Source organism: Cnephaeus nilssonii, assembly GCF_951640355.1.
Source record: "Cnephaeus nilssonii genome assembly, chromosome: 7".
Classification (NCBI taxonomy): domain Eukaryota; kingdom Metazoa; phylum Chordata; class Mammalia; order Chiroptera; family Vespertilionidae; genus Cnephaeus; species Cnephaeus nilssonii.
The window spans coordinates 60,138,565-60,715,280 of NC_137078.1; the positions used below are offsets into that span (position 1 = coordinate 60,138,565).

The 576,716-nt window shown below is 41.8% G+C and overlaps 4 protein-coding genes and 1 pseudogene across 13 annotated transcripts; 2 read left to right on the forward strand and 3 right to left on the reverse strand.

Moving 5' to 3' along the window:
- Positions 1-25,161: 25,161 nt before the first annotated feature.
- Positions 25,162-96,715, forward strand: KANK4 (KN motif and ankyrin repeat domains 4). Of its 5 annotated transcripts, none has more exons than XM_079776804.1 (10): positions 25,162-25,425; positions 64,513-64,600; positions 72,361-74,274; positions 75,562-75,673; positions 78,268-78,486; positions 79,380-79,467; positions 81,545-81,755; positions 84,319-84,461; positions 87,992-88,192; positions 92,545-96,714. In XM_079776804.1, exons 2-10 carry the CDS (start codon positions 64,585-64,587, stop codon positions 92,647-92,649), a joined length of 3,009 nt encoding a protein of 1,002 aa, XP_079632930.1. In that variant the 5' UTR covers positions 25,162-25,425; positions 64,513-64,584; the 3' UTR covers positions 92,650-96,714. The 5 variants fall into 5 exon arrangements, with proteins under 5 accessions (XP_079632930.1, XP_079632933.1, XP_079632929.1 ...); XM_079776805.1 differs by lacking the exon at positions 25,162-25,425 and adding an exon at positions 57,908-58,046; XM_079776806.1 differs by lacking the exon at positions 25,162-25,425 and adding an exon at positions 57,915-58,050.
- A 10,899-nt stretch (positions 96,716-107,614) lies between these two features.
- On the reverse strand, positions 107,615-114,373 carry L1TD1 (LINE1 type transposase domain containing 1; the record flags this gene model as incomplete). The annotated part of the gene is made up of 3 exons (XM_079777832.1): positions 107,615-107,722; positions 109,116-110,309; positions 113,774-114,373. 3 exons carry the CDS (start codon positions 114,371-114,373, stop codon positions 107,615-107,617), a joined length of 1,902 nt encoding a protein of 633 aa, XP_079633958.1.
- A 22,384-nt stretch (positions 114,374-136,757) lies between these two features.
- PATJ (PATJ crumbs cell polarity complex component) lies at positions 136,758-449,815 on the reverse strand. 5 transcript variants are annotated; one of them, XM_079776628.1, is made up of 45 exons: positions 449,671-449,815; positions 431,567-431,622; positions 431,300-431,466; positions 429,065-429,259; positions 427,672-427,811; positions 423,010-423,199; positions 420,848-420,976; positions 412,766-412,984; positions 410,692-410,791; positions 407,343-407,434; positions 406,056-406,218; positions 402,653-402,799; positions 397,942-398,018; positions 395,361-395,417; positions 382,437-382,571; positions 376,480-376,641; positions 373,138-373,269; positions 349,893-350,102; positions 344,664-344,783; positions 342,473-342,868; positions 340,621-340,744; positions 335,711-335,885; positions 326,248-326,319; positions 324,321-324,498; positions 317,030-317,140; positions 312,217-312,294; positions 301,156-301,255; positions 267,298-267,494; positions 245,631-245,722; positions 231,946-232,018; positions 224,930-225,022; positions 217,877-217,927; positions 213,486-213,603; positions 209,919-210,052; positions 188,207-188,290; positions 182,636-182,829; positions 180,343-180,490; positions 178,782-178,868; positions 174,909-175,023; positions 173,682-173,719; positions 167,125-167,247; positions 166,279-166,383; positions 147,441-147,547; positions 143,801-143,924; positions 136,758-139,152 (listed from the first exon to the last, which is right to left on the reverse strand). In XM_079776628.1, the coding sequence occupies exons 2-45, from the start codon at positions 431,586-431,588 to the stop codon at positions 139,006-139,008; spliced, it is 5,721 nt and encodes a 1,906-aa protein (XP_079632754.1). In that variant the 5' UTR covers positions 431,589-431,622; positions 449,671-449,815; the 3' UTR covers positions 136,758-139,005. The 5 variants fall into 5 exon arrangements, with proteins under 5 accessions (XP_079632754.1, XP_079632755.1, XP_079632756.1 ...); XM_079776629.1 differs by lacking the exon at positions 449,671-449,815 and adding an exon at positions 449,037-449,586; XM_079776630.1 differs by lacking the exon at positions 143,801-143,924 and having other exon boundaries at positions 136,759-139,152; positions 449,671-449,814.
- An 11,190-nt stretch (positions 449,816-461,005) lies between these two features.
- On the forward strand, positions 461,006-500,728 carry TM2D1 (TM2 domain containing 1). Its single transcript, XM_079777024.1, has 7 exons — positions 461,006-461,214; positions 463,686-463,760; positions 464,894-465,002; positions 467,419-467,510; positions 483,241-483,314; positions 494,219-494,348; positions 497,995-500,728. Exons 1-6 carry the CDS (start codon positions 461,055-461,057, stop codon positions 494,327-494,329), a joined length of 621 nt encoding a protein of 206 aa, XP_079633150.1. The 5' UTR covers positions 461,006-461,054; the 3' UTR covers positions 494,330-494,348; positions 497,995-500,728.
- A 1,846-nt stretch (positions 500,729-502,574) lies between these two features.
- LOC307103417 (large ribosomal subunit protein uL22-like) lies at positions 502,575-503,216 on the reverse strand (annotated as a pseudogene). Its single transcript has one exon. The product of its transcript is annotated as a large ribosomal subunit protein uL22-like (transcript).
- Between the last annotated feature and the right edge of the window lie 73,500 nt (positions 503,217-576,716).

Genomic DNA, 576,716 nt, shown 5'->3' on the forward strand with positions numbered 1-576,716 from the left:
ATATCCAATTTATCCGGGGCTAGTTTCTAATTGCTTGGTGTGGGCCACCCTCCCTTCGCCAACCAGCCTGCAGGTTGATTGTCTATCCCCAATGGCTTCTACCACCTACATCCTGATGACTCCCACACCCACTCTTGTGACCTTCAGACATATTTTCCATTGAAACTGGGCATCTTCCCAGTTGTCCTCATGGGAATGTTCAAAACGAAATCTTGCTTTTTGCCCTACTTTTGGAATTTCCTCTCTCAGTGAATGGCATCAACATCTGTTTAGTCATCCAAACTTGAAACTTCAGTCACCTGAACTCCAACTATTTGCAGACCCCTCCTGCCCCGCCCCCCAATCAAAGAGGATATGTGCTGGGGAGGTAGAAGAAAAAGCATCACAAGCCATGTCAATTGCATAATAACCCCCCCCCCCAAAAAAAAAAACACACACAAAAAAAACTCAGCTCTCCAATTGGTCTCTTTCTCTACACTCCCACTAGCTCGACCCTTGGATAGGCTCACACCATCTCTTGCCTGGTTTATAGAAATTGCTTCCAAATTGATCATCCTCCTTACATTTTAGTCTCTCTTCCCTCCAATTCATTTTCTCCTCCCCTGGCAGTCATTCTAAAGGACAATTGTAATCATGTCACTTTCCTGATCAAAAACTTTTCAGGGTTTCCCTCTTGCCTCCAGATTCACCTGCTGTATTCCTCCCCACCCTTCCCACTGCCACTATCCCCTTATTCCCCTCAAATTTGGGTGAAGTGACCTCCTTTCATTCTCCAGACAGGCTGTTTAAAAATGGTCTATTTTTGCCTTAGCTGGTTTGGCTCAGTGGATAGAGTGTCAGCCTGCAGACTGAAGGGTCCCAGGTTCAATTACAGTCAAGGGCACATGCCTGGGTTGTGGGCTCAATCCCCAGTGGGGGGGGCGGGCATGCAAGAGGCAGCCGATCAATGATTCTCTCATCATTGATGTTTCTATCTCTCTCTACCTCTCCCTTCCTCTCTGAAATCAATGAAAATATGTTTTAAAATAAAATAAAATAAAAATGGTCTTTTTTTCTTGGTGATGTTACTATCTCATGTTTCTAAGCACTGTTTAGTGTTTCTAGGCTCAAGAAAGCTGTGATGTGCCTTATAGAGAAAATACAAGTTTTAAAAATGTGTTAAGCAAGCATCATTCACTCTGTTAGTTATAGTTAGAGGTTATAGTGCTGTTGGTCATGAGTGCAATATCAATGAGTCAACAATATATACTAAATGAGGCATCTTTAAACAGAAGCACACAGAAAATACGGTTATATAGTGATAGGTTGATGAAAATGTGACCAGAGGCTTGCAGAAACGTAGCCCTGTATTTTCCCTATGAACAATGGTTTGGTATTCGCTAATTCAATGTTCACGGTCACTTTATACAGCATAACTGCTGCCAATAACAAGAATCAACTATATTTACTTGTTTGTTATGACTCACAGAAAGAATGAAAACCCAGTGAGGGCAGACACTTCGCCTATGCTCCAACAATGCCTGGCACTTAGTAAGTTCTCAATAAATATTTGTTGAGTGACTGACTGAATGAATAAATGAGTTAGAAGACACTTTGTCTGGACCTTAGAAGAGGGGGGAAATTGCATCTTTATTTTCATTATTCTCAGACTGAAATTAAACAGTTCCTTCAATCATGAGTACAGGCAACAAATCACAGTAACACTACCAGTATTTGTGACAGTCACAATAGAAGTCACTGGTATTTTTAAATCACAGTACAGTTGTAGATACTTAAAATATAATTTCACACACCAAGACTTCAAATTATAGTGGGTATTTTGCCCACTAACAACTATCATTTTTCATGTGTTCATAAAGAAACATTTGACACCAACATTTTAATAATTGTATTTGAAAATAATTGATTTCCTTTGAAATCCTGTGGTTTTTGTTTTCTGCATTGAAAATATTAAAACATTCTGAGAAAAGCTCCATCAGTCTCCCCAGACTATCACCGAGGTCCATGGCACAAAGGAGTTTAAGAACCTTGGTCTAGCCCGGCCAGCGTGGCTCAGTGGTTGAGCGTCGACCTATGAACCAGGAGGTCACGGTTCAATTTCTGGTCAGAGCACATGCCTGGGTGGTGGGCTTGACCCCCAGTGTGGGGCATGCAGAGGGCAGCTGATCAATGATTCTCTATCATTATTGATGTTTCTATCTCTCTCTTCCTCTCTAAAATCAATAAAAACATATTTAATAAAAAAAAGGACCTTGGTCTAGCTTCATGTCAAGGCCACATTCAGGTAACATGTCCAGCGTCATGAAGCTACTTAGATTCAGAACTAGTGTCCACACCCAAATCTGTGTACAAGCGTCACCAGAGTGGGCCTCTTCATTCTGAGGGCTCCTCCACACAGACGCTCCTCTGTGCATCCCCTCCGACACCAGAGGAGGACTGGCGAAAGTTTCCAGTGAATTCCATAAAGTGTATGGAGTGCTGACCATGTGCAGAACCTTCTCACAGGAGCTGGAGGACACTGCTCCTCCACGTATGGCCTGACGAGAAACCTATAAAAATTGAGAGTAGGGGTATAGAAACTGTTATAGCAATTTGAATCTAGCAATCCCATAACTAAGGCATATGTTCTGTATGTCTTTGGTTTATAAATTTCATTTTATTTTACAAAACCGTCAGTCTGCAACGGATTGGAAATTTACAAAAGTAAAAACTAAACAAAAAAATGCGGGTCTTTCCTTCACAGAGTTTGCAAATCATCTTGGTGGGAGGATTCAGGGGACAAAGAGTGGGGAAAGAGGCTTGGATACAGCTGGGCAAATGCTCTGAAAGACACGAATAAAATGCTGGACACGGAAGCACATCAGACGAGCAGAAATGGGGAAGGCAGAGGGAGGAGGAGGCATTTGAGCTGTGCTTTGCCCGATGTCTATGGCTGGGGATGATACCTTTCAGGGCGTTCCAGGCCATGCACTCAGCAGAGGCTAAGGCAAGGGCTATAGCATCCAAGGTGAGGCCGAGAAGGCTGTCATCAGGCACGACAGGGCGAATGTCTGCGGTGAGCGAGGACAGGAGATGGCGGGAAGCATCCTGGACGGGCTAGTGACCTTGGAAACATGCTGAGGACGTGGGGCCTTTTCTGGAGGCCATGAAGAACTGTGGACCTATTTTGAGTAAGGAATTAAATGATAACCTTTGAGTTTTAAATGGTAGTAATTGTTGAGCCAAGCTCAATTTTAAAAATTCTCAGGCACTGACTTGAGGAGAGAGTTTTCCTCTTCCATCAGAATGTGCAAATACACGAAGATTGATTTCCATGCCTGGATGAGCACGTGCCAGGCTGTGCATGAAGGAGCAGTGCTCTGTGCCTCTTTTCTCCTCTCTTCTCCTTTCCCTTCTTCTTGCCTCTCTTTTCTCTTCTCCGGCTGTTACTAAGCACTTCCCAATAGTGCCTCCTGTGATGGTGACAAGGGCCTGTAACTGCACTGGCCGCCACCAGCCACATGTGTTGAAATATGGCTACTGGCTGAGAAATGGAATTATAATTTTATTTAATTGTAATGAATTTAAATTTAAAAGGCCACATTTTGGCTATTGGGGACCATATTGGATAATACGGTAACTTTCTTCTTTACAACAAAAACAGAGAAGAAAAATGTAGATGCCAAGACGGGCTGTCCTGGCACGTTTCGCTAATGAGAGCAGTCAGAAGAGAGGGAAGGTGGAAATGAGTCCTTCTGCTTTTAATCCAAATGTGTGTGTTTGAACCTATTTGTGTCCAGTGGGCCTCCTGGAAAGAGTCCTGGAAGCCACGCACTTGGGGTTCTCACCTGATGTGTTACTTTAGACAGGTCACTGCCAGGGAAGGACGAGAAGTAACGTCCACTGAGCAAAGTACCGGGCATGGGGTGGGGCAGCGTTTTCACAGACTACCGCATTTGAATGTTCACAGCAAACCTGTGCAATAGCGTTTTTATTCCCATGGCACAGGTGAGGAAAAGGAGGGTTGGAGAGGGCAGCGGTTCGTCCCAGTCTCCCAGGTAGTGAGGTGGAGAGAAGGTACTTAGAAGTTCAGAGCCAGTTCTAAGGTCAGAGCTCTTTCTGCTGCACCTCTGCGCTCCCCTAAACTCTCCGCATCGCCAACAACACAGGGCCTGGCCCCTCGTGCTGCCTACCCTCCGAATGAAGATCAAGAGGACCCTGAAGTGTGGACAAGGCACAGGTGCTGAGTGTGTGTGCTCAGGGGAGGGAGGGAGGTGACTTTTTTGAGCGTGCAGACCAGGCACAGTGCTCTGAGGTGGTTCTGCACTCTCACTGACATTGAAAATACTTAAAAGTTTCCATTTAGAAATGCCTGAGGCCAAGCCTGTTTCAATCATGTAAAAAGCAATATCAGCTTGGAAAGGTTATCACAGCCTTTCCAATTCCAGTCAACATTAAAAATGCAAATGTTTGCTATTTAAATACAGCCTTGGCCACCAGCATCAGGACAGAAGGTAAACCACAGTGGGCAGCCATCCCCCACCACGGGCTCGCTTGTCTCCGCGGGAAGGAAGCGGAGGTTGTGCAGAAAGTCTGAGTCATACCAGGCTGATAGAGCCACTTCCAGCCCCCTGAAGGTCTGGGTCCTCAGAAGTTGTGCAGCTTCGGTCATTGAATCAGACATCCATTCACTGGGGGCAGGGAAGCTGTTAGTTTTCCTTGCCCTTGTTTTCCCAGTACCTAGCCCATTGTCGGATTCATGGTAAGAGCTCAAAGGTATTTTTGAATAAATAAATTCATTCCTTCATCGTATTTTTTTAAAGATATCCTATCCTATCCCAGCACTGTGCTAGGCTGGTAAATAGATACAGAAACAGGCCATTTTGGGAAATCAACTCAAGTAATTTACCACCTAGGAAGGATGAGAAGATGTGCAAATAAATGATCTATAACAATAAAAGCATAATATGCTAATTAGACCGGACAGCCGAACGACCTTCTGGACGTCATTCCAGATGTCCTTCCGGACGAAGCTGCCATTACGGGGCGAGGCAGAGGTGGTTAGGGGCAATCAGAGTGGTTAAGGATGATCAGGAAGACAGGCAAAGTGGTTAGGGGCGATCAGGCAGGCAGGCAGAATGGTTAGGGACAATCAGGCAGGCAGACAAGTGGTTAGGGATGATCAGGAAGATAGGCAAAGTGGTTAGGGACAATCAGGCAGGCAGGCAGGCAGGCAGGCGAGTGGTTAGGAGCCATTGGTCCCGGATTGCGAGAGGGATGTCCTACTGCCTGTTTAGGCCCGGGCCTAAATCCGGCATTTGGACATCCTCCAAGGGGTGCAGGCCGGGCTGAGGGACACCCCCACCTGCTGCGCATGAATTTTGTGCACTGGGCCTCTAGTAATAACATAAAATAGTTAACCTTACCATAAGTATGAATTCTGGAGTCTGTTAACAAAAGATGCTTGAAGACATGCCAGATGAAGGCTGCTTGTGTGGTCCGACATGAGGGTTCTGGATGATCTCAGAGTAACTGGGCAGTGAGATCAGCAGTGGCAGCTTCTTGGAGGAGGTGCCAAGAACCATTCCCGGGGTGGGCTCAGGTGCTTGGTAGTCTCCTCCACTCAGACCGCAGGCTTCGTGGGGGCTGGCCTGTGTCTTACTCAGCTCTGCACCCCAATACTCCACATGGGGCCTGACACATAGTAGGAAACAGCATATGCTGAATAAATGAATGAATAAATGAATACAAGTTAGGAATCCATGAGAAATCATAATAACAAGAAGCATTTATTGAGCATTTGTATGGAATAAACATTTGATATACATCTTTTTTTCCCCAAATACATATTTTATTGATTTTTTACAGAGAGGGAGAGGGATAGAGAGTTAGAAACATCTATGAGAGAGAAACATCGATCAGCTGCCTCCTGCACACTCCCTACTGGGTATGTGCCCACAACCAAGGTACATGCCCTTGACCGGAATCGAACCTGGGACCCTTGAGTCCGCAGGCCGACACTCCACCCACTTAGCCAAACCGGTCAGGGCGATATACATCTTCTTAATTAATTATAACAGCATGCAGCCAGGAGACAGACACCACATCAGTTACATGAACAGTGAGAATTTAATGAAAAGGATTGTTAACTAGGTGTAAGGTTGTTAACTAGGCAACTGAAAGGGTAAAATAAGAACTAAAAGCTAAAACAGAGATAACAGCTATCCCCTTAGGAATGAAAGGCCACAAGGGGAAAAGTTAGAATTATTAAAATTTAGAGGCTTCGTGGAGGGGCCCCATGAGCTGAAACTCAGACCGAGGAGGGGCGGGCACTGCTGGGCTGGTGCTAATGTCTCCGATGGGACGTGATGAAGCTAATTCTGTGTTGCAAAACTGCAAACTGGCTTCAGCTGTGCTGTGGGGAGGACTAGCTGCTGCCAGGGGAAGAGGTATTGCCAGGATGCTGTGGCTACCCAACAAACTCCTCTTCATCCTTCAAGACCCAGTTCAGATGTCACCTCCCCTGAGAGCCTTCCTGGTCTTCCTTCAGATATGAAGCCCACAGGAAGAAGCAAGTGTGCTCTTCCCGCTCCAGCCCTGCAGCTCCCTTGGCAGAATTTAAGAGGGAGCCAGCAGGCTGAGCAGAAATGTGATTTGCAGAGACCCAGCCCCATCATCACAAAGCAGAGTACAGACGGGTTTGGAACTGAAATACCATGACATCATAACTGGTACAGGAATCTTCCCATCATTGCTGTGATGTAGGTACTATTACACCCATTATACAGATGAGAAAGCCTACTGCCTAGAGAAGGCAAGGTGATTTGCCTAATAAGTTGACTGTGGCAGTGCCCAGATTTGAAGCCAGGTCCATCTGCTCTTAATGGCAATATTATACCAAGTTTTCTTCACATTTTTATGTCAAGGAGGTGTCAGGGGATAGAACAGATTTGAAGTCCCAGTGCTGTTTGGTTGGTAGCTGGGGATGAGGGGGTTTGGGCATTCAGGTATCAGCTGTAAGAGCAGGGTAGCAGACGTGGGGCAGTCCTGACAAATGTCTCCCAATGTGTCACTTTCATCTCTCACTTTACTATCCTTTAAGAATGTTGAGATCTTTATTCATTGATCAAAAATTAGCTACCACAGCTGATCTCTGATTCTCTCTCATCACTGATGTTTCTATCTTTCTCTCCCTCTCCCTTCCTCTCTGAAATCAATAAAAATATTTTTTTAAAATATTAGCCACCCAACAAACTCCTTTCCATCCATCAAGACCCAGCTCAGATGTCACCTCTCCTGAGAAGCCTTCCTGATCTCTACAGAGCCAGCCTTCACGGTGCTCCCACAGGACTTGGTGCACACACCTGGGTGGAGTTTACTTATCTATAGGCTACCCTACATTATGGGCTCCTTGAAGGCAGGTCTGGGTTCCTCTAGTCTCTGCCTGGTACCCAAGGTCTAGTGATAATTATAAAGGCTTGTTTCTTCCAGAAGTGTGCTTCTGTAGGAGCACTGACAACTCCAGGGTCACATGTTTTCACTCAATCTCTACCTTTCACAAATAAGTTCCTGGTACAAGCGGTGAAGACGTGGAAAATAACCCAAAAAGCCAAACCCCCTTCATCTATCACCTTTTCCAACCCGTCCTTCTCACTTCAGTTGGATGCAAACATAATCATCTGAAGCCCCTGCTAAAGCCCTCCAAAGGCTTTCCACTGCTCTTGGGATAATGACTAGCTCATCAACATTGTCACCCATGTCCTCTGACACCTGCTCCCTGCCCCTCTCCAGCCTCGAGTCTCCCCACTCCCCACTCCCTTCTTCCTCCTTCTGCTCCACCCTCTCGCTACTCAACCTCTTCAATTCCCCAAACTCACCAAGCTCTTTGCATCTTGGTCTTTGCAGGTGGGTTTCCCTTACCCAGGACCCTCTTTTCTCGCTCCTTTTGTCCAAATCACTCCAACTTATCCTTTAGGTCTCAGCTGCTGAGTCACTTCCTCTGGGAGGCTATTGCCAGGGTAACCTGATGCTCCCCGAGCAGCCTGCTCCTGAACTGGAGTGGCCTGCATTTGCTCAGGACCAAGAGCTCCGTGTCAAGGGCTCTGTAAAATAGATTTTCATTCATTAACGAAAAAGTTAAAAACTAGGACAGGTGTCTCCACGTGATTTTGGAAGTCACAGGCTGCCCAAGATGTGGTGAAATGACTCTTCCCCAGGGTCAAGGGGCCTTGTGTGAAGAGGACCACTGGGATGGGGACAGGGCTCTGGGCCTGGAGTTAGGAGATCAGGTTGGAGCCTCGGTGATTTGGGGGGCAGCCCATCTGTCGCTGTGTTGGATTCTTCATCTCTAAAACAGGTCTAATAGGGGCGGAAAACAAATGCTTCCTCCACTCTCCTAGGTTCTGCAGCTGAGGCTCAGGAAATTAAACAGACAAAAGACAGATTAACAAGAGAAAAAGCGGTTTATGAATCATGCAGTATGCACACCGCCCGAGAACCTCAGTGGTGACGTTCCCCTAGGGGTGGTTAGAATTTGATGAGTAACTCAAAGGGGTGGTTAGAATCTGAGGTTTATATAGCATCTTAATGAAGAAGAATACATTTATACAATAGTGATAAGAAAAAGGGGTTTAAGCTTTTAGGGACTGCAAACTGTGGATAAGTAAACGTATTGGGAAACCAGTGGAAAATAGAAGTTATTTTAGTACAATCTACAGTGCAATGTTCAGATTGATGAGAGTCTGGAGTTGTCTCCTGCAATTAAGAGTCTAAGAGTTGTCCTCCCGGGCCTCCACTTCCTGGTACAGGAGAGGGAGATGCCTCTACAAATGGGAATTTATGTTCTGCTTTTGGGTAACCAGGGGGCAAGGGCGGAGAACTATTTTTGGTGTCTGAGGTATGTATCTCAATTGTCTTCATCTCAAAAAAAAAAAAAATATCCTTATGCCAAAGTGGCATATTCTAATCCCCTACAGTCCAAACATGCTTGTCCTTCCCAACACACAGGGTGGAGATGAGATGGCGCGTGTGGAAACTCTGTGCAGACTAGAAAGTGCTGTACCAAGATCAGGCATAGCCATTTCCATGATCACCGTCTCCAGGAGGCAGTCCAGGCCCCATCCTAGATAGCTGTATGCACAGCCGTCCAAACCCAGGTCTTCAGCCTTCCTCTTCCTCCCCCAGGGCCCAGTTGAGGCTTTTTACAGAGAAGACACATCAAAGCCCCAGCGGAGGGTTTTTATAGTTCAACGTTGTACAAGCTGCCTTTTCGAGAGATAAGGAGTCTGGAGGAAACGTGGGAAAGCTAATCTAAACTTCCTGCTCCCCGGCCAGCACTCCCCACGCCTGACGCTTTTATGGGGAAGCCTACAGGCTGCTCCTGACTGTTGTTTGCATCATTCATGATCCCCCTGACCACTGTTTCTCTTAGACACAGCTAATAAAAGGGCCCAGCACATCCTGTTGTCCCAGGCCCCCAAGAGCAATCAATCAAAGGGCAGAGCTTATTAAACTATCCAGCCAGAGAGATGGGCTGCTCCAAAAATTTTAAATCCTCCCGAGATTGACTCCTAAACAAGGCAAGAGACACCCATGGAATCAACATTGGTATTTAACCTGTTTTGCCTCACTTAGGTCTTACATCAACTATCCCCATTTTGTGGATGAGTAAACTGGGGCTCAGAAAGGTTGTAGTTGGATGGACGCATGCATGGATGCGTGGCTGAATAGGTGGGTGGGAGGGTGGCTGGGTGGAGGAGGGGATGGATGGAGAGGTTTCTTGCCAAGGTCAAGAGAAAGTCCTTGCATCTCTCCAGAAATGCAGAGCCGTCACACATGTTTTCGTACGGAAGCTCCTCACGGGAAAGGGCTTTGTCCGTCACTGGGCCAGTGCAAAACAAGGCCACGCTCTGGCAAAGCCGTTCCCGGGACATCAGAATGTAGACAGGATCTTCGCATTTTTAGTTGCAGCTTTGGAGTCAGAAGGAGCGGAGTCTCGGCTCCACCGTTTCCTTACTGTGTGAACACCTCTGTGTTCCGTTTCTGCATTTGTAAAACGGAGAACTACCCAACTCAGAGTGTCACGAGGCTTAAATAATGTCATTCAAACACAAACATTTGTTAAATATCTATAACAAACATCTGTGTTCAATGTAAGTTAGTTTTCTCCTCTCTGTCCTCGAGGCAATAAGACAACCACGTGGAGAGAGCTAAGGGTGATGGGAGTCTCCCCTGAAGGCGGAGCCCGGATGTGGCTGGGCTGCTGTGCAGCAGGCCTGGCTGTCCTCTGGGCTTGAGAAAGGAATACTTTCTGTGGAGGTAGCCAATAAGGAAATGAGTTTTCCCGTGTCACGAGGAAACTCTCTTTTCTTTTGACTGAGAGAGGAGCAGGTAGAGAGAAGGGGTGGGGGAATAGAGAGGAGGAAGGTTAAAAACCCAGAGCAGCAGCAGGATTTTCCTTTTCTGACTCACCCTAAAAAGGAATTCAGGGGGGAAAAAAATCCTTAGATTGCTTCAGATGGGAGTGTGTGTGTGTGTGTGTGTGTGTGTGTGTGTTTGTGAGTATGCGTGTGGGGGGGCATATGGATGGATTGTGTATGAGAGGCTATGCATGTGTTTGTGTGTAGAAAGTGTAGAAGGAGGTGTGGATGTGTGGAGGGTATGAGAAGGGGATGGGTATAGGGTGCATATGTGGGTAGGTATATGGGAAGGGGGGTATGTGCAAAGGGAAGTCTGGGGAGTTATGGTGTGGGATATGGGTGTGTGTAGTCACACTGAGATGACCTCAGTAAAATGCATAAAATTCCATATGTCCAAGCATTGCTAATAAGCTCTTCTTCACTGGAAATTCATTAATAAGTTTATTTTCCATGCATTCACTCATTCATTTTTCCATCGTCAACACTGACCTACGGGGCTAAAACAAAAAATTAAAATCCCCAAGCAACTCACAATCTTGTTGGCGAAGCTAAGACAGATGAGTTTAATAACAATAATGAACAGGTTTGCCACATGCCATGCCCTCCCACCCACCTATTCATGCCATGCCCTCCCACCCACGCATCCAAGCATGTGTCTGTGTTCATTATCTGGTTAACTAACTGCTCATGGAAACCTCACATGATTGATCCCACTGTGACTCCCATTTAACAGGTGAGGAAACTGAGACCTGCAGTAACTGGTCCAAAGGCACACAGCTTGTGAGGGAGCTGGGATTCCAAGGAATGCAGCCTGGCTCCTGAAAATGTGCTCTTCCGTATCACCTCAAGTGTAGGCCACCGGTTCCCAGATGACCTTCAAGGGCCCAGCTGATGTTCCTTATAAAATATTGGCGGCCAGGGGCACGGTGCCCTAGGGCCGTAGTCAGCAAACTGCGGCTTGTGAGCCACATGCGGCTCTTTGGCCCCTTGAGTGTGGCTCTTCCACAAAATACCACGGCCTGGGCGAGTCTATTTTGAAGAAGTGGCGTTAGAAAAAGTTTAAGTTTTAAAAATTTGGCTCTCAAAAGAAATTTCAATCGTTGTACTGTTGATATTTGGCTCTGTTGACTAATGAGTTTGCCGACCACTGCTGCCTGAGCCCAATCTCTTTCCCATTCCTCTCCCTACCTCTCTCCCCCTGTTTCTACTTCTCATGGCGCACCAAGACTAGGCAGAGAGGGGTACAGAGAGGAGACCAGTGTAAACTTAAGGGCCCATCTTCCTCCCTAATCACCAGCTTCCCCACCAGCTCTAGGGTGGAGGTACTGGTCCCATGGTATTCTCCACCCAAAAGACCTTCCTCCTGCTGATCCCGGGAGTCAGTGCCCGTGACAAGCCACCGCATGGGGCTGCTGGGCTTTGACACATGGAGGGATCTGACTTTAGTCTTCAGGCTCATAATAACATCTCCGTCCATAGAGCGCTTGCCAGGGACCGGAATAGCTCAGGTGCTTTAGGTATATTCTCTCTGAGATGTTTCTATCTCTCTCTCCCTCTCCCTTCCTCTCTGAAATCAATAAAAATATATTTAAAAAAAATAAAATTTTCAGTTTAATCCCCACGACATCCCCGTGAGGCAAGTAGATGCCACATGGCCAGTTCAGACAGGCTGTCTGACCTCAAAGCCCTGCTTCATGTCAGCTTGCTGCTTAGTCTCTCCCTTTTCACACCAGGTCCCCTCCTGCATACGCCTCCCCCCGCCCCCCTTGCCCCCAACAGGGAACTGAGCCCGTACAACCCAGGCATGCGCCCTGACCTGGAATAGAACCATGACCTCCTGATTCACAGGTCGCCGCTCAGCCACTGAGCCACGCTGGACAGGCCCCAATAGTGTGGAAAGCTGGTCCTGACTCTTTGCTTTGCCAGGCTGGGGAGAGTCAGCGGGTGGTCCTCGGTTCTGGGCCACCTCCACACTGAGCATCAGCCTCGGGGTGGGCTGAGACTAATAACCTGAAAGACCAAGGAGTTTCCCTGGAAGGAACTCACCCCAGGTAACCAAATGGAGGCCCACGCAGCGTCAGCCCTGCTGCCTCCCCTTCACTTGGCCCAGCCCGTCAGTGCCCCCCAACGCGCTCTTGTGTCTGGGTCCTAGAGAGCGCGGCTGGCACATACGAACTGAAAATGCAGATTCATTCAAGCCTCCCCAAGCCATCGGAGGCCGGAGCATTGAGATCCCTTTTAATAGTAGGTAACAAACAGAGAAGAACCCCCCACCCCCCCACCGCCCCCATTGTTCCTTAAACCACTTGGCTGTGTTGAGGGCATGGCAGAAGCAACACTGGGGCCGGGGGACACGGTGACAGCTGCAGAAATGCAAGTGCCAGAGGGGGCGGGCGGCAGTGTGTGGCAGGAACAGAAGAGGACAGGTCACAGGTCACCTGTAGCAGACCGACTCGTTGCTCACTCAGGAATCACTGCTGGGAGCTCCCAGGGAGAGACATTGTGGTTTGGGGAGCAGATTGAGGGAGGACAGGGCTATGCAAGAGTGAAGGCTGGAGTGAGAGAGTGTGCTTGCTGTAAGTTAGCTTACTGTAAGTTAGCGGTCCTAGCAGCCACAACCCTTATTTATCTGGGCTCCAAAAGGCCGAGCTCCTGCCTCAGGGCCAGTGGGGGTTTAGAGTGCAGTAAAATGCTGGCCATTGTTCTTTCTAACAGAAACAATTCAACCAAGAGCCCTGGCTGCAGGGGGAAGGGACATTCCTCAGCGTGGTCTGTCCCAGTCCCGGCTGTCCAGTCCAGCAGGGAAAGTCATCTGAGCCAACTGGGGCCAGCCGGCGACCTGCGACCTGTGGCCCAGCGCAGAAGGGAGCCAGGCCAATGGGACTCCCGTCTCAGGAATGTGAACCGAGAAATGCTGAGACGCGCAGGCCGTGAGCAGCGGGCCGGAGGCCACAGGAATGCATTAAAAGGTTGTCCACAGGGGAGTCCAAGCTTCGTGTGAGGGGAAGAGACCCAGGGGAAGCAAAGAACTGGTTAGCGGAAGGCACACCGGGAAGTGAGCCTGGAGGTGACTGAGAAAGACAGTGACAGAGGTGGAAACTACGTGGTCCATGACACACAGGAGCACCCGGGGCACCTTCCGTCCCTGCTCCAGCCCATGCACCTCACTCCCTTTCTCCGCAGGTGATGAGAAGAGCTCTGCTCCTCAAAACCAGAAAACCAGGTGACAGAACAGGAGGTGAACTCCCTGCAGGACTGGGGGAGGTTTGGGGTTGCAGGAGACCCACTCTCCAGTCCATGGTGGCTTTGCAGGTGACAACAGGGACACCGAAGGACTGTGTGAGCAAGGTGGGGAGTCTGGATGTGATGATCAGCTGCCTCCCAACCACATCTGAAATGACACAAGAGGAAGTTGACTTTGAAGGCCTTCCCACACCTGACTTGTGCCTTAGGAAGGCAGGCAAAACTATGCAGTGGTTACCCAGGCCCAGGAGCCAGACGGCCTTGATGCCCAGCTTCTAACTGTGGGAACTTGAGGGGGAAATGGACTCTTCTAAGTCTCAGTTTCCACCTCTCTAGAATGGGACTGGACCCTCCTCCCTGGAGTCGTTGGGGATGCTTTGGGGGAGGGGGAGGTCAGGGGGCTGCCGGGTCTCTGGTAAACCCTCTTCTTTAGCTACTGTAATGTGTATAAACTCCTGCATGAAGGGCAAGCGGTGGAATTAGAGGTTGATGGATCTCCTGTAGAATTTCCGACCTGCAATGACCGGCGTAGGCCTGTCCCGTGACAGGAGCACACCCCTTCTTTTCGTCACCCTCCGGGGCTCTGCGGGGAAAGAAGCTTTCAGAGTCACCCGGCCACAGACAGCCCTTCCTTGGCCAGACTTATTAATAGGAGCCTGTCTGTTTCTGTCTGAAAATAGCCTTAGAAAGTTATTTCAAATGAGCTTCCGGGTGGGTGGTCAGATCGCTTTTTATTATCTTCCTCTCAGGAGAATTGAAGAACTCTCCTATTTTCCTGTTTCATTTATAGCAAAAACAGTCATAACAGGAAGATCCATGGCTCTGAGTAACTTCCTGAGGCGAGGATGCCCAGGCTCTCCGAGGGGTCTCACAGTCAAGCGCCGCCCCACTCACCTCCCACCATGCCCTTCACAGTGCCCTTGGCAGACAGTCATCTGCCAGGCACAGGGGCCTCCTGCCTAGGGGAGGGTCACTGGACCTGGGAGGCCAGGACGTGACTTAAAGCAAGGCCCTCACCGCTGGCCTAATGGGCTTTTTGCCTCTGTTTTGAATGTTTTATTAGGGTCCCTGCCTACAACAAGGACCTTGTAACACAAACTCCCTTCCCCGGCTTCAAATGCTAGACACAGCCTGCCCTCACCATTTCTTTTCCTCCTGTATTTCTTACTCATTCCAGTCCCAAACCCTACTCAGCCATTACACCCTCCATAACCTTCCATGCACCGTGAATACCCCGAACCTCACAGAAGGTTCTCATCATCTTTTGTCTAAACAGAAGTCTTCACTTCCTCTGTAGGCCTTCAGAGCAAAGTTGCTCACCCTCTCAGGCCCATACCCTACATCCCTGAAATAGAAATGGCTGGATTGTCCTGACTCTTTGTTGTCACTTCCACACCACGGCTTATCCACTCTCATATCTTTCTTTGAGCCTCGTGCCATCCAACCTCTCACCTCCTTAGCACTGAATACTGTCCAATGTTCATTCACCGAATCAATCGTGGCCTGGCTCTTGGTCTTCCCCTCCAGCTCAAGCCCTGTGTCGCCTTAAGAGTCCCATAACCGATGGGACTATTATTTCTTAGATGTCCTTAACTCCAAGGGACTTTCACCTCTACTTGACTGCAACTACCACTCCCAGACCCCACCCTGGATTTTGTCATGAATCCAAGACTGGGTCATCTAGACTCCAGTAACTTTTTTCTTTTTCTTTTTTAATTGATTTCAGAGAGGAAGGGAGAGAGAGAGAGAAACATAAATGATGCGAGAGAATACTGATCGGCTGCCCCCTGCATGCCCCACACTGGGGATCGAGCCCTCAACCTGGGCATGTGCCCTGACCGTGAATCAAACCATGACCTCTTGGTGCTTAGGTTGACTCTCTACTACTGAGCCACGCCGGCTGGGCAGGTAACTTTCTTTATGGTTACATTCTCCCATCCTTTGAGCTATCTCATAACCTCATACCCATGACACCTGCATGCTGAGCCCCGAGAGAGCCCAGCCTATTCGTCCTTCCGTTTTCTTCAGTCTGTCAGTCCTCCTGGCTGAAGGTCCAGACCCTGTAAGTGATCGTATGAACTGTACCCCCACCAGTACTGCCATTTCCCTTGCACTACTATCCGGTGATGCCTTCATCTCCCAACAAATTCCAGTTACTATTTTTCCAGTCGCAGTGGAGACCATTCAAGCCCAACTCTTCCACCTGTGCCCTGCACTTCCCTTGCTGACCTCCCTGTCATAACCTCTTTTCTCTGAACTCACCCACTCCTCCGATGTTTTCCTCTTGTCCTATAATCTGTCCAGTCTAGTCCATCTGACACGAACCCTCCTAAGCCCTCTTCTATCACCCTCCAATTTGACTGTCCCCTCTATAGTCTATTCATATGTCATGTCACTTCCTTCCTCACTTCCTACTTGTTCCCCAAACCACTGCATTCTGACCTCTGACCACTCCATGGAAACTGCTTTCCCTAAAGTCATTGTTCTAGGTACTATTACTGTGTAATAATTTGCAAGTTACTCCAACATTTGGTGGCATAAAACAACCATTTTATTATGTTCATGCATTCTGAAGGCCAGGAAATTAGATTGGTCTCATCATATAGCTTGTCTCTACTCCATGCTGTCTGCTAATCAGAAACCTGTTCATGGTCTTTCTATGTGGCTTGGCTTCCTCACAGCATGGCAGCCTCGGGGTGGTCTGGTTTCTTACATGGCATGCTCTAGTATTCCAGGAAACAAGATGGAGAAGGTACTGCCTTTTATGACTCAGAAGTCATTATGACTTTTATAATCTTAGAAGTCCCATGGCACCATTTTGACCATAATTCATTAGTTAAAGTGGTCACAAGCCCACCCAGAATCAAGGGCCGATAGTATAGACCCCATTTCTCAATGGGATGGTGGTAAGGTCACGTTGTAGAAGAGCATGTGGGGTGGGAAATATTTTTGCAGTTATCTTTGAAAAATACAATCTGCCACAATCTTCAATGATCTTCCAGTTACTGAATCCAATGGATGTTGAATTTTACAAATGTTGCAAATGAAAAGATTAAGAATCAGGGAGGTTATTTCCCAAGGTTAAACAGCTGTTGTCTACTTGTTCTTTCATGTGTTAATCAAACACTTATTGAGTACAACTACATTCTAGGAACTGGAATGATAAAGCTTGTAAGACATGGTCCCTGGTCTCTTTCATGGGAGAGATAGGCCTGTAAGCAGATTACTATAAGGTGTGATAAATGCTGTGATTATGGGGAACATTGGGTACAACAGGAGCGACAAATCCAACCTGGGTTGGGAGGGGGGTGAAGGTGGGGGTTGTATTAGTTACCTATTGCTTTGTAACATATTACTCTAAATATTATCTGCTTACAACGCAAGCATGTATTAACTCAGTTTCTGGGGGTCAGAAATCTGGGTATAGCTTAGTTGGCACCTTTGGCTCAAGGTCTCCCAAAGATGCGATCCAAGTGTCATCTAGCACTGCAGTCATCTCAGTGCTTGGCTTGGAGAGTTTTCACCCTGAAGCACTCTCACTTGGCTGTGGCAGACCTCCGGTCCTCATTGGTTGTTGGCCAGAAACACGAGTTCCTTGCCACGTGGGCCTCTCCATAGGGCTACTCACAACAAGGCCCCTTTCCTCCCTCAGAGCAAGGGTTCTGAGAGAAAGGGAGTGTGAGTAAGGGAAGAAGAGAGCGAGCCCAGGATGGAAGAAGCCAGAGTCTTTTTGTAACCTAATTTCATAAGCGACTTCCCATCACTTTTGCCATATTCTATTTGTTAGAAGTAAATCATTAGATCTAGCCCACACTCAAAGGAAGGGCATTGAACAGGGCATGATGCCAGGAGGAGGGGGCTCACTGCGAGCCATCTCAGAGACGTTCTATCAGAGGAGTCAGGTGATACCTGAACTAGAGTCAGAAGGAGTTAGCTAGGTGAAGAGTTATGTAAGACTGTCCTGGGCAGAGGATGAAACATGTGACATGACCTGGAATTAAGAGAGAAAGAGCCCAAGGTGGAGGAAGTGCATGTTCAGGAAGGTTAGACTGTATGCTGCCATTTATATAAAGATTAGAATGTACATTGCTGTTGAGATGTTTGACTACTAATTCTGTGCCTCCCAGCTTAATGTCAAACTCTTTGGTTAATATGCTATTGTCTACACTATAATTTAACCAAATTTTAAATACTTAATGAATATTGACTATTTCACCTATACAACAAAGTTGCATTATATACAAATTATAAATTAAATTTACCATCTCTTTCCTCTTTTCAAAATCTCAAAAGGCTCAGAATGATTTTCCAGTAGAGCACATTTATAAATCATCACAGATGAGAAAAGCATGACCAGAATTTCCCATTATCAATGGGTAGAGATGACCTGATACTTTGGAATGTATTTAATTTTTAAATAAAATTTTACTTTATTTGTGCACAAAAAAAGTAAAATTTAATGAAGTTTTACAAAGCAACATAGCCTTGTAAATATAACCCAGATTTAAAAAATAGAACCTTGTTATTCCCCAAATCCCCCTTGTGTCACCTCCTAGTCACTCTTTTCTTTCCAAAGATACCCACTATCCTGATTAATAGTTATTGCTGTGTTTGTACTTTATTGAATGGAATCATAGAGTCTATACTTTTTGTACTTAGTACTCATTCATTTTTGTGAGATTCATCCATGTTATTTTGTGTTAACAGTAGTTGGTTCATTTTCACTGCTGTATAGTATTCAATTGTATGCCTAAACTACAGTTTATTTACTCATTCTACACTGGACATAAATTTAAATTGTTTTCAGTTTGGGGAAATTGTGAATAGTACTGCTATAACAATTCATGATTATGTTCTATGGTGTACATAGGTGCACATTTTTCATGGATCTATGCCAAGAAATGGAGTTGCTGGGTCATGAATATATGTATATTCAACCTTAGTAGATACTGGCAGTTTCCTAAGGTGGTTGTACCAATTTATACTCCAGGATCAATGTTTACAAGTCTTGTTTGCTTTATATTCTTGCCAATACTTTATATTATTAACATTTTTGCTAGGAGCTATTCTGGAGTGTGCAGTGATACCTTATTGAGGCTAAATTGAGTTTCTTTAATAATGTTGAGCACTTTTTCATACAATTGACCTTTTAAATATCTTCTCTTGTGAAGTGTTTGTTTAAACTTTTGGCCATTTCTCTTTTGGTTTTATACCTATTGCTTTGCAGACGATTCTTCATATATTGTATTAGTTTCCTAGTAAAGCCATAACAAAGCACCACAAACTGGATAGCTTAAATAACAGAAATGTATAGTTTCCCAGTTGTGGATGCTAGAAGTACAAGATGATGGTGGGGTTGGAATTGGTTCCTTCTGAGTCTGTGAGAGGAAATCTGTTCCATGTTCTCTACTAGCTTCACGTGGTTTGTTGGCAATCTTTGGAACTCCTTAGCTTGTAGACCTCTGCCTTTATCTTCACATGGTAAATTTCCCCGATGATGAGGACACCTGTCATATTAGATTGGGGTCCACACTATTCCAGAAGGACTTCATCTGCAATGACTCTCTTTCCAAATGAGGTCACATTCTAAGGTAGTAAGTGTTAGGACTTCAACCTAGGAATTTGGGAATGGAGGGACACAATTCAACCGCTAACATAAGTTTTGAAAACCTCTCTGTGATTTGCTGTTATACTCTCTTAATGGTTTTTATTATTCTCTCCCCTTGTATCTAGGCTTGCCCTGTGACTACTTAAGCAATAAATCATGTTGAAAGTGATGCTATACCAGTTCTGGGCCTACTCTTCCCTCTAACTAACCAGCCATTTGAAAGAGCCATCTTGGATGTTCCAGCTTAAATTAGCTTTAGATGACTCGGCCCCAACCAGCAATGGGTGGAGCCCCAGATCTGCCCAGCTGAGTTCAGTCAAACCACAGAATCATAAGAGAATAAAATGGTTGTTGCCTATGTCAATAAGTTTTGATAAACATAAATTCTTAATTTTAATATCTTCCAAATATATCAATGTTTTTCTTTAGAGATTGCTTTTGGTGTCTTGTTTAAGAAATATTTGCTTCTTTCTAGGACATGTGTATTCTCTTATGTTATAGTCTAGAAGTTTATTGATTAGCTTTCACATTTTAATCTATATCATCAAAATGATTTTTATATATAACATATGTAGTGGGAGCATAATCTTTTTGAATATAATAATTACTCTTTTGAGTTTAGAATTAAATGTGTAGTATAAAACACCAAGATAGTAATTTAAAAGTGAAAGAAAACTTAAACCATCATTATTTTAGCTGTCTGCTCTCCATCACTCCCAACAGATAGATGTCAGGACAATGGAGATTTAGTTGTTTGTTCATTCATCAAACATTTATGGAGAACCGGGATTTACATTTATGTGCCAGATTCTGAACTAGGTACTGAAATACATAAAATGAGATATAGGGCTCTCTTCATGTAATCATAATCTTGTGGGAGAAATAGGCAATAACACATAATTTAACACAGAGATGTTTTGAGAGCAAACAGCAGGAACTCCTAACTTAGTCTGGGGTTTAGGGGTTGATCAGAGAGAAGTGATGTTTGTGGAAGTAATGTTTCAGCTGAAATTCATGGGATGAGCATTAATTATCTAAACAAAGAATTGGAAGGAAGAAAATTCCAGGCAGAAGAACACATAGCATGTGCTGAGAACTCTAGGCTGGAAAGAACCCAGTGTGTTAGAGGAACTAAGAGGAGTCTCATGTGGCTAAAGGAGAAAGCATATGGAGGACACAAGAAGAGACTGCAAAGGTAGTAAGGGGCTAGTCTTTCAAGCCTTCTTAAAAGCATCCAGACTTGATTGGAGCAATGCAATGCTTTTGAGGAATTTTAAGGAGGTGAGTGGCATAATCATAATTGTGTTTTTTGGAGATCACTGAGGCTGCCTTGTAATATAAGGTAGAACATGATCAGTGTCTGATGTTCTGATGTAGGCTTCAAAATGCCATCATGGCTGCAAGGATGGAGGAAATCCATTGTCTGGGGCATTAAGAAGGCTTTAATGCAGGAGATACAACTGCACAGCAGAATCATTCAGACATGGGGGACAGTGTGTGTGTGTGTGTGTGTGTGTGTGTGTGTGTGTGTGTGTGTGTGTGTGTTGGGAGGCAGAGAAGAAAGAATCCAGATGTGGACAGCAGCCTGCACTTAGTCACAAAGCTAGATAAGCATGAGACATGTTTGGAGAATGGTGAACAGTCTAGTCTGGCTGGAGGATAGTGGGAGATAAACCTGTAAGAATGGGTTGTAAATGTGAAGGGCCCAGAAGGCATGTTCAGATATGTATATGCACAGCTGATCCTCATACGTGTGGATTCTGTGTTTGCAAATGCACTGACTTGCTAGCATTTATTTGTAACCCCCAAACCAATATTTGCAGCACTTTTGCAGTCATTCGCAGACATGCAGAGTGGTGAAAGCTTTGAGTCACCTGACATGCACATTCTCAGCTGATGTTGAACAAGGTGACCAGCCCTCGGCCTTCTTGTGTCAGTTCTCATGCTGTAAACAAGTGTCCTTTTGGCAGTCTTTGTAGTGGTACTGTTTTGTATTTTTTGTGCTTTTTTGTAGGCGATTTCAGTGTTTAAAATAGCACTAAAGTATAGTTTTGAAGTGCTACCTAGTGTTCCTAAGCACAAAGAGGCTGTGATGTGCCTTATGGAGAAAATATGTGTTAGAAGATAACATTTTCTCAGGTGTGCGTTACAGCATTGTTGGCCATTAGTGCACTGCTAATGAATCAACAATATGTAGGGTGTCCCCCAAAAATGTATACACACTTTAACAGCTGATAACTCCCTTAATTTTCATTCCTTTTCAGGTTTGACTGACTTGAAATCATGGGTGAAACCAGACTAAGCTTTGGACAAAGAAAATTTATACTAAAGTGCCGCTAGATTTTTTTAATGGGGATACATAAAACATAAAGTTTTCAGTTCAAAACCAGCAACGGTTGACAAATTGAGAGCACACAAATACTGAACAAAATGATTCTTGATGTTTGCGATTCCATTGCTTCACATTATCAGCAGTGCCTGGACCAGAATGGTCATCAGTTTGAAAACAGGCCTTGACACACAAAAAAATAATAATTCATTTCTGTTGATTCTTTTAAAAATTATTTTTAAACGTTTTTATTGATTTTTAGAGAGGAAGAGAGATGAAGAGATAGAAACATCAGTGAGAGAGAAACACCGATTGGCTGCCTCCTTCATACTCCTTACTGGGGATTAGGCCCACAAACCAGGCATGTGCCCTGACTGGCAACTGAACCAGTGACCTCTTGGTTCATGGATCGACACTCAACCACTGAGCCACACTAACTGGGTGATTCTTGTAAATTTTGAAAATTAACTGTATGTTAACTTTATAATCATTCAAAGTGTTTATACATTTTTGGGGAAACCCTATATATTAAAAGTATAGTATATAGTCTTTAAACAAAACCATAAAGCAAGGTTATGTATTGATCAGTTGATAAAAAAAGTGCCCAGAAGCTTATAGGAACTTAACCCTGAATTTCCCCTGGGAACAATAGTTCCATAGTAGCAATTTCAGTATTTGTAGCCACTTTATAGAACTACCGGGAATAATGAAAATCAAATGTATTTTTGTACACAATCCCCCCTCCCTGAGAGTTGGCTGTTAAACATTACCAGCATATCCTAGCCAGTTTGGCTCAATGGATGGAGTGCTGGCCTATGGACTGAAGGGTCCCGGGTTTGATTCAAGACAAGTGCATATGCCCGGGTTATGGGCTCTATCCCCAGTAGGAGGCATGCAGGAGGCAGCCAATCAATGATTCTCTCTCATCGTTGATATTTCAATCTCTCTCTCCTTCCTTCCTCTCTGAAATCAATAAAAATATATTTAAAACACACACACACACACACACACACACACACACACACACACACATTACCAACACACCATTGACTGAAGCAGACCCCACAGAAGCTCACCACACTGTGGAGGTGTGGACACGGCACTTACAGCGTGGCAGTACTTTCTTGCAGCAGAATCTGGATGACATGTCTCCATGTTGGCCACAATTTCCAGGCCTCAGTTACAGAGGGTTTAGTCTTTGGAGTCACCAAGACCTAAGTGTGACTCCAACCTCCCCATGTACTAGTTGTGAGTCCTCAGGCAAGTGACACTGCACCTCATCATCCTTGGCAGGAGAACCACCATTTTAGTTTTATTGTGACTCCTGATGAGATCATGCATATAATATGTTCAGCTCAGAACTTGGCACATACACGGTAGATGGCGAATTCTTGTTAACTCCTCCTACACCCCAAACTCCAGCAAAGGGCTGGGGAAGGAGGGACTCATTCTCTGCCTGCAGCTCGGCCCTCTGCTTACAAGCTTCAGGCTACAGCAGTATTGCGTCTGGTCGTTCTAAATCAGCTTTGCAGACTCACTCTGCCTGAAAGGCCCATGCTGGTCCTGCAGTGGACACGCCCAAACCTGAGATTCTAGAAGACCTGCTGCCCGCAAAGGGCCCCTATTCCTACGACCACCCAAGGAGTCTACTTCCCAGCCTAATTCTTGCTGACTTTCCTGTTATGACAGGAAAAATAAGCAGTGCTCTAGCTGATGTCTCTGTGTCCGTGGCTTCTGGTTTAATTGAGGGGGCGGGGGGCGGGGGCTACGAGCAGGTGTATTTGCTTAGTCCGTTCTTCTTCCTGTTTCCTGAGTCCCTGCTCTGGGACTCAGCAGCCTGGGCTGCCCCAGTTCCACGCCTGCTTCCTCTGACTCAGCTTTACCCTCACGACATAGCTTCTTCCTGAGTCATCAGGCCGAGCTTTCGAGGACAGCAGCTGGCACTCTGGCTTCATCTTCCCAGGAAAGGTGCTCTGTCACCACACCTCAGAGCCACCCCATGCCTAACTCGGCTCACAACACCCAGAAAGCAAGGAACAGAGTCTTAGTGAGATCAGAGAATGCAGAGGAAAGGCGCCAGGACCTGGGGTTGGGATGCCTGGGTTTCGGTTCTAGCTCCGGTTGGCTTGTGTGGCCTTGGGCGAGTCACTGGAACCTCCTGAACTGGGGTTTCCTCTCCCAGAAAATGAAAATAGTTGCCTCTGCGGGGCCCATCCCACCGGGGTGTTGGGAGGCCCAAGTTAAATAGTGTAGAGTACCCCGAGTTCCAGGGCACAAACCCCTGCTCCACGAACTGGATCTGTTCATAAACTCATTTGGCTTGAACAACGTTGACCTACATATCAAGTGTTTACCATTTTTTTAAAGTGAGTTACCAACAAATTGAGACTTCACTTAAATATCTGAATGCATTTACAGCTTCTCTTAAAAGTGGGAACATCCCACTCTATTAATTCCTTGCCCGGAAGGTCTAAAATGAACTAGAACTGAATCGCAGCAGCCTCTTCACTTGGGCAGGAGCCTGGGGCTGCCCACAAGGTCATGGAAGTCCCCATCACTCCCTACTCTTCCCAACACTGGGGCCAAGCCTCGGCTGCAGTTTATTATTGCTCTGGGGCTGTTGTTTTGCTTTTAGAGGAGACTGGTGGAAGTGAGGTCATTGTAATGAACATGTGTCCATCCACACGGGAAAATGGAAGTCCTGTAAGTGTCCCTTGCCCCACATTATCTCCTCCTTCAGGGTCTCAGTGTCAAAAATGAAACCCCTTTGGTTAAGTTTGCCCTATGCCAACGGGCCCTTTGAAAGGTACCTACGGTGGGCCAGAGTTGGGATCTGGGTCCCCCAGGCTACATTCCCCCCCTCTCATGTCTGTCTGTCCACATCTGTAAAATGGGGCAATATCAGCTCTTTGCTTTTAAGTTTATGTTGTGCACAACGTCTGGCATTTACTGATCTTACAATAATTCAAGGTTATTAATCTTAACGAAAATCTTTTGAACTGATACAAAGTGTTTGGGGGGGGGGGTGAGTGTGAAGTGAAAGATTTAGGATTCCTGAGTGGGGCTAGCGCCATGAGTGGGAAGGAAAAAAGCAAATGGATAAAGACATGACTTGGGAGAGAGAGAGAAGTTGCTCGCACCCCACACCCACCCTCACCCTTCCACCTCAAGGAGAAAATACCGCTGGCGAGTACCTCAGCCCACCGAGCTCTGGTTCATGATCAAGGCTGGGTTCTCGTCCCCGCTCTGCCCGTCACCGCCTAGTGCGACAGCGTCTCCCCGCACCTATAGGTGAGCATACAAATGCCCCACCAACTGTTGTGGCCAAGATGAACCGAGATAACTGTACGTGAAAGCACTTGTGGAAATCTGAAAGGCGCTATACACAGATCAGTTCTCAGGTCTCTTTTCAGGAAGTTTTCCTTCCAAACTGTCCAAGGGCTTCTTGAGTTCATCACAGCTAAGACCCTCCCCTCGATTTCCAAGCGCTGCTCCTTCCTACACAGCGGAGCCCGCGCGCGTCAGCCTTTTTTTCTCCTGGCGAAGGCGGGGACTCGGTGGTGTCGGGCCGGCGACGCGGGGCGAAGCTCGGGCGGGCTGCGCCTGGCCAGTCCCGCAGCGGCCGCGGAGGGTGTGACCGCGGGGTGTGCGCCCCAGGCTCCGGCCGAATCCGCCGGCCAGAGGGCGCCTGAGGGTGTGCGCGCTCGGGGCGCCGAGTGTGCGCCTGCCTGCCCGGGGGTGCGCGCCGGGGACGGGACTGTGCACCCGAGGCTGCGTGCACCCCAAAGCCGGGCTGTGCGCCCACCGCTGGCACGGCCGCCTTCCGCCGGACTCCGCGGCTCGCCAAGGTAAGGCGCCCCGCGACCCCGGCCCGCGCCAGCACCCAGCCCTGCGCCACCGGGGTCTTGGCCCCGCCACGCTCCTCTGCCTCTGCCGCCCGCCTCGCCCCCTCCTCGCGCCGCGTCCCTGGCGCCCCTGACGGCAGAGACTGCGGCATCCTGGGCCGACCTGAGCCCCCTTTTGGGGTCCGAAACAGCCCAAGGGCGGGCGCCTCTCCCCTTGCGCCCGGACTGGCTCCCGGCGCCCCGAAGCCGGGCAGAGAAGAGACCAGTGAGGAGGGGGAAGGCCGCGTCGTCCTTGCGGCTGGGGTGGTGCAGCCCCCGCCCAGCGCTTGCGAGCTAGACGCTGCGGTCCAGGACGAAGCTTGCAGGACTGGCGCGCCCTGCCCCTGGCTCACAGGACTACCTGAAACGAGCTCTTAGTCTTCCTTCTTTCCGAAAATCCGCCCCGATCGCCCTCTGAACTTTCCAGCGCTCCCGCTGGGCTACGACCTTGGGTGGAGGCAGTCGGGCTCCTCCCGCGCGCTGGCGGCCAAGGGCGCTTTTTGCGATCCTGTGCACCCCTTGGTGAGATGCCCTCCCTCTCATCCCTCTTTTAAGGTCAAACCTTTGACCCACAAGTACCGTGTCCCTGCAGCCTGGCCAGGTACTGGGCATTGGAACGTGGAGCCCCAGAGCCCCTGCACCAGGCCGGAATCTGCTCTTGCCCCTAGGGCATGTGTTAGGGCTGCAGGAGCCAGGGGTTTTAGTGCCCAGGAGCCCCAGAGTGCTGGAATGGAGGGAGAGGAGGGGACATTTTTCCAGGAGAGGAGAAGGAGATTCCCCCCTTTGCGAGGATGACCCCTTGAAGCCTGGACAAAGTTCTATTGACCAATTAGGGTCAGGAGATGGTCAGATGCCACCAGTGACCAGCACGAGGCCTGAGGAGAAAGCATATTGAATGAAATACAATCCCCGAGGACCTGCCTGGGTGGGTAAACCAACTGCGGGTGCCTTAGAGCCCCTTCCAGACGGCACAGAACACTGAACTGCACTTGGAATAGAAGCAGAGTCCCCTCTGATACTGCCTTGTCGAGTCCCGCCCTCCTTCCCTGTCCAAACTCCTCACTGGACCTTAATGTGAGTTTTGGGGGATGTTAAAGGGCAGTGGGAATGCGGAATGGCTCAGGGTCCACACAGGGCTTTCCATTCAACCAACAAATACTTGCTCTGAGCCAGGCGCGGGCAAGGTACTGGGATAGAGCAATGAACAAAACTGGCCGTGTCTGGCCTCATGGAGCTTGCAGTCCAGTGTCCAAGACCAACATGAATCAAATCACTCAAATATAGAATTATGAAGTGCTGAATTCTTTGAAAGAAAAGGTTAAGGTGCTGAGAGAATCTGTGGTAGGCACAGTAGTTGCTTAGAAGGCTAACTGGAATTCACTGGTTGAAGAGTGTGGAGAGAGCCTTCAATGCAGAAGGAGCATGGGAGAGGGCCCTGAGTTTAGTAACAGAGTTGATTAGAGGAACTGAAAGACTGTATCCCAGGTGATGAGCAGAGGTTCAACCAAATGGGCATGTCCCTTGCTTCTGCATCCCATGGCCTAGGCCAGTGGTCGGCAAACCGCGGCTCCCGTTGCCCGACCGACCGACACCCCCACTTCTTCTAACGCCACGTCTTCAAAATAGACTCGCCCAGGCCGAAAACCGACTTCTGCGCATGGGCCACGAAGTTTCAATCGCACTGTACGTGCGCGCCCGCACGTGGTATTTTGTGGAAGAGCCACACTCAAGGGGCCAAACAGCCACATGTGGCTGTGCGCGCCACGGTTTGCCGACCACTGGCCTAGGCCAATCAGTACCTTCCTTTCTTGCAAGTGTCCCACGTTGGGCTGCCAGTTGCAAGTGTCCCCCCCCCCCCCCGCCCCCACGTTCAGGGTTCAGGTTCAGGGTTCGGGCTCTGGAGGAGGCCGCACGCAAATGAAAGAGACTAGACAAGAAAGTATAAATTTGGGAATTGGGGGCCAGGCGGGAGCCCCACTCAAGGGGAAGGACTTCACCGGGCTCTGGCCTTGCTATCCCTTTTATTAAGACTTTGGGATACACCCATAGCCTTTAGGCAGGCAATTCCAATGATAGCCAATCAAGAATTTACATAAAACTAAAAGGCGGAAGTTGCTTTAGCTACCATTGTCTCAACTAAACAGTGGGTGGTTGGCTCTGACCTTTCAGAGCTTCAAGGTTGACCAGCCTTCCGGGTTCCTTGTCTACCCCTCTCTGCTAGTGAGGACAATGGGCGGCTTCCGACACTTTCTCAGCCATTATAATGCGCATTCGGAGTCCCCCTGGCTGGGAGAGAAAGAGGGAGAGACTGATAGACTGGTGCCAGACTCAGCCTGCCCCTACCTTCCCCCCCCCCCCCCCCCCCCACCCGTGCATACCAGCATCTTGGTCAGACAGCCCATGCCCGCTCAGGGTGCCAAAGAAGCAGCAGGTCTTTCTACCACTTGTTTCCTATTGCCAGCTGCGCTCAAAACTGACCAAGGCCTCTGCTCAACATTTAGAAAGGTTCATGCTGGGAGTGGTGGCTCATCTTCGACTTTTGAAACTAGAATGAACTCGTTGCCTGCAGTGTAAAATTCCTTACATGGCATATCACTTCCCCCATCTCCTCCCTTCTCAGTGAGCACTGTCTGTTCTACTCACAGTCACACTCCAAGCAGTTCCTAGAACACACACACGCTGCCTTTGCACATGCTGCCCTTTGTCTAACATACTCTTCCTACTCGTTCATCCAGTGCGTGCACACTCAGCTTCCAATTTCAGCATTAAATTTAAGGTTTCCTTACCCCATCCCCACCCGAGCCAAGGCCTTTCCTGACCAGAGTCAGCTGCTCCATTTCTTTGTTTCCAGAGCTCCCTGGACATGCCTCGGTCACAGTGAGCATCAGCTGCACTGGGCATCTTTAAAAAACAAAAGCATGTTTTTTATTGATATTGAGAGAGAGGGGAAGGGAGAGGGGTCGAAAGATAGAAACATCTCCAAATGCATCTAACCAAAAATATCTTGTATGCAGTGTCCCATGGTTCACAGCCCTTGCCTCCCCATTGACCCATTTCCTGAACTTTGGACTTTAATTTTACAGGAAACAGAGGCCAATGAGGTACAGTGACTGCCCAAGCATCTGCAGCTGGTTAAGAGCGTGGACCCCCTTCTCCCTCGTCCCCTCCCCCCACCCCAGCTCCAGACTTCCGGTCCAGGGCTTCTTCTTTTAGCCAAATAGCCTCCTTTCGTCCCTGGCACCTTGTGAAGGCCATTGGGCATAGCTGGAAGATGGATATCTTGGTTTTGCTTCAGTTCAGTAGCAGCCTAAGGTGTGACAGGGAGAAAAATCTTATTATGGGCAGAGTTGACAATTAGGAAGACAGATGGGCCATCTCCCTGGCCTGTTGGCTGCCCCTTGCCTGAAATGCTATTACATCTGTTTTAGCTGGAAGAGGGGCACATGTGCTTCACAGTTATCTTCTGGGCCCTGGATGGGACCTTTAAGATCAGGGGCCCAGCTCTTGGTCTTGTCAGGAGCCTCTTCCCCATAGAGCAGGCTTAAAGGAATGAATGGAGAGACTGGGGTTCTTGCTTGTTACCACTGGAGTTCCTGCCTGCTGGCCTGGCCTCTCCCCTGTTTTCTCCAACAAGACACCTACTTCTGGCTACTGGGCCAACCAAGTCCTTCTTATCTGCAGATCAGGATAGTAATTCACCCATTTATCAAAACTGCACTGAGTCCGCTCAGTACCAGGGACTGTGCTGGTCCCCGTTTACAAAGAAGGGTCATGAAGTATAAGCCAGTGTGATATGTGGTTCTGCTCTGGGTGGGAAGGAGGAGGGGATATTACTTCTAATTAAACCCATGCCTTGGGAGGTGTGGTAGAGAGGACAGTTAGGACTTCTGAATGCTGAGAATGTGCTCACTTTTGAAACTCTGATGTTATGCAAATTATGTCATTTCTGGGGGCCAGGTTGGGGGCTGAATTTTTCTGACTGTGAAATGGGGTTGATAATCTTTTTTTTTTTTTTAATCTCTGGGCAGTTGTGCGGACACAGTTATCACACTTCAGATGACAGACCCACTCACTTCTGTATGTGACACGGAAGCAGTACAGTATAATAAAAGGCACCTCTGTGTCAAGCCCTGGCACATTTAATCCTCAGAATAATCCTAAAGATAGTTATATCAAAATCCCCGGTGTATAAAGAGATGAGGAAAGGGAGGCTCAGAGAGGTTAAGTGACTTGCCCAGGCTTATGCATCTAATAAATGATAACATTAGGATTCACAGAGCCTCTGTCCCTGGAGACCAGACCACTTCGTGCCGTTTTGTAGTCATGTGGAAAGAGATGCAGGCTTGGAGGCCAGATGTCTAGGAATCAGAGCCTAAATCTGCTGTTACCTAGCTGTGTGATTTACAGCTGGACCCCTACCCTCTCTGTGCCTCAGAATGCTAATCTCCCAGACTCAGAGTTTGAGAGGCTTCTAGTAGGTCTTTCTCTGAACCGTTTCCAGTCTAGGTGAATAACATTTCAGAGTAGTATTAAAGGAAAGAAGAGAGGCCCTCTGGCTGAAAATAGGCCTGCGATGGTTTCCAAGATAAAATAAATGTTGCCCCATGATTTCAAGTAGAGGTTAATGTGATATGCAGGCATTTATAGATTGGTCTGACGAAGCAGGCTGACCATTCCTTCTCCAAGGGAAAGAAGTCTGTTTTCAAAAGAACGCCTCACTGTCTCGCTGGGGCCCAGACCCTGCCCCTCACATAGCTTTCCGGGGACATAGGCATTATGGGAGAAAACACAAGTCCCAATGCCCATCTCCTTCCCCATTTCCCCCCCAAAAGCAAATAAAACATATTGACTGGATAAATATATTTTTTAATGCGGCTGTGGCTTTTCCCTTTGTGTGGAAGGACCCTTTGTGTCTGTAGTTTCCTTTGGTATGTCTAGTTTGTGGCTCTGACGTCAAGTGACAAGTGGGGGGAAATATGGCGTTGGGGAGAATTTGCTCCATGCCAAGAGACAAGAGCAGAATTCAGTGCCGTTTCCCTCCACAGCGTGGGTTCTGCCCAGAAGCCAGAGATGCTGACTCTCGGTGAAATCGGTTTTGATTTTCATAGCAGGGCACCAGGCAGCGGCTGAGTGTTTCCAGGTGCTGTGCTCATCGGCTGTTAATTACCACCCCCCACTCCCTGCCCCCTCAGAAAATGGAGCCATCCTACTCTTGGGAAAGGGTTTAAAAGACTGGACAGGTCAAGTTGGGTGGTGGCTGAATATATCCAAGAATGGTCACATGTACTAGGTTTAATATTGAATATGTGTGTGGGGGAGGCATTTTATCAGTAACGTTAGAATTTGAGAGATGGGTTTCATGTATCATTTATGTGATTTTAAATAAATAAATAAGTAAAAAAGGCCATCACCCCTCCGCTCCTCAAAAAGAGGAGGAGGATAAAAGAGGGAATAAAAGCTTCACCATTTTACTAGCCCTGTGAGCCCAAGCAAATGACTCAACTTTTCCTTCCTCGTCTGCAACTTCAGCTTCCTCGTCTGTAAAATGCTACTGATAATGCGGACTTAGGGAGGGCCCTTCTGATGCACACAGCAGGGGCTCCCTTAAATGATTCTCGGGAAGAGGGTGAGGAGCCGTCCACCGCAGCATTGCTACCTAAGCACAGCCCGGAGGGAGCCCAGGCGCCCTTGAGGTGGGGTGGAGAGGGTTCTGAATTCAAGGTTAGTCCACCAGTGCAGGCGGTCACTGGTCTTTACTTTGGATGTCATCGGCTCAACTCAGCACCTGCCCACACCGTCCCCTTCACCACACTATCACACCCAGCTCTCCTTTGCTGCTTAGTTCAGGTTCCAGAGAAGATCCTAACATCTGAGCTCAGTTCTCTAGAAGCTGAGGCTTTCTTTCCAGGCCATGTCTTGGCTGGTCTCTGGTCAGCCTGGGCATAGGATACTGCTGAGGCCCGAGTCCTCGCTGGGCCAAGCCGATGGGAGTGGAGGACAGAGGAGGGCCAGGTGTATAGAAGCTGAGCTTTTGGAGCAGGAAGGGGAGTGAGTGGAGGTAGATTCCTAGAGGAGGAGATGAAGGGGGGCTGGAATTCAAGAACATGCCCAATAGGAATACTTACCGAGTTGTAAAGGACCTAACAGAGATTCTGAACTTGGGGTTAACAGCTCATGTGTAGAATTCAGAGGAGTCTGTGAACTTGGGTGATGAAAAAGAAATAACATCTTTATTTAGCATTTTCTTCAATTATGAATGTAGGCAATAAACCACAATGTCTTTGCAGTATCTGTGATATTGTTACCCGTAGGGATCACAGATATTTTCATATCACAGTTCAGCTGCTGCAGACATCTTGGGCTATGAGTTATGCCCATTGCAGCTCTGAGATTAAAGCAGTTATTCCACCCGCTGCTAGAGCTCGCTATTTAATGTGTTCATAAAGAACATACATTACACACTCATTTTAATATTTTTTAATAATTGTATTTCAATGTAATTGGTTTCCTTTGTAGTCAAGCAACTCATTTTATGTTATATATTTTAAAACGTTCTGAGAAAGGGTCCATAGGTTTTATCAGTCTGCTAAAGGGGTGTCCATGGCACCAAAAGGGAAAGAGCCCCTGACAGGAAGTCAGTAAGCTTAGGTCCCAATTCCCTACCCTCGCTTGTCCTCATCTTTCATAGACCCATCTATCTCTGTCTAATTAGTACAGACATTCTTGAGCAGTTGTAAATTCCTTTTAATATTTTGGCAAATTTGTAAGAGCACGTAATTTGTGGTTTGGGCGGAAGGTTTTGATGTATATCCAGAGGTTCATTTACAAATTACAGGCACACATGGGCAACTGGTTAGACAATTCCTAGCAGCCTACAAACCCACCAGGCCCCACAAATGCGCTAGGCCCTGTGTTGATGGCTTGGCGGACCCTATGCAAACCAGTCCCTTGAAAAAAACCACCCGGTGGACAATTATGGTCCTGAGAGGTTAAGGGGCTTGTGTAGGCTAATTGATGGGATCACTTGATCAAATGCAAGCTCGAGTCCTAGGAAAGAGGAGAAACCCTGGGAGAAGTAACTTTGAAGCAGGTTCTGAAATTGAGGGAATGCGAGGGAGGCAGATGGAAGGAGGAGGGAGGCTTTGAGGCTGTGAGAGACTGGCCAGATGTTGATTTTGAGGAGGAAGCCTGTGGAGAGAGGAGAGCCCACTGGAGCAACAGTAGCCGAGAGGAGGGTATATGTGTGTGTGTGTGTGTGTGTGTGTGTGTGTGTGTGTAGGTTTGCTCCCTTTTATTGAATGCTTAACATGTACCACACACTGTGCCGAGTCCTTTAAATACAGCAGCTGTTAAATGTTTACCAGCCACCCAAGGAGCTATGACTGTTACTATTCCCATTGTATTGGTGAGTAAAGTGAGGCTGGTTCTAAGCTTCATACCTCTGCTCTAGGTCACAAAGCTACTAAGTGGTGGAGCCAGGAGCTCAGCTCAGATCCGGCTGATTCCAGACCCTTATGCCCTTAAAAACTACAGGCAACCGCTGCAGAGTCTGTTTGGAAAAAAACTATGGCTGCCTTTTTGTTTCAGTAAGAAAGTGCTTACTGTCCATCCATCGTGTCTTCCCCATCCTTCTCTTCAGCCTTTTGCCTGTTTCCACGCCTCCCCCCCCCACCCCCCCGCTCCGCTCCCCACCTTGAATCCACTCACAGGCGCCTGTGCTGTGAGTGTGGGGAGAGGATAAAAATGAAGAGCAAAAGCTGTGCGGTCAGGCAGAACTGGAGCCTAACTCTGGCTCGGCCACCTGGCTGTCTCCCTGCCGAGCCTCAGTTTTCCTCTCGGTGACAGGGAGATAGTGGTGCCTCCTTCTGAAAATGATGCCTTCTCTTACTGGTGCTTCAGCGCTGTTCGGGCCAGCCTTTCCATTTGCGTGCCTCCGCTCTCCTCTGCCACGGGGTGACTGTCCCATTTTCTCCAGGTGTGGGCTCCTCTAGGAAGCTTCCCGGCACCCTCACACCCGGCCTGCGGGCAGCAGGCCCCACTCCTGGGCCAGGAGCTCCCTCTGTCCTGAGCCTCTTCACCTGCCGTTTGTCTCTAGGAAACCTTACAGTTACCTAGACCATCCCTCCTGTCTTACAGGTGAGGACACTGGGGACCAGCGCGGGCAGGTGGCAGGGCCTGGGTGGCACGGGGAGTGAGGAACTGAGCAGGAATGAGAACCCAGGACTCGCGCTCCAGCACCTTGCCCGGCCCTGACCCCAGCGCTGAAAGTGTGTCTCCCACACTGCGAAGCAGGCTGTTTTGGGCCTCGGGACACTCACCGAGCACCTGAAGACATTCTTCTGCAGTTGCTCCTTGCCCCACTCTTGCCCTGCCTCCTGGCTGGCCTTCCCTGACCCAGTCTTCTCTCATTCTACCCCATGCCCGGGCTTTGCCAGCTGCTGAATGGAGCCCTGTGTTAGCCAGGTCTGTGGGTGGCCGCCTTCGGGTGATGGCCGGTGGTTCCCAAAGGCTCTCGCCTTGTGAACTCTGCCCACTGGCCCAGCTGAGGCCTGACATTCCCTGCATTGGTTATTCCTTTGGATTCCTTTGTCTTTTCCAGAGAGCTATTGTTAAAGTGCAAATATGTTATCCTGAAGGGGAACCAGTTAATCCACCCTCCACTGTGGCCCCCGAGAAAGAGTAGAAGTTTGGACTTGGATAAGTCACACCGCCTCCCTGCCCCTCAGTTTCCTATCAGTAAAATGGGGACAATAAGAGATTGCATTGTAGGGTCACCTGAGGATGAAATAAGATAGTGCACAGAAAGCACTTTACATAATAGGTAGTCAATTAAATTAGCTTTTTTTTTTTCTGTCTCTAACGCAGTAGGATTATTTGGTCAGTTCTCTTGCTGAAGTCCTGGTTCTTATTAGGTTTTGTTGGTGTGTGCTTTGTTTATTTAAAGAAATGTGGTTTCCTTTTAAGATTTATTTCCTTTCTAATTATAAAATGGTTTTGAACTTCAATTTCTTGCCTTTAAAATAGGGTAAAAGATCCTACTGTACTGGCTCTTTGAGGATTTACGAGCTAACGTGCCTGTGGCTCCTTTGCCTGCCCGAGGCTCTCAGTGAGAGCCGAGATTTGGGAGTTACCTGGGAGGTGGGATTGAAAGACACTGGGAGCTTAGGGGAGGTTCTGGGTGGGTCATTAGGGAGGAGCTGGAGAAAAAGGGGAACTGAGGGAGACCCTGACCCTCTGCCCCAGCCGTTTGGAGGTGGAGTCTGGGTGGGAGGGGACCTGGAATCCTGCCTGGCTCTGGGAGAGGGTGGACCCTGTGACCTTTTCCCAGATCTTCTGCCTTCCAGGCGAGTGCTCGGAGGTTCTGAATTCCCTGGGGAAGTGGTATCTTTGGCTTCTCTCCCTGGCTTGATCTTGGCGGAGGGATGAGGAAGAGACCAGAGTTCCCTTACCTCTGATCTCATAGTGGGTGTTGTCAACTGCTCCCTTGAGAGGGCAGTTGGGCTTCTGAGAACATCAACCAAGGCTAGATTCTCTGCAGTTTCTCCTGAGATGGGGACGGCCCTTTTTGCCTGGGCCGGGGAGAGGGTCCCGGAGCAGAGGTAGCCTGGCCCAGCCCTCAGGCCAGCGAATGAGGAGGGGGTTTTGGGGTGGGGGCAAGGTCACAGGAATGTTCTAGCAACCTGCAGAGCAGAGTGCCTCACTTCAAGGGTTCTCTGGAAGAGGATACCCCTCGGCCCCTTGTCTGCCCTGGGCAATGAGCACTGTCTGCCTCCGCACCAGGCCTGCTGTGAGCTTCTCCAGTTCACATTCCTGCCAGCTTTCTGGGGAAAGCTCATCTCTGCCATCATCCATCATAACTGAAGTTAGCCTTTCAAAGCACAGCCCGATGTGCAGAAAATCACTTTCCCCAGGGCCAACGACCAGGAGAAAAGAGTGGCAGTGAATGCTGGTTCCTGGGGCCCTGAAGCCCAGCAGCATCCTCCCTCCCTCCCCCCGACCCCCCCGCCTGCCCCACCCTGCTGGGTGGTGTGGAGGGAGTGGCCAGGTGTGGGGTGGGAGCAGCTGGAGCTTCCCAATTATCTGCTTTTGGGCTGGAACGCAAAGGAGCCAGCCTTAATTCCAGCCCAGAAGTGGGGCCGGGAGCCATGGGGTTCATTATATCTCACATTTGTTGATTACCTGTGCACACTCTTTTCTTCCCTTCTTCCCTCTTCTGCCCCTCCCTCTGTCATTCCCTCATTCCCTTCCTTCTTGCTATCAAGTAAATACTGGTCACTTACTCTGGGCCAGGTACTGTGCTAGGCAAGGGGTTTACAGTCCAACAGAGGAGACAAAGACTCAGCTAATTACTAGACCGTGCTCTGGCGGATGCTCTTGCAGAATGATGTGGGAGCACAGAGCTGGGAAGGGGACCAGTCCTGACTGGTGTGTGGAGCAGGGGAAGGTGCTGGTAGGGAAAGCTGCCTTGAGGGTTGAGTAGGAGTTACCAGATGGAGACAGAAGGAAGAGGTATGGGCAGAAGAGAGTCTAGATGACCTATAAAGCTACAGTATATACAGAAAGTTCAAGATATCACTTATTCACTGAGTTTTGGTTTTCTCTCCTGTAAAATGAAGATAATAGTACCAAAGTCATAGCTGGCACACACAAGAACCCTTCCTTCCTTTTCTTGCAATTTATGACCTATCAGAAAGATTTAAACATGCAGAAGCAGTGGGGATGAGAGGGAGTTAAGTGAGAAGCACGTGGCGGGACATTGCTTTTTGAAGAGAGCCTTGGAGCATGGGCAATATTAATTGAGATTAATATTTAGGATTAGGAAGGGTGGGTGCAATTTAAGCAGATTCTTGAAGGATGGAGAGAAGACAAGGCAGCTTAAAGGGTTAGTAAGGTGTGAGCAAAGGCACAGGCATTCAGGCGAGGGCGAGGTGTGGGTTGCATTTGTGTGGGGCAGAGGAGGTGGAGGTAAGGAGAAGAAGGTGGGCTGAGACCACGTCAATGCCTAACTGGTGGGCATATGGGCAACACTTAGTTTGCATGTGGGTTTTGTTCGACCTGCATAGTGTTGGTGATTTTTTTCAAATAAAACATTTAAAAACCAGATTTTACATAAATCTACATTCCTGGATTTGTTTTGAGAAGAAAAAAAAAAATCAGATCTGGCAACACTAGCCTTGAATTAACCACCACATGGCAACATCTGGCCAGAAGGTGAGTGGTGAACATTCAGGTGTTCACTGTAGCCTATTGTCACAGGTTGCGTCTCCCACTGGCCAGTTAGCTTGTTGCCTGAAATCTCCACCATTCAAATCACGCTGGAGTTAACACACTGTGTTCTGAAAGCCCCTAATAAAATGCTAATGCATTGCAGGGGAGGAGAAAGAAAATCCTAAACCACTAGCATTGCAATTCCTTTATCACATTAGGGAATGGATTGTACTGCACCTCTGAAGATCTTAATCGTGGAGAAGCAGTTAGGTGGGGGAAATGCTTGATGCAGGAAGGCTGGGGGAGGGAGCTAGGATGTAACGGGTGGGAGCTGACACCTGGAGGGGATGGAGATGGTGGGGCCCTGCAGTGAGTCATTTCACCTGCTCCTTCCAGCCATGGCGCCTGGTGTCTTTGCGGAAGGACACCAAAACGCCTGTCTTTGGTGGGTGTTTATTCCATTGTGAGCTGTTCACTGCCTTATTTTATTAAGCTTGTAAGCTTGAAAATTGGACTCTTAGAGATCAAAGTGGAATTTGTTTCGGGTTTTTTAATTGGTAAGGAAACTAAAGAAAAAAGATATTTTTTTCATTATTTGAATAGTTTTTAGAGAGTATTATGTGTTTTTTACAATTTGAAAGGCTCAGTAAGCCCTATTGGAAAGAGTTTATTACAAAGTTATTTATAGCATCATACCAGTTAGCAGCAAACATTTAAAATAACATAAAAACATATAAAGGCATAAACCACGACTGTCAGGAATTGGTGGTTAGGCAGGTGGGATGGTTTAGAGTGTATTACTCTAGACTTGGTACTATACCCATATGAGATATAATTATATCCTTATACAGCTAGATATACACTGAGTGGCCAGATTATTATGATCTCTGAACACATAATAATCTGGCCACTCAGTGTATATGTATATATATATTAGAGGCCCGGTGCATGAATTCGTGCATGGGCGGTTGGCCGGCCTGCCTGCTGGTCAAACTCCTGGTTGAGGGGACAATTTGCATATTAGCCTTTTATTATATAGGATATACACTGAGTGGCCAGATTATTATGCGTTCAGAGATCATAATAATCTGGCCACTCAGTGTATATCCATATATGCATATCTGGGTAGAAACATTTTTAAAAAATAAGAATAACGTTTTACATATGTTCTGCTGTGTTTCCCCCCTAATGCTCTTTCCAATAGAACATACGAGGTTAGTACATCACCTGTGAAGAGAGTCTGCGATGGAAAGCACTGCAGGCTAGAAAGAGCTGGTTGTAAATCCCCACGGTGACCCTCTGAGCCTCAGTTCTCTCCCTATAAAATGGGGATAATAATTCCTTCCTGCAAAGGTTAGAATGCGGGTTAAATAAAATGCAGATGTGCTCAGCACAGCTTGCTGGGTATTGGATGACCAGAGCCCATTACGCCGTTGGGAAAGCAAACCCTGCTTACATCTTCCATTCTTTGAATTCCTCCTTCTCCACCCTTCACCATGTGGAGGGAGGAATGGGGTGGACTCTAGGGCGTGGGGAGTGAATCCGAGATGAGTTTTAACTTTTCACAGCGGAATTTAAAATCCTCTTTTCAGTACCGAGTAACATTAAAATCTCAAGCAGTTCATTAATAGATGCATTCCGTTTTGTTTGGGATGTTTTCTCTGGACTCACTTTTATTTATGCAGCCGCAGAAGAATTCCTGAAGCCAGGTATGTGGATAGGAAGCTGCATCTGATAGGGAGGCTGTGACCTGTGCCTGCCCTTCAGCGGGGCACCCTCTTGCCTGTTGGGAAAGTCAACTCCTCTTAGTAGAAGGGGGATTCATGCCCTCTCTCTGTAAAGGCCAACCCTCCCTGCTACCTGCTTTCCCTTTTTCATTTCTCTCCTTCCTTTTCTGGCTCTAGATTACAATATTTCTCTTTCATTTGTATAACACATCTTTAACAAAGACCTCTTACTCCTGTTACCTCATGAAACCCCCGACAAGTCCATAGCTGGTGGGGTTATTATGTGGCAAATGAAGCAGCTGAGGCCCTGAGAAGTTGCAATGACTCAAACTCACACAGCAAAAATCGGACAAATCTGGGTGTCCTGGCTCCAGGCCATGCTAGTCATGCTGTATCACATTGCCTGCTCTTCTCATTGCGTGCAGAAAGCTCCTGAAATGGGGGCTGCGGGAGGGGGCCCTAGTTCTGGCCAGGTGGGATTTACTTTTTGGAATGTGTGAGGTTGTTGGGCTTAGTATTCTGGGAGAGTCTGGTGGGAGCAGATGAAAGGAAGGGATTTGGGGGTCACCCCGGTCAGTGGAAGGGGCAGACGGATGGTGCAGAGCTAGGACACCGCAAGAGAGGCCAGCCTTCGTCATCTCTGGCAGCATTTGGTCTCTTTTGGATGTTTGGCCTTTTTTTGCCCCATTCAGCTAGTTAGCATACAATGCTTTTTTGGTACCCACAGAAAACACCTTTCCTAATTCAGGCCACATCTTCCTGGCCTCCATTCTCACATCCAACAAATCAAAACTTACCACCTCTGTTTCACACTCTCTCAAAGAATGTCTGAGAGCTGTTCAGATAAATTAATTTGCTTAAATGGGCATATGGACCTAATACATTTATGTAGCCCACATTTAATATCATAGTTGCATTATAGACCAGCTCTTGCCAATAGATATATAATGGAAGTCACATTTGAAGTGTCCTACTAGCACATTAAATAAAAAGGAAACAGGTAAAATTAATTTTAATGATATATTTTTATTTGACCTATAGATCCAAAATGTTATCATTTCAACATGTACTCAATACCAAAAAATTAATGAGATATTTTATACTCTTTTTTTCATACTAAATCTTTGAAATGCAGTAGCAACATTCCCCTGTGTCGTACACTTATAGTACATTTTAATTCAGACGAGCCATATTGCAAGTGCTCAAAGGCCGTGTGTAGTTTGTGGCTATAGTTTTGGCCAGCGTAGTTACAAGGCTTCACTGTTAAACCAAGAAGACTTATTTGGGATGGGTAGGGGGTGCTTTGGGGGACTTTTGTAATCAGGGTGTGTTTGAGTAGGGTGGCTGGTCAGCAGAGCTCAGTTACAGCCCTTCATGGCTACTTGCCCTGTCCACCTTTGTGCTGGTTGGCATGGATGATGTGATGTTGAAAAATATTCCCCTCACCCATTATGCCAACATTCACACTATTTGTGTTCTCCACGATCTCCCCTCTTAACATCTTTTACTTTTATAAACACCAATCCTAGGTTAAACTTTACTGTCCCATATCTCTAGTCCTGCCCTGGGACTGCTGGATTCATTTTAAATCTGTGCCCTTTGACCTTACCTGCTACCTGACATCCCTCATGTCTGTCTCAGTCATCTCATCCAAATCCCCTCCCTGACTGTGGCAAACCTCATCTGCTGTCCTTGAGTTCCCAAAGCCCCTCACATGCCCTGGGCCTGTTCCTTCCCACCTGACGAAGAAGGTGGAAGTCATGTTCCTGCAACGCTCTCATCTCTGCCGCACCATTTCTCTCCCCTCCCTGGTCAAAGCCAAGCCTTAAACATCTTCCCTTCCCACCTCCAGAAACACTTTCCTTCAAGCTGGCCGTGGACTCTGGAGCTGATGCTTCTGACCTCAAATATCAGTTCTGCCTACTGCTGACGTGGGTGAGGTATTTCACCTCTCTGTGCCTAGTTTCTTCACTGCAAAATATGACTCATCCAATCACCTACCTCCAATGGTTGTGATGAAGATGAAATTCAGTTCTGTTGCATGTTTCAGCACCGTGCCTGGAGTCAGTGTTGGCTCTCATGCCACCTTCTCTTTCCTGCTTCTCAGGCCACTCCTTTTTCCTGGCTTCTTCCCGCTGGCCTGCAGACACGCTCACCTTCCCCTCCCTTGAGCGGCTGCCCATTGCTCTCCTGAATTCCACTGAAGTAGCAAAGAGTAGCCCCATCTGCTGCTTCTCCCACCTTGTCCACGCCTGGCAGCATTCCCCTGCGCCACGGAAGCTGAGCTTGGCCTTGCCCGTTCTCCGGGTTGCAAGCCACTCTGGCTCTTCCTTCACATCTGCTCCCCACATGTGACTTTCTCAGGAGTTTTCCTCACACTCCTCCTCTTGCTCCTCACCCCGTCACCTCAGCTGACATGGATGACTCTAGAATCTACACCACTAACCTTCGGGTTTCTCTCTTGTCCTTGTTTTCATAACTCAGTTGGTGTCCCCACCACTCTCTAGTTACCCAGGTTTGAAACCCTGGATTTTTGACACCTCCCTGTCCTCCCTGATCCAGGGCCTGAACGTAAGTGAGTGTTCAGGAACCAAAGGGTCCATTGGCTGCCAATTTCTATCTAGTTTGCTACCTTTTCATTTCCACTGCAGGCTCCATGATAAGCATTTGATATACTTCATCCCAATTAATCTGTGCAACCCTGTAAGGAGGAAATTGTGTTTTTGTTATTCGACACATATGGACCCCGGGGCTGGGAGAGTTTAGAGAACTTGCTAAAGACACACTGGTAAGTGGCAGAGTGGGATTCAAACTCAGGCCCACCTTACTCCAGAGCCCACACGCTTTATGTTTATGTCGTGCTGCCTGTAACAGTTCTACAGCCAGGCTATGCTCTTCTCAGAACTGCATAAGGATTGGAAGCTGAATACCATGTATGTGTAGGAACACGTTCTTCCGTGCCTATTGTTTGTGTGTTGTTGTTTTGTTTACCCTGTTGTTATCTGGGCTTGTGGCTGGATGCCTTGACCCCTGGCGTTACCACTTGAAAGTCTTGGCTGAGCCCAGGTTCCTGCTGTGAAGTGCCAGAGTCTAGAGGTAGGAATGTGAACACATTTTCGGGTGGCCATGTTCCCCTTTCTCTGGGTTTCAGCCTCCCCATCTGTAAAATGAGCCAGTTGGACCAGCTAAATTGCAAGAGCCTGTCTAGCTCTTACACTCCATGAATGTGTTTCATGGTTCTGCTTACCTGGGACCTACTGTGTGCTTAGCGCATGATAGATGCTGCTGGGCTATGCAGAGAGAACACAAGAGGCATTGCCCTGGGCTTCAAGGAGCTGACAAAATTATTCCGGAAGACAAAGCCAACGTTCAGGAAACTGCCAACAGTGTAAGACATTATGTAATTATGCCTGCAATCTCAGATTATATACATTTGTGATGGTTCAATAAAAGAGAAGAAAGGCTGCTGTTCTCTTAAAATAAATAAATTTTAAAAAAGACAAAAGAAGCAGTTAGTGAAGGCTGGGCAGACTTCTCGTCACACTTGCTACTCTCTCCCCTCTCGAAACCATGTGTTTATTCCTTAAATATTTATGGTCTTCTAATGGGCCAGGTCCTGTGGATGTACCTCCCTCATTGCATCCAGAGTTGTATCCAAACCCCAGCCTTCGTCTTGTTCCTCCTGTGCTGAGAACCTTTGCTGTTTCCTGTCTCTACAGAATAAAGGGAGCTGACCTCCAGCCCCCACTCTCCCCACTCGGGGCCTGGTTCACTGGTCATTCCTCAAGCCCGCCGTGCCTGTTTTCAGCTCTGAGCTACAGGGTTGCTACCCCAGTCTGCCTGTCGAACTTCTATTCATCCTTCAAAGCCCAGCTCAAATACCACGACAGTGATGCTTTCATGGTCCTCCGTAACGCCTTTGTCCCCCTCTGTAAAACCTATGTCCTAATTTAGGTCTCTGCCTCCTATTTTGGACCTTGATTTTTTTAAGAGTTTTTATTCCTGGCTTATTCATCCATAAATCCACAGACCCCGGCCCTGTGCCTGAACAATAATTTCTGATGAATGGCTGATTGAACACCATCTGTAGAGGCTAATTTTTTTTTACCAGAAAGTCTCCCCTTGTTCCCTTCAAGCTGCTGGGATGTTTAACTTCGTGCCTCATGGCCAGTGAGGGTGACTGGATGATTGCGAATGCCTCCTTTTGTCTCCAAATGGTAGTTGGGGGACCCAGCCACAAGAGCCTCACTTTGGCCCTGGAGGGGGCCTTTCAGAAGCTGTGGCAGCTGAACCACACGCTGCACAGGCCTGCGGTGAAGGAGGCATTTGTGTTTGGCTTGGCAGTTGGGGGGCTTTGTGCTCCTCAGCACAAGTGGGTAAGTACGTCAGGCAGGCTCTGGGCTGCACACACCCACCCAGCGGCTGGACCCCAGCGCCTCCTTCCCTGGGAAGAAAAGGAGGCATTGTGTGCACTGGCTGTGCTCCAAGGGAAATATTCCTGTTGTTCTTCTGTTTTGAACTGCTCCCCTTTTAAAGAAAAAAGCCCAGATGTGAAAATCTCTTCCCCACTTCAACACATCCTGGCCACCAATTCCAAATCAGTTGCTGCCTTCGAAATAGTAATGAATCTATGAATCCATCGTTATTCGTATACTTACTGTATCTTTAAGGAGCACTGCTCTGGCTCAGCAGGGTTCAGGGCGCTAGGGTGACAGTCCTCGTCCCTTTTAGGCTCTATATTCTGATCAACGGGTGTCCCAGTCCCTGTGGGACCTGGCCCTGCTCCTTCTCTTGTGCCTTATGTCCCTCTGCAGCCCAGCATTTCCACCTCCAGGACATTGTCTGGCCCTGCCTGACCTCCACCTCTACAACCTGGTCCTGTATTGTACCACCTCCCACCACCTTCCCTCCACTCAGGTCTTCAAGACAGGTGTGGACAGACCATGCCTCAGTCTGGGCGATTGGAAGCGTGGGCAGGGAGACCCGAATTCAACCTTAGCTCTACCTGCCACTGACTTTGTGACTTGGACCAAGTCACTAAACCTCTCTGGGCTTTGGCTTCTTAATCTGCAAGACAGAACAAATAATAACTGACCTCACAGATACAGTCATTGGGAGGAGGAACCGATAATAGTGTGCCACTTGGCACAATGCCTGTCACGCCGTATGGCAAGTCTCAATAATTAATAAAACGAACGATTATTGAGGACTTAGTTGTTTCATTCTTCCCTGAGAAACAACGGCAACCACAGCTTCTGTTTGCGTATTTCTTACATGCCAAGTGCTGTGTTAAGTACAGGCCTGTTGCCATCTGAAAGTGCATAGCCCTATTTTACACCCTCTCATAGCTGAGGAATCTGGCTCAAGGAGGTAGAGAGACGTGGCCAAGGTCACACAGCTTGCAAGCATTGGAGCTAGGAATTGTGCCGAGGTCTGTTGGACTCCTTCCCAACCCGACAGACACCCCAATCACATGCCTGGCTCCTCGGTGCTGGGCCAGCAGCAGCAGCAGCATCTCCCGAGAGCTTGTTGGAAATGCACATTCTCAGCCCCTCCCCACACCTGCTGAATCAGCATCTGCATTTTAAGGAGATCTTCGGCAGATGCAGATGCATTACAGTTTAAGAAGCGCTGAACTAAAGTTTACAAAGTGTTTTTAAAAGTAGGGGAGAGCAGGACTTCTCAAACTTCAGTGCGCTTAAAAATCCCCTGGGCGGCTTGTTGAAACACAGATTCCTGCCCGAGAGGTTCTGATGCTGTAGCCACTGCTTGTTCCATGAGAGTCTATTGCAGTGATGGGCAACCTTTTGAGCTTGGTGTGCCAAACTTCGCCAAAAAACTGAGCATAACTCAGGCGGTGTGTCACTTTGAGGAAAAAACTAACTCCAAGACTTCAGTCGCAAATGTTTCATCCTCAGGAGCAGCAAATGTTTCATCCTCGGCATGCGGCTGAGTGTCATCAGAAATGGCTACGCGTGTCAGTGCTGACATGCGTGTCATAGGTTCGCCATCACTGGTCTATTGCTTTCACTTCATGGGGTCCTGAAAGTAGGTGTATTGGGTATGAGTGAGATCCAGACAAACTCGTGAAGCATCCATCTTATTATAAAAACTGCTGTTTGAAATTTTAACCCTGCTATTTTGGCTTCTGTAAATGCTTGCTTGCTTAAATAATAAGGAAAAAAAGACTACTCCCACTTCAGAGAGGCCATTAAACCTTCCCCAGATGAATTTATCAGTGCTGGCACCAGGCCAAGCCTTTGGTTGAGGTCTCAAAGCCCCAGCACATAGGGGCTCTTTAAGAACTTGCAAAGGGGACCGGAAACACCCCATATTTGGGAGACAAAGAAGGTAAAAACATATAAATAGGGAAAATTCCTCCATGTTGGGGTCCAGAATTTGAGAGACATTTTCCTCAGGGCCTGCGCGTAATAATAATAATAATAAATGTAACTCCATCTCTCTAAGTGTTGCTTGGTTCTTCTCCGGTTTTCTGTAACACTCGTGGTTCAAGTCTTGGCCCATGGTTTATATTTGCCGGAGCCATGAGACGAACGGGGGACCCAAGTTCAACCCAGACTTGCTAATTGGAGTCACTGGCAGCAGCATCCTCCTGTGCTTTGGGAGAAACTGCCGCCTTGGCAGGGAGGTCCAGCTCTCCGTGGATCCTTGAATCAGCCTCTCTAGCCACTCTCCCTCCCCCACCCTGCCCTTGTGAACAACAGAGAAACGAAATTAATTTGTAACCTAAAACCCTTGTATCTGGCCTGAAAATATATCTTTCTAATGGAAATTTTGACAGAGTGCTGGATCTGCAAAGAGCATTTTTCTCTACAATTGATATCTGTGTAATTTGACTGCGGCTATCTGGTTAAATAGCAATTAAATGCCTCAAGACTCCCTGGAACCTTCAAAGATTATTTGAAAAGTAATTGTGTTGTATCGATTAAATAATTTTAAGCTAATTAGAAAGTCGCTGCATTTCTCAGTCTAATCCTTTGCAAATAAATTTATCTTATTTATAGACCTACTGCATGTTCAGGAAATGTTTATATTTTCATAATCATCCGGTATTTAATGAGCATGGCTGGTGATGGAATTTAACACTAAATCTTGCTATCTGGTTCCTTCTCTTTCTATTTATTTTTTTAATTAAATCTTTATTGTTGAAATTATTACATATGTCCTCCTTTTTCCCCCATTGACCCCTTCTAGCCCTTCTCTTTCCATGTAAACTCTACTGGCAACTTCATAGACAGTTACAGAAGTAGAACCTGATAGAGAATATTGTGGTTAAGAGCCGGGTCTCCAGAGTCAGATGCACTCCAATTAGAATTTCAGCTCTGCCATTTACTAGCTTTGTGCCCTAAACCTGCCATCTGTGGAAGGCTATAATAGCACCTGCCTAATATGGTCATTGTGAAATTAAGTAAGGTATCATTTGTACAATATTGGACACTGTCTGGTTGTTTATTATTACAACATAATTATTCACTGTTGTTACTATGCCTCAGTTTTCTCGTCTGTAAAATGGGTGTGGCGGGGAATAAAAACGGTAAACACGTGAGCGTATTTGCCTGTGGAGCCTTCAAGTCATTTCCTTCTAAGAAAATTTCTGGCATCGTTTGCTTGGCTGTTGCCCTTCCATTACTATGCAGGGAGGGGTCATCAAGTCTTGAGAAAGCATCGGGCAAATGAAGCCAATATTGGGATTCTTGGTGACAAGGAGAGGATGGGCGAATAGATGCCGGAGGTGAGGGAGGTGAGTGAGTAAAGAGTTGGGTAGAAGGGATGTTGAGTTGGGTAGCAGGGTGCTCTGCTTCTGGAGCAGGTGTGTTGCTGGAAATAGATACTGAGAATAGCAGAGATGGGAGAGAAAAAAATTAAGACTTCTGCTTTGTGCTAAGAATGCACTTCCCCTTTGATGTTTTCTCTAGGGACTGCAGTGGAGGTTTGGATTGCCTCCAGTTCAGCTTTTTCCTACCTAATGCTGTTTCTTTGAACGCAACGCTGAGCGGAGGCTGGGCCACCAGGAGGCCATCTGTACCGCGTTTACAGGGCAGAGTGACAGTGCTGTCCCAGCGCAGAGTGAGGGTGGGTAAAGGACTCAGCACAGTCAGTGCTTCGTTGATGTTGGCAACCATTCCTATGGTGGTGCATCGTCCTTTCCTGTAACCAGAGGCTGCAGTGAAGGTCACCAACCGAAGTAGGCGTAGCTCTCTGTCTCTCTTGACCACAGCAATGTCATCGCTCCACGGTTAAACTGGGGACACCAGCCACATTGTTTGTTCTGAAAGAAACCACCAGTTCGGTGTCCTCCAGGACCACACTGCACAGCAGGGCCATCCGCATGAGGTGTGTCAAGGGAGGCACAGGGGCAGGAGTCTAGAATGCAGGATCTGACTGACCTTGACCCTGCTGTAGGGTACAGACAAGTCACTGAGCCTCCGTTTCCCCATTAGTAAATGACGATGACGCCCAAGGTTCTGTTTTATCTTTCTCTGCTCCCAGCGGGAGAGAATCAGCAGGCCTCCTTGAGCACTGCCCACCTGCAGGGCCCTGGTCTGGTGCCCTCGAGATACTAGCAGCATGAAAGAGGTGCCTTGACTTGAAAAGCCCCCTAATCTGGCTGGCAGAAAAGTTCTGTGCTTATTTGTTTATTTACAGTTACCTAGTAAAAGTCTGCCTTTGCTGTGCTTCTAGTGCCCAACCATTTTGTGACACCTTTGAGCTGCTATAGGGTGATGCAAATATGAGATGTGAGTTTCTGAAACACATTTTCTGAGTGACTTTACCCACATTAAAACAAAATAAACCACAAACCAGAATTGTATGTGACCTTCCTTTGTATTGCCAGGTGGTACACTGGCAACAAACCCCATCTCCTTCAAAGGAAAGTTGAAGTTGATAGAAGTTTCTAGAGTCCTTCTTTCACTGCCTCTGTCTGGTTTATCTCTGATGATGCTCCCCCCTTCCTCCGGCTGCATGCCGGGGAGGCTGGGTGCTCATCAGCCCTGTGTGACCCACATCACAAACGCCCACTTCTCTTTAGACTGGGCTTGCCAAAGGGCCAGGTGGGGCCATAGACAATAGTAATAAAAGTCTTCCAACTTGAGAAATCTGGAAACATCATTGGCTTCACCGAGGTGTCAGGAGATTACTTATCAAGCTCAGTTTGGTTTAACCGACTTTCCTGAATGTGCAGACCCTGCCAAGAAAAATCTTCCTCCCAACCCAAAAGGCAGATGCCACAGCCCACACAAGCCCTAAAGTATCTGCACCTGCAGCCCGTGCTCTGAAGCCAGGTGATGCCTGGGACGGCTTCTGCTGGAGTCTGACCAGAGACAATGAAGCTGGGAGGAACGCTGCCCAAACAGGGTGGGGACAGGAGCGTCCCACTGCGGAGGGTGTGTCTGTGCCTACCCTTGAGATGCTTTCACCGAGGTGACCCGGGAGCGGGGAGGTGATGCTGAATTCCTGGGTTTACTCCAAGTTGTGGTTCCCAAACTATTTAGACGATGGCCCATTTCCGCCAAGCAAAAGACCCTGTGGCCCACCAAGCCTGCTCATTCCCACTTTTCAGTGAGAAAAAGTATGCTAATAACAAAGGGTGAAAGGAGAAGAGAAAAATAGCCAAAACCATCAACAGAAACTCTGAAAAGTAATCCTACAAGTAATATCAATTAATAGAATAGAAGCAGTTAAAAACTCTGATGCTTCATTGTAGCAGTTAAGGGCCATAGTTGCAAACTACAGAACTAATTCGAGAAGAGGAATTCATTCAAGGATGTCAAGTCATTCCACCACCCTCCCTAGCATCACTTGCCGGGAGCCCTTTCTTTTTCAGTGTGAGGTCTGGCCTGGGTGCCTCTGCCTGCTGAGTTCAGGTCCATGACTGAGTCCTAACCGTAAAGAAGTCTGGTGCCGTAAATTCTCATTTCAACCCTGGAGAGGTGGGACTCCTAAGAAAGGAAATCAACCAAGCATAGGAAGGGTGCTCACAAGGTGCTGGGTAGCAAAAAAAAAAAAAAAAAAAATCATGACAAATGTCTTCTGCACTAATAACAACTCACCCTTCCTGAGAACGGCGGGAATTCCAGCTCTTGGCCTGCGTGCATACACGGGAGTTTTGCAGTGTTGTTTAATGATGGATGGAGGTCACACGTCTTTGTAGAACAGAGAATTAATGATCTCAGTAAACTCTTATAATGAGCTAACTTTTGTCTGTGAAAGACAAGGTTTATTAACTCTCAAAAACTTACTTAGTATGTTCCTAGTTCCTTTATAAGAAGGAAATTCCATATATGGGTTTTCTTTTGGGAATTATGAAAATGTCCTGAAATTAGAAGATTATGGTTTTTATTCAACAAATGGTGCTGGGTAAACTGACTGTTCCTGTGCAAAAAAAATGAAGCTGGACCTTTATCTTAAACCATATTACAAAATGACCTCAAAATGGGTCAACACCCTAAACTTAAGAGCTGAAACTATAAAACTCTTAGAAGAAAACATGAAGAAAAATCTTTATGACATTGAATTTGGCAACGTTTTCATGAATGTGATACCAAAGCACAGGCAACAAAAGAAAATATAGATCAATTGGAGTTGATCAAAATTAATAATCTGGTGCCCTCAAGATACTCAGCAGCATGAACTCAGCAACTTTTGTGCATATCAAAGCATACTATCAAGAAAGCCAAAAGATACCCTACATAATGGGAGAAAATATCTGCAAATCACATATCCAATAAAGGGTTAATATTCAGTATATATAAAGAACTCTTACAACTCAACATCAAAAACAAACATCCCATTTAAAAAATGGGCAAAAGACTTGAATAGACATTTTTCCAAAGAAGATATACAAATGACCAATAAACATATGAAAAGTTGCTCAACAATCATTAGTCATTAAGGAAATGCAAATCAAAACCTCAATGAAATAATACTTCACTCCAACTACAATTACTACGATGGCTATCCTTATTTTTTAATAGAAAAAAACAAATATTGGCTAAGATATGGAGAAATTGGAACACTCATGCATTGCTGGTGGAATTGTAAAGTGATGCAGCTGCTTTGGAAAAGAAACGGTGGTTCCTCAGAAAGTAAAATAGAATAACCATATTACCCAGCCATTTCACTCCTTGGTATATATCCAGAATAAATGAAAGCAGGAACTTGAACAGATTTTTGTACACCAATGTTTATAGCAGCATTATTCACAATAGCCAAAAAGATGAAGAAAACCATGTGTCAACTGATAGATGAATGGATAAACAAAATGTGCTTATATATATATAAGCCTAAGCGACTGTTCGACCATTTGCTATTACACACACTGACCACCAGGGGGAAGACGCTCAATACACAGGCATGGAAACATGGAACAGACTGATGAATCTCAGGAGGAAGGGGGAAGGGGGGCGAGGCGGGGAAGAGATTAACCAAAGATCTTATATGCATACTAGAGGCCCAGTGCACAGATTCGTACACAAGTAAGGTCCCTCGGCCTGGCCTGCAGGGATTGGGCCGAAACCGGCAGTCTGACATCCCCTAAGGGGTCCCAGTTGCAGGAGGGTGCAGGCCAGGCCGAGGGACCCCACTGGTGCATCAATCCATGCACCAGGCCTCTAGTAATAGAATATTATTCAACCATAAAGAGAAATGAAAATGCATATATGCTACAACTTGAATGGACCTTGAAAACATGCTAAGTGAAATAAGCCAGATACAGAAGGTACAAATATTGTATGATCCCCCTTATCATATAATATTTGTTCCTTCTGTGTTATCCCAAGTACCTAGAATATGTAAATTCATACAGACAGAAAGTAGAATAGATATTACCAGGACTGGGAGCAAGAGGGAATAAAGAGTTATTGTTTAAGGGGTTACAGAATTTATGTTGGAGATGATGAAAAAGTTTTGGATATATATAGTGGTGATGATTATGAATATATTTAATGCCATTGAATTTTATATTTACAAGTGATTAAAATGATAACTTTTATGTTTTGTATATTTTACCACAATTTAAAAAATTAGGTTGTGGAAATGTTTACACAACTCTGACTATACACCTATTGAATTGTACAATTTATGTGGGTAAATTGTATGTATGTATATAATATCTAAATAAATGTGTTTTAAAACTATTCGTTCCTGCTTTGATAGTCTCTATGATACATACATTAATTTATTTATTTATTCAACACATTTTTGTTGCGTTCTACTATGCCAACTGTTAGAAATAGGATGATAAATAAAACAAACCTGATCCTGGCCCTTTCCTTACTTAAAACACTGTGGGTTTAAAAATTTAATCATACCCAAGATTTATTGGGTATTTATTAATACTGAGCATTGACACAAGCATTTTACATACCTTGTCTCATGGGGTCCTTAAACCATGTACTGAGCTGAGTTCTTCTTGAATAAGGAAATTTGCTCAAGGTCACATAGTCAGGATTTGAACCTGGTCTGTCTCACCTCAATGCTCGTGCTCTTAACCATTCAACATCACTTGTGGCAGCTGAGTTCCAGCCACCCAATTCGGACATCCCTGAAGACTTGCCCAGTCAGGCTGGCTGATAGTGGTGTTGAAGGGAGAGTTAAAATGAGGCGGAATGATCTCCAGGAGATAGTGGGTTTGGAAAATAAGGCCTGAGACAGTAAAATTTTGTATAGCCATTTACATTAATCATTATAAAGCAAGTATAACCTTATTTTAAAATGGTTATGTGATAGAATTTTAAGTTCAAAGTTGAATTCATCTATAAATACATATTATTATACTAGAGGCCCGGTGCACGAAATTCGTGCACGGAGGGGGGTTGTCCCTCAGCCCAGCCTGTACCCTCTCCAATCTGGGACCCCTCAAGGGATGTCCGACTGCCCATTTAGGCCCGATCCCGATCGGGCCTAAACGGGCAGTCGGACATCCCTCTCACAATCCAGAACTGCTGGCTCCCAACTGCTTGCCTGCCTGCCTTCCTGATTGCCCCTAACTGCTTCTGCCTGCCAGCCTGATCACCCCCTAACCACTCTGCTGCCAGCCTGTTTGCCCCCAACTTCCCTCCTCTGCCGGCCTGGTCACCCCTAACTGCCCTCTCCTGCCGGGTTGATCACCTCCAACTGCCCTCCCTTGCAGGCTTGGTCCCTCTCAACTGCCCTCCCTTGCAGGCCAGGTGCCTCCCAACTGCCCTCTCCTGCTGGCCATCTTGTGGTGGCCATCCTGTGTCCACATGGGGGCAGGATCTTTGACCACATGGGGGCAGCTATATTGTGTGTTGCAGTGATGATCAATCTGCATAGTACTCTTTTATTAGATAGGTTAGAGGCCTGGTACAGGGATGGGGGCCAGCTGGTTTGCCCTGAAGGGTGTCCCGGATCAGGTGGGGGTTCCCTTGGGGCGTGGAGCGGCCTGAGCGAGGGGCCTGTGGTGGTTTGCAGGCGGGCCATGCCCCCTGGCAACGCAAGCGGAGGCCCTGGTATCTGGAATTTATTTTCCTTCTACAATTGAAACTTTGTAGCCTGGAGCAGAGCCAAGCCTGGGGCTCCCTCCGAGGCCCGCAGCCATTTGTGTTGGGATTATAATTGAAACTTTGTTGCCTTAAGCGGGTGGGCCCAGCCAGGTTGTGTGGAAAGCTTTGCTTCCCCTGTTGCTGGCGGCAACCCTGGCCTGCTCTCTCAAGCTCCATTCTGCCGTCATTTGTTTGAATTTGTTTACCTTCTATAATTGAAACTTTGTAGCTTGAGTGGAGGCTTAGGCCTGCAACAGCTGGCAGAAAGCTTGGCTTCCTCTGTTACCTAGGAAACCTTGCTCTCTGTGGCTGTAGCCATCTTGGTTTGGGTTAATTTGCATACTCGCTCTGATCGGATGGTGGGTGTGGCTTGTGGGTGTGTCGGAGGTATGGTCAATTTGCATATTTGTCTATTATTAGATAGGATTAATAGTGCATATATTTACTATTGATTAACATAGACCTTCTGTTCTAAGTGACATGCATGTATTATCACCTTATTTAATCCTCCTGACAGATCCATGGTGTATAGGGTGCATTACTATGCCTAGTTTACAAATAAAGCAGCTGAAGCACAGAGAGAAAGTATTCGCCCAAGGTTACACAGCCGGGGCAGAGATGGGATTCCTTGACTTGGAGGCCAGACTCTTTACCACCATAGAACTTGCTTTTGTCAATCATGTTAAAATATGCAAAATAGGTAGACATGAAACTAGCATCAAGATAATAGGATTATAGTGATTTCTCACCTTTTTTCCCCCCCAGATAATTTATTTTTTATTTTGTAAGACTACATCAATCATAACAATGATTTGTTTTAGACCAAGAAAACCTGCTATGCAGCTCCCACAACTTCTGCAAAGGGTATGTCCTGTTCTTGTCACACCTGATCAACAAGATCTTCCTTCCTTTTTGTTTTGTTTTATTAATTCTCGCCCAAGGATATTTTTCCATTGATATTTAGGGAGAGTGGAAGAGAGAGGGAAAGATAGAGAGAAACATTGATGTGAGAGAAACATATTGATTGGTTGCCTCCTGCACCAGCCCCTGACCAGGGCCTTGGCCGGGAGGAGCCTGCAACCAAGGTACGTGCTGTTGACTGGAATCGAACCTGGGACCCTTTTGTCTGCAGGCCAACGCTCTATCCACTGAGCCAAAGCATCTAGGGCTGAAGATCTTTCTTTAATAATAATAAAAAAAATTTGCTTTAACTTGTAAGAGAGTCTGTGTTGTACCATGGCTAAGAGCAGCATATTCACTGAATTCGAATCTTAACTCCGATGGTCTCAGTCCCTGGGTAGCTGCTCACGCCTCAGCTCTGTCCTTGGATAATTAAAATAACAAAACTGCTTCACAGGATTATTGTGGGAATTCAATTGGATGGTATTTGGAACGAACCTAGAGTGCCTGGCACAGTGTAGGGTAAATAAAGAACAGGGCATTTCGATGTTTATGTGGTATCCTGGATTATTAATTCATGGGGTTAAACACTTTTCAGATATTGACCATTGGTATTTCTTCTTTTTTGAATGCCTGCTCACACCCCTTCCTCATTTGTCTATTTGGCCTCTTGATTTTAGTGAGTTTGAGTCACGGACTAAGAGCCTCTGGAAGCTCTAAGTGAAGGGAGGGACGAGGAGTGGAGATCTCTTTCCCTGTGGCCCTGAAGCCTTTATTTTTGTCCAAGGAGCATTTTTCCCGGAGTGAGTGCAGCCTCCTCTCTTCCTGGGTTATCACTGACAACCTGCTTCCTCCCTGAGAAATCTTCATCTGCTTTAAAGGGTCAGTCTTTAGAATGGCTGATGCTCCTCCCTGGGCTGCTACACCCACAGGTCCCACAGGCCTGATTTCTTTCTTCATCAGTTCAAGTTGCATTCTGTCCGAATAGCCATGGCAGTAACTGGGCTCTCTGAGACGCTCTATTTCAGCAGCACCTGCACCTAACAAAGGTGCTCCTCCTAAGCCCCCGACTCCCATAACACAGAGACCACAAACAGCTGTTCTCCAGAAAAGTGCAAAGGCCCGGAGGACTGCTTAGATTGAGGGCACATTCTTAAGATAGTTCCATCTCTTCCCTCTTGCCTAGCGCCCTTCTTGGCTGACTTAGAGACTTGGACAGTCCACCTATTCCCCATGCTGGGGCAGATGCTGGAGGCTTTTAAATTGCAAATGGAATCAAACCTCCTCTCAGGCAAAGGATTCCTGCCAGAAAAGTTCTTGTGAATACCTGTGTTTGGTCCAGGGATTCTCTGGGTGGTTTGGTGGTAATATGAAGTTGGCTACTGGTCTTAAGACATATGTCTGAGTGAGGCAGAGGGATGGGGTTATATATGGTGGTATCCCAGACATGGCAAGGGCCAGAGGCCATGGAGGGGATTCCCCCAAACAAGCACAGACTCCCCTAGAGAAATTCGTTGGGGTTTCCTATAAAGACTGTCTCTCCAGCCTGGCCGGGTATGGCTCAGTGATTGAGCATCAACCTATGAACCAGGAGGTCATGGTTCGATTCCCAGTCAGGGCACATGTCCAGGTTGCCAGCTCGATCCCCAGTGCGGGGTAGGGTAGGGATGGGGATGGAGCTTGGGGTGGGGGGGTTGGGTAGGAGGCAGCTGATCGATGATTCTCTCTCATCATTGAAGTTTCTATCTCTCTCTCTCTCCTTTCTTTTCTGAAATTAATATATATATGTACACACACACACACACACACACACACTGAGTGGCCAGATTATTATAATCTCTGAACGCATAATAATCTGGCCACTCAGTATGTGTATACACACACACACACACACACACACACACACACACACACACACACACGTGCTAGAGGCCTGGTGCACGAAATTCGTGCACAGGGGGAGGAGGGTTCCTCAGCCCAGCCTGCACCCTCTCCAATCTGGGACCCCTCGAGGGATGTCTGACTGTCCGTTTAGGCCCGATCCCGATAGGATCGGGCCTAAATGGACAGTAGAACATTCCTCTCACAATCAGGACTGCTGGCTCCCAACTGCTCGCCTGCCTGCCTGCCTTCCTGATTGCCCCTAACCACTTCTGCCTGCCAGCCTGATCACCCCTAACCACTCCCCTGCCAGCCTGATTGCCCCTAACTGCCCTCCCCTGCCGACCTGGCCACTCCTAACTGCCCTCCCTTGAAGGCCTGGTCATCTCTAACTGTCCTCCCCTGCAGACATGGTCACCCCTAACTGCCCTCTGCTGCAGGCGTGGTCCCCCCCAACTGCCCTCCCCTGTGGGCCATCTTGTGTCCACATGGGGGCAGCCATCTTTGACTACATGGGGGCAGCCATCTTATGTGTTGGAGTGATGGTCAATTTGCATATTACCTTTTTATTAGATAGGATAGAGGTCTGGTACACAGGTGGGGGCTGCCTGGTTTGCCCTGAAGGGTGTCCCGGATCAGGGTGGGGGTTCCCTTGGGGAGTGGGGTGGCCTGGGAGAGGGGCCTGTGGTGGTTTGCAGGCCAGCCATGTCCCCTGGCGACCCAAGCGGAGGCCCTGGTATTTGGGATTTATTTATCTTCTATAATTGAAACTTTGTAGCCTTGAGTGGAGGCCAGGGCAGGCCAGGGGGGGCGGAAAGCTTGGCTTCCTCCATCGCCAGGGGCAACCCAAGCCTCCTGCTCTCTCTAGCTCTGTGGCTGCCGCCATATTTGTTGGGTTACTTTGCATACTCGCTCCTGATTGGCTGGTGGGTGTGGCTTGTGGGCATAGCGGCGGTACAGTTAATTTGCATGTTTCTCTTTTATTAGATAGGATATATATATATATATATATATATATATATATATATATATATATATAAAATAAAAGGCCAATATGCAAATTGTCCCCTCAACCAGGAGTTCGACCAGCAGGCAGGCCGGCCAACTGCTCATGTCCCCTCCCCCTGGCCAGGCTGGCTGGACCCGGCCTGCCTGCTGGTCAAACTCCTGGTCGAGGGGATAATTTGCATATTGGCCTTTTATTATATAGGAAGGATATACACTGAGTGGCCAGATTATTATGCATTCAGAGATCATAATAATCTGTCCACTCAGTGTATAAAAGACTGTCTCTCCATGTGAAATCACTTTTGCTTGGACAACGCCAGCGTTGAAGCTTACGTGCTGGTATTTGTGTGTCACCTGCATTCACCTGCATCCCAGTTCAGGCCGTCTGGCTTAGAGGAAAGGGTATTCTTTGAGAGACAGAAAATCTGGGTTTGAGTTGAGACTTTGCCATTTTTTGGCTTTGTAACCTAGGAAGCAAACTTTGTTTCCTCATCTGGAAAACGGAGGCTAACATTCCCTGTTCTGGTCACCTCCTTGCTTGACCGGACAAGTTAGAAAGGCAGGAGAGTCTCTCCTCCTCTTTGAGACGTGGGCGGCCAGCACAGTGTCTGTCTGTCTCAGCATCTCTGTGAGACCCGCAGAACTAAAAGTGTTACTTGTCTCCAGAAAGAGGTCTGGGGACATTGGTGTGCATGCGTGTGTGTGTGTGTGTGTGTGTGTGTGTGTGTGTGTTTTCCTGTGAGTCTCTGTCCTACCATCTGAGCCAAGCTGATCAGTGGCACAGTTAGGGGGGAGGTTGGTATTTCCTTTGCTCATTCTACTATCTTCTTTAATCTGATGAGAGGCCTGGAGCCTGGTGGAAAAGCAGAGGCGCTCGGTGGTACTTGAGGCCACGTGTGTTTAGAGACATTGGTTTTGTGGATAAGTTCAGTTTCATACACTTTGTGGAGCATCTAGTCTGACACGTGTCAGGGAGACAGACACAGAGGCAGCAATGAGGGTGATACCTGCTTCGGGAGAGGGCAGACAGGAGCAGGTGAAGCAGGCAGGTGGCCGCTGCACGTGGAGGGGATGCTGAGCAGAGCGTGGAGAGCAGGTGGGAACTGGCCAGTGTGCCCACAGAAGGCTGGGTCTTGCAAGAAAGTTGCCGCTCTGGAAGTAAGCCTCTCACCTGTTTGTCTTGGATGAAGAAGAATTTATTCTGGGAGAGGAAAAGAGAACGCTTATCTCCGTCACGTAGTACACCAGAGGGGAGGCATGAGTGGCTGCAAAGTCACGGGGGCTGATAAAATGGGGAGTTGTTTTTCACTGGCTTCCTGGCAAAATGTCAGAGGCGTTCTCTGGCCAGTTTGGTGGGGTTATCACTGACAATCTGCAATCTATCAGAGAGGCTTTGCTCTTTCAGTATATTTTTTTCATAAGGTATATTTATGATTTAAAAAAAAATCCTGATGGTTTGGTCCATGTACTCCGTTAACACAGAAAAATATGTTTAGCATTTGAGAAAACGGGACGTTGGTGTTCCACAGCCTTGTCCATCACATCACCCGTGCCCTTCGGTAAGTCTCTCAACCTCTCTTTTGAGTGAGATGCGCTAGAATCTTTCAAGGAAAACGAGCAGTGTGATCCAGGGTAGTGGGAACCACACGGAGTCCTACCCCAGGCACCTTCTTTTTCATCCAGATTCCATCAGGGAAGTCACTGTGACTGTCCTTTCCTTCTTCGCCTGTACAATGGGGTGCTCGCCCTGCCTGGCTGCCTTGCCCGGGTGTGAGGATAAATGGGACCCAGGATGTAAAGTGCTTCCCAGCTTTCCTGGGCTGCATGCAGGCAGCGTTTCAGGGTGACACGCAGCCCCTGGCATCAGGTTCCGCGTGGGTTAGACAGGAATCTGCCCCGGCCTTTGAAAGCACATCTCGACAGGCGGCGTCTGTGAAGGTCAAAGCTGCTTCGACATGTCTTACTAACCGGGCTTTATTTCCTGGGACAGCCTCCTTTGGCTGGAGCCCCAGAAGGTCAAGGGGACAAGGTCTCTATGCTCCTGAGCCTGCCCACGGGAGCCCAGACGATCTCCCGGCCCCCTTTTGATTGCCCCAACCCCCCTGCATCTCCTTCAGGGCCAGAGGGGGTGCTGGGTTTGGAGAGCCTGCGCCTCTGCTCCGGGCTGCGGCGGCGGCGGCGGCGGCGGCGGGCTGGCGGGACTCTCCGCGCGCCTGCCTGGGGCTCCGAGCCCTTCCTCCTTCGCAGCTGCCTTCTCCCTGCTCCTGCGCCCGCCGCTCTGAGGTCCCTGGTGCGCGTTGCACTTAGAATCCGTGCCTGGAGCTGGATCCTTACCGTAGGTACTTCCTTGCCTTTTTTCTTCTTTTTTTTTCCTGCCAGAATTGGGTGCGTTTCAGCGCTCGGGCAGCCGAAGCCGGAGCTGCCAGGGGAGCGAGCTCCCAGGTCATTGTTTCTGTCCCCTGCGCTGCCCCACGGACTTGCAGGCACTGAATGATCCGGGCAGCGAGCGGTCTGGGGGTTGCCCAGAAGCGTCGCAGGGTGCTGGGACCCCAGGAGGCCGGTGGGAGAGGAAGTTTCTCGGGCAGAGCCGGGAAGGAGGAGGTGCAGGGAGGGCTTCCACGCCTAAGGAAGCCGCGTCCTCATTAGGAGCAATTTTGCTAATGAGCCACCGCAGCTACCGGGCGGGAGGAGGAGAGGCATCAGTAACGATCGCCTCCCCGGCCAGCGCCTAGCTCTGGGGGTCGGGGGAGAGGTGTGCGCTGTTTCGGTGTCTTTACATGTGTCCTCGAAGTGGCGGCAGCCTGGGAACTAACTTTCCAATGGCAGCATCTGCGCGTTTCCCCGCTTTCGGCAAGACCCGGGTCTCAGCTCCTGGAGGAAGTCAGGATTTGCTTTTCGAGCAAGGTTGCAGATCACCTGACCAAACCCTGGAACAGCTGGGCAGCCAATGCCACTGTGCTCAACTCCCCAGCCTCCGGCCGGGTCCGCAGCCGAACCTCGCTGTCTGGGAGGAGCCCAATCCTCCTGCTCCTGGCTGTGGATGGAGGTGGGGAGGAGGGGGGGGGGAGGGGATGCCAGGGAAGGTAATGTGGCCACTGCTTTGCTGGTGACAGTTTTCTCTTCTTCTTCTTTTTCTTTATTGATTTCAGAGAGGAAGGGAGAGGGATAGAGAGATAGAAACATCAATGATGAGAGAGAATCATTGATCGGCTGCCTCCTGCACGCCCCCCACTGGGGATCGAGCCCACAACCCGGGCATGTGCCCTGGCCGGAATCGAACCCGGGACCCTTCAGTCCGCAGGCTGACGCTCTATCCACTGAGCCAAACCGGCTAGGGCGACAGTTTTCTCTTCTTCACGAAGCTCCAGACTCCGCTGCTGCAATGCAGGCAAGAATGACAGACGCTGGCCGAAAAAATGTGGGAAGGGAGTAAATGAGATTGTGTTCATGTGTCATTCAGTGAGCACGAGTTCCCTTTGTTTCCTGGGGCGGTAGGAAGTGAGCCGGCTGGAGAACTCAGTTGGCCGGAATCTTCCAGGCGCGCACTGGGCTGTCTGGGCTGCAGCCCGCTCGCCCTGTGGTCAGATGCCTCCTGCTGCTTAGCACAAAGGACATTTACCCTCGGTGGCCCCGGCCCCGGGAGTGGGGAAACGGGAAGCGCTCCTCACTTTGGCAGGACTGGTGCGAGGTCTGGGAGGAACCTTCTTTTCTCTTTTGGAAAGAGTGCTTTGTCTTTGCAAGTGGTCCTGCGTGCGTGGATCGGCAGGGTCTCTGCTTGGAGCGCTACCTTGCGAAATATTTGACTTTGTCAGGTTGACTTCTCCAAGAATTCTCGTGGCGGCAAGGCTGTGCTTTGAGCCAAGGTTTCTTTTCAAGGAAATCCAAGGTGCTGTTTATTTTGGCATGCAGCCTGTTCTGGGATGAAGTACAGCATTTTTATTATTGCAGAACGAAGAGAGGCTTGAAGAGAACAAGAGCACAGAACTAGGTTTCAATTTCGGAGAAGTGAAGGAAGGCTTCTTTGAATTTGGGTTTGAAAATTAGAAATGACATTGAAATGGCATCACAAAAGAAATACATGTGGAGAGAGAGAGAGTGGGCGCGTCTACACTGCAGGAGTGGGGCCGACCGGGGCAATCCATGCTCCCAGGCAGGGACCCTGCTGGAGCTGTTTCTAACGTGGCCTGGTGATGACACCTTGGGCCGTCCGCCAGGGACTGCCTTTGGTGGCTTTTGACTGGGCAGCCTCAGTCCCCACCTCTTCACTGCCAGTTGGCTTTGGGAGGCCATGTGGAGTGAGGGAGTCACACAAACTCCCTGCCCCTCATTAACTGGGTAACTTTGCATGGGCCGCATAGCCTCTCTGTGCCTTTGTTTCCTCACTTGTAACTTGGGGATGTTACCCTGAACTAAGGGTCTGCCACCTGTTAAGATACAGGAGTTGGGATGGCATACGGAGTGGGTACAGAAAGGAGTCCTGCAGGAATTCTGACCTTCGCCAGCTTACGGACTAGTAGGGGAGAAGAGCTAGAGAGATAAAGCTGTGTGTACTCAAATCATCTAGAACACTGAGCTAATGAGAGAGGTTGGGGCCTAATTGGCACCCTTGGTCTTGGGATAGGCCCGTAAGCAAATGAAAAGTTACATAACAACACCAGGTATTACAAGGTTCTGAACACTGGGGATACAACTTAATAGAACCAGGAATAAATTGCTTGAGGTCATATTTTTAAACGTTTGGGAAGGTTGCAAAATTTCATTTCAAAGAAGAATTCTGTCCAACAAAGCTATTTTCATATTCTGTTGTAATGCAAACAAAGCCCGTATGGGTTGATGGGGCAATTATTTCTCAATTCCACTCACCTAACCACATCAAACACCCCACTCATTCAAAGAAACTCCCCTTAGCTAAATTCCAAGCTGTCCACCACAAGGATCATGGACCAGAGTGGAGAAGCCTGGGGTGGGTGGGGCTGAAAGTGGCATGATGTGGGCATGACAGCCCCCTCTTTTCCTTCCTGTGTTTAGAGCCCTTTAGAATGAAGCTTGCTGAGCCCGCTTCTTTAGAGAGTTGGATGTCAGATCCATTTAATTTCTGTAGCCTTGGAATGACTAATTTTACTAAAATTTAAGTCTAAGAGAACTATTAGAGGTCTCCAATATTACAGTTGTGTGTGTGTGTGTGTGTGTGTGTGTGTGTGTGTGTGTGAGTTTTAGTGGAACTTGATCTAACGTGTGCTGCATAATCATTTGCAACCTTTGATCTGATACATGAAGGGCTGAACCCAACTCTAGCCAAAGGCAGGGGGTGTGCTTGAACTCTCGGAGGTGATAGTGAGTTTGTGCAGCCACAGGTCCATCTGCACCCAGGTGGCCCCCTCTTGCTCAGGTGGAGCCTTGTTGCTTGGTGCACAGCCTTGGAGAAGCAGGTCATGCCGTTGGCCAGGTGGCCTCCTGAGAGAGCAGTTACTTCTCTGTGCCCAGAAGGTGTTTCATGTACCCTTGTGGGAGAAGAAGAGAAGCATGGAAGTCAGGAACATTTCCCCTTACACAGAGAGCTAGGAACCAGTCACAGCACCAGGCTGACTTATAGGGATGGACAACTGTTTGCAAATCACTCCTGTTCCCAGCACAGGCTTGGAGTCAGTTAGACTTGAGGATGAATTCTGCTCCAGTATTTGTTTGTTATGTTACTTTGGAAAGACCTGTAAACTCTCAGCCTCAGTCTCCCTATCTGAAAAATGGGGACAATAGTAATTCTCTCCGGGTTAGGGAATAGATTGCATGAGATAATTTATGTCAAGGGCTCCAGGCTCTGCCTATTGCTCAGTAATGTTATGGGGTGGGAGGAAGAGGGGAGCAAAAGGGAGAGGAGAAGCCGTGATGATAGAGAAATAGGCCCAGGGGCCAAGCTTAGGGTTTGTGTCCTCACCCTTTTCTTCCCCAGGCTTCACCTTGAAGCTGCCGAGCCTCTGGGAGCCTCCACCACTGGCTGCAGACTGTGGACATTCAGCATTGAGCTTGGTAGTAGTGTCTTCTGCTTGGGAACCTTCTCTTTCTTTTATTTATTTAAAAATTATATTTATTTTTGAAATTGAGATATAGTTGACATAGAACACATTGTACTGGTTTTAGATGTATAGCATAAAACATAGCAATTTGATATACATATACATTGCAAAATCATTACCTCAATATATTTAGTTAACATTCATCACCACCATAGTTACAATTTTTTTCCTCATGATGAGAACGTTAAGATCTACTGTCTTAGCAATGTTCAAATATACAATACGATATTATTAACTACTAGAGGCCGGTGCATGTATTCGTGCACATTGAAAGGAAAGTAATTCGAAGAAATATTTTAATATCGCTATTAGCCCTTTCTCTATAATAGAAGTGTCAACCAAATTCACGATCGACAATGACAGATCAAAACACATGCATGCAATTGGCACCAGTAAGAGCTTTATATGTATCACGCATGCACGAGTCAACATTTATTTTTAAACTAGAGGCCCAGTGCATGAATTCGTGCACGGGTGGGGTCTGGTCGGCCTGCCCCGATTGGGGCTGATCGGGGGCGGGGCCAGCCAGGGGGAGGGACCGCGGGTGGTTGGCCAGCCGGCCCCGACCCCTGGTCAAACTCCTGGTCGGACTCCCAGTCAAGGGGACAATTTGTGTATTAGCCTTTTATTATATAGGATTGCTAGTGCATGTCATATGTACCGGCCGGCCAGTCAGTCAGTTGGATGGATGGACAGTAGGTCACTTAGCCTTTTATATATATAGATGGTCATCATGCTGTACATTATGTGCCTAGGACTTAGATATCTTACAACTGGAAATTTGTATATTTTGACCCTTCACCCATTTCATCTGTCCCCTACCTCCTGGCAACCACCAATCTTTTCTCTATTTTGTCTTGTTCTTTAGATTCCACATATAAATGAGATCATACAATATTTGTCTTCCTCTGCAGGATTTACTTCATTTAGCATAATGCCCTTCAAGTCCATCCATGTTGTCACAAATGGCAAGATTTTCTTCTTTTTATGGCTGAACAATATTCCATTATATATATATATGCCACATTTTCTTTATCCATTCATCTATCGATGAACACTTAGGCTTTTACAGAAGTTTTTCTTTCTCATATGGGTGACCCTCCCGCACCCCAATTTGGAACCCCCTTTCCCCTAATTTCTCTACTCCAGCTCTACGCTGCCCCCAAACTTAAGTACATTTTGCCTCAAAGCTAAGCGAGGTGCTCAGTGTCGGTGTTCCTTCTGCAAGGAGTGTGTTTGCCTATAGAAACCCTGCCTGACCTTCTGGGCTCTGTCCCACCTGCACAGGGAAAGGCCCTTCTGGCAGCTGTGTGGGTCATGTTTGGGAGGAGCCAAGGCAGGAGCAGGGCCAGACTTCAGAGGCAGTAGCAGTACTCATAGAAAGAAGGTGCATGGCCCAGCCAGTGTGGCTCAGTGGTTGAGCATCAACCTATGAACCAGGAAGTCACAGTTGGATTCCCAGTTAGGGCATACGCTGGGTTGGCAGGCTCCATCCCCAGTAGGGGGCATGCAGGAGGCAGCCGACCAATGATTCTCTCTCATCATTGATGTTTTTATATCTCTCTCCCTCTCCTTTCCTCTTCCTGAAATCAATAAAAACCTATTGAAAGAAAGAAAGAAAGAAAGAAAGAAAGAAAGAAAGAAAGAAAGAAAGAAAGAAAGAAAGGAAGGAAGGAAGGAAGGAAGGAAGGAAGGAAGGAAGGAAAAGGCTGCACGAAACTTTCTGTTAGGCAAACTTCAGACTTCCTCTTATTTGGCAGACCTGATAATTCCCAGCCCTCTTCTCCAGTTTACTTGTTTGTCCCCCTTTTTTCCATCCTGGGTTGCTGGAGGCCATCCTCCTCCTTCCCTCACTCCCCGTTTTCCTCAGTCCTTCCCTCATCCCTGGTACACTTTTCTGGTCTGAGTGCATTGTAGAGCACATTAAAATTCCTAAAACAACCCAGTTTCCGCTGCTGATGTGCCACAGATAATTCATTATTAGGATGTGTGTGGAGTTACAATCACACACAGAAAACAATTTTCTGGGTGATTTATTATAATAGGGACAGAAGGCAGGTTGTTTACCATTTGAAGAAAGAGTCTGGGGAATGGATTAAAACTTTGGGGAAAATTTATGATCCAACCTCAAGGTGCCCTAATTCAGAGTCAGGACAGTATGCTGCTTGAATAGTGACTGATGGTTTCTGGCCACCTAGGTTGCACTTCCCCTTGCTCGGCCCATGGTTGGAAATCACCTCTAAGTATCAGCTCCTAGACAGCTTTGTCTTGAATCTGATTGGGATGTCATAGTTCATTAGCAGGTACTCTGATTCCAGCTTTTTCATTAAATAGATTATAATGATTTTACCATGATGGGGGTGGGGTGGGGTGAATAGATTTCAGCTTATGCAAAGAACAACGTGCTGGTTATCAGAGCCCTGGGTCTGGTCCCAGCTCCTTCACTAATACACCGCCGAGAGTTGCCTTGCATCAAGCAATTAACTTCCGAGTCTCAGTTTCCTCATCTGCCAAGTGAGTAGGTTGGACCAAATGCTTCCTTTGGTGTCAACCATTGCTAACGTTCCCAGGATTGGAATCTAGGGTGCATCCAGGCATCCTTGGAGGGCTATGAGCTCATAGGCACCCCTGGGACAAAGGCAAGGATGGCCGTTACTTTCTTTGGTGCTGTGTTCCCTCCATACTTATTTAACTCTAATGAGAATCTCCACTTTTCTATCTTTCTTTCAGAACTGTCCAACACATTTGACAGACTTATCGGATGAAGAGTGCCTAAGAGATTGACGGTCAGCATTTCCTAAGATGGAGAAGACAGATGGTAGGCAGGCTGTTTTATATCCTTGGTTTAATGTGAGCATTTGAGTTGCAAAGGGATTGTTTCTATACATCCCAGAGATAGCCTACAGGAGGCCTATAGGAGCCATTCCCCAAGCAGGTGCCTGGAGACCCGAACCATGTTATTTCAAGTATGAATAAGAGAAGTTGGTAGGGAATGGGAATGAAGCCTTATGTTTATATACGACTAGTGTAATTTTTGGAGTGTTTTCTCATCTCTTCCAAGCACCAAGAAGGGAGTAGGATGCTCTCACTCACGGTCCTCATTTTATTTTATTTTAATATATTTTTACTAGAGGCCCGGTACACGAACTTTGTGCACAAGGGGGAGGGGGAACCCTCAGCCCAGCCTGCACCCTCTCCAATCCGGGACCCCTTGAGGGATGTCCAATTGCCTAGGATTGGGCTGAAAGGGCAGTCAGACATCCCTCTCACAATCTGGGACCGCTGGCTCCTAACTGCTCACCTGCCTGCCTGATTACCCCTAACTGCCTCTGCCTACCAGCCTGATCGCCCCCAACTGCCCCCCCTGCCGGCCTGGTCACCCCATGCAGCCTGCTGGTCAGTCGTTTGGTCCCCTCGCTAACCCCCCTGCCGGCCTTGTCGCCCCACACAGCCTGTTGTTCGGTTATTACTGTGAGGGCGTTGTGACCAATTTGCATATTACCCTTTTATTAGTATAGATTGATTTTATGGAGAGGGAGGAAGAGGGATAGTTAGAGACACTGATGAGAGAGAAACATCAATCAGCTGCCTCCTACACGAACTACACTGGGGATCGAACCCACAACTGAGGTACATGCCCTTGGCCGGAATCAAACCTGGGACCCTTCAATCCCCAGGCCAACGCTCTATCCACTGAGCCAAACCAGTCAGGGCACTGCCCTCATTTTAGAGTTGAGGAACTTGAAGTCTAAGGAAGAGGCACAATATGGTAAAATTCATATCTGTGAGATTCTCCAAGTCATTTAATGTCTCTGAGCCTCATTCTCTTCATGTATCTGTTAGCTTTGCTGTGTAATCAAACCACTCAAAAAATGTATCGACTTAAAGATATTTATTATTTCTCAAAAAGACTCTGTAGGTTTGGCTGGGCTGTTATTCTGTCAGGGCCAGCTTGGCTGAACTTTGCTGGGCCCATGTGTCTGTGGTCTTCTGGATGACTTGGCCGCATGGTATAGAATGGCCACACTCACGGGCCTGGTGGTTGATATGACTCCATATCACGTGGTGCGTTGGTGATAATTTGACAAATATCTCTCTTTGTCCAGCAGGCTAGCTGGGGATGGGGGTGGGGGCTTGTTTGGTGGCACAATGGTTCCAAGCACAGTAAGAACAGATCCCAGTGAGCAAGTGATTTTCAATCTCTGCAGATGTCACATTTGCTGTTGACTTATTGGCCAAAGCAAATCACAAAGCCAAGCTCAGGGTTAGTGTAGGAAGGGAGCACCCAAGGCTGGAGTATCATTGTAGCTATTTTTGCAAACAGTCTATCCATAAGCAGGTATTAGTACCTACTCCACAGGGTTGGTAAAGGACTAAATGAGATAATATAAGACTGGTGAGTAATACTATTTAGCACGATGAATGTTCCCCTTCTTCCCTCCCAGGAAATTTGCAGAGGGTCATAAACTGGGTCCCGATGATTTGATTTCTAATGAAAGGCTTTTTTCCAGACCACCAAATGTCAGGAAACAGGAGAGCCTATATTCTCCCTTGAATCACATGGCCCTTCACCGATGCAGGACTTAGGGACCAGACAGCAGCTCCAGTGCTGCTTCTTCTTTCTTTCCAAACGCAGTCACCATATATTTCAGGAGTCTGCCTTTCTCCCCAGAGAGCAGCCTTCTCAGTGCATCCCTGGAAGTGATCCCACAGAACACCAACTAATTCCCTGATGCCCTGGGGGCCTGTCATTTTTACTGCCTCATTTGTCCCCGCTCAGCACCCTCGAGAACTACTGCTCTCCATGTGATTAACCACAGCCAGCTCAAGAAGGGCACCCCTCCCTTCAGGCACACACATCTCACACAATAAAGGGAGAAGAGGGAAAACTTGCCGTCGCTGTCTCGGCCTTTTGAAGTGGCTCATCTAATTCCCCTTCTTTCCATCTGTATTTCTGGCCACTTTCTCTCTAGTTTCTGTTTTTCCCATTTCCTTCAGAATCTGAGAATAGGCTTTTGGAATTTCTTTTCTCACTTTCAATGCCTCTGATTGGTTTGCTCACCTGCCAATCTTCTCTTTGTCCCACAAGGTCATTACTGTGGCACCTCCCTTCTTTCCTTGTCCCCTTCTAATGCCCTTTCTCGTGTCTGTGTGCAGCTCCTAGGCTCATGACTGTGTTTGCAGATCATTCCCAGGGGTCTAGTCATTGGGTGTGCTTTCAGACCAAGACTCTGTAGGCTTTGTAGGTAGCTCTGAGTTTCAAATGTCTTACTTTTTCTTCTCCCCTGACTCATTTTTCCAGTTTCTTCAGAATTATTTTCTTGGACTATCTTTCCCTCTTGAGGCTGTAGTCCTAACACAGAGGTAAATATTCTGAGGAGAGAGCACATTTTTAGCCAATCCTCCCCTGCCTATCCTTGCCTTCTGGCCCCTTTGTGGAGTACCTGTGCCATGTTCTCTACCGAATTACTTCCAGTGATCACAACTCTGTAAGGTAGGCATTAGTGCCACCATGTTACAAATGGGGAAATTGAGGCATAGGGAAATTAAGTAATTTACTCAGAATTACAGAGATAAGAGATGACAGAGCCAGGATTCAAATCCAGCCAGTTTGGCTATGTGTTGGTTTATTTGATCTGAAATTCATTTTGAGCAGACACAGTCCTTCTAATTAATTCTTACTCAGGCCAAATGCCCAGAATTGTGAGCTCCTGCATACCTGTCACCAGGTAGAATTAAGAGGAGCAGAGCTTAATGTGAGCCTAGGTTTCCCAGCGTATCAGATCGAGCTCCCTCATTCAAGGTCCGGCATTCCTCTTGCACTGGGAGAAAGAGAAGGCACGCAGAGTGGCAGGTGGCAGGCACAGCAGCACAACGGATCACGGTGTGTGTGTGTGTGTGTGTGTGTGTGTGTGTGTGTGTGTCCTAGTGATAGCCCAGAGTGCTAACTTAGGGAAGCACCTATTAAACCTGTCATCCTGGATAGCTGCTCAGTCTCACAGACTCCTTTGTTCCCCCCCCTCTCCCCCCCACCTCACTTAAGGAAGATTTTGCCTTTGAATCTTCTGTTTCCAATTTGATACTGTTATTGTGTTTGTGCTCTGGAGCTGCTCCCAGAGGCCACTGAGTAAATTAGTGCATTTCTACTTATTTGAGGCAAAAAGAAGATAAATAATGCAACCTCTTTTTTTTTTTAAAGGAGAGTTCTTTGCCGTCTGGGCCATAAATCTGCTCTCCACTTAACTTTAGACAAATACCTCCTCTCTGATTGGGCCTGTCCCTGTAACCCAGGAGCTGCTGAGTGCACCAAGAGGCCTAAGGATGCTGCAGAGTGCAGCTGGTAAAGCTAATCAGGAGCAATTGCTCTCATTGACTGAATCTACCAGGGTGCCTCTTTGGGAGAAAGCAGGTTGGTAAACAATTGTGTTGGTAAATGTGAACTTGTTTGGAGCTTTTCGGGCTGGAGTCATGTTTACTCCTTATCTGCCCGGAGTCTAGATGTCTGCCAGAGAAGCTCTGGAATGAGAACCATCCCGGGTATCTGCACCGATGCTTTATTCTGTTCCCGGTTGTGGTTGTGATGTAATTACCCACAGGCCCTGCAGCTTGGAGCAGCATTGAGGCTGGTAGGCGTGTCAGTGTTCATGCGTACAGCATTCATGTGTCTATTGGCTTCCTTTAGTTCTGTGGAGATAACTGTACTTCCCCAAGCACAGAGGGCCGCCTGACAAGCATGTGGCCCCTGCCAGAAGGAGAAGTCAGACAGGCAAGTGGGAAGAGCTCAGCCCCCATATGTTGCCGGGGTTCTTGTCCCAGCCTTACAAAGGGTTCAGCATTCTGGAGAAAGGGGCTGCGCGTAGATGATTAAAGAGGAGTCCAAAGACGAAAGATAATTTTGAAAGGCATTGGGGGTCAGAGGATCTCCAGCTAAAGGAGCTAAAGACTCCCTTGTCTAGGACCCCGTGGTATTTATTAAACACAATTTGTCCTAAGGCAGGTGGAGATATACATTTCAAAGGGTAGGGTAACAGAAGCATTGTCAGTTTGGGGAATAGCCTACAGCTGTTCAGGTGTTTGGCCAACAGGAGGCAATAAAATGCCCTGAGCTGTCTGGCAGTTAACAATCCTATTCAGTTTGGGGGAAGTGCCGTTTAGTTTACAGGTAAACTACATATGTGGCTCACCCTTGTTGAGCCTCTCACGTCCCATCAACCTTTTCTTTTGACGGAACTCTTGTAATTATTACATGCTGGAATTGGTTATCTCCCTTAGGGGAAAAGCAACTCAAAATGTGCCCCGGGTAAAACATCATTTGCACCTTTTCTTTAACCTGCCCTTTCCCTCCATTGCCTTACCTCTTCTCACCTTGACCATGTCAGCAGTCTCCCAACTGTCTTCAGGCCTCTGGTTTGTGTTTCATCTCCTCCTCTGTGAGAATGCTCTTTGTTGACATGCATACAAGTTACTCCATGATCTGGCTTTTACTGATCTTCCCAAGTTTGTCTTTTTCTACTGCTCATCCTTTTCAACCACGCTTTAAGTTACAGCCATATCAACTGCATTTACAGAACCCTGAATTACTGTGAACTTTTGCATCTCCATGCCTTTGCACATTCTCTGACATATATGTAGAATCTGCCCTGGCTATCTATCGCTGCATAACAAACCACCCAAAACTTAGTGGCTTAAAGCAATCATGTATTATTAACACAGGTTCAGCTGAGTGGTTCTCATTTGGGGTCCCTCCTGTCATTGAAATCAGATGATGGCTGAGGCCAGAGTCATCTGCTGGCTTTTTTATTCCTGCCTGGCACCTGGGCCAGGCTGGCTGGACCAGCTCAGGCTGGCTAGGTATCTCTCTCCTTGTCTCCATGTGACCTCTCTGTAGGGCTACTTGGGCTTCCTCACAGCATGGCCATCTCAGGGAAGTTGGACTCCTTACATGGCATTTGATTTTCACTGAGAGTACATTCTAAGAGACCCAGGCAGTACTTACAGGTCTCATCTGGCCTAGCCCTGGAATTCTGTCAGCATCATTTCCACCTTCTCCCACCACCCAACAGGCCAGCCCAGATTCAAAGGGGTGGAGAAATAGACTTCACCTCTCAGTGTGGGATTTTCTTGCCTGTCTAAAGAGGGTAGAAATTGACAGTGGCCTTCTTGGAGATAAACAGCTACAATGTCTTTCACCTCTTGTTCTGGCAAATTGCTATTTGTTCATTTAACACCAGTCATATGTCACTTTTGTAAAGTCATACCTTTTCTAACAAAGAAGAATTAACCTCTAAGTCCAAGAAAATTATTCCAGAAATGCGAATGTGATCGCCCCACGTTGGGCGCCAGTTCCGAGTGTCCCCCACCACATCCCGCCTGGTTCAGGGTTCAGGCTCTGGAGGAGGCCGCACACAAATGAAAGAGACTAGACAAGAAAATATTAATTTGGGAATTGGGGGCCAGGCAGAAGCCCAAGAGAGGACTCCACTTTGCTCTGGCCTTGCCATCCCTTTTATTCAGGTCTGGGGTACACCCATAGCCCTTAGGCAGGCAATTCCAGTAACAGCTCGATGATAGCCCATCAGCAAGGATTTCCATAAGACTAAAAGGTGGAAGTTGCTTCAGCTCCCTTTGTCTTAACTGGACAGTGGGTGCATGGCTCTGACCCTTGCCAGAGCCTCAAGGTTGACCAGCCTTCCGGACTCCTTGTCCACCTCTTTCTGCTAGTGAAGGCAATGGGCAGCTTCCAACACAGAAAACCTGGGAAAATAAGTTAGGAAGGAAGACTGTTCCATGATTATGCATCTGTCACCATTCGTGTCACACTGTACTATACTTGTTGCTGTTTCTATCTACGTGACCACACATTTTTTTTGAGGGCAGGGCTATACCTGATTCATCTTTGTGTCCTTAGGATTTAGCTTAGCAACCAACACGTAGGTGCTCAATAAATAGTGATTGAGGTAAGTGAATTGAATTATTGCTATTTTGTAATTTTGCCCTCAGAGCCTATTACTCTTAGACCTAAGCCATCAGTCAGTCACGAAGAATCTACAGAGCTCCTTCTGTGTACCCAGCAAATCAGCCTCCATTATGGGGTTTCACTCCTCTATATCTGAGGCTTCCACAAAGATAACTACAATATTGAGCATGTATGGAATGTTTAGCCTGTGCGAGGTGTTGTTCTAAGCACTTCATGGATATTCATTAATCAATCCTCACAATAATGTCATTTGCCAATTATTCCCATCTTATAGATGATGAGACACAGGGAGGCTAGGTATTTTCCCCAAGGCCACAGAGCTGAAATATAGACCAGGTTCTAGAATACATACTCTTGGCCTCTGTGCTCTCCACGAATGTCCTGTCCTGAACTCAGCATTTCAGAGCATGTTTAGCAGAATGTCACAGAGATAATAAAAGGTGTCACGTGAGCAACATCAAAAGGACAAAGGCTGTTTCACCTAAAGAAGGAGCTACTTGGGAACAAGCCCCTATGGATTCAAATACTTGAAAGACTGACTTGTTCTCAGTGACTTCTGTTGGAGTCAAGAAAATGAGTGATGGCCTAGCCAGTTGATTGAGCATCGTCCCATGTACCAAGAGGTCACCTGTTTGATTCCTGGTTAGGGCACATGCCCGGATTGCAGGCTTGACCCCTAGCAGGGGACGTGCAGGAGGCAGCAGATGGATGCTTCTCTCTCATCGATGTTTCTCTCTCCCTCTCCCTTCCTCTCTCTCTAAAAATATAAACAAATCAGTGTTGCCTTGGTGTGATGGAGAACTGTCTGATGTCCCCTGAGAGTTTGGGCTACCCTGAAAAGTCATGAGTTCCCTATCTCTTGGAGGGTATATGCCAATGTCCCTTTTGACATTATATGTCCCTTTTCCCTAACTGCCTTTTCTAGTCTGTGAAAAAAAAAAAAATGTGGTATTCCTTACTTGGCATGAATTTTTGAAAGTGAAGTTCATGTTTGTTAAGCACTAAGAAGTTTTCAGATGAAAAGGAGTATGGGCTGTGCATGATTACGTGTTCCCGAGCTCTCTGATCTTCACCTAGAGGCTCGGGCGTCTGAGGAAGGTTAAATAACGTAGAAGGCTACTTTTGATGTGTCTGCTTTTATCAAGGTTTACTAGTACCTATCTGAATAATGCAAGGTTCTTTAATGTTGAGACAATTATATAGCTCATCCTTTGAAACTTTCCATATTCATAATTGCCAATTAGCACCCTGATATGGCAAATTCCTGGCCACTTTAGTTCAGCAATTACATTACTCAAACCCAGTAAAACAGTGGGAGACCATTTTATTTTGCCGGTCTGCAGGCAGATTCCACCGTAGTAACTGAGTTGACCTACTGCAAATTGGAAACTATTTCCTTACGTATTTCCTTGCAGACTTTGGCTAAGTACACATTGATTTAATAACATGGATTCTTAGCACAGCCAAAGGACTGTGAGCATTGCAGCATAATTTAGAGGCTGGAACATGTAGGAGAAGTCAAAATCATAGATATCAGCCCTCACCACCTGTGATTCTTATTAACGTTGTGCTTCCTTTTTTACTTGCCTTATGTCTTCCAGCCAAAGCCCAGTCCTCTCAGGGGGACGAAGAGAAAGGCCCTCCAAAGAGCCTCCCCTACTCCGTGGAGACCCCATATGGCTTCCATTTAGACCTGGACTTCCTCAAGTATGTGGATGACATTGAGAAGGGAAACACCATCAAGAGGATTCCTATCCACCGAAGGGCCAAGCAGGCCAAGTTTAGCACTTTGCCCCGAAACTTCAGCCTTCCCGACAGCGGGGCTCGCTTGCAGACTGCTCTTTCCCACCAAACCTGGTCCCCAGCGCTGTCCAGGAAGGTGTCGCTGGGGACCGAGGAGCGAGCCCTCTCCCTGCCGCCTGGTGAGCACCCCCAAGCCTCCGCGGGTGGGAGTGAGGGGAGCTACCACAGGAAGGCCCTGCTGGCCGAGGCCGCCAGGCAGCTGGAGGCCGCTGCCCCCCGGGACCCCGAGCTGCCCTCCGGGAGCGGACGGCCCCAGCTTTTGAGAGCATCGAGCATGCCAGCCACCCTGCTGCAGAACAGGGCCTCGGAGGACCCCAGCCTGCACTTAGGGCCCCCCGCACCTCCCGCCCTCCCTCCGCTTGCGGCCCAAGGCAGCGTCTGTGACCGCACCTTTGGCCCCGCGGAAGGATTTGCGGGTGTTCATGACTCCACCCCAGGAGCAGCCACCCAACCCAAAGGCAGAGAGTTTGGAGACCTGGTGCCGGGGATTCCGGAGCTGGGCCGGGAGAGGGCTGAGCCTCCTCAGGGTGCAGGAGAGGCCCCGCCGCACCTGTCTCTCCCAAGGCCTCCCTTCTTATCCCAGAATGCGCTTGTGGTTTCAGAGGATGCAAAAGACGAACCTCCCCCCAGAGGAGCAGAGGTGGTGGTCAGCCCTGGCTGCCCGACGCCAAGCCCCCCACCTCTGCCATCACCCATCCCTGAGACTGAGCTCCCCCTGGAAGAAATCGAGCTCAACATCAGCGAGATCCCGCCCCCGCCTCCCGTGGAGGTGGACGTGAGAAGCGTTGGCATCCGGGTCACGGAGGAAAGCCTGGGCCTTGCCCCCGCGGATCCTGGCAGCATCTCCAGCCTGAGGCAGCAGCTCCTGGCCCTGGAGGGGGAGTTGTCCGGGAAAACAGAGGAGCTGGCCCAGGTCAGAGCTGCCCTCCAGCAACAGGAGGAGGAAATCAAGGCCAAGAGGCAGAGGATCCAAGAGCTGGAGTGCACAGTCGCTCAACTGGCAGAAAAGGTTAGCCACGAGAACACCAAAGACACCCAGGGCCAAGCGGATGCCATGGTCAACACTGAGCCTGTCCAGGGACTCCTGACCAGGGAGTCGTGTGACAAGAGCATTGGTGTTAACCTTCTGAGCAGCACGGAATCTGAAAGTTGGGGGGCCCGAGGAGAGGAGAATGACCTGTGTGGGCAGGACAGTCATAAACAGGGGGATCAGAGCCCAGCAGAATTTGTGCCACCATCCCAGCTGTCACTGCCACAGGACCCCGAGATGGTCCTCAGCTCTTCTTTACATAGCTGCCTCTCCACTGAGCTCAGGATCGAAGAAGCAAGCTCTGAGCAGGAGGGAGACCCTCAGGTCGGGGGAGCAGGAGACTCTTCATGGAGCAGAGACAGAAAGGCTCCCCCCGCAGGGAAGGAGGAGGCCAGTTCAGAGCTCCCAGGGAAGGAGGGCTCGGGAAGGCCACCCAGCTCACCCACAGATGCCACTATCGGGCAATACGTTAAGAAGATCCAGGAGCTCCTGCAGGAGCAGTGGAGCTGCCTGGAGCACGGGTACCCGGAGCTGGCCAGCGCCATCAAGCAGCCCGCCTCCAAGCTCAGCAGCATCCAGCGCCAGCTCCTCAGCTCCCTCAACCTGCTGCTGTCTGCCTACTCCGCCCAGGCTCCAGCCCAGAAGGAGTCCCCGGCCCCCTCCTCCTCTCCACCACCAAAGGGTAAATACTGGTGCCTGAGACAGGGAACCATGTCTCCTTAATGGGACAAGCCAAAGGGGAAAAGGGGCTTTAATTGCATGCATATGTTTTTAAAAGATTTAAGCACCTCTAGGAACCTAGTGTAATAAAAACTGACCTATGTAACAGTGGAGGCTCTGTGCCCCTATTCATGGCCTTGCTCTGAGGTTAGGATTGACTGCAGGATATACAGCTGTTCAGCTATAGTACAGGGCACAGAGATGCCAGCCTGGGGTAGGGGTGGTGGTACATAGGAGCTTAAATCCAGCCCACTCTCCACCTCTTCACTTGCCAAGCCTTCAGCACTATGTCCACCCAGAGGGGTGCCTATATCTCATTTGCATGGCACAAAGGCACGGTCTAGGGTGGACAGTGGCCCTGGTTGTGTGTGCTCTAAACCTCAGCCTCCCTTCATTGTTTCCTGAGATCCTCTCTGGTTCTTATACATTAGAGGTTTTCTCTGGCCTAATTTCGCAGGAATGTTATATTGAGATCTGAACATTGTGTGTGTGTGTGTGTGTGTGTGTGTGTGTGTGTGTGTGTGTGTGAGATAGAGAGAGAGGGGGGGGGGGGAGAGAGGTTGAGTGACACATGTTGACCCTTTGGCTGAGCGGCACTTCCTCTTGTAACAGACCATACACTGTTGAATAAAGTGGAACCATATTTTGCTTTGCTCAATGAGCAGCATGCGAGTCTGCTTCCTGCCACAGATTGCAAATTGCCTGCTTTCTCATTATTTCGTGCTAGTTCTAGTCTTGCCCATTAGGAAATGCCTCCTCTGCCTTTGAGCACAGCCAAAGAAGACTTGTGCTCTTGCTCATGTGTCTCCCATGCCTGTCCCACATCACAGTGTCAACTGGCCGAGGTGGGAGCAGAGGTGGGACCAGGAGTCACGTGAACTAACTTCTGTGCTTAGAACTGACTACCTCCTTCTCTGCCATTTGCTGAGCAAGGCTGAGCCTCAGACTTCCCAGCTGTAAGACATAGACAACAATGGCACCCACACCACATGGCTCCTTCTAAAGAGTGCTCCCACTGTCAGCCACACAGAGGGGCTTTGTGACCAGGGACACTTCAGCTGGCACTCACCAGAAGGCTAGGCCTCCTCCAGGACCCTCAACATATTTGATTGACATCATCTAGTCCCCTGTCCCTTTCTCCCTCTTCACACACCTTCACTCTGGATCCCCTCAATGCAAGAGTCTCGGTTTTGCTGCATCCGGGGGCATCTCCAAGATCATTCTAACCTGTGCTGTTGTGTCTGCCTAGAGCTCTCCCCGTCGACCAGCCTTAAATCCATAATGAAAAAGAAAGACTATGGCTTCCGTGCAGGAGGTAATGGGACCAAAAAGAACCTTCAGTTTGTTGGGGTTAACGGTGGGTAAGCATCGCTCGTGAAGCCCAGACTGCCCCCCACACTGCCTATCCCTCTGTCGTCTCAGCTCTCTTTTCCTAGGGGAAAGCATCTGGTTTTCATTCTTCTTCAAGAGAATTACTCTCAACGGCCCTTTAAAACTCCATCTCGGGTTTGCATGTGTTTGGCTCCTTGCCAGCTGTGGTCTGTTGGATCCTGTGCTTTTAATATGTTTTAGCTTTGGTGTCCCCGGGGCCAGGATTCCAGGTGGCTTCTGGGAGTTTGAGGGGCACGTGGGCCCTTTACGGAAGACATGTAATCTGAACCACAACACTGAAACTAGGACAAACTCTTCATTTGTTGAACTTTAAATTTCAGCCGTTTAATTTTTTTTTTCTTTCTTTTACTAACTTACGGCAACCCAAACCAACATTTTTGAGGAGGAAGAAAAACAACCAATGTCTGATGACTTAGAACATGAACTAAACCGTATATATTCCAGAGAGTAAATCACTGATTTAGAATATCTTCTAAATAAGTTATTCAATAAGCATTTCTGAAATGCCAACAATGTCTTAGGTGGTGGGGATAAAAATGTCCAATAAATCGTGGCCCCTGCCCTTAGCTCACAGTGTGGGCCTGGGCAAAGATAACACAGGAAATAAAGAGATGTTGATATGATGAGATGAGTTCTAATAAAGAAGGAAGCGTAGGCTGCTATGGAAACGCAAAGGAGGGGCACCCAGCCCAGCCAGTGGGGGGGTCTAAGAGGCTGCCCGGAAGTGGTAGGAACCCCTGTTTATTTGGGTCAGACTAGGAGGGAGATACCAGATTCAAACAACAGTGACATTACTGTTGTACATTCTGTGAGGGAAACGTCAGAAATGACGAAATGGGGTCATAGGAGAGTTGCTGTTCCCACTCCTGCTAACGTCAGACACTGGCCTGAGGAGAAGCTGTTTAGTGTTGAGCTTTCACCAGTTCGTGTACAGAAAAGGAGGATCCGCCTAATCTCAAAGTGTAAAGCAGGCCCCCTATTGCTGGCTCCTGCCTTTCTTCCTTCCAGTGTGCTGAGGCAGGCCCATGGGGGTGGGGGGGTGGGCTTTGCATCTGCTGTCCACTCGGCTTAAAGTGCTCCCTTCCCAGATAGTGCTTAGTAGTTGTCACTCAAGTGCAGTGGTTTTCAACGGTGGCTGCACCTGGGGGAGCCTTTAAAAATAGCAGTGCCTGGGTCTTCTCCCTGAAGGCTCCAGCTTAATTAGTCTGGAGTGTAGTACAGGTATTGGGAATTTTAAACCCCGTCGAGTGATTCTAAAGTGCAGCCAAGGTTAAAAAGTTCTGCTTGAATTAAAGTACTCCCTTCTCCCATCACTCTAGCCCATTACTCTTTATTACTTTATTCAATCCTCAGTATTTACTATTTGAATATATTTTTACATGTTTATTTTCTGCCTGTCCTACTAGAATATAAGCTCAGTTAGGACAGGGACTTTGATATACACTTAGAACAGTGCCTGGCACATAGTAGGTGCTCAATAAATTTCTGTTGCATGAATGAATGAACGAACTTCCAGGTGAAGTTTTTATGGAAACAATTTTAATATAGGAGCTGCTTGGTAAACATATTATATCCCCTATTAACCACAAAAGCAAAAGGTTGTTCCAAGCACAATAGAGGAAGAAATATTCAGGATTTAAACAAGACAGATTGTGAACATACCAAACAACAGGCTGGGTTTGCAAATACAGTAAACACAGGGGCCACCATTCAGAGAAAGGGCATGAAGGGGTGCAGTGTAAGCTGCAGTCTCCCCAGTCTCTGTGGCAGTGTCTAGTGGCCCTAAAGCCTGAAATCTTCATCCATTGGAGGTCTCCTGTTGACTATCAGCAGAGGAATCAGTAAATCTCCCAGGACTTTCCTCCATGGTCTCTGGTCTGCCACCTTAATAGAGTTGCATATAATTGAACATGAGGATTATAGCTGGTCGGGAGGAGCCCAGGTGAGGTGTTGGCCCTTGCCCTCCTTTGCTATTCCAAGCAATAGTTGAAATAGGCTGCAGCTGAGAAAGGCAAATGCTGGGTTCAGGCATTCTGACTGGGAGTAGACACTGATGGCTCCTTCCTTGTCAGGTGGAAAATGGGCTATAATGAGGGTGGGGGGGCTAAAGAGAAGTCTCACAGTCACCCACAGACATGAAAATGTGTCAGGCAATTCAGAAAACTGAGGGTGGGGATGGGAAATGTTTACCAAATGTTGGTCCTCCTCTGGGCAGGGCATAGGATTCCAACAGCAAATGCTTGTGTCAGAACCTTGGGTTGCCTGACTGCATCATCCGAATGCATTGGTCAGTTAGGGCATGTGCTGTGTGTTTGCTGCCAAGATCTTAGTTAATGATCTTTTCTCCCCAAATGGCCTCTGGCATTAGAGTCAGAGCTCTTAACCTCACTTACCTCTGACACCAAGGTTCCTGGGAGCCCCTTGTCCAGGCCTGAAGGTATAGAGAATGGAGGGTGTGGTTAGCAAGCTGGGAAGGGTTAGCTAAAGCCCACTAGGTCTCATTCTTGTTGAATGGGCATTGGGCAGGAAGCACAGAACAAGCCACCTCTGTCTCCTTTCCCAGCTATGAGACCACCTCCAGCGAGGAGACCAGCGGTGAGGACAGCTCCCCAGAAGACTTGTCTGACAGCGAGGCTGAGAAGAAATGTGATGGCCCAGAACATAGGTGGGGCAAGGATGCCCACCCAGGCTGCAAGGCAGGGCAAGGCATCTCCGAGGGCACCTGCAACACAGGCCAGGGAAAAGGGCCTGGGGAAGAACCCCCCCTTCCCAAGGCTGAGAGGTGAGTCAGATGGGTATAGATTAGGAACTTTTGAGATAGGACAGGGGTGTTTATTCACCCTTTTATTCAATCATTTGTTCCTTTGTTTATTCATTCACCAATATTTATTGAGTTTCTAATCTATGCCATGTACTGTGCACTGGTTGAACTAAACAGATGTAACTCCTGCCTTCATGGGTATACTGTCATAGATTGAGCTCTACAGATAAAGCTAACATTGGCCTAGCACTGGGAATATGAAGGACATGCATTCTTATATAGTTGTAAAAACAACCCTTCAAGGTAGAAATGTTTATAATCTCCACTTTACAGGTGTGGAAACAGAGGCTTAGGGAAGTTAAATGACACAGCTAGCAGGGCGGGGATTCGACCAAGTCTTTTCTGATTCTTACCCACACACTTTTCTGCCTCTCCCATTGGCTATGCTGATGTAACTCTTTGAAAGGGATGGGAGGTCATGTGGCATGATGAAAGAGTACTTTACAGTTGGGCTTACCTGGATTCAAATCCTATGTCTGCACAGTGTTATTTTAGACAGGGTACTTAAGCTGTGGTCACCTCAGTTACTTCATCTGTAAAATGTAGATAACAGCAACCAGATAGGTTTGATCTCAGGACTGGATGAGGAAAAGCATGTACAATGCCTACCGTAGTGCCTGCCACATAGTCGGCTCTCAATGAACGGTAGAAATAAGTACAGTAAAAAGGGCAGTGTGCTCTGCTCACTCTTCAGAGGAGCTCAGAAGCCATGCCTCATCATCAGGACACCCCATATTTCTGAGGAATGCCCTTATCCTGAGAAGTGGCCCAGTTTGAGCTGCTGAGAATGAAGTCAAGTTAGAGAATAACCTTTTCATCAACATGGAGACTGATACATATATTTTTTTCTTTAGATATAAACCCTCCGAAGAATTTCTTAATGCATGCCGGGCATTGAGCCAATATCTGCCAGACAGCGGGACCACCACCGACCAGCTCTTGGTACTCTGATTTTTCATTGTCATGTAGAGATTCCCGTATTGTTTAAGCGGTTAGTTCCAACTGCGTGACGTTGGTCCCTTAGCTGAGGCTGCAGTGTGAGTCCCTTCCCTCCGGGTTCTCTCTCATTTGCCCAGATCTTGCCTGTTGCCTAAGGTGATGGATTATGCTGAGAAAGTGAAACTGACAGATATACCCTGGAAAGCAAGCCTGGTGCTCAGAGGCTTTTATCAAGGGTTATTAGGCATCACACCCTGGATGTGTGTCATACCATTATTTGTGGCTTAGGCTCAAAATTGCCTTGCAAGTGGAGCTGAACTGTGGGGAGAATGGAAAAGAGCATGTAGAATAGCAATCGTGGATTCTATTCCCAGGAGCACCATCTATGAGATATTGGTCAAGCCAGCTCAACAGTCAGGGCCTCAGTTTCCCCATTAATAAAATAAGGGTAGTAGGCAGCATTTCTCCAACTACCCTCAAGCCCTAGCATTTAATTTTGTAGTCTTTACTCTTTTTCTGGAAGTGTACCTACTGGCAAGAGACCAAGAGCAAGAAACTGCATCTGTTTGCTCCTTAACACCTTTATGGCCCATGGAGATTTAAACATGTAACAATGGGGTTCTACTTTTAATCAAGAGATACAAGCTATGAGAGCAGCTGATAAGACCCAATGTGTAACAACTTGTAAGCGTTTTTCAAAGCCTGTTTTGTTCTCCTTTGCAGAACTGTAGGAGTAAAAACGATCAATTTAGCCCAACCCATTTTCGCTACTTTATCTTAGCTGATTTGGTAAATAACTGTTCCCAGATTGTTAAAAAAAAAACACCACAACAATAAGTGATGTGGATATTGATTAAAATTCATGTTACTTATTCTTGAATGAATTACAGAACTAATTTATTCCTTAGCTCTCCACTTAAAATCTATCACTATATTCCTTAATATTAGGGTCTTTTTTCCAATTCTCCTAAAGATTCCATGGGCAAAGGAGTTTTATATAAAAAAGTGTTTCATCCACAAAAGATTCCACTATTTCTGCCTAGAAAAGTGGTTTGCAGATATGCAAACCTGACACCATACCCATGTTAGGATCAGAGCACAAGACCCCTGCCACCCTACCTCAGAGAGAAAGCAGGCTGTACAAGGACCTCACTCTGTAGAGCCGTGGGGGGTTAGGGAGCTAGCCCCTTTTTGCACCCAATTTTGTAGACAAGACATGTAAGGTTCAAAAGGTTATATGACTTCCAAGGTCACATAACTGAGCCAGGGCTTACATCTGGCCACGTTGGTTTAGTGACTCCAAATCCAGTACTCTTTCCAGAATGAGTATGGAATCATTTCTGATACTGGCATCCCCAGAGGTAGGTAATCTAACCATGTTCCATTTTAAACACCGAGGTCGTGTCACACAGAGTTGATGCCATTTGCTCTGGAACTCTCCTCATTCATGGTTGCAAGGAACTGAGCCACGTAGATAGTGGGGTCCTGCCCTGGGTTATTCAACTGCTCCTCTGAAGGTCCTAGCAAAATGTAAGAGCAAAAAATCATTCCAGCACAGCTGTTTGGGTTTTGTGTTGAGCATGAGTTAGTTGTGTTGTTTGCCTGGGCTTTCAGCATTGCTCCAATCAGTAAGATGTTGTGACTTTCTGTCTGTGTCTATGGAAAACACATACGTCCTGGTCGAGTCTGGGCTAAGGTCAATATAGACTGGCTGGATGCCCATGAAAGAGAAGGTCTTGGCTATCCTGTGCATACAGGGGCTGTGACCTAAACTTACAGTAGACTCGAACTGTCACCCAGCAAAGTGCTTTGTTACTGGTTACTGCATTGCGCTCCCAGTCCCCCTTTCCACCTCACGCGGGACGGGAGCAATCGCACAGGTTCCAAGTATGTATGTTGCTGCATCCTCAACCCCACTAGCCCTGAGCCCTCCAGGAGTCAGTCACATGGAGAGTTGGAGGGAGCGAAGGAATAGAAGTGGAAGCATCCAAAGCTGACTTTTCCTGGTAGAAACGAATACCGCAGCTGGAGCACCCCAGGCCAGATAACCTTCTGGAATTGGAATCTTTTGGTATTTCAGAGGCAAAACTTGAACACCATCAGTCAAGAGTGGTTTCGCGTCTCTAGCCGGAAGTCATCGAGTCCTGCTGTGGTGGCGGCCTACCTCCAGCCTCACTCCCCACACTTCCTAAAGCTGCTTGTCAACTTGGCTGACGGAAACGGAAACACAGCCCTTCACTACAGTGTGTCCCACTCCAACTTCTCCATCGTCAAGCTGCTGCTGGAGACAGGTCAGAAATGGTTGCATCGATGCTCTGGGTCCCTCCCTGAGGGGCAGTTCTTGTACTCTCTTCTTCCCAGGAAGGGGATTATTTTTCTGAGTTCCTTCTGTTTTCTAGGAACTGGGCGAGACCATTTTGCTTTTAGCATATCATTTATGCTTCACCACACTGTGATGTGGGGATTATTTTTCTCATGTTGTAGTTGAGAACACGGAGGCGTAGGTCACAGTGCTGGTAAATAGTAGAGTCAGGTTTTGTATTCAGCCTGTCTAACTCCAAATCTACACCACATTGCCTCTAGGAAGGTCACATGTTACCATCTTCGTAAGAATTTTTAACAAAGGTCATGGCGGGAGCAGAGGGCCTGGGTGGAAAAGGTGAAGAGGTTAAGCAAAAAACAACAACAAAAACTCATAGACAGACAACAGTATGGTGATTACCAGAGGAAATGGGATGGGGGTGGGGCAGGAGAGAAGGTAAAGGGGACATAAATGGTGATGGAAAGAGACATGACTTGGGATGGTGAACACACAATATAATATACAGATGATGTATTATAGAATTGTACTCCCCTTAAACCTGTATAATTTTATTAACCAATGTAATCCCAATAAACTCAATTAAAAAAAACAAAGGCCCTGGCTCCATTTGGCCATTTGACTCAATTTGATTCATTCATCCTTCATCAGATATACTGTATGTGTGGATTACAGTGAGCTCCACACTAGCTAATACTAAAAGCTACACACTAGCTAGGGGTCATTTCTACCCAACAGAACTCAGCAAACTCAGTGAAATGGGGCTTTTGTCTGTCTCTTCCTTTCAGTATCCTCAGCACCTAGACCAGTTCCTGGCTCACAGTAGGTGTTGAGTGAATATGTGTGTTAAATGAATGAGTGGATGGATGACTCCTGGGAGCTAGGTTAAATTCCAGTAAACTTCCAATTCTCCAAAATTCCATTAAGCAACCTTGAGGCTCTTCACCTGAATCCATAGGTGACACACGTAATAACAGCGTAAAGTTCTTTCTGCATCCCATATCATCAGAGGAAGATGAAGGCATTGAAATACATTGAGCCAGTTTTACTGGATTTCATTTCTTTGTAGTTTTACGGACACCATAATTTTAAGAGGTAGCTCAATTGAGAAAGGTACATCATAAAATGGAGATGACATTTACTGTGTTCAGTGTTAGGGGCTTTCATTATAAAACATGAGTAACAATGACACCTACTGCTTTTTGAGTGCCTCCTCATTCCAGACCGACGGTCGAACCAAGACCCTTTGTGCTGACACTCTAACCACTGAGCCAAACCGGCCAGGGCCCTAAGTCTTTCTTCATGAGCAGGTAGAAAGGATGTAAAGACAAGAATACCATTGTGGACAGTAATAGTAGTAATAGCACTTATTGAGGTTTTACTGTATGGTAGATGTTCGAAGTACTTTAAATATATAAACTCATTAAATTCACAATAACCCTATGAGACTCGTTCTGTTATTATCCCTGTTTTATAGAGGGAATGCTAAGAAAGGGCAAGTAACTTGATCTCCTGAGATAGTTTTGTTCTTGTCCAAAAGAGACACAGGCTTTTCAGATAAGCAAACATACAGGGAAGATTTGGTTTTCCCCTTAAGAGGTGGGATTGTTTATACAACACATAACAAGCTGATAATCTTCTACCATCTCCTGTGGTGGAGAGGGATACAAATGCATAGTTCCAGGGCTACAAAGCAGAAATTTCTTTTGAATTCTCATTTAATATTTCATTTTTAAAATAAGCCAATTTTTCATTGTTATAAAATGTATATTCTTAATTATTTTAACGTAAAAAGTTGTGGAGATTTTTTTCCCCTGTTTTTCTTTTTTCTTTTAGAAAGAGAGAGAGCGAGAGAAGCATTGATGTGAGAGAAACACCAATCAGCTGCCTCCCACATGCACCTTGAAGTGGGGATTGAGCCCACAATGTGGGCATGTGCCCTGACCAGGAATCGAATTGGTGACCTGCCACACTAGCCAGGGCTTCCCCTGTTTTTCAAGTGAGATGCTGTTCCTAAAGATTTCCCATGTTTATCCTGTGGCGTTTTTCACACCCCCTGGTACATTACACAGCATATCACCATGTCCATTGGAAAGGACATACAAACACAGCCATCAGCTTAAAAATTACACACAGACACAGAGAGAGTGAAACTTAAAATGTGTGGCCAGGGGAGTGGTGGGCTTTAGAGCCATATAGACTTGAGCCCTGGTCCCACTTCACCTTTACTTTGGCAGTTCACATAGCTTCACGGACCTTCAGTGGCCTCATCTGTAAAATGGGAACGTGGTCTGTGCTCCACTTTAGGAGATAAAGTCATGGCCTGCTGTGGACCTTCCTTGCTGGGTATCCTCAGAAAACCTGTGAAGAAAAGTAGCCAGTATTAAAGGCTGCTAAAAATAGAAAGCATCGATTCCTTCCCTGGGAAAGGATTGCTCTATTGCATTTTAACCAGCAGCATCCTGTTAACAGGCTCAGGCGTCTGGCTCCTGGCCCCTCGGGAGCTGTTCCAGTGCTCGTTGCTTCTCTTGCAGGCGTCTGCAACGTGGACCATCAGAACAAAGCTGGCTATACCGCCGTGATGATCACTCCCTTGGCTTCTGCGGAGACCGATGAGGACATGGCTGTCGTCTGGAAGCTCTTAAGAGAAGGAAATGTGAACATCCAAGCTACCCAGGTAGGAGAGGTGAACTGATCTCCACTTTTATAAGTGTGGGAACCTCCCAGTTTTATTCTGCCAGTGGGGTGAGAAATTCCATGTAAATCCACAAAATGTTTTTTAACCCAGGAAGGCTGGGGCTTCCAAATGGCGTGTGTCCAAAGCCTGACCATTTGGTTGCCTCGAAAGCTCCTGAGACCCAGACAGGCTGGGACAGAGGTCAGGAAGCTTGTAATTTATGTCCCAGTCTAAAATTGGACAAATTCCATCTGGATTGAAATTCTCGAGCCAAACGTTCCCACAGTTAGCACCTCCGGAAGGCATGTGCTCGAGGGCCGCTCTAGGAAGCCCTGCAGGTGATCCATCTTAGTCATGAGTTGCAGAGCAGTTCAGGCGGTTGGGATGTCTCTGTTCAGCTGCCGGGCTCTCCTACCTGAGAACACAGAGTAGGGGTATGGTGCTAACCCAGTAGGGCTCTGAGTTAGACAAGGCTCCGTATGGGACAATGGGAACCTACCAAAGGCTACTTTCCGGCCTTCGACAAATACAAGAACAAGCAGAGTGCGTCCAACTCTCCTTTTCCCCCTAGAGCAGTGGTCGGCAAACTCATTAGTCAACAGAGCCAAATATCAACAGTACAACGATTGAAATTTCTTTTGAGAGCCAAATTTTTTAAACTTAAACTTCTTCTAATGCCACTTCTTCAAAATAGACTCGCCCAGGCCGTGGTATTTTGTGGAAGAGCCACACGCAAGGGGCGAAAGAGCCGCATGTGGCTCGCGAGCCGCAGTTTGCCGACCACAGCCCTAGAGTGATCACAGGTGGTAGATGAACTATCAAGAACTGTGAAGGGCCTGAGATTTTACTTTACCTTACAGCTAGCAAGTTAGCATGCTACAGTATCATGGGTGCTGGCAGGTGGCACAAGACTCGTGCCAGAGGCGAAGGACAGTGTATGACAGCAGTAGTAGCAGCCACAGCATTGGCATTTACACCACTTCCCCCAAACCCAGTTCCCATTCCCTCAGGGCATTGTGAGGAGGGCCAGATCCCTGTGCACAGAGTGGGTTGTGTTGCTGGAGAGGAACCCTGAGCTTAGGGAACCTGAATCTTTTATGCTGGCCAGTAAGCATGTCTGCCCTCTGTTCTGGAGGAGACAGTCTCTGTCTTCCAAAGCTGTTCACTGTACAAACATCCTTAAAAAGACAGTCTAAAACAAACGGGAAGATAGTGCCTCACTCACAAGATGTGCATAAATCCAAGGAACCCATGGAAAATTGTCTCTCAACAACATGTTAAACTCCACTCCCCCACAGCCGAAGTGATTACAGGCCAAGCTGATGGCAAAGTCACTTTGCAGACTTTATCTCACAGCAATCCTATTGATGGCGAGATATAGACATTTGTAGATTATGTTCTGGTTTTCACCCGCTTATAGCTCCCACTTCATATGAGTCAAGCTGTTTTCATTTTAATATGTTTTATATAAACATATGGATTTTTTTCTAAATTGGCCTTCATGCAAGAGGGGATGCTTACCTATGATCAAAATCAACTCCCTTTTTTTACAGAGGAGAAGCTGATGGTCGAAGAGGGTAAGGGACTCAGCCCAGGTCATCAAAGGAGGGATGGGAATTCATAGCTGCAGCTGCCCCCTTCAGCTCCCCCTGGGGTCCTTACTATGATGAGAGGTGCAGGTACCAGGTTAAATGGGAGGGAGCTGGGAGTCTCCTGGGATAAGCTGCTTATTTCTCCTTGTACCTCCAGGGCCCACGCAGCACCTGGCAGATAGCAGAGCTCTGAAAAATGATCATTAAATTAGATTGTATTGAACTGGACCAGGAAGGAGATGAGAAAGGAAGGGGCCCTGAATCAGGCAGAGGGGCAGACATGAAGACAATCTGCATATGTCAGCCGGCTTTATAATACCACTTGCAGGGACGGGTCTGGATGGAAACCTCCTGATCTGGTTAGTTCAGTAAACAACCATTACCTCAGGGCTGAGTACAAGCAAAGCAAATGCATTCCCATGTACTGACGTTCTCTCTAACCCTTATAATGATAACAGTAGTTACCGAGCATTTGCTAAGTGCTCAGGTCTCACAGCAACCCCACGAGGCAGGTAATATTTATTATTAATCGGTTCCATTTGACCAGACCAGTGGTCGGCAAACTCATTAGTCAACAGAGCCAAATATCAACAGTACAACGATTGAAATTTCTTTTGAGAGCCAAATTTTTTAAACTTAAACTTATTCTAACGCCACTTCTTCAAAATAGTCTCGCCCAGGCCGTGGTATTTTGTGGAAGAGCCACACTCAAGGGGCCAAAGAGCCGCATGTGGCTCGCGAGCCGCAGTTTGCCGGCCACTGGACCAGACCATGCAAAGTCACCGATTCACACAGGCAGTAAATGGCAGAGCCAGGACTTTTGTGATTGCCAACCCCCTTTCTTTTCTCTAAGCCCCAGGGCTCTGGGTGGGACGCACAATCCATCAGTGCCGGCAGATGGGCGCTTTAATCAGTGAACACATCAGCAAACGTGTCATTGGCACCTTTACTTGTAAGACCCTGTGCTCAGAGCCACGGGGGATCTGAAAGAAGAGAACACATAGTCCTTGCCTCGTTCTTACAACCTTACAAAGCCCGATGTCCCATCAAAGGGACGAGCCCGATCTGCCTGGAACCCAGGAGAACCATGAGGGCAAATACAACCAATGCCTGAGAGGACTGTGTATGCACAGGAAAATCTATGAGAAATGATGGTCAATTTGTAATCAGAAAAATTCCCACTTTACAATATCATATTTACAGCTTTTACCTCATTTGATTTCTGCAAAACCCCTGTTAGGTACATAGGATAGATCATTATTATATTAGTTGTTAAGAAAAGAGAAACCAAGATTCAGGGAAGACAAGTGAGGGGTAGAGCAGAACCAGAGCCACGCCCACCGATGATCACAGGGATGTAAGAAACTGTCAATGTATTAGAAATATGGATTAGAAATAACCACAGAGCCATTTGAGATCTTCTTGAGACAAGAGGGCTTTGGGTGCCATTAAACTGGCAATCCCAGAGGCGTTCAGAGCAGACCAAGGCTTCCTGAGGAAGTCAGGCTGGGGCAGGCAGTAAGAAGCCATGGTCCTGAAGCATCCGGCCCTCACTTATTCCATCATTGGACATGTGTCAGCACACACCAGGTGGGAGGCACTGGGGAGACAGAGCTGAAAAAGACAGTCCCTGCCATCAAAACTTTCATTCCTCGAGAAAGAGATTGACAGGTTGTAAATGCCAAGTGGTAAGTGCCATGTTGTGAATCCCATGCCTGGGAGTTGGTAGAGGGCTTTAGAGACGATGTAGCTTTTGTCTAGTGTCTTAGAGGACCAGTAGAAGTGTGCCAGTGGAGAAGGATGTGTCCCATACCAAGGGCAGAAGAAAATTCAAGTCACTGGTCATTTTCTGGAGAAGTTATCCCTGAGCACACCCAAGCAGGAGAGGAGTCCGCCCTGTAGGTGGCAGCCTGACCCACCCCTGGGCTCTGTGTGCAGGGAGGCCAGACTGCGCTGATGCTGGGAGTCAGCCACGACAGGGAGGACATGGTCCAAGCGCTACTGAGCTGCCAGGCAGATGTCAACCTGCAGGACCACGATGGATCGTCGGCCCTCATGCTGGCCTGTCACCGTGGCAACGCTGACATGGTGCGGCTGCTCCTGGCACACCCGGCCTGTGACAGCAGCCTGACAGACAAGGTGAGACTCCTAGGGATTAACAAGTAGGTCTTCCCCTTCCTGTAAAGGGCCTTGCCAGCCAGCAGAACTTAATGAACCACATGGCAATAGCAACAGACTCAGAATTGACCTGCTGTGGGATTTAAATGAGATGACCCACGGTAAATGCTTAGAGCCTTGGATTTGGGAAACCCCAAGCCCTAGCCTTTCACACCATCATGAGGGAATGTAACCGGGCCTGGCCTTGGCCATGACCTCTTCTGGTCATGGAAATAACAGCATATGGGCTTTAAGACAGCAGCTTGGATGGGGAGCTTCTGCTGCTCATGGGGACTCCCTGAAGGCTGGATGAAGGAGCCAAGTGTACATTATGCCTACTCTCTGACAGTGATCCGCTTACAGAATAACCCGCTGCACCAAGCCAACCTGCTTAAAGTTGCAATGCCAGCCGCATGCTTCTTAAATAAACTTCCTTGTAAAGTGATGACAATGATGGTAATGATGATGGTGGTGGCAATGATAATGACAATAATGATACTAGTTCATATATATCAAGCGCTTTCTCTGTGCCAGGTACCGTACTAAGCATTTACCATGGACCATCTCATTTAAATCCCACAACTATCTTATGAGGTTGACTCGGTTGTGGTGCTGGTTTGCTCACAAGGAAATGGAGGCACCGAGGGGTTAAGCAACATCTCCCAGATCACACAGCAAGTGGAACCCATCTCCATCAAATTCCTAAACACAGACTCTTAGTTGCTGCATCATCATCATTGTTGTCACATTGCAAGGTCCATGTTTCCGGTTTCCTGCTGAATCCTCAGCACCTAGTAGAGTGTCCGCCATATATCAGGTGAATGAATCAACAGGTGAATGAATGAACCCCTAAACTACAGAAGTAAATCGTCAGGATATGACCCAATGACTGATCATTGTAGCAGGCAGTATTTCTAGAGTACTCACAGGAACTAAACTCTATCCATGCATTACTCACTATTCTCAATAATCCCGTGAGGTAGATACAGCAATCTCCATTTTTTTTAACTGATAAGAAAACAGAGGCCTAGAAAGTTTATGTAGTTACTAGAGGCCCGGTGCATGACATTTGTGCACTGGGGGTAGGAGGGGATAGGAGGGAAGTTCCCTCAGCCTGGCCTGTGCCCTCTCGCAGTCTGAGACCCCTGAGGGGTCCTTAGCGCTGCCATGGAGGCAGGAGAGGCTCCTGCCACCACTACTGTGCTTGCCAGCCATGAGCCCGGCTTCTGGCTGAGCGGTGTTCCCCCTGTGGGAGTGCACTGACCACCAGGGGGCAGCTCCTGCATTGAGCGTCTGCCCCCTGGTGGTCAGTGTGCCTCATAGCAGCCAGTCATTCTGCCTTTCGGTTGATTTGCATATTAGCCTTTTATTATATAGGACTAGAGGCCCAATCCACGAAGGTTCGTGTAAGAATGGGCCTTTCTTCCCCTGGCTGCCAGGACCGCCTTCGCTCCAGCCGGAGCTGCCTTTCTGCCTTCCCACGCTGCCCAGAGCGGCTGGGGTGGTGCAGAGTGCTTGCGTCATCACCATGGCGATGACGCAAGCGTCCCGTCCCGCCCCCGGCCACTTGGCGCCTGTGTATAGAAATTAACCCACCATCTTTGTTGGGTTAATTTGCATACTCACTCCTGATTGGCTGGTGGGCGTTGCAAAGGTACAGTCATTTTGCATGTTACTCTTTTATTAGTGTAGATCAGGCGTCCTCAAACCATGGCCCGCGAGCCACATGCGGGTGTTTTTGCCGTTTTGTTTTTTTACTTCAAAATAAGATATGTGCAGTGTGCATAGGAATTTGTGCATAATTGTGTTGTTTTTTTTAAACTATAGTCTGGCCCTCCAACGGTCTGAGGGACAGTGAACTGGCCCCCTGTTTAAAAAGTTTGAGGACCCCTGGTGTAGATTATCAAGTCGCTGATTCTTGGAGCAGGAATTCAAGCCCGGGTCTGACTTTAGTGTCCTTAATGTTGGCACTATCATTTTATGCTTTAAACAGACCTCTGTATACTTTCAGAACATCTATAGTTCCAAAGGAATAAAGGCCTGGGGAGGGAAGAGAGTCGCTTTCCTCCCCAGGGACAGCACCTCTCACTACGGTGCCCCGTCTGATCTATCCTCGATGGGTCCATCAGTGAGTCAGGCTGCTTGGTCCCTGAAATCGCACACCAGAAGCAAGCGCTCCAGTTCAGTGTCTGAAGGTCCCAGGAACCCCAGCTCTGTCCCAAAGCTAGAAGCTATTTGTGGGATAATTAGAGAGCACTGACCCTCTTGAGATGCATGCAGGCACAGCACAGCGGAGGGCTGCTGGAAATACGAACCTCCTGTTATTACTAGTCAGACAAAGGATCTGCGTGAATGAGCTCCCTGCAGGGTCGCCCTGGGGGAGAAGGAGCAGCCCTTTCATGGGAGCAGGCCCAGGGCCCTCTTCGGAGTGACCACTCCTGTCGCCTCAGGGAGGCCTGGGCGGGAGGCCTGTGGGACAGGGGCAGGAGCTTCGGCAGTCCCAGGTTAGCTGGGATAGTCAGGGATTAATTGAGCATCTCCTGGACACCTCTGGAGATCCGTCAGACACAGAGGTCAGGCTGCGGCTGCTTTCAGGAGGTGGGGGAACAGTCACGGCGGGAAGGCTCTGTTGTACTTCAAACAATTCCAGTGACTATTAGGAGCATGGACTTCAAACACTCTTGGGTTTGAACCTGGGTTCAGTGACTGTGCTTATGGGCCATTCAGCTAATCACTCAGGGCCTCTGTATGCTCGCCTGTAAATGGGGATGATAATAAATGCTACCTAAATACGGTAATGTTGTAAAACCTGTGTCCCGCATCTAGGAGGTACTCAGTTGATGCTGCATTTTTATGAACAGGTGAGCAGTGAGAGCTGAAATGAAACAGCTACTAACCACATCATGGAGCCGGGGCCTCGGCATTCCCAGGCAGAGTCCGGAGGGAATAGGGAGCATGAAGGTCTGGAGTTAGGCGGGGAGCCCATCAGAGGGAGAACGGCCCCCAAAGGCAGAAGCCAAGTGGTCAACACAGTTGGCTTAGTCCAGTGGTTCTCACTCCGGAGCGATTTTGCCCTCCAGGGAGATTTGGCAATGTCATTTTAAAAAATATATATTTTATTGATTTTTTACAGAGAGGGAGAAGGATAGAGAGTTAGAAACATCGATGGGAGAGAAACATCGATCAGCTGCCTCCTGCACACCTCCTACTGGGGATGTGCCCGCAACCAAGGTACATGCCCTTGACCGGAATCGAACCTGGGACCTTTCAGTCTGCAGGCCGACACTCTACCACTGAGCCAAACCGGTTAGGCGGCAATGTCATTTTTACTTGTCACAAGGGAGGGTTCTTGACATCTCAGGTTATAGGAACAACGAAAAATTACAAATTATCTGGCAAATGAGTTATCAACATAGTGGTTTTCAGACACATCTAGGTTTTAGAATTCTGGAGACATGATTGAGCCCACTCGTAAGACGGTGGCTGCCCTCGCAGATGGTGTCCTCTGGGTCACGGTGGCCTTTCCCCTCGCCTCCCCTCGTCTCGCTCGCGGGTGCGGCCTGCGAGAGCCCCGCTGCATGCCGCTTTAGACAGCAGCCCCGGCAACGCCCTGCATCGCTGCAACAGCCCCAGGGTATCATGTATCAGGAGGTAAAATGTACATTTCCTTCCACGGACATGCCCACTTCTAAGAGCTGGTCCTTAGAAAATAATTAGAAATGAGAAAATGCTTTCAGCACTAAGTTTATGATGATGAAGACTTGGAAACCACCCAAGTCTCCAACAGAAGAGAAACAATTCAGTCAATTATGGAATGTTATGTAGCCAATAACAAAAATGATGTGTTCTGATGACTATAAGAATGTGGGAAAATCATATAGCATGCCATGGTAAGTTCAAAATACCAGCAGATTTAAAATTAATATACAATGTCATTCCTCTGTTTAAACCAATAACGCATTTGGACAAGAGAAAAGAACAGAGGGAGACAAACCAAAATGCTAATTTCCATTTAGGTCTGTGTAATGGAAAAAAATGGAAGAGTTATTTTCTTTTCTTTCCTCTGTTTTCCATTTTTAAAATAAAGTGTGTTAAAAGCAAGAGACACTTTATTCCCATAGATGTGAATCTCCCAGGCGTGAATGTTGTTTCTGTAGAAGGGGCCCGTTTCTCATGCTTCTCGTGCCATTTGAATCTCCTCCCCGCCTAGGCCTCTGGATGCTTGGAATAGACTCTATGCCCTATGCACAGCCCTGCTCCCAACTCGCCCTTGCTTTCTGGGGCGGGAGGCAGGCAGGATAAAATGTGTTTCTCCTTCTCTTTCTCCGCTGCAGGCTGGCCGAACAGCTTTGTCTATCGCGCTGAAACCGCCCGCCCATGTGGAAATCGCTGAGCTTCTGCAGGCCCACGCAGAGCAGGGCAGGTCCCTGAGGCCCTAGGGGCTGTGGAGGGACTGGCAGCCGGGAACAAAAGGCTCCTTCTCTGGACTCCTCCCTCGCCCTTGGAGAGGGCACGGGTCACAGCCAGAGGGCCGCCCCTCAAGAGAAGAAGCTATGTCAGATATGCACATACATTCCTGGGGTATCATTCTGCTCATTAGGATGCTTTGTAGTTTTGCCTTAGGTCAAGCCCCCAACGCAGGCTGCAGAGCTGGGTGAAGGAGCCGGGCGGGCACACTGGTGTCATCTAAAGTCCCTAACTGTCTCAGCCTGGAATTCTTCCTGACTCTACCCTGTGTAGCACCGCGTAGGGAGCTGGCGGGCAGGAGCACATTAGAAACACAATCCTTTTTACATGGATTTTAAAGTGCACCGTCTCTGTGTTTTTTAATCCATCACACATGAAGATGTCCCCTTGAATGTGCATGTCTAGGGAGGATGGGGAGATTTACAGTCATCCCTGCGATCCTTCTCTAGATGACCGAGGAGAATCACCTGGCAGACAGGAGAAAAGGAGCAGACCCTATGTGGGGCCTTTGCTCAGTTGGGGCGGACAGAGAAAGCTTCAATTCAGGCAAGATAGAAAGAAGCACACTGGCGTCAGTGCCAGACAGACAGTCCTGGCCTTCTGTGGCTCCAGTTTGCTCCAAGGATATTGGGATTAATCAGGAAATCCAATCCAGTGAAGCACATCATGTGTATTGAGGCAGAGGCAGGTATGCCAGCTCTTCCGAAAGAAACAAGTGAACCGACTGAGGATCCTCCCGGGGCCAGAGACTACATTTCCTCCATCGCTGTGTCCATGGCCGTGTGGGAATCCCAGCTCCTTTCCCTCATAGCTGTGTCCATGGCTGTGTGGGAATCCCAGCTCCTTTCCCTCATAGCTGTGTCCATGGCCGTGTGGTAAACCCAGCTCCTTTTCTCCATCACTGTATCCGTGGCCGTGTGGGAATCCTAGCTCCTTTCCCTCCATCGCTGTATCCTTGGCCGTGTGGGAATCCCACCTCCTTTCCCTCATAGCTGTGTCCATGGCTGTGTGGGAATCCCAGCTCCTTTCCCTCATAGCTGTGTCCATGGCTGTGTGGGAATCCCAGCTCCTTTCCCTCATAGCTGTGTCCATGGCCGTGTGGTAATCCCAGCTCCTTCCCTCCATCGCTGTATCCGTGGCCGTGTGGTAAACCCAGCTCCTTTTCTCCATCACTGTATCCATGGCCGTGTGGGAATCCTAGTTCCTTTCCCTCCACTGCTGTATCCATGGCCGTGTGGGAATCCCAGCTCCTTTCCTCCATCGCTGTGTCCATGGCCGTGTGGGAATCCCAGCTCCTTTCCTCCATCGCTGTGTCCATGGCCGTGTGGGAATCCCAGCTCCTTTCCCTCATACCCTTCATGAGCAAAGCAAGCGCTCCATGAAGCTCGGAGGTTTCCGAGGTCCCAGACTGCATAACCTTCCATCCTGGGTGACATCTGTCTCCACTGGACAGTTCTTTCTTACACTTCCACAATCCCAGGGCCCACATGCTGTAGCTCACCCAGGGTTATCTACAAATTGGTTTTTTCTTCAAGTCTCTTAGGCACAAAATCACCTTATATGACAAAGAGAGACAGCAGAGTCCGGTGAGCCTCACATTGGAAACACAAACGCCTGTTTGCTTGGTGCCCCTTGTGTGAGTCACCAAACCTCCTTGGGCTCCAGTTTCATTGTCTTTAAAAACAAAAATTATACAACCTACCTCCTGGGGGTGTTGTGCAAGGCACAGCTGATGGAAGTTTGGGAATCCGGTTTTAATCCACAGAGACTGACTACCGAAGTTTTCCACTGGGATTCATAAGAGAGGCTCAAAGTCCCCAAGCAGGACACTGGCATATGGCGGTGTTGCTCAGAGGTAGAGAGAATGGAGCAAATAATAAGCTAACAATGCTTTAAATGGGTTGATTTTGACCCCAAAAGCATATTTTAAGAGCAAACCCCCACATTAATAAATCTACTCCAGTGCTTCTCAAACTGATATGCGTGCAGATCACCCGGAGATCTTGTTAGAATGTCAGAGGGCTGGGAGGGGAGGGGGCTGAGAACCTGCATTTCTAGCCAGTTCCCAGGGGATACCAATGCTGCTGGGCCACACCACACTTGGAGTAGTAGGGCTCTGGCCTTTGACTGTTTCTATATTAAAATGCTGCCCCTCAATCTTTGGGTCTCAAAGTTTCTTTGCATTTCTCTGCTCTTGGTTCTTGGGAATTTACAATGTTTTATTTGCTATTATGGGGGTCAGTGTCCCGTGTTGCCAATTTAGGCTCTATTTCTTTTTTTAAATGTTTGTTTTATATATTTTTTTATTGATTTCAGGGAGAGGGAGAGAGAATTATTGATAGGCTGCCTCCTGCACACCCTCTACTGGAGATAGAGCGTGTAACCTGGGCATATGCCCTGACTGGAACCCTGACCTGGTTCATGGATTGATGCTCAACCACTGAGCCACACCTGCTGGTCTAGGGTCCATTTCTGCATCTCACTTTAGGGTCACATCTCACTAATTTGGTCACATTTTTTTAAAAATATGTCATTTGGGTCCAGCTATTAAAAACAGCTTATTTACTAGGAAGGCAACCTGGTTTTTCATTGAGTCGTTTTCAAAAACACTTTGTCCATCCTTTCTGAGATTTTTAACGCTTTTTTTAAATCTTGAATTTGGAGCGTGAACACATGATCTCACCCCCTACAACCATCCCGTTCCACTGGAATGTCTGCGCCCAGAACATAGTGCGATGAACAGCACAGCCTGTCTCCCTTGGCTCTAGAATTCATTCAACAAATATCTGTTCAAAGCAACCAGGTGCCTGACACTGTTCCCAGCACCGGCTTTTAGAGAGCAGATTGGGCCTCTTCCACGAAAACGGTGTCTGAGGTCATCATGATCCCAAACCCTGGCTATTTAGGACCATAAGCCAAGGCTCCACTGATGAACAGATTTCTCAAGTGCCTGACAGCTCAGCCTCCAAGCAACATAACCAGGCTGACTGGGGACAGGTACTAAGCCCTCCTCACTGCCTTCATGGAGTGTACAATCTGCTTTTGGAAGACAGGACACATGTGCCAATAGTAAGGAATATGATCAGGCAACATAGTTTATTCCACTAATTTTTCTGGTGTGCCGGCCCTAGACTTGCATGAGAGTTATCATAGTGACACCGCTCCGACTGTCACCTCGCCATCTACTTGGGAAAACAGAACGCTGAGAAGGAAGCCCAGGATACTAGAGGGGAGTCAATAACAGGCCCCAGAGCTAATCTGAGGAAGTTAAGGGAGGCTTCCTGGAACTGAAGACAAAGATTAGTGATGTCACCCAGAAAAGGAAGAGTAAGAGGTGAGCTGAGGTTAGAGTGTGCCAGGCAGAGAAACCGGTGCTGCAAAGGATGAACGATGGGAGAGCAGACATTCGGGGGCCTTCATTCAGTTTAATAGGACTGTCATAGAGAGTTTGAGTAAGATGCTGAGATGAAAGGGGAGATTGGGAAGAGGTGAGACTCATAAAACATGGAACCAAATCATAAAGTGCCCTAAAGTTATGATAAAGCTTTGCTCTAAAGGCAATGGAAAGCCCAGTTGGTGTGGCTCAGTGGTTGAGCATCGTCCTATAAACCAGGAGGTCATGGTTCGATTCTAGGTCAGGGCACATACCTGGGTTGTGGGCTTCGATCACCAGTAAGTGAGGTGCAGGAGGCAGCATTGATGTTTCTATCTATCTCCCTCTCCCTTCCTCTCTCTGAAATCAATAAAAATATATTTTAAAAGATAAGATAAAGGCAATGGAAAGCTATTGAAAACCAGATTTATGATGGAGAAATTGACTTACCTAGATCTCATTTAACACAGATTTATCAAATACCCACTCCCTTCTAAATAGTGTGTTTGGGGCTGGGGATATATGATAAGCAAGGTAGACAGGAACTTTAACAGGGAAGGAAGACAAGTCATCACAGAACAACGTGATGCATGTTGTGACTGGCAAGGACAAGGTGCACGGGGATACATAGGAGGGCCCCTCAGCCTGGTCTGAGGGTAGGGAGGGCCCAGGAGGGCTTCCTGAGAATAGTTATGCTATCTGAAGGGTGCATAGGCATTGGCCAGGCAAAGAGGGGCAGAGCAAGAAGCATGCATAAAACCTCTAAACAAGAGGCATTGATTTGGGCATTAAAAGAACTTCAGTGTTCCAGGAAAGAAATAAAAAAAGATAGGAAGGAAGAAAGATTGCAAGATGAGGCCAGGAAGAAAGCTACTGCACCAAGATTGGATTTGAAGGAAATAGGAACACAGGAAGCAACACTCAGATTTGCATTTTAAAAAGAGTACTCCATGGGTGGGGGGAGGGGCGGGAATGAGTGATGCTTATTCAACAAACATTTGTGGACTATCTGCCCTGGGTCCTGGACTCTAGAGTTCATGGTTTGGGTGAAGGAGACAGATGCAGGCTGACAACGACTGTGAACAGGATGAGTAATGGAGGTCTGAAGAGGGCTGTGGCCAGAGGGAGTCAGGGAAACCTCAGAGAGGAGGTGGCACTTGCTCTGTGGTAGAGCAGGCGTCCTCAAACTATGGCCCGCGGGCCACATGCAGGTGTTTTTGCTGTTTTGTTTTTTTACTTCAAAATAAGATATGTGCAGTGTGCATAGGAATTTGTTCATAGTTTTTTTTTAAACTATAGTCCGGCCCTCCAACGGTCTGAGGGACAGTGAACCGGCCCCCTGTTTAAAAAGTTTGAGGACCCCTGAGGTAGAGGAAGGAGTTTGCCAGGGCATTCTAGATAGAACAGCAGGTATAAAGATGTGAAGTGTGAAAGACCATGGCTGTCTGGGCATAGAGAGAATTGCAGAAAGACTCCAGTTTAGGTGGCATGTGGGGAAGTGGCTGAAGAGTAGATTTAAGAGGAAGGTTAGTAGATATACTTGTAGGTTGAGATAGGAATTTGGACTTAATCCTCTAACTTGAGGGGGAATCAGAGACCTCTTTGAGAACCTGAAGCTCTGTTCAGAAAAATGCACATAAATCTGCAAAATCTGCATGTAATTTCAGGAATTCAGGAATCTGCAGTTAAAATCTCACTGCTGTGGTCAGCGGGGAGCCATTGAAGAATTTCTAAACGATGGAGCCAGATCAGATTTGCCCTTTAGAATGTTCACAGAGGGGGGCTGGAGAGAGAGAGACTGGAGGCGAGGGCATCAGTGAGGAGGTTGTCCTCAGACCCTGGGTATAGGACAGTAAGGGCCCAGTCCTCGATGGCACCTGTGGGGAAGAAGGAGAGGGCCTAGGGGGATGTGCTAGGAGGTGATGACACACCGGATGGTGGAGAGGGTCAACATGCCATTGTCCCCAATATCCATTCTTCCCTTTCTCCTTAGAAATAGAATCCCCAAATTTCAGCTGGACACATGGCCACCCAGAATAGAGACTCCATCGCCCAGCTGCCCTTGTAAGCTTCATGTGGCCACATAACCAAGTTCTGGCTGATAAGACGTGAGCGAAGTGATGTAGGCAAAGTCCGACTCCTGTGTGCAAAGGAAAGGCAAGTGCTTCGCCCCTTCCCACTGGCTGGAATGTGGTAACAATCCCGCTTGGTCCATGAGGATGGGCCAACACCCTCGGGATCACACAGCAGAAGGCAGAAAGAGGTAGGCCCCAACACCATAGACCCATCAAATCCGCTCTGGACGGCTTATTCCCATTTTATATGAAATCCTACATAATAAAGAGCTAATATGCTAATTAGACTGGACGGCGGAATGATCTTCTGGAACAACCTTCCAGAATGACCAGTGGGTGGGGGGCGGGGCCTCGGGGCAGCGAGGCATCTGGGCTGCGAGGGCCAAGGCAGCTGGGGCTACAAAGGCCGAGCCCCTTGCACGATTTTGTGCATCGGGCCTCTAGTCAAGAAATAATCTTCTTCTTTTTTTAAAAAAAATATATATTTTATTAATTTTTTTACAGAGAGGAAGAGAGAGGGACAGAGAGTTAGAAACATCGATGAAAGAGAAACATCGATCAGCTGACTCTTGCACACCCTCTACTGGGTATGTGCCCGCAACCAAGGTACATGCCCTTGACCAGAATTGAATCTGGGACCTTTCAGTCCGCAGGCCAACGCTCTATCCACTGAGCCAAACCGGTTTCGGCCAAGAAATAATCTTCTAAGTTATGTAAGCCATTGTACACTTGGACCTCTGTGGCAGTGGGAGTTGGATAAATGCACTCAGCATCCCATGGCAATCTCCAGGATCTCATGCTATGGCTAGTGAGTTTTAGGGCGGAAGAGTTCAGGAAGGCCCATCCTTTTATATCTCCTCATGGTGCCAGCCCCAGTTCAGTGCCCACAGGGGAATCGCCCAGCCCACAGCCCTCAAAGGGTGCAGCCTTGGGCTTTACATCAGCGGCTCTCAACATGTGGGTTGTGACCTACAGGTTGAGAACCGCTAGCAGGGTCGCCTAAGACCGTCGGAAAACACAGATGTTTACATTACGATTCATTAACAGTAGCAAAATTACAGTTATGAAGTAACAACGAAAATAATTTTATGGTTGGGGGTCACCACAACATGAGGAACTGTATTAAAGGGTCACGGCATTAGAAAGGTTGAGAACCACTGGTCTAGAAGATTCCCGAGCACAGGCTCTGCACCACAGGGCATCCAGTCCTTCAGCGAGACAGTGCCCATGAACTGGCCTGGTCTGGAAACGTGGGCATTTTAGACCATTTGAATTAGCTGAAACATTTGAATGAGGAAACATGGCGCGTTTTGGGCAGCAGCAGTGAGTTACGGTTACAGAGTGAGAAGTCATGAGATGGATAAAAGAGGTAAGAGGTGAACACAGCTTGAGAGTATGAGCAAAGAACAGCTATGAAGAGAGAAAGGATGGAGAGAGACGAAAAGCTCAATGAGTAGACTCCTGTGGACTGTCTGCCAGATCTTCCTTTCCCAGGCACTCACCTTCCCAGCCCCCTCCACTATGCACATGACTATAGCAGAAGCTGCCGCATTTCTACAAGAAAACTTGGTCCATGGCCATGGAAGGATAGACACTGGACATTACCTGGGCTTGGGCCATCAGACCCTCCCCCAGGAATTTTGGAGCTGGGATGTAGGAGAGAGATTCACATCCCATTAGCCAGAACTTCCGAGTGTCTGGATTATAACATGTAGATCTCAGAAGCCACTAGTGGCTGGTTCAGACTTGTAAACTGAGGAGCAAAAGTGACTCTTCAGCCAAAGGACTGAAGCACACGTCCTGGCTTCCCCAGAGTAACCCGTGTTCCTTCCCTAAAGCCCAGTAGATATTCACCCTTCACTTCCATAACTACCCTACTTGTTTGCTTTCCCCCATCTCCTCTCTGGGCTGTGTAGCCTGGTGGGAGGCAACCAAGGGCATGGTGTCTGAAATCGGCTACCTCAGGTGTTGCATCCCAGCTGGACCATTTGGCCACTCAGGCTCTTGATCTGTAAACTGGGATATAATAGTTCCTTCCTTCTGTTCTTGTACGTGGTTAATTGGATAAGGTATCCACGTAGTGCTGGCCTCTATGGCAGAGCTCAGTATAGATTCCTTCCCTGGCCATTGGATCCTTTGCCCTAGACCTGACTTCATAAAAATAGCAACTTGCCTTCTCTGAGTACTTACATCTACCCAGGCGCCAGTCTTAAGGGCATCATTTATGCCTCACAATACCCCAATGAGGTAGGCTAATATTATCCCTGTTGTACATATGAGGAAACTGAAGCACAGAGAGGGTAAATAACTCCTTCAAGGCCACACAGCTAGTAAATGGGTCTGGGATTTCAAGCCAGGAGCTCTGGCTCTGTGACCACCCTCCACTGCCTGCCGGACATCCGGAGCTCTTCTTGCTTCCTCTGTGACCTAGGCTATGGAGGGGTGCCCAGCGGCAGGGGCTGGACCCTGCTGAGGGAACAAAGCTGCTTAAGGGACTCAGCATTAAGTCAGTGGCTGACCTGCCGGTCCAGCTGGGTGGCCCCGGCACAGAGGAGACACAGGCAGAGTGTTTGGGACTGGAACAGCTGAGGGGTTGGGACCTCCCCTCCCTGGGCTCAGCATCGCTGGGGAAGACAGCTACAGATGGTCTGAACCCTACATGGCCTCAATTGCCCCTCCACCCCCTCTCTGGTCCTGAGAGATGGACCTGGAACAGAGGGAGGGAGCCCAGCCGGCGTCTAAGGGGGGTCCGGCCTTCCTTCCTCTCTCCCCCGCCCTCCCTGCACCCCATCCTGCTTCCGTGATCCATGAGGGAAACAGCTCCTGGGTCTTTGCTCTGAAGCCAATGAAGCCATTCTATTGTTGACTTCAGGTAGGCGGGTTGGGGGGAGGGGCATTTTTCAATCCTCAAGGTGCCTTAGAAACAAAGAAATTCCCACTCTTCCCCCCAGAAAGGAAAACTAGAGAAGAAACTGTTTTTAGACCCTCTTGCCCGCTGTTCCCAGTTGTCAGATCAGAAGCAGGAACAGAGGGAAGCTCGCGCCCTGTCTCTGTCCTGCCTGCTCGGAGAGAGGACAACCCCTGGTCTGTGCTCTGTCCCTGTCAGGACTGAGCTCAGTCTGTGGGGGACTGAGATTCTGACACCAATTCTAATGGGGGGTGGGGTTCCCCACATCAAAGCAAATCTCCACACAGCTGTGTGTCCTACCATTCAACTCAGTTCCAACACTATTCAGAGATCGCATCAGATCCCACAGATCACGGCTTCAGTCCCATAAGACTGCCCCCTCCCCACCCACTTCAGTCATCAATTGCAAGTCCAGGTTGTCACCTGTGCTTCTGATCGACTGGCTCTTAATGTAAAAAAACCTTCAAACCTGTAAAGAATTTTTGTGAGTTTATTTGAGCCAAACTGTCAATAATTGCCGGGAAGCAGAATCTCAACATATTGGGATAATTGCTCCAGAGAAGGGCAATTTTTCAACTTGTTTTATACATTACAATCAAAGGAGGAGATGGAAGTGGGTTACATGAAATCCATTGGTGATAGATTAGGGAGATAGGAGAAAGCAAAGCGGGGAAACCTCTGGGATTGGATAAAAAGTGAAATGATAGACACATGCTTCTTTTACATATGTGGGATAGTTAACAGTTAATAATTAACACAACAACAATAACAGAGGGGATTTGTAGTTTCTGCCCTAGTGCCATTAGTTGTGTCCTGAGGGGTCCAGAAAAAGGGAAGTTACAAGTTACCCTGACATTTCGCAGGTACGTTATCTTAGATGCAAAAAGACAAATAGGCTCAGTAAAGATCAAAGTTGATCTTAGTTAATAACTGAACTCCACCTCCAGCCTCCTCTCCTCCCCAGAGGTGTGGGAGGAGGGATGACTGACAGGTTCCACCCTCCAATCACATGGCTGGCTCCACTAGCAACTGCACCCCCATCCTTAGGAGCTTTCCAAAAGTCACTTCATTAACGTAACAACAGACACTTTTATGGCACTTATCACTTGGAAAATTCCAAGGGTTTCAGGAGCTCTGTGCCACGAAGACCAAATACTAGTACATCATCATGCTAGAACAGGTGCCTTGAGCTGTCCCTTTCCCCAGAGTCCACCAGGGTTTGTGTGAGTGTTTGCAGGTGGGCAAGGCACATATGATTGCCTTGTCCACACACACTCCTGGTCTGTGTACCTTCTGGAAGCAGGAGGCCTGCCCTGCAGTTCCAAAGCAAGGATCCTGTTGCAGGTATCAGGCAAAAGGAGCAGGCCCAGCGGGGTGAATGCTGATGCTTGTTGGAAAGGTGCTGGTGAGCTCACAGCCTCTGGTGGTGAGAGACGCAGCTGCATCTGGCCTCAGATGAAAAGATCTAAACTGATTTCTAATCTGACAGAGCACCAGGCTGGATTTGCCTAGAAACTGTTGAGACTGGGAGGTGGGGGATTACTAAAGTTTGGTGAGGGCCGGCCTACAAGGCATTTTAAACATATTATTTCATGGGAAAGCTCAGCAAACCCCAAATCTTTCTAAATTGAATATTTTCATTACCAGAGGAGAGACCTCTGTTTTGTTTGTTTTATTAGGGTTCTTACTTTTTTTTTTAAGATATATTTTTATTGATTTCAGAGAGGAAGGGAGAGGGAGAGAGATATAGAAACATCAATATCGATCGCTGCCTCCTGCACCCCCACTACTGGGGATAGAGCCTGCAACCCAGGCAAGTGCCCTGACAGCGAATCGAACCATCATCTCCTGGTTCATAGGTCAACCACTGAGCCACATCGGCCAGCCTGAATTGGGTTCTTTCTGCTAGAAAATAGTCTCACTGCTTTGATTCAAGCCCCAGATGGGCAACACCCTTTGATATGATTATGCATTCATGGCGGCTGGGCTTGACTTAATTTTATAATTTGTTTTGGCTGCCTCTTGAGCAAATATACTTTTTTAAAATTAAAATTTACCTAATTAGAAAATAAATTCACCTGGCTGGTGTGGCTCAGTGGTTGAGCATCTACCTATGAACCGGGAGGTCACAGTTCGATTCCTGGTCCAGGCACATGCCCAGGTTGCCGGCTAGGTCCCCAGTGTGGGATTGTGCAGGAGGCAGACGATCAATGATTCTCTCTCATCACTGATGTTTCTATTTCTCTCTGCTCCCTTCCTCTCTGAAATCAATAAAAATATATTTTAAAATAAAGATAAATTCTTGGATGGCAGAGAATATGACATAACTTTCTTCCCAGCAGAGCCCTATCCTAGTCTGTAGAGACCTATTGCCAGGCAGCCATGCCTAAATGTAGTCATTGGAAAACATGAATGGATAATGATGAATTTCCCGAAAGGCCTATATGCTTTCCGCTCCTGGTACAGCTGGCTCTGCTAGGAACATGGAGGCTTTTGCTTCTGAGTCTGGGGCAGAGGTGAGAGCTGCTCTGGGGCTAGGGGGGCAGAAACATACCCCACTCTCTGGGGACACGGCCAGGATCTTGCTTTTGAGATGCACACTTCTTGCATCAGATTGGTGTTGTGTTAATTTATTGACAATTTGCAGCAGAATTCAGAATTTTTCAAACAATGGATTCAGGAGCATGGTGAAGTCATATTCTCAGGAACAATTTAATTTTGTGTTTTAATTTGGAGAGAATGAGAAAAAAAGCTTAATATAAGTATCTTCTAGGCTTCCCAGTTGGTTTGAAGAGAAAAATGTTCTTAGGAAATAACGTCTTCAGACTTGACTTGGGTGGGTAAACATATAATACAATATACAGACATCATATTATAGAATTGTACACCCAAAGCCTATATAATCTTATTAACCAATGTCACCCCTGTAAATTCAATAAAATTTTTAAAAAAGTTCTCCCAAAGATGGGCAGAATTCAACAGAGCCTGTTCAGGAGTAGGACTATAATCACGCTGTGAGGAACTATTAAGTTCCAGAAAAAAATAACATCATGAATATAATTAATGTTTTTAATTTCATTGGCTTTGCAGCTTTGTTTGAAATTCAGTTATAAGACTGTTTCCATTTTATAGTTTGTCTAAGAGCTTTAAGCCCAAGGAATTTAAAAATACACAAAGCTTGGCTGGCATAAGTAACTTTATAATAAAAAATTTTATAACAATCTTTTTCTTTAAAAAATGTCAGGCAGACCTGCAAGATCTTGGAGTAGGCAGGCATCCTGCTGCTGGACCTTGAGAGACACCTCAGTGGCCTTAACATACATGTCCAAGTAGGTATCTGGCCTGGCTCCTCACCTGTGCACCCCACCGAATAGAGTCAGACCCATCCATTTGTGCACCTGGAGACCGCCACTCCCAAGGCCTTTTTCCTTTGCAGTCTGTCCTGATGCGGCCAAGGTGGTGGGCTGCCAATGTCATCTCATCAGGGGCAACTGAAACCTTTATATCTAAGAACATCTGGCTGCCCTGGCTGGGTAGCTCAGTTAGTTAGAGTGTCATCTCGACAAACTGAGGTTTTGGGTTTGATCCCCGGTCAGTAAACATACAGGCATCAACCAATGAATGCATAAGTAAGTGGAACAAATCAATGCTTCTTCTCTCTCTCAAATAAAACACACACACACACACACACACAAAACTCAAACAAACAAAAAGCATTTGGCTGGCATCCCCACTGTCCTATGGAATAAGAAGACCTGAAAACTTTGCCTGTCTCTCAAACAAATCTTGTTTAGATAGTGTGTTAAAAGGGAGAGAAAGACAGCTGCTAATCATATTGATGGGACAGGCCCACTTTTACCAGATGAAATGTACTTGCATAACTCAAACTTTTTAGAAAATCATTCACCCATGCTGGGGGAAAGCTGAAGAAATCATGAAGGCAGGCAAGGAATTTCCAGGGATGCTCCATTCCTATCTTTTTCATATCCACACAAATATTCAAAGTATAAACATATTTAGTCTAAAACTTGTGGAGTTGAGTCATGCTGCTAGATGTTAGATGTTGGTCTATTTGAAGTATTTCTGATGAATACTGAGGGTTGTCTAGATGTGCTTGAAACTTCAACTTTTGTGCCTGTAAAAGTTCCAGTACAGTGTTTATTTTAAAGGTATTATTAAGCACTCTTGCTTATATTCTCTCAACCTTACAGTATGGCACAACTATAAAGCATTCATGAGCTTGGTACTGAAAAGGAAAATTTCATTAGAGTGTCTACTTCTGTATTGTTTTATTATTTCAAAAGTTTAAATAAGGTGTCTACTCTCATAGTTTTTCTGTCTAGTATAATAGCAATTCCCATGGTGTGCTAGGGAGGGTGAAGGAATTCAGGGTGGTGCCATCATTAAGGAGTGAACAGCAGTGATGTCTTTTTTTTTTTTTTTCTGTGTTTTTAGCTCTGATGGTTAAAAAAGTAATTCTCCCTAAAACCAAAAAGAAGAGAAACAGAGGTGGACAGTTCCTAATCAAGCCTGAGAAACACTGGGGCAGGAAACCTATTTGCCATTTCAAGGTCCCAAGATTTCTGTATTTCCAGAATTAAAGCTGATACATTCTGTGGCTTTGAAATTGTGGACCAAAATATCCTTTTATTCTTCTCTTTACCTTGGCAGGTACAGCAGATCTATAAAGCTCAAAAGGCTTTCTTGAATCTGGAAACCATCCGTTTGAGCTAAGAAGTTGGGCCTTTGCTTTCAAAGTGGAAATCTTAAAAGAAAGGACTGCATGAGGAATCCTGCCAGATGGAGACCCCTCCAAAAGCCTTAAATGTAGGCGGTAGCTCTTTGGACAGGAAACAGGCTTGCTCAAGAGACTTTGGAAAAGCAGTGGGTAGACTTGAGTCCACTCAACTGACCCATTAGGGCAGTGGTTCTCAACCTTTCTAATGCCGCGGACCCTTTAACACAGTTCCTCATGTTGTGGTGACCCCCAACCATAAAATTATTTTCGTTGCTACTTCACAACTGCTATTTTGCTACTGTTAATGAATGGTAATGGAAACATCTGTGTTTTCCGATGGTCTTAGGTTCTACAGCAGCAGCTCTCAACCTGTGGGTCGCGACCCACAGGTTGAGAACCACTAGTAATGTGTTCTAAGTTCCACTAGCAGTGTATTCTGAGAACCGCTAGCAGAGTGGCCCAAGACCATCGGAAAACACAGATGTTTACATTACGATTCATTAACAGAAGCAAAATAACAGTTATGAAGTAGCAACGAAAATAATTTTATGGTTGGGGGTCACCACATGAGGAACTGTATTAAAGGGTCACAGCATTAGAAAGGTTGAGAACCACTGCATTAGGAGAATCAATCCTACATGAGACCCTGGAGATACTTGTTTGTCAAAGTATTTTGAAGTACACCAAAACCGATTTGGCTCAGTGGATGGAGCGTCGGCCTGCGGACTGAAGGGTCCTGGGTTCGATTCCGGTCAAGGGCATGTACCTTGGTTGCGGGCACATCCCCAGTGGGGGTGTGCAGGAGGCAGTTGATCGATGTTTCTCTCCTTGATGTTTCTGGCTCTCTATCCCCTTCCCTTCCTCTGTAAAAAATCAATAAAATATATATATATATTTTTTAAAAAAGTTTCTTGAAGTACCTTACATTGTGAAAATAGAGTACAGGAAGTCACCCCAACAAAGTAGAGGCTCATCTGAATGACAGTGCAGGGCTCTTTGACGTGATCCTCATTATAAATACTCTGAAGACTACCTCTGTTCAGTCTCATTTCACACCCTCGGGAGATAGTTTTTTTTTACATTTTGTTTTGGACTTTACATTCTCCCCAGGTTGCAGAGGTCACATTATCCAAGGCCCAAGGATGAAAAATGTCTTTAAGCTGATGTAGGAAGTGTACCCAAGTTGGTCCCCTCCCAAGAGCAACAACACGGGACATCCTGGGGTGGGTATCCCCAGACTTCAGTCTCCTTGAAGCCAAAACCCCAAAGAAACAGAAACCAATCTCAGACTGAAACTTTGAACCTTACAAACTCCATTGTGTTTTTGGTGAAATAGCTGTTAATGACTTCATTATAAGCAGCCTGACCTAAGACTTGGCTGTGGGAGAACATCCATTTTCTGAGGAAAGCCATTTCCCCTTAGAGATGAATCACTCTGTAGTTCTCAACCCTTTGCCTGGTGTCACGTGTTCTCCTCTGTCCCACATCTGCCCCTCAGAAATATTTTAGTATAAAAGCTCCACAGATCCAAACTTAGTCCCATCCTAACTTCTAGTTTAGTAGGAAAGAGAGAATCTGGGCAACTTAGACTTCACCATGTGGGCCTCTGAGAAAGCATAGGGAAGGCAGTTGTCAAAAAAAAGAGGTTTTATGGGGTGACCTCAGACAGTGATTGGATCCTAAATTCCTAACTGGGCAGGTCATGAGTGCTCACATCCAGGTCCATTAACTTCTCAGTCGGTTTTAAGCCAGCTGTCCGTTGTTCTTGTGCACCTGGGCTGGAACCTTTGAAATACCAGAATACCCCTCCAAAGGGGGCATGAAGACTCAAGAGCACGTCACCTTACGAAAATAGAGAACTAGCACTTAGGGCCAGGTACAAACAGGTGGCAGGGAGCACGAGGGAGTTCCTTGTGGGACTAACAGCTGTCTTGAGTGTGGTCACATAAATCTACACAAGAGGTAAAATTGCACAGCACACATGCAAGTGCATGCTAGTGCCTGGTGGACTTAGTAGAGCCTGCATCCTTGTGTAGGAGGCTATTGCAGATAAAATGTGAATAAAGCAATATCGACCTCCTGATTCTTATACTGTACTCGTCTTATGTAAGATGTTGCAAGGGGAAGGAGGGTAAAAGGTATGTGGGACTGTTGTATTTTTGCAACTTCTTGTTAAATATTTCACAAGGGCAAAAAGTAAAGAGGGGTAAAACCGCCAAGCCACTAAGAGCAAAGCAATGGAGAGTAGAGAAAGATAATGTGGTGGGTAGTTTTCTGGCCCACCCACCTCCAACGCGAATGAAAACAGCCTTCTCTGGTTCTCACTCCAAAGTGAAAATGGCAATCAGCCTCGTTCTGCCTCTGTAGGGCAGGAAGCAGGATGTCCCATCTACTGAGGACTCTTATGTTGGGCACAAATATCACCTCACAGAACACTTAGTTGTAAGAAGCCGGAGACTAGAGAAATTAGTAATTTTCCTGGAGCTACACAGAATTAAGAGCTCAAAGCCAGACCTGCTGAGGCCAGGGCATTTAAAAGAACCATTTTGTAGAAGGTCCTTAAAGACCAGAGTTAGGACTGAGCTAAGAAAGGAGAGGCTAGTTTCAACTGCTGGAGAGAGGATACTTTTACTTATTTAGGTAAAATGAATATACAAAATGAGCCCTTGTAATAAGTCATGAAACAGTTATATCACCTTCTCCTTAATTTCTTCTTGTAAAGCAATTCATTAAAAACTGAGAAAAAGCTAATGTCTAGCATTAGGGAAGAGATTTAATCTCACCACTGAATGGATTTATGCAATAAAATGTAAAAACATTTAAACCAGAAAAGAAAAATGTTTAATAAGCAAATACACATTGAAAGGAAAATAGTTTAATTAAGATTTAAGATTCACATTATGATAAATAATAATTTTAACACACCCCTTAAATTTACCAACATGTAGGCACTATTTGTAATCTTCCTTTCTCCTCGTCCCCAAGTATACCGTTAGCTGTCAATCTTGTTGGATAAAATTGTGGCATTTTAGTTTTCCTTGATTTTGGGTGTGGGGAAAATATATATTATATGTGTTTACACTGACCCTGGATTGCTAAAATATATCCTCCAGTGATTCTTTCAAAGAGGGTATGCAAGAAATGAACTTTCTGAATTCTTCAATATAAAAAAATACCTTTGTTTGACCTTCAAAATCAAATGCCAATTTGGCTGGATATAAGATTCTAGGTTTAAAGCCTTTTTCCTGCAGACCTCTTATGATACTGCCCCATTGACTTCTAGCATCCAGAGTATCCAGTGATAAGTCTGCTGTCATTCTGATTCTTCTTCCTCTGTAGGTTACCTCTTTTTTCTCTTTGGAAGCAGTTATGATTTTTTCTCTATCACCGGAATTGCCAAATTTCACCAAAATGTGTCTAGGAGTGGGTCTCTTTTCATCTATTTTACTGGGTACTCGAAAGGCACTGACAATGTCCAGACCTGACCTTTTATTTAGCTCTGCAAAGTTTTCTTCAATTATTTCCTTAATTATTTCCTCTGCTCCATTCTCTTTATTATCTTTTTCTGGAATTCCTATCAAACGGATGTTTGAGCTTCTGGCTCTATCCTCTACATCTCTTATTCTTTCTTTAATTATTATCTGTTTGGCCATTTGCCTTGTATCCTTAGAGAACTCTTCAATTCTATCTTCTAGATTATTTATTTTCTCCTTAAGTATGTCTATTCTAACACTCAGTGTAGATAGTTTTTTATTTCCGGGATGGTAATTTTTAATATCTACAATCTCCTCTTGTATCTCTCTGAATGAATTAATTACACTTCTCCTAAAGTTCTCTTCTGTTTCTTGTAGTAACTCTGTTTCCTTAGATGTTAGCTTATGTTTCACCAATTTTTTCTCCTCAGAATCTGAAGCCAAGTAAGTACAGGGAAGTTCTTTAAGTAAAAGTGAGGCCTCTTTTTCCTCCGTCTGGGAGGTAGTCTCTTCTACTTCAGAGTCCTCTTCTTCTGGCCATGGTAAGTACAGTTCCCTTTCCCACTCTGAGCTATCTCCCTCCTGTAGCTCATAACATTTTTCCTCTTCACTAAAAATTCTATCCAATTCCTCACTGTTCAGTTCAACTCCATGTGCGAAAGCAGAATACTTCAAGTCTGAGTAAAATTTGTTACATGATACTGAGGCCTTTTCTTCCTCCAGTCCTGAAGACTCTTCCTCTTGCTCCAACTCTGAAACCTCTTCCTCCTCCCCTAACTCTGAGATCTCTCCGTCTTCCTCCAACTCAGAAGCCTCTTGCTCCAGCCCTGAAGCCTCTTCTCCATCCTCCAAATCTAAAGCCTCTTCTTCTTCCTCTTCTAGCTCTGAGGCCTCTTCCTCCTCCAGGGCTTCCTTTTCCTTAGACTCTGAAGCCTCTTCCTCGTGAGTCTCTAAGCTTTTTACTTCCTCTGTCTCAGCAACCTTTACCTCTTTACTAAATAGAAAGCTCAAGCCATCACTGGTTGCTGCCACAGATCCATACTTAGAGGCTATTACAGTTTTGTTCTGAAAAAAAAAAAAATTGTTGTTAAATCATGTGTGTCTTTTTAAGGCAGTAAAACCTTTCACTCTGTAAATTAAATGTGACTGCTATTTGACAATTAGCAAATACCTAGAATATTGTTTAAATGATTTGTTCTTAAAGGCTTGGATCCCCAAACAAGTTGTTTCTACTATGGTCATCTGTCACACCTGCAATTACTCGTGTAGTACTTGCAACAGATTTCCGTGCAGTTGTATATACTGTATTCCCTCTATAGTCCCAACCCTTAGTGCTTCCATAAGGACTTGTATTAGTGAATGGCTGGTTATATTTAGGGAGGATAAAGAGACCTTGTTATCTAACTTTAGGAACATTATAAAACAATTATAACAACAAAAATCCACATTTACTCCCCCTCTCCCCCCCCCACACACACATTTACTTTTAAAGTTTTTAAAATATTCCACTTGCAGTTCAAACTCTAGCCACATTAATTACAAGGAAAACATGTTTTGGTTAGGAGTACAGGCTCAATTCATTTCAGATTTGTTCAAATCCAGTCTCCACATTTGCTACCAGTACCTCAGTGTTCCCTCTAAGACAGGATCTGACCATAGCACTACTTTTGTCTGTTGTACAGGTTAAGAAAGGCAGTTTAGGTACTGAGCTTGAGGCAAGCCTGCAATGTAAATGTGGGCTCAACATTTCTTAGAACACTCCTCTTGGCCCTGAGGTTTTCACTCATTGCCGTCTACTGGGAAAGAATGTCCTATTCGTTCAGTATCCCCATCTCCAGAACAGGTTAGGTTCCTTCCGTTTGTATTTCTGGGGAACAGCAATATCTGAGATTAAATGTTTATTCTTAAAGAGTAAATTTGTTGATCCAAGTTATCTTCAAATTCTAGACTTTCATTTTGCAGAGGTTGAACTTGAAAATGTTAGGAGGGCAGGGGAAGTAGGTGTTCTTTAGAGAACCTGTCAAAAATATTGGCTTGCCTTAGCCAGTTTAGCTCAGTGGATAGAGCATCAGCCTGCAGACTGAAGGATCCTGGGATCGATTCTGATCAAGGGCATATGCCCCAGTTGCCTGGGTTGTGGGCTTGATCCCCAGTAGGGGGCATGAAGGAGGCAATGATCAAAGATTCCCTCTCATCATTGGTGTTTCTCTCTCTCTCCAAAATATTTTAAAATATATATATTGGCTTAATAATATAAACTTCAAACAAATAAAGATATTGTATGCTCATGAATTGCAAGAATATTGTTAAAATGTTATACAACCCAGAGAAATCTACAAATTCAATGCAATTTCTATCAAAATCCCAAAGGCATTTTTCATGGACATGTAATCCTCAACTTTGCATGAAACCACACACACAAATCTCAGATATACAAAGCAAATCTTGAGAAAAAGAACAAAGCTGGAGACACACTTCCCGATTTCAAACTATATGGTATTGACATAAAAACAAGAGTAATGAGGCAGGAATGAACTCACGCATATATAGCCAACTAATTTATGAAAAGCCAAGAATCTACAATGGGCAAAAAGGATAGTCTAACATATGGAAGGAAAGAGAAGGAAGAGGAAAAAAAGAAGAGAATCTCTACAGAATACCTTTTACGATTGAGATTATAACAATATTCAGGAAATAAGCTAGTGTTTTTAATGAATCAAGTATATGCGGAACATAGTTTAATATGCTGTAAGAAACAAAAAGCTTTATATATTGGAAAGGGTAAAAGTCAGATATATCAACATTAATGAGCAACCAGATGGGTTTTATTAAATAAAGTTCTATTTGCATTTCCCTGATTGCGAATAAAGAAAACTTAGCAGACTGCTTTACACATTAAAAATTGAACTTATTCCAGCCAGCCTAGCTCAGTGGTTGAGCACTGACCTATAAAACAGGAGCCAAGCCGAAACCGGTTTGGCTCAGTGGATAGAGCGTCAGCCTGCGGACTGAAGGGTCCCAGGTTCGAATTCGGTCGGGGGCACGTACATTGGTTGTAGGCACATCCCCAGTGGGAGGTGTGCAGGTGGCAGCTGATTGATGTTTCTCTCTCATCGATGTTTCTAGCTCTTTATCCCTCTCCCTTCCTCTCTGTAAAAAAATCAATAAAATATATTTTAAAAAAAACAAAACAGGAACCAAGGTTCAATTCCCAGTCAGGGCACAAGCCCAGGTTGTGGGCTCGATCCCTAGTAGGGGGCATGCAGGAGACAGCCAATCAATGATTCTCTCTCATCACTGATGTTTCTGTCTCTCTCCCCCATCCTCTCTGAATTCAATAAAAATGTATTTAGAAAAAGGAAGAAAAAATGGAACCTAATTACTTATACTTAATATTTCTGTTCTTATTCCTAGTAACAAGGCTTTGTTAAGTTCATTCAATTCTGTTTCATTTTCCCCTTTTAATTATTTAAAAGCTATTTTAAAAGATAAATAAATAAAAGCTATTGTTCTGGTTTTAGCTTTAAATATTTAGCATATATTTATCAATGTCTAGTGTATGTACAATCTCCTCTAAAACTATTCACTCTCGCCCTAACCGTTTGGCTCAGTGGATAGAGCGTCAGCCTGCATACTGAAAGGTCCCAGGTTCGATTCCAGTCAAGGGCATGCACCTTGGTTTCTGGCACATCCTTGCAGGAGGCAGCTGATCACTGTTTCTCTCTCATCAATGTTTCTAACTCTCTATCCCTCTCTTCCTCTCTGTAAAAAAATCTATAAAATCTATATAAAAAACAAAAACACGCCCTATCTGGTTTTGCTCAATGGATAGAGCATCAGCCTGTGGACTGAAGGGTGCCAGGTTCGATTCTGGCCAAGGGCACATGCCTGGGTTGCGGGCTCGATCCCCATTAGGGGGCATGCAGGAGGCAGCCAATTAATGATTCTCTCTCATCATTGATGTTTCTATCTCTCTCCCACTCTAAAATCAATAAAATACATTAAAAACAAAAACAAACTATTCACTCTTACTTTTGCCAAACTTCCAACACCAATTTAATCATTGCTTTTAACATCATGCTCTCACTTTTAACAATTTCTTAAAAATTGGTTTTAAGACCAACTAAATAAGCTCTACAGATTTGTATGCTTACCATTTTTTCTTGAATCCCATATCTTCTTCCTCCTTTCTTCCTGCTTTCATTTTCTGGGAATGCCCCTTTCAGTAATTCTTTCATAAAAGATTTTTGGCTGATAAATTTCCTGAGGCTTTGCATGTCTGAAAAAATCCTGATTTCACCATCACATTTAAATGCTAGCTTAACTTGGCATAAAATTTTTGGTTCAAAATCATTTTCCCTCAGAATGTTGAAGACATTACTCCATTGCTTACTAATGCCCAGTGTTGCTGATGAAAAGTCTGCTGCCAGTGTTAGAATTGCTCCATCTTCTTTGGAGGCTTTTAGAACTTTCTCTTTATTTTTGAAATTCTGAGGGATGTTTTCCTCTCTCCTTTCTTCAACTAATACATCCTCTCCATGCTCTTGGCCCTCATCCTCTCCTGTAACTTCTATATGAATGTTGCAATTTCTACCTGTGTCATCTGTATTACCTATGGCTTCTTCCATATTTTCTAGAACTTTGTGATTTTGTGAATCATCCGGGGACAGTTTTTTACCTTGGTTAGTAGTGTAGTCTTTACTTTGGTCTAATTTGCTACCGAGTTTAACTATTTCACTTCTTTTCAAAGTCAAATTTTCAATATCCTCAATATAGTTTTCTCCTTCTATTTTCTCTACCAATCCTCTTTTTATAGATGTGGTATCCTTCATTTGTTGCAACTCTTTTCTGATATTTGGGTTCTTTGGATTTTTAATTTCAAGCATTGTAGTTTTTACTCCTAAAATTTCCTTTAGGTCATTTTTAAGAGATTCCCTTATCTCTTCAACCATTAAGTCCATATTTTCCATCAAGACTTTAAACTTACTCATAATAACTGCTGACATGTCTTTGTATTTTAAATCCAATAATTGAACCATCTCAGTTTCTATCAACTGAATCATTTCCATGTGGAAGCTGCTTTCTAGTTTCTTTGCAAGTATAGGGATTTCTGCTTGTATACTGGACATGGTGAATATGTTGTCAAGACTGGATTGTCTTCGTTTCCGGAAAAGTAATTCTGTTCTTGCACACCTGCTGGATTTCCCTTAAAATCTTTTTACAAGATCATCTGAAATATAAAAAAAATAATAATAATAATTGCTTACTGAAAAATGCTTTAACCCCATGCAAGTTAAGACCTGAATGTACTAAATCATCCAAAAGTAGCTAAATAGAAACTGACTAGTTCTCCATACCATTAACTTTCTGTTAATATTAAACAAATTACAAGAAAATGTTTTAAAAGTGCAGTATATCAAATTTTGAAAATCTAAGGTGATTTGGATGGAATCTTACACAAATGAAGTCCCCTTTTTGACTGAAGAGATTCACATTAAGACTTTTTTCAAAACCAGCTGTCAAGTCAATCTGTATTATTTTCTATAGTGCAAATATTGACACTAGAGGCCTGGTGCACGAAATTCGTGCACTCAGGGAGTGGGGTGGGAGGGTTGGGTGGGGAGAGGGGTCGGTCCCTCAGCCCTGGCCTGTGCCCTTTTGCACAGATATCAGACTGTCACAGAAGTGGGAAAGGCACCCACCACCACTGCTGCACTCTCCAGCAGTGATCCCAGCTTTGGCTGAGCACAGTGACCACCAGGGGGCAGCCACATCTGACCTGGAGCATTATAATGCCTGCATTAAGCGTCTGCCCCTTGGTGGTCTGTGCATGTCATAGTGACTGGTGGTTCCACTGTTTGTTTTTGCATATTAGCCTTTTATTATATAGGATATCCTAAAGGAAGTAGGATTAAATACCATGACTCCTCCCACTTAACACAGGCCCTATTTTTGCTTGAGGAAACTTTTAGTTTGTTCATTTTTGTGTTTCATCATTCCACTATACTGCACAAGTGCCTAACTTTGAAAGAGAGAAGCCACCCCCCCCCCACCCCACTCCCACCCCCCCCATTCCTTGATGAGAAGTGGGATAGCACACTACAGACACTTTGGACAACACCTGGGATGCCAGTTCCCAAATCTCCCTCTGCAAAGCCTCAAAGATAATCAAGTTTTACCAATTGAGTTTACTGCTGAAGTACTAACAATTATGCTACCTGCTGATTCATCATAGTTGTCAAGAACCAAAATGCTCGAACTTGCATATTTAAAAAGAAAAACTGCACCTCTTTATGAGGATTCGGTGACTTATAGGAAGGATGTGGCTGTGAGAGCAGCCGCTCATCCTGGTCAGCCAAGCGGCACTCTCACTGTGGGAGCGCACTGACCACCAGGGGGCAGCTCTCGCATTGAGCATCTGCCCCCTGGTGGTCAGTGTGCATCATAGCGACTGATCAATCAGTAGTTCTGGTTGTTCTGCCATTTGGTCTCTGGGCTTTTATAAATATAGATGTGATTGAGGGAGGAACCTAGATGGTGGCATAGCTAAATGCTGGTACTCGCTGTCTCCCACAACCACATCAAAATTACAACTAAGATACAGAACAACCATCATTCAGAACTGCCTGAAAGCTGGTTGAATGGAAGTCCTACAACTATAGAAGTAAAGAAGAAAGCTGAAACTGGTAGGAGGGGCGGAGGTGCAGAATGGGTTGGTACAGCACCCCAATGTGCCATTTTCTTAATTGGGAGACTGTCTCTGTGGCCATCTGTGAGGAGCAAAGGGTCCCAGCCCCACACCAGCCCCCCAGCCCAGTGTTCCAGAGCTGGAAAAGAGATGTCCCTGCAACTACAGGCTATAAAAACCAGTGGGGATTGTGGCTGCATGACATGGAGGTGGCTGGAGATCAAGGTGTTCCATCAAAAGGGCTGGCACACAAAGTTACTTGGACTCCCAGCACCAGGCGGCTTTCGGGGACCCCGACACATACAGGGAGGTACTGGATTGGCTGGTATCGGGACAGGAACTCGGGGGCAGCTTTCTTCCAGGCAGGGGTGCTCCTGGGAGTCATTGTTCCTATGCTGGGACTTCCTGTCATAGGGCTGATTGGCAGCCACATCTGACCTGGAACATTATAATGCCTGGAGCACACTGTTTGCTCCGCCCTGGGGATTCCCTGAGAATCTGCCCCACTCAATTTACAGCCCCACCCAAACTGTTTACAGCAGTTTTTCCATATAAATGGCCTGTCCTGACTCAGGCTCCAGACTTTGCTAAAATCTCTCAAGCTGCAGCTGGTGACAGCATGCCCCAAACCTATCAATAAAAGGCCCAAGACCTGGCACTAGTACCCGCCTGCCTTGCTTCACAGCTGGGCCTCACCTGGGCACCTCTAAGCCCAATACAAATAATAGCAAATAGCAGCACTCTGCAGATCCCTCTGTAGCTCCTGCAGGGTGGCCCCAGGCAGTGGCCGACTTTGCACCTCCCTGTAGGAACTAGAGCCAGTACACCCAATGGAAGCTTCAGACCATAGCAGATTACAACTCTACACAACCACAAGCAGCACACTCAAGAGGCAGACTCAGTGAGCACCAAAGCCCCACTGAAGCAAGTCCTGCTTCATAGGGGTGTTTCCTGCATAGCAGCTCTCCCACTGTAGTTGCAGCTGGTCCTTATAGCCAATTGTCCTGGAGGTCAATTCCTCCCAGTGACACCTACAGCAATCAAGTCGCAACTACAACAAGACTGTGTACACAGCCCACAAAGGGACACAGCTCAGGTGCCCAGCTCAGGTGACTGGGGAGGGTGAGCCACTGGGCCGTCCAGGAACATCTACCACACAAAAGCCACTCTACTAAGTCCAGGAGACATAGCAGTTCTACCTAATACATAGAAACGAACAGGGAAGCAGCCATAAAGAAACATCACAAGTGAAAAAAAATGGAAGCAAGCAAACTACTAAATATAGAGTTCAAAACCATGGTTATAAAGTTACTCAAGGATCTTAGTGAGAATGTCGTCAAAGACAAAAAAGGCCCAGTCAGAAATTAAGCACACACTAACTGAAATAAAGAACAATTTATAGGGATTCAACAGTAAAGGATTCTGATAATCAAGTCAACAATTTGGAATACAAGGAAGCAAAAAACACCCAATCAAAACAGCAAAAAGTATGCCCTGACCAGTTTGGCTCAGTGGATAGAGCGTCAGCCCTGTGGACTTGAAAGGTCTTAGGTTCGATTCCAGTCAAGGGCATGTACCTTGGTTGCAGGCACATCCCTAGTAGGGGTTGTGCAGTAGGCAGCTGATTGATGTTTCTCTCTCATCGATGTTTCTAACTCTATCCCTCTCCCTTCCTCTCTGTAAAAAAATCAATAAAATATATATTTTTTTAAAAAGAGCAAAAAGTAATAAAAATCCAAAAAATATGAAAATAGTGTAAGGAGTCTCTGGGACAACTTAAAGTGTACCAACATTTGCATTATGGGCTGCCAGAAGGAGATGAGAGAGCAAGGTATTAAAAATCTATTTGAAGAAATAATGACAGAAAACTTCCCCTACCTGCTGAAAGAAAGGCAAATCCAGGAAGCCCAGAGAGTCCCAAACAAGAGGAACCCATAGAGGCCCACATCAAGACACATCATAATTAAAATGCAAGGGTTAAAGATAAAGAGAGAATCTTAAAAGCAGCAAGTGAAAAGCAGTTAATTACCTACAAGGGAGAACCCATATGACTGTCAGCTGATTTCTCAACAGAAACTTTGCAGGCCAGAAGAGAGGGGCAAGAAATAGTCACAGTGATGAATTATAAGGACCTACAACCAAGATTACTCTACACAGCAAAGCTCTCATTGAGAATTGAGGGTCAGATAAAGAGTTTCACAGACAAGAAAAAGCTAAAGGAGTTCATCACCACCAAACCAGTAGTACATGAAATGTTGAAGGGTATTCTTTAGAAGAGGAAGAAGAGATAAAAAATATGAACAATAAAATGGCAACAAATACATACCTATGAACAATGGAATCTAAAAATCAAAATAAACGAACAAGAACTCTAATGATCAAAATTAATTGGTGAATAACAGAATCAAGAGGCCTGGAAACATGGAACAGACTGATGAATCTCAGAGAAGGCAGGGGCAGGAAGAGACTAACCAAAGATCCTACCTATGAACACAGCCAGTAGGGTGGTGAAGATCTGGGGAGGTGCAGGAACTGGGGTGGAGGGGGAAAATGGGAGGGGACATGTGTAATGCTCTCAACAATAGAATAAAAAAAGAAAGAAATGAGGTATCAAGCCTTAAAATATGGAGGACCCTAAAATGCATACTAAATGAAAGAAGCTAATCTGAAAAAATTTGTTTGGCAGTTAACTGCTAAAGGGATACAAGTATTTAAATTCTGAAGTAATGCATAAATCTGCCCTGGATAGTATCCCAGTGGTTAGAGCATCACCCTGTGCACCAAAGGGTCACAAGTTCAATTCCACATCAAGAGCACATACCTGGGCTGCAAGTTTCATCCCTGGCCCAGTTGGGACGAGAGTGTGGGAGGCAACTGATTGATGTGTCTGTCTCACAACTATGTCTCTCTCCCCTCCCCCCCCCTCATGCTCATCAATGGGAAAAATATCCCCAGGCAAGGGATGATCCTATATAACAACAGCCCAATATGCTAAGTGTCCGGTCATCCATTCAACCAATCAGAGCATGTAATATACAAATGATATGCTAAGGCCGCTCAACCACTCACTATGATGTGCACTGACCACCAGGGGGCAGACGCTCAAACTGGTAGGTGAGCTTGCTGCTGGGGTCTGGCTGATCAGGACTGAGTGAGATGGGCCAGACATGCCCTGGAGCCCTCTTGTGGTCCCTTCCTGTCCCCAATTGTGCACCCGTGGGGTCCACCAGTCTGGCCTGTGCCCTCTCACAATCCGGGACCCCTTGGTGGATGTCGGAAAGTCAGTTTCGGCCCAATCCCACAGGCCAGGCCGAGGGACTCTACTGGTGCACGAATTCCTGCACTGAGCCTCTAGTAATAATATTGAAAGTAGTGCTTTGAAAGGGATTTATGGACTTAAAATATTATAAAAGTAGAAAGGATAAAAATTGAGTTAAATTGCTACATTAAAAAAAATAATAAAATGGACCAAAAATGTGAATATTAAACCTCTGGGACAATTGATCGAATGATTGAGAAAGGGTATAAATAAATAACACTATGAACAAAAAAGGATACAAGTACAGATAAAGCATAGTTCAAAAACAGGAGCATTATTATACTTTCCCAAATAAATTAAAAAGTTGAGAAGCAACTTTTATTGTAATATTACCCAAACTCTTGCAGAGATCAGCAGAGGAAATATTTTAATACACTCTAGGCCAGATGAACTTCAATAATAAATCAGAGGAAAATGAGTTTTTCCTCAAAACTCATAAACATAAAAGCAAAAATCTTAAAAATAGTAGCAATATTTTAAAGGATATATACCAAGATTAAGTTGGTTTATTCAAGAATGTGAGAGTTGCTAGAAAACTAAGGGGTTCCTCAAAAACTTAACATAGAATGACCATATCATCTAGCAGCTCCACTGCTACTATTTATCCAAAAGAATTAAAAACAAGGGCTAACTTACTTGTACACTGATGTTGACAACAGTATTATCCAGTCAGTAGCTAAAGGTCAAAGCAACCCAAGTGCCCTTCAGAGGATGAATGGGTAAACACAATGTAGTAGTATATACATACAATAGATTCTTTCCTCTTAAAAAAAGGAAGGACGTTCAGGACACAAGCTACATCTTTGAAGCTTGAAGACATTACACTAAGTGAAATAAGCCAGTCACAAAAGGACAAGTATTGTATGTTTCCACTTAGGAGGTGCCTAAATAGTCAAATTTAGAGAAAGTAGAATGATGTTGCCAGGGGTGGGGCCCGGGGGAATGGAATAAGGAGACATGTTAATGGGTACAGAGTTTCAGGTTAAAAAGATGAACGTTTTGGGGATTGATGGTGGTGATGGTGGCACAACAATGTGAATGCATGTAATACCACTGAACTTAAAAGTCTTAAAGTTAGCATCAATTTATGATAAAATAACTCAAATTATGAGTGACAGGAGGTGAAGAGAAATGTATATTAAAGATCTTAAGTAAGGAAAAGGTCAAAAGAGGAAAGATAAAAACTACTAATAAGCTGAAACCGGTTTGGCTCAATGGATAGAGCGTCGGTCTGCGGACTGAAAGGTCCCAGGTTCGATTCCGGTCAAGGGCATGTACATTGGCTGCAGGCACATCCCTGGTAGGGGGTGTGCAGGAGGCAGCTGGTCGATGATTCTCTCTCATCTCATCGATGTTTCTAGCTCTCTATCCCTCTCCCTTCCTCTCTGTAAAAAATCAATAAAATATATTTAAAAACAAACAAACAAACAAAAAAAACACCTACTAATAAGTGATCAATGGTAGTTACATACACATTTTACCCCTCTTTATGAAATAAACTAAAAAATCCAGCATCAGGAGTTGTACCTGAAGCTAATCGGAGACTATGAGGAAGCACCCAGAAAAGTGCACTGGGTGGGTAGGGCCTTCTATAGGGCTCCAGTACTTCAATGACAGGGTGAGGGCCTCGCCCCTTCCAGCTTAGGAAACAAAGAGAACTGTGTGCCCCTTATTTGGGTCTCGGTTTGAATAAATCAGTAGTGGAAAAGGAGAAAAATTTTAATATAAACTGCGTATTAAATGATATCAAGAAATATATATTTCATTAGCTGTTAATATTGTATTATTTAAGAAAATGTCCTTATTTTTAAGATACTGAAGTTTTTAAGGGTGAATTGACACGATGCATGAGATTTCCTTTAAAAGATTTCAGAAAACACACACACATAACTCCCAATAGATGAGGTATATGGGGAGATGCTTGTTCTTGAATCTGGTTGGTGGGTTTGAGAGTTTATCCTTTTGCATGCCTGAAAGTGCTCCCAATTAAAAAAAAAATTAAAAGTTTTAAGGAAAACCACTGAGCTCTCCCAACTGAAACACACAGACTGCTCTGTATGTCCTACAACAGATATTCAGCCAGATGTTTTTCTCTCTCCCTCTCCCTAAAAATCAATAAAAAAAACACCCATTTTTATAAAAGGCACAATGGTCAAAAGTCTGAGATAAAGCAAAGAAAAAATTTCAGTTATGATAATCCACAAACAAATATCTTTGTGCACCAAACAATGTGACTAAATTAAGCACGAGAAAAGAGCCTGCACAAGGATATTAAAACACGTTTGCAAATATATGTTAATAATAATAATAAAAAGTCTAGATAAAATAAGAACTGCTCCAAAAAATAACTGCTCCAAAAAATAACAAAAATGTCATCAGATCAGTATTATAAAGAGAAATCAATAAAATGTTCAACATTTCAAAAGGTTCTACGTTTACAAGTTTCCATTTAACTGCATATAGAACAGATAATTTAAGTACTTTTGCATAAAAGCTATGAGTGTACAGAGACATATATACATTGGCAAGGGATGTTCTCGGCATATGAAAGAAAAAACCTTGAAATATGCTCAATTTTTAGTTACATGAATACAAACCAAAACAGATTCCGGTGTTTGGAAAAAAAAACTGATTATAGCCAGTGCTTGGGCAAATTTTATCCATCCTTCCACCTTGAAAAGTGGAATTTAAATGTGAAAAGAATGTCACTAAAGGTAAATGTTAACCCTAACCCCAGGATATTTTTTCCATTGATTTTTTTTAAGAGATAGTGGAGTAGAAGGAGGGGTGGGTAGAGACACATAGATATGAGAGACACATCCATTGGTTGCCTCCAGGTTCAAACCCCAACCGGACTGGGGATGGAGCCTGCAACCAAGGTACATGCTCTTAGCTGGGAATTGAGCCCTCAACCCTTTGGTCCACGGGCCAACATTTTAACCACTGAGACAAGTGGGCCAGGGCAAGATAAAAGAAGTTAGTCATTTTCCTTTATTCTTCCCTAAACTCGGAAGAAACCTGTGGCGCCTGTATATAGTGAAGAGATGCCACCCACACTCAAGGGAGCGGGCGGGGGCAGCAAGTTCAGAGAGGAAAATACACTAAAAACAGACTGCCCATTTTATTTCCAGGCTGCCTATTTTAAAGGTAATTCATCTAAAGGAAATGCAAGTAGGTGATCAACATATAAAAAGACAGCTCAGCCACAAGCCAAGGAAATGCAAATTAAAAACTGCCTTTTTTTTCTACCCAGGAGATTAAGGGGAAATTTACCCTCCCCACCCCATGCCTTGGGTGTTTGAACTCTTAAAGGTTTCTCATGGTAACTGGTTCTCTCTGGTCTGCAAAGTTTGCCCTCCTGTTGTAATATTGTTAAGAGTAACTTCCTTAAAATACAAATCAGAGCTCACCAAGCCTCTGAAGTCTTCTTTGATGGCTTCCAAAGAAGACATATATACATTGGCGAGGGATGTCCTCGGCATATGAAAGAAAAAAACCTTGAAATATGCTCAACTTTTAGTTATAGGAATACAAACCAAAACAGATTCCGGTGTTTGAAAAAAAAACTTATTATTGCCAGTGCTTGGGCAAATTTTATCCATCCTGACCTGAAATTTGCCAGCTTTGCTCCAGCCTCGGTGTTTAGACCTTGCTTTCCACCTCTACTAGGGATTCTCACCCAGAGCAGAGAGGATTTCAGGGCATCTAGGACCTTGGGTGGGACAGAGACCACACTTTTATTTTTAGTTATCTCTGACTGCAATTTAGCATTTAAATTCAGTTATTAAAATAATAAATTTGAGGTATAAAACATGTGAGCTTCTTAATCTATTATTTAACAAGATTGAGTGGTGGTAATGAACAACATAGACTGATGAACAAGAACAGACCCAGAAACAAGGAGGCACGGATCAGACTGTCGGGCCTCAGAGGGAGGGTAGGGGAAGGAGGGGGTAAAGGAGGAGATCAACCAAAGGACTAGCGTGCAGGCATATGAGCCTAACCAGCGGTTAAGGACAACAGGGGGGTGGGGGCATGTGTAGGGAGGGGTGTGGGATGGGAATGGGGGGACGAGGACAAATATGTGATACCTTAATCAATAAAGAAATTTAAAAAAAAAGAAAGTAAAATATAGTGGTAATACTGTGGTAAAAATAGTGCATACATGACAATATCATTTAAAATATTTTAAAATTAAAAAAAAAAAAGATTGAGTGGTGGGTCTAAACTGCTTTAATTTTGAGGGTGTAAAACTGTCTCCAGATACTTGCAACAACTAGTAATATGGGATGAAAACTCCTGTGCTTTCCAGTGGTGGCAGTCTTGCTTTTCTGCCAATAACACCAACTACCAGACTGCCTAAGCGCAGCAGGTTAAGGACACCCTCTTCCTAAATTATCTGCTGCAGGACTCATTCCTCCTAAGTGCAAAGGTCCATTCCCCCAACTCACTCTAACGTAGGCAAAGCCGGAACAGGCCCACTCACCCTCCATCCCCCCCGCCCCCAGAAAGATAATTACTTTAATGTTATTTACCATAGCAAAATGTTCTATATCTCACATTAGAGTGACAGTAAATAGTAAAGTTAAAATTTAAATCATGAACCCGCGCCGGTTTGCTCAGTGGATAGAGCGTCAAGGGCAGGAAGGCTCCTCCCAGGCCCGGGCCCTGGTCAGGGCGTGCAGGAGACAAGCAATAGATATTTCTCTGTCGTTCCCTCTCTCTAAGAGTCAGTGGGAAAATATCCTAGGGTGAGGATTAATAAATAAATAAGACACCACTTAAAAATTTTAAATCATGAAAGCAAAACAAGAAATGATCATTTAAAACAACATACAGAAGACTGTGATCTTCTTCACCTACTTCATTTTATAAAGAAGTGTTTTAAAATTGGAGGTGATCACAAATGAGCAGTGTTGCAGATGCAATACAAAAAAATTTAGATTTGAAACATTTGGGAATCAACTGCTAATCTGATCTGTCTTCATTACCTAACACTTTTAGCGTGCAAAAAGTGTTGTACGCTAAAAGTGTTAGGTAATGAAGGGACATTCTCCCTCACAACAGCCTACCGAGGCCCAAATCAGGACATGAGCGCTGATACACTACGTCCTTCCAATCGTCCGCCACTTCAGACCGCAAGCCCCGCAGCGCAGGTACTTACCCGCCGAGGGCCCGGCCTGAAGGTGAGCCCTCCGCAGAGCAGCGCCGGCCTCCTGCACAGCTGCCTCTCACGGCCTAAAATTCAAGCAGAGCTCATGACATACAATTCAAAGTCGAAGGCTTAATACATAGGAAAACCACCCCATTGTGATGCAGGGAAGAAAGGTGCTTCTCTCGCCACGTGCTTGTTTAAATTAATGTTATCATAGCAACGATGACCCAGGAGGTGAGTAACCGAGTCCCTGAGTGGAGTGAGGAGGGCAGCGGGGAAGGGACCCGCGAGGTGAGCGAAGGGACAAGGGAAGTGGGTGGTTTCCTTGTGCTAATTGGGGTCCATTTTCCAAGACCTTTTGGCCGTCAACATGTTTTTTTTGTGTGTGTGTTTTTTTGTTTTTTTTGCCATTTGAAAATAAATTCGATCAATTTTTCTAACAGTGAAGGAAATAAAGAAAAAGTTACCTCTTCCAAATCTATTTCCCAGTCAGATAAAGAACATACGCTGAAGAGCTTGGAGATGAAGTTCAAGGCCTCTCACATCTAGGAAATGGAGATGGGATGAGAATCCAGGTCTGCCTGGCTCCAAGGCGCCTAGTTATTCCATTGTTGCCAAAAGACACTCCTTTCCTCACCCTCTTCCCCCCTCCATCCCCACCCCCCACCCCCCAAAGCTAGTGCTCTAGTACTTCCTCGTTTCCTTGACCTCATTTTCGCCTCACGGCACTGCTATTTTAACATGCCCACTTTCTGAAGGTTTAGGAAGATGCCTTCCTCACTTGCCAATGAGGAACAGAACCGGTGGTAAAGCTGGGGCCCAAGGTGGCACCCAACCCCGAGGCCCCCACCTCAGCCAGCCTTACCTGGAGTAGGAACCCGACCTGGAGATGGAGAGGCGGTGAAGAGAAGTGGACTCACAACCCTTGGCTGGCTCCTCCCCTCCTTTTGTAGCGACTGAAGGTCCCCAGGCCAATCCCCTCCCAACCTACACTCCCTACTCCCCTCCTCAGGAACTCTGATCCAGCCCTGAAGCCCTCTCCGACCGCCACCAGAGTCCCACCTCGAATTCCACACTGCCTGGGGCAGAACCTAACCTCCCCCCCGCCCCACCCCCCTGAATCCAGGCTAAGGTCTCAATAAAGGAACCACCACTCCTCTGGCCTTAGCCCCAGGGGTTCTGGTTGATGCCTCTGCTTTCCGAAAGCCCCACCTTTAATCATTCCCAAGCCCTTGAATTTGTCCGCTGATCTGCCTCTCCATGGCCCCGGTCTAGTTTAAGCCCATCATCTCTCACCGGGATCACTGACATAACCAGCTAGTCTCCTAGCCTCTGGCCCAGGCGTCCTCAAACTACAGCCCTCAGGCCACATGCAGGTGTTTTTGCCGTTTTGTTTTTTTACTTCAAAATAAGATATGTGAAGTGTGCATAGGAATTTGTTCATAGTTGTTTTTTTAAACCATAGTCCGGCCCTCCAACGGTCTGAGGGACAGTGAACTGGCCCCCTGTTTAAAAAGCTTGAGGACCCCTGCCTCTCTGCAATCCTTTCTTCCAGGTAATACCTCTCAGTGATTTCCATTTCAATTAAAAAATCCTAACTCCTCATTCCATTCTGATCCTTTCCCGTCAACATTGGGTAAGTACTATTCCCTGTGATAAAAACAAGCTCCTGCCAGCTCTTCAGAACACCGAGGCTCCTGCCTCAGGGCCTTTGCACCAGTGGTTTCCCTAGTTCTTTCACAGCTGACTGCTTTTCATCCTCAGGTGTCAGGTCAAATGTTCACTCCTCTTCGCCTCGCAGGCCTCGCTTTTAAAGGAGCCACACACACCATTCCATTACTCTTGTTAAAGAACACATTCAACTGAGTACATTTGAAAATCCAATTGGCTTTATTAAGTGACTGATGAATTGATAGCATCCCATCTAGCAATTCAAAGGGGGCTCTGATGTGTTGTACAAAACGGAAAGTTTTTATAAGCAAAATAAATAAATAAATAATAAAAAGAAAGAAAAAAGAAGGGGACTAAGAAATTAAAAGAGTGGGTTATTTCAGGCGATGGACTCCTAACCTTAGGTGAAGGTAGGAAATCATATAAAGAAGATTACCTTACTAATGTTAATCAGAATATTTCCAGACTGAGTGGTGAAAATTTTCCCTCTGGGGAGAGGCTGAAACTGAAATTAGTAAGTATTGGTTTGGTGAGTTGGCTTAGTGACTTTATTTTGATCTATTTTCTTTCTTTTTTAACACTATTTATCACATCACCCTCTTTTTAAAAAAAGTAAATTTTTATTGATTTCATAAAGGAAGGAAGAAGAAGAAAGAGATGAAAACATCAATAGTGAGAGAGAATCACTGATTGCCTCCTGCACGCCCCTCACTGGGAGTCGAGCCCGAAACCTGGGCATGTGCCCTGACTGGGAATTGAACTGTGACCTCCTGGATCATAGGTTGACGCTCAACCACTGAGCCACACCGGGTGGACCACATTGCCTTCTTTTTTCCTTTTTTAAAAAAAATATATTTTATTGATTTTTTACAGAGAGGAAGGGAAAGGGATAGAGAGTTAGAAACATCGATACGAGAGAAACATCGATCAGCTGCCTTCTGCACACACACACACACACACACACACACACACACACACACACCTGGGGATGTACCCGAAACCAAGGTACATGCCCTTGACCGGAATCAAACCTGGAACCCTTGAGTCCTCAGGCCGACGCTCCATCTACTGAGCCAAACCGGCCAGGGCCACATTGCCTTCTTTATTCGGTTCCCAGTTATCAGAATCTGAACTTACCCATTCAATTCAATTCTGTGTCCTTATTATGTCTCTCTTCCACTTTTCCACTAGAATATAGATGATAACCCCATAGGGCAAGAATTTTATCTTCCTTGTTCACTTGTGATAGAATAGTAAGAAGCTAGGAAAATTCCAGGATAAGTGGAATAGGGGAACTGAAACATCGTGAAGCAGCAGTTTGCAGCCACCTAGTAAATCCTATCTTCCCTAAGAGAGGAAACTGGCCAGCTCCTCACTTGGAGTGAATCTTCAGTAAAATGCCCTCTGCTTTACTTTCATTTTCGCTGACCTTAAAATCTTTTCTGCATCGATGAGAAGAACCGAGCTCCCAGCCGGTAACCCCAACCATAACACACTGATGTATCCACTGGGCCTGAAATTATGACTAGTATGTAATAGGCCCTCCTGTTGACTGAAGCAATGAATGAGTGAGCAAAAGCAAAATCCTCTTGTCAAATCAAACCTGCTGGCACTTAAGAGTGTAGGAGAGAAAAGTAAAGAACCGGAGAGGGGAGAAAGGCGTGTGCTTGCTTCGGAGAGAGCCTGTGCAGGGGGGGTGGGGGGGGGGTCTTTGTCTTGAGGGTTTTTTGTTTTGTTGTTTTTAATTTAACTTAGTGGGGAGACATTGGTTAATAAAATTGTATATTGCGTTGTGTGTTCACCACCACAAGTTTGAGGATTATCTGTTTTCTTAAAGGCGGGAATTTTAGGGGAGGTCTCAGGGGAGGATCTCAATAGAATGTTCACCAAAACGAGATTGATTCCCGACTTCATCTGGTCTTGGGTGTGGTTGGCACAAAAGGTACTAATTAGATTTCTGCTATCTATTTCCCTGAGTACGGTGATTTAAGCTATTTACACTCTAGTTGGGGAGAAGTTTAAAGCATTTGATGTCCTTTGGTTAGGGAAGATAGGATATTGTGATTTACTAGAGGCTGAAAACTGCTTGGCCATTTAACTGTGAGCCTCAGTTTCCCTATTCCACTTGTCCTGGCTAACCATCCTGCCTCAGCACCAGAAGTAAAGGAAGAGAACTGGCTAGGTGGAATCAACAGGCTAGGCGCAGTGATGGCGAACCTATGACACGCGTGTCAGCACTGAAAGGTCCCAGGTTCAATTCTGAGGCGGCCGCATGCCGAGGACGAAACATTTGCTGCTCCTGAGGATGAAACATTTGCGAAATAATGTTTTTTCCTCCAAGTGACACACTACCGGAGTTATGCTCAGTTTTTTGGCGAAGTTTGACACACACACCGAGCTCAAAAGGTTGCCCATCACTGGCTAGGGAGTCCTGGGACTAGAGAGCCTCTCCCTTTCCTTTTCACTGCTGTCATTCCTGAATTCCACCCACAGAGACCTACACTGCTCTCACAGCTGGTCCGGACTGTGCAGCCGAGACAAAACAAGGAGCCGGCTAGAGCTTTCCTCTGGGTGCAATATCATTGGAGCCCAGAAGGCACATCCTAATCGAATAACCTTTCTCTAGAGAAGAGTGGTTTCTATGGAGACAGGACAACTAATCCCATTCATTTTTTAATATTCTAGTCTTTCATTTCCCATCACAATTTCGGGTGAGGACGGTCTTCTGGATTTATGTAATTGAGACCAAGCAATTTATTTTGAACAAGATCTCCCTCTTAACGACTCAGGTAAATGGAAAACCTCCGCCATCTTCTGGCCATGAGTGGGAGTAGCTTTCTTAAGACCCATTGTTCATTAATATTAAACACAGGTTTCTCTCTTTCCTAGTGCTAAACCCGAGGCTCTGTGGACTTCAGCGTGTGTTCAATGAAGACTCACCCGAGAAGCCAGGTTAAAATGTAGATTCTGATTCCTACGTGTGCACCTGCTTGCAGCAGGATTCTGATGTGAAGTGTTCATGGGCCACTCTGAGAAACAGTGAAAACGATGGGATGGGGGACAAAATGTAAGGCGAATAATCAGTTTTAAAAATCGTTTTATGGGCCAAAACCGGTTTGGCTCAGTGGATAGAGGGTCGGCCTGCGGACTGAAGGGTCCCAGGTTCGATTCTGGTCAAGGGCATGTACCTTGGTTGCGGGCACATTCCCAGTGGGGGGTGTGCAGGAGGCAGCTGATCAATGTTTCTGTCTCATCGATGTTTCTAAATCTCTATCCCTCTCCCTTCCCCTCTGTAAAAAAATCAATAAAATATATCTTTTAAAAAATCGTTTTATGGTTACCAAAGAAAACAGTTTTCATTAAAGTGTAAAAATTGGGGAAGTACAGAAATATTAAAGATGGAAATTAAATCCACATATAATCTGAGAGAAAACACCATATTTTATTTTTTAAAATTTTTATTGATTTTATTTATTTAAAAAATATTTTTATTAATTTCAGAGAGAGAAAGGGAGAGAGAGAGAGAGAAACATCAACCGCAATCGAGCCGGGACCTTTCAGTCCGCAGGCCGACGCTCTATCCACTGAGCCAAACCAGCTAGGGCACATAGCTAGCTCTTAATAAATGTTACATGAGTAACTGAAAAAGTCTTATTGTACCTCACGTTTTCTAAAAAATCAATTTGAATGACTGCTAAATCTTCTAGCACTTTTCTAAGTGTATCTTACCATAGCAATTTTATTTAAAATACACAATAAAATTACAAATTCCAGCAATAAGACTCCAGAGTGCAGGTCCTGGAAGGGGGAAGGAGAAGGGAGAAGGGAACACCTAAGTACTGAAATCCATGCCCAAGCCCTGAAACCCTCCCATCTAATTGTCAGGGGCCAGACAAACTGATCCATTTGGTTAATGGAAAAGCGGAGATTCCAAGGCAACGGAGCCGAGCCTGGTCATAGGACCAAACCACTAACAGCCGTGAGGCTAAGGTCTACTTTCCTGTACTGTGGTGTTTTGTTTTTTTGTTTCACCTTCCTGTACTGTTAACCTCCTGGCCGGGTGGGAGCGTCAACATTCTGAAGCTCTACCCTCACTGGAGGTCATACCAGCCTTCACTCTGGCCGGCCTCCCCCGCTGCCATCCTTCACACCCCCGCCCCCTCCCCAGTTCTCACTGAGATCTCAGCTAAGGGAACTTTTTTTTTTTCTCTCTGCGGGCGCGCCGTGCATTGCCGAGGCCAGGAACTCGAAGCGCCTCTCGTGCGCCCCCGCGCGGCCATCTGCGGTCTCGCAGGCGGAGGCGCCGAGGCACCGAGTGGGAAGGAAGCAAGTTTGGGTGCACGTGGCCCAGCGCCCGGATTTCATTTCTAGCGTCTGCAGGTGAAACAGACCAACCCGCCAGTGAAGCACGTGTCCTGTGCTTACCATCCCGGTGCCAACCAAACGCCTGGCAAACCTCCCTGGTTAGAATTCTCACACATGGCTAGGAATGGGTTGAAAGCGGGAGTACTGCAATTATATTTCAATTACGGACATAAAACTCTGAGGCTGTGGGAGGCAAGTCACAGTGGCAAGTCACAGTGGGGTTTCAAAACAGCCCTTGGTCCCCGGCTCTGATCCTTAAGCCGCATTTAATGGATGCATCTTTGTCTTGTCAAGCTGGGGCCTCCAGAGCTTTCAGGAAAGGACGTTGTCAGGACATCTGGGAGCGAGGAGGGGCGTGCCTCTAGCCCCCTAAGGAGACAGGTATGTCGTGTTGGGGAGCCCCCATGCCCCGTTTTCTGCAGTGGTCCTTCCCGATCTTGGAAATGAAATATGCCCATTTAATTCCTGGAGGAACTGGGCTGTCTGCCCGTGAGGTCTGCATTCTAGTGGCCGACAGGGAGGGAAGGCGGCCTGAGAGCAGATGGGGAGGGTGCGAACTCGGCTTCTGCCGGTTGTGTGATCTTCTGCCGGTTTCTAACTTCTCTGATATTTAACTTCCCCTTCTGTGAACAAGGGGGACAGTAATCCCTAGCCTCAGTATTGTTGCGAAGCGTCATTGAGTTCCCCCAATATTTTATTATGCAAAGTTTCAAACATACAGCAAAGTTGAAAATTTTTACAGAGTATTTTTACCACCAAGATTGACATTAACATTTTACTAAGACCTCTTTTATCACACACTTATACATGCACTCATCTTTCTATCCATTATAAATCCATCTTTTAAAAAATGTATTTCGAAGTCAATGGCAGAGAATGAGATTTTTAAAAAAAATGTATCTGGCACATTGGCTGGGCAGATATTTCAACAAATATTTGAACATTAATTTTGTGCTGGCACTGTGTAGGTGCTGGGGATACAATAGTGAGAAAGACACTGTTTCTGTCCTTAAGGTATTCAGAATTTGGCACAAATAAGAGACAAGTTATTTGATACCAACTCTCCCACCATCTAGCTGCCATGACTGGGGAAGCTCAGGGTGACCCCAAGCAGAGGAGAGCAACTCACCCAGGTCTATTGGGTCAGGGAAGCCTTCCCTAGGAAGTGACATTTAAAAGAAGACTTTGTTATAGTCTCTATAAATATTGTAACATACTAGTACATAGTATGATGTGCATGTAAACTACCTTTAATCTCTATCCCAAGGATGGTAAGTTAATACTGAAGGTGTACTCCAATCAGGAATCTGTCCAAAGATGGGTCATTTGAAATGGAAATCACCCTAATCCTATATAATAAAAGCATAATATGCTAAGTGTCCAGATGTCTGGTCATCCGGTTGGCCATTCAACCAATCAAAGTGTAATATACTAATGATATGCTAAGGCCCCTTAACCGCTCCCTATGTTGTACACTGACCACCAGGGGGCAGACAGTCGACCAGTTGACCAGTTGCTATGACATGCACTGACCACCAGGGGGAAGATGCTCCGACGAGTAGGTGAGCTTGCTGCTCGGGTCCGGCCCATTGGGACTGAGCGAGATGAGCCGGACACACCCTGGAGCTCTCCCACGGTCCCTCCCCAGCTGGCCAACCTCCCGTGTCTCTCCCCAGCCCCGATCATGCACTGGTGGGGTCCCTCGGCCTGGCCTGCACACTCTCGCAATCCGGGACCCCTCGGGGGATGTTGGAGAGCCAGTTTCAGCCCGATCCTGCAGGCCAGGCCAAGGGACCCCACTGGTGCACAAATTCGTGCACCAGGGCCTCTAGCAAATTCAATAAAAAAGTAAGAGAGAGAGAGAGAGAGAGAGAGAGAGAGAGAGAGAGAGAGAGAGAGAAATTGAAAGGGGATGGCTTTGAACAGCATCTAAAGCTACACTAAGGGGTGCATTAATTACTTAAGGGTACTTTTAAAATTAGTGACCTGTAGTTGGTAGAAAGAAGGGCAAGGTACCCGTCCCCACTTGATTAAACAGGGGAGCCTTCTAGGTCTGGAACTCTCAGTTCTGCATTCTTCCTCCCACCTTCACCCACCTCAGGAAGAGTTTGTTATCTGATGGGAAAGAAAGTCTGCATGTTGTTGCAGTTGCCTAGGAGTGAAACTTTTCAAGCCAGGTGTTTGTAGGAGGACCTAAAACCATTGTTCTTAACTCTGCACCCCCCCCCCCCCCCCCCCGCATTGGCATCCCCTGGGGAGCTTAACCCTCCCCCGCAAATAAACACCACAAAACAAACTAACCTTGTGTCTCATCCTTCCTTCCCTCACTTTCCTTTTTTTTTTTTAAAAAAATATTTTTTATTTATTTCAGAGAGGAAGGGAGAGGGAGAGAAAGAAACATCAATGATGAGAAAGAATCATTGATCAGCTGCCTCCTGCACACCCCACATTGGGGGTCAAGCTCACAACCCGGGCATTTGTCCTGACCGGGAATCAAATCGTGACATTCTGCGTAGCTGGGACCCCCACTTCCTTTTAATTGGCCTGGGCAATCCCCCAGGCACTGGGCATTTATGTCCCCAGGTGATTTTAATGTACATCCAAGGTTAAGGACAGAAAGGGCAGCTCGCTGAGCTTCCTGGACAGGTGGGGGCTGTGTGTTGTGCTGCCTGCAAATAAATGTTTATACAGGTGGCCCACTCATTCAGACTTGCTCGAAATGTAACATTCCTGCCCGACTCCAACCACTGGAGGCCACTGGTATTTACCAAAGAGAACTTGGCCATTGTAAATGACCACAGACAAAAGGGAGGAGGCTGCTCTAGCCGAGTGGTTATCAGAATCAATCATCAATCGGAGAGCCTGTTAAAACCCAAGATTTTGGGGCCCCAGCCCAGAAGTTGGTTCAGGGCAGAGCGTACGTTTGCATTTCCCCAGGTCAGTGGTCAGCAAACTGCGGCTCCCGAACCACATGTGGCTCTTTGGCCCCTTGAGTTTTTAGCAAAGGCCAGCTTAGGAGTACCCTAATTAAGTTAATAACAATGTACCTACCTATATAGTTTAAGTTTAAAAAATTTGGCTCTCAAATGTCAACCGTTGTACTGTTGACATTTGGCTCTGTTGACTAATGAGTTTGCCGACCACTGCCCCAGGTGATGCTGTGGAAGTTGGTCTCTGCTTATTCCCTGAGCAGCACCCCATCATTGCTAATGAATAGTGTGTGCTAAGGCCCAAGAGCCAGAGAGCTTGGCTTATCCAGGGAAGTATTTGGTGACACTCGTATTAATACAACTGCCAGAGATTTAGACGGAAGATAAATCCTGAAGTGTCTCAAAAAACATGCTGAGTTTGGACTTTACCCTAAATGCAATGAAAAGCCACCGAATACAAATACCGAGGGGTGTCTGGGTGGTGGGGAGACAGAGGCAAAATCTCAGCTGTCTGCTCCTGGGGGATCTGGGTGTGACTGCACCACAGTTGGGGACATCAAAAGGGGTAAGAGGCTGGAAAAGGGTTGAGAACAAGGATTACCCTAAGTCAAGGCCATTCTAGAGGAATTTCGGTTCGAGGTCCCATGATGTCTGTGACAGTTAATGTTGTGTGTCAACACGGAGGATCTCTTTGGATGGAACTGACAGTTGAATCAGTAGACTTTGAGTTAGCAGAGCGCCTTCTATAATGTGGGTGGGCCTCATCCAGCCTGTTGAAGGCCCGAGTAGAACAAAAAGCTCGGCCTCCCTGAACCGGAGAGAAGTCTCCAGCACACAGCCTCGTACTCCCCTGGGTGCTGAGCCTGCCAGCCCAGGCTGTAGAGAGTTTGAACTTGCCAGCTTCTGTAATTTCATGAGTCAGTTCTTTATAATAAATCTCTTTACATAAATACACACATCTCATTGGTTCTCTTTCTCTGGAGAACCCTAATACAATGGCAGACAGGAAATTTCTGCTCCCAATCTTTTTTTTTTTTTTTTTTTAGAGACAGGAAGGGAGCGAGGGAGGGAGAGAGAGAGAGAGAGAGAGAGAGAGAGAGAGAGAGAGAGAGAAACATCAGTGATAAGAGACAATCATTGATCAGCTGCCTCTTGCATGCCCCCCTACTGGGGATCCACAACCTGGGCATGTGCCCTGACCGGGAATCAAACAGTGACCTCCTGGTTCATAGGTCTATGCTCAATCACCGAGCCACGCTGGCAGGGCAAAAACAGGTAAATCTTATCCTTCAGGGGAGGGGGACCATTGAAGCCTGTTTTCTAACAGCTATTTTGAGGTTCCAGGAAAATAAAACGTGGCTTTGGAGTTGAATGGCTGGCACTCTTTCTTCCATCACCATTTCTTTTGTTCTCCCAGGAGAGGAAAGCTGGGCACATGCCCAGTCAAGACGTTAGGCAGGAGGAGCTGTTGGCACTGCACCTGCCGTGAACTGTGGCTCCCTTGAGAAGAAGATGCTTAAACCATGACGGCATCCAGGTGTCCTGCCTTGGGAATTCTTCCCAGAATGTAGAGAGGTTATGGCAAGTTGATAGACCAAGTCTTCTTTCCCAACATCCAAAAGATATGTCTATTTTTCATTGTTTTACAGCCTTGTGTTGTAGAGCTATATTAGGGAGAACAGAAATAAGCTTTTAAAAATTCAGGCTAATTTAGAAGTCGTGCGTGGGTACTCTACAAGAGTTTGCTAAACTGATGAATTCCCACAGGTTTATTAAAGACTCTTCTGCTTGCCAATTAGCTGGGTGACCGGGCAAACCAGGCACTCCCTCTGGCATGTTTCTCCCACCTGTGGAATGGGAGTGGTGGTGCGGAGGGCAGAACAGACTCCAATGAGAGGCGGCCACCATTTCTAAAGTCTGGTTCTAGAGAGAGGATCGGAGAAGTTTTTGCTCCCGTGTGTCTTTGCCCAGCATGGATCCTGCTGCTGGACAGCAGCATCTCAGGGACCCAGACCACAGTGGCTTACTTGTTTCTTAAAGTGACTGGAAATGAAGGAAATGCTCAGAGCTGGTGGAGGTTAAAGTCTTACACAGTCACAGACACATTTTCGTTTTGATCTTGGTATTGTGCAGTGAAATGCTTCTTTTTTCATCTTAAATATAGAGAATCTGAAGATTGAGTCAAGTTGTCAAAAACTTGCCCTAGCCGGTTGCTCAGCTGGTTAGAGCGTCATCCTGAAGGTGGGAGGCAGGCATATTGAGTTGGTGTTACTCCCTATCCCAGTGGTTTCAGCTCAGTTGTAGCTTTTGATAGCACAGCCTCTAGGTCCTCAAGCTCACACTGTTGTAATCAGTTACACACTTTGCTCTCTGATTTGGAGTAACAGTTCAGAGGTAAGCCACCTTCAAGAATATATTTTTTAAAGGTCATTTCTAATTGAAACCACAAATCACCAGCGTAAGTGCCTAATTTCAGGCCACCTCCATACATGGGATAAGAGCTTTATTGCTAATGTTTATTTATGTAGTACTTAATATGAGTCAGGCACTATACTAAGAGTTCTACTTGGATTTTGGTCATTATAGTGCTTAGAAACTCCCCCTTCCCCCCTATCCTTTCTGAGTGAAGAAACTAAAGCAAGGGGTGCTTAAATACCTTGGACAAGGTCACATGCCTGGTAAATTAGCATTCGAACTTAGTGTGATGCCAAGACTCACCCTCTCGATTACCAGACTGGCTCCTTTGTAAAGCGTCTGTTCTAATGCCCAAGAACATACCTGACAATTTGCCGGAAACCGACCATTGTCTCACTAATACAAAAGATGTAAAAGGTCAGAGCCAACCACTCCCTATCTAATTGAGATAATGGTAACTGAGGCAACTTCTCCATCTTGTAATCATGTAAATCCTTACTGATATGATAATCCGCTTATTACCTGCCTAAGGGCTATGGGTGTATCCCAAACCTGCTTAAGGGTAATGGGTGTTTCCCATAGTCTCAATAAAAGGGATAGCAAGGCCAGAGCCTAGAGGTAGTCCTCCCACTAGAGGTGGGCTCCTGCCTGGCCCCCCAATATCGCCAAATTAATACTTTTCTAGTCTCTTTTCATTTGTGTGCGGCCCCCTTCTCCAGAACCCGAACCCTGAACTGGAACCCTGAACCACGAGGGACGTGAAAGGGGTTCCCACAACAATTAATACATGTGATAGCTATGAATGGGTCTCAGATTTAATAGGATACTGGAAAACCGTGTGAAAAGTTGGATTTTTTTCCTTTTCTATTAGGGGATAAAATGGCTGAGGAAAAAAACAAAATCAGATATAGAAATTAAACTTTTTTTCATATATAATAAGACTCCATTTGCTTCTTAAACAACTATATTTATTTAAAATCTTAACATCTTGTACATACAAACATTCAGCAGTTTTGCTTTTCCTGGTTTACTTCCCTCCCACGCTAACTCCAATTAGTGATATTACTACTATACATAAATGGCCCAAATGATGAAGCCAAAACGATATATGTGGCTGAGAGAACTCCTTTCACAAATTCCCATCTCTCATCATACCTCTTTGCTTGTTGGTATGTTCTGATGCAAAAAAGTGTTTTTGGCAAGGCTATTATTGATTAGGCATGCAAGCAGAGACAGGACCAGTTATGAGAAGCACTAGTTCTGTCAGTTTCCTGCAGCAAGGAGTATCAAGCATCACAATTCCTTTATCAACAGATTTTGAATAACATGACCTAAAGGGTAATGGGTAAAGACACACAACAACGATGTATTATTTCAAAATGTGTATTTAATGGCCATTCCATCAAAATCAAGCAGAATCACATTTCAAAAGTATATATATGTATATATCGTTTTGAGGTGCATTTTCAAGTTTTATATCTATTGGGCGTCATTTCTTCTTGGATGCCTGAGCTATTCTTGCAGATACAATTAACATAGAATGTCCAGAGGTTGATAGCTTCGCATGCATTGAAAGACAGGATCCTAACAATATTGCATATCTTGGATACATTAGAAATTTCAAAAGCCATGTGCAATTTCAGAAAATTTAATACCAATCATGAAAGACGTTTTCAACATAAAATTTAGGCACTCTAGACTTTGGAATAGCCACAAAATATTCCACCGAGAGTTAATGCACTTTGTGATTATATTTACTCAAAGATATTCTCCATTAAAACCTATATGTATTAAATACCATTTTAAATTAGAAAGGTAACTATTACATTTTGATAATTACTATGAACCACTTGCAGCATTGTGTTTTAGTTAAATAATGCCAACTACTTCCATTAGTGATGCCGGTACTCATCCTCATGGTGCGTGTGTTTTTTTTGTTGTTGTTTTTTTCACAGAAGGACCTAAAACAGGCACTGATAAGCATCTCCCCATTTTTTTTCCTGCTAATACCTGAATAAGAATGTCCCTAACCACCCTTAAAGGTATGCTTGCATTTTCTGCAGTAGTTACTTTCTTAAAATGCAAAGCTACAGTGAATGGAGGCTTCCTGGAGACGAGGAGACATTAGCCAAGGAGCTATCACGGATTCCTAGGCTCAGTGTATTTGCTCTGTCACTTTGTGGCTATGTACATTGTTCCATCTGTGTTCCTACAATCTGTGCTGCTAGACTGACCAGTCTGGAGCCAAGGGGAAGGATACTCAAATTTGTCACTCGGTGTTCCGGAAGGCCAAGGCCACCTAGACCTCGTCTGACTTGAGGCAAAACTTGCTGATCTCTGCAGTGTGGTTTTGGGGGTTTCCACCTCGTCTGAGGACTGAGGGGTGGGAATGATACTTGCCTACTGAGATGCCATTACCTCCAGATGAACTTCCCAGACTTGAACATAATTTCGCATTGTTAGAATTCAGAACATGGGTGCTAATAGTTCCTGTTGAGAATAAGGTGCTTTTGCTAGGTGGTCTGCATTTTTGTAACTAAGTAAATAATTCGAAAGCCTTTCAGAGTTTTCAGATTACAGTCTGCAAATTGACTCGTCATAATCACCAATGACTAATGTATAAAGATCTATCCCGAGAAATGAGTGTGAGACTTATTTGACTGTAAGTCGTACAGAAGAGAGCACAGTAATTTCCCACAGGAGAAGTTGGTATTTCATCCTGGGGATCACTGGTAAATTAATTACATGGCTAATGTTTTCTGGCGTACTTGAAGACACAATTAGCATAAGTAAATCAGGAGTGAGATGACAGTTGCTTAACATTTGTTTCTGTTCACCAGATGAGATCTGAGGTCACTGGTAAGCCCCTGTTTGAGTAGGGATGGGGAGAGCAGGGCATACGGAATGAGTGGTTGTTAACTTCCGTTTCAGCAAATATAATCAGAACCAGTTACTACTAGTTGATAAACATCGATGTTAAATGCAAAGCAGATAAGACTCATTCAACTTCACCAAGAAGTGATGGATGCTGGGAAGCATTAGGGAGATGACTGTTGATGTGGGAAATCCACGGGAAGCTCAGCCATCTCTCCTGAGCAGAAAGGATGAGACAGTAAGAATCGGTGAAGGTGAGTTTCAGTTGAGGTTGCTTCTCATCCGCTCAGAGCTTCATCTTCCTATGGGTGTTCTACATCTATCTTGTGATCAGGACCCGAGGCTCACGACAGCACAGTTAGGATTACAGTCCCTCTCTGGCGTTTTAGAATGGCCACAGCTTGCTCATGAGTGACACCTTCTAGAGTCTCACCATTAACAGCTAAAATTTGGTCACCTCGCTTCAATCGGCCGTCATCTGCAGCTGCTCCCTACAAACAAGAAACATTCCAGTTTAATCCAGGGCGAAGCAATTCAAATCATATTAATAATATGGTGTGCATATTAAAAGAGTAACTTTAAAAATTACCAATTAAAGTCATTTCTAGGTAATATTTTTAAATTAAGAAACTTAAGAAAAATGTGGGATATGTTATTCGAATAGTCATTGAATAGTAACCTTAACTATGCATTGTTTAAATAACGTATTAGTAGAAATGTAATAACATCCATATTTCTTTTAATACAAGTAGGACCTTATTTCAATATTAAGTGCTAAATGGAATTTGAATGTCATTTTCATGAATATGTAATACACAAATGAAGGCAGAACTGAATCTGGCGTTAGTTTTATTATATGTATAGTGTTCCTACTGTGTTATTAACCTATCAGCTTTGTGGTGATCTGTCAAAAATAAATGTAAAAAAATAATAAGCATAGCCTCTAAATGGGTGAGTTGTATGGTATATGAATTATATCTCAACAAAGCTCTTCTATATAAACATACACAAAAGTGTAGCATGTCTAAAATTTTGCAATATCATAATCAAAAGCTTCAACTTCACGTATCTTCGATCATCTACATCAGTTTCTAAATGACTACGTTCTTTATATACTCAGTTGTGCACGGCTCCTCAAAATGGCACCAGGCAAGTGAAACTTGGGCTTTTTCCCTTTCTAAAGATGAGGATCTAAAAATGCCACAAGAGTACCAGAAACATTTTGGGTGGGGAAGGAAAGAGAAGACCTAGGCTTTTCTCACCTGATGGGGTAACTGTGAACATCCTGTGAAAAGTCAGTGCCATAAGGGGCCCACAGGTGCCTAGGACCTGCCTGACTCATTCAGAAGCTGAGCGAAGAGGCACTAACATCCCAGAGACCCGTGTCCACTGGAGGTGGAGGTCCTGAGTTGGTGGGTGAATTATTTAGAATTTCAAAACTGCGAAAAGGGTAGAGTTCCTGGATAAAGCTGTAATAAAGAATACTCAAAACCAGGCTTTTACTGGGGGCGGCGGGGGGCGGGAGAATTCCAAAATTAAACAACTTGCAACTTCATTAAAATCTTTTTTTACTTTTTTAAGAAGTGTGATAACTGTACTAAAGTCAGGATTAAACAAGTAACTCTAATGAATGAAATCAGAATTATTGGCTAACTGGACTTTATTAAATTTTACACTCTGAGATTTAAAGGCTTCAGTAAACCTCAGCTATTTGCGTAATTAGTTTTTTTAAAAGGCACGTTAAGCTCTTCAAGTTTTCATTTTCAGAAAGGCAAAAAAAGGATAACGTTTCAGCTTTCTAGGATCTGTACAATATTTCAGGTATTGTTATGCTTACGTGATAATTCCTACGGACCTGTATCTCCTCTCCTACACTATCAAACGGCATTTGAGGACTAAGCAGAGAAGAAAGAAAGAAATGGCTCGCAGACAGACCTCCATCTGGTTGGGAAATGAGGCTTTTACCCACTCGCTGCGTCCCAGCTTGCTCACTTAGCCTTCCCTGCTCTGTAAACGGGCATTCGCTACCTACCTTCACCTGTTCTAAGGATTAAATGTATGGCACACAATATTTACTCAGTAATGGTGATAGTATAATACAATGAAACTCCCGTGATGATCAAACTCATGCTCTTATATTTCACAGGCTCTGAAAAACTGCTCCCTAATTTTCAGGGCTGTTGAAGCTGTTAGGTCGATGGCTTTGTTTTGTTTGTTTGTTTGTTTTGCTTATGGTAAAATCTGACTGCTGAAGGGACTAGGACCTAAAGTTGGCTTTGATTCTGAAGTTTCCAACCAAACATCTGAAAGACAATGGAAGGTCCGGACACCCTCTTAATCAGATTGACTTAGTCTCGCAAATTCTATATACCCAAGTGCCTGCGATGCTTCACATTTCTAGAGTGGAAAGAGATCTTGATGGGCCAAATTAATTTCTTAGTTGAGTAAGAAATATTAAATGAGGCTTAGGACACCAAAAAAGTCACATAAAAATCCACACCCAAGCCCTGGCCAGGTAGCTCAGTTGGTTAGAGCATCATCCTGATACACCAAGGTTGCGGGTTTGATCCCCGGTCAGCAAACATATAAGAAGCAACCACTGAATGAATAAATAAGTGGGACAACACATTGATATTTTTCTCTCTCTCAATTAAAAAAAAAAAAGCCCTGGCCAGTGTGCTAAATGGTTAGAGCGTTGTCCTGTGTATGAAAGGGTCAAGGGTTGAATTCCCTATCAATCAGGCCACATATCCAAGTTTCAGGTTCTATCCCCAGATGGGGTGTGTACAAGAGGCAACTGATTGATATTTCTCTCTCTCTCTCTCTCTCTCTCTTCCTCCCTACCCCTTCCTCTCTGTCTCTAGAATCAATGAAAAATACACACACAAAACATATCTTCAGGTGAGGATAAAAAAAAATATCCACACCCTGTGGACATCTAAGATCTAGAAACCTAAAAAGACAAGCATTTTTAATATATGTTTGGTATTAAAAAACACAAAGCATATAGCTATAGTTTCTAGATATTCAAAATTTCTATGGGGAAATGTTTAGCTTAGTGTCAGAATTTGTTTTAGAAAGACTTTACTATTTAAAATAAAAATTCCTTTGCCAGTTTTTGGTTTATTGGTTCTTTTAAGAAAACTTTTAAATTTGGGTATATTGGCTCACTTTGACACATTAAAAAAAAGAAAGAAAAAGTCATCAAATGAAATCTTATAGAAAACTCTATGGAACAATCTTAACAATAATAACTTGCATTGGAATATTCTTTTATTGAGGCTGACTCAACTAAGCAGGCCATTAAGCTAGGGCTTTAGAACGTTTTCTTTTTTTAGTTCAGAGCTTTTAATTTTCAGGTGTGCCTCACTTTACAAAAAAGGTCCGCTCCTTAAAAAATAAAACATGCCAATGACATTCAATATTTACTCTATGCTAAGTGCTTCCTAAATGGACACTTTCAATGGGGACCTTTAAAAAGGAGCATTTTGTGTGAGCTTCAGTCCATTCATTATTCCCACTACGCTGTCCCACTGTGATTTGACGGTTGCTTCTTTTCAAAAACCCACCAGCAGTGCATGGTCATTGCACTCTCAGCTGTATGTCCTGGTGAGTGACCCGACAAAAGCTGCCCGGCTCCGGCCCCACCAGTCTATGTGCCCGTGGAGACAGGTGTGGCTGGTGCAGGCTGCTGAACTCTGGGCCTCGGGTCCAAAGCCCTTAGAAGTTAAGCCGTCCTCTCCCTGGACCACAGCTGACCTCCCTACAGTGACGAAGTGAATGGTGATGACAACATTCTGGAGGGGCCTCTCGGAGGCGCAGGCGCAACTTGCTAAAGGGTGAGGGCTCACCTTGCAGCCTTTCCTCTATCTGCATCTCCATAACTGGCTCCCTTAAAGGCAAAGTATAATAATGCCCCAAAGGAGTAATCATTGCGACTACTTATGGTGGTGTCTGCAGGTGGCTGATCCACCTTGGGGATGATCAGACCAAGGCAGCACTGTTATCTAGAATGTTCCTAATTTGCCTCCCCCCTACCCTTTGGCCGGTCACCAAGTCCACAGATGCATGTTTAGGAATAACATGCCTTCTTAACAGGCACCTTAGCAAGATGGAAACAGGTGAGTACATCTGTAGCTGCCTAATGGGTCTCAAAGCCTGTGCCAAAGGACTTAGGATTAGGTCAGGTCCTAGTTAGGCCCAATTAGCAGGTGACAAGATATGCACAGGGAAAAGGGGACTTGTACTGAGTGTATAGTATAGCTTTCTAGAAAGGGAAAGTACCAACTTTTTAATTTTTTTTTTAAGATCTTTATGTCTTTAGGAAAGTAAAGCTAAAGGGGACAATTGGATCAATTAATAAACAAATGACTGTGATAAAACCAACGAGAAAATGGCAATATCAATACTGAATGCTTTTCAAAGCTCTTCAAAGTTTATAATAAAATTACATTCCAACTTTAAAAGTCCCAATGAAGTTAAAAATAACATCTAAGAGCCATCTGGAAGCATGCACACCATGACCTGTGTGTTAAGTAGGATGCATTGGAATATCTAATCCCTGATAAACAGGATTATCTAGTCTTCATCTAACTTCCTGGGCAGGTCCTGCAAGTAAGTACCTGCAGAGTATTATAAGAGAGAAACCACCTTAAGCTCAAGTGTCCTGAGGTTTTAGTGACGGGCAGCCATGAATGTTGCGCTGATCCAAGGCTTGTACAAAGCTTTATGCTATGTGTCCCTCTTGTGTCTGCTACCTTTTCTTTCTTTTTCTTTTCTGCTACCTTTTCTTAAAGGAGAACACATCTTTGTTCTAGCCCACAGCAATAGCAAGGTCAGCTTCCAAAGATCATGGTACTGCTCCTGATATTGTGTTGCGGAAAGAAGACAATCATTAAAATCTGCTAGCATCTACTTTTGTTACAGAGTCCAAAGAAAATTACATCTCTGTGATTCCACTATTATAAAAGAACTCTTCTTTCACTAGTGTGGTACAGGAATTTCCTATAAGATTAAAATGAAATAAGCATACATGTATACATCCAGGTATAGCCCAAAATAAACCAAAGCACTTAAAAAAAAAATCTCACCTAGGTTTGATTAAAAAAAAAAAAGTACAGTAAAAAAGGAAAAAAATACCTTTGCAAATATAGTCTTGACATAAATTGGCAGGTCTCCATGGGGACTTCCATAACCCCCTACAATACTAAACCCCAATCCTTCAGAGCCTTTCTCCAAAGTAATAATCTTAGGTGGAGGTGTTCTGAAAACACAATGCATGCTGTTTAATTGGAGAGTAGATATTGAAAAGGAATTTCATTTTCATGGAAGAACACAGATTTGAGAGAGACTTTCATACTGCGAAACTATTAAGATCAAATCAAACTCTGAGAGAGCAATCTAGAAACATTTAAAAAAAAATTCCCATATCATGCTGGACTAATGACCAATGGTCTTGATGTTTTAGGGATTTCCCTTTCATACAACCCACTGTTTTTTATTTACAAATAAAGTCATGATCCTGAAATTGTCAAAGCATCCTTCTCTATGCTTAGTTTTAAACTCTTTAAGTTGACTGTTTAAACCTGAATGGAGCCCTGGCCCGTGTGGCTCAGTTGGTTGGGCGTTGTCCTGTGCACTGAAAGGTTATCAGTTTGATTCTGACCAGGACCTATGCCCGGGTTGTGGGCTTGATCCCAGGTAGGGGGCGTGTAGGAGGCAGCCAACTGATATTTTGCTCTCACATTGATGTTTCTCTACCTTCCTCTCCCTTCCTCTCTTTATAAAAATCAATAAAGATATTTTTTAAAGAAAACTGAAAGGAACTGTCTTTACATCCTTAAAGAATGTGCATGGGGCATCATCTGAGCGGAATGTAGACTGCCCGTCTGCAGGCGGACTTGTGTCCTGAGCAGGCGATGGCGGCCTGATAACTTAGTAAACTAAACTGCTGCTCTTTTTCTGCCTGAACACCCTCACGCACCTGCTCCGCCACTTCCATCTAAGGTGCGAAGTCATTCTTCAAAAGCCACCTGCACTGTGGCGCTCCCATGACCCCTTTGGGAGAGTTAGCTACTCCTTCTTGGTGCTCCCTCTGCACTTGGCCCAGGTGTCCATGATGGCCCTTGTGGTGTATTGTGATTAATCACCCCTCCTACCACTCAACGAACTCCTGAAGTCTTAGTCATCTGAGAATTCCTAGCACTATGCACTGTGCCTACAACAAGCTCAGGATCATGACTGTGTCAATGAGAACTGAAATCCAGGGGAGGAGAGAGAAGCCAAGGTAGAGCAAAAGGGATAAAGGCAATGTGTTTCAAATGTATCATTCAGATTTTCAAAGCTTCGTCCAGTGTGGAAGTCATCTCTCTCAGAAACAACATGGCTAAACATTAAATTACCTACGTGAGCTCAAGGAGCTCAATCTAAGCTTAACTCATACCAGCCTCTGATTCCTAAACGTGGCTGTCCACAGGTAAACCAACACCTGAAGGGACTCCGGGCTCGCAGACCCTGTCGTCCTATCTGCAGAAGGAGGCTCACCCCTGTAGCCTGGCAGCACCGCTTGTTCTGTGGCAGCACCCATGTCCGGAGGCAGAGCCAGGTGGTGTACACTCAGCCGTTCACACGTTTAGAAAAATTTGCAAAACTGGGGTACAAGCAACCCTTGAGTATGCTGTTCTGTCTGACTAGAATATTCTTCCCTCTCCCCCTTCCCAATTTCGCCTGGCTTATTTCAGGCTTGATTTTCAGTTGTTTGTTGAAGTTCTTATTGGCTGTGTATAGCAGGCATCCATAGTAATTGCTGAATGTCTATACCATATAAATTGTTGACTGTTTTGAATGCAATTCCTGCTTTTTCCAATTACTATAAAAAACTCAGCTTTAGCGTTAGTGCCTCCAAGTACACTCCCTAATTGAGTTGTGTTCCTCTTCCATGGGTTTACAGGACCCTGGGCTTCCTTCTCTCTCCCACTGAACTTAGCTCTCTGATACTTATCAACTCTTTTATAACCACAGATTTATGGGCCTCTGGCAGTTCCTTGAGGACTGGGGCAATGCCTTCACCTATGTTTCTAAGTTTGAATCCTCGGGACCCAGCACTTATACAGTGTCGAGCCTTAGGAAGGCACTAATAAATATCCGATGAAATAATGATGAATTATCCCCTACGGCTGAATGGTAATGACGTCATGAATAAGGCCCTACCTTTCATCACTTGGTCGCTTTATAAGTACTCTCAGTAATGACTCACTGGCTAGACATGAACTTGATTTGTTTCCTCCTTCAAACACAAGCCCCCATTTCCAAGAATATTGAAATGGGAGCCTAGATGTCTAAAGCCATTGTTTTAGAACTAGCCCCTGGGGGCCACCAAATCATTAAAGACCTTCCTAATCCCATCTATTGCCAATTAGAGACCTGTTTCAGGGGGAGAGGGAGGAATGCGTTCCACTTCTCAACTGGCAACATCAGATGGACTTTGCCTCCATTTATCTCACATTTTCAATTAGTTATAATTTTTCATCTAGAATACTAATAAAAAAATCTCTGAATGTTAACAGTGGTTGGATTATAAGTGATTTAAATTTTCTTAAGCTAGTGGTTCTCAACCTGTCAGGAGCTGTGCAGCTGTGGAATCATAAAAAATAAAAAAAATGATATCGTCTGGCATGTATGGCTCAGTGGTTGAGTGTCAACCTGTGAACCATGAGGTCATAGTTCAATTCCAGGTCAGGGCACATGCCTGGGTTTCGGGCTTGAGCCCAGTAGGAAGAGTGTAGGAGGCAGCCAATCAATGAGTCTAATCATTGATGTCTCTCTTTCTCCCTCTCTCTTCCTTTCTGAAATCAATACAAATTTTTTTAAAATGGGTATCAAAAACTGTTAAATGTATACTACTCTTCCTATAAGGGTCCTGATTTTTTTTTAAAGAAAGGGCTACTTTTAGCTTGAAAATGTTATATTTTCATGTATTTGTCATATTTTTAAAGCATGACTTATTACTCTCATAATGAGAACATAGTAAAATGAACTTCGTTTAATATTCTTTCCTCAAGAAAAACAAATCCAAAAGTGTCATTTAAATTGATAAAATACCAGGAAAAAGTTGGGAATGGCTGTGATCACCAGATCTTTCCAATAAACCATTCAGATCAGTCAACAAACATTTATTGAGCACTTATTGGTGCTGGTACTGAGAGGAATAACTTTAGGCAGCATTTGTTGAAGGGCGGGTCCTCTGCCTCTCTGTAGCCCACTGCAGACCACCCACTCAGAATCTGAGAATGGGCCCAGCGAAATTAGCATTTTAAAATATGCTCTTTAGATTATTATTATGCACATTCTAGTTTGAGAAACACTGCCTTAATGAGCAACTTTCATGGCAATGACTTGTTTTAATGAAGGATGCCAGCAAGTGCTACAAGATTTTGCTTAGAAAACTGAGGAAACCCAGTTCCTTGCATAATCGACAGGGTGCACTTGGGCTGTAATTCTGTGGTTTCTTGGGGGAGAAGGCCTAGGCACATGTCAAAGTGACCAGACGCAGGGCGTGCAGGCCATGCACCACCAGTCTGTTAAGAACTTATCCAGTGGAACAAAGCTCTGTCAGAAATGAGGAAGCCCTGTACTCTCTTGGAGACTGTCTACAAATTAGAAAAGTAGTGTGTACTTTCCCCTCCTCTTCTTCAGGAAGTATGCTCTAGATTAAGCTGGAAAAGGTCTCACTGAGCATTGCCCACACACATAATAGGCACTTTGCCTCTAGAACACTTACTCTGTGTCTTCCGGTTGGTGGTCAGCAGTGGGTGAACCAAGGTGGTAGCCCGTAGACAAGTTTTCAAGCTGAGTTGCTATGGCGCTTATATTGGTATCTGCTACAACCTGGGGGAAAAGTTAGAACAAGACAAGCCATTATAAGTCAGGGTAGAATTAGAGAAACCATAGTATATCCAACGGTCAGTTCTCATTCCTCATCTTATTCAACCTATCTGCAGCATTTGACACAGTGACTTACTCTCTCTCAAACTAGTTTCTTCATTGGCTTCCATGACACCGCACTAGTCAAGTTTCCTTTGGACCTTCTGGCCATTTCGTCATATCTCCCAAACCTCTCACTCTGAGTGCCACAGGGCTCACCCATCGCTTCATATTTGAATGTGTGGGCAGGAAGTTTGTCTGTTTGGTTTACTACTGTATCTCTGTATTTTAGTTGTATTTCCACTTTGGTCCTGAGAGAGTGTCAGTGCAACTTCCACTTACTCCTGTAATCCATTACTACTGTATCTCTATTATGAAAAAATATCCAGTGTATATTAGGTGTTTGGTTAATATTTGGTGAATGAAAGAAAGAATGAATATCTCTATGATTTTCCTTTAAAATCTTTTTATGATTGATTTTAGAGAGAGGAGAAGAGAGAGAGAGAAAGAGAGAGGGAAATATTAATATTTTTGTTCCACTTATTTATGCATTCATGGTTGATTCTTGTATGTGCCCTTATTGGGAAATCAAACCCACAACCTTGGACAATGCTCTACCCAACTGAGCTACTTGGCCAGGGTCTGATTTGCCTTTTAGGTGGTCCCCAAAGTATAACGGAATAACATTTAAACATTCACATTGTATTTCTACCCTGAAAAAACCATTCCAAAGCATTCAGAAGAAATACGGAATAGCTCTGACAGCCCATACTAGGACACAGAAAGGAGTTCTGCTGTTCAGTTTCTCCCCCTTAAATGACGCCGTGCCCGAGTTCCAGCTTCCTCATCTGTCAGGTGGGAATCATAAAAGCCAGTGTTGTCTGCTTAGCCTGAAGTTGTATTCACCTCAGAGTTATCAGAGCTTCTTTCTCAAGAGCTCCTTAGCTACCCCTGCTCCTGATCAATGGTTCTTCCAAGTTATTATCCTCAGTGCACAATGACAGTGAAGGGACGAAGCAGTGCAAAGGAGCTTGATTTGATTGCAGTTTCATAATAAACCAACAGAGGGCGTGGCTGCCTGTACGCTTGGTTGTATCTGTTAATATTTAGAAGGAAAGCAAGTGACAGGCCAGCCCTGGCCCCAGCCCCGGCTGGATCAGAACACATTTTGGGTGAAGCACCCTACTCTGGGGGAAAACACTGCTAAGTGCAAGTTACAGGATATTCTGGAATACCATCATAGAAAGAATGACTAAATGAACAGGGGGAGTATTTAGAATAAGAGACAAAGAGGAAATAACAGATTCTCCCTCCCCACAACAGCCCTGCCTCTGACTACCAGCCCCTTTCACTCTCCACCACAGCAAGTGTTTTGAAGTTGCCTTTGCACGTGACCTCTGTAATCTTGCCTACTCTTAGCCTACACCATCTTCATAAACCCACTCCACTCCAGCTTCCATCCCCATCACCTGGCCCAAATGTCCATGGCCTGCCGCCTCTCTGGCTTTGCCCATGTTTCTAAGTCTTTGCTCTCTACTCACTCCTTCTGGTTCAGTCCTGGGCCCACTTCCCACTTGCACACGCAGGGTCTAGGTGACAGCATACACATTCCTATAGCTTTGAATGTCAACAACGTGCCGACAATTCTCAGCCTAGTTGTTATATGCAATTGTCAACTTAACATCTGCATTTTAATATCTCAGGGGCTTATTAAAATGGACAATTAATAAGCCCCTGAGATATTACAATGCACACAAGCAAATCCAAACTCTTGATCCAAAAGCAGAATCCCTTCAATTTATTTTTACTCTAGTTTTCTACCTTTTAGTAGATGGCACCTCTAGCTGACTAATTAGAAATCCACTAGTTGTAATATTGAAAACTAAAGGCCCAGTGCACAAAATTCATGTACGGCGGGGGGGGGGTGGTGGTGGTGGTGCGGGGAGGAGTGTGTATCCCTCAGCGCAGCCTGCACCCTCTCCAATCTGGGATACCTCTCACAAACTAGGACTGCTGGCTCCCAACCGCGTGCTTGCCTGGCTGCCTGATTGCCCCTAACCATTTCTGCCTACCAGCCTGATCATCCCTTAACCACTCCCCTGCCAGCTTGATCGACGCCTAACTGCTCCCCTGCCAGCCCAATTGCCCCTAACTGTCCTCCCCTACAGGCCTGGTCACCTCCCACTGCCCTCCCCTGCTGGCCCGGTAACCCCTAACTGCCCTCCCTTGCCAGCCTGGTCACCCCCAACTGCCATCTCCTGCAGCCTGGTCACCCCTAACTACCCCCTCCTGCTGGCATGGTTGCCCCCAACTTCCCTCCCATGCAGGCCTGGTCCCTCCCAACTGCCCTCCCCTGCAGGCCTGGTCCCTCCCAACTGCCTTCCTCTGCCAGCCTGGTCACCCCTAACTGCCCTCCCCTGTAGGCCTGGTCCCCCCACAACTGCCCTCCCTTGCCAGCCTGGTTGCCCCCAACTGCCCTCCCCTGCAGGTCTGGTCCCTCCAAACTGCCCTCCCCTGCTGGCCTGATCACCCACAACTGCCCTCCCCTGCAGACCATCTTGTGGCAGCCATCTTGTGTGTTGGAGTGATGGTCAATTTGCATATTATTCTTTTATTAGATAGGAGGCTACTTGATTGCTGGCTGGTGACTGTCCAAATGGAAAGGAAGCTAGGATGCTAACCATATAGGTGTTACTCTCTGAGTATCAGCCTGATAGCTCCCTCTCTCACCAGCCACATGTAATCCATCACCAAATCCTCTGCAGTCTATCTCCAAAATAGGTCTCAAATCTGTTTAGTTTTCATCTCCATGGTGACAATCTTAATTCAACTCACCCATCAGCTGCCTTCTAACTGGAATCCCCATTCATCCCCTTCAAATCTCTCTATCACACAACAACCATTTATCTCTTTAAATATAAATTGGATAATGTCACTCCTCTACTTAACACCTTTCAGTGGTCTATCTTAGTACTTGGAATAAAATTGACACTCCCTAATTATACACACAGAGGTCCTCCCCTTGCCTACTTGTCTAATCCCATTTATCTCCTTCCTCTCCACCCTAATTCCACAGTTCTCTGGGATCCACTGCTCCTTCATCCCCACATTCCCTCCCCGCCCCCCTACCCCAAACCAGCCAGCCTGGCGTTAGCTTTGGAGTCACTTCCTTTACAAGCCTTCTCTGGCTACCCATGTTTATGTATATTTCTTCTCTTTTCCTCTCCACAGGACTCTCAAAGTAGTTCTCACAAATTGTGACGTGTATTTGGGTGACTATCATTACCATCCAGTCACAGGATTCATTGAAGATAAGGGCTGCTTCTCAATGTTAATGTGCCTGGCACATAATTGCCTAGTGAGTATTTGTAGAGTGAATCCAAAACCCTCCTGAGGAGGAGGGATTATGACACTCAATTTTCTGAATTTCCACAATACAGAGCGAGACTGATAGAGGTTACAATGGAATGGCACATAAGCACCCCACCAAAGCAAGCACTCAAGTAAAGACACAAAATTAATCAGTTTGGGGTGTAGTGAAGGGGATTCCTAGACTTGGTGGGAATTTGGACACGTACTTTCAGCTGACCCAGCAACAGGCCATCTGTTGTGGGGTTGATGAAGATCTCATGGCAAGCTGTTCGATTCTTTATTCATTTATTCTATATATAACAGCATCACTATTAAGCTGAGCACTTACTTTATGCTGAGCATGCTTCTGAGTCTCTACCTGTGGGTGCCATGATTATTCCCATAGTACAGACAGAAACACCTGAACAGGGAGGTTAAGTAACTTTCTAACATGAGCTAAGGAGTAAAGGTTGAATTCAAATCCATGCCATTTTACTCTAGAATCTAGTGCTTTTAGTCACGTGCAGTGTGAGGCAAATCACCTGGTGTGAGAGGAAAGACTTCACTTTCTTTATTTTTAATTTTTTCTTTTTTGTTTTTGTTGTTATTATTTATTTTGTTTTGTTTTTCTTAAGAGGGCACAGACGTCACAGTGTAGATATGGAATGAGGGGAGGGAAGGAGAGGGGAAGAGGGGCAGAGAGATAGTCTAACAGCTGGTGCAAATAGAGCAGGCAGTCATCATGGCCTGTGCTTGGCAGCAGGCAGGAAAACATCATCCCATTCCCCTATACCACACAGAGAGGGCTTGGGTGTGGGAGACAGATACCCCACAGATGTTCTAGAATAAAACTTTTTAACTTTTACCAAGAAAGATACTTTCAAGAGTTCATGAAATCAGCCATACAAATTATGAAACCAAAGTGATAGTTCATTTGGGTAAAAAATTTTTGCTCATTTTTTAAAATCTAGCTAGAAAATGTGAGAACACTTCTACAACATCATTTTGCAGAAAAAAATCACATTCCTCCAAAACATCAAGGCCTCCAACTCACCCCAGAACCCTGAAATAAAAAGAGTCTCCCAACCACTTATAATATTAAATCCGAGATCCACCTAAGATCCTAGGAGCTACCCAGGTTTGTGCCTATTTTGTAGGAGTGGAACCCAAGGGGCTGAGTGGGCAACGAACGAGAAGGATTTTCGTCAACTGCTAGGTCTTTGGCAGGAAGATAAGGAGAGCACAAACCTGTTACCCACAGATGACTTTGTAGCCCCAAGGCATTGTTGGTCTCCCAAGCTGACCTGCCTTCCCAGGGATTAATTTATGAAAGGGGATAATCTCATTTCCAAGTTTTTCTGATTTGCCCTCCCAGGGATTAACTCGTGAAAGGGAATAATAATCTGATCTCGGAAGGGGGTATATGTTCAGCTGGATACAAGTTCAAGAAGATGTGGTCTATGAGTATTGGCTCAGCTCTGCGTCTGAAGTGCTTGCTCTTGCCCCACCAACACCTGGGACTGAACAGCATGGAGGTAAGGCTAGGGGAGATCTATTTGTGTGTTTTGAAGTAGGGGAGGGCAGACAGGCTAATGAAAAACTTATTTAAAAACAACAACAAAAAAAGGATATCTTGAATTCCTGGGTACAAACTTCTGTGGTAGATTCAGAGGATAGAGATGGGAGCAGAGGAAACCAAGGGACAGCAAATGTGTTCCCTGCCCTCCAAACACAGGCTTGCGATCGATGCCATCTACTGTGGGGGGCAGATGTGAACACGTGCCGTTCAAAGTGGAGGCTCGGAGGTCCTTAGATGATGGGTATTAGGTCTGCACAACTTGAATGTGTGGTTCAAGAGCTGTGGTGTCTGGAGTCTGGAGTCTTTGGACCTGGTTAGGGCCAACTCCAACTCTTTTTTTAAAAAAAACCACATAATTTTATTTATTTCAGAGAGGAAGGGAGAGGGAGAGAGATAGAAAAATCAATGATGAGAGAGAATCATTGATCAGCTGCCTCCTGCACCCCCCACACTGGGGACTGAGCCTGCAACTCAGGCATGTGCCCTGACTGGGAATCAAACCTTGACCTCCTGGTTCATAGATTGATGATTGATGTTCAACCACTGAGCCATGCTGGCCGTGCCAACTTTTTTTTTTTTTTTTAACTTAAAAAAGAAATGTTTTTATAGATTTTAGAGAGAGAGGAAGGGAGAGGGAGAGATATAGAAACACCGATTGGCTGCCTCCTACATGCCCTCTACTGGGGATCAAGCCTGAAACCTGCAATCTGGGCATGTGCCCTGACTGGGAATTCAACTGGAGACCTTTTGGTGCATGGGATGACAACCAATCAACTGAGCCACACTGGCCAGGGCACTAGCTCCAACTCTTAACCTTTTGCACTCGGATGTCGAGTGTGACTCGACACGGTTAGCATCGGTAGCAGGAATTGAGAAAAAGCAAGCGAGTGCAAAGGGTTAAGATTGGCAGCCTATGGTCTGGCTTTTTACAGAGCAGCAACCCACGTTCCTCTCATCCCTCATCCCTGGAGACCTGGAGATGTGGCAGATATCTCCCTTGCTTCCCATTCATCCTGCAAAACCATTTACCTAGTTCAAATCCTCTGGGTCTTTCAAGTTCCTCCTATTGTTGCACATAGCACTGCTATAGACATCTTTAAAGTGGTTCTGTAAGGGAAGTCACTAGATACGGAATTGCTGGGTGACATCCACTAAATTGAACAGATCTTCCTAAGTTGCCAGTTTAAAGTTTCACCAGGCATTTAATGAAAGTACTTTGTTTTCTTACATCCTCCCCAACTTATGATCAAAACCTTAATAAGTGTCTACCTGAGGCGGCTGACCTGAAGGAGGAAATCCCTTCATCTGAGGAGAGGAAGGCGGCTGACCTGAAGGAAGAAATCCCTTCATCTGACCTGAAGGAGGAAATCCCTTCATCTGAGGAGAGGAAGGCGGCTGACCTGAAGGAGGAGGAGGAGGCAATCTCTGTACCTGAGAAGGTGACTTATGAAAGGAAAGAGGAGGAAACCACCCCATCAGAGGAGGGGGAGACTTGTAAAATGAAAGACGGGGAAGAAGCATTATCTGCTGAGCCCGAGGAACATGCAGAGACCTTTGAATTAGTGGAAGAGGAAGAACCAATAAGCATGTTTCCCCCTCAGACTGTAATTCATCTTTACTTTGCGTTCCCCCCTCCAACTGCACCCACCCCTCACTCGATGTTCCCCCCTCCAACTGCACCCACCCCTCACTCAGTGTTTCCCCCTCCAACCGCACCCACCCCTCACTCAGTGTTTCCCCCTCCAACCGCACCCACCCCTCACTCGGTGTTCCCCCCTCCAACTGCATCCACCCCTCACTCGGTGTTCCCCCCTCCAACTGCACCCACCCCTCACTCAGTGTTTCCCCCTCCAACCGCACCCACCCCTCACTCAGTGTTTCCCCCTCCAACCGCACCCACCCCTCACTCGGTGTTCCCCCCTCCAACTGCATCCACCCCTCACTCAGTGTTTCCCCCTCCAACCGCACCCACCCCTCACTCAGTGTTTCCCCCTCCAACTGCACCCACCCCTCACTCGGTGTTCCCCCCTCCAACTGAAACCACCCCTCACTCTGTGTTCCCCCCTCCAAGAGGGTTTTCCCATCAACATCAATTTCCTTCTTAAATTCTGTCTCCTCTTTAAACTGCTTTCTGTAGGGAGGTATTCATTCAGATACTCTCTCATGCCTTGTCTCCTTGTGGCGTTTGATAATTTAGGTTGTAAGCAAAATTAAATCCAGTCAGAATTGTATTTCTATATTAGAACAATATATGTTCAATAAAATGTCCAATTGAGTTATAAAGCACAGGTCTTTATTTTTTATTTTATTTTTATTTTTATTTTTTAAAATTTCTTTATTGATTAAGGTGTCACATATTTGTCCTCATCCCCCCATTCCCATCCCACACCCCTCCCCACGGATGCCCCAACCCCCTGTTGAACTTAACCATTGGTTAGGCTCATATGCATGCACACAAGTCCTTTAGTTGATCTCTCCCCCCTCCCCCCACCCTCCCCTATCCTCCCTCTGAGGCCCGATAGTCCGATCGATGCCTCTTTGTTTCTGGTTCTGTTCTTGTTCATCAGTCTATGTTGTTCATCATTTCCCCTAGATGAGCGAGATCATGTGTCACTAGAGATATACTTATATGAACTGAATGTGAGATGAGCAATAATAGTTATGCTGACAGGCAAATGAATCAGTCTGTAGTGAGTTTCTTTCTGGACCAACAGTTCTTTTGAGACCCAATTTCAATGTCCACCAGTTCCTTATGTGTACATGTCGGCACTGACCCCTCAGCTCTGGATGGTGGACAAATGGTAGTAATGCAGGTTCGATTCCCTCTGGTTGGGTCTCGGCCGGACCCAGGGGCACGGCTTCATCCGGACCCAGGGGCACGTGGCCTCACCCGGACCCAGGGGGTGCGTGGCCTCACCTGGACCCAGGTGCGCGCGGCTTCCCCCGGACCCGGGATCCAGCCTCACCCGGATCCAGGGGCACATGGCCTCACCTGGACCCGGGATCCAGCTTCACCCGGACACAGGGGGTGCGTGGCCTCACCCGGACCCAGGTGCGCGTGGCTTCCCCCGGACCCGGGATCCAGCCTCACCCGGATCCAGGGGCACATGGCCTCACCTGGACCCGGGATCCAGCTTCATCCGGACCCAGGGGCGCGTGGCCTCACCCGGACCCAGGGGCGCGTGGCCTCACCCGGACCCAGGGGCGCGTGGCCTCTCCCAGACCCAGGGTCGCGTGGCCTCACCCGGATCCAGGGGCCCACGGCCTCACCCGGACCCGGGACCCAGCCTCACCCGGATCCAGGGGCCCACGGCCTCACCCGGACCCGGGATCCAGCTTCACCCGGACCCAGGGGTGCGTGGCCTTACCCGGACCCAGGGGCGCGTGGCCTCACCCGGGCCCGGGACCCAGCCTCACCCGGATCCAGGGGCACACGACCTCACCCGGACCCAGGATCCAGCTTCACCCGGACCCAGGGTCGCGTGGCCTCACCCGGATCCAGGGGCCCACGGCCTCACCCGGACCCGGGACCCAGCCTCACCCGGATCCAGGGGCACACGGCCTCTCCCAGACCCAGGATTCAGCTTCACCCGGACCCAGGGGCGCATGGCCTCACCCGGACCCAGGGGCGCGTGGCCTCTCCCGGGCCCGGGACCCAGCCTCACCCAGATCCAGGGGCACACGGCCTCGCCCGGACCCGGGATCTAGCTTCTCCCGGACCCAGGGTCGCGTGGCCTCACCCGGACCCGGGACCCAGCCTCACCCGGATCCAGGAGCACACGGCCTCACCCGGACCCGGGATCCAGCTTCACCCGGACCCAGGGGCACATGGCCTTACCTGGACCCAGGGGCACGTGGCCTTACCCGGACCCAGGGGCACGTGGCCTCACCCGGGCCCGGGACCCAGCCTCACCCGGATCCAGGGGCACACGGCCTCGCCCGGACCCGGGATCCAGCTTCACCCGGACCCAGGGGCGCGTGGCCTCACCCGGACCCAGGGGCACGTGGCCTCACCCGGGCCCGGGACCCAGCCTCACCCTGACCCAGTTCCCAGCCTCACCCGGACCCAGGGGCGCGCGGCTTCACCCGGATCCGGGACCCAGCGGGGTTTCGTCTTCTTGATCCCATTTCCTGTTGGTCAATTCCCTCTCAGCAATTCCTTCGGCCATTTTCTCAGAGCTCCAGGGCAGCCGCCGCAGAACTCGTTGGGCGGCGGGCTCGGCGAAGCTCCAGTGTGCCCGGTGCGCGGCGGCGGGCTGGTCCGGGGTGGCTGCGTCGGCCCTTGGGTCTGCAGCGGTGGCCGGTCGCCGAGCGTGCGCACCTGGCCGCTTCCGGGGCGTTGAGATTCTTGAAGGACTCGGAGGTCAGCAAGCGCGGAGTCTCCCACCCCATGTCTCCCAGTGGCTCGTTTGTCCGTGCTCGGCAGCGAGTGGAGCCTTCCCCTCAGCCAGAAACCGCCGGGGGAACTGCGCCGAGCACGTTCCAGGCCGCCATTGTGTCGCCTGAGCCGTAGTTCTTAAAGTGTGATCTTTGGGTCACCGGCATCAGCATCATCCCGAGTACCCCTCTCTTTTATTCTAGTTGTAGAGCATCTGCTCAGCCAGCCCTCCGGTGGTTCTGGATGGTGTCTGCTCTGCTCTCCCGTCGTAGACTCAAAAATTGTTGTGGTAGGCAACAATCGGGCTTCCGCCCTATGCCTCCATCTTGGTCCTCCTTTGTATAGTTAAGTCTTGATTATTGTTGGTGTCACTGGGAGGAATTGTCCTCCAGGCCAATTGGCCGTGCGGACCCTCTGTGTCTATAAAGGAAGAGTTGCTGTGTAGGAGACACATTTATGTGCCGGGTCTTGGTGCAGCAAGGCTTTGGCGCTCACTGAGTCTGCCTCTTGAATGTGTCCCTTACGCGAGTGGTTGAAATCTGGTGTCATCTCACACTGACCACTAGATGCCCTCGTTTCTGGGTCTCCAATGGCGTGTAGGTCAGCTACTGCCTGAGGCCACTCAGCAGGAATTACAGCAAAAACTGCAGTTTCCTCCTCCTGTCTGAGCGGCCCTGGAGCAGTCCGACTAGAACCGCAGTTTATCTGATCAAGCTGCCATAGGGCAGGCCACCCACATGCAAAAGCCATTGCTTGGAGCCCAGGTGGGCCTGCAAAACGTGCGGGGCGGGTCTGTAAAACGTGCGGGGCGGGTCCCAGGGCGGGGCGAGTCTCAGGGCGGGGCGGGACCTCAGGGCGCCACCAGGCCATGGCGTGGCAAACCGCACTGGCTGCAAGTCTGCTTTTTCTGCTTTCCATGTTTCTAAGCCCCCTCGTTCCGCACTCCAGCGCAGCAAACACTGATTGCTAGGCGCACCTCCGCAAGGAAGTCACTCCCACTCTCCGACACGAAGGCCGAGAGTCCAGCCTCTCCCCGCAGGAGTCTGGGGAGCTAATCTCCCCTAGGGTTGGAACAAAAGCCGCACGTCCCTTCCCCCGCCCCCAGCCCAACCCACGCGCCTCCGCACCTCAGCCCCTCCGAGATCGCTCTTTCCTCTTCTCTCTTAGCTGTAAATCCACCATTCAGCCAGCTCTCCTGTGGTTCTGGGTGGCAGACGCTCCGTTCTCCAGTTGTATCCTTGAAATTGCTGTGCGTGGCGAAGTTCCTTTGTTTAACTTTGCTGCCTTCTTGGTTCTCCTCTCTCAAAATGGCTAGAGGACTTGAGTGTAAGACAGGAAGTCCTAAGAATCCTCTAAGTCGGTGTTGGTGGTCTCCGGGGCCCCGAGGATCTCAGTGGGTAGCTGGGCCAGGTCGGTGACGCGGACGGGCCCGTCCTGCAGAAAGATGGTCTCTTCCTTCACCGAGAGCCGCTGCGCCGAGTCCGCGGCCGCCGCCACAGCAGCTGCCGCGGCGCCCACAAGCTCATGGCCCCGGCTGAGGTGCTGACTGAGAGGAGCAGCCGCCCGGCCTGGGGAGACGCGAGCAGGAGTCGCCACGCTCACCAGTCCATCTTTTAGTTGTATTTCCGAAACTGCCATGCGGGGCAACAGATCAGCCGTTCACCTCTGCCGCCATCTTGGCTCCCTCTCCTAAAGCACAGGTCTTTATTGCACAAATCCTAGGATGAGTACTTTTCCTTAAAAATAGGTTTGGGGGATTACGTTTTGGAGAATCGAGAAGTCAAAGTATTTTCCAGATAACTACAATATTACAATGCACAAGAGCTTGAGATCCTTGCTTATAACTTTCCAGAGCTGCCGATCATGTAAAGGAATATGATTAACCCTTAGATTTGTTAGGACTCAAATCTTGCAGTACAAAATATGAAGTTAGCACTCAGACCCAGCATGGATCCAGAGGGCAGGCATGCTGAAAAAGACAGGAAGACTATCCAGGTAAGGAGATTTCCAGAGAAAGCTGGCATCTTAAGATAGGGGTGCATCACAGAAGAACAATTAAGAAAGGCTTTCCTGGCCCTGGCCGGGTAGCTCAGTTGGTTAGAGCACTGCCCAATATGCCAAGGTTGCAGGTTTGATCCCTGGTCAGGGCACATACAAGAATCAACCGATAGAAACCAAGATGGCGGCATAGGTAAATACCTAAACTGCTATCTCACACAACAATTTCAAAGCTACAAATAAAAGACAAAATGAACATCATCCAGAACCACAGGAAAGCTGGCTGAGTGGAAATTCTACAACTAGAAGGAAAGAGGAAAGCACACGAAGAATCAGAGGAGCTGCAAAAGGCTGAGGTATGGAGACACGCACGTGGGTGGCTGAGTGCCTGGCTGGCTTTCTCTAGCAGGAAGGAGACAAAAGCTACCGATGGTGCTGAACCCTAGTTCTGACTGCACTGAACCCCAGTTCTGGGCAAGACCCTGGGGACCCAGGCTTATAAGGGGGGAATCTGGACTGTCAGGTGGAAACTCGGGAGCCGCGAAAGGCAGAGGCCTGGAGGCGCGTGTGCAAGTGCGCGCAGGGAGGACTGACTGCTGACTGCACCACTGGCTTTCTCTAGTGGATGGGAAACAGAAGGTCCCGACTGTGCTGAACTCCAGTACCGGGCGAGAATCTGGGAATCCAGATTCATTGGGGGAGAAACTGGACTATCTGGCAGTGGGCGAAACTCGAGGGCGGCTTACTCTTAGAGGTGCTTGCAGCAATTACTGAGGGACACTGAGACCCAGGGGCCTCATAGGGCAGGGCTGACAGGAAGCCAAGACTGTCTTCTCAGCCCTGAGACTCTGCCCTATCCAAGCTGAGCACAGAGGATTTGCAATTTTACAAGTCTTGTCTCAGGCTGTCTCCAGCACAGAAGTTCTCCCAGCATAGACACGGCTGATCCTCACAGCCAATTGGCCTAGAAGTCAATCCCTCCCAGTGATACCAACAACAATCAAGACTTAACTACAACAAGGCTATACACACAGTGCACCAAGAGTATCCACCTCAGGTAACTGGGGAGGCCGAGCCACTGGGCCATATAGGACACCTAGCACACAAAGCTACCCTATCAACTCAGGGAAGCAGCGAAAATGCGGAGACAAAGAAACAGATCACAAACAAAAGAAATGGAGGAAAACAAACGACTGTATATAGAGTTCAAAACTATGGTTATAAGGTTTTTCAAGAATTTCCTAGAAAAGGCCGATAAATTTAGCGAGACCCTTGAGGATATGAAAAAGGACCAACTAGAAATTAAACATATACTGACTGAAATAAAAAATATTATACAAAGACCCAACAGCAGACTAGAGGAATGAAAGAATCAAATCCAAGATTTGAAATACAAAGAAGCAAAAAGAAAAAAGAATAAAAAAAATTGAAGATAGTGTAAGAAGCCTCTGGGACAACTCCAAGCGTACCAACATCAGAATAATGGGGGTTCCAGAAGAAGAGAGAGAGAGCAAGATACTGAAAACCTATTTGAAGAAATAATGACTGAAAACTTCCCCCACCTGGTGAAAGAAACAGACTTAACCTTTTGCACTCGGATGTCGAGTGTGACTCGACACAGTTAGCATCGGTAGTAGGAATCAAGAAAAAAGCAAGCGAGTGCAAAGGGTTAAAAATCCAGGAAGCGCACAGAACCCCAAACAAAAAGAATCCAAAGAGGACCACACCAAGACACATCATAATTAAAATGCCAAAAGCAAAAGACAAAGAGAGAATATTAAAAGCAGCAAGAGAAAAACAGTTACCTACAAGGGAGCACCCATACAATTGTCAGCTGATTTCTCAACAGAAACTACGCAGGCCAGACGGGAATGGCAAGAAATATTCAAAGTGATGAAGAGTAAGAACTTACAACCAAGATTACTCTACCCAGCAAAGCTATCATTCAGAATTGAAGGTCAGATAAAGAGCTTCACAGATAAGAAAAAGCTAAAGGAGTTTATCAACACCAAACCAGTATTATATGAAATGCTGTAAGGTATTCTTTAAGAAGAGAAAGAAGAAGAAAAAGGTAAAGATAAAAATTATGAACAACAAATACATATCTAAAAATCAAGTGAATTAAAAACCTGATGAACAGAATAAACTGGTGAATATAATAGAATCAGGGGCATAGAAAGGGAGTGGACTGAAAATTCTCAGGGGGAAAGGGGTGTGGGGGGTGTGGGAAGAGACGACAAAAATCGTACACCTATGGATGAGGACAGTGTGGGGGAGGTAAGGCAGAGGGTGGGGTGGGAACCGGGTGAAGGGGAGCTATGGGGGGAAAAAGAGGAACAATTGTAATCTGAACAATAAATATTTATTAAATAAAAAAATAATAAAGTGCCATATAGAGCACAAGATTTGGAATCAGAAAAAAAAAAAAAAGAATTAACCAATGAATGCACACGTGGAACAACATATTGATGTTTTTTTTTGTCTCTCTCTCTCTCCCCCCACTCCTCTGTCTCTAAAAAAAATCAATCAATCAACAATTTAAAAAAGAAAAGCTTGCCTTATCCCACATCTGGCATTTGGTGTAATGAAGTAGAAAGCACATCAGCTTAAAGTTTTTATTTAGAAACTAGTTATACCCTAGACCAGTGGTTCTCAACCTTTCTAATGCCGTGACCCGTTAATACAGTTCCTCATGTTGTGGTGACCCCCAACCTAAAATTATTTTTGTTGCTACTTCATAACTATAATTTTGCTACTGTTATGAATTGTAATGTAAATATCTGTGTTTTCCGATGGTCTTAGGTTCTACAGCAGCGGTTCTCAACCCGTGGGTCACCTGGGAAATTTTAAAATATCCCGATGTCCATGCCACATCCCAGACCAATTAAATCACCGGGGTGCTGGAATCAGATTTTATTGTGTAACCAAGGTTAAGAATGACTCACAAACCAGTCCCTTAATGATACTCCCAATCCAATCCCTCTTTCTCCTCTACTGGAATTTTTCTGGACCCAATTGGTAACTGTGCTGATTTGTTCTAAATTCAAATCCTCAACTTGATCAGCATGGCTCAGCAACCTGCTCAATGCAACCAACATGTACTAGGCATCTGCTCTGGGCCAGGCCCTGAGCTAAGGCACAGACACTGTCCCCACTGTGGATAAGTTCATGGTCTTTGGGTGAACCGATCATGAACACTTCCTCTTCTTGATTGAAGAGTTTCTAAACAAAGGATTTTACAGATTTAAAAAGAGGGGATGAGAGTTGTGCTGAAATGGGTATTCCAGGCATAGAGGAAAATATGTGCAAATCTTTTACTCATCCCTGCTCCAGTGGGTCTTGGGCTGTCTCTAAAAGAGCAACATCAGCAATATCTGGGGGCTTGTTAAAAATGCAAATTCTTGGATCCCACTCCACTCCTATGGAATCAGAACTGGGGGTGGGATCATCTCAAGGTGATTCTAGAGTTTACTAAAGTTTGAGAAGTGTTGGTGTCCCTCGTTGGTGCCATAATGCCGGGGTTCTTTTCCCAGCCTTACAAAGGGTTCAGCATTCTGGAGAAAGGGGCTGCTCGTAGATGATTAAGAAGGAGTCCAAGGAGGAAAGATATTTTTAAAAGGCATTGGGGGTCAGAGGAGCTTCAGCTAAAAGGAACTAGAAGACTCTCCTCCTTCACTCAGGACCCTGCTTTTATTCACACTGATTTATCCTAAGGCAAGGTGGAAATATACACTTCAAAGGGTAAGGTATCAAAGGGCAGAATACAAAAGCATTATCAGTTTGGGGAATAGCCTACAACTATTCAGGTGTTTGGCTAACAGGAGGCAATAAAATGCCCTGAGCTGTCTGGCAGTTAACAATCCTATTCAGGTTTGGGGGAAGTGCCATTTAGCCATTTCCAACAGGTAAACTACATTTGACTCAACCCTGTTGAGCTCCCCAAGCTTCACCAACCTTTTGGTGAAACTCTTGTAATTATTACATGCTGGAATTGGTTCTCGGCACAGAAGCACTTCTCTCAAATACCAAAATCTTTTCTTTATTCACTCTTAGAAAATGACCACCCTAAAAGAGAAGCCATCTGATTCAAACTCCCCTGAAAAAAATTTTTTTTCAGAGGTAACATTATCCCAACTTTTTCTTCTATCTCCTTTGCTCCCAATTACTCCCAGGCTCTCTACTGACTTGCCACCAACTCTAAAAGAAAGAACTCAATTGTATTAAAGATTGTCAGTGATTTATCTGCCAGTTGTAGTGACTTTTCTATAGTTTTATTTACTTTTGCCTCATTGGTAAGTGTGCTATTCTTGAAATTCTTTTATTCCTTAGTGTCTAGGAACTGTATTTTTGACTCCTGGTCCTTTTCTATTTTATTTCTCCAGGTAATTTCTTTTTGTATATACATGATAAAAATTTAAATAATACAGTACACAATAAAAAATTCAACGCTTTCACTCCCTAGAGACACACTGAACTTTTTTTAATTCTAGAGATATAAGCTAAATGTTATGCTGGTAAGCCATTTTTGAAATTTACCATCTTTCAAAAAATGTTTTATTGATTTTTATTTAGAGAGAGAGAGAAACATCGATTGGCCATTGGCTGTCTCTGGCATGTACCCCAATTGGGGACTGAACCTGAAACCTGGGCATGTGCACTGACCGCGAATCAAACCAGCGGCCATTCAGTGAACCAGTATCTATGAAATTTAACGTGGCAGACAGGGTGGATGTCAACCTAAAAAAGCTGCCGATGGCTTAGGTTACCCTGTCTGTTTCCTGCATGAGGTCCCCTTCCGCCCTCCTGCCCCACGGGCAACACGTTTCGTGTGCCTGCGGACATCTCTCCACCTGGAGGTCCCAAACTGCAATGTTCTCTTCTCTCCCAGCACACTCTTCCTGAATTTCCTAGATTGGTCAATGCTCCCTCAATCCACCTATTTTCCGATGTTTTAAAGTGTTCGGAAAATCTCTTACAGAACCCAGAACAAGCCTCACAGTTTTCTTTGGTGATAAAAATCCCTCATATGCTCTTTTATCCTCTATTTTCTAAAAAAATAAAGAGTGAAAAAAAAGTTTTTTTTCTTTTAGCAGAGAGCCTGAATTACCTGATTTTATCCAAAAAAAATTCTATAGTACTTTTATAGACAAAAGAGCTGAACTGACAAATTACCAAACTACAGAAGCAAATATAATTGGAAACATTTTCAATGACCCCTCATAGCCAAATTAATCTCCAGTGACCAATCTATAACTGGGAATAAGGAACCATCAGACTTGAAGGTTACGCATATCTACCTCCTTATTACACCTGGAGATGGCAATTTAAACTGTGAGGAGAAGCTTCCAGAAGTGCTGGTTGACTCTTCCCCTCTTCCCCTCTTCTCCACGCTGCAGTCTGTTGACCCAGACCTTGATCTTCCCTATGCAATTAGTAGCTGTTGACTGCTTCGCAGACACACTGGCAATAGTCTTTTTCACATCGTCAGACACAATTATCTGGCTTTCCCTATGGTTCTGTCAATAGGCTGGCTCATCTGATAGTATAAACAATTACCTAGTGACAAGTGAGCTGTGAGCATTGGATTGCTGGTGCTACTTCCACTCTGTTTTAATTAAAACAAATACTCTAGGCAAGGGGAAGGTGTCTGATGCAGAACATGAGAGTCTCCTGGGTTTTGTGCCTAAAGCCTTTGGCAGCACATATGCTCCATACTCCTAACTGTGCACATTACACTGTCAAAGCCCAAAGGATTCCCTTGAGCTTTTAATAACACATGTTAAAAAAAAAAAATAACACCAACTCATGTGATTCATGCAAGAGAATATCATTTTCTTCTTAAAATACAGACCTAGGAAAAATAAGGAACTCCTTCAAGAGTGTGTTCATAGTGACAACTTGGCTGAATGGAGTGCTAATTCCGCATGGGCGAGCATGAGTTCATTTTCATGCAAGGTGCTTTTTATAGTGAATGTTACACTTGCGCATTGTGTCCCCATTTCCTTGTGAAGAAGGCGGAGCTGGGCACATAATATCAGTGTATGAAAATAGCAATACTTAGCAGATCTTGCTAAGGGGAACACTTTTCTGTCTTGGCATAGTTATCATCTGAAATAACTTCCTCTTACTAGTAAAATTCAGTACCTAACCAACGGTCCACAGCTCTGAGGTTGAAGAGTTGCACTTGTGGGGCCTCTAGGGGTCAGCCTAACTTGAAGGGAAAGCGGGCACAGTGAACAAAGAGGGAAGGGCCTGGAGGCGCTGACAACTGGCAGAGGGAGGAATGGGAGGTGACCATGTAAGTTTTCACTGACAGTGGGGACACGGAGGAAAGGGGAAGCCGACTCTACAGCCAGTCCACATAGTGTTTCGGTTTGTGCTCAACAGGAACTCGGGGACCCAAACCATTGAATGAATAGGTCGTTGATCATGTGAACTCCCTTGAAACTGATGGTATTTTTAGGATTCTTTTCATACAGGCTGAAAGCCGTATACTTTTTCCAATGTCTATTTTGGCACTTTGGACTTGGATCGTTGAGAGTTAAGCACCACAGATTGGTTCTCCCAGAAGTAATGGTTTTTCAATTCGAACTTATTTTAGGGCTAGAATGATCGGAGGGGCTGGCTCTAGCCTTCTCTCTCAGGTACACCATGGTGGGTTTTATTCTTTTTACCTATAAACCACTGAATACTACTTCTGCAGAAGTATGGTGATTATGATCATACATTTCGGGGAAACGCTTTAACAACATTCACTGCCATTATGCTGCCTCTCACTCACTGCATATCAACCTGACACATTTGAAGCACTGAGAATCTAAGAAGAGGTAATTAACAGCACACCTGATTTTCCCTTCCTGGTATATATCCCTGTGCCTCTGAACAATACTCTTGAGGACCACAGCTGATAAATACTTGCCTGCCTTGGTTGCTGACTACCACGCAGCGAGAATTTAACAGTGTCGGCAATCACTTTAGGTACTGGAAAAAGGGCATTGTATTTCTCCCTTCTTTTAATGTGGGTGGAAGAAATAGCACTTGGGCAGTTCAGTAACAGTTTTGGGGCAGAAGAAAAGAAACCATTTCCTATTCCTTGCAAACTCTGATTTACAAAAGAACGCTGGAAGCTAAAAGCCTCGTTGATTTAGCACGTGAAGCAAAGAGTAATTTTTCTCCCCTTGTTATGCTTTCATATAATCATGCTCACTGCCTGTATGGGTGGCATTAAAGAATTTCTGAATAAAAATAATAAGTTCTTGCTTTCAACCTTCATAATTCACATCAGCAAGCACCCCGCTGGGCAGTGATGCTTACTGCCAGTGACGCTCAATCTTTTCTGCACGCCACTTATCTGCCCCCAGCAGCTGTGTGCTCCTTTGATCGCAGTACCTGCAGGATAATGCGCCCATAGGCGTTCTTCAGCAGATTAACCACGTCCGCGTGAGACAGCCCATCCAAAGGTTGCCCATTGATGCTGACAATCCGATCTCCAACCTGGAAGTACAAAAGTGGGAGAAAATCACTATCATTAAGAAAAATTAAATTTGAGAAGAATGCTTAAAATTCGTTGGAAGTCATATTCCCCATTTGTGGCCATTGTGAAGGTTCTGTCTGTCTCCGGTGTGTGCATGTTCAGCAGCATGAGGAATTTTTATGGCTTTCCTCAGACACAGGCCAATCAGAGAAACAAGAAGGGGGTCAGCTTTGATTATTAAAAGGCACGGCAGGCCACTTTTGTATTTTGGTAATGGTGGCATTTCATACATCCATTTGCCAGTAATAGTGGGCTATACAAATGAACTGTTCAATAAAACTCTAATGAGGAAGCCAAATATTTTCTGCTTTATTTTTCTACCTCAGTTAAAATTAAGGGGCAATGGGGAAAAAATTATAACAATGTTGATTCTTTTGATTGAAGGAAGATTCTACGGGCAAATCACTCTCAGGTAAAAATGAACTTTGGGTGGAATTAAGTGCTAAAAAAATGGTATGGGAAGCTTTGTAAATGAGCTGCAATTTCTTTTTTCATTGAGAAGCTTTGATACAAACAATAGTATTTTTATATGCCCAGGGACCCAGTGAATTTCAGGTATAAACTTTCTCTAATGCATTCTTGCCCTCAGCATGGGTCTCTCCAGGCTGTTGGAATTCCAACTTTAAACAAAGTGCCCATGGCTGCCACTTCCTCTCCCACCCCCCATGCTGTTAGCACTTCACCATTCCCCCCTTGTTTACTTTAAGCTTCTGTGTGCGTGCAGCTACACCGCTGGCCTGAATCATGGCAATAAATATTGGGATATCTCCCAAGGGACTTCCTTTTCCTCCAGCAATACTGATTCCAAGGGCATCACTGAGCTCCTAGAAAAGAAGCAAAACACAACACATATTTAATAAAGAGCCGCAGCCTGATTGTCCCATGAAAGCCGCTGAACAAAACACTCAGTGCTGCAGGAGGTCAGGGTAGCACAGGGCTTAAGTGCAGGGCCTTTGGAGTCAGAAAGACCCGGGTTTCAGCTCTAGCACTGTAGCTGGGGAGTCTTCAGTAAGTTCCTTAACCTCCTAGAGCTTCCATTTCTAGGCATAAAGAATACCACCTACTTCACAGTGTTGGTTTGAGGATTAAATGAGACGATATAGTGCAGTCCTAGCCTACAAAAAAAAAAAAAAAGGCTCAATAAAAGGCAACAGTAAGGGCCCTAGCTGGGTAGATCAGTTGGTTAGAGTGTTGTCCAGATACTCCAAGTTGCTGGTTCAGGTTCGATCCCGGGTCAGGGCACATTCAAGAATCAACCAATGAATGCATAAATTAGTGAAACAACAAATGGATGCTTCTCTAGCTCTCTCTCTCCCCCCTTCTCTCTCTAAAATCAACAAATAAAAATTTTAATTAAAAAAAGGCAATAGTAGCCTGGCCGGTGTGGCTCAGTGATCGAGCGTTGTCCCATGGACCAACAGGTCCCCAGTTTGATTTCCGGCCAGGGAATATGCCTGGGTTTTGGGCTCGATCTCTAGTAAGGAATGTGCAGGAAGCAGCCGATGGATATTTCTCTCTCTCCTTCTCTATCTAAAAATCAAAAAACACATATATATATTTTTAAAAGGCAGTAGTAGCCTTGGCTAGTTTGCCCAGTGGTTGGAGCATCGGCCCTTGAACTGAAGGGTCTCGGGTTCAATTCCTGGTCAAGGGCACATATCTTGGTTGTGGATTCAATCTCTCTAGCTCTCTCAAGATCAATCGAAAAAATATCCTCAGATGAGGATTAAAATAAATAGTTTATTTTTTTTTTTAAAAAAGGCAGTAGTAGTTGTGAAAAAACAAAACCTATGCTACCGCTCAGTTTAGTGGCCAATTTTGATGCAACTTGGCAAGTATGTTCTCATATGGTGTTTATAATTAAACTGCCACACATATCATGCTCTTGGGGGTGTGAACAAACATACTTGGCTCTAAAAGAGCCGCACAACTGCGTTAAAACAAAGGATGTTAGAGGACACTCACTATAATGACAACAGAGTTCGGAGAGAGAATTAAATGTGACAGGAAATGCTCCCTAAGATATTAGGTGAGGCAATATGGTTTACTCGGACCCCGCTGAAGAGATTCTGGCTTCAGTTCAGGTTTTCCCCATATTTCTATCATAGGGTTAGTGTTTTAAAAATCACTAAAGGAAAAAATGACAAGTTCCAGATTCAGCATGGTGGCATACACATGATAGCACCTCTTTCCTGCTGATTAAAATGGAGAACATGTCAAAATAACAAAACACAACTACCGGGGCTTCTGAAAAGTAAAGAAACTCAAAATGTGGTGAAAAACCAAAACTTGGAGAAATGACAGCAGGGATGAAGGTCCCTGGTCCCAAATGTTTTCCTGGTGGTGCTGTACTGAGGGCGAGACCCAGGTAAGGAGCTGTAAAAATGGTACAAACGGCTAATGTTTGGAGAGAAACTTCCATCTTTCTGGTCAGAGGAACCAGGAAAAGGGGCCCCTGGTGGCAGGAGAATAAAAGAAGAAAACTTGAGATAAGGGAGACAGAGGAGGGATCCTCTAACTCTGAGTGAACCCGTGGATTCTCAGGCTCAGGTGTGAAATAGAGCCAAACTATAGAACCGAACCACCACTCACAAAAGGGGAGATGGAACTTGTAGTCTCAACCTAACTGGGTGACTGTATCCTGTCCACACAGCATAACATCCATGGGGTCCAGGGTAAAATCCTAAATTACTCGACATGCCAAAAAACAGGAAAATGTGACCAATCTACACTAATAAAAGAGAAACATGCAAATTGACCATACCTCTGCTATGCCCACAAGCCACACCCACAAGCCAATCAGAGCGAGTATGCAAATTAACCCAACCAAGATGGTTGCGGCCATGGAGCGAGCAGGAGGCTTGGGTTTCCCCGGCGATGGAGGAAGCCAAGCTTCCTGGCTGGCCCTGGCCTCCGCTCAAGGCTACAAAGTTTCAATTATAGAAAATAAATAAATCCCAGATACCAGGGCCTCCACTTGGGTCGCCGGGGTGTGTGGCTGGCCTGCAAACCACCATAGGCTTCTCGCTCAGGCTGCCCCACACCCCAAGGGAACCCCCACTCTGATCCGGGACACCCTTCAGGGCAAACCAGCTGGCCCCCACCCATGCACCAGGCCTCTATCCTATCTAATAAAAGAGTAATATGCAAACTGACTGTTACTCCAACACACAAGATGGCTGCCCCCATGTGGCCAAAGATGGCTGCCACCATGTGGACACAAGATGGCCACCACAAGATGGCCAGCAGGGGAGGGCAGTTGGGAGGGACCAGGCTGGCAGAGGAGGGAAGTTGGGGGCGACTGGGCCTGTAGGGAAGGGCAGTTGGGGGGGACCCAGGCTTGCAGGGGAGGGCAGTTGGGGGTGACCAGGCCTGCAAGGGAGGGCAGTTAGGGGTGACCAGGCCTGCAGGGGAGAGCAGTTAGGGGTGACCAGGCCTGCAGAGGAGGGCAGTTAGGGGCAATCAGGCTGGCAGGGGAGTGGTTAGGGGGTGATCAGGCTGGCAGGCAGAAGTGGTTAGGGGCAATCAGGAAGGCAGGTAGGTGAGCAGTTGGGAGCCAGCAGTCCTGGATTGTGAGAGGGATGTCCGACTGCCCGTTTAGACCCGATCCTACAGTAGGATCGGGCTTAAATGGGCAGTCGGACATCCCTCGAGGGGTCGCAGATTGGAGAGGGTGCAGGCTGGGCTGAGGGACACCCCCCACCATGCACGAATTTTGTGCACCAGGCCTCTAGTTTTTTAAAAAAATTATTGATTGATTTGAGAGAGAGAGAGGAAGGGAGGGGGGACAGAGAGAGAAACATCCACCTGTTGTTCTACTTATTTATGTGTTCACTAGAGGCCCAGTGCATGATTAAATCATGCACGTGTAGGGTCCCCTAGGCCTAACCTGCCATCCAGGCCATATCCTCTGCCCCGCGAGGCCTAGCACGCTCTGCGGACACTGCTAGCAGCCTGCTCCTGGCTTTTGATGGCAGGGGGTCCGCTGGTGCTGGAGCGGACACACAGCTCCCCGCTTTCGATCGCGGGGGAGCTGGCTGTCTGTCCGCTGGTGCACCAGGCCTTTCGAAAGCGGCCACGCCGGAGGCTTTCGAAAGGCCTGGTGCTGGAGCAGACAGACAGCCAGCTCCCCTGCTTTCGCTCCCCGCTTTTGATGGTCCGCAGCAGGATGTGGGCTCGCTGCCCCAGAGGCCCCTTCTGTGCCGTAGCACAACCATGGCTCAGCGTCCCGCCGGCCCAATCGGCCACCCTGGCCACCCCGTGTCCTGCCCCCTGCACCTCCCGCTGGCCCAATCGTGGGCGTAGCAGAGTGATGGTAATTTACATATTACTCTCTTATTATTTAGGATTGGTTGGCTCATATATGTGCCCTGACCGGGGATGGAACCCAAAACCTTGGTGTATTAGGATGGCACTCTAACTGAGCCACCCGGCCAGGGCTTTTTTTTTTCTTTTTCAATTTTGGTTTTATTTAGTTATTTTTTTTAAAGTTTTTTTAAATTGATTTTTGAGGGAGAGGAAGGGAGAGGGAGAGAGAGAAACACTGATTTGTTGTTCTAGTTATTTATGCATTCATTGGTTATGTGCCCTGACCAGAGATTGAATCTGTAACCTTGGCGTATCCAAACGACCTTATAACGAACTGAGCTACCTGGCCAGGGCAATATTTTTTCTTGAGATCATTAAAATATGTAGAAAAGTTGAAAGCAAAAATTATCACATTATTTGGTGGGGTTCTCAGATTATGTAAAAGTAAGCATATGAAACTATGGCAGAAAGGTTGTGGTAAAGGGATCTGTACGGTCGCAAAGCTTCTATAGTTTTCATTGATCATCTGAAAACATACACAACTTAGGGTGCTTTGATTTGACCTCAGTAAATTTGGAAAAAGGGAAAAGAACAAAATGACAACAAAAACCATATAAAGAACCTTACAACCTCATGTCACATAAGTGTGAGGAATTATTCTTTATTATTAACTAGAGGCCCGGTGCATGAAATTCATGCATGGGAGCGGGGAGGGATCCCCTCAGTCCAGCCTGCCCTCTCTCGCAATCTGGGACCACTGGCTCCTAACAGCTCGCCTGCCTGCCTGCCTGATCGCCCCTAACCACTTGCCTGCCTGCCTGATCACCTTTCCTTGGCCAACCCCTCCCCCCCCCCCCCCCCCATCTGCCACAGCTTTGTCCGGAAGGTCATTCGGCTGTCCAGTCTAATTAGCATATTATGCTTTTATTATTATAGATATTACTAGTGCTGCCATGTCACACCTATAAGACAGAAAAATAGCAATGCTGGCCTCTCCAGTAACAGGCAGCCCATATCTTGTTTTCTGGAGTATTTGTGCCTAGCTGATATTTTCTGAATGCATCAGTAGTAAAGCCCTGCGTGCAAAACGGCATGATGACTTTCTTTATGAAGTTTCTCCTTGGACCATGTGTGGGAGAATACAACTGGTAGGAGCAGGCCTTTTAATAAAAGCTTGTAAAAACAAATAGCTGAAATGACTAAGAAGACATAAAATGACATTTTATAAATCTTGGCATAAGGAGAAATTTATGCAATAATTTGGTTTTGTTCAAATCCATCATGGTGTTTCCTTAATTTATCCATAATTATGCACATGTTGGTACATTTGACTCCCCCATCACAGGAACATATGAGTTGCCACTCTGGTGGAAAGATACTGGGAACAAATAAGGCAGATGTAGTCAAAGATGTAGCCAATAATAATGGATGCCACTTCCTGGACATTAGATGATGTACTAAGTACTACTTATGCATTACTTCATTTAATCCACACAACAATGTTTACCTAGTAAACAGTGTTATCACCCATTCTACAAATGAGAAAACTGAAGTTAAATCACTTGCCAAAGATAACAGAGGTAATACATAGCAGACTGCCTTCAAACACAGCTATGATTGACTCCAGAGAACTAAGCTATGATGGATATCACTTTACTACAGTTATGATGATTACAACAAGGTCATACTTTTTTTTTTTTACTACTTTTTGAATCCCAAATTTAATAGTCAAAGTGATCAAAATAGAAGTCCACTTTCCAATATTCTGGATATCATGCAGGAGTTTGAAATCCAGGATCTGATAAATGTATGAACTGAAATGCATCTTATGCAATCTTCTCAGGAGGGCAATTTAGCAATATGTAGAAAAGCCTTTAATAGCAATTGTGGCTTTGGACTCAACAATTTCATTTCTAGTAGTTATTCCTGAGCAAATTACCCATGATATGGGCAAAAAGAAAATACAAAGATATTTTGCTATAAAAGATAACAAAAGTTGAGGAATATGCCAATTGTTTTAAAGAGGAAGCTATAGCATATTCATGATGGAATATTATGTAACCAATAAAATCATGCTATATGCCAGCAATTTTCAACCTTTTTCATCTCATGGCACATATAAACTAATTACTAAAATTCTGTGGCAAACCAAAATATATTTTGCGATCTGAAAAAACATAGGTGTAAATTCTTTTTCTTTTTCTTTTATTTTTTATTAAAATAGGTATACATTTTAAAAAAAATATTTTTTATTGATTTTTAGAGAGGAATGGAGAGAGAGAGAGAAACATCGATGTGGGAGCAAAATTTCTTTTGGCTGCCTCCTGCACACCCCATTTTAGGGGCTGAGCCTGCAACCCAGGCATGTGCCCTGACGGGGAATTGAACTGGCAACCGTTTTGTGCACAGGATGGAGCCCAACCAACTGAGCCACATGGGCCAGGGCAAGTATAATTTTGATTTAATTATACTGGATGACCATTATGTTGGCTGTTGTCATTTTTTTTTTTTCTTTGACAACCTAAGGGAAAAGAAATCAGTGCCTTGACTTAAATAGTTCGGTATTGCATGTTTTAAAAAGTCTTGAGACAAACTGGTTGAAAATCACTGCAAATGCTGTAAAAAAAACAAAAAAACAAAAAAAAGTTATTGCATGGCTAAAAGGTCTTGGTTTAAAGTTAAAAAAAGCTACCAAAAATGATGCCATTTTTTGTTTTGCAAAATTTTTAAGTACATGCACAAAATGTAGTGGATGTGATGTATCAAAAAATTCAGTTGTCAGATATGTGTTTTACCATATTTTTCTAAGTCTGTTTATGTTATACGGACCACATATTTATTCAGTAACTTAAAGAAGCACACTAATAATCCAACCAATTGTATTAAGGGGGAAATTACATTTTATGCAAATCCAACACAAACCAGGAAAACAGCAAAATTATAGACTTACCCTGATTATCTCAACGGTCCTTGGTCCCATATCTGTGCCTATCAATAAAGAAGCAACAAAATTAACTTTTTTAAAAAACTTTATTTTTAATTTAATTTTTTTGTTAATCCTCACCTGATGATATTTTCCCATTGATTTTTAGGGAGAGTGGAAGAGAGAGGGAAAGACAGAGAGAAACATCAATGTGAGAGAAACACATCGGTTGGTTGCCTCCTGCACAAGCCCCAACCAGGGCCTGGGGTTGGGGAGGAGCCTGCAACCAAGGTACATGCCCTTCATCGGAATTGAACACGGGCCCCTGAGTCAGACCAGATAGGGCACAATTAACTTTTACCATTAAGAGATAATATATGTAGGATATAAAATTATCTCCTGAAAATGTGTCATTTTGTAGGCCTTTCAAGAGAGAATACTGAAACAAGCAGGCATTATACCCTTTCTCAAAATCCAAACCGGCAGAAATTGACCAGGGGCTGTCTTCTATTATGTGGCCATAATCATTTGGTCTGACAGAAGCTGATGGACTGTAGCAGTAGCTGCCTGAAATATAGTGATTAAATGGCTTGGAAGATGAGCCATTTGTGTTTTACTGTATGTTTTTCTGACTTAAAGGAACCATCTATCCAAGGTAAGAATTAAGAAGACCCTTGCCCTGTCCCACCTCAATGGCATATGTACCTCTGACCTTTCTTGAGTGACTAATAATTTTTTAAAAAATTCTCTTTTGTAGCCCGGCTGGAGTGGCTCAGTGGTTGAGCGTCCACCCATGAACCAAGAGGTCTTTGGTTCGATTCCTGGTTAGGGCACATGCCCTGGTTGTGGGCTTGATCCCCAGTAAGGGGCATGCAGGAGGCAACCAACCAATGTTTCTCATCATCGATGTTTCCATCTCTTTTTCTCTCTCTAAAATCAATAAAAAAACATTAAAATAAAAGCTTTACAATTTTTTTTCTCTTTGTAAGTGATTTTACTTTAGGAAACACTTTAGGTTTCTGCTTTCCCACTTTTCATATGGTTGGTGTAAAGTTCAAGGCATAGTCCAGAAATTAGTCTCTAAGGCTTTACTTCTTTTAGAATAGAACTTTCCAAAAGCTTGAGGCTTATGTGGACAAGTACAAAGAGTTAAAAATATTTTAGTTAAAGGTGAAAAAAAATTTTTTTTAAATTTAATATTTTTTAAAAAATTGGGTAACAGAATGTTTTGCTGGAGGCGTGTCCACGGAATACCTGAATTTCTGGGGGAAGGATCGGAAGCCTTCTTTGTGCCGACCAGGCTTTGCAGGCTGGAGATGACAGGAGCCAGGGCTGGGTGGAAGCTGCTGTGTGTGCTGTGCTGACTCCCCTGCGAAGGAAACCCGGAGGTCAGCTGTGCTGGAACACGCTCTTGGCCTCAACACTTCAACCTTATTAATTAGTGTTTCAATTACTGAAGTAACCATAATCATGCAATTGAAAATTCTAGAGACTAAAAAAGAAAACAAAAATTACCCATACTCGCTCTTTTACCACCTTAGTACAACCCCATCTAACATTTTCTCCATTAGATGTGCTTTTATATATGGTTTCAATCATCGAGGAAGAAAATGCAATTTAAGCTTTTCTTCCTCAACATAAAATAAAAAACATTTTCCTAAGCTGTGACGCAGTATTTATATATGATCAGTTAATGGCACTATGTGTTAGTTGGGGCTGGAGTCAACATTGATTCCCTTATCACCCAAAGGACACGATCTATTTTGCTAAAACAAGCATAATAAAACCTTGAATAATAGAAATTTGACCAAATGGAATTCTCAACTGCAGGAGAAAGCAGCAAATATCCTAGGAATTTGTTGTTTTAAGTAATATGTTAAATTTGTTTTTCTCAAAGATTTTCCTAGAGTCAGGGATAATTTGGCTCAATCTGCTATATCTCCACTACTGCCCTCATAGCCACCTAACTAAATATTTGAGTTCTACAATGTATAGTCATGTATGGCTAGTGGCTATTCAATGAAAATTATATACACAGTGACGGACCTTTTTAATGAAGAACCCAATGCCACCAATAACAAGTAAATAATTTTGCCCTCAAATTATCAAGGTTGTGCCCAATGGCCTCAAAATTTTAAATCACCTGATGAATTATAATTTAAACCACTTCTTAGTTCTATGATGTAAGTTATTTAATGTTTTAACACTCTTTAAATATGAAAAACTTCAAATCTAAGAAAAGTTAAAAGTAGACATCCATACATAAACCTAGATTCCACAATTAATATCCTATATAATAAAAGGGTAATATGTTGCCCTAACTGGTTCGGCTCAGTGGATAGAGCGTGGGCCTGCGGACTGAAGGGTCCCCAGTTCAATTCCGGCCAAGGGCAAGTACCTTGGTTGTGGGCACATCCCCAGTAGAGGGTGTGCAAGAGGCAGCTGATTGATGTTTCTCTCTCATTGATGTTACTAACTCTCTATTCCTCTTCCTTCCTCTCTGTAAAAAATCAATAAAATATATTTTAAAAAAAAGGGTAATATGCAAATTGACCCTAATGGCAGAATGATCTGGCTGCTCCCTGGTGGTCAGTGTGCTTCCACAGGGGGAGCACTGCTCAGCCAAAAGCTGGCTCAAGGCTGGCCAGCACAGCGGCGGTGGCGGGAGCCTCTCCTGCTTCTGCAGCAGCACTAAGGATGTCCGACTAACGGCTTAGGCCCGTTCCCCTAGTCGGACATCCCCGAGGGTTCCTGAGCTGCCAGAGGGATGTCTGACTGCCAGCTTAGGTCTGATCCCCCAGGGAGTGGGCCTAAGCCGGCAGGTGGACATCCCCCGAGGAGTCCCGGACTGCGAGCGGGTGCAGGCTGGGCTGAGGGACCCTCGAGTGCATGAATTTTCATGCACCAGGCCTCTAGTTTTGATATATTTTCCTTTTCCCATATCCATTCACCTATTCATCACTCAATTTGTCTTTTTTTAAAAAGTTCATTTCAAAATAAATTATAGACATTAGCACACTTCACAATGAATACTAGTATATATAAAGGAGTATTTTTATATTTTCCTGAAAAGATATGATTTAAATCAATGGTAATAGATAATACTTAGAATTGAGTAAGTACAACATATAACTTTTGCCTAAAAAATGTGCTTCCTAAGGTCTTTATAAATATGGACTTTTCCTGGCAGTGTTTCCTCGGGTATCTGAGGAAAAGATAGTTTATTTTATTTCATCTTATTTTTTAACCCTCACCTGAGGATATGTTTTTACTGATTTTTAGAGAGAGGGAGGGAGAGAGAAACATCAATCGGTTGCCTCCCATATGCACCCCAAGCAAGGATTGAACCTGCAACCTAGGTATGTGCTCTGACTGGGAATTGAAACTGCAGTCCTTTGCAGGTATATGGGATGATGTTCCAATCAACTGAGCCACATGTCCAGGGTGGAAAACACATTTTTTTAAAAAACTCTGTGCAAGAAGGTTAGATAGAAGTACTTGATACGTTGTTCCAGGTTTCCAAAATATGACAGCTCACATTTATATAGCAGATAAATGGTAACGGTGGTTGCCATATAATGATAGAGCTTCTAAATTTGCTTGTTCTGTATTTAACCTGAGTGTGAACCTTATCAATCACTAAGACACTCATACACATTCCTCACGGACAGAAAACCAGTTCTACCTACCACCTCACCTGTGAGTCCAAACTTTTCTTAAAACTCTGGAATTCCTTGTACCCTTTGTGCCTTTGCATATGCTACTCCCTCTATCTGGGATGCCTTCTCCCTCTTTCCAGCCTAAGAAACTCCTTTCGGAGTGAGACCCGAGGGACCCTCTTTGTAGCTCTCATGTACGCCCCAGAAAGAAACATTTCATCTCCGGTATTGTTCATTCTGCATTCTAACCCCTTGTATAATGAGGCTTTAATGAAATCACTCAACAAATGAATCTTTCATTAAGGAAGAGCTGAGACAACTATTTTTTGCACCTCAAGTTCCCACTGTTGATACAAGTCAGGCCAGAACCATCACCAGCCATTCACTCCTGGAATCCCACTGCAGCGCTATGTCTTTTAGGACACGTGACATTGGCTGCCCAATATCTAGGCCAGAAATAAAGAAAAAAGTCCTAAACTTAACATGATGTTATTGGGTTTGACTGGTTTGAGGATTCTTTCAGACAAGCCAGCTAGTCTGTGATACTATCTGAACAATAGTATTTTTCTTCGCTCACTTTCTAACACCAGTGAGGCAAAGGAGACAGCTAACAGCATTCCGGAAGCACCTGTGTGCTAATCACAAAATCCAAGTCTTCTGAACAAAGGTCCTGGACAGGCTTTAAGTCTAAAGCAACCAGGGAGGGGACCAAAAGTCATGCTTTTAACCTCAAAACAAAGGCCCGCCTATAATCCACAAGGGGACTTGGGGGTAACATGTAAGTTTCTATGGTTTTATTATATACCAAAGGGACTAAAAAATAGTCTGCCATCTTAATTTTTTTCAGCCATTACAATGAAAAAAACAACCACAGTGAAATATACTTCGTTTTTTTAAAAAAAGTGGCCCTTACATCAGTCTTGCCAATAAACGTAAGATGTTTGCTAACCCACAAAATGTCACCCATTAAGGCCTCCTTCCCACAGGAGAAACCCTCACATTTCACTCTCTTAGGAATATGCCATTAACTGCCCTCAGCATGTGTGAGTGGCTATTCACAAGTTAACTTTATAGCAATATTTAATTGAATGAATAGAACAATGTTGTGCTAATGAGGGTCAAATTGCCACCAGATGTTGCTTCTTTTTTTTTTTCTTTTAAATAAACACAGCTGTGTTACATGCATGCATAGGCAACACAGAACTAATAGTGGGGGAGAAAAGTAGTCCTAAGAAAACATTTGCATGCAATAATAGGAAGAAAAATCTAGGGATTAATGAATTTCCATCCCACCTTTCATTTTTCACTTCAAGCACATAAAAATGCACTGAACTTGGTATTGTGACTATGCTGTGTATTACATATTGTAATACTGCATATGACACAGTACTTCCCCACTACAAAATGGGAAACCTTCTCTCAAAGGGGGCAGGTGAGTGCGCCAGTCTGACGGGAAGCCATCAACCACCTGGCTGTTCTGTGATGTCTTCCTCGAGGCGGCCCAGGAACCAGCTCGGAGTCTCCCAATCTCCAGCTGCACCAGCCCCTGCGCACACTAGGGAACACAAGAAAAGGACAGAAGTGAAGAACAGTAGCATTTACGTCCTAAATTATCATACAGAACCTTCACTCAACTCTGCAGCCAACAACTGTAAATGGGTGATGAAGGCAAGAGGAAAAAAGGAAATTCAGTAATCAAAAAAATCACACCAAATAACGTAAGTTTATCAACTCAATGGTATTCCTCTCAGGATTTCATGACTTCTTTAAATGTGTTAAAAGGGTTATATTTCAATTCACCTCTCTTCTCTGGTAATAAAAGGGTCTGTGAGCAATGAAATAACTAAGAAAAAGGGGTGAAAAGGAAGACAGAGAAAACAAAGGTGGAAGTAATCCACAAATACAAATCCTCTTGAGTGATAATGGACAGTGGACTATATCAGGAAACCAGGATTTAAAAATAAACAAAATTCATTTGTCTTTGCAAAAGCTTCCATGGCTATTTGTAAAACAGAATAACATGCACCTGGTTATAGTTGAATGGAAATTTATAAGATTTCTTATTAACCAGTTTCTTCTAAAGGAGGAGGGTCTATGTGGCAGAGATACTTGGAAGTGAAGGGAGAGACAGCGTGGGTGGTAGCAAAACCACTGAAGCGCAGCATTGTGACCTTGGCCATGCCGTTCTACTTTTCTTTTCTTTTTTTTTTAAAAAAAATATATTTTATTAATTTTTACAGAGAGGAAGGGAGAAGGATAGAGAGTTAGAAACATCGATGAGAGAGAAACATTGATCAGCTGCCTCCTGTACATCCCCTACTGGGGATGTGCCCGCAACCAAGGTACATGCCCTTGACCAGAATCGAACCTGGGACCCTTGAGTCCGCAGGCTGACGTTCTATCCACTGAGCCAAACCAGTTAGGGCCTGTTCTACTTTTCAAACTTCACTTGTGAAATGGAGAAGATTGGTCTAGATAATCTTTAACATTCCTCAAGGGAGGAAAGCTGGGTTTGATGAATTCACAGTAAATATGCTCCCTGACATAGCCCTAGAGGGAGGAGGAGGAATTTTCTCACTCCAGGAGAGCCCATCTATCAAATGCATTTAGAGGACAATTGTGGATACTTGGAATTCTCACAATTATGAAAATATAGCTTAACAATACCAACATAGGGTTCTCTTCAATTCTGCTAGTCAATATAATACCTTGCTTGCCCTTCCTTCCCTTCCTTCCTTCCTTCCTTCCTTCCTTCCTTCCTTCCTTCCTTCCTTCCTTCCTTCCTTCCTTCCTTCCTCCCTCCCTCCCTCCCTCCCTCCCTCCCTTCCTTCCTTTCTTTCCTCTTTCTTTCCTTTCTCATTAGTTTTCTTTTAAAGCTATTCCTGGTTGGTTAAAGTAATCAGAGTTTAGATATCTAGTAAAAAGGAGAGTCAGCATAACTTTCAACCCATTTGATAACCACACTAGATTAGTCCAGCTTCCACTGGACTTCAGTTGTGAGCTAGGCAGGAAGCAGCCCAGGGACTCACCTTGAGGACGGTGGCCACTGTCTCCTGTGAGGCATTTCTCATGTCTTCCCCATTCACAGATAAGATCTGATCTCCCTGAATCAATCTCCCATCAAGGTCTGCGGCTCCACCTTTCACGATGTCAGAAATAAACACTCCATTTCCATTTCTGTGAATACCATAAAGCAGTGGGTATTTGCACAACTGAATATTCCTTTATTAAATTTGAGATTACTAACATTCTATATTGATTCACTAAGTCCTAAAGCTTGGAAGAAGGGCCCTAAAAGCCATCTTATCCAGTGATAAACCTCAGAGTGCTCACCCTTTAAATAGATTATGTCTATTTATGCTGCCTATTGTAATGTTCACTTTCATTGGCCCAAGAGCATAATTTCTGCAAGAGGATAATTTTAGTGAAATGAAGTGGAAATTAACTTTAAAAAGTGGAGTTAAGTATTCTTAAAATGTTATTTCCTTAGAGAGATCAGTTCAATTATTAGCATCCGATCTATTTCTAGACTCTCATACACCCCTTTCTAGACAATATATTTCAAGGTTTTATTTATATTTATTTGATGAATAAATAGATGTCTCAAAATTCAAGAAGTTAAAAAGGGCTGACATTAAAAAGTTTCCCTCTCACCTCTATTCCCTAGTCCCCAAGTTCCCTTCTTATAGGGAACCAATGCTACCATTTTTTGGGTATCTCCCGGAGACCTTCTGTGTACACATAAGCAAGTGCATGTGGGTGTAGTACATGTGTGTGTGAATGGATATACATGCACATACATTCTTTTTTACCTCCAGTTTTCTTTTCTTTAAATTTGCTTTTTTTTACTTAATACACCCTGGCAATTGATCTTTATTGGCACTTTGTGTTTCCTCATTGGATTTTATGGCTGCATATTATTCTATGAATGTTCCTTAATTTCACTTATCAGTAAACTATGGATGTATACATAGGTCATTACCATTCTTTAGCTATTGCAAACAAGGTGCAACAAATAACATAACTACAAGCATATATTTAGGATAAATTCCTAGTTGTGGAATTGCTCGTCAAAGAATAATGAATTTTGAGAGCTTATATATCTGAACCTTTACAATGGAACTTTTTGTGCTGAGGAATGTAAGTGTTCCTTTAAAAATTCAATCTCAAATACTGGAGTTGTATGACGATTATTTCATCAATTTACTATGAGACAATAACGTAAAAACCATTACTCTTAGTGGAATTTCCCAAGTCCATGTACATGTCACAACAAGAAAGCAAACTTCAACATGGATTCTAGTTGTTCTGCACCCACAAGTGCATTGATTTTGTTTAGATATGCAAATCTCAGCTTTTTTTTTTTGTAATGCATGTTTAGAGCGATAGTCTTATGGTTCTGAAGTAAAAATGAGATTATTACAGCACAGTACCTGGCACAAAATCAGTTCCCCAAAATAGTAATTAATATTTTTATTTTAATAGTAGCTTGGCCTGTTGGAAAAAAGCACTAGGCGAGTCATCAAAAGTCTATGAGGGCATGTGACATTATATATACTATACTTTTGGTGCAAGCTATTGGGGACATCTTTCTTAACAGAAAACTATTGTCATGAAGAATTTGTGTCCCTCAATATGTCTGCTCAGCTAGTTTTAGTAACCCCTCAACTAGTTTTAGTAACATAGTATGAATTTAACATGGCAGAGTAATTTTCTTAACTCGAGATTGCATAAATTTCTCTCTTGATATTAGCTGCTTCTTGGGTATCATTGTTTTAATTAACCCCTGCAAGCTTGAGATCTAAGTGACTATAAATTGAAAGAAACATGCTAATTGTTCATACTTGATAAGGGCGTAAGCCTGACAATCTGGTTGATTGAGGTTAGAATTTTCTCTTGCTATGACATTTTTTGGCAGTAAGATCTTGCTCAGAAATAGGACCTATGTTTTTCAAGTATTCATAAATATGTTAATTTTAGAAATCATATTATCAGTTTATACTAGGTTTTATCTTTCAGTGTTTTTATTTTTTATTTTTATTGATTTCAGAGAAGAAGGGAGAGGAAGAGAGACATAGAAACATCAATACTGAGAGCGAATCATTGATTGCCTGCCTCCTGCATACCCTCTACTGGGGATCAAGTCTGTACATATACCCTTGATTGGAATTGAACCTGGGACCCTTGAGTCCACAGGCCGACGCTCTATCCACTAAGCCAAACTGACTAGGGCTATCTTTCAGTATATATAGGCATTCGTCCCTAGAACTCTGAAGGAAAGAGGCCAATCAATCCTGACCTGGATAGCATTTTTTTTTTTACCGTTTCCCAACGATGCTCAGGCCCAGTCCTCTGCCAGCCTTCTTCTGCAGATCTACAGGGAAAAACTCCAAGTTCTCCTCGTCTCTGTAGTGCGTCTCATCTCTATACACCACCAGTCGCACCTTCTGGGGGGTGTGCCTCAGGGCTGTGATGGCTTCTTCGTGGCTGGCGTTCCTTAGGTCAACCCCATTAACCTGGAACGACGGCATCCAAGATGAGCTGTGACAGCAGAGGCCTCTCACCCTGCTCTGTCTGCTGGAGCACCTTGATTCAGTGAAAAACCTCTAGAAATTTCTATCCATTCTCAAAGCACACAGGTACTGACCAGTAGCAGTCGTAGCTGCTTCAAATATAAAGGAGGTGACCCTTATACTCCCCTACCCCAAATAAGCATGGAGGGTGGGTTAGTATACATGATCATGCAATTTTGCATAGCTGTGAACTTTACCATGGAATTGAGAGAGAGAGAGAGAGAGAGAGAGAGAGAGAGAGAGAGAGAGAGAGAGAGAATGAGAATGAACTGGCTCATTTAACTAAGGTCAAAGGGAAAATAAATATTAGTGTTTGGTCAGCATTTTTTAAAAAAACATATGCTTTTATTGATTTTTTTTTTTTTTTAGAGAGAGAGAGAGGAAAGGGGGGTATGTGCCCCGACTGGGAATCAAACCCAGTGATCTTTCAGTGCCTTTCAATGTATGGACCGATACTTAACCAACTGAGCCACACCAGCCAGAGCGGTCAGCACTTTTAGACTCAGTTTCCTTACTGAATTTGACTTCCTCACTTTTAACTGCTGAATCACATGTACTTCAGAACAGGCAGGAGGAAACGAGGGACCAGTATTTTCAACAGCGTCTAAGACCTGCTGAAGTCCATTCATTTGAATCTGGATCTGAGTGAGCACACGGGAGACAGCAACCTGTCCTGAAAATAGTGCTGAGTAAGCCTACTTCTGGCAAAAGTCATGGAACCTCTGTTTCCTTGTCTGCTAAATGGATATCACAGCTAACTTATTTTTTACTTAAGAAATACTTATGTAATACTTGTATACTAGCCCTTCATGAATATTTACTCTTTTTAATCCTTATACTAACTTTCTGAAATAGACATTATTACCATATTACAGATGAGGAAACTGAGGCATGGAGAGGTTAAGTGATTTGACCAAGGTTGCAGAGTGAGCAGGTGGAGGAGCCAAAATTTGAAACGGACTATCTTTCTGGACTATCTTTTAGTTTATATACCAATGCTGCCTCAAAATGTACTCTTAAAATGGGTTACTGGAGCCCCTTGCCACAGAGAAAGCCAAGGCCTGATGTTGGTTAGTGAATTTGACACAAGGGAGGAATGGAGAAGCAGAATAGCTCAGGATTCAAAGGAAGGGAGTCATGGCCACTCCCTCAAGATCACAGCTAGGAAGAGCGAAACACAGGGAAGGATGGGCCCAGGCCATACATGGCCAGGAGGATGGCAAAATGGAAGAGTTACCTCACGATGTTGGTTCCACCCGTGTTCTGGTGCAGAGGTCGCCAACCTTTCGGACCTCACGGACCGTCAGTGGTCCGCGGACCATCAGTTGGTGACCATTGCTCCAAAGGTTTCCTTAAACCAGCGGTCGCCAACCTTTCGGACCTCACGGACCACCAGTGGTCCGCGGACCACCAGTTGGTGATGGCTGTAATCTGGTCCATCCCTGTGTATCCTGGGCAGGTCACGTCTACCTGTGGACCTCTATTCCTTCATTTGTACAGTGAGGGGCTGGTCTGAGGCTTTTTCCAATTCTAACATTCCAACTGACTAAGGACTCTTGTCATAAAGAATGGTGACAAAAAAGGGAGAAAGGAGGAATGAGCCCCTCTCAGAGAAGGTGAGTTTTGAGCTGTTTCTTAAAGCTGATTCTGTCAGCCAAGAGAATGTTTAAAAGCCCAAGTTTCAAGTTACTGGTATATCTGGTACTCAGATGAACTATACCCGGAATGATAGTGGCTGAGCATGGGTTTTGGATATAGCTGGACTTCAGTTTGAGTGCTGATTCCAACTTATTATGTGGAACCTTATGTAAAGTACTCAAGCTAAGCTTCACCAGTGTCATCTATGAATTGGAGATAATAATGATACTAATATTTGCTCAATGTTGTGAGGATTAAATGGAACAAATCCTGCAATGCATTCAGCACAGGGCTGGATAAGCTCGATACGTTAGAAGCTGACATTTTACAAGGAACTGAGGTAAGGCAGTCAGAGCTGTTTCCTCTCAGCACCAGCCTTCCCTGTTACTCTAGGCCCATGAATGCATTCTCATCGTTGAAACAAACCCAAAGAACAAAGGGGAAAGCAGTGTCTCTAGAAGATGTGTGCCGAGCTGGTCATTCCCGTGTGCTCCAATAGATGGCACACAAGACCACTTCTGCTACTCAGTTAAAAAAAAATTACCTCCGTGGATCGAAGAATTCTTTAAGCCCTCTAAAATACCCTTTGAAGGGCCCTAGCAATTAAACTCTTAATTAAAAGCATTGTCATTAAACTCTACTACTACAAAAGCAATTTACACTAAATTCCAGCTTTGAGATGTCTGCTCAAATCAAAGTGGTCTGCTCCAAGTTCAGTTTTCATTTCCTCCTCTGCTTATCAAGAGACACCACTAAAGGCACACTACTCATAAGAGAAACATTGCTATGTGGCTAGAATATGGTGGAGTGATGTATTACCTTAAGTGCCTTACAGAAGCACTATCTGCATTATTCAGAGCATTGCTTGTAGAGGGATAGGGGTGGTAATAGCAGGGCTCTTTATTTGAGAGGAAGGGCCGTCAGAAGCCCCAGTTGTCAATGAATGTATCACATCCCATGGGTAGGATGGGCAGGTGGGAAGGTGGGTGAACCATGGCTTTAGAAGGGAAGAATAATCCTCATTATTTTATTCCACAGGGAAAACCAGGCATTAGCTCTCTACTCTTTCTGCTCTCACCTGCACAAATAGCAGAGAATAGTAGAAGAAGAGGTAAAGTAAAAAGAAGAAATGACCCTAAAATGACAACCAGAAAGAAGATGGTCCATGCTAATCACAGAATCATAAATCTTGCCATGCAAAAATATTATTTGACTATATCTTTGTAAGCAAAATCTGGCATATCCTACGTTTAACATGAGGATAGTATGAAAGCCATGATAGGCCAGCACGCACAATGCAGAGGACCCTCATGAACAGAAAGACCATTGTTGGGAAAAAGCACCAACATAGAGTCGCCTTGCTTCATCGTCTCAAAATATAGCACACCAAAGCTGCCTGTCTTCTCCCGGCAACCTGCAGCCCAACCTGATCATGCATTACCGTGCATCTGCACACAGCAACAGCAATCAGTACAAATTCAAAAGTGTGGTCTACAGCTGTTTTTTTTTAAAAAATCTATTTTTATTGATTTCAGAGAGGAAGGGAGAGGTAGAGATAGAAACATCAATGATGAGAGGGAATCATTGATTGGCTGCCTCTTGCACGCCCCCTACTGGGGATCGAGCTCACAACCCAGGCATGTGCCCTCAACTGGAATCGAACCTGGGACCCTTCGGTCCGCAGGCCGACACTCTATCCACTGAGCCAAACCAGCTAGGGATCTATAGCTGTTTAGAAAGGAAACATGTTACTTGACCAAACTGAGAGCAAGCTTTCTTTATTTAAAAAAAATAATTTTATTGATTTCATAGAGGAAGGGAGAGGAAGAGAGATAGAAACATCAATGATGAGAATCATTGATCAGCCATCTCCTGCACACCCACAACTGGGGATCAAGCCTGAAACCTGGGCAGGTGCCCGGACCAAAAATCGAACAGTGACCTCATGGTTCATAGGTCTACGCTCAACCATTGAGCCATGCGGGCTGGACAAGAGCTATCTTTCTTAACTAAATATATGATGTGCTATTGTGGACTAGATCCTATCCTGGCCATCTTTAATGAAAAGTGTAGACCACTCATCCATACTGGTTACAATAGTTTGGCTAGATGCCAGGAAATAGTTTATTTGACCTTATAAATTCTCCTTCTACTTAAATTTGCTTTTTTCATGCCAACCTGTCTTGAGTGTTCACCTGTATGTGAATATACTTTATAGAAGAGAGCAGCTATAGCTGAGGGTCTATTCAATACAATAGATCTGATTAAAATTTTTTATTGAGGCCTAACTGTTGTAAAATAAACAATACATATTTAAAGTGTACAATTTATAGTGTGAATTTATATGAATTTATACCTATGCAACCATTGCCATAATCAGGATAATGCCCATATAAGCCATTATAGAATAATCTGCGGGCTTACAATCATATAAGTATCAAGGCATGTATGCATCTGTACTCTTTTGAATATTCAATTTATTCAATTATAAAACTAATTATGGTACAACCTGTTAATTAGAAAATCCAGGGGGAAAAAAAAAACACCCCCAAACTCCTGACCATTACAAAATGGTGTTGTATGCTAACACAGTTAAGCCAATTCCCAAAGAGGCCTCACTTATTTTTCTAACCTCATACACTTGTACCTTAAATGAATGTACTGGGAATATGTCCTAATCCAATGATAAAGCACAGTAAAGGCCTGTAGAGAAATCCTATAACTTGCCCTGAATTTAATTTGCAGTCAGCCTGGCCTCTTTTAACTCCTTCTTGCCTATATTTTCTGCCCTTAATTATATCTCTGGTTTCATCTTGGGAGGCAGACTTGAACCACCAAAGGGAAAAATAAAATGCTATGATGTCATTCATAATGTCGTATATTAAAGTTGCAAAGCAAAAATGCACATGCCTGCCATAAAATGTTAACTATTCAATTAAATTCATCCAATGGAAGAAATAAATGTTGCCTAAAGGTTTCACACCATTGAAAAAGCTCTTTAGTTCCACCTACCAGAACGCCTGGCATTGACTTCCATTCATCCGTTCCCCTTTTCAGACACTGCCTGCCTTGGCACTTTTTAAAAGGCTTTAACGCCTTTGCTAAATGAGAGTCCATTTGAAAGAGGCAAGTTAAGCATTTCAGTTTTTAATAAGTACCATATACCACCTAAAGGGAAAAGATTCTACATTTTCACCAACTAGAAAACAAATGTGGCAAGGCATGGACCTCCATCTGACTTAAAGATTTATTAGGAATAAGAAAATATTACTTAAAGCTACAGCAAAGTCTTTAAAATGTCAGGTGTGCATGTTTATGTATATGCACTTTTAGGAGGGAATTTAGGAAGGTATAATAGAGAAGGCAAAAAAAACCTTTAATTGTAATACTACATAGTCTCATTTGACATTAAGATTATAGAACCATAAATAGTACTTTCCCCTTGAATTAAAAAATGTTTTCACAGACAGATTTAGATTTATAATCTGTCATAATTCTAATGATACTTATTCAGTGTGCATTAAAAACAGAAAAAAATAAGTACATGTTTTCTTAAATGGGAGAGAAATAATTGAGGATATAGTGGAGTAGAAGATAGCAAATATATAAATTTGATTTTATGGGTTAAGGTTAGTAAAGAAACCATATGTATTGGTACAAAATAAAATTCATAATCATATACCTCTAATATCTGGTCACCAGCCCAAAGTCTTCCATCTCTGGCTGCTGCTCCTTCCTCATAGACTTCATGTATAACTATAGCATCCTATAAAAAAATAAATTCTTATTAATTTTCAACAACCACAAATGCTTCCTTAAACAAACCACCAACCCATAGGCAGCAATCCATAACCTGCTATTTGCTAATAATGTGTTATTTTATTTGACCTAAAGATAAACAAAATACACAGTTATGACATATGCAGAGGTATAATTAATTTTTCCTAAGCTTATTATTTCATTCCTTTAGGCCTGGCTTTACCTAATATTTCAAGTTAAACTTCCCCCATGTGTTTTACTGTAAACTCTGAACATTGCTGCTGTGTATGAACTTGAGGTGAACTATGTGTCATTCTTATTTATATTTTATGGTATATTTTGAAACATGGTTTCAGGTATTTATTGGTATTCAAGGATTTAGCATAGATGTGTGGCCTGATGAATGGGGGTTGTCAGGCCTCATTACTTGGGCAATTAAAGAAAAGAACTTAGTAGAATGAACTGGCCCTGGAGAGAACATGGAGTAGGGGAAAGAGCATTCGTGCTCTTAAGTGTAAGACATCTATAGGTTCGAATCCTGACTCTGCCACTTGAATTTTGGGCAAATTAACTCCTAAACTCTGAGTCAGGAATTCTGAGTCATAAAATAAGGACAGTATCTAAGGAGGTAAGCTCTGGTTGAGGAAAGGGTTTCATAGTTAATGAATTTTAAAAATAATTTGTATCTTTTCAAATGAATCGTCTTAAATTTTTTATCACCATAAAAATAACATGTACCATAAAGGACTCAAGAAATATCACAGTAAACACTGAAGGAGAACAAAACAAAACAAAACAACTAACACTGAAGGAGAATGCCTCCCACACCAGGCCCTCGGTGACACTCCCTAGAGACAACCACTATCAATGGTTTCATCAGGATCCCTCCAGACAATTTACATCTATACAGCCAAAATTTATATGTTTTGGGGAGACTATTTTAAAAATATTCAATGGAGTTTATTCACACAATTTTTCTCCTTCATATCGAGCAAGTAGGTAAGCTGTGAAATTTCTTGCCTTGGGTATTTTTGTGGAGCTGAAAACGGCAGCCACCAGAAGTCATTGGTTCTTTCTGTTGCTCATAAAACTGACTGAAAAGATGTTGAATGGATTATGCTAGGTGTCTTAGGAGGCCGCTGGGAGAAGAAAAGAGCTTTTGAGAGGAGACTAGAAACAGAGATCTGTGGGTTCCATGAGAAGTGAGGATTGGAGCCGTGCACTGCCTGGTGCCCTCCCATTCCCTGCTTCCCAATCCCCCAGAACACACACAAGGTTCAAGAACCCACAGGCAATGGTCAAGGGGGGGTCAGGCTTGAGGTATAATGATCCATCTTGAAAGAAGTCCTGTGTCCCAAGCACGGGGGCTGAGAAGCAGCAGGACTTCTGGTACTTCTAGTCGTGAAGAGATCATGCAGGCTTGGGTGCCTATGGGCTTGATGATTACCAGGGTGGACTGAAGACAATGTCCGCAGGGGCCTATCCATGTCTGGGAAGAAACAGGAACCCTGAGAGTTCATGAGCTGCCAAAATGACTGAGGTTGAATTATGCTTTAGCTCAGAAGTATGTAGCCTCAGAATTAGAATTACACTGACATTAAGTAAATAAAGAAATAAAATATTTCTTGCAAAAATATAATAAATAAGACAGGAAAAAATTCCAACCAAATCTACTCCTTAAAAAAAGAAGGTTCCTACACAAATTCTTTTTTTTTTTTTTAATCCTCACTCAAGGATATTTTTTCCATTGATTTATAGAGAAAGAGAGTGGAAGGGAGGGAGGAACAGGAGAGAGAGAGAGAGAAAAACATTGACTTGAGAGAGACACATCAACTGGTTGCCTCCCACACATGCCCCCACGGGGGCTGGGGAACTGCAACAGAGGTATGTGCCCTTGACTGGGAATCGAACCCCAGACCTTTTGGATCTAACCACTAAGCAAAACTGGCCAGGCCTACACAAATTCTTGAATAGTGAAGCAGCAAAATAAAATAAGAGGTCTATAACCATATGACCCATCTGGATTCCAAATATCTTCAAAATATTAAATAATTTCATTTTATCGCCACACAGTTCTGAAAACATTCTTTATGATAGCAATGAGAGAAACAGCCCCCCAAAGCCAGGAACGGTTCCTTGATCCAGACAATTTACATTTCAGATTCTGTACCGTAATGGATTTAGACCATTCTTTGTTGTAAATGACTTATGAAATTTCCAGGCCCAGGGAGCATTTACACTGCCAAGAATTTGTTCCTCTGAACTGTTCCAGGGAAATGGTTTTGAAGAAACTTGCTGGGTCAGTGGCTTGAGGTGATCCCAATAACACTGCTAAGATGACACCAAGAGCCATTTTATGAAGGTAATTCGGGGAGAAACTCACGCAAGCTCCCGGTAATGCCCTATGTTACGCCGGTTTTCAGTTTGGTGGTCAAACACCCATCATCACTGGATGGGGAGAATCAGACTGAACTCATATTACACATGGCTTTTACAGAGCTTAATTTTCAGCATAAACCCCTTTGATCTTGGAACATTACAAAAGTCAAATGGGAAATTTCCCTTCATTCATACTCAAAAGGAAGGAAAAGACCCCATAAAGTTTTTATTCCATAAAAGTAGCCTGAATTCTTATATACTTTCTGGGTGCTCAATGAACTATCATACATAAAATAAATATACTGTTAATAGACTCAAATAAATGCTGAACTCAATGCCAATGATCTGTTTTTGGGCCATGAGTCTTTCTATATGAAAAACTCCCCATTATTTCTTTCCTTTTGTTTGACTACTCTCTGAATTCTCTTAAAGTTATCAGGGAAAATGCAAGAGAACATGAGACTCTGACTATTGACAGAAAAAGTCTGCATTTCTTACCACGTGCCCTTGTGTGCTTCTGGACAGTTGCATTAACTGGGGGTGACAGAGGTAAGAGGGGACTAATAGTTAAATTGGAAAGGGGGGTGGTGAATTGAAAAGAAAAACAGATTTTATTTATTCTTCAAAAGTTATATAGTTTATAGGGTAGGACAGAAGAGTAAAAAAGATACTAGATTGGGATATATAAAGCATCTATTTGACAAGGCTACATTAAAATTGTACATCTGGCACCATACACAGTTATTACAATATCATTGACTATATTCCCTTTGCTGTATTTTACATCCCCGTGACTATTCTGTAACTACCAATCTGTATTTCTCAGTCCCTTCACCTCTTTTACCCAGTCCCCTAACCCCACTCCCCTCTGGCAATGATCAGCTGTTTCTGTTCCCGTGAGTCTGTTTCTGTTTTGTTCGTTTGTTTATGTTGTTCTTTAGATTTCACATATAAGTGAAATCATATGGTATTTGTCTTTCTCTGACTGACTTACTTCACTTAGCATAATATCAGGGCCCACTGAATATAAATGGTAATTGAAAGTATTTAAGAAATTTTACTTCTTGCTTTTGAAAAATTGTGATTAGGTGAAATAATGGGTCATCAGTGAAAGACTGACTTTCATTGTGTTAAATACAAAATTTGGAATTGATGATACACATCTTCTTATCTCCTCGTATTTCTTCCTAAATTTTAATGCTCTGAAGCTTTCCCACAAACCTGCTTGTTGGTACAACTCTGAGCGCCCTTTCCCCCACTCTCATCCCTTCCTATCTCTGTGCATTTAAATAACATTCATCCACCCTAGAAAACTTCAGTGACTCTGTCTACCCACACCAATGACTTCAAAAACTCATCCATTCTAGTAGCAGTCTAATAATCATTTGCCTGGGGGAGGGTTGCTGACTTGTGGTTTTAGAGACAAATGATTATGAGGTAGGCCTCTTGAGTCAGACTTCTCAAATCCTGGCCTTGCTCCTTCTGGCCATGGGCCTTGGGAAGACTGTTAACCTCTCCAGGCCTTAGCATCCTCATTTTCATATGGTTTTAACAATACTACCTACACACAGTGCCAGCACATGGCCAGGAAGCAATAACATCTCATTTATTTAACAATATGTATCAAAGATGCTACACACTTCCCATTTGTAGCCATTTACTCCACATAACAACTAAGCAACCTCAGTATTGTTAGTCTCATTTACAATTGGGGAAACAGAGGCTCAGAAGGGTTTAGACTTGACCAAGTCTTTACAGCTTCCAAGTAGGAGAGATTAAATTGAACTTGGGACTGTTTAATGCCAAAGCCCGTGTTCCTTCCACTATAGCAAGATTCTCATCTGTTTTGAATATTTCATTTTGCACTTGTATAAAAGCTTACTTGGGATTTTCCATATGGCATCAATTCTGTTGAAATATTGTCTCCTCAACTCAATAGCAAAAGCCTTGAGGGCATGAGCTGATCATTTTATAGAGAGTGAACAGAGAGACGACTTGTAGAAGTGAAAATTGAAGCCTTTGGCTTAATGAGGTGGGGTGATGATCTGTGGATCTCTCTTGCCAGTGTTGGCACATGACTAGGGGTTTGACACAAAGCACAATGGGTAGGCCCTCTCCCCACCCCAACATAGAATCTCTCTCTTTCTCTTCATTCCATCGTTCTCCTCCCTCCCTCCCTCCCTCCTTTCCTTCTTTCCTCCTGTCCATCTTTTCAGTCTGTGCACCCATAGTATTCATTGAATGATTTTTTTTTTCTACAGGAGCGGTTATAAAACATTAAATACAAGTGATAAAATTATCCTACATAATAAACGCCCAGCGACTGAATGGCAGAACGACCAGAACGACTGGTCGACCAGTTGCTATGATGTGCACTGACCACCAGGGGGCAGATGCTCAATGCCGGAGCTGCCCCCTGGTGGTCAGTGCGCTCCCACAGTGGGAGTGCTGCTCAAAGGTGCAGGTCCATAGCAGCTCAGCTGACTGGCACTCCCACAGTGGGCCGATCCCCGCAGGCCATGCCCCCCACCAGTGCACTAATCCCGTGCACCAGGCCTCTGGTGTTTAAAATAAAAAGTTGTCCAGTCCAAGAAAACATATTTCTCCTAATTAGTGATACATAGATTTGAGACTCATAGATGGCCAACTATACCCAAAACTAATTTCCTCTTGGTAGTTGTGTGACTTTGACTGGGCCAATAGAAATTTAAGTAAAATGGTCTGTTTACTTACTGCCTGAGACAACACTAACAATTTCCCTCTGAACACTCTACATTACTCATTTGACTTGCCAACTCTAGACACAGGGAAGAATTTGATCAGTGAGTTGGAGAATCTTTCAAATATTTGGTTTTCCCTAATTAGAAGGATCAGGAAGGATTTTAGAGATGTAGGAAAAGTTGTCTGCTTACAAACTTCTCCCTCATCAGCTGATGTCAAAACAGGTTTAACTGAGAAAAATTAATTTTTTCCACCAGTATGGATACCATTAAAGAAATAGACACCCAGGAAGAAGCTGGAAAACAAATTCATCATATTGTTTAAGGGATTGCTGTTTTAATGTATCTATTCCCAAGAGAGTAAGTTCTTATTTATTTTAAAATATAGATAATACATGTAAATGGTACTAGATTCAAAACAGTATACACTGAAAAGTTTCTCTCCAGCATCCATCCCTCAGCCACCCAATTTTCCCTAACTAGAAACAAACCTATTAAAAGTTCCTTTTGTATTTTTACAGAGACATTCTATATATCTGTATGTGGAAAGTACAAAGGGCACCAAATGCTTGAGGATCATGCTCTTTTTTATCTGCTGTCTCCTAGGCTTGAGCCAGCCAAGTAACATCTATCTATTCTACAAGGCTTGTTTCTGACTCTCTCCCCCAGTGAAGTTGATCAACCCTTCCCGTGGGTCACTGCTATATCTCTTAGTATTATTGAACCTATCACAATATCACAATGGCTTGTTCATGGATCTAGGTTCTGTATCACATCCCATCCTCAGTGGAACCCTTCTGAACAGGGGCTGCTTCCAACCGACTCCTCTTTGCATCCTGTGCCAAGCCCAGAGTAGGCACTCAATAAATGTTTGCTAAATGATTATCAAAAATTTGGTTGGAGATTAAAGAAGGTATCAAAATGACCTAGAAAGAGGAGGGTTGGTATGTCATAATCTTTTTAAAAAATATGTTTTTATTGATTGTTAGAGAGAGAAGAAGGAAGAGAGAGAGAGAAACATTGATGAGAGAGAAACATCCATTGGCTGTCTCCTGCATGCCCCCTACTGGGGATCAAGCCTGCAACCTGGGCATGTACCCTGGCAGGGAATTGAACCAGCAACCTCTTGGTGCGTGGGTCCATGCTCAACCACTGAGCAGCACCAGCCAGGATGTCATAATTTTAATCTAACCCAACCAAGCTTCTGATGGTAATATACAACAAACACACCAATCACACATGGATATTAAAGCCACCTGAATTTCCAGAGGATTTACTGTAGCTCACAGTGCAATTTAAAGGAGCCAACTATGAGGGACCTAATTATCACTGAGCCCCACAAAAATGGTAAACTCCTCCAGGGGGATTTAAACTCTGACTTGCTAGAAAAGAATTTCACAACATGCAGTAATGTATCCTTAGGCAGAGTCAAAGTCATCAGACACTTCGGCCTATCAATCACCGTTTTCTTTATTGTTCAAGCTGCCAACAAGTAGATAAAGTAACTCATAAACACACCAATCATGCAGCAAAAGGCAATTTTATTGTTGTCACAATAGGCCCATAACATTTAAAGAAGCCATGTGTTAGAAAAATTAAATAAGGGTCTCCTGTGGGCTGAAGGATATCAATGAGCATCCTGTGTAGGTGAACTATTTCCACAGAATGAAATTTTATAGTTTACACTTCTAGATATTCAGTGGATTGTTTTAACAAGCATCTTAGGAGAAAATTTTGATAAAGAATTATATGGTAGACAGCATTATAAAGGATTATGTATATGTGGCTTAATTTTACTGCTTCTAGGACTGTTTTACTTAATTTGGATTACTCTGAATTGAACAATCTTTACCATATTCATAAAAGCTTTTGCCCTCATTCCCCACAAAATAATCCTAGGGGACATTTTAACTACGGAAAGGTTTCACATTAAATTTCATATTTAGGTGAAGAACATATTTACCCATGATCCAAAAGGAGTGTTATGTCTTATTTTCCTGTTTTACAGGAAAAAGCCCTCCTAACAAGAAAGACCCATGAGGGCCAAAAGAAGTATTAAAATATTATAAATAAATTGGGTATTTTTTTTTCCCTCTGGAAGAAATCATAGTTCACATCTGCGGCTTTAGAGGAGTAATGTAACTTTAATTATTTATTTATTTTTAAAATATAATTTTATTGATTTCAGAGAGAGGAAGAGAGATATAGAAACATCAATGATGAGAGAGAATCATTGATTGGCTGCCTCCTACACACCCTCTACTGGGGATCAAGCCCACAACCTGGGCATGTGCCCTGATCAGGAATTGAACTGTGACCTTCTGGTTCATGGGTCAACTCTCAACCACACAATAATGCTACTTTTAAACATCATTTAATGGAGTTCCCCTCTATGGCCATCAGTGTTCAGAAATAGTACAGACACATGTTATACACAGTTGACTACCTTCTTAGCAGCGAGGCTAAGCTGATGAGGGATGATAAATAGTGGGGTAGTAAAATTTTAGTCCAATGCTGTGCAAACCAAAATTATATTCAACTATATGCTGAAAAAATTCATGTAGCTGTATTAAGTTATTGATTTGTGATGGCTACTGTAGTAGAGAGGTGTTTTTTTTTTTTTAAAAAAGTGTTGAGTTAAAACTCTTAAAGTATATCTCACTTTGAGCAAAGTTGATAGGCTCTAAACTGTATGTATATAAATAAAGAGATGAGAGTCTTAGAACCTTATTATTTTTTGTCCCAAATCCTTGTGACCAAATTCTTTAAAAACCAAACTTCCTTATTATATTTCAACTAGAGGCCTGGTACACAATATTCGTGCACAACATTCGTGTCCCTCAGCCTGGCCTGCACCCTCTCGCAGTCTGGGACCCTTGGGGGATGTTCACCTGCTGGCTTAGGCCTGCTCCTTAAGCCTGCAGGTGGACATCCCCTGAGGGGTTCATAGCACTGCTGCAGAGGTGGGAGAGGCTCCTGCCACCGCCACTGCGCTCGCCAGCCTTGAGCCCAGCTTCTGGCTGAATGGTGCTCCCCTGTGGGAGCGCACTGACCACCAGGGGGCAGCTCCTGTGTTGAGTGTCTGCCCCCTCGTGGTCAGTGTGTGTCATAGCGACTGGTTGTTTTGCTGTTTGGTCGATTTGCATATTAGGGTTTTATTATATAGGATTAGAATGTAATTTGAGAAAAAGAAAGAAAAAGGGAAGTAAAGTGTGGAAGCAGGACCCAAGGACTAGGGATGTGAGGAGTTAAATTTTCTGACAGCTCTGCAGGTAACCAACTTTGCAAGTGGTTCTGCATGAACCACTTTGTTGATGATGCTTAATATAATCAGTAAAACACAGAGTTGAATTATGTGACTTCTAAAGTCATTCCAGCTCTAAAATTTTAGACCACTATGGACTCATACCTTGTGCAAAGTGAAGTAGAGAAAGCCATTGAGTTACACAGATATTTAGGCCCTGCATAGGAATAAGACTTCCTTCTAAATGGCAAACCAGAAGAATCCCAACTCTCATAAGCTAAGAGGGTTCAGTAAGATATGGGGCTGAGTCAGACTTTGTATTAGTTATCTTTTGCTGCAAAACTTACTGGCTGAAATAAAAAACAAACTGTTTGTTCTTAATTCTTCTTCTAGAAAATTAATCCTCACCCGAGGATATTTTTCCATTGATTTTTAGAGAGAGTGGGAGAGGGAAAGACAGAGAGAAATATTGATGTGAGAGAAACACATTGACTGGTTGCTTCCTGCACATGCCCCATAGGTAGGGCTCAGGCCGGGGAGGAGCCTGCAACCGAGGTACATGCCCTTGACCAGAATCGAACCTGGGACCTTTCAGTCCACAGGTCCACACTCTATCAACTGAGCCAAACTGGCTAGGGCTGTTCATAATTCTATCGGTGGAAAATTTGGGCTGGGCTCAGTTGGGCAGCTCTTCTGCTCCATGTTGTGTCATTTGGGCTCTAACATGAGTGTGCAGTCAGGTTGGCTGGGCCTTAGGTGGGATATGCTCTCTCTCTATCGTGTGTCATCCGCCAGGAAGCCAGTCCAAGCTTGTTTGCAAGGTGGCAGTATTTCAGGACAAGAGCTAAGTTCCAGGCCAAGGCACGAAATTCACACAATGCCACTTTCACTACTATTGGCCAAAACAAGTCAATGCACCAGCTCAATTTCAATGAATCAGGAAAGAGCATCATAGAATTTGTGGTCCATTTTAATCTATTACAGACTCTATCAGGTCAGCTAGATGAATTTTCCAGCCTGTAAACAATGGAAGGCAGCAATGTATGATGGGAAGAGTCCTGGTTATAGCCACATAAACCCATGTTCAGACTTTAGCTCTGCCACTTATAGCTTTGTGATACTTCTATTAAGTTATTTAACTTCTCCAAACCAATGTTCCTTTCTCTGTAAAGTGGAACAAATAAATCCTATCTTGCAGGGTTTGAGGATGAAACGAGACTACGTATTTAATGTCAAGCAAAGTGTCAGGCAAATAGATGTTGAATAATTGCTAATGAGGGGTCCAAATACCAATATATCTAAGGTTTAAGGGGCATATTTGGTACATAAAGGAATACATATGTGTCAGAGTGGTCAAAATTCATGATTCTAAAGAAGAATATACCAGCCGTGGTCCATATTTTAATTTTGAATTTTCCTATTATCATGGCGAACCCAGAATATAACTAATTGCTTCTTTTCAAGAGAGATTATGTGACAAGGATATTTTAGGTTATTCTTTCTCAAGTTATGACCGCTCAGGGCTAAGTCCAAGGGACCATTTGAATGCTCCAAAATCTATGCCAGACTACAAGAATCCTGTTTCTGGATATATATATATATATATTTCTGATTTAAGTTAAGTACAGTCTTCATTGTTCGTGGTTTCTGTATTTGTAAATTCACCTACACTCTTAAATGAATGTTCTTGGTACTTTTGTGGTCATTCGTGGACATGTCACAGAGTGGTGACAATTTTGAGTAGCTAGGTTCACTCGTTCCCAGCTAAGGTAGAACAAGGTGACATTCGGCTTCTTGTTTCAGTGCTCATACTGTAAGCATCCTCCTGTGGTCTTTCTAGTGCCAGTTGCTTTACATTTTTGTTTGTGATTTAATTGTTTAAAATGGCCCTGACAACAGGGCTAAAGTGGGGCCTGACAAGGGGCAAGAAGACTGTGATATGCTTTATGGAGAAATACATGTGTTAGCTGACCTCCTCTGGCCACGAGTTCAATGGCAGTGATCAACAATATATCTTAAGTAAGACATCTTTAAACAGAAACACCCATAATACAACTGAAAATGGTGTGACCAGAGGCTCAGAGGAATCTAATTCTGTATTTCCTTAGAAGCAGTGGGTGAGTATTCACCAATTCAGAGTTTGCTGCTACTTTATAGAACATAATTGCGGTGAATACTGAGAATTGGCTGTACTTCCTACTGGTGCTTTTCTTTGGTGATACTTCAGTACAACAAAACTTAGGAGCCTAATATGCAAGGGGATAAAGGTAGAAATGCAGACAAATGCATAATAGAGATGGCAGGACTCATGTCAACAAGAGCAGTTCCCCATTGTCCTCACCACAGTAGGCAGTGCGCTATTAACCCAAGGATGAGAATTAGTTTTTTTTCTCTTTTTCTTTTTTTTATGGACAAGAAGCTTTAAGTATCAGAGCTAACATTACAGAGATGAAAATAATTCCAAGGGGGAGAAGTGGGAAGAGAGGGAGTGATGGAAAGAGGAAGGCAGAAGGAGGGAGAGAGGAAGGAAGGGAGAGAAGGTGGAGAGGGAGAGAAGGGGGGAAAGAGATTGAATTATAAGGATGCGACACAGAGAAGAGTACAGGACAAACTTGGAACATTCCACAATTGTAATACCTGGCCTCCTCGCTCCCTTTCCAAGCCCAACTTATACAACAGTTTTTTTTCTCTCTTTCTCTCTTAAGCCCCAAGGGCCCCTCTTTTGCTGGAAACTTGTGTTCTGAGCCCATTTCTTCTTCGGCTCACTTCTCCCACCTCTGTGGCTTTCTAAATAAACTTTCCCTTATAATCTGAGTCTTGGTTCTGAATTCTTCTCTCAGCCAGAACTCAAGAACTGAGGTTGCTGAACCAAGACTAACACCTGGTGCCCTTTTCCCTGCTAATAAAAGGAATCCACTTATTCCAAATCTGAGACGTTCCAAGTTTATATTTGTCTAGACAACGTGAGGCCCTTTTGCGAGTACTGCCATCAGTATTTTTGCACGTGAACTGCTCCTATGAAATAGGCTTTGCCAATTATTTAAGCATTTTTAAAAAAGTGAAGACAGTTGTTTTACTTTTAAAATTTCATCTCGTATTTTAATAAGAAAACATATTTCACATCAAGCGCCATTATTCAAGTGCCTGAACATCTCTATTTGTGAAAAAGTCAAGCACACTTTAGTGTTGGTTGGTTTTATGGGTCTTCATAAGCAAAAGTTTTTCCGAATGGCTGGTGGCTCTGCTCTGCCTGCTCCCAAAGCCAGGAACAGCTGAAGCCGAGCCCAGGGTGAGCTCTGGGTGCAGAAGCACAGAAAGGCACGAGGCAGATCAGGGTGGGACCCTGTGGGCACATCAGGTTGGGCAGGCCCACGAGCCACAGCCATGGTGCCATACAGGAGAGGGAGAGAAGGGGGGAAAGAGATTGAATTATAAGGATGCGACTCAGAGAAGAGTACAGGACAAACTTGGAACATTCCACAGTTGTAATACCTGGCCTCCTCGCTCCCTTTCCAAGCCCAACTTATACAACAGCTTTTTCTCTCTCTCTCTCTCTTAAGCCCCAAGGGCCCCTCCTTTGCTGGAACTTGTGTTCTGAGCCCATTTCTTCTTCGGCTCACTTCTCCCACCTCTGTGGCTTTCTAAATAAACTTTCCCTTATAATCTGAGTCTTAGTTCTGAATTCTTCTCTCAGCCAGAACTCAAGAACTGAGGTTGCTGCACCCCCTGAAGGGGCTGTAGCTCTACAGTGGAAGTCAGTAAGAGTCAAAGACACTTATCTATCAGCCTCTAACTAATAAATTAGGGTTCACCACACAGATGCTCTACGACTCTCAGAACACAGTCAAGACTTCACTTAATTCCATAAAACTATGTCACAATAGGAACAAAAAGATAGCCTATATGTCCTAATCTCAATATACTCATCTGTTCTATATGTGCTTAGGGGTATGAAAATATGCACCTACCAAACCTTCAAAGAAAAAGAAAATGGATCACAATGCTCAGTACCTACTAGTTTGCAATACTAAAATATCCTCAGGAAATAAACTAGAGACAACATAAATAAGCATTAAGCCAGCAAGAGATATAGTGGCTTGTTTGACAAAAAAATAAGAATTAAATGATCAGTTACACAAGAAGCAATGACACCATTCCGTGTGTGTGTGTTTTGTTTTAAAGCAATGGACTGTGTAAGCTATCCTGAAACTCCAACGCAAGATTGCAAACTCTTACACACTATTTACAGATAACTAAAATGTGAAATGAAAATCACAGCAATAAAACAGCTACTATAAGAATTGTTTTTAAAAAAGAGAATTGTTGTGAATATATAAAGAACATTACCCATTTTCAGACTCTGAAAAGCTTCCTCAGTCAAGCTTACAAAAACCTGTTTTATATTTACTTAAAATAGAGTTCCCTTGCCAAGTCTGATTTAACAAAAAATTGAGACTCATCAATATGAATATAATTTTTCATACTGAAATATAGATTTATTTTAAGGAAATGGAACAATATTTGCCTTACAGTTTATAAGTCCCTATAGTTCCATCTGGTCCTTATTTATCTAAATTTTACTCAGCTTGCATAATATTTTTGCTTACAGTCATATTCTTTAAGATCAGAAATGTCCAAATCTGGAAATTCAGAGGTATTATTCGTTAACATTCTTTCAGTGTGATTCATAGACTTTTTGCAAACTTCACTTTGATTTTAAAATAAAACTAAGGTAATAAGATGTTTTGTGTAAAAATATATGACTTAAGCAATAACGATAAAAGGAGCCTGGCTTTGGGAGATTACAAGCCAAAGCAAACCACACTCCTTATTGAAATAGACTGTGCAAAGTTCATTTGAAGGGGAATAGCAAAATAAAACACTTAATCAAATGTAAAATAGCTTTCTATTCTGCTTACTTTAAAAAACTATCTAGTGGTTTCAATTGATGCAGTCCTACATTTACATGGTCAAGAGCATTTACAATAGTGAAGGGTTAAATGAGAACCTGACATATGGGTATGGCTAAAGGACAGACACTGTATTCTTCACTTCAATTTCTAGGTAGATGAACTTTGACATATAGTATTGAAATGGGAGAGTCCATCTACCTTGATGCCTCCTGCTAATGTACCTGCCCTACAGAACTTCTGTTTAATGAGTTACAATAGTACTAAATCAGGTGATGAAAAAAATACAGGTTTGAAACTTGGAGAGAAATGACAATATGTTGCATCTGACATCCCATGCTTTTTTGATATTAAGAATATAAAAATGTTAAAATCTATCCTGGGAATCCATTGGCCTAATTTATAATGGGATGGTACCAAGACTATGAAAAGAACACAAAGACCCTAATCTAATTGTTTTCCTCTTGCAAAGAGACAAGCTTATCTCCAGACCCATAAGAACAATAAAAGTATAACAACCAGGGCTTATTTTTTAAAAAATATATTTTTTTATTGATTTCAGAGAGGAAGGGAGAGAGAGAGAGGTAAATACATCAATGATGAGAGAGAATCATTGATCAGCTGCCTTCTGCAGGCCCCCTACTGGGGATCGAGCCCGCAACCCGGACATGTTCCCTTGACGGGAATCCAACCTAGGACCCTTCAGTCCGCAGGCCAACGCTCTATCCACTGAGACAAACCAGCTAGGGCTAGGGCTTATATTTTTAAACCCACCTTTCTAAAAGTAATAACAATCACTAGCATCCATAACACAAAACAAAACAAAAACAATGATTATGCCTTATTCTCTAGTAAAACAAAAAACAAAAAACAAGGCTTTGCAGTTTAAAGGAATTTGTGAGACAGGGATAAAAGAGAGAATGAATTTTCTTATACTATCATTTTGAAAAACGTTATAAATGTAAATGTTCCTTCCTGATTAAAAAACAAAACCTAACAATAATAATATCCTTTCAGAGTGGCTGCCTGCCTTTGTCAAAATATTTCTCAAGATGGGGCACTCACTGTCCCAGGCACCTTTGGTCAGCTAACCTTCAGAAAGTCCTTCCTTCTAGTCATGTGAGATTTGTTTCTCAATGAGCCTCCTGGGGAGCACCTGAATTGATCAAGGTAGCCTTGGTGTGCATTGTCCCTTTGGTCTTCCTTCTTCCAGTCTGTTCTATGCTTTCTCAAATGCTGTGATTTCAACAACGTTCTTGTTAACCACAGAATCATGCCCAGAAATGAGTAGGGTACTCTAGCTACAGTTAAAATTGATCAGAGAAGCACTCCCTACAGAGCTAATAGCATATGCAAAAGCCTGGCATTAGGTGGGAGCAAAACCCATAAAAGGAACTGAATACGGCCAGCATAGCTGGAATTCAGAGTGGTGCAACGAGGCTGGACAGAGAGTCATGTTTTCAAGTGTATCAGGCACTATGTGGGGTACTAAAGATGCAAAATAAAACAAAAACAGGCCTGTTCTTAAGGCGCAGGGTCTGGTGGGGGAGATGGATAACTCCCTTTTACAGAAGACTGATGACACATATTATAGCGCTAGAAAAGGGACACAAATAGTGTGGCTTTGGAATCAGGTTGTCTGAGGAAACCCCAACTGGACCAAATGCTAGTATTATGTCACCAGAGAAATGACCTAACTAAATTTGTGCCTCAGTTTTCTCATCTGTAAAATGGGAACATTGCTTTCCCAAAGGGATAAACCTTTCTTATTGGGTTGCTTTGAGAATAAAATGCTGTGAGAATTATTAATAGTTCCTGAGTCACTTGATAAAACTTTCATGTTAAAAAAAACAAATATCTAATTGTCAGAAACAAAGTCTTATTTCTCACAGTACAAGAAACATACCAAAGACACACAGATGAAGGGAGCTAAGATTCTACTTTAATATGGCTGTATAATAATAATAATAATAACAACAACAACAACAACAACAATGACAATAACAATAACTAATAACTCTGTATAGATAAGCACTGGGAAAAGTCCTTTATATTATTTTTTCTTTATATTCTTTATTTTAATTAATCCACATACCAACCTTAAGAGGTATATTTTGTCATCTTCACTATTTTATGAAGGAAGAAGCAGACTTAGAAGAGTTAAATTGCTTGTCCAAGGGCCCCCAGTTAAAGATCTGGGATCCTGAGACCACAGGGCCAGCATCAGTACTCTGCTGTGCTGCCTGAGAGGGCTGATAGAACACATTGTCTACAGTTTGGGACCTTCGGAAATGGTACCCAGAGAAAGGGAACGGACAGAGTGAGGATCCCGAAGAAACTTTCTTCGCTCTTTCTCCACCTCACTGTTCAGTCCCAAGAACAGTTCAAGTCTGCTAAAACTCTAAGATAAAAGATTACTTTTTTTTAAAGTTTTTTCTTCTCTTCTCTAGAAATCCCAAGGAGAAAAAAACACCTTCTAATCAGCAAGCAAACGTGTCTGAGAAGAGGGCATTGAGGGCTTTAGGGAGAGGTTTGAGGAAATGGCGAAATCATTGTAAGAGGTACGAGTCCTTGGTCTTTGGCAGAATATGCCAAGTCCTCTGAGCTGCAAGATTTCATGCAAATTACCATTCCAAGACCAAAGAGAGGGAGGGAGGGAAGACAGGGTGAAAGGATGGGTGGATAGTTGGGCGGAAGGAAATAAAAAATATGAATTGATATACTATCTCTTTTATGCAACATGTCGATCTGGTTTCCTGGCTGTGTCTCCCCCTCAAACTCACAAGTTGAAATCCATGTGATAGATGGTATTAGGAGGAAGGGCTTTTGGAAGGGGATTGGGTCATGAGGCAAAGCCCTCATGAGTGGGATCTGTGCCTTAAAAAAGAGGCCCCACAGAGCTCCCTTGATCCTTTCACCAGGAGAGGATATGAGAAGCCTGTAACCCAGGGACCCTCAATCAACCATGCTGGCACCCTGATCTTGGACTTCGGCCTCCAGATCTGTGAGAAATAAATTTCTGTTGTTTATAAGCCACCCAGTCTGTGGTATTTTGTTATAGTAGCCCAAATGGACTAAGACATGGGCTTACGAGACACATATAAAAACTAGCCTACATTAATTAAATCTATAAAGTGCGTACTAAGCTCTACTTTTTTCTACTTTCCAGAGGAAGTCCCTGTTTTAATAGTCCCTATTATGATTTTTCATTGGTTGATTCCCTATATTACACCAGAAACATTAAAGCAGTAGAATCAACTTGAATGAATGTGTGAGCTCTTTGAAGACAGGGTTTTTCACTCAATTTTGTATGCTTAGCACTGAGCAAAGGGCAGCCTTTGAGCAAACATATGCAACCTATCACAGAAGAGCCATATTCACCAAAAGCAGACCTGGGAGCACATCAGAAGATTAAAACAACAGAGGCGGGGTTTGTCGTGGAGGACTGGGTCCAGGTGTGCTCATAAACCCTCCCGGAGGCTCACCCTCATCATTATCTTGGTATTTTAAAAGGTCTATTTAGATGACCTTCTGCAAATACATTGGGATGCTAAATGAGATCTCCCTCTGTGATCTCGGAAACCATCTGTCTCGGCTCCAGAGACACTATTTATAGCAGATAGGACTGATGTGGTGTCAAGATCAAGTCCCAGAGGCTTAATTCCACTCAAGACAGCAAAAATATCTGTTGGACAAACAACAAAGAGGGAATAGAAACCCTAATTGGGAAGGTTGGAGCAGATGCTTGAGAAGGGTCACGGGCACGCAAAATGTGCTCATTCCCGGCACCGGAGCTGAAGCAAGGATGTGCCACATAATCAAACGCGCAAGGGCAAGTGCAAAGGCACTTTTGAGAGTGAGTGTCAACATTGTCCACAGTTTCCTTTCCTACGGTCTCATCTTGCTCTGCTAACGTCCTGCTGGCTGGATGCCCTCCCAGGATCTGACTGGATCATGTGACCTGGAGTGTTGATTAAGCTGCATGTTCCATGCTAAAATTTGGAGGGGGGAAAAAGAAAGATCTTCCTTGAGATAAACAATGGTTTTATTTGTTAGTGCATTTTCTACCCCGTGCTGTTCAGCCTCACCAAAATGACATGCCTAGATCTTACAGTGAGCCTAACTTACAGATTTGATGAGGTACCCGAGGTTAGGAAGTAAAAGCTGGGTCCCAATTTCTCATTTTTAAGTGGTGCTTATCCTCCCAAGGACAATGGGATTTACAGTCTCAAAAGGCAGGGCTATGCTGTATATTATGGACCTCAAGATGCTCTGAAGGAAATTTTTGGCGGCCTCATGGTGGCAAGAGAAGCAGAGCATAGTATTTAACAAACAGCCTCACACCCAGGATGCAGGAGGGGAAGGGCAGCAGCAGAAGCCCGCAGCCTGGCAGCCAGTAGCACAAACGTGTGCAATATTAAAGACCCACGGACAGCGTGGGCACATCTTATTTAGGTTTTCTAACCCGCCCACACCAGGCAAAGTAGTATTAATAACAATAAAAGCAAAAAATATATACACTGAGTGGCCAGATTATTATGACCACCTGACGTTTGTAGGCAAATTAGCCGTACACTGCATCGTATGGGATATGGAAGGCGAAGACCTGATCGAACACCTTTGCTGTCTGCAGTTACCAAGATAAAACGTCTCCAATTCGCACAGGAACACAAGGATTGGACAGTCAAGCATTGGAAAAAAAGTCATGTGGTCCGATGAATGACATTTCCAGTTGCATCATGCAGATGTCAGAATGAGAATTTCGCGGAAACAGCATGAAAGCATGCACCCCACATGCATGAGTACAACCCTTCAAGCTGGTGGGGGCAGTGTTATGGTTTGGGACATGTTTTCCTGGCATGATTTGGGCCCTTTAATTCGTGTGGAACAACGTCTGAATAGCATAACATATCTAAGTATCGTTGCTGACCAAGTTCATCCTATCATGTTGATGGCGTATCCCAATGGAGATGGCTTCTTCCAACAAGACAATGCGCCATGCCACAGTGCTCGTATTGTGCAGGAGTGGTTTCAAGAACATGAGGGAGACTTTACCTTGCTTAGGTGGCCCCCACAATCACCAGATATCAATCCAATTGAGCATTTGTGGGACGAAGTTAAAAGAGCCATCAGGCAGCTGGTTCCACAACCATCAAATCTCACAGAACTGGACGGTGCTATTCATCAGGCATGGTGTCAGATTCCGTGCATCACCTTTCAACATCTCGTGGAGTCAATGCCAAGAAGAATCGCCGAAGTATTGAAGGCAAAAGGTGGCCCAACGAAGTACTGATGGGGTGGTCATTATAATCTGGCCACTCAGTGTATATCAGCTAACAAACTCATTCAGCTAGGCCAGACGTGTTGACTCAAGTCTTCCGATTTCCGATGGGAAACCTAGTTCTGCCTTATTTTAAGCAGTATAAAGAGACTTATATTTGCAATAAATAAAAAGGTTCCTTTTTGCTTATGAAAGTATACACTACACTATTTTCCACATTTGATTCTTTCAAATGTAGCTTTATTGCTACAAACGTAATGATTAAACATTCAGAAACATCTCTTTAGGAAAATGAGAAAACAGGCCCTGGAAGGAAGATACATCCAATGTTCAGGATCAACCAGTAGTTCCTGAATACCACCCCAATGGCCTTGGTAATACATACACATACTTTTCTACTGTTTATAAAGTCTCTGATCCTCACCACAACCCAGTGGGTGAGGATTATTAAGCATGGAAACTGAGGCTGGGAGAAGGTACACGTCAAGTGCAATTGCTTACTATGTGCTAGGCACCTGGCTAAGCACCATATACTGGTCATCTCATTGATCCTCCTAGCCACTCTGTAAGAGATTACAGATTCCCCATTAATAGATCATGGATCAGGAAATGAACTCTGAGAGGTTAAGGAACCTGTCCCAGCTGATAAATGGTAGAGAGGAAATATGACTGAGAGCTCATAGAGAAATGAACAGTCAACCATCAGCTCGGAGATCAGCAGAGGAGAGGCCATAGAAGCTGAAGAAGCTGGGCAAGACATCCTATAGAAGGTAAAGAATCGTGGTGAGGGTAGTGGGGAGGGAAGAGGGCAGAAAGAGAGCAATTTGAGGGGAGGGGAGCAGGTCTCAGAGGCTGGATTGCATAGGCAGGTTTGGGGAATGGGGTCTGCTCTGGTGCTATGTTGATGGTGTGTTACTTCCTGTCCATATTAGGAGCTGGCTGAAGGGTTGGCCAAAACTTTTCTATGAACAGCTCAAAGACCAGATCCCATATAATTAGGAGGCCTTATTAAAAAATACAATGAAAAAATATAGCCTAGATCAAGTCACTTAAAGGGAAATTTAAGGAAGAGTTTACTTCTTTCCTTAATAACAGAAACTGAATAGAGAGCATTCCAAGCCAAACAATGAGAAATGTAGAAAAGTTCGGCAGCCTTAAGAAGGCAAAGACCCATGAAAGGGCTGGGAGCTAAAACTGGCTGTTGGGCTAGTTAAATTAGCTGTTTCTACTTCCATCCATGCTGATAGAAAAGCATCGTAGTATATACAGGAAGCCACATGCAGCAGTTCCTGCCTGCAGAGGCAAATGGAGATCATTCAGGAAATAAGTTATCCTCAACTCTGGAGAAAAGCTTTTAGCAAGCTTTCATCAAATGGAAGAAGATGAAATCCTATATAATAAAAGCCTAATATGCAAACAGACTGAACGGCAGAATGACCCAGTCACTATGATGTGCACTGACCACCAGGGGGCAGACAGTCAACACAGGAGCTGTCCCCAGCCCGCAGGCCTCAGGCTAGCCAAGGCAGGTGCCAGTTCCTCCCCACCTCCTGATCACTCCACAGATTGGCCCTAATCACCGACCAGGCCTAGGGACCCTACCTGTGCACGGATTTTGTGCACTGGGCCTCTAGTCTTTTAACAAACAAACACCGGCCTCTAAGCACATCAGGTGCTTCACTAGTGGTATGGAACAGAACATCGGGATTCTTTAGGTCGGGCCTGATAGCAGGAGAGAGAAGGACCATGACCAGGAAACATGGGCAAGGCATTAAGACCCAGGTTTCTGTAGCATATACTGTGTTTGGCTTGCCTAGTGCTTCAGGGGGCTAATAGCTGTTACAGAAAAACAGAATAGGACCTTCTCACCCCTTGATAGTACTAATACAGAAAGATTTTATTCCTGACAAAAATGGAAAAAATCATGTGATTAACCATATTATAGCTATTTTATCTATAAATCTGGCTTATACAATTTATTCCTTACTAAATAAAATAGGTAACAGAAATATCAAAATATTCATTTAAAAAACATATACTTTAATAAGAGTGATTGTCTCTAAGGAGAGGCCCTGGTTGGAGCTGGAGGTGGGGTAGAGGGCAAGCCTAGGGCAAAAGTTCAGGAGGGATATTTATTAATCACTTCATATCCTTTTGTGACCATTTAACTTTGTGAATACATTACTTATTAAATATACATGCATTGATTAATCACATTTTGAGGAATAAAAACCCATGATGTTTTACATTTTAATGGCACTATTGATTAGTGACAATCAAAAGGTACAAATAATCAAAGATCTATCATCCAAGCAAAAACTAACATTCTAGACCAGTTTTTAAAAAAATTATGAGTAGATGAGACCATGGTGAGAATGAAGCAAAGCTAAATTGCTGGGCTAGAATTGATGTATACTTTTATCTAGCATTCCATTAAATAATAATGATGATGATAATAGCAACAGTTCATACCTATATTTACACTTTGTATATCCAGGCACCATCCTAAAAATTGTTATAATAGTCCTAAATGCTGCTATGATGTAGTTGATCTAATAAGCATTTATAAAAATACTAGAGGCCCGATGCACAAAGATTCATGCAAGAATGGGCCTTTCTTGCCTGGCTTTCAGCACCGCCTTCGCTCTGGCCAGGAGCCGCCTTTCCCCCTTCCCACGCTGCCCAGAGGCCCGGAGCAGCTGGGGTGGTGTGGAATGCCTGCGTCGTCACCATGGCAATGATGCAAGCGTCCCGCCCCGTCCCTGGCTGCTCGGTGCCTGTGTATGCAAATTAACCCGCCATATTTGTTGGATTAATTTGCATACCCACTCCTGATTGGCTGGTGGGTGTCACTAAGGTACAGTCAATTAGCATGTTACTCTTTTATTAGGTAGATTCAGCATCTTAGATGGAGAAAATCCTGACTATTAAACAATGAGAAACATTTGAAAGCTGCCCAGAATATGGATACATATCCTTTTACAATTATATATTTTCCCGATACCATAAAAAACAAACTCTTCCATAAAGTGACACAAGGCCACGATGAGGCTCAAGAGAAGCTTTGTGACAGTGGCTACATTTCACATGTAGAAACTTACCAAGGGTGTGTCTCTTCCTCCCACAATGCTGAGGCCAAGCCCTGAATGCCCCTTGGATATTTCTATAATCATCTCCTGGCCGGGGACAATGGGACACGTGGCAGGATCCACTGACAGAGGAGCCTGGAAACCACCTGGAGAAGGAGTGAAAATGGAGTAACTGGCAGGCAGAAGGCGAAGCTCTGCTCGCACACTTGTAGAGGACACACTTTGCATGTGCTTATCCTTTCACTCTTTTTCTGCCAAGCACCACAGAGGAAAAGGCTGGGTCATTCCTGCCCATTCACCCAGAGAGGAAACATGACATTCCTATGACACTTTTGAGATGAAAGCAATAACTAACCCCCTTCCCAAATCATCCATGTTACTTGAAAATTTTCAATCTTAAAATACACCATAAACTATGAAGTAACTAAAAAAAAAAAAAAGTAAACCCAATTACCTAAAAATGACCCCAAATGTATACATAGTAAAAAAAAAAAAGTGTTATGTAAACACAACTCAAGAATTAATTGCTGACTCCATAAATGAAAAGCTTGCTAAAAGTATGTATTATTGCTCTTTTATAAAGATTTACTTTTTGGAACCATTGTTTTAGACTTTTTTTTTTCTAAAAAACTAGGAGAGAAAATTTATTGGCTTAGAAAAGATTTTTTAATATATGTTTTTATTGATTTCAGAGAGGAAGGGAGAGGGAGAGAGAGAAACATCAATAATAAGAGAGAACCATTGATTGGCTGCCTCCTGTAAGCCCTCTAGTGGGGATTGAGCCTGCAACCCAGGCAGGTGCCCTGACCAGGAATTGAACCGTGATCTTCTGGTTCATAGGTCAATGCTCAACCACTGAGCCACACCAGCCAGGCAGAAAATATTTTTAATACCCATTTATCTAGCATAAATTCCACATATCTGCATTTTCCAGATGACTAAAGCTAACCCAATGAAAAATCAAAACAGTCAAAATGTTATTTTCAAGAGAGTCGTATACAAATAATAGTCTTCAGAGATGTCTCTCTTTTTTTATAACTAAGTTTGGTCATCATGAGTATTGATTCTTACGTGTGATGTAATTTAGTAAGGGGCTGATAATAGAGGGCCCCATCTGCTGGCCACCTGCAGCTAATGCACTGGGGCCATGCTGAGATCCACAAAGCTCAGTAAATTATGTGGAAGCAAGGGCGTGCGGACTGACTACATATGGCCTGAGGGCCAAGAATGACTTTTACATTTTTAGAAAGTTGAAAAAAAAGAAAAGAAAAAGAGTATTTCAAGACACCTGAAATTATACAAAATTCAAATTTCAACACCCACAAATAAAGCTGCATTGGAACATAGCCCTGCTCCTTCATTTACATCCAGTCTGTGGCTGCTATCACACCACAATGGCACAGTGGAGTAGCTGCAACAGAGACCAGATGGCCCGCAAGCCTTCAAAATTTACTATCTGGCTCTTTACAGAAGAAGCTGGCTAATCCCTGGTATAAAACAAAAGGGAACAGGCTCTAGGGAAGACTGTGGGGGTTCTGCTCTGACTAAGCAATAATCATGGTCTTTGTGGCAAAAGGGCACAAGTTTGAATTTGAGCTCCCAAGAGGGAAACTAGTAGGTGGGTGCAACTGATACTCACTCCTCATCAGAGAAATGCTGTAACCACCACCTAATAGGCTGTTAGAGGAATGAAATGTGTGTGAGGCACTCTGCCCAGGGTCTGGCAGATTGTAGCATTCATATATCTGCTGTTCCTGACCACATGGAATTTATTAATCTAATGGTCTCTTGGTGAAGAGTGAGAAATTTAGGGACACAACCTCAGTAACAATAATAAAAAAAGAAGCTATATTAGAAGTAGAATGTTATAAACCTGATTTGTCGCTTGATGTTTTTGCAGCATGTGTATTTCATACTTCATATCTCCTTTACTAACAATAAAAACAATGTACATCCATTTCATGGGTGCTTTAAAAAGGTTATACTCCTTTGTAAATGACTAGTTTAGTCTCTTGAGTGAGAAGAGAGTGAACACATAGTCAGAGATGCTGGCGATGGCACTTCCTTCCCTCCTCCACTTTTGCCTGACACCAGCCAGTCCTGACTCAGTCTCGGTATTTATTTCTCTCATAGGATCCAGCCCAGAGCCTCATGCATACCAAGTCCCCAATAAAGGCTGGATAAGTAGGTGACTGACTGAATACATTTCCACAGATTAAATTGTAGGATGATTAATGTCTGCTATTGAGGCATAAATATGTGATATATATGATCAAAACTCAATTGGTCTCCATTGCAGTCAGCAAACTTTTCCAGTAAAAGGCCAGGTAGTAAATATTTTGGGCTTTATAGGGCATATGGTCTCCATTGCAACCACTCAACTTTATCCTTAGAGTGTGAAAACAGCCTGAGACAATATGTAAACAAATGAGTGTTCAATAAAACTTTATTTATAGACACTGAAATGTGAATTTCACATCACTGTCATTAAATATTCTTTTGATTTTTCCAACTCTTAAAAAATATAAAAACCATTTGTAGCTTGTAGACCATATGAAAACAGAGGGCGAGCCAAATTTGACCCAGGGGTCATTTGCTGACCACATTCTTCAGGTATTTTAGTACAAATCCAGTTCTTTAGAATAGTATCTGCATATTAAATTTTTTATGAGCTAATATTTATAAAAATATGTAAGGATAAATACCATAAGGTGTTAGTCGTGCTAAATTCATGTAGATTTATGCTTTGCTATTGGTGACATGGTGTTGTAAATAGTCCTCCTTTTCCCCGCCTTTTACTGACTTACATTGCATAAAAGCAAAATGGAAATACTCATTATTCATTTTGAAGTTCTATTTTCAACCGCCAGTCATCATAATTCAAGCCAGGAATTCAAAGAGAGAGAGAGAGAGAGAGTGAATACCAATTTCTCTAAGCACTGAAAATTATCAGTCTTCAAATAGCTTACATCAACATATGCAAGGCTAACAATTTGGCTCAATATGATTTTTAAGAGACATTACTCATGAAGTAAACACAATCTTTTGGAGAGATTAGAGAATAATTTGTAAGCTTCAGATTCAAACAGCATTTACTGAGTACTTTTATATTCAATATGCAATAGGCAATCCCAGTGGCAGAGATGAGGAAAATGGTATAGGACTTGGCCAAGCTCAAAGCTAAGGAAGTGGAGGAGGGGTGCAAAGCCCAGCTTCCTGACTCCTAGTCTAGTGCTCTTCTCACCAGCCCTTCCTTTTTTTGTTTTGTTCGTTAATCCTCACCTGAGGATATTTTTTTCCATTGATTTTTAGAGAGAGTGGGAGGGAGAGGGAGAGACAGACAGAGAGAGAAACATTGATGTGAAAGAGATACATCAATTGATTGGTTGCTTGGTTGCCTCGCACACTTGTCCTGACCACCGGGCGATCAAGCCTACAACCTGGATAGTGCCTTTTATCGGAATCAAACCTGAGACCCTTCAATGGCTACTGCTCTAACCACTGGACAACTGGCTAGGACAATCCCTTCCTTTTTAAAAGTATGAGTCAATTCCATTCTGCTCAGAGAGAAAACCTTACCACAGCCCGTGAAGCCTGCATCTGTTGAATGGTATGATGGAGTTGGTGCTAAAGGTATCTCTTGTGAACTGAAGGAGACTTTTGTCGAATATTTTTGCTGTTTCATCTGGCTGACAGCCTACAAAAGGAAGAAAAATTTGACAAATGTCAAAGAGGAGAGACTTTAAAATTGGCGTATTATTACCAAAACAATAGTGCATTCCAATAATGTCTTTTGAGAATTTAGAGTAGGAGAAGGGGCAAGAAGAAGTTAGGATGATTTCTATCCCATTCCCCATGCTTTCCTACTGAACTTTATGTCTAAAATGCTTTGATGAGTAATGGATCAAGGAAGAGGAGAAGGATAAAAGTGGAAGATACTCTATAATTGTGGTCTGTATATGAAGCTGGGGCTGGGAAGCAAAACCAAAATTTTAATAATTTCTCTTTATTCTGATGAAATCAATGTGAAGTCCGTAAATCTGTGCCGTGCCCAAGGAAAAAGAATCTATGCTGCAGATGTTCTGAGCATACAGCACCACCTGTCTCTTCTGGACACATTCACAATAGTCAGTGATGCACCAGGTAGGTTAACTGAGCAACATGGGAGGAAGGAAGGGACAACAAACATCTACTGAAGGCCTACTAAATGCCAGGTACACCTAACACATTTAGGTCACCTCGAAGAACTGTACTTTATTTGCCTTTGGTCCCCAGTGCTTCAAAATAGTAGGGCCTCCATACATGTTTGATGAATGAATGAAAAGTAAGCGGATAAATGCATATAGAAGAGCAAAATTGAAGTCATGGAAACTCAGAGTAGAAAATGAATGAGTAATTCCATGAAGGTACATGTGAGCTTTAGAAAATTAACTTGTGATTCTGGATTATTATTGATGATACTACCAATGAATGTTAGTATCGGGGAACTGAGAAAAACCAAAAGGACTCCATGCTTGCTTAACAGGCAGTTAAGAAATATAGGTTGTGACCTGACCTGCCTTCTGGATCTGTAGTTAGCCAGGGAACCCATCCCCAGCTGGAAGATTCTGGTGGAGGCAGTGAAGCACCAGGCTGTCCCTGGAGTCTAGAAATAGGATCAAGGTAACTGCTCCAGAATGGTAACACCTCAAGATTTGTCAGAGGAAGGCAGTGCCTCAGTACAAGGCCTTGTGCAGTGTGCAACAATACCACCCTGTATATCTGTATTGTGCTTTCCAGTTTTCAAAAACACTTTTACATCCATAATTCATTTAATCAGGAGAACAACCTTGAGAGTTAGATGATATTATTCTCTTTTCCAGAGAAAGAAAATAAGACAAAAATGTCAAGTGACATATTAAAATCACACAGCTAATTAGAGGAAGAAGTAGGACTTAAAGTCGGTAGTGAAGAATGTTACAAGTTTATCAAACAGCTGCTAGGCAAAAACTGAACAGATGTTCATATTTCTCCTGTAGTTTTTCTATCACCATCATTTAATAATAGCCATATACTTATAAAAAGACTTATTCAAATGCATGTTTTCAATACTTTTAAAAAGAGGGGCTCGGCTGGCGTGGCTCAGTGGTTAAGCATCAACTTATGAACCAGGAGATCACGGTTCAATTCCTGGTCAGGGCACATGACCAAGGTGCAGGCTCAATCCCCACTGTGGGGCATGCAGGAGACAGCTGATCAATGATGCTCACTCATCGTTGATGTTTCTATCTCTCTCCCTCTCCCTTCCTCTCTGAAATCAATAAATACATATTAAAAAAAATAAAGGGAAGGAAGTGGAAGAATGACAAACAAGGGATTACTACCAGAACACTAAACAATAGAACCAACTAGATATCAGATTCTCTAAAAACCACCTTTCCCAGCCTTCTTGACCTTAGATGTGTCCACAGAGGAAGTCCTGGTCAATGGGATGTAAACAGACATGAACTACATAATTTTCAGATCATTCTCTTAAGGACAAGGATCATACTTTCCCCTTCTCCCTAGCTGGAAAGTGGACGGAATGGTACTACCTGGAGTGGCCACCTTAGACCCATAATTGGATGCCATGTTTTGACGATTCCGATATAGTCAAATAAGAATAATAAGACTGGTATAGTAATCATATGAGAGGTGCTTGGATGCATGTCACCATGGAGACACCTTATCACCTGAAACTGATCAAATCCCGACTGTTATGTAAAAGAGGAACTTCTTGCTGTGAATGAGCCTAATCTTAACTCATATGGTATTTACATCTAACTTCCGATTTATATCATCTCATGAAAGAACATTGATAACAAAGGTGAATGTAAGGTGCTGAGTTCTTTTATGAAAAAAATCATGTGAGTTTTAAAACAGGAAAGCACAAGAGACAGCAAGCACTACAGCATGACTTTTATAAATAGCAGGGAATGTATGTTCCTCACTTTTCTATCCCAGTTCCATGTATCATCCCCTTTCATTGTGCATAATAGGTTTCCGATACATATTGGTAGAATTCAATTCAATTAAGAAAAAAAAAAAACCCCCACAGGAAACAGTTAATAGAAACCAAGGAAAACATCCAAACAAGTATATTTAGAAGCAGCCCTCTTGTTGGTAGGTATGGTGATAGATGAACCATATGCTCCCGGGACTCACCTACTGACACAAAACCAAACTACTAAGGATGAAAGGTCAAAAAGATTGGATTTGCTGTTGAATGTTACTATATTCAAATATGAGAGCAGGAATGGACTTAAAAGTCATCCAACCTAACTAAACCAGTACTTCATAATAGGAACTGCTAGGGAGCTTTTAAAATTTATGAATACTGGAATCCCCAAGTGATTTGGTGCCTAGGGGTGTGGAGCCCAAGCACAGTTCTCTTTCTCTCTTCCTTCCTTCCTTCCTTCCTTCCTTCCTTCCTTCCTTCCTTCCTTCCTTCCTTCCTTCCTTTCTTTCTTTTTTTTAAGTTGAGAGACTTACTTCTTAAAGTTAAACCATGGATTTTTAACCCAGAATAAATGGGTTTCTAAGAAGGAATTCTGGAAACTATAAAACCAACTGTAATTGTATCAAAATTATACTTATCGGTATTTTTCTGGGGAAAGGGTCTACACTTCATCAGGACTTCATAATAGAGAAAAAATTTATTACTCGAAAGAATATCTGAATTGCTACGTTTGTTGGTGGCCACAGGCAAGTCACTTAATCTCCTTACCCCCAAACTTCCTCATCTGTAAATTGGTGGCGATACTGCCATACTTTGCCAGGTTCTTTTGAAGATTAAAGAGAGAACTACATAAATAAGTCTAACACTGTGCCAGGAACAACTTAGGAATTCAGTTAATAATAGCTATGAATTTCTTTTATGTCCTTTGATAATATATTAATAAACTATCAGCCAGCTTCTGATGGAAAACCTTCAGGGATGGAAAATTCCACTTCCACAAGGAAGCTCATTCCGGCTTGGAACAGCTCGGCTGTTTGGGAAGTTCTTTGTAATGAGCTGATGGGCTCGCTGCAGATGTTGCCCACTGATCTCTGGGCTGGTTCTCTTCTGCAGCCACAGAAAAGGCTTGTAATCACTTCCCCAAAGGATAATGCCTTAAAAGTGCTCCTTTTTCAGCAAGAAGAAGAAAGGCGAGCTGTAAAATTTCAGAGATGTTTGATCTGTGCCTTGAGCTAGGTGGCAGTAAATAAAGTCTTAACACATACATAGTATTTGCAAATACATAAGTAAAAAAATGTGATTCTATACTTTAAAAAAATAATTGCTTACAGGTTTTCAGTTGAACTGAATTTGGTTATTTGTTTTTTTCCATATACCTATTTGTTTTTATTTAAGTTTTTAGCATCTGATTTTGGAGGACTTTTCAAAGGCATTTTCTTTGGCAAGATTTGAAATATCGCATATTTTCTGTAAGCTCTAGTCATCCAAAGTTTTTTAAACATAAAAGTAATTAATATAGCAATAATGTAAATTTTAGTAGCACAAAAGTATAACCTAGCACACAGACATGAGAATCAGGACTTAAACAAGAAAATACTCAATAGCAACAAAGGACACAAATTTGACAGAAGTTTATAGTTTTTAAGAGAAGTGAAACTCAAAATATAAGGAATACTAAAGGTTATAAAATGACAAGTTCTCTCATTTCACATTTTTATTTACGACATCATGTAAGACATGGTGCAAGTGTGTTTTGGGGCACACCCCAGTTTTAAACACCTCCTTGGTGTGTAGTTCCCGGGAGATGTACAGGGGATATTTCCACAGAATCGGTGACACAGTTGTGGGTTGACTTCTAGGCTGTAAGCCATACTATCTGTAACTTCCTGTCGAGTAAGAAAGGGTGGGATTTCATTGCAATCACCTCCTTCTGGAACCTGTTTATAATGCACACCATCCCTGTGGAGCAAAACCTAAAGTGAAAGTTACGTACGTTGTCGGTTGGGCACTCCATCACCTTCTGCGGATCTGCCACCACATCTTCCTGAAAGGGAAAGATACCAGCAGTTAGCAGCACTGTAAGGCTCAAGTGTTCTTTCTAATTTTGGGTGTGAAGCACGGTTTAACAGGGCTTCATTCTCCTACAAAAATGACCAATACACCGTGCATAGAAGTTCTGTTCATCCATCTGGACTAAGTCTTGGAAATAAATGCAAGCTTGTCATTTCCAAATGCATTCACCCTTTCAGATCTGTCAGGCAGTAAGCCTATCAGATATCCTTGGTGGTTATTTCGACCAGTTTTTTTCTTATTCTATCACACCAGTAATCCCTAGAGTCCAAATGTTGATATTAGAACCCCACCCCCTAAGATATCCGATTAGAGGCAAAAAACAAACAAACAAGCAACACAAAACATTCATTAAAGACACTGGGAGATACAAAGATAAGTTAGTCCTGAACCCCTTGGAGGAGTGCAGAGTCCAGACTTAGGAGAGAAGCAAACTATCATAAACTTATGGGATATGGGAAACCGATGCATAGCTAAAGGGAAATGAATTGAAATAAATGATGACAATGATAAGTGGACAAGGCTGTTTATGTCAGCCACCCACCATGTCCCATCCTTTTTTACAGGCAAGTTTACTCTAAGGCACGGAGCCCTGTGCTTGGTCTGGACAGGGCAGGGAACATGGAGAGAGACTGATCTGGATAGGAGAGAGGATGGGTTTATTCTGGCCTTTGGCAAATATCTAAGAGAAACCTAGATGGCAGGCAGGCAAGTGATCTGAAGATGAGAAGCATAACTTCTAGCATGGGGGGATAGGAGTCTGTGACCCTAGTTCCCCAACTTAAGAGTTCTGCAACCGTGAGCAGGTTATATCTGACCTTTGAGAGCATCAGCTTCCTCATTGAAAAAATGGGGGGAAATTGGATGCTAAAAGGATTAAAAGTAGCAATACAAGAAAAACACTTAGCCTGATACCTGGCAATTAACAAATATTTAATAAAGATGCTAATGATGATAATAAATGGAATCAACCTATGATAAATCCATGTTCCTAACTCTACTATAGGGTTGCTGAAAACAATTACTCAGACAGGACACTTTCTCCTTTGGGGAATGCTGATTCTGACCTCTTACCCCTACCTCCACCCCTCATTCTAGTTTCTTTTTGGGGCATCTTGACATACCCTTTCTTCAACAGGTTCCCATGAGATTTTTAATAATACAGTAGATAATGATCAGGTTATGCCCAGCCATTTATCATTACTAGATTAGGTAAGAATCTCATGCCATCTTGTCAATACCCTATTGGTTTACAACCTGAGAGATTTTTATTTATTTATTTATTTTTCCTTATTAAGGTATTACATATGTGTTCTTATCCCCCCATTGACCCCCACTCCCCCACTCATGCCCTCACCCCCCCTAGTGTCTGTGTCCATTGGTTATGCTTATATGCATGCATACAAGTCCTTTGGGTGATCTCTCCCCCTCCCCCCAACCCTCCCCTTCCTTCCCTCTGAGGTTTGACAGTCTGACCGATGCTTCTCTGTCTCTGGATCTGTTTTTGTTCATCAGTTTATAACCTGAGAGATTTAACTCCACCATGTAATATCCTGAGACCGCAGCCTAGGATCCCTGGATGATTGTGACTACCCTTAACTGTCAACTTGTAACTTACTTTTTAGGACCAGAACTATGTCTCATTTAAATTCCCTCTTATTTCCCTGAAATGGGAGAAAGAACCTAGAACTTCTCCCCCCAACCCTGGCCTTTTTATTTTTTTACAACTTTGCTCCTAAACAGACTGAATGACATAAACTAAATTATAAAATTACCCCATAATTCTTCACTGGACCCCTGGGTGATGCCCTTCCACAGCATGACCAGTTTATTTTATCACTATTTTTGCAACATTCATATTGTATTTTTAAGTGTCTGACTCCCATATACTATACTAATATGATTGACTTTTATTTTATTTGTTTATCTTATCTGTTTCTTCAACATACAGTGGAATAGAATATGAGCTTCATAAAGGGCTTGTGCTGAATGAATCAAAGTTTGGTAACTTAAATCTTAATTCCCTTGAGTGGACTTCAGAGCCAGTCATGAAAGGAAGGGTACACAGGGAAAGTGATCCTTTAAAGGACCACAGTTGAAAAGAAAGGAGAAAAACATGAGAAGGTTAATAAATGGTACACACAGGAATTTTTAGAATAGAAGTTCTAAACTGCCTTATAAATGGAAACCATTGGCGTTATTCCTTCCAGTGTGGCTTGAACGGCCTTCAGAAGAGCAAAGGAGCCTCTATTTGAAAATGACACGGCAGGTCTGCAAGTCTCCCTCTGTTTACACCCAGATTAGCCAGCAGTGGGACAAAGAAGCTGACTTCCCCACGGAAAGACTTAAAAATGCAATTTGCATATCACATAGACATGCTATTAATTTGGTTTAATTTGTCCTCATCACTTGCACTTGTAAATAAAAGGAAAGGGTGCTGGAATAGCTGCCAGAAAAATCTCGGTTCAGATTGGTTTCACTACTTACTAGCAATAGCAGTCTTGGAAACCTTCATTTTTTTTTTTTTTTTTTACAATAGTAAGAATTCAATAACAGCTATCTGAACAAGGGGCTGTAAACCAAGTTGAATTCAACACGTGCTTATTGAGCATCTACTCTGTGCTGGCAGTGAAACACTAACAGAGCCTGGCATTTACGACATTTACATGTTTGGTGAAACAGATGTTAGAGAAATAATTATGGAAACTTTGAAGTTCACTCAAGGATACATATGTGAAGGAGCCTGAGAAGTGTTAGTCCCCTTCCCTTTCTCTTATCTTGTCCTCAAAAAGGTGGAAGAACAAGATGAGAAAGTCTGAAAAGCATGTGGTCCAACACACTGACCTATTTCTTCTACTGATTACACTTGAACCTCTGGGCCAAAGGATGGAGCTGGTACACAACAGCAATGATGATAATAACGACAGTTAAGACTTATTGAGCCCTGACCGTGGCCGCTGAGCTCGAATGCTACACATTTCAGATGTGGATGTCCACCATAGGCCTGTGTTAGGTACTACTATCATCTTCATTTTAGAGTTGACGTAATCGAGGCACAGAAAGGCTAAGGTATTTGCCGAGCCAGAGCTTAACCCAGACACGTCCTGCTCCAGAGCCCCTGCCCTAAACCCAGGGGTAAATCACATGAGAAATGGAAAGTGCTGCTCACCTCTCCCCAAGCACACAAGAGTCTTAGGACTCAGCCTCAACACAGTGATTCCATTTTCGATTTGACATTAGGTCAGAACAAGTCATGCTGCTTATTTTGCGCCTGTACAGGAACAGAAACAAATGGCACTAGCCACTGCAGTGACCTTAGGTGAGTCACTTTCTTTGTATTTAAACATAAATTTAGACCTTGCTGATCTCCCAACTACTGCATCAAGGGAGCTCGTGGCACCTTCAAAGCTGAGGTCCTGGGACATGCTAAGGTGTTGACCTTGCACAGGGGACCTCTAAATAAGAAGACTGAGGAAGCAGCGTGGAGAGATCATCCCATCGCTAAACAAACGGATCGGCCCTTCTGTGTGCATTATGTGAGAATCCTCCGCACGGTGCGGTGAGCTCCTGAAAGAAAATGCTTTGTGGGCCAGGCAAATTACTCTGATCAAGAGCAGCAGCTTCAGATGGGTGGACATAAAAAGCAACACTGGGAATTGTCTACATAATACATAATAATGGGAGCATAATCATCACCACCGAAGCTCATTGACTTCTGTCCCAAAGCTGGGTAATCAAAACACCCTGTCTGTCTGGCCACAGTAATTGGTCCTAGCTGAGCCACACAAGAACATCCTGTGGTTTTTCCAAAGCGGACCCTGGGGAAGCCACTCAGCCTCTTTCTGGCAGCCGGGCTGAGGAGCGGTGGCAGCCACCCTCCCACCATGCTGAGGACGCAGGTCTGCAGCAGAGCAGACTCAAGCAGACACGCAGAGACCCCTCGGCAGCACCGGGCCTCTGATGAAAACGAAGTGGACCCCAGAAAAGATCCATCAGGAGAACAAACTTGCAGGGGCCAGGCCTAAGGGAGCTAAATGTAGATGAAAGAAGTGCACTGAGTATAAGACAGCAACTTAAGAGAGTGCTCAGCCCCCAAATGTTCAAATTTAACGATTAAAAACAAATTTGCTTATCAGATGAACAACAAACACAAATGGTCTACTGTTGATTTAGGTCCTTTGTAGTCTCTGATTACACTAGAAACAAGACAACAACCTTTGCCTGTGTCAGTCCCAGCTTAACTTCCAGGCATTCATCTAACCACGTAGATTAGGTGAAAGTCCATTAGCCAAAGCTCTCACGGTCCCGTAACTTCCCCTTCAATAGCATCATCGGCACTATGACTTATCTAGAGTTGGATTCAAATCCTGCAGTGACCCTTATGACTTGAGTGTCTCTGTGCCTCAGTTTCCTACCCATAAAGTAGGGTTAGAGACAGTCATCTAAATATGAATTACTACATTTAGATGGATGCCTTTTGGAGTAAATGCTCCAAAAGCATCAGCGGCCATTATCCTCGGCAGTTCGGAAATCTCCCTCAAGGTAAGACCTGTGTGTGCTGTTCACTGGGATTTGACCCGTGGCCAGCACAGTGCCCGGGACACAACAGGCCTTCAATACACACTTGCCTAAGTTCTGCTCCCTTTGAAAGATAAAATAATCAACATAGGTTTTAGATGACAGGATCTTAAAATTTGTCAGCAAATAAGGTTTCCCCAGGGAAGTGAAAACTTTACAGACTCCAAGAGCAGTGCCTGGGCACCACTATTTCTAAGAAGCTCTGGATACAGGGGCCAGGGCACCGGAGACAGGTAAGAAAGTCCGAGTTCTGAGCTGGCATTTTCCTCCTCTGGGCCCTTCGTGCTCATTAATTAGGACAGTAAGGTGGCTTTCTCAATTTAGAAAAAAAATCTGATAAGCAATAGTTTCCTTCTCGGCAAGTTGAATTTCAAGTTGAATAACAAGTCTCCAGAGTGGCTGGGAGTGAAAGTAAATTAGGGAACATCAAAGGTGTGAATCTACGTTTAAAATATGCACCTATGGTTCTGTTGTGTTTCAGTTCATGAGATTACCTTACCTGCTCCCCTTGCTCTCTCTGTTATCTTTTAAAAGTATATATATTTGTATTGATTTCAGAGAGGAAGGGAGAGGGAGCGAGAGATAGAACCATCAATGATGAGGGATGCTGAGCCATGGGGACTGGGCTCTATGTTATCTTCATTTACAATGCAGAGGGGAAGAGAATGGAAGAAAAAGCCAAAAGCTTTTCTCTCGTGACTTTTCATAAAGGAAGTAGACTTGACTGTAAATCTACTATCCTTTTTATGACCAAGAAAGAGAAATTTATCATGTAGGCAAATCTCAGGTGATTTTCAGAAATACAAGATATGAAGTACAATGAGCTGTGAAAAATGCGGCATATCTGAATGGACTTGAACTCAGCCACTGGCAATTTGCATACTGTTGCAAAGGAGAGGCCAATGCTGACTCAGACACATTCTCTCATGCTCCTATGGGAACTTCCTACACTCTTGCTATAAATGCAGTTTTCCTACTGGATCTGAAACAGAAAATAAGTACCACACAGTGATGTCTGCTCACAAGAATCCTGCAGCTCTTGATGGGAGTGCCAACGGGAGGTAATAATAGATTTTGAACACACAGTTCAGGGCTTTGTTTTAAAAATAAGCAGGATATACACCCGAGAATTCCAGCCTGGAAGGCCTAACAAGAAGCCTATGATCATCAGAAATGCATTTTAAATTATTTTTCGAAAACCTGGATACCAGCATTTTAAAAACATTTAGGAATCATTTTTAAGCAGTCAAAATGATAAACTGAACCTGTATCAGACATCACATGGCATAGTATTTTTTGTCAGGTAAATGAAGTAATATTTTAAAGTGCCTACTATAGTGATAGGTACATAATGACTAGCTATTAAATAATACTGCAAACTGTTTTCCAAACTGGCTGTACCACTTTCCTACCAGCAAGATATGAGAGCTCCAATTTCTCCACATCCCTGACAGCGCTTGTTATTATCTGTCTTTTTTATTAGAGCCATCCTAGGAGGTGTGAACTAGAAACTCATTCTGGTTTTGATGTGTATTTCTCGAATGGTTAATGAGGTTGAGTATCTTTTCATGTGTTTATTGGCCATTTGTATATCTTTGGAGAATGCCTCTCTGAGAGGCAGTAGTGCAGAGTGCTTTAAGGTGCAACCCCCCAGCCTGGATCCAAGCATCACTGGATGATTATTTAGGCCATTTATTTAACATGTTGGAACACAGAGGAAAAAAGCCCATATTTCTTTCTAGAACTTGAAATGTAACCCTGGAAGTGCCAGGCTGCCAAACACAAAGGTAGGTTACGAGCAAAGGCCTGGGAGTCCAACCAGACGGGACCCATCTCCAGGTCTACAACATCCTCTGGCAAGTTAGTTACCATCAACCCTCGGTTTGCTCATGTGTAAAAGAAAGTTTTCTGCATCTACATTACAAGGATCAGGAAATGCCTAGTGCACAGAAGTTCAATAACACTAAATAAAATATTGAACATTAGGACACAGAAAGAGAAAGAGTTCTCTAAAACTGCCTCTTTCTTAATACTCTAGTCCCTGGGTGGGTTTGAGTATATCTTCCTATGAATCAATGAAATAAAATCAACTTCTCTTTCTATGCTTATAGGATTAATTCAGCACAGTCTTATGCTTAAAGATACCCAATATTAAAAAAAAAACAACTTATAAGAGAGATTGCTTCTTTAGCTCCAGACAGCGTAGTTCAAGTGTGAAGAAGGTGGGAGAATATGTATGTTATTCTTTGGAGTGAATGAATTGCTCACTATATGGAATGGCTCAGATTAAGATTCCTAAAGAAGAAAACGTTAACAGTTGGTCCTTTTCAAAGTGGCACAAACATAAATAATACATCATTAAAGAGAACACTGCATGAAAACCACCCAGGATTCTCACCAATTTGGAGTTTTCATTTTCAGGCAATTGTTTAGCACCAACTTCAAGACTACCGTCTTCCTCACTACTCACAGGTTCGGGGCCGCTCTGATCCTAGAAGACATTGAAAAGAAAAATGGCCCTGATGTCATTCTTTACTCACAGTGACCTGAGCTATACAGATGCTCAATCATAGTTGCTTGATTTATTATCGCAGTGGGTACTGTTTCCTCTCCAAGGCATTCCTATTTTCTTCCTTTCCAATAGAAGGGCATCCCCCCCTACCCGCCGCACCCTCCCACCGCCAGGTACATATCTATCTCTATTGCTCACAGATATGCCTTAGAAAAAGCTGATCCCTACTTTCTGTTCCAAGAGGCCTGACTGCCTTAAGGTTAATCCCATTCATTGGCCAATGATTTTGTCAGGAATAGGTATATGTTCTATTTCTAGTCAATGAGACACAAACAGAGGTCTGCTGGAAATTTCTGGAAAAGTCCTTCCTGATCTTAAAAGAAATGAAGTCCCCAGGCATCCCAAATAAACAAGAAAGCATGAAGCTCAAAATAGCATGGCCAGCCATCCCACAAGCAAGAGGGAACCAGTCTTGGGATGAAGCTGGCATTGTGAATGACGACAAAGACAGAGATGAAAAGAACTGGTTCCCTGATGGAAAGAACTGGGCCACTAGATCGAGCAAACCTGAAGCCCGGCCTCATCCCCAGCATCTTCTAATAAGAGCTAATAAGTTTACTTCTTGTTTTCCCCTCTTAGAGTCAGCTATTTGTTCTCTCCAGCCTAAACTTTCTGAGATATTTATTTTCTGCACAAGACTAAACTGTTTGAGATAAAAGACTGTATTTATCTTATTTCTGCAACTCACGCACCTAAACACCCTGCCTGGCACATGGAAATGCGACAAATACTGGTTGAAACAATGGATGAATTGAATACTTGTTTTCTTGATTTTTTTTTCCCTGCAGACTACTAAAAATACTTATTTAACATAAATGAGACATCTGGTAATAATAAGATCCATTAAAATTCCAAAACACATTAGGGATCTCCTCAATTGAATTATGACATTAAATGTTATAGTTAATTAACTAGAAGTTTCTTTACTTTTTAAGGGCACATAAGGATAATAAATGGAGTATCTACTTGTGTTTATCTAGATTTTTATTTTAAAATATCACCATTCTGGGATTACTACATATTCAAATGGGATTGTTTGTAAAGAAAATAGTTTTGATTTGGGGACAGTCTAACTCACTTATAACTTAAGAAATGCAAATTAAAGCAGATATAGCATTCTTTCATCTATCAAATAGACAAGAGAACAGAAAGAAAACATTCAGTATTGATAATGCAGAAACAGGAATTTTTACACACCATTGAAAGACTGTAAATTAGGACAATCTTTTTATATGTAACAGACAGATTGAAGAAGGGAAAATATCTGTAAGGATATAGAACACATTTTAAAAATTGCTAATTCTGAAGGGTAGGGTTAGGGATTGGGAAATTTTGCATTAGTTATTTCTATACTGTTTGATTATAGAAGAATTAGTGTGTTTTATTACATGTTTTTTAAAAAATAAAGGAGAGTTGTGAGAAATGAGCTAAAAGAAAAAGAAAAAAAGGAAAGTCCAAGAAAGAAAGTAGCATGGATATTAGAATTGGTGAGATCTGGATTCAAATTTTTAACTTTGCTACTTAGAATTATATGACTTTCTGCGTTACTTTGAAATCTGAGTACTTGATTTTAAGGTACAGATAAAAATACCAAATTAAAAATACTACCCTGTTAGGTTGCCTTGAAGTTTAATAGATAAACATGTAAAAGTTCTATTAGCACAGCACCAGGTATACTTGATCTTTTTTTCTAGCTTTTTTTGAGACAGGTTCTTAATCCATACCCTGTTGCCTTATATGAATAGTGGGAAAGAAAGCATTTAAAAAATGAGAGGAATCTTTACTTTTATATTTCTCAGTAATATATTTTCTTGGTTTTAGAAAAGGAACACTATAGTGGGGGAGAAAACAACTGCTTAATGCTTCAACTTAGAAAATTTGAGAAAACATGGGCAAAGCAGTCTAGGTTGCAAATGGTCTCTGAATTCTTCTTCTTCTTCTTCTTTTTTTTTTTTGAATGCAGTATCTTTTAAAAAATGTTTTTATTGATTTTAGTGAGAGAGCAAGAGAGAGAAACATTAATGGGTTGCCTTCTGCACACCCCCCACTGAGAATTAAGTTCGCAACCTGGAATTGAACCCATGACCCTCTGGTATACAGGGTGATGCTTAACCAACTGAGCCACACTAGCCGGGGCAGCCTATGTAATCATTATGATTTCAGTAAAAACAAAAGATAATATCCTTTACATCTTACAAAGCTCTGTCTCAAATGCTACTTACTCAATAAATCCTTTCCTTCTTAGCTGAAAACATCACTTCTTCCTCTAACTCATCTAATATTTTACCTGAACTTATGACATGTGCCATTGTCTCATTTGTATCTTAATTATATGTGTACAGAATTGAACTCCCCAATGAGACAGAAAGATCCTGAATTCAAAATCTGTGCCTCATTCATTTCCTTTGTTTTTTTCATTTAAAAATTCATCTTAGGTCTATTGCATTTCAAAGTCAATGTTCTTTTTAACTGTACCAGGAGCCCTTTCTAAAGCTTTACCAGTTTAGTTTGAAATGGCTCCATAGTGGGGTTTAAAGTCAAAACACAGATGGAGAGGAGAGTCAGGTAAAAAGGAAGTTCCAACTGAGAGAGGTTTGCAGTAGAGCATTTAGTTTTTCAGGAGAGCTAAAGTTTATAAAAGAGTTTCATGCTTTAATGAGGCACAGAACAAAACAACGTGGGTTCTGCTCTCAGAACAGAATGGCTCATGTGTGTTAAGGAGCCTTCAAAATACCCCGCTGACCAGGAGCTTAGAAAACAGGAATCAGCCAGAGATGGGAAGGGGAAAATAGGTCAGCTAGCATGATTTCCAAAGCATGATTGGATCACAGTGGTGTGAAGGCCATCTGGCTGATGGATGGCGGCCCACTGACACCTAAGATGATTCAGCTAATCCTCATGGCTGGGTATTCCTTTCCTCTCTTGTGATCTTCAAACACCTGCCCCATGCTGCCTGTTCAGCCGAGGCTGCTCAAGGAGAATGACCCTTCCCCATGAAGGCCGTGGTCATAAGATTCCACGGTGAATTATGCTTTACAGACGAACGAAAAGAAAAGGCAAGGCTTGTGATTACACATTTAACACAGCCTTCACCCTCTCTCTCCAAATAAATAAATAGTAAAATAAAAAGACTGATGAGAAGTTCTATTCAATCCCCACTGAGAAGTCTCTTCTTCCTCCCTTGGGTCGTTCTAATCTTCCTCCCTTGGGCTCCTCCAAAAATTCTTCTCCATTAAGTGATGACAAATTTTTATTTTTAATACTACTTCATTTTTTTCATGCCAATTATTTGACTATAGTTTTCTCCAACTAGACGGTGAGAATCCTGACAGCAGCAATTTATGTTTAATTTGAGAGTAGGCTATTAATAAAAGTTAAATTGGGTAAGGATGTTTTCATGGACTGGGAAAACACAGCTCTGATCAGATAAATGTTCCATAGTGTGGTTCTCTACCTTCTTCTCCCATTTAACACAACAAAACAGTATATTAGTATATACAACTGTTTTCCTTTTAATTTGATTTAAGATTTTGCTAAGCAAAAGAAATAAAACCCCCAGCAACTATACATCCCTGATATAGTTCAAAGTTCTTTTATTAAAAAATAAAACAAATGTTGGTTTAAATTTTCTCATCTCCATATTTCTTAAATCCAATGCTCTCTTCAAAAAACCACAAAATGATTTATTTGTCTCATTGTCAGCCTAAATTCACAAATATTTCTTTCTGCAAAGTCATGTTTACTTGATGTGACAGTTTGAATTTCTTTCTTCTACTTCCAATGAGGAGCATACCTTCTAGGCTGCTCAGAATTCCAGAAAGGCAGTGTACAATTAAGATATATTGGAAATATATGAAAATATACGTATATTTTCAGAAAATTACTCCAAGACCATGTGGATTCCTGCAACAGAGAGGAGTTGTCAGGTCTGCTCCAACCATGAAGACAAGAGGAGAAACAGTCCAGAGATGGAAGACTCTGATGACGCCTTGCCACGCTAGCAGTCAGCAGCTGTGCGTCGATGCAGGTTGCCCAGGACCAAACCAGAGAGGGTCGGACCTGCATTGCCACCATCTGTTCATCATCCAGATATCATTGCTGACATGTACACATAAGGAACTATTTGACATTGAAACCTGGTCTCAGAACTGTTGGACATTGAAATTGGGACTCAAACATTTTTTGTTATTATATGTTTATTTCTAGTCTGCAGTTGCAAGATTTTTTAAAGAAAAGAAATGGGGAAAAAATAGATATAGAGGTAAAGAACCATTGAACAGACTGCCAAACTACAGCGGGAAGGCAGGGGAGGTTGGGGGGCGTGCTATAAGAGATCAACCGAAGGACTTGTATGCATACATATAAACATAACCAATGGATACAAGACACTGGGGGGGGGGGTAGGGGGCAGGTGAAGGCATATGCTGGGGGGTAAGGGAGGCTGGGGGGAGGTCAAGGGGGGGAAAAAGGAGACATATGTACTACTATTTGTAATACTTCAAACAATATAAAAAAAAGATATATTGGAAATTATGCTAATGACACTTGCTAGATAACGAGCCTCTCCATTCTTTATCAGGCCTGCTCCATTTCACTTAGTATTCAAAAAAAGCACAACTTTCTGAGAAAAAGGGAAAGTAAAAAGTTTTTGCTTCTATAAAGATATAGAAGCCTGCCTCATCAAAGAATGGAATAAATATCGTGCAACCCGAGTACACTTGAGTCCTCAGTGCCTCTTATGAGACACCACAGCAGTGGCTTCCTATTTGGGTTTCTCTCTTCAAGACATCTTTGACATTGCTATTAGACTACTTTACCTGAAGCAGAGTCCTGATCAGACCAGTTCATTGTTCAACATGCCTACAACAGTTCCAAGTGCCTATTGCATAAAATTCAAACCTTCTGAGATTTAAGATCAAGCCTCTCTCATTTGACCTCAATTTATTTTTCTAACCCCAACTTCTTTTACTCCCTTTCGTGGACCCTTACATTTTCTCCCATTTTACACCCTGATTTATTTTTGTTCCGTGTTTTTATTTGTGCTATTCCCACATTCTTATCCAACCATATTCATATACATATTTTAAAATACAATCTATTGATCAGAAACAGCTTTTCTCCTATCAGGAAACACCATTCATCTTCTGTGAACTCCTCCTAAAGTTTTATCTCTGAGGGCACCTTGTTTTAGTAATACACATGTTTTACTATAAGACTCTAAATTCTTTGAAGGTACAGACTATTTGCAATTAATCTTTGTATGCTCTACAAGGTGGATATTTGGTAAATAGCAGCAGAATGAATTGAATCAATAAGAAGTACTCAACACTGAATAAAGCATCAAGGATACAGTAGAAAAGCCAAAATATGGTTCCTGCAGTTCAATTACCCCATAGATATTTACTAGGTGTTAGGCACTGAGGATTGAATGATCAAGAAGACAAAAAGCTTAGCCCTTCAAAAACATACAGTTTAGAGTGATGCTTACAATCCTACTTAAAAAAAAAAAGATTTAAAAATTGATTTTTAGAGAGAGAGAAAGGGAGAAGGAGAGAGAAACATCGATGTGAGGGTAAAATATCGGTCAGCTGCCTTCTGCATGCTCCCTACTGGAGATCAGGCCCACAACCTGGGCACGTGCCATGACTGGGAATCGAACCAGCAACCTTGTAGTGCATGGGACGACACCCAACCAACTGAGCCACACTGGCCAGGGCCAATCCTACATTCTTTTTTCTTTTTTTAAATTTAATTTTAATGCTGATGGTATTAAAACATTAAGATAATGAGGGAATTACAAGGAACAGAATCCTTGCTAAACCCATGTAGAAATGGGTCTGTCTTTTTCTATAAGGCCCAGGTGACGCCACACAGAGGACAAAGGATAATTTTTACCCTTTCAAGGAATCATGAGTATTATTTAACTGTGAGGAAGTAAAGATTACTGAAGGGAATGGTGTGGGATGAAGCTGGTCAGAAGAATAGCCTCTCTCATTTGAGGACTTACACCTTCTCTATAAATTATTTTATTCATTTTGAGTCATAGAACATGTGGAAGAGGCTTCCAAACAGGTAATTCTTCAAGGAATTAGTGGTTGAAAATTAATAAGGAGGAAGTGGGAAGGCATCCAGGTAGAAGAAACAAAGATAAAGGGATGGAGAGGCCAACATGTGTGGGGGAAATCAACTTCATTTTTGTTGTAGAAGCAAAGGAAAAAGTATGGAGAGGTGGGAAAAGAAAAAACAACCTTTCTTCTAATAAACCTGCATTTGATTAGTTATAATAATTATGTATTTCTTTTTGAAATTAAAAAAATAATTCAATAACTAAAAAACATAAAGAGAATGTAATATTCCCTCAGCTGGGAAGACACACTGGTTATCTATCTACATATCTCTAGAAGCAGATCATTATGATAGCAATCTTGTGTTAGTAGTTTCCCTATGAGTAGATGAAAGTAATTATTTAAAGACACCTACAATCATAGGTATTAAAGTGTTTTGAAACCATAAAGAAAGGGGTACTACTATTCAGTTATTAAAAAAGAGAATTTTCTAAGAAATGAGGACATATTCTATGTCTAGAAAAAAACTTTAAGAAACTTTGAGGAAGGCAATACTCCTATGGTTAATTTCTAAAGTGTTTGTGTAACATTGTTTTACATTACTTTATAATCATACTAGTACTTCAAATACTTTCTATTTTACTTATGTATATTCCCTAGATAAGAAATTTTATGAATTTTAAGATACTGAAAGTCAAAAAAGCTAGATTTGGAAAAAAAGAATTATGACAAACCCATCTAATATATTCACTATAAGCTAATTAGGAGCCATCTTACCTCAATAAAAGATGGGGAACTTGATGGTAACGGAACAGGAGCAACGGCCATCTGATTGACCGCATCTTCATTTCTGTGGATGTTAACACAGGCATAATCAGTACACAGTAAATGCCAAGTGCCTGGCTCAAGTTATAATCATTTCCTCAGTTCTCAGTTTGAAAATGCATGAACAGCACTACAGAATCAAAAATATACATATAACATACAAAACAATTGGTCACAAAAAAAATACGTTACTCAAGGGATGCTGAGATACAATTATTAGTGACAGAGAATGATGATGCTAGGAGTGATGATGGCCAAATCCTGCTTAGTAAGGCAGGTGCTGCAGAGGCTCATTTTTGGAAAGCCAGCAACCTTTTCAGCACTGAGGAGTATAAATTTTTCAAAAGGGTGTGTGTAACCTCTAGGCCCCACTAATGGTTAGAGCATTTTGTTCTTTGAACTGGAAAGTTTCCCAGTCTCCTCACTTAGCTTAACTTTGTTCTGCCAATTGAAGGATGATGGGATGTATAGGACAGTCCCCACATGGGTGGACTCTGTGAGAGGAGTAATGGATGGGGAGAGCAGAGATCCAGACATGCAAGGCTCTGTGGGTTAGGGTAATCCTACTCCTTATCATCTTAATAGGAGCAGAGGAGGTGGGAGCTGAAACTTCATCACTGGGGTGACAGGCACAGTACAACTCCTACAATACCAGGTCTGATTATTTGGGCTCATTTCCACTATGTTACTAACAAATGGCAGGTGGTGGTTCTGTGGGAGATTTACCCGTCACTCTTCATGACCGATACCATTATCTCAAGATTTATGTTAAGTCCAACTTTAAGGTTTCACAACATAAACTAATGAAGCACAAAAAATGCTTCTTACCGCTGTGTAAAGATTTAAGACTGTTCACAGATCTCTCAAGATGACCAGTGTAGACAGGATAGCCACTACCTTACTTAGGAGGGCATTCGCAATCCCACCCCATATTTTCACTTCTCACCCACTAGAAAAAGCTCAATTGGCCCTCATTGTTTCTGTTTTGGGGCTTTAATCACATGACTGCCTTTACCTGACATGTTTTTATTAAATGTATACCCCACCCATCCTTCTCCTCCAGTGCGAGTTCAATAACCTCAACTAGGCAAATTATTTCCTTAAGTTCAAAGACTTGTCTATATATCGATGTCTTCTGAATTCACATAGTGAGCCCAGATGTTTTTCTGAGCTTATGATCTGCATATCCTACTTTACATCTCCACTATATATCTTACAAGCATCTTAAATAAAACAGAGCTCTTTATCCCACTTAGTCCCCAGAGGGTTCCATAGTCAATTTCCTTTCCACCTGTGTAAATGTCAACAGTATCTGCCCCGTTTTTCAGCCAAGAACCCAAGAGTCATTCTTGAAACCTCTCACACCTCAATTATATATCCAATCCATGCTATACGAGTGCAACCTAGTCCCTGTTAATAAAACCATATAGAATTAGGACATTTTACCCTTTGAAGCAGCTGTGTCCCAACCTGTTGCCGTGGATTTTTTTGGGGAAATGGCTATAGAAATTTGCAAGTGATTCTTGAATTGTCTAACCATGGACATCAGCAGTTGCCTCCCTTCTACCATGTAGAAAACTTTGACTTAATTTTCTTCCAGATATAAGGGGATACTGGCCTGTTTTTCAAAGTGTTTATTTACTGCTGTTACTATTTGATTAGAATGTATTAAATAAAAAACCCTGACTTGTGAGAAAAAGAAATCTTGTTGATTCTACCTTCAAAACATATCTTGAATCTTTGTACTTCATTCCATCCTATCCTAGTACAAGCCGTCATCATTTCTCACCGGTGTTAACGTAAGAGCATCCTATGGGGTCTCCCTACTTAGACTCTTCATCCTCTCTCCAAGCTATTCTGCACCCAGCAAAGTTATGGTTCCAAAACAAAAATCTGACATGTCTATCCCCTGTTTAAAACCTTCCTGTGACTTCTTATTGCACTTAGGATCCTAAGCCCAGACTTGTGGAGGCCATAAGGCCTTGGGCAGTCTGAGCACAGTCCCCATCTCTGGCCTCTTATTCTCTCCTTGCTCGCTTTGCTCCACTCCAGCTAGGCTGGCTTTCCTTCCATTTCTCAGCTGAGCCAAGCTCCTCCCACCACAGGGCCTTCACTCATTCTCTTCTCTTCTGCTCTGCATGCATGCCTCTTGCCCAAACCCTTTGCCTGATTTATTCCTATTTCTCCTTCACAGCTCACCATAAATGTCATTTCCTGCAACAAGCCTTCTAGGATCTCCATTATATGTTTACTAGAGGCCTGGTGCATGAAATTCATGCACTGGGGGGTGGTCCCTCAGCCTGTTCTGTGCCCTCTAGTAGTCTGGAACTCCTTGGGGGATGTCTGACTGTCGGCTTAGGCTCGCTCCCCACAGGACAGTTGGACATCCTTCTCGCAGTTTGGGACCCCTTGCTCCTTACCACCTACTGGCTTGCTGCTCCTTAGCGCTGCCATGGAGGTGGGAGAGGCTCCTGCCACCGCGGCTGCGCTCGCCAGCTGTGAACTCGACTTCTGGCTGAGCGGTGCTCCCCCTGTGGGCCAGCTCCTGTGTTGAGCATCTGCCCCCTGATGGTCAGTGTGCGTCATAGCAACTGGTCATTCTGCCGTTTGGTCAATTTGCATATTAGGCTTTTATTATATAGGATAGCATCCTATACAACGATCATAGGACTGTTTCTTTCATAATTTACGTAACTGATTTGTATGAATGTTTGCTTCAAATCTGTGACACCCCCTCGCCCCCACCACCTCCCGCCCTGCCCAGGGAGGGTAAGCACTCCAAAGACAAGATTCATGTCCTTCCTAATCTCAACTAGTATTACATCATCTAGGTCAGTAGTTCTCAACCTTTCTAATGCCGCGACCCTTTAATACAGTTCCTCATGTTGTGGTGACCCCCAACCATAAAATTATTTTCGTTGCTACTTCATAACTGTAATTTTGCTACTGTTATGAATCGTAATGTAAATATCTGTGTTTTCTGATGGTCTTAGGCTCTACAGCAGCGGTTCTCAACTGTGGGTCAAACACTGATCTAGGGCAAATGCAGTACCTGGCAAATAGTTTGTATTTAACATAGCTTTTTTTTTTTTAAATAAATGTAACAATCACTCACTTCAATAAGGAGACAGAGGTAGGAGTTTCAGTTTTAGCACTGTCACTAACTAGCTATAGGATTTTGGGGAAAAAATTCTAAGCAAATCAGTTTCCTAATCTCTTCAGTAGGTTGAACTGTACGAATCCTGAACTGATATAAATTCTGTGGAACGAGGCAGACTATAAATAAGAGATGAAGTCTAGGTGCCATTTCCTGCTCTAACCTTCTCAGATTCTTGAACTATCTAGCACACCAACCAAATCAAAGGAAAAAAAAAGGGGGGGGGGCTATAAATCGATACAGAGTGTGAAGAATATACTGTATCTCTCTTTTTCTGACAGCATTACAGATGCCATCAGCATGCATTACTATGTTGAGAGATGGCTTTTTTTTTTTTTTCAGGGAGTACAATACATTTCTCAGCAGTTTGCTCATACCCAGACATAGTCAGTCACCCCTGGGTACGTATAGCATTTTCCCCAGTGGTAACTGCCTTTCCTATTCAGTTTCCCCCATTGACTACCACAAGAAAGCTTAGCTCTAGCTTGGAGTCTAATGCTGACAAGACATGTCTACTCAGAATTCAGAGCCCAAGGGGCAGAGTATATTTGGCAGTAATTAAGCAGATGGCTCTTCTATCTCTTTCAAAGATTAACAGCATTAAAAATATGACTGCACATAAATTCTTTTATTTTTTATTATTTTTAAAATTGCTTTCTTAGAGGAAGGGAGAGGGAGAGAGACAGAAACAGCAATGATGAGAGAGAATCATCGATAGGCCTCCTCCTGCATGCCCCACACTGGGGTTGGAGCCTGCATCCCGGGCATGTGCCCTGACCAGGAATCGAACCCTGACATAGGTCGACGCTCAACCACTGAGCCACACTGGCCGGGCTGTACATAAATTCTTACTGAGAAATCATGATTAACTAGACCAAATTAGCTCAAATCAGCCAAGTTATCCTTTCACAATTTAATGGTTTCCTCCAAAGCAGTATGACTTTAATAGCCTTTGAAGTCACTTTAATTTTTTTTTAAGCCTCACAGAATAGAAAACCTACAATTACTCTCAATGGAGAGAAGAAAGCTGCTATCAGAAGTTACAGTTCATAATCTTTTATAATCCACTTACTAGTGAGTATTCATCCACACACCTCCTGTTCATAATCTTTTATAATCCACTTACTAGTGAGTATTCATCCACACACCTCAAGCAAGTAGACCTGAGACGGCAGCAATTTTAAAGAGAAAGAATTAGGAGGAGGGAGACCAAAAGAGAGAAGCTATTTACACTGTAAACAAGCAGTTAACCTAGCCCTGCCCTGTGTGGTTCATTTGGTGGAGCACTGTCCCATTCACCAAGAGGTCGCAAGTTCTATTCCTGGTCAGGGCACATGCCTGGGTTGCAGGCTTGAACCCCAATAGGTGTCCTTTGGAGGCAGCCATTGGATGTTTGTTTCTCTATCTCTTGCTCTCCCTCTCTTTCTAAAATCATAAAAACATACTTAAAAAAACACACACACAAGCAGTTAACCTGAATGAATTCTGGGGACCCCCTGACACCTCATATTCTATGTTCTCATAAGGAATGAAATCTGTTTGCTTTATAATTAACTTTTCTTTCCGACATAATTAACAAATTTCTTAGGCCTCAGTGCCCCATACAGGACACAATCGGGAATTGTACTTGTTTGTTGGTGTTTTTATTATTGTCTTTGATAGCTGCTGGGAGAGAGATAATGGAGTTCTGTCAGGGATAACAGTGAGAACAATTTTTCAGGGTAAGGAACTCTGTAAGTATATGTCCTTATCATTGTACTTGCTGTGCTCTATGAACATTCCTTGTGCTGTTCTTCCTCCCTTGCTAAACAAAGAGATGGGATCTGATTTCTTTGTATCCCCAGCTTGTAACTAACAGAGAGTAGGTGTACTATAAAGGTCTGTTGAATGGAAGTAGTCATAGCAAGGCAGAGAAAAGATAAAAAGCAGAACTACTAAAACTGCTCTGTGCTCTCCAAGCTGCTTCAACGAGTAAATGACAGTGTGTTGCCTGCAGTCACGCAGTTGTCAGTGTTAACCACATTAATGGACATTTCTTTGGGGTGTTTGCCCAGCTCACAGTGATTTTCTGGATGTGCTACAGTAGCAATGTCTACACTGTGTAACACGGACACCCTGTCTCACCCTCAGTGGATGTAGGGGGCAGACTACCTGCCTCGGTTTGTGCCAATAGATTATTGCTCCTAGGAACTCAAAATTTAGAACCCAACACACAGAGATCAGGAGGGTAGTATCTGGATAATACCAATGGAAATGATTACACAGTATATAGTGTAAGGCAAACCTGCGCTATTCTGAAGAGATATCCAGACTTAAGACAACCTAGGCAAAAATACAGTTCTATCTATTTAAGTTCTATCAGTAAGATGTAACATAAGCAAGATACTAAACAACTTTAAAAAATCTTGGTTTCTTAATATATAAACTTGGGATAATACCTTCTAATAGAATTGTTGTAAGATAATGTAAATGTCAGAGCACTAAGGCACAATAGTTAACATTTAATATGTCATGGTTCTATGATGTTCAATCTCAGATGCTAAAATTTCCAGGTGCTAAGTACTCAGTTACTCTTAATACATTCAGCCATCAACCCTTAGATCCAAAGACATCTCCAAGACATCTCTAATGATTACATTCTAAAGACTTCATCCTTTCATGTCTTTTCTTCTATGGTCCCCATCCTAATTTGTGTACTTTTCACGTTGCCTGGACTATGACAACAATGTTCCTACTTACCTGTTTGCTTTTTCTGCTTTCTCCTGGTCTCAATACATCTAAATCATTCCCTTCTTAAGTGTGAAGCACTTGATTGCACTCCTAGCAACCAAGCCTTAAAATACAATCTCAGTAACCCTAACGTCATAGAGTTCTCTCTATTGGTGCTTGTTTTGCCTGGTGTATAGTTATTTATTTGCATGTCTTGGAAGTTTTTGGAGAACTTAACTCTATGGCTTTGTAAAGCATCTGACAAACAGTAGGTACTCAATAAATGTTTGAATTAAATTCATTCATGTAGACGGTGTGGCTCAGTTGGTTGGAGTATTGTCCCGTACACCAAAAGGTGGTGGGTCAGCATGGATACCAGAGACAACCAATCGATGTTTCTCTTTCACATCGATCAATGTTTCTCTTTCTCTCTCTCTCTCTTTCCCATCCCCTTCCTCTCTCTAAAAAATAAATAAAATAAATAATTTGCAGTGTCTGACAAAAGAGCAAAACACAAAGCCCTTCAACTACACCTTGTTCTTTCACTGAAAGGCTTATAAATTATCCTACATAATAAAAGGGAAGTATGCAAATTAACCACCACTCCGCTACGCCCACAATTGGGCCAGCAGGAGGCATGGGGGCGGGACTCGGGGTGGCCAATCGCACTGGCAGGAGGAGCTGGGAGAGGAGACTCGTGAGTGATCCCTGGCAAGCCGTGCCGGCTTGGGCTGGGGGATCTCAGGCCGCCAGGGCCACGCCCCCAAGCCACGCGATGGCTCGCAAGCCCCGTCGGCTTGGGCTGGGGGAACTCAGGCCGCCAGGCCTCGCCTCCAAGTCGCGCGATGGCTCTCAAGCCGCGCCAGTTTGGGCTGCGGTCTCAGGCCGCCAGGCCATGCCCCCAATCCCTGCGAGTGATCCCTGGCAAGCCTCACAGGCTTGGGCTGGGGGGGTCTCAGGCCACCAGGGCCACGTCCCCAATCCACACGAGTGATCCCTGGCAAGCCACACAGGCTTGGGCTGGGACCCCCCAAGCCGCGCGATGGCTCGCAAGCTGCACCGGCTTGGGCTGGGGTCTCAGGCCGCCAGGACCCCGCACCCAAGCCGCAGGATCCCCTGGCCATGAGGACAGCTTGGGCTGGGGTCTCAGACCTGCAGGGCCTGGCACCCAAGCCTCATGATCCCCGGCCAAGGTGGCTGCCTGGGCTGGGGTCTCATTCCTGCAGGGCCGGGCACCCAACTGCATGATCACCCAGCCAGCAGCAGCGGCAGGGTGGTGCACCCCCACCAAGCTATCTTCAGGCCAGTGATGGCAGCCTGGGCTGGAGACGCACACCCCCACCGGGCTATCCACAGCCAGGCTGAGATGGCAGCCTGGGCAGGGGTCTCAGCTTGGCTGGGCTGAGGCAGCAGCCTGGGCTGGGGTCTCAGCCTGGCCAGGGCCCCATCCCCTGCCAGCGGTGGCAGCCTGGGGTCCCAACCATTGAGTCACACCAGCCAGGCAGATATGGAGGAATCTTAAATGTTTCTTTTTTTTATAATATGTATTTTATTGATTTTTTACAGAGAGGAAGGGAAAGGGATAGAAAGCTAGAAACATCTATGAGGGAGAAACATTGATCAGCTGCCTCCTGCACACTCCCCACTGGGTATGTGCCCCCAATCAAGGTACATGCCCTTGACCAGAATCGAACCTGGGACCCTTGATTCTGGAGGCCAATGCTTCATCCATCCGCTGAGCCAAAACAGTTAGGACTGTCCAATATGCTAGAGAAAAAACCCTATCTAATAAAGAGGGAATATGCAAAGGAGGGCATTTGGGAGTGACCGGGGTATCAGGGGCTGGCAGGGAAGTGGTTAGGGGGTGATCAGGCTGGCAGGCATAGCGGTTAGGGGCAATCAGGAAGGCAGGCAGGCGAGTAGTTGGGAGCCAGCAGTCCTAGATTGTGAAAGGGATGTCTGACTGATAGGATCGGGCCTAAACAGGCAGTCGGACATCCCCCAAGGGGTCCCAGATTGGAGAGGGTGCAGGTTGGGCTGAGACACACACACACACACACACACACACACACACACACACACACACACACCCGTGCACGAATTTCGTGCACCGGGCCTCTAGTTTATTATAAAACAAATAATCACAATTGCAATTTAATATGAATAGCAGAGAAAACAAGTACTGAAGAAATTAAGCAAGAGTCAAGATTTCAGAGCAGTTGAGAGACTCATATGGGTCTACCAGATGGTCCAACAGAGACACTGAAGAGCCTTGAAATTGCAGGCGTGTATCTCTACTTCCTTTCTCCCTGCAACTCCTAATAAAGTTTAGTGCTAATGGCAGGCCTCTTCCTCAAAACTTCATATCATATATCCCATGAATGGTATTTCATTGTGCATGTGAAAAGGGGCATTGCATTCTTTAATGGTCCATGAGAGTCAGAAAGATGGTTTCTTACAGTATTCAAAACAAACGACATACACAGCTGTAATTATCTAATGGTGCTTTCTTAAAGATGGATTGCTTTTCTCCTATAAGAAAATACTCAAGTATGCTGGGTATGACATCCAATTCTAAAAACCTGTGTGTTTTTTACACATACTTTCTAAATATCTTTCTCTGTGATACCTTCCCTTAGGGTCCCAATCTAGGTTAAGTTCATCTCCTATATGTCCCTATAACATCATAGCACTTATATCACTGATTAAGGTACCAGACGGTCTACTCTCTGCCTCCTTCTTCAGGGCAGAGATTGTGTTAGTGACTCTACAGCACAAGCACAAGTAGGCACTCAGCAAATACTTGTTGCATAAATGCATGAATATTTCTTTATGAAAGTAAAACTCATGATTGTGCCCACCATCTTTTCTTCTATTTATCAAAACTAGATATAAGGAATCAAGAGCAGAGCACAAAAAGGATTTTAAAAGCAGGCATTCATTCCCTTTGCTTATTTAGATAGACTTCTCCCAGATAGGACTCTGACAGTCACATTAATTTCAAGTCAATGTCATCTTGTAGGGATATGGCCAGAGAATGACGGGGCACACTCTATTTTTAATTGTAAAACCAAGACATATGTTTAATTGATACAGTAAAGTGGATCCCATGGTGAGTCCACTTTTACTCAAGAGGACTTGACAGCTAGCGCTAAATCCAAGGGTTTCAGTTTTATTTGGCCTCCTTAAGCCCCAGGAGTTTTTTTACTCAGTACATGTTTTCCACATGTAATTAAGTAATGGAGAGTGAGTTGTTATACATGACATTTAATTTTCGATAGTGGGGGAGTGTCTGACAAGAGCTGCAGGCAGGATCATTAATCTCCTTGGATCCCTACACTGACAAACACAGAAACTCCTTCTTCATCGTATTAATAGAGCTCTCCTCCTGTACTTAAATTGGTGTGCTTGTGTAGAGAGGATATGATGAGTAGGAAAACTCACAGAACTAAATGTGAGGTGCACAGTAAAAACTCAGATTGCAATATAACTCTGGATGATCCAGAGTAGAAAAATTTAGTATATCGAGGTCTCTATGTGGTTTAGGTCACAATTACATGATTATGGGATTGTTCAAAATCTAATGATGTGGGGGACAAAAAGGGATGTGTGTGAGTGATTATGTAAATCATATATACATAGCGGCAACTTACTAATTTTCATTAATAACTTACAGACCTTTTGTGAACTATAGATCAATTAGTATCTGAATAAATACACGTGTTAAAAGAATATGACAAGGACATAATCACACAAATGTACATTACTATAGATTAAAGGCCATAGTTAGTCAATATGTTGCCTACAGCATATTTTAACAGCTTTCTGTGATTAGTTTACTATTAACCATACTCTTAAATTTGTGGCCAGTTCCAAATTTTATCACAATTGTCAATAAATTTAAAAAATTTGCCAAGGTATAAAAGCCAAAAATTTCTATTTATTGGAAATGCATAGAGAATCAATAATTTTAACTATGGAAGATAATATTGTCAAATAGCAGCACTAACTTTAAAGAAATGCAACTTATAAAAATCAGTTTTTAAAGTAATAATATATAACACAATACATGTTATGCAGTTTATAAGTATAATTGTATCAGTTGTGCCAAGACGATTTAAGTTTTACTTCCTGAAACTTGATAACAAGTCAATATCTAACTGCTCCAATTTAATGGTTCCCAAAAGGCAAAATTGGGGTTCTTGTAACAATAGAGTGAAAGCGGTAATACATAGGCAGAAATTGAAAGTTGTATCTACATGATTAATGAACTGGACAATCAGCCTGAAGGAGATAGGGTGATATATATGTTGGATAGCATTTGAAATGCACAGGTTACCACACAAGAATAGGGCACCGATCTGCCATTATGCCTCCATCACTGATGTACAGAGCTGACGAGCAATATAATATTTTCTTGATTCCCTTGAGTGCTTTAAATTTTGACACTAGTGGATATTAGAATCTAATATATTTTATTGACATGAAGATTAAGTCATGCTAATTAGATTCCTCCTTATACATTACTCAAACAGCGCTCTACTAAAAAACAACAAAAAACAGTGTTCTCTCCTTGTTAGAATATCGGTCCCTCATTAAAAGAAAAAGAAGAGGATGGAGGAGGAAGAGGAGAAGGAGGAGGAGCAGCAGCAGCAGCTGACAGAGAACTAAAAGATGTTTTAGGCAGGTTTGGCTCATGTCTCTCATTCCAACATTTACCAGGAATGGTTTGATATAGTGTCCAAAGCTATCTCTTTCAGTGTTTAAACATTATCATGTTAATGAAGGCATTTTTAAACTGTGAATGTGCTGCACGTAAAAAAATAGTCAAGATTCTGGAATTAGATAAAGTACATATGAAGGAGTGATTATTCTTTTGCCTCTTCTTTCCTTCTCCAAGACTTCTTTTCTTTTACCTCCTTCCTCCCGCTCTTCTCATGTTCTTCTGCCATCATCACCGTCATCATCATTGTCGTCATCGTCATCATCATCATCATCATCATCACCACCACTGTGGCAGTGAACACTGTTGAGCCCATATTGCCAGGCAATTCATATATATTAATATATTAGACAATTCATGAGATTGCTATAGATTTTACAGATCAGGAAAGTGATCAGGCTCACACAGCCCAAGCATTAAACCCAGTTTCAAACCTACCTAGGTGAATATAGGAGTTGTTTTTTAATTACTTATAAAGCCTTATAGTTCAATCTTGCTTTAGAAAAGAATTCATCACTTTAGTTAAGAGTTTTCTGTCAAATGAATAGTTTCTTCTTTTATGAAAACTGAAGTATTAATTAATAAAATGTTGGCACACAAATTACCAGAGCTATATACGGAATCACACAAAAAGTTGTCAGCAGTGCATACATAGCTCTTGATTAAATTTAAGCTCATTTTCCGTTACAGTCTAAAAGTGGCTAGATTGTTCAGAATTATGACTACATCTTTTTTTCTCCCTATAATATATAGAGCTTCTGAATGCTCATTATATACTAGGAATTATAACTTAATGATCATGCAAAAAACATCCATAATTAGATTATGTATTTTGAATGTACATTGATACTTCTAAATTGCTTAAAATCCCTTCTGGTCAATAAATATTCAGTAGCATCCTCAATTATGCTTTACCATTAATTTACTGAACAAATTCTTTCCTTGATACTGATCCATTCTGAATAATCAAAATTGAAATCATCAGACACTAAATCAATAGGGCTTTATTACTATTATTAAAATTCTGCTCAGCGTTCTCCTCTGTATTCTAAACAACTTCAAATCATTTAATCTTTCTTTCTTGAAGGAGGAGGGTTCTATTTCTCAACTACTTAATTGCATCAAATGATTTCCCTTGGATCCTAGTCAATTTTCTTTTTGCTTTCTTTAAAATGGAATGGCCCAGGATGGGTAACAAAGGCACAAATGCTACAGAGGCAACAGGAGCATTAACATTAGCACTGCAGCAGTCTCCACCCTGTGTTGAGCACTTCAGCGCAGTCACTATTGAGTGCTATGTAAGTCTTCTCATGTAATCCTCACACATCTTTATGCAAAGTTTTTAAGGCTAAGTGGTTTGAATTCTTTACTTGTATGGACTTCTCTCAATGGACATCCTAAACTTTGTTGTTTTTTTATTGATTTTTAGAGAGAGGAAGAGGGACAGAAAGAGTGAAACATCAATGTGAGAGAGAAACATCAATCAGCTGCCTCCTACACGTGCCCCAAATGGGCACACCCCCCAATTTGGGATGGAACCCAAAATCCAGGCATGTTCCCTGACCCTACACTTTTTGGTATATGGGACGATGTTCCAACCAACTGAGCCACACAGGCCAGAAACCTAAACTCTTTTTTCTAAATTAATATTTTTTAATTTTTCAACTACAGTTCACTTTCAACATTACTTTGTACTGGTCTCAGGTGTACAGCACCATGGCCAGCCAATCATATACTTCACAAAGTGTTCCGCCCAATTATCCCATGATTCCAAACTCCTGAGTGGCTGAACATTCCTCAAGTCTGTTCATCTTTTCACCACCTAAGTTTAATTTTGAACCTCTGGCAATAGGAAAGGCAAAGAAACTCAAACAGGAGATCTGTGACTAACAGAGCAGGTCAAGGTGAGTAAGCCAGAGAAGGTCACCTTAACACACAAAGACATACAAACAGAAGAAAGTTTTCCCTCTGGAAACAAGAGTAAAAAACTGGAAGGTCAGAAAATGCTAGTGAGTTGGAGAAAAAGTTGCCAATGTAGGATTTCTTTAGGAGCAAAGCAGTAACACCCTCTGAGGCTGACTGATGGTGTGGGAAGGAATGTTTTAATCACCTACAGTAGTGCCCATATCTGGGAATAAAATTACCCCTTAATCCCAGCAGTCCCCTGGATTCAATAGGTCTTACTGACAGGTAAGAGAAAAGGAAGAAGAAGAAGAATCACCATCATAAAATACTCTTTCAGTTAACACTCTTTCATCCTTTGCTCTATGGTAGACACTCTACTGAACATTTCAAATTTTTGAAATATCACAATGAGGCAGATGCTTTATTATTTCCATTTTACAAATAACTGAGGATCAGAAGGAAGAGAAACAGAGCAACAATTAACATACAGGGTTAGTTATGTCACCTAAAAATAATTCAGATTTACCTATCATTTTAGACCAATAACAGAGAATCAAAGCTCTTTCCACTGCCGATGAGGCAATGGTGGCTACCACCGATGAGGACTCCCAAATCTGATTCACTTCTGCCAAAAATGCTCAGTCAGCTAGCAGGCAAGGTGTAGGTACATATGGAGCCCCAAACACTATGTAACTCTAGACAGCAGAGCTCACCTCCCCTCCCCTCTGGATTTCTCACCAGCACTGCTAATATGAAGCTTCTATAGTTTCCTGGGTTCTGTTTTCCTGCCTATTCATTGATGTAGACATTAATGAGTCAGCACCTATACCAAATGATCGTGACAGAAGGAGGAGAAGCTAGAAGATGCTATTATATTTGTAGAGAGGGAATCATATCCAGGAAGGGAAGAATTTTTAAAAATTGAAATACAAATACTAGTTTCAACTACCAACACTATCATGTGAAACAAATAACAAGACAGCCTTATACCCAAAACAAACCAGACTTTTCTTACAGTGACAGTTACAAAAGGAAAATGTATTTTTAGAACACAGTGATTTTGTTAAACAAAGATAAAATAGTCTTACATAGGTAATAACATTTCCTGACAAGAGCTCAGATTTTATGATATATCTATCTTACCTGATGAAAACCAGTTTGATCTTGGATGGGGCAGTCTTAATAATGGCAGATGCATTCTGGTGACTTCTTCCATACAGAATCTGATTGTTTATCTGTTTGGGACAGAATATAAAGCGTACTTGTAAACCATGCAATATGTACATTTTGTATAAAAATATATGTATATAGTTACACGTTATACAAGAATATATCTACATACATGGAATTAAACAATAAAGTCCATTCATTTTTTTAAGTGGCTACATGTAGGATTGTTTGGTGCCAAAAATCTCAATATTCTTTGTAGTATGGATTCAAACACTAATTCTAAACAGCTATTAAAATCTCTTAATTCAGTTACGAATGAAGTTAATAGAACACACAGTCCTTGACCCTTTTGCTAAATATCAAGACAGCAGTAGTTGAGCTAGATGCAAAAAGTTTATGATGTATATTTTATTACCTACAGCTTTTCCAGATTCTTAAAAAATGTAGAAAACAGACCAAACTGTGGTATTCACCAGCACTCTGGAGGGTCCATTAAATATGATGCCATAAACATGTCAAGGTTATTACATAGCATAAATTTTGTTACTCCAGAGGAGGTAATATTATATCTCCATTTTTAATCAAATTTTAGATCAATTGCACAGAAACATTTTACTGTAAACAATCAGTAAGCCAACTGCTTTTATCCAAGATGCGATGGGATTTTTAACTTGATAGAATTCACCTAAATATGATCTAAAAACATTTACATTCTAAATTTTTTCATTCCAGATTTTCCTACTGATAAACTATGTTGATAGCCAATAATCAATTTTTTATTTCACCCATTGCTAATAGTTCAGGTTAGGCTTTTCTTTTCTTTTCTTTTCTTTTTTTCAGTATGTTTTTTATTGATTTTTTTAGAGAGAGACAAAAGGAGAGGGATAGACAGAAGCATCAAAATCAATCGGCTGCCTCCTGCACGCCCCCAACTGGGGGTAGAGCCCACAACCTAGGTGTGTGCCCCAACTGGGAATCAAACCTTCGACCTCTTGTTGCTTGGGACCATGCTCAACCAACTGAGCCACACCAGTTGGGCCAGTTTTGGCTTTTCTCCTCCTGTCTTTAACAAGTAATTAATGATCTATACAGTGGTCGGCAAACTTCGGCTCGCGAGCCGCAGTTTGCCGCTCTGTTGACTAATGAGTTTGTTGACCACTGATCTATACTATACTGTCCCAGTTTATCTGAGACTTGATAATTTCTACTACTAAAGGGATGCATATATAGTCTATTATATAAGGGATAGAAAAAAGGGATTTTATGCTTTTTTGTAATTAGCATCTAATTTGTTCTTGATAGCTCTGAAATTTTGCATATGAAGACACACCTGAAAAAGGTATCATTTTTGTCACAACAGCTATAATGAGAAAGTGTATGGAAGGTATGGAAGTGAACAGTTCAAAGGATGGAATGGAAAAATATATATATTTAAAATACATTTTTATTGATTTCAGAGAGAAAGGGAGAGAGAGAGAGGGAGAGAAACATCAATGATGAGAGAGAATCATGGATCGGTTGCCTCCTGCATACCCCACACTGGGGATTGAGCCTGCAACCCGGGCATGTGCCCCGACCGGGAATTGAACTGTGACCTCCTGGTTCATAGGTTGATGCTCAACCCTGAGCCATGCCAGCCAGGTAAAATATAATATTTTTAACTGTTGAAATGAAGCTCATCCATCACCTTGAAGTAGTAGCTGGGATTCATATCAAAGGCTGCTACAAAGACTAAACTTGAACTACTTCTTCAATATGTCTCTTATTCTCTCAATGTTTATTCTTCACCAAGATAATCAATATCCCAGAAGTCGACTGATCTGCACAGTGTCATTTCTCTGCACCTTAGTTTCCTCTTCTTTAAAAGAAATCTAAAGGAGAAACCAAGTTGGCGGCATAGGGTAAACACCTAATTGTTGCCTACCACAACAATTTTGAAACTACAACTGGAAAACAGAGCAGACATCGTCCAGAACCGCAGGAGAGGGAGGGCGGAGAGGGAGGGCGGCTAAACACACGACTGGCTTGCTCAAGGCGCGCGGAGAGGGTGGGCACCAAGTGCGTGGCTGGCTTTCTCGTTAGGGAGGAAAACAAAACCTCCCGATTGCACTGATATCCAGCTCCGGTCAGGGAGAAGCCGGCCTGTCTGGCAACAGGCGAAACTCGAGAGCAGCCTTCTCTCAGAGGTGCGCACAGCCATTGTTGCAGGATACAGAAAACAAGGCCCTCTTAGGGCGGGGCTGACAGGAAACCAAAGCTTGTCTGCACCACCCTGAGACTCCGCCCCATCCAAGCTGAGCACAGAAGCCCTCCCAGCAGAGACACTGCTGATACTCACAGCCAATTAGCTTGGAGATCAACTCCCCCCAGTGATACCAACAACAAGCAAGGCTTAACTACAACAAGACTGCATATACAGCCCACAAAGGGGTGCACCAAGAGGGTCTAGGTAACTGGGGAGGCTGAGCTACTGGGCTCTGCTAAGACACCTAACACACAAAGCAACTCAAGCAACTCAGGGAAGCAGCTAAAATGCGGAGACAAAGAGGCAGGCCACAATTGAAGGAAATGGAGGAAAGCAAAAGACTGGATATAGAGTTCAAAACCACAGTTATAAGGTTTTTCAAGAATTTCCTAGAAAAGGCTGATAAATTTAATGAGAACCTCGAGGATATGAAAAGAGATCAACTAGAAATTAAGCATACACTGACTGAAATAAAAAAATATTATACAGAGACCTAAAAGCAGACTAGAGGATCACAAGAATCAAGTCAAAGATTTGGAATACCAAGAAGCAAAAAACACTCCTCTGAAAAAGCAAAAAGCAAAAAGAATACAAAAAGTTGAAGATAGTGTAAGAAGCCTCTGGGACAACTTCAAGCGAACCAACATAAGAATTATGGGGGTCCCAGAAGAAGAGAGAGAGCAAGATACTGAAAACCTATTTGAAGAAATAGTGACAGAAAACTTCCCCCACCTGATGAAAGAAATAGACCTACAAGTCCAGGAAGCACACAGAACCCCAAACAAAAGGAATCCAAAGAGGACCACACCAAGACACATCATAATTAAAATTCCAAGAGCAAAAGACAAAGAGAGAATATTAAAAGCAGCAAGAGAAAAACAGTTAGTTACCTATAAGGGAGCACCCATACGATTGTCAGCTGATTTCTCAACAGAAACTATGCAGGCCAGACAGGAATGGCAAGAAATATTCAAAGTGATGAATTGCAAGAACCTACAACCAAGATTACTCTACCCAGCAAAGCTATCATTCAGAATTGAAGGCCAGATAAAGAGCTTCACAAATAATAAAAAGCTAAAGGAGTTCATCACCACCAAACCAGAATTATATGAAATGCTGAAAGGTATTCTTTAAGAAGAGGAAGAAGAAGATAAAGATAAAAATTATGAACAACAAATAGGTAACTATCAACAAGTGAATCTAAAAACCAAGGGAATAAAAAATCTGATGAACAGTACTAACTGGTGAATATAATAGAATCAGGGGCATAGAAAGGGAGTGGACTGACAATTCTCGGGGAAAAGGGGAATGGGGGTGCGGGAAGAGACTGAACAAAAAGCGTACACCTATGGAGGAGGACACTGGGGTGGGGGTAAGGGCAGAGGGTGGGGTGGGAACCTGGTGGAGGGGAGCTATAGGGGAAAAAAGAGGAACAATTGTAATAATCTGAACAATAAAGATTTATTAAAAAAATAATAAATGAAAGAAATCTAAGCACCTACTTCATAAAACTGTTGTGAGAATTTAATGAGATAAATTAAAGAATTTTATTTATAGTAATCTTTTTTAATTTAATTCTTTATTGCTTAAAGTATTACATATGTCTCCTTTTTCCTCCATTGACCTCTCCCCAGTCATTCACACCCACCCCCCAGCACATGCCCTCACCCCGCTACTGCCTATGTCCATGGGTTTGGCTTATATGCATACATACAAGTCCTTTGGTTGATCTCTCACCCCTCTCTCCCCTGCCTTCCCTCTGAGGTTGCATAATCTTGATTACCCAAAAGATATTTAAATTTTTATGTATTCAAAACTACTTATTTTTTTCTGTTAAAGTTTCCGCCCTTTTAATATAATTTATTAAGAAATGTGCCCACCCTCCGTATGATACAATAATAGATATGTGCCATTATACATTTGTCCAAACCTACAGAATGTACAAGACTAAGAATAAACTCTAATGTGAACTATGGACTTTGGGTTATTATGACATGAAATGATATGTCAATGTAGGCTCATCAGTTATACTAAATGTACTCTTCTGGAGGGGGATATTGATAATGGGAGAGGCTGTGAATGTGTGGAGATAGAGGTATATGGACAACCTCTGTAACTTCCTTTCAATTTTGCTTCTCTAAAAAAATAAAATCTTTTTTAAAAAAGTGCCCACCCTCTAGATTACATATTTTCTTTATGGTCTTAATTGTTTCCTTTTAAAATTTTTTTCTTGTATTTACATCTTACCTAGCTTAGTTATAAGGGAAATGGTTAAATAAATCAGGTAGTCATTAAGAATAAAGTGAAAAAGCATACTTAGTGACATAGGAAATATCCAAAATGTATTAAGGGTCAAAACCTAGTTACAAAATTGAATGTCTAGCACGATCACTTTTGTTTTGCTAACCATATTTTTCAATATCTGTACTACAAATAAGGATCTTTACATCACAATTTTAAAATGAGATGATGCGTGGAATCTATTTGATTCGATGACTGGCATTTGTAATTATTTTCAAATGTCTTCACTGTGCCTGGCCTCTGCTTTCAGAAAGTCTTTTCTAAACCTTGATCTATCAAACCCTCCAGGCTTTGAGTTTTACGGCACCAGGTTTATAATAATTTTTCTTATTGCACTTACACCCTACTGACCTGGTAAAGTCAATCCTTGCTGGGTGGTCAGCATTAGTCAGGCACACAACATTTTATTGAACTGAGCTAAACTCCTTGAGGGCAGGAACCAGAGTCTTCTTCTTGGTATTCCCCAGCTTGTCACGCATAGCTTGTATACAATGGTGCTCAATGAAGACGTGGTCACACAGCCATGATCAGAAGTGGCACTTGCATTAATCAACTGCTAGTACACTTTCTCTGAGGTGGCCTCTCTCCTTCAAAGTGACTGAGCTAAAGCTTATAAAGTATATAAAGTATAAAGTATATAAAGACGAGCTGTTTCACATTTATGGATATGCCTGCTTTTTAGCTGTGGTCCTCCATTTTGATAGACTAGGATACATAGTAGTATTATTTTAAGAGGAAAGCATTAGAGCCCAAATGAAAAGAGCAGGTCATTAATTTTAATTTACCTAAAAGAAAATCTAAAGTTACGTCTTTCTGGGTACAGTTTCTGAATGTGCAGAGGCTGTGGCAGTGGGAGGGGAGAGCATCTTGCTTGCTTTTTGTCCAGGGCCAACGACTGCTGTGCTTACTGCTAAGGCCAATGCTTTCTGCCAAGGCTCAAAGGCTCTTCGGTGGAAGACTGGGAACAGAACAAGAAACTTGGGGCAGAGTGAAACCTGATTTAACTGACTTAAATGGAAAAAAAAAAAAGCATATCTCTGGATTAAAAAAGTCTAAGACAAAGCCCCTTTTCTGGCCTCAGAAATGACACTTAGCAGCTCTGAGAGGGAGATCTCATGTTTCCTTAGATCCTATTCAATATAAAACAATTTCACTATTTAAGTAAAAAGTATATAGCTTCCAACTACAAAAGCAGTTTTTATATTTCTTCATCACTAAAGGAAACGCACTCCAAATGATGCATTTTGTGCATAATTAACTCGAGACTGTCACTCTATTTCTGAGAAGTGGCTGTTCTCGAGGGCATTATTCTTTAAACAACAGATGTAGGTCATCTTCTAAGTTTAGCACAGGCAAAAAAATAAAAATAAAAAAGAAGAAGAAGAAGAAGAAGCATTCTACACCCCCCAGAAGTCTTTCAGGTTAATTCTAACTAATAATGGCTCCTGTTTACTGAGCTTACTCTGTGCTAAACACTATGCTACAATCTTCATGCACAATATCTCATTTAAAGTTCACAACAACTGGGATGCTATGTACTTTCACCAGATGAGGAAACTGGAACTCCAAGAGCTTGAGGAATTTGCCCAAGGTGATGTTGCTACTAGTTTAAAAGCCTATAATCCTCAGGCGCGCTTAGATGTCACATCATGTGTATGGTACCTATAAAAATCAGATGATTTGGAGAGGTCATCTTTATAAAGATGTCACCTAAATAATCTCTGAGCAGGAAGAGGAGGATGCTTAGTCATCTAGCATCTTAGAACTGAAATTTTCAAGACACAAAGCGTTCAGAATCAAGTACTTCACCACCATGCAGAGGGGAAATGCCTGATTGTTGACTGTGAGGCTTTTAAAGTCCCAAATGCACTATGGAGTCCCAATAAGACAGCACCTTTCTCTTTTGCAAATGAACTGTACCCTGAATAAGGATATATACTTAATACACTTTTAATATACTTAATACACTTAATATGATATTTCATTTGGGGGTAAATTCTGCTCCAATCCTTTAAGAATATGAGTGATCATATTACCTAGAAATTGGAATAACATTACTTTCTATTTATTTTAGTAATCTGAGAAGTAGAAAAACTAGGTGTCTTTCCCAAAGTCTCTCCTTTCAAAGATGACTCCGTGATATATGGAAATAATAATAAACTATTCAGAGATGGCCTTATCTTTAATATTATCTCATAATGGTGAGAAAAACTATCCTTAGTTCTGATTTGGCATTCCCTTTCTACTCAAATAATCTATTTTCTTAAAATCTGAGATCAAGAACTCTTCCATTCAAGGGTAAACATATATCCTAATTTTTCTGGAATAGCCCAGTTTATACACGTTGTCCCAATTATTAATAGTACTCCCTCTCAAAAGTAACCTAGTGTAACGGCACAGAAACTTCATTTCTTCAATACAACCTTTTCTCCTTTCTTTCCTTTTCATTCAAACTGGCCTCACCCAGCACCCTGATGCACCATCTCCCTCTCCCTTGCACATCCACTCCCTCAGTCATTAAGCCCTCAGGACAATGAGGTTCTGGTCAGCATCAAAAACCTTAAGAACAAAGCCTCGAGTCTACTGACCCCAGAGATAGGGTTTCAGTCAAACTAGAGATAACATCTAGGCCTCAGTAGTGTTTAGGCTCCAGGCCCTGAAAAGCGGAATGCCCCACTGATCACACCCTTGGGAAACCAGACAGTGACACCCTGGCTGACATCAGGACCAGATGCACTGATCAACTACCCCCTACCCTAGCACCGACCCTAGCTGTGACCCTAACTCCATTAGTCACCATGTCTAACAATTTCCCCCTATTTAACCCATCCCCTAGAAGCCATCGGGGAGCTCGGTCTTTGAACACGAGCTCACCTGCGACTCCAGGTTTGGTGCCATTCCCTTAACATCAAACCTTTACTTTATTGGCAGCAAACTCCTGTTAGCATTTGATTGGTCTTTGATGTGCACAGGTGAACAAACGCCCTTTAGTTCGGTAACACTAGTTTAGATGATAAATTATATCTTCCTCTCACATTCATCAAGCCATGATGATGGAAAGTGTATTTTATGTGATTCATTGCACTCAATGAGACAATCAGACCAGAGAGGGGATCTTGGCCAGCACACAATCACTTCTCTTTACAAGGGATGGTCCTTCAAATCTTCCTATCACAAATACTATCCATAACGGTGGGCCACACAAGTTTGCATTGTCAGGACCCTCCAGGCTGAATATTGACTGGGGCAATCAAGACTCTCTCTGAAATGTCATTCAGGAGCAAATTCTAGCACCTCTAGATACTGAAGACAATAGCCCCACATGAGAAACACCTTATCTGTAAAACTTAGGTCATAGTCTAATGGGGGAGACATTTCCCCCTCATGGGTTGGTTTTTGTCACAGTAGTAAAACAAGACAACAAAAACAAAAACAAAGCCACACTGATTTGAGGTAAACCCTCTAGGTCAGTGGTTCTCAACCTTTCTAATGCCGCGACCCTTTAATACAGTTCCTCATGTTGTGGTGACCCCCAACCATAAAATTATTTTCGTTGCTACTTCATAACTGTAATTTTGCTACTGTTAATGAATCGTAATGTAAACATCTGTGTTTTCCGAAGGTCTTAAGCTCTACAGCAGCGGTTCTTAACCTGTGGGTTGCTAACTGGGTTCTATAGCAGCGGTTCTCTACAGCAGCGGTTCTCAACCTGTGGGTTGCAACCCACAGGTTGAGAACCACTAGCAAGGTCGCCTAAGACCATCGGAAAACACAGATATTTACATTACGATTCATTAACAGTAGCAAAATTACAGTTATGAAGTAGCAACGAAAATCATTTTATGGTTGGGGGTCACCACAACATGAGGAACTGTATTAAAGGGTCGCAGCATTAGAAAGGTTGAGAACCACTGCTCTAGATTATTTAAGTACAAGAGATGGGATACTTAATTGCTATATTTTACAGAAGAAGTAGATTAATCTGGTAAAGATTCAATAAAAGTAAATGGATGTAAATCCTTTTGTTATACTACATAAACTTTCACTTTAGAGGGTTTTTTTCATGAGATTTGTTTCAATAAAATTAATTATTCAAAAATATCATGAAGAGATAGGTTTTCAACTACTCTTAGTTTTCCATAGTTCAACTGAACATGAATATAAATTTATGCTGTAGAGCAGCTCAATTAAATCTATTAAAAAACTTACCAAATTGGATGTAACTGTTAAGCTCAGATTGAAAATATTAATTATACATAAATTAAAGGTTACTTCAAGCAACAGATTTGCCTAAGGTTTGGATGTCATGTTATACTATACTAGAGGCCCGGCACACGAAATTTGTGCGTGGGTACGGTCCCTAGGCTTGACCTGAGATCAGGGCCATCTTCCCTAGCTGCCCGCAGCCGGCCCTGCCCCCCCGCTGCCACCCACACCCTGTTCACCATTTGCCATCAGGTGATCAGTGCCTGACGACCAGGGGAAGGGACCAAGAGGTCAGCTGTTCCCGCCTGCTCGCCGGCCCCACCCCCACCGTGGGTGGCCATCAGCCAATCGGAGCCTGCCGGCCAGGGCGAGGGGCCACGGGGTGTGCAGGCTGGCTCTGCACCCAATCAGGGTGGGGGGCCCCGCTGTGGAGGGGCCAGTCTGGGCGAGGGGCTGCCAGCAGTTTGCAGGCTGGCCACGCCCCCATTGGGGTGGGGACCCCCACTGGGGGGAGGGGCCGGCCTGAGTGAGGGGCCTCAGGTGGTTTGCAGGCCATCCACGCCCCCATCGGGGTGGGGGGTCCCGGCTGGGGGGCGGGGCCGGCCTGGGCAAGGGGCCACGGACAGTTTGCAGGTCGGCCATGCCCCTGGCTTTGTCAGGAAGGACGTCCAGAAGATGTCCAGTCTATCTGGTCTAATTAGCATAATACCCTTTTATTAGTATAGATTATGTTCAACAACATCCCCTCTGCCCATTGTTTATTAAAGTAGAGGGATTTGTTATGAACAGTGACAATTTTATTAAAGAACTGAGTTGGAATTCAGTTAACTGGAATTGCTGACATTAAAATCTGAGAGTCCTTCTCCCTGATTCACTTTCAAATATATTTTAAAATGTACATTTCAAGAGATTCTAATGTCTTTTTTTTAATATAATAAACTTTTATTGAGTATCACACATGCAGAAAAAAATGAACAAATCGTAACTGTTTATAACTCAATGAATTCTTTTATAGGTTAATTTTTATTTTAAATTAATTTCAGAGAGGGAGAGAATCATTCATCAGCTGCCTCCTGCCTGCCCCCTACTAGGGATAGAGCCCACAACCCAGGCGTGTGCTCTGACTGGGAATCGAACAGTGACCTCCTGATTCATAGGTTGATGCTTAACCACTGAGCCATGCCAGCTGGGTAATTTTTAATCTAGCAATTCCACTTCTAAGAATTTATCCTATTTTTTTTTAAACCCAGGGGAAAAATGTCTATCATGGCTATCTATACTAATAAAAGCCTAGGTGGCCCTTGTGCACAACGTCATTACAAGATGGCTGTCACAAGATCACAGTGCGCACAGCGGAGGCGGGGCCCAGTGGCTGCTCTGCATGGTGAGGCCTGGGGGTCCTGCTGCTCTGTGTGGCATGGAGGAGGCCGGTCCCGTTGTCTCTGCAGCTTCGCGCGGAGATGAGTTGTGGCAGGGGAGGGCAGTTATGGGTGATCAGGCCGGCAGGGGAGGGCAGTTGGGAACAATTGGGCTGGTAGGGGAAGGAAGTGGGGGGCGATTGGGCCGGCAGGGGAGCGTTTAGGGGGCAATCAGGCTGGCAGGCAGAAGCAGTTAGGGGAAATCAAGCAGGCAGGCAGGCAGGCAGGCAGGCAGGCAGGCAAACGGTTAGGAGCCAGTGGTCCCGGATTGTGAGAGGGATGTCTGACTGCTGGGATTGGGCCTAAACTGGCAGTTGGACATCCCCCGAGGAGTCCCAGATTGGAGAAGGTGCATGCCTGGATGAGGGGACCCCCCCCTGCACAAATTTCATGCACCTGGCCTCTAGTAGTACTTATAATAGATAAAAAATGGAAAAACTATACATCATAAAAAAGATTTATTATATTCTCCATCATACTCCAATAAATGGAAAACTGTGCCATTAAAAGGAGATGAAGGAAGATGATAAAGATCTAGATCCACTGTCGTAAAAATGTAACATTATTGAGTGAAAAGTGACAAATATTATGTAATCCATTCTTCACATTATTTTCATTTATGTAAAAGTTTCTGTCTGAGTCTAAAGAAAGCTCTGTGAGTATCTCTACTAAATGTCAACAATAATGGTATCTTTGGTGGGATTTAAAGTGATTTCCAACTTGTTTTTATATATTGATATTTTATAACTACTTTGTAATAATACCACTTAATAAATGCTTAGAACATACAAGACACACACACTATACACACACATATGCACATCTTAAATATATTATTTCACTTAAGTCTCACACATATCAGTAGAGGAATGCATTATTACCTCATTATACAGATATAGAAATTGAGGCTTAGTGAGTTTAAGAAATTTGACCAATATAACATATCTAAAGCCAATATTCATAGCCAAATCTGTTAGAATCCAAAAGCCTTTCCTGTTAATAATAAGAAACATTTCTAAGGGTATTTATCTGGGGTGGGGAGAAAAGCCATAGTATAGCACATTTTAATCATATGGAATTTTAAATCCAATTAACAAAGCTTCTCAAAATAGAATCCCCAGACCAAGAAATCTATATATATAAAAGCCTAAGCAGCCGAATGAACGAATGACCGGTCGCTATGACACGCACTGACCACCCGGTGGTCAGTGTGCTCCCACAGCCAACCTCCCGTGGCCAGCCAACTTCCTGCTTCAGTTTTACAGATGGGAGAACTGAAGGGAAGTAATGGACACCAAAGCCACGGATAAAACAGAGACCATGACTAAAACTCACATGAAAACACAATTTCACTAGAATGAAGAATATCATATTAAATTTTTCTCAAAAAGACAAAATAAATAACAATAAGCTCCAATATCTTAATACTTTGAGCAAAGGAGCAGGTTTTGAGGACTAAGTTTAATAGATGCAGCTTCAATGTAATCTATTTCTTGTGCAGTACAATGTTCCCAAAGGAACACATTCATTTAAAAAGCTTAAGCATGAAAGATTTATTTTCTCTCAAGCAAAACTAATTAAATTGAAATACCTTCTAAAGGCAAAGTAATAGTAATATGTAGTTCACATCTTTCTAAATTTGATATACTGGGAAAATAGTAAGATATTCTTTTGACTCCTAAATGCTGACAATTTTGAAAAATATTGACTTTAAGGAAGTGAGCAGAGAAATATGATTGTGTTGCTCTGATTTTTAGTGTTTCCCTGGAAGTTGGTCCAATTGCTATAGGTTGGTTCACTGACCAAATTAAATAGGTGCCTGCCGATAGTTTCCTATTACCTTCAGGGCATAGGAAGGAATAAGTAACGGAAGGCAGAAATATCTACCTCTGAACAGCTCATTAATATTGCAGAGGAGTCAGGTTTTCCGAGGAGGCTGAGGCATTACAGCCTAATTCTATTAATGGTATTGTTAGTCACATAAATAAACAGAAGTCAGGTGACCTGACCTAGAATTCCTTCTTCCAAGAACATCAGCACATGTTATGAGTTAAGACATTCCTCAAACAGGTAATGCCCAGTTCAATGTTTGCTTATTTCAGACTAACAATCAGATTAGTGCTCTACTCTAATTTCCTCTATTATTGGAAGTTTTTGCTCTTGCTTTCAAAATATTTTCCTTCCCTCTCTCACATCAATAAAAAAATAATAAAATAAATAAAAATATTTTTCCTGTTGCTTCTGTAGACATAGCCACAAACCCCATCCACGTACGTGTGTGTGTGTGTGTGTGTGTGTGTGTGTGTGTGTTTTCTTTTCTTTTTTTAAAATATATTTTATTGATTTTTTACAGAGAGGAAGAGAGAGGGATAGAGAGTTAGAAACATCGATCAGCTGCCTCTTGCACACCCCCTACTGGGGATGTGCCCGCAACCAAGGTACATGCCCTTGACCGGAATCGAACCTGGGACCCTTGAGTCCGCAGGCCGACGCTCTATCCACTGAGCCAAACCGGTTTCGGCCGTGTTTTCTTTTTTAACATTAACTTTGTCAGTGAATCAATCCTAGAAAGGCAGGATTACATCACATATATAACTTTCAAAACACATCTCATATAGAGTCGGGCAGTGCCACACTACTCTGCATGACAGCATGATAAATGCACGAAGACATATACACTAGTATGCTATAGTATTATACCACTCATAAAAAGGTCAGTGCAATATGATTCTGTTTTTTATATTAACCATAAAGTCTATGTTTGCACAGATGTATATGACTCGGCATGAGACAAATAAGAAAAATGTTAACAATGGTGATTTCTGGAGGAGTAGTATTACAAAGGTGAAAGAGAAAAGATGATTACTTTCACCTGCACAATAATTTTGTTATGATCACATGTTACTTTAAGAACATGTGAAAAGTATAACCTATAAATTAAAAAATAGAAAAATAGTAGTGAGAAACAATACCTTATGATAACTCAGTATGTTAGGGAATCAATTAGAATTAAAACCTATTTGCTAACTGAATACTTTGGAATTACAGCCAAAAACATAAATAAGGATGGGCAATAAAATTCAGAGAGTCTAAACGATTTTAAATTAAAATATATAAATATTATGAAAAACCCGTGATCCTCCAGCTGACGTGAAACTGAGTGAAACTGGCCAGAGCCAAAATAAAACATTTTAAACATAATGTTGTGAGGGGAAAGTCCCGAGCTGTAGTCCAAGTACATAATCACAGAGAGACATTTTGAACCACACATTCCGTAGCAACACGGAAGATGTGCAGGTTGGATGTTGGTAGAGCTAATAGGAACCATTGCATACAAAGCAATTGTGTTAGCAACCACATTACTTGGTAGTTCTGAAGTGCTATTAGGCATTTTACATCCGAACATGAGTATGTGTTACCTATATATGATTATTTTTATTGTATTTCAGTTATATTTTAGGAAATTGGGGTGGGGTTAACATGTAATATATAATTTTCCCTGACTTAAAATAATGAGAAATAGACTCATGGTGACTGTTTTGGGTAGAACATCTGATTTTCAGGTTGGAATATTGATTTTAGGCTTATATCTTAAAAACTATAATTAAAACACACATACACAACCACATTTTTGATAAATTTGAGCAGTTGTTTGATATTGTTAGTAAGTCAAACTTGGAATAAGAATCTTATTAAAACTTTTACTTTAGCCCTAGCCAGTTTGTTTCAGTGGCTAGAGGGCTTGCGGACTGAAGGGTCCTGGGTTCGATTCTGGTCAAGGGCACATGCCCGGGTTATGGGCTCGATCCTTAGTAGGGGGCATGTAGGAGGCAGCCGATCAATGGTTCTTTCTCATCATTGATGTTTCTATCTCTCTCTCCCTCTCTCTTCCTCTCTGAAATCAATAAAAATATATTTTAAAAAAACTTTTAAGCTTTGTGCCTTAAGATTGCATTGCGACTATAAGTGACTCTAAATTTCTATTCTGCAAATAAAGCAAAATACAGAAATAAATTCCATGTTGAGGCTGCCTATTATAAGGAAACCCTTCTCAATAATCCAAGAGCATATCTTCCCAGAGTGCATTTCAAGTATGATCACTACATAGCCATGAGCAGGCCTGGGAGGAAGTTGGGGGTCGGGGGGTGGGGGCGCGGGACTGGGAAAGGCGGGAACAGAGGCCTGGAGAACTACTCCAGTGTCATGCGAAACCCCAGGAGAAACTGCAGAAAAGAAAGGGGAGCCTCCAGAGGCACTGCTGAAACACAGTTATCCCTCCCAATGGAGTTTCTTCCCAGCACACATTCCCAACCCTATTTCTTATATTCTTTCCACAGTAATCTACGTTTCTTCAGTTATCCTCACTCTTACTTTCTGCTTTCACTGCACTTTCTCTCCATGATTTTAAGATAACATGGCTCACTGTAGAAACCTCCCATAAAGACTTGGTAGAGCAGTAATGAGGACTGCTATGGTGAAAACTAAATGATCGCACTCCTCCAAAAGATCAGAAAGAATATAGGTCTTTAGCCTAAGTAATTCAGCAGCATAAAGACACTGAAGTGGGACTAAATAATTCAAAACTCTTTCCCCAATGAGCCAGAGACAGAAACAAAAATGGCAGAAGTAGAAGATAAAGACTTCATTGCAGGAAACCCAGAAAAGAATGAGGCCACTCAATATAAGCTAACTTTTACATAACATTTCCTGCAGCCTGAAAAGAAAACCTTGGCTCTGTAGTGGCACTGAGGGAGAAAGCTCTTAAATTATGGAGTTCAGAGGAGCTTTCACACTGGACAAGAACAACCTCAAAAAGTATTATTTTCCTTTTCTGGTTCTTGGGAGATAGGTATAATTTCACTGACTGCATTCTCCTTTTAATGAATTTAAAGTGGCGTTAAATTTTTAGAAAATAAAAAGAGTAACAGGGTATTGCATTGTGAGAAACTACTTCAGATATTGTAACTGCATTCTAGACCTACCCAAACTACAAAATGAGGAGAAATTCACTGATTACCTTCTAGATTAGAATCTCTATTAAACCAAGAACGAAATAACTTAAAAACAAAGCCCTTAGAGTCAGAAAAGCTAGTGTTCACATGTTTATTCTGCCCTTTGGTGCCTCAGTTTCCTTTCTTGCAATATAGGGGTGAAAATAGCATCAACTTTCACTGGGCCCTTGTCAAAATTAAGAGCGGGAATGAATTTAAAAAATGTAGCACTGCCTCATCCTACCTAATAAAATAGTAATATGCAAATTGACCGCACCTTTGCTATGTCCAACATCCAAAGCCACACCCACCAGCCAATCAGGGTGAGTATGCAAATTACCCAACAAAGATGGCAGTTAATTTGCATATGCTGAGGGAGGGAGGAGTGAAGACTGAAGACAACTTAGAAGGAAGACGGAGGAAAAGCGGAAAGCAAGATGGCTGCCAGAGGGAAAGCCCGGGCGGGGCGGGGCGGGGCAGAGTGGGGCGGGTGGCAGCGGCGCGGGTGCAGGCGCGGCGGCCGCAACAGCGGCGGCAGCGGCAGCGCATGCGGCCGCAGCAGCCGCTTGCAGGATTTTTCCTGCAAATGGGCTACTAGTAAATAATAAGTATTCAATGTTAGCTCAGTTCCCAACACAGCTCTCCCACTTCCATATCTCCCAATCGGTCTCTTAATGAGAACATCTTTATGTAACTCAAATGAGGTAGAACACAGTAGATTACTGAGGGAAGGTGATTTAACAAGACACAGCTATTGACTAGTGCTACAATGGCAGGGCTGGGGTGGGCTGGGGAGGAGACTGGACGACACTGCACTCTGAAGAAAGGAAAAATGTTGCACACACAGCAGAGGTCCTCCACTGCTTTGTGTGTGAGGCGGACCCCATTCTTCTGCTGGCTTTCCAATTTGTTAATCAGGCTGTAGACTATTCTTAAGAGTCACACAACGGGGTGACTATAGCTTTGCATATGGGAAGATCATATTCAGGACTTGCTTACAGTATTTATTTTAGTCAGGTTTGATCAACTGATTTTTTTTAACTGCTTTACTGAGATATAATAGATATACAATAAATCACATGCTTAAAATGTAAAATTTGATATGTTTGAACACTCATGAAACCATTGCCATAATAAAAAAAATTGGTCCATCAATTTCTTTTTGCGTGTTTAGCTATGGTAAACCTATCTATGTTAATAAAACTGTAGGAAAAAGAAACTGTTTTGCAATTTTGAAATCCTTTACTTTCTGCTCCGTAAACTAGTGTTTCTACAATGGGATATTTTATTACATGAAGTCTCTTAGGGCATACTTATTGCATTAAAAAGTACAATTTATAAATCCATGTATGATAATAATCTAAAAGAGCCAATCTAAGATGACAGAAGCTTTTGACTATACATTAGAATCTTATCTATGGATGCACAAAAGCTATTAATTTATTTACTACTGTACTATGCTTCTAAATTGCACCTAAGATTTCCAAAAGACTTCAAAAATAATTCAGTGTCAATGAGCAGAGAGTGGAGGATCGACGGTGGAGACCGGCGTGTTGGCAAAGGTCCGCAGGAGGAGTTTTGTCACGAAGCAGCTACAGATAGGTACATGGGTTGGTCACTTAACCTTTATGGTTCCAGTTCGTTTCTTTTATTAAATAAATACTACTAGACAATCATAACTGAATTTACCTGTAGTTGTATGTCTTTATCCCTGGCAAATACGGGAAATATTCATGCTTTTTATTTTTAACGGTTCTTAAAATAAACATATACACATGCAAAATAACAAGATTTCATTTTGGTTATCCTGCAGGCAAATGCTCCAAAGGGAATGCACTGCCTCTGTCTTGAAGGACGTGTGAGCCAGAGGAGACACAGCCCTCTATGCCCCCCCCCCGCCAGTCAATTGTACATTTCCTGTGCCACCCATCCAGCCAGTCCCTCCGGCTGCCTCGGTAACCTGACAAATCACTGCAATTCCCGGCACAGCACTACCGGCTCTCTTCCCACACAGGCCCTGTGGGGAAGATCATAAATAAATCCTATATTCCTGGGACAGCACCATGAACAGGCCTGTGTATTTTCTGGGACTAATTGCTTAGGGAAAGCCAATTCTCTAGAGCAAGTCTCATTCCAGTCTACGTGGTAATTATATGTTAATGCATTTTGAAATTAATTCAGAGCCCCCTACCCTCACCCCACGAGCATCGTAGTAAAGGGCAGAGAAGCTGAGACTTAATCACATTGTCTTCTGGGGGCTTAACGTCGGATTTCTTTTGTACATGAACTGGGCCATCGATCGGCAGAACTCACTGACTGCTCTTCCGCGGGAGCAACGCAGTCGCTCAGCAACAAAACTGCTGGCGGACGTCCTGTCAAAAATCAGCCACCGACAGGCTCCAGGAGAGAAGCAGAGTCTCTGACTTCGAAGAAGCCACCATGTATGTCTCACCCGTCCCTTTCCTACTTCCTCTAAATTAGCCTCAGGTTAGGGCTTAAACAACTCAGATCAACTATAAATAAAAGGAGGCTGGAGTAAAGTAACAACATAACAATGACAACAAAGCAATAATGAGAAGTGATAATGAGCAAATGGTGGGACTGTAAAAATAATCAAGGCAGGGATAACTTGACCTCAATTGAGGAGAGAAGCCACAAAAATAAATGGAGCGTGGGTGGATAAGCAAATACACAGATGTGCTCTAACCTGGAAATCTAGTAAGCATAATCTAAAAACCACTGTACATGCCTCTATCATAATGCATTGCGCATGCCATAATATCATAATGCCATCATCTAACACACTGCCATAGGCAAAGAACTAGTGTCATAACTACTGGCTTCACCTTCCCTGGCACTCATCATGAAATCAATGTCTTATTCTCAGTTCAAAAGCACACTGGATTGAATATCATGCTATATACAAAATCCTCACATATCATAGAGAAATGATTGAAATTTTTTCTCAGCTATAAAAAGACACCAGGAAACTATTTTCCAAAGGAATACTTTCCCCCTGTCACCCCTGACCTAGAGCCAAAAGCCAAGTGAGAAGATGGGTTATAGCTGATTAAGAATCCAGTGTGTGCATTTTTCCATTCTCTCAGCTATTCAAGACACTGCATGGAGCTGGTGAGGAGTACAAGATGGCTTCCCTCTGGGAGACCCCTTCAGAGGTAAATGCACTAATATAAACAAACCAAAAAGGACTGAAATACAAAAGTCCATGAAAAATACTATTTTACCAATAGCATCTGAAAAGTAGGAAGGTATTACTATGTGCCAGTCATTGCAACAAAACCTGACTTTATCTTCTCTTCTTAATTCTCATCACACCCTCTGAGGTTGCTGCCATGCAATCGCTAGGCTGATTTGGCTCAGTGGATAGAGCGTTGCCCTGCAGATTGAAGGGTCCCAGGTTCAATTCTGGTCAAGGGCACATGCCCAGGTTGCGGGCTCAATCCCCAGTAGGGGGTGTGCAGGAGGCAGCCAATCAGTGATTCTCTCTCATTGATGTTTCTCTCTCTCTCTCTCTACCTCTCTGAAATCAGTAAAAATATTTAAAAGAAATACTTGCTGAATGAATAAATAATTTCCATTTGATAAAGAAGGTAACCAAGGATTAGAGAAGATAAACAGCTAAAATATGTGATGCTAGAATGTGTTCCAACATATTTTAATATATTTTTTTTAACAAGAGAATTGAGAGGAGCGGAGTGGGATTAAATTATTGCCATGTTTAATCTTTTTTCCCTTTTCATCTCTGAATGAAGATTAACGTTGCTAAATAGCAACAAAAGAATCAAATTCAGAAAGTCAAAGGAAGGAATAGGAGGTATCCAATATGGCAATTTGTTAGTATTTCTTTTTCACACAGGAAAGCTCTTCCAGCCTCTAGCCTAGAAAACAGGTATTGAAGTTTCTGTCTGCGAGGGAGAAAATAGGATCCAAATAACAGTCAACTGTGTGCCAGGTACTCTGTTAAACTCCTTCTAAAATGCAACTAATAACTGAAAGAATTGATAGGAGTTAAAGCAGGCCTTCGAGTCCAGTTCCCAATGCCCTGTACACAGTGTTGACTTTTGTGTATGGCCTGTACAGCAGTCTCATTACTCTGCAGCCACACTCATTTGTGACTGGTATCTCATAAGATCCCAGACAGAGAAATACAATACCAGTGCTCCTGTTGGTCTGGATACCACAGGCCGTTCCCTTCAGTCTTAAGAAGGTCGAGAGAATAGAACTAGAATCTTCATGTTCCAAATTATAGCCTTTGGGACATTTCCATTTACCATGCAAGACAAAAAATCTGTGTCTAGGTATGCGTAACGCAACACAGTGACACAATTTCCTCGTGGATCTACACCAATGGGGTTTGGTTGAAGCACCATAGGGAACACAGTATACTTCAAGTGGTTAGAGCATGGATCTTAGAGTCTGGCACACCTGGATTCTTACTGAAACTTAGTAACTTAGTTCTGTAATATTAGGCAAGTCACTTTTTAAATTTTATTATTTATTTATTTATTTATTTAAATTCTTTATTGTTTAAAGTATTACATATATCTCCTTTTTCCCCCAATGACCTCTCCCCAGCTGCTCCCATGCCCCAGCACATGCCCTCACACCCCCCACCCCGCCTACTGTCTGTGTCCATTGGTTATGCTTATATGCATGCATACAAGTCCTTTGGTTGATCTCTTACTCCCCCCCCACCCCCCACACCCTTCTTCTGAGGTTTGTCAATCTGTTCAATGCTTCTATGTCTCTGTATCTATTTTTGTTCATCAGTTTATGTTGTTCATTATATTCCCACAAATGAGTGAGATCATGTGATACCTATCTTTCTCCGACTGGCTTATTTCACTTAGCATAATGCTCTCCATAGTTAAGTTACTTATGTAGTTTTCTTAGCCATAAAATCAGGATCATAATAGTACTTACTATATAGGGCTCTTAAGAAGAATAAACACGGATGTGTGAATGCATAGGTAGATTACTAGCAACAACTCAGTAAATTAGCTTTTGCTTTCATGATTATTACCACCACTGCCACTTTAGTCTCATCTCTGAAGAAGTCCCTAAACAGTAGCCAAAGGAAACAAACTTGAAGCACTGAGTCATATTAGTCGATACATATGGTCACTTTTGATTTTTATTTATTTTATGATTATGCGTGTCAGTGCTACCCAATATGGGTGGCTTTCATGACGCTATATGACAACAGAAGAAGAAAAATAATTCCAGAAGTGACATTTTTGTGGAAATAGAATTTAGATGGGGAGAAACTATTAGGGCTGGAAGAGAAAGGTGATACTAATGGTCTCACAGTTGTATCTGACCAGCTTTGGCTGTAGATATTATTAGGCAAGTCAAATTGTGGAAAACTGTGAACTGTGTTCTGAGTCAGAATCTCAAGAGGAAATTGTGCAATGCAAAATCAGCAACTCCTCATTGTAAATTATTCTGACACTGCGTGCCTCTGTGATTTATCTCCCCTTAATGGCCAAGTGTTAGAGCATTTTACCAGGAGGCCTAGACCACACTGGTTAACAAAGAGCTAAGACGCCAGTAAAGGAGGTTGCTGTGTCTGATCCTTAGTATATATTAGCTGTGTCATTATTACTACATTTTTCCTTTTAGAGTGCAACAATCTTGTCATGTCTGTTTCTTCCTCTGGACTGTGAGCTATTTGAATGAACTGGATGTACTCATTAATTTTTCTGTGTCTGGTTCTAAGAGACACAAAAAATATTAGCTGAATGGACAAGAAAATGAATAGCAAACTAAGATAAACTCAGAACAGAAACCCTGACTTTAAGTTTAGGAAAATAAGAATAACCTTTCAGTTTATTGATGAAAACATCTAGAGAGTAATTATCAGAGAATCAGTCAACTCCTTAGCTTCTTTTATTTCTATACTGTTCTTATGTGGCTTTAACCCACATCAGCAGCTTCACAGATATTAGCCATTCCTTGACAATCAGATCACATTGGATCTGGCACTTTTTCAAAAAATTAAATTACAACAGAAAAGACAAATGTCAATAAAAACAAAAATATTTACTATGTAAAATAGTAAAAACAAAAAACACAAAAATACATACAAATGTCATGCTTATGGTTAATTCAAAACCCAGAGCATTTTGATAAATACTAATAATATTATATTAATACATAATCAAATTAGTTTTGAACTTTTAAAAATTAATATTAAAAACAAGCCTTACTCTTTTAATATGTTTCCATGAGATTTTACTTAAGGGCTTCTAAATTATTTTGAGAGATTTGTTTTTACTCAAGCAGCAAATAACATTTGCACGTGACAATATGATTTTTATTTTTGCCTTGAAAAATGATTTTAGTTGAAGAAAATATAATTTGTCAACACTCTTCTCCTTCACCTCATTTTATTGTACACTATCTCCTGTACCCCTTCACTTCACCAGAAGAGAAGTAAAAAAATATGTGCCCCTTACCTCTAATAGTTCATCTCCAATACGCATGCGTCCATCTGTGGCTGCGGGTCCTTCTGGGTTAATTCCCACCACAAAGATGCTCATGCGTGACCTGTCCTTATTGCCAGCAAGGCTGAGTCCAAGTCCATTCTTATCCTTTTCAAGTTCAATAATGTGTAATTCTCCAGGCAGATCTGCATATCTTTGCCTGATTTTTTCTATTAAAATAAAGAGAAAGAGAAAATGAAATAGAGCAGTTAAATTTATATTACAGAGATGTCAGCATTTCCCTAACCATACTGTGAATCCTCTACAATGAATGGTCCTTTTTGGGGAATGAAGTACTTGAGGTCATTCATAGCCTTATGTATTAGTTACAGTTAAGAATTCTTTACATTATCTAAGGAGGTAGTTCACCCATAAAACCTTTCCTGATCGTTCAGTTTCACACTGGCCTAGGCTTTCCCTGGGTTATTTTCTCATATAAGAAGGTCAAAACAATGTGGTGAAAATCCTGGCCTCCCTGCACCCTCTCAAAAAAAAAAAAAAAAAAAAAAAGCTGTGTGTGTGTGTGTGGGGGGGGGGCAGGGGGAACAAAGAATATTTACAGAGCACCAGTTTTATACCAAGTAAAGTGATTGGTCCTTGAGATATTATTTTGAACAAAGCAGACATGGTTCCTGTTCTCATGGATTTGCAGTCCAGTAGGAAAGAAAATCAACAATTATTTTTAAATAATTACATTTCTTTAAAGTATACAGAGGTTACAAAATAATAATATTGAGTGCTATGTGAGTAAAAATAGGGTAATTAAGAACGTTGATTTAGCTATCAGCTCTCAATTCAATCTGCAAATCTATCATTTACTCAATACCCAATAATTAATATTTTATATCTATGGAATTCATCTCTGAAATGGGCATTAGATTACCTACTTGCTTGGATGCTAAAAAAATGAACTAAAATACATGTTAAAAAAACTCAATGGTTCATGGCTTACAGGCATTTTATAATTATTTTAGCCGATCTGTCTCACTGTGCTATCTCTACTTTATGGTCTAGATGACACAAATAAATTATAGGACAAGAAAGGGAAAATAACTACAGATTTTAAAATAACATTATTATGAATAGTATATCAATGAACTAAATGTTGACACATTTTAAAATATAGATAACAGATAAATTGCTCAAAAATTTAAAATAACATATTTAGTACAAGCCTAAATGTAAAACTGCAATAGACTAGTAATTATTAAAGAAACTGAAATGATCATCAAGAATATTACCTTTCAAAAATACTTTCTAGTCCTAGATATTTTTATATTTGAATTCTATCAGATTTCAAATTATAATAAATTTTTATCCTTTGTAAGCTGTTCTAGAATATGGGAAAATGTACAAAAAGTTATCCACCCCATTTTTTGAGGCTGTATAATTCTAATTCTGATTCCAAAATCAAGAAAAGAAAATTTCCCTTGCTGGTGTGGCACCAAACAGTCGCAGGTTTAACTTCCAGTCAAGGGTACATACCTGAGTTGCAGGTTTGATCTCTGGCCCTGGTCGGGGCTTATGTAAGAGGCAACCAGTTAATGTGTCTTTTTCACATCAATGTTTCTCTGTCTCCCCACCTTTCACTCTCTCTAAAATGCAATGGAAAAACTATCCTTGGGTGAGGATTAAAAAAAAGAATAAGAAAAATTTATAGTCTCATTTATTTAAAAATGATAATTTAATTCAAGAGTGTATTAAAAATATTTAATTTGACCTCTATGATATAGCCAAATATTGACCATTTTCTGACATAAGAAAAGCATTTTCATACAATTCAATCTAACAATATATTATGAAGAAGGGTATAGGCCAGGAATGCAAGGATTGCATATATTAGATGGTTAATATATGAAATATATGCCAGTTGAAATCATAAAAGAATGGTTTCTAAAGTTTTCTTCAATTGCTGTGCCATATTATTAAACCAACTAGCGTTCCTGTTGCAGGAAAAATCCTGCAATAGGGTTTCCTGCTGCACTCTACCCCGCCCCGCCTGCTCTCCTCCCTTCTCCCCCGCCCCGCCTTCTCCGCCAGCGCCCCTGCTTTTCTCCCTTCTCCGCCAGCCCGCCCGCTCTCCTTCCTTCGCCCCCGGCCCCGCCTCCGCTCCTCCCTTCTCCCCCGGCCCCGCTTCCGCTCCTCCCTTCTCCTCCCCCCCGGCTTGCTTGCTTCTCTGCAGCTTTGCTCCCTTCTGCAGCTCTTGGCTTCTTTCTATGCTGTCTTGATATGCAAATTAGCCGCCATCTTTGTTGGGGTAATTTGCATACTCATCCTGATTGGTTGGTGGGCGTGGCTTGGGCATAGAGAAGGTGCGGTCAATTTGCATATTTGTCTATTATTAGGTAGGATGCCCCAAACAATGTGACAAAAAAGTGGTGGAGTCCTAACAGCATGACACCAAAATTTTTTTCAGAGATAATTCATTCTTTCAGTTAAAAGAAGTAGACTGATTTCTTCTTTAGATTTTCATTCAAAAGTAAAAAAAAAAATCCATTAGGACTATTAGAAAAAAACAACACAAATAGCAAGGTATGCCTTATCTTTTAAAATAGACTATTAAACGGAAGAAACTTGAAAAGCAAAAGGGGTTATACTTTATCATTTTTTCGATGCATCATAAAACAGGAAGAGTGCCAAATGCTTTGTAACACATATGCTTGTTAATCTGCAGTTAAATTTTTATTGTTAAGATTTTCAGGCCTCAGAATTTGAGTTACCCTATAGCTTTTATTTAGACTCATAACTTAGAAGGGGCTTAAAAGACAAGCGGTCAAGCCCTAGCCGGTTTGGCTCAGTGGATAGAGTGTCTGCCTGCGGACTGAAAGGTCCCAGGTTCGATTTCAAGGGCGTGCAGGAGGTAGCCGATCAATGAATGATTCTATCTCATCATTGATGTTTCTATGTATTTCCCTCCCTCTTCTTCTCTGAAATCAATAAAAATATATTTTTTTAAAAAAAGATGAGCGGTTCAACTCCTATACAAATTAAATGCTATGTTTTCACCATATCACAGAATCAGAGACTTTTAATGCAGGCAAAATAAACCAAGAAATCATCAAGATCTACCTTCTCTTAAAGCACCCCCTACCCTGGACTCCATTTCATAAAGAACGATATTAGACTGTAAAAAGAAGATCCTGTATAAGGTTATGAAGCTAATTTATAGCTAGAAACAAAAGTCTAATATGTAGTTTAATTCCTTCTCTACAAATCATGTTAAATCTCTCCAATAACATTCAAAAAATTACAAATACTCCAAATTTCTCCCTTACTTGAAGAAGCTATAGAGTCATCATATTATCAAAATACCTCCGTACATAAAAGAAACTTTCTACAGTTCATCATGTCATTGAATCCTCCCACACCTTTGCAAACACTTCCGTATGCAGATGAGCGGACCGATACTTAGAGAGGTGAGGTGGTTTGGCCAGCGTTTGGGTCCAAGTGCCGCGCTCTCTTCATCACATCACAGCTAACACTTAGACTGGTAGAATTTTTAATAAGAGGAATAACCATAGTTTCCAGTGCTAGTCTGCTTAGATCATTTGGCAGGCAGGCTACCTAAAAATCACCCCCAGAACCTGTAAAATAGGATCATGACAAGGCTCCACCAGCTGAGATTCTGAGCCAGCAAGTTTGGGGTAAGGTTTGGGAATAGGGTCAAGTTCTCTTTGTAACAGGCCCTGAGATGATTTTCATTGGCAGCTCCACCTGTAAATAACAGCTTACTCTCCCATGCAACACAAAAACTTTTTCTAAAGCTATCATGACAGTCAACCATAATGATCACAGACAACCAAAATTTAAGGCAGGCTTGAAATATGCTTTTCACAAAACTAATCTAATATGGAGACTATCTCTGGCTCCACAATCGTGCTCAGGATTAAATATGAAATTTGTTTTGACTGTATAGTAGATCTCAATCTTTTCCCCTCTATCTCCTACCCTCCCACATAACTGCCTCCCGCCTTCTCAAATCGCAGAAGTTTCCTGTAGTTTCCATTACCAATTACTTCTACTCTGTAGGTATAATTAAAGGTGAACTAGAATTTCAAAAAGGGAGAAGGAAAACAGAGTTAGTGTGTGGGGGAAAGCAGTACTGAGCTTTCATCTTTGGAAAATCAAGACACTGCATGCCAGTTTAACAATTCAGGATTTAAGAAAGAAACCACACTGGGGGAAAAGGAGGATCTATGTATACCTTCAACAATAAAGATTAAAAAAGAAAAGAAAAGAAAGAAGCCACAGGCTAGCCCCTCCAGTGCACAGCTGAGTCAGCACAAACTGTTCTGCAGCATTAGACATGTGGCTCCACCACAGGGAACCCCACACTGCCTGGCATTTGCTCTTAGGGCTGCTGGGAGTCGTTTCCATGGCAACCCACATACACACCCCTTATATAATTACTCAATTTTAGCATCAAAACATTAAAAGTCTTATAATCATCCAGGGTCTTACTAAACTCATTACTGGTATTGCCAAGAAATATCTATACTAATAAAAGGGTAATATGCTAATTAGACCAGGAGACCTTCTGGACAAAGCCATGGTGGCGGGGCTGAGTCAGAGGCAGGTAGGGGCGATCAGGCCAATAGGGGAGGGCAGTTGGGGGTGATCAGGCTGGCAGGGGGGGGCATTTGGGGGAGAGTAGGCTGGCAGGGTAGGGTAGCTGGGGGTGAGCAAGCTAGCAGGCAGAGTGGTTAGGGGCTATCAGGCAGGCAGGCAGGTGAGTGGTTAGGAGCCAGCAGTCCCGGATTGCAAGAGGGATGTCCTACTGCTGGTTTAGGCCCTGTGGGATTGGGCCTAAACTGGCAGTTGGACATCCCATGAGGGGTTCCAGATTGGAGAAGGTGCAGGCCGGGCTGAGAGACCACCCCCCCCCACCCTGTGCACGAATTTCGTGCACCGGGCCACTTGTTTGTAATAAACAGCCAATCTTTATACTGATTTTCATTGACTTTCACAACGTGTAATTAAGTGAAGGTGGTTCCTATTCCCAAATAATCTAGATGCCCTTCCATTTCTAAATAGAACTCAGAGATAAGGAGATAGCCTACTTCTTTTGGCACTAGGCTTTACTTCAATTCCTGGAACAAACTGCCTAGAATAAAGGAGAGAGGGAATAGTCTTTTGACTCAACTGAACAGTCACTCTTGTTTTAAACATGGATTTTCTAGCCCCAGGACAATGTTTTCTGAAGAAAGGAATCCCAAAATGCTCATAATTCTGTATCAAAGCATCGATGCCTTTTCCTGGCCAAGAAAGCCAATAAGATTTCTCCAGTGTGGCCTCAGGATGTTTTCCCACCATCACAGGATATTAGGTGTTGCTAAATAACAGAACCTTTCTCCCAGGAAAGAAACTTAATTCAAATCACTGCCCAGTTTTTTAATAGAAAATGTTCAACACACTGGAATAATGATCCAATACAACTTCAGAAGCATTTTGTTACCTGGTCTGTTTCCAACTAATAAAGAATAAAATTACAGAGAAAAATATTTAAGTATATCTTTCTATATATTAAATACAACAATCCCACTTTTAAATAATCAGGTTATGATATGCATCTCAATCTAATTTTCTTATGCAGTAATCACTTTTCATTCACTGAGAGTTAATCAGTACCTACAGATTTGAGAAGTAAAAACATGAAAGAAAACCATAACTGATTAAAAAAAAAAAAAGCATATGAACTCCAGTAGTAAGGAGCAAATCTCAAGTGAAAGCCCACAAATAGAGAAAACAAGGAAAACATGTCCACATAAACTACATTTGGCATGACAACAAATAAACTTCCCACTTACATGAAGTAGAAATGTTTGCCAGTTACAAATTTGATATTATAAGTAGATATTAACTTAGAAACACGAGACCTACAGATAAGTATAATAATAACAGCTGTATATTGTTCTAAGCACTTTATAATTTAACTCATTTAATCTTTATAAAAAATTGATTTGGGCCCTAGCCGGTTGGGCTCAGTGCACAGAGCATAGGCCTGCGAACCAAAGGGTCCCAGGTTTGATTCTGGGCGAGGGCACATGCCATGGTTGCAGCCTCCTCCCCAGCTCGGGCTGCAGGGCTTGTCAGGAAGCAACCAATCAATGTGTTTCTCTCACATCGATATTTCTCTCTGTCTTTCCCTTTCTCTTCCACTCTCTCTAAAAATCAATGGAAAAACATCCTTGGGTAAGAATAAAAAAATAGATTTGGTAGATATTATTATCCCTTTTTATAGGCAGGAAACTAAGGGACAGAGAGGGGTAGATAACTTGTGCAGTAACAAGCAAGTGAATAGTAAAGCTGGGATTTGAAACCAGAAAGTTTGGCTATGGTGTCCATGATCTTGGGTGAAAGTCAGGGCCAGAATTAAACAAAAATGTATTAATATAGGACTTGGGGGGAAAAAAAACAGAGAAATTGAGTCATTTCCTTCATTTCATTTACAATAATTCAACTTATATTAGATATAAGAATAGAAAAGAAACTCAACCATAATTTAAAGTGACGAAATTCAGGCAGTTAATGAGAACAAAAATCATTAAGCTTATTTCCTTAAGAGACCACAGAGTAAGAAAAAAAAAAAAAGCCTCAACTAATAATAAAAATCTAAAATGTTCCCATTAGATGAATCAAAATTCAAATGAGTCAACGTACAATGAGTACGTTTTAAACAAGGCACTGTATTAATATTGACTGAACTTTCCCTGACACTATGCTGATCCCTTGGCATATTTGGAGTTATGAAATATAATCCTCAAGATGCCCATTTATAGAACAATGGATAAATAATTATGGCATGTTCATAAAATGGAACTTTATTCAACAATGAAAACCAACCACTCCTATAGGCAACATGTTTGAATATTAGAAATGTACAGTTGATTAAAAGAAGCCAAGACAGAAAAGCATATAAACCACATGATTCAATTTTTATCAAGTTCAAAAAACAGGCAAAGCTATTCTATGGTTTTAAATGTCAAGACAGAATTGACCTTTGGGGAAGAGGGAAGAAAGGGTGAATCAGAAAATGTGACTTTTTCTGAGTGTTAGTTTCTATTTTGTGTTCCGGATGGTGGGTGAAAATTCATCAAACTGCAGTACAGTTTTCTGTTTGTATATGCTTCAATACATTTATATTTTAAAAAGAGAATAAAATATTTTATTTTTAAATATAAAATAAAAATTATATTTTAAAGAGAATAAAATAATGCAATGTGAGAACCTTGCTTGAAATCTGATTTGAAGAAACCAATTGTAAGAAATACACTAATTATGGATATTAGATAAAACCAAAAGAATTATAGCATTAAGTACTAGTACATTAATGGTATTATGGTTACATTTTTATGTTTTTATTTTTTGAAAAGGAATACACTTTCAGTCATAGAATTTATTTCTTTATTTTTTTTCAAGAGGGAGATTATAATTCTTTTTAAAAATTTTATCTTTATTGCTGAAAGTATTACAGATGTGCCCTCTTTCCCCCCATTGATTCCCTCCATCCCCTGCACATGTATGGATGAAATTACATGTCTGGAAATGGTTTAATAATATTTTGTAAAGAAAAATAAGGGATAGGTGAAGCAAGTACAGTAAAACCTTGGTAATTGATTCTGGGAGAATAATACATGGGAATTCACAGACTGTTCTTTTCATATTTACAGAGTTTGAAAATTTTCACAAAAGAAAAAAACAAAACCCTCCTAGTGATTCCATGAGATTTAATCACATGATCTTACAGATGATGAAACTGGGGCTCATGGAAGTAATGGAATTTGCTCAAACTCACATTTAGTAATTGGTAGACTGGGGTTCACATTCGGCTCTGTCTCAACCCAAATTCCATATGCTTTCCCACCACACAAGGAAGATGAAAAAAGAAAAAGTGTGTTGTGTTCACACCTCCTACCGATATCACTATGGTAATGTAAAAATGGCGGAAGGGAAGTCTACAGCCTGCTCAGTCCTTCGGGAATTTATAATTTAAGGAAGAGACATGGAGCACATCTAGGCAATCCTGAGAGCCGAGCCTTTGGAAGTTTCATTTGGCAGCAGTTCACCCTATGACTTAAAGAGGGGACAAGGAGAAACAGGAGGACCCAGAGGAAGACTATAAAAATACAAAGGTGGGCAAATAATTAGAGGCAAAGCGAGGGGGTGGTGGTAGAAAATCATTTGACAGATAAAATCAACAAGGCTTGAAAACTGGAGGTAAAGGAAGGGGGAAGGATAACAGGGAAACTGAGGTCTGATCCTTAGAGACAAGGAGTGAAGGACAAGGAGGTGACTATTTAGTTTAAATGAGCTGGTTTGTGGTATCAATAACAGGCGGCTGATGAATTTGACCTGGAGCTCAAAATGAAGGAGAAAATGTGTCCTGAACTGCTGCTAGATAAGGCAGAGATGGATAACTTTTGACCAGTGTTTGACAATGAATTAGCACTCAACTGGGAAGAATGGCTAAGACTGATAAGAAATATGGGCTAAGGGGTCAACTGAAATGGAAAAAGAAACTCAAGGATTCAGAAAAAAGAGTAATAGCTAACTTTATCCATTTATTCATTATCTGGGCCAGGCATTATACTATTTGATAAGGACATTAGGGTGAATTAAAAGGGGTGGGGGGAAGGGCTGAAGTAGGTAATATCAAAAGCATAAGGAATTCTAAATATGATTGGGATCTTTCTTTCAGTCACATATCAGCAGACTAAGAAAGATGCACGTCTGTAATAAGTACCTAAATGCTTAAGAATCACTTTAGTTTGGAGAGGGAATAAAACCAGTCCAGAACTTTCACAATCAAGGACACCAAGGACCACAGAGAACAGTGCAAACAAATGGCAAAACCAGGAACAGATCCAAAATTCTCATTAATTAGGCAGTTTCACTATTCTAGGTCTCAGATGTGGAGGCAATGAGGCCCGGGCTAAACTGAAGTTTGAAGTGGGCTATCTTCATCTCTCCTTTTCACAAATCTGACCCCAATTCCTTCTTCATTTCATGCCCAAGACCTCCGATTATGAGGGATGTGGGAGAAGGCAAACATTCGGTGGGGGAGATGCAGTTGGCAAATGATCTATTTACGAAGTACAAGTTCATTTACCACCTATAGGCTGAAAACATAAATTTAAATTAGTTTAATAGAGAGGAAAGGTTATCCATCCTAATTAGTGAAGTCAGACACATCTATACCCACGTTGAAATACATTGTCCTTTTTAAAAATTTTTATGTATTGGTTTTAGAGGGGGGGGGAGGGGGAAAGAGAGAGAAACATTGATTTGTCCACTTATTTATGCATTCACTGGTTGCTTCATGAATGTACCTTGACTGGAGATCGAACCTACAACCTTGGTGTATCAGGACAATGCTCTAAATAACTGAGCTATCTGGCCAGGGCCTCATATGTTCAACCTCGATGGATATGTCCAGTGAGGCCTTTTTGTAAGAGCACTGTTATACCCAAAGTGTGGTCCACAGATCACCAGAGGTAGTTATGTATAAAATACAGTTGTCTGGGCTCCATGTCTTATTTACAAAATCTAAATCTTGGAATGCAGCCAAGGAGCCATCCTGTTTTAAAAACAACACAGATTTCTATACAATTCTTATACACATTAAAGAATATGGTTGAGCCCTGGCCAGGTGGCTCAGTTGATTAGAGCGTCATCCCATATACCAAAGGGTTGCAGGTTCAATTCTCAGTCAGGGCACATACATAGGTTGCAGGTTCAATTCCTGGATGGGCTGCATATGGGAGGCAACCGATCGAAGTTTCTCTCACATGGATGTTTCTCTCTCTCTCTGTCCTTCTCTCTCTCTCAAAAGTCAATAATAATAAAAAAAGAATACTGTTGAAAAACCTACAAAAGTACCAATCCAAGAGCAAAATGCCTTAATGGCCCTTGGATATGTCTGAAAACAAGGTATAAGAAAGGGTTTGATTATTATTGACTTTACATTTTTACTGTCTTAAGAGAGAGAGCTGAAAAAACATTCTGATTTTGACAACAGCACTGAGGAGGCCAAATGTAATTTCAAAACACTCTTTATAATCACTTATATATTTTCAATATTAGGAGAATAAAGAATATGGTTCTTTATTCACTACAAAAGCATCGAGTTGCATAACCCTCATTATGGTGATGATAGCGTAGCAGAAATGTGTTAGAGTTGGGCTGACTTTGCTTTCTGGTCATTCCCCAGTCATGCAATAACGCTCAACCAAAGCTCCACACTGGCGACAGACCGCAGAGTTCAAGCAGTGGTGCCGACAGCGTGAAGGTGTTTAATTATGTCTTCTGGAGGGAGGGAAAGTGGCAGTTTCCAATAATTAAAGGGAACTGTAGTAGTCTGCAAGAAAGGGAATATAATATGGTATTTGCCAAGTTTATCTGGTCCTCTAGTGACTGATACTTTGGAAGCAAACTTCCCTCTGCAGGTTCAGGAACCATCTGGCGCTGTTTGCCTAGGGCTCTGCACATGTTTATTAGTTCTGATAATCATCACAGCAAGGTCCAGGGAAGAAGTAGAATTCTAGCTGACATTTGATTGTTTTCGTGTAGTCATCTTCAGTTGCTTCATGTTCATGTTCCCCACTATCATGAGAGGAGAAACTACCTCTGTTTTGTGTAGGCAGAGGTCCTAGCCCAGAGTAGATGCAGCATAAATATTTGAATATATTATACAAACTTACAAATTCTTCATTATCTAAATTGCTCAAGAAACAGGTTAAGTTAGACAAAATTTCTAATGAACAGAGTTTTATTTCCCCTAAGAATGAAATTTTAATAAAAGACTCCAACTGAGAAGAACATCTGTTCTGGGCAATTCAGATATTTCATCATTATTAGAAACACTACCATTTAGGTATGTTAAACTAGACTCAATCAGAAGAAAAGTACAAGAGATTTAGAGTCAGAAGCTCTTCATTAAAATGCAAATAATGAAGTAAAAAAGAACTACTGTTCAAATTCAGTTGATGCCACATTCCCATGTTTAAAATAAGAACAATAACCTTTTTTTGTCCTAGGAATTTCAAAATATAGAATTAAAGAATATAAACTTAGCTTAATGCCTAGCCCACAGTAGCTTTATGTGCTTGAAGTTTATTCCTTAACCAGCCCAAACTTCCCTTTCTTACCTATCACAGTTGGAGAGCTTAAAATAACACATAAACCAGTTTTAATGACATAGCAGTAATATCCAGAATATTAAAGATTCCTACAACTCAACAATAACAAAACAAACAATTTGATTAAAAAATAAGCCAAGGATTTGAAAAGATATTTCTCCAAAGGAGATACACAAACGGCCAATAAACTAATGAAAAGATTTCAACCTTACTAATAATCATCAGAGAAATGAAAATCAAAACCACAATGAGATACCACATTGTACCCATTAGGATGGCTACAAAACCCAGAAAATAACAAGTGTGAGTGAGGTGATGGAGAAACTGGAACACCTGTCCCTTATCGGTAGCAATGTAATATTGTGCAGCTCGTATGGAAAGTAGTATGATGACTTCTCACAAAATGAAAAATAGAATTGTCATATGATTCATCAATTTCACCTCTGGGGATATATGCAAAAGCATTGAAAGTGGGGTCTTGCCCTAACTTGTTTGGCTCAGTGGATAGAGCGTCGGCCTGCGGACTGAAGGATCCCAGGTTCAATTCCAGTCAAGGCCATGTACCTTGGTTGCAGGCACATCCCCACTGGGAGGTGTGCAGGAGGCAGCTGATCGATGTTTTTCTCTCATCAATGTTTCTAACTCTCTATCCCTCTCCCTTCCTCTCTGTGAAAAATCAATAAAATATGTTTAAAAAATACAAGTGGGGTCTTGAGGAGACAGTTGCACACCCATGTTCACAGTCGTACTTTTCACAAAAGTTTTTTTTTTTATCACAGTGAAAGAAGTAAGGAAGACAGAGTCTATTAAAAAAAGTTTACCCTTGAAATTTTACTTGAGGTTATGTTGTGATCTAGATATGCATTTGCCAAAATGAGTTATGAAGAAGATCACATATATGTTCTGTAGAATAGCTGCTGCAGAAAGGAAGATCTATCCCATACAGCTAAAGAAGTAAACAAAAAGGTCAAATTCTAAAAAAACGGTAGCTAAGATGATTAGATACTGAAGACGGTTAAAATACACTGACAAGACTCATCATTCATCTTCTTCCCACAGAGGAAGAGATACTTGTTCTCTCTCTGGTGTTGGTATTTTTGCACCATTTAATACTTTACCCCTTGGGCTTTAATATCCTTTTAGCCTTTTCTTAGGCAGTTGCAATAATAAAGGGATTACTTCAGGCACTGTAGCCAATCCTTTCTCACTTCTGTCTTGTCTTTATATCAATCACACCGTGGAAGCAGCTGACAGTCAGAACCTGCACAGGATCTTGCACATGGGTGAACAATTGCTCTCACAAGATAAAAGAGAACATAAATGAGAGGGGAGGAAACTGGAATGAACAAGCAAAAGAGAAAGGCAAAAGTAACAGCAGAGGAGGAAAGCAAGCAAAGAAACATCTGTGGAAGACTAATCTAAAATCTCTCATGGGCACTTCTGAACTCAAATTTATAACCATAACAGATGCTGCCTTTAAAGTGACAGTTACCTTCAAACAAGTGATTTCATTGAATACTTCAAATAGTCCTTTCTAGAAATAAGAAATACCGAGACTTGGGGGAGTTAAGTGAACTGACCAGAAAATTAGCTAGTGAAGGGCAGAGTGGATATTTTAACATAAATCACTGCCTCTTTCATGAATTATAAACCACACATGTCTTTAAAGGGCAATACGAAGCTGTATTTAGCCCACTACCTTTTTTCTAATATGTAGTCAAGTCAATCCTATTAAGAGCAGTACTGAATGCTTGTTAAGGTATCTTTCCTGGACTAGAAATTTCAACTTTTAAGATATAATTTAAGGTAAAATTAGCAAAACAAAAATGTTTAGGAAAAATATCAAGATTTTTGGAATAAAAGGAGAGCTCTCTATTTAGTATAGCTAAATAAAAATAAAATGACCCCTTGCATTTTTGATAACCATGTAAATCCCTAATACACCATACAAGACGTATAAAAGTGGTCAGTAAATGTTTCCATTGCAGCTCCATTTTCTGCCAGGCTCTCTTGCATAATGCACTCTAGCCACATTATAATATCACGGCTCCTCTGCTTTTCCATGCCTTAATGACTCTGTAAAATGCTCAGAGTTCCATGATTCCTCAGGCAGGATTCAGAGTCCCTTCTCTTATTCCAAAGTACCTCAGGAGCCTTCCTGTATCAAAGCTCTTCCTCCACTGTGAAAGCTGACCGACTCACCTATCTTCCTCAATGGACTGGGCCCCTTGAGAACCAGATGTGGGTTTCACTTATTTTGTAACCCCAACACTTATCATGGTATTTGGCACCTAACAAGCATTTGGTTAAATAATATTTGATTCCCATCCTCAAGAAGTTAAGGATGAAAGAGCAACTATTTTTTCAGGTGTACCTTCTCTGACAATTCCCTTTGCTTAAATTTGATGACATTCTGTGATCCCAACAGATTACCATTAAAAAAAAAAAAAAAGATGAGGGGGCACTAGCAAGAGAAAACCCAAGCTTCCTGGTACAAAATCCATTTTAATTCCTATACAACAGATGCTGGGTGATTTCCCAGGTCAGTGCCCGTAGGGAGCCTGGGTCTTCCTGTCTCACTCTCCTGGTACAAATCCCCTGTACTCGGACTGTCCAAAGCAATGCCTCCTCAGGTAAATTGGGCAATAGAACCTAGTGATGAAGTGTGGAGGCTCTGGAGTCAGACTGTGGGGGTTCAAATCCTACTTCTGCCACTTGCATTTGGAGAACCTTGGACTGATGAACCTCCTTCTTTCCTTGGTTACCTATGTGTAAAGTGAAAACAATAACAGTAACTATATGTTTGAATTGTTTGGGGGAATATGTCAGGTAACTCATGTGAAGCATAACACAACACCTGGTTCTACTTCCCACTCTTACTCTATTTCTTAACTTTGCAGAATCCCAGAGCTCCCACATCGGCAATTTTTCTACATAATAATTACCTCACAACCCTCTGCCCTTGTCACTGGTTTACTCTGTCCCTGGCCAACTGAATTAACCCCCTGGTTACTACTTCCACCCCATGAGATCCAAGAACAGAAATAAAACATGTTCCTTTGACTGACATGCGGGGGGTTGGGAGGTGAGAAGTGCACTTTGAGAATCACTGTGTTCACTAAATAATGATGTCATTTTTAGCTTGGAGAAATAAAAAACAGTTATGAGATGAATGCAGATGATATTAAAGATAATAATTATATTCAAATGCAAATAACATCTACTGAGAATAAGTTTTACATTAGGCACTGCACCAAGCTCTTCCATAAATCTTTTTTTTCCCATTTAATACTGAAACTAACATTCGAGGTAACCATTAGCCCAGAACTTTAAGTAGCTTGATTGAGATTGCACAACTAGAAAGTGACCGAGTGAAATCTGAATACAGATCTTCTGACGCTACACACAAAGGCTCTTTTCACTACACTATTGGTTTTATTTTTTTTTATGCCAAAGACAAGAATGAGTTAAATGTATATATTTTTCTTAATCAGGATCTGTAATGTGAAAGTGAACTTCGCTTAGCTCTCCAGTATGAATATTAAGGCTTGAAATTATGCCTACTCATTTACTTAAAAAGGTTCTTAGTGATACTTATCACGTCCAAGCGTGTTTCTAGATGCTGATGGGCAATGGAGACCTGGCCCTGGAACTTACCACCTAGTGAGAGAGATAGGATTAATCTGATAATCATAAAATGAACTCAGATGGAAGGTATATAGAAAGGCACCACAGGAAGTGTATACAAAAAGTGTCTGTACTTGAAGTAGACATCAAGAAGAGGGTAGAGTTAAGAGAGTAATATTAGGCAGGGGGAAGCATGTGCAAAGGCTCTGAGATAAGGAATAGGATGATATCCTGGAGGAACTGCCTTTATAGACAGAGCACAGAAGGCGAGGGGCACAAAAAACACTGGAGGAAAGGGAAAAGAGATCCTGGGGCCGTATCATGAGAACCTATAGATCACTGTAATGGGAAACCACTGAATTGGGCCCAGATTGTCAACAAAATAGAACTAATGACTTATCTACAAAGATATCCAAATGAATGACCATGTTGTAAGTGCAAGCTAGAACTTTCTTTAAAAAAAAATATATATATATATATGTTTAAAACTACTACAATGTTAACTTCCAAAGAATCAGGCAAATGTAGATTTTTGTAACAGACAAAAGAAAAATCACCAACAGCACATTTTAATACTTCAGACATAAACATAAAAAATCCTATTTATATATGCAGCCACAGATTAGAGGCTTTAAAAATTTTTGAATTATAATATTAAAATGATAAAGGATATTAGAAAACACTATTTTTAATACACTATTCCAAGCACATATAATCAAATGATCACATACTATATTATGTAAGTATGGTACTTATACATGATTTGCTTTTAGAGATAACTTACAAACTCCATTGAGAGTAAATGCTGCCTTATTTTCTTTTCCAATTACAAGTTATACAGAATTTAAATACCTTTTCTATATGCCAAGGAAATATCCTCTGAAAGTTTTCAACTGCCAATCACATTTTTACATAACTGGCTGTTTTAAGAATAGTCAAGAATATGTCAGAAATTATGTTGTTTTTCCATATACCTTAATATAAACTATAAATAATAATAATAATAATAATAATATATATTACCTTCTAGAAATCATATTAGAATAAACAACAACCAACTAAAATCATACAACTTTAAAAATGACTCCAAGAGAATCAAAATACTATATAGGCCAAAACTTTCCCTCTCTATTGGTTTGGATAGATAAGTATGAGCAAGCAATTAATCAAGAAAAAAAAGGGAGGGATGATGTATGCTGCTTTTTATTCTATTCTACTTAAACAAAGTACTTGGAGTACTAAAAGTATAAGAAAAGTTCCACTTATATTAGCTTATAGACTTCTCTCCATATTTCCTAGAATATTAAAAACCCAGCATTGGAAAGTCTGTTCATTTGTTCTTTGATAGCCATTCTACCTTTCTTCTTGAGTGACAGAAACAAAGTTTTAGTTGGGCATGTGTCTGCGTAGAAGAAAAATGTTTCCCAGACTCCTTTGTAGCTAACTGTGTAACTAAACTCTGGGAATAGAATATAAGTTACAGAGTTATGTGCAACTTTCCAACAATATCCTTAAAAGGAGCAAGGCTTCCCTTCTCTTCTCTTTTTTTCTTCCTGGCAGCTGGAAGGCAGCCCTGATGGCTGGAGCTAGCGTCCTCTAGACGCTGATGTAGGGAATGGAGGTCAAGCCCTGAACAGCAACAGTTTGAAAGGGGTGTGGGTCTGACACCGTGCAGTGCCCACTTCTAGACTCACCAGTGAGAAAATAAATCTCTGCCCTTTAGAATAACTATTATTTTAGGGTTTCCTTGCTCACAGTGGAACTTAATCCTAACTGATATATCTTCCAAGTCGTCCCCTATATCATTCCCTGGTACTCTATCAACAAGCTAGATTTCAGGCAGAAGATTATTCCTCTTCCTCAATAGTTTTAACAGTCCTCTACTGGCTACTGTAATACGTTTCTCCTCATTTAAATCCCCCCGCGTAACACCACAGCCTTATCCAATTACTCTACATTTCTAGCTCGATTTGCCTCATATCTGCTTGTCAGCTATAAAACTGCTTTGTACAAATAATTAAAAAATGAACTGCATACAGGGTATTTGAAATATATAGTATTTCAAGAAGGAAAAAATCAAGACAGAGAAGAACACAGTCAATGCCCAAACCCCTCCTATTCGTATGTCTTCTGCATATTTTTACATATTCCAGCATCCATCCATTCACTCATTCATTTAATATTTATTGCGTGTGTCCTCTGTACAAGACATTAACAAGATGTGCTGAATTAAAAATAAATCAAGAATACTATTCTCATGACATTATAAACATAATGAATAACAATATGGAGGCTTCCTTGCAAAGTAAAGATAGATTATTAATTCAGTTTCCAGCCCTTCTCTCCTCTCTGGAGTAGAGAAGGGCTGGAAGAGAGGAAATTCCAAGCTTCTAATTATAGCTCAATTTTTCTGGTGATCAGCCCCACCGAGGACCCCACCCAGAGTTGCCTCATTAGAACAAAAGATACTACTAGTGCTCTTATAACTTAGCAATTTACAAGGTTTTAGGAATCCTGTGTCAGGGTCATAGTCAAAGGCAAATATTAGAATAAGAGATGCTCCTAGTGTTCTTATCACTTAGGAAATTACAAGGGTTTTAGGAGATCTGTGCCAGGAATTGGCGGGCAGAGACCAATATATATTTTTTGTATTATGTCACGACAATATTGTGTATTAAAATATTCTGAGCAGTAAGAAAATGATTAAATTGATTCAATATTTAATTGAATATTGAATTGCCAGAGAATTAGGGCCATGGTTTACCTGCAAATTAATTTAAGGATTTTTACAGCTAACTTTTTTATGGCATGGGAAAAACCTAAGTAACTAACCTGGTTGACAATATTTTGTGCCATCAAAGTACAGAAAGTTAGGAATTGTGAGTATATCACCAATTGTATATGTCAGATAAATATATAAGAATAATCATGTAAACTATTTCATAGGAGTGTCTCAAAGTCAAGTTAAAACTTTCCATCTTGAACAAAGGAAAAATAATACACCAATTAATACATTTTTTTGCATATAGTTAACCTTTTCAGAGTGTTTACTATTTAAAAATCAACATATTAAATACTTTATATATTTTATGCCACTTAATCACCTGGAAAAACTTATGTGGTAGGTGGTACTATCCGCATTTTGAGGGAAAGAAATAATAAATCAGACAATTTTGTAATAAGTAATTTGCTCAAGGCTACACAGAGAGCAAGCTGTATGACAGGATTTTAACTCACATGTGATTCAAAGTTTTAACTTCTATGGTATAACTCAGGGTTGGCCAATTTTCTGGAAAGAACTAGACAGTACATATTTTAGGCTTTGTGGGCCACATAGTCTCTATTGCAACCAATCAACTGTGCTGTGTTGTTGTTTTTTTGTAGTTCAAAAGCACTAGAGACAATATGTAAATGAATGAGTGTGGCTATATTCCAATAAAACTTTATTTGCAGAAACATGCAGAAGTCCAAATCTGGCCCACAGGCTATCGTTTGCTGAATCTTCCAATAATTGATTAATTTTAAATAAGTTCACCCTGCACCAAAGGTCTGCTGGTTATAAAATGAAATGCTGCTACTTTCTCCCACTTGACCAAGAAACTATTTTGTGAATTGAACACGTTAGATGTATAAATCATATTCAAGATTTGTTCACAATGGATCGCTCAATTTTAAAAAAAGACTGAGAGCAGGAAAATAAACACGTATGCCTATTATTCTACTGCCTACCTCCCCCAATTATGTAAATTCTTCATAAGAACTCCTTTATGGTTATTGAAATCCCTTCTCCCCCCAAAATCCCAGTGTTCCAATGGGAGATTATGTTCGTCCCTTATATACCATCATTGTACTATGAAGCCCATAAAAAGAACTTCCTGAGTAATACATGTAGATGGTAGAATGATTTTGTCTTTTGTAAGCCCCTGTTCCAAGATAATGCCCACTTTATAAACTGCATAGATTTGGCCATTCCCTCATAAATATTCATTAGGTTACATGCTTAAGTGGCTTTTTCTACATCCGTTCAAAGAACATTTATTGAACATCTACAATGATCTAAGCTTTGGAGATAGGGGAGACTAATACCTAAACACCTAATCTCAATACCATAATCACATGGGAGGAGTGATTACTGACGCACAAACTAAAAGAAAGAAGAGCATAGCTCAACACAGTTCGATTCCCAGTCAGGGCACATGCTCAGGTTGCAGGCTCAATCCCCAGTAGGGGGCATGCAGGAGGCAGCTGATCAATGATTCTCTCTCATCACTAATGTTTTTATCCCTCTCTCCCTCTCCCTTTCTCTCTGAAATCAATAAAAATATACTTAAAAAAATAAAGAAGAGCACAGATATAGGATCAAAGTTATAGACTCCAGAGGGACTGAATAATGGGAAACTACGTTTGTACAATCTGTGAAAATACAGATGATCTATATGCCAAAATGACTCTACTTGAAGAACAATCAAAACAGAGCCTACACAACTTGAAAATTATTATACTGCATACATGTGCCTTGGTAATCAGTTAAATCCATTGTCTGTCATTTGAGGAACCAGAGCATTTTAACTTAATTTTGCACAGGATCAAGGAGATGTTTTCAGAGATTGCCACATGGCACAGATGAGAAGCATTAACCAATATAATTTTGTTTGTTATTAGACTATCACTATGAACACATTTTATCCGTGCAGGTATAATCAAAACATATCCAAGAAACACTTAGAGGGAAACACTTAGAGGGAAGCTAGAAAACTGTCCATTAGATATAAAATCTTTTTAACCTTTTCGACCTCGTGATCTTTTGCTTTATGAAGCTAAAAGGTGCTACCTTCTAATTCCCAACATGCTCTTTTAGCTTCTGAAATACTCAAGAGCAGATATTAAAAACCTGAAGCAGGTATAGGCAATATTGAGTCAAAACCCAAACTCAATTCAGAACATTTACCAAAATGCTAATACATTTCCATCTCACCTAGGATAAACATGACAATATTGAGTGATTCAAAATATAATTAAATTTTAAAATTCCAGCTAAACATCTACTTTACCTTAGATGCTTACCCATTCCCTTCTGGTTAACATCAGGGGACTTGCTATTTCTTCTCCAAATACAGAAATTTTTCAGTAATGGAAGAGAAATTTGTTTACGCCGAGAAGCCTGATTCATGCTGAGCTGTGTGTGATACACGGTGAGGTGTACCCTGAAGACTAATGGCACGCCTCCATTACTGTATTTTTCCCCAATTCAGCTTCATTAGGTTTGGGACTTTTGGAAAAAAAATTGGAACTTTCAATATTAAAATGTGGTTTGCTGAAAAATATAATGAACATTTTACAGTAATTGGCACTCCCTCTTTTTTTTTTTTTTTTTGAATTCTAATTCCATGTCTATTTGCCCAATTACTGAAAAGGAGGACAGTAATCAGTTTGCCTTTGCCAATGGAAAGAATTATTTGAGAAGATCCTTGAAAATATGCAAAGTTAAAACTAGTTAAAAGTGCAGGTTTTGGAGTCATCTAGACTTCATCTATAAAACAATGCAACTTAAAAAAACTTATAAAATTATATGCATTGAAAAAAATAATGTAGTAAAGCATGGAGCACAGTGCCTAGAACATAAGTACTCCAGAAAAGGAAAGAAATGAAACTATACATTTGATTTCAATGTCCAGAAATGTAGTCTCTATGGGTTAGTTACCATAAGCTTTCCATTTCAGAAAATAGCAAATTCTGAGGTTTTAGTGTTAGAATTCTTGCACCTCTAAAATCTGACCCTCCTTTGTTCATTTGCTTTGCTGCTAGTATCTTCCATGTATCCCTCCTGATACAGATGGTCTCTGTCCTGTCCCTCCCGCCCTCCCAGCTTGTAACATTTCTTTGCCTTTGAGTGGACTCCCAAGTCTGGAGCTGCCATACTCCTGCCAGTCCTACCAGCTTCTCAAGCTCAATCTTTTCTAGAGGGCCTTCCAGAACATTTGCACCTATACACATTTCCTCTCCTTAGGAGGATTAGAAACTTCTTGAGGGCAGAGATCACATTAATGTATTTCTCACCATAGGCTTAGGACTGTGTTAAGCTTCAAAAAATTTTAATGTTACATCACCAAGGTAACTGAGGTTATGTCATAACTCTACCAACCCATGTATGAACCATTTTAAGCTTTTTATAAAAAAAGTTTTACCACCTTTAAAATAGAAATAATAAGACTAACTGACCTGGGATAAATATATTCATAACATACAATATGAATTCTTTATACTCTGCAAGTATCCGAGAGTCTTGGCTTATTATAAATGTAATAAAAAGCCATAAATATATATATTTTAAAAATACAGAACTATATGACAGAAACATAAGAGTAATATTTATTACCTTACCTCCCCAGTGTATTCACCAAAAAAGAGATTTTTTAGAAGAAAATAACTTTAAATGCTACTTAAGTTTTGATACACTCCCTCCCTAATTCAAATTGCAATAATATCTTTGTTCAATATTAGATAAATTAAAATGAGTGTTTAACCTATATTCATATACACAAACTTAAAATATTTTAAAGTGGCATAATACCACTGATATCAAAGCAGCATAAAGCCATTTAAGTTTCTAAGTAGTACAAAAGAAAAAATAAATTCTCTGCAGACTGAGGCCTCCTTTTATTTGTCATCCTATGTATAACTTTTTGTAAAATATGCCAATAAGAGTTCTAACCAAACCTAATTTTTTAATTAATTCATGCAGGTGTGACTCTTAGCAAAAACTAGGCTTTTGTCAAATGTATTCATTAAAGATTAAATTTTTGAGCAATCTTCAAATAAACTGCTTTAATGTGAAAAATATATATATATGCCAAATGGAGACATGGACGAGAAAGGTGCTGTTAAAAGTAACTGAATGCAGAACAGTGACCATAATATAAAGACTATTGCAAAGCATTAAAATTCTTTCGAGTTAAATATGCATATATAAATAGAAACCTTTAATAAATGCTGTATATATTCGTTATGAAAATCATGAACAATTAATCCTGACCAGGAACACTGAAAAACTAATCTACATATAACATGTAAATACATGTTCACTTATGAGACACATTTATAGCTAATAACTTTTTTAAAAAAACGGACTTCATATATTATTTGAATAAAATGCAAAAGAGACAGAAATTCCTATTGACTAGATATACTCTTCCAATTCTGGAAAACCCACTCTAGAGAATGCTGAGGGTTCTACTGGGGTTTATGAAGCCTGGCCAGTGGCAACTTCAAGATGGTGAGACAAAGATTAAGGAAATTACCAGGGATGGCAGGTTATACCGAGATGACTGAGCACACCTGTATTTTTAATCTGAAAATTGATTTCAAAACCAAGAAACTTCTTAAAATAAAAGGAAAATGAACAAATTGCTCTAAGGAGTCTGAAGAAAAAAGCAGGTAGGGTCCACAAATATTCAGGATCATTCCTATAGTTGCCTTGTCAACACAAGTTTGAGTAGCCCTGAAAACATGACAGACAACTGAAAACACAATCCAACTACAGTGCAGAAAGAAACACAACATGGACAGTTGTCGCTACGGGGAATCTGTGACGCAACCATTTAAGACCTTTAACATTTCCTCTACATCAAAATCACAAAACTGGTATTATATAGCTCATAAGATCCTCAGAAATTATATTTTAGGCAAAAGAAAAGTTCTTGCTCAATTATTTTGACAGCATCGTGAGGAAAAAGGTTTGCTGGCTTAAATCGGGAATGCAGCATATATTCTGTTGTTGCAGTAGATATAACCTAATTTGCATGTGCACTGCTGAAAATAAAAAGATCAGCTATAGGGTGATGTCTAACTCTTTGAGTTTACAATTGCCTCCCTTAGGCAATCATTCTTAGGCAAGCAGACCCCTATTAGGTCTAAATATTCTGCATCTTACTTAAATTTTTTAAAAAAGCTCTGATGTTAACAAATTAATGTTTTTAAAGTCAGACAAAAACATATACGAAAGCAAGTAATTTATTGCATGAAATTATATTACCAATCTAGGGATGATTTCAAGAACCATATGTTAACAACGAAGTTCCTGACGATACTTGCAAGGGCTGAGCCCCCGCCCCTAATGAATTTGAACGTGTGGGTTTAGATGAATGGGACCTCAATCACAATTAGCAAATAAAATTTAAGGTGCTATTCTACAATTTAGGAAAAGCAGCCTTCGGTTTACTACTATGGTTCCTTAATGCTATTCTCTTTTCATCTACCACAAAACGCTGAATGGTCAGTATTTTTAAATGAATCAGCATAACCTTGTTCTAATGTAAATCAGCATCCCTTTTGACTACAGGCAAGGCACAAATAACAACAATAACAAATGTCCAGGAGAGCGACTTCTCAATCACCGTTCAGAAAGGAGAGGATCCAGCATGAACACAGTGCTAAGAATTCTGGCACGGAACCTACTAATATATTCTTGACAGTCTGATAAACTACTCTACTTTTCAAAAACACGATACAGACGATTCCAGCTGTAATACAGATGAATGGAAATTTTTAAAGGTTTGTTTCTAACATACAATCGGCTTGCACATGCATTATGCACCCTCACTCTCTCACTTGAGATAAATGCACTAGCTTATTATTGTTCAAACCTTTAAAATCACACAACACTGAAACAGCTTAAGATTGCATTCTGAAAGAACCACCGATCACAGAGGCACAGATATCTTACCTGGGAATCCCCCTTGGACCATGGCTGTACCAGTGTTCCCTTCAGGGTGTCTGCATTCCCGTTCAACATTCAATGCTGGAAGCAGCTCAAATCCTCACCAGACTCTGTCCTCTCTCTTCTGTCGACCTTGGGCCTATTCACACCCCCTCAGATTTTATTCTCCGTAAGGGCAAGTTGTCAGTCTATTTCTATCGTGAGGAGCAATCAATTAAGCTCATTTCCAGCTACCTCTCAAGTCACATCTGTCAGTAGGTAAAAGCTGCCTGGGAAAGTATGCCGGGAGAAGCAAAATCCCTGGTTTCCAACATCTGACCCTCAGATGCTTCCTGCTGCCGACTGTAGCACTCAGTTACCCTGCTAGCATCAGGATGACAGCTCTATCCCAGAGCAGGAGGCAAGATAAACACAACCATTTATTCTGTGGCCAGCTTCAATTAATATCATTGTAATGACCCAGTTTTCCTGCTGAGAAATAGTTCATCACATTAGTTGCATCTTTCTAATGCAGATTAAAAGGAAACTGTAGCCTGTCCGAAGTGAGTGGAACCGTCATCAACTTACTCTCTCCTTATTGCTCACAGCATTCAATCATTTTTATAACAAAGAAACTGGTGAACCACATTGAACGTGAGGCATCCCTAGCGAGATTCATTTGTGTCTCACTAACATTCTAAACGTGCAGAACAGATTCTATTTAAGCTGGCTGTCAAGTCTTCAAGTTAGCTTTTTTTCTTGTAGGGGGGACGGGCGGGGGGAGGATTATGAAAAAAATCACCAGGAGCTTCAGAGAAATCACTAAAGGAATAGTTGAGGTTTCTTCTGCATCTCCCAGTGGTCGGCAAACTCATTAGTCAACCAGAGCCAAATATCAACAGTACAATGATTGAAATTTCTTTTGAGAGCCAAATTTTTTACACTTACACTTCTAACGCCACTTCTTCAAAATAGACTCGCCCAGGCCGTGGTATTTTGTGGAAGAGCCACACTCAAGGGGCCAAAGAGCCGCATGTGGCTCGCGAGCCGCAGTTTGCCGACCACGGTCCTACTCTGTCCTACACCAGCACACCTGAATATATTTATATAACCAACTGCAATTACTTCAGCATTATCTTTCTATCAATTACCTCAGTATCTTCTGACCTTTCTTTGTCATATGTAGATTAGTCCTCTACCTGATCACTGATCATATATAAAAATGTCAAGAACACCTGAACATAATTTAAAAGCTGTTCAAAAGATCTTAATACAAATTTTGTTCATAGTTGCAATAAACATATATTTCAATTACATCAAGGACTGAAGCTTTGAAAGTTTTCATAATAAAAAACCCACTAAAATAAAATGATCACCTATTTCCAATGATAGGGCTACAGAAAGAATTCTACATATTTTACTTAATTATAAAGATGAAAAAAGATAATTAATTATAACAAACTGGGAAAAGAATTTACATAAAATTTAAAACTTAAATGTTAGTCTTTACTTCTTAACAATTCCCCTCCTATTTTGCATTGTCAGAAACAACAAAAGGAGAGAGCAAATAAATTCATATGTTTAGTAAAATAAACATGGAAATGTTGCTAGAAGCCACTAATGAATGCTTATTTGAGGTGGACATTCTTAACATTCTTTACATTTCAGTAATAATTGCTGTTGGTTGTAGTGACATCTATTGGCAAGGTAGAGATCAACTACAGTCTACAATGAAAATCACAAAACAAATAAAAATTTTAAACCCAAAATATTACTAGTTGCTCAATAAATCTTCAGCAAGCATGAGGTCTACTGCATGTTAAAAACTGTCAGGGGGCACAAAGCAAGCGCTGAAAGGAAGAGCCTCAATGTGGCCTGACCCCAAATGAGACCTGGATTGCAATCCTGACCTGAACAGTAACTGTTTTGTGACTTTGGGCGAATTAATTGCTCTGGGTTTTAGGATTCTTGACTGTAAAATTAGATAAGATGAACTTTATGGTTCTCAAATCCCATCACTATGAAGGAAGACACTGATTAAAATACTTTTATTCCCTTCTTTAACATTTAAATATTAGGAGGCAGAATAACAGCAATTAAATCATGTCATAAACTTTGTAGGACTGTTTGGCAAATTAGCACACAACAAAGTTACCTTTAAAAGCTATATTTTTAGTTTTAAAATTCTTTTTAGGTCGTGAATTTTCCTCAATAATTTCTCCCGTGTATTCTTCTTACATTGGGAGAAATCGGGGGATGGGGAGAGACAATTGTCAACACTGCAACACTGAAATTCAATGGGAAGGAGAAATTACAAAATCATATATAAATACTTGTATGATAATTCTAACTTTGGTCCAGAGAAAATAAAGAATAGAAAGGGAAAAATTACATAAAAATGAAATACTCCAAAATTTCTTTCTCTTCTAGTAATCACAATTTAAAGTGAAAGTGTAATAGTATTGCCATATGCAATGATGATCAGGGAGCAGTCCAATAGTAACAGTGTTAATAATATATTGTTACTACACGATAATATTAAACTTCAAAAAAGTGATTGCTGCCCTGGTCAGTGTGGCTCAGTTGGTTGGGCGTCATCCTGTGCTCCAAAAGTTTGCGAGTTCAATTCCTGGTTGGGTTCGACTTCTGGTAAGGGGCATGTAGGAGACAGCCAATAGATGTTCCGCTCTCACATCAATGTTTCTCTCTCTCTCAAAATCAATTAAAAAAAAAACCCAAAACTAACCCCCCCCCCCCACCAAACTGATTGCTAAAGTTTTAAATATTAAATTATAATAATTTTTAGATAAAAATTTAAAATATATTTATGCCAGAATTTCATTCTGTAATGGCAGTATTGGGTGAGCTGAAGACATTTTTATTACTATTAATAATAATAAAGAGTAGTAGCTAACATTTCAAGAGTATTTTCTATATGTCACTTCATATATAAGCATTTTATCTTTTCTAGTCTCTCATAACCAGCCAGTGAATGAGCACTATTAGTATCCCCATCTTACAAATGAGGAAACTAAAGGAAAAGAGACGCAACTTGTTTCAGGCCAAATGGCTAAAAGTGCTTAGAAATTCAGTGACTTAAGACTATATTATGTACTAAATACATATAGTATATATCACTATAATTGCTATTAGTGAAAAATGCTTCAGTAAACATCTTTGTAGATATATATACATATACATACACATGGACAATGAAATCCTTAGGCTGTTTCACTGGAAGTTGAATTATTCAGTCAAAGAATATGCACTTTTAAATTTTTTGTATATACCGCCAAATGGGTCTCCAGAAAGAGGTACCTGAATTCATATTCCTACCAACAGTATATAAGAGCTCTTATTTTTCTACGACCTTTCCAACAATGAGAAATATTAATTGTTAAAATCTTAATCTGATAGCCAAAAAATCTGATTTTTAAATTAATTTACATTTCTCTTATTAGTGAGGCTGAACAGACTCATTGTACTTGTTACCCATATCTGTTTCTTTGGCTATGCACAGTCTGATCTTTGCTTGTTTTTCTATTGTTATACATGTCTTTTTCTTCTGACTATAGTAATATTTATGTATATGTATAAACACAATATTTTTAATGTTTATATAAAAAAACATGATTATTTACTTTATAATAATATGAAAGGCCTTTCCCTGTACCAAAATTATCCTATCTAATAAAGAGGAAAAATGCTAATTGACCCTCACTCTGTCACAAAGATGGCTGCACCCAAAGCTGAGTCCAAGTTCCCTTAAGGCAGTGGTCGGCAAAATGTGGCTCGCGAGCCGTGGTTTGCCGCTCTGTTGACTAATGAGTTTGCCGACAAGTGACCTAGACTCTCCATTTCAATAATTACAGGCTGTTGTTGTTCCTTGTGATTAAGCTCCTATCCCAGTGGTTGGCAAACTCATTAGTCAACAGAGTGGCAAACCGTGGCTCCCGAGCCGCAGTTTGCTGACCACTGCCTTAAGGAGCCTTAATGAGCAATCAACAGAGACCTGAGGCTATGCCCTCCCCCGCCCCCATGGGGCTTGACAGGGGACCTCAGGCTGTGCCCCCACTCAGCGGGGCTTGACAAAGAACTCAGGCCTCACCCCCTGCCCCGGCGCCAGGCTGGAACCTCGCCCTGGCGCCAGGCCGGGGGACCTGAGGTCACGGACCCCGATCAGCGGGGCTTGATGGGGGACCTCAAGGTGCGTCCCCCACCCCAGCACCAGGCCGGAGGACCTCAGGCCTCACCCCCCGCCCCAGCACCAGGCCAGCTGAACTCAGGCTGCACCCCTCTGCCTGGCGAGGCTTGACAAGGGTGGAACTGGTCGGGTCTGGAACTAACCCAATTGGGGGGGGGGGGGGGGCGGCCGGGTCTGGGTCTCACGTGATTTTTGAGGCGCATGTGGGTGGGTGGGGACTTGACTCTCGGTCCCCCTTTTAATGTGCACGAATTCCGTGCACCAGGCCACTAGTATTTTAATAATCTTATAGCACATGATTCTTTTAGAATTAATATGTAATTTTGGTGAGAAGTGAAGATATCTACTTTTTTTCTCAAATAATTACATATTCCATCATTTACTGATTAATCTAAACTCTACTATTTTAAAAAAGAACATTTTTTAATGTTCTAAATTCTAAATAGACACCCCGGTCTATTTCTAGACAATGTTTAATGCAAAAACTAATTGATTTAATTACTGCAGTTTTAAACAATGTTTCTAATCACGAGGGTTACTGGTACTCTGGGCAGGATAAGTCTTCATTGTATGGGACTATCCTATACAATACAGTGCAGTAGGCACCCCAATTAATAAATGACAGTAGAAACCCCCATCCATTTAGACCAGGAGACACCTGGCAATATGTAGAGACATTCTTGGCTGTCACCACTGAGGTGGGAAAGAGCGTAGTAGTAGTACCCAGTAGGTAGAGACCTTGGATGCTGTTAAACATCCTTCCATGTAAAGGACAAGTTCCTTCCCACACCTGCCAAAGAATTATCTGGTAAAAATGGCAACAGTGCCACAGTTGAGAAAAGCTGATTTAGACGATCTGAAACACTTCGAAGTCATTTCTAAAAGCTCCAAATTGAGTCTGAAAACCACCACTCTAGAATATGTTCAGATACTAGGGCACACTTTCCAAAGCTGTCTAGCATTTCATTTCCAAATCAATTTTCAATGAAATTGTCATATATTTTTAAAAGCCTATACACACTTCAGATTTGGATTCAAATTACCTTAAACTTATAGACTAATTTAGAAATAATTAAAATCTAAAAAATACTGAGTATTCCAAACAGGAAAATAATATATCTCTACTTCCCCCCTTCTCCCACCCCCCAAATCTTCTTTAATAAAGTTCCATAGTTTTCTTTAAAAAAGAAATTATAGGGATTGTTAACCTGTGGCCCATGAATTCTTAAATGAGCTTCAAGATTACCATTAAATAGGCAAAAGGATACCTATTTCTATTTACAATGGTGTGTGTGTGTGTGTGTGTGTGTGTGTGTGTGTGTGTGAATGCACATGGGTGACAATGTTTCCATGTATCTGCAGACATTTTTCCGGGAGTGGATTTATAGCTTTCATCACATTGTCAAAGAGTGAATGACTAACATAATTATGGATCACTGCATTTACATTTCTAATTGTATTATTCCTAGATATTTTATAGTTTTTCTTATTGCTATTAGGAAATTGTTATCATATTTCTTAAGTTGATAATACTGACTAGAAAATTTTTTCATATGTGCAATTCGCATATAGCCTTACTTATTATTGACAAAGATTTTAAATTTTTGAGACTGACAACTGTACCATTTGTGAATTATTAGGTCTTTCCAGATGTAAGAAATCAGAATGGTGGGGGACAGCAATTAGTGTATTATCATACTGCAGGTTGCAACCCAATGGCTGGTCAAGAAAGAGTTGCATTTTGTCAAGTATATAATTGTCTAACTGCTGTGCTATACACCTGAAACTAATCCTATCTAATAAAAGAGTAATATGCAGATTGACCATCAGTCCAACACACAATATGGCTGCCCCATGTGGGCAGCAGGGGAGGGCAGTTGGGAGGCACCAGGCCTGCAAGGAAGGGCAGTTGGAGGCAATCAACCCTGCAGGGGATGGCAGTTAGGGGTGACCAGGCTGGCAGAGGAGGGAAGTTGGGGGCAAACAGGCTGGCAGGGGAGCAGTTAGACATCAATCAGGCTGGCATGGGAGTGGTTAGGGGGTGATCAGGCTGGCAGGCAGAAGCGATTTAGGGGCAATCAGGAAGGCCAGGCAGGTGAGCAGTTGGGAGCCAGCAGACCTGGATTGTGAGGGGGATGTCCTAAACGGGATCGGGCCTAAACGGGCAGTCGGACACCCCTTGAGGGGTCCCAGATTGGAGAGGGTGCAGGCTGGGCTGAGGGACACCCCCCTCCTTGCACGAATTTCGTGCACTGGGCCTCTAGTACAAAATAATATTAAATGCAAACTGTAACTAAAAATTAAATGAAATAAATTTTATTTTTCTTTTTGCTGGTCTGATTGGGTGTGTTCTGCTCCCTTGTCTTCCAAGTCATTGATTCAGTCCTCTGTTTCATCCAACCCACTGTTTATTCCTTCAAGTGTATTCTTCAATTCAGATATTGTATTCTTCATTTCTGACTGGTTCTTTTTTATGTTCTCTTCATGTAGTTCTCACTAAGTTCCCTGTAGTTCTCACTAAGTCCTTGAGCATTCTTATAACCATTTTTTTGCACTCTATATCTGGTAAATTGCTTGCCTCCATTTCATTAGCTCTTTTTCTGGAGATTTCTCCTGTTCTTCCATTTGGGGCATGCTTCATTGTCTCCCCATTTTGGCTGCCTCTTTTGTGTTTGTTTGTTTCTATATATTAGGTAGATCTGCCATATCTCCCAGTTTTGGTAAGCTGGCCTTATGCAGTAGGTGTCTTGTGGGATTCAGTGGCACAGTCTCCTTGATCACCTGAGCTGGGTGCCCTAGGAATGTCCCTTGTGTGGGTTATGAGTTTCCTCCTGTTGTAACTTGAGTCTTGATTGCTATTGGTCCATCTGTGCGTGGGGCTGACTCTCAGGTCTGGCCTCAACCATAGTGCACAAGCTGCAATGTAGGTGCTGACCACATGAAGTGGAGTTCACTTCAAGAAGGTCTGGTGCCTGCTGAGATGACCCTTTAAATATGCCACTTGTGAAGCTAATTGGATTCTGCTCTGATGTTGTCTGAACAACTGGGTGTGTTAGTTCTGGGGCCTCTTGGGAGGGACTCTGGTGCAGGTCAATGTCAGACTCTGACTGTGACTGGTCCTGGGCAACCTGTTTGGAGCTACAAAGTGATCCATAGTTTGCGGCTGCCTCTGCTGGGCCTGGGTGTGTGTGGAAAGAACCAAGCTGCACACCAAGGCTGGCTTCCACCAGCACCGAACCTGCGGCAGATCAGCCAAAGGCCCAAGGCACCCGGGATCTGCCTCCACCTGCCGGCTGCTTCTTAGGCTCAGTCACTGAAGGAGCCTCTGGCAGTACTGGAGTTGTACGAGGTAGGTTCTCAGTGAGTCACCAGGGGCAAGTGGTGTTCACCAGACTGATACAGGTTCAAACTTGATGCCAGTGCTGGGTCTGAGGCCACTCAGCAAAAGTCCCGGGGTATGCCAAGTCCAGCTGCCACCCACCCTCACCCCCCTGGTGTCCACAGGCCTTGTGGTGGGGCAGGGTCTCAGGGAGTCATCAGGGTGAGGCCAACAGCTTATCTTGCCCAAACAGACCAAGGTTTGTCCATGTAAAGGAAGGGCTCTGCACTGGTTGTGTATATGAGGAAAAAATGGTCCCCGTACAACGCAGTCTGTCCTGGATTCTGCTGGCATCCTGAGCTCAGCAGGGCGGGGCTGCTGGGAGTTGGGAGAGATGGTGGATCTCTGATGAGTGAAAACCGATGTCCTTCCTGAACCCCACTAATGTCATAAATGTATGCATATGTACGAATACAGATGTACCCATGATCTTTGAGTACTGTGCTCTGCCTATTTTATGGCATCAAAGTACTACTGACTAGATAACCTCCAATCACTTTGTACCTATTTCTGCCATACTAATGGGTTTTAAGTAATGGTAAATGTAGATGATAGGACAGGTTCCAGAGTCTGAGTACCTGGGTGTACACTCCATTTACTAGCTGTGTTAAGTTTGGACATATTCCTTAATTCTCTGAGCTTCGGTTTCTTTATTTGTATAATTAGAGACCTCACAAAGTTATTATGTTGACTGACCTATTAATATATGTGAAGGTTTGGCACATGGAAACCAGAGTGTTTACTAGTTATCACAATCCCTATCCTAAGCTCTTTAAATGTTTTTCCCCCTGTAATTCTCACAAAAATCCTATAAGACAAGTTATAATAAGACACCCCTTCCTCCCCTTATGGATAAGAAAGTATGATCCAGGAAAAGGTTAAGTAACTTGTCCATGAATTCACAACTAAGTAGTAGAACTAGTATTAGAATGTAATCTTAGTCACATGCCCAAACCAAGTTTCTTAACAACTATGCAACTATGGGCATTCTAGCAACACAGATACTATGGATAATCAACTATTTCCATTCATGCACTGGGGGGGGGGAGGGACCCTCAGCCCGGCCTGCCCCCTCTCACAGTCCGGGAGCCCTCAGGGGCAGGAGGCGACCCGGCGATCAGGGGAAGGCAAAGCCCCCATCACACCTCTGCTGCTGCCACTGCCAGCAGCACAAGCCTCGGCTGGCCCTGGTTACCTGAGCCTCGGGTGGCCCTGGGCAGCTGGGCAGCTGCCATCCGAGGCTTGCTTGTGCCTCGGGCCAGCCCTGGGCGGCTGGGGGGCTGAGGAGACTGGGGGACTCCAGAGGCCAGCGCGTGGAATGGCCAGACCCACCTGGGGGCAGGCCCGGCTGTGCCACACGCCTGCTGCCTCGTCGGGGCTGAGGGGACTGGGTACCGCCATCTTGTGGCTATGGGCGCTGCCATCTTTGAGGGCGTGGCAGTCAATTAGCATATCCCCTCCTTATTGGCTATGGGTGCCACCATCTTTGTGAGGATATGATGGTCAATTAGCATAGTCCCTCTTTATTAGATAGAATGTGCACACACGTATCAATCGTATCCATTATATGTAGTTCTCCAAAAGAGGTTGAAAACCAAGGCACTATAGTAGATTTATCAAAATTTGTTCCTATGCCTTTGTATCCTCCTTTCCAGGCCGGTGACCCCACCAAGAAAAAAGGAGCTATGTTATTCATTTCATAGCAGATTTACTTCTTTAACTCTATTAGTAAAAAGCAGGTGACTTTCAACAAAGATTTGTTGAATTAAGTAAATAATACATGAGAAAAGGCTCTGTAAAATCACAAAATAGGAGCCAAACTTTTATAAAGTTGCCTAAATTGTTATAAACTTATATTTATACTTTTATTTAAACATTTATTACATTTAGAAAAATATAGTTATAGAGCCAACTTAATAATTATTATTAACAATAACAAGAGCTAAATACTTGTTGAAGATTCACTATATGTCAGGCTAAAAGCCTTATCATCTTATTCTAATCCTCATTAAAACCCTGTGATGTGGGTCCCATTATTTTCATAGACAAGGGCACTTTCATTGGAGGTGGAGCAGTTCCTTGCCTCTGAAGATCACACATTAGAAGTGCAACTCTTTCAATTTCTATATCAAACTCCCATTTTGTATATAAAAATATTTTTAAAGAAAGATACACAGAATATTTCTTTTCATCACCCCCAAAAGAAATTCCTTATACAACAGCAATCAGATATAACTACATATACTTTACATGCATAAAAGAAATGCAAATTCTTTTCAATAAAGCCATATATATATATATATATATATATATATATATATATATATATATGAGTGTATATTTGATACAGCTAATGCAATAGAAAAACATGAAAGGAATTCTAAAGGAGAAAATATGACTTGGTAGGCCTTCTGGAATTTTGTATTAGCAACATCACCATCCATTGAGTAGGGTAAGTAATCAAGAACTGACATACAATTCCTGTTATTGTGGGTCAAATGCAATATCAAGGACTTCTTAGCATTATTGTATTCACAAACAAATAGTAAAAGCAGGATGAAATGTAGGTAAAACTGTGATATTCACTCTAATATTATATTACTGTCAAAGAGGAAAGCTTAGGAAAATAAAGTCACAAAAGTTAAGGAGAATGCCAATTTTGACTTTTGTCTTATATTCATGCACATTTTCTAAGAACCTACAGCATTGCATTTGATAATTTATAGCAGTCATTAAAGCACAATTTAACAAATTCTGCACCCACTTCAAAAAACGTAAAGGAACTCACTGTTGGTAAATGCATATTCCTCTTCATTTTCATCACTGTCCTCAGACGGAGCTTTATAAGGAGGCGGCAGTTTCATCGGAGGCGGAGCAGTTCCTTGCCTCTGAAGATGCAAAATTTGAGAGAAGGGTAAATGGCCTTTGCACAATCCTCTTCTTCAATGGCAAATAGGATAAAAAGATAATATGTAGCCAACTTCAGTTATATCAGGAAGATTATAAAACAAATGTAATTTATTTTCTTATATTTATGCTATTATTTAAAAGTGACTCTGGGATGTAAACACACCAATAAAGAGAACAGGATGTCAAAAGCACAGTTTTTAAGACTGTATATCTGCCCAGAAGAATGTATACCTTTTCTCAGTAAGAAAGCCAATTACATGTCCTTTCTTTATGCTATAAAGCTTCATTTTCTTTGTTATTAAACCAAGTAATTCAAATGAAAGACATTTCAAAATTAAATCTAAATGAAAAAAATATTCACTACATTATTTCTACAATTATTTACACTTTTCATTCAATTGTAAAAGATACAGATTTCATTCTTAAAAACATACTTGAAATACCAAGATTTGCTAACTGAAAAGGTATTCATTTATAATTTGTAGATTGTCAACACATTTCAAAGTTTAAAAAAAGAAAGAAATCTTTATGATGAATACATTTTGTAGGTCTAAGTATTTTTTAAGTTTACATGCTGAATGATACAACACATCAATATTTCGTTCAAACTAAAGCAAAAGGAAACTCTATGATCAGATTACCTTCAGAGAACGCAGACATTTTCTGGAACGATGGGAAAAATAAAACATGCCAAACTTTATAGAGAGAGCCAAGCTGCTAAATAGGAGCAGAGAGATCCAAACACTCCACAGATTCCAAAACAATTGGATTAAGATTTGTTTTGCTACAGGATTTCAACAAAGTACATTCAATTATGATTTATATGATAAAACCACTAATGGCAGGATATACTTCAGTAAATGGACAATGACCTGGCCATTACAGAAAGCAGGCATGTAATAAGTTCCTCCAAAACAGAGAACACCATTTGGGATCCATAAAGGAAAACACATACCCGAATTTATTTAAATAGTGTCTAACAAAAGCAATACTTCATATATATGTAGAAAATCTAAAAATTGATAAAGTTCAAGAATGATGAAGGTAGATGCCAAATACAAAAAGCTTATTAAGTAGCAAAAGAATACACAAATTGCCCCACTTGTTTTGCTTAGTGATTAGAGCATCAACCCGTGGATCAAAGAATCTCAGGTTTGATTCCTGGACAAGGGCACATGCATCGGTTGCAGGTTTGATCCCCAACCCCAGTCAGGGCACATGTGGGAGTCAACTAGTTGATGCATCTCTCTCACATCGATGTCTCTCTCCTCTCTCTCCTCTCTCCTCTCTCTCCTCTCTCTCTCTCTCTCTCTCTCTCTCTCTCTCTCTCTCTCTCTCTCTCTCTCCCCTCCCTCTCCTCCCCTCCCCTCCCCTTCTCCTTCTCTTCCACTCTCTCACTAAAGATCAATGGAAAAAATATTTTCAGGTGAGGATTAAAAAATATATACATATGTTAGATATCACTGTAAATGAGAATTCCATGACCAGGTACTTTAAAACTGCATCTGTACTGCAATTTAGGAAATCTCAATATATAAAAGCATTAAAGTAAAATATATATATATATATGTATGTGCATATATATATATATATATACACACACACACACACACATATATATGCACATACATATATATATATATATATACATACTAGAGGCCTGATGCACAAAGATTCGTGCAAGAATGGGCCTTCCTTCCCCTGGCTGCCGGCACTGCCTTCGCTTCGGCCGGAGCCGCCTTTCAGCCTTTGCTTCAGCCTGGAACCACCTTTCTGCCTTGGCTCCTGCCCAGAGCCGCCTTCCTACCTTCCCACGCTGCCCAAAGACCCGAGCGGCTGGGGCGGTGCAGAACACCTGCGTTGTCGCCATGGCGAAGATGCAAGCATCCCTCCCCAGCTATTCAGCGCCTGTGTATGCAAATTAACCCACCATCTTTGTTGGGTTAATTTGCATACTCACTGCTGATTGGCTGGTGGGTGTGGCGAAGGTATGGTCAATTTGAATCTTTCTCTTTTATTAGTGTAGATATATATAAATTGATCACAGGGTATCTTTAATCTTTGCTGAAAAAAATTAAGAGTTCAGTGAACAGTAAAAATAGCAAATGATTTTTTCCATAAAACATTTTCCTCAGAACCAGATCATTCTAAGTCAAAGACAATACTCAGAACAAGGACAGCCAGCTTTTAAAATACTGAAAGATATAAATTCTTTAATAGCACTTTTTTAATATTTAAGGGGGAATTGTTTACACAACTGATTATTTAATTAACTCTACCAACACTCTGGAGAAGAATATAGGATCTTCATGTCTTGGATGCCCTCTAGTTTGAATGTGGGTTGCCAGATACCTGGGGCATCTTTCTACTGCACCTGAGAGGAGGGGGTAGGCAGGGTTGGCTCTCCCCTTAGCAATGAAGGCTGGAGCTAGGTATATACAAGGAGGCCACATGAATATAATCTCCATGAGGGCAACGTAGTGTGGCATCCTCAGCTCTGAGAATGGTTCCTGGTACAAAGTAGGCTTTTCTTAAATATGAGTAAATAACTGGTTGTCACTCATGCAGTTTAGGTTCCCTGACAATATTAACTTTTAGAAAAAGTTGCATTTTTCTGGTTCATGTCCAATAGCATTGCATATTAATTTTGCCTGGTAGGGATGCAAATTATTTTAGTCCTGTAGAAAGTATAACTCCAAAGGTTCCAGTTTGATTGCCCTATAAGACATTAACCAGCATTGTATCTAAATTTGAATCTTATTTAAGCATTCTCTTTCAGCAACTATAAATACTTCACTCCTCCATTTCTCTCTGAACAAGGCTAATCATCTTGTTAGTTCCCTCATTGATGAGTTATTTTTTTCTGAAATTATACTTTGTCAGTTTTGGAGGTCCCACTGAGATGTTCAAGTAGACTCACCTTCCAGAACCAACTAAATAGTGGTGCCTGAGATATGTAGTTCATGAGTTAATTTAATCCAATACACAGGACTTCTTGGCTCCAGTGGCAACAGAACCTTGTTTTGTTTTTCTACTCTGTTTCTCCACTAAAATTTTTTCAATTCTGTGTTTTTGTTACTGAAAGCACTCTGCGTATATGAAACTGAGAAAAGCCATTTCCTCTCGTTGTGAGTCTGTAATATTTTCCTACCATCAGAGGGTATAAACAAACTAGATGTAAGTTTCCTAGAGAATCTCTTTCTGAGTGGTGTATAGAGACTTACAAGCATTATTTAAATAGAATATTCCCGTATGTGTGTTTATAAAAGAATATTGCAGATTCTTACACATTAACCTTAGTATTACTGGCCAATTCTAAGGCCTAGCACAATATGGAATATCACTAATGGAACTCTGTATTATCTGCTGCTGCTAAGAATGGTGAGAGCATACACCCTGCAACACCCTAGTGCCCTCAGGAAGTGCCTTCACGAAGTTCCCTTTAGTCCCAGTGTCTCGCATGTTCAGATTTTTCACTTGGAATAGATGTGTCTTAACCTTACTGAGGTATAATTTACATATAATAAAATGTACTCATTTTAAGAACTCACCTGAAATAAATACATTTTTATAATGTATTTTACCAACATAATAGTCCCTAAAAATATAGTCATATTAAACTTACAGTTGACTGCAGATATCCTTACTATGTATTGAAAATCAATTTGGTTTAATGGAACAGGCCAAAGTTGATAAGAATCATACATTTATCTTTACCCTTCTTGGGATCTTATGTGGAATTTCCCTCAATCAAATAATTACTTCATGTCCCCCAAAGTAATTAAATTAGTAACCAGTTTATTCATCTATGTGTTTATTATCTGTGGCCCACAGACCTCAACTGTTTCCTTTCAGATGTTACATCCTGATTATTTCACAGTAACTAGCAAACTGTAAATTTCCAATATACGATTGATGAATACTCAGAATCAACATATAAATTCACAAACTTCCAGAAATAACATAGACTAAATATTCTGAGATAACCTTCTTAACCTTATAAAAATGACAAATAAGGTTTCAAAATGTGCTTTTGTAACATGTGACCAAGAACAGAAATATCCATTAATGCTAAAGGGCATGTGACAATCCTGGTGGCCTGAAGCCTGTGGTTTTCTTTTGTGTGTGTTTTTTGCGTAAATTTTTTTGTTAATCCTCACTCAAGGGGGTGTGTGTGTGTGTGTGTGTACAAATGAAATTGATTTCAGAGAGGAAGGGAGAGGGAGAGAGAGATAGAAACATCAATGATGAGAGAGAATCATTAATCAACTGCCTCCTGCATGCCCCACACTGAGGATTGAGCCTGCAACCCAGGCATGTGTCCTGACTTGGAATCAAACCATGACCTCGCAGTTCATAGGTTGACGCTCAACCACTGAGCAATGAAGGACAGGCTCTTTTGTTTTGTTTTAACGAGTCTGTTTTAAAAATTGTTTTCATAGATCAATGATGCTTTATTTTTCTTTCTTAAAAAAATATATTGGGATAACACTGGCTAACAAAATTATACAGGTTTCAAGTGTATAATTCTACAATACATCATCTGTACACTGTATTGTATGTTCACCACCCTAAGTCAAGTCTATGTCCATCACCATTTATTTCCACTACACCCTCTTCCACCTCCCTCCAACGCCCCTCCCCACGGGCAATCACCACACTTGTCCAGTCCATGAGTATCTCTGTTTTGAGGAGTCTTGATTCGATCAATGAGTATGTATTGTGTGCCTATTAGGTGCCAGGCAATGTTCTGAGCAATGGGGGTTATTATGAGACAGAAGAGATCCCTATCCTCATGGAGCTTACTAGTATGTTCCAGCTCCTCTCAGATACCATGTTTGTGGGTCTTCATGTCTTGTCCCAAACTGCTTTAAAGCAGCAGTCTCTGAATTCCATATTGTTTGCTTTGCCCTACTCGAATGCAAGCTCCTGAAGGGCGGGAGGTTGTTTGTCTTTAAAAGTTTTATTATGGTATCCTCTCTAATAAAATGGTAATATGCAAATTAACCATCACTCCGCTACATAAAGCCACACCCTCCAGCCAAGCCACGCCCACCAGCCAATCAGGGCGAGTATGCAAATTAACCCCAATCCAAGATGGCTACAGCCACAGAGAGCAAGGTTTCCCAGGTAACAGAGGAAGCCAAGCTTTCCATAGCCGTTGCAGGCCTAAGCCTCCACTCAAGCTACAAAGTTTCAATAGTAGAAGGTAAACAAATTCAAACAAATGGTGGCAGAATGGAACTTGAGAGAGCAGGCCAGGGTTGCCGGCGGCAACAGGGGAAGCAAAGCTTTCTGCACACCCTGGCCAGGCTCACCCGCTTAAGGCTACAAAGTTTCAATTGTAGAAGGTGAATTAACTGCCACAGAAATGGCTGCTGGAGCCCCAGGCTTGGCTCCGCCCCAGGCTACAAAGTTTCAATTGTAGAAGGAAAATAAATTCCAGATACCAGGGCCTCTCCTTGGGTTGCCAGGGAGCGTGGCCGGCCTGCAAACCACCACAGGCCCCTCGCTCAGGCCGCCCCACACCCCAAGGGAACCCCCACCTGATCCAGGACGCCCTTCAGGGCAAACCAGCTGGCCCCCACCCCTGTACCAGGCCTCTATCCTATCTAATAAAAGAGTAATATGCAGATTGATCATCACTGCAACACACAATACAGCTGCCCCATGTGGTCAAAGATCCTGCCCCCATGTGGACACAAGATGGCCACCACAAGATGGTCAGCAGGAGAGGGCAGTTGGGAGGCACCCGGCCTGCAAGGGAGGGCAGTTGAGAGGGACCAGGCTTGCAAGGGAGGGCAGTTGGAGGTGATCAATCCTGCAGGAGAGGGCAGTTAGGGCTGACCAGGCTGGCAGAGGAGGGAAGTTGGGGGCAAACAGGTTGGCAGGGGAGCAGTTAAGCATCAACCAGGCTGGCAGCAGAGTGGTTAGGGGGTGATCAGGCTGGCAGGCAGAAGTGGTTAGGGGCAATCAGGAAGGCAGTCAGGCAAGCAGTTGGGAGCCAGCAGTCCTGGATTGTGAGGGGGATGTCCGACTGCCCGTTTAGGCCCGATCCCACCAGGATCGGACCTAAATGGGCAGTCGGACATCCCTCCAGGAGTCCCAGATTGGAGAGGGTACAGGCTGGGCTGAGGGACAACCCCCCGCCGTGCACGAATTTCGTGCACCGGGCTTCTAGTATTGAGATAAAGTAACATAAAAAATGTGTACACATTTGAATCCGTTACCATAATCAAGATCATGTACATTACCATCACCCCCAAAAGTTTCCTCCTATCTCTTTTTAATCCCTCCTTCACGCCCCTTCCCCTGGCATCACATTCTCCTGAACTACTGAATTAGCTCCAAGTCTCCACTTGAGGTCAAGCAATGTGTAAGGTGTAACTAAAGATACCACCCTCCCACCCCCAATCACTGCATACAAGGCCCAAAAGGTTGAGAAAGAATTCTGCTGGTAATGACCTGCAATCTGTACATAACTAACACTTCTAAACCACAGTTTTCTAAAATCTACCTCTTATCCGTGTTTATTAACAATTGCCAAAAACAAACCACAGATTCCTGCGCACACAGTATACGCTGTTAATCAGAATATAATTATTGTGATAAGATCTGAACTCAAAGAAGTGGCCAACCAGGTTAAAACAGACAATCCTAGAATTTGGAAAGCAACCTAATGTTACTTTTGCTTATCCTTTTGAAGAACCCTTCCCCCAAATCTTCAAGAAGTCTAGATTGGCCCCAGTGTGCATGTCTGCAAATAAGGTTGTCCCAAGTGTTCAATTCAGTTACAGCTCCGCCCACCCTTTTAACAGGGTGAAACCTGCAATAAAGTTAAAAATCTTGATCACAGGCCTTCATAGGAATGTTTCCTGGCCTTGGCTTTAGCTTGAGATGGAAGGAACACGAGAAAAAAGAAAAACCAGTATTCTTTGAGAATTCCTTACAAGCCCAGACACACCCAGGTGGAGACCTGAATTCAGTCTGTGTGTGGCTCAAAAATTTCCAAGCCAAAATGCCAGGCAAACAAAAAAAGAAAGCTGATATAGTTTCAGTAATATTAGATGAAACACATATTAAGGCATTACTAAATAATGCCACATCTTAATAACAGGATCAATTCCCTAAGAAGATATAAAATCTTTAAACTTGCAAACACCTAATAAATTAATTTGAAGAAATGTAAAATAAAAACTAAAAAACTAAATAAAAAATAGGCTAATTTTGCCATCAAAATGGGAGATTATTAGGTTATTCTGACCCTCCAAAAATCACTTTGTACATAAAATATCTTAATAACTCAATTAGTTAATTGGGCCTAATGACTTTGTTTTTATTTATTTATATATTTTAAAAAGGATATGTTTTTTATTTCAGAGAGGAAGGGAAAGGGAGAGACAGAAACATCAGTGATGAGAGAAAATCATTGATCAGCTTCCTAACCGGGAATTGATCAGTGGCCTCCTGGTACATAGGTCAATGCTTTACCATTGAGCCACACTGGCTGGGCTGCCCTAATAATTATAAAAACCTATACCTAATAACTAGATAATAGCTATTCTTTCAAATCACAAATATATTTTTACAATAACTGATGATGTGCTAGGTTATCAAAAAGTCTCAACCAATGTAAGAGAATATTACACGAACCAAAATATCTGATTATAACTATATATATTAGAAAATAATAACAGTAAGTTTTTAAAAAATATTCCAATAGAAATTCAAACATACATCTACACTAATAAAAGAGAAAAATGCTAATTGACCGTACCTTCACTATGCCCACAGCCAATCAGAACAAGTATGCAAATTAACCCAACAAAGATGGTGGTTAATTTGCATGCGCTGAGGGAGGGAGGAGTGAAGACTGAAGACAGCATAGAAGGGAAAGTGGAAAGCAAGGCGGCTGCTGGAGGGAAAGCGTGTGCGGCCGCAGCGGGAGAGGTGGCAGTGGCGGGAGGGAAGCCTGCTGGAAGTCTTGCAGGAATCTTCCTGCAACGGGCCCCTTATTTATAAATAAACAGGTAATAAAGAAATCATGTTGGAAGCTAAAAAAAAAAAACTTAGTACTGAACAAGAGAAATTCAACTTAAAATTTTGAGATGCAGGTAAAAAGGTACTTAGAAGGAAAATAAATTATTATTTTTAAAAAGAATGACTAAAAAATTAATAAACTCTATAATTAGCTAAAGATTATTAGCAGGAAAAGAGGAAAACAAATGCTAACAAAGAAATAAGGCAACATAAAGATGAAAACAAAATTAATTAAGCAGACTAAAGATACAACAGAGAAGACTAACATGATTCAAAAGTTAATTCTTCAAAAAGAGGAATAACTTCACAATTAATTAAGAAAGAAATGTAAAATAATAAACTATACTCAGAAAGACAAACCAATACTATGGAAAGAGCACAGATAATACAAATGAAAAGAATGCCTGAACAACTTTATGCCAACAAATGTAAAAAAGTGATACTACATTCCTAGAGAAGAGTCAGTAACCAAAACTGATGCTAAGCAAAATAGAGTCTGGGCTGTGTGGCCCAGTGGTTGAGCATCGACCTATGAACCAGGAGGTCACAGTTTGATTCCCAGTAGGGGAACATGCCCAGGTTGCAGGCTCGATCCCTAATGTGGGAGCGCAGGAGGCAGCCGATCAATGTTTCTCTCTCATCATTGATGTTTCTTTCTCTCCCTCTCCCTTCCTCTTTGAAATCAATAAAAAATGTGTAAAAAAATATAAGAAATAGAAAATCTGAATAGTTCAATAATTATTAAAGAACTGAATCCATATTTTAGATTTTTCCCACATAGAAATCACAGGACCACAATGGCTTTGTAGGCTAGTTTGACCAAACATGTAAGGAATAGATAATTACCATTTCATATAAACTTTCAGAGAACTAAAACAAAGAAAAAGACAAAAAGAGAAATATTCCGACTGTTCATTATTCATTTTAATAGGCTCATATAACCAATACCAGATAGAATAGTACATAAGGGGAAAATTCTAGGCCAATCTCATTCATGACCACTGATGCAAAAACCGTAAAAGAAATATTAGTAGTGGGCAAAAAAGATCATGATGAAATTAGGTTTAAGACAAGAATTTAAGAATGGTTCAACAGAACAAAAATCTATTAATGTGGATTATTTACCACATTAAGGGATTCAGGAGAAAAAAATTTTATACACACAATTATTTCAGTGAATACAGATAATAATTTTAAAATATTCAATGCCAATGCCATTCACTATAAAAATTCTTAGCAAAATAAGAATAAAAGATAATACATCCTTAACCTTAAAGATTATCTACAAAAATTTATAGCACACATCATATTCAATGATGAAACATTAAAAGCATTTTCTTAAATATCAGGAGGAAAATGATAAGAATGTTAGCTATCAGTACTTATATTAAACATATTAGAGATCTTAGCAGATATAATAAAACAAGAAAAAGAAAGATTGGTATAGGAAAAATAAAACTGCCTTTATCAATGCAGTTATTATTAGCTATATCAAAAAATCCAGAAATAAAAATCTATAGAAAGAGTATTAAAATTTGAGATTCTTATTTTTAAATTCTTTAAAATTTGAGATTCTTAATAAAAAATACCTCATACATACATATAGAGCACACATCCAAAGACACTATAAGGCTCTATATGAAATATTTAATAAGTTTATCTTTAGGTAGTGGGTTTATGAAAGATTTTAATCTTTTTTTTTTTAGCATTTTTGTTTCCGCAGTGTTCTACACTAAATTTTATATTATAAAGAATAAGAGGATAATGTTACAAGATGTCAAATAAATACATAAAAATCAATTTTATGTCTACACACTAGTAATAAACAGAAAATACAATTTACAACTTAAAAATATATAAGGATGTCTAGGAATAAATAAAAAATTACAATACCTTGCCAAAGAAAATTATAAAAATTGAAAGAAATAAAAGAAAAATTTAATAAGTTCTAAAATGGTATATAAAAGATATACCATGTTAATGGTTAAGAAAGCTCAATATTATAAGGATGTATCTTTCCAGATTAACCTTATACGTTTGACACAATTCCAACCAAAATCACCCAAGAGCTATTTTGGTGGTATTTAATAAGCCAATTCTAAAATCTGTCTGGAAAAGAAAAAGGACATGAATAGAGAAAACACTTCTAAAGAAGAAGAAATATGTAAAGAAAATCATTCTCTTAGAAGACAAGATTTATTATTAGGCTTAATATTTAGGTAGTGCAGCATTTGTGCTGGGAGAGACCAGGAGAAAGCTCAGAAACAGACTGCCCCTGAGAACCTGAGATAGGACAGAGGTTGTCTTGTATATCCATGGATAAAGGAGGGCCTGTTTTTAAAGAATGGGATAATTAGTTATCCTCATGGAAAAAAAAGGAAAGAAAATTCATTGCTCCTTGACATTATATCCTAAAATAAATTTTAGAATAACTCATTCTACTAGAATAGAGGTGGGAAAACAGGAATGGATTGACTAATTCTGCTGAATGGTCATGAATGTTTTCTCAGTACAGATGACCTTTGACCTGCTCCTTGGAGGATAAAAAGGAAGACCAAAGTGGGAAATGGACTTTCAGGCTGAGAAAAAACCAAGGTCAAAGTCTCAGAAACTCTCAGGTGTGCAGGCATTTTCTGGGAATAAACAGACAACTCGCCCAGCTGAGTAGAAAAGAGAGATAAAGATGACAATGGCTGAGGGGTGCTTTATAACATTTTACACCTATGCTCCACTAGGTGTCTGGCCTTCATCCTGGCCAGTTATGTTCACAGAAAGGAAATATTCTAAATATAGTACTGCTACCCAGATACTCCTCAAAATAACATTCTGATTAACTGTAGTTCAAATAGGCAACAAGAAATAAAAAACATCTTTTAAAAGCTTGAGAGGTTCAACTTACCTTTTCTTTTTTTTCTTGGGTGCCTTGATTCTGGTTATTAGCGATTTTGTTGGCCTTGTTATGCACACTAGGAATGGCCTACCACCAAGAAAAAAGGAGAGGGGAGAAGGAAAATATTTAAATGACACATCATTACATTTATTTATGTATTTAAAAAAAACACAGTTAAAAATCTTAATGAATTCTTTGACTTCATCTATAAAGACATGAGAAGCACAATCCAAGGCAAACAATACAACATGGAAAATCTGATAAGCAATATAAATCTTAAATTGATGTGCGTGCGTGCGTGTGTGTGTGTGTGTGTGTGTGTGTGTGTGTGTGAGATCGAGGGGTAATAAATCCACAAGCTTGTATGTATGGAACCAGAAAGTGAGGATGAAGAAGACTAAAAAGAGAGTCATGATACTGACTGCTGTCCAAACATCTTATTTTTCAAAATACAGTATAACAGGTGACCTGAGTTAATTCCTAGAACATAGGATGTATCTTTTATTGGATAGATTTACCTTATTCATCATTGTATCCCAGTTCAAGTATGTTATCTAGCACACTTGCGCATACTCAATACATATTTCACTATTACTATTAGCATAAAGATGAATTTCAAATCTTTATTTACATCACTGAATAAAAGCCCAATAAGAATTTAGTGTGATTTATCACCATAACTCTGGTGCTCAGAAAGAGCCTAATACATATTTGCACTCAATAAATATTTATACATGAATGAAAGAGTGTAATGTCATAGAAATAATGAATTCTTTATGGTACCAAGAGCACAGATTACTTTTTATAAAACTATTGAAACATCTTAGGAAAATATAAAAATTTTAGTGTTTTTTTTTTTATTATTAAGGCTCCTCAAATAGCAAACACAAATAATCTTGGCATAAAAATCTGATGACAGACATAAAAATTAAAATAAAAAACCCGATCTCCTTTCTCACAAATTTAAAGAAACTACGTGTCTAGGGATAATAATAAAAAATAAATAAAAAGTTTCTCTCTAAATGCAATTTAAGGTTAATTTTTTTCACTTTTTGTGTGTGTTTGTTTTGTGTGTTTTTCTGTTAATCCTCACACAAGGATATTTCTACAGAAATAAATTAATTTTGGAATATATAAGAAAGTCTCAGAAATGTTTCACTTAAGTAAAAAATGAGAGAGATAATACATCACCATAAATTCAGTGCTTCCTATGTGAATAGATGCTGTGCTAGTGTTTAATACTTATTTCTCTATTTAATACACACAATAACCTACATCAGAGTTCAAAAAATGCTAGATCTATAAGCATATATTTCTTGTCCTAAAGAATCTTAAAACAAAACAGAACACGTTGCCTCCCTGACAAGTCAGGATATCTGCCCACACTGGACCTACGTTCTCCCATGGAAAAACCAGTTTTAGCTGAATGGCAGAGCTTTGGGATGAGACAGAATATCAGTTGCCATTCATAAGGTTTACACTGTTTATTTTTCGAATAGCAGAAAAATATATTTCTGTATATATATCATGCAAAATGTGGAAGACAAGAGACTTATTGAGACTACATTTTTAAAAAACATATTTTTATTGATTTCAGAGAGGAAGGGAGAGGGAGCGATAGAAACATCAATGATGAGAGAAAATCATTGATTGGCTGCCTCCTGCATGTCCCTACTGGGGATCGAGCCTGCAATCTGGGCAAGTGTCCTTGACTGGAATCGAACCCGGGACCCTTCAATCCGCAGGCCAATGCTCCATCCACTGAGCCAACCCAGCTAGGGCAAGAAAACTACATTTTTTTAAAAAGTAAAAGAGAGCCTATTTCTTATGAAAGTAAAAAATATATTTGTATATGATTAATATGCAAAATATATATGTCAAAAAAGTTAGGCACCATTATGAAACAATGGTATTAGGAATTACATATGGACTATAGGGGGAAAACAACAACACAAAATAAATTTAATGAACTGAAGGGATGACCCCAATTTCAAAAGCTGTTTTTTTCTTCAGATTTTTTCCCAATTGATTTTTAGAGCGAGAGGAAGGGAGCGGGAGAGAGAGAAACATCAATGTGAGAGCGAACATCCATTGGCTGCCTCCTGCACACCCCCTTATGGGGACTGAGCCCACAACTTGGGCATGTGCCCTGACTGGGAATCAAACCAGCAATCTTGTGCATGGGACAACACCCAATCAACTGAGTCACCCGGACAGAGCCAACAGGGTTTGTTTTTTAACATTAAGAAAATACATGATGTTATTAAATGGAGGGAAAATTACCTTGGCATAAAAACTATCTATACAGGAAAACTATCTATGGGTTCTGCTCTCAAATAAGCATTTGCTAAGTAAATCTGAATAGATGCACACATTTCTTTCTAGTATGCTGAAAACGCATTTGAGAAATTCAGGAGAAAAAGGTTAAATTAAAAAGGTAATATATTGTTGATACATGTAAAGCATCTGTTAAAAGCATAAGTGTAAAAAAATAACATAAAATACAACTCAAAGAAAATGAAAGTACAAAGTTGAACACCACATAGTGTTGATGAGATTTCCATGTGACCACGGCACAGTTAGACATTGGGCCTGCCATTAGAAAATGACTTCTTTTGGGGACTTTGAGGGAAAGGCTCATAGTAATGTAAACTGGTAAAAAGTGATAACGCATTTGGCTGTATTTCCTATTTCTGTGATGATCAATACTATTTGCAACAATGAGTGAGCCAAAGAGAACACCACTTTGTAAAAATGTGAACCTTGATTCCTTTCATTGGCTCATTCAACAGGAATCACTTTGTGCTAAAAAAAAAAAAAAAAAGAATGGAACAAGTCATGGGCACAGTAACTAACACCATCACTTGACCGTGCTCCCTTGGCTAGGACCACAGCGGGTGCAATGCCTGATGAACCAAATGCACAGCATGGCAGTCTGTTGTGCTGCCTAGGGGCTGAAAGTGGTGGGGGGGGGATGAGTGACTTGAGCATGGCACAATGCTGAAGAGCTTTTCTTTTTCTTTTTTTTGAAGAGTTGAAAGAAATTGCACTGTTTGTGTCATCCAGGAGAAAATACCCATCGGAGCTCACCAGCAAAGGCTGGACAGAAGCCTGGACTTTCAGGTGGACGTTATAACCTATGTGAATGCTTTTCAACACTTTTTTGGCAGGGCATTCACAAGTGCCTCAGAAATGTATAACGTGATGGGCTCATTCTAGTCCAAAACGGTTTCTTTGGAAGTATCATTTGGTGAGGAAGAATCATGCCAATTTTCCTACTGAACTCAGTTTCCAGAAATAAAAGTGATGGCATAAACTACTTTCTCGATATTATAAAAGTTTAGAAGTAGATCCCCTAAAAAAAAAATCTTGAATTTTGAATGGTATGAAAATCAGAAGGCTTTATTCAATTCATCTCTCTCAACTAGTCCTGATGGTGCATAAACAGCGGTGCACAAACACAGCGCTAAGACAAAAGGGACTGAACCGCAGCACAATGCGCCGGAGCAGAGCTGCCCGTGTGGGGTGAGGCTGCAGCAGGCAGGTTACAAGTATGTCAAAATAGCATACTGATGTCCCGGCCTTTGGGGCATCTGTTGGTCCAGTTTGACGTACAATTATTACTTTCTGTATGCCTTGACAGATAAAAGGTTGAAAAGCACTGCAATACTATATTGGAATGTAAATTTAAAAAAGTATATGACATTTTCCCTCCTGTCCAGACACTATGTGCTGAACAGCTGCCTTCCATTATAAAGTTAAAAAGAAATAAACATTGTGTCCAGTTACAGGGCTTAAAGGTGACATTGCTGCTGCAAACTGCAATATAAAATACTCATCCTGCCACAGACATCTGCGTATCAGGGTTCTAATTCTGTTCCAAAAGAGTGATTTATTATAGGAAAAATGTTATAATTAAATACAGCCATTTTTGAATTCAGAATCCCCAACAGAATTTACAATACATATTTGTATTTTTTTAAATATATTTTTATTGATTTCAGAGAGCAAGGAAGAGGGAGAGAGAGATAGAAACATCAATGATGAGAGAAAATCATTGATCTGCTGTCTCCTGCATGTCCCACACTGGGGATGGAGCCCACAACTCAGGCATGTGCCCTGACCAGGAATCAAACCATGACCTCCTGGTTGACAGGTCGACACTCAACCACTGAGCCATGCCCGCTGGGCAGCATGTTTGTATACATGCTTTAATAAATATACAGAACATTTGATGGTATCTCTAGAATGTTCTTATACCTGACCCTCTTTATGTTCAAAGTATTGTATAAACCAGTGATGGGCAACCTTTTGAGCTTGGTGTGTCAAACTTCGCCAAAAAACTGAGCATAACTCGGGTAATGTGTCACTTTGAGGAAAAAACATTATTTTGCAAATGTTTCATCCTCAGGAGCAGCAAATGTTTCATCCTCGGCATGCGGCCGCCTCAGCAGCCGAGTGTCATCAGAAATAGCTACGCGTGTAGGTTCGCCATCACTGGTATAAACCAAGTAACTTGCCTCCAAGTTAAGCAAAGCTGGTAAATAGGGAATCAAGAAATCAAAAACAGGCCTGTTTATTTCCACAGACTGTGACTTACACCAGTACACACTGGAATGACTTGAATTTAATTAGGAGGTCAAAACTGGAGAAAACAATGGAGAAACCAAAATTAATGACTAAATTTTTATGAAGCCAAAGCTTTTTCTAGGCTATAGTAGAGTAAAAATGGAAATATGTGGAAAAGTACTTGGAGGCTAAAAGCTTGGTTTACAGATACAGAGAATATTTATAAACTCTTTGAAAACCAACGAAAACTTACTCTTGGAGTGGATGACAAGCTCTGAACAACGAACACCACAGGGTTTCCCGCATTCTTAATGGCCTCCACTGCTTCGCTGTGTGAGGCATTCTGCAAATCCACTCCAGACACCTACAACACAGACATCATTTATTTCTATTAGAGAGGCGGTAGATACTGTGGATAGGTTAATTCAAAGTTATTGTGTACTATATAGTAATGAGAGCTGCCAGAGTCTAAAGAATTAAACCAAAGTCAGGAAAAATAAGATTAGCCCATAAAAAGCTTTGCTGTTCTGGAACACATTTACAGAAGTAACGTATTACCTGCGAGAAAAGTAAACAAGACAAAAATCGTAATAACAATAGCCCTGGTTCAATGTAATTACTAAAAATAGTAGCTTAGTCAGTAACAGAACCTTAAGCTTCTGAGCTTATAATGCCACCCCTGTCACCGACACAGTACCTATTTCTGGGTGGGGGGAGGAAAAGATGGGGATCTCTCTGGAATCTTCTCTCACACTGAGAAGAATGATTATTTTAGGCAAATTATCCATTATCACAATTAAGCAGTTGAACATTTCTTAAATTCTGTTTAAAAAAAGAAGTATGAAAACATCTGTAGGTTCCTTCTCCAGGCATATTTTGTGCTCAATAAATTTGGGTAAATGTAAATGGCTCCTTATTATACAAGTCTCAGAGAACCTAATTTGAGAACATGCCCCTAATCTCCAAGACATCGTTTATTTAACAAACATATTTAATAGAGCCAATTTTTCAAACTGATCATGTAACAAAGCCTTGGTAATTGTTGGGGTGGCTTATGGTCTGTGGATAGTGACAATTTGTGAATATGGCTTTGCCATAAGGGGACCAAAGAAATAGGAATGTGGGTGGAGAGGGAAGTGGGATCAAGACAGGTTTTTGTTTTTAAGATGGGAGCTATTACAGCCATAATGATGCAGTAGAGAGGCAAACTGAATGAGAGAGAGAGAGAAGTGACCACTGTAGAGGCCAATCCTTGGACAGCAAAGAGGGAATGACTTCTGCACAAGTTAGAGAGATTGGCTTTAGATAGAAGCACAAATAGTTCATTTGTTGTTACAGATACTGTTAGGATAAAAGATTGGTATGCAGTGGGAGCAAGGGGAAGTTCCCTTTTGACTGTTTCTATTTTGTCAATGAAATAAGAAACAAAAACCATAGAGCGAGATTAAGGCTGAGGAGGAGGTACAGCAGGTTTGAAATAGTTACCCAGGGAAGTAGGAGAATAAAACAACTGGGGGAATATTACAGGATGGCAGGGCAGAACTAAAGACCCACTTGAGGGAGTGGTCATGAATTTCCAGCAGACAGTACGGCAGTTATTTTCTCTGGCGAGGCTAGAGACCTGAAATAAGCAGAGTTGCACAAGTTCAGGGAAAGAAAAAAGGATCAAAGGAGTTGAAAGAGTATGTAAGGGCGTGATTAGGATGATCTATCACTGAATCTGAGCAGAGTAAGGAGAAAAGGGAGCACCCTAGAAGCTGAGGGACAGAGAAGCCAGGGCCCTCAGGTAGGAGAGAGAAGCCCAGTGTGTTAGAGGGATTTAAGGCAGGTGAGTCTAAAGGATGGTGAAAGATGGGGGAGAAGAAGAGAGGTGAGGTCAGGGAGGCAGCTGGAGCCACATCATGCAGGTCTAAAGGCTTTTTATTCTATTAGACATCCATTGAAGATTTTAATGCTCTGTAAAAGCTCTCTTCTCATTTGAGTTGAGTGAGGAAGAATAGGAATAATATTAAATGAATAAAGTACGTAGAGAAGAAATTTAAAGTGAAGCTTAAAAGCTGTCACAACAGTTTGATGAAGCTTCTAACCTAATCCCCAAAGTATTCAACAGTGAGAGAAGTAGAGGCACATGAGAACTATTTCATCTTCCAGTAACAACCAGCCTTTGTTTCCCTTTTCCACAGAGTTAAATGGGAATCAATGAAGTTGGGAAGTTAGGGGGGCAAATGGAAATCTGTCCTATGACAACAGAAAAATATCTGCCCAGCAGTGTGTCCATTAACACAGATGAATAGCCATTTCTAAAAATTACATTAAATTCAAACTTCCTAGTATAAAAAATTATTTATATGGACCTAAATCCTTCATATCATTGTTTCAATACAGAAAGAAGTGATTATTATGCTTTACTTAAAAAACAAAACAAGCAAGTAAAAGTTTTCAGGGAAAAAAGTAAACAAATGACTATGCTTGACAAGCTATATATTAAAATGTAACATTTCAAGTCTACAGTGAGTTTGAAGAAATATAAATTATCAAATCTGAGACAAAACAGTGGGTTCTTACTAGTATGTGTAAAAGTGATGATGGACAAGTGAGAGAATACTTTATTTTCAACTGACAGCAGGGAAAGATGAGGGGGAAAAAACAAACCAAAATTTTAAGAAATGAAATAATGAAAATTCCAATTAGCAAACAGAAAAAAGACATGCACAAACATGTCATGGAAGAGGATATACAGATGGCAATTAGCACATGAAAAGTTCTTAATATTAATCATTAGCCATTAGGGAAACACAAATGAAAATAATGAGATATCACTAAATACCTATCAGAATGGCTAAAGTGAAAAATAGTGACAACACCAAATGTTGGTGAGGATGCAGAGAAATTGGATCACTCAAACACTGTTGGTGGAAATGTAAAATGGTACAGCCACTCTGGAAAACAGCTTGACAGTTCAAGTCTGAAACTGAACATAGCAGACAACCCAGCAATCGCACTCGTGGGCATTTATCCTAGAGAAACAAAAACTCATTTTCACTCTGGAACGTGTATACAAATGTTTATAGGAGCTTTATTCGGAAACTACCCAAATGTCTTTCAATGGATGAATGGTTAAACAGTAGTATATCCTGGAATACTACTCAGCCATAAAAAGGAATGAACAGTTGATAGTAAACTTCAACCAAATTACAATGAGTGAACAAAAGCCAATTTCAAAAAGAGATATAATGCATGATTTTACTTATGTGACAAGTTGTCACTGTGAAATAACAAAATCAGGGAGAAACAGATTAGTGGTTGCCAGCAGTTAGGGATGGGGAGAAGAGTGGCTATAGAGGGGTAGTAAGTAACACAAGGGAGTCCTGTAGTAATGATACAGTTGAGTTTCTTTTTTTTTTTTCCATATATTTATTGATTTTAGAGAGGAAGGGAGAGGGAGAAAAAGATAGAAACATCAATGATGAGAGAGAATCATTGATCTGCTGCCTCCTGCATGCCCCCTTCTGGGGATTGAGTCTGCAACCCAGGCATGTGCCCTTGACTGGAATTGAATGCAGGACCCTTCAGTCCGCAGGCTGACACTCTATCCACTGAGTCAAACCAGCTAGGGCCAGTTGAGTTTCTTGATTGTAGTGGTGGTTATGCAAGGCTACATTTGTGATTAAACTGTGTAGAGCTATCAACACAAACCCAAATAAGGTCAATGAACTGTGACTATATCAGTATTTGTATATATATAAAAGCCTAAGTGACTGAATGACCGAACGACCGGTCGACCAGTCGCTATGATACACACTGACCACCAGGGGGCAGACACTCAATGCAGGAGCTGCCCCCCTGGTGGATAGTGCACTCCCACAGCATGAGTGCCGCTCAGCTGACTGACCCTGCAGTCCTGCAGGTCCAATCTCTGGAGAACAAGCCAGGCACCAATGGACCAGTGCCGCTGGCATGATCCCGACAGTGCCCCAACTTCCTGGAAGTCAGCCTCAAGCACCGCGGCCACTTCCCCTTCCCCTCCCTAGATGCTCCACAAGGAAGAAATGATATAAAAGCAGCCACCAGGTGGCTCCCAATAACCAGCACAAATATCCGTGGGACGGATCCGATCCCGGGTCCACAAAGGTGTCCCACTACCCACCCAGAGGGCTAATCGCGTCCTGGCCGCCCCAACCCCCCTCAGGACGGGCACCAGATGCAGGGCTCACGGCTGGCGAGTGCCGCAAGCCTCTCCCGATCGGGACTGACTGGCTGCGAGCCTGCAGCAGGCGGAGCGGGGCCAGGATGAGCGGGAGCAGCAGGCAGGAGCAGCAGGTGGCATTGGACTGCCGGTTTCGGCCTGATCCCTACAGGCTACCCCGAGGGACACCACCCAGGCACGAATTTGTGCACGGGGCCTCTAGTTGTACTATAATCATGTATAACACTAATATTGGGGGAGGCTGAGGAAAGAGTACACGGAACTTCCTTGTACATTTATTTGCAATTTTCTATGAATCTATAATTATTACAAAATAGAAAGTTAAGGAAAACAAGATAAAACAATATAAAATATATATTTAGAAATTAAGTTCAAATATGTCAGTAATCAAAATAAAAAATAAATTAATGTCCCTATTTACTTAGATGAAGATTATCAATTTAGATTTACAAAAGCAAAATTCAGTTATATGTTGCTTACAGAAATACAACTAAACAAAGTAACAAATAAGGATGCAAATAAAGAAAAGGAAAAACCTGTACCATGTAATTACTAAATAAAAGAAACCACACCTGCCCCAGACACCAGAGTATCCTATCTAATAAAAGAGTAATATGCAAATTAACCATCACTCTGCTACACCCACAAGCCACACCTACCAGCCAATCAGGAGTGAGTATGCAAATTAACCCAACCAAGAAGGCTGCAGCCACGGAGCGAGCAGGAGGCTTGGGTTTCCCTGGCAATGGACGAAGCCAAGCTTTCTGCACACCCTGGCTGGCCCAGGCCTGCACTCAAGGTTACAAAGTTTCAATTATAGAAGATAAATGAATCCCAACAAAAATGGCGACAGCCACGGAGCTGGAGAGAGCGGGAGGCTTGAGTTGTCCTGGCGATGGAGGAAGCCAAGCTTTCCGCAGCCCTGGCCTGCCTTGGCCTCCGCTTAAGGCTACAAAGTTTCAATTATAGAAGATAAATAAATTCCAACAAAAATGGCTGCAGCCATGGAGTGAGCAGGAGGCTTGGTTCCGCTCAAGGCTACGAAGTTTCAATTATAGAAGATAAATAAATCCCAGATACCAAGGCCTCCACTTGGGTCTCCGGGGGCATGGCCGGCCTGCAAACCACCAAAGGTCCCTCGCCCAGGCCACCCCATACCCCAAGGCAACCCCCACCCTGATCTGGGACACCCTTCAGGGCAAACCAGCTGGCCCCCACCCGTGCACCAGGCCTCTATCCTATCTAATAAAAGAGTAATATGCAAACTGACTGTTACTCCAACACACAAGATGGCTGCACCCATGTGGTCAAAGATGGCTGCCCCATGTGGATACAAGATGGATGCCACAAGATGGCCAGCAGGGGAGGGCAGTTGGGAGGGACCAGACCTTCAAGGGAGGGTAGTTGGGGGTGATCAAGCCTGCAGGGGAGGGCAGTTAGGGGTGACCAGGACGGCAGAGGAGGGAAGTTGGGGGCAACTGGGCCTGCAGGGAAGGGCAGTTGGGGGGGACCTAGGCCTGCAGGGGAGAGCAGTTGGGCGGGACCAGGCCTGCAGGGGAGGGCAGTTAGGGGTGACCAGACCTGGAGGAGAGGGCAGTTAGGGGTGACCAGGCCTGCAGGGAAGGGCAGTTAGGGGCAAACAGGCTGGCAGGGGAGCAGTTAGGCATCAATCAGGCTGGCAGGGGAGTGGTTAAGGGGTGATCAGGCTGGCAGGCAGAAGCGGTTAGGGGCAATCAGGAAGGCAGGCAAGCGAGCAATTGGGAGCCATTAGGCCTGGATTGTTAGAGGGATATCCAACTGCCCAGTAGGATTGGGCCTAAACGGGCAGTTGGACATCCCTCGAGGGGTCCCAGATTGGAGAGGGTGCAGGCTGGCCTGAGGGACACCCCCCCTTCCGTGCACGAATTTCATGCACCGGGCCTCTAGTCCTTTTAAAATGTGTATGCAGTCATAATTCTCTAATGAATTCCCATTGCATTCAGAGTATTCACATTTTAGCTTTCTCTTCCTGGAACCTTCTTCCCCCATCAACCCACATGGCTCACTCACTTCCTATACTTGCCCTAACATCTTCTACAACAAATCTATTAATTCCAACTACTGCCTTCACTCCCGTCATTCCTTATCTTCCTCCCTAATATTTTTCTCCAAAGCTACTTATTACAATCTAACATTCTACATATTATTTTTTGTATTGTCTATCTCCTCAACTAACATGCAAATGCATCAGAGAAGGAATTTTTTGGTCATTTTCTTCACTGCCATATTACCAGTGCATTTAAAAAAAATTTTTAAATTGCACAAAACCAATGTAACAGAATTTGTATATAGAGAGAGTTAACATTTTTTTATCCTCATCTGAGGATATATTTATTGATTTGAGAGAGAGAGGGAGAGAGAGAGAGACATCAATGTGAGAGAGAAACATCAGTTGCTTCCCACAACCTTTTTGGTGTATGGGACAATGCTCCAATCAACTGAGCCACCTGGGCAGGGCTATTCAGAGCATTTTCATATGATTCCTTGATTTAATCCTCACAATGTTATTAAGGGTTTTGAATTCCCATTTCCATTTTATTTGGAAACTGAGAATAAGAACAAATAGAAATAAACAGAACAATCTAGACTTCAACCCATGGCCTCCAGGGCTCTTTTCACTCTATCAGAGCTGAAACACCATAGCTGATGTTTAGCATCATAAAGCATAAATCAATAACAAGTAGATACCCAGGTTTAAGATATTCAATATGGTGTCATCCAATAAAATCACTGCAAAGAAATGTATCAGATTCACACCTCAGGACATTCTCAGTGCTTTGACTCTACAAAGCCTAACACAGTGAACAATGGATTCATCCTTCCATCAACTTCAAGAGCAACTCTGGGAGGACAGGCATGGCTAGCCCACCTACACACATTTATAAAATTTAGAGCTTGTTAAAGACTGTGGAAGAAGCATGATGTCCACCACGGGCCTCATTCTGTTAAATTTTGAAATTGTTTGTTTAGTCAATTGAGGCTTTTTGTTTTATTGTTTTACTAGAGGTCCAATGCACAAAATTTGTGCAAGGGGCTCAGCCCTTGCAGCCCCGGTGTCATCTAGAAGGTCATTCGGCTGTCTGGTCTAATTAGCATAGTACGCTTTTATTATTAAGGATATGCTACCACTCTAACTTTAGAATGTCATACGATTGTGTAAACAACATACAAACTAAGGCATCTAAATAAAATATACCAATTGTACACACATACACATGAAGATAGGCATTCTGGATAAATGATTATTTTACTATTTCACAGTACATTCAAACAAAAACAGAATTTTAATATCATTTACCTCAAGTATTTTATCTCCAGTTTTAAGAGCGTTTGTTTTTCCTGCTGGACTATCTTCTAAAACTTGTTTGATAAATATACCTTTAAGCTCCTCTCCATTCTTCAGGCGTTTTATAACGGTTTGTCCACCAACAATGCTAATACCAAGAGACACATCGGGTTCTCTAAAAATCTCAACACTGTAAAAAGAATAAAACAAAATGCACTCATGAAACAAGTTAATTTAATTTGTTGGACTGTTACTGTAAGTGTACAATGTATACCATATCCTTGTGGCTCATATTTTATATAAATATATTTTCTAAATATATTTTTACAGATGTTACAGAAATTATACCTCATTCCTAAATTATAAGATATTATTGATAATTCATGGCATAGCCCTGGCCGGGTAGCACAATTGGTTAAAGCGTCATCCCAATATGCCAAGGTTGCGGGTTCAATCCCTCGTCATGGCACATGTAAGAATCAACCAATGAATGCATAAATAAGTGGAACAACAAATTGATGTTTCTCTCTCTCTCTCTCTCTCCCTCTCTTTCTCTCCCCCTTCCTCCCTCTCTCTAAAAATCAATAAATTTAAAAAAATATTCATGGCATATGTGAAAGTTTAAATTCTGAAAAAGATAGGTATCTAAAACAATAAATACAACTCAATATTGAGAGATTTAGCTAGGCCTCAATGTTCCCATCTCCTACCACATTAGTCCTTTTCATCTACATCCATAATATTAGCAAAGATTGGATTAAGAAAAGAACAAATGGGTGAAAAAATCAAGAGTCTCTGCAAAAAGCAGAAAATTTCCGAACAAAATAAATTTGCCATTGAGAGGCTTGTTGCCCCAAGCTGCTTCTCCCAGTCAGCAGGTGTAACCTGGGGTTCTTTAAGTGGAGGACGGATTTTATCTGCTCCTAAGGCAGGATGGTTTTCTTTTCTTCCTACCTTCACATAATTTCAAAAACATATGGGATAACACTTGGCCCTTAAGCCCCGGCCAGGTGGCTCAGTTGGTTGGAGCATTGTCCTGTACACCAAAAGGCTGTGGGTTCAATTCCTGGTCAGAGCACATACCTAGGTTGTGGGTTTGATCCCCAGTTGGGGAGCTTCCAGCAGGCAACCATTGATGTTTCTCTCTCACATCGATGTTCCTCCCTCCCCAACCCCTTCCTCTGTCTCTAAATTCAACAAATATATTCTTGAGTGAGGATTAAAACAAAAACAAAACAAAAAACTTGACCCTCAAAATGTTATGAATTTTGCCCCAATTGCATTAATTAGCCAATAATTCATGCAAATAAAAAAGTAGCTCAGAAAACAGTTCCTAAGAGTTTTTAAGACAAAACCCATAAGTGCAAGAAAAAACAGTTTTTGTGGGCACAGCGGAATTAATAATGTATGAAGAATAGACAGAGCAGCTAAAGGAAGACTTTGATAATCTTAATAAAGTACAGCCCTCATGCCTACATAAATTTACAAGAGTATCTAAGAGAAGATGGGCCCAACACATCCTGTTCGTTCACACAGGCACAATGGGATGGAGGGGGAGATAAATTGGTATATGGTACAGATTCACTACTGTTGTTGTTGTTCATACATAAAGAAGCTTTACTGTAATCACGGCAGCTTATCTGCCCTTCAGTGAGGCAGTGATAAACTATGCTTAGTCCATCAGTTACTGTCATAGATGGACATTTGAAAATTGCTTTATCTGAAAGAGTATGATATTTTCCTAACATTGGTTATAGTCATTTTGCCTGGCTAAATCTCTAGATAAGACAAAATAAAGCTAAACTTTGGGCCAGTCTACATATGAGTAGCAATTTCTCAACCATTAGAGAATGACTGAATGACAGTAATATTAAATTAAAGAAAAAAAGCAGCTGATTGTATTGTTCTACTGAGAAAGCCAATAATGTCATCAACATACATTCTTGGTGGACCCCAGTGACTGAAGTTTGGAGTTTCTTCCCCTTCACCTTCTTCTCTCTCAGGTAACTCACTAAGAAGGAAAAAAAAATACACAGACAATTTATAAAACATAAAATTGCACAATCTATATGTAGTTAAACAGTTCTTAATTTTTAAGCTTTTAAAATATTTACATCAATAGTTAACTGTCCATACAAAATAAAAATATATTGTTTTAATGTTCAACTCAACAAATATTCACCCAGCACCAGAAAATCATAGATTATTAGCTCTGTTATTGGTGACACTCTATATGGTATTTTCAAAAATTGTGTGTTTGATTTGTACCATATTTGTTCCTCTATCAATATAAAAACTAGAGGCCCGGTGCATGAATTTGTGCACAGGTGGGGTTCGGCCAGCCCGCTCCGATTGGGGTGGGGGGCCGATCGGGGTGGGGCCAGCTGGAGAGGTAGGGGCTGCAAGCAGTTAGCCAGTCCAGCCCCCAATCAGGGTGAGGGGGGGGTGATTGGGGATGGGACCGGCCAGGGGTAGGGGCCCCGGGTGGTTGGCGGGCCGGCCCGCCCCCTAGTCGAACTCCTGGTAGAACTCCCAGTTGAGGGGACAATTTGTGTATTAGCCTTTTATTATATAGGATATATTCCTTAGAATTTGATATTGACCAGCTCAGAGAATAGATCAACATAAATGGCTTAACAATCAGTAAACACGATCCCTCTTTCTAAAATTTTCTGTCACTCTAAATAATTCCCATCATTGGTATCCCATGAATATCTTGTGTAGTTATACATCACTTTTCAGTTTACAGAAAGATTTACTTATGTTATCTAATTCAATCCTCCCACCTACCATACCACAACCATACTTTCACCCATCAAGCATGTTAGCATGGAACTGCTTAATAACAAAATGCTGAACTACAGAGGAATTAATAAGTAGTGCTATCTAATAGGGTAGAGACATTACCATAATAATTATCTGGAAGAGGAGCCAGGAGTGCTAAGCTCCACTCTAACCTGTGCTATGAAATAGGTATGTGACTTTGGACCACCCAATGAAATAATATGTCTGATACTCTAAACTGTATTACTCTATATAAAAATGTAGGCACTACCTCTTTCATTTACTTTTCACAAAAACCCCGTGAAGTAGGCACAGCAGGCCACATAACTATATTTTTCACATGAGGAACTGAGGCTCAGACATTCTATACAACTTCCTCACAGTACCTAAATCTTTCTTTCCACACTAAGTTTCAATGCTCCATTATTCTCTGAACTCTCAACTAAGTCCTGTAAAAAGTAACAAAACTCAACTTCCTTGCCATTCTACAGACTTTCTAGGATATAATGGTTTAAGGGTAACTGTAAAGGAGAAATTGAAAGGATCTAGACATTCCAAAAATCAGGTAAGAAATCGGGATCATTAGGGATCATTAACATCTCACCCACTACCAGATGGCCTTCTTGCCTTCGCCAATCTGTTTTTTATGATTAGAAGCATTACAGCATTCAGGGACAAACAGCCTGGCAGATATCTGCTGGTTACTTATCTAATGTCCTCTCTCCCACTTTCCCTTACCAACAGAACTCTGTTATTCCAGGTGGCACTTTGCCCAGCTCTAAAAAAATACATTTGTGGATTTCCTTTCCATTCATGGTAACTGTGAGGATGTGGAAGCAAAAGTCCCTGGATGGGACTTCCAGGAAAACTGATTAAAATGGAGAATCAGTTGGCAGGAGCCTTTTGTTCTGAACCCTTGCCTCCTCCTTGCCTAGAAGGCAGAGATGATATTGGTGGTGAAGCAGCCATCTTAAAACCGTGAAGAAACCACGAGAAGCCATCCAGTAAGGACAGCAGAGAAGAGGGGAAGAACATGTTTCAGACCCTGACAGACCACTTTCTTCAAAACTTTTTACTTGAGAAAAAATGAAGGCCCTGCTTAGTTAAGCCAATGCTAAAGGGGGGAAGGGAGGAATTCTGTGTATGAGCCTCTGAATGCAATCCCTAAATGATACTCCCATGATTCCACCAATTAGAGTGAAGTGTTCACTTTATCATATCACATTATTATTCATTGGATAGTTGTAATCATCACATAAACTTTGATATTATGATTATGCTATGTAACAGTAACAAAGATTAAATGAGAAAAAACTGACATTTAACTGAAGCTCAACTAATATTCATTTCCTTTGCAAGTTTTTCATTTTTTTAAAAATATATTTTATTTATTTTTTACAGAGAGGAAGGGAGAGGGTAGAGAGCTAGAAACATCGATTAGAAACATCGATCAGCTGCCTCCTGCACACGCCCCACCAGGGATGTGCCCACAACCAAGGTACATGCCCTTGACCGGAATTGAACCTGGGACCCCTCAGTCCACAGTCCAACACTCTATCCACTGAGCCAAACCAGTCAGGGCAGTTTTTCATTTTTGCATCAAAATTTCTCCCACATTCTATATAATAAAACCCTAATATGCAAATCGATCAAACGCAGACCGACCGGTCACTATAATGCGCACTGACCCCCAGGGGGCAGATGCTCAACGCAGGAGCTGCCCCCTGGTGGTCAGTATGCTCCCACAGGGAGAGCACCGCTCAGCCGGGCTCACGGCTGGCAAGCACAGTGGTGGTGATGGGAGCCTCTCCCGCCTCTGTGGCAGCGCTAAGGACCCCTTGGGGAATGTCCGCCAAGGGCTCCTGGACTGCGAGAGGGCACAGGCCAGGCTGAGAGACCCCTCCTCCCAGTGCACAAATGTCGTACACCGGGCCTCTAGTAAGAAATAAATCATTAATGTCTGTCCTGATTCCTGACATAGTGCTTCTAGAACCCTTGGAATTTCCTTTGTGATATGGGTGATAAGAACATCTTTTGTTATTAATAACAATCTCCTTTCAACCAGAACTGAGTTTGTGCTAATAAGGTGATTCTTGGTAGGACCCTGGATAGTTTCAGATGGGTGTTGCTGCCAGAGAACAAATAGGTGCTGAGAATTGGAACATTCAGTCCCACCCTCCGCCCCACCTCTGGGAAGGGGAGAGGGGCTACAGATTGAGTTCAAGCACCAATGGCTAATGATGTAGTAGATAATTGTGCTTACTTAATGGAATCTCCATAAAAAGAGAAAAGAACCCTAAAGGACAGGGTTCAGAGAGCCTCCAGGTTGAAGAACACCTCAAGATGCTGGGAGGGTGATGTGCCGAGAAGAATGGAAGCACTGTGCTCCTCACAATACCTGCCCTATGTCTCTTTCCCATTTGGCTATTTCCGAGTTGTATCCTTTATAATAAACCAGTGATAGTAAAGTGCTTTCTTGAGTTCTGTGAGCCCTCCTCACAAGCCCAAGGGAGGGGCTGTGGGAACACCCAATTTCAAGCTGTTTGGTCAGAAGTACAGTTGGCAACTGGCATGTGAAGTCAGGACAGTCTTATAGCGTTGAACCTTTATGCTGTGGAGTCTGCAATAACTCCAAGTAGTTGGTGTCAGAGAGAACTGGTTGTTGTGTGAAGGAAAAACTCACACATTTGGTGTCAGAAGTGTTGTGAGCAAAAATAGTTCATAATAGGCACTATGAAAAACACACACACATATGCATCTTTATTATGATACAAATATGTTATCATCCTAGGAATTCAATTCTTTAATTAAAAAATAAACTAGAATGAAAACCAAGCTTTAATATTAGTATAAGTTATTAATTTTTCTATTAAAAAATAAAACCCAAAAATATCCTAAACTGCTAGCTTTCACAAATTAAGAGAAGGGTTTGGGGGGGGGAGGAGCATTATCTAGAATATGGAAAGTTTTAGATAAAGTGTATAACAAAAAGATTATTTTGTTGAAAGAGACTCACTGACTATTTCAAAGAATATTAACTTTCTTCAGGAGATTGGCATGTGCATATTTTAATTGGATTATTTTATACTTAAAGAGAGATAAAACCTGCAAAAGCTTATCCTCTCAGTGTGAGTAGTTTTGGAAATACAGTCACAGGAGATGAGCAACTATACCAACTGATGTAGTCACTTTACATGATGAAGGTATATACAGTATATACCTTTTAACCCCAAATAAAATTTAATTGAGAAAGTAAAATACTTTTATTACATATATTAAGATATAAATTTTCACAAATATATTTAAAACTTTAATGAGGGATTTCTAACCAAATTTTATAATTTGCACTGTAATTAAATATGGTCAATAGCTCAATCAGCTAAAGTTTTAAATTTTAAAATAACTGAAATTTACCTCTTACATAGAACCAGTTTTTCCCCAAGGGAATTAAACATCCAATAAAAACAATGCTTTTTATTTCAGAACTTTTTAACAAATGCCCAAAGTTATCATTCTTTACAGATTTGGGAGGAAAGATGGAGTAGCTCATTAGTGAACAGGTGGATGTTATTAGTAAGACTTGATCATGATATACAATCCCTTTGTGAATAAAATCTTCAACATCATACCCAAGTCAGATGGATCCAGATAGCCAAGGTGACCTTTCCTTTTCAATATACCTTTTTTTATTTCATATAAAATTTCTACATACTAAGCCATATGAGGGCCAAGTAAACGCAGCACCCTAAAGGGATTAAGCAGGAAGAGTTCTGGTTGTGACTAAGCTATGTCATGATTTCTTTTTTATATGGCAATTTGCTGGTGACATGCCATAGGGAATACCGAGTGTTTGAAACCAGGGAGAATGGATACTAGTGTTTTCCAAACTAGTTAGTTTACTTGTACAGATGTTACAGTGATTTTGAGGGTACGAAGCAAATTATTATTGGCACCAGTACACAGAAAGAACCAGGCATTCCTCATATTAAAGGTTAGAATGGCACCGACCTGTGCTCAATGAAAAGAAGCCAGACCCACACAAAAAGTCCTACTGCATGATTATACTTGCATGAGTTCTAGAACAGGATAAATACATGACAGTATAAGAAGTCACATCAGTAGTTGCTTTGGACAAGACACTGCCAAGAGGATGGGCGAACTTTCTGCGGTGATAGAAATGTTCAATATCTTAATTGGACTGTCAGTAATATGAACCTACACAGTGATCAAAATTAAGGAAATTGTCCCTTAGAAGTCTGTGCATTTTATTAATATGTACAATTGTGTTTAAGAGTTTTGTTAAGGCAATGAAAGCTCAAGTCACAAAGGGTAAGTTGCTTCCTTCGGTCAACTTTACGTCTCTTTTGGCCTTTGGTAGAGCCTGGATTAGTAATCAAAGATCTAAATATACTCTCAAAGACATTAGTGTAATATTCTTATGTACTTCCTGCCCTAATTTTTCACATTAATCTTTCCCTGCAGTGTGGACAACAGCTGCAACAGAAGTATACTGGAAACCACCCCTTTGTCCTCCCAACTAAAAATATTCCAGAGTAGTCCTCTCTCAAATGCACATATTTCTTTTCCTCCTTTTCCTCAGCCTCTTACCAATGTTCTGAATTTATACATAATTTTTGGCAGTTTTTCCCAAAGGTAAACCTATTAAACATCCACCACTCATTTAAAAGGCACTAAATGCCAGGTACTGTATTGGGAGCTCAAAATATAACAATCATTTAATCCTTTCCCCCACTATCACACCTGCCTCCTGTTCTACCTCCACCACTCTAACAAAGTATGTAATACGTAAAGCATTTCTTTTCATTTGCATCCTATTATACCAACAGCATGATTTCTTGTCAATTTTAAATGTCTTTCATCTCAAGTTCATCTTCCTCCCAAGGCTTTAGCCTCTGACACCTTGTTTTAATAACTGTGAGTTGGTCCTATTTTACTATAAAACAAACAAACACCCTACAATCTCCTTGAGTGTTTAAAAAAAAACACTCAGCAATAATAAATACTACCCTAGATAAACCTCGGGGCCCATGAGTCTATCATTGTCACTGAGCATCACTGCTGACCTTCCATTAGACATTTACTATGTTCAAGGCATTATATGAAGCCCTTTATATTCACTTTTATTTCATCTGTAAAACTACTTTATAAATGAGAAATTTTGGACACAAGGGGAGCCTTCTCAGGGCCATATAGCTATAACTAATAGAGGAAAAATCTGAACAACACCCACAATATGTCTATCCCACAGATCTGTTATTAGTCTGAAATATGTGCATGTCCCCCTTTATAGGCACCCATATGTCCTCAGGCAGCAGGCGGTGACAAAGATGAGTTATAAAAAGACTGAAGCCAGGTGAGTTCTGAAGACCTGATCTCAAGTGACCTTATGAAGAAAGGAGGATACTTGGAACAAAACAGCTCAGATTCCTTCCAGAGTTATCATACATGCTGGCCCACAGTTCTCCTTGTAGAGAGCCCCACTTTGAGGGTGAGTCTGATCTCTTAATATTTGTCCTGCCTCCAAACACAAGGAGAAGTTGGCTTAACACAAATATACACTGAGTGGCCAGATTATTATGATCTCTGAACACATAATAATCTGGCCACTCAGTATATATATTAGAGGCCCGATGCATGAATTCGTGGATGGGTGGGGTCCAGCCAGCCTGGCCAGGGGGAGGGGACATGGGCGAGTGGTCGGCCTGCCTGCTGGTTGAACTCCTGGTCGAGGGGACAATTTGTATATTAGCCTTTTATTATATAGGATATATACTGAGTGGCCAGATTATTATGCGTTCAGAGATCATAAGAATCTGGCCACTCAGTGTATATGCACATTAAAGAACTACACTACAATTAATGCAAAGAAGAAACTCTAAGATACTATTTAGTACTTCATGACACCCAGATAATCTAAAAGACTGTCTTCCAAAAGAATCTATGCATGGCTCAGAAAGACTCCTGAGTGGCAATAATTATTCACCCAGGATGCTAACTCCATGGGCATTCGCTAAAAGATTAAAACGGGGATGATGATTTATAGGAAGTCTTCTGGACCTGCTGAGACTTAAATATATCCTGAATCTATTCGAGCAAGCCAAAAGCACAACTTTCAAATGCAAGACTGATCTCCCAAGACAAAATTAGGTTGGAGCCCTTAAATGCCTGTGCTTGCATAACAAACTGACTTGTTAAAGTAGTCATTTTAGGAAAAAAAAGCAATGGGATAGGAGTAAAGCCTATCTTCCCTCTCAGAAGCTGGCAGAATTCAGATACAACTGATGTTCCGTTTTGTCTTCTGCGTGAGGAAGGAGGGGTGGGTTTGGAAATTTGTTTAGACCTTTTCCAATTTTATAGTTAATAGTTCCATAGCTTTAGAGAAGTAGCCCCATTTCTGAATTCTTCAGCCAGATTCAATGATTAACACTAAGCACAGGGGAAATTTAAAAGACAAAAGTGTCTCATTTAAAAAGTAATTTGACCACATAAAAAGTCACAACATATATTGCTAACCCTTCCAGTACTGCCACTTCCAGGCATCTCTCCTAAAGAAACACATGCATTGCTTGTTTAACACTGTGAGTTCCTCCAGGAGCTGGTTAGGTCACTAGGACACCAGGCCTGCCTGCACCGCCCCCTGCACACCGCTCCAGTTCTGCTGCGTGAAAAGCCACCGATTGTCCTACTTGGGCCTATCTGTGTCTTCCCTTTCCACTAAGAGATGAGCTACGCAGAAGCACAAAGAACAATGTTTCATGAAGTTTCTATCTAAAACTCTAGGCGGAGGTCACAGGTTATTGAATAGAGAAGACAATATCATTGTGTTGATAGATGATATAAAATCATTCTTGGACTAAGGGTTTAATAATAACATTAGGGCCGATCAATCCCTCCCTATCACTCATTCCTGTTATGCTATGTCAGTACCTCCAGCCCCTTTGTTCATTCCCCTGCTGTACTCAAAGTGCTATGCCACTCTGGTTTCACCTTCATATATCACTCCATCCTCCAACATCTGCCCAGCCAAACTCCCATCACTTTGTGGAACTTCCTTGAGTTGTAAAGAAACTACTCCATGAACTAACCTCTTCACTCAATGTTCTCGATACCTTTTCTGTTCTCTCAACAGCTGCTGGTTCTTTGCCATGATACCACATTCAAGTGGTTAATGCTCATTCTCTTGCTCTCTGGGAAGTTGGCAAGAGGGGCCAATATTTTTCTAAACTCCCTTCCACCACTAAGCCATTACTCCCCTACCCTTGTTTTAAAAGCTAATCTCTACTCTGACACTTCTCCTTTCAATGCCACTCTACTAGCACTCCAACACTCTTAGAAAGTAGCTTTTCCCCTAAATGACAGAGAAAAAAATCAAGGTCACTGGGTCTCTATATGAACTATGTTTAATCACCCCCCTTCCTAGAATTTACATTTTTCTTTTCTGGATCGTTTCCAGAAAGACACAGACAGATACACACACATATTCTCTCTCATTCCCCCTCTCTCATCTATCTTTATCTACCTACCTACCTACCTACCTACCTACCTACCTACCTACCTCATGCATTCTATCTGCCTCTTTTCATGATCAGGATTCTCAAAACACTGGTCTGTTCTTCCTATGTCCAGTTTCAGACCTTTTGTTCAATTCTCAATTCACCATGCACTCTAATAAAACTGTGCTTACAAGGACCATATGTTCACGCCCCATGAAAACATTTCCATTTTATCTACTTGACCTCCCTGTAGCATGTGACCATAGTTTGTGATGATTTTTTGTTAAAATGCTCTCTTCCCTTAATTTCTATGTCAACTTCTGGTTCATCAATTTCTGTCTATCTTTTGTTCATTCCGCTTTCCTATTTTCTTCCTCCATTCATACCTTTAATTGTGCTGCTTTGCAGGTCTCCAATTTTGACCCTATGCTCTTCTTATTACTTGAACTTCCCCTGAAAGGCTACTCAAACCCAGGAGTTTCACCAATGCTTGCCTGATCTTGTCCCCAATTATCCATGTCAGGACAGCCTCAACATTAATCCCAAGAATCATGGATCCAATTGACTCCACTTCACTTTGTTGTCCTATGAATACTTAAACCCTCAATATGTCTCAAACTGAACTCATTATTTTCACTTCCAACCTGTTTGTGCTCCTATAATCTTATGTCAAAGAACTAATGGTCCCACTATCTATTTGGTTTTCCATTCCAGGAACATGAGTCATCATCAACTATTCCCTCTCACTTTCCACATGTTATCAGACACCAATTCCTATAGATTCTCTAACTCTTAAATCCATTCCCTCATTTGTCCACGTACTCCTTGCTTGAGTTGTTAAAAATAAACTACTAACCTCTCATTTTCTAAGCAAATACTCTATGTAATCCATTTTGCATGCAACTGCGAGAATACAAAATTGTATATAAGGCATAATTTTATGTATGTATGTAATTAGACAATTAGTGTATTGTCTAATATAGCGGGTTTTATTAAAAATATTTTTCTGTATTTTCCAAATGTGTCACCATAATCATGCCTGCTTCATTTTTATAGAAGAAAAAAAAGAACTATTTTATAATGTAAAAGAAAAGGAAATCATACTATGCATCAGTGGTGTATCTAGAAGACAACATTCCTGTGTGTGCTGAGGTCTTGGAAACAACTCGGGTCCTGGGGAGTTGGTATAAGGGCAGATCTTCTTGCTGCCTTCTTTGAGCCATAGCAGGCAGTTCAACAAGCAAGCCGGGACCTTGGACATCATTCGGAATCATCATGCCTATAGAGTAAACCGAAAAATAGTGAACACAAATGTTTTCATTCATCCTTCATTCATTCAACAAATAGAAGCATCTACTATGGGCAAGTCCCTTCTAGGAAGAAGACTTATTTATATTAAACTAAATAAGTAAAATATTTAATACATCAGATGATGACAAGTACTATGGTGAAAAATGAAGCCAGAGCCCTGGTTGGTGTGGCTCAGTTGGATGGAGCATTATCCCATACGCTGAAGGTTTGGTGGGTTAAATTCCTGGTCAGGGCTAATACCCAGGTTGCAGGTTCAAAAATGATGAACTATACATCAGATGCCTCCCTTAAGCCTATACATTTATAATATATTTTGGAGGAAATTAGAAATAATTTCTAAGAGATATAGTCTTTTAGTTTTTCCTAAAAGCATCACCTAAACTCTCCACTTCTTCCTACTGAACAAATTTTCTAATAAACTCACTATGACTTCTGCTTTTTAGCTTATCTAGAAACTTCAGAATCAGGATATAATTGGTTGGTAATGCAACAGAGAATCTGACGAGGGGGTGAAAATATCTGTAACATTTAGGTGGCGTGAAAGGAAGTCTCGGTTGCTTTCCCCTACCCTAAGCACCCTCTATCCCATCCACTAGGGCCCACATTTCCGCAAAGCAGTCATATCTGTATCCCTGCCTCACTCTTCCAGCTCTGCTTATGCCTGCCTCCTCTCCACTGAGGAGGGACCAGGGGTAGGATCAAGATTCTGAGAGGGATGGCCTCACACCAGCGTCTTAAGAGCAGAAAACCAGCTCTATGTGCAGGGCTATTTCCCATCCAGCTATGCTGGCAAAAGCAGCCTGTTACATTATAGCATTGGGTTTTACAGGTTGCTGCAGTTCGTCTAAAACTTTGCATTACCTGCTCCACACGAAGCCTGCCCATGCCCTTTGCCCCACCCCTCCTCCATGGACCCTTGGCGGTGCTCAGGCACACATTTTCTTTCTTTCTTTTTCCTCAGGCACACATTTTCATCTCTCACAGTGCTTGACACAGTTTCACTTTACAGAGCTGTTCACCAAGCGCACATAGTACCCGGGAGCCCATAAAACAAATCCAGTCCTTTAGGGCCTGTGCAGTTGTTAGGTAATGGCCATAACAGGAGCACAAAGGTTAGAAAAACAGAGAACTTAAAAATATATATATTCTGGGTAAATGGAAGTTAATGCTTACAGGAGAGGAATGGGAAACTTTCAAAAGACTTATACTTCGTGGAGTACAAGAACAAAAATAGTCAACAAAATTAAGGCAGTAAGAATCCAATAGAGAGGAGATTGGGTACTATACAACTTAGCAACTGAAAAAAGGGAGGTTTATTCTGTGGTTAAATAACCACATTTAAGCGGCATGTCACGTTCTCATTTGACAAATATTTCTTGAGCACCTAGTATGATAACGTAATCAGAGATCAGCCTTGCCCCTCAGAGCTTAGTCTACAGTACAAGACTGGCATGTAATTGAGTATGTATACCTGACTCTTGGGCGCAATGACAGAAATTCATCCAGGGTTCACTGGAGGCACATTCCAGGTAGGGGCAAAGATTGGGAAAAAGAACTACTTTCTCTCGGAAATCTTGTAACACTAAATGTGTTACTGATTTAAAATTTATCTTGTATGCTTTATAGCATTAATTATACTAATTTGTAGGCTTTCATAGCCCATGAGTATAGGCTCTTGGAGGACACATAATTTTGGATAAAGTGTAGAGTCAAGAATAGTCCTTTAGCCGAAACCGGTTTGGCTCAGTGGATAGAGCGTCAGCCTGCGGACTGAAAGGTCCCAGGTTCGATTCCAGTCAAGGGCATGTACCTTGCTTGCGGGCACATTCCCAGTAGGGGGTGTGCAGGAGGCAGCTGATCGATGTTTCTCTCTCATCGATGTTTCTAACTCTCTATCCCTCTCCCTTCCTCTCTGTAAAAAATCAATAAAATATATTTTTAAAAAAATAGTCCTTTATACATAGGTCTCCAAAACCAATTTTTAAATTAATTGTTCTTAGATAAATCTAAAATGGTCTGTTACTTATAAAGTGGTCAGAAAGCTAGAGATTTGAAAGAGGCTTTAGAGAACACTTAGCCTAAATCCTTCATTTTACAGTTGAAGAAATAAAGAGGCTTGGAGAAGCCTGAAGGCCTGCCTGGTGACTCAGCAGGTTAACTGCTTAGTCCTAAGGATCCTGGGACTGGAATAGTCTGCCATAGGCTGGGCATGGCTCTCGAGAGAAAAATGAAATTGAGTAGAATTAACTCAATATGTATGCTGCTGAAATCTGTATTGACTCGGCATCAGTAATTTCTCAGCCCACCCATGATTAGCTTTAATCCAAATACTCATGCCTGCCACATGGAATTCTGGAGGCTCTCAAAAATTTTTCCCAAAAGAAAGTGGTTATGAATGATTTTCTAGTGAATACAGGTCTAAGATAGCTTTACTCTGAAAGCTATAATCTCTGAAAATAAATTATTTCCAGGGCCTTGCAAAGTATTATATTGAGGCAGTGTAGGTTGAATGGTGGACCCCTTAAGAGGTATATTCATGCTACAGGTCTTATGAATGTAACCTTACTTGGGGAAAGAAATAGTTTTTGCAGATATTAGTATCTTGAGATGAGAACATCCTGGATTACCAAAGTGAGACCTAAATCCTTATAAGAGACAAAAGAAGAGAAGGCACAGGTAGGAAGAAAAGAAGGCCATGTGAAGACAGAGGCAGATAATGGAGTGATGCAACCACAAGCCAAAGAAGGCTGGAGACACCAGTAGCTGGAAGAGGTGAAGAACAGATTCTTCCCTAGCACCTTGAGAGGGAGCACAATACCTTGATTTTGGACTTCTGGCCTCCAGAACAAGGAGAAATTCATTTCTGTTCTTTTAAGCCATGAAATCTGTGACAATTTGTTACAATAGCCCTAGGAAACTCATACAGGCAGTAGAAGGCGGTGGAACTAACTTTGCAGTCACCTGGCGGGGGGGGGGGGGGGGGGGGGGAACTGGATCATCCCATGAAGAGAATATCTCTTTTCCTATAGTTTTCCCAACTCCACTGCCTCTTCTCACAATAACCCACCCCATTTTTCTTGTCTGTTCCTTTCAATCCTGATGTTCCTGATGTTATAAAGCATACATAGGTCCAAAGAGTGGCAATTTTGCCTCCCAAGGGACATTTGGCATATCTAGAGACATTTTGATTTTGATCATGACTGGGGTGGGAGTACCACTGGCATCTAGGGTTAGAAGGCAGGGAAGCTGGTAAACATCCTGCAATGCACAGTTCAACCCTCCAACCAAAAATTATCTGGGCCACAATAGTACCAAGATTGTTATAAAGTATCAGTGGTAATCACATGGATATGGTCTATTAATTCATTTATTTATTAATTTGTGCTATCCACCTCTCCCAAGTATTTAATAATTGGAGGACTATAGAAATGTGGTGGATTTTTATTAAAACATATACACACAATATCCTTGCCTGGCTGGTGTGCTCAGTGGTTGAGTGTCGATCTATGAAACAGGAGGTCACAGTTTGATTCCCAGTCAGGGCACGTGCCCAGGTTGCGGGCTTGATCCCCCAGTGTGGGGTATATAGGAGGGAGCCAATCAATGATTCTCTCTCATCATTGATGTTTCTATTTCTCTCTCCCTCTCTGAAATCAATATAAATATATTTAAGCAAAAACAAAAAAAAATAGTATACTTAAAGAATTTTGGTGGAAAATTTTCCTTATTTTCCCCTAGTCATGATCAGTTATAGATCATGCAAAACTGGATAGACTCATCTAATCTCAGATATTTAAAATTACCCCTGTTGACTCACAGGGAATTGATCATTGTTATTAACTCACAGATGCCTTCAATCTTTACCGTGAAGAATTCCATTCTTTCTCTTTCTCTCTCTCAAAAAAATTACATTTACATAAAACTGTTACATAATTTTCTGTAGTTCTTTCTTTGTCCTTATAGCATATTACCATGCACACAAGAATTTCTCACAGAGAAAGATTTTTCCTATAAGTAGAGTCATAACAGGTGAAGAACAGCATGAATCCTGAACAATGGCTCTATAAATCCCAGTGCTACAAAAGAATTTAACAGTTTCACCTAGGGATCCTAATATTATAACATTTGATATTTCAGTGTTGGATGAAAAAAAAATATGTTAAAGTCAAGTTTTCAAAATTATATAAGAATCAATACTGGGGGGAAACAGGGAGAGGCACGATACTTTCAGGATTCTTTAATGGGAACTAACTTATTAATGCACCAAAATTGACTGTAATATATGACTATAAAAATGTTTCATAAATGTTTAAAATATGCCTCTCTTTATTAATATTTAACAACCCCATTCAGTGAGCTAACAGTATCACTTAATAGCATCAAAGGTTTTAATATATATCAGTAGAGACTTATTTCAGATTCAGCCTCGGGTATTAGTTTTAGTTTTAATTCATCCTGATAATAAAAAGCAAAATGAGGCAGAGAAAATGCAGCCCTCTCAGAAAACAAAATCTGAAAACTCTAAGTTAAAATATGAACAACAGTTATTCTTCCAGATATTTGGAAGCAGATTAATAAGCTGATTTAAATTTGAAAAGCCATAATGAATGAAATGCGACCGTAAAATTTATCACATACAAAAATAAAATGGAAAGATTGCAAAATAATGTAATTTCTGTTCAGGAGAAACAAAGACCACAAACCTAACTCCAGACTGTTTTTTGTTAACGAATTAAGATTTTCCAGATCATCGAATCTGCCTTGTTGACTGTTTCCTTCAGTTGAGGATATGGAGGGATGGGAATTGATGCCAAAATTTTCTTTCATCTCGAGAGGAAGGAAAACAGAAATGCATTAGTACTTTATGATAAAATGTGGAACACTATAATGTTGTTTAAACAGACAATAATGATAGTGGAAAACTGGCCCTGAAAACAGGCCTTCTCAAGTAACGGTTTATACTGTAGCAAGCAGTAATGAACACTGGTAACTTAATATTTGCAAGAGTACAGGCTAGAAAAACCTGTGTTTTTTTCCTAAATACTGGATTTTTTTAAACAAGAAATTTGTTTCTCTAAATAAACATTCACCAAGGTAGAGGAATAAAAGATCTAGCCAGTTAAGCAAGGTCAATGGTTGACACACTACCTCCTGATCACGCTGGACCACCACATAAATAACTGATTCCCAAATCCCTGGTGAATTTCCATAGCTCTAAGCCTTGGCTACATCCTCCCTAGCACTCTTATCTGCATGGTGAACACTCAGTGTCCCAAACCTAAAACCAAAGATAAGCACAGTCAATAACTTACCACACTCTCCTCTTTGGCCTCCTTTTACACAAATCTTTTATAGTTTTCCAAAGTTACAATCTTCCAGGACATACAATTTTTACTGAAGTATTTTATTATGATATTTTAAACAAACTTTTTATGAGCATAAAATTAAATGACAACATTATGGCCACCACTGTCAATGGCAACAGACCAGGTGATTCTGTGTGTCACTTATTCCCTTATCAAGGTATTGTTCACACAATCCCAAAACATCTGTTCTCTGGTAGACTGCCCAGAGTCCTCTATTATGAGGAATCCTCTGGGGTTCCATAAATACATCTAGTCCAGGGCCCTGCATGGCGGAAGGACCCTCAAGCATCAGCAGAAGGGAAAAGGGGAGGAGAGGTCTAAGGGAGGCAAAGGGAAAACCCAGTCCTAGCTGCTCTATGAAAGAGCAGATGAAAACACACTTTGCACATTACTGCAGGAAAGCTGCTAACCTCCGTGGGGGCGCGCCATACTGTATCTGAATGAATATACTGCTGCATATCCCTGTACAATAACTTTCTTTCCATTTGCCTGGAATTTAATTGGGGACAGGAAAAAAAAAATAAAACACGAAAAAATGTCCCTAATAAATGATCCCAATTGGTGACCGGTTAACTCTAATTTTATAAAAGATAAAGTTTATTGGTGGTTTAATAGCAAGGGCAAACCTATTAAAATATAATGCTTTCCTGCCCAGTTGTACATGGGCAGTATCACAAATGTAAAGATGATTTTCTAGAGTTCGGTGACTCTCTATTTAGTATCATATATACAGAGAAAGTGTGGTTAAGTGAGTTATAAACAACAATATATCTTGAATCAATTTGCCTTGATTTGCCTGGACAAATACACTATGTGAGAAACATAGAATGGTATTTCCCTGAGGGAATTAAAAAAAAATCAAATGGCAAGAGACCTCTTCCTTGAAATGGGTAATTAGGAGAAAAACATCACTAAAAAGGCAAAGCAAAAGAACAAAACAAAACAAAAACACTATAAAGCAAAGCAACAGGAGTTTATTGACTGCAACTGAAAGTTGTGTGATGCAGAAAAGATGAGATTTTACTTACAGCAACACACTGTATAGTAACATCTTGGAAAAATGATTAATTATGAAACGATTCATTAAATATTGTTGGGTTTTTTTTTGAAAGTTTCATGACTTAGGGACTGGGATAGGAAGGGGAAAAGACAGGGAAGGCGGGAAGTTCTGTGCTAAAACACCCCTTACCACGTTTTCAGTGCTGTAGCCATACTGCTGTGTCTCCGGGGAATATACACTCATCATGGGCCTTGCTTCTTGAGGGTCAGGTGGTTCGCTGTCACAGAACCACTGAGTACCAAAGTGAAGTTCCTTCATGGGTGGAACAGGAGCAGCCTCTTGAATGTGTGAGGAGGGATACAACTCCATGGACGGAAAGCAATCTTGATAGAGCTCATATTCTTCATCAACAAGCATTTCTCTTTCTTCACCCATTTCCTGCAATCCAGGAGTCAGAAATTCATGCATTTCCCAGGCCTCCTTGCTATTGTCTATCTCTTTTTGTTGGGACTGGAAAGATCTTCCCAAATTTAGAAGTGGCTCATCCACAAGTTCTTCTTTAAAATAGGGTTCATCTCTAAATTCCTGTAAAAAAAGTTGCAAAAAACGTTAAGCAACACCTTTTTAAAACTGGAAAAGTAACCCCTGCTGTAGCTGCAGGGACATTGTTACATGCCAATACATGGTTAACATGAACTGCTCTCCATTACACACGAGGAGAAATACAAGCTCACTACCACACAACCTTCCACCCAGGAAAGGGACAAACAATAAATCAGAGGCCGAAATCTGCCCTTGGCAAGGTGAATGGCTATTCTAAAAGGTTCATTATACATTAACCACCTGAAAACGCTAAGTCAGAAATAACCATTTTGTTAAACTGCTACACTGAAAATTTAACTCATGGATTTCATATAAAAAGTAGTACATAAATACAAAAACACTTCATATTAATACTTAACAAACGCAAAGACTTAAAAGATCAGGATTTTCAAGCTTACATAACTCAAAAGAAATCACGGCTATTTGGAAAAAAATAAACATGCCACGTAAACTAAAGAGAAGAGGAGTATGTCTCACTACTTCGAATATGACTCTTTGATAATATACCATAAATAGAAATAGGTTTTTTTTCATCTGCTTTGAAAATATATGACAAAAAGGAATAAATACAGTATGCTGTTAAATTAATTTATAGTTCACTAATTAGAAGAACAAGTACGTACAACTGAAGCTAAATAGTCATAGATGTGCAGGGACATTACTGAGTTTTGGTAATGCTATGGAGCTGTTGAGCCTTTGATCTAATTCTCAGTGATGTCAAGGTGCTGATCACAATGATGTCCATTTCCTTCTAAGGGATCAATGACAGGTCCTATTTTAAGTATTACTAAGTATAAATTCCTGGAAATGAATCTATTCTTTCCCATTACTTCCTCACTTGCAGCTAAGTATCAATGTGGTGAAACTTTTAAATTAATACAGTATAGCAAATACTACAACCTACTTATTTTTTAAAAAAGTTGTGTGTAGAAGGTATATTTGGACATGGCATGTGTTTATGAAATTTTAACCAAAAAAGTCTACACTAAAAAACATAATGGACTATTTGTCAGCTTGAGACACTGTCAACAAATTATGTAAAGAATATCAAAAGACAGCTGTTACCAAGTAAAGCAAAACCATACTCTAACTGCAAAGAGCAAAATAAGCACAGTTCATTTTAAAAAGAAAAAAAAGGAAAAGCGCTAAAATAAACTTTCTAAAATTGAAGCAAAAATTAGGGTTGAACTAAGCTTTCTTTAGAAAGTATTTAGTAAGAAGTTCTTTTGTATAGCTATTTTCTACATCATTATAAATTCAGGTCTATTTTCAAAAATATGTTCTACCCTCAAAATTTTAAGAAATCTATAATAATAAAAGGGTAATATGCTAATTAGACTGGATGTCTTCCGGACGTCATTCTGGACATCCTTCCTGACGAAGCCAGGGCTGGAGGGAAGCCATCCGGATCCCGGGAGCCTGCCAGCGGCAGGAGGAGGGAAGCCTGGGTCCCAGATGCCAGAGGGAAGCCGGTGCCAGCAGCCGGGGGAAGGAAGGCCTACGCTTGCATGAATTTTTCTGCATTAGGCCTCTAGTATTAGTAGAAAAGGAAGTATGTTTGTTCTTTGAAAATGCCTTACACTGGCCTATGTCATTTATGGAGGCAATGTGATACAAGAGGGAAAAGATTTCAATTTAAAAAATAATAATAAAGATAGAGAGGGGATTATTTGAACTCTATATATTTAGCTAAGGGACTGGTAACAAGCATTGTCTTCTTTATAGCAACTTTAGCTCACAGCAAACCATTCAAACGGGAAATAAATGTACTAAATACCTTGGGTGCTTCAAGTATTAAAGATGAATTTATATCATGAATTGTTCCTGAAATTTCATTCTTGTCTTCATTAGTGTTTGAATGTAAAAGATAATGACTTTCTTCCTCTTTATCATCTTCCTGAAAATAGAAGCATTTTTATTTTATTTTTTACTTTTCTGCATAACTAAAGAAACATTTTTATCAACCATGAAGCTATTTTTTTGTACTGAGATATAATTGACATATAACATTATATTAGTTTTAGTTGTATAAAAATAATGATTTAATATATGTATATATTGCAAAATGATTACCACAATAAATTTAGTTAACATCTGCAACTTTGAAATATACAGTGCAGTATTAACTATAGTCACCATCCTTACAACTTATTTATCTTATAACTGAAAGTTTTTACCTTTTGACCACCTTCACTCATTTCCCACCCTCGCCCCTCTGGCAACCACAGAAACACTTTTATAATCAAGAAAATACCTTCATTTCAAACTCCCTTCAGATTAATTCTTATTTTCCCATTAAGTGAAAGTACATAATAAAATGTATGCACCTTGTTTGATTAGAACAAACTTTTCTTTAACAATGAAAAAGAAAGCCATATTCAGGTCAAAGCTTCTCACACTTTTTATTTTTAAATATGACTTAAAGAAAAAAAATCACTCTCCCAGGAATGGACCTTATAATCAAGAAATGTGCAAGTGTTCACAGGGTGATTTTCAAAATGTTTAACAAGGGCACAGTGTAGTCACTCTCTGTAAGAAGAGGCACAGCCATTCTGGGGCTTATCATCTCAATATCAGTGCCAGGTAATAACAGCTACTCTTTATCAAGTCCTAGCTTCATATCACAATCCATGACAAATGCTTTTGTATGCTTTATCTCAGCATAATCTTTACAACATCCTATATGGTCAGGATTTTATATTTGTCTAAAAATAACAGCAAAACCACTGGTGCAGATCTAAGCACTTCAAATGATTCAATTCATTTCATGTAGTTGTTAATAGATATGTGCTCTTTTTAACCCCATTTTAAAAATATATATATTTTTTATTTCAGAGGGGAAGAGAAAGGGAAAGAGAGAAACATCAATGATGAGGAGAGATCATTGATCTGCTACCTTCTGCACGCCCCCTGTTGGGGATCCAGCCCGCAACTCAGGCATGTGCCTTTGACTGGTATAGAACCTGGGACCATTCCGTCCACAGGCTGATGCTCTAGCTACTGAGCCAAACCAGCTAGGGCTATTAACCCCATTTTACAGATGAGTAAAAGGGACACAGTAATCTGTCCTATGTAACATAACTAGTCAGTTACACACCGAGAATTTGAACCCTGGCTGTGTGTCTCTAGAGCAGTGGTTCTCAACCTTTCTAATGCCGCGACCCTTTAATACAGTTCCTCATGTTGTGGTGACCCCCAACCATAAAATTATTTTCGTTGCTACTTCATAACTGTAATTTTGCTACTGTTATGAATCGTCATGTAAATATCTGTGTTTTTCTTAGGCGACCCTGCTAGTGGTTCTCAACCCACAGGTTGAGAACCGCTGCTGCAGAGCCTGTGATCTCAACTACCATGCCAGGCAATCCCCACCTTATAGATGAGGAAGTGGGGAGCTGGTGAGGTTAAATAAGGACACATGGACACATGGCCTTGCAAAGACCATAGCTGTCTGGCTCAAGAACTCCATTGCCAGCTCTATTCCGTTAGTTCTGAAGATACAATGCCGTTTTTAAAAATCAGTTCATTCATTTTTAGGATCTGGCCCATCTGAGGTGAGTTTGTAGAAAAGGGAAGGTAAATCACATTTGTGGTTAATATAAAATTATTTTATTGATAATATACATCTATATAAGACTAAAATACAAGATTTATAATATTTATAAATACATAGATAAAACAGAGGTATATAATACAAAACTTTTTAAAAAAATACTTTGTTCTCCTGTTGCAAATTCATAATCTTTCTGCCCCAACCCGACTTTGGGCCTTTCTATTTACACTCCATCCCCACTTCTGCCAAGGAATGAGCAAATGCTCAGTAAACATTAGGTGGTTTTGTAAGTGGCCACCAAATGAGAGAAAGAGACAGACACCTCAGAAAAGACCCACGCATCACTATTTACAGCTCATAAACAGATAGTTTTGCTAAAAGAACACAGATGTTAAAGAAGTAATTACTTAATGGTAATTCCACTAAAAATTGTTAGTCTTGAAAATGACCTTTCTCTCATTTCTTTATTGGCCTCCCACTCCCAAGTATCCTGACAGACTTCTAGTCACCAAGGGAAGCCTGGACAAAGGTTTATCACACAATTATTTCATTCTGAAACCCTCTAAGGTGCGGCTCCGAGGTCCTGAGGTTTCTGTAGCTCGACCCCTGCCAGAAATAGCATAGGAATCCACACCCAGCTGGTACTAAGCTCCATTTTTTCTACTGCCTAAAACACTTGTCTAAGCTGCTTACAAGTAAAGTCATGCTGTTTAAGTCTTAGAGGCCATAACTGGTTTGTGATTTCCTCTAGTAGGCCAAATAATCAGGCAAATAATCATCAGGGAAAATCTAGACAAAGTTCCTGCCACAATCCAAAATACCAAGAAAATGAGGTCCCCATAAAATATCAAGTTTACCCTTTCTTAATTTGTCCAAAAATAAAACTGGGCACCTCATGTTATATATTAGCTATGGTAACCCCCACATATCAAATATATAGTACAAAGTCAAGAACTTGACTAAGCTGTGTGCTATATCCCATTTTGAAACATTTAAAGTGTCTGATAGTAATATATGGATGTCTTCATATGTAATACATGAAGAATAGAAGGTCATATTAATGTTCCCCAATGCAAAAATACTGTATGTAATGCATGAATCTATCTATAGCTATACACACACACACACACACACACACACACACACACACACACACTGAGTAGCTAGATTATTATGACCACCTGACGTTTGTAGGCAAATTAGCCGTATACTGCATTGTATGGGATATGGAAGCCGAAGGCCTGTTCGAACACCTTTGCTGTCTGCAGTTACCAAGATAAAACGTCTCCAATTCGCACAGGAACACAAGGATTGGACAGTCAAGCATTGGAAAAAAGTCATGTGGTCCGATGAATCACGTTTCCAGTTGCATCATGCAGATGGCAGAGTGAGAATTTCATGGAAACAGCATGAGAGCATGCACCCCACATGCATGAGTACAACCCTTCAAGCTGGTGGGGGCAGTGTTATGGTTTGAGACATGTTTTCCTGGCATGATTTTGGCCCTTTAATTCGTGTGGAACAACGTCTGAATAGCATAACATTCCTAAGTATCATTGCTGATCAAGTTCATCCTATCATGCTGATGGCATATCCCAATGGAGATGGCTTCTTCCAACAAGACAATGCGCCATGCCACGGTGCTTGTATTGTGCAGGAGTGGTTTCAAGTACATGAGGGAGACTTTACCTTGCTTAGGTGGCCCCCACTATCACCAGATCTCAATCCAATTGAGCATTTGTGGGACGAAGTTAAAAGAGCCACCAGGCAGCTGGTTCCACAACCATCAAATCTCACAGAACTGGACAGTGCTATTCATCAGGCATGGTGTCAGATTCCTTGCACCACCTTTCAACATCTCGTGGAGTCAATGCCAAGGAGAATCACCGCAGTATTGAAAGCAAAAGGTGGCCCAACGAAGTACTGATGGGGTGGTCATAATAATCTGGCCACTCAGTGTGTGTATATATATATATATGTGTGTGTATATATATATATATATATATATATATATATACATACATACATATATGCACACATATATATACATATGTATATATATAAACATATCTATCTATAGGAACACTTGTAGTATGCTAATATATTTCATAAAATAAAAGAATTTTTGAGATAAGAAAGATCTTAGGAGCTCTCTAGTCTTATTCATTCAGTCTTTTCAGAAGTGAAAAAATAGGCTCAGAGAAGAAAAGTGGTGTACCTAATTATCAAATTATGAGGACAATGTTTTTCAAAGTGCAAAATCTGGCAACAGGATTACATGGGTGGCTCATTGAAGAGGCATATTCTTGAGCGGATCAGAATTCTAAAGTCAAACCTCTGACAGTAAAACCTAGGAAACTGCATTTTAACCACCTCCCAGGTGATTCTTAGGTATATCACATATTTTTGTATTTGAAACCCTCTGGGCTAACTCATAGCAAAGTTAGAAACTGAGCCCAGATTTCTTGAAATCCAGTCCAACACTCTAACCATACTGTTTCAGGCATGTTGCATGCAAACTACACTAGTGACAACAAATTAAAACAGGGATATAGAGCATAGTGGCTAAGAGCATAGGGTCTGAGGCCACTCTGCTGAGTTCATATTCCAACTCTGCCCCTTAACAGTTATATCACTTTGGATAAGTTACGCGACTCTCTGTGTCTTGATTGACTAATCTGTGATAAGGGTAATACGAGAACTACTTCTTAAAGTTCTGTGGGGATTAAATTAATTAATAGATGTAAGGGACTTAAAACACTGACTTATAGTAAGCACTTAATAATACTTTAATGCTGCTTGAAAATTATCATCAATTTTTTTTTTTTTTTTTGCATTGAGGAACCTCAATAGCACCTGTAAAGAGGCCTTCAGTCATAAAGAGTAACCTAACCCAGTAAATGAGATTATGCAATAAGATGACTTTAAGATGGCTGGGCCATATAGGAGTTTAGATCGTAGGGTTACAAGGCACTTTCATGGTGAGAAAAGCATATTAAAACCTCATTGCTATATATGATATGGTTAACCGGCTCTCAACTTATCATGCCATCTCAACATCATGCCAAAATGAAAGTTCAAATGCATAAATAGACTTATTCTAATTTACATCATAAGAAATGTGACAAGATCCTAGAAGACTGTGCTAAAAGGATGAAGATAAAAATAGTAGTAAACATGATAGTAGTAGGACTAGTAATGTTAGCAGGTAGCATTTATGTAACAATGTGCTAAACACTTACTGAATATCATCTTTAATTCCCCAAACCCTATGAGATAGACAGTATTTCTTCTGATTCTGTAAGTCAAGGACATTAAGAAACTTACACAAGGATACACATATAGTAAGCAGTAGAACAGGGGCTTCAGGCCAGGTGCATTTGTCCCTACAATCCATGTCCTCAACTATTACACCTTTGCCACCTCCTATATTAACCAAATTCAACAACTTACCCCCAAAGGCTTGCATATGCCAAGGCGGACAGTGCCTGGTGGCACAGCTTTCAACACTTCCACAGCATCAGCAAGTTTGGTGTTGTCCAAACAGTACTGATTGACCGAGACCAGGCGGTCTCCAGGTAGTAGTTCTCCACTTCTTTCCGCAACACCATCAGCCACCAGGGAACGAATCACAATCACTGATCTTGTGGAATCTAAGGGGTCCTAATGATCACACAAAGAAGAAAGATGAGTCAGCTCCAAAAACAGATATTCAGCCTTAAGACAGTTTGTGTTTACTCATGAATCGCATTTAACTGTTTACTTTCTGTGCCTGGCATCCTGGTGATGTTCTGCTGAAGAGGACACAATCTATAAACTATCACTCTAAACATCCACACAGATATCAGCTTGTATCAAGGTGAAAACATAACCTTAACAATTTCAAAAATCACATGTCTGAGTGCTCCATACACATATATTTCTTTTTTCAACTTTGGGTGACATGTTTTGTTGAATAACCAGAGGTCTAGGGATAACTGGGCAAGATTCTCTGACATCCTCAAGCACAGTCACACTATGGATCAAAGATAAGCCCATCTGTTATTGCTCTTGGGCAGTAAGTAGGCTTCAAGAGAAGTGTACTACATGGTGCTCCATTCTTAGGAATTCACCTATAAAATCCTCCTGCTAAATCACTTAAGTTAAAAAAAAGACATGGAAACCATGGCATATTCCACTGCATTTTAAGAGTATGTTTAAAAGTAACATAACCTAAAATTATGACAGAGTATAGGTACCCCTAGGTGAGAACGATTCATATGTAGAAATACATAGAAAATGAGTATCAATTCATGAACAAAGCCAAAGTACGAATCTCTCTCATCCATATTTCTTTTCATTAAGCACTCAAGATAATGGTGACATAAATACATTTGGTTAATAAAAATCAATTTATAACCCCACTATTATTTTTAATTTTATTCAACAAACACTGATATGTAGCCCTTACTTATGTCAGGCTCTGTTCTAAGTGCCTGACAATCATTAATTCAACTAATCCTTAAAACGAACTTTAGGACATGGGAAGATTCGTTGTCAGGCACATGTATTTCACAAGAAAACTGAGAGTCAGAGAGTTAAGGAAACTTGCCAAGATCACCCCGCTGGCTTCTAAACCCTCACTTCTGACCACCATGCTCTGCTACTTGCCCTGCACCATAATAACAGAAGAAATTGGAAATAAAGAGTTGTAGAATGCAAAGACATATTCACATGGAAATCTTCTGGTTAAGTAAAATCTCTTAATCTGTCCTCATGGTGGAGGTATATGGTACTATCACCAACCTCAGACTTAGTAAGAGAACAAAGAATCTCAATAATAATAGCACTTACTTTGGTTTGTCTATGCTGCTCCTGTTGTTTCATTATGCAAACTGTTCTATAAAGGCAAGATGTAGTAACAAGAGATTCCTACTACTACTTCTATTAAACCCTTCCTCAGCAAGTAGAGAAACTGCCACGTTTTGTAATAGAATGATAAGCCTTTGGAGTTGACCGAGTGAGAATCTGCCAAGTTCTAGGCTGTGTCTGTGTGAAGTGTTTGGTGCTTCCCTTGAACTTCCCTGAACTTCCCAGTTTCCTATGCCTCTGTGATTCAGACACCAAGGTTCATTTTCAAGTACTGCATGGCATTTTAAACAAACATGCCCTATATGAATCAACAAAGGCTACACAGCTAATTCCTTAAAAAATGCCTTCCAGCAACGTATCTTACTTTCCTTAACTAACCTTGCTTTTCCACTCCCAAGTCAAGTGAGTCTTGGTAAATTTCTAACCTGACCTGATGTTTAACCCCACGCATTTATGAAGAGTATCAAAATTACAAACTGTCATGGGAACTCATTAACAAAGTACAGAGTGTTAAACTATAATTACACCAATATTTTCAAGTAGAGGGAGCTATTGCATAGGAAGAGAACAGAAAAGAACCAAAAAAATAAAAAATAAAAAATACAGTGGTATATCAGCAGGCAATCAGCGCAGTAATATAAAAGAGCTGTCTATTTTGTCACTGGCAACCATGAATCACAACACACTTTTCATTTTGAAATATGAAACCATTACATTTTAAGTTTGACATGCTAATAAATAAGCTGTACAATTATGTCCTTCATTTAGGATGTCAGTTTTTGATGGAAAGCTTTTTTATTGGGGGGGAAGGGAAACTACATAATAGCTTATTCCCCTCGTGAAATGCACAGAAAGCAGCTAGCATTACTTCATATTAATAATTACTCAACTTTCTTAGAGAAAACGGCAACAGTAAAATATACCGAAAGCAAATAAATGACTTCACCAGGTTGGTGTGAGTGATCTCTGTAGTTTCATATAACACCAAATCAAATGGTAGTATTTTTAACCCAATAAATAGGTGAATTGGTTTGGTTAAAATAATTAGAAACATTTCAAAGGAAGAGTAGCCAGGAAATAATGGAAAAGTCACGGTGAGAACTTATTTACACAAAGTCCAGTCTTCTTTAGAGCTCAGGCTAGTGTCAGGTGTGCTTGCTCACTAACATTTACTCAGGCTCGGCCCTCTAGTGATTCTAAGCACTAAATCTAATCTACCACCACTTTTCCTGGAGAAGGGAACCCAAAGGCAGCTAGCTCCTTTGTCACTCAAAAGAAGACAAGCCACCTTTGAAGACGGCCCATACATAGTGTGTAATCACTGCTTCATTTCCTGGGATGACTTTCCGACTGTGTGATTTCCCACACAGCTGAATGTGAAGTGGCTTTAAGGAGTCACAGCCATTTCCCGTCATGGTCATCACATGTAGCAGCCACCCTATGGAAAAAGCAGCTGCCACTGCCTACTGGGGTGGCTACTATTCCCGAGGCTTTGCTGCATTTAAAAAAAAATGCTAAAAAGGCAAGGAAAAAAACACACAGCCAGATTCAGGCTGCTTCTCACCAGAAAAGTCTATTTTCTGAAAATATAGTCCATAATATCATACCCATGTTATATCCAACAACATGTTATAAGGATATTTCTCAAAACCTCTATCCAACTCTTTGACCCCATGCAGATTTTTAAGTCCCCATCAGTTTTTATCTCCTTTACACAAGTTTAAAATCTCTAAGTTTTCTTCTTTTGGTAAATAACACTGCAAGGAACACTGTATTCAAGAATCAAGATGTTTTAGACTAAGCAGCCAATAGAGGGCACTAAAGACCAGTCACAAAACACAAGACACGTCTTTTACTATGCAAGCCATTCTCTTCTGAAAGATATTTCCCCCTCTTTATTTAAAAGCCTTATGTCATTATACATATTCTAATGATATCCCATCTGATGCTTTAAGTCAATCACCAATGAAGGTTGTTCCCTACAGCTCTTTAAAAAAAATATATTATCACATGCCTACAATCAATTAAGAGCAGCCAACTTTCATCAGAATACTATATAAGAAAGTAGGAGATTTCACCCAAATTCTCCTCACTACTAGCTGTATATTCCCAAGAGAACCCACCTAACTGCTGTCTCAAAAGTGAATAACATCACCATACCTGTCTGAAGAACAATGGATATAAGGATTTTTGAGGTCTCTCAAAGTAATGCTAATGTTTGATATTTATTATAAACTAGAGGCCCAGTGCACGAAATTTGTGCACGGGTAGGATTCCTAGCGGCTGCCAGCTACTGGCCAGGGCTTCTCTTCCCCAGTTGTCAGCTCCCGGCCGGGGTCTGCCTTCATTCTGCATCGCTGCCTGGTGGTCAGTGCACATCATAGTGATCGATCGAACTCCCGGTCAGTTAAATTCATGAGGGGACACTTTGCATATTAGGCTTTTATATATATAGATACAGGATGTGTCAATGTTGGGGGAAATCCAAGCTGACACACTGACTCCTCTCCTCCCATCCTCCCTGAGTGGTATTACCATATACCCAGGTATTCACTTACTCTCCCTCACCCCTCCACTGAGTTGCTGACTAAGGCAAGTCACTTGGATCGCTCTCTTCCATCTGATCCTGTCTCTCCATTTCCACTGCCACTACCTTATTCAGTTTCTCATTATTTCTACCTTGTGCAACTGCTACAGCCTCCCAATAGGTCTACCTGTCTCCAGTCTTACCTCCATCAGTCTATTTTCTAGGGAGATAAAAGAATGACTTTAAAAATAAAAATGTGACCACAATTCCTCCTCTGCTTCAAACACTTCAGTGATACAGCCTTCAGGACAAAGTCCCAACCTTTTGGCAGAGAAATTCCTTCAGATCTGGAGTGCAGTCTGGTCTCCTTTCGCTGTTCCCACATATATCACTGCCCACTCCCATTCGCCCCACACACTGTCTCTAAACCTAAGAAAGACCTACCAGCATAGCATTTGTCATCATATATTTTCCTTACTGTCCCTGATCCCCTGGAGTAAGTTAGGTTCTCCTGCTAGATGTATTCACAGCACCTTGCATTTTCCCTATGATAAAATTTTTGACATTCCACTGAAATTATTGTAACTGTCTTCTCTACTAAAAATAAGTTTCAAGAGAGCAAGAATATGTTTGCTTATTTGTTGTTTTATTTCCAGGGCCTACTACAGTGCCTGCCACATAGAAGGCACTGAATAGCAGTTGAAATATCAAATGACTGAATCTATTCAGTTTCTCTCTCCTCAGTGGATCATAAACACACCAAAGGCATACCATCATATATGAATTACAACAATAACAGCAACATCAACTGGGTATACTTCCTCAGCTCTTGCCATGCCAGGCATCTTCTAAGCATCTTACTTATTTGAACCTATTTAATCCTCACACCCACATGAGGTAGATGCCCTTATTATCCTTACTTTCCAGATGAGAAAATTAAGGCAGAGAAAAATTAAATAACTAAAGCACACTGTTGATAAATGGCAGGACCAGAATTTAAACCACTCAGTTAAGTTGCAAAGTTTATGCTCTTAGCCACTAAGGGATGTGCTCCTCTATCTTAAGGTAAGTATTTGCTAAGTGAATGAATGAATGTTGAAAGAAGGCAAATTGCCAGAAGGTAAACTTATTCCATTGTCCAAGCGTATAAAACTGAGCTCCTTAAATGTGCAGCATGCTGCACAGACAGGTAAAACATGCGTTTGTTTGCCAGATTTTTCATTTACATTTACTTTCTCAAGAACCCATTCATTTGGTGAGTACATGAACAGATACAAACATATGACACTCATTATGCTCAAATGGATGGGATTCAAAGTTTCTGAAACATCTATAAAATGTATTATATGAATATTTGTGGACATTCCCACAGATCAAAGACACCAAAGTCACATAAACTCAAGCAGGGTGCATGGGCGTCACCTGGGATGGGGAGGTGGTTCCGTTGAAACATGAGCTCTGTCAGAGGCAGAGAGCTCTAGCTAGAAAGCTGCTCCAATACGAAAACTGCAAATACAGACAAGCAAGCATGGCAAGCTCAGTGCAAGGAATGCAGCAGGAAATGTTACATAAAGACACAGACGAAATGAACAGGAAGAAAAGTGGTCACATTTGATAAATTGGTCAGTGCATTATAAGTAAGGCATTTTTTAAAACAAGAGGCACATGAGACAGACATGGACTGCTCTGACATTCAACATTTATAGGCCTTGGAGTACTACTCCAATGAAGAAAAACAAAAATCACAGTGTAACAATGACTTAACCATATGGACTCTAAATAAATAACAACTTTGTTTTTCTTCTTTTAAAACTATTCTGTATCCAACACCCAAACTTTTGAAAACATTAAGTAATGTAATAGGAAGTTAAAGATCACAGCAGGAAGGTAAGGAGATAGGCCATCGTTTATTTCAGATAAAAATTTGTGTATAAATTACTTTACCTTTGATAACTTTGACACTTACTGTCAACTAAGTCTATTCAAATATAAAATTGGCCTATAGTACACTCATGAGAGGAAATAAGGTTAATTTATATGGTCTTAATTCTATGTGATTGAAGTTCTGTGCTGTTGTATATATAGCTCACCACAGCCAAAATACATGCTCTCCTGTACTACAGGAGTCCTTCACCAAAGTGAAAGGACTCCTAGAAAAACAACTTTGAACAACTATGAAATACAAAGTGCTCTAAAATTGAACAGATCTTCTAACCAATGAATTCAATGCTGTGGTGCACACTATTATAGAATTAGGCTACGAAGCTTCATTCCACAAATATTTATTCTTATGAGGAAGTATGTTTGAAAGATAATTTTATAGGATCTATACATATTAATTTCTGAATAACATAAGGTAGCTAGCTCTGTAGTATTTTATGAGAACTGTCCAAACTCAATAATTGTCAACTAAGAGAAAACTATGAAAGCAGCCAAGTAGCCAAATATTTTATTGTAAAGAGTATTCTCTTAAATGTGGCCACTATTATTTGAACTAAAAAAGCATTGAGTTAAAATCTAAATAAATTTAACACCGAAGTAAGTTTTCAAAATCAGATCTTGAGGAAGTTACTAAAAGGGAGAATGCAGAAAAAAAACCATTAAGTTTAAATGGGAGATAGCTAACTATTCCATCCTAGAGGTAGGCAGAAAAAGGAAGTGGGTATAAAGAAAGGCAAAAAAAGGGTTCCTTTACACACACACACACACACACACACACACACACACACACACACACAGAAATACGTCTTAAGGAAAAGACAGTGATCTTCAGACACTCGGCTATACATCTGGCATAAATTAAAATTTCCATTGGTAGCAATGTCAGGCAGGAAACAGGAATCCAAAGATTTTTTTTTTTTAAAGAAAAAAAAATATATACACAGGAGAGTCAAGACGACAGATAGTCAATCCACCAGTGGTAAAATGGGTATGGATTAGAAATAAGGGACAAGTTTTGAGCCCCAGCTTGGGGCCAGCCTGGCTGTGTATAGTTTCATAAGTTCTTCATTTCTCTGAGTCTGTTTCCTTAATTGTAAAGTGAGGAAGTTGGATACATGACATTTATAATCCACTCTATCAACTCTGAACTCTTCTAACTAAATTTGACTGAGTATCTTGAGTCAAATTTGTCATTAATTTCTACCAAAACATTCACAAAACTCTATAACAAGCAGGGAATGATGAAAGTTAATTCAAAACACAGCATCAGCAATGAAAAAGAGATACACTGTGGTCACAAGTATGACATATTTTTGTTAGTGATATCTTTTAAGAACTTAGAAAAAGGCCACTAACTACACAAGTCCTAACTTCCTGGGTATTCCACCATCAAAACAGAAGATACAACAAAATATATATGACATTGCCCTTTTTTTATGTGAGTCTTAAAACAACCTTTTTTCCCTTTGCCATTTTTAGATATCAAGAAAAGACATGTCAGGGACTATTAGTTGAATTAAAATCTCAAGAATAGTCCTGGTTTAAGAACGTGGCATGTAATTAATCATACTAAAAGAGCTTCTTCTGATTTGACCAACAAGCTAAGCATTTACCCTTAGGACAGAGAAATAAATGTATTTATAGTGAACATAAGGCAATAACTAAATGATTCTAATGAATAATGAGAAAGCTATCTCATCAGAATCTAACCCCATTTTTAACTATTTTATAATATAGCCAAGTATTATACTAATCATACCAAGAACCACATCATCATGTTCAAAGTAAGTACCCACAAAATACATTCAGTGCACTCAAGATAGATTAAACCGATATGGTTTCTGGCTCCTTGTATCTTATTACTTCCTAAATACTATTAGGCATTAAGAATAGATTTTTACACTCATCACACATAGAACTAAATAGTCCCTAAGCAGCACAGTAAGCACAATAAGTAAGGCAATTAAAAGTTCAATGGAAGAGAAGTGGACAGAGAAGCTTGCAAAAAGATCAAAATATATTCTAAAGCAGGGGGGGAAAAAAGCCTGCAGGTAATTTTATTCTGTACTAGAGGCCCAATGCACGAAATTCATGCAAAAGTAGGCCTTCCTTCCTCCGGCTGCAGGCACCGGCTTCCCTCTGGCACCTGGGACCTGGGCTTCCCTAGCAGGCCTGACTTCATCCGGAAGGACGTCCAGTCTAATTAGCATATTACGCTTTTATTATTATAGATAGCTTAGTACTTTAAAAATCTACTTTAAGTACCATAATATTCAAAATGGTTCAAGTGGAAGTCCCATCTTGAAGATTTTTTTAAAGACTGTTGCTTTCTCTTATCCCCTGTTGTATCCTACTAGATATTCTTCTTGGATATTAAATATGTTCCTTGGATATTTCATATCTTGAAAAATGTATGTTATGCTGTAATTATTTACACATTTACCATTCACCCCTGGCCCAGGACTTTCACTGGTTGTAAGGAAAACAAAAACAAATCACACAACTGTCCTTTATCTACAAGTCCCATTATCTGGCTGAAATGGCTGGGGTTCCACCAGGCAAACAGTAGTATAAAAGTGCAAAGTCAAACCCTCTATTAAAATTACATTAGTTAAAATTTGAATAATACTTAACACTATGAAACTATACACTTAAAAATGGTTGTGATAACTTTTGTTATGTATATTTTACAAAAAAAATTAAATGTAGAAAATGAACTTATAAATAAGAAATATCCCAGCCAGGCTGGTGTGGCTCAATGGTTGAGCATCAAACCATGAACCAAGAGGTCACCAGTTTGATTCCCGGTCAGGGCACATGCCCGGGTTGCAGACTCAATCCCCAATAGGGGGTGTGCAGGAGGCAGCTGATTGAGATATTTCTCTATAATCAATCCTACTATCTCTCTGTCCCTCTCCCTTCCTCTCTCTCTCTAAAAATCACTAAAAAAACATATTTAAAAAAAGAAATATCTCAAAATCTTCCAGAAAAAAACACACCAAACATTAACTTGAAAGTTATTATGATGCAGAGGAAGTACAGACACATAAAACTTTTAAAAGCTTTTTTAATAGTAGTTTTGGAATTCATTTTAATATTCTAAAAAAATTATTCTCAACCTATAACCTTTCAAATACCAGCTAAGTGACATTGCTCAGGTTGTTTAATTTCTAAGACTCGGGCTTCTCCTTTCTAAGTGGAAATAACAACAGTACAGATTTCATAGAGCTACTGAAAGCATTACATGAGATAAGGCATGTGAAGACCTTAGCAAGCTCATAGAAATCACTTCATAAGTGCTGTTGCTATTATTATTATTATTATTATTATTATTATTACTACTACTACTAGGAAGATGAGGATGGAAAAGAAGTTAGTAGGATAAATGGGTTTGAGGAGTTGACACTTATCATCTCATTTACTGCCTTCTAAATTTAGCTGAGCACATGTGATATAGGCCAGCAGTGCTATCCATTGCCAAACCATTCATGATGTTATAATTACATGTTTAAGACATGCAAACCAAGGGTTGGCCCTATACTTCAGCTATGCAGACCTATGCACCGGAACAGCGCCTCAGAGCAGCCTGGGGTCCTCAGTCCTCATTCTCCCTGAAAGCAGACACTGAGACAGGAGCCCCCTCTAGGCTGAGAGGTTCTCTGATAACCAGTGCCACACGAAGGGCACAGGATGCCCTTCATTCCTCAGAAAAGATTCTGCAATATGTTTTTAATCCTCGAGAGGGCAACCAATACTCTTGCTATGTAACACACAACATGTGGAATAAAACTTTGACATCTTGAAACTGTGCAGGAAACAGGCCAAGGAGTTCCTGTTGCGAAATCCAAGGTAGAACACACCCAGTTTCTACTCTCGAGCAATGAAAAAGCCAGCAGGTCTCTAAAGAGCTTTGTCCTTTAGAGGAGAAAAGGCACGGGGCTGTAAGGATTCAGGAATACTCTGAATTAATCTTCTGGAACTGTAATAAGTATGTCTCTCTGGAAAGACAAATGAAAAATTTTATCACCTTTCACTTGAGCCATAATTATGAAGGACCAGTGTTGTTTCTGGTCTAAAGACTGTACTTTCCCACTACTTGACTAGGAGCCCAGCTCCACTAGTGACTAATTGGGTGATTCTGAGCAAATTCTTTAACCTCTTGTCATCAGTTTCTTCATCCATAAAATGAGGATGACTATAGGAAATGCCTCATGGGATTGCAGAAATGATTAAATCAATACCCCCACCCCAGGCTTTCAACAATGCCTGACACAGAATAAACAGTACATAATAACTGGCTATTATTACCATGGAAAATGGTAGTCATGTTTTCCATATAAAATATTAGAAATATTAGAACACAATGTTTCTCAAAGGGTTTTTCATTAAAAGGAATAACACTTAAAACTTTAGATAGATATTAAACAGCTCACGGTCACTAAAGAAAATAAAGACATGAAATTGGGACCAAATTACCAATACCAGGACATTCCTGTGCCTGGAATGTCTACTACCTGCTTATCCACAAAGCATGCCTCAATTCCCTGTGAGGGTCCTGACAATCACCACAGGGTCTCTTAGTCTTACTCCCATCACTGCTAACACCACAGTGTATTATATAGAGTTGTTCCCATGTCTGTTTTCTTTATTCTCTTTTAATATATGTTTAGTTGTCCACTATCTCTCTATTCCCAATGAAATTTAAACGCCATGAGGACATGTGGTCTATTGGCTATTTTTGCTCACTGCTATATCCCCTGTGTCTGGAACAGTGCCTGGCACAGAATATGTTCACTATACATCTGTTAAATGAAAGATTGCTAAAGGGAACATAGCTCTTCATCTTTATATCCCTCATACTAGTTCATATTAAGTAAACAATTTTTTTTGAGAGAATGAATAACATGTATAGCAAGTCTGTGCTCAGATTCGACCTTTGAAAATCTTCGCCATCAGTTTTCAGTAGAGTAACACATTTTATGCCTACAAAGTATGGGCATTTATGTACACCTTTTTTTATTTAGTCTTCACAACCTTCCAGGCAAATATTATTTCCACTTTAACACTTATTGTTTCAGTAAACTGAGAATAAGAAAGACTGATAAGCTTGTTCAAAGTCCTAAGTAGGGTGTCAGAGCTAGAATGCAAATCCTAGCCCTTTCTGACTCGTAAGCTAGTGCTCATAACCATACCAGATGTTCACAGTAGCATACTGGTGGATACAATAGCTTATTAAACCCGAATACAAGAGGGGGCAGGCGAAAGGGGAATGTGAGCTCTAAAAAAGATCAGGTAACCTATGCCCTTTCAGGAATCATTACCAAATCAGGCCTTAGGTACCAGAAGGGGGCAGCAACACTTGCTGGCCCTCACTGGGAAGAGCATAGTTTCTCTGAATCCCTGCCTGGCTCCAAGTGACAACCACAAGCAGGGGCAGGGCAGAGCAGTACAAATCACACCATGGGAAAACAGACTTAAAGCCTGCTCATGGCTTTAATTCAGTCTTTCTGCCATACTCTAGGAAGGGCAATGACTTTTATTGACTAGCATGGTTTTTAACACTGACATGAGACTCCAGTGGGAACTTCCAAAACACACTCACACCTAGAGGTAGGGGAAGACTGGTGATGAAATACCTCTGGAGGCCGAGTTTCTTCTTTAGACCAATTCTTTTTAAAAATATATATTATTCTATTTTTAATTACATGGGAGACACAGACACATAGCCAGACTGAGAGCCACGAATTTCCTGGGAAATCTTGAGTATTTCTCAGGAGATCTGCAAAAATCAGGTGTTGCAGTAAATCTAAGCATCTCCATGTCTATATTTTAGCTCCTCATGGTTGTTTTATAAATACTAATATGTACAGTTTTGGCCATTTCTGAAATACTCACTAAAGGGAACACAATGGATATTTCATTTTGAATATCTCCTCCTCGGCAGTGCCTTCTAGTGTGAAGCGACCCTGTTCACAGGAGAGCTACCCTGTGGAAAGCACCACCCAGCTGACGAGCTGTTGCTGCCTGCTCTCTACGTTCTCTCTCCTCCATTAGACACAATGGGATTTTTTGCAGCTTCGTATTCCAGAAGAGCCATGAAATTCCCGCAAAGTTCAACATCAGGCCTGACTTAAGATCTCTGAGGCCTCCTGCTAACTCCATCCTCCTGCAGCTGCCTCGCTCGGGCAAGCGTTTGATCTGTGCGATCTGGGTTTCAAGCTGATACACACACAGCCTCTTTGATCTCTTATTAAGTGGCTTCTGGTCTCCTGATGCCTTTAGTCCTGCTGCAGGGAAGTTCTGGGAAGTCGGCCATCATCCCGAGCACACTACATACTCCACACACCAGGAGCGGGCTCCCTTCATTCACCTACTTTGCAGGCTTGAAAAGCGATCTTTAAGCCATGAGAGAATTTCCCCAGTAGCCACAATCAATCCACTCCATGAACACATCACTAAGAATTATTTTTCAAATGAAGCAGCTTAAAATGATTTAAAGGATACAGAACTTTCCCATAGAGGGAAAGAAAGCAAATCCCCCGTGAAAAGAAATCTTCGGCCCAGTTGGCACTGGAGCTTACAGTACTTTGATGTTAATAAAAATAAATGTGGACAGGAATAAGGGATGGGCAAAGAGTAGTCTTTATCGGTTCCCCTAAGTTCTGTTAAGCAAGAGTGACCTTTAAATGCAGCTGTGTGATTTGTTCAACAGTAGCTATGTATTTGCAAGAACATGGACACTACCATTACTAATAGACTGACTACATTTTGCTTTGTACCAAGATCTTAATGCTACATGGTGAGTTGGACCCAAAAAGCTCCTTAAAAAAAGGAAAAAAAAAAAGATATGGTGGCCATGTTATGGGATACCATGAGCATTAAAGTAGAACTGTATAATAACTTGCAATACATTACTATCCTCTATATGTTAGATTCTGGACATAGTATAGGTTTGTATCTGACTTTTTAGTAATACTAATATATGTACAGTTGACCCTGGAATAACACGGGTTTGAACAGTGTTGGTCTATTTATTCATGGAATATTTTTCAAGAAATACTGTAAATGTATTTTCACTTTTTTGTGATTTTCTTAATAATATTTTTTCCCCTCTAGATTACTTTATTTTAAGAATACAGTATGGCCTGGCCAGTGTGGCTCAGTGGTTGAGCTTCAACCTATGAACCGGGAGGTCATGGTTCAATTCCCGGTCAGGGCACATGCCCAGGTTGCGGGCCCGATCCCCAGTGTGGCGTGTGCAGGAGGCGAGGCAGCCAATTGATGATTCTCTCTCCTCATTGATGATTCTATCTCTTCCTCCCTCTTCCTTCTCTGAAATCAATAAAAATATATTGTTTTAAAAAGAATACAGTATGTTAGACATATAACATGAAATATGTGTTAATTATCTACTTATCTTATTGGCAAGGCTTCTGATCAACAGTAGGCTATTAGTAGTTACATTTTGGGGGAGTCAAAAGTTATATATGTATTTTCAGCTTTGCATGGTCAATGTACCTAACCCCCAAATTGTTCAAGGATCAATTGTACTACTATATGTTAAAATTAGGTTAAATCTATCAAATTCTATATCCTGAATTCTGTAAACTAATCAGCTAATACAAACACAAAGACTGGGCTTCTGCAAATTACTGAATATTACATACTGATGGTAGCATTCATGCAAATTCACCCAGCATTCAACTCTGGTAGCGAAAATTAAAATCTTTCATTTCTTCCACTTTTAAACTCAATTTTCTGATAAACACAATTAAAACTGGTGGAAGAAATATGAATAGACTTCTGGGTAAGTAGTTTATGTGCTTTTAGTTATAAAGGTCAATAAATTAATTACTGCCAATATAAAATGAAAACAAAATTGATAGTTATATATTGCTATGCTTTAATCTGTCATATCATGGAAAACCATTAGCAAATTCATGAATCATGCACCTGCTTGCATTTTATTTTCCAAGAGAATTATCTGAATAAAGAAATGACTATATAAGAAGGCATCCATTTGAATGGTCTAAATACATGTGAATCTCACAAACAGTTATGTTCAAGCAATTTGGTAAAACTCTACCAAAATTTAAAAGATATATGCTCTTGCCAGGCCAGTGTTGCTCAGTGGTTGAGCACGGACCTATGAACCAGGAGGTTTGATTCCAGGTCAGGGCACATGCTTGGGTTGCGCACTCTATCCCCAGTAGAGGGTGTGCAGAAGGCAGCCAATCAATGATTCTCTCACATCATTGATGTTTTTGTCACTCTCTCCCTCTTCCTTTCTCTCTGAAATCAATAAAAATATTTTTTTAAAAAATAAAAGATGTATGCTCTTTTCAAAAAAGAAAAAGAGAGAGAGAGAGAATTCATGAACGTGGACAACAGTGTGAATGCGAGGGTGGGTGAAGGTGAAAGAGGGCAGAGGGGAAAGTGGTGATGGAAAAAATTAAATTCAATTTTTTAAAAAGACAGAGAGAGATGCTCTTTTTTTATTGATTTCTTTTTTTTGAGAGAGAGAGATAAAAATATCAATGAGAGAGAAATATCAACATCAAACAATTAGCTGCAGGCCCCCCTGTTGAGGATTGAGCCTGCAACCCAGGCTCTGACCAGGAATCGAAGATGTGACCTCTTGGTGCATGGGTTGATGCTCAACCACTAAGCCACACTGGCTGGGCAAGAGATGCTCTTTTGATAAGCAATTCCACTTACAGGAATTTGTCACAAGATACTATTCCCACCTTTTTGCAAGAGTATGACAAGGATATCCACTAGAACCCCATTTAAAATATTCACCAACTGGGTACAGGAGATTGGTTAAATAAATTATTGTACATTGACAATATTATATTATATTATGCAGTCATTAAAAAGAACTAGGTCTCCAATAAATTTAACAAAATATATAAAAAAGAAATAGGTAGTTCTATAAATACCAAAATGAAAGAACATATAATTGAGGAAAAAAGCAATGTGCTTAAAATGTTTATGACATATTCCATTTACATATAAAAAATATTAGCAACCAAAAACTATTACTGAGCCAACCATGTATGTATAAAATATCCTGGGAGAATAAACAAGAAAATCAGGAGTTTTATCTGGAATACATGAGAGATGATGGTCAAAGATAGAATCACTTGTCATGGGATACCTTTATGTATCTTTAAATTTTTATGCCATATATATGTATTACTTATCTTTAAAACATTTTTAATGTTTTCATAAACTCATTCTGTTGCACATAAGAAAAACATCAATTTAAAGATACATACATGAAATTTATACAGTCCCTTCTTACACCTTTTAAGTCTTTTGTGAAGAGAATCCCATCTAATACTAGTAGAGTTGGTAGTCAAAACTGCACACTGTTTTTCTCACAAATACTAAGGCATACCATATCTAAGACAAATACTACTTGGGTTCTATAACCCATTTCTTCTATTAAGAAAAATTAATCACTTAATTTCTATCAGGATGAATACTTTCACTATTTTTTTCAATGAATCATCATTTGCCCATGGTCTTTCAAACAACTTTTTAAAGCATTACTAACAGTTTATGTATGAATAACCTCTCAATGGCTGTGCTATTAAGCTTTCTATTTTTTATCTCTTTCAGTATCTGAGGTAAACCCAAAGTTTTTAAAAAATATCTGTCTTGACAAACATTGAATCTGTCCATATCAGAAGGGGAGAAAAATTAGGTATGGGGTGTGGGAGGGAGAACTATTGGTTAATAAATTTTACCTTCTAAATCATTAAAATTCAAAAGTATCAAGAATGGCAATATCATGGCTAATGTTCAAAAATTGGCTAATGTCAAACATGTCTGGTGATTTATAATCATGAGGGGTTATTCAAAGTTCAACATAAATCAAAACACCAGAAAATATCCACTTGCCATGTTTAATTTATAAGGTCAACTGAAGGTAAAATCCACACAGTTCTAAATGTATTTCAAGCTTTATGGTAGATTTAAAAAATTACAGATTCTCAGAATACCAATAATTGCTTCATTATTGAACATTAACCCACAACAAATTACTTGCACTAACTTAGGATTCTTAAATTTGTAATTACTTTTGTTTGAAACAATAAACACTAGTTCTTACACAATGCACATGAACACAGTATATTAATTTTTAATACTTACTAAACTTTCATATAAGATTAAGAATATTATCTAATGGTTTATCTTAAAGACATGAAAAATTTTTGCAAGCTGGAAAAATAGAAAGATCTGCTGTGATAAATTAATTACAGGGATCCCTGGTAATAAAATGCACATGGAAGTAATCCTCATAAGAAACGAAGCAGTAGAGTGTGGTGGTTAAAAGCGTAGACTCTGGGAGCCAAATGTTTGAGTTAAATTCTAGTTCTGCCACATACTAGCTGTGTGAATTTGAACAGGTTACTTAACCTCTCTGTGCTTCCGGTTCCTCAATTCTAAAATGAGGATAATAATAGTATGAACTTCCTATGGTTCTTGGGAGGAATACATAAAGCAATTAAAACAGTGCCTAGCAAGTAGTAAACACTCAGTAAATGTTAGCTATTACTATTTAATTTGTATTAATTTTATTTGTATATTGGGATTAATATTAGTGTGAGCATTAGTAATATTCCAAGGAATAAAGACATTACACATAGATATTAGGGAATTAAGACAAAAATAACTAGGGCACAATATGTAAGCCACACCTAGAAACTGGCAAGAAACTATACTACAGAAATGTATAACCAAATTTCTGAAGTGTTTAATGATGCTTAGAGAGTACATAGTTGGCCACAATATTCATATGTTCAACCAATTATGCACATTGCTGTTTTCCATGACACAATCCTATACAGCATGATGTTACAGTGACCAATCAATGACTCTTCTAATATGGTACATATACAGGGCAGGATTTTCACTAGTCACTACATGGAGTAGTGCCAAAGAATATTTGAAATTAACAAATATTCTGCTTCATTCAAATAATAGCCAACAGAGCTACTATCCCTTTACCTTAAAATCTAATGAGAAGACTTACCACCCAAATCATATGTACTGTCTTCCCTGTTGCTGTCTCCTTTTCCTTTGCTCCAATCTATTTAAAATGCTTTTCATGAAAGTGAATTTCCACACTTTGCTCTTTGGCCATATGACTGAACTACAGAATTGTTCAGTAGATTCAGCTCCTTCATTTCATAAGACATGCTTCTTTTCTCTACTCAGCTACAAAACTTCCACCAGTAGTTAATCACGAATCACCTGTCCAGACAGCAACCCCATATTCCCATGGCCAACTCAAGATCCTTTATCGGTTCACTCATCTTTTCCTAAGGTTTGGCTCAATTTATGTAAAAAGTAAATTTCTGGCCAATTATCCACAATGGGATAATTTACATATGGCTCATCAAGAGTTGGCTGCATTTTAAAATACAACTTTACAATTAAATTTAGACTTCTCTAAACAAAGACATCTAACATTAATTTTCTTAATCTCACTAAATAGTTGAACATTGACAGAGTACATATATAGTGTAGTAGGGCTCCATTTGAGGAAAATATAAAAAATTTTTGTCTTTATTTTTAATTGGATCATTATTAATAATGTAATACTCATATTTGCATAATAATATAATTTTTACTACTTTACACATTAATTTATTTAACCCACAACAATCCTTTGAGCTGGACATTATTATCTCCATTTTATAGATGAAGAAATTGCATAAGCATCTATGAAATAGATATCATATACAATTTTGTCAGGCTCTTGAAGAATTCCTTATTAGTTCTAAAGAAATGTGTTTAACTAAATATTCAAAGGTAAATTTTCAACCTCTTCAATACTGCTAATGCAGGCCCTTTACAACCTAGAAGCTCTCCTACTCTACTAACACTTTCTCCCATGGCCAAGATGTTTCTATCACACTTCTTATTCTAAATATGCTAAGCCTGAGGGTGGGGTGGGAGTGGGGGATCTGCACTGATCCTATTCAGCTATCTAATACATTCATATGGGATGCATCAAACAGTAATAACCAGGAACACAGCCTTTCATAGCTTTTGCTAAACCTTCACCTGGTTTTGCAAAAAATATTTTTAAACTTTAGAATTTATTACCTAATTACAACAAGAGGTGGTATAACCAGTTAATTAAGTTGCCCCAAATAAAATTTTATTTTAAATGATTTTTTTAACATTGATTTTAGAGAGAGGAAGGGAGGATAGAGAGATAGAAACATTGATGAGAAAGAAACATCATCGATTGGCTGCCTCTAGCATGCCCCCTACTGGGGATCAAGCCCACTAACCGGGGCATGTGCCCTGATCAAAAATCAAACCAGACTTCCTGATTCATGGGTTGATGCTCAACCACTGAGCCACACCTGCCAGGCTCCAAATTTTAAATTGTGTTTATGTGTTATCTAAATGTTATAGTGGAGCCCTGGTGTGGCTCAGTTGGTTGGGTGTTGTCCCATGTACCAAAAGGTTTCCGGTTCAACTCCTGGTCAGGGCACATGCCAGGGTTGTGGGCTCGATTCCTGGTAGGGGGAGTACAGGAGGCAGCCGATTGATGTTGCACTCTCACATTAATGTTTCTCTCTCTCTCTTCTCTCTTACTCTCTCTGAAATCAATTTAAAAAAAAATAGCCTTGGGTGAGGATTAAAAAAATAAAAAGGAAATGTTTCTGTTACGTAGGGATTAAATTGGAGGAACCAAGATGGCGGCAAAGTTAAACAACTAAACTGCCGCCTTGCACAACAATTTCAAAAATACAACTAAAAGACAAAACGTCTACCACCCAGAACCACAGGAAAGCTGGCTGAGTGGAAGATTTACAACTAAGAAGAGAAAGGAGCACAAACGCTGAAAAGCTGAGGTACGGAGGCGCGCTCAAAGCAGGCTGGCGGCAGGCGACTGGGCGCACGGCTTTTCTTCAACCCAAAGGGAGACAAACTCCCGATCACTCTGAAATCCAGTTTCTGGGGACACGCGGGGGACCCAGACGCCTATGGGGAGAAGCTGGACTCTCGGCCATCGGGTCAGAAAGTGAGAGTGACTTTTTTGCAGAGTTGCACCCAGCAATCAGTGTTTACTGCGCTGGAGCGCAGGACACAGGGACTTGGAAACGCTGAAAGGCAGAGATGGCTGACGGCAGCCATTGCCGTTTGCCACTCCCTAGGCTAGTGACGCCCAGAGACCCCGCCCTACCCTTAGACCCCGCCCTGCACATTCTACAAACCCGCCCAGGCTCCACACAGTGGCTTTTGCATATAAATGGCCTATTCTGTGGCAGCTTAACCAAATTAACTGCAGCTCCAGTCAGACTGCTCCAAAACCGCCCAAGCAAAGAGGAGAAAACTGTAGTTCTTGCTGTAGCTCCTGCTGGGGGGCCTCAGACAGTAGCTGACCTGCACCCCATTGGAAATCCAGACACTAGTGTATCTAGTGGTCGGTGTGAGACGACACCAGATTTCAACCACTCTCATCAGGGACACATTCAAGAGGCAGACTCAGTGAGCACCAAAGCCCTACTGTGTCTCCAGCACAGCAATTCTTCCGATATAGACACAGTGGGTCCTCACAGCCAATTGGCCTGGAGGTCAATTCCTCCCAGTGACACCAACAACAATCAAGACTTAACTACAACAAGGCTGTACACACAGTCCACAAAGGGGTACACCAAGAGTGTCCACCTCAGGTAACTGGGAGGCTGACCCATTGAACCAATAGGACACCTAGTACACAAAGCTACCCAACCAACTCAGGGAAGCAGCGAAAATGAGGAGGCAAGGAAACAGATCCCAAACAAAAGAAATGGAGGAGAACAAACAAATGGACATAGAGTTCAAAACCACGGTTATAAGGTTTTTCAAGAATTTCATGGAAAAGGCCAATAAATTTAATGAGACCCTCGAGGATATGAAAAAGGACCAACTAGAAATTAAACATACACTGACTGAAATAAAAAATATTATACAGAGACCCAACAGCAGACTAGAGGAATGCAAGAATCAACCCAAAGATTTGAAATACAAAGAGGCAAAGGACACTCCTCCAGAGAAGCAAGAAGAGAATTCAGAAAGTTGAAGATAGTGTAAGAAGCCTCTGGGACAACTTCAAGCGTACCAACATCAGAATTATGGGGGTACCAGAAGAAGAGAGAGAGCAAGACGCTGAAAACCTATTTGAAGAAATAATGACTGAAAACTTCCCCCACCTGATGAAAGAAACAGACTTACAAGTCCAGGAAGCATACAGAACCCCAAACAAAAGGAATCCAAAGAGGACCACACCAAGACACATCATAATTAAAATGCCAAGGGCAAAAGACAAAGAGAGAATCTTAAAAGCAGCAAGAGAAAAACAGTTAGTTACCTACAAGGGAGCACCCATACAATTATCAGCTGATTTCTCAACAGAAACTATGCAGGCCAGACAGGAGTGGCAAGAAATATTCAAAGTGATGAATAGCAAGAACCTACAACCAAGACTACTCTACCCAGCAAAGCTATCATTCATAATTGAAGGTCAGCTAAAGAGCTTCACAGATAAGAAAAAGCTAAAGGAGTTCATCACCACCAAACCAGTATTATATGAAATGCTGAAAGGTATTCTTTAAAAAGAGGAAAAAGAAAAAAAGGAAAGATAAAAATTATGAACAACAAATATATATCTATCAATAAGTGATTCTAAAAGTCAAGTGAATTAAAAATCTGAGGAACAGAATAAACTGGTGAACATAATAGAATCAGAGGCATAGAATGGGAGTGGATTGATAATTCTCAGGGGGAAAGGGGTGTCTGTGTGGGGGGTACGGGAAGAGACTGGACAAAAATCATACACCTATGGATAAGGACAGCGGGGGGGGGGGGGGGGGTAAGGGCAGAGGGGGGGTGGGAACCGGGTGGTGGGGAGATATGGGGGGGAAAAAGGAGAAACAATTGTAATAATCTGAACAATAAAGATTTATTAAATTTAAAAAAAAGTAGGGATTAAATTATTAAGGACCAGCAAGTTTTTCTTTTCTTATTTTACTGAAGTGTTTTAAAAATGTCTGAAGCACTTGCCTGCTTAAATGTGCAACATTCAAGGTATAAAACTTGCAGATAATGTCACTTAACAGGATAAAACAACCATTATAATATCTCTATATATAAAAGCCTAAGCGACCAAACAACCCAACGACCAAATGACTGGTCGGCTGGTCACTATGATGTGCACTGACCACCAGGGGACAGACACTCAATGCACAGGATTGGGCTCCCTCCTGTCTGGATTGGGCCTACGGGCTTCAGGCTCCCTCCTGCATGGACTGGCCTGCAGGGATTAGGCTCCCTCCTGCCTGGATCGGGCCTGCGGGGATCAGGCCGAAACTGGCTATCCGACATCCCCTGAGGGTTCCCGGATTGTGAGAGGGCACAGGCCAGGCCGAGGGACCCCACCGGTGCACAAATTCATGCACTGAGCCTCTAGTCTATATTATAAAAACCCAATGGCCCTAACGCCCTAACAACCAAAGACCGGCGTGGGTGGGCGGGGGCCACACGATTTCACACACTGGGCTTCTAGTCTATATATATAAAAGCCTAAGCGACCGTTAAGACCGACCAACCAGTCGACCAGTCACTATGACGCACACTGACCACCAGGGGGCAGATGCTCAATGCAGGAGCTTCCCCCTGGTGGTCAGTGCACTCCTACAGCCAACCTCCCATGGCCCCTCCCCCTGGTCGGCCAACCTCCTGCAGCCCCTCCCCCCAGCCGGCCAGCCCCCGAACTGGCTGGCCAACCTCCTGGGATCCCTTCCCCTGTCTGTCCCCCCAATAAGCCTCAATTGCTGGCCAGGCTGAGGGACCCCCCACCCGTGCACGAATTCGTGCACCGGGCATCTAGTATTATATAAGAGTACAAATATAGATAGATGATAGATAGATAGATAGATAGATAGATAGATAGATAGATAGATTCAAATAATAATGGAAATGTAGCTAAATATCTAAGACCACATCTGAAAGGTATCTTCTAAACCAGCAGTTGCCAACCGGTGGTCTGTGGACCACTGGTGGTCTGTGAGGTCCGAAAGGCTGGAGACCACTGTTCTAAACTACATCCCAATTATCAAAATGGTTAAGAAGAAATACCATTGAATGTGTTCATTTAGTCCCAGTTAATTTAGGCTAACCTAAACTTTATGCAATCATTCTGCAAATATTTGTTAATCACCTACCATGTGCTAGGTAATAGAACTTCATTGGGGAGTTCTACCAGCCAAATGGTATATACCAGCCATTTGTTTTATATCCTCTAATATGGACCAATATATAAACTTCCAGGATCTTATAGTATTAATATTTTTAGAAAAATATTTCCCAAAATGTACATTATTTGAAATCAACACTCATAATTCAATAATATTCTAAAGAGAAGTTCTAATAACGAAGAAGGTTATCTGGCACAGAAATAAGCCAGCAAAAACGAAAGAGATATAATCTATTTCAGTAATCTTAAATCACACTGCCAAAATATGGAATTTAATGTCTTACATATTGCTTAAAATATTTTCCTTTTAATCTATTCCCGATTGCCTTATTATATTAAAAACAAAAGAATTGATTTTTATATCTCTTGGCATTTTATGTGCTTTGATAGAAGACTTTTTTTGCTTTATTAAACCACAATGTGTTTAGGCAGCACAAATGTATTAAAATATGCATCTTAAAAGTGAGGAGATCTCTTGCCAGCAGTTTTAATTCCCCATAATAATCAGAAGCTCTAAAAGTACTATAAACTAAAAATAATAATAATAATAAATTTTAAAAAAATAAAAGTACTATAAACTGGTAAGCTGGTAAGCATATAGATGTCTTATTGTGACCTTTCACATCCTCCCCAAATGTATCAATCATTTTACCCTAGTCATATTTGGGGTACATATAAATACATAAATATTATGTGCCCCATTATTAAATGTAAATATTTACCATGTAGACATTTCACATTTCTACTTAATTAAGCTCAATGAGATTAACAGTAAGCAAAACTACAAAAACCTCCATGTGAAGGGGAGGGAGAGGAGTAGAATTGGGAATAACTACTAATATGCATAAGGTTTCTTTTGGGGGTGATGAAAATGTTCTAAAATTAGACTATGGTGATGGCTGCACAAATCTAAATATACTAAAAGCAACCAAACTGAATGATCAATTGTCAAGCTAACAATGCAAAATATGACACCTCATCTTTGGACAGTAACTGTCTACATCAAATCATTCAGTTTTGCCTAAGTTAATGGGTGCCTTAAAATGATTACTACTTCATATAATGTTAGTACAAACTAATCACTCCAAAAAACTCTACAGAGGTTCTTATACCTGGTAATCCAAAATGCTGAATCCCAAGCCTTTATGATCTTTTACTAGTTCAACAATCTTGACTTCAGGAGACCACAGTGCTAATTCCCCATCATCATCATCTTCAGTGTTGACATCTACATTGTGATCAGCCTGAAATACAAAAGAACATATATGCTTTAAAACATTGTCCTTTCAATTCTGAAAAGAACATGTCAGGAATCTCATAGCTGCTTCTCAAACTGGGGGTTCTCTTTGGCATGCATAGTTTTTTATTTCTAATGTGCTTAAAGGGTCATGCACAGAGGCATATATACTCTAATATACAGATCTTCATGAAAATTCAAGCACTTAAATATGCAGATTGTTCATATAGGTTTTTTTAAATGTAAAGTACCCATTTCATTCAAAGTATTAACACTGACCTCTTATACTTCAATGAGTTCTGTCATCCCATTAGAAGCATAAAAGGAAAAATATGCAATTTAAGGAAAAATGAAAACATCATACAAAGTCAAAGCTTAAAAGATATTTAAGTAGCAATACCTGAATTTGCAGTTATAGTGAGAGACAAAGAAAGATGCTAACACAGAGAGAAACCAGAACAGGACACAGAGAAACCACTTCTGTTGACTCCTAGAAGTTTTCAAGTAAAGACTTCACTAGAAAAATAAGGTGGGAAAAAATCCAAGTCTTTGGGAATCATGTGAATCTAAAAACAGATAAAAATCACTACGTTGAAATAATGAAAATCTCATCTTGGAGGAATTAGATTGGCACAGCTACCCAGTCCACTCTCCTTGGTAATTTCCCCTGACCTCACAGCCCCAGGTCCTCCTATTCCAGGCTTCCCCTTCTTTCACGGAAAAGAGTCACTGCCATATGGAATTCTAGGAAATTAAATGATACAGGGTCAATGAGTCAACTATGCAGAGCAAGAGTAGTTGCTCCAACCTTCTGTCTTGACACTATTTATATTACTGTATAGTCGAGAGTTTTTTTATATGATTTAACTTTCCTAAAATACTCTGAATTTCTACCTGAAGCTCAAGAATTATCTTTTTCTTTGTAGCCCTAGCAACAAGCTAGAATGAAAACTCTTCAGGCTATCGTAGAGTTTACCATGGTTATCCACTCAAACCACAACAGTGACTAGCACACAACAGCCACTCGAGAAATATTTGATCATACATTAATGAATCAACCATCTTTCAGTGGTTTTTCCCTGAAACTCTTTTAATAAAGCTACAGGCTAAATAATAATTTTCAAAAGTAGACTTCTTAAAACTTTGGGAAATCCTAGTAAATAAAATGAAAGTGTATTATTTCTACAAATATCATTTTGAGTGACCTGTATAAGAGAATCAATTTAATGGAATTAAAGTTGGGGGGAAACCCCTCTAACATGGAAGAGTAGCTAACACACAAACACATTTTAATTAGGGTTGGTCCAGACCTCAAGCTGTCCCTGCAGGACATGGAAAGTCAATACTCAATCCATGGTGCATTAAATCTAAACATGGGAACAATTTCTTGGTTCTTGAGTTACAAAATTTGACATTAGTGGGAATGTTCTGGATCAATAACCTCTGTATATATCAGCCTGATGTGAGGAAATGATACTTATAAAGAACACATTCATACCTTCCAATAAAAAGTAAAGTTCCAATGGCTAATACAATGTGATTAATGTTTTATTGGGGCATTTAATACCCTCACTGATTAATGACCATTAGAATTTTGGCTGAGCGGCCTAAACAGATAGAGTTTAAGAACTTAAGATAGCATTGGGATAAATGAAAAAAAGAGACAGATGGAAAAGAGAGCCAGGATTTAAAAAAAAACACATACAATTCTAAAACTCAAGTTCATAGGAATTCCAAGGCATTTAAAGTATATAAGCTATTATTCCACAACCTGAAATATGTCATTTTGATACAATCAATTTTGCATAACTCCTGTATTCACAGAATGGAAAGCAATCAACTAATGGGCAGCAAGGCTGACATTTAGCATAATTCAGAGCTGTAGTTTACCCATTGTGGTAAAGTATGACAGATGGGAGGACAGAGTCAGCAAGCTGGGTTGGTGATTTACACACCCTGTAAGATTAGATTAAAGGCATTTTTATCAACCTTTAGAGGTAAGCCATCACCCACACTTAGTTTTAGTAAAGACAGCAAGAGTCAAAAAAGGGTGGCATTTGAGTCCCTTCTTTGAAGTATGCTTCACTAAAGATAAAACATTTTTAAAAAGATTCTCAATCAGTAATCTCCTAAGCACTTCTTATATGCCCAGTACAGAATGAAAACACTATGAGATACAAAATAATTTTAAGATATGTCCTCTGCTCACAGGAGCTGACAATTTCCTGGTAAAAACAAGTTTAAATAAGCACCTGTGACTATAAGATGGTGCTAAGCTAGACTCTTACGTCTGTTAGAAGATCAGAAAACAAAGATAGGTGAACTGGAGGAGTCAGGAATAGCTAAAGCTAACTTTCACGGAGCACCTTCAATGGGCAAGGCATTGTGACTAGCACTTTGCCTACATTACTTCATCTCCTCAACACAAACGGATGAAGTGGCTAAGAACTAAGTATCCCCACTTTTCAGAGGAAGAATATGATCAGAAGCCAAGTTATTTGCTCAAAGATTCACAATCAGTACATGATAGAGCAGGATTAGAGTCCCTGTGTTTTGAAATTCAGACCATAGGTAGGTAACAGGGAAGGCCCCATGTATCTAAACTTTTGTTATTAGAATTATAATCTAGAAGAGTCCGGGAAGGTGGAAATGGCATAAAAGATGAGGTTACAAATGGCATAAGATGACAGAGCATGTGCTTGAAACTGTTTTCATAATCACAATGCTCTTTAAAAGAAAAAAAGGGTATCAAGAGCATCGAAAGTGTTATTTTATTCTCTGACCTTCTGAAGGTTTTTATAGCAATTTTTAGACTTCACTTCAAAATAGGTCATAGATCTTCATATTTTTGAGGCTCTGAAAAAGGGGAAGTCCATTAGATATTCAACAACGTCTTCAACTGATGAAGATGAACTGAGTTAAACCGGGAGCCAAAAGCAATGAGCCCAGGCAAATGCTAGAAAAAGCTTCTCTAAAATCCAAGAGCATGCACATTAATGTCACCAATATTGCAAGGGGGGGAAAAAAAAAAGAAAATTTTATGATATTATATGAAAAGTAACAGTTTGAAAGCTATGCATTGTTGTCATTGAGAGCTACCGTAGTCAAATAAAAAAAGGCGGAAATATTTTCTCTCTCTTTATATCGTAACACACTCTTCGGGGGATCCTTGATGAGTGGGCGTGCCTGTGGGAACGGTGGTGCACTGATTTAGTACCTCCATCTCAGGAGGAGAGGCTGCAGTGGTCCTTGGCTCATCTACAGAGGCTTCATCATCAAACAACCGTCGACAGCAAACCAAGGTAAAGGGGGGTGGCACTTCCTTAAGAAAGGAGACTGCTTCTCGGCGAGATTTCCCATAGAGCTGCACACCATTGAACTAGAAAGACAAGTCAGAATTAAGGAGGTCCCAGATGGAAAAAAAAACACACACAAAAGTCTCCAGCTTACATCAATCTATCAAAATGAAATTAGGATATTGTTTTACTTTCCCTGTAAACAAAGGGCCTAAACTTAACATTATTTTAGTAGTAACAAAAAACATTAGAAATCCTTAAAATTTATAAAAACTTAAGGCTAAACCTCTATTGAACTTGGGTGAATAAAGTGTAAAATGGGTGCAGAGTACAATTTTTACTGGGAATGTGATCTGCCTAATATTTCATACCTCCATGGCTCCTCCTTTCTAAACTCCAATGTTCTATTCTCTCATCTGCTTCTACCCATCTCTCCTTAAACACATTCAATATCACTTACAGCCTTCTTAAGACCATTTCCTCTTGCTTTTTCATTTTTTAAGAATATCACTATAGATATTAACACCAATTTTAAGGCTGTTAAAAGCTGCTAGACTGACAGCGTATAGGTAACAAAATCTAGGCTACTGTCAAAATTTAGCCTCAGTTCACAATTTCCTTTCACATCCCACAAACTCTTAATACCAGACTGAGAAAAGTCACTTCGATAGAAAAGTAGATATAACATGGCATCAGTTCTATTCTTACATGCTCTGCTGACACAGTCACCAATTGCAGAGAGTGTGTCAGTTTTCAAATTATTTTATATGTCTAAAAGAAAAAAAGATAACCAACTATTCCTTAATGATGAGTAATACTTATCACCAAAAAAAATCTAAATTTTATATTCTTTGTAGTGCACAATAGCAATATTTTGCACCAAAGATGATTTATAAAGATGTCTGTTCTAATTTTCCATATATATATATATATATATATATATATGACTTTAGCTCAAGGAGCGCTTCCAGTTCTGACGAAACGTCACAAAAAGCTGATCTGTCTGCTGCTCCCAAAAGGCTGAGGCATGAACACAATCCAGGCAACAGATAATCTTTTCACATCTAACTCTGGGACTTTCTGGGAGCGGTCAGCAGCATCATTCGTTTTAAAGGCGTTCTGTTTCTGGCATAAAATGTGGCAGGTGCAGTGCTAATGTCTGCCTTTGTGGGGGGAACCTCTGCACCAAATCGGTCACTGCTCAGAGAAGAAGAGCACAGTGGGTTGTTGGAAGCATCCCATCAGCAAGTGATCTGAGCCCCGAGTCAACTGTCCCTTGGAACCACTCTCAGGCCTGTAACATACCAAGCACTTAGCCATCAGGCCAGGCAATCTCCCTGCCTCTTAATTATTTACAAAGAAATCACCACATAGTAAAGAGACCCGCCTGTGCTTCGGGGAGCTAGCCCGAGTGGAAAAGTAAACATCATCTCCCAGGACGTTCTGACTGATGAAAGGGCCCAGGGGACAGCACGTTCAGCAGCAGATGAAAGGCTTGCCTTGGAAGAATTACAAGCCAATCACCACACCAAAGTGGGCAAGGAGGGACCCGTCCCCGATCACACCATGTCCATGGTGCCAACTGGTGCCAGAGCACAGAAAGTTCTAAAACCGACCAAATGGGTAGTAACCTACAAGGAAAACAAAGCAAGCACACATACTCAAAGAAGGAATTCTACCCATACACAGTGTTAGACTGTGTTTCACATTACTTCCGCAAATTAGAAAGACACTTTTCAGGTTTTCATCTTGGAGTACATTTAAATATTTATTTAGCTCATTATTTATTCATTTGAATTGTCTCCAATTATTATAGCCATGCCTGGTAGTCCTCCTCTCTGCGCTCTATCGCTGAAGGGATTGGTCACATTTCCCATTACCAGCTCCTACCTAAGGGGATTTATGGCTGCTGCAAATAGCTGCTCTGGGCTGAGCTTTGGCACAGTGTTCTAACCCCAAAGCATATTTGTGTTTCTGTTTTGAACTCTAAGGAGTACATTAAACACACACACATACACACACACTTTACGCTCAGGAGTTTATCTGGCTAACTTTACAGAGCTTTTTAAAATTGTTATTATTTCTATATTTGGTTACTCAGAAGCAGCCAATTTTTTTTTTTCAGAGTTCACATTATTTTTCTAGGCCCTTCAACTTGAGACTCTCTTAAGGGCTACCACTTCTCAACTGTTCAAACTGTGATTAGAAAACGCACACATACGTACTCATTTGCAGAGTACATAATACTGCACAAGTATTGTGCCACTACATTACCTCATTCAATCCTCACTCATCCTATCCCATAAAGACTGTTTATGCCTTCCCCCAGTGAGAATATTGCCAATGTTCCCAGTGAGATAATGCTTAATAGTTTACATGGATGGTACTCCATTAGATCCTCACAAACACACAGTAAAGTAGGAATTTATTGATGAAGAAACTGATTCTCAAAGTGATGTGACATGCCAAGGGACATGGTTTAGCTGTGGCAAATTCAGAATCAAAAGCAGCTCTTCAGACTTTCAAACCTGTGCTTCTTTCTATATCCCAAGTTTTTTCACCAAAAAATGTATACTTATAAATTCAAGTTTACATGTTACTTTATCACACCCCATTCTATTACAAGGTCGAAGGCCCAAGGGATTCTAATCTTGGCTAAGGCACAGAGGACTCATTTGATGGCTGTGATGACTTATATTTGCTCTACTCAGATCCAGCTAACATTTCTTTATCACCTACCCTATACTAGTAGTGAATTATCCTTACAGCCACTAAATTATACACTAAAAATGCTTAAAATGTAAATTATGTTAGGTGTATTTTACCACAAAAAAAGTGAACTGTTTTTTGCTCACATTTCCACATCTCCCAAACTGATGTATCTCATGTCTCAATATCTAACAAGTACATATTAGAGAAATGGTTTCCAAATGGTCTTAAATCTACAGAATGTCATGTCTGATATCCACAAGGCTATGCCATGTGCTCAGCAAATCAGAAAGAAAAACATAATTCAGAACAAATAAAAAACCATAAGTGATATAGTAATATCTAGGGTATTAATCTGCCAATAAGCAATCCAATATCATTTCTTGAATAACTCTAAAATAACTAACTTACTACATTTTACAATAGGACTCCAACATACCTGCCCTCCCAAGCTTATGACAGAATTTGACAACAATTACTCATAAGACTTTTCCCTCTGACCTTGAAATTCAACATACTCTTCTAGCCCTAGCCAGTTTGGCTCAGTAGATAGAGCATTGGCCTGAAGGTTCCCAGGTTCAATTCCAGTCAAGGGCACGTACCTTGGTTGCAGGCTCCATCCCCCACCATGAACGGGCACATGTGGGAAGCAACCAATCCATGTCTCTCTCACATCAATATTTCTCTCTCTCTCTGCCTCTCCCTCTCCACTCTCTCTAAAAACAAAACAAAACAAAACAAAACAAAACAAAACAAAACAAAACACAATGGAAAAATATCCTCGGGTGAGTATTAACACACACAAAGAAAATACTCTGCTAGATGGCTGGACCCTGCTTAAAAAAAAAAAGAAAAGAAAAGAAACCTACTTGCTATCCTTGTCATTTCACTTTGAGCAAACATAAATTTTAGAAAGAAATTTCTATAATTAAGGCTCGTGCGATTCTAATCTTGGCTAAGGCTACTAGGCTGATTCTATTAAACCCACACTACGGCTTCTTATGGTTCCTAACTTTGGGGAGAAAAAAGCCTCTTCTATGCAGTTTCCTCCCCACATCTTTTTTTTTTTTTTTTTTTTTTTAGGATCTTAAAAAGGAGTGTGATGTATTTTTTAAAAAAAGTAAAAAGGGAGTTAGAACACATGAACTTAAAGTTATCATGCTAGACCAAACCAGAGGGAGTCGGACCTGCATTACCACCATTTGTCCACCATCCAGAGCTGAAAAGTTAGTGCCGACATGTACACATAAGGAACTGGAGGACATTGAAATTGGGTCTCAAAAGAACTGTTGGTCCAGAAAGAAACTCACTACAGACTGATTCATTTGCCTGTCAGCATAACTATTATTGCTCGTCTCACATTCAGTTCTTATAAGTATATTTCTAGTAACACATGATCTCACTCATCTAGGGGAAATGATGAACAACATAGACTGATGAACAAGAACAGACCCAGAAACAAGGAGGCATCGATCGGACTGTCGGGCCTCAGAGGGAGGGTAGGGGAAGGTGGGGGTAGGGGGGAGAGATCAACCAAAGGACTTGTGTGCATGCATACGAGCCTAACCAATGGTTAAGGACAACAGGGGGGTGGGGGCATCCGTGGGGAGGGGGGTGGGGGCATCCGTGGGGAGGGGGGTGGGATGGGAATGAAGGGATGAGGACAAATATGTGACACCTTAATCAATAAAGAAATAAAAAAATAAAAAATAAAAAAAATGAAGTTATCATGCTACCAGTGTATAAAGTTACAGAAAATTAATGCCTTATTTTCTTACATGTAAAATTAGGTGTTTCGGTGTTCATTGGTTTGTTCATTGTGTTAGTTACAAAACTTTCCAATCTAACAAAATCTCTTAAGAAAGTCAGGTCAAAGCAGAAGTATTCTAGAATTGGTCTGCCTGCAGAGCAGCTGGGGAGCCTGAGTGAGCCCACTATTGGCAGCCATGTTGTGGGGAGGGCGTTCCAAGGAGACAATCTGAAAACCAGTCAAAAAGACATAAGCCGAGGTTGCCCAGCTCTAATCCTTAATAGAAATAATAAACAAAACATGCAAATAAGTGTCACTAAATGTTTCAAGTAAGGGTCGTGAATTAGATTCTTAAAAAGAATTTTTCTCAAAAAATACTAATTATGCTATCAGATTAAAATAGGACATTAGCTTCTTTCTTAGTAAATTATTTAAATAAGCACTCAGACATTTCAGGAGTCCCAAAACATGAAGTTAAAGCATGTTTTCTACTTCCTTTGTCATTATATAAGCTGTTATATTTTTTAAAATATGCTTTTATTTACTTTTAGAGAGAGAGGAAGGGAGAAGGAGAGATAGAAACATTGATGAGAGAGAAACATGGATCAGCTGCCTCCTGCATGTCCCCTATTGGGGATGTGCCCTGACCAGGAATTGAACCGGCAACCTCTTGGTGCATGAGTTCATGCTCAACCACTGAATCACACTGGCCAGACAATATTTTTATTTATTTTTAATTTTTTCCATCTTCATTGAGATATAATTGACATATAACATTATGTAATTTTAAGGTATATAATGTGATAATCTGATATATATACACACTAGAGGCCCAGCACAGGAAATTAGTGTGCAGGTATGGTCCCTAGGCCTGGCCTGAGATCAGGGCCATCTTCCCCAGCTGCCCACAGCCGGCCCCGCCACATGCCACCACCCACCCCTGGTTCCCTGTTTGCTAACAGGTGATTGGTGCCTGACAGCTGGGAGAAGGGACCGAGAGGTCGGCTGTTCCCACCTGCTCGCAGGCCCCGCCCCCCCCACGGGTGGCCATCAGGTGATCGGAGCCTGCGGGCCAGGGAAAGGGACCAAGAGGTGGTCAGTGCGCCTCATAGTGACTGGTCCAGTGGTCGTTCTGCTGTTAGGGTCAATTTGCATATTACCCTTTTATTATATAGGATATGTATTAAGAAATTATTACCACAATAAGGTTAGTTAACAATTCCATCATCTCACAGTTACCATTTGTGTCTGTGTGTAGTGAGAACATTTAAGATCTCTCAGCTACCTTGAAGTACACAATACACCAAGTTTCTTCATTCTAAGTAGATGACATTTCATTGGCATCAGTGATAATACAACTCAGAGAGAACACATGTTCCTGGAGCTTAAAAATTCCTGTCTGTCCCTCATAAATTTTACCTCAAGAAGCTCATCCTCTGGCTGAAGGAGGTTCAGCGTGTCAATAGGACCACCTGGAACAATCGAAGAGATATAATGGTGCCCATCAAAGGAATCCACTTCCATGCCAAGCCTCAGAGTGTGAATGGGCAGGAGCTGCAGCAAAATACAAAGCAATAATATCAAACACCATGAGGACACATCTGGCTACTAATCCTCCATCAGGTATTGACAGAAAAGCCCCACCCCTTAAGTCCGATCACCAAAATCCATAGGAAAACCAGCCTCAAGTAAAATATGAGGTTGTCTTCTTATTCTCATTCCTCTTCTCATTTTAGATTTCCTGAGAATAAAGAAGCAGACATACAAAGTTCTGCCTTCAGTTCTAAGCTCTAGGCACTCCAACCTCCCAAAGTTCCCAGTATCAATTCTGCATTTCACTTTTCTGAAGGGTTTCCCATCTCCCAGAACATCCTAACTCCTCTTTATCATCTCTTTAACTTCCACGAATGCTTCAATACCAAGAGTGTCACTTCCAGAAAGCACCCCCTGATATCTGAGTTAATCTGCCTCCAATACCACCCTGTGCACACTGCCATCACAGCTCATTACAGACTGGTCAAAATTTCTGTTTTCTTGATTGTTCCCTCTGCTTGAGTACAGAGTCATATCATTTCTCTCTATAACCTAAAGCCCTAAAACAGTTCTAGGCACTAAACATGGGCTCATTAAATGTTATTTGACTGTAATAATTGAATTTTTTAAGTTAAAAAAATTATTTGAACTAATCCATGAAATATGGTACCTCATTTGAAATATCCTTCTTAAATACAAACAACTTCTAATTTGTGGAGAGGTATGGGTGTGTAATAAGAGAGGTAATCATTATTCTACCCATTAAGATTGATGCTGTTGGCTTAAAAGGATTTATGTGAGCTAAGAAATGAGTCAAGAGCTAAGAATCTAGCCAATGCCAATGTAAAGAGATGAGTGTCTTGGTGCTGTTGGCTGCGAAGGTCAAAGGCATTCACCAAATTCCATGCCTTTGACTTTCAAAGACTGAGCTAATAATTTCTCATTATTAGCTTCTTTCTTAGTCAATTATTTAAATAAGCACTCAAACATTTCAGTGACTCTATAAATTCAAATATGGTAAATGGTGCTAATTATGATTTATATTTCCCATATCAATAGTCTGTGTATCTACAAACACCAGGTCTACCTCTAACTGTATACTTGATAAGGAGAAAGCCCCACACAAGAGGGCAATGCATCCACAACATGGCTCTTTCCCTCATATTCCCTATTCTCTGTGACCTCTGAGCTTGTCACCTCCCAATAGTCATCTGCTCTGAGACCCCAGAGTTCCACAGGCCTTGCCTCAGACACCACTTGGGGTTCATTTCCATTCCACTACAGACAGACAAATCTGAAGTGGCAAGCAGTCCGGCTGACTAAGACCTCAATGACTTCAAATAGGCATAAATGACTGTTGGCCTTGGGCTAATTTTCTGAAAAGTAAGTGCTCTTGACCACCAAGTACCTCACATTCGACAGCCATCTCTGGCAGTACGGTGGTCTAGCACTCTAAATGGAAGACTCAGAGTATGTGAGCTAAGAAATAGCTCTTATTCCCTCTTTCTGATTTCTTTATTTCTCACTGCTGCCACCTTATTCTCTTGTCTAGTCATTGTACCAAATCTGTATACCAAGCTAGGAGGAGACATTAATGTCATCTTCTTGCATAGTAAAAGGCGAATAAGAATTCTCAGAGAAATGTTTCTGTAATTACAATTTTCCCACCCATCTAGGCCAACTGTCTTCTTCTGTTTACGAACCAAACACTAGGGCAGAGTGGTCAGTGGGTCTACCCATACACAAGTCATCTCTAGCGGGGTGCTGAAGCCTGCTCGTAATAGCAGATTATTCAATTTTCAGGAATTTTGCAAGCTACTTGCTAAATATACCTATTATTAAAAATTAGATTATATAAAGTCACAATTAAATAAATATTAAAATAAATGTAATAAAATACTCAAATATAATAAATGTACTCAAAATCTATCACTTCCTAATTACTTTTAACGTATTTTATCCATGTTCTTGAACTGCTTCTATCTGTTATATATGTATGGTAGAAATGCTCTCTAAAAACTTAGAGACCACTGAAGGAATGAACAATTGCAAAAGATGAAACAATGATTTGTTCAGTTGCTGAATGCACCTGGAATGAGTAATAAAAGTCCTGCTCCCACAGAGAAACCTAAAACAATGAAATGCAATTGTAAATCCCTTCCCAACTCAGCGGTTTCAGTGACGTCAGTTGAGTAGCTTGAATACTCCCATGGTGACACTGTTTATACCACAGGTATGGGTAAATGCTACAAATTAAAACTGCTTTTTTTTTTCTTTTTGAGAGCGAGGTTTTACCAGCATACCATTCATCTGCAATCTCATTTGAGCATGCTATCTAGCATATATTTATAGGATATAAACTATGTCCAAGGATTTGAGTTATGAGCTGGAATTATAGGATGAACGAAAGAAACAATCTCTACTCTCATGGAACTAACATCTAGTGTGGAGACAGACAATAAACAAACAAGAGAGAAAACAGGTACATGCAAACAAATAAGTAAACAAACAACTCACCAACAAACAAGTGAAAAATAAACAAATAATTACTAATTGTGACAAGTGTTATGAAGGAACTAATAGAGGTGGAAAGTTGGTCATAGTAGGTTTCACAGAGATGGGGACACATTTAAGGTGAGACTTGAAGGATAAGAACATTTTAGCCCTACAAAGATCCTGCTGGGGGATGCCCTGTGGGATGTAAGTGAAAAGAATTAATTGCTAAGTTTTTGGCTTCAATAACTGAGTAGATAGTGGTAGCAATTTCTGCATAGAAATAAATGCAACAAATTAAAACAAAGACATTGTTGTACAGAGAGAGAGAGTTTGCTATTTATATACTAACTAGAGGCCCGATGCACAAATTCGTGCATGGGTGGGGTCCAGCCAGCCCGCCCCAATCAGGGCTGATTGGGCTGGGCCGGCTGGGGGGAGGGGACATGGGAGGTTGGCCGGCCGGCCCCACCCCCTGGTCAAACTCCTGGTCAAGGGGACAATTTACATATTAGCCTTTTATTATATAGGATGTGCCTCCCATAAAAAAGAAAAGGATTAAGGAGAGAACTGATTCCAATCTCCTATTTCAGCCCTTTACCAACCCTGCTCCATTCACATGGTTGACCCCACATCCATGGAATAATTGACATCAAGAATTGGTTGAAGCACTGAGAAGCAGCAGAGGCTTAACCATGGAATCCCTTGCCCGCCAGACACAAGTCTCTGCCCTTCTGGGCTATTCCAGCTTGTGTGTCTATAAACACCACACACTCCCTAGAAACTTTAAACCATGAGTGAGACACACATGCTCCATCTCTAATCATGCTGAGCAAATAAACCAGAAATGATGTTTACAAAATCTGTCAATCTGAAAGGGGCCTACCTAATATTAGTTCTGAATCTAAATCTGAGTACAGCTGGGTTTCTGAGATTTCGCATTACATTGCTGCAGGCTTCTCTGCAGGAGCAGGGCTGTTTAATTACCTGTCTCAGCTGCATTTAGCAACTAAATAAATCAACCATTTCATCTGCCTCTTTCAGTTGTCCACCCCTTTGGTATTCTGAGTTCTTAGAGCGAGAGCAGAAAGTGCTAAAATGACAGGAGAGGGTGCAACAGACAGATGATTGACGTCTTCACACACGTCGCATGTTATGCTTTTTGATGCTTATTCAATGTGCTTTGCATGGGGTCCTATTGAAATTGACAAGGCTAATGAGCAGCAGGATTGTCATGATTCTGATATGACAAGTAAAGGATGCAAGGAAATGTATCCAAAGAACGTGTGACCATGGTGTGATTTACTGTCAGTGCTAAGATGATAAAAATCAAATGTGATCAAGAAACCCACAGGCCTTCAACCCATGAGTTGGAGAGACCTGTCATGAAATAAACCACAGCTCATTCATTTTGCTAAAAGCTCTACTTTTAGGAGCCTACAACAAGATATCAAAACACTCAAGTGGGAATATGAATGATGTTGCTTCGGGGGCAGGAGAGGGGAATTCTGGAAAGAAATGAATATGTCAGTGGGATGGGGAGAATGCTTCCAAAAATGTTGAACTCAAAATAAAATGGAACAGAAAGAACCCCATGATTAGTTCTGATAAGAGGATATTAAATAGCCATTTATGTTTAGAGATTAGGGTGAAAGAGGTACTAAATTTACCACAAATGAAAATCAAACTCCCCAAGAATGAGGCTACAACTTTTAAACTAAGGGTGAAACACAGCATAATGACCTCCAAAGTTAGGTGTGTTCACTCAGATTATGCAAGACAATCAATCCATCCATTAGAGCTTGATTTATATATTAGTCTTTCTTGCTCATCTAAAATTTTAATCCTGGAGGCTCAAAACATGCACAGTATGTGCTCTGTCATACAGAAATATATTAAAGGTTCTCTTCAGTTTCCTAACACCAAGGTCAAGTGTCAGTTGCCACTTATCACTTTATATATATAATTTATGTTACTGTGTGGCCCGTGTGATAGCTGAGCTTTTGACACCTGATCTAACACTTGGCACTTATGACTCTATCTCTCCCCTTACTCATGATATTTCCTCCACCTGGAATATCAATTGTTCCTATTTCTGCAAACCCATTTTTTCAGAGTACTAGTATAGTTCAAATGCCATACTCCCAATAAACTTTGTTCATCTGTCTTGAAGAAGTAACACCTCCTTCCTTAAATACACACAAGGCATTTTAGCAACACCTGAGCAATAATTCTCAATGGAGCGAGGCAAGAAAGGCATCACAATTTCCTTTAGGGACCTCACTCCAAACCTACAGAATCAGATATTGGTAAGGAGGAACAAATAGGGCATTTGGTATTTTGAAAAAGCTTCCCTGATGTTTCTGATAGGCCATGTGCCCTAGTTCAGTGGTCGGCAAACTGCGGCTCGCGAACCACATGCGGCTCTTTGGCCCCTTGAGTGTGGCTCTTCCACAAAATACCACGGCCTGGGCGAGTCTATTTTGAAGAAGTGGCATTAGAGGAAGTTTAAGTTTAAAAAATTTGGCTCTCAAAAGAAATTTCAATCATTGTACTGTTGATATTTGGCTCTATTGACTAATGAGTTTGCCGACCACTGCCCTAGTTGATAACCACCGTTTCTATTGTTATTTGACCAGCAAAGTATACAATTCCGCATTTGAGAATTGTAACAGAGTTTGGTTGCCTCTGGGGAGGAGCACAGGGGGAGTGGGATGAGAGGAAAACTTAGTTCTTGCAGTGCATACTTCAGTAACTTTTAAATGTTGCCCATATACTAGTATTATCTATTTTTGTTTTGCCCATATATTATCTATTCAAAAGCATAAAAAATGGCACAGATTTAGAAGCCAAATACTGTAACTCTTGATTTGTTTTCTGATTTTCCCACTTACTAGCTACATTGATCTTAGGCAAGTCACTTTATCTGCCTGACACTCAGTTTCCACATATTAAAAAAGGAAAGGAGCCTGGCCGGCGTGGCTCAGTGGTTGTCAACCTATGAAGCAGGAGGTCACGGTTCGATTCCCAGTCAGGGCACATGCCGGGTTTGTGGGCTCGTCCCCAGTCGGGGGAATGCAGGAGGCAGCCGATCAATGATTGTCTCATCATTAATGTTTCTATCTCTCTCTCCCTCTTCCTTCCTCTCTGAAATCAATAAAAACATATTTTTAAATGAAACGGAGTTAATAGCTGCTAACCAATAGGGTAATTGTGAGAAACAAAGGAGATAATGTATTTAAAGCAAAGAACTGACTTAGTATCCGAGTAGTGATGCCCACTGCAACTCCTGGAGGGCCCAGTCATCCCACGGCCTTAAAAATTGCACTTACTGTCCAGCTGGTGTGGCTCAGTTGGTTGGACATTATCCCATGCACCAGGAGGTCACCAGATCGATTCCCAGGCAGGACACATGCCAGGGTTTCGAGCTCGATCTCTAATAGGGGGCATGTTTCTCTCTCATCAAATGTTTGTATATCTCTCTCCCTCTCCCTTCCTCTCTCTAAAATCAATAAAAACTTATTTTCTAAAAATTTGTATTTACTCATATACAGTGAAAAGAAAACTCACATTTTAATGCCCTTCCTAAATCATATTCTCTAAACCCAGAGAATACGATTTAGAAAGGAAATAAAGTGAAATTTGTCAGTCTGTCTTGTCAAAACCAGAGAACAGGAACTGGTATTTTTGTTTCCCACAGTGGGGATATTGCTAATGCTCACACCATATCACAATTGATGGCCCGCAGAAAGGTCACTGGAATGGCTTTAATGCTTCTTCCTCACAATGCTGTGATTATCGTAATAGTAAACAGTTGCCAACAAAGCCATCCCTAAAAGTGCAAGTCTCCCCAGATGCGGGAAAACCATTCTTGTGTCATGATTAACAGCTTCCTAGAAGCAGCACAGCTAATGCTCAAGCCACTGTAAATTACTTGCACACACTCCTTTCCCCCCCACAACTCCACTGGCCCACAATATATGAAGATGCTTCTTGAACCATAATCCCTTCAAGGGTGGTGGCTATGGGGTGGTGACCGGAGTGACCATCTACAGACAGCTAGAGCCTTAGGAACACCAATGAGAGCCATGAAACATGATTTTCCTAATCAGAAAGTTGATGGGGCAGAGGAAAAACCTGCAGCTTTGACCTCAGATCGAGACACAACCCTGCTTAAATCCTGCCACTGCTGTTACCTGACACTGATAACAAAGCCCAGGCTCACCACCATGGATCTTGAGGCCCTAAAGCACCTGCCTCAATTGACAACACTTGCCCCTTCACTTAGTTTGACCCAGACACTCTGAAATAACTTCCATTCCTCCCACATGCTAGCCCCTTCCTACAGATCACCTATTTCCCAACTACCCGTTCTCATCCTTTGTGCCTCAGCTAGAAAACCTCTTCCTGGCTCTCTCTAAATTGCTTCACCCCCAGGTGTGCTCTGATCACCCTGTTTGTTCCTTTGCATCACTTCTTACAATATACAACCATCTTACTGAGTTATTTTGGTTTATTATCAGGCACCTACCCAAGCCCAGAATCCAAGCTCTATGGGAGCACCTTTTCCATTTTGTTTCCCCAGTTGGTAGCCATGTGGGATACAGGAGGAGTTCGGTAAGTATTTCAGGAAGGAAGCAATTAATGGATGAATGTGCTCTAAGCTGTAACCTGCCTCTGCTATTATCTAGCTGTACAATTTGGAGCAAACTTTTAGTATTTTCATCTGCAAAATGGGTTTTGATAAGCTAGTTTCCTTTACATATTGTAAGGAGAAACAGAAGCAACTAAATTAACTAAACTAAACTTCTAATATTAAGAGGATTTTTTAAAATGACAATTCATCAAAATAAATAATTTGTGGACATTTAAAATTAAGAAATCAATATTAAAAAGTAAATATATATGATGATGTTATGTAGAAAAAGTGCACAGCCCTTCTCTCATACATATATTACACAAAAGGTTGGGTATACCAACTATAAATATGTAAACATATACAATAACAACTAAATATGAAAAAATAATGCAATTGTGGGTAATTTTTTCTTCCAGACCAAAAAATTAAATTAAAAAAACACATTTTGCCACAACAAAATTTCAATTAACAATTAAATGTTTCATAATAGCTTATAAAAATTGTTATTAAAAAGGAGCCTTTAAAACAGTGGTTCTCAACCTTTCTAATGCCACGACCCTTTAATACAGTTCCTCATGTTGTGGTGACCCCCAACCATAAAATTATTTTTGTTGCTACTTCATAACTGTAATTTTGCTACTGTTAATGAATCATAATGTAAATATCTGTCGCGACCCACAGGTTGAGAACCGCTAGCAGGGTCGCCTAAGACCATAGGAAAACACAGATATTTACATTACGATTCATAACAGTAGCAAAATTACAGTTATGAAGTAGCAACGAAAATAATTTTATGGCTGGGGGTCACCACAACATGAGGAACTGTATTAAAGGGTCGCGGCATTAGAAAGGTTGAGAACCACTGCTTTAAAAGGTCACAGACTAAAAGTACATGAAATGTACAACTGGGGGGAAATTACCGTTTATTGAACAATTCCTATGTGTTGGCACTAAGCTACATTAATTAAGTCATATATTAAATATATTTATTAATCATTTACAACCTAGTATTATTGTTCATACTATGTAGAAGAAAAATTAGGCTGCTATTTCACCTTCTAAAGTGTTTCCCCAAATGTCACCTTCTTAATGAGGCTTTACCTGGTCAACCTTTCTAAAATTGCCAACCCACACCCTCCTAAATTCCTTATCCATTTTCCCTGCCTTAATATTCTGCATGGCATATATCACCCATACTATATAACTTACTTATTTGCTATCTCCCCTCACTAAAATATAAGCCCTACAGGGTAGGGATATTTTTCTGCTGTATCCTCTTCTGAAACCCCAGTACCCAATAGAGGACCATAGAGTAAATATTTAAAAATATTTGATAAATGTATAAATGAATGAATGAATAAATGAGTGAATGAACAACTGAATGTACTGGTGAGTTTCTATCAGGTGGTTCATAAAGTCTGCTAAACTCAAAGCCCTTCTACACTTTTATACTAGAGTTACTGAGTACAATATATACATACATAATATATATTGCATATATAATATATAGGTATAGTGCACAGAAGTTGATCTGGGAAAATAAAATTAGTAAGACTGGTGACAGGAACTAGGGAATAAAGGTCAGAGAGAACACTTTCTTTCTGGAGAAAAACAATGGCATTTTTTAAGATCTACATAAAGTATGGTTATTATCCTTTTTTTTTTTTTACTTATTACAGAATATGATGATACAGGGTTTTACAGCTTTGAAATGGGAGGACAGACGACTGAAGCTGAACTGCATGATGAACTGAACCTGAGCTAAGCCACGTTCTCCACCAAGGACAACTCTTGAGCTCTAATGCTATATGGGAAGGAAGGCTAAAAACTAGTCAGGAAACCACTGAAAAGCAAAGCAAAGATTTCAGAGGCCCCAAATACTAAGGAGACAGAAATGGAGACCAGGTCCCAGGAGGGAGAGGGGACTGGTAAATACCCCAGACTCACGTGGAGTACCTGGAAGGCTATGTCTTAGGAGAAAAGGCAAGCTGGACAGAGCCTGAACCTCACAATGTCAGGCATTCAATCAAATTACAACATGATGAGAAATGCAACCAAATAACCATAGCCCGAGAAAACCTCAAACAGTAGAAACACATCTAAAGTTGATCCGGATAACAGAATTAATTATTTAAAGTCCTTATAAACTATGATTAATATCTTCAAGGAACGGCGAAAAAGATGGCATATACAAATTTTTTTTAAATGGAGAATTCCAACAAAAGAATTATAATTTAAAAAGAAATAAAACAAACTCTAGAATAGAAAATTATAACTAAAAGTAAGAACTCAATAGATGGGCTTTAGCAGCAGATTAGAAATGGGGAATTTAGTTAACTGGAAGATGGTTAAATAGAAAATATCCAATATCTAAAAGTTTAGTGTACATTAAAGTACAATGTTAGGGGGAAATATCATTGATTTATGTGAATGATAAATAAGAATAACAGACTACTATGTGCTTACAACTACTCTAGGCACATTATATTTTACTAGAGGCCCGTTGCACAAAGATTTGTGCAATAGGCCTTCTTTCCCCTGGCTGCCGGCACCGATTTTCCTCCAGCACCCGGAACCCAGGCCTTTGCTCCGGCCGCAGTGGAGAAGCCAAGCCTCAAGGCTAGGCTTCTCTGCTCCAGCCACAGCGGAGAAGCCAAGCCTTGAGGCTTCTCCACTCTGGCAGCAGCAGAGAAGCCAAGCCTCTTCAGTCTTCAGTCGTCTTCAGTCTTCAGTTGTTTTCCGTCTTCAGTATTCAGTCTTCAGTCTTTGCTTGGGCCAGAGCCTTCAGTCTTCAATCTGCGCCTGCATATGCAAATTAACCAGCCATCTTTGTTGGGTTAATTTGCATACTCACTCCTGGTTGGCTGGTGGGTGTTGCGGAGGTGCGGTCAATTTGCATCTTTCTCTTTTATTAGTGTAGATTCCTACAGATCCCATGAGGCAGATACTAACTATTACTATCTCCCCTTTTACAGCAACAAAACTGAGACATAAATTTTAGGTAATTTTACAAGCTAGTGAGTGGATAAGCCCAACTTTGAACTCGGGCAGTTTGGCTTCAGAATCAATGAATCAGTAAACTATACTACAGTAATTAATAACAGTTGAAAATTGGTGAGTTATTTATATTTCTTACTCTCAATTTGAATTAAATCCTTCTCAATATATTTAGATAGAATTAATAATTAGTGTCAACTCTAATGGAATATAAGAATGACTGTGTAAATATTTTAAAATTAACTAAAAGTTGTGCCCTGTTGCTTTCCTATTGCACATCTGAGGAAAGCTTGGCCAATGGGCCCACACAGGCACAGCAAGGAACTAACTCAAAATGCAGGTTATCTTAGAAGAAAAGAAATACTCTCACCAGTGTCAGCCTGGAAAATTTAAACCTAAAAAAATAACAGCACATTTAATATAAAATTATGGAAGAGAAGTATTCATCACAAATACTCAAAGAAAGAAATGATAGAACTATTTAAAGAAATAATTTCTTACAAAACCCACATGGGGACACAGAAAACACATTTTGAATACTGCATGTGACAGCATGAAATAAATAAATAAATCACCAGGGGTAGATGGCATACCGATAGAATTATTTCAAGCTGCAGAGACTAACTCTGTCATGATCCTAAAAAGAACCTGTCAACAAATATGAAAAACAAAACAATGGCCTACAGACTGGAAATGTTTAATATACATCCTAGTCTCAAGAAAGGAGATGCAAGAAGTGCAGTAACTCTAGGACCATCACTCTAATTTCCCCCGCTAGCCCAGCGATGCTCAAGGTGATGCACCAAAGGCTTTTACTTTTTAAGGAGCGAGAAATGCCAGATGGTCATGCAGCAGTCAGAAAAGGAAGAGGCACTGGTGACCTAATTGCAAGCATTTACTGGATACTGCAGTGCTCCAAAGAATTTCAGAAGACGGTTAGTCTATGTTTTACAGACTACATTAAACCCTTTGAGAAGCGGTGGGATGCTCTGAAAGAAATAGGCGTGCCTAGGCACTTACTGTCCTGAGGTGTAACCTGTATTGTGGACAGAATATGGAGAGACAGAATGGTTTCCTGTAGGCAAAGATGTCAGATAAGGGTGTATTTTATCTCCCCATCTGTATAATCTGTACACAGAACATACCATACAAAAAACTGGGCTAGACTCAGAGAAAGGAGGAGTGAAAATTGGTGGAAGAAATATCAATCACTTAAGATATGCTGGTGACAACATCTTATTGGCAGAAAGAAGCAATGATTTGAAATGACTTCTGATGAGAGTGAAAGCAGAAAGTGCCAAAACAGGACTGCATTTGAACATTGTGAACACAGAAAAAATACACAACTTTAACCTAGACAAGAAAGCCATTGAAATTGTTCAAGATTTCGCTTGCCTTGGTTCAATCATCAATTGAAATGAAGACTGCAGCCAAGAAATCAAGAGAAAACTGAGGCTCAGAAGGGCAGCAATGGAAGAATTAGGAAAGATGTGTCCTTAGAGACCAAGGCTAAGGTCATCCACACCCTGGTGTACCCAATTACCATGTACAGATGCGAAAGTTGGACAGTGAAGAAGGCAGATAGGAAAATAATTGATTCATTTGAAATAAGGTATTGGAGGAGAGTCTACAGATACCCTGAACAGCCAGAAAGATGAACAAGTGGGCCCGAGAGCTAATTAAGCCTAACGCATTGCTGCAGGCAAAACTGACAAAACTGAAGCCGTCCTACCTCAGACACATCATAAAAAGGCAGGGTTCTTTAGAAAAGACAGGAATGCTAGGGAAAAGAGAAGGCAGCAGGAAAAGGGGAGGACCAGCTATGAGATGGATTGGCTCCATAAAAGAAGCTAGAGGCATGAGTCTATAAGGAACTGAGCTGGGCTGCCGAGGACAGGACATTGTGGACTTCAACACCATAGGGTCTCCAGGAATTGGAGCCAATTCAACAGCTCGTAACACACACATATGACAGCAGAGTTTAACCTGGGCTCAGCTCATATACCCCATGTGGGGTTACAGTATAATGTTTGAAACTATTCTAACAAGAAAACCTTACCTTTCTCACCATTTGTCCGAGAAAGCCACCTAGGTGGCTACTCTAAGTTTTAATTCCTTGTTGTTGATTAGCCAGAACAGGAACTATAAAATTAATTTGTAGTGAGAGGATACTAAAAACGGTAAAAGTTACCTTCTGGCATTTTGCCATTAGAAATAAAGCTCTCACTATAAAAATTTTTTAAGTTCAAGAAAAAAACATTGCTTATACTCAGAAGATAAACCACTTTTCTGTCCTTAAACATCTGGACCTGAAGGGTTTTTTAAAGTCTATATTTGTGGTCTTGATTTTTAGAAAACCTTAAAAAGGCCTTCTTATAAAATCTGAAAAGCTTACACACACTGCACAATGTTACTCTGTGTACTACCTTTAAGGTAGGCAAAGCAGTCAAACCTGAGTTTTTGGTTTCTGGGAAGTGGTAGAAGGGACCCATGTTCTTCCCAGGCATAGCTCATCATCACCTTTCATAAGTGAGAACTCACCACATTTCCAGAAAACGTCTCAGACTAAATTCTGGAAACTAGGTTAGAGCACTAATTTAGTTTCTTTGACAAGAACTTAGAGAAAGTTCTTCCAACATAAAAAAAAACTGGTAACTTTAAAAAAAAGAAATAATGCTTACCTTTGAATATTTCTGTAACTCAGCATCATCTGCAATCTGTGTGTCCAAAGTAGCAACCTAAATTTACAAGAAAAAATATATTCAATATTTGTAAAAGCATAACTTTACTTCTTCCTAGGTTTCCTGAAAAAAAATAATAATAAATCTGTAAAACCTATGTTCCATGTGAAAGAATGCACCTGACCTGCATTCTAATCTCTTTCCTATATTTCTCAACTCCATAAGTATAATACATAATGTAAATTTCAGAGAATATTTGCTTTTCTGTTGTTCTCTTTTTTCCCTAACTCAGTGGTCGGCAAACTCATTAGTCAACAGAGCCAAATATCAACAGTATAATGATTGAAATTTCTTTTGAGAGCCAAATTTTTTAAACTTAAACTTCTTCTAACGCCACTTCTTCAAAATAGACTCGCCCAGGCCGTGGTATTTTGTGGAAGAGCCACACTCAAGGGGCCAAAGAGCCGCAAGTGGCTCGCGAGCCGCAGTTTGCCGACCACGGCCCTAACTTATTCGAAAGTTGAACCAAAAGGTGATGGGCAAATACATATACTATTTTTTAAAAATCCACGATCCCTAAAATTTTAATATAATCCTCCATTATATTGACTCCATAAAAAATTTCATTTTTGCCCTAACTGGTTTGGCTCAGTAGATAGAGTGTTGGCCTGCGGACTGAAGGGTCCCAGGTTCGATTCCGGTCAAGGGCATGTACCTTGGTTGCGGCACATCCCCAGTACAAGGTGTGCAGGAGGCAGCTGATTGGTGTTTCTCTCTCATCGATGTTTCTAACTCTTTATCTCTCTCCCTTCCTCTCTGTAAAAAAAAATCAATAAAATATATTTTTTAAAAATAATAATAAGACCCAAATATATGTTGGCTATATAAAAAAATTTCATTCTTTTGACAAAATCAAGAGTCTGGTCATTTTTAGTTTTAAATTCTGGCCTTAAAACAAAGTTTGCAAGGTCAGTGAAGTCAGACAAGTGTGGAAAAATTATGTGTCTGACTTTCCCCAACAAGCTCAAACCATCTCCCTAGGAGACATGGCTGGCAAGGACATAAACGGGAAGACCTGGACTGGTGGGAGGCTCATGGAATACCTAACGCTTTTAATCCTGGCCTAAAACTATTGTTCAAAGCTCCAATGGTGGACACCCACAGAAATGAATGGCTTACAAGCAAAATACTTTACTGATGATTTGCATCTGTAAGTTGTTAATAAAATATGATGCATCTGGAGGGAGGAGATAAGTTAAACAATGATCCAACTAAAGTTTTTAAAAGTACTGCAGATAAGTAGATGCTGGAAGAAAATAAAATGAAAAACACTGGAGTACATGTATGCATGCCTTCATTCATCTTGCCTGGCTTCTTTCTGCTCTTCATTCTTCGGAACAAGCTACAACTCTTAATGAATAAGCTATCACTTTAAATTTCAAACCTCAAATTCTGTTCCCCCTTCCTAGCCCCTCTGTTGTAACCTCTCCATGTGATAAATGATATCTGGGAGGGTAGTTGTAAGGAGGATAACATTTTAACAAAAAACAGTTCATCACAAAACTGGCCATTTATAAATACTGATACACCACATTACTTTGGATATCAAACCATAAAGGATAGTAGCCCAGTCATTTCCTAGGTGATAGCTTAATGACAAAATAGCATTCAAAATCTATGAAGTAAAGAAGCAAGTGGTCCCTGAGGACTGATACGCAAGTTTAAAATTAGCAAGAAGAGAATGTATGAACTGTTTTGACTCATCTTAATGACATTGGAAAATTTCCGACAATAGTGGCTGCATATTCTGAACGGAGAAGAGAAATGAAAAATCTCCAACCAGCCAACAAGTACTAATGATAAACATATGTAAGAAAATGTTAATGACAATAGAAATTGAATAGAATATTTTATTACGAAGGCATTTAGTGAACACGGTAGAGACTTTTCTAAGCACAGATTTCTGCTTTCATGTGGATTCAAATGGGGAAATGTAATCAATCCCTTACTCAATGAATCTAATAACAGGTGAAAGGAAGTCTAATGGACCACTGGCACTATAAACTTATACCTAACCTAAATTACCTCCTGTTCTCCCAAATACATTTGATAATCATTCTTTCATTTTTCTCATAAAACTGTAAGATTCTTTGTGAAACATAGGACTAATATCCACTTCCCTTTCAGTGTACAATAAAACAAACAGATCATAAAAGCAATCATAAAAATGCCAGCAATTTTTAAGCAGCTGAGACAGGTTATAAATTTTAAGGCAAGTCCTCTCTCTCCTAACATTTTTCTGCCTATTGTCGACTTAAATGGTTTCAGCATGAACTGAGGGCCTGCTAATTGTAACCAAAATTTGTGTGCAGTCCTTACTTGATCTTATAGCTTAAAATGCTAAATAATAATAATAATAATAATAACAATCAATTGATTGATTTAATAGGAAAGAAAAGCAAGAGGAAAAAATAAGGACAAGCTGGCTACTCTTTGACTATCCCATTCCTTTAAATTGTAATGGTAAGGGCTTGACATGAAATGAGACATGAGTGTTTTTTATTTGAAGATTTTAACATACCATTACTTCATAATCGGGGCCCAATAGGTTTTCCCATCTCGATTTCAGTTCATTTTCTGAAAAGTCAGGGACTCTTTCTGCGTTAAAAAAAAAAGGGGGGGGATGTTAAAGATGTTAAAACTACTGTGAGCCAAACACACTACTTAATTCTTCAATAATAGCAGTTTCAGTAAATAAATGGAAATAAGTAAAATGAAAATGCATTAACTTAGACCTACTATTTAAAGTAAATCAGAGGTACCCTCTAAGACTAATGTAAAATGTAAAGACCAGCATGACCAAATTATGAAGGGGCTTTTGTTGTTAAGGAATACTGTAAAGGGAAGAAGTGATGAGTTATAAATGAAATTTGAATTACATACAGCTTGTAAGTAAACATCCTGTAGCTTATAAGTCAAATGCATCTGGTTTTGCTTTATATAATATCTCAGGACAAACAAGGATTTAATTTAAATATTAATTATTTCAAAGCAGTACCTTCCACTCACCCATAGGAAAAGTAAAAACGCATCAAGCTATATTTCCTATCAAGTAGGTGTATCAACACAATCCACTCAGACTTTTCTCTTGGGTGGATATAAAGGCGTGTCTGGTTTTAATTCAACCACTGAGTCCATGAGATTTAATATAATAGAAACTTTGCTTTTACTTTGGTCTTTGTGGTTTCATTGTATCTTTAAGATTTTCTTACTTGACATTAATATTGCCTTTTTTACACAGGTAAGATGATGTTACAGAGCTAAGACAGACTTTAAGTGTCCTGCCTGTCTTCCACATCAGCTTAGCCCGCAGCTTACCACACCGTTTATACTCTGAATAATGCCTACTAGTCAAAAGTCAAAGTACTAAAACCATAATTTCAAATTATATTTATAGTAGTAGCATATAATAAACAAAGCAACACCTTTTTTCTTTAAGTTGAAGGAAAACTCTCAGTTTTGTCACAAGATCAGACAAGTCGCAGAACACTTATCACAACTGACATAACTATTTATCTAAAATCAAACAAAACTTGCAATATCAGCTCTTTCAGTCTTCAGCATGGACAGCGCATCCTGGATGCATACAATGCTTAACTACATAAAATGTAATTACATAATCCTTAACTAAAACAGACTAACCTCAGAAATCAAAGACAAAGACTAATGAACACTGAAGAACTTAAATTACTAAATTTACAAAAGAATATCCATGAAAGCCCCAACTGGTTTGGCTCAGTGGATAGAGCGTCGGCCTGTGGACTGAAGGGTCCCAGGTTCGATTCCGGTCAAGGGCATGTACCTTGGTTGCAGGCACATTACCAGTGCAGGAGGCAGCTGATCGATGTTTTCTCTCATCGATGTTTCTAACTCTCTATCCCTCTCCCTTCCTCTCTGTAAAAAATCAATAAAATGTATTTAAAAAAAAAGAATATCCATGAAATAACTATATGTTAGTTTACATTTCAGGGATAACTACCCAAAGATCCTATTAAAAACCAAATATCATTTGTGTGGGCTCTGCACCTTTGTGCCTACTTCTGCTAACATTTCTATAGGAAATTACCTTAAAAGTTCTACCATCCTGCCTATTAAACTTCTTCCAGCCGGCCAGTGTGGCTCAGTTGGTTGAGCAACGTTCCATACACCAGGCAATTGCTGGTTCCATTCCTGGTCAAGGCACATGCCCCGGTTGTGGACTTATCCCCAGTGGGGTCATGCAGGAGGCAGCCCATTGATGTTTCTATCTTTCTCTCCCTCTAAAATCAATAAAAACATATATTTTTAAAAAAATATTCTTCCAGACAACAGTTTCTTATTTGGTAAACTAATTTGAATAAAATTTGCAATGCCTTGAATTGTAAGCTTAAACACATGATATTTAAAGATATTTCATATACATGTATAAAATAATGTTGCCATTTCCCCGTCAATTCTTTTTTAAAAATATATTTTTATTGAATTCAGAGAGGAAGAGAGAGGGAGAGAGAGAGAGAAACATCAATGATGAGAGAGAATCACTATCAGTTGCCTCCTGCATGCCCCCTACTGGGGATCAAGCCTGCAATCCGTCCCGGCATATGCCCTTGACTGGGATCAAACCCAGGACCCTTCAGTCCGCAAACCAGCTAGGGTCCCCTTCACTTTTTTTGGTAATACTTTACCTTTCAATAATACAATGACTGGGGGGTGGGGTGGGAGGAGGGCATGCGACAGGGGTTAGGGGAGGCTGGGGGAATGTCAATGGGGGAAAAAAGGAAATAAATATACTACTATGTGTAATACTTTAAAGAATAAAATAAAATTAAAAAAAAATACAATGAAAGCACAGTCATGAGATTTAAAACACAACACAAAATCTAAGTACCAGAGGAAAGAGATTAATTTCTTTTCAGCAGCTCAATAAATCCTAGGCTACACAAAATGATCAAAAAAATAAATAGTATGATGATCAGAAATTATTATTTCAATGGTAGTGAAGGGGGACAGAATATACCACCCCAAAATATGCCATTTTGGCATGTAGGTTGAGCTGAAGGTAATCAAAACTCAACATACTCAGGAAAGAAGTTTTACCTCTCCCTTAACTACCTAAAAGAATTTACATAGGGAGTCTAGCCCAGAAGAGCTATTACCATAGACAACTTTTTTTTATCTGAAAGACCTACCTGCATGGCAGGGCAAACTTCTAATTACCAAACATCTGCCCTTCTTCAGGTCCTGTGAATTATCCTCCCTACTACCCTACCTTTGAAGCCCAGGCCCCTATCACCTTAGCTCAGAATGGCATATAAGCCTCAATTACCCAATTTGCTCTTGGGTCCCCTATTTTTATGGGGCTCCCACCTGAAATTTTCTCCTGCTAATCTGTCTTATGTCATTTAATTATTTAACCAGCTAAACAACCTAAAAGGGAAGAAGAAAAATATTTTTCACCTCTGCAGCAAAAAAAAGAAGGCTAATAACTTCATAGCTGTTGGAATATTTTGGTCTTACTCTCATTTGCAGTTCTATATACCCATGAAGAAAAATGTACTAAGATGGATCCAAAAAGAGAAGATAAAATACCTCTAAAATTATTTCTAACTTCAGAATGTATTTGATTTCCACCTGATATTTCACTGAAAAATCTATCTGGGTTCACTTGAATTTAAACAGCAAAGACTAACTACAATTTACTTGGGTCAAAAAGAACAAGGTGAGCCCAAGCCAGTTTGACTCAGTGGACAGAACCTCAGCTCAGGTTTGATTCTGGTCAAGGGCATGTTGTAATGCATGCAGGAGGCAACCAATCCATGTGACTCTCTCACATCGATCTTTCTCTTTCTCTCTCTCTCTCTCTCTCTCTCTCCCTGCCTTCTGCTCTCTCTCTAAAAAACAAACAAACAAACAAACAAAAATGGAAAAATATCCCCAGGTGAGGATTACAAAAAAACAACCCCAACACAGTGAATTTCCAAATCATAGGAAAAATTTCAAACTGAATGAGGGATTACTCCTTCCTTTAGGCCACTCTTTCCTGAAAGAAGACAATCAAAGTCAAAAGCCAAAATTTCTCTGGAACTTGTGTGGTTTAAGTATTCCATTTCATTCAACTGACAAGGTCTTGCTGAGCACTGTGTGTAGGAGATTGTGTGGGACGGCGACTCAATATGCTTGCAGAACAGAGTCAGTTCTAGTAGCTGAGGGATCAAAGTGCAAAGTGAAAGAACAAAGTTGCCTATCAGTTAAAAAGAAAAGTAAAAGACAAATATTTAGCTACCCAGCAATTTGATGAAACATAAAAAAAATGTATACATTAATTTTTATGGTGAAAAGGAAGTACTTCTATATGTATACAGATAGCTATCCCATATAATAAAAGCCTAATATGGTAAGTGTCCGGTCATCTGGTGACCAGTCAACTGTTCAACCAATCAAAGCGTAATATGCTAATGACATGCTAAGGCCACTCAACCGCTTGCTATGACGTGCACTGACCACCAGGGGGCAGACGCTCTGATGGGTAAATTAGCTTGCTGCTGGGATCTGGCCATCAGGACTGGGCGAGATGGGGCCGGACATGTCCTGGAGTCCTCCCATGGTCCCTTCCCAGCCCCGATCATGCACTGGTGGGGTCCCTCAGCCTGGCCTGTGCCCTCTCGCAATCCAGGACCCCTCAGGGGATGTCAGAGAGCCGATTTTGGCCCAATCCCTCAGGCCACTCCCCTCGGGAGGGCACCAGACGCAGGGCTCCTGGCTGGCGAGTGCTGCTGTGGCAGCATGAGCCTCTCCTGATCGGACTGATTGGGCACGAGCCCACAGGAGGCGCATTGTGGCTGGAATGAGCGGGAGCAGCAAGTAAGAGCTGCAGGCGGTGCTGGACTGCGGGTTTTGACCCGATCCCCGCAGGCCACCCAGAGGGACCTCACCCATGCACAAATTTGTGCACCAGGCCTCTAGTATATCTATATCACTAATATACAAGCTAAAGCAGCAATTTAAAATGCTGACAAGATTAAAAATAGTCATCACGTACTAATAAAAATGCATTCAAAATTAATATAACCAAAGAATAAACAATGATATGCTTGGTTCCCAACTGCCACAAGTGTTAAGATGTTGATGTTAAAAATACCCACTTTTATAGAGCCAAAATGCCTCTAAAACTCACATTGTATTAACTAAAAAGAGAGAAAAAGGTTAACAAATGAGAAAGTCAAATTGCTTTGAATTGAATGCTTTGTGCCTACCCAGTTTTTCTAAGGCTTGTATGTTGTCATTTTTTAGATTATCCATTCTTTCTTCAGTTTCCTCATCTTCAACATCCAAATTAGTTTCTGTGTCCACTGCTCCAGCTGGAAAGAGGGCTGGTGGTTTTGGTGGTTCTACAACAGTTCCTAAAATAAGAATTGTACACTTGAATCACTAAAGGCCATGTTTAAGTGAGCTTTTCCCCCTCCTGTTCTACTGTTTCATAACCTCATTAGAAACATCTCAGGTGACTTAATAAACATGACTCCTTTGTTTAAAATTTCATGTGTGATAACCAATCAATTCCTTAAAAAATAAATATGCTGGTAGTATTGAAAAGAATAAGGAACTAGACAGTGGAAAGAGAAAAGCAAGGCAAAGTCAATGACAAAGCAGGAATAGGGGTGGGGGATTCTTCTTGATTAAGAAACCAAAGAAACATAACACATGCAATAAGTGCAATGCATTATTCATTCGTGATTTCATGAGATTTTTTTGGTGGGAGGAATGAGAGAAGCTACAAAATATATTTAGGGGCAATTGGGAAAATTTAAGTATATGTTGGGTATCTGATGTTAGGGAATTACTATAAATTTTCTTTGGTGTGATAATGACATTATGTTTACCTAAAAACTACCCTTCATTGTAAAGCTATAGTCTGAAGTGTGTAGGGCTAAAGTGTCATAATGTCTACTACTCATTCTGAAATGGCTCAGGGAAAAAACATACAGAGATGAAGCAAAAACGGCAAAATGATAGTTGTTGAATCTAAATAGTGGGTCTTTCATATATTATTTTTCAGTTTCTCTGTTTGCAATTTTTATAATAAATGGTTGAAAAAGATAACCAGTTAAAAGTCCCTATGATCTTCACATGAGATTTTAAACTACACATAGGATTTTTAAAAATCATAAATCCCTTGGTACAAACTAAATACACAGCCCAGGCTAGTGAAAGGAATGCCAGCCAGAAGCTCCTAGTGTCACTGGAGAGAATGGTTACTCACCAGAGTGTATAGTACAAAGCAGTATGATGAAGTGATTGTGTGCTACAAAACGTACACAAAATAGTTACACAAACAACTACGCAGGGGTGGGCAAAAGTAGGTTAAATTAGCAGCCACCATTATCTAAAAGATCCTATAATAAAAGCCTAATATGCAAATTGTCCCCTCGACCTGGGAGCTCGACTGCTCGCTATGACATGTGCTGACCACCAGGGGGTGGCGCAGACCATGGCGGGGTCAGCAATGTGGTGCTGGTAGTGGGCAGCAGTGGAGGCGCTGCCAGCCCTGATGGGCCCTGATGACAGCAGGACCGCGGCAGGATGGTGGAGCAGGTGAGCGAGTGGCGCCAGGCCAAGACGGGTGTGAGTGGGGCCCAATCGCCCCACCGATTGCCCTGCAGATGGCAACCAGTGTGTGGGGGGGGGGCAGGGTCACTGCCTGGCTCCCAAGCCCTGAGGGAGCCGGGCAGAGCCCGATGACTCAGGTGGAGGGGGGCACGCGGGGGGCCAGGGGCCCAGGTGCTGCCCAGGGCCCAGAGGTCAGCTGGGATCTGCCCTTCCACGCCAGGCCCTCGCGCTTTGATCGCTGGTCAGCCCTAGGGACCGCAACTGTGCACAAATTGTGTGCACCAGGCCTCTAGTAAATCATAAGTAAGGATATGAAATAATAACAATAATAAGAAGAAAAAGATAAGTAATACAATAATAAATAATAAAGTAAGAATAAACTGCTTTGCATACTCACAACTGTAAACCTATTTTTGCCCACCCCTATATAAGGTATACAAAAAGTATGATTTACAGGAAAAAAAGTAAGATTTAGAATGCCAGAGGGAGCTATTGTGCAAGAGCTAGAAGCTGTCCAGTTTATTTCAGTAAAACAGACTTAAATGCTGTGTGGAAGGTACACCAAGCCTTGTTGCATGGGCCAGAGGGCAAGGGTATAACCACTCCCCTACCTTACACAGTGGCCACACAAAAACAAGTGATTACAATGGAGTGTGATAAATTCTACAACACAGTGCTCTTCAAAGGGTGCTAGTGAAAATCACAGTTAAGGACACCCAAACCATGGAGGAAGATGAGCATATTTAGAGTCAAAACTTATCCCAATACAAATTTAAAATGTAGGCATGCCCAGTAAAGAATTGCTAATTGGCCCTTGCTGGTTTGGCTCAGAGGATAGGGTGTCTGCCTGTGGACTGAAGGGTCACAGGTTCAATTCCAGTCAAGGGCACATGCCCAGGTTGCAGGCTTGATCCCCAGTGGGGAGTGTGCAGGAGGCAGCGGATCGATGATTCTCTCTTATCATTGATGTTTCTATCTCTCCCTCTCCCTTCCTCTCTGAAATCAATAAAAATATATTTTTAAAAAAAAGAGAATTGCTAATTCACAGATGACATACATTATTTGATATAGCGGACTGAAGCCAAGGGCTAGATCAGAGCTATTAAAACCATTATATTGATATAAATATTTATGTAAACCTTTTAAGGTCAATATAGCATTTGTACTATTTGTACTATTTGAGCAATTTTAAATTTCATACATATAATGCAGTTGACAGGGCATCTGTCTTTCAGCAGCAAAATTTCCACTATTGCATAAAACTTAAAAAGTTCCAATTTAATACAAATCAATATCAGTTGAAAGCAAAGGCTTCCAGGCTTATTATATCTTCAGAGGAAGGGAAAAAGACAACAGTATTCATCTCCTGGTAGAATTATTTCTTGCTCACTAGTTCTATATCTAGTCATTCATTTTAAGTTGAATATGTGTCCCCATGATTGTCAAATTTTGTTGATCTATACCTTTATAAGTTGATAATTAAAAATTGACATGTATACAATTATGTTTTTGTTCCTTGATGAAAGTTTACTATTGATATAATCTAAAAAACAACAAATATTTTTATACACATAAAAATGTTCTTGAGAGAAATTCAGGTTTTATTTTCTCTTGCTATATTCCAAAAGGTAAATCGAGAGACATTAGAATCAAACATATCACTGGAAGTAAAATGAAATCTGAAGTTTGCAAAAAATGTCAAAGCACTAGCCAAATGAGATCTCCTGAACAAAAGGTGCCAAAGCTTTATTATTCAAATAAGTAATGAATGAAATGTGGGAGCTTTTTGGGAAAATGATTTCCATCTCCATTTAGAGAAGCTCTCAGAGCTTAATGGGAGTCAGGCTTCATGTTCTAACATTTGGCCTGTCACATTAAAATAGGCGAAGGAAGCTATTCAGTGCACAGATGAGCTGATTCATTTCTCCATCACTGCATTACACAAGGTGGGCCGTTTTTCCTTCCCAGACTCACAGAGCAACTTCCATCAGTGAGCTATTCTTCCAACCCATACTACAAGGTGGGGAGAGGGACAGTGGAATCCTCTACCTGTGTCTGAAGGCTGTTCAACCAGTGGAGGCTGTTCAACAAGTGGCGAAGCTGGTGAGGATGCCTTCCTTCGAACCAGGGTTAGGTGTACCACCTGCCCCGCGTTACGTAATACTTCAACAACGTCCTGGTTCGCAAAACCCTGAATATTCACACCATCGACCTAAACGACATTAAACAGGTTTCAAGTTAGCTACTATTTTAAATTCTGGCAAGGTACAATCAAATTAGGCAATTCATTTTATTCCCCAAATAATTTGTTATTAGACCTAAGAAAGTATTTGAATAAGGATGCAAAATTAGTATAAAATATGCTGACAAACTTCCTGAGACACAAGAAAGCAAATCCAAACTTGTAGTCCTAAAATCACACATTTTAACTTAAACCTAAGAGATAAAGGGTCCCATTTTCTGATGCTATTTAAAATTCCAAGTGCCATAAAAATATTCAGGTGAATTAGGTAGCAGATCTTTACCTGCAAATATATAACCAGCTATGAACTTTTGTTTTGTTTTATGAAACTATGAAAATCTGATGCTTGTCAGAACTGCTATAATGTGATGGTTAAAGCACAGGATTTGAAGTTGAGAGCCTTATGTTGGAATGCCAACCCCAGCAATGTATTGTTAACATAGATACTCTGAACTTCAACTTCTTTCCTCTGAAAAATGGGCATAATTTCTACTTCCCCTGGTTGTCTGAGACTGCATGTAAAAATGCTGAATAAACTATAGCTATTATTAAATACATACCTGTATATATTATATTTTTCTTACCAATATAGTTAGTGACTCTTCACAGACATTTAAAAAATAAAAATAAAATTTAGGACCCGTAAGAGTCCAAATTAATGAGATTTTACTGTACTAATAAACTTAGTTTTTTAAAGTATTATGGGACTATATTAAGCCATTCCCCTCTCATCTACACTAATAAAAGAGTAACATGCTAATTGACCGTACCGTCATGATGCCCACTAGCCAATCAGGAGTGAGTATGCAAATTAACCCAACAAAGTTGCCATGTTAATTTGCATGCACAGTCGCCGAGCGGCTGGGGCAGGGTGGGATGCAGGCGTTCCACACCACCACAGCCGCTCTGGGCTTTTGGGCAGCGTGGGAAGGCAGAAAGGTGGCTCTGGCCAGGGCAAAGGCAGTGCCGGCAGCCAGGGGAAGGAAGGAAGGCCCATTCTTGCACGAATCTTCGTGCATCCGGCCTCTATATTATAATAAAGATAACGTTTCCCCCCAACTTGATTCAATTCTAAACAGAGAGCAGTTACTTACAGCAACTATTTTGTCATTCACTTGAATTTGTCCATTGTGGTATGCAGCACTGCCAGGTATTACACTTTTCACATAAATCCCAGAAGCTTCCCCTAAGGTGCACAAAACATATGGAAAAAGGGAGAAAGCTCTAATTAGACCTTGATTGCAAGATTCATATCAAGAGGTTAATTAGCTAAAGGGCTGACAGAAGGCTTGATAAATACTATTTTGAACACAAGCAGAGAAACTGATGGATTATTTCAAACTGTCACTGTCACAAGTGAGCTGAATTTGAAATTATTTGACTGATGACTATTTTTGGAAAAATAATAGTAATGGAACCTTGAGGAGATGCACTCCAATATAAGCTAGAATTCAAAGAGCCCTCTTCTCTTGCTCTGTCACCCTTCTCAATGGACTTGGCATGGCCTTCAATGTTTTTCACCTGTATTATGACAAGAGTCTCCTAACAGGTCTTCCTGACTGTATGTAGTTCACTGTTCATGTTAGCTTCCCCAAACACAGAAAAAAGAGAGGTACACACAGTCATCAAAAACTAGAATAATCTCAGCAACATGAAATAATCCTCATATTATAAAATAAAATATTTAACCAGAAAATATGGCTATATAAAAATTACAGCTATGACTCTTCACAGACGTTTAAAAAAGCATTTAAAAAATATGCATGCCTACGGGCAATGACTTGAAGGGAAATAGGAAAAAGAAAACCCAAAGCTCTGGATGATTTTATATTTTTATTTTTTAATATCAAATGAATTTAAACTATTGTCTGCAGAACAAAAATAAGCACAGCCCTATCTGATTTGGCTCAGTGGATAGAATATCAGCCTGTGGACTGAAGAGTCCCAGGTTCAATTTTCAGTCAGGGCACATGCCTGGGTTGTGGGCGATCCCCAGTAGGGGGTGTGCAAGAGGCAGCCAATCAATGATTCTCTCTCATCATTGAGATTTCTATCTCTCTCTTCCTCTCTGAAATCAATAAAAATATATATTTCAATAAATAAATAACAATAAGCACAATGGATTTCTATCACCTACATAACAAAAGTAAATTCCACAGAATCACATTCAAGGACCTCCATAATCTGCCCCAAGCTTCTTCTTTTTTTAAACTTTATTTTACTTCATCCTTCCAACAAGACAAAACTCCAGACACACAAGACTCTTGATATTCCACCACAACACTAAATATTTTCTTGATTTTAGACCTTTTCTCATTTCATTCTTTTCTTCTTGCCAACCTCACCCATTGTTTCAAATCCTTCTCCTTTTCCATGTTTAGCAAAAAGCCTTTCTCTGTAAATTCTCCACTGCCTTCTGTCCAATTGACTCTTTTATTCATCTTGATAGTTTGCTTGCATCTCTATTAAAACGTGTATTTCACTTATCATTGAATAATTGAGTTATTTACATGTTTGTCTCCCTGACAAGACTTTTCTTATGTTCATTATTCTACCTTCTCCAAAACTAAGCAAAGTAACTGCTCAGAAGTTCCAATGAATGGAATAAAGAGAATTATTTTGAAAGACTACATGTTAAAAACCATATTGAGTTTTTAAATGTTCTAGTTTTTGGATTCACCACTGCCCATCCCTTCCTATCTCAAAAACTTATTTTGAGGGTAAAGAAGTCAAATGATCTTTTCTTTATTCAGGAACATAAACATTAAATTTTATCAGTTTCCTATCTGTTACTCACTTTCATTTTATTCTGCTTATATAGTGTGAAATTTAAAAGAAAACTTCAGATAATAAAGGTTCATAAGCCAAAAGTTTAGGAACCAATCCATGATTTCTCTAACCAGACAGCATAGTGAGAACTACTGACAGTTTTTTTGCAACATTATTATACAAGCGATACTTAGCTCTTTTGAAACTCATTTAAATTCTGAACCTAAAAAAGGTGGCATTTAGAAAAAGCTAGTTTTGAAAATAGTTATTTCATTAGGCTAAAATAGCACAAGGTGGTTTGACATGGATTTCATTCAGGACTTTGAATACATTAGCACTTCTAATATTTCCACCTGCTATAAGTATATAAAATAATAACTTTAGAAAAATTAACTTTCTAATCTTGCTATTTTTTAAAAAAACTAGGACATTTCATAACTCTGAATTTTCATGTTACTAGAAGATACCTGTAAGAGGTTTATTTTTCCTTACTCTAATAACTTCCTTTAATAATAGAGTAATTCTTACAGTGAAGGTTACCAAAACTTTGCATGTAGGAATTGAGGGAGCATTATTATGATTATTTAAAAAAATTTTTTTCCATTGATTTTAGAAAAAGCGGAAGGGAGAGGGAGAGAGAGAAACATCGATGGCCACCTCCTACAGGCCCCCTGCAGGGGACTGAGACTGAAACCTGGGCACATGCCCTGACTGGCTACCCCTGAGAGTATTGTTACTCAGAGAGACTTAGGCCATGTATTTATTCTTTTGGAGATCGAACCTGCAAATTTGGCATATCGGGACAAAACTCTAACCAGTTGAGCTACCCAGCTATGTATTTATTCTTACAATGTATTCCCTTTATATGAAAGGAAAAGAATCCTAATTAAAGTATTTGTTTTATCTTATTTTTTTAGTAATTAAAAATAATAATACTTTTTGACATTTATAATATGAAATATATGCAGTAGTCATTTTACTTTATTGCATGTAAAATGTCATAATATGTAAGAGTCATACTATTCAAAATATATCTATCTTAGCCTTGGCCAGTGCACTGAGAGGTTGTTGGTTCGATTCCTGGTCAGAGCCCATGCCTGGGTTGTGGGCTTGATCCCTGGTAGGGGGCATGCAAGAGGTAACCCATCGATGCTTCCAGTGAATTTTCTTTCTCCTAAACTTTAAGGGTCCCACCCTCACCCCCACCCCAAAGACTTGCAACGAGGCGAGCAAAGGGCAGTGGCAGCTCACCCCAGACTAGCCCTCTGAACCTGTCTCCAAGGCCCCCTTTTCTGACTTTACAGTGAGCTAACAGCAGCCCTGTCATGGCTCATTCTCCCCCTGTAACATTTCTAGAGAACCAAAGCAGCCCCACTGGGCTCTCTCCTGTTGCTTCTATCCTGGGCCTTTCCTTGTTTCACTGTCCCCAGCTTTAATAAATTTACTCTCAAAATTACTTGGACTTGTGATGTGAAATCTTTCCTGCACAAAGTCAAGAACCCACACAGTACCAGCCAGTCTGAGGCAGACCCATTCCGGGTCTGGTTCCTGTCTGGTAACAGTTTTATTATGCAACGTTTAAATTAAAATTTGCAGGTATTTAATTTCGCTGTCTAGAAACCTTAATATCCTTTACAACTATTTCCAAACATAAAATTGAAATGATTCATTTACCTGTATGAGCACTTCCAACATAGCCAACAATTCTAATCCCAAGACTCTGTCCATCTTTTTTAATGAGCTCAACATTATAAGTTTCATAAAGAGAATTGTCCTGAAAAGAAAAAAAGATTGTAATTATACATAATGTTTAGTCACATAACTGCATTCAGAATAAATTTGTGCATGGTTTTGTCAAGGATTTTTTTAGCACCCATGGTAGGCAGAATTTTAAGATGGTCCTGACTTTTGACCCCTGATGCTATTTCTGTGTTTGTCACATTACAGGGCAAAAGGGAGATTATCCAGGTGAGCCTAATCTAATCAAGCACCGTTCAAAAGCCAAGTTTTCTCCTGCTGGTGGCAGAAAAGGAAGTGAAAAAAGATTTTAAGTATAAGGACTGGACTTGTGGTTTGAAGATGGAGTGGGACATGTGAGAAGGAATACAGGGGGCCTTAAGGAGCTGAAAGATGCCCTTAGCCGACAGCCAGCAAAGAGAGACTTCAGTCCTACAACTGTAAAGAATGCATTGTGTCAGCAATCTAAATAGGTTTGGAAATGGATTGTCCCAGAGCATCCAAATTTAGAGCCCAGCCAGCCCTCATCTTGATTTTGGCCTTGTAAGAATCTAAGCTAAGCAGACAGCTCAGCCAAGCCCATGCAGATTTCTGACCTACAGAACTGTGAACTAACAAAGGGTATTGTCTCAAGCCACTAGGTTTGTGATTACTTATTACACAACAATAGAAAACTGATACAGCCAACTTGAAAAAAATTCAGGATTAATTTCTATGTGAAAGAACTAAATGTAAAGAAAATTTTAGAAACAAAAATTTTAGAAACAAAAATGACTAATTTTTGTGTCCAGCCACGATGGCTCAGTGGTTGAGTCAACCTATGAACCAGGAGGTCACAGTTCGATTCCTGATCAAGGCACATGCCTGGGTTTTGGGCTCGATTCCCAGTAGAGGGCGTGCAGGAGGCAGCCGATCAATGATTCTCTCTCATCATTGATGTTTCTGTCTCTCTCTCTCCCTCTCCCTTTGCCGCTAAAATCAATAAAAAATTTTAATGGCTAATTACTGTAATAATCATTGTGAGCAAAAAATATTGACCTAAAACTTATTTTCATTGTCTTTTATTTAAGATATTTCTGTAAAAGAGTAAGGTATCTAAAAACATAATGCCTTGTTGTCAGTTCAAAACATTAAGAGTAAAAAGCAAACAACTGATTGCATCAAATTCTCACTTATCACATAGTTACACTGCTCCCTCACTACAAGGGCAAATACTTTACAGAAGACACCAAATGGCCCTTCAGATGAAGATGAAAGGTGGCTTTCCAACCGCTTCTCACAATAATCACTCCTCTTTTTCTCTTCCTCTGGGCCTCTCCTCTTAAAAAACCATTTCTTTCCTTTTATCTAATTACCTTGTTGATTCAAAGCCTATGAGATAGTTGAAAGAGCTTGCAATGAACAAGAAAGACCTGAATTCTAATCCCAGCTCTGCCACCTACTCTTTATATGACCTTTAAAAAGTTATTTGGACTTCTGTTTCCTCATCTTTAAATGAATGGTAAGACCTATCTTTTAGAATTCTTGGGAGGAATTCAGATGACCTGAACAATTCCAGGTACTTGATAACAATTAATAATAATGATTGTTATTATATCACTGTAATGATTATTACTAATCATAATAAATATTATTTTGAATGTTTACTCCATTTGGCCAATTTGTTCCTATCAGTGATAACTGTCATACATTGATCAGTTTTTAGTTTCCGTTCCACCATCTGGATGTCTCCTCATCGATCTAACGAAATAGAAATGGCAAGAATTATTTCCCTCCAATTTACAGATGAGTAGCTGAGGCTCAGAGAGGTGGAATGACTTAACCCTGAGAAACAGCAAAAATGAAAATCAAACTTGTCAATGTCTCCAAATTGGGCTCTTCTTGCTGCTTCCCTGGTGGGCATTGTGACACTACTCACACCAGCGTGGCATTTCAAGTAGAAGGTGTTTCTACTCTTACAATGTATCACACAATACTTGATTTATGATGAAAGAATAATTTATGTACTCACAGAACTAAGGCTCCTGTTAGGCACAGCAGGCAGGGCAACAGGTAAGGCTGTAGGGGTCGGAGGGGTTACAGAAATTTCACCAACTGGGTCTCTTGCAACTAGCATCCTGACTGAATTCCCACAGTTTCTCAGCACTTGTGCAACTTGCTCACTGGTCATTCCCTGCACATTTGTGCCACCAATCTTCAAGATGTGGTCCCCTGTCTGGAGTCTTCCATCCTTTAATCCGAGAAAGAAACAAAATTATTCTGAGAAATCAATGATCTAACTTCACTAGTTAATAACAATTCATCAGACTTTGCGTTGTGGCAAAATGGCTGGCAAAGAAGACATCTAAAATGCTGAATAAAATATATTTTAAATGAATGGTTGAATTGGCAAGAGAGAAAAGGAAGTCCTTGCAAAAAAGAAAAAAAAAAAAAGGAGGTGGGGGTGGGGCAGGGGTGAGTCCAAAATGAGGAGTAACCAGAATTCTAAAACAGGTATTTGCTTGAGGGTATCATTTCATGCCCAGTGGCCTAGAGCCAGGGTATCAATGGCCACATATGCAAGGAAGAGGTCAGAAAGCCCTGGGCATCAAGAAAGGAAGGAGGTCAGATCAGAAGCATAAAGGTAGAAACTCTGAAGGCCAACAAGGTCAGTGGCATGTCTGAGGGACAGCAGGTGTCAGTGTGGCTGAAACAGAATGAGCAAAGAGCACAGTAGTCAAAGAAGAGATGAGAGCATTAACAGGGTCAGTCAGCAGTGTAGGGCATCTGCTCCAACTGAGTAGGAAGGGAAGTCATTTGAGTGCTCTGAGCAGAGGAGTGATATTACCTGACTTAGTTTTAACAAGACCACTCAAGTCTATGTGCTGAAAATAAAACTATAGGAGAGGAAACAATAGGAACAGAGATACCAGTTAGTAAAGCTATAATCTAGAAAAAGATAACCATGGCTTGGACTAGGTTAGCAGTTGGGGTGTTGAGAAGTGAGGTTCTAGATGTATTTTTAATGAATTGTCAACAGGCTCCCCTAAGCATGTTGTGGGGTGTGAAGGAAAAAAAGTTGTCAGCCTAAGGTACTGGAAAGACTCAGAGAAAAGAAATAGATGCAAGGAGGAAATAATTATGGGAAAAGGGATAAAGAATTGATGGATTTCTACTTGAAGCACTGGTAAGTTGATATTCTGTTATTACCAATGCAACAAACTTGAAATAAAACAACTACTTAAGAAAAAATCAGAGGCTATGATGAAAAATAAGGGGAAAACTGCTTCTGTGAATCAAATCATCCTTGAACAGAATCATGGCCTGAACAAAGAATAAAGAATGTGTCAAATAAGTGTTTTCATACTTGGCTTGGCTAAAGAAGGGCACTTCACTGTAAGTCATATTTAGTTACTTCCTAGGCACTATTATTTTTCCTCAACTCAACTTAAAATGATGGAGATAATTTGCATCTGTCACTGAAAGTCAAACGTTTTCTTCTTCTAGAAAAACAGGTGTTCTAGGGAATTCATAAGTGTAAAAACAGTATTAGTCAGATTGATAGGGAAGATAACAAAATGACAGCTACCTTGTTTATGTCCAGCATCCCCAAATATTGCATTTTATTAATATTTTCTGATCAGCATTCTCCTTCCATAACCTATGTGTAAGAAAACTAAAAGGCATCAGAGCCCTTTTTGTTATTTTAACAGAAGTCCTAAATCAATGATAACCAATAAATTGCTATGCCAAGATTCAAAGTGTACGCTAATCAAACAACAAAAATATTTATTAACTCATAGGTTTTTTTCAAAAGAGAAAAGACATTATGCATATAGGCAAAGATAGTAAGGAAGGCAGAAAAATTAAAAGAGCTGGCATAACTGGGTACCACATTATTATAGTGAAAGCACTAACGTATCACTTACAGTTTTAAAAATATACTTTAATCCAATTTAGCAGTTATTGGCAAAAAATATATGTGTGTGTGTACATATATATATATATATGTACACATATATTCATATATGTATATATATATATATATATATATATATATATATATATATATATATATAACTTTGTATTTTAAGTTCAGCTATTGTTAATAATAATTTCAATTAAAAAAATATTTGAAAACCTATGCCCTGGCTGGGTGGCTCAATTAGTTGGAGCATCATCCCATTCAACAAAAGGTTTCAGGTTCTATTCCTAGACAGGGCACATATCTAGGTTGGGGGTTCCATCCCTGGTTGGGAAGTGTAAGGGAGGTAACCAATCGATGTTTCTCTCCCCGCCCCCCAACTTCCTCTCTCTCTAAAATAAAAAAATAAACAAACAAAAATATTTGAAAACTAAAGGAATTCAGGCCTGCCCTATAAAAGAAATAAAGAAATCAAATCTGTTTCTTCAAAAACTAAAAAATAACATCAAATAATTCCACAACTCAAAAAATAAGATCATTACTGCTTTTGATTCAAGGCTGCTTTTATCGTTGGTCTTTAATCAAAAGGCAACGTGTCATTGACAGAAAGCAGTGACTTTATAAAATAAAATAAACGCTCTTTCCCTTAAGGAATTAAAGAAAGGTACTAAATCTAAGTATATCTTTCCTACCCTAGTCAAATTACCAGAGCCCTCATCCACTGATTTTTAAGGATAAAGAAATATCTGTTTATAGGACTCACTTAAACAAAATTGCTTGGGAATAACCAGCTGTTTAGTGGCCTCAAGCTGGCCTTTGCTCATTCTAGACTGAAATTCCTCATGGGCCACACCCACCCTCCAAGTCCTTGCTTGGTAACATTACTTTCCTAGTATTAAAGTTTACTAGATAGTTATTATGACTCATATTATAATTGCCTCATACCAAAGAGTCAATAATTCATGACGACTTTTAAAGGGGCGGAGTTGTAAGAGTCCTCTTGTGAGACAATGGGGTAACTCAGTGTCCCTGATTTGCCTAGAATTACTTCAGACAACATGAAAGCGATTTCTGCAAAACAAAGTTGTTTTACACTGCTCGTTAGAAATATTTTTTTAGAAAAACTTCCAGCTGCTGAAAAAATTTAAAATTTTTGCCCAAAGTGAAAAGAATTCTCAAAAGATGTGTGCTTCGGGTACTGTGGATTTTTGAGAGTGTCTGAAGATTACAGGAAGTTGTTATTTCTTTTATCTCCTCTTACATGATACTATATACTTTCCTTTCCATAGAATCGGCCCTGATTACATTTACTGTTGGGTTATTGTAGATAGATTCCAATAAATGCTTCTAAAAAACTCTTATGAATCAATACTTTTCCATTTCATTTACTTTATAATATGCAAGGCAATAGACAGAAGGTCAAGTAAGGGCACTGGAGTCAGAAACACCCAAATTCAATCCTGGCTCTACTTTGATCAAGCTGTGTGGCCAGAGGTCAATTCTAAATCTTAGCTCCCTTTTAAACAAAATTGGAATAAATTCCTTTCTCATTGAGTTGTGAACATTATACCCAATACTATATGTAAAATATTTAGGCTAGTACCTTGCTTACAGCAAAGCAAGTCCTCAAATGCATCCAATTCTGATGCCTCTTCAGGCAACGGTAACCTCAGTTAAGTGTTCTTTGCTGCATCCCCTCAACTCTGTCTGTATCATTTTTTAACTACACATACTGACTTATATGTACACAAAAGGAAACATAAGGGTCTGTTTTATGAAACCCTTTGAAATAAAAAATACTGACTTCTTTTTCTAACTTTCTGTCATACAATTTTATATTCTTTGAAGAAAGTAGTAGTTATTAACCCCTTCAGCAGAATGTAGGTATGTCTTTAAGGTCAATCTTGATCACATCTGAACTAATGACCTAAGACATCCATATTCCCTTACCATGAAAGTTGCATATTCAGTACGTTGTAATTAAAAGCAATATTCCATTTAATTTTTTTAAAGCTGTGATCAGGCTACATGAGCAACAACTTGTAAAGACTTAGCAACAATGCAGAGATGGCTGAAGAAATTCTACCTGCTATTAGCTGAGGTGAATGGAAGAGAGAAGTGAATACTGCTGTTTGGGTCTCACCATAGTCCCTACAGGAAAGAGTCAAGAGTCTGTTGTGCCTACAGTTGGCTATATTCCCTGATGACAGGTAGGTATGACCAAGCCCGGACAGGTGCACATCAGGAAGAACAACATTAAGGCTAACTTTGAATAAATAGACCTAAGAAGCACAGGCTTCAGAGTTAAACAGTTGAGGGCTCAATCTTGACCTTGTCATTTTCCAGTTAGGTAGCCTTGGGCAATTTCTTACGTTTCCATATCTATGATTTGGGAATAAGATTTATGACTGTGTTATTTATGGAATATAATGAACAACATAAACTGATGAACAAAAACAGATCCAGAGACAGAGAAACATCGATCAGACCATCAAACCTCAGAGGACAGGTAGGGGAGGGTGGGGGTAAGGGGGAGAGATCAATCAAAGGACTTGTATGCATGCATATAAGCCTAACCAATGGACACAGACAACAGTGGGGTGAGGGCATGAGGAGGGGGGGGTGATGAGGAGTAATGGGGGGATAAGGACACATATGTAATACCTTAATCAATAAAGAAATTAAAAAATAAAAAGCAAAAAAAAAAGAATTATATGAGAATAATTCTTAAAAACAGTGTCTGGTATAAATACTTGCTTCTCCATTAGGACTCTGACAGGCACACCCCTACCCCCTCCGTGATGACCTAAAAGAGTGACAATCCCTTCCAGTAAGGGTGAAAAACCAGACCTGGGCTTTGCCCAACAGTGTCTCAAAGGGATTAATTTGGGAAACTCTGCACATCATATTCTCCTTGTGAAAATTCATAACATACATTAGGATATTAAAAGCTCAGACAATTCTTACAGTAAGGAACCTATTTGATTTTATTAGGCTTGGTGTTTTCGAAATTTAATTGACCCTTTGTTTTCCACAACAACCATTCCACTTTGCATCTTGAAAAATGTTACTCCAGCAACCAAGCCTATTAAAATGGCAAAGAGGGAGGGAAGGATATGAGAAAAGATTTCAAAATACTCCACAATTTCTCATTCCTTTCCAGGTTACAAAAAATCCTCAAAGATTGCTATTTGTTTTGTGCCACAGATGTGTTTTCAAGACCCACAAAATGACCATTCTCAGCCTTTTTGGTCTCAGAACCCCTTTGTACTCTTAAAAACTATTAAGGATGCTCTGGCCAGATTGCTAAGTGGTTAGAGTGTCGGCTCACAGACCGAAGGATCTCGGGTTCCATTCCTGGTCAGGGCACATGCCCGGGTTGCAGGCTCGATCCCCAGTGAGGGGCGTGCAGGAGGTAGCCTATCAATGAGTCTTTCTCATCATTGATGTTTCTATCATTCCCTCTCCCTTCCTCTCTGAGATCAATAAAAATATATTCAAACAAACAAACACACAAACAAAAGCAAACTGAGGTTTCCTGGAGAAGAAATTCTGCTGAAAGACTGTAACAGAAAACCTGCTAACCTCCCTACAAATTTCAAAGTTCAGACTGAACCTCAAATCTTGCCGAGTTTCCAGCCTCCTAGCCTGACTTACAGATTTTAGACTTGCCAGTACACATATGTCAAAATTAAATAAAATGTATACTTTATATATGTGCAATTTATTATGTATCAATTATACCATAAATATTACTCAGAAACTCAAAGAGCTTGTTGATATCTCTCCCTTGATCTCTGTTAATATCTACTGAATTAGAAAATAGTGCTTTGAATTTACATATTTAACACATTAATATATATGATATTGGTGTATATATTTTTTATTCTTTAAAAAGCTATATAAAACTAGTGAGAAGAGTGGTGTTTTAAATTATTTTTGCAAATCTCTTCAAAGTCTGGCTTAAAAGAAGATAGCTGAATTTTCATATCTGGTTGAGGTATATAAAAAAAAATCTGGCTTCAATTAGATACATAGAAAATGGAGAAGTATTTTAAGCCTTTTCAACCCATTCTTCTTTGATAATACAGCAGAACTCCACAAGTGGTGGTTTCTTAAAGAATAGTTGCAATGTAGAATCAGAAAATACATCCAAAAAACTTTCAGACACAGTTTCATTCAAATCTACTGATCTATCTTGAATGGATCTTTTACCTATATATTATTTTGTCATATCACACATTGGTCTTCAGAAAATACTGATTCACAGAGCTATGAAGACCTTCCAAATATTGACATATTTAATTACAAATATTAAAAATATTAATATCACAAACAACCTAATAAGAACCTTTTAAATATTGAAAACATTCAAGCTCACAGTAAAGCACAAATTTTCCAAAATTCTAACTCTTGTTTGAAAGTTCAAATTTTATCATCATTAATAAATGCTCTCAGTTGTTTTCCTTGAAATAACAGGCTCACTTCATTCATTTTCAAGAAAATATCTGTCAAATACTCAAGTCTGAATGATGATAATTTTTCTGTCAGATATTCTTTCAAAAAATGAAAGTATTGTTCCAGGGTGGTTTCCAGAGGGGGAGGGAGGGCAGACAAAATGGGTGAAGGAGATAAAAAGGTACAAATTTCCAGCTACAAAATAAATGTCATGGAAATATAATGTATAGCATAGTGATTATAATTAGTAATATTGTACTATATATTCCAAAGTTGCTAAGAGAATAGATTTTAAAAGTTCTCATCATAAGGAAAAAAACTATATATGGTAATGGATAACTTACTGTGGTGATCATTTCACAATATATGTAAATATTAAATAATTATTACATTGTACACCTGAAACTATATAATGTTGAATGTTAATTACATCTCAAATTTTTTAATAAGGGCAAAAATTTTAAAATAAAACAAAATTTAAAGATTAAAAGGCTGCTTAGTATTTAAAAAGTGGATACTATATCTTACAAATGTTTTTAAGGCAAAGTAACCATCATACTTCAGTATATGGCAGAAGTGCTGTATGGTACATCCCATTTTGTCACACAATATTAAAAACATGTGCACTTAAAGTTCAAAATGTACAAAATTAATAATTGCTATTGCACTTTCTTAAGTGAAACTGGCAATTTTTTTTTCTTTTTTGCTGCAAGCACATGGTGGAGGAGAATACAATGACTGCTAGTAGTTTGATGCCACTGCCTGTTTCACACTAAGGAACCAGCAGTTTCAGTCTGCCACTGCTTGTGTATCATCATGCAAATTTCAACATGGTGACAGAGCGAATAGCATCTTAGTATTAATAGCTGGTGTTGCTCAGTGGTTAAGAGCATCGGCCTGCACACCGAAGGGTCGTGGGTTCAATTCCCAGCAGGGCACGTGTGGAGGCAACCAATCGATGTGTCTGAAACATCGATGTTCCTCTCTCTCTCTCCCTTTCACTCCCTCCCTCCTTACACTCTCTCTAAAAATCAATGGAAAAAATATCCTCCGGTGAGGATTAACAGCAAAAAAACAATTAAAAAAAAATTGCTTTGATCTTGTTGACCCTCTGCAAGACACTCAGTGACCCCAACAGGTCTCTGCTCTAAATAAATGCAGGTAGATTCTAGAAGCATAATAGAAATATTAGCTCCACGATTAGTACAACATAGAGCAAGCTGGCTTAGAAATGAGGAACGGCTGAATTTGCCTCAAAATTGTGTTTGCATAGCAAGTTTATTTTTGTATATGTTTATTAGAAGGGATAAATGTGTATATAACTGCAATTTAATCAGTGAAATTTGCATATTATTGTGATTATGATGAGCATTCTATATAATATAGGCTCATTAGTAAGTGGCATCATAACCAAATTTCTAAGTTCATTTCCAAAAACTAAAGGTTTTTAAATATATACTTAATATTTTCTTCAATGTAAAACTAAGCAGAAACAGTTGGTAAGTTTTTAAAGGCCCACTTTCAATTCAAACAGGGCTAAATAATAAAATGTAGTCATTTGCATGACAATGCCAAAAATTTTTAATTCAAATAAAATTTACCACATAAATTGAGACAACTATTTATAATCACTATACCTTCTGATTGTAACACACATTATAAAGTTGTATTTCAAACCATACAATTTAAATTATATAAAAGCAAAATAAAAACAAAAAAAGATCAACTTACTCGGTCTGCTAATCCTCCGGGAACTATAGTCCTCACAACCACACCATTTGATTTCCCTCCAACTATTCCAAAACCTAATCCAGAGCCATCATTAATGAGCTCAACATCTTCAATATGGCCCCAACGAACCTACAATTAATGGCAAGAGCCAAAGTGTTAGTAAAACACACAGATTCTTGGCTTCCCAGTATAGTAATTACTAATGTAACAGATATACAACAAATTAAACATTCATACAATTAATCAAGACAATTTTCTAGAGGCTAAGAGGTATGTTAAGATCATCATATGATCCCTGCCCTTAAGGATTTTATAATCCAGTAGAGAGACAAACTAAAACATAAATAATTAAAGTACAAGACAGAATATCGGGTCATAGACACTGTAGCTCTAACAGAACCGAAACATCTAATTCCTCAGTCTATGCTCAGGATCTAGCAGTGTCCAGCACCTAGTAGGAACATATATATGCTTATCTGAATTAAAAGAGAATCACAAAGTATTATAAGGACTGGGGGGAAGTGGTGCAGAAGAGAAGTTTAATCTAATCAAGAATTATGGAACACTTCAAGGAAAAATGTGGTGTTTTAATTCCAATGCTGAGAAAAAAAGACATTCAAGCAAAAAAAAAAAAAAAAAGTAAGAGCAAAGCTGGGCTTGAATAAGCAAGTGGGAATAATTGAAGTTTTTAGAAGAGGGAATGACAGGAACAGAGCAGTGGTTTAGGAAGATTAATCTGGCAGCAATGTGAAGTAGGAAATGATGAGAAGGACACAAGACAATAAGACTAATTTAGCAAACTCCTATGAGGAAGAGGAAAGGTAGGCCCAACTGAAGATATTAGCATTAGGATTATACAAATCAGACTATGACACATGACATTTTCCCTCTAATTAGCAGGCTTTCATCAGAAGTGTAAATCAAGTTCCCATAATCCAACTGCAGAAGAAAATTCTCCCTCTCAAGATCCATAGGGCAGACTTATCACTTAGTTTTTCTATTATAGGTAAAATGGAAAGTTACTATGCAATGTGAAAATGACCAGGAATATTGGGAATATTTAATAATTTCATGTCTGAAACAATATCTAGTACCTGGGATGCAACAAAATTTGCTAAAATATGCATTAAAATATGCTTGAATTAATAGCAGCTGGTACTCATAAAGTATATACTAGGTACTGTGCTTAGCTCTTCACTTGCAATCTCATTTAATCTTCCCAATACCACTATGAAGCAGATGTTGTTATTAGTTCCAAGTAACAGATGAAAGAACTGAAGTGTAGAGAGGTCAAGAAATGTGCCCAGTATGATACAGCCAGGAAGTGAAGAACTGGACTTGAACCCACTTTAACCTGACCCAGAGCCCCTATTTTTAACCACTATGCTAAGCAATTTCTCACTTGGTTCATTCTGTTTATTATGTAAATTGTGCTGTATAAATATTACTGATTACAACAGGGAAAATGCCTATACATTAATTTGTGTTGTGACCTTGTACTGTACCCAGACAGTCTATTTCTTCTTTTGTACCAATGAATGAAAAGTAAATAAATCAGCTAGCACTTAGTGTTATAAGAAAATAAGATTTATTAGCTTGCATTCTGAAGATGCAGGCCAAAATCTGTAAAATGCTATTAAGCAAGTTTAAAGATTCCCAAACGAGACATATAATTTTATTCTTTTGAACTGTTTTCATCCTTACATGAAAAAAAAAAAAAGAAAAACGTCTAGATTACTGTGCAGTATCAATAATCTAGTTATAAACACCCAATATAATTTGCAGAGATGTCTGTGAAATAAATAACCAAATCTTAAGATATTCAATAATAAATCTCTAATAAAAACTCTCAGCTTAATTAATTAACTAGCTATAACACCGAGGAACACAAGACTCTTTCCATTACCAAATAAATCATACCTACTATTAAATTTGCCCTCTATATTTAAAAAAATAATCTTAAATAAGGAGAATCACAGGACACTTAAAAAAATAAAACGAAACAAAAAGCCTCCATAAAATATCTTATTTACTATGCTAATGCTGCATTTGGAAATATGATCACCTTTCGTAAACACTGATAAGTCAAATGACACCTTCCACAGGTGTGAAAAGCAATGGCATAATTCAAAAGTAAGTATTTTTCCAAATTTGCAACTCACTGTTTCTGGCAGAATTGTATCCGTTAGGCTGGTACTGCTTTTTGGGTGGACTGCTTGCCTGGCCACAACCAGACTCAAACATCCAGTGGTTTGTTGTAACAATGCAATTGCTTGCTGATGGGAAATGTTCTGATCCAGTGGCGTATGATTAATAGCCAATATTTGATCATTTTCCTTTAACCTTTGATCCCTTGGTGAAATAAAAGAAAATTTTGTTTTAAGTGATGTAAGATCCTGACTTTTAAAAGTCTATTATTCAAGCTAAACAGTTTTTGTAATGGTACTACTTCACTTAGTACATATATTCAAATTATTTAATTATATAATGGAGCTTTTTAGAGTGCTTTTCATCAAAGCATTTATTAGCTCATTAACCAACTTAGTAATACATCTTGACACACGTACATTTTAAAAAGCTATCTGGCTAGAAAAATAAGCAAAAACAATATATAAGGCTTCACTGCCAAGGTTTTGCAAGTATAGACAGTGCCCCCCTTAACGGCATGAACCCTGTACTCTTGAACCCTGTCCAATCTGCCTTCAGCATATACCATCCTGGGGAAACTACATTCTCAAATTCATCAATAACCTCTTCTCCAGCAGTACCATGAAGTAGCCCATTGTGCTTTACCTCACCAGCATGTCAACAGAGGCCAAACCCTCCTTGAGAATCCTCAGACATTACTTCCAAATCTGTTTCTGAGCCCTTCTCTCCCTCTAAGCACCAATCTCCCAACTGCTAACCAAGGTAAAAAGGACTATTTAATAAGAGCAAAATCTCTTTTGAAAAAAAAAAAAAAAAAGCATTACTAGTCAATATTTACTGAGCACTATTATGATCCAGAAATTATTTATAGGCCAGAAATTGAAGCCTAGCATCTTATTTAAGTAGCCTGATTGAAGCACATTCTTTAGTTTCTTAAATGCAATGCATCCTTAGACTACTTCAGATTTACTCTGTCCTGGTTTACTGTATTTGACTTGATTATCTCCCAACTACCACTCTTCCTCTTCTTGCTTCCCCATTATCACTGCAATGCTTCCTTGTCCTTGTTTATCTCTCTTGCATCTACCCATCTCCTTCTTTCATTCCCAATGCCAACCCTCCAGTTGAGATCCTTATGTAATACCTGAAACCAAGTAACTTGCAAAATTCCTCAAGGTTTATTCTTATAGGCTCTCCTGCACTGGTATACGCCAACTCAAAAATACTTGCTAATTGTCTGTTTATTGACCAATAAAAAGAGAGAGCCAAAGGAAAAAAACAAACTCTTGTTCATGATTATTTCATTTAAAAAATACATTTTTAACCTTCAAAATATAAAAATCTCCCAGAGAAAGAATTTATCTCAAAACAGAGAATTCTAATTCATAAATTTGAATTCTGAAAATCCATTACATTGCCCTTATTTTTCTCAGGTCACACCAGATTCAGCAAAATTTTGTTAAGGAGCAATGTCGCTTGTGAACTTTTCCCTAGTCCTAAAGAAACATTTCTTTTTAAATGTGATCAATACAGGACAATATCCAAGAATCACTTCCATTTCCCCAACTCCAAAGGAGAAATTTCTTAATTAATCCCAAGTGAATGAGTTACTTTTGAATCTTTTCAACCCGGATGTAACTAATTTGGCATAAATTTACTCACATTCAGATTTTCTAGTTTCTAGAAAATATGATTCTGATGCATTCGAAAGTTGAATTAGTTAGTTTTACAGCTACTTTTTATTTCTTTCAAAGTTATTTTTATTATTTTTTCAATTACAATTGACACTCAATATTATATTAAGTTCAGGTGTACAGCATAATGGTTAGACATTTATTTATATAACTTATAAAGAGATCCCCCTGATAAGTCTAGTACCCACCTGGCACCATACATAGTTATTACAATATTATTAACTATATTCCCCATGCTGTACTTTACATCCCCAGTTACTATTATTTATAATTTAACTCCCCATACTAACATACACTGAGTGGCCAGATTATTATGATCTCTGAACGCATAATAATCTGGCCACTCAGTGTATATCCTATATAATAAAAGGCTAATATGCAAATTGTCCTCTCGACCAGGAGTTCGACCAGCAGGAAGGCCGGCCAACTGCCCGTTTGTCCCCTCCCCCTGGCCAGGCTGGCCAGACCCCACCCCCCACCCATGCACAAATTCATGCACCAGGCCGCTGATACATACACACACACACACACACACACACACACACACACACACACACACACTGAGTGGCCAGATTATTATGCATTCAGAGATCATAATAATCTGGCCACTCAGTGTATATTTACACTTTCCATTCAAGGGGAGCCTAATTCTTGTCTCTCCCTCACAACATTCAGAAATCTGCAAATCAATAAACATAATACATCACATAAACAAATTGAAAGACAAAAATCACATGGTCATATAGACGCAAAAAAAGCATTCCAGCAGAAATAATAGATTTCCATGACCTTGAGAGTCAATAGTCTTAAGTAAGCTCTTTAAATAACACAGTTCTGTGTGGAAAGTCCTGAGAAGAAAGGAAAAACTGATCATCAAGACCATTTAATATGACGTGGAAGGTCCCGCATGGCAGGCCCGTTTTCCTGCCCCTTCTCTCACCATCTTGCACTAAGCTCCCACACTAGTTCCAGCCACATTCTAAAGACAAGGGATATGTTTGATCACTCGATAGGGCTACTTGTCAAGAGATTCTCTTCACTCCTCGTCTGCTCTCTGAAGACCCCACTGTTTCCTCTCAAATGTCCCTTTAAGCACCAAGGCCTCTGGGAAGCCACCTGACTCCTTGGTCAGGGTTCTTTACACGCTCAAGTATCAAACTCCTCTTTTTGGACCTGCTCACCTCATTTGTAATTACAGACCTAATTAGTACAGAGTAACTGAGACATAAGGGTTGACTACAAAAAGGATTGACTATTAAAAATACACTAAAAACTACTAAACTGTACACTTTAAAATGGTAACATTTGCCCTGGCTGGTGAAGCTCAGTTGATTGGAGCATTGTCCTCTATTCTGAAAGGTTGTGGGTTCATCCCCTGTCAGGGCATGTGCAGAAGGCAACCAATTGATGTTCTCTCCCACAGATGTTTCCCTTTCTTTCTCTCTCTCTCTCTCTCTCTCTCTCTCTCTCTCTCTCTCTCTCTCATAAGCATATCCTCGAGTGAGGACTAAAAAAATTAAAATAAAATAAAATGATATGGTAACATTTATGTTATGTGAATTATATCCCAATAGTATTTTTTAATTTAAAAATTTTTGTTCAATTATAGCTGTTATTCAATATTATATTACTTTCAGGTGTACAGCATAGTGGTCAGACATTTATGTAACTTATGAAGTAATCCCCCCTGATAAGTCTAGTACCCACCTGGCACCATACATAGTAATTATAATATTAGTGACTATAATCCCTATGCTGTACTTTATATCCTCATGACTATTTTGCAACTGCCAATTTGTACTCCTTAATCCCTTCATCTTTTTTACCCAGTCCCCAATCCACCTCCCATCTGGCAACCATCAGTTTGTCCAATAATAATTTTTTAAGTTAAAATAATGTTTTTAAGTTGGGCCAATCAAAGTTAAATAAGTTTTCTGTCAAGGAACTTCACAGCCTTAAGTAAGGTAATGTTAAGTGAGCCATAGTCCTAATATATACCTGCTGTGTCAGTGTCATTATTAATAGCACACCCTCTCACTCCCAAAACTGTCCCAACTTGAACAACAAATTATATGATTACTCTAGCTATATACATCCAATATCCAAGCACAGAATAGAGTTTCTCAAATATATCTGACCACTGCTATGCTTCCTCAGAATACAATTGAGGAAATGCTGCCTTAGATGGCAGAACAAAGATACAAAGTCATGGAAATATATTTTTTCTGAGACACTAGAATAGATCTCTCATGAATGGAGAATTATTATTAACTGAAAACCTTTTTATAATAGTGGTACTACTGTTGCTATAATTCTAACAGGTGGAAGTAACATAATGAATAGCGTGCTTTTAAAATGAATAATGAACTAAAAACTTGAAATCAAATAAAGACAAAATATAAGGCCTGCACATACCCCTTAAAAAATAAAACAAAGGCATAAGTGCAATAGAGGAATATCACATAGTCTTGAGGAGGCTTTTAATCAAAGAAAGTGAAATAATAGCATGATATGACCAACAAAATGTTGTTATAATCTTACGTTTAATAAACAACATAGTCTGCAGAATGTGAATTTCAATAATCCCATCTTATTGATAAGACCTTAGCTAAAACTATCATGTTCAATTGTGAGAGAGTGTGGTGAGATAGAAAGAATACTAGCTTTCCAGTCAGAGGATCTTAGAATCACATCATGGCTCCAGCATTAATAGCTCTGTGACCATTGGCAAATCACTGAGCCTCTCTGAAACTCAGCTTTCTCATCTATAAAAGGGAGCAACATACCAGTGGCTAGAAGGCTGCCACAAGTGTGTGTGAGAATATCTGCAAAAGGCCTGACAAATGCATAGGAAGAGGTAAAGTTAAGTGTTAGCTGCCATTGTTACTATTTTTATTACTACTTTCTTATTCTCTTTATAACAGTGTTCTCAGAATTATCAGAAAAAAAATTAGCAAAGCACAAAATGAACATCTTTCTCACCTGTCTGCTATGCTTCCTGGCTGTATTTCCTTCACGAAGATATCAACTTCTGCCAGATTTTGACTTCTAAGGGCCACCACGCTGAATCCAAGGCCTCCAGTTGAAGGACGCTCTATATCAATATATTCAATTTGCCGGCCCTAACCAAGAATTTTTTTAAAAAGTTAATGAAGTACATTTAACAAAGAACTGAAATCGCCATTCTGCGAATAACACAAAAACAGCTTCTCCTAGGTCATCTCTATAAAACCAAATAAACTCAGAATTTCAGTAATAAATTATTTCTGGAAATTCTCTCATGTGATTATTTTCAGTAGAACATAAGAGGGAATGTGCAGCATTCTGCAACCTCGGGGAATAGAAGAGGTGTTTTCACACTTCATTCGCATTATGAGATGAATCCCCAGCTGAATAAAAATACCCATGTCCTTTCCCACAGAAAATTCTAAACTGCTTTTTATACAGAATTTATCTAAATTCTTTTGATGCAAAACTAATTTTGAAATGAGGAAAGCAAATTAGATATATCAAAAATATGCTGATGGTTAGCCTAAGTCAGAAGCAGATGCATTATTTAGTGTTTTTAATTCTATTGTGATGAACATCCTACTAGTATTTTAATAGGTTAATTAAAAAGTATGGAAAGGCCACTGTTCAAATGTGTTCTACCTGTGACAAACAAGTATTTTATTGCTTTTTTCTGAATAACCGCATTTGAACTTCATAAATGTCATCAACTTACAAAAGCATCACACAAATAATTATTGGTCAAATTTAAGGGAACAGAACTATAAAATAAAAAAAGAAATTAGATGTAGAATATTATTTAATTATCACACCTTACACAGATTCTTTTTAACTTTTAAACTCATTTCATTTTTAAGACACATTAGAAGATGAAGTGAAAAATTTAAAACATATCCTAAAATTCAACTATTATTTAATTTTAATAGGTATTAGGGATAAAACTGGATTACTCCTTAAAATGTTTCCATAGATTTTCCTAATTGTGCTAGTTCTAACTCCCATTAAATCTGTTTGATATAAAATAAAAAATAGTTTCATTGGAGGCATGTCACCTGTAAACATATTAATTTTCCTCCTATGATCAAAACTATAAAAATCTCTTTCCTTACAAGTGTAGAGATGTGTCAAATTAGAGTCATTATCTAAAAAAATCTCTCCTCACCACACATGGATATTTTCTTATATAATTTTAACCCAATAAATTTTTAACACAGAGATTAAGAAATACCAATTCCTCCTAACAATATAAAAACACAGGCAAACAGAACACATAATACATTTTAAGGCAAAAAGAGTGAGTATCACTTTTTTTAACCTATAACAGGAGGAATAAGCATAATATTCCCATGACAAGATATAACTTTACCTGTGCCATCTGTTGAATGATTGAGTTAAAGTCTTCATTTCCCAACTTAGGGGTCCAAGGAAATAACCCCGATACAGTCAAGTTATTAGCGGATCGCTGGACATTCCCATTAGTAACGGCACCATCTGTGAACACTAATAAACCTTTCCTAGAAAAGTCAAAGTTGGCTGAACAATCTGAAGGTATATGACTCAGCTGTTGGAGGGAAAAACAAAAGAGAATCAACAGAAACTTATAGGAAACAAATTATTTCTATCCATTAAATGTTATATTTTACCCATCACGTGTAATTTTCATGTTAAGTATATACATGTGAAAGAAATTAAGTAATAGTTACATGAATTTGTATACGTATAAGGCTATAAATTTTATTTAGTATTACACAAATGTTTAACAGCTGAAAATGTGTTCTTGTTTCCTGCTTTCCATCCTTTCCTCAAGTTAATAGCATGTACAACAGTATATTACATGTCACATACACAGATATAATACTAGTAAACAGGCATATAAGACACTGAGCCTTTTTGCATTTATCTGTACATTTCCATGGGGGAGGCCACAAAACATCTGTGGGTAGTATGTAACAAAAATAACAATAACAGTATTTGTTCAACGCTTGCTATGAGCAAAATACTATACCCAAACTCTTTCATATTACAACTGCCCTATTATTTTTTCATTTTGTAAACTTAAAAAGTGAGGCACAGCCCTGACCAGTTTGGCTCAGTGGATAGAGCATCGGCCTGCAGACTCAAGGGTCCCAGGTTCGATTCCGGTCAAGGGCATGTACCTTGGTTGCGGGCACATCCCCAGTGGGGGGTGTGCAGGAGGCAGCTGATCGATGTTTCTCTCTCATCGATGTTTCTAACTCTCTCTCCCTCACCCTTCCTCTCTGTAAAAAACCAATAAAATATATATTTTTTTAAAAAGTGAGGCACAAAAAAACCCAAAAACACCAAACACACACACATACACACACACACACACACACACACACACACACACACACAAAACTGAGGCACACATGGGAGTAACTCATCCAAAATTAGTTTCAAATGAGTTGCAGAGCCACTCAAACATTGGTACAAAAAAATTGAGAATCCTATAATTATGGGGAACAGGAAAATGGGTTGATTTTAAAATATCATTGGCTGGTATGAGTGCCAACATGGTACAATAAAGGTAACATCAAGAACAAATGTAAATAGTACCTCTTAGAAAAAATCAACACCTGGAGAAACTCTATGAGAACACTCTTAGAAAAAAATATTACAGGGGCTTAGAGTTAAATGGATAAAATATGAGTATGTAGATTAAAAACAGCAAACTATATGAATATAAAAGATTATGATGGAGTAGGTAAAGTACACTTTTAGTCAAGTAAGAGTGATATATTTGTAGTGACCTTTTCCAATTTCTATTGCTACAAATAGCATTCACTGTTGTGATATGGGGCTCATCTCAGGACCAGGGAATACAGAAAGCTAACTTTCAATATGGGGAGTACTAAAATTACGTATGAATTCTAACTTAGAGAAAGAAATTCAAAGAAAGGCATGTGAGCATTGCTTAATCCTTAATTAGTTATTTTAAAAAATCACTTGCTAAATATTTATGGGCAAGCATTTTGGTTTATCAGCAAAAAAAATTTTTTTCCTTAAACTTTATTAATTTTTACTTAATTCTGCTCCATTATCTCCAATTACATTTAAAATTATCCCCAAATTTAATCTTTAGGATAGCTACTAATTCAAGCTTAGCTTCTATGCTGTATGTAGTGGAGGGAACACATAAATGTTAAAATACCAGGTATACTGCTTCCAAGGAATTTCTAATCAGACTGTCCATAGTTTTTGATTATTTATTTGATAATTATAAATAATGTGCTACAAGGGTATGATCACTTCTTGCTAAAAAAAAAAAGACTCATGAAGAAAATATATTTAAGCTCAAAATTACTTTATAATTTTGAAGAAACTATTGAGAATTCTCAAAGCATCTGACCTTTACTTATTTAAAAAAGTATAAAGCCCATATTCCGAAGATAAGCACATAATCTATTATAAACATTTTTAAACTATCCATGCCTACCATACCCACAGGTCACAAGTCCCAACACAATCTCTTTGCTGAAGTAAGAGTATTTTGAGACAGTTTGTCTCCATCTTTATGCCTTTCTATCTTTCTTTGCTGGATTGAATACATGAACATGTAAAACCCTGATGGGAAACTTACTTGTCCCTTGAGTTGTTTGATGGACTGCTGAAGTGTGAGTATCTGGTTGAAGAGAGGACTTTTCAGTGTCTCATAAAACATGGATAGCTTCTCATTCTGCGATGTGTCACCCTTTTCCTGCAATTTCACTTTCAGGCGATCAAGAACTTGCAGGACCTGCAGTTTGTCTTATTTGAAGAAGGATAAGAGTACAAGTTAAATTCCATCTTATATACTGATTTTGAATCACTAATTAATTTAGTGGTAGAATTATTATAGCCAGTATACCTGTAGCAGGATTTTCAGGCATTTTGAATTATTGTCTTCATTCACTTTAAAGAAACCTAAAGAAAAAATTAAAAATACAAAAGATGATTTTCCATTAGTGTACCCATGTCTACAGTCCGGTATAAAATTTTTTAAATACCTCAAGAACATTCTTGATCAAAAGACTTCACTCAGGAAATTAAAACCACAATGAGGTGCCAGTACACATGACTATGATGACTAAGTAGAAAGCAAGACAACAGATAATACTAAGTATTGACAAAGTTGCGAGGCAACTTGAACTCCCAGATGTTGCTAGCAGGAAAGAAAAATGGCACACTTAGGAAAAATGGCAGTTTCTTATAAAGATAAATATACACTTCATACACGACCCAGCACTTGCACTCCTACTTACCCAAGAGAAATGAAAATATATGCCCACGAACCACCTTTACATGAATGTTTATAGAATTTTTATTTATAAAAGCCCCAAACGTCTAATAACAGATGAGTGGATAAACAAACTATGATATGTAAACATGATAGAATAGTTAGAAATAAAAAGGAAAATAATGACTGATACATATAACATGGTGAATCTCAAAAACAGCATGTTGAGGGAAAGAAACAAGACAAAAAGAATATAAATGGTATAATTTCATTCCTATGAAGTTCAACCTATAGTTATAGATTTAGTTTACCTGGGCAGGTGGAAAGGAGTTGACTGGGAGGAAATCTGAGGAAGCTTTTAGGGGTGATGAAAATGTTTTGTTTTAAATGGGGTGCTATTTACACAGATGTATACGTTTGTCAAAAATACACTGAAGTATATATTTTAAATTGGTACATTTTATTTTATGTAAATTATACTTTAAGAAAGTTGATTTCTGAAAAAGGATGCTGGTCTGGAAAAGAACATCCGAATTAAGGGATCAAGAAGATTTTAGAGATTTGGGGGGAAAAAAATCTCCAACGTGCACAAATGATCCCAGACTCTTACTAGTCATCTGAATAGTGTTTATTAAATCCAGTGATTAGCTCAAGCTAGCCTAAAATGTAATATAATTGAAATTCAAAAAGCTAGCAAACCCTTTACTTTTGTTAGCGTAGGTATAGATATTAATAAAGGGAGGGAGAAAGGGAATCAGACATTGCTGAGCCTGATGGACTGGGGGAGCTGAATCAGAAGGAGGTCTGCTTTGCTAGGAAATTGCAGCATTCATAGGCATCATGGGGGATTACAGAATTTCCCCACTAAGGGGGTTAACACCCATCCCTCCCCTGTGTAGGGAGGAAGAACCAAATTTCCAATCACCCCAGGATACAACCCATCCCTTGCCCAGACTATGGGAGGAAGGAATAAGCAATAAAGGGGGAGGTGCTTCTACTACGAGGTGTGCACAGTAGGAGCCAAGAAGATGACCAAAAACACATGCCTATTTAGCCGGGTGTGGGGAAAGATCAGATTGGATGATGGACACAGAACCCTGGGAAGATCTAGGAAATGGATTGGTTAGAGGGAAGACTCATCAGAAGCCCGTAAAAGATTGGGAAGTTGGCTGGTTAGTTTGAAAGGGTACCACCTGGTCCTTTCCAAGCCAGAGATAATATGATCAGTCCAACAAAGGCTCGCTTGCTCCCTCCCACTCTGTGTCTCTGTTTCTCTCTCTGGCTTGCTCCATGTGCCCACCCCAGCTCTCACAGTGTTCTCTCTCTCTATCAGCCATGGGCCCTGGCAGCCACACAGCCAGGAGCTACCCAAACTCCAAACGCAGGCCCCAAGCGCAAGCCTGGGTTCAGCAAGGGGGAGTGCAGCTGGGAAGCTAGACTAAGCCAGCCAGACAAGGACAGGTCCTGAACTGAACTGAACCAATGGCACAGAATTTCTAGATCTCAGCCTTTGTTCTGTGCCTGATGAAGACAAGGCTGGACTTCTTTCACAGCAGAACAAAGCTGAACCGGAACAGTCCTTTGATTTTGCTCCTACAATAAACCTTACCACTACACCTCATCCTCCCACACATGGGTCCCTGAAATGCCTTCGTTATGACTCTGTGAAATGGCCCTATTTCCACCAGCAACACTATGACCAATGTGGCGCTTTCACAGTGGTCATTTTTACTCATGTACACTGTTGTAATGAGTCACCAAAGAAATGTGAGTATTACACAGTCAAAATTTTCTTAAATCAGTACACTTTGCTGAATGAGATCTTTATCTTCTAATTCAAGGTCACTAAGTAAGAAAACATACTAAAAATCAGTAAGGGACACCAGTGTGGCTCAGTTGGTTGGGCGTACTCCCGGGCACTGAAAGGTTGCTGGTTAGATTCCTGGTCAGGGCACATGCTGGGGTTTCAGGCATGATAACCAGTAGGGGGCATGCAGGAGGCAGCCAATCCATATTTCACTCTCACACCCATGTTTCTCCCTCTCCCTTGCTCTCTCTCTCTCAAATCAATAATAAGTAAATCTGTAAGGGCTGCCATTGGCATGGATAAAAGGCCTGGCCTATGCATTCCATCAAAAAGTTCACTGGATTCAATGAGAACTACCGAAAGAACTGCTGAATAGAGCATCACAGAAACATTTCTGATGTGCTCAGTATCTCAACTGTGCAACCCTTGCAACTACCCAGTGATAGAGAACTGAATAACAGAAGGGCACCGTTCTCTTCTATAGAGCAGCCAGCCCAAGGGGAATGACAAGAGCAGCTTTGTGGTCATTTATACACCAACCTCTATAAATCAAAGAATGCAAGCCAAAATTATGAGATGCTATTTTTTTACTGTCATTTTGGCTATATATACATATATATATATATATATATATATATATATATATATATATATATAACTTTTTAAAATTGATTTCAGAGAGGAAGGGAGAGGGAGAGAGAGATAGAAACATTAATGATGAGAATCACTGATTGGTGCCTCCTGCACACCCCCTACTAGAGATCAAACCAGCAACCCGGGCATGTGCACCTGACCAGAATCGAACCTGGGACCCTTCAGTTTGCAGGCCAATGCTCTATCCACTGAGCCAAGTCAGCTAGGTCTGTCATTTTGGCATTTTTAAAAACTAATAATAGCCTGTACTCTCAATGTCATGGAAAAAAACAAGTGAGAATATCAATCTATGCAATTTTTTAAAAAGCAACATAGCAATATCTACCAATATATTAAAATTTATTTTTAAATTTTAATTGACTGATTGATTTGCGAGAGAGAGGAAAGAAGAAAGGGGGGAGGGAAGGAAGAAGAGAAAGAAAGATAGATAAACAGATTTGTTGTTCCATCCATTTATGCATTCACTGGTTGCTTCTTGCAAGTGCCCTGACCAGGGATAGAACTCACAACCTTGGTGTATGGGGATGGTGCTCTAACCAACAGAGCTACCGGGCCAGGGCTCCAATATATTAAATTTACATTTTTTACCCAGAATATCTACTTCTGAATGTCTCTCCTAAAGGAATATTTGTAAAAGGACACACAAATGTATATACAAGGATACTTACTGCAGTGTTTTTAATAATAAAACTGCTGGAAAAATGGAACTATCAAAAGCAATCAGTCATGGCCAGCCAGCATGGCTCAGTGGTTGAGCGTCAACCTATGAACCAGAAGGTCACAGTTCCATTCCCAGTCAGGGCACATACCTGGGTTGCAGGCTCGGTCCCCAGTAGGGGGCATGCAGGAGGCAGCCAAACAATGATTCTCTCTCATCATTGATGTTTCTATTTCTCTATCCTTTCATCTCTGAAATCAATAAAAAAATATTTCTTTAAAAAGCAATCAGTCATTAAAATAATAAAGTAGGGCTGAATGTATTGAAACGGGAATGAGGCTGAAACATTTAACAGACAGCTTGTGGCTCACTCCTTCAGCTAGGGATTCCCAGCTTGGTACCAGACCTCCAAACAAACAGATAAGAGTCCCTTGTTTTAAAATGTCAGGAAATACCTGATCTGTCTTAATTGCATTTTGTAAATAATCTGAGAATGTATGGACTCTTAAGGCATGCCTGGCTGTAAGATGAGAGATAAGCATACAGACATTTTCTATTTGTATAACTAATGGAATATAAAACATGGGATTCCCCAAACAGAAAAGGTTTCAATATTGTTCAGAACTTGTCTGGTAACAACCCCACTCTCATCCCCTAAAAAAAAAAAAAAAGTTCTGAGGTTGAATTTCACTCTTGTAAACAAATTAAAAATTACAGGAAACGTCTGTCAGAAATCCTATCTAATAAAAGAGTAATATGCAAATTGACCATCACTCCAAGATAGAAGATGGCTGCCCCCATGTGGACACAAGATGGACACCACAAGATGGCCTGCAGGGGAGGGCAGTTGTGGGCAGTTAGAGGTGACAAGGCCTTCAAGGGAGGGCAGTTGGCGGGGACCAAGGCCTGCAGGGGAGGGCAGTTGGGGGGAACCAGGCCTACAGGGGAGGACAGTTGGGCAGAACCCAGGCCTACAGGGGAGGGCACTTGGGGGGACCAGGCCTGCAGGGGAGGGCAGTTGTGGGGGACCAGTACTGCAGGGGAGGGCAGTTGTGGGCGATCAAGCCAACAGGAAGGGCAGTTAGGGGTGACTGGACCAGCAGAGGAGGGCAGTTGGAGGAGACCAGGCCAGCAGGAGAGGGCAGTTGGGGGGACCAGGCCTGCAGGGGAGGGCAATTGAGGGGGACCAGGATAGCAGGGGAGGGCAGTTGGGGGGAACCAGGCCTACAGGGGAGGACAGTTGGGCAGAACCCAGGCCTACAGGGGAGGGCACTTGGGGGGACCAGGCCTGCAGGGGAGGGCAGTTGCGGGGGACCAGTACTGCAGGGGAGGGCAGTTGTGGGCGATCAAGCCAACAGGAAGGGCAGTTAGGGGTGACTGGACCAGCAGAGGAGGGCAGTTGGAGGAGACCAGGCCAGCAGGAGAGGGCAGTTGGGGGGACCAGGCCTGCAGGGGAGGGCAATTGAGGGGGACCAGGACAGCAGGGGAGGGCAGTTGGGGGGGACCAGGCCTGCAGGGGAGGGAAGTTTGGGGGGGCCAGGCCTGCAGGGGAGGGCAGTTAGGGGTGACCGGGCCAGCAGGGGAGGGCAGTTAGGGGTGACCAGGCCAGCAGGGGAGGGCAGTTAGGGGCTATCAGGCTGGCCGGGAAGCAGTTAGGCATCGATCAGGCTGGCAGGGGAGTGGCTAGGGGGTGATCAGGCTGGCAGGCAGAAGGGGTTAGGGGCAATCAGGCAGAGGCAGGCGAGCAGTTGGGAACCAGCAGTCCTGGACTGTGAGAGGAATGTCTGACTGTCTGGTGGGATTGGGCCTAAACGGGCAATCGGACATCCCTCAAGGGGTCCCAGATTGGAGAGGGTGCAGGCTGGACTGAGGGACCCCCCCCCCCCCCATGCACAAATTTCATGCACCGGGCCTCTAGTACATTTATAAATGGCTTTGTGTCGATCTATATGTAACTAGGTATTGTGGATGACAAAAGGTGCCACATACTGAACAAATGGTGGGCCTTATAAACTCAGAGATGTAAAGCAGTGTTCGGCAAACTCATTAGTCAACATAGTGGCAAACCGCGGCTCGCGAGCCGCATGTGGCTTGCGAGCAGCAGTTTGCTGACCACTGATCTAAAGTAACTACATAGGATTGTCCGAAAGGAAAACTTTCTAACTAAAAGGGAGTCATGGAAGGTAGTCTCATTCTAGTCCCGTATCTTCCCTGACAAAGTTTAATCTTTACCTTAACTGAGCCTGTCTATTGTATTTTTGCATTTATGATAACGTACCTTGGGAATGTCTGAGTAATTACCTTTTTCCAGGACCCCTCACTGCACAAGACCAGAGACCACAAAACCCCTCATTATTATTGTTATTGAGTTAATTGTTAACTATCCTGTACCCACCAAGTATAAAAGAAGTATGTGTCTATTCCTTTCACTTTTTATCCAAATCCAGAGGTTTTACCCCCTTTGCTTTCTCCCACCTCCCTAATCTATCACCAATGGATTTTATGTAATCCCTTAGCCTCCTCCTTTGATTGTAATGTATAAAATACGGTGCAAAACTGCCATTCTCTGGAGCATTTTCTCAATTCATTGAGATTTTGCTTCTCGGCAATTATTGTCAGTTTGCCTCAAGTAAACTCATAAAAATTCTCTACAGGTTTAAACGTTCCTTAGGTATTTATGTTGATGATATGGCCTGATGTGGAAGAAAGTGACATTCTTGGAAGCTGTGCCTACAGGCTAGGTAGGGTCTTTCCTAGGAAGGAATGTCTGTGCCTGGATCCTGGACCAGCCTCCCGCCTATAACCTCTGGTTCATGAGTAAGTTTTGGTGCTGGCTAAGATCGCTCATTCACATGAGTGTACTTTGACAATTCAACCCTTTGTGTTAACAAAGGGACATTATTTAATATACACAATTGAACAGGGAAAACAGCAAGTTTCAAGATATATGCATTACTGTCTCCTTTTCATAAAAAAATACACATATTTGTATTTGTGTTGGCTTTTAGACTCACAATCATAGTCAAGTTAAAAACAGTGATTACTTCTAGAAAGTAGAAGTAGGGATAGGGACATAAAAAATTAGACTTTTACTTTACAGATTTTAGTGCTATTTGAACTTTATTTTAAAAGCATGTATTAATTTTAAAGGGGACAAAAACATAATGGCTAAGATGGCATAATGAGAGAGCAAGACAGATTCATAGAAAGGTAACATAACCCAATAGGATAATTATATTGTAAGACACATGCATACAATAGCAGAGGTGTGTATGTATCATGTGCTAAGAGAAATCATAAAGGGAGAGTGACTAACTCTGCCTAGTTGATATAATTGTAATTAGCTAATCTACACTAATAAAAGAGAAACACGCAAATTGACCGTGCCTCCGCTACACCCACAAGCCATGCCCACCAGCCAATCAGGATCGAGTATGCAAATTAACCCAACCAAGATGGCTGCGGCCACAGAGCGAGCAGGAGGCTTGGGTTTCCCCGGCAATGGAGGAAGCCAAGCTTCCCGCCCACCCTGGCCTGCCCTGGCCTCCGCTCAAGGCTACAAAGTTTCAATTATAGAAGATAAATAAATCCCACATACCAGGGCCTCCACTTGGGTTGCCAGGGGCTGTGGCTGGCCTGCAAACCACCACAGGCCTCTCGCCCAAGCTACCCCACTCCCCAAGGGAACCCCTACCCTGATCCGGGACACCCTTCAGGGCAAACCAGCTGGCCCCCACCCATGCACCAGGCCTCTATCCCAGTGGTTGGCAAACTGCGGCTCATGAGCCACATGCGGCTTGCAAGCCACGGTTTGCCGCTCTGTTGACTAATGAGTTTGCCAACCACAGCTCTATCCTATCTAATAAAAGAGTAATATGCAAATTGACCATCACTCCAACACACAAGATGACTGCCTCCTGTGGTCAAAGATGGCTGCCCCCATGTGGACACAAGATGGCTGCCACAAGATGGCCAGCAGGAGACGGCAGTTGGGAGGGACCAGGCTTGCAAGGGAGGGCAGTTGTGGGCGAACAGGCCAGCAGGGGAGGGCAGTTGGGAGGGACCAGGCCTGCAAGGGAGGGCAGCTGGGGGAGATCAAGCCTGCAGGGGAAGGCAGTTAGGGGTGACCAGGCCAGCAGAGGAGGGAAGTTGGGGGCAACCGGGCCTGCAGGGAAGGGCAGTTGGGGGGGACCCAGGACTGCAGGAGAGAGCAGTTGGGGGGGGGGGACCTGGCCTGCAGGAGAGGGCAGTTAGGGGCAATCAGGCTGGCAGGGGAACAGTTAGGCATCAATCAGGCTGGCAGGGGAGTGGTTAGGGGTGATCAGGCAGAGGCAGGCGAGCAGTTGGGAGCTAGCAGTCCTGGATTATGGGAGGGATCCCAGATTGGAGAGGGTGCAGGCTGGGCTGAGGGACACCCCCGCCCCCATGAACAAATTTTGTGCACCGGGCCTCTAGTCCTAAATAATAAAAGACTAATATGCAAATAGACTGAATGGCGGAACAACTGAACAACCAGTTGCTATGATGTGTGCTGACCATCAGGGGGAGTGCGCAGAACATGGCGGGTGTTGGCCGAGGTGGGATGGTGGAGCAGGTGAGCGGGGGCACCAGACCAAGGCGGGGTGTTGATCACTGTCATCGGGACGAGCCTCTGGTGGTTACTGAAAATTCTTTGCTCCCACACGCTGCGGTCCCACCCAGTGCTCGCACACGCTGCCAGCACCTGGTGCCGGTCCCAATCGTTCGGCGCCATCAGTGGGTGCGAGCGGCGGCTGCTGGCCCCAATCGCCCCTGAGGGCTTCTCCACCTCCACCTGCTCCTGAGAGGCAATCAGGGCAGCAGCCACCACTCACACCCACTGATGGCGCTGGCCCCGCTCGCACCTGCTGCTGGCACTGGCCCCAATCACTCCATACCGTCAGAAGGTGCAAGAAAGGCTGGCGCCATCAGTGCATGGGAGCGGCGGCAGCAGGAGTGGGGCTGCCGGCAGAGAGGGGAGCGGGACTGCTGGCAAATAGGGGACTGGTGGCCGTGGCAGGAGGGGCCAGGCAGGGGAGCAGAGGATGGGCTGAGTCCCAACCCTGTGCCCACAGCAGCCTCGCAGCCCACAGTTCCTTTCAAGGTGCACAAATTCATGCACTGGGCCCCTAGTCCTATATAATAAAGGGCTAATTGCAAATCGACCAAATGGCGGAACAACCGGTCGCTATGAAAGGCACTGACCACAGGGGGCAGACGCTCAACACAGGAGCTGCTCCCTGGTGGTCAGTGCAATCCCACAGGGGGAGCACCGCTCAGCCAGAAGTCAGGTTCATGGCTGGCTGGCGAGCACAGCAGCAGTGGCGAAACCTCTCCTGCCTCCACAGCAATGCTAGGGATGTCCAACTGACGGCTTAGGCCTGCTCCCAGACTGCAAGAGAGCGCAGGCTGGACTGAGGAACCCTCTCCCCCTGGGTGCACGAATTTCGTGCACCAGGCCTCTAATTATTAATAATAGGAAAGGAGCAAAGGGAAGACCAGATATTATAGGCATGTCATTTAGGCAGCTTTGCCAGTAAGCTACAACCTTACACTCCCCAGGGGTTTAACAAAGGGGAGATAGATGCATACCCAGTAAAGTTGGGGTAACACAGGGAATGTGCTTGCTGTCAGTCACACCTGAGAACAAAGGACATTGGCCAGAATCGGCATGGCTACTGCAAGAGCAGGAAATTTGGGATATTTAATCTCCTGAACAAAGGAGTTCATGCTCTTGGCTCCTCTTGCTACTCTTGGGACTTGTGTGACTCTGGGATTGTGGGGCTCCGTTCACACACAATGGACTAATGGACTGAAACTAGCCTGAGGCTGTATTGGGCCTGTCTCCAACATGGAAAGGAAACTTTGGACACTGGCTTTGCTGCTAGCTCTACTGAAACCCCAGCTACACTTTTTCTATGACTGGACAAAGGGAAATGGAACTTTGAAAATCCAGGGATGGAATTCCACACAAATAAAAATTACCCATTCTCCCGTGTAAGTCTCAGAAAATTCTTTTTCTCTAGATACCATAAGGACTCCATCCCCAGCACCCGGGGCGGATAAGGACCCCTCACTTCATCCAATATCACAGGGAAGTTTGGGAATGCTGAAATGAGAATACATTAGAAACCTCTCCTAAAAGAAAAAGAATGGGGTATAAAAGAAGAGTAAACATTTCTCCTCTTTTGCCTAAGATAGTCTCAGATTACCTGGCATCATTATTAACAGTGCTCCATTTCACTCTGAAAGTGCCCCAGTTTGAATGACACAGGACTTCTCCATGTAAGTGGTTCTCAAATTTTAGCATGCAGCAGACTCTCCAGGAGGGCTTATTAAAACCCCCGCTGCTGGGGCCCACACCCAGGGTTTCTGACTTTGTGGGTCTGAGGGGAGGCCTGAGAATTTGGATTTCTAACAAAGTTTCCATGTGAAGCTGATGCTGCCAGCCTAGAGACCACAATTTGAAAACCACTGCATACAGGTATAAAAGTGCATGACTTTTTGTGAGAATAGAATGAGCCCTAAATGACCTAGTATACAATCTCTAAAAGTAGCAGAAAGGGCAAAAAAAAAGTAGTTGAGACCACGGTTACTGCAAGTGTGGACTGCAAATTGATGCCTGGCTACAGATAAGTACCAAAATTGGGAAACTATGCAATGTGGCCGAGTAATTTATATCTATTAAATTTAGTAAGAAAAAAACTTGACTTCCCTTGTACTTCTTTTTTTCATTTCATTTTTCTAATAGTTCACTTTTCTAATAATTAACTTTATAAAAATATCAGTCCTTGAAAGACTGGGTGGGGAAAACCCTGATCTTTCACCACTAATAGTTTGAGAAGCACTGGTTTAAATAGGACTACTTCGAGAGGGGCCTTGTAAATCATGCTAAGTAGACTGGTCTTTATCCTGTAAGAAACAGGAAGTAATTAAAGGCTTTTAAAGGAGGGAAGTATTGAGTCCACATTTCTATTTAAAAAGGTAATTCTGGTAATAGGATAGATTAGTGGTCTTCAAACTTTTTTAAACACACATTCCCATCAGTAAAAATATGTTGACCACTCACATTTTTTATAATTATAAACATATACTACTATATTTACATGTCATATGTGTTTTAAAACATATATAAAATAGAAACATTAAAAGGTAAAAACTAAAAAGCAAGGTTTTACTGTCACCTTCTTACCCTCCCAATGGATCCTCCTGCACATTTTGAAACCACAGTGGCCATGTCCCAATCCTGACTCATCCTATATAATAAAAGGGTAATATGCAAATTGACCCTAACGACAGAATGACCAGAACAACCACTGGACCAGTCACTATGAGGTGCACTGACCACCTCTTGGTTCCTTTCCCCAGCCAGCGGGCTCCAATCACCTGATGGCCACCCACAGCAGGGGCGGGGCCGGCAAGCAGGCGGGAACAGCTAACCTCTCGGTCCATTTCCCCAGCCGTCAGGCACTGATCACCCAATGGTGAACGGGGAACCGGGGGTAGGGGGTGGCGGGGCTGGCTGTGGACAGCTGGGGAAGATGGCCCTGATCGCAGGCCAGGCCTAGGGACTGTACCTGCGCACGAATTTCATGCACCGGGCCTCTAGTAGTTAATAAAGGCTAACCTATGTCCTCAAAGCAGGTCTGGAAAATTACTACAATCTCGTGGTATTGAGTTAAATCTAGGAAAGGGGACTAAAACCTTAAGATTATATGAGGACAGAAGGAAGAAATGTAGCTACAACTGAACATCCAGCAAGCAGCACTCAGATCTCACTCATGTCGTAGTCATAGGAAATCTTTAGCCAAACAACTTTGACCTTGTGAGGTCTGATCAAATAATTGAATTGATACCCCCTGCCCTGGGAACTGACCTTTAGCTCAAACCACATTCCACTTGCTAAGACCATTATCTTTCCCCTCCGGACTTTCCCAGGATCTGGACTCACCCAGAGAGTTCCCCACCAAAAAAGCCCACCTAGAGTTCTTTAAAATCTCTGACTCCCCCGTCCCTGAGTGCTGGCACCATTTTGGAGCTCAGCCCATCTGGGTTTCCAGATGACCTAATAAATTTATAATGCCTTACCACGTTTGGCCTCCTGCGTTCCTGCTTTGTTGACCCTAACAGACCTATTTGGCTAGGCTTGAGAAACCAACAGTGCTTATAGTAAGAAATTTCAAATTTGCTTAAACATGGCAAAGCTGACTCTAACTTGTCACAGATAGGCTACCTACAATAGTCATAATCTAAACATTAAAATGCCACTGTCTTCATAGTTGTACAGCCTCCAGAGAATATGTGGTTCATTAAGCTCAGCAGCTTCTATTCCGTATTGATCAAGAGAGTTTGTACCATGAATTTTTCATGTCTGGTTCACTGTAGGATTTGACTGAAAGAAATTATTATAATATTGTGGCTTTTTTAAAAAAAAAGTACCCAGCCCTTAGCCATTACCAATTAATTGAATATTTGGGGGGAAAAAAAGAAAGCTGATGCATAGATAAAATTTAATGTGATTTAAATTTCTAAGTGGAGGAAACTATTGAAAAGATTTATTAACCTCCTCAGTTCAAGAATTTAAAGCAAGTACCCTGAGAAACACACTTTTTAGACTCCCAATAGCAGACAAGAATGTAACTCCCCAAGATCTTTTATACTTCTATCTCGAACTTAACAAGACATCTTATGCCAAGCATGTCAAACTCAAAGGCTAACACAGGCCAAATAAACAAGGCATGTGGCCCGTGTTTGACATGCTTGCCTTATGCTTTTATCTTTAAAATTTGGGAGAAAAAGATAACTGGCTATTTGAGAAAGTACAAGTATTCAGCCTCTAACGGCAGATGGGAATTGGGCTGACCACAATTAGATTGCATATAACTCTGCAATGGGAATTCACCAGAGCTCAAGGGAGCCAGGGATTTTGAACAAACTAAAAACTATTAAATGTAAATAAAGTCATGATTTCAAAAGATACTCAAAAATGGAAGTTTACCAACAACTTTGAGTTTCTAAATGCTTCCTTTGGAGTGCAAAGCTCAGGTTGTGTCTAATCATCATGCCACTGTCCTCAAAGCTCAACATTAAATGAAAAACAAACTCTCTTAGCCAAAGAGAAATGGTGGCTCTTCACTTTAACTACAAATAAACACAACCGATGCCACACTCATGCAGATTCAAGACAGATATCCTAGCCTGTGTCCCTACCACGTGATAAGGCCTTTTCTGAACCTCTTGGATATAAAATTATACTGTTTTTGGCTGCTACCAAAACACTATACTGTATTCCTGGACTTTCAGAAACATATAAATTCCAGAACGATTCTGTTATTTTGGGGCCATATGCTTAAGCCATACACAATTTTTAAGTCCACTTAATGACGGATATTCAGGATATGTTGAAATTGAAGCAGAAAGATACCATGTTACACTGGAAATCAGGACTGAAAATTGAGTCAGTTCTTTAGAAGAGTTCAGTTGGCTAAATACTAATTTTCTCATTGAACTATTCAAAGTTAATCAATGCATATCAATATTCTGCCTATAACTTGCCACTTTGAATGAACTAAGTGAAACTGTTTTTATCATGTGCTTTTGTATTCCTATTGGTGGCAATTTTCTCCAATGATTGACAAAAAAATAATAATACGGACAATTTTCACACACATGAACTTCTGATCATGAAGCCAGTCCCTCATTGAAAAGACCAACGAATTCATAATCTTCACTAATGATTAGTTTCCACCTCAAATATTCTGTTCAATTCTCCCACACCACATACTGTGTGCCCTTAACTTATCTACAGAAATATGGTCATGTCATTTTGGGCATGCTTGTAATACTCAAAACAATCCTAGAAAATTGTGAAATAGGCCAAACTAGGCTTTAGATACTCTTCTCATCAATGTTCACCCTCCTTCCTCCTCCTGGCCTTCCCCCCGCCCCCCCCCCCAAAAAAAAAAAAAAAAGATTTTATCTGTCACTAAACCAAGGAACTAGTTTTCTGGTGCCTATAATGCACAATACAAAGTCACTGTGTACAACATCTAATTTATCTTCTGAACAATGTATTATCATCTCCATTCTGAAAATGCAGAAAACTTCCTACAATTTCCAAAAACCAGGGGGAACGTACTTTGAAAGAGGTAATAACAGAGAAATACAGCAGAGATGTCACTGATGGGAGTAAATTTCACCTTGGGAGAGAGGGAAGGTCAACTGTTATTGACTTTTTCAGCAGATAACTACTTTAAAAGTGAGAATCAGAGAGTTCAAGTTTTCAATACAAACAGAAGGTTTGTCAACCTGATGTTCAACATCCACTTAACTCAACCCCTTCCTACCATACTCTGTCCTGGAGCTTCAGTAGAAGCTCCAGAAAATAATTCCAAAGGAAACCTTCTTTCTCAAGACAGAAGCCCTACCCAGTCCCTATTATCAAAGCTACACCCATGAATTAGAGACTAAAGCTAAATGAAAACTGGCCTTTACCTGAAGGGCTTCAAACCAGGACCTGTACACCAACCAGGCAAGGTGCACAGAGCACCAAAGCAAAGGACAAGACTTTGGTTTTGTTTGTTTGTGGGGTTTTTTTTAGAAGTAAGACCAACATTGGAGAATGATTATCGCACAGAGATTTCACTAACTTTTTTTTAAAATCATAAGGCAGTTTGATAAATGAGTACAATCAATATGGAGAGAATTCAAATCTGAAATTCTTAAAATGCACACTGTCTTTGTTTACAATAGTATTGTTTGGCAGGTACTAAACTATATAACTGGTAATTATATTGTCTAGTTATCCTTCAGCAATTTGCCTTTTTAGCTCAACTTTATATTTTTAAAGATTTTGTCATGATGATATATACAGCTCCTCTTCATTCATTGTAATTACTAAATAGTTTTCCGCTATAGGAATACATGATTTATTCATCCAATTTCCTGTTGGTGGGCATTTAGACTGTTTCCTATTGACCGCTAACACAAAAACAGGATTAGAACTAAATATCTATTTCAAGAATCAATTTTTTTCTCGTTTACCCAAAACAGTTCTTGAAATATGGGAGACTGGATAGCCTATAAGCTCAGAAATCATAGAGACCTGGAATCTACTCTTGAAACTAGCTCTGTGGTTCTTGTGGCCAATTGTTTAAATCTCCCTACGCCTCAATTTCCTCATTTGTAAAATAGAGTTAATGAAAATTACTAAATATTTACAGTTGAAAGGACTAAATAAGACAGTATAAAGCATTTGGCCTGGTACACAATACACATTCTATAAATGGTAGCTACTATTATTATTAACATCTCTTTATAATCAAAATTATTGAAGTTATTTTGGGGCCTTCATAAAAGCTAATAAATTATTTTACTTTTTTAAAAATTGATTTTACAGAGGGAAGGAGGAAGGGAGAAAAGGTGGGAGGAAGAGAGAGAGAGGGAGAGAGAGAGACATAGATGTGAGAGAGATACATGGCTCAGTTGCCTCCCATAGGTACCCTACCGGGATTGAACCTGAAACTAGGTATGGACCTTGACCGGGAATGGAACCCACAACCTTCCAGTCACACTAGCCAGGGTAATAATTAAATCATTTTAGCTAAGATTTGGCTCTGTAATCAATAATGATTTTTGACAGAAGACTAAGCAGCAAAAAATTTCACCAATGCAATGAATACAAGGGAGGGGGGCATAGGGAGGCCTATAACGTGGGAGTTTTAAAAAATCAGTTTATAAATAGGAATGTAAGTGCCCGAGTAAACTAAAATCTCTTAAGGATAAACATACTCATACTGAATCCTAACCCAGTGCTATTCAATGCAAAAATAATGTGAGCCACATTACAAATTATCTCATAGCCACATGAAAAAGAAACAAGTAAAATGAATTTTAATAATATATTTTATGTAACCCAAGCTATACAAATTACATTTCAATATATGTAAATAATATTAAAAATAATTAGGTGCTTTAGACTTTTTTTTTTACACTAAATCTTCAAAACCTGATGTGTATTTTACATTGATGGCACATCTCAATCCCACTGAGGCCTATTGCAAGTGCCTAATAGACAGTCACACGTACAAGGAGCTGGCCCTGTCGACAGTGCCGTTTTAACCTATGCCTTTTCAGAAAGATCCCTGTACAGTGTTTTTAGCAAAGACTTTTATTGGCTAATATGACCTCTATTCCTTTTATCAAAATAACTATCAGAGTGAGACACTCACAAACTTGAGTTCTTCTCAATAAAAATAACACAACTCCATAATTTCATCAAAATTAAACACCCTAGTGGCGAAGCAAAACGTGGGAGAATAGTCGCTTATAGTTTACAAGACATATTCTTTCGTTTCATTTCAACCTCCCCAAAACTCAGTGAGGTGGATCATTTACAAATGGGAAAACAGAAGACCAGAGTCAAGTGACTTGCCAAGCGTTATACTGGTAAGGGGACCCAATTCCATTCCCCAAACTCCACAGGCTGCACAGCTGTACAAACGCAAAACATAAGTGGGCTCTACTTCTTCAGCAAAGATCTCCCCCATGACTGAAGAAAGGGTTTTGACAGGCTCTAAATCTCTCTCCATTTGCACAAGAATCTAAAGTCAGAGCTTTAAAAAAGGCATTCAAATCTAAACAAAAAACACGTGAGCGTGAAAAAAAAACACACACACAAAAAACACACAACACACATAGCAATGGTCAGTCCAGCAATCCCAAATGTTATGGTGGAACAGCCCTGTTTCTCAAAAAAATGTACTCTACTACCAAGGTGGGCAAAGTCTTAAGTAAACCAATTAAACCCCATTTTGACTTCCCCAACCTAATGCTTTTTTGTTAAACTTTAACAAAGCAAGTACATTCAAACTGCTTAGTTATTTAGCTTAAGGATAATTATTAAATGCTTTTAAGTAAAAATGCAATTACAAGGATTACTGAATTCTGAACCACTGTCTCACATCACAGGGTTCTAAAAGTGAACTCACTACAGGAAAATTACAGATTTTTCCTTTTAAGAATACTCACTGAAAGACCATATACCATAATTTTATTAGTGGTTATTTTCAATGGTAGGTGGGATTTTTGTGTGCTTTTAGTTCCTTTTCTGAAAATTCTCTCCAATTTTTCTGCAATGAATCTATGTTAGCTTTACGGTTATAAAAATATTAATATATGACTTCAACTTATTAAGGCATCCTTAAACACAGATGAGGGCTTAAAACAATTTCTTTTCAACTTTAAGCAAAGCTATTATTCTGCTCATCTTATGGGACCTTTAATAGGATCTCAATTAACAAGGGCAAATTCCTTCAGAACTCAGTTTACAAATTCTACCCATAAAGTACCTTCCAGCTACGCTATTAACTTTCCAATTATTTTAAATTTCTGATAATCCTCATAAAGGCCATTAGGGCCTAGAAACATGAAGCTCATTTTAGCTAAAAGTCACGATCTCGCCTAACTTTTTCCTGACGGGGCACATGAACGCATTTGAGTTTTTACTCCCAACTCCTCCCTGGCTTTCCTTTAAAAAAAAGATGTGTGCAAATGAATTGGTAGCCAATAGGGGCTTAGACAGCCTAGAATGTGCTCCGAACACCCATCCTGGGTGTTAACTGACTTCTTTCTCTTCTAGCTCTCCGGAAGGCTTCTTCATTCATTTACCAAACACTTGCGTGTTGTGCACCTATCCAAGGCCACACTCCAAAAGCAGCCGAGAAGCACCCCGGAGAAATAAGGCCTGAAAGGCGCACCCTCTCAATCGCGAAGACAAACGAGTCAACAACGAATTCCAATCCCAAGTGACAAGAGCCATCTGGAGCTGTGACAAAGTGCCAAGGGAACACTCCAGGGGGGGGAGTAATCGGCCCGCTAGGTGTGCCGGGGCCCGGGGAGCTGGGGAGGGGGCGGGGAAGGATCTGACAATAAGCGGGCCTTAAAGCAGGAATCCAGCAATTTACCCCAAAGGCTGGAGGCCAGAGCGCTTTCCGCCAGGTCCTCCCCGTCCGTAACGTGAGGCTAGCAGAGCCCAGGCCGGATCGCCGGCCTGGGAACTCGGCTACGCGACCACCAGGCGCCCAGACAGGAGCCAAGTCGCCCCCGCGCTGGAGTCTGGGCACCCCTCCTGGTCCGGGCCCCCGAGGCAGGCCACCACCTGTTCCCTTTCCCCGTCGTCGCTGGTGGAGGGAAGATTCCGCCCGGCTCTGGGGGCACCGCGCAGGCACCGATCTGGGTGCACAATTGGATCCCTGCCACTCCCGGAAAGAAGTGGCCGAGATTTGAGGGCCGCCAGGGCCTGCCGAGGCGGGCGGGTCAGCGGCGGGCGGCCTGGGCAAGCCCTGGCCCGGGGGGGGGCGGGGGGGGGGGGCGGGGGCCGCGGTGGGGTCACCCGGGCCGACTCGGGAGGACCGCGCCCCGCACCCTCCGCGGGCCCGGCCAGCCCCGCGGCGCCCTCCGTCTCCCGTGCCAGCTCCTCCGGGAGGCGGGCAGAGGGCGCGCGGGCAGCAGGGGGCGGGCGGCTCCCAGGAGGGGCCCCCGGCCGATCTGGAGGCGCAGGGACCCCGCGCGCCCACGCAGCCGGGACCCCAGATTTACCTGGTCCGGCTGAGACGCGGGTGGGAGCCGAGCGGGCGGACGAGCAGGCGGGCGCGGCGTCGGCCCTCCCTCACCTGGGCGGAAGTGAGAGCCAGGGCGACCGCCTCACCTGCGGGCCCTCCCCTCCCCGACCTCCCCGCCCAGGGCGGGGCGCCGGGGTGGCGCTGGCCGGGGAGCCCCGGGCGGCGGGAGGCCGGCTCTGGGGAGGGGGCGCTTGGCTTCTCTGCTTTCTGCAGGTAAAGTTCGATGGACGAGGGAGGCCCAAAGGGTCTGAGGAAGGTGGGGTCTGGGGCCCAGTGGGCAGAGGAGACGCCAAGAGCTGGGGGCTGCAGGCACTAAGGGACTGGGGAGGTCGCAGGACTGGTGTCCCAGGAGGGCTGAGCCGAAGGGAGACCCAAGATCCAGGAGCTTCAAGGAGGACATTGGGGAAAGGATCTGGTAAAATGCGCCTAGTCCCTCGTGTTCCCTTTCCTTTCGCGTTCTATCATCCCTCCCTGGGTTTTCTATATCCATGGACCCAATATAACATTCTAAGTGTAACGGGGTTATTTCCGCACACCCATTTAGTTGAGAAAAGCAAAGAAACGAATCTAGCAGTACTTGCCTGCAATATGCTGGGCACTCGCTAGCTCACACATGACTTCATTTACTACATGAAGAAACTGCGCACCTGATACTCAGTGATTTGCCCAAAGTTTGGGGTCCGAGGGGATCTTCTGACTCTTGAGTCCAGGGTTGATCTCGCTATTCATTTTAACATTTTTATTCTTGGTATCCTAACTCGACTTGGAGAAAGATCTGTGTAAAACCTAGCGTGGCACTATTTCACTCTCTTTAATGTAACTAACTTGAGAATTTTGATGCTGGGCCCTTTATGTAATGCAGTACACATTGTTAAATAAAGAGAATCGATCTTCAGGAATGTATTCATTGAATAAAGGCAGTATTTGTTAAATACTGTGGTTGACTGTAAAATGTTAAAAATGGAATATCTGACTTCAAGGGATATACAGCCTATATACAAAACAATTGCAACAAAAGGTCGTCTGTTGTAAGATCATGCATTTGGAACTTTATAGTGTTATTGTTATTTTGCTGATTTTAAAGAAAAATATCGCTCGTTAGACCTGGATTGAAAAAGATACACAGTTTCAGCATGGTCCCTACTTCTTAGGAACTAACAAACTATTGAGGGAAATAAACTTACACAATAACTTAAATTACCATATAGAATGAAGCGAGAACTTTCAGAGAGTAAAGAGATCAATTATGCTGTTGAAAGCATCCGTTAGGACTTGAACAGGTTTAACAGGTGCATGGGATTTGCTTAAGGCAAATGGCAAAGGAAATGCTTCCCAAGTTGGGGGGTGAGGTGGGGTGTGGAGACAGCATACAGGTGGAGAGCAAAGATCTCAAAGGATCATCTTGCAAATAGGTGGGTCTAGTCTCTAACATTTGGTGATAAACACTCCCTTTCTCAAAAAAATAATGTGACTTTGAATTGACTGTGAAACAAAGTTCAAACTCCCTTCCTGAGGGCCCAAGGCTATCTTAAGTTCTTCCCTTCTTGCTGATTTTTCAACCTAATTTCCCACGTGACCTCTCCCAAGCTCTTTCTCTGGCCAATCAGGTCTATTCCATGTCCTTGGAATCACCACTCATGGCTTCTCTGTTGGTTACTCATTCCCTTTCCCACGCCTGGAATGTTCTGCCAGCCCTGCCCTTCCCCCTGGCTAGACTCAGATTTCACCTCTAGGAGAAGGTGAGAAGACACCCATCCTCCACCACATTTAATTTTATTTTCCCCCCACATTTTTGTGTTGTTTATTTTATATGAGCTTTCCCTTGGCTCTTACCCGAAATTTAAAATTTTTTAAAATGGATTCAATACATTTTTCAAGGAGCTCATTCTGTGGCAAACATTTTCTGGCACAGAGGTGTTTTTGTTTGTTTTATCTCTGAAAACTCTTGAGGGTCTTATTCATAGAATGAAGAAGGTAAACAAACTTTTAAGAACACACCTCTAAAGCTAAAAGATCTGAGCTTGGCTGGCCAGCATGGCTCAGTGGTTGAGCATCCACCTATGAACCAGGAGGGCACATGCCCAGGTTACGGGCTTAATCCCCAGTGTGGGGCGAATAGGAGGCAGCTGATCAGAGATTCACTCTCATCACTGATGTTTCTTTCTCTCCTCTCCCTTCCTCTCTGAAATCAATATATATAATTCTGAGCTTGAATCCTCCCTCTACCATTTTCTAAAATAAGTGACTCTGGCAAGTTACTTAACCCTTCTAATTCTCATTAGTGAAATAAAGAATGCTTACTTTATATGGGAGTTGTGAAGGTTAAATGAATATATGTATTGCCTATACCTGACAACTAGAAAGTACTCAGTAAAGCAGCACATAGATGGGAGTGAACATGACATATACTGGTGACACTAAGGAGACAGCCAAGAGTAGCAATAAATAAAAGGAGGCAGATGGTGGAGAACCTGAAATGACTACAGAAACTTCAGGTTGTAAGAATAGATCCTTCATCTCTAAGGAGAGGAAGGGAGAGGGATAAAGAGTTAGAAACATCGATGGGAGAGAAACATCGATTAGCTGCCTCCTGCACACCTCCTCCTGGGGATGTGCCCACAACCAAGGTACATGCCCTTGACCGGAATCGAACCTGGGACCTTTCAGTCAGCAGGCCCAAGCTCTATCCACTGAGCCAAACCGGTTAGGGTCCACTAAAAGTTTTTTAATAGGATTTTTTTTTTTTTTTTTTTTTACTATTTAACAATTGGTATTTATTTACTTATTTATTTGTTTATTTATTTATTAGAAATTTTAGAGCAGTTATGGGGGCACGGCAAACTTGAGAGGAAGGTACAGAGATTTCCCATATATCCTCTGCTCTCACACATTCAGTCTCTCCCTTTATCAACATCTGTTAAAATTGAACCTACATTGGTACATCATAATCACTCAAAGTCCATAGTTCACATTATGGCTCATTCTTGGTGTTGTATATGCTATGGGTTCAGACAAATGTATAATGATATATATAATAAAAGTTTCACATGCTAAGTGTCTGGTCATCTGGCCATCCGTTCGACCAATCAAAGCGTAATATGCTAATTATATGCTAAGGTTGCTCAACCGCTTGCTATGACATGCACTGACCACCAGGGGTCAGATGCTCCAACCGGTAGGTTAGCTTGCTGCTGGGGTCTGGCTGATCAGGACTGAGCAAGATGGGCTGGACATGCCCTGGAGCCCTCTTGCGATCCCTCACCAGATGGCCACCTTCCTTGGCCTGCGCCCTCTCACAATCCAGGCTGAGGTACCCTCCCCCCCAAGTGCACAAATTTTGTGCACCAGGCCTCTAGTAATGATATATATTCACAGCTCTAAAAATCCTCTGTACTCAGACTATTAATAACTCCCACCCCAACTCCTGACAACCACTGATCTTTTTATTGTCTCCATACTTTTACCTTTCCAGAATGTCAGATAGTTGGAATCCTACAGAATATAGCCTTTTAAGATTGCCTCTTTAGTAAATGCACTTAAGATTTCTCCACGTTTTCTCGTGGCCTGATAGCTCATTTCTTTTAGCACTGAATAATAGTCCATTATCTGGATGTGCCACAGTTAACATATCTGTTCAGCTGCTGAAGAACATCTTAGTTGCTTCCAAGTTTAGGGAATGCTGAATAAAGCTGCTATAAACATCTGTCTGCAGGACATACATTTTCAATTCCTTCGGGTAAATACCAGGAAGCTTAAAGAGGATTTTGAATGATATAGTTTTTAATACTGAAAGATTAATCTGGAAGAAGTGTGAAAAAATGAATTGACAAAGTTGAAGAGAGAGCCTCAAATCAAAAGAGGAGGGAAGTCATTATAGCAAGGTGCACAGGAAATAAGGCTCACCTAAAATAAGGTGAAAATCTAGGATAAAAAAATGAACACTTAAAAATATCAGTTGCTTACTGAGTAGATAAAGAGATTAAAGAAGAACAAGGAGAAAACTGAAGTATAAGAACCTAATTCTAAGTTTTGAATCTGATAAAAAGATATTGGTAGTGAAACTTAGAAAAGCCAACTTATTTTGTTGGTTTCTTGTTGTTGTTGTTTGAGAAGCAGGACTCTGATAAAGTCAGTTTAGATCCTACATTTGACATTCAAGATGAAATATACTTGGTATAGAGTAGGCCTTATTAAGTGATGAGTGCATTTAATTGAAGATCAGGCAGCTAGATCAGTGCACCAAAGAGAGGACAATCAGAAATACTTGAGAAACAACAGCATTAATATAGTAGAATTCAAAATGTGCAGACAACTATAATAAAGATCTACCAAAGTCCTGATATTATAAACTTATCACCAGAGGAAAAATGTTGTCCATCACAGTTAGATTAAGCTTGTATTTCTAAATGTTTCTCGCCATCACAGTTAGATTAATCTTGTATCTCTTCATGGAAACAGGAGTCAGGTTGGTTTCCTCAGAAAGTTATGGGCAAAAACTATCTGTTAATGTCATTAGGTTCATGCTGGAATCTGAGGAATGGAAAGACCCACTGTGCAGAGCCCTGGAATTCAGAGGAAGCTTGCTTCAGGCATCACTGGTAATCCTCTTTCCTAATGTTGCTACACAGTCATTTCCATGTTGGGCTGTGCTATTCTTGTCTTAGCTTTCTACAGAATTTGCATAGGATTCTATATCATTTTTAAGACAAAGAAATTGGGCATTGAAAACATGTCTAGAATTGAGACTTAGGAACTTTCTTACTAAAATTAGACAATGGAATAATCTATAATAATAAAAGCATAATATGCTAATTAGACTGGACATCCTTCCGGACTAAGCTGGGGCTGCAAGGGAAGCCCGGGTCCTGGGTGCCAGAGGGAAGCCAATGCCGGCAGCTGGGGGGGGGGGGGGGGGAGAGGAAGGCCTACTCTTGCACAAATTTCGTGCATCGGGCCTCTAGTCATGTGATAAGAGACTATGCTTGCAAATAAGTAATATATTTTACTAAGCCATGAGAAAATAGATTAAGGAGCAGTAAGAAGAGAAAGTTAATTTTTTTAAATATAGCATTAGTTCAAGAGTCAAACTTTTTGTGTTGTTTCTTTACTTTCATGGGGAGATTCTTGTTCTTTTCAGTATATACATTGTAAAAGAGAATGAAGATAAACTTTAGAACCATAAAAATAGATTTTGTAACCAGATTGATCACTAAAGCATAAGCATTTCCAAATAGTTAATTGTTCACAATCCAAATGAAAAATGACACAAATACAAAGATCAGCAATATTCCTACAGTGAGCAGGAAAGTACAGTAAATCCTTACTAAACAACATAGATAGGTTCTTAGAACTGCAGCAAAATGATGTATAGCACAATAACCTAAAAATAAAAAAACAAAGTGAGAGGCAACAAGCATTTATTTGAGAGTCAAAAGAATAGCTATTTTGTATATATATATATATATATATATATATATATATATATATATATATATTCATTCACTGGTGGGGGCGTGGACTACAGGGATCGCCCACTGTGGGAGCACTGCTCATCCAGGTCAGCCAAGTGGCTGTGGACCCGCCCTCTGAGCGGCTGCTCCCTGGTCTGGCATCTTCCATGGAGCCGGAGCACTTGCCTCTCCAGGGGACCCAATCGGGGCTGGGCCCAGGGACAATAGTGCTGAGAGGTGGCAGAGTAGGCCTTAGTCCCGCTGTGGCCATGAACCTGCCTCCCAGCCTCCGGGGTCAGCTCTGCGAGCCCAGCATGGTGCTGTGTGGCCTGCAGGTGTCTGGAGGAGGCAGCAGGAAGTGAGGAGGAGGAGCCTGGTGTGAGGAGGTGAAGATAGATCGATAGATTGCAGCCCGGGTTCCTGCCTGTTGGTCTGGAGTTCACAGCTGGAACAGTAGCTCATCCTGGTCAGCTGAGCGGCGCTCCCACTGTGGTAGTGCACTGATCACCAGGGGACAGCTCCTGCATTGAGCATCTGCCCCCTGGTGGTCAGTATGCATCATAGCAACTGGTTGACCAGTCGTTCTGTTCATTCTGCCGTTTGGTCGCTGGGCTTTTAATATATATATATATACACACACACACACACACACACACACACACAAACACATACATACACACACATATATATGTTATTGATTTCAGAGAGGAAGGGAGAAGGAGAGAAATATAGAAACATCAATGATGAGAGAGAATCATCTATTATTGGCGGCTTCCTGCACACTCCACACTGGGGAGTGAGCCCGCAAACCTGGGCATATGTCCTGACCAGGAATTGAACTGTGACCTCCTGCTTCATAGGTTGACGCTCAACCACTGAGCCACACCAGCTGGAAAGAATAGCTATTTTGGAAGCACTGATTCAGACAGAACCCCAATAGTGTCCCAATTAGGAGGTGAAGGCAAGGGATACTTATGAGAAGGGGAAAAGGAACAATTATGTCAATAGGAGGAAGGGATTTTTATACGTGAAGAATACAAAGTGATATATCCTAAAGAATGTTTTTCATTTTCAATCCAATAGTCATAATGTCTGCTTTCCTAGCTTTACATGCAGTCGTTTGGAATGCAGTGCCGCTGTAGGCTCAGTCCAAAGATTATTTTGCCCAGTTTTAACATTCCAAGGGTTTGAGAAATAAGACATGCAAGGTAGTTCCTCTGGACGGCAACTCTGACTCCATTTTAAATTGACTTTCTTTATATTACATTTTGTATTTCCCCTTTTGAATGAGATCTTTCCTTAAAGCATTGCTGAACAATCATTGGAAAGCAACAATAGTCAGTTATTAAAAGCATTGTTGGTCCTCCAGTGGTGGGAAGGCTCCTTCCTGTTATGTCTGTCCCACAAAGGAGCGAAAGTGGTGTTTTAGGAGCCTTAGGCAACATTTGAGCAACAGGAGCATCAGAACAGAGGAAGCCCTTAAAGGCAAACATCTTCTGTAGCTTTTTGAGGTTTCTCATATGAAGTCTCCTAAGCCTTAGTGATCATCTCAAAATGTTGAGCAACAATTGTCAGAACATTATCTTTATAACATTGAGCTATGTAAAACAAACAAAGTTTTGTACAGCAAAAAATTCCTATAATAAAAAACAAAACGTTAAGTCCAATTTGAAGAATAAATCTGAACCAGGAGGCAATACTTGAGGGCAGTCAGCTGAAGGTATTAGAAAACCATGAAGTGTCAGTGGGCACTATATTTAATCATTTGGCTTGTGCTCAGATTTTATCAAGTTCCATCCCTATTTTACCAGAAGTGTTTTATCTAAGTATAAGAGGTATTAAGAACAGAGCAAACCTCAACTTGTTTACTTAGGATGTGGTCAAGAGCAATCCTATTGTCTAATATAACTTGCACAAGGGAATTTAAAGATTTGTCCTGGTTGGCTATTGCTTTGGCGGTAACACCAGAAAATCTTCTTTAAGGTTTTTGATGAGTTTTTAATCAAGTACTTATTCATTGCAATACCTGCTTAAAGAAAAAAGTGTTTTTTCTAAATCTGGCACCTATACTGGGGTTGGCATCACTAGGCGTTGAAGATTCTTGACTACGTGTGTAACCAGTTGCACATTTTGACCTATGAAGTAGGTTTGAAGGTGATGCCCAATGTCACGTTATCTGTCCAGGCAGAAATTAAGGGAAAAAAGAAAACAATAACTATTGTAGTGATGCTTGGCCTCTCACATTGTGAGATAGGAAGGCGCTAAAGTAAGCGTGGGAAAGTTACCTTTCTGGAAGGAAAGGTAAATGTTTCAAGTCTGCTTACAAAGGTATAATTTTCCAAACTGCTATAGGTCATAGTTAGCTTGGGGGCGGGGGAGGGATCTTAAGATTTGGAAAACAGATTTTTAAAAGTAATATTTCTAAGATGTCATTAAATTATAATCACTTCATTCAGTCCCATGTTATTAATTCTTATTGATCTTGATCTTTTTGTTAGCAGTTTTATGAATCCAGTTTTTTTTGTTTTGTTTTAGAATTCTGCAAATCTTCACCCAGTTTAATGGTATGATCTGAAAGTTTACTAGAACCCTGTATTTTAGAGTGTCAGAGTCCTCTCCATGAATTTCTCTGAAGATGAAACCATCTTTGCAGAAACACTTTTGCAAAAGCATCAGAGTAAAATAGCAACTGCCTGCAAATGACAAAAGACTTAAAAGATCTGGTGAGTGTTCACAAATACACACATAAAAACAATGCAAGTGACTTGGTTATCCATTCTAATCTTAGTTTGACCATACCGAAAATTTTTTAAAGTTTAATCATTACACTAGTACATTTCAAATTTCCTATTACTTAAACTTTTAAGCATTAATGTTCTACTTTTAAAATAGCCATCTTCTTAAGAATTTGACTTCTAGGTTCAGGAGTAGAACTAGAAGTTACTTGTTTTTCCTCCAAACCAGTTGGTTCCTAGAGAGAGCATGGACTCACAAGGTGGGGTTGTAAATGTACAAAAAGTTTAATGCTGCCTCCTGTCTTCCCTGACCTTGGCGGGGGAGAATGGGGAGGATCCTGGTGGTGTTCCATAGCCCATAAAAAACACCTTTTATAGGACACCAGCTTTTCTCACCGATTCTTGGAAAAGGTGACACTTTTGTCACTGGATCTTAGTGGGTGCCAGAGAAGTAGCCATCACTGAGACAGCCACTGGACCCCTGTTTAACAGAGTAAGGGGGTGCAGTCCTAACTCCTATTGAGAAGAGCTAGGTATTGTGCTGCTTAGTTGCCCAGGCTCAAGTGACCACCTATTCTTTATGAATACATAACTGAAAGCCAATTTACATGCTTGTATTTCAAATAAAGCTTTAAAAGTAAATTAGAAATAATGTATCATAATTATTGAGCAGTCTATTGGCTAAAGAGAATAGAAGGCTTATTATGGGTGGCATTTGCCTGGACAGCACAGGGCCAAGGAAGGAGATATATATATATATAAAAATAGCACAGTAATGCTGCAAAATTGGCTTAGCAAACATTTTGAATATAGTTATAATACTAAAATATTATTGAAATAGTTTTATGTCCTCCTATTCCAAAATTATACTTCTCATAATACAGTACATTATCCCAAGGTTCTCCAAGTGTGGTCTAGTTGTAATCTCTGAACCAGCAATACCAGCAATAGTATCAGCATCATTTGGGAAGTCATTAGAAATGCAAATTATCCTACCCCAGCCTACATCTTCAGATTCAGGAACTCTGCTCTTGGGGCCCATCCTTCTGTTTTTGTGCGGTTTCTTACAAGATTTTTAAGTAGATTTTTAGAGAGAGAGAAACGATGTGAGAGTGAAACTTTGACTGGCTGCCGCCTGCACGCTGCCTACCAGGGATTGAGCCCACAATTTGGGCCTGTGCCTAGACTGGGAATCAAACCGGCAACCTTTCAGTGCATTGGATGACTGACCCAACCAACTGAGTCACCCCGGTCAGGGCTCCTTCTGTGTTTTAACAAAACCTCCTGATGACTCTGATGCTCCATAAAGTGTGGGAATCGCTGCATAATACAATTCTTCAAAATCAGTGCTACTGTGGACGAAGAGGCACCATTCAAATTCAAATACTTTTACATTAGGAAAAAAGGATTAAACTTCCACTTAAAACATATACGTTTGGTCAGTATAAAAGATATCCCCACTACAGAAGTTTTAGTATAAAAAAGTAGAAAGAAGGGATAGAGGGGAAAAACCCCTCCAACTCTTCTGCTGCTTTCAGTTTGTCTAATTACAACCAGCTCAACTGAAAAGCCAAAGATCAATTCCTAGTTTCAAACCACTGAATGTGTCTGCATAACTAATAACTCATCTACAAGTAAAAGGAATTATATTAGAAAAGTGGTTCCCCTATCTTGAACCAGAAATCAGAATCTCTAGGGATGAGGCCGAAGAATTTACATCTTGAACAGCACCCTGGTGAATCACATGTCCACTTAGCTTTTGGAGCCATTAGGTTAGACCAGTGGTGGGCAAACTGCGGCTCGCGAGCCACATGCGGCTCTTTGGCCCCTTGAGTGTGGCTCTTCCACCAAATACCACGTGCGGGCGCGCACGTACAGTGCGATCGAAACTTTGTGGCCCAGGCGCAGAAGTCGGTTTTCGGCTCTCAAAAGAAATTTCAATCGTTGTACTGTTGATATTTGGCTCTGTTGACTAAAGAGTTTGCCGACCAATGGGTTAGACAAAACAGTGATACCTAAATATCCTCGTTACCAATGAAGCACATTTATTTAAAAAAACAACTGTAATCTAGTTCTAATCCCTTATGGCTCTCTGGAGGTATAATAATTCCACTTTTCTGTTGAAGAACCTGCTGCACTAGGGAATTGGACAGAGCCCTGTAAGCTGGAACCGGGATTTCAATGGAACTGCTGTATAGTTGTTCTATAGTATCAGACAAACATCCTAAATTAAAACAACTATAAACAAAATGACTTCCTAAAATATTGTAGTTATTTAATGTAGAGTTTAAAATTAAGTGAAAAAATAAAATCTTAACAAACAAAACAGCCAAAACCGGTTTGGCTCAGTGGATAGAGCGTCGGCCTGCGGACTGAAAGGTCCTGGGTTTGATTCCGGTCAAGGGCATGTACCTTGGTTGTGGGCACATCCCCAGTAGGGGGTGTGCAGGAGGCAGCTGATCGATGTTTCTCTCTCATTGATGTTTCTAGCTCTCTCTTCCTCTCTGTAAAAAAATCAATAAAATATATTTTAAAAACAAACAAACAAACAAACAAAACAAAAACAAAACCTGCAACGTTTGGTAATCTCTTTGGTCTCCTGTCATAGGCCCCTTCCCTCACCTAAACTTGCACTAAGGAAAAGAGGGGTGCAATGCCCAGCTGTGCGCTAGCGTCCTTCACTACGGTTCGCAGCAGCCTTCCCCCAATTCTCCAGGATAACAGGGAGGCCATTCTATCACCGTCATAAGAGCACAGACTCTGAAATCGGACAAACATCACCTTTATTCCAACTCCGTCCTAAGGTCAACATGCTTATTAGGTGTCCTTTAAGCCAGGTTCGGTATCTGCAAACCCAAATCCAACCAGGACTAACGGAGATGTTTGGGAAGCGTTTATCAAACCGCCGGGCTCCGCTGGCACGTTTGCAGACCGTCCGAGCAGGGTTAGCCCGGGAGTAAGCAGTGGGCTGGTTGGAGTTGGGCAAGCCTTCTCCTTTTTTCCCCCTCTGGAAAGCCAACCCACGCGCTCCCAGCTGAGTCCGCGGGCCGACCGAGCGGTGAACCTGCGAGCCGCCAGGGCTAGGTCCCTTTAAGAGCCCGCCTCCCCCGCCCCTCTCCCATCCACGCCCAGCGAAGGCGGAACCGGAAGGCGTGAGGGACGCGCCGGTCCCCAGCATGGCGGCCGCCGGGCCCTCCGGGCCGGCAGCTCTGGAGACCGTGACTGTCCAGCTCCTGGGTGTCCTGTGGTGCGTGTCAGTCACCACGGGACCCTGGGGAGCTGCCGCCGCCGCCGGGGGCGAGGAGTCGCCGAAGTGCGAGGACCTCAAAGTGGGACAATATCCTCTGTGGGGAGCTGCCCGTGGGGGAGAGGTGGACGCGGGGCGGCGCGTGGGTCGTGGCGCTGGTCGCGGGCTGGGGTTGTACTGACAGGAGCGGTGGCCCGTGGCCTCTAAGGGCCGGGGGACGCTGGGCGGCGAGGAGAGACGAGGGCTGGGAAAAACTGGCCACCCTGTGTTACGGTTGTGGGCGCTTTTCCTCCTGTCCCACCTGTTTGTTTATTTTTATTTTATTTTATTTTATTTTATTTTATTTTATTTTATTTTATTTATTTATTTATTTATTTATTTATTTATTTATTTATTTATTTATTTATTTTACAGAGAGGAAGGGAGAGGGATAGAGAGTTAGAAACATCGATCAGCTGCCTCCTGCACACCTCCTACTGGGGATGTGCCCGCAACCAAGGTACCTGCCCTTGACCGGAATCGAACCTGGGACCCATCAGTCCACAGGCCAATGCTCTACCCACTGAGCCAAACAGGTCAGGGCTATTTTATTTTTACTGGTGGGATGGTTTGTTCAACCAACACCGAGGTCCTGAGGTATGCCAGGCCCTAACCTAGGCACTAGTAATAAAAGGATTGGCAGGGCCTACCCTGGAAGGTTGCCGTCTTGGGGTGAGACCAGTAGTAGTTTACAACGACAAAGCCAGGGGGTGTGCTGCCCATGATTCATTCACTCCACATGTATTATTATTACCTTTTATCATTCTCAAACTCCGTTGCGATGCCAGACTGTCAGGGGGCAAATGCCTGCTCCACTTTGTAACCGGGGGCGGGGGGACAAATGATGTGAGCTAAGTTTTCTCATGATGAAAAAATATAGATGACGACGGACCAATGTAAAGGTCTGTTGTGATAAAATGAGCACTGCAGGTACATCACTTCACAGTGGTGGGCAAAACCGCGCGGCTCGCGAGCCATAGGCGGCTCTTTGGCCCCTTGAGTGTGGCTCTTCCACAAAATACCACGGCCTGGGCGAGTCTGTTTTGAAGAAGTGGCGTTGGAAGAAGTTTAAGTTTAAAAAAAATTGGGCTCTCAAAAGGAATTTCAATCGTCGTACTGTTGGTATTTGGCTCTGTTGACTAATGAGTTTGCGGACCACTGACTTAGAATAATGCCTGGCACATAGACGGAACGATAGGTGTTAGCTGTTTATTGACCGAAGAGAAAACTAAGGCTGAAAGGGTTGAGTGGGTCTCTTCGATGTAACAGTTCTGATAAACTGAGGAACAGTATAAAATGGGAGCTGCATTCAAATGAAAATAGCTACTTTTGTACAAAATTAGATACTTTGATACAAATTGCATAACAAAAATTAATAGCAGAAGTCAGAGATAAAGGAAAGACTTTAGGAGGGAAAATCTTAAAATTAAGAAAATTCTATCCTATAGTATTTTTATGTAAGTTGCGGAGAGGCAGTGGTTATTTGTTTTTTTGGCAGAACAGCTCTTATTTGCTGAATACCATTTTGTTGAAGTTTGAGAATCATTAACTTAGCAGGTTGAGTTATTTTCTTGGCAAAAAGGTCAGGGCCGTTCTCGCAAAGAAAATAATTGGGCAATGCGAAGAGTTGTGCTTTTTGAACCCTAGAGAGAAGTGGCTGAGCATATAGGACTATAAGGTGATGATAACTGGAAAATATCTGTTACTCCTGGCATAAAAATGAGGTTTTCAAATGCTGATTCAAAACCTTAAAACAGAGACATCTTGTGAATTCCTCACTTGTCTCATTATAGTGTCAATAAAATATTTAGGAAACAGAAAAGCACCCAAGTGTTTTAAATATCTGTAAGGATATAATTATTATATCTGTTTCAAAAGGCTTAAAATCCTGTTGGGGAGACCATGTAGACCCACCTAAAACGCCATCTGCCCTGCAGTCTGATGCACATGCCCTAGGCGTGGAGTCAGGAAACCTGATTTTGCAACCCATCATTCATATGACTTTGGAGAAGTCACTCAGATTTGGAGCCTCAGTTTGTGCTTCTGTAATGAGGGAATGATAATGTGGGAATCTACCTCACAGGGTTTTCAAGTTACATGAACTTATGTAGATGGCAATACTTGGGGCCCCATAAATTAGTTCCATCAAATCTCTGGAAACTGATTTTTTTTTTTTAACCTTAAAGCTTTCTTACAATAATTTGGTAAATATTTTTATTTTCTTTTTGTGTGTGTGTGTGTGTGTGTGCTCTGTGCTTAAACCCTAACTGATGTTCTTTAAGGATGGCTTTCTTTGCTAGAGCTTTTAGTATACATTAAGTTAATATACTTTTCCTGTAATAAATTAATGTTCAGGTATTATTTAGTGATACTGACAATATGTTTGTGCTTGTCTTTTTTGACCTGGGTAAATTAACAGTCTCCCTTTACATGTGAATATAAATATAAGTATATATGAGATATTAAACAGATGGTAATGTTTTGTGTTGGAATAGAGTTCACATTTCCTTAACTTTTCTTAAATATATTTGTAAAGATCCAAAAATAAGTGATGCTACACAAGAACCAGTTAACTGTACAAACTACACAGCTCATGGTAAGACTTCCAGAAACATGTCTTAAAAATAAGTTTTAAAACATTATTTCCTAGATTAATGAATGATCACTAAAAGTAATTAATGTGTTGGGGTGTGTGTGTTTTTTTCTTGAGTTATAACATTATTCAGTTTCCGGGACAACTTAAAATTGGAGAACTGGCTAGAGGATTAGAAAAGAATTTTATTCTCTTTAATTATAAAACTGGGAAGTTTTATGGTTTCATTCATTTTTTTAAACCTTTGGAATCAATTTATATAGCTGTCTTGATGCCCTTTATTCACCAAGCTACGTTATGCAAAGGTGCTGCTTCAGATTTTTAATTACTTGTAAAGAACTTGAAATGAGACTGTTAGTACAATAAGGTAGAGTGAGCAGCTGTATCACCCACATTATGCACTTGTAAAATATACATTGGTAGTCCAGCTGGCGTGGCTCAGTGGTTGAGCTTCTACCTATGAACCAGAAGGTCATGGTTGGATTCCCAGTCAGGGCACATGCCCGGGTTTCCAGCTGAATCCCCAGTGAGGGGCATGCAGAAGGCGGCTGATCAATGGTTATCTCTCATTAATGTTTCTATTTCTCCCTCCCCCTCTGAAATAAATAAAAAATATATTAAAAATATATATATACTTGGGTACATCCTAAGTATGAGAACAGTATGGTAAGGATTTTAAATATGCATCACTCTTTTTTCTTTTTTGTATCAGTATTTTCTTAGAGATGTTTTGAAAATGGATAAACCCTCACCTAATGATTTTGGGGACCATCTATTCTAAAATATGTGTAATACCACAACCAGGAATTGCATGTGCCCTGACCAGGAATTGAACCCACAACCAATGTCTCAGTGCATGAGTCAACACTCCAACTAACTAAGCTACACCAGCCAGGGTTGGCTGGCTGGCTGGCTAGCTGGCTATCTATCTATCTATCTATCTATCTATGTATCTCTATCTATCTATAATGTAGCTTTTCCTATCTAAATTAAAATATCATGTCAGATGTTCTATTGGGAGGTGGTTTGCTATATGTTATATTCTCTTGTGTGCTTTGCTAGTCTTAAAAAAACAACACATAAATCATACCTTTCCTACAAGAAAAAAATGGTTTCTTGCCTTTTTCTGCCTTTAGTTCAATGTTTTCCAGCACCCAACATAACTTGTAAAGATTTCAGTGGCAATGAAACACATTTTACTGGACATGAAGTTGGTTTTTTCAAGCCCATATCTTGCAGAAACGTGTAAGTACCTTACTGAAGTTAAATTTTCAAATCACTTGCTTATGTTGTATCTTGATTGCATACAGTGAAGAGATAAAGAGTTAATTTATGGGGGAAATTCTTTACTAATTTAACTTTTAACGTTTTGCTTGTATCAGAAAACTTGTACTTTAAGTGGGCATATTATATTGTTTTATAAATGCAATTTATCAACCAAGTAAAACTCTATTGTTCACTACTTGGATAAATGAAGGCTGAATGGCCTTATGCCATGTTAATTCAGTCATTTAGGCTACCCAAATGAGTTAGGAAAAAATTCTGTTCTCAAAATTTGGGGGATTTCTAGAGTTCAAAATAAAGGACTGTGTACTTGTGCTATTAAAAGAATGCTAACTATTAAGTTATTTGCATATTAAGGGAATTTTGAAACTTGGTTTCATTTTTTGTAATAGGCATGGATGATGAATGGTAATGTAAAACAATTCAAATATTAGTTTGGGATATTAAGATAAATGGCTTTATTTTGTTAGGAATATTCTTTGTTTAAAAGACGTTTAAGTTTGCTTTTAATTTTGCTTCAGTAAAGCTAACATTTTATTCCTCTATTTTTGCTTTGTGCTAAAAACTTAGTTTTATTCACTTTTATTAATTGCTGGCACTATAGTTTTACCTTTTAACTGTACATTGTTGCAGCTATTTGATGATACCTATTTGAATTTATTTAAAAAAAATAACCACTTTTTGGCTTTACAAGTTCTATTAGAATACTTAGAAATTATTATTAGAGCTTTTTTTTTTCTTTTGACCCTACTTCACTGAATTAATGAGGGGCTTTAGATTCTATCTTGCTAAGCCAATCATTTAGGATTCTTGGGTTCTAAGAGTTCTCATTAGTAAAGTAAAAATTGTTAAAAGGAATTATTTCCAAAGTATTTAGATATGGTTTAGACAATTTTGAAATTTATAGATTGGTATTTCTACCTTAAACTTTCCAAAGGACAATTTACTAAGTGCTGGTCCAAGATATTATAGGCTACTCGAGGCCCGATGCACGAAATTTGTGCAAGAGTAGTCCTTCCTTCCCCTGGCTGCTGGCACTGGCTTCCCTCTGGCACCGGGGATCTGGGCTTCCTTGCAGCTGCCGGCAGGTACCCGGGACCCAAGCTTCCCTGGCAGCCCTGGCTTTCGTCTGGAAGGACAGAAGGACGTCCGGTCTAATTAGCATATTATGCTTTTATTATCCTATCTAATAATAGAGTAACATGTAAATTACCATCACTCCGCTATGCCCACGATTGGGCAGCGGGAGGCTGGGGGGCGGGACTCGGGGTGGCCTATCCGGCCATTGAGAGGCACGGATCCGCTGCCACTGAGAGGGGCTACCCTGCTGTTGAGAGGCGCAGGGGGCGGGACTCCCGCCCCCTGCGCCTCTCAACGGCCAGATCCGCAGCTGCTGAGGGGGCCTGCCGCGGACACCCAGCTGCGCCTCTCAACGGCAGGGTAGCCAGGTGTCCGTGGCAGCCCCCCTCAGCGGCCGCGGACCATCAAAAGTGGGGGAGCTGGGTGCCTGTCTGCTCCAGCACCAGGCCTTTCAGAAGCCTCCGCCGCTGGAGGCTTCTGAAAGGCCTGGTGCACCAGCGGACAGGCACCCAGCTCCACCGCGAAAAGCGAAAGCGTGTAGGGGATCCTACACGTGCATGATTCAATCATGCACTGGGCCTCTAGTTATAGATAATACAGTAACTAAGAATGTCATACTAGCTACTCAGGTTGGACCTTACAGTAGTTTTCCATGATCTCTCAGAGTAAAAGGCAGTCTTTACAGTGGTATTCAAGGACCTGCATGAGCTGCTCTCTTTGCCCTCTATTACCTCTCTGACATTGTCTTCTATTCTTCCCTTTTCCGCCTCTACTCCTGCCACACTGTCCTCCTTAATAGACCTCAAACATGTAAGGTGTGCGCCTTTGTAATAGCAGTGTGTTGTCTGGGACACTCTTCCTTCAGAGGCATGACATGGCTGACTCAACTCCCTAAGGTCTTTGCTGAAATATCACCTTCCCCGTAAGCCCTCTAATCACCTTATTTAAATGGCTCCTGTTTGTATCCCTAGCATTCTGGATTCCCTACACACCCTGTTCCATTTTTTTTCATAACATGTATGGCTTTTTTAATAGATGATTTACTGTAAATATTTTTATTGTTTGCTGCCACTAGATTGTTAGCTCTTTAGGGGCAGGGATCTTTGTCTCTTTTATTCATTAAAATATTCCAATAGCCTGGAATAGTTGTTGGCATGCAGTAGCTATCTGAAAAGCATTAATTGAATGAATGAATGAATGAATGAATGAACCAATTAACAAATAAATAATAACTAGCAGTTTTGTTTTCTAAAATGTTACATTTTGAAGGTGACACTCAGGTTCTAATTTCATGCAGAAATGGCTATTCATATAAAGTGGCTGTTGCACTGTCTCTTTTTCTTGGATGGTTGGGAGCAGATCGATTTTACCTTGGATACCCTGCCTTGGGTGAGTATGCTTCATTAAAAAAAAAGTCCTTGTGAACCTTGTGTGGTAGGTAAATGTACCTATTCTTTTTAAAAAAATATATATTTTATTGATTGTTTACAGAGAGGAAGGGGGAGGGATAGAGAGGTAGAAACATCGATGAGAGAGAAACATCGATCAGCTGCCTCTTGCACACCCCCTACTGGGATGTGCCCACAACCAAGGTACATACCCTTGACCGGAATTGAACCTTCAGTCCTCAGGCTGATGCTCTATCCAGAGCCAAACTGGTTAGAGCATGTACCTATTCTTATAGATTAAATCTCTGCATATTATTAATAGTTACAGAAGTTCCATGTACCTGGAGTAGAATCTACACGAATAAAAGAGAAAGATGCAAATTGACCGTACCTCCGTGATGCCCACCAGCCAATCAGGAGTGAGTATGCAAATTAACCTGACAAAGATAGTGGGTTAATTTGCATGCCCAGGCGCCCAGCGGCCTGGGTCCTGGGAACATCCTCGGGACCCAGGCCGCTCAGAGCCTGTAGGCCCGTGCGTAGGCCCTGAGTGGCCGGGGTCCCAGAACACCCCTGTCCACTGCTGGCCTACGGGCCTTGGTGCTGAGTGGCTGGGGGCAGGGTGGCAGAGGCTTGAGCAGGGCCGGAGTGGAGCCGGGGGGCCTCTGCCCAAGCCACAGCAGAGGTTTGAGCAGGGCCTGAGCGGAGCCGGGGGTGCTCTGCCCAAGCCATGGTGGAGGCTTGAGCAGGCCTGGAGATGGGAGGTGTGCCAGCCTCGGCTTGCCAGCAGTCCTGCCTCTGCACGTGAGCAGCAGAGGAAACACCTTTTCTGACCACTCATTGGCTAAGCTCCCTGTATGCCACTGGTAATATTCTTGGTAACTTGGGTAATAAGAATCCAAAAAGGTGATCTAGGGTTTTTCCATCACACTGCTGGAGGAAAAAATGAAGGTCCGCTGCTGGAGGGCTAAGAAATGTCATATCCTGTCCTAGCCGGTTTGGCTCAGTGGATAATGCCTTGGCCTGCTGACCGCAGGGTCCAGGTTCGATTCTGATCAAGCGCATGTACCTAGGTTGCAGGCTCCTCCCTGACCGGGGCCCAGGTCAGGGCTCATGCAGGAGGCAACCAATCAAAGTGTCCCTCTCACATTGATGTTTCTCTCTGTCTGTCCCTCTCTCTTCCACACTCTCTAAAAATCAATGGAAACATATCCTCAGGTGAGGATAAAAAGAAAAAAGAAAAATAAATGTCATATCCTATGAAAGACACATCTTGAAAATGCCTAAAGAAAGTTGTCATTTTTTCATGGTGAAGGGACTTGAGTCTGTGTTGATGAAAACACCTTGGTGGCTGCGGTGACTGGCAGTGGCTGCAGCAGCGGGGTGATGGGGCAGGTGCCTTCCCCGATCAGCCCGGTCGCCTCCCGCAGAGGGAGGCCAGACTGCGACTTAGGCCCGCTCCCTGTGGACATCCCCTGAGGGCTCCCAGTCTGTGAGAGGGGGCAGGCTGGGCTGAGGGACCCCCTTCCCCCTCCCAGTGCATGAATTTCGTGCACCGGGCCCCTAGTAGTTAATATTATTCTGTGAATATAAGGCTCTATACTTCAGCTTGGATAAGAAATACTGACTTTTTCATCTATCTTCATCTTTATGAGAACACATACTCGAGATAGTATAGTCACTTACTTAGGACAGTGGACCTGAGCTGTCATTGCTAATGCTGGGCACACATTGCTCGATAAATATTTTATGAGTAAATGAGCATTTCTCCAAAAAATATTTTCTTCTATCTGAAACTCTCAGTGTTGACTTGGGAATAGAACTACGGAAGCCAGCATAAGCTGGTATGGAGCCTGACTTTTATTACCCTTAGCATCCCTCCCTATACCTTCCTCTTAGTTGGAATCTTCACATTTACCATAGCTAGTAAAGTTTATGAAAACTATTTACATTTGATGATAGCTTTTATTTAAGCAGTACTTTCACATGTCAGCCCTTATTTAAGCCTTGCATCTCTCTTGAGTTTATCATCCTCTTTAAATCTTTTTTAACAGGTAGAAAAATTGTTGCCAGAGAGGTTAAGGGATTTACTGACTCTAGAGGCCTCGCTTTATACTGTGACATATTTGTTGTTATCATTCTTGTTTTATGGATAGGGAAATTGTCAAGAGATTAAGAGATTTGCCCAAGGACACTCAGTGACCTGAATTTGAACCCCAATTTTCCGGCTCAAGAGATCATGCTTTATTTACTGTAGTACTCTGCTTCTACATTAGCTCTTCACTGAGCAAATTTAAAGTTTCTGAATGCTCTTCTTTGCAGCTAGCAAAGCGAATCTTATTCTTTTCATGTTGCTACGCACTAGAGATCAAAGAAGAATCTTCACTGTGAGGGTGGTGGGAAGTATGTTTCTGACAGCCCTACCTGGAGCTCAGTGTTATAAGGTCCTAAATAGAAGTCAAAGTTTAAAATACTTTATACGCGGATTTATTCAGTTAACAAAAATTTATTCAGTATTTACCACCTTCAAGGAAGTAGTAACTAAGTGCTCTGGAAATAATGATGATCACAGTTCATATTGGCTATAAAGAAAATGAATATGTTTGTAGGTCAATTTATGACAAAGCACTATTACAGAACCATAGCAAAGTGCTATGAGAGCACAGAAAGTGACGGTTTTGTCATCCTTGGAGTGTGAGGGAGGCCTTCTTGGATGGGGTGACATTTGAACTATGTTTTGAAGGATAAGCTGATTAGAACGATTAAGGGCAATACTGGGAATAGCATGTCAAAGGCAACAGGGTATGAAGGAGCATGTATGCATGTTGAAAGAGTGGTGGCTACATTAGCCTGTGGTGTAGAAGGAACGATGGCAGGAGGTAAAAAGTGACTGCACAGGTATTCTGTGGTCAGATTATAAAAGACTTGGAATCTTCTTAGGGAGTTTGGACTTTACCCTTTAATGTCAGAAGCCCTAAAAGTTTGTAAGCAGAGGAGTATCATGGTCAGATTTATATTTCAGGAAGATGATACTGGAGGAATTGTGGGTAATGGCTTAAATAGAGAAAGACTGGTAGCAGAGTAAGCTGAAGAGAGATTGATTCAGTAGTCCTGGCCTGATGATGGTGTAACTGCACATTCATGCCATTTGTAACAGCAACCATACCTTTTGATAACAGTGGAAAGCCATATAATATGCATGGAAGGCCTCCAAGTTACCAGAACAAAAATCATTTAGTCTGTATTACTCTTTTTAGATTATGGATGGATGGGATGGATGGATGGATGCATGGTTAGAGAAACTAGGTTCATAATGAGAAAGTAAAATGACATGGTGATATCAAATTGTTAAAATACAGCCAAAGCCTTCTGCCTTAGTCTTTGCATTTTCTTTTTATGTTTTCTTTAAGAAAATAGGATCTATATATAGACGAGAGCTGTGGTCGGCAAACTGCGGCTCGAGAGCCACATGCAGCTCTTTGGCCCCTTGAGTGTGGCTCTTCCACAAAATACCACGGCCTGTGCGATTCTATTTTGAAGAAGTGGCGTTAGAAGAAGTTTAAGTGTAAAAAATTTGGCTCTCAAAAGAAATTTCAATCGTTGTACTGTTGGTATTTGGCTCTGTTGACTAATGAGTTTGCTGACCACTGGACTAGAGGCCCGATGCACGAAAATTCGTGCAAGAGTAGGCCTTCCTTCTCCTGGCTGCCGGCACCCGGGCTGCTTCCCTCTTCCAGCCACCGGCAGGCACCCAGGACCTGGGCTGCTTCCTTCCGGCCTCCTGCAGGCACCCGGGACCCAGGCTGGTTTCCCTCCGGGCTGGCTTCCCTCCAGGCCTGGCTTCGTCAGGAAGGATGTCTGGAATGACATCTGGTCTAATTAGCATATTACCCTTTTATTATTATAGATTTTTTGAAACATTTCTAACTTTAAAAAAGTTTTTAAAAAATTAGGAGGAAGGAGAAAACACTGTTCTTTAGAACAGTTTATTCTGTGATGATTTTGAATAGTGAATATATTTTAAATATTTGGCATAATGAGTGGCATTTTAGCTTCTTGTAATGCTTGTCCTATGAGCTGTAATGTCCTATAGTATAAGTTAATGTTTTTGACTTACTGCAGCACATAATAATATGTTGATATGTGCATTGTGAAATTTTTTTCCTTGTACAATCAAACTATAGGTATAAAGCTCTGTATAAAACTCTATAGTAGTTTTGGTTAGTGAGTGTTAGTTCACTAACTTTGGCAAGAGTTGCCTTTCTCTGGCTACTGCTACTCCAATCTATTATTAGCTTCAGTCAAAGAGAACCTTTTAGTTTGAGTCTGAGATTCTATAAATCTTCAAATATAATTAACATTTAACTTTATGGCTCGGTGTAAAGGTATTTTTAAAAATCTTCAAATAACTCACTTTATTATCACAACAACCTTTGGATGTTCATTAATTCAACAATTTTTTTTTCTCCCATTCCCTCAACAATTTATTTTGACTGTTGATTTAGGATAAAACTTTCTCAAGATTAGGTCTGTGTTACAGCTCCTGAATTTTTGTTGTCTTATCTTCCATTATCTTTATTCCATTGGGTTTGTGATTTTAAAAATACCTTTACCATTTTTTAGTGGGATTTTGGTGTGAGAGTTGCTAAGTGGGCATGTCAAATTCATTATCTTTAACTGAAAATCCTCTTATCTCTTTAAGCATTCAAGGATTTTTATCTGCATCTTACTTGCATTTAAGCTATCTTAATGTTAAAGATTAGTTTTATCAATTAATCTAAAATACTATATCAAATAACAATGTTTTTAAATTTTAAATTTTTTAGTTAAATTTTAATTTTTACCATGAATCCAAGGTTAAGGAATTTTGGTATTTTCGATTTAAAGATTACTTCCATTTAAAAAAATTCTTAACTGGATAAAACAATGTTAACTGGTATATAATCCTATTTAATTGTAATCTTATGTAATCTTTATGGTTACAAAAAGCAGTGGTTGTATTTATAGATAGCTTTTTAAAATACTTCTTTTGTTTATGGTCATTGGAGTTTTATAAGAACAGAATAAATAATGTAAATCATGTACTTATGAAACTTGTTTTTTAAAAGTAATTTAGTGATGAATATGATAATTCACTGTATAAATTTTACTTCAGGATTAAAAAAGGGAAATTTGTAGGGGGGGGTGAAATTGCATAAAATTTGATAAAAATACAAAAATTCCTTTAAGAAAAATTTTCTTTCTGTATATTTTAAATTTCTTGTTAGTCCACAGTTATGACTTTGTTGTTAAAGAATAAAAGTCAGATGGGTAAATTTGAAAATCTTTTTTTTAAAAAATATTTTTTAAAAAATTGATTTCAGAGAGGAAGGGAGAGGGAGAGAGAAAGAGAAACATCAATGATGTGAGAGAATCATTGATCAGCTTCGTTCTGCATGCCCCACACTGGGGATCAAACCTGCAACCCCGGCATATACCCCGACCAGGAATTCAACTGTGACCACCTGGTTCATCGGTCAGTGCTCAACCACTGAGCCACTCTGGCCAGGCAAAAATCTTGCTTTTTTTTTTTTTTAAAAAAACAATGTATAGCTTTCTTTTTCTTTTTTTAAAAAAATTTCAGTTGCAGTTTACATTTAATATTATTTGAGTTTCAGGTGTATAGCATAGTAGTTAGACAATTATGTACTTTACAAAGTGTACCCCCTCCCTGATATGATATTTCTAGTACCTACCTGGCACCATACATAATTATTACAACATTATTGAATATATATCCTATGCTGTAATTTATATTAAATCCAGCTTTATTTCTTTTAATTGATTTTTCCTCGATATACCAGTGCTACTTTAGCTAGAAGCTATTTTTCACCACAAAGCCTTATATTTTAAAATAATATTCTGTCTTTGTGTTTTTAATTGTGGTAACTGTGACTTTTTTTCTATGCAAGAGCTAGCATACTTTGCTTTGCCTCTCTGTAGCATTAAAAGATTATAGCTTCTCAAAGACGATAGCTCTTTTGAAGCCGTTAATAGAAGAGATGCTCTTTTCATAGTGGTATTCATTTTAAATTGTAAATATTTTCTTATTATGAGAATAACAAAGTATCGTATGTTTTAAAGCCCATATCTTAAACATCTTTGGTTATATTATTTCTCTTTTTTCCTCTAAGTTTGAAGTTACCAGCTTGGACTGGCATATAATATCCACATAGGACAAATAAAGGGATTTGTAGGTTAAACTTTTCTAAGATTTGAAAGCTTTCCTTTATAGGCACAGACACAAAAAGAATAATGATAACCAAATCATTATAGAACACTTGCGGTTTGGCAACAGCAGCTTCAATATGAAGTAATCTGTGTTCTCTAAAACAGTTATGTAGACAGAGGAATATTTGCAAGACTCAACCTGCAATAAAACAAAAAAATACCAAAATTTTTTTTAAATGCCCCAAATTGATCTCTGTTCTTTTAATTTTATATCCAGATAAATCCTTTCATTGAATTTGTGTTTTTAAAATGTAAAGTTTAAGTTACCAAGTATAAATGAAGTACACTCAAAACATGAGCTTTATTAATGTCATCTGGTAGCATAATCTTTTTGAAAGAATATATCTACAATAGTAATGGTTCAGGATAAAAATGGATTCTTCTTGATTAGAAACACTTTTATTTGGAATTTTAAAACAATTTTTTCAAATCTAAAGCTGATACTTCTTTCCACAATAAGAAGTTAATAAATAGGGTTTGTACAAAGATGACTGTTTATTTGGGGGGAGAAGGGGAAAAAGTCAATCTACTCTTGGTAGTTACAAATATCCCATCTTTTAAAAAATTGGTATTGATGCTCAAGATAATGAAATCTGTAAGAGTAATGGTTTATGTTGGTTTTAATAAATGCTGTTTAGAATGTATGCTGTTTTTTGTTCAAGTTGATCACTGTTTATTTACAAGTGAGATAACTTATTTGATACAGTTTGTTCCTTCTGTAGTCATACTGACTAGGCATGGGAATGACACAGCCCTGATTTCAAGTTGCTCACAGAAGCATAAGGGAAGACAGACAAATAATAAATTCATAATAAATCATACTATGGGATAGGTACTATGCTGCAACTTAAAGGTGCTGGGGAATATCTAGGAATAACATTAAATTCATCCTGGGGGCATTAGAGAAGACTTTCTAGAAGGTTTAGAATACTATTGGGGGTCAGCTAGATGATTGGGAATAGTGGTGGGGAATAGGAGGGGGCAAGGCAGAGAACAGTATAGCACACATAATGCAGAGTTAGATGAAGGAGATACAAGAGCAGGGCACATTAAGAAGACATTGGTTAGTTTGTTGGGCTATAGCACAGGCAGAAGGAATTTGCAAGAGATGAGATTAGGTTAGATGATGCTATTATAAATAATGTGGATTTATGTTGTCTAAATTTATTGATTATAACAATAAGTGTAGTAGTAGTAGTAGAAATTGTGGTAGCACAAGTAGCAGCTGGGCTAACATTTATCAAATGTTTTCCATGTGCCATGTACTAGCCTAAGTTTTTTACTTTGTCTCTCTTTTTTTTCAAACCTTAATGTCCTTCCTATCTTATTTTCATGAAGTATTTTTATATTTGAAAGCTAAAGCAAATTTAAGATAGTATTATTAACAACTTCATTAGTTAAGTCATCCTTTATCTTAAATTTATAGAAATAAATGGACCATAGTTAATTATTATCACACATTTGGAGTGAGACTTAATATAAATCAATGTAATGATTTTAAATTTTGAAGTTTTTCTTTTAACAGTCAGCTTAGTTATTTAAATCTTTTTAAACAGCTTTATTGAGGTATAAATGATATATAATAAAGTACACATTTAAAATGTACATTTTGATAAGTTAGACATATGTATACACCTGTGAAACAATCACCATAATCAAGATACTGACCATATCTGTCACTCCCAAAGGTTTCCTCATGCCATTTCTTAACCCCTGCCTCTTGGCCCTCCTTATCCTGCTCTTTCCCAAGCACTTGTCTGCTTTCTGTTACTATAGATTAGTTTGCAGTTCCTTAAATTCTTAAAAATCATCTGGATTTGTTCTATACTTTCTTTAAATGTGTTCTCTCACATTTACCAAAGGTCCTAACACACACATTCCCTTATCTAATACTAGTGGCCTGGTGCAGGAAATTTGTGCATGGGGGGGGGAATGTTCCTCAGCCCTGCCTGCACCCTCTCCAATCTGGGACCTCTCGAAGGATGTCCTACTGCCGGTTTACAGGGATCGGGCCTAAACCGGCAGTCAGACATCCCTCTCACAATCTGGGACTGCTGGCTCCAGCCGCTCACCTGCCTGCCTGCCTGATTGCCCCTAACCACTCTGCCTGCCGGCCTGCTCACCCCCAACTGCTCCCCCCCACCACTGTCCTGATCACCTCCAACTGACCCCCACTGATGGCCTGCTTACCCCCAACTGGCCACCCGCTGGTCTGCTTACCCCCAACGGCCCCTGCCATCCCATCCTGGCCTGATTACCCCCCAGCGACCCAAGGTCCCAGCCCCTCCTTTTTTTTTTTTTCAGCACCTCCTTGAGTGGAGGTCAGGGTCGGCTGGAAGCAAGTATCTAGAATTTATTTATCTTCTATAATTGAAACTTTGTAGCCTTGAGCGGAGGCCAGGGCCAACCAGGGCAGGTGGGAAGCTTGGCTTCCTCCATTGCCGGGGCAACCCAAGCCTCCTGCTTGCTCCAGCTATGTGGCCAGCCGCCATCTTGGTTGGGTTAATTTGCATACTCGCTCCTGATTGGCTGGTGGGCGTGGCGTGTTGAGTGATGGTTAATATGCATGTTTCTCTTTTATTAGTGTAGCCTAGAGGCCCGGTGCACGAAATTCGTGCATGGGTTGGGGGTTGTCCCTCAGCCCAGCCAGTACCCTCTCCAATCTGGGACCCCTCGAGGGATGTCCGACTGCCCGTGGGATCAGGCCTAAACAGGCAGTTGGACATCCCTCTCACAATCTAGGACTGCTGGCTCCCAACTGCTCACCTGCCTGCCTTCCTGATTGCCTCTAACCACTCCCCTGCCAGCCTGATTGATGTCTAACTGCTCCCCTGCCAGCCTGTTTGACCCCAACTTCCCTCCTCTGCCAGCCTGGTCACCCCTAACTGCTCTCTCCTGCAAGCCTGGGTCCCCCCCAACTGCCCTTCCCTGCAGGCCCGGTCACCCCCAACTTCCCTCCTCTGCCAGCCTGGTCACCCCTAACTGCCCTCCCCTGCAGGCTTGATCGCCCCCAACTGCCCTCCCTTGCAGGCCTATTCCCTCCCAACTGCCCTCCCCTGCTGGCCATCTTGTGGCGGCCATCTTGTGTCCACATGGGGGCAGCCATCTTGTGTGTTGGAGTGATGGTCAATTTGCATATTACTCTTTTATTAGATAGGATTAGTGTAGATTTTGTCTGATCAGGAACTTCTGTTCATTTTGAAGCACTCCTAAAAAGGGGTTCAGCAGCAGAATATCTAGATTTTAATGATCTCATTATCTTTCTCTGTTTAGTGAAGGACATTTACCAACAAATACCATTTCATACCATTGTTTTAAACAGTTGTGTAATATTTTTTCCTGTTGTTAGATGTACCTGAGTATTTTGAGACAATTCCTCCCTGTTTGACATTTAGATTGTATCTGGTATTTTGATAGTCATACAACAAGTATTTATCAAACTCTTACTGTCTGTTGTGGTACTGTTCAAGGAATCCACTTGAATAAGACTGATAGACAGATAGGATCCTGCCTTTAGGAATTTACCTGGCAATGGAAGACAGAATGAAATGAGCAAACCAGCCAATGAGGCTGTTGCAGATCTAAACAGCACCCTGAGGGAAATAGGGGAGATGTGATAGAGTGCTTGGGGTAGGGGAGGGGTTGCGGATGGCATGCTGCTTTAGACTGGCAGATTAGGAAGACTTCTCTAAAGAAGCAGTTTGAGAAATAAGAAGAGCTACAGGAAGACATCATTGGAAGAGGGCATGATAAGGGCAAAGGCTCTGACTGACATGATTATATTATCTTCATAGAGTAGCAGATAATTAAAGACAAACATTGTTTGGACCATTCTTAATATTTTTTAACTATTTTTTTTATTGATTAAGGTATTATATATGTGTATTTTATTGATTAAGGTATTATATATTCCCCCAATGCCCCCCACCCCCCCAATCCTGTCCTCACCCTCATCCCCTGTTGTCTGTGTGCATTGGTTATGCTTATATGCATGCATACAAGTCCTTTGGTTGATCTCTCCTCCTTATCCCCACCCTCCCTTACCTTCCCTCTGAGGTTTGAGCATCTGATCGATGCTTCTCTGTCTCTGGATCTGTTTTTGTTCATCGGTTTATGTTGTTCATTATAATCCACAAATGAGAGATCATGTGATATTTATCTTTCTCTGACTGACTTATTTCACTTAGCATAATGCTCTCTAGCTCCATCTATTTGCTGTTGCAAATGATAGGAGTTCCTTCCTTTTTACAGCAGCATAGTATTCCATTGTGTAGATGTACCAAAGATTTTTAATCCACTCATCTGCTGATGGGCACTTAGGCTGATTCCAAATCTTAGCTATTGTAAATTGTGCCGCTATGAACATAGGGTTGAATATATCCTTTCTCATTGGTGTTTCTAGTTTCTTGGGATATATTCCTAGAAGTTGGATTACTGGGTCAAATGAGAGTTCCATTTTTAGTTTTTTGAGGAAACTCCATACTGTTCTCCACAGTGGCTGCACCAGTCTGCATTCCCACCAGCAGTGCACGAGGGTTCCTTTTTCTCCGCATCCTCACCAGCACTTGTTTGTTGATTTGTTGATGATATTCTGACATATGTGAGATGGTACCTCATTGTCCTTTTGATTTGCATCTCTTGAATGATTAGTGACTTTGAGCATGTTTTCATGTCTCTTGGCCTTCCTTATGTCTTCTTTTGTAAAGTATCTATTTAAGTCCATTGTCCATTTTTTGATTGGGTTGTTTATTTTTCTTTTGTTAAGTTGTATGAGTTCCCTGTAAATGTCGGAGATTAAACCCTTATCAGAGATAGCATTGACAAATATGTTCTCCCATGCAGTGGGCTTTCTTGTTGTTTTGTTGACGGTTTCTTTTGCTGTGCAGAAGCTTTTTATTTTGATGTAGTCCCATTTGTTTATTTTCTCCTTAGTTTCCATTGCCCTAGGACAGTTCGGCAAACTCATTAGTCAGCAGAGCCAAATATCAACAGTACAACGATTGAAATTTCTTTTGAGAGCCAAATTTTTTAAATTTAAACTTCTTCTAACGCCACTTCTTCAAAATAGACTTGCCCAGGCCGTGGTATTTTGTGGAAGAGCCACACTCAAGGGGCCAAAGAGCCGCATGTGGCTTGTGAGCCGCGGTTTGCCGACCACTGCCCTAGGAGCTGTATCAGTGAAGATACTGCTTCGGCATATGTCTGAGATTTTGCTGCCTTTGTATTCCTCTAATATTTTTATGGTTTCTTGTCTTACATTTAAGTCCTTTATCCATTTTGAGTTTACTTTTGTGTATAGTGTAAGTTGGTGGTCTAGTTTCATTTTTTTGCATGTGTCTGACCAAATTTCCCAGCACCATTTATTGAAGAGACTGTCTTGACTCCATTGTATGTTCTTGCCTCCTTTGTCAAATATTAATTGAGCTTAGTGGTTTGGGTCGATTTCTGGGTTCTCTATTCTATTCCATTGGTCTAAATGTCTGTTCTTGTGCCAATACCAGGCAGTTTTGAGAACAGTGGCTTTGTAATACAGCTTGATATCTGGTATTGAGATCCCACTTACTTTGTTCTTCTTTCTTAGGATCTCTGCAGCTATTCGGGGTCTTTTTCTATTCCAGATGAATTTTGGAGACTTCTTTTAGGTCTGTTGGTATTTTAATGGGGAGTGCATTGAATCTATAGATTGCTTTGGGTAGTATGGACATTTTAATGATTTTGATTCTACCAATCCATGAACATGGTATGTTCTTCCATCTGTTTATGTCGTCCTCTATCTTTTTGCAATGTCCTGTAGTTTTCTGAGTAGAGGTCTTTTACCTGCTTAGTTAAGTTTATTCCTAGGTATCTTAATTTTTTGTGTGCAGTGGTAAATGGGATTGTTTTTTTAATCTCTCTTCCTGTAAGTTCACTATTGGTGTATAAAAATGCCATAGATTTCTTGGCATTAATTTTGTATCCTGCTATATTGCCGAATTCATTTATTAAGTCTAATAATTTTTTGATGGAGTCTTTAGGGTTTTCTATGTACAGTGTGATATCATCTGTGAATAATGACAATTTTACTTCTTTTCCAGTTTAGATGCCTTTTATTTCTTCTTCTTGTCTGATCGCTGTGGCTAGCACTTTCAGTACTATGTTGAACAGGAGTGGTGAAAGTGGGCATCCTTGTCTTGTTCCTGTTCGTAAGGGAAATGGTTTTAGTTTTTGCCCATTGAGTATGATATTAGCTGTGGGTTTATCATATATGGCTTTTATTATGTTGAGGTATGATCCTTCTATTCCCACTTTGCTGAGTGTTTTTATCAGAAAAGGGTGTTGGACTTTGTCAAATGCCTTTTCTGCATCAATTGATTATGTGATTTTTCTCTCTCAGTTTGTTTATGTGATGTATCACGTTTATTGATTTTCAGATATTCTACCAGCCTTGCATCTCTGGAATAAATCCCACTTGGTCATGGTGTATGATCTTTCTAATGTAATGCTGGATCCGATTTGCTAGAATTTTGTTGAAGATTTTAGCTTCTATGTTCATCAGGGATATTGGCCTGTGATTGTCTTTCTTTGTGGTGTCTTTATCTGGTTTTGGGATTAGGGTAATGCTGGCTTCATAGAAAGAGCTTGGAAGTGTTCCATCCTCTTGAATTTTTTGGAATAGTCTGATAAGGATTGGTTTTAGTTCTTCTTTGAATGTTCAGTAAAACTCCCCTGTGAAGCCATCTGGTCCAGGGCTTTTGTTTGCTGGAAGCTTTTTGATTACTCTTTCAATTTCATCAGTAGTTATCGGCCTATTCAGGTTTTTTGATTCTTCTTGATTGGATTTTGGAAGCTTGTATCTTTCTAGGAATGTGTCCATTTTGTCAAGGTTGTCCAGTTTGTTGGAGTAGAGTTGTTTGTAGTATTTTTTTACAATCCTTTGTATATCAGTGGGGTCAGTTGTTACTTCACCTCTTTCATTTTTGATTTTGTTTATTTGGGTCCTCTCTCTTTGTTTCTTGGTGAGTCTGGCTAGAGGTTCATCAATCTTGTTTATCCTTTCAAAGAACCAGCTCTTGGTTTCGTTGATCTTTTGTATTGTGTTTTTTTGTTTGTTTGTTTTTTTTTTTGGTCTCTATGTCATTTCTTAATATTTTTTAATAAACAAATTAAAGGAAGGGAAATGTTTCCAAATTTATAAATGCTAGATGGAGAGGGATACATTTCAGAAATACAATGAGTCAGTATACTGACTGTTCCTTGGGCAACAATAAAATGCAACCAATGAAAAAGTAATTAAAGGAGTTGTTATGTAAGGTGATGGATAAAAAGGGATCTTTAGGAAACAGAAAGGCTGAAAAAATTTATTCATTCATTCAACAAATATTGATCATCTACCATGTGCCAGACAGTGTCGTAGGTACTAGACACAGGAGTAAATTAAACAGATAAAAGATGCTTCCCAGCCGTGGCCGCATACCTCAGATCATTAGAATGTCTTCCCCATACACCAAGGTTGCGGGTTTGATCTCTGGTCAGGGCACATACAAGAATCAATCAATAAATGAATACATAAGTGGAACAACAAATTGATGTGTCTCCCTCTCTCTCTCTTTTTTAAAAAAAATATATTTTATTGTTTTTTTACAGAGAGGAAGGGAGAGGGATAGAGAGTTAGAAACATCAATGAGAGAGAAACATCGATCAGCTGCCTCCTGCACACTCCCTACTGGGTATGTGCCCGCAACCAAGGTACATGCCCTTGACCGGAATCGAACCTGGGACCCTTGAGTCCACAGGCTGACGCTCTATCTACTGAGCCAAACCAGTTAGGGCGATGTGTCTCCCTCTCTTTTTTACTTTCTCCTTCCCCCTCTCTCTAAAATCAATAAAAAGAAAAAAAACACTTCCCAATGGGGCTTCCATGAGACAGTAATCAAATATAAAATATTAAATAAATAATAAGTGTTTTGAAGAAAACTAAAAGAATAATTTCATATAATTGTTATATTTTAAGTTTGTAACCCTTTGCACTCGCTTGCTTTTTTCTCGATTCCTTTATTCTACTCGGGATTTAATTTTTTAAATGCCCCAGATTTTACAAAGCGCGGCAGTAGAATAAAAAACTGGAGTTTCTTTTCATACAAACTTATTTATTTGGATTTTTTTATATTTCAAATTATTGATACATTCAAAGAGTAATTGTAATCTCGACATCCGAGTGTAAAAGGTTAAATTATTCCCAATATGAATTAATCTAGTACTTACAACATTATTCTTCTATTTGTGTAATACTAGGAAGGGTCAAGGTAATCTAATGTACCCACATATTTCAGTCTTCTTTGTGTATTTCCAAATTGTGTGCAGGAGGTGATCTCATCCACTCTGTGATTTTAGCCGGCATCTGTATGTAGTTGAAACTTAGAACTGCCCTTTCACATAGAGTCTTGCTTCATACCATTTTTATGTCTCAAATGGGATGTCTGGAAAGCAACTCAAGTTTAAATATAGAAGAGAGATTACTCATTCCACCCTCACCCCCAATCTGCCTCTTCTGATTTCATCATCATGTTTTTGTGTTATATCTTGTATATGCTCTATTGTCGTCTTTTTAGTACCTTGGCTCTAAGGTTGGAACCAATAACAGAGGTGTATATATAGTGCACAGAATTGTTGTAGAACTAATAAACATAAGATGCTAGGAAAAAAGTATAGGATAAATTCAAGATAATTAGATTACTAATAATTTTTTTAAATTTATAATATCAGTATTTTTTCCTGATTATTTTTCCTGTGCCTTGTCATTCTTTATTTGGACATCCTACATAATAAAATGGTAATATGTAAATTACCATCACTCCGCTACGCCCACGATTGGGCCAGCAGGAGGCGCAGGGGGCGGGACTCAGGGTGGCCGGGGTAGCTGATTGGGCCAGCAGGACGCTGAGCTCCGGGAGCTCAGCGTCTGTGTCATGGCTGCCCCGGAGGCTTTCGGAAGGCCTGGTGCACCGGCGGACAGACAGCCAGCCGGCTCCCCCGCGATCAAAAGCCAAAGCGGGGGAGCTGTCTGTCTGTCTGCGCCGGCACAAGGCCTTTCGAAAGCCTCCGCCGCGCCGGAGGCTTTTGGAAGGCCTGGGGCACCAGCGGACAGCCAGCCAGCCGGCTCCCCCGCGATCAAAAGCCAAAGCGGGGGAGCTGTCTGTCTGTCTGCGCCGGCGCAAGGCCTTTCGAAAGCCTCCGCCGCGCTGGAGGCTTTCGGAAGGCCTGGGGCACCAGCGGACAGACAGCCAGCTGGTGCACCAGGTGCATGATTAAATCATGCACTGGGCCTCTAGTTCTACTATAAATGTATATTGCACTTTAGATATAATATATTAAGTCTAAATGAATAAATAAAGATTTTAGGACTAAAAGTTGTTCTTTACCTTTTATTTACTGAGATTTAAAGATTTATTTCCTCATGCCTTTCTTTTTACCTTCTTTTCTAGGTTTGTTAAAGTTTTGCACTGTAGGGTTTTGTGGAATTGGGAGCCTAATTGACTTCATTCTTATTTCAATGCAGGTAAGTTATTTTTTTGTGTTTGTTTTTGAATATATTTTTATTGACTTCAGAGGGAGGAAGGGAGAAGAAGCGAGAGAGAAACATCAATGATGAGAGAGAATCATTGATCAACTTCCTTCTGCATACCCCCTACTGGGGATCAAGCCCTCAACCCAGCATGTGCCCTGACTGGGAATCAAACAGTGACCTGGTTTATAGGTTGACACTCAACCATTGAGCCACATCACCTGAGTCGTAAGTTAGTTTTAATCTAGAAGATGAACTACTTTTACATTCAAATATGATGTCTGTGATCTTCTGATATATTTTAAATATACTAGGAAGCAGTTAAGAATGCTTTTTCAGCCGGAACCGGTTTGGCTCAGTGGATAGAGCGTCGGCCTGCGGACTGAAAGGTCCCAGGTTCGATTCCGGTCAGGGGCATGTACCTTGGTTGCGGGCACATCCCCAGTGGGGCGTGTGCAGGAGGCAGCTGATCGATGTTTCTGACTCTCTCTTCTTTCCCTCTCCCTTCCTCTCTGTAAAAAATCAATAAAATATATATATTTTTTAAAAAAAGAATGCTTTTTCAATTTTTCTTCAGATGCTATATCCAAGGGATCATGGCCATGTTTCCAAGTAGCATTTTCCAACCTGTGCTCTCCCAATTAGTAGTTCTAAAAGATATAACTGCATAAAAAAAAGGATTGTATGTTGAAATATGATTTGTAAATGTGAGTTCAAATGATTTAAAGAGATTTTTTTTACTGGATAACTTCTCAGAATCTTTTATAGTGTGTATTATGAATCTCTAAGAAGGATTGGGGTTATTTCTCAAACTTATTGTTTCTTTTCCTGATAGTCACAGCCACATGGTCAATTAATATACTAGGATATTGATGGGATTTGATATTTACATATGGACACCTGGAGGCAGAAACAAGATTTTCTTTTGCATTGGACAAGCACTCAATATTAGTATTTTTTTAGTTGCAAATTACAGAAACCGAAATCTATCTTAAGCCAAAAAGAGAAAAGGAATGTCTGGATTCTCTGTAGATAATTGCAGAGTGGGGCTGGTCTCCGGTAAGATCAAATCAATATAATAAAATGATGTATCAGGACTCTCCTGATATTCATCTCTGTGTCTGCCTCATTTTTTGCTACTACAGTGCTATGGAGGCAGGCATAATTTGTGAAATGCTATCCCTAGGCATTTAAAAGTGCCACCAGATGTTTTCTATTAAATTATACTGAACTGGTTGTGGTTAACTCATGAGGATTCTTAAATTAGAGAAAGATGAATTTATCATAACAAATGTCACAAAACAGCATTTCAGTAAGCATTTATGGAGCACCTAATGTCTTCAACAAGTGTGTCAGTATGTATTTTGATCATCATCAGTTTTGCTGTTCTTTCTCATACAGTATTTCCACTCCTCAGTTCAGGCTGCTTGATGCTATCCTTATGCCTTAAAAGAAAGTCAAAGACTAGGAGGTTTTGGTAGCATACTGTGAGGAGGGTACCATACTGTGAGGAGGAGGCAACATATGGACCAATAAGATAACAGAATTAAACAAGGAAAATATTTGGTTTTAAAGTTGGAATTTTCCTGTCTTTATTCATAAACATGCTTAACCAAATATCCTGCCTTCTCTGACTGTGGGACAGGCAAGCACACATGAAGAGGTTAAGGTACTTGTGCACATATGCTTTGAAATGGTTTCTCACTTTAATTGAGGATCCAAGGAACTTAATGTATTATTATTGGGATTCTTTCAGATATCCAGAATTCAGTGTCAACCATTTAGTTAATATTTTCATACTGGGTTCTTTCTTTGGTGATATCTTTACATTATAGCTTTCTTGCATGGGTGGGGTCCTGCTTAAGGGGGGGAAAGTGGGGGAGGAATGCAGGAGTTTGGCCAGCCGGCCCCGCCCCCAATCAGAGTTGTGGGGGAGGCGATCAGGGGCAGGGCCAGCCAGGAGGAGGGACCCTGGGTGGGCCGGCCCCACCCCCTGGTCAAACCCACCCCCTGGTCAAACTCCAGTTAACCTTTTGCACTTGGATGTCAAGTGTGACTCGACATGGTTAGCATTAGAATAAAGGAATCGAGAAAAAAGCAAGCGAGTGCAAAGGGTTAAACTCCCAGTCGAGGGGACAATTTGCATATTACCCTTTTATTATATAGGATATCAAATTATAGAGCTTACTTGATTTAGCTACTGCTTTCTGGTACATGTATGCCTAAACTTTTCAGAACAAATAGTTATTTTCTTGAAGATCTGGAATTGAGACTATTACATTAAAAAATTATTGAGAAAGATTTAGAATGTTTGAAATTCTGCAATAAATAGCCTCTCTAATAAAATGGTAATATGCAAATTAACCATCACTCCGCTACATAAGCCACACCCACTAGCCAAGCCACACCCACCAGCCAATCAGGGAGAGTATGCAAATTAACCCCAATCCAAGATGGCTACAGCCACAGAGAGCAAGGTTTCCTAGGTAACAGAGCAAGCCAAGCTTTCCATAGCCATTGCAGGCCTAAGCCTCCACTCAAGCTACAAAGTTTCAGTTATAGAAGGTAAACAAATTCAAACAAATGGCGGCAAAATGGAGCTTGAGAGAGCAGGTCAGGGTTGCCGGCGGCAACAGGGGAAGCAAAGCTTTCCGCACACCCTGGCCGGGCCCACCCGCTTAAGGCAACAAAGTTTCAATTGTAGAAGGTGAATTAACTGCCACAGAAATGGCTGCCGCCCCAGGCTACAAAGTTTCAATTGTAGAAGGAAAATAAATTCCAGATACCAGGGCCTCCCCTTGAGTTGCAGGTGGCGTGGCCGGCCTGCAAACCACCACAGGCCCCTCATTCAGGCCACCCCACACCCCAAGGGAACCCCACCCTGATCAGGGACACCCTTCAGGGCAAACCAGCTGGCCCCCACCCCTGTACCAGGCCTCTATCCTATCGAATAAAAGAGTAATATACAGATTGATCATCACTGCAACACTCAATATAGCTGCCCCAATGTGGTCAAAGATCCTGCCCCCATGTGGACACAAGATGGCCACCACAAGATGGTCAGCAGGGGAGGGCAGTTGGGAGGCACCCGGCCTGCAAGGGAGGGCAGTTGTAGGTGATCAACCCTGCAGGAGAGGGCAGTTAGGGATGACCAGGCTGGCAGAGGAGGGAAGTTGGGGGCAAACAGGCTGGCAGGGGAGCAGTTAAGCATCAACCAGGCTGGCAGCGGAGTGGTTAGGGGGTGATCAGGCTGGCAGGCAGAAGCAGTTAGGGGCAATCAGGAAGGCAGGCAGGCAAGCAGTTGGGAGCCAGCAGTCCTGGATTGTGAGAGGGATGTCCGACTGCCCGTTTAGTAGGATCGGGCCTAAACGGGCAGTCGGACATCCCTCCAGGAGTCCCAGATTGGAGAGGGTACAGGCTGGGCTGAGGGACAACACCCCGCTGTGCACGAATTTCGTGCACCGGGCTTCTAGTCCTTAAATAAAACATTTCAATAGGTATGGCCACTTTAGATTGCTTTTAGAGTGGAGGAAAAATAAATCATTTTTCAAATGCAGCCAAATAAGACCTGTAGCCTTATTCTGAATGCCATTTGATATACTTAACATATGATGTTGACTATATTAGAAATTTTTTTTCAGCAAATCAAATAAGTTTTTACTATAAAAATCAGAAACTGTTACAAATGTATTTTTTCCAACTTCTCATGATCTTTTTGTTTACTCTTCTTTCTTTATTTTCTCCATCCCTGATTTTTTTCCATTAAATATTATTCCCTAGTGAATTGCAGTGTTTTTCTATTGGGCTGTGATCCCAGAAACATATTGTGCATGAATTCAAGACCTATAAAAACATACTTTGCTTCACAGTGTTTATAACACAAATCCAGAAAAATCCTCTTAAAAAAAATAGCTCTAGTTATTTCATCTTTGAACTAAAGAGTATAATCACACATTGCTAAAGTAAGCTTTACATGTTGCTATATATACTGAAAATATTTCCATGAGTTTATCTACTTGCTAATAAACTTGAAAGTTTCTTTCTTTTTGTTGTTGTTGTTATTCATAAAAATATGCAAGTGTCCCTAGGTGAATGAATGGCATGAAACAATACATAGAATTAATTCAGTTATTTTATGCATTCAACCAAAAAACTACATCAGTGATACATGTGTAGGCTACTGTCTTTCCGTTATAGGTAACTATTGTGTATAACTAATATAATTATTCTTTTTTTTTTAAAATATATTTTATTGATTTTTTACAGAGAGGAAGGGAGAGGGACAGAGAGCTAGAAACATCGATGAGAGAGAAACATCGACCAGCTGCCTCCTGCACACCCCCCACCGGGGATGTGCCCGCAACCAATGTACATGCCCTTGACCGGAATCGAACCTGGGACCCTTCAGTCCGCAGACCGACGCTCTATCCACTGAGCCAAACCGGTTTCGGCCTAATATAATTATTCTTAAGTCAATTCCAAAGATTTTAAAACACTCATTCTTTTGTGCTTGTATATGTTTGTGTAATCATGAAGGATTAGACAATTTAAGGTTTTTCAATCAGAAAAAATAGAATATTTGGATTCCATTTAGACCTCTTTTCTCACACAATCTGGACATTTTTAAATTACACCCAAACCACTGGTGTGTACTCCGTCAAACAAAAAGAAAAGAAAGTTTCTTCTGTTAAATGGCGACAAGACAGCCACAAATCAGAAAGATGAAGAAGGGTAGTTTTAATATAGAAAGTTGTTAGAAGGAAGTATGTTGGGTTCTTTGAGACAATTTTTAAAAATTCTCTATATTCTGGAAGAAATCACTTTCATTTTCATTCCTATTGACATTACAGAATAGATTTCCTTAAAGGACTAATAACTACATAAGCAGAAATTCAGAAAAGCTGCATAATCTCCAAGACATTTATGAATTTTATAAATAAATTTATCAAATTTATAAAATATCTCAGTGTGGAATTTAATATATGTAACTCATTTTAGCATTGGATTATATATATTGCTTTTATATTTCTTAACTTTTACACCAGATCTGAACTTTCACACATAAACTTCTTGAAGAAAAAAAAAAAAGACTTATTAATCCTGTATAGCACTAGTAGTATGCTAAACATAGAGTATGCTCTCAAAAACTTTTGCTGATTTGAACTGTAATGCATTATACCTTGTGAAAGTGTGGCTTTGTTCCAGTTACAGAGAAGATGAGAAGCTAAAAATGGTAGTTTTAAAAAAGTGATTGCTTTTTTTTAGGGCCTTAAAGTTCTAAGTTTTATAAGGTCACCTAAGAGGTAATGAATGCAAATAAAAGTTGGCATGATAAATTGTAAATATTAGGTTTTATGCCATCAATGAAAATGAGTTTAATGAGCATAATTAGCTATAATAAATTGGGATCCTTGCCCTAAAGGAACTTATGATCTAACTATCCCAAGAGTTTGGTCTGATGATAAGATTTCACTTATTATTCAACATAAAATATTTTCTTGATAACTGCAGGTTTAAAATAAAAAAGAGTTAACCTGACTATCTTAAGTACTTTGAATTTTGCTAAAAATTTTAAAAGACTTTTCAGTTCAGAGCATAAATAAAGTTTGGATTAGAGTTCACTTCTGTGTAAGCCAGTTTTGTCCTGTGAAATAACATGCTGTTGATCAAAGGAAAGACTAAACATGTAATCACCCTAAATCTATTACCAGTATGAGAAAAGTTGGTCAAAGTCCTTGATAGTTCACTAGATGTAGGACAGCAATATATAAAAACCAGTGGACATTTTATAGATAGCAAGTCTTCCAAATAGTGCAGTGTATTATTTATTTAACCCTGGTGTGATTAATTGGGGAAATAAACTGGAAAACTGAGGAGACTGATCATTTGTGTCATGTGACCTTAATTAGGTAGCTCTCAGTTCACTTATGCTATGGGCAGATTTTTACTTTGTGAATGAAAGGAATGTTCATAAACAATATCTTAAACTGGTTCTGAGGCTAATCCCAATGCTCTGTTTTCCTCAGGAGATATAATGGGGAATATTATTCATTTCTTGAGAAGTGATGTTTGTGTTGGTCATTGAGGATTAATGCTAACCAGTCTTTAAGTCAAATGATTATCTGGGTGGGCCCTAAATTCAATTCAAGTGAGTTTATAGGAAGTAGAGGAGGAAAAGACACAGACACAGAAAAGAAGGTAGTGTGAAGACAGAGGCAGAGATTGAAGTGATGTGGCCACAAACCACAGAATGCCAGAAGCTAGCAATCTTCTTCTGATTGCTACCAGAAGCTAGAAGAAGCTTAGCATGGATTCTCCCCTACAGTGTCTAGGACACGCGGTTGTTCCGATACCTTGATTTTAGACTTCTGGCCTCCAGAACTGTGACAGAGTAAATTTCTATTGTTTTAATCCACTAAGTTTGTGGTAATTTGTTACAGTAGCCTCAGGAAACTAATATAGAGAGGGAAAGAAGTTGTTTTCTTTTGTTTTAGGGCTTCTCACACCAGGGACATTGACATCCATTGTACAAACTGATTTCCCACACTGTAGAGGTCCTCCTGGTTCCCCTCTTGTAAGATGCAGACTCATAGCAAGCTACCTTAGTCCATTAATTGGAGTGAAGTGTGTAAGTGGTCTTTCTTCTCTCCATAGATTTCAGAAATTGCCTCAGTTTATCAAATGGAAATACTTCATATATGCAATTTAGCTTCAGGCTATATTTTAGAGAAATCAACTCATAATTTTAGGTCTCATACTCTCATCATTCAACAACTGGACATAGGCATATTTAACTAAGTAAAAGAGTTCCAAGTAGGGGTTATTCTTAGAGATTTAGAATTTTATGATTAACAATATAATAATAAGTATAATAATAAGTGTATATAAGGTGCTTAAAAATAGGCTAAATTTTTAATTTTGGTGGGGGGATATGGATTTGAATAATGAAGCCTTTACAGGTGATAGTTTTCTTAAAAACTAAGTAGTGAGAATAGATCTTCCATGAGAAAATTCATAGAAAAGTACGTTGACTACCTTGTCGAGGTGTTTGCAAATGTAATCATACAAGATCTTAATAAGTACCATGTAGAACAGCTTATTCTGTTTCTCATTATGTGAATAAGAAATGCTGAAGTTCAGAGAGAATTAATCCAGCATCTGATTATTGACAGCTTCCTCTTCAGGTTTTCCTCTCAGTCTAAGGCTTTACCTCACTGACTTAATTGGGTTGTTTTTGCAATAGCTCTTCAAATTGTTTTAGCAGAGATAGCAACTGGTGCTGTGCTTTGATGATCTGGAAGTGGTATGTAGGAGGCCTTAAAGACAAGTGCATTATCAGTTTTTGACTATAAGTAACAAAACTCAATTTAAATTGCCTTTAATAATATGGTAGTTTATTATATCATACCAGAGGCCCAGTGCACGGATTCGTGTACTGGTGCGGGTCCCTCGGCCTGTCCTGTGGACATCCCCCAAGAGGTCCCAGATTGCAAGAGGGCACAGGCCAGGCCGAGGGACCCCACCGGTGCATGATTGGGGCCGGGGAGGGACCATGGGAGGGCTCCAGGGTGTGTCCGGCCCATCTCACCCAGTCCCCATTGGCCAGACCCCAGCAGCAAGCTAACCTACCAATTGGAGTGTCTGACCCCTGGTGGTCAGTGCACGTCATAGCAACTGGTCAAATGGTCAAATAAACAGTCGGACACTTAGCATATTAGGCTTTTATTATATAGGATACCAAGAATCTGGAGATAAAGGTAGTTCTAAGATTTGCTAATTTAGACCTGAAAGACATAATAACAGACCCAAACCTTTCCTTCCTCATTCCTCTTCCTCTCTTCCTCCTTCCCTTCATTCCCTCCTTCTCATCTCTCTTTCCTTCCTTCTTTCTCTTTGCCATCTTCAGGTCTTTTGGTTACCACTTTCTTACATAGTTACCTTCAGAGGCATCACTTTTTTACATAGTTACCTTCCTCTCACACATATCTTCTTTAGGGCAAATAAGCCTTCACAGAACTCGTCTCACAGGTGATTCCATTACAGGCCCAGGCTGAACCAGTCTCTGGAGAGAGGATTGGAATTACCATGATAGAACTAGGTGTTGAGGAACCAGAGTCATGGAATTTGAGGGAAAGAAATCTGTAATAAGATGGCTAAACTAGAGACAAAATTGGGTCATGCATTTGCAGGTAATAAAACTAAACTCTGAGGATATCTTTTCTACAGGACGGGTGAAACAAGACAAAAATGATCCTATCATTTTTCTACATGTTAACTGCTAACTTGACAAGATTATAAAGCATCTGGGCCCTAATCAATTTTTAGGTAAATAGTTACATTTCCTGAGAGAGCCAAGTGAGCCTCAGATGAGCTTATAAAAAATGCATGCTATTAAAGGGTCACCCTGTCATATATTGTCCTTATTTCCAACTTCTGAATACTTTCTATTTCAACAGGAGTGAGATTGTCAAAGAAGGTGGCATAGGAAGAAAAAGGTAATAGGACAGTAGGCCCAGTTCTAATCTATGCACATATTCCAAATTAGGCAATGTTTTACCATTTGATTTGGTAAAATATATCTACTGCCTTTTTTGTTTCCCTTATACAGTCTCAAAGCATGTTGTTACTTCTAGTCACCCATTTTTCTCTTTCTTGTGTTAATTCTCAGAGTAGTTTTCTCTGAGTTTTGGCCACTAAAAAAGTTTTAATTTCTACTTAAATTCATAAGTAACATTCATAAATGTGAGGCCAAATCAATTTAATCTTTACAAAGTAAGTCAAAGTGCATTACAGTACCCAGCCTGGTATCTGGCACCTAAGTGCTTGTGTTCTTTGAATATTGACATTCATCATTCACTGTTGGCGGAGATTGTATCCTCTTTACTGCCATGTGTAAAACACCTAGCACAGTATCTGCAATATTATAGGAATTAAGTGTTGAATAGTTTTTAGAACCAAATTCATTTTAAAAACAAGAATTTCCTACAGCAGTGTTAATTAAAATCCAGTTGTATAACCCCTAAAAGAATTTTTAAAAAATTCCTACCCTTTGTACGTTTTTAAGTTGACATTTAAGTTTTCCATCATAAATTTAAATAGTTGCAAAGGGTGTAATTTCTAGTTTGTAAATATTGACATATTTAAATAAGACTTACATTAATTAAAAAATGTACCTAACAATATAAATACCATAGAATTTAAAATACCAGGACAGGGGAGGCATCTTACTCATTAGAATTAAAAGATTTTAAGTTTTCTGTGATTTCTGGATTGAGTTGTCATTGTAATTATTAATGATATATAATTGATCAAAACAACATAAATGTTACAAATTTTAGCAAATAATTTTTAAGTAAAAAAAAAAAAGTAAAGTGATATTAGGAATGCATCCCTTTGAACAAGATATGGCAGAGCATATTTTTAGTCTCTTGATTAAAGGAGATTTCCCCAAGTCCAGTATTTTGAATGATCTCTTTGTTTGGCACATCAGAGGTTTTTATACCTCAAGGCAATGTGTCATCAGAAGACTCTGGATATGCTTTGATGGGAGGTGTCTTTACTGTTGTCAAGTTGGAGAAAGAGCCACAGTGAAAAGGAAGTGGGAATGGGTACTAGCCGGATGCCTCCACCATAGCATGAGGGGTATCATTTTTACCAAGAGTACATAATCGAATTAAGAATCTCAAAACTGATTCACTTAGAACGATCTGGGCTCACATAAACCTTGGTTAATCTTTGTAATCCCTAAGGCTACATTTTTTGTTGTTAATCCTCACCAAGGATATTTTTCCATTGATTTTTAGAGAGAGTGGAAGGGAAGGGGGGAGAGAGAGAGAAAAACAAAAATGTGAGAGAGACACATCAATTGGTTGCCTCCCGAATATGCCCCGACCAGGGCTGGGGATCCAGCCTGCAATCGAGGTACGTGCCGTAATCGAAGCTAGGACCCTTTAGTCTGAGGGCCAATGCTCTATCCACTGAGCCAAACAGGCTAGGCCCCTAAAGCTACATTTTGAAGATTGCTGCTTTGAAGGATCATTTGTAGAGATCATGTTAATTGTATTGCCAAAAATGTGATTAAGAGAACAAGATGATTGTAATGAGCATGTGGATTTTTTTTCTTTCTTTTTTTAAAATATATTTTTATTGATTTCAGAGAGGAGGGGAGAAGAAGAGAGAGATAGAAACATCAATGATGAGAGAGAATCATTGATTGGCTGCCTCCTGCATGCTCCCCACTGGGGATCAGGCCCACGACCTGGGCATGTGCCCTTGACCGGTATCAAACCCGGGACCCTTCAGTCCGCAGGCTAACACTCTATCCACGGAGCCAAATCGCCGTTTTTCTTTCTTTCTATCCTCTTACTTTTCCCATTCCATGTGGTTCTGGTAGGACTGTCACACTGCCTTTTCTCCCACAGGGAGTCTGGCCTGGCCAATCATATTAATCCTATTCTCTTGGGTACAGTAATTTGTCCCACAATAGTTATAAACATGAAGCAGGTCACGGTTCTTCCCTGGAATTGGTATATAAACACTGAGGAGGAAAATCTTACTTTCTGTTGGGATCTGCTGAGCTGTGAAGGTGTGAATCTGGAGCTGTTGGGAGAATGAAGGCAAGCAGAGCTAAGCAAAGAGGCAGGGAGGCCAAACCAGAGTCCTCATGGGCATGGAATTTCAGTCCTCGAGGCCTTGGTTCCTACAGCTCATTTGATCCTGTGAACTTCCCTCATACCTTTTTCAGCTACAAAACACTAAATTACTTATTTTTGCTTGAGTTAGTTTGAGTTACATTATTGGTACTACTGAAATAATTTCATTAACAACTGTAAAAATAACCTCAAAGTATTGTGAAAATATCTTTGGTAAAACGAGTAATTTTGAAATATTTTTTCTAGATTGTTGGACCTTCGGATGGAAGCAGTTACATTATAGATTATTATGGAACCAGACTTACAAGACTGAGTATTACTAATGAGACATTTAGGAAAACACAGCTGTATCCATAAATGTTTTTAAAAAGAAACAGTAAGTGACATATATATCTATATATATATATGTAATCTTAATTATAGTATATTATCTGTATGAATTATGAGAATTTGAGAGCCAGAGGAAATTGAAGAGACCATTCAGTGTTCAAATCTCTCCTTTTGCTTCTCAGGAAACACAGGTCTGCTTGTGCCTGAAATCTCTCTAATCCTTTGTAAAGCATTTTCATGTATGCTCACTGCTCTTGCAGTTCTCAATTCAGACTCTCATTCTTTACAGTGAATATGGTTAAAGCAGTGGTCGGCAAACTCATTAGTCAACAGAGCCAAATATCAACAGTACAATGATTGAAATTTCTTTGGAGAGCCAAATTTTTTAAACTTCTTCTAACGCCACTTCTTCAAAATAGACTTGCCCAGGCCGTGGTATTTTGTGGAAGAGCCACACTCAAGGGGCCAAAGAGCTGCATGTGGCTCGCGAGCTGCAGTTTGCCAACCATGGGGTTAAAGGACAAAGTTCACAAGAAAAAAAATAACATCAAAACAAAAAGATATTCCATAGTATTATATGGTTATGATGAAAGCATGTGTTGTAGATAGTTCAATGAAGATTATTTTTTCTGCTGTTTTTCCTAGGCTCAATATAATCTTTTAAAAAATCAATTGATTGATTGATTGATTTGAGAGAGAAACGTCTATTTGTTGTTCCACTTACAGACAGTCCTCGGGTTACGTCGGACTTGACGTACGTTGTTTTATGGTTATGTGGCCATCTTCCATTTATTTATATAAAAAAAAGTTCCGTCATTTCGACGTATGTACATATGTGCTTTATGTTTTTTATTATTTATCACAATAAAGGTCAGGAATTGTTATCTTTCTTTTAAATTTTTTTTACTGTTTCATTTCATTACTGCTGTGTATGTGCTCCATGTGAGTGATGTAGGTGCTCATGTAGGTGGGTTCCAACTTACGGCGAAAATCGCGTTACGTCGCACTGTAGGAACAGATCTCTGATGTAACCAGAGGACCTACTGTATTTATACATTCATTGGTTGCTTCTTTAAAAAAATATACATATATTTTTTATTAATTTCAGAGACTAAGGGAGAGGGAGAGATAGAAACATCAATGATGAGAGAGAATCATCCATCACTGCCTCCTACACGCCTCCCACTGGGGATTGAACCATGACCTCCTGGTTCATAGGTTGACACGCAACCACTGAGCCACACCGGCGATTGGTTGCTTCTTTTATGTGACCTGAATGGGGATTGAACCCACAACATTGGCATATCAGGACGATGTTCTAACCAACTGAGCTATCTGGCCAGGACCCATATGATCTTTAAACCTCTTTCTTTTCTTCTTCCCTAAAACCTGAAAAGTTGATACACCTCAACCCTGAACTACTATAAGTATTTACTCTAACCTAAAGTTTGGCTCTGCCCATGAAGATTGTTAACTGGCGTCAGCTTTAAATAGGTAATACACTTAGAGAAGTCATAGGTACCATTAGTCTTCCTGATTTAACACTGGTTCTCTCGGCTACTATATGGTTTTTATTTCCGTGACTGTACATTAGTCTATTCTAATAAGTAATCTTCCAGTAATGCTAGATTTTTCTCAGGAAAACAGTTTCCTGGCATAATCATTTTCTGTAATGGAGAAGTCCTATGCAGCATGGAGAGTGTGGGTACGTCTTAGGTGACTGTTCACTTGGAACTGTCGGCAGCTTTCAGAGACAGGGCAGAGAGAGACAGGGTAGATGTTTTGGTCACGGTCATAGTCCTAAGATTTTCAGTTGACTCTATCTCAGAGAGTGCTTCTATAAGCCAGGAAGGGAATCAGCATTTATTTTCTACTAGAGGCCCAGTGCATGAAATTCGTGCACGGGGGTGTGTGTCCCTCAGCCCAGCCTGCACCCTCTCCAGTCTGGGACCCCTCGAGGGATGTTCGACTGCCCGTTTAAGCCCAATCCCGGTACCTAAAGGGGCAGTCGAACACCCCTCTCACAATCCAGGACTGCTGGCTCCCAACTCCTCTCCTGCCTGCCTTCCTGATCACCCCCTAACCACTCCCCTGCCAGCCTGATTGATGCCTAACTGCTCCCCTGCCAGCCTGTTTGCCCCTAACTGCCCTCCCCTGCAGGCCTGGTCACCCCTAACTGCCCTCCCCTGCAGGCCTGGTCACCCCTAACTGCCCTCCGCTGCAGGCCTGGTCCCTCCCAACTGCCCTCCCCTGCAGGCCTGATCGCCCACAACTGCCCTCCCTTGCAGGCCTGTTCCCTCCCACTGCCCTCCCCTGCTGGCCATCTTGTGGTGGCCATCTTGTGTCCACATGGTGCCAGCCATCTTTGACCACATGGGGCAGCCATCTTGTGTGTTGGAGTGGTGGTCAATTTGCATATTACTCTTTTATTAGATAGAATGTTATAGTGTATAAGTAGGATATGAAGTATAATTTTGCCTTTAAGGTAGGTTTTTTTTTTCTTTTCTCAGTAAAATTATGGGATATGCTTTATAGATATTGTCATACGTTTGAACAGTGACTGACCCTGTTTAGATCTGAGGAATTTATTCAACTAATTGTCAAAAAAGTTTTTGAAATCTTTTTTAAAAATAAACTGTAAGAACTTTTTGGTTTAAAATTGAAATGAAAATAAAATTGACATAAAATAAATAATGGAAATGAAGCTTAGAGATCCATCTGCCTCTTCTGACCAGGGAACAAATTGAGACTAAGACACAATCAGTGTAGTCAGTGTGAAACTGAATCTCACATCTAGATCTCTGTGAGCTCCACTGGTTGTTCTCCACATCCCTTCCCACCCCAACCCAACCCCCAACAGCTATTTAATTTTGTATTAAGCTTATTCATTTTGGAAATTATTATTCTTTTTGAAAAGGTTTGAATAGTTTCACATAACCCATTTTCATACTGTAAATTGTATCCATTTAAAAGTATGAGATTGGCCCCGCCAATGTGGCTCAGTGGTTGAGTGTCGACCTATGAACCAGGAGGTCATGATTCAATTCCAAATCAGGGCACATGTCCAGGTTGCTGGTTCGGTCCCCAGTAGTGGGCATGCAGAAAGCAGCCAATCAATGATTTTCTGTCATCATTGATGTTTCTATCTCTCCCTTTCTCTTCCTCTCTGAAATAAATAAAAATATATTAAAAAATAAAAGCATGTAGATTGTTCTTAAGCCATAATGTGTAAAAATTAAGCAAATGTAATTTAAATTTCTTAATTGCTTTTTAGAAAGAGAGAGAGGTGGAGATGGATTTGCTGTTCTACATATTTATGCATTCATTGATTGATTCTTGCATGTGCCCTGACCAGGGATTGAACCTACAACTTTGCTATATTGGGACCTATATACCAACTGAGCTACAGAACCAGGGCCTAAGCAAATGTAATTTAAAAAAGCAATTCCATTCTCTGTAGCCTATTATAGAGACATTCAATTGGGATTCCAGACTCAAATTTAAAATTTAAAACTCAGAAGGCATATTTCTGCATTGTCAATCATATAATCTCTCTGTAGTGTATACAGAAGGTCTCTAAAAGTAAGAAAAAATGTCTTAGGTAAGTGAAGCATTGCAGTGTGCATCTACAGTAACCTCATTGGACTCTTTAAAAATCATGTGCTTTAATGTATTTATTTTTTCTGTTTTAGGTTTCGGGCCTGATTAATTTTAATAGTGAACTCCCAGTATGTGGATTTCCAGATTTTCCTTTTTCCTTCTTCATATAACATTTTACAGATTCTTTGTAACTTTTTGTTGTTGATGATGCTTTTGTTTTGTTGTTTTAGTTGAAAGCATTTTATCCTGAGATTTAATAGGACTTTCTTTGAGAGCTGTATGTGTAAGACTAGTCTTTCCTAGGCGACTGTCTCTATGAGATAGATAGCTTATTACCCGATATCCTGTAATGTCTTTTCCAAAGGCAAGTTGCCACTTGTCATTTTTGCTTCTGAAAAATAAAAGTATGACTTACTCACATTTTTTAGTGCTTTATTAAGAAACCTTAAATGTTGAAAGTAGCTGTCTTCTGCATTTTGATCCTTCAAAGTAGTTAATCCATGGTGTGAACAAATACCATTTATATTGCCTGGGGTGCAGTCTAGTGTATGACAACCCGCCTGGTTTTCTGTAGCTTTTCAGATCTGTCTTTGCCTTGGTATCCAAGGAGCTGAAGATCATCAGGGAGTCTGAAACCTTGAGGCAACATGGGAACTTCTGGCATTGGTTCAGGCCTCTGAAGTGTGAACTTTCTCCTTTTTGCTGTGGGAGTGCTGCACTAGCTTTTGAAAGACCAGATGCTGACTCATCTAGCTCAGTGCAGTTACATTTGAAGTTGGATGGACAAGGTGGGAACACTGAACAGAAGATTAATGTTTCCCATCTGCTAGCACTGCCAGCAGCTGCTGGACCAGCGCCTGAAGTGATGCACAGAGCCTGACGGAAGCAGCACCTGCGTGTTAGCACTGGTTTTTCTTACTGTGCTTTAAGAAGCTGGAAATCCATGAAATGTTGTGTCCCCATAATCCTGTTAGGTGCTCTCTTTAGTAACAGGCAGAGCAATTTCAAAATTACTGAAGCCGGACTTCTCAAAAGCTAAACCAACATTTTTTATCACCCATTTTACTCAAAAGTGTATTGTATAGTCCAGTTAGCTTCATAACATGTTAGTCATTCAGTAACAGATTCTTCAGTTGGTAGGATATTCAGTATTGATATATAAAGCAAATTTGGGTTGACTCCTAATAAATATCAGGAATGGTCTCTTATTCATTAATTAATGAAAATACTGGGTGTCTACCATTTGGGAGGCACTGTCCTAGATGCTATGATGCATCAAGGAGCAAAACAAGCATCTCTGCCCTCAAGGAGCTTATATTTTATTGGGATTCGCTTTTTCACAGAGATAATATTTTGGCTACAGTTAAACTAGCTGGTAGAGCTTGTTTGCTAATATTTCCTAGATTCTTTTGGTTGCAAACAGTGCTTTGAAGTTCTTTCAGGATCACCTAAGCCCAGATTTGAAAAGTCCTTACGTTTTCATAGCCATATAAGTTCAATTATATAAGAAATACTTGCAGTCAAATCTTGAAAAGTAATATTGATTCTTGCATAATTGTTACAATTACTAACATGGCCAGGTAAGAAGTCTGTTTTAAAGCAGGTTTCTCAAAATATTTAGTCAAGTAAACCGTAGTACTCTGGGTCATTGATACAAACTAGAAATACAGTTTTTTCACAATATACTCTTAAAAGTTTAGACTTTATTTTCACTGTAATATCCTAAATTTACATGACAAGAGCACTTCAGCCTGCAACCGAGGTACATGCCCTTGACCGGAATTGAACCCAGGACCCTTCAATCCACTGGCTGACACTCTAACCATTGAGCAAACTGGCTAGAGCTATATATAATTTTTTAACATGTTTTTTTTTTTGTCCAATTTTTTTTTATGTGAATGAACTTAAGGCATGTGAATACAGTTTGTTTTTACTTTCATGGAACACTATTGTCTTTGGCTATTAGTGTGTGAGAGTATAAATTATATGTTAAGGCCTCTGTATGAGATGTTTTATATGATAACCCTGCTTTTAAAACAGTGGCCAAATGTGAGGTGGATTAGCTCAGTCTTTACTCCTAAACCCTCTAAGGTGGGATGGAATGGATTATTTCAATTCTACAGAGACAGTATTTCTATAGGCCCATTTACAAATGCTAACACAATGTCCAGAAGTCCCTCTTTACCCAGGAAGAGTTCCTAGTACACTCTGTATTAAACGGAAGGACCTCTTTCAGACTTCAGAGTCTGCTCTGTCCACGGCCAGCTTTTGTTCCTCGGGCCACTGGGACTTTACAGAATGTTTGGGGTATGTTTTTGTTTTGTACAAAAAAATTCTGTGTCTTTTTTCTTATTTTAACCTAGATGCTTAAGGCTAAGTATTATAAGACAGATAGGCAGTTAAGAAGCTAACATAGATCTAATTAGCAAGAAACTAGTAAGAAGGAAAATTAGTTCTTAAAAAGCACAAGTCTAAGATGTTCTCTTCCTCAAACACCTTCAATGTAGATACTCCCCAGGGTTCTGGCACTTTCCCTCTCCCTTTCTCTCATTAAATCAGCATCCATTTTGCATTTTTCTATGTACAAAATTAAAGCTTACTGCAGAAATTTTGGGAAAACACCAAAAAGTACAAAGGAAAAGACAAAACTCATTTCACAGCTCAACGGTAACGTTAATATTTTTATGTATGTCTTAGTACTTTTTTCATGCATGTATATATATTTCTCTTCACAGAAATTATACATTATACATACTGTTTTGTAGCCTGCATCTTCACATTGTAAAGATTTTTCTATTTCAATAAAGATTTTTTTACAAAATCATTTTTAATGCCTGCAGAGTATTCCATGTCGGTGTCATAATTTATGTAATTCCTTATTGCTATTTAAGTAATTCCAATAAATGAACAACATGCATGTTGGATTTTTTTCTCTAGAATTGTCCATTCTTAGTCAAAAGTGATCACATATTAAAGTTTTTTATACATACGTACAGTCTCAGTTAACCAAGGTAATGGAGAAAGAATGAAGTCAAGTAGCCCAAACCCACGTACATTCTAACAAAACCCCAGTCAACTCTCAAGTACCTTGTTCAGTGACCTGCAACTACCTCTTCTTCTGCAGTCAAGACACAGCTGCATCATGCTGACTGCTGCTCCCAGGAGCTGGAGAAGGACAACACTTGGAGAACAGGATAGCTGCTGGCAAAAGGGTGCTGGTGCTGAGGATTGGGAATGATAGCAAATCTGATCGTTTGGCACAATAGCTGACCGAAGCATTTAATTGCCTTCCAGAAAGCTTTAAGAGAAGAGAGGAGTTTTAAGGAGTAAGTAGGAAGATCTCATAATGGTCTTTTTTTCTCCCTTGTGGAGAGGGAAAGGGAGTTGGATCAATTTGGAAAATGAGACAAGTTGCTAAGGAGGAATGAATAAAAATTCTGAACAGTACTGAGTACCCAATTGAGTCATAGAATAATGCATTTGTTCGGGTTAATCAGCATGGCAAGAGTTACTCATTACTATATCTTCTTTTTTTAAAGATGTTTTTATTGATTTTGAGAGAGGAAGGGAAAAGGATAGAGAGATAGAAACATCGATGAGAGAGAAACATCATTGATCAGCTGCCTCCTGCACACTCCCCACTGGGGATTGAGCCCACAACCCAGACATGTGCCTTGACTGGGAGTTGAACCAGTGACCTCTTGGTTCATAGTTCAGTGCTCAACCACTGGGCCATACCAGCCAGGCTCATTCCTATATCTTAACTAGAGCCCAGTATTTTAATTCTTAAGGTATCAATGCTTTCAAAGCTAGTCATTGTCTGCTGGAGGAGGAATGTTACTTACTTTCCTAGAAAATATTTTCAAGAAAATATGTAAGAAATATTAAGGAGAAGTCTTAAATCTTCAAGATTTTAGCTTATTAAGAATTTCTTTTACTGCCCCCCATGTGCAAGGTGTTATGCTAAAGTCATTATATTCTTAAATGATTTAATCCTCACAACATTTCTGTAGTCTCCCTGAAGAGTCAATATCATTATCCCCACTTTACAGATGAATAAATTTAGTCCCATAATGATTGAATGACTTACCCAAGGTCATAAAATAAGTGGTGAAGCTAGGATTTAACCCCAGGTCTAACTGCTATTTTGCCTGCAATATAATGGTTACAACCATTGGATTCTACACAATATACTGCTAATCTATAATAATAAAAGCATAATATGCTAATTAGACCAGATGTCTTTCCGGATGAAGCCAGGGCTGCAGCCACGGGATCAAGGCAGCCGCTGAGGCTGCAAAGGCCTACTCTTGCACTTATTTCGTGCATCGGGACTCTAGTGGTTGTATAATAAGAGACTTTTCTTAATATGTTGTTTAATGTTTTCAGTAAAGATGGAATTATCTGCCTATACTGAGTCTTTTTGCTTAACAGGTAGTTTGGTGGTTAAAAAATAACTTATTTTTTTAAATTCAATTTTACATCATGCAAATGCTAAAATGTTTTATGAACATTAAAATGAGACTATGATAGAGCCATGATTATTGTCAAAACCCAAATATCTCTCTGCTGCCACCATCTCATCTGTCATTTGCAGCACTTTCGGGACCAAAAGTCTGATTATGCTTGTACGACAGTGGGAGAGATGTTAGGTTGCACCATGCTGTCACACTGTGCTTAGGCTTGCTGAGGTCAAATGAAGCTCGAGACATCTGCAGGTGGTGGGATTGTGGGTGATTTTTAAATTTTTATTAACTTTTTTTTTATGTTGAATTTATTCCCAGGCCATAAGTTCTTGTTTCTTCTGGGATATCCTTTTCTTCTGTGCAACCACCTCTTCTGGTTTAGGAACCATCTGCTCTTTCTCAGTATGGACCATTGCAGTGGGGCAGGGAGAGCTCATGTAGGGGTTAACCCACGCATGAGCTCTGTAAGTTCTGTGATGCATCTTGGGAGCCTTGTTCACCTGGATGTGCTCGAGGACCAGAGAATCTACATCTAAACCCTGGAATTCAGCATTCTCAGCATTTTTAAGCCTGTGCAGCAAAAATTTAGCACTCTTTCTGGCCACTGACCCTGTGTCCTGCCCCACTGTTTGGCCCGGGCACACCTACGAACACACCCTTGGAACGCCGGAATGGCACACATTGCTTCTGAAAAGTGACACCCTTCAGATACTTGGTTGCTTTTCAGATATGCATACCCTTGAAGGCCTGGCCGTTTTACGAGAGTCCTTAAAGTGAACACGAAGATTTGAACCTCTTGATCTGCATGATTTTGTGGGGTTTGCTGGGTCAAGTGAATAGCGAACCATTTTCAGAGGTCACTCCCACTACTTAGGAGAAGAGTTAGTTTTTCTTTTGGATTATGTGCATTTTGTATTTTCCCCACAATAGACACACATTATTTGCATGCAAGAATTTGAAACAATAAATAATAGTATGGGTAAGTTAGAACCAAGAACCCAAGGAGATCTTGTTCTCTTCTTCCCTGCTCCCTCCTCATGATACACTTACTCTGATTTCGCATCTGATCCTGACATTAAAAAAAAAAAAAAAAAAGCCAGGTCTAACACAGGATATCAAAGCTTTGACATCAGACAGCACATTGCGATGGAAAACGCATAGACTGTGGAATCAGGCCTGAGTTTGTATCCTACTTTGTTACTTGTTTTTTATTTTTTAAAATTGATTTCAAGGGAGAGGGAGAGGGAGAGAGAGATAGAAACATCAATGATGAGAGAGAATCATTGATCAGCTGCCTTCTGCACTCCCCACAATGGGGATCGAGCCTGTAACCTGGGCATGTGTCCTGACCTGGAATCGAACCATGACCTCCTGGTTCATAGGTCCACACTCAACCACTGAGCCACGCCAGCTGGGCTTGTGACTGAGCACATAACCATTCTGAGCCCCTCTGTCTTTATATAAATAGGGATGGTAATATCAGTCAGGCAAAATTGAGAAATTAAGATGGCATACATAATTGTCACCATTTATTGAGCATATTTTAAAGGAATGGAATGATGGCATTAGGCACTGGGGAAGTGCTTCTGGAATTTGGGTTATAGTGTGGTTATAATTTGAGTAAAACACCAGTAGACTCAAAAGTTCTTTTACAGAGGGAAGGTGAGGTGTATTCTCTGGACATTGTTCACCCACATTCTCTTATTTACAGTATCATTTTTGTTAACTGTAGCTACTCTGTAATAAAGGCCAAAATCGTCTCTTTCCTGAAGGAAATCTTACCAGCATCTTCACCGCTTTCAGACTCTCCTAATGTAAGCGGAGGCTGCGATGCTGCGGATTTTGTTTTTGTTGCTTTTTATTTATTTTTACATGTATATTTATTGTTGAAAGTATTACACATGACCCCCACTTTCCCCCTCACTGACCCTCTCTACCCACCCCCAGGCATTTTGTTGCTTTTTAATCTAAAGTTCTCTGGAGGTATTTATCCAATACATTTAGAAATGTTGCTATGAGGCAGCTGATCAGTCTACTTTCAGCCTAAATTAAGGCTAATTGCAGCAATCACTGTGCACACAACAGAATGTTGCTTTTAACCTGTCAGTGTTATCAGAATATGCCAAGCACGTGGAGATTAAAACTTGAAAAATGATTAAGGTTAGAGCTATTTGGATTGCTTATGCCAAAGAAAAACATTGTTTTACCAGAACACTTTAGAAAGTGTGCAGTGTTTGGAATTTTTAATCGTGAGCTAAATTTATACAGCGGTAGACAAACGGAGGTTTACAGTTGTTTGTATGGAAAAAGACATGTGCAGGTTATGAATATTAGAATAGTTTTATTAACTCAAAAGAATGTCACAATGCAATGGTAAACCTACTTTTGCCCACCCCCGAATTATCCCTGACCATCCTTTCGGTGCCTGAAACATAACAGTGCTCTAAAGGTCTTCCCACTTGAATGGGAACTCTAGAAGGGGTTAATAGGAATGTGAATGAGCCTGATGACATGATGTAGAACATCTTTTGATGTGGTTATTTGCCATCTGTATATCTTCTTTGGTGAGGTGTCTATTAAGATCTTTGGCCCATTTTTAAATTGGGTTATTTTCTTATTGTAGAGTTTTAAGGGTTCTTTGTGTATTTTGGATAATGGTCCTTTATCAGACGTGTCTCATGCAAACATTTTCTCCCAGTCTGTGGCTTATCTTCTCATCTTGAAAGTGTCTTTCACAGAGCAGAATTTTTAAATTTTAGTGAAGTCCAGCTTATCAATTATTTCTTTCACTAGAAGCCCGGTGCACGAAATTCGTGCACAGCGGGGGGTTGTCCCTCAGCCCAGCCTGTACCCTCTCCAATCTGGGACTCCTGGAGGGATGTCCGACTGCCCGTTTAGGCCCGATCCCACCAGGGGGAGTCGGACATCCCTCTCACAATCCAGGACTGCTGGCTCCCAACTGCTCGCCTGCCTGCCTTCCTGATTGCCCCTAACCGCTTCTGCCTGCCAGCCTGATCACCCCCTAACCACTCCACTGCCAGCCTGATTGATGCTTAACTGCTCCCCTGCCAGCCTGTTTGCCCCCAACTTTCCTCCTCTGCCGGCCTGGTCACCCCTAACTGCCCTCTCCTGCAGGGTTGATCACCTCCAACTGCCCTCCCTTGCAAGCCTGGTCCCTCTCAACTGCCCTCCCTTGCAGGCCTGGTCCCTCACAACTGCCCTCCCTTGCAGGCCGGGTGCCTCCCAACTGCCCTCTCCTGCTGGCCATCTTGTGGTGGCCATCTTGTGTCCACATGGGGGCAGGATCTTTGACCACATGGGGGCAGCTATATTGTTTGTTGCAGTGATGATCAATCTGTATATTACTCTTTTATTAGATAGGATAGAGGCCTGGTGCACGGGTGGGGGCCAGCTGGTTTGCCCTGAAGGGTGTCACAGATAAGGGTGGGGGTTCCCTTGGGGTGTGGGGCGGCCTGAGCGAGGGGCCTGTGATGGTTTGCAGGCCGGCCACGCCCCCTGGCAACCCAAGGGGAGGCCCTGGTATCTGGAATTTATTTTCCTTCTACAATTGAAACTTTGTAGCCTGGAGCAGAGCCAAGCCTGGGGCTCCGGCAACCATTTCTGTGGCAGTTAATTCACCTTCTACAATTGAAACTTTGTAGCCTTAAGCAGGTGAGCTGGGCCAGGGTGTGCGGAAAGCTTTGCTTCCCCTGTTGCCGCCGGCAACCCTGGCGTGCTCTCTCAAGCTTCATTCTGCTGCCATTTGTTTGAATTTGTTTACCTTCTACTATTGAAACTTTGTAGCTTGAGTGGAGGCTTAGGCCTGCAACGGCTATGGAAAGCTTGGCTTCCTCTGTTACCTGGGAAACCTTGCTCTCTGTGGCTGTAGCCATCTTGGATTGGGGTTAATTTGCATACTCGCCCTGATTGGCTGGTGGGCGTGGCTTGGTTGGTGGGCATGGCTTATGTAGCAGAGTGATGGTTAATTTGCATATTACCATTTTATTAGAGAGGATAGATTGTGTCTTTGGTGTTGTATCTAACAAATCGTTGCCAAATCCAAGATCATCTAGATTTTTTCCTACGTTATCTTCTAGGAGTTTTTAGTTTTCTATTTTACATTGAGCGCTGTGATCCATTTTGAGTTAATTTTTATGAAGGGGGTAAGTTTTGTGTCAAGATTCATTTGCATGTAGCTGTCCACTTGTTCCAGCACCATTTTTAGAAAACTCATCCTTATTTTAAAACTTATTTCTTTCCCGGCCAGTGTGGTTCAGTGGTTGAGCATTGATCTGTGAACCAGGAGGTCACATTTTGATTCCCGGTCAGGGTACATGCCCAGGTTGCAGGCTCCATCCCAGTAGGGAGTGTTCAGGAGGCAGCGGATTGATGATTCTCTCATCATTGATGTTTCTCTCTCTCTCCCTCTTCCTTCCTCTCTGTAATCAATAAAAATATATTTTAAAAAACCAAACAAACTTATTTCTCCTTTGTTCCTCATGGCAGGAAATAACAATACATCCACTAAGAAACTCAGAATTCATCTTTGATGCTATCTTCTCCCTACATTCAATGGATCACCAAGCTTTTAAATTCCACCTCATGAACACTGAAATCATTACTCCATCCTCACTGCACCCCTGTTATTTCAGGCCCCTGAAGTTCTCCTATTCTGGGACTAAACTCCTGCCTGTCTACCTGGCCTAGTTCCACTTTCCTCTCATTTCACCTTTTCTGCTTCCACGCGAATGGTCTTTCTGAAAAGCAAATCTGATCATCTCCATCCTGCTTAACACTCTCCGAAAGCTCCCTATTTCATTTAAGATAAATCCAAATCCCTTTTCCTGGCCTAAAAGGCTTATCTTGATTGAGTCCCAGCCACCTCTGATCACCTCCACTGTCCCGTCACAGTCAGGACTTCTGAGATGACCCCTTGAGGTGATAGAAATTTGCCCTGATCCTCCTTTTCTGAGACTTTTGCTAACTGCTGCTCCTGCTCTGAAACACTCTGGTCACCTCTCCTAAGTACCTTTTACAGGTTGTTGAGGACGTGGCTGAAAGTCCGAAGTCCAATCTGGTCTCACTAAAATGATAGCATCTGCAGGGAGTGCTGACTGGAGGCTGTAGGGGAGAATCCACTTCCTTGCCTTTTCCAGTTTCTTTTTAAACTGGGTTAGATGTCGCTCTCTGTCCTTCTGTCGTACTCAACGCTTCCCTGAGCGGGGCACTGATGTTGATTATTGTAATGATCTCTTTTGAAAACAATACTACTACGACTCAAGTTCATTGGTTTGGGCCTTACTGTCATACATTACAAACACACTAAAATGAAGGAAAGCAGTGTACGAGGCATCTGGATACTCCGCACTGAGATGGAATATGTTAGTGATTTTCCATATTTGTTTCAGATTTCTCTCTCCTCTCTTGGGAAGTAAAAGGTATGACATAACTAATGCTCCGCCTGCCCCAAACCTTTCTCCACCTTCCATCCCTGAAAGTAAACACTAACCCGAGGTTCGTGTGGAAAAGATTTTTCACTCATCCATCTCCCTCACTTAGCAGTTGGCGCCATAAGGGCAGGCAGGGCAGATGTGTGTTGTTTCGCTGTAATCTCCCTGTTGCCAGGCTCAGCACAGGGCTTGTCAATAAACGGTCGTGAGCAGCTGGCTGGATGGAACTAGCCTTGGCCTGATGGCCTTTAACTTGCCACCTTCCGAAGCAGCTCTTTCTGTTTTTGTTGTTTGTTTGTTTGTTTTGTTTTAGACAGCTCTGCCTGTCATTCTTCCTTAATGGACATTTGCTCCTTCTCAGAGGAGGGCTGAGATTATGGCGGGGAAAGAAGAACCGGAGGACAGAGCATGAAGTTTGGAATTACAGTTAGCTGGGTACGTGCCTTTCGGCACTTGCTTAATCTCTCAGGATGTTTAATTTTCTCTTTTGTAAAAATGAGGCTAATAATACTCATTTAGCAGGGGGTTTGTGGAAATTAAATGAAATAACAAATGTGAATGTCCCCTTTATGGTGGAATAGGTGCTCAATAAATGTTACCATTCCCATAAAAATAATTAAGTATTTTATCTTCTCATTTTTCTTTCTCAGATGCCCCCTTCCCCCAACCCCCAAGCTTTGAATTTTCTTTCCCCATTTCCATGCTCACTGGCACCATGGTTCCTTCTTTCATTGCACTACTCCGGCCTGGAAGTCAGCTCCTCTACACCCACTGCCTGTTCATAGTCAAGGACCCCCTTCAAGGTTCAGCTTTAGCCAATCCTAAATATTCCAGCTTTCTGGCCTTCTTTCCTTCATTAAATGTAGGTCATAGATCATTTCACATCTGGATATATTCTCTCTAATATAGCATTTATGTTGGAGTGATCTTTCTCATGCTATTTGTGAGTTCCTTGAAGGCCAGGACTGTGTCTTAGAGTTTTCTATTATTTTCCGTACTTCTTAGCACTAGCATGGAAGATAGTAGGATATGGATTCAGATTGCCCGAGTTCAAATCCTTGTTCTGCCACTTGCTAACTATGTGATTTTGATCAAGTAACACAACTTTTCTAGGCCTCAGTTTCCTTAGCTGTAAGTTGACAGTAATAATAATACCTATCTTACGATATGGTTCTGAGAATTAATGAGATTCGTCCATAAGGCACTTTGTACTGTGTTTCTCCCTGAGTGCTCAATAAATGCTGCCTGTCATTATAATTATTATCCATTAAATGATACATTGTTATGTCAGTTATATCTCAATAAAAAAGACTCGTTATGTGGCTTATTAATGTTAATGTATCAGTCTTCTATTGCTATGTGACAAATTACCACAAACTTCTGGCTTAAAATGATACACGTTTATTATCTCACAGTTCTGGAGGTCAGAAATGGGTTTAATGGGCTAAAATAAAAGGGTCTGCAAGACTGTGCTTTTTTGGAGGCTCTATGGGAGAACCTATCTCCTTGCCTTTTCCAGCTTGTAGAGTTTCCTCATATTTCTTGGCTTATGGCCCTGCATCACTCCAACCTTGTCCATCTCCTTCTCTGACTTAGACTCTCCTTCCTCCCACCTCCCTCTTTCACTTATAAGGACCCTGTGATTACCTTGGGCCTACCCAGAGAATCCACATAAATATCCCTATCCCAAGATTCTTAATTTAATCACATGGAAAGTCCCTTTGCTATGTAAAGTAATATATTCAAAGGTTCTGGGAATTATGATGTAGACATCTTGAGCGGGGGTGGGGGGATTTATTTTGCCTACCACACCCATAGAGTAAGAATTCATTCATTCATTCATTCATTCATTCATTCATTCATTCAACAAATATTTACTCATCATCTACTCTATTCTAGGCCTTATTTTAGTTCCTGGGGTTGCAAACACAAATTAAAAATTATTATTAGTCTAGTGGAGAAACTTTGTTGACAGTGGATCTATCTTATGATAGTACTTGCCAAAATGTGGAGGGAAATGAGATTATGTCACATTTAAAAGTTACCCAACCATAGTGCCATTTTGACTAACAGAGAAGTAGAAAACGGATGCAGCACAGCACGTGTTAGGTTATACTTACTAGTATATGCCTTAGACTTGAATGTGTGAACACATGTCAGTTAAGTTGAGGTATTCTTGAAATTGCTCTCCTAATAAGAAACCACCAGAAACCAGACACAATTTTCAAGTGAGAAAGAGAATATGAAAGGACAATATTGCCTTTTATTTTCTGTTTAGCACGAAGGTTGCAAGGGTTAGGGGAAAAGGTTTTTTGGGGGGCATTATCTGCCCAATAGAGTAAGCTTAGTTCATTTACCTTTTTACCCATTAGAAACACACGATTTTTTTTTTTTCATTCACAGTCATGCTTTCAATGTTTGATTGCCAGGATCATCAGGGGCATCATCACATCCTAGTCACAAGAATAAAAACAGAAGAATGAACACAGGACTAGGAAGTACCTGCCAGATTTCTTAGAGATGTGGCTGGCAAGGCAAAATTCAGGAAAAGAGGACAAATCAAATATAACATTTCCAAGTGTCAAGCTAATCATGTCTTTACTTCTATTCCCTTTTCAAAAGTGAATAAAAATACTCCCCTCTAGAGCCCATATTTCCTATCTCGTAATTATTCTATCTGACTCCTTTGAACCAAAACTTCCCTTCCAAACTTTTCTTCTCCTCTGTAGTCTTCCTCCTGTATGACTGCCAGCAAGTGGGCTAGAAACACCAGAGGCACCGAAGCTAGAAAGGTTTGCCTTCTTTCCAAGTAGTTTGCCACATGTCACATTTTTTGTTGTTGATTGGGACCTGGGCTTGTTTGTACCTTGTCTTCTTTATCTCTGAAAGGACCATAAATGGCTGGAGTGGCCTTCGTACAATGCAGGAAGTTCACTCCAGTTGCCCTTTTGTTTATTCATTATTTTAAATGGTGAGAACTTTGTGAGTCACATTAGATTGTAGAGATCACCCAGGTCATTTTGTGAAGGTTACACTGACATTGTCTCATTCAACAAATATTTATTGGGTACCTACTGTGTGAAAGATAGGTGCAGTAGGGCAAGGAAGGAATTGACATCCACTGAGCTTCAGTATGTGCATGCACTGGAATCTTCTAGGCTTGTTTAATTTGCCTAAGAGGTATAAGTCATTATACTCAGAGGATTTCAGTATGGCAGGAGGTTTCTTCTTCCATGCCAGCTCCCATTGTCTGTCTATGGCACTATGTTGAGAAGGATTATAAAGCGGAGCTCAAGCATGATGGGAAAGCACATGACATCAATGAATAATGTCTGCTATGAGTATGAGAGGGGAGACTGGTGACACATGTCATGTAAACTTCCATTTACTCATTAAACTCCCACTGAATACCAACCATGTTCTAAGCACTGTGAAGGCATATGTGAGCATAAATGCAACAATACAAGGAAATATGCAAACACATCGTACCAGATAAATGCACAGAAGTGGTCAAGAAGTCACTAAGAAACAGCTGTTCCATGAAATGAGCCTTGTTTCATCAGAGAAGCAGACCATTATGGGTGTAAGGGAATTAGGGATTTGTTATAGCAATTAGACGTTACATAATTGTGAGAGGACCTGGGAAAGTAAGATCTAGCAAGGAGAGCTGAAGGATCAAAAATATCATCACTAACTAGCCCTCCTGAAACACTGGCACTGGTAGATAAATACAAAATTGCAAGGGAAATCTGGAAAGTAGGAACAGTAGCTAGATACCAATGGGAACTGATGGAGCAGCCCATGGAAGATTGTTGACTCTGCACCTGGTGGTGGGCTGGGGAGTTGGCCATCAGGACCAGCAGTGGGGAAGAAGGGCTGGCCGTAGAGCAGGGGAGAGCGAGAACAAGTTTGAATCTGCCAGAGCCTCTGTGTGTGTGTGTGTGTGTGTGTGTGTATGTTTGTCTCTCACCTAATCGGGACTTCAAACTCCCAGAACTCTCTTGGTCAACTCTAACCTGAAATGCAACCCTGGAAAATGTAGTTCCAGCTTAGCCAACTTGACAGAGTTCAAAACAACACACCTCAAAAAGTGGAACAAAATTGTATAAGAGAAAAAGGAGTGAACATAGAATATGGGGAAGGCTTGCGAACAAAGTTTTGGAGGTAGAAATAAATAAGACAGTGTGTAGGAAACCATAGATTGGCCAGGTAAAGGGCTCATGCTGGAAAATAGTGGAAGATAAAGGCTGGTAACAAAGGTTGGGATCATTAATTAATGAATTAATTAATGTATTCAACCATTATTTATTGAGCACATATCTACAAGGCACTGCATTAGGTGCTAGGGGTATAGTGATAATTGAAAGAGATAGATTTTGGAAGGATTTGAATATTAGACTTAAAATGTTTGTTCAGTTTTTGATCCATCTCTTGAAAAATAGTAGGCTCTTCCAAATTGGAACAACTAATCAGTTGGATTTCTGCCTTTAATTCAATTCAACCAACATTTAAGTTCCTTCTCAATACAAGCTCCTCACAGGCACACTGTCATTGTCCTTTCACACTGTGACATGTGGTTGCACCTGATAATACTGGTCAGAGTGGAAGTACCTCCTTCCCTAGGTAAATTTCTAGAATGATTTGTGCTCACATTTAATTTTATGCCATTATGTCCTTATTTCAAAGCAAAGCTACTTTATTAGTCATCTGAGTGAAACAAACATGCAGATTAAATTGCCTAACCGCCCCCCACACATACATTTTTGTTGAAGTATGTGTCACTTCAGAATTCTGTCAAAATGTTGACACATGATTCACATGAGCTTATCTTGGGTTGTACATGAACTCTGGGCTAGTCAAGTGTAGCACACTGAGCATTATGCCTCTTGCGTGGCATATGTGATCTCATTTAACCTCCCCAAAGCCCTAAAAGGTAGGTACTGTTATTGGCCCAATTTTGTGGAAAGGAAAGCCAGACTTAATGAGATTCAGTACCTCTCCCAGGATTATATAACTAGTAAAAGACTGAGCTGGAATCCACCCTCCTTAACCACTTCAGTAAGTGAGCAGCCAACTAACTACTCTACAGTTTGGCAACTATTGACTTAAAGTCTCCTCCAGATGACTCAGTTATCTAAGATATATCGCTCATTGTCTTAACAGATACACGTTGAGGATAAAACACCTGTGGGAGGAAATCTGCAAAGAGCAAAGTGAGACCTTTGAAGTCTTTGGGCTGCACTCCAACTGTGCGAGTTGGCATATGAGTATTTCCTCTGGATTCCAACGGGCAGGCACCTGCGTGTCAAATCCTTCCTTGTGATGTTTGGATAGCTTGGAGCATTGGGTGATGGGGTACTTTTTTCTTTACAACTGAACTTCTTACTATGCTGCCGTGTCTGCAAACGAGGAGAGAGAGAGCGAGCATTGAATCTTTGCAGAGTAAGAACTGAACTGAAATCAAGGACAACACCTGGTCCTTGCAGGGTTTGCCATGAAGTCAGTAGCATTTCCTTCTTCTCATTTCTATTTGACTACTTTCTGCTGCCCCGGCTCCTTACTGAAGTGCTTCTACCAGCTCCACAGATTCTCCCTGTTCTTTGACTCAGAGCCCAGTAGCCGCACGGTGGTGTATCTGGCAATTGATTTCAACCTTACTTTGTAGGTAACCAAGCAGGGTTGCATTTCACCTTCATAGCAGCTCAGTGACATAGACAAGGTTAGAACTACTTTTTCCATTGTACAGAAGGGAAAACTAAGGCCAAGAGAGGTGAAGAGACTTGCCCAGCTACTTAATGGCAGAAGGAAGACTAGTCCCTGGTTTTCTGCTCTGCCGCACAAATGATGTCAGTCCTGGGAAGGAGAGCACCATCGTTATGAGTGATATTTTTTTTATTTTTTAATAAAATTTTCCCATGCTGACATCCATTTTTTTGGGGGGACACTATAGTTCAATGGTATTCATCATATTTGTAATGACCTAATTTAATGTATGTTTTCTTTTGGACCTATTTAAAATTAATTTTTGGTTGGGGACATGAGGTTGTGTTGTTGAGGGGGAGAGGATGGACAGGAATCCAAAGCCCACAGGCCTATGACCAATGGGCTGCCTACTTTACCGCACCGACTCTTCAAACCAAGTGTGACAAATGGGCAGGATCTCATAAGTATTCCAGCTCTTCACTTCCCGAGTTTGATTACATTGTACCGGATGGCATTCGGAACTCGGTGCAGGGTGCATAGAGCTGAATTATGCAATTTGCAGATATGCAATTAACTGGAGTAGCAACACATTCAATCTAATGGGGGCCAGACAGAGACTGCATAATTCTTGGGAGCACCAGCTGATTATGCAGTTAAGTGGTATGCACTTAAGAGAAGTGCACCACATCTATCTGATCCCATTTCTTCCAATAGATTCTTCACGGCACTTTATTCTAGCCTTTCTGCTTTTATGGCCAAACATATTCTAACCTGTATCCACTTGAAATGAGAACCTTACAGTTCATATGCAGATTTGGGATTCATTTCTTTTAAAAGTTAACCTTTAAAAATCTTAATTCTTGGATGCAAAAATGGATAGGCATTTGAGAAAGGAAAGGGGGTGAATCTGGGGCTCAGTATGTCTGGGCTTTAGAGATAGGGAACAATACCTGAATTGTGCAATTGAGGATGCTCCATTTTTCCTTTCTTCTCTCTCTCTCTCTCCTCTCCTCTCCTCTCCTCTCCTCTCCTCTCCTCTCCTCTCCTCTCCTCTCCTCTCCTCTCCTCTCCTCTCCTCTCCTCTCCTCTCCTCTCCTCTCCCTCCCTCTCTCCTTGCTTAGGAAGTTGTGTTTCAAATGCAAACGTGAGGTGCATGAAAAGGTTTCTTTTTAAAAGCAAAGGGCTTTGCAGTCAGTACTTTTTTTTTTTTAACTTGAAAATGGATATTAGTAGAAAGGGGGCCCTTTTACGAGAAACGCCAGTTAAATGACAGTTCATTGAGTATAGGCAGTTTTAAGTTACTCTGATGATGATGGATCGTTAATTTAATTTGGCAGGTTTTACTGGTTCACTGTATGCTTGCTGTGTGCCCTGGACTGACCTAAATCCTTTGGGGGGAACCCCAATAAGTATAAAAATATGGCTGTCTGTCCTCAGCCTCCTTGGGAGGTCATGACTCATGCATACAAAGTAATTGAGGAATAATAAGATGCAGCATATGATTAGGTATCAAAAATGGTTGCTGAAGAGAGTAAAAGATAAATCGGAGAAGGGAGAAAAATGAACTGGGCTACAATCTTTCATCACTAGAGGGAGACAGAGGGAGAAGCAAGGATGAGTGCTTCACATAGATCAATCACAACTCAAAACCCCCCAATTTACAGACAAAGAAACCGAGGCTCAGGGAGATCAGGGAATTTGCCCGTGATCCACAGGCAGCAGGAAACAGTGTCAGAATTTAGAATCAGAAAAGTAAGCAGGGCCAGATTCTGGAGGGATTGGAATTTGGATTTTGCTGTAATAACAGAGTCCTGGGAAGATTTTGAGTAAGGAAGTGACATGATCTCGGTTTCATCGTATCCAGACCACCCTGGCTGCTCAGTGGAGAGTGGGTTTGGGGAGGACTAGCGAGAGCAGTGAGAACAGCATCGCGGTCGGCTGGGTCAGAGACGACGGTGCCGTGGACAATGGAGGTGACTGTGAACTGGAAAGTAGTTATTGGATTCGGGATTTATTTTGGATGTGGAGCCCATAGGACTTGCCGTTGAGTTGAGGGATCAAGGGTGACTTTCATTTCGGGATTTGGGTTTGGACAACTATTTGAGTGGCAGAATCCTTAGCTGAGAATAGTAGGAACATGTTTGTGGTTCACTTTAGAATGAAAAAGCATTTTCAAACTACAAAGTGCTCTCCAAAAGCAAACTGATACGAAGAAAGAAGCCAACATAAATAGTACAGCTTTAAGAAACTGAATTCTGCCAACACCCTAAGTGAGCTTGGGCGTAGATCCTTCTCTCATTGAACCTCCAGATGAGAATGCAGCCTGGACAACGTCAGGATCGCAGTCTTGTGAGACCCTGAGCAAGGGAGCCAGCTCCCTTGTGTGTACTCCGCACCCACAGAAGCGATAACAAGTGGGTCTGTTTCAAGCTGCTACGTTTGTGATGATGTGTTGCACAGCAGGAGAAAACTCACACAGGCGAGGAGTAAACTGTCAAGTGGCAGAAAGCCCTTGGTCATCATGTTTTGACCATGCTGGCTTCCTTCTGTTCCTCAAGTGTGCCATGACCTTGTCTGGCGCACAGTCTTGCATTTGCTTTTCCCTCCACCTGGAACTGTCCCTGGACCTGCACATGGCTGGCAACTTCAAAGTATTCAGGTCTCAGTGCAAGGTCACCACTTTTCAGAGACTATCCCTGACCATCTTTTGCAATGTAACAGCCACCTGTGGTCCAAAATATCCTCCTTCCCTTCCTCTCTCTCACCCTCCTTCCTGCCTCCCTCCCTCCCTTTCTTCCTTCCTATCCTCTTTTCTTCATTCGATGGTTAATTTTATGTGTCAATTTGACTGGGACATGAGGTGCCAGATTAAACACTACGTTGCGTGTGTCTGTGAAGGTATTATTTCCAGGTGAGATTAACATTTGGATCAGTGGTTCAGTAAAGCAGATGGCCCTCCCCACTGTAGGTGGACTTCATCCAATCTGATGAGGGCCTGACTAGGGAAGATAAGACAGAGGAACGTCATTCAAAACTGATTCGGGTGGTGGTTCTCTGAGTGAATCACATGGCTCCGTGCAATGAAAATGGATGCATTTTACCACCTGTAAACTCTACCCCCATAAAGTTGACTTAGAGAAACAAGAATCAAGAGAAACTGACAATTTGGATAACTCATACTTGATAGTAACCTGGAACTAAAGAAACACCATCATCTAAGGAAACAGAGAAAAAATTTCTTTTATTGCACAGAGATTCCAGTAAAAGGTCTCCGCCCCTTCTTGGAGTGAGGGGTGTAGAGTGTTTTTGCTTTCATGGTTTGGGAAGGAGAATGTCTGTTGCCTCCCATCAGCGTTGCTCCTTTGTTCCCGGAAGGTAAGGGATGTATTCTATTACTTTATAAAGCCTTCTCAAGTTCCCCCAGCTTCCTTCACTGCCCTCCCTGTTCCCCTTTCCTATCTTCCTCTCTTTGTGTTTCTTTGCCTGCCAAGTTCGGTGTGTTTCTGAATCACAGAAAACCAGATCAACTCATGTTAATCTCAAAAGCCAGGTTCAAACAGGAAAAGTAAGCAGGAAATTTTCAGGCAATTGTCTCGAGATAATCCAAGAAAAAGTGCGGCTTTATACCTAGTTCTCATAATAATCTGGGTTTCTTGGCACGAACAATGAAGGCTAATTCTTCATCATCCTCTTCCTCTGTGCCAGTGGAGAAATATGGTGATTCCGGGAGTTTGGAAAATTTGTAGATCAGAAAAAAATGTCTGTAAAATACATAAATACTTTGTAATTATTTTAGTAAATACATTTCAAAAACAAATTGCAAAAAAGTATTCTCATTGTTCGAGCCCCCCCGCTCCCAAATAACCTTGTTAGCTTGTTAGTGAGCCTCTTTCTTGTCTTCTATATTTTGTTTATTATATTTTGTTTATTATATTACATGCCATACTATATGTGCTGTTCTGCAACTTTCGTTTTTCAGCTTCCAATATGTTTAGAAATTTTTCATGTCTGTACATATATCAAATTGAACTGTATGAAAATGCTATTTCTATAGATATAAACAGGAAAGACATGGCATTTTCATGTAATCAACATAATACATATACTCTAATATTTTAATGGCTACATAATATTTCATTGTGTGGTTGTACCATAATTAAAAAAAATTATTCCCTGTTGGACATTTGGGTTGCTTCCATTTGATTTTACAAATACATCCAGAACTGTAATGAATACATATGCACATATATATTCCACATATTTTTGCATATATGTGTATACTTCTTTGCATATAAACATATATACATATATATCTTTGTGTTTATGCCTATATATATGCACATATATATCTTTGCATGTGTGCGTTTACACACATACACACTTATAAAATTGCAAAAAAGTATTCTCATTGTTCAAGCCCCCTTTCAATACTGTATCAGTATTTCTTTTTATTTTTTTAAATTTAAATTCTTTATTGTTTAAAGTAATACATAAGTCTCCTTTTTCCCCCATTGACCTCTCCCCAGCCGCTCCCATCCCCCAGCACATGCTTCACCCCTGTACTGTCTGTGTCCATTGGTTATGCTCATTTGCATGCATACAAGTCCTTTGGTTGATCTCTTACCACCCCCTCCCCTGCCTTCCCTCTTAGGCTGGATGGTCTGTTTGATGCTTCCATGACTCTGGCTCTATTTTTGTTCATTAGTTTATGTTCATGATATTCCACAAATGAGTAAGATCATGTGATATTTGTCTTTCTCTGACTGGCTTATTTCACTTAGCATAATGCTCTCCAGGTCCATCCATGCTGTTGCAAATGGTAAGAGTCCCTTCTTTTTTACAGCAGCGGAGTATTCCATTGTGTAGATGTACCACCATTTTTTTAATCCACTCATCTGCTGATGGGCACTTAGGCTGTTTCCAATCTCAGCTATTGTAAATTGCACTGCTATGAACATAGGGATGCATATATCCTTTCTGATTGGTGTTTCTGTTTTCTTGGGATATATTCCTAGAAGTGGGATTACTGGGTCAAATGGGAGTTCTATTTTTAATTTTTTGAGGAAACACCATACTGTTTTCCACAGTGGCTACACCAATCTGCATTCCCACCAGCAGTGCACGAGGGTTCTTTTTTCTCCACATCCTCTCCAGCACTTTTTGTTTGTTGATTACTGCGTCAGTATTTCTGTGGAATAGATCGAATAGGTTTCTAGACATGTAACTACAGTGGTCAAGGGGTTTACACATTTTTATAATTACTACCAAAGTGTCCTCTAAAATGACTGTAATAATTCACACCCCAAGACTGTCTTTTTCTCCCCACACTCTCAATAATTTGATGGGTGAGTTGGTTTTTGAAGCATTTCCAAACTTGTTATTTTATTCAGCAAAGCTAGAAGAAAGACCTACCATATGCCCAGCTCTGTGCTAGGCCTGAGGAATAAATATGTACATAATTAACATGGTCACTACCCTGGAAGTGTGTGTGTTTTGATCAAGACTGGTGCACACACACATACACACACACACACACACACACACATGCACATAGTGGCAATGATTTCCTTGTCATAATTACCAATCATCTTTAGCAAGATTAACTGAAAATGTACCCACTGCCTACACAGAGGGTCCATTGGGGTCAGACAGAACACATACAATTCCAGTTCCTCCACTGACTCTCTGCACGACCCTGAGTTTCTTTATTTGTCAAATGGAGATCACAGCAGTGGCGCCCTCATAGGGTGGTTGTGAAGATTAAAGGTGGATGCCAAGCGCAGTGCCAAGCCCTGGGCAAGGACTCCACGAGTGTTGGCTATCACCACTCACCTTCATTTCAACAGAGCTCACCAGCTTCATGCACCTATTGTTATCCCTCTTATAACGTGGCATTAAGCCCTGGATATGAAAACTACTTCCTATGCGGCGTGTCTAGCCCTGAGGAGACAAGGACGATTGCTTTCCTCGTTCTGTACATGATATTTCTCTTAGTACAACCTGGTGCTAAGGTTTCTGCTCTAAAGTTATTATCCTCTAAGAACGCTAACCATAGGGGACTTCCTCATTGCTATTTAACAACCCCTAGTTCTTGATTGAAAAAGAACCATTTCAATGACCACCAGTGTATTTTAGAAGGAAGATGGTAAGGGGCTAGCACTGTAGATATTTTGAACCAAAATGGGTGCAAAGTTAAGCCATGGAAATGTTTACCCATAACAGACAAATTCCCTGCATCTGTTATTAATGATTCATAAACTACTTCTTTCTTCCAGATATGTAAATTTTGTGTTCACTGTGATAGCATGATCAGGGGGGTGGAAAAGTGCCCGGTCCATTATGCATGACCATGAATGTACTGCAGTCTAGAAGCATACAGCCCCCTTCTCCAGTATATTTGTTTCATCTGTTCCAGTTAGTGGTCTGTTCAATGCTCAGGTGGCTGCAGCAATTGCTGCTCAACGGAAACTTCCAGAAAAGATCAGAGAAATTTAAACGATCGACAGTTGAACAAGAGGGCCTTGTTCCCACTGGAAACTCATTAGAAGGAGAGACTACGGTGCATGTAAATAGCCTTGGGAAGGAGGCATCTCCATCGGCTGCTGAGGATGCCCTGACAACATGGACAGGTCTGGATTGATAAGCGGCAGCAAGGAAATGCTAAAATGCCACTTAAAGGCAGGGCTGAAATCATTCCAGCTGACTCAGACCCAGGGTTTTCTGTGTTGGGGTTCTATTGGCATAACTATTTGTAGGCTACCTACAGGGTCTTAACCTAGTTTGGGTCATTGGATTCCTTTGACCATCTGACAAAAGTTCAAGTTCCTTTCCCCAGAAAAATAGCCCTGCACATATTATATACCTAAGATTTTTGCATATCATCCCTGGGACTTCATTGATGTCCTGGAAGCTCCATGGGCCCTGGTTTGAAAAACCCTACTTGGTGTTTGCTTCCTGTTTTCTTTACCCGTTACTCAGCAGTGACAGGGATAGTTTTTCCTTCTCAGGATGGATGTCTATGGATGTCCCCTTTCTTCAAGCCCATTTCTTGTTTACACCTCCCTGGAGCTCCTGGGGCCAATTGGTAGTACTCAATTTATACAGGGCGGGCAAAAGCAGGCTTACAGTTGTGAGTACGTGAAACAGAATTTATTCTTGTATTATTGTTTATTAATTATTTACCACACAAACAACTGTAGACCTACTTTTGCCCCACCCTGTATCTAGGATATCCTGACCCTATCAATAACACGACATTTATATTTTCATCCATTCAACGTATTTAATGAGTGCCTGCTCTGTGCCAGGCATTATTCCCAGACAATTATTGTAATACTAGAGGCCGGTGCGCAAAATTCATGCACTCGGGAGAGGAGGGGGTCCCCCAGCTTGGCCTTTGCCCTGTCACAGTGTGGGAGCCCCATGATCGATTGCCCCAAAGAGGTAGGCCCCACTTACCCGTCCAGGGCTCCTCAAGGATTGCCCCAAAGAGGTAGGCTTGGGCTAGGGGTCCCGCCTCTGGGCCGTGCGGAGCCGTGGGACCCCCAGCCTTGCATGCAGCGTCAAGCCCCTGCCCACCTGTGCGCGCATGCAGCCCTGCCTCCTGCACGTACCCGCTGCGCATGCAGCCTCCTGGTGATCAGTTGTTAGGGCGTGAGGGCATCACAGCATGAGGGCGTGATGACCACTTGGCTTTTATTAGTATAGATGTTAAAATCAAGATCACCTGGTACAACTTGTCAACTTCCCCAAAGACTGTGTCTGAAGAGGGGAGGACCAGATCTCCCACCTTGCCACCTCTTTTTCTCTTGCCTTATTCCTGCTCACCTGACAAGGTTCAGTTCAAATGTCCTCTCACCTGGGCTGGGTTAGGATTATCTGGCACCCTGTGCTCACCACTGTTGGAACTCGTGCTATATTATTTTGAAACCATCTAATTTCATGTCTGTCTCTCCAACTATGCTCCCTCTAGGGCATGGTCTTATACCCAGTACAGAGGCTGCAAATAGTAACACTCAGGAAGTATTTGTGGAATATCTAAGCTTTCTCTCTCCTGCAGTCCTTCAAACATACTGTTCCCTCTGCCTGACATATTCTTCCTCCTTTATTGCTTGCAAATTCCTACAGCTTAAACACCTCCTTGGGAAAGTTTTTTATTTTATTCCTGGGTGAAGTTAGGTCCCCTCTCCAAACAACTTTGAACATCCCCTAGCATTGCATCTAATTGTAATTCCTTCTTTAATATTTATATTCATTGCTAGAGTATCGACTCCATTAGGGCAGGGGCCATGATTCTCTTATTTGCCTTGATATAACTGAGGGCTAACATTTGTGTAGTCCCTGACTACTCAAAGGGTGCGGTTCATGGACTGGCAGCATCGGCAGTCCCCGGGAGCTTGCTAGACATGCAGACTCTCAGGCCTGACCCCAGACCTTTGGAATAAGAATCCAGGTGATTTACCTACATATACAGTAAGGCTTGCAAAACAGTGTTCTAATACAAATGCATTTAATAATTATATGCCGGATGAATGACAAATTATGTGCCGAATGAATAACGACTATTGGATGGAACAAAATGGGACAGATTCAGCCTTGGTTGCCCCTATTGTCTATCATGAAGCCTAGTACATAGTAGGCACCTGGAAAGTGTCTGAGGAACAAATATTGTCTTCCATTCATGTATATTTATTGCATTTTCTTCAAGTAATTTATAAGTCAAATTTGGGGGTCCCAGGTCCTATTTTTCCCTTAACTCTAAAACTACTAATTCTACACTGTCTGCATAGTAGGTCCTCAATAAAGACTTTCAGCCAACACAATACTTCAAGGTTAAGTAATATAGTGTCAGCAGATTGGATTCAAGCACACTAGTTCCAAGGGTGGGGTGTGTATGAAGTGACCAGGGATGTTTTCTGCTATCTGGGGACCCTCAAACCCTGATAAATGTGCTTGTAGTCTACAGCCTCATTTTCATCAGGAATATCTCATGTAGGGCAACAAAATAGGGAGGTCATGGCAAGGAGAACCCTGATTTCTGGTTTTTACTCTTGTCTCAGGACAATGTTTGGCTTAGAGAGGTCTAATTATGCCACTTCCACAAGCAAAAACAGTGAAACAGATCCTTCTGAGTTAGTATGTTTTAGTATAATTACCTCTTCCAGATTTTCTCAAGGAAAAAACATTTGCTTTTTGGCTTTTGGTCTTAGTATTAGGACAACTTACAGACTGTGGGCAAAGGCTTTGTGAAAACAGGCATATTGATGCATGAGGTTAGCCTTTTTTTTTTCTTCTTTAACTAGGTGAAAATAAAAATTTGGCTTTAAAAATTATATTAATGCATTTCAAGTATGCTCTGCATGTTTTGGAAGAAGCTTGTGCTGAGTTAAACTTAGCAGATACTCTGAGCACCTCCTGAGTTTGGTGTTACATAGCCAATCACTGACCTTAAGGAACTCTAGTCCTTTTTTAAGAAAGTCTACTCATTCAAGCCCTGACCAGTGTTCTCAGTGGTTAGAGCGTTGGCCTGGGCAGTGAAGGGTCTCATGTTCGGTTCCTGGTCAAGAGTATGTACCTCGGTTGTGGTTTCTCTCCCTGCCCCCTGTCGGGTGCTTGCAGTGGGCAACAAGTCCATGTGTCTCTCTCTCACATCGATGTTTCTCTCGCTCCTTTTCCCTCTTTCCCTTTGACTCTCTCTGAAGAGCAACGGAAAAGATATTCTCAGGTGAGGATTAACAACCACAACAAAGAGTCTACTTATTTGAGTATCAAAATCTAAGAGACTGTGGCAACATTTTGTTTCTTTAAAGCAGTGGGATTTTAGAAGAAGAACTGGAACCCTGGACTCTTGGGGCCTTTGACGTTAAAACTGGAGACCCCAAACTTTCCAAAAACAGTTTAAAGATTATCCTGCAATGAAGAGTCACTGGACCACAGGGCTGGCCTTCAAACGCCATCCACGCCTGACTCTTCCCCTGCCGGCTCCGAGAGAATTTCTACCACCTCACTTCCTCTCAGATGGTCCTGGACATTTTCAAGCAGCTGCTCGCATGTACCCCACCTTCTGATCCTTGGCTACTCGGTGGTGCCCACCATGCTGGTCCTTGCCTTCGCTAGCCCCTTGCAATGCATCTCCTTTCATGACAAAAGCTGTCCCCTGGTCACCACCAAAGATGTTCTAGTTGCAGGCCCACCGAGGCCCACCGCAGCTGCTGGGGCCACGCCTCTGTCAGCGCCTCCACCAATTCTGATAGAGCCACCTACTCCGTCTATAGATACGGTCGACGCCTTTCCTCTCCTTCCCTGCCTGTGGCCAAAAGGCTCTAAAACAAAACCAGAGCACACACCTGGATCCAGTTACCAATCTGTTCAGGAGCCAAGTAAACAAGGAATTTCTGAGTCACAGCCTTTCTATCCCTCACTCCCTTCTACTTGCTGCTACCTCACAGGCAGGGGAGGCCTGACATCAGAAGCTCCATCTTTGCTTCAGATGTCCCAGACCGTGTCCCTTTTTCATTCTCATTTACCATCCCCTAGGGAGGAAACAATTTAACTCCAAATAGATTTAGGGAATCTATTGTGAGGTGTGCTCCCCCCACCCCCCCAAAAAAAATTAGCCCAGAGAAACACTCCCTTTCTCCTACAGTCGGCCTTGTCTGCCAAGAAGAACCACATTTCCTGAGGCTCTTTGTCCTAGACCTTCCTACTCTCAGAGGGGTCCGGGCTGCCTCATTCTCTTGCCTGTCTTAGAAAGGAGAACAATCTGGATTGGTCAAGACTCGCAGGGGTCCTCAAACTTTTTAAACAGGAGGCCAGTTCACTGTCCCTCAGACCGTTGGAGGGCTGGACTATAGTTTAAAAAAAAAAACTATGAACAAATGCCTATGCACACTGCACATATCTTATTTTGAAGTAAAAAAACCAAAATGGCAAAAACACCCGCATGTGGCCCGCGGGCCGTAGTTTGAGGACGCCTGGTCAAGAGGTTCAGAATCCCAGCCGTGTACCCAGCACCCAGAGCAGTGAGGAGTACAGGCTTTGGTAGCCAGATCCTGATTCAGCCACTTTCTGGCCACTCTAAGACGGTCCCTTTATCTATAAAACTAGAGGCCTGATGCATGAAATTCTTGCAAGGGGCTCGGCCCTCGCAGCCCCGGCTTCGTCTGGAAGGTCTTTCAGAAGGTCCTGTGGCTGTCCGGTCTAATTAGCATATTATGCTTTTATTATTACAGACGGGGAAATCCTTGTGACAGTGGGGAGCACTCAGTAAGGATATATATAGAGTTTAGCTTTGAATCACAATAATCACTGAATTATTGGTTGTTACTAATAATAGCAAAAATAGCTAAGTGATTTTTTTTAAATAGTAAGACTTATGGCAGTAGTGTTATAACATGTCTTTAGCTTTTTTTCTGTGCAATTCATTTTCATTCAGCTGCCCAGAACATTTTGATCACATTACTCCATGTGAAAATGTTAGATGTCTGTCCTGACCAGTTTGGTTCAGTTGGTTGCACAGCATCTCCTGCACCAAAAGGTTGCTGGTTCAATTCCCGGTCAGGGCACATGCCCAGGTTGAAGGCTCCATCCGCAGTGGGGGACGTGCAGGAGGCAGCCGATGGAGGTTATGCGGTTACACTCTCACATCAATGTTTCTCTCTTTTGCTCCCTCTCCCTTCTTCTCTTTCTTTTAAAAAAAAGTTAGATGGCTTCCCATTATTTACAAAAAAGTCTAAAGTCCTTCTCTTTGCACTTAATACTCTTTGATCTAGTCTGCTTTTCTCCACTCATCCTCTTCACACCTTCTCCACTCCAATGAAAATAAGCCAGCATTCCTCACATACACCCACACCCTGTGCACTGTTTGTCTTTTTATCAGAATCCAGATCTTATCTCTTCTTTGTGCCTGGCTCAAGTGCCACCTCCTCCAACAAGCCTTCCCCAGTCCATCGTAAGCCCCATAGCTCTTTAAGGACCTCGAAACCCTTTCTTTTATCACCACATGGGTATCTTTGTAAACTGTGCTTCAAATTTATACATACATCTCCTCTAGCAGGTGATTAATGATGATCTCTGTCTCATTCATCTTCATATTCTTAAACCAGGGTTTCTCAACCTCAGCCCTATTGACATTTGGGGCTGAATAATTCTTTGTTGTGGTGGGATGGTGTGTGTATTGTAGGCTGTTTAGCAGTATCTCTGGTCTCTACCAGTTGCCAGTAGCACCACCCTACCCCCAGTTGGGACAACCAAAAATATCTCCAGACATTGTCAAATGTCCCCTGGAGAGCAAAATCACCCCCTGCTGAGAGCCACTGCCTAGACCTAGGTTGGAAGTTTGAACATGGAAGGCTCTTAGTAAAGCTTATGAACAGAAGAAAGGAGTTTGGTTTAGGCCCTTTTAAAATTTTAACAGTAGAGGAATATTCAATTAATGATATTCTTTCAGTAATTAGAAATAAAAGTATAGCGTTCCCAGGAAAAAGAACTAGAGGTAGAGATTTGACCTCCAGCATGGAATCAGCCAATAGGTATTTGTTGTGTAATATAAAGTTTAAGCGTCCGGAGTCAGCTATGAATTGGGTTCCAACACTGACCTCCCACTGTAAGCTGCCACCATAGGTGAGGATCTTAAACTCTCTGAGCTTCATTTCTCTCATTCTATAAAATGGGATAATAATTGTAACCACCTGGGGTTGTTATGAGACTAAATTAGATAATGCATTTAAAGTGGTTAGCAGCGAGCCTGCAATGTAGTAAGCACTTCATAATAGTTCAAAGCTGTTATTAATATTGTGATTATTATTGTAAGAATGACTCATTTTTATTCCCTTCAAAGGCCTTGACAGTATTATCTCCATTTTACAGACAGGTTGCTGGTAGCACATGGATCTTCTGATCCCCAACTTCCACTGCATCACACTCATCTGACATAATGCAAATGGAATCCCATTTATAAGTAAAATCTTCACCTTTTAAAAAATTTTATTTGGAAAGTGAGTGCTAACTGCCTACAGCAAAAATTCTTTTTCAATTGGTAAAGACCATCTATGACTCTCACTGGGAAACTCAAGAACTACTTATTAAGCACTTTGGATAAGTAGATGTGCAAGATATAGGATATAAGACACCTGTGTTGTTAAAACAACGCACCTGCCTGTTTGTGGCTTACCAACCCCGAGAGCTTCAAGATTCTGTCCTGTCGGCTTTAAGAAATGAATTCACAAGGTTAGCCACCAGTTGGCATCAGCTCCAGGCAGCCTGTGAGTTTTGGAGTAGAGCCTCCCCAGCAGCTGCCTTGGCCCAGAGCGGGAGCTGGGACAGAAGCTCTGGGACAGGACCACAGGTAGGTAGGGAAGCCAACTTCCTCCCGAGCCGGCCAATCGACGGGAGTAGCCACGCAGACCGCTCCACCTTAAGGCAGAATCAGTCACGTGCTGCAGAAAACAACCAGCGAGAAGGTCAGGGACATTTAGCTCCGAACCAGTTCTATCATCAACAAACCGGTTGACCTGGGTGAAAACTCTCCAGGCCTCTGTTTGCTCATCTATAATAATAAAAGTATAATATGCTAATTAGGTCGGACAGCTGAATGACCTTTCAGACGTCCTTCTGGATGAAGCCGGGGCTGGGAGGGCCCAGCCCCTTACACGAATTTCGTGCATCGGGCCTCTAGTCTGTAAAATAAGGGCATGAGATGAAGTGAGTAGTTCTTACTGCTCCTCAGGTTGGAAGTGGAACACTGGACTCGTCCCCTTAGTGCCCGGTCCTTGAAGCAATAACTAGCCATTAACAAAGTGCCCCCTGTCAATACACCTGAAAAGCAATAGGGTGTTTGTTTGTTTTTATGACATTGGTCTCTTGTTTGACAGAGTAGATTTTTCAGGGGGCCGGGTTCATTTGCTTGTTCACTCATTCCTTCAACCCTTGAGCACAGCTAGGTGCTGAGCCTGTACTGGGGACCAGACACTGCCTTTGCCCTCAAATCCATCCATAGGTTCCAGGAGGAGGCATGATGTATTGATTCCTCCAAGTATAAATCCCTGTGCTGAATCTGATACGTCGCCTTTGACCTGGTGATGGAGATCCCTGCGTCCCAACTCCTTACACTCCATTCCTGCAGGCGGGGGAGCTCCAGGCGGTGGTCAGAGGGGCCCCCAGCCCCACCCGCTGCCCGGGGAAGCGGAGGTGCCTAATTGGTTTGCCCGCGGATTCCTGCAGGTGGAGCCAAACGCCCTGGCAGGCGGCTGCGGGCCTGCCCTGCTCCCTGCTCCCTGCTCCCTGGCAGCCTCCCCGCGGTGGCTTTCCCTCCCCATCCCTCTTTCCCCTTCTCTGCTGTGCGGTCTCCCTCCACATCCCGACCCACCGAGTGCGTCTGAGGGGAAATCGTGCCAGACTCAGAGACGGCTGCCAGGTTTCTCTCAAGTCTTGGCTTGAACAAAGGAAAGCAAATTACAAAAATGGAAATTTTCAAACTCGCGTTCCGTGGTATTCAAATCGACGTTTGGGTAGCACGCAGGCACAGACCGCATTCGTGCTGTTTTGTGATTAAAATGATACCGAAAATACCTCCTTGCTGTGGTTTTCATCTTCTTACACGGCTCGCTTCTTTCCCTCGTCGACTGCCCCCTTCCTGCGGGGCGCGGCCGCCCCTGGCCACCTGGACTCGCTCGGATCTGCCTCTGTGGAGAGCTCGCCTCTGCTGGCTTTTCTGGAGAGCTGAACTTTACAAACGCCTGTGCTTTTCAGCCCCGAGCAAAACGGGTCAAGAAGTTTCGAGGCACTCTCCCAGGGAGTGCGGTGTTTTGTGCGCGGGGCTGCGGATTCTGGGAGGGAGCGTGCATCGCGTGCGCGTTTCATCCCGGGCCGGGGACACCACCGTGCGCCTGCGGGCGGCGGGTCCCTGGTTTCCCTCTCGGCTGGCGTGTGCTCTGTCTCCTCCTTCGGAAAAAATATCAAAAACAAACAAACAAACAAACAAAAAAAGTGGCTCTTGAGTTGGGTCTTGAAATCTTTTACCTAACATGTAGTTGAACAAAACAAAAAGCCCGATCCTGTCCCCTTTTGCTATTTTTTGCAGTTGCTACACAGGTCCTGTCCCAAGTGAGTTTGTGAGAAAGGCACCCCCATAGTTACCCCCCTCCCACACCCCCCAGACAGAACCATTTCTTTCCCGGGAAGCTCTGTCTCCATCTTACACAGCTGTGTTTGCAGGGCCTGGAGACAGGTGGGGGGCAGCCTCCAGGCCAAAGCTGCTAATTCCCTCTCTAAGGACCTTGAAATTTAAAGGCCTCTCTCTCTCTCTCTCTCTCTCTCTCTCTCTCTCTCTCTCTCTCTCTCACACACACACACACACACACACACACACTTTTTTTTGGGGGGGGGGGGTGGTCACTCACTGTTGTACAAGGGCAGCTCTACAACAAATGGCACCAGTTTGCCAGACAGAAACGAAATGTCTGCATTCTCCTGCTCACCTAAGCATTCCCTTGGGCCACTGCTACATCTTTCTAGGCACCTTGAAAGCTGGGTCCTGTGGCCTTGGCCAAGTTGTGGGACTGATTACGAACCATGGGAGAGAGGACCACCCATCTCAATAGGTAAACCCGAAGTTCACAAGAACACGGGCAATATTCAGGCAGTAATTACATGAACAGGTCTCTGTTGGGTCCAGCCTACACAAACTAGTGATGCAGGTCCCTGCCTGGGTCAAGTGATAGCAAATAGATTGTGTGAGGCTGGAAGCGTTTTTCAGACTTCGGAATGGAAGGACGACTCTTCCGATCTGGAATCAGACCCCTGTGTGTGTCCCCCGAGGCCTTTAGCTCCCCGTGCTCCTGAGGGTCCTCATGCCCCAGCTTGTGCTGTTCCCTCCTCCTCCTGGCATTTCCCCCATCCTCTTCCCTGCTTAGCAAACGCTTGTTTGTCTTTTAAAGCTTGTCTCAAATGCAACCCCTCTGAAGTCTTTCATAGCCATGCCCAGGTGCCAGTCCCCTCTGTAGAATTAATAATCCTGTCATCTGTTAAATAGAACTGTGTGGCTGGATCTATGTAACACACGACACTATGTTATGCATATTTCTTTATGCCTTTTTCTCCCCTGATGGAATACACTCTTTGCCAAGGCAAGGAACACATCTTATTTAACCTCATACCCATCCCACTAAAAACATTCAGGGGAAAAAATCCATTGAGTGAGTAAAGAAACATGCTTGGTTTTTAAACATTTGAAAAGGGGCAATTTGTTTTCTTTCAGGGTCTCCTAGTTCAACTGCCAGCCACCTATGACTGTGTCTGCAGAGATACCGGTAAAAATTTTAAGTTTAGATTAAAGTCTGATTTTCATAGCTCAGACACATTCTTCTGCTTATGGTAAGGAAAGTTCGATGTGGACGCAGGTGGGAAATTTCTGAATCCCCTGCACGGAGTTAATGCATCTGCTCCTACAAAATCCAATGAGAGCAGCGTGCCACTGCAGGGAAGGAGCTTGTGAGCGTAGTTCTCCTATGGCTTTGGTGTAGCCTTAAATGTCCTACTAACAAGTCGTTGTTTATTAGACTTTATTCATTAAGTTGTTCCAGCTAGAAACCTGGAAAAGTCCTTGGAACCTCCCTTCCCCTCACTTCCCAAGCCCAGTTATCACCAAGTCACGTCACATTTTCTCTAAAATATCTCTCAGATTTGTCCACTGTTCTTCATCTCTGCCATTGCCCTGTTCCAAGCCACTATCGCTTCCCACCTGGCCCACTGCCACGGCCTTCTAGTTAGACTTTCTGCTTCTTGTCTTGCCTGCCTCCCATCCTGTCTCTCCCTGGCCCACCACCTTTCAGTGGCTGCACTTAGCATAATCCTTTACGTGGTCTTGTGTGGTCTGTCTCCACGTCTTTCTCACTGAATATACTAGCCTTCAGGTCCTTGAACTTGCCAAAGTCTTGCCTACTTCAAGGATTATCCACGTGCTTACTTCTCCTGGGAAGACTCGTTCAGTCTCTTGGATCACTTCTCATCTTTCAGGAATCAATTGCAATGGCACTTTCTTGGAGATGTGTTCCCTGATTCTCCTTTCCGCTCCATCTCTCCTGGATAAATCAGATCCCAATTATTGTCCTTCCTGATGCGCTATTTTTTCTTCATGCTACCACAGGTTGTCATTTAAAAAATATTGAAGTTTTCATTTGTTTTAGGTCTGTCTCCCACCCACAGTAGATCACAGGAAGCCAGGACTGTATCTTTGTTCAAAAGAGTTTACGTGTTTGCCCAGTGCACAAAATACTCTTTGGATGGTGCTGCAATGAGAAATGCTAGCAGGTCCCGTGTAACAGGACTCTGACATGAAAATAATTTCATGCAAACAAATAAATGGTAATCTGAAATGAGTCTCAAAGATGTTTATGCACATGAAGCAAGCAAGGGGAAGACTTGAGTTATGATATGATATCCCACGGCCTTTCCCAACGTCTATTTGAAAAATAAGAAGAGAACAAGAACAAAAATATTTGTTTTACAGCTCTACCAAGACTCAGCCCTCCCCTTTCTCTCCCCCTTGCATCAAGTACATCCTGTACTTTTGGCAACATGTTGACTGGATATTTAAAAGCTGTGAACTGTTCAGAAAATTTCACATACTGGGTTATGGGCCATGTGTGTTTGATCAAAATTCAATTACTACACTGTACCATACTTGGAAACCTATCATCCCAAGTTATGAAGTATGACGAAATAAGCGAACCTAATTGGTTCAGTATGGGAACAGTATCAACCAAGCTTGTTATGATAAATAGCTTCCTGTGTTAAAGGTTCTCCAGGGCTTATAAGTATCTTGGCTCACCTCCTCAGTGGAATAGGAATATTGCTCCCAGGGACCCCCTAGATCACTGTCCCTCTAGTGCAACGGCAGTTCAGTTTTCTTCAACTTACTGCCCCTGAAAAAGAAAAACGCTGTGCAAATTTTCCTCTTCCTTCTCATTTCTTCATTTAGAATTTGAGCACCTGGTAACTTCTTTAGCTTTTTTTTTTCCTTAGAAGAACAATTTTAGAAATCATGAAGCATTCCAAATAAATTAAAAACAAAACAGACGAAACATCAGATATTCTTGTACCAACCACTAAGATTTAACAAATAATATATTTTTCCCTATTTCCATTAGATAAATCTCTTGTCTTTGTTTTTTATGTGTCCTTTATCCTGCTTCTTGGGACCAAAGATGGACCACCAGTTGTTAAACTACAGTATTTATGAGACTTAGAAACTAAGTCCTGAGATACTCTAACATACTAGAATCAGGAGGATGTACATCTCATTACAAGTTGTAAGTCTTTCAGGTGTTGAAATGGACTCAGTGAGAATTCCTGGTCTTTATTGTAGATGGGATTATAAAGATCCATAGAAGAGGAAGGTTGTTGAAGGTGTGGGGAGCGAGATCAAGAAATTGTCTTAACAGTTTAGACAAGCTATAAAAATAAACAAAACCAAATACTTCCATGCTTTGTGGTCATCACCGCACATGCACATAATTTTTCTTTAGAAGTGACACTTTGGGTTGGATTAGAAGTATTTTCTTCTAGTGATCTCCGTAAAAGGCAAAACAATTGGGTGACTGACATTTAACTTCCGGAAAATAATCAGTAACACTGGCATTTTCCTCAGAAGACAGCTTTAAGGGCAGGAAAATTTGCATATATTTACCCTTAAATCAAGCCTACTGCTTGCAGTTGCTTTTCTGAGTTTGTTCTTATTTTAATCATCCTTTATATTAGATCATCCACATTAACTCATTAACATAATGCATAATGCTAAACTTGCATTTCTCTCCTGGAAAAAGTTTTGTGTCCCATGAAAAGTTGTTTTGGTTAAATGTAAAAGCCTTGGTTGTCCTTGACAATCATTCATCCATCATGAGTGCTGCAGTACATAACCAAGACACAGAGACAGATCCTTGGTGAAGACCAATCTGCAAGCCCACACAAGGGAGAGTGAAGATACCACGTGGTTTAGCAGTTTGAAATCACAATGCTGCCAAGGTTAGATTAGATTAGATTAGATTCTTGTTCTCTGCAGTACCCTTAGGTTTACTTTAGAAATTGCAATTAGCTTAAAAGTTGTGATTTCAAAAATAGTCCACTTGCACCCTGGCTCCGATGAAAGCATCAGCCTGCTCACCAGAAGGGTCAAAGGTTCTATTCCTGGTCCAGGGCATATACCTGGGTTGCAGGTTCCATCCTCAGCCCAGTTGGGGAGAGTGTGGGAGGCAATCAATCGATGTGTTTCTCTCATATTGATATTTCTCTCTCTCCCCCTACCCCCTCCTTCCTCTCTCTCTTAAAAAAAATCAGTGGAAAATATCCTCTGGTGAGGATTAAAAACAAAGGCCCACTTGCCTTTCTGTTTCCCTCCATCAGGAGGATGCTAGTATCATAATCTTTCATAATCTTTATATAGAACTTCTGATAAGAAGTGCTCTCTGAGAGCCTTCAAAGAATAGAATGTGACTGACTGTTGACACTTATGCTGCCATATGTGTGTGTGTTTCACTTAACAAATGTCTGATTTTTGGCAAATCAACTTTTTTTTTTCATTGAAACTTGCCTGATTGAATACCATGGGAGGTGGCAGAATAAATGCTATTATCTATGTACAGTAATTAAGGAAATAGTCCTTGTTGCTCCAATAGGGATCAGGCTCTTCCTGCCTGTAATAACATCCTATCTAATAAAGAGGGAATATGCTAATTGACCCTCACACCATAAAAAATATGGCAGTGCCCACAGCCAATAAGGAGGGAATATGCTAACTGACTGCCACACCCTCAAAGATGGCGGTGCCCACAGCCACAAGATGGTGGTGCCTGCCTCCAGAGTCCCCCAGTCCCCTCAGCCCCCCAGCCGCTCAGGGCCAGCCTGAGGTGCAGGCAAACCTCGGATGGCAGCTGCCCAGCTGCCCAGGGCCAGCCTGAGGCTCAGGTAACCAGCGCTGACTGAGGCTTGCGCTGCTGGCAGTGGCAGCAGCAGAGGTGTGATGGGGCATTGCCTTCCCCTGATCACTGGGTCACCTCTCACCCCTGAGGGCTCCCAGACTGTGAGAGGGGGCAGGCCAGGCTGAGGGACCCCCCCTCCAGTGCATAAATTTTCATGCACCAGGCCTCTAGCATATATATATATATATATATATATATATATATATATATATATATATATATAAGCCTAAGTGACCGGACCGACCAGAACAACTGGAACGACCAGTCAACCAGTTGCTATGATGCACACTGACCACCAGGGTGCAGACGCTCAACACAGGAGCTGCCCCCTGGTGGTCATTGTGCTCCCACAGTGGGAGCACTGCTCAGCTGAGACCTGTCCCGGCGGTCCACCAGCCAGGCAGCATCCACTCACTCCCTCAGTAGTCCCGCAGGTCCAATCTCCAGAGAACAGACCAGGCACCGATGGACCAGTGCCGCCGGCACGATCCCAACAGTGCTGCCAGCCTTTTGGAAGTTGGCCTCAGGCACCGCGGCTGCTTCCCCTCCCTAGATGCTCTGCAAGGAAGAAACGCCATAAAAGTGGCTGCCAGTTGGCTCCCGACAACCGGCGCAAATGTCAGTGGGATGTATCCAGATCCCAGACCAGCAAGGGTGTCCCACTGCCCGCCTGGAGGGCTTATTGTGTCCTGCCCGCCCCCGACCCCAACCTGGGGACCCTACCCATGCATGAATTCATGCACCGGGCCTCTAGTTAAATGATAAGAATCTCTGAAGTGTAGCAAAAAATAAAAGGATGTTAGTTACTAGCATGTGGTTGTTCTAGATGAATAGTAGATAAAATGGAGTGATACATGTTATAGAGAATAATGAAGAAGTTAAATAACAAAGGCATTAACTTTTCTAATTTAATGAAATAATTATTCCAGGGGGAAAAAAAACTCTTCCATGTCTCTCTTTGGGAAGAGTTAATGTTTCCTTCATTAACTTCAGTGTGTTATTTAAAAACAACTCACCAAATACAGGTCAAACTCTACCAGAATAAACATCAGTTTTAAGATACAAATCCTCTCATTTTACTGTCATAAAAATAGTATTGAGCTTTGGAAATAACCACATTACAAAGTTCTGAATGAAGCTGTCAGAAGGAAAATTTCCCTATGGACTCCGTGTGCCAAAGCGTTGTGTCCTGTCTTTTCCTCTGATGTTCTCTATTGCTCTCTTTCCTTCTCTCTCTGTGTACTATCTATCTTGGCTACAGTAGTCCCCCCCACCCCGCTTATTCAAGGGGGTATGAGACATATCACCCCCATGACTGAAACCATGACAGCACTGAATCCTATATATGTACTATTATTTTTTCCTATGCATACATATCTATGATAAAATGTACTTTATAAATTAGGCTCAGTAAGAGATTAAAAACAATAACTGATAATAGGCCTGGGGTGGGGGACTGGTGCAGGCTAGAATGGGTCAATGGGGGAAAAAGGGAGACATATGTAATACTTTCAACAATAAAGATAAAAAGAAGAAATAATTTATTTGGGAATGTAAAATAAAATAACTAATAAAATAGGACAAGTTCAACAATATCCTATCTAATAAAAGAGAAACATGCAAATTGACTGTACCTCTGCTATGCCCACAAGCCATGCCCACCAGCCAATCAGGAGCAAGTATGCAAATTAACCCAACAAAGATGGCAGCAGCCATGGAGCTGGAGCAAGCATGAGGCTTGGGTTGCCCCTGGCAATGGAGGAAGCCAAGCTTCCCGCCCGCCCTGGCCAGTCCTGACCTCCGCTCAGGACTAAAAAGTTTCAATTATAGAAGATAAATAAATCCCAGATACCTGCTTCCAGCCGGCCCTGGCCTCCACTCAAGGAAGTACTGAAAAAAATAGAAAGCAAAAAAGGAGGGGCTGGGAGCTTGGGTTGCCGGGGGCCGTGGCCAGCCTACAAACAGCCATCAGCCCCTCACCCAGGCTGGCCAGGCACCCCAGCAGGACCCCCACCCTGATCCAGGACACCCTTCAGGCAAACCAGCCTCTATCTATATTAATAAAAGGGTAATATGCTAATTAGACTGGGAGACCTTCCAGGAGACCTTCTGGATGTTCTTCTGGACAAAGCCATGGTGGTGGGCAGAGGTAGAGGTGGTTAGAGGCCAAGAGGGGAGGGCAGTTGTGGGTGATCAGGCCAGGATGGGATGGCAGTTGTGGGTGATCAAGCTGGTGTGGGGCGGGGCCATTGGGGATAAGCAGACCAGCAGGGGGGCCAGTTCGGGGTGAGCAGGCCATCAGTAGGGGTCAGTAGGAGGTGATCAGGACAGCAGGGGAGGCAGTTTGGAGTGAGCAGACCAGCAGGGGAGGTAGTTGGGCGTTAGGGAGGGAAGGTGAGGGGGTTGTTGGGGTGCACAGGGAGGGAAGGTGAGGGTGAGCAGGCCAGCAGGAGAGGTAGTTGGGGATGAGCAGGCCAGCAGGGGAGGCATTTGGGGGCGAGCACACTGGCACGGGGCATTTGGGAGTGAGCAGGCTGGCAGCGGGGGGCAGTTGGGGGTGAGCAGGCTGGCAGGCAGAGTGGTTAGGGGCAATCAGGCAGGCAGGCAGGTAAGCGGTTAGGAGCCAGCAGTCCTGGATTGCGAGAGGGATGTCCAACTGCCGATTTAGGCCCGATCCCTGTAAACCGGCAGTAGGACATCCTTCGAGGGGTCCCAGATTGGAGAGGGTGAAGGCCGGGCTGAGGAACACACACACACCCTGCACGAATTTTGTGCACCGGGCCACTAGTATTTTAATAAAAGTTATGTGAATGTCATCTCTCTTTTAAAATATCTTATTGTACTGAACTCACCTTTTCATTTAAAGGAAGCAATTTATGGCTCCTCTTTGGCATCTCCAAATAACCAGCATCACTACTCTTGCACTTTGGGGCCATCCATAAGTAAAGTAAGGGTTTCTTGAATACAAGCACTTGCAATGCCAAAAAAAATTCACCTGATAACCAAAATGACTACTCGGTGTTGAATGGGCAGGTAGCTGATACGCTGGACAAGGGGATGATTCACATCCAGGTAGGAAGAAGCAGAATGGTGTGAGATTTAATCATGGCACTCAGAATGGTGTGAAGTTTAAAACTTATGACTTCTTTCTAGAATTTTCCATTTAATATTTTTGGACCACAGTTGACTGTGGGTAAGTGAAAGCATGAAAAGCAAAACTGTGGGTACAGAGGGACTACAGTATCTCTTTGTTTCAAACATGGAAAAAAGGAGCGTAAGGGCACTGATAATCCTTTGCATAAACCTCACCCTGAAGCCATGAAATGCAAGAGAAACAGTTTGTTTTCTTTAGAAGAGATTGAAGCAGAGGAAGGAAGCAGCAAGTACTGTGTTAACCATAATCTTGAACATTGTTAGGTTCTGTACTTTTGAAGACCTGGTGCCGGGGTTGGCAAATGTCTTCGGTAAAGGAACAGACAGTAAATATTCTCAGCTTTGCCCCTATGCAGTGTCTGTCACAACTACTTGAGTCTGCTTTGTAGCACAAAAGCAGCACAGATACCATGCAGACAAAGGAGCATGGCTGTGTTCCAATAAAGCTTTATTTATGGACACTGATATTTGAATTTATTATATTTTTCAGGTGTCATGAAATATTATTCTTCCTTTCATTTTTCTCTCAACTCTTTAAAAATGGAAAAACCATTCTCAGTTCATGGGCCACAGTAAACCAGGTGACAGGCTGGGTTTGGCCCATAGGCTGTAGTTTGCTGACTCCTAATCTAATTGATCATAATTTTTTTTCCACCTAACAAATGTCTATAAGCACCTTCTTTGACCAAAATGCTTTTAAAGCATTATGATAAATATTAAAATGTAGAAGACATTCAACAAACATGTAATACATATCCATTGAGCTCTACTAGGTCCCAGGCACAGGGCTAGGTGCGGGAGATATGCTGGAGAACAACATAGACACTGCCCTGCACTCATGAGTTTTCTTTTTTCTTTCTTTCTTTTTTTTAATGAGTTTTCATTATACTGGAACATGGGGATTACAGGGATTGTGGGAGCACATGACAGATATAACCTGACTTCAAGCAACTTCAGTTTTTTAAAAATCTAATTCTTCCCCTGTACATCACTATCTAGTGCTTCTTCTTTTAAGATAGAGTATGATGACAAATCTCTGAAGTAAACCATACCTAGAACAACTTTGTGTCCTAGTGAGGACAAATGGTTGCCCCTCCATTATGGATATGGTCTAGTTAACCTGCCACCAGATGTCCATCTGATCTCCCCAGGGCATGGTATCAGACAGGGGGCTAAGTTTGGGTCTCTGCTATTGGAAGAGTGAGTACCCAGCAGCAGTGGCATCCAGACCCAACATGGTGAGAAGAAGTATCTTTCTATGACATTGAACCCATAAATAACAGCCATCTCTGCCACTATGTCCACTTACTTTATTTGTGAACACACCAAGCAAGCTCTGGCATAACAGGAGAGATGCTGACTTATATTCATAGATCAGATCACCTTTTCCTATTGTGGTGGAGAGACTCCTGCAGTGGGAGCCCTCTGATGAGTATTCACACAGAACACAAATATTACCGCACTCTAGGGCCATCTGTGAAGTCTGTTCTTACAACTCTTTCCAATTCATCCCTATTACCAATCCTCCAATCTCATCCCTCCTAAGTCTATGACCCTCTAGCTAAGCCATTCAGCACTACTCACAAGTTAGTGTAGCTATGTACTTCTCCTGTTTCCTTCCAGGCAGAGGGACAATCATATGTAGTGCTTGAGGTTCTGCCTGCTGAAAGAATGACCTTTTCTTACTGTCCTTCAGAGTCCCTCTGCAGTAGGGCACACTGCTCTGCAGTCCACTTTTAGCTGGTGCATATTCTGCAGGTTTTCCTGCTTCCTCTTAATAAGCAACTCCCCACAAGGGTGTTAGAATGAGTTGAAGAAAAGATGGCAGTACTTCTTACGTACGTAAGTGCACTGGGAGTGTGAGTGACCTGCCAATGCCGCTTACCACAATACCTTTACCACCTGCTTAAGTAAAATCTCATGTTTAAACTTCCACTTGATTTTGGAGTGTTGCTGTGCATGCCAAATACTATGACTTGATGGATTAGATAACATACAGTTGATAATGGGCAGCTTAGGTCACATGGTCCCTTGGTAGTCCATGGCCAAATATTCAGTTTCTACCAGCCAGGAGATGTTTCTCGAAAAGAGACTATGTATTTGTAGAAGAGTGCATGGCTTTGCTCCAGACCCTAGGGGCTTATATTTTGATTCTGCTATAGGAGCTGTCTGCCCAATATCCAAGAGTCATATACATTTTGAGCACCATGATTCTGCTAGATCCTATGTCCAAGCTGCTTGCTCTGCCTCCTGGACTAGCTGGAGAATCGGCACTTTCTCTGGGACCTAATCAAAGTGGACAGTCCTTAGGGCTTATTTGGTAAATGTAGTCCAGCAGCTGATCCAAATGGGGTATGAGTTGTCTCCAAAAGCGTGAGAGTCCTTCTAAGCCTCTCTGTGCTGAGATGGCAGAATCCTGGATTTTTGTGAGGTTTATCTCACACCCTTTCATGCACACATGTTTTATCAGGGAGTCTAGGATTGCAGCTGCTTTTTATTGTCTACGTCTTAAGAATACAGTATCATCAATGTACTGAACTACCATGATGCCTGTGGGATGGTGAAACGATCAATGTCCTGTTGACTATGTTTTGACAAAGAGCCAGGGCTGCTGTAGCCCTGGGGTAAAACAGTACAGGTGAAGAGCTTACCTGTCAGATGAAAGCAAACTCCTCTGGTATTCTGTGCTTATTGGGATAGAGAACAAAGCATTTATCAGATCAATACCTCTCTATACCAAGGGCAGGGCCTCTGTTGATTTGCTCTGGCAAAGACACCATATCTGAAAAAGCAATTGCAATTGAAGTGCAACTACATGAGTGAATTTAAGAGAATCTATTGTCTTTCTCTAAAACCTGCAATGGCCACCGTGGTGAATTAAATGGGGCTATGGTAAAAATCATCACCCAGCATCTTTCATTCATTGTTTAATAGCTTGGTGAATTAATTTAAGGTGCACATCCTTGTAAGCAACACATGGATCAAAAAAATAGAACTTTGCCAGTTACCCCAGAAGCCTCTACACCTGCCTCATCCTAATCACAGCCCTCTTCCTCCCTTCACAAGAAATAGCTGTTCTGACTCCCACTTCCTTGGATTTTTATACCATTATTACATAAGTGTGTATCCTCAAGTATTACAGCTTAATCATGCCCATTATGTTTTTAAGTTGCTTTTAATCTAAGGTTCCTTTCCCATTTCCCTTTTTATTTTTATCATTTATCCTAGCCCATTTGGACTGTAGAGTTTCCCGAAGTCTGGATATTTTTATTGGATACTCATTGAGCAATTCAACGTGCTTCTTTCCCTTTGGATACCCTGCAGATTGGCAGCTGGATCCAGAGGCTTGATTGGACTCAAGTTCAGTCCCTTTGGAAATACTGTGAGTGATGTTATGTTCTTTCATTAGAAGACACGTAATGACTATCTGATTTTCACTCTTTTTATGATTTCAACAGCTGGTGATGCTCAAGGCCTAAACCCATTTATTTATCAGAGGTTTCAAACTGTGATATTCTTCATTGTGTTTTCATATTAGCTGGAACAATTTTATAAAGGGACAATTCCCTTTGTCTATTATTTGGTTAGCCAGCTGATGTAGAATAGGCAAGATAAATGCTTGATTCTTTCCTTTTGTTTATCCAGTTCTCAAGGAAGTGAATTGAGTTCCTTTTCATCCTCAGAAGGTGACCAGTTAGTTTTTTTTCTTTTTTACTATTATTATAAACACATAAATTTAAACTTATTTGATGCATTTCAATTTACTGCAATTTTTACTGAAGCTGAAATTGTCTATCCTTGGCTAATATGAGCCTCTTCAAGTTTGCTCCTGACTCTTTTTGACATGATGCCAGTGGTCTTTAATAGCTTCCTTGCTATCTGGTATGTCAAGATGTTCCAGTTACATCTTGGACATATTATTCCCCAGACCTGGAACCAGTCATTTCTCCAAAAATTCCTGGTTTATTTAATGAAAAATGGTCTTTCAAAACCACAATCTGGGCACTGGGGATACTCATATTTCTGGGTCACTAATGGGCTCTAGTTCTTACTGGTATTTTTCCATTTAAGTTTAGGCTACAGGATTTTTTACTTAATTTCTTCTATTTTACATTTGTATCTCCTTTCTTCGACACTGAGAACCTTGGTTCTCAAGGATATGATAGAAGTAGAATATCCCATAATTATTCATTTGTTTTGTCCCACATTACACACATAATAGTCTCAGACTCACAATAACTAGTACTACCACCATCAATTATGATTACAAGAATATAATTTAAGAATATTTCTACTTTGCATATGCTATTTCCATCTCCCCCATTTTTATGGTTTTACTACATCCAGATTTTCAAATCATACAGCTATTATCTATAATAATAAAAGGGTAATATGCTAATTAGACAAAATGTCCTTCTGGGTGTCATTCTGGACATCCTTCCGGATGAAGCTGGGGTCAGAGCGAAGCAGCCCGGGTCCCGGGCATGCCGGGGGAAGGAAGGCCTACTCTTGCACGAATTTTTGTGCATCGGGCCTCTAGTATACTATAAGCACTTATTTCAAACCCTCATTTAGTCTTAGCTATTCAATTAAGTATATATTTAAATCCCACTATCAGTTTCAATGTCAATGTTTCTCTAGTCATTTTTGTTGTCTGAAGCTCACTGGCCAAGATAGTGCTACCTGGTAGAATTTTTTGGGATAATGAAAATGTAAATGCATGATCTAGTATGGTAGCCATTAGCCACATATACTTCTTGAGCACTTGAAATGTAGCTAGTTTGATTGAAGAATTTAATTTAATTCATTAAAATTAAAATTTTAATAGCTACATATGGCTAGTGGCTATGATATTTGTCAGATTTCTTAGGAAGGGCTCATGGAAAAATATCCCTTGAGTTCTTTTATGTAAATAACAGTTTGTCTGCAACTTTTATATTTGTAGGTCAGTTTTGCTGTATTTAAAATCCTTGGTTCACATTTTTCCCTTCTGAGCATCATATTTATGTTACTCCATTTTCTTCCGGCATAAAATGTTACTGTTGAAAAATCTGATGATAATACAATTTTTCCCTTGTAAGTCGTGTGTGCTCTTTGCCTAGATGCCTGAAAGATATTTTTTTATTAAAGCTCAGTAATTTTTCTAGAATATGTCTTAGTGCTTGTATAGATATTTCATCATAATCAATCACAGATGATAATTTCATTAATTGTGAATGCCACTGCAGGCCGTGGATTACCTAGCATTCCATTTACATTGGCAACGTGTTCAGCACTTTGTTCTAGACCAAGGATATGAATGAATCAATCCTCAAATCCAACCTTTGAGATTTTGAGGGTCTGTTTCCTGGAACCACTTCTTGTACCAATTTCTGTATCAGTGTTTAATTAGGAGACAGAAACCATACCAATAATCAGAATAGAAAAAAATTATTATAAAACAGAGACAATAACTTCATAAATGGCATGGTCATTTTTGATATATTTTCTCAGGCATACAATATACTCTTTCAATATGTAATTTTAAATACTTTTATTTATTTATTTCAGGAAAGATTTTAGTGTTGTTTTTTTCTCCATCTTTCAGGGATTCCCATTATCCATATGTTGGATTTTCTTTGCCTATCTTTAATATTTGTCATTTTCTCTTGACTTCTATTTTATTTTTCATCATTTTTATGAATTAATTTTTTCTTTTTTTACTCTCCATTTTAAAGGCATTACACATTATATTTATCTGCAATATTTATTTTTTTAAATGTTTTTTCCCTTTTATTAGTAATTCTTCTTTGAGTTCCGTTACATTACTTCTGAGTTTTTCTAATTCTGACATGCTATTTTTCCATATATTGTATTTTTTATTAATATCTCTTAGCTAATTTTGAAATAGTATGTTATAGTTTTGATTTGTCTTTGAGCATGTCTTTCAAGTGTGCTTTTATTGTCTGTAGAGATATTCTGCTCTGTTTCTTTTATTTTTTAAAAAGTAAAGTTTATGAGTTTGATTTTGATACTTTTTTGTTTGTTACTTATTTTTAATGTAAATTTGGTTTTATTAAACTTTTAAAAAATATTTTTATTGATTTCAGAGAGGAAAGGAGAGGGAGAGAGAGACAGAAATATCAATGATGAGAGAGTCATTGATAGGCTGTCTCTTGCACACCCCCTACTGGGGATCGAGCCTGCAACCTGGGCATGTGCCTTTGACCAGAATTGAACCCAGACCCTTCAGTCCACAGGCCGATGCTCTATCCATTGAGCCAAACCACCTAGGGCTGGTTTTATTAAACTTTTAAAGGAGGCTTGTTTCAGATAGATTTTCTAAGTTTATAGTGCTCCCTCTTCTGTCACTTTATGTAGTATTAAAAAGTATCGTGGCTTGTTTTCTTAGATTTTCTGGCTCTATTTTCCTCCCACAGTTAGAGCCAGACTTTATTTTGCATTCATCTCTGTTGCTTCTATCCCCTCAAGTTTAATTCTACTGTAGCAGTTTCTGTGGGATTCTGTCTTGGAAGGAAGCCCCGTCGGTGGTGTTTTTTAACAGACTCATAGATACAGTACATTTAAAAATCTATTTTATTGATTTCAGAGAGGAAAGAAGAGGGAGAGAGAGATGGAAACATCAAGGATGATGAGACAGAATCATCAATCAGCTGCCTCCTGCACGCCCTCTAGTGGGGATTGAGCCCACAACCCGGGCATGTGCCCTAACCGGGAATTGAACAGTGACCTCTGGTTCATGGGTCAATCCTCAACCACTGACCCATACCAGCTGGGCTGTTGGTGGTTTTAAGACTGCTCCAGCCCCATTTAGTCCTTACTCCTGACCCGTGACACTCGTTCACTATTTTGCGGCTCTCAAATTGGCCTGCTGAACATCTAGTCAGTATCTGTTGCCTTTTCAGTCCATCAGTTGCATTGTTGCTTTTCTCTGTTTTTTTTTTTTCCCCCACACAGATGGTGATAACATATAGCTCGTGTTACTGTAGATGTTTTCCCCTCACCCATTTGTATTATGGGGTTTTGGGGGGTATTTATTACCTAGTTTTATTGTAAATATTGGTAATATTTGGTCTTATATCTATTTTATGTATATTTTTATATAGGGATTCAACAAAGTCTAAAACTATGCTGCCACTATCGTTCCCTTTCAAGTCTTTGATGGTGGTATTAATATGTAATTTCCTCAGGGATATGATATTGTTTTTGATTCACTATTTGGTTTGTTTTACATGGTCCTTTCCTTTATGATAAGAGAATGAATGTGGAGATTCTACCACTTGCCAAAATGTTGGTCTCCTGGAATGGGAAAATAACCACAGCCTGGGTTCATGGACTTTAGTGGTTCATTAAAAGATGAATTCTGGCCAAAGTGCATGTATCTCTGACTCTCCTAAGTTCTTATTCTCACTAGTGGATCACCGTTGCCTGTTGTGTCCCTAAGGATTAATGTTAGCTAAGAACAAGTGTCTAGGAATACATCCCAACGTCTCAGTGCACAGTTACTCTGGCAAATGCCTTTGGTTTCTTTAAGGAGACAAAGAGGAAAGTTACAATTCATTTTTAGGACAATGCTGCAGGGTCTTTTCTCATGGGTACCTGGCTTTTTTATTCAATGGGCTCAAATGGAACTGGTTCAATTTGTGGGAATTGGGTAAGGGAATCTGACTTTAAACTGAGGCAACTAAATCAGTTGCCAGATTTTTTTTTTTGATTTTTTGGCTTCAGTCCTAGAAATCCCATGATAAATAATATAATCCTTGAGGTCAAAACATTTGGATTATGACTGTATTTTTGCTGCTTATAGGGGAACCAGTTAGTGCTGCCACTAGACATCTGCCACTCCAGAATATATTATTACCACTATACCCAGAGAGCCTATTTCAATATCAGCATCACCTATGTAGGGCAGGCCCTATAGTGTTTTAAGGGATATTGGTGCTTTAACCAAGTGTATTTCTCTCTGCCTTAATTAAAGGAACATTCTTTGGACCCTCTTTGAGAACATAGTTAGATGATGAACGAACAGGTCATAAATAATAATTCCATGTCAACATTATTATCTCCCATAGTCTTTGGGTTTTTCCCCTCCTCTTCTACATTTTGACATTTCAATCTCACTTTGGATAGGCCTCTGTTGAAACCAGATTTAAGTTCATCAATGGAGTAAACAGATGCATTGCTTTTAATTAGATTACTAAATTAAAGATTTCTAATAAATGTTTTGATAATTTCTTCTTGTTGACATAGTCCTTCCCCCATCTGAATCCATTATCACACATATTTCCCAGATTTCTATAGATGTAAATAAGCATGAAATTGTAACTATTTTAGTAGATAAACTCTTCACTTCTCTCCCTGATTTGACTTTTTTTATAGACCAAAAGATAATGAAGTGTTGTGGAATATGAAGTTAACTGGTGTCACCTTGCAGGTAAGGTAAGTGCAGGATCTCTATGCAAGTCAGAGCCAGCTTTTTGAGATGAGGAGGAAGGACTGCTTCTTCTGACAAGTGAGGTGCAGTGGATAATGGGGGCTCCAAGGACTCATGTTTATCTGAATTTTCCCTAATGTTCTCATCTCAGTTTTCAGGGTTTTACTCCTTCTAATCAAAATCTACCTTGATCATAAAAGACCTGGTGAGGTTGTGAATTCAATTTAATTTGTAATTCAAAACTCTCATGATCAGCCTTGGCATCTTACTTTTGGGCATGTCATCCCATTGGCTTTAAGAGATTAGAGATTGTTTGATGGTGGTTATAGACATTTTCCAATCCTCTAATTTTGCCTAGAGCATATAATTTAAATAAATGTAAAGGCATGAGCTTAGGCCTCCTTTCTTTAAGATTTCCAGGGCTTCCGAAGTGTCCAGCTTTCCCCATAGTCCTTGTCTGCACCATTTTTATCATACAAATCTACCAAAACGCTTGCCTTCATTGGGCACCTAATGTAAGCCTCTGAAAAATGTGATAATTTCAATAACTTTATTGTAACTATACCACGGACTGCCAGTTCCCATTTTTCAGTGATAACAGAATCATCTCTGCCTTGAAATCCATCCAAATCAGACAACCACTCCCAAATCCTGGTTGTTGAACGTCTGTTGTCTATAACCATGTCCAGTTTCACAAATTACATTAGTCAGGGCTCAGTACATGAGCTAGAAAATACCCTAGGCATTTTAAACATGAAATAATTTTATACAGGAAATTGGGTGATTTGAAAATGCTAGAGTGGCATAAATCAGAGGACCATGACTGGCATTATAAAGTTCAGTGCTCATCATCATAGATGCTGTTCAGAGAGCAGATAGTTCAGGTTAGGAAGCCACTTCCTCTGTCACCATTGAAACTTTCTTGATACTCATAAAGGTGTTAACCAGACCTGAGTCTGGTCATCATGGCCCCCACCTACTTTTTTGAGACTCATGTTTTCATAAGCTTGCTTGTTAGCAGGAAGAGCAGCAGGATAGCCTCTGTTCTATGTTGGTCTTCCAAAACTTCTGTGAGTGTATTAATTGGCTGAACCTAATTTGTATCTAGGACTCTAGCTGCCAGAAAGTCTAGGAGATGTATTTTTTAATGTTCTAGGCTCTTTGAGGAGGTGAGAATGGATGCTATCCAGTATGTTAAAAAACGAAAGTTGTTTTTTGTTGTTTTTTTTTTGCTTATGTTTTTGTTGCTTCATGCAAAATGGGAGATTAACTGTAGTGAGGTGAAGAGTTCATGGGAATGAGTCTATAAACAGCAAAGACAGTACTTTTTTTTCAAGAAGTTTGTATATGAAGAAAAACGACAAGATGATAATTTGTGGGAGAATCCAGAGGAAAGGGACAGTTTAATTCAGATGTAAGAAATTTAAGCATTGTTATATCGGTCAAGTGGGAGGAAAGAGTAGAGGATTTAAAATAGGACATCAGGGGCAATTGATGGAAGAAGGCCTGGGGAAGATGGGAAGGTAGGAATCAAGGTTGCAGACATCAGGGTTGGCCCCAAACAAAGAAGTAAGAGGAGCAGTTTTGTTCTAGGATCTTGAACATCAAAAGATCGTATACATGCGAGGACCTTACCAGATGTGAGAAATCGGGGAGCGTGACCATAGGTGAACATGTGCCTGTGTCAGTCATTCAAGAGCAGTTTGTGTAAAATAGATGACCAGATGTTCATGTAGTTTCAGTTTTTCAAAGGAAGGACTTAGTTTGGGGCATCTAACCTTTCAAATACTTTAAACTGCTTGTTGTCAGGTATTTACTTAGGACAGATAAAAACCCAACCTGTATTGTGTAACATATGGACACTGTCCCACAACTACCTTGAAAGCAGCATTCTTCCCCCTTGGAAATGTGTGAAACTGACCAACACTAGAACAATGGGCCAGTCAGGATTCAAAAGTGCTCTATGCAAGCCTGGTTCTTACACAGAGATCTCCATTTCTGCAGATCTCCATTTAGCTGTGGTTGATGTGGTCCTTCTCAAGCATCTGAAAAATAAGTTAGCTTTGGTTGAAAAGAATAACATACCAGTGAGGTTATATCCATTGTAAAAATGTCTACCCTTAGGAGTGAATATGATAACAACAGAAATTTTGAGCTAGGTTATGCAAAAGACTCAGAGTGGGTGCTTAGGGCAGAATGCAACCTGCCTTCACATCTGTCTTTTGCTGGGCTGGCTAGGTTTGAAGCCCCTGGACAGGGCTTTTGTGTGTCAGGGAAAGTGAAAAGCAGAGTGAATTCTGTCACTCTAGTGGATGCTGAGCAGATGCTTGAGTGAAGTGGTTACTTGGAGGGATCTTTCCAAGGGAAAGTAAGAGGATTTCCAATTTCCTTGTTCCTCTTCTTTGGTTAGCCTTGGGGTGAAGAGATCACTTGGGTAGGCCCTAAACTTGTCCCATATAATCGCATCCTCACCTTCCTACACATCCATCAACCATCCAATTAAGAGTGGTGTGTCCGCCCTAACTGGTTTGGCTCAGTGGATAGAGTGTCTACCTGTGGACTGAAAGGTCCTGGGTTTGATTCTGGTCAAAGGCATGTACCTTGTTGTGAGCTTGATCCCTGGTAGGGGGTGTACAGGAGGCAACTGATTGGTGTTTCTCTCTAATCCGTGTTTCTAGCTCTCTATCCCTCTCCTTTCCTCTTTGTAAAATCAATAAAAAAAGAGTGGTCTGTCCAATTACATTGCAAATGTAATGCAAATGTTTTCTCAAGACAGTCCCTGAGCAATCCTTTTCTACCAGCAGTAGCCCCAAGCCCTTCTTATAGAGATAGTCTGGGGCCACTACAGTCTTTGATCACATAGGCTTGCTCCAATGATAAATTATATTATAAAAACAAAGTTGAAAAACACTTTCCTGCAATGTGTTAAAATTTTTGTCTGTGATTCTCCTTTCTCCCTGATGCATTTCCTACAGGCTGATGCCTTTCACTGCCCCAGTTTGCCAAGATCTCTGATTTCTTACCCATCCAAATTGAGGGTCCTTTTTAAAGACGAGTCCCACCTGTGTCAGTTTTTCTCAGGGCTCTGTAAGGTGACTGGCTAGCAAATTTAATTAACTAATGCACAACAAAATTCCATTGGCTTCATGTATCACTCTTTGAGGATAACATTTGCATTTTAAATGAAGCTTCTTAGACTGTCAAGTTCAGCATGTGGCTTATAGATCATCAGGACAAATGCACTGATTTCACAGAGGAGGCGGCTGAGGCTTGGAGGCCTCACAGAACTTACAGGGGATCTCAGGACTAGTAAGGGGCAGAGCAAGACTGGAACTGGTTTGGGGTATAGCGCACCTTGCACCATTGCACACAGATCTGATGACATGGTTAGTCAATGAGAGAATTTTTAGGTACTAAAAAGAAAAATATTCTAAATTATGTATTTATTTAATATTCAACATACATTTTCATACAAAGGTATCACTTCTTACGTAGAATTTCTATTCTCACCAGTATTTATCTCTGTGCTAAGGAGAGGGGACTATAATTATTTCTTACTTGTGTGTCTCCCCAACTGGACTCTGAGTCCCCAAGGACAGGGATTGGGCTTTATTTGTCCTTGTATCCCAGAACGCAGGCCAAGGGCGTACACAGTGGGCATTCACTAGATGTTGCTGAAAGAATGAATGAACAATGTATGATGGCCAGGAACAGGGCGAGGACCTTAGGCGTCACATGTTCCTGGTTCTGAACAAAGTTGTTCTATTGATGAGGCATCCTTTCTAACATCCTTCAAGTCAGACCAGACAATCACCTTCCCCCTCCATTTCCTCTGAAGGCTGCTGGCTTTAAGTAATGTTTACTTTTGTGCCATTTGACTGTCATATACTGACGTTAACCTCTCCAGTTTCTTCCACTCACTCCATAAGGCTTCTTTTCCTCGTACGGTTATCATCTTCCTTTTGCTAGATTGAGAAATGACATACTTAACAAATACCAGATTAATCTGTTCTGATTTTTTTCTCAGCTAGGGATAAAAAAAGAGCCTTTTGAAGAGCCTTCAAATCAACAGTAATTTCAAATTTTCACAACATGAAGAGGCAGAGTGCAAAGTGAATCTGACACTTGGAAAAATGCTGTACGCCTCCCAGTAGACGGAGGAACATGCTTCTACTCCATGAATGCTGGTTTCGTAAGTGTTCCACAAATACCGATGTCAGGGCTGGGAAGTAATTAACATTAACCTGTTGAGAAAGTGTTTCTTTTCTACGTGGTTGATTTCCAGTGGGAAGACTAATTAAATATTAAAGACCATGTGTGGGATGTTTTTTATAATTACAGTTTCTAGCTGTATTTACGAATGGTGTGTCTATGTGCAGAGTAATATGGTATCAATCCTTTTTATTCCTCTTCAGAATAATAGATTTTTTTTTTCAGTCTGCAACTTCTTGGCCTAAGCCTTTAACTACCCTTCACAGTTGCCCTCTATGATTACAAAGGCTACTGTTCTGTGTTTTCATGCCTTTCTGTTTTCTGTCTCCAATCGTCTTGAGTGATTACTGTCAATTCATGTTACTTAAGTTATTTATAGAATAAACTCATTTTGTATGATCAATATGACCCACCTCAGGTTAGTTGAGTGCTTAGATCTTGGGGTTTGGGTAAAGTTGCATCATGAAAATGCTTACATAATTTGAGTGTTATCTGGGGCATCCTTGCCCCTTAACATCTTAAAATTAACCTGAATCACATTCTACACCCCATGGGAAAGTCTAATGCCCTCCCCAGCATTTGTGAAATTTTCATGCACCTTAATTTTTTATAGTCATTTCTGAATCCTGTCTTATATTTTTACTCAATTCTCATTTGCCATTTTGCCTTTCTGTGGCTGATCATTTCTCTGCTTCACTTTTGCTCTCAACCCCAAAGGATTCAAACACTTTCTTTCTGCATACATGCATATAAATACTGATATATAATACATACATACATGTGTACATATACATGTGTATCTATACATACCAGTATACACATGTGTGTATATAAATTTTATTTATTTTTAAATCGCCAAAGCCTTCTGTGTATGTGGCAAACTAAAATTTGGTAAGGCTAAAGGGAGATATAGCAATATAGATAGATTAAAAGAAAACTTAGACCTGTTCTTAAAAGTTTTTCTTCTAGTCCCCCACCTGCTTGCCCATTGCTTCTCTTCTCTATCCCCTCTCTCTTTCCTCTGCCCTCTTCCTCTCAGGAACAAAAAGGCTTTCTGAAATTCTTCTCAATGTTTATGCAGAGCAATATAAACCTCTCACCTATTCCAAACCCCTACACACCCTGGATTTTTTTTTTTTTGTAAATGCAAGAACTCTGTCAAAGCATAAAAATCACTGCATGTAGGAGCCCACACCACTTCATTCTTTGACAGTCCTCATTTGTGCTGGGGGATGGGTTTATACTTGGCTTGGGCTCTTTCATCATACTTTCTTTTCAAGCACAAACCATCAGATGCTTTCAGATCTTTCTAACCACTCAAGAGCACGTGAACAAGGCAGTTCTTTTTTTTCTTTCTTTTGTTTTGATGTATTTATATTTTGCGGTAAAAATACATCACACTTTCGGTGATTTTTAAATTAATGACCTTAAGAAACAATTGAAAAGGAAAATTTCAGAAGCATCCTTGCTGACTTTGCTGAATATTTATATGAGTTAAGTGGTTTCAAGCAGGATTGTTTCTGATGCAAAGAACCTTGATTTGTTTTTAGTTTATAAAATGCTGTGACTTTCATGGGTATGTTGACAGAGGTTTAGACTTGCTGTGTTTCAAAAGGGAGAAATAACTTAGAATAGAACATTTACCTTCTATGAAGAAAATGTTTCAAAATCATATAAAATTTGCTAATTAAAACAAAACAAAACACTCCCTCCTTTTCTTCCCCTCAAACCAAGGAGGGGATTAATTTAACAATGGTTTGGATACCCCACTTCCCTTCAAGGCAGAATACTCAGCAGCTACACACTTGAGGACTTACCCAGGTGATCAATACCTGCAAGAAGGATGGTCACTCCTTAGACTTGATCACCCCCAGTCACAAGACTCAAGCACACCAAAGTCAAGGCCCCCTTGACAAAGTTCAATGTCAGATGAAAAGCTTCTAAATCTTTTTTAAAAAAATGTTTTATTGATTTTTTACAGAGAGGAAGGGAGAGGGAGAGTTAGAAACATCGATGAGAGAGAAACATTGATCAGCTGCCTCCTGCACACCTCCTACTGGGGATGTGCCCGCAACCAAGGTACATGCCCTTGACTGGAATTGAACCTGGGACCTTTCAGTCCACAGGCCGATGCTCTATCCACTGAGCCAAACCGGTTAGGGTGCTTCTAAATCTTTTTGTCCAGTGCATTGGACCAGGCATGATGGCTTTTATGATAAGAGCTTTCCTAACTTTTGGTTCATTGAATACTTTAGGAAAATAAGAATGCAAACTGGAGTTTTCCAAGTGTTTACAGGTGAATACACAAGTTAGGCACTTGCTAATGAGGCAAATACTCTTTAAGGAGAAACCATGTGTAGACACGGGTGATGTTGACCCATCCATCAAGATATAAGAAGTGCACTGTTCATGAACAGCAGACCCTATGCAGTTTTAGGGGCGGAAGGAATTCAATCACACAGAGGTAACTTATTTGATCATCCATGTAACATATTTTTATTGAGATCTGCCTGCCAGGTACTGTGATTCAAAGGGGACACAAATCCCACAGATGTATTAGTCAGGATTCTTGGTGGCAAGTGTAAGAATGTAACTCCAATGTCTTAAGCACAAAAGGAAATTTATTGCCTTATATGATGGGAAAGGCAGAATGTGCTTACTTTCCATATACTAGATCCAGGGGGCTAATATGTCACTCGGGTTTTATTTCCATATTCTGATTGTGCTTCCTTCTCTAGGGTCAGCTTAACTGCATGGAATTGCTCTCTTCGGGCAATGGGAATGACGACTGTTGGTGGTCCAAGGCCTCTGTCATTATAGCATTCAATAAAAAATAAAAAAGAGGGACCTTCTCTTTCCAGGATCCATATATTAATATCATGGAAAGACTCTGTCCAATAACATGCCTATATTTAGAGCAGTCACTGTTGTCAAGAGGATATGGTCCCAGTATTTGCCTGGGTTACATGCCACGCCTGCTGCAAACAGGTAGACAGGGTACTGTGGTGAATAGTATTAGTAGAATCACATGGGATGGAGTGGCAGTTCCCTAATGAAAAGAATGGTCCTGGGAAGACAAATATAACTGATGTTCATAATAAGAAACTTAATGCCTTCCTCAAGAAACTCTGAGTGTAGTGAAGGAGGTGGACATGCAAACAACTGCAATACATAGATGAATGCTAATATGGTGCAGATAAGCACAGAGCCTATGTGAACTCAGAGTAGGGACCTGTAAGTCACATTGGGACAGGGGTGAGTGATGGTTTCCTGGATAGTACACCCCTTGGTTGAGTATTCCTGGGCAAATAAATAGGGGTTGTCAGGTGTCAAGTAGAGTGCAGAATAGATAGCTTGGAAGCAGAAGAAGCACCAATAAAAGATGACAGAGATACAATAATATTTGCTAAATGAATAGAGGAATGATTTGCCTAGAATTGCTATTTCTAAGGTTATTTGTGATATACTATTTACCAAATTCAGTGAACACCTTCAAGTCTTATTTCTTTGCTGGTATTAATGCTTTAATCCATGGCTTTTCCTGCCTACCTGGTTCTCTTCCTAATTCGTTTGCTCAAAGAATTGCTCAGGTCAAAAACCTTGTAGTTAAAGAAGGCTCTTATCTCTTGCCTTTTTAAAAATTATGGTTTTTATTAATTTTAGAGAGGAAGGGAGAGAGAGAAAGAGAAACATCAATTCAATGCTGCCTTCTACATGCCCCCCACTGGGCATCGAGCCTGCAACTCGGACATGTGCCTTAGCTGGGAATTGAACCAGTGACCTCTCAGTGCATAGAACGACACTCAACCAACGGAGCCACACTGGCCAGGTCAAGGCGCTTCTCTTTTCTTCACAGTACCAAGTCCTGTGGGCACCAGCTTCAAAATATACTCTGAATTTGATCACGTCTCAACACTTCCTCTTCTGTTACCCTGCCCCAGGGCTTCATTATGCCTCATGGGGACCAGTGAAGTAGCCCTGCATCTGGCCTTCCCATTTCCCCTATTGCCTCTCTACTGCCATTTTCCCACAAGGTAGGCAGAATACTTTTTTAAAAATGTAAATCAAATGATGTTCCTACAGAAAATGAAATGTGCCAACAGTTTGATAATCTAGGGGAAAAATATCCCAGAAAGAGGAAATAGCAAGAACAAAGGTCATGTGTTGGGAGAATATTTGGAGTGTTTGAGTAGCAGAGGAGAGGTCAGAGGACTGTTTTGCATGGGCCAGGGGATTATGGTTGGATGGGGTCTGTGAGGCCTTGCAAATTTCTTCTTTCTGGCCCTCCCTTCCCTATTCCCAACTTGCTCTCCAGCTTCTGACTCTTTCAGGGTGTGAGCAGGGAGGGGAGGAGAGATAAAGGTCATGAAAGCCTTATTTGAATTGGTTGTAACATAGGCTGGTGTCATGCTCTTGGGCCTGAGAGGTGTTTAGAGCTGTCCCTTTTCCAGTGGAGTGCTTTCCAGGGCCCTTCTGGAAGTACCCAGTCAGGCTCCCCAACAGTAACTGCAATGCACACTTTCCTTGGGCTTCACCGTTCTCCTTTCTGCAGACCCTGCCTCACACTTGTTGGAGTTCTCTCACCCAGGAGGTTCAAATGGACAGAATTTAAGAGGCCTGCAGCTCAGCTCTCTCTTCAGCATCGCCATGTCTGTTCACTGAGAAATACTCACCCCTGGTCCCATCAAACTAAGGGTAGGACTTTCCCCAACTCTGCAGCCTTTGGACTCCACCATCAAAGTTCCCATTGCTTCTAGATTTCCCAGCTGGAGTCAGAGTACAGGCCAGAGTTGTATCTGCCAACACACTGCTCTCACCATGTCACCCAATGAAAGCCCCCTCCATCTGACTAGAAATGAAGGAGATATACTCCCTCCATTACCAATCTCCATCTTTCACCAACTCACCCACACCCTTTTTTAGGAAGGTGTAGCAACTCCAAGCACTGCTCAAACAGGTCTAGATTATACACTCCAATTAGAAAAGGAGAAGGCTGTCAATTTTAAAGGCACTGAGTATACTTTCTACTTCCAGCTTCAAGGTCAGAAAGAACCACTTATCCACTTAATGTGGACATGAGATGGTGACAGCTTCTTCCTTAAATAGATGAAAAGGATGATGCTGGGAAAAGAATGCTGACCTTAATTTAAGAAAGGTGCTGTTAAAATAATGAGTCAGTATTTCAAATGACACATCGAAGGAGATGTCCTAGCCAGTCATACATTTTTTTGTTCCTAAGAGTGACATCTTTCACATAGACCAGTGGTCGGCAAACTCATTAGTCAACAGAGCCAAATATCAACAGTACAACGATTGAAATTTCTTTTGAGAGCCAAATTTTTTAAACTTAAACTTCTTCTAACACCATTTCTTCAAAATAGACTCGCCCAGGCTGTGGTATTTTGTGGAAGAGCCACACTCAAGGGTCCAAAGAGCTGCATGTGGCTCGCGAGCCGCAGTTTGCTGGTCACGGACATAGACCAACAGAAAGTAGGAGACGCAAGAATGGAGAGGTTCGGAGAGAAACCAAGATGGCGGCATAGATAAACACCTATACTGCTGCCTTGCACAACAATTTCAAAACTGCAACTGGAAGACAGAGCGGACATCGTCCAGAACCACCGGAAAGCTGGCTGAGTGGAAATTCTACAACTAGAAGGAAAGATAAAAGGACACTGAGACCCAGAGGAGCTATGGAGGACAGGTGCGGAGACCTGCGTGCGCGGAAAGGGCGGGCAGCTGAATACGCAGCTGGCTTACTCGCAGCGCTGGGAGAGGGCGGGCAGCAAGCGCAGCTAGCTTTCTCGTTAGGGAGGAAAACAAAACCTCCCGACTGCACTGAAATCCACTTCTGGGTGAGACTTTGAATACCCAGACTCATTCGGGGAGATACTGAACTGTCTGGCAGCGGACGAAACTCAGGGCAGCCTTCTCTTAGAGGTGCGTGCAGCCATTGCCGTGGGACACTAAGACACAAGGGCCTCGTAGGGTGGGGCTGACGGGAAACCAAGGCTGTCTGTTCAGCCCTGAGACTCCGCCCCATCCAAGCTGAGCACAGAAGCTCTCCCAGTGGGGACACAGCTGATCCTCACAGCCAATTGGCCTGGAGGTCAACTCCCCCCCAGTGATACTAACAACAATCTAGGCTTAACTACAACAAGACTGTACACACAGCCCACAAAGGGGCACACCAAGAGTGTCCACGTCAGGTAACTGGGGAGGCTGAGCCACTGGGCCCTGCTAGGACACCTAGCACACAAAGCCACTCCATCAACTCAGGGAAGCAGCCAAAATGCGGAGACAAAGAGACAGGCCACAAATGAAGGAAATGGAGGAAAGTAAATGAATGGATATAGAGTTCAAAACCACGGTTATAAGGTTTTTCAAGAATTTCCTAGAAAAGGCTGATAAATTTAATGAGACCCTCAAAGATATGAAAAAGGATCAACTAGAAATTAAGCATACACTGACTGAAATAAAAAATATTATACCGAGACCTAAAAGCAGACTAGAGGATTGCAAGAACCAAGTCAAAGATTTGAAATACAAAGAAGCAAAAAACACTCAACCGGAAAAGCAAAAAGAAAAAAGAATCCAAAAAGTTGAAGATAGTGTAAGAAGCCTCTGGGACAACTTCAAGCGTACCAACATCAGAATTATGGGGGTGCCAGAAGAAGAGAGAGAGCAAGATACTGAAAACCTATTTGAAGAAATAGTGACCAAAAACTTCCCCCACCTGGTGAAAGAAATAGACTTACAAGTCCAGGAAGCACACAGAACCCCAAACAAAAGGAATCCGAAGAGGACCACACCAAGACACATCATAATTAAAATGCCAAGAGCAAAAGACAAAGAGAGAATATTAAAAGCAGCAAGAGAAAAACAGTTAGTTACCTACAAGGGAGCACCCATACGATTGTCAGCTGATTTCTCAACAGAAACTATGCAGGCCAGACGGGAATGGCAAGAAATATTCAAAGTGATGAATAGCAAGAACCTACAACCAAGATTACTCTACCCAGCAAAGCTATCATTCAGAATTGAAGGGCAGATAAAGAGCTTCACAGATAAGAAAAAGCTAAAGGAGTTCATCACCACCAAACCAGAATTATATGAAATGCTGAAAGGTATTCTTTAAGAAGAGGAAGAAGAAGAAAAAGATAAAGATAAAAATTATGAACAACAAATACATATCTATCAACAAGTGAATCTAAAAACCAAGGGAATAAAAAATCTGATGAACAGAATAAACTGGTGAATATAATAGAATCAGGGGCATAGAAAGGGAGTGGACTGACAATTCTTGGGGGAAAAGGGGAGTGGGGGGTGCGGGAAGAGACTGGAAAAAAAGCGCGTACACCTATGGATGAGGACAGTGAGGGGGAGGTAAGGGCAGAGGGTGGGGTAGCAACCTGGTGGAGGGAACTATGTGGGAAAAAAGAGGAACAATTGTAATAATATGAACAATAAAGATTTATTAAATTAAAAAGAAAAGAATGGAGAGGTTCCATTGCTCATGATTACCTCTAGAACTTTCATACCCACCAGGGAAATGTCTTTATCAGAAAAGCGTTAGCTGGATGAATAGTAAAGGTTACTTGGGCAGTGATAGTTGTTGTTGCTGTTTTCCTTCCCTGTATGGATAAAGAGCATTTATTTACTCAACAAATATTATTTTGAGCAGCCCCATGTGTTAGCAAAGAAGATGCTACCAAGGGGCTTATCATCCTGTAGTAGATAGAAAAGAATGCTGATTTGGGTGTTACCTGGCTATTTGAATTAGACAAACAAGATGCTTAAAGAAATCTATAGCATTATCTATAATATTTCTCAGATAAATTTTCTCTGAGAAACAATGATTTTGTATTTTACTACTTAATCGACAGGCTGCCAGACATTCTGAATTTAAAAGGCAGTGGAAAATGGAAGAAGAAATAGAAAGAAATGAATAGAAATCATTAGGAACAAATATTAGATTTAGTAATAACACCATAAATTATAATTGTAATAATCATTTTTATAAGTAACGTTTATTGAGCACTTATTATGTTAGACCCTATGCCAAGCACTTTCATCTGTTATATTATTCAGTTTTCATAACAATACTTTTAAATAAGTATATAATTATCCCCATTTTATAGATATGGAATTTGAGTCACAGCTAGTAGGTGACAGAACCAGGTTTGAAAATGTCAGTCTTACTGTGAAAAGACTAGTCAGCCTGCATTAGTGTGACTGTAAGGGACCTTAAGAGGTGCTGCTCTACTGAATGGGATGGATTATCATGGCTTGGGGGTTTCCATAGTAACGCAGACCCAGTGTCTTTGGGGTACCTGCAGTGTGCAAAACAGTTTGACTTCAGTGAGCATATAGTATCTAAATGTTCCAATTCAGGACTAACCCATATTTATTACAAAAAGATATTCTCCCCGAGTCCCAGGTTCCCTTTATACATTAAGATGTAGTGGCTTTCAGAGGGGAGTTTCCTGTAGTGCTGTTTCCTAGTGGATTTCAGTAAATTCAATTCCACAGCTCAATCAATGAATAATGGTACATGTAAGTGTTCTGGTTTTAATAATATAACACATTTCACATTTATCCACACAGTAACAATGTAATGTGTTAATGTAAATAAAATTGCTTTTGATATTCAGAAATAAAAAAAAAAGAAAGAAAATGTCAGTCTTGTCTTAGCCACTGCTTCCTGCCATCTGGGATGTAATGCACTGCACAGATTCCTTCCGTCATTTCTCCACTGGACTCAGCTGTAACAAGGGCCTGTCCTCAGGGGGTTACTGCACGTAGCCCATAGTTTCTCGGGCTTCTGACCCTCAACTCCATTTTGTGATTTGTCTTTGTGTGTAAATAGCAAGGATCTACTAGATTTTCTCCTGGAACATATTTATCCCATTAATATTCTCACCCTTGCCTGCCTTGTGTTTGAAAATCAGTGATATCCTGTGGTCAGCTTTCATCTTACTTGCCTTAAATGAAATCATACTGAAAGAAGTAAGGTCCTTGGAAGCGATGAACTTCACGGAATTGTCCAGGCATCTGGGAATATCAGAGCCTTCATGGCGTCTTCTCCTTGGCCGTGGGCTATGTGAGCCCCAGACGCATGGCACCCTTCACCAGGAAGCCTCTCTCTTCCCCAGCAGCACCGAGACCCTCTCCTAGAACGCCTCCTTGCCTCCCACTGCTGCTCTGTTAGTGATTTTGAACGCTTCTCTTTCAGAATCAGAAAGAAACTCATGGTCCCAAGGTGAAGAGCTGAGAACCCCCTGCCGTGCACTTGACAGTGTGAAGTCGAATTTTAGCCATCTCTGCTAGAGAAGAACAGACCTCATGCTGAGGGTCGCCCAAGTTGAGCTGGCTCTCTGGAAAACAACTGGATATCGTATTGGTCTTTATTACAGTTTCCGCAGATGTAAAAAAAAAAAGTTGTTTATAAAACAAAAGCCACATACAATTTGGTATGGTAACATTTTTTAGAGTTTTGTTTTGCACAGCGGAAACCAGGGCTGATGTGGTCATGGAGGAACTCTAGCCAGCTCTGTTACCCCAAAGCACCTCTCCTAAAACATGCGTCTGAGTGAGCCAGGCCGGGCCTTGCCAGGAACAGCCGGTATTGTTTGGCTCTTTGGAAAGACTTCTGGGACAAATGCTCCAAAGGACCTCAGCAAAGCCCCGCACCATACAACAATGTGCCCACGGCACACCCAGCCTCCCATCGCTCACATTTCCAGGAGTGGAGGCAAACCTCCCAGGTCCCCTCCTTTCTTCCAATCCAGTGAGAGTTAACCGCGGTCATCGGGTCATTGCTTCCTGGAGGATACGGTGGTATTCGTGGTTCTCGCCTTTCCTCTCTAGCACTGACACCCTGGGCCAGGGGAGATGCCTCTCTTGTTTGCAGTTCTTCAGTTCTCAGTCAGTGAAAGACGCCAAACGAAACATCCAAGTTTCCGGATATTTCGAGCCAGATCGTGTGAAAACTAAAGAAAATCCGTGTTTGCTGGCTTTGAGAACAGGAGCAACAAACTACTTTGTAAGCACAAAGGAAGTGAGTTACCCAAAGGGCCAGAATCATGGTGAGAAAGTGAAGTGTGTAGGATTTGATTAAGCTTTGGGCTTCGGGAGACCTTCTATTGGCTGTGTCTTCATTACCCATATGACTGGGATAATTTATCGTCCCTCTTCCTGCCATTCTGTAGTGAAAAGTTAAATTTGGGGAGAAAGACTTCTTATATTTTGGAAGCTACTGTATTAAAGACACTATTTGGATAGCTTTTATACACATGTTTTCCTAGGAAAGTGAAAAATGAATACTTCATTTGTGTGATTCATTCAGTGGCATAGTGACTCAGGGCTGGACAGATGCAGACCAGGCTTCTACCCTCAGGAGCTTACATGTGGTAAGTGTGGGGAGATAGATAATAAATTCATAAACTCAGAAATAGATCATGTAATTTCTAAAAGTGATAATATTTTAAAGAAAAATAAACAGGGTAAGGAGATGGAAAATGAATAGGCGAAGTGGTCAGAAAAGACCCCTTGGAAAAGAAGCTATTTGAGCAGAGGCCTGTGGCCTGGAATGAGTGATCCATGCACTGTTCCAGAGGAAGGGCATTCCAGGCAAGGCTGGTGGCTGAGGCTGAGTACAGGAGGGAAGTTAGTGGCAGCTGAGATTGGAAAGGTAGGCAGAGGCCAGGGCATGTAGGTTCCTGTTTGCTACTATACTATATAATAAAAGGCTAATATGCAAATCGACCGAACGGTGGAAGGACCAGTCACTATGATGCGCACTGACCACCAAGGGGCAGATGCTCAACGCAGGATCTGCCCCTTGGTGGTCAGTGTGCTCCCACACGGGGAGTGCCGCTCAGCCAGAAGCCGGATTCTTGGCTGGCCAGCTCAGTGGAGGTGGCAGGAGCCTCTCCCACCTCCGTGGCAGCACTAAGGACCCCTCGGGGGATGTCCACCTGCCGGCTAAGCTGGGGGAGCGGGCCAAAGCCGGCAGGTGGACATCCCCCCAGGGATCCCGGATGGCAAGAGGGTGCAGGCTGGGTTGAGGGATCCCCCCCCCCCCCCAGTGCACAAATGTCGTGCACTGGGCCTCTAGTAAGGAATAAAGATTATATTCTAAGTGTTATGGGAAGTCTTTGATTGCTTTGTTTACTATCTCCACCTATTTCCCAAAAGAGATAGAAAGGATTTCATCCATTTATTCGATAGTTATTTATTGAGCTCAGACGATATATCAGGTTGGGTCCTGTGCTTAAAAAGTTGTGAACCCTGTTATCAAATGAGGGGATAAGAAACTAACATGAACAACCAGAACCCCTCAAAAAAAGACAATGAAGAAAGGCCCAGAAGAGAGGGAATGATGCTACTATGTAATAAGAACACAAACTGCAAATATTAATGCTGATTAATTAATATCAATGCTGTACTAGGTACGATTCATATATGTTTTTCACAACAAATCAATGTCTTATGTATTATTATTGCTATTCCCTGTAAAGGAGGAAGCTGATGTCAGAAAGCAAAGTACCAATACCATAGGCCAGGGGTGAGTAAGATGAGAAGTCAGGATTTGGATCCAGGTTTTTCTGATTCTAAAGCGCCAGGTTTACCTACTCAGAGGAAGGAGCTACCGTGGCAAACAGAGCTTGGGTAAGTCAATGCTCATAACTGCTGTTTCTAGAAATAAGATACTTTATCTACCAGATTTGAGTCAGACTGGTTTCAGACATATATTCCACAGGAAAGTAAGTATGATACTGTTAGGACGGGTATTAAGATCTTTATAAACAATTCCAAAACACTGTAAGGAGAACAGCCTACAGATGATTTTCCATTTATACAGTGTATTATAATCTGTAGTAAGTGTTCTACTTGTTTGTTCCTCATTTATTCCTGTCTCCTTGACTGCATCGCAGTGGCCATAAGAGCAAAACCCATGTCTGTCTGTTTAGCATTGTGTCTCCAGAGCCTAGCACGGCGCCTAGAACGCAGCCGGCGCTCAATTAATATCAGCTGAATGAATGAATTAATTAAACTTCATTTTATTTCCTTCCAAGGCCATGTACTGCTCCAGACAGCATGCAGAGATGGCAGAGAGTATAATAAACATCAGAGGTATTTTACAATTCAAGGCTGACCCACACTGACCCTTTCTTTAATTAAATCTTTCACTTGTGAATGAATCATTTCTTCCATTAATTAAAATGGGACACACATATGTCTCTGTAAAGTATGTGTCAAAAGAAAGCATTCCACCTAAAATATACAGGAGGCACTGACCACCGTGTTGAGTCATCCATCATAATCCGCAAAAAAGATCGGCTTTGGAATTAGAACGAGCACAATCGTCTCTTATGACCTCAAAACTATTAGCTGCAGGTTCTCAACCAATCTGTCAGTCCCCGTGTTAATCTAAGGAACCAGGCATAGTGTGAAGCCGTAGAGAAACGTTTATTTTGGAGGGCAGAGCATGCGGCCGGCACCCCAGGAATGCCAGCGTCTTTAATCACTGCTTGGAGCCCATGCTCCTTGGAGACTTGTCTGTTCGCGGTGAGAGCTGGAAGGCAGCCGAGACTGCACAGTCGCAAGCCTCAACGCTTGCTCCTCTGGAAGCCCAAACGATCGTTGCAAGGAAGAGAATGTTGCTGTTGAAGTGGCTAAAGCTAGTCTGTGCTTCCATTCACCCTAGTCTCCCCCCAGAAGAATCGGATGCAAAAATCTATTTGCAGTCTTTAGCTGGAGAAAACAGTGAGCACAGCCAGCCATTGTTCAAAATATTTTGCCTCAGAGTCAACTCTGCACTACCCAACCTCAGAGGCCTCGATTAAACACCTTAACATGTTTAAAAATCACCACTGGGGATTCTCTAGGCAAGATGAAAAGGAGGGAGGGATAAAGCATTGAGTGGTTTAAAAGTGCCCGAGGTTCTCTAAAACAAGATTTCAATATCCTGCAAGATTTCAAATGCAGCAATTTTTTTTTTGACAGTAAAAGTATCAGTAGTTGCCAGAGGCTTAGAGGGAGAGATGAATAGGTAAAGCACAGACCACTTTTAGGGCAGTGAAACTACTCTGTACGATACTGTAATAGTGGATACACATTATTATAAATTTGTCCAAAGCCCATAGAGTGTACAACACTAAGAGTGAACCCTAATGTAAATTATGGACTCTAACAATAATGATATGTCAACGTAGGTTCATCAATTATAACAAATATACCACTGTGGTGGAGGACAATGATAATGGGGAGGCTGTGCATGTGTGGGGGCAAGGGGTATATGGGAAATCTCTGTACCTTCTGCTCAATATAGTTGTGAATGGAAAATGGCTTTAAAAATAGTCTGTCTTTTAATTTTAAAAAAGCACTCCACAGCTAATATGATATACAATGGTGAAAACAAATTTTCCCCTCTAATGTCAATAACAGGACAGGAGGCCTATATTCGCCACTTCTAATCAACATAGTGCTAAACATTCAAGCCAGAGCAATTAGGCAAGAAAAAGGGGGCGGGGGCGGGGAGACATCCACATTGGTGAAATGCAGCCATTTTTAAAAAGTACAAAGTGTAAGTAAGGACTATTCTCTCAGTGAAGTGTCAGGCTCCACAGGAGCAGGAATGATAAACACGCCCCCTGCATATTCAAGAGGTTGTTTCAGAAGAGGCCAAGTGATTGCTAAACCAGTCGTGGCAATTCGCTGTGTTTTATTACCACACCTTTCTGCGAACACTAACTGCTCTTTTATTTTCCCTTCAAATGAATACTGTGAGGCAGCCACAGACCACTGTAGAATGGGAAGGGCCTTTGAGATCACTGGGGCCGTTGCAGGGGTGGGAGGAAGGCCCCCAAAATGAAGTGACTTGTCCAAGGCCATAGGGCAGGTCAATGGCGGAGTCAGGACTCCCAACTCTGTCTTCTGACTCATAGCCCTGGGCTCTTTGCCCTGGGTCTTTTTTTTTTTTTTTAATTAAAAAAAATCTTTATTGTTGAAAGTATTACATATGTCCCCTTTTTCTTTCCCATTGACCCCTTATAGTCCCCTCGCCCCTCCCCCAGGCCTCCATCACCCCATTGTCTGTGTTCATGGATTATACATATATGCATACAAGTTCTTTGGTTGATCTCTTCCCACCCCTGCCTTCCTTCTGAGATTCCACAGCCTGGGTCTTTACATAGGGCTAAGTCACAGGTGATTGATTCCCCCCAGCACAGTGCTAGGTACACTGCCAGGAGGTTGATTAATGTGTTAATTCCAGTAGAGTAAGAGATTAAAATCTCTCAAGTACTCAGGAATAAATCAGTAGCTTTTATTAGATGTCAAGTCCAAGTTATTTGGATTATTTCAGAGGTTGGGCTCAGTCACTATTATGTTACTTTAAATTTCTTGGTAATTTTTGCCTGCTTTTAATATTTCTCTGGTACTCATTAGCTTATTTCCAGGGTCAACATAGGTATAGATATAGACATAGATAAAAAAGAGATATTTGAGAGGTTTAATGGGTAGTAGAGATGGATAACAGTACTGAAGAGTGAATTGTTTACATGGTATAGAGTAACGATTAAGAGCATGGACTCTGTAGCCCAGTTACCCTGGGTTCAAATGCTATCTTTGACACTTAGAAGATGTGTCATCTGAGATCACCAATCTTGGGCTTTTTAGATCACTGGGCCTCAGTTTTCTCCTCTATAAAATGGGAATTACAGTAGCTACTTTATAGGATTGTCATGAGGATAAATTGAAAAATCTGAGATTAGTCTTGGAGGTCCCATTTGCATGTGTAGTTTAATAATATACATACATATCCAAACCATAATATTAGAATGAAAACGTTAGACTATTGAATTTGCTTTTTGTTGATTGAAGCCAAAATAGATCATTTTAAAGCAAAGAACATCCCTGTGCTATGGGTTGATGCTATGTCCTCTCTCTCTGCCCCCACCCCACAGCACCCCAGTTTAAGAGGCCCAGTGTCTTTTTCTCTATCTCCAATCTAGTTCTTCTTGAGTAACTTTTTAAAAGCACATGTTTGCCATATCATGCTCTAGCTTAAAAGCCTTCAATGAGTCCTATGGCTTATAGGATGAAGCAGTACAGTCTGGTTCCAACCCACTCTAACAACGTATTCCCACCAGCATCATCCCCCCAACCCTATGTTCTAACCAAACAAGTTAGAACACTACTTCCTCAACATCCCCACATACTTATACACCTCTGCGCATTTGTTCATGATATGTACTTGGCCTGAAGTCTTCTTTCCCCACTTTATCACCTACTAAATTTCTAGTCATCCATCAAGGCTCAGCTACAATTTCACCTCTTAAATTAAGTGTTTCCCTACTCCATTCCCCTCTTGGCAAAATTAATTACTCCTCGCTACTTCATTCTTATCTCGCAAATAGCACTTACCACATTACATTTTGTTGTATATGTGTCTGAACTCAGCTAAACCCGGGTTAGCAATCAAAACCATTTCTTTTGGCCAGGTCTATGGCTCTGTTGCCCAGTAAGATCAAATACTGCTAGAATTGTGTTTAACCAGGCTCTGGGTAGTCCCTCTACATCCATCAGAGCTGACGCCAGAGGGAAACACATTTGCCCAGCTGTAGCTAAACTCTGACTGCCATGAATGCAGGACCATGTCTTATGTACCTCGCTACCTCCAGTACCTCATGCAATACCTAGTACTTAATAAATGTTTGTTAAATACATGAAAACAAAGTATAACGTCACTGAACTATTAGCTGTGAACTTTAAGGAACAATCTTGGGCACTGACTGTAGAGAGTCAGACCTAAATTGTTAAAATACTTGACATCACACTTCATATCCTAGACTCTGGGATATGGGAATGTAAACTCTGATTGTAAAAGGAGTTCTGATTTGGGAAATAGTTGCAAAATAACTCAAAACAGTTTTATACGTACATACACACAGATAGGTTTGCTTGGTAGACAGTATACCTCCCACAAACAAGGAACTTTTAATTATATGGACTTTATCATTCGTGTGGTAGAATATTTATCTTCATCCTTCTTCAACAAATATTTCCAAATAATTCTTTATATCCAGTTTCATAGGAAAAAATATTCAGTTTTATAATGTAAGTTAACAGGACAGTAAGATTCATTTTATAGAAATTACCATTATTATTATTATTATTATTTAATTTATTAAAATTGATTTCAGAGAGAGGAAAGGAGAGGCATAGAGAGTTAGAAACATCAGTAACAAGAGAAAATCACTGATAAGCTGCCTCCTGCATGCTGCTCCCCAACTGGGATTTGAGCCCCAAACCCCGGCATGTGCCCTGACTAGGAATCAAACTGTGACCTCCTGCTTCCTGGGTCAATGCTCAACCACTGAGCCACACTGGCCAGGCATTTAATATTATTTTTTAATAATAGTAAACATTTGATTCTCACTATGTACCTGGTAGTGTCTTAGCTGCTTAATATGTATCATCTCATTTGGCTCACACAACAGTATTGTGAGGTTGGTACCATGATTATCTCCATTTCCAGATGAGGAAATTGAGTGTCAGAGAGGTTAAGTAAATTGCATAACATTTCATATATAGTAAATAACAAAAGTGAGATTCAAAGCAAGATATGCCAAAATCTAGAATCCATACTCTTTTTTTTTTGTTTAATCCTCACCTGAGGATATTTTTCCATTGATTTTTAGAGAGAGTGGAAGAGGGAGGGAAAGACAGAAATATTGATGTGAGAGAAACACATAAATTGGTTGCCTCCTGCATGCGCTCTGACCAGAGCCTGTGCTGGAGAGGAGCCTGCAACCGAGGTACATGCCTTTGACTAGAATCAAACCCATGACCCTTCGGTCCGCAGGCCAACGCTCTATCCACTGAGCCAAACCGGCTAGGGCTAGAATCCATATTCTTAACCATCATCTTATAATATCTCATGAGAACTCACATTGCATCCTGTATTTGTCAGCGTTTTCACAATAATGCTGAGTAATAGCTACCTTAAAACCCAGTGGCTTAAAACATTTATTTTCAGGCTCAAAGGTCACAGGTGAACTGTGATGTGACTGAGTCAGGTTGAACTCAGCCGGGAGGGTGTGTGGGTTCAGCTTACATTTGCTCCACACCTGCTTATTTTGGAGCCTAGGCTAAAGGGACAATGCTACTCAGGGCATCTCATGGCAGGTCACCAGAGCACAAGATTAAACCAAAACTGAGCAAGTACATTTACGATATGTGTCATGCTCACAAACATTTTGTTGGCCAAAGCAAATTGCATGGCTAAACTCAACAGCAATGGGGAAGGAAGGTGAAGGCCCATGATGGGCTGTGAAGGAGGATAAATATTTATTGAGCAGTAATACAGAGTATCACACAGCTTATTATTTATTTATTTATTTATTTATTTATTTATTTATTTATTTATCTATCTATTTATAAGTCTAGAGTACATATTCATTTGCATTTAGCCAAGTATTATTTCTTTCTTTCTTTTCTTTTCTTTCTTTCTTTTTTTTTTTTGGTGTCCTTGTGCAAAGGCATGAAATTCCAAAGCCGCCACTGAAGATTTCAGCCCTTCTAGCCCTCATGTAGTTCTAGGCTCAGTCCTAAACTGCTGACTACTGAACTCTACAGAATGGTACCATTGTTGGCAGATCGCAAATCCACACTATTCTTCACCTGAGTTGTTGCCAGGTTCATAAAGGTGTTTATATTTTTTAAAAACCCTGCAATAAAAATTTGATTTCCTCAAGAGCCATGTATTTTCAGAAACCCAGAAGTTCTTGTGAACAACTCTTATAAAGAATCACAGAATAAGGTCATAGCATTTTAGAGCCACGTTAGAGGCCACTTGGTTCAATCTGCTCATTTTACAGATGAGGAAACAAATAGTTTCAGTTTCAACCTTTCAATTGTTGCATATAGTGGGCTACATTTTTTTTTTTCCCTGTGTAATAAAAGCAATGAGGAAAAAAAAATCTGGGGCAAACTTTCCATGTCTTACTGTAATTCCGTAATGGGGACCTCTGTTTAGTTTATTTTATGAGAATCCTCATATGACCTGCTAACTTTATCGCTATAACCAACTTCCCCAATTGCCAATGAAAACCAAAAATTAAGTCTTTCCATTCCTCTGTATAATGTCAGGGATCTTCTGCTTGTGGAGCCAGTGGGATAAGCCGAGAAGCCCCTGGTCACCTGCTCCAGGACTCTGAGGACATCTAGGACATCTTTCTACAAGGGAGAGGAAAAGAGGCACCAAACTTCCAGAAAGGGAGTTACAGGTGTCTCTCTAGGCCAAATACTTTCAATATTTAGCTATTATTGTCCCTTCTTGGATCTACTGAGATTTAGAATGGAGAGTACACTGGGGTGAGAGTGGGAGCAAAGATTAGAAAAATCTAAGGTGAAAAGTACAATTCATTGACTATCTGCTATGTGCCAGGCCTGGTGCCAGGTACCAGGGTCATGATGTGAACAAGACAGAAAAATCCTGTATTCATGATGCCTCCAGTCTAGCCCAGACATGAAGCTAAGTGTGATCAAAGCAAAACTACAGGATGTCATGGGAGTGTGTAATGCAGGAGTTAACCTAATGTGTATGGGGAGGGGCCGGGGGTCATGGGAGAAGGTCCCCCCGGGAAAAGAATGGTTTCCATAGAGCCTCTGGAGGCTGAGGTAGCGAGCTTTCCAGGCCGAGGAAAGAGCATGTCCAAAGGCCTGATGGAACTGAGAAATGACCAAGGAAGCCAACGCTAAGCAAGGGAGGGGAGACTCATAGGAGACTGGACTGGTAGTCGGGGACAGGACTGGAAGGTGGGGAGCTCATAGGATGAGAGCAGAGTTTTGGACTTTATTCTAAAGGTGAAGAGATGACATTGAATATTTTGAAGTAGGAGGGTGACATACAATAATTGAATTTGCATTTTTAGAAAGAACACTTTGGCTGTCTGCACTTTTAAAAATAAATTGGAGAACAACAACAACAACAACAACAACAAAAGAATTGGGGAATGTAAGAAAATTACACGGGGAATAAAGTCAGAATCTGGTGAATCCAAATATTCAGCCCAGGTTGGCTATAGATTACTCAGGATGGAAGGTTAGATGAGTGTGTGTGTGTGTGTGTGTGTGTGTGTGTGTGTGTGTGTGTGTGTGTGTGTTTTCAGAGATTACATAGAGAATTTTGATATTGTGTCCCCCCCCCCCCTCCCTAATCTCCCCTACAACTTCTAGATAGCCCAAGAATAGGATCACTCCTTTGGAGTTTGCAAATGTCTCCAGAACATGCTGGTTAAAAGTCAAGAATGGCTACAGAGTTAAAGCTGGCAAATTGGACACACAATTTTAGCCTCATTTCTTCCTGAAACCCATTAACACAAAAACAAAGAAATGGAAAAGAGGAAAACAGCAGAAATGCTGTAAATGACAGGTGACTGACCCAGCCTATGAAATCAAGAAAGCCACATGCCAAGCCTGCAGCCGGCAACTCCAGATGGAGATTAGGGTGACCCATCTACAAGCCTAAACACCAAAGATGCCAACAAACTATCAGAAGCCAAGGGAGAGGCGGTCCTCAGAAGGGACCAACCCTGCTGACCACTTGACCTTGACACTAGTCTCCAGAACTGTGAGACAATACATGCTGGTTGTCCAGGCCATGCAATCTGTGCATTTTGTATGGCAGCCCTGGGAAAGTAATACACATGGTACGTGATGGCTCATTTCTATGCACCCCATAAAGGGGAGGACATTGTCCCTCAGTCTTCCTCTGAAGGAAGGAGAAAAGAGGGGAGGGAAGAAAAGGAGTTGGGGGGAGAAGAAGGTAAGGGCCAAAATGTGTCTAGGTCTATAGGGACCCCAGCTGGAACATCTGACTTTGAGCAAGAGGGGTTATACTTCTGTCTTTAATTCTTTTATGATTAGAACACATTTATGTATTACTAGAGGCCCAGTGCACAGCATTTGTGCATTGTGGGGGAGGGTTTCCTCAGCCCAGCCTGTGCCCTTTAGCAGCCTGGAAGCCCTCAGGGGATGTCCAACTGCTGGCTTAGGTCCATGGGGAATGGGCCTAAGCCAGCAGTCGGACATCCTTAGTGCTGCTGCTGCGCTCACCAGCCATCAGCCCTGTGGGAGCGCATTGACCACCAGGGGGCAGCTCCTGCGTTGCGTGGTCATTCTGCGATTGATTTGCATATTACCCTTTTATTATATAGGATGTTTGTAGTTGAAAAATAAACAAATACAAACGTGCACACATACCAAAGAAGAATGGAAAGGAAATTCTTCTTCCTCAATCCTTCAAAATATCCAAAGAGGAGGAGAAGTAATTGGTAATGTCGAGGTTAATCTACACTAATAAAAGAGAAACATACAAATTAACCATCACTCTGATACACCCACAAGCCATGCCCACCAGCCAATCAGGAGCGAGTATGCAAATTAACCCAACCAACATGGTGGCCGGCCACAGAGCTGGAGCAAGCAGGAGGCTTGGGTTGCCCCGGCGATGGAGGAAGCCAAGCTTCCTGCCCGCCCTGGCAGGCCCTGGCCTCTGCTCAAGGCTACAAAGTTTCAATCATAGAAGATAAATAAATCCTAGATATTTGCTTCCAGCCAGCCCTGGCCTCCACTCAAGGAGGCGCTGAAAAAAAAAAGAAAAGGAAAAGAAAAAAAGGAGGGGCTGGGACCTTGGGTCGCCGGGGGGTGATCAGGCCAGGATGGGACAGCAGGGACCGTTGGGGGCAAGCAGACCAGCAGGGGGGCCAGTTGGGGGTGAGCAGGCCGTCAGTGGGGGTCAGTTGGAGGTGATCAGGACAGTGGGAGGGGGCAGTTTGGAGTGAGCAGGCCAGCAGGGGGGCAGTTGGGGTGAGCAGGTTGGCACGGGGGGCAGTTGGGGGTGATCAGGCTGGCGGGGGGGGGCAGTTGGGGGCAAGCAGGACAGCAGGCAGAGTGGTTAGGGGCAATCAGGCAGGCAGGCAGGCAGGCAGGTGAGCGGCTGGAGCTAGCAGTCCCGGATTGTGAGAGGGATGTCTGACTGTCTGACTGCCGGTTTAGGCCTGATCCCTGTAAACTGGCAGTAGGACATCCTTCGAGGGGTCCCAGATTGGAGAGAGTGCAGGCCGGGCTGAGGAACAAACCCCCCCTACACCCGCCCCTGCACGAATTTCATGCACTGGGCCACTAGTGAAAAATAAAAAATATTGTATTTAAATTTGTTTGCTTTGAGTTTTCCCCTATTGAAGTAGGATGCATGCCTGGGGGCAGTCCGGGCTCTGTCTTACTTCTGTCTTGGAACTCAGAGAGCCAGGGAGACTCTGACCCAGGGCAGTGCTTCTTGGACTTGCTTGGGAACATTTAGAAAATTTTCCAGAGATTGGCCCTGGATAGATGTAGGCAATAAGGTAATAGCTACCACTTCCACCCTGTTGTCCAGGCTCTAGCACATGATACATAAACCACATGCAGCCCCTCTGTGGTTCAGAAGGTTAAAAGTTATTAACTGAAATCAATTGAAATAAAAAGAGTCACATCTGCCATGGTCCACAATTCACTTCTCCAGACAGCTTTGGCCTGCACTGCAGGGGACACACACACAGACACACACACACACACACACACACACACACACTTACCACAAACCCTGGGGGAGAGCAGAGGCAGCTGCAGAAGCCAAAAACCTCCTCAGTCCTAATTAAACCCTCCAAGTTTCCAGGCAACACAGCTGAGGGGAAAAAATCATTTTTAAGCTGAAGACCCCCAGGCCCCCCGCCCCAGCCCCAGCGAAGGAAACGGGCCATTTGGTTTAATCAGCCCACGTGCACATTCTCTCTCCCCAGGTTGCCAAGACGGGGTCTGTACCTAGCAGAGGTATTTGTGTAATCAAAGCTTCTGGAACTTTCCCTGCCAAGGCTACCAATGTGAATAGGCTCCTGAAGTAAAAATGTTCTCCCCGCTGGGGACGGCGCCCTTGAAGTCTACATCCAAATCAAGCCAGGGTCACAGCTGTTGCGGCACCCCACAGCGGGAAACTTGCAAGAAATCCTAGCCTGTACTTCTGTACTGCTTTGCCACAGGTCTACAGGAAACAGGCCCCAGGAGAGAGAGAGAGAGAGAGAGAGAGAGAGAGAGAGAGAGAGAGAGAGAGAGAGAGAGAGAGAGAGAGGGAGGGAGGGAGGGAGGGAGGGAGGGAGGGGAGGGAGGGAGGGAGGGAGGGAGGGAGGGAGAGAGAGAGAGAGAGAGAGAGAGAGAGAGAGAGAACATGCTTTCAAAAAGCCCACCCTTCTAACTAGTACTCTGCGGTGGAAAGACAAAGCCACTCCGGAACCTTGCCTTCACCAAGGCAACTCCCAGTCACCCTCACTCATCCCTCTCACATGAGCCTGGGGTCCCACCGATTGACTGAGAGCCACTAGGTGGCAGCAGATTAACTCTTCCAATGCCAGCGTGGACTCAGCGCAGTGAGGAATTAGGTCTGAACACTTTGCATTTGATCACTTCCCTCAAAGAAAAGAAAAAACAAATGGCTTTTTCTGTACTCAAAGGTCCGTGGTTTGCATTGGAGAAAATGCTACAGGTGAGTGTGTGTGTGTGTGTGTGTGTGTGTGTAATTGATTCCTGCTGGTCCATTGACGTGGTGTCTGGAGGTAGGTACAACTCTGTATGCCCCAGGTGACATGGCTTTCAGTGACACTGGGTTCACAGAACTAAAAGATCCTTTGAGAGATGTATGCTCATGTTCAATTCACTTCAACAAATACTGAAACAATAAGAAATGCATTTGCCCTAGCTGGTTTGGCTCTGTGGATAGAGTGTAGGCCTGTGGACTAAAGGGTCCTGAGTTCGATTCATGCCCAGGTTGTGGGCTCGGTCCCCAGTAGGGGGTGTGCAAGAGGCAGCCAATCAATGATTCTCTCTCATCATTGATGTTTCTATCTCTCTCTCCCTCTCCCTTCCTCTCTGAAATCAATAAAAATATATTTTTAAAAAATGCCTTCCATCTTCCGGGGACAGTGCTAATGGATGGGCTGCTGCCCATGGAAAGTGTGGGGAAGACAGGCTTTGCATGAATAGGATCTTATAATTACCCATCTTGAATAAGTAAAGGAATGAGACACAAACCTGCCATGAATGAAGGGGGAAGAAGTAAGTGAAGGGAAAACAAGCTTAAGGAGATCATTTTACATCCCGCTTCTCTTATAGGGGAAGCCTTATGTTTTTAGGGTGAGCAAGGCCTAACATATGGAAGCCACTAGAGAGAAACTTTGCCAGCAGGGGCTAAAAATGCTTGCTGTTCAGGTGACAAGGACAACAAATCATTCTCCTGGGTACTCCAGCCTCTGCAAAGCATTCCCCCATTCTGCCTATTAAACTGCTGCCGCTGATATAAAAATACTGTGGTGTTGATTGGAGTAGTGGGCCAGAAAGGAGAAACTGACTTACTCTCGAAAGGGGAGAGGGAGCTACCGGCCACAGGAGGAGCCAATCCAGAAAGGCAAAGGGAGCTGGGGGTAAAAAGATAAGTGCTTTTGTCGTTGGGGGTTAAGAGAATTTGGGAGGATACAGGGAGAAGAAGGAACGAAATTCGGTAGAGAGAGCCATAAATGTGTGATATATGTGACTAGAGAGAGGGGGGAAAGGCAATTTGCAGATGTTTTGCTGTACCTTTGGGATTCTCTTCAATATGCTTCAAGAGCGCTCAGTGAAGATGAAACGTGCCTCACAATTATTTCTATTTCTGGGTCTGGGAGGCCCCTGAAGACACAAGCCTGCATTGGCTGCACCACCCTCTTCCCTTTGCCGCCTGTCTGGGTTGGAGGGCAGCACCCAGATATCAATTTCTTTCAGGAAAAGCCATCCCATGAGCTCCAGTAGGTTACACAGAACTTAAGTATTAATTATGCTTATCCTAGTTTTTTATTCTTTTAAAAAATATATATTTTATTGATTTTTTACAGAGAGGAAGGGAGAGGAATAGAGAGTTAGAAACATCGATGAGAGAGAAACATCGATCATCTGCCTCCTGCACACCCCCACTGGGGATGTGCCTGCAACCAACGTACATGCCCTTGACCAGAATCGAACCTGGGACCCTTCAGTCTGCAGGCTGACGCTCCATCCACTGAGCCAAACCGGTTAGGGCTAATTTTTCATTCTTGAATGGGCAACCGCAGAGATTAAATTTTACTCTACAATTTCATCCAAAGGCTAGGAAGCATCGCAGTAAGATAACTCTCTGATCATCCAGCACTTTGGATGGTGATGTCATGTATGTGTTGGTTTTGTGTTGTTGTGTATCATCCACCATACTCAGGCAGGGTACATGGCAGGGCTCATCAGTGTCTGAGGGAGTTGGGGCTCATGATGGCCTCCTCGCCTAGCTTTTTATTTAGGACAAGAATGGTTGTCTTTGAGAACTTTATGTGAGTTAGGTCTTGGGGTCCTGATCATGCTTCCATGCCTTTATCCATCTTTTCCCTCAGCCAGATTCTCTGTACCTCTACCTACCCCTTTACCACCAACCATGGCTGGCCTGCTTAGCAAAAGTCCACTTTAGCCCAGCCAGTGTGGTTCAGTGGTTGAGGGTCCACCTATGGACCAGGAGGCCATGGTTTGATTCCCAGTCAGGGCACATGCCCTGGTTGTAGGCTCCATCCCCAGTAGGGGGCATGCAGGAGGCAGCTGATCAATAATTCTCTCTCATCATTGATGTTTTTATTTCTCTCTCCTCCCTTCTCTGAAATCAATAAACATCCTATCTAATAAAAGAGTAATATGCAAATTGACCATCATGCCAACACACAAGATGGCTGCCCCCATGTGGTCAAAGATGGCTGCCCCCATGTGGACACAACATGGCCACCACAAGATGGCCTGCAAGGGAGAACAGTTGGGGGCGATGAGGCCTGCAGGAGAGGGCAGTTAGGGGTGACCAGGCCTGCAGGGGAGGGCAGTTGTGGAAGACCCAGGCCTACAGGAGATGGCAGTTGGGGGGGACGAAGCCTGCAGGGGAGGGCAGTTGGGGGGGACGAGGCCTGCAGGGGAGGGCAGTTGGGGGGGACAAGTCCTTCAGGGGAGGGCAGTTGGGGGCAACCAGGCCTGTAGGGGAGGGCAATTTTGTGCGACCAGGCCAGCAGGGGAGTACAGTTGGGGGGACCAGGCCTGCAGGGGAGGGCAGTTGGGGGGACAAGTCCTTCAGGGGAGGGCAGTTGGGGGGACCAGGCCTGCAGGGGAAGGCAGTTGGGGAGGACCAGGGCAGCAAGGGAGGGCAGTTGGGGTGACCAGGTTGGCAAGGGAGGACAGTTAGGGGTGATCAGGCCAGCAGGGGAGGGCCGTTGGGGGCTACCAGGCCTGATGGAGAGGACAGTTAGGGGCAACCATGTCAGCAGGGGAGGTCAGTTAGGGGTGACCACGCTGGCAGGGGAGGGCAGTTAGGGGCAATCGGGCTGGCAGGGGAGCAGTTTGGTGTCGATCAGGCTGGCAGAGGAGTGGTTAGGGGATGATCAGGCTGGCAGGCAGAAGCGGTTAGGGGCAATCAGGCAGGCAGGCAGGCGAGTGGTTGGGAGCAGTCCTGGATTGTGAGAGGGATGTCTGACTGCCTGTTTAGGCCTGATCCCACCAGGATCGGCCCTAAACGGGCAGTGTGAACATCCCTCTAGGAGTCCCAGATTGGTGATGGTGCAGGCTGGGCTGAGGGACCCCCGACTCCCGTGCACGAATTTCGCGCACCGGGCCTCTAGTATGTTTTTAAAAAGCCCAGCCCCAACCGGTTTGGCTCAGTGGATGGAGCATCGGCCTGTGGACTGAAGGGTCCCAGGTTCGATTCCTGTCGGGGGCATGTGCCTTGGTTGCGGGCATATCCTCAGTGAGGGGGTGTGCAGGAGGCGGCTGATTGATGTTTCTCTCTCGTTGATATTTCTGGCTCTCTATCCCTCTCCCTTCCTCTCTGTAAAAAATCAATAAAATATATTTAAAAAAAACAACCCACCCTAATGTGAAGACTGTTGAAATGTCCCAGCCTCTGTGAAACCTGCCTGACCACTCACCCACACCCTCTTGTACATAACTCACCCCAGGGCTGCAACATTGTTTCATATCTACCTTCCTAATTAGAGTGAAGACATAAATGATCTTTGTATCCTCAGCACCCAGCACAGTGCCAGGTGCACAATTGATGGACGAAGAGCTGTCATGTATCCTGTCATTCCATTCGGAGAAAGCCCAGCTTTTGAAAACCTATCACTTTCCAAGCACTGAACTTAGAACTCAAACCTCACTAGATGCTAGGGAACTCAGTCAATTACTCATCCGTCTAATGATAATATGTATATCCTATTCTTCAATTGGCAGTCTTGGGAAGCTCACTCAAATTCAGAGGAAGTTGGGGAAAATGTTCCAATAAGATGACTTTCTGACCAACCGAGCGGTAGGAATATGGTTCTCAAAGCCTTTGGCGATAAACGTTTCTGTGCCTATTCTTCTGTGTCTGACAGGAAACTATTCTTTTACAAACTGTTTACTTTTATGAAATAGAAAAGGACTCCATGCTCATTTTTAAATATTGCAGAATAGAGAAAAGCAGAAAAGGACAAAACCGTTTTCAATCAGAGTCTCACTATGTATATAGTGAATCTAACATTTTGGGTTATGAATTACTCTCTTGCTTATGGAATTTAATAAAAACCAGACGACAGCTCGTGCTGTCTGCTAAAATCAGAGCCAGCTTCCACAGCGCATCCTAGGTGGGTTCCTGGTTGGTTGCTGTGGCACAAGTGTAGGGCGCGCCTGGAGGCACACCCTGGTAAGCTGCCCTGGGTGGGGGAGTCGAATTAATGGAAAGGGTGAATTAGCCTGGTTGGGTGCCTTTGCTTGATTGTGTGGAGCTTTGTGCCTGGCCAACCACTCCTCTGTTCTCTTCCAATCACTTGAAGTCCCCACAAGCCTCAGGCTGTCGTTCCCTTCAGCTCCATTCACTCAGTTACAGATCAACCCTTTCATGCTGCAGTGATGGTCATCAGGCCGTTCAGAACAATCAGAGGGCCTCCCCCACAGCCCCAGGATCTTGCCACGGGTTCCCTTGCCTGAAGCAGCCTTGAGCTGCCAGAATGTCTGCACTCTAGCATCCATGTGACATTCTTCCTCGGACCCTTAGTGGTAACCCCAACACTGTCATTTGTTAGTGCAATGGGACAAGTGGCTCACGAGATGAAAGATCGGCAGAGAGATGACACCTGTTGAAGTAAATAAACCTTTACTTAAATAAATCTTTACTTCAATAAAGCTTCCTCAGGCAATCAGGGAGCCTTGTCAGAGAGCTGACCCTCCCTCTTCTCGCAAAATGACCAGCCTGAGAGCATACGTTGACTCCTGAATACTGGAGCGCATTTTTACATGTGCATATGCATTTGTTTT

Bases quoted from the DNA above. Each gene is read 5' to 3' on its own strand.
- KANK4 (XM_079776803.1), top strand. From the start codon at position 57,747: ATGCTCCTGAGCCTGCCCACGGGAGCCCAGACGATCTCCCGGCCCCCT. The intron at 79,468-81,544 runs GTACTCTGATTT...TTGGTATTTCAG, and splicing joins CCACCACCGACCAGCTCTTG to AGGCAAAACTTGAACACCAT. The intron at 84,462-87,991 runs GTAGGAGAGGTG...CTCTGTGTGCAG, and splicing joins TGAACATCCAAGCTACCCAG to GGAGGCCAGACTGCGCTGAT.
- PATJ (XM_079776628.1), bottom strand. From the start codon at position 431,588: ATGCCTGAAAATCCTGCTACAG. The intron at 267,495-301,155 runs GTGAGTTCCTTT...TTATTTTAATAG, and splicing joins GGAATATGCATTTACCAACA to AAAAAATCAGGCAAAGATAT. The intron at 166,384-167,124 runs GTAAACAAGGGG...TTGTACTTCCAG, and splicing joins CACGCACACAGAAGCTTAAA to GTTGGAGATCGGATTGTCAG.
- TM2D1 (XM_079777024.1), top strand. From the start codon at position 461,055: ATGGCGGCCGCCGGGCCCTCCGGGCCGGCAGCTCTGGAGACCGTGACT. The intron at 463,761-464,893 runs GTAAGACTTCCA...TTCTGCCTTTAG, and splicing joins TACAAACTACACAGCTCATG to TTCAATGTTTTCCAGCACCC. The intron at 465,003-467,418 runs GTAAGTACCTTA...AATTTCATGCAG, and splicing joins CCCATATCTTGCAGAAACGT to AAATGGCTATTCATATAAAG.